This window comes from Macrotis lagotis, chromosome X, assembly GCF_037893015.1.
Source record: "Macrotis lagotis isolate mMagLag1 chromosome X, bilby.v1.9.chrom.fasta, whole genome shotgun sequence".
NCBI classification, from domain to species: Eukaryota; Metazoa; Chordata; class Mammalia; order Peramelemorphia; family Peramelidae; genus Macrotis; species Macrotis lagotis.
In genome coordinates, this window is record NC_133666.1 from 330,820,789 (window position 1) to 331,389,014 (window position 568,226).

The following is a 568,226-nucleotide window of genomic DNA, read 5'->3' on the forward strand; positions in this document are numbered from 1 at the left end:
CTGATTCATGCTTTAGGGAAAGAAGCCTTGGACCACATGATGATCTCTTTGGTACCATCAAACCCTGAGATTCTATGATTCCATGGCAAATTCTAGACATTTAAATCCTCTAGAAATAGCCCATGGTTTCAGGCCATGGAAGACTGAGGTGGAATTTTTCTTGTTTTTTATTCTGCAGCCAAATGGAAAGTCTCATCCATTCAAAAGTCTCTGAAGGGCCAGGAACATCTTTGTTTACGGCTGATCTGCTTATATTATGCCCTTTTAAAGCAAGGCAGTGAGCACTGCATAGAGGTATCTTGTATTCACTCCCACCTGCACCTAGCACAGGTTTCTCCTAGTCCTGAATTCTAAACAGTAAGAAGAATGACTTGAGATAAGCTATGAGGCAAGGGTTTCCCAGGCTCCATTCTGCCTAACATGCATTTTTTGAGGGGAAGAGGGGGAGTGGTCTAAAAAATGACCACTTTGTTTTCCCTAGTGTGAGCTCTCCCAGCATGGAAACTTCTTCCATAATTCATGTCACCAACTTATGTGTACCTTACAGTTTTGTACCTGGAGTCAGGAAGAGACCTCAGATATTCACTGTTCAAATCACTTAACTTCTGGTAAACTATTCCAGTGACTTTGCCAAAAACAAACAAACATGCAGAGACACAAAGAGTCAGACACAGCTGAACAAGTTTTAGAGAGTTACTTAGAGGCCCCAAGAAGTTAAGAGACTTCCTAATGGTCAAACAGTTAATATCTAGTAAGGATGTTACAGAGAAAAAGGGCTGGCATCTAGGGCTTTCTGACTCAGAAACCTGCCTCGTATCTCTTCTCTGCTTCACTATCTCTCATAATTTACAATGGAATAAAGAATCTCAAGTCATTTCAACACCCACTTCAACAGGATTGTAGGAATTTTATCCAGTGGAGTCCCACAAATAACGGGGGTGTACTTCTAAACTTAAATAATGGGAAAGAAGGGAAGAGAATCTCAGCTGGTGTCTGCATATTCAGACTCCAAATGCCTATTATGGTCCAGGTCTATAGCCACAAGCACAGAGTCTTACGGGGTGAGACATCAGAAAAGGGAATAATTTCTTAGGAGTTAACAGAAATGAGGTTCCCATTCTTGGCAGTCACATTTTCCAGTTTATCAGTCACTTTCTTATTTCAGACTTTTGGAAGTTAAGTACTCTACAGGGTAATAGAGTTGTGGGGTTAGAAGCGACTTTGGAGAGGTGCCTATTCCTCCTCCCCTTGCCTGACCAGGCTCCATCTACATGGCCTCAAACAGATAAGAATCTGGCCCTTCTTTAAGAGCTTTAGCAAAGGAGAGTCTGTAATGTCCCTTGGAAACTTGAATGTTTATTTTTAGTATATGTTTTCATAGAAATGTCTTATCCATCTTTGGTTTCTCAGAGGTGGGGGAGCCAGGCGTTCCCTTTAAGCCTTCCCCTGTGCCCTAGATTTCAAAGACCAAGTGATTTGGTTCCTCTTTTCAGACCTGCCAAGCTTTTGCTTGACCCTTTTTGTGACCTTGCCTTTATGCTCTGCCATGTTTCCATTTCCCGCCGATCTATTTTGAGTGAGTCCTTGTCTCTGGGCTGGAAGGAGTTGCCAAGTTTCTTGATCTCCTCAATCCTCCCTTTTCTAAATCTCTCTTCTGTTGCTGTGGGACTTTGTTGGGGTCTCCAAGGAAGGGGAAATCACTGTGGGGGAACTCTCCCTGAGTTTGGCACCATTCCAAGATTGCCCCTTAAATTCAAAAAGCTTGAGGTGAGGGAGTCCTCCCAACTCACTCAAGTCTGGGAAGGGTTGATGAGCAGGGAGAATGAAGGAACAATCTGTCAGTTCCTACTACACTCTACTTAAATCATAGCTAAGTAATGCCTATGCCAGAAAACTACTCCCATAAGAACTTCAGGACAGAATCCAAGGATGAAATATTACCTCCAAAATTTTGCCACTTCTGTAGGCTCTTATCGGGGGTTAATAATACTTGTTTCAATCTATTAAAATGACTTTATTAAGCCTGGCACCTCCTCTAGAATCTGCCCTGTGACTCTGGATTCTTTTCTAAATCTGTTTTCTTGGCTTGTTGAGATAAAAGTCCAATCATTGCCAGACTTCTCACTCTTTCCAATCCTTTCTCCCAATCTCAGACTTCTGAACTTCACTTTTCTTCAGGATCTTCTCCAATACAGGAGACAATGATTGGTTATCAGTTCAATCCTGACTCAAATGGCTCTCTGATGACCTCTACTGGTGGCGCTAATCCCTTTCAGTTCCTGACCTATCTTCACAAGGAGCTACTCAAACTTATAAACCTAAAATTTGCCAAATTTTCAACTACTCCTAACTCAACTAAACATTTTCTATTATGATCAATGTTGGAAAGTTTTTATTTTTAGTATCATAGATTTACAAGAGATCTTAGAGTCAAATCCTCTCCAATTAATAGAATATGAAACTACTCCCAAAGAGATTAGTTGACATATATGTGGTATTCAAGGATTCTAGTGTGAGGGTTTGCTGAGCCCTTTTCAGGACTGTTCAATCATTTATCCACCTCTCCCCTATGGTTCTAATAAGTTGTAGCAAGCATAGTGGCCACACCTCAGCAAAACCATCTCTTAGCAGATGGGTCCAGGTTGAGGGTAACTATTGATAGGCTTCAAATCTGTCACTGAATTAGGGGTTGTTGACTCCAACTATATCTACCACAAAAGAATGAGTGGATGTGAATAATTTGTCCCAATAGCTATGAAGGGGACTGAAGAAGGAACTATGGAGCACTTAGAATCTGATCAGACATTAAAAAAGCCAAGATTATCCACCGCATCTCAAGGATCCCAGGCCTTAGTCATCTTGACTTTTGTCTTGCCACTGGACTGTGATGACTCTGGAAGTGAGTGAGATTATGCAATTCTGCCTCATTTAAATCTAATTCATGAGCAAGTCTAGCCATCATCTATGATGTCAATGTGTCACTGGTCCTCTTCAAACATGAAGGATGGACACCAACAAGGTAATAATAAGCATTTTTGCTTTACTGTTGGTTTCATTTTTTTCTTCATTTTACTAGAGGCACTTTAGAAATTTTTTATTTTTATTTATTTTTAAAAATTTTTAAATCGCCCCCCCACCAGTTACATGCAAACACTAATTTCAACATTTAGAAAAGTAAACAAGTTCCAAATTCTCTCTTCCTTCCACCTCACTCCTCTTCATTAAGAAAGCAAGCTACTTGATGTAGGCTAAAAATGTGTAGCCATGAAAAACATTATTACAATAGTCATGTTGTAAAAAGTAAATATAGCTCCCCCCCAAAAAAGAGAAACCTCAAGAAAAATAAAGTGGAAAAAAAAGTATGTTTCAGACTGTGTTCAGACACCATCAGTCTTTGGAATGGATAGCTTTCTTTTTCATAAGTCCTCTAGAGTTCTCTTGGAGCACAGCATTGCTGAGGGGGAAAAAAATAGGTCATTCAGAGCTGATCATCCTGTCTTGCTGTTACCTTATATCTCATTATATCTGCTTGTGAAAGCTGTTTACTGAGAGCATCCTGCTCATTTCCCATAACAGAACAGAATTTCATCCCAATTACATACCACAATTAGTTCAGCCATTCTCCAGTCACTGGGTATCCCCTCAATCTTTGGCTCCCTGCCACCAGAAGAGAGCTGGTATAAATATCCCTATACAAATAGATTCTTTTCTTTCCTTATTTCATTTATTCTGGAGTATAGACCTACTGCTAGGCCAGGTTCCAAATTACTCTTCAGAATTGTTGACACCTCCAACAGTGCATCAGTGTCTCAATTTCCCTACATCCTTTCCACCATTTCGTCATTTCCTCCTGTCCTATTAACCAATCCAAAAGGTGTAAAGTAGTACCTCAGAATCATTCCAACCTGCATTTCTCACATCAATAGGGAGGTAGGACATTTAAAAAAATATTTAAATAGATTTCATTGATAACCTCATCTGAAAACTGTTCATATCTCTTGATCATCTATCAGTCGGGGAAAGGCTCTTATGTTTTATAAATTTGACTGAGTTTTCTATATTTGAGAGAGAAGATATTTAGAAGATAATCTCGTTTCAATATTTTTTCCACAGTCACCATTGCTAACTGTGTTTTCTTCCATCCTATTCCCCCCACACCCATTTATTCTATTCTCTCTCTTCTTCCACCCTGTCCCTCCTCAAAAGTGTGTTGTATGTGATTACCCCTCCCATGATCTTCCTTCCCTTCTATCACTTACACGTGCCTTTTTCCCCATCCTTTTCCTCTCCTGTTTTCCTCTGTGGTAATATAGATTTCTAAATCCAATTGAATATGTATGTTATTCCCTCTCTGAGCCAATTCCAATGAGAATAAGGCTCACCCTTTCCCCCTCACCTTCCCCCCTCTTCCACTCCATTGCAAAACCTTTTTCTTGCCTCTTTTATATGGAACAACCTATCCCAGTCTACCTCTCCTTTCCCTTTTTCCCAGTACATTCCTTTCTTCTCCATTAACTCCATCTTTTTAATATATTATACTTTCAAACTCAACTTCCTCCTGTACCTTGTCTATATATGCTCCTCCTAACTGCCTAATAAATGAGGTCCATATAAGTTATCAGTATCATCTTCCCATGCAGGAATGAAAGCAGTTCAACATCATTAAGTCTCTCATGATCCACCCTTTCCATCCACCTTCTCTATGTTTCACCTGAGTCCTGTACTTGAAGATCAAACTTTCTGTTCAGCTTTGATATTTTACCAGGAAATTTTGAAAGTCTCCTATTTCATTGAATGTCCTCTTTTCTGCTGAAAGAGTATGTTCAGTTTTGCTGTGTAGTTGATTCTTGTGTTCTTGCCTTCCAGAAAATAATCTTCCAAACCCTATGTGCCCTTAATGTAGAAGCTCTAAATCTTGTGTTATCCTAACTCTAGCTCCATGATATTTGAATTGTTTCTTTCTGTCTGTTTGTAATATTCTCTCCTTGACTAGAGGTTTTGGAATTTGACTATTAATATTCCTGGGAGTTTTCATTTTGGGATCTCTTTCAGGAGGTGATCGATGCATTCTTTTTATTTCTATTTTGTCCTCTGCTTCTAGGACATCAGGGCAAATTTCCTAGAAAATTTCCTGGAAAATGACATCTAGATTCCTTTTTTTTTTGATCATGACTCTCATGTAGTCCAATAATTTTTAAATTATCTCTTCTGGATCTGTTTTCCAGATCAGTGGTTTTTCCAGTGAGATTATTTCACATTTTCTTCTAGTTTTTAATTCTTTTGGTTTTGTTTTATTGTTTATTGATTTCTCACAAAGTCAGTAGCTTTCCCTTAGCTCCATGCTACATTTTAAGGAATTATTTTCTCCAGAGAGCTTTTGTAATTCCTTTTCCATTTGGTTAATTTGGCTTTTTAAGGCATTCTTCTCCTTTTGGATTTCCTTTTGCATTTGACCCAAAACTGATTTTTAAGATGTTGTTTTCTTCAGGATTTTTTTGTATCTCCTTCACCAAGCTTCTGACTCAGTTTTCATGATTTTCCTGCATTGCTCTTATTTCTCTTCCCAATTTGTCCTCTACCTCTCTTACTTGATTTTCACATTCTTTTTAGCCTGAGACAAATTCATATTTTTCTTGGAGGCTTTGAATACAGTAGCTGTGACTGTGTTATTTTCTGAATGTATATTTTGATCTTTCATAGGACCAAAGTAATCATCTATGGTTGGATTTTTTTCTTCTGTTGTTTGCTCAATTCCCTAGCCTATGACTTGATTTTAAGTCTTTGTCAAGGTAGAGCTCTGCTTCCAGGGTGCAGTGTATTTTTCAGAGATACCCTCCTCCCCCAGGCACCTGCAAGGTCTCAATTCATCTAAAATCCTATAAGAGGCTTTGACTGCTCTCCTGGCCTGTGCTCTGGTCTATGGATGATCACAATCAGACCTTTCTTCCCTGGAACTGTGAAGAGAGTCACTGCTCTGCTGCAGGTAGTAAGCTCTGTTTTGCTTCTGCACCTTTTCCCAAGACTGGGGCCCCAGACTCCTACCTGTATCTGAATGTGGCAAAGCAGCAGAGTCCTGCCTCAGGGATAGCACAATGCCTTCTGCAATCTTCCCTGACCCCTTTACCATTGTGGGCTAAGCACTCTGGAAGCAGCTGTTGGATAGCTCCCTGCTGGGTGGCTCCCTAGGTCTGCTCCTGGTCCCCTAGGGCTGGGTCTGCACTGAGGCCTTGCACTGGACTGGGTTCCACTCTTACTCTGGTGTCAGTTTCCCCACTGACCTTCCAAGTTGTCCTTGGCAATTCCTGGACTGAGAAGTCTGGAAACCACCTCCATTGCCAAGAACCCTGGTGTCCCCAGGGCCCAGGTGCCCCGCAGTCTGTTCCTGAAAGGCTAAAACTGCTTTGCTCCTGAATCTTCTACATTGTCTTGGACTGGAAAATTGCTTCACTCAATCTTTTTTGTAGGTTCTTTCACTCTAGAATTTGGTTAGAATCATTATTTAAAGGTATTTGAAATTATTTGAGGGAGAGTTCATGGGAGTCCCTGCCTTTCCTGCACCATCTTGAATTTGCCCTACCCCCAATCCCTGGAATTTTTTAACTAAAAAAACGTTTTAAATTCAAAATATTATCATCTTGTATGTTTTACCTAGCTACACCCAGACCCTAATCAAGGCCTGAAGCTTTCAGTGCCCAGGGTCCTTAGGGCTTAGTGTTCAAATGGAATCAAAGTCAAAATAGTCTGAGGTCATTGGGGAGAGGCAATGAGTTGATTAAGCCAGAACATAAACAAAATCCAAGTTGGGGAAAATCAGAAGAGGTGAGAACTGGATAAGTTATACCAGAGTCAGCAAGTAGAGCCAAGATCTGCTACATAGCAGTATCTCATGGAAATCAAGAGGAAGGACAGTGAGCATGTATAGCAGGTTGACAGGAACTTCAGGCTGGAGGGCTTATAACTGTGAAAGAAAGAGAAAGACAGACACAGAAACAGACAGAGATGGTGGGATAGGAAGACAGAGACAGAAAAAACAGAGAAGAGAATTCTAATTGCAATGCAAGGAGGGCAGGTGACTATTATGGTTACTGTACTGGTATTCATATTGTGAATTCTCTAGGTACTGGACATCCTAGAGATATCAGGGAGCAACTAGTTTATTGAGAAGGTGACATTGTCAGATTTGTTCTTCAGGATGATCACTTTGACAGCTAAATAGAAAACAGATTGAACATGTAGCAAATAGGCCAAGCAGAAGACTATTGTAAGTCCAGATGTGAGGTGATAAGAGCCTACACCAAAGTAGTGATAGTGTCAGAGGAAAGAAGGGAGTATATGCAGGAATAAAATCATTAGGCCCTGGCAACAGTTTAGATGCAAGGGATTGAGACAGTGAAGGGTTGATGATGGTACCCAGGTTGTGGACCAATCAATAGAAAAATGGTGGTGTTCTCAAGAATAGTAAGGAAGTTAGGAAGAGGGAATAGTTTTAGGAGGGGAATAATGAGTTTGGTTTTGAGTATGTTTTGATATGTCTACAGGACATCCAGTTTGAGATATACAATGAACAGTTGGAAGTGAGTGTCTGGAAGTCAGGAGACAGGTTTAGACTGAATAAGTGGATTTTGAGAATCATCAACATAAAAATGATAATTAAATCCAGGAACACTGATGAGTACCAAATAAAATAGATTAAAAGGACAATAGAGAAGGCCAAAGACAGAGCCTTGAGGAACACTCACAGTAAGCAAATATGATCTGAATGAAGATCTAGCAAAGGAGACTGAGGAGCAGCCAAATAGGTAGGAAGGAAATCAGGAAAGAATAGTATCATGAAAACCTAGAGAAGAGAGTATCAAAAAGAAGAGTGCCAAAGGTTTCAATGAGGTAGGATTGAGAAAAGGCCCTTGGATCGGACAATTAAGAGATCAACTGACAAAAAAGTACTTTGGATAGAGCAGATTCAATTGAATGATGAGATTCAAAGTTAGACTATAGAGAATTAGGAAAAGGGGAAGAGGAAAGTGGAGACACATTGTAGAAATTCTTCTCAAAGAATTTAGTCAAAGAAGGGAGGACAGTTAAGGGACAATAATAACTAGGAAGGATGGATGAATCAAATCATGAGGGGTTTTTGAGGTTGTGAACATGCTTATAAACAGTAGGAAAGCAGCCAATATATAAGAAGAGATTAAAGTTAAATGAGGAAGTAGGGATGATAGAAGGGGTAATCTGCTGGAGAAGGCAGAATACAGTGAGATTATTTATGCACATAGAGAAGTTAGCCTATTCAAGGGAAAAAGTCCACCTCATTGTGGTAGACAGGGGTAAAGGAGGTGATATTAGCATCTGGATGATGTGGAATGATGAAGAAAGGAGAAGCTAGGCAAATGTTCTCATTTTTTTTTCAGTAAAACATGCAGCAAGGTTCAAAACTGAGAAGATGGGGAAGGAGAAGCATGGGAGATTTGTGGAAGATGAAAAAGTTTGGACCCCCAGAGGAAAAAACCCTGGATAGTATGAAGTTGATTCTGGGAAAGTCATTCCCAGGGGAAGAACAGGGGCATGGTCAGGTCAGGGAATTGTTTACCTAGAGTTTAATCCTCTAAAAATCAAAATTTTGTGCCCTTTAATTGTCACTACCCAGAGACAAAGTTCTAGTGCTCTGCCCTAGTTATAGTTTCACTTGCCTTCAGTCAGACATTGAGCACATTATGTTACCCAAGGTGTCTCTCTTTGACTTATGCTTCCAGGACACTCAGAGTCTAAGCAGGATTATGTTACTATGTAAGTAATTGCTCCTCCAACAGAAATAGTAGGGTAACAAAGAATTAAATAGGGTTTTCAGATTTGAGAAGTACTTTAATCATGAAAACTTTGGGATAAGTAGTGATGGGCTTAGATTCCCATTTTACATATGAAGACATTGAGGTAAAAAGAAAGGAACTCTTGTCCAGTCATACACCTAGTGCCAGAAGTAGAACTTTGTTTAGTTCTTATTCTAAAAATCATTAGCTCATATCAGAGGCCTAGAGTCTGGACTCCTTTTAGATATTCTCTCTCTCTCTCTCTCTCTCTCTCTCTCTCATATACTCCTTTCTTATCCTTATGTGTCTATAGTATGCTTAATTTTATAAGCCACTTCTAATTCTTTTGGAAACATCAGGATATAAATAACAAAAGAATAAAAATATCAGTATAAATTCTGTGCAATAACTCTCATCATTTTGACAGAATCCAGACTAAATTACCTTTGTGATGAGACTCAATCTGAAGAAAGCTTTCAAGATCATTGGGTCTCACATGTAGTAGGTATAAAATTATAATTACACAGCTCAGGCCTAAGACTATTTGTGTGCTTGATAACAGTGAATTGGTGGCCTTATATACTAGCTGAATGAAACAATTTCCCAGTCCAAGATAACTTGGAGAATCCACAGGAAAGGTCTGTTACACAGGGTTACAAAGAGCCCCAGTGTAGCCCAACTGGCTCCAGCCCCATGGGGCACCTGGGTCCCTAGGGGCAGACTCTGGGTCAGTGAAAATGGTGGCAGTTTCCAGACATCTCAGTCCAGGGATTGCCAAGGATAATTAGGAAGCTCAACAGGAAAACTCTGCCACACCAGTGAGCAGAGCCCAGTCCAGTGCAGGGTTCAGCACAGACTTGGCCTCTAGGGACCAAGACCAGGCCTGGGGAGCCACTGGGCAGGGAGCCACCCAGAAGCTGCTTCCAGAGCATTCAGTCCATGCATGGTAAGGGGGTCAAGGGAGATTGTAGAGGTCTCTGCCATCTATCCCTGAAGCAGGACTCAATAGCTTTACTGTGCTCAGATCCAGGTTGCAATCTTGGACCACAGTGGATCAGGAGCCCTCCTGACAGTTCCAGGGCAGAGGGGAGTGCATATGGTCATCCACAGATCAGAGCACAGGCCAGGAGAGCAGTCAGAGTCTCTCATAAGACCTTGAAGGAATTGAGGTCCCTGGGTGGGGGGGTGTTCCTGAAGACAGCTGTAAAAAACCTCAAAAGTCTGGGACAGTGCATCCTCCACCTTGGAAGCAGAGCTCTACCCTGACAAAGATTTAAAATCAAGTCATAGGCTGGGGAACGAGCAAACAAAGAAGAAGAAAAAATTTTGACCATAGACAATTATTTTGGCCCTATGGAGAATCAAAATACACACTCAGGAGATAACAAAGTCAAAACTTCAGCATCCAAAGTCTCCAAGAAAAATATGAATTGGTTTCAGGATATGGAAAAGCTCAAAAGGGATTTTGAAAATTAATTAAGAGAGGTAGAGGAAAAATTGGAAAGAGAAATGAGAGCAATGTAGGAAAATCATAAAAAAAAAACAAGTCAGAAGCTTAGTGAAGGAGATACAAAAAATCCTGAAGAAAATAACATCTTAAAAATCAGTTTTGGTCAAATGGAAAAAAGCAATTCAAAAGGTCAATGAGGAGAAGATTTCTTTAAAAAGTAAAACTAACCAAATGAAAAAGGAGCTACAAAAGCTCTCTGAAGAAAATAATTCCTTAAAATGTAGCATAGAGCTAAGGGAAGCTGATGATTTTGTGCAAAATCAATAACAATAAAAACAAAACCAAAAGAATGAAAAACTAGAAGAAAATGTTAAATATCTCACCGGAAAAACCACTGATCTGGAAAACAGATACAGGAGAGATAATTTTAAAGTTATTGTACTGCCTCAGTCATAACCAGAAAAAGAGCTTAGATGTCATTTTTTCATTAAATAATACAGGAAAACTGCCCTGATAGCCCAGAAGCAGAGGATAAAATAGAAATTGAGGGAATTCATTAAACACCTCCTGAAAGAGATCCCAAAATGAAAACTGTCAGAAATATTATAACCAAATTCCAGATCACACTAGTCAAGGAGAAAATATTGCAAGCAACCAGAAAGAAACAATTCAAATGTCATGGAACTACACAGTCAGGATTAACACAAGATTTAGAGCTTCTACTAGGGCTCATAGGGCTTGGAATATGATATTCTGGAAGGCAAAAGAGCTTGGATTACAATCAAAACTCAATTACCCAGCAAAACTGAACTTATTCTCTCAGGGAAACAATTCAATGAAATGGGGGACTTTCAAACTTTCCTGATGAAACTACCAGAGTTGAACAGAAAGTTTGATCTTCAAGTACAGGCCTCTGGTGAAGCATGGAGAGGGTGGATGAGAAAGGCAAATTATGAATGACTTAAATTATGTTGAACTGCTTGTATTCCTGCATGGGAAGATGGTATTGATAACTCCTATGAACCTTATTTATTGGGCAGTTAGAAGGAACATATATAGACAAGGTACAGGAAGGAGTTGGATATAAAGGTATAATATATTAAAGATGGAATTGATGGGCAAGAAAGGAATGTACTGGGAGAAAGGGAAAGGAGAGGTATAATGAGCAAAGTTATTTTACATAAAAGAGGAAAGAAAAAGCTTTTGTTTTGGAGTAGAAGGAACGTGAGGGGGAATGAGTAAGCCTTCACTCTCATTGTAAGTGGCTCAGAGAAGAAATAACATACACACTCAGTTAGGTATAGAAATCTATATTACCCTAGAGGAAAATAAGAGAGGAAAGTGATGGGAGAAAGGGGAAAAGGGTAAGGGAGGTGGGGTTTAGGGGATAAGAAGAAAAGGAAGATTGTGGATTAGGGTAGTGAGATACAACACACTTCTGAGGAGGGACAGGGTAAAAGGAGAGAGAAAATAAAATAAATGAGAGTGTGAAGAAATAGAATGGAGGAAAATACAGCTAGCAATAGCAAATGGGGAAAAAAACATATTGAAGCAATTTCTCTGATGAACTTAAGATGAAGAATGCTATCCATTCCCAAAACAGAGTTGATGGTATCTGAATTCAGACTGAAGCACACTTTTTTCCTCCTCACTTTATTTTTTGTGAGGTTTTTTTTTTTTACTTTGGGGGGGTATGTTTACTTTTATAACATGACTATGTAAGATGAAAATTTCTTTTAAAAATAATTTACGGGGTGGCTAGGTGGTGAAGTGGATAGAGAACCGGCCCTGGAGTCAGGAGTACCTGAATTCAAATCCGGCCTCACGCTTAACAATTACCTAGCTGTGTGGCCTTGAGCAAGCCACTTAACCCCACTGCCTTGCAAAAGCCTACCCCCCCAATCCCCCCAAAATAAAAATAATTTAAAAAACAATTCTTTTCAAAGTTTTTCCTCAAACCTCACTTCTTTGAAGAACAGAACACATGAGTATACAATGATGTTCATACTGCCAGATATAAAAATAATTTCCTTTTTTAAAAACTTGTTTTGTGTATCATGACCAAATTAATTTGTGGTGTATGTATATGTTCACAGATATCCAGAAATCACTTTGTAAATTTTAGATATATTAAAAAACTTGTTTTTTAAAAAAGCAAAAAAGATAAAACACAAACAGATCACTCTAAACTAGTCTCATTTTGCTCTTGTCTCTAGGTAATTAGAGAGGTTGATTAGGAGGATGTGGAAACATAGTCGATCTGAAATCTAGCAAAGTATTTGACAAAGTCTACTTACTCCTGCACATATAACCATGCCACATCTCAAATGATGATAATAAAAATTAAATAACTATGGAACTGGTTAAAAAAATCATACACATAGAATAATCAACATGACCTTGGAGGAAACCATCTAGTGGCATGTTCCCAAATTTCTGAAACTGATTCTGTACTATTCAACATTATATCATTGGTTTAGATATAAGCAAAGATGGTTTACTTGTCCAATTTGCAAATGACATGAAGTTTGGAACTTATGAAGTGTTCAGATTCAAAAAGGTATCAATGGACAAAATCAGAGAAAATAGATAAAATGCAATAGGTGTATTCTGCTTCAAAAAAATCAGCATTCCTGGGTTTGGTTGAATTTAAAGACCTAAGACCTGTGTTCAATTCTTGATTGTGCCATTCATTATAGGTAGGATCTTGGCCATATTCATCACTTAGTTTTTGTAGAATTCAATTCCTCATCTGCAAAATGAGGATTCAGATTTGATGTCTTCTAAAAACCCCTTAGAGTCCTATATCTACAAAACTATAAAAACAATATTCCATAGCAATAGTTTACTAACCCTTCAAGGAAGGGAAGCTGATTCTTGTGTGGGTCCAAGCTTGATTATTATAATTAAAGATTTTCGGTTTTGGCCTGTTCCATTTTAGTTTTTTGCATTGTCTTTCTAATAAATTATTTCTCTAAGTCCTTCTTAAACAAAGTATCCCTTATGACAGAATAAAAAAAGAAAGGCATCTAATCAACATATCAATTGACTGTAATGTTCCAGCCTAGTTTAGAAAAGAAGGGAAAGAGGTACATTTCTTATTTTAGGGGGAGGAGCATGATGAGTTTAATTAAATTTTGTTTAGTTGTTCTAAAACAACTTATTGTATATCATTGTGTATATTATTTTCCTAATTCTCTTTATTGTTTCTCATAGAAATTTTCAAATGATTCTCTGTAATCTTCATATTCATTATTTGTTTTTTTGAGGGCCCAAAACAAAATCTCATACTTTAGTGAGGTGGAATCAGATTTTTTAAAAAGCACAGTAATATTTTATTTTATTCATTTATCGTAATTTGTTTGGTCATTCCTGGGGGAGTATACTAATAAATATTAACAACAAACTCTTTCAGAAGAAGTAAAAAAGCCTGAATAACACACTTTTACATTTAATTTGCATTATTAACATTTTCTCCATTTCTAGACAATAGTTTAGACAATTAAAAAAATTTAAATCAAACTACAATTTGTAGTCTGCAGATTTCTGAGGTGAAAATTCTCACACTGAAAAATCAGCTTTAAAGGTTAATACAAGCTTATTCCAATATGTTCCTGGTTGGTTATCCCCCGGTCATTGAGCATCTACTTTGCTTATAATTCTTTGCTAACAAAAAGTGCTGATAGGAATGGTGTGATATATATGGGGAAAATTTTATTACTATCTTTTTACCTCCATAGATAAAACAGAAACTCTCCTTGAGGTATGTGCCTAGCAAAGGGATCACTTGGTTATAAAGTATGAATATTTTAGTCACTTAAATTTTTTTAAAATTTTTTTATTTTTAATTTATGGAATAAAATTAGCATTTACATAACACAATAATATATATTATAAAAATATATTCTATCTATATAAATATTATATATTTATAATATATAATAAATAAATAATATATAATAAAAAGATGGTTGTACATGAAACTGCCAATCTATTATGAACTTGCTATTCCTTTTAAATATATAATTTACATATTTAAATTTATATTTTAGTCAATGTTTAAAAGTGTATTTCTATTTTCCAAACAGTTGAACCAATTCACAGATCCTCCTGTGTATTTGACATTGCCAATCTTCCCTTAGACCCTTCAACACTATTTTCATCTTCTGTCATCTTTGTAAATTTAGTAGTTTCATGCAATGTGAAAACTCAAGAGTTGTTTTGTACTTTTCTTTTACTATGTGTGATTTGGAATTACTTTTCCCTAAGTATTTTTTCCCTAATGTGAACTATTCGTATCCTCTCACCATTTATTCATTGAACCCAATCCCTCTGACTCCAAAACCACTTTTCTTTTTTGCCATTTTATACTGCCTTGAGGGGGACTATTGCCTATCTGTCTCTTTTCCTCCCTCCATTAATATGTGAATTCTTTAAGAACAGAGTTCATTCTTTGGTCTTTGTATCACCACCTAGTACAGCATCTGACACATAGTAGGAACCTGCTGCCTTTTAATTAAAATTGAGTTATTTCTCCATTTATTCAATCTGGCTGATAGGTCTTATACCATTATGAGCAAAGGATCATAGAAGAAAGAAGAAGAGAAGAAAAAGAAGAAATGCGTTTTGTACATCCATTGATGACAATTTTTTCAAGATTAGTAATTGTCACTGTTCTCACATAGTTGCACATCCTTTACCTGTCCCACTTTGACAATTAACACTTTCTCTACTATTCATTTGAATCGATTGTCCTGTATTATGAGGATAAATAAACAGAAGTGTCCTTTTGCTATTACAGAAGCTATAACCATTTTCTTTATTCAAGAATGCTCTAGGCTTCCCAAGCCTGAGCTATGTGGATATAAGGAAGCCCTATTTTCCCTAGTACTCAGAAGTCATTAACTTACAAAGTCCAATATGGCAAGTCATCATCCTACCTGCTTCTGTCAGTCAATCTCAGTAGAGAGGCTAATGAATTAAAAAATATATCCGTGTTTTGAAATCCCATTCCTTCTTCCATCTGAATCCATGTTGGCATTTGAAGCTCTTCTTTGAAATCTAATCCTGTCTCTTTCCTTACTGTGGTTCACTCTCCCCTTGTAACTGCAAATGCCTTTTGGGTCAGTTGGTTTTTCTCCTCTACTCCAAAGTAACTGAGCACCAGGACGATTCAATCCCCCATGATTCAGACTAATGCACTATGCATTCATGCCTGATGATGCCAGTGCCAAATTCCCATGTCAAAGGGTTAAATACTACTTTGGGTAGAAGTAGCCAAACTCTATTTTGATCTAACATGAGTGGAAGCACAATGGACACTACATCCTGCACATTCTCCCCCTCTCAGATTTTGACCCTACTTCCAAAAGTGATTTTCATTCTGTATTTCTCCCATGAACAAGCCCTAACAATAGTTTAGAAAGTAAGCTTTGAGGGGGCAGGGCCCAAGTCTTAAATTAATCAGAGGACTTAATGAGACACCTTTGCAAAAGAGGGGACATGCTGTTTTATGAGGGTAAAATAGTAATAGCTAGCATGTACATTCTGTTCTCACAACCTTAAAATGCAGGTGCTATTATTATTTCCATTTTACAGAAGAGGAACAGACTGAGAGAGGTTAAATAAAATCCCCAGGGTCACACAGCTAGTAAATGTTTAAGGCAGAATTCAAACTCATTAGGCCACCTTGCTGTCTCCTCCAGATGGTCTTTTGTAGTTTTGGGTGTTTCCAAAGGAAGCACTAGGTCATAGATGTTAGATTAAGAATTTAAAGATGTTAAACATAAACAGAGAAATTAAGGGTATCTAGCTAGAAAAGACTGGGGAAAAGCTTTAAATTTAAATTGTTTTTAAACAAATTAAATTGGAATCAGGGCAGTTATGTCATGTGGAGGATAGGGTGCCAGGTCTGGATTTTGGAAGAATCACTTTGGTGAATTCAAATCTAACTTCAGGCACTTACTGCGTGACCCTGGGCAAGTCAATTCACCCTGTTTGTCTCAGTTTCCTCATCTGTAAATTAGCTGGAGAAGGAAATGACAAACCGCTCCAATATACTTGGAGAAAAGCACAAATGGGTTCACAAAAAGTCAAACGTACCTGAAAAATGACTGAAATAAACTAGAATCAGAACCAAAGAGCATATAATTAGAGGGGGAAAGAGGCCTTAACATGTTATTGATGCCAATCTGTTCATTTTATGAAATGTCAGAATAGTAAATTGATTTGTCCAAGGTCACAGAGTTAAAACCCTGTAGAGCCAGAATCTTAACATAGGTCCTTTGGTACAGAAAAGACATCAAGTTTGATGGTTTTAAGTGTGTTTTGCTAGGAATCAAGGGAACAGCTATGGTATAGTGGAAAAAGCCTTGAATGGTAAGCCATTAAAAAGGTGATCTGAAGCCTGCCTCTGTTATTTATTACTTGAGCATTATCAAGTAGTAACCTAAGACTAGAGATACAAATGCTGGCACTCCTCCTCCCTGTCTTGTTTGATATTCATAATTATATATACAAGACTCATTAGCCAGAATTCAAACCTATGGGTTAATTATTAAATTTCAAATAAAAAGCATTAAACCTATGTGCTAAGGGTGTTGTGAGAATGAAGCTAACATGAAAAGCATTAGGTAAGCCATAAAGTGTGATATGAAGGAATGCAAAGGATTCTCATTGCATCTTAAATTATTTTGGATAAAGCCCATGGCTACCCTCAGGTTCCACCTCCATTTATTCCACAAATAGCTGAGATGCTCTAATGGGAAAAATTCTTGCTTCAAGGGCACCAAGATGCCCAATCCCTAGCATAGTACTTTATATATGGTGGACACAAATATTTATGGAATGAAATCTAGTTTCTGATCAGAAGGCCCTTAAAATCTAAGAGAAAATTGTGGACAAATGACTGATTGAAGTGAGCTTCACATACATGACATGGATCCTAGAGGATCATGAATGTAAAGTTAGAAGGGGCCTTAGAAACCAAGTTCATCTCCTCATTTTAGCCTGGAGAAGTTAAAAGGATTTGGTCACCATGAAGGAAGTAGCAGACATAGAATCTATAGAAATAACAGCCTAATAATTTGTTGTTGTTTGGTCATGTCTGATTCTTTGAGAGCCCTCTGGGGGTTTTCTTGGCAAAAATACCAGAGTAGTGGAATAGAAAGCCTGGCAAACAAGGTACAGATTGTGGAAGACCTAGCAAATCTATTTAGATGTTTGGATTTGATTTCAGTAAGTTATTGGAACACATGGATTTTTTTTTTTCCTTAAGCAGAAACAACTGATCAAAGGTTTTTCTCAGGAAGATGAGTAAAGCAGATGTATGTTCAGGATGAACAGTGAATGGAAAGGGAAGAAACTATGGGGAAACCACAGGATATTAATTAGAGTTAGAAGGGACATCATTTAGTCTAGGGGGCTCTTAACCTGAGGTTAGATTTCAGGGGATTCATGAATTTGCAAGGGAAAAAATTATATCCTTATTTTCACTAGTTGCTAACTGAAATTCAATAGTTCCTTCAATTATTTAAAAACATTGTAAGAGGTCCATAGGCTTCTGTATAATTGGTATTGATGACATTAAAATGACTAAGAATTCATGATTGTAGACCAATCCCCTCATTTCACATTGTGAGGTGAGGAAAGAAATTCTAGGAGTGATAAAATAGCTTGATTAAACAATGATTGCAGATGTAGAAAAAAACTGGGTCTTGAACCAGGTTATCTTAACACTATTATGGTAGTCAGACTAGATAGGGGTATGCCAGTAAATGTTTAACAACCAGCTCTTCCCCCCAAAATATAAATGCATATGACATACTTTTAAGTTTAATCTACACTATTAATATTTTTGCTGTCACTTTCTTATGTCTACAAAATCACCAAAACAGTTCATCAAACCCTAGAATAGCTTTTGTAGATTTTCAAGGTGGGATAGTAGCAGTAGGTTCTTAACCAGTTGCTTCAAGCTGGCTTCAATCTTACTACATCCCACTCAAGCCTAATACACAGTGAAGACAATGGGAATGGAATAAAAAAAATAACTGAGAAATTGTGAAGAAATGATTAAACCACTGACAATGTAGGGAGAAAAAGAAGCCAAGACTGCTAATTATGACATCAGTCAAGTTCAGCTTGTTGTAAATTCAAATAGGCTTAAAAGCATAACTATCTATTTATTTATTTATTTTTGAGTTTTACAATTTTTCCCCTAATCTTGCTTCCCTCCCCCTACCCTCCACAGAAAGCAGTCTGATAATCTTCATGCTGTTTCCATGCTATACACTGATCTAAAAGTAATGTGCTGAGAATCATATCCTTGAGAAAAAAAATAAAATACAAGAGTTAGCAAAATTACATAAGATAATGGTCTTTTAAAATTAAAGGTAATAGTAAAAGCATTAACTTTTGAAGTAAACTATGGGCATTTGGGTTAAGAAAAGGGAATAGCATGAGGAAGGGAAACCTAGCCAAGAATGCTACCACTTCTGTGGGCTAAGTAGCAGGTGTTGTTCAATAGTACCCTAGGCTCTTTGCTGAAACCTGATGTTCCATAATATTGAGTAATGGGTGGGCTGCAGACTGACCACTGAAAGAAGGTAGGCATGACTACAGAAAACAGCAAGTAAAAAAAAAAAAGAAAAGGAAATAGAACAGCAAGTAAAGCACAAGAATTTCCACCTTTGCAACAGCAGAGAATTTACAAGTCTTCACAATTAAACAGAATCTAGGTTTGATCCTGCCATGGCCTCAAAAGTTGAAAATTAATCTACAAGGAGGAAACAGTGCTTTCTTTCCATATTCTTCAATTTTTGTATTCACTTTCCTTGAAATTGTTTCCAAAACCACCATTTTCTTTCCAGGTTTTCCTTTTCCTCTCTTTCTGGCTCTACTTTAAAAGTAATTTTAACCTCATAAAGAAATGAAGTCTAGGTTAGTGCTTAAGAACAGGGAATGTAAAACTTAGAAGTTGTTTGCTACAGCTATCTTACTTATAGTGAATTAATAATACACTTTTGTGATATTTGGCTTTCTCAGAAAATCTCAACCTTTTGGGAGAAATCCTACCCTTTTGGTTTAGTTTGCCTTAGTTTTCATTTTATGACACTACAAAAACATGATATCTGACATTAAATTTCATTTCAAATACAATCTTTTTTTTTTTTTGTTCTTTGTATATGGAAACTTTTGTGGATGGCTAGGGCAACTAGGTGCTGAGCCTGGAGTCAGGAAGACTTATTTTTCTAAGTTTGATTCAGGCCATAGACATTAGCTGTACGCCCCTGGGCAAGTTGCTTTAAAACCCTGTTTGCTTCAGTTTCCTCATCTGTGAAATGACCCGGAAAAAGAAATGCAAACCACTCCAGTATTTTTGCCAAGAAAACCCCAAATGGGGTCATGAAGAGTCAGATACATCTTTATGTCAACACAAGTGTATGGTTAAGTTCACAGTAAAAAGTTTTAAAAGCAGATTGCTTTATATTTTTCTCTTTAAAAGGCAAAAGTTAATTGAAAATCAATACAAGATGCAGACTGATTTTGTGTGACTTAAATAATCACCTCTATCCCTAAACTAGAAACATCATTTTCTAAAGATAACTACCTCATTGACATTTTTTTCTACTTTGTTTCTAAAATGATTTTTTTTAGGGGAGTTTCAGTATTCTCTAACATTCATCATTTTCCCCATTATTTTCTGTTGACAAATTTGAATTTTTCAAAGTTCAATGCCCTGCAAATCACTGTCAACTTTGTAATTACAAATTACAATTCTTGAGGTAGCTCATGTTCACTGACATCCCCTCCCCCTCAGTTCCACAAAAATTAAATGTACTTCTACAATTCATTTTTGGAAACTACTGAAATTGTGTAATGATTTTCTCAGGAGCACAGGGGCAGGGTTTAGGAGATCACAATGGTAATGAAGAATAAAGGGAAGGGAGGAGACAAAGTTGTAAGGCTAACTACAAGACCAGATGTTTCCTCTTTTCTTTTACATTTTTAAGAGATTCTCCAGATAGATTATATATTAAGATTTTGCTATTTGGATTTGTTTCCTTGCCAGATTTGGCAGATGATTCCTTAACTGCCTTCTTTTTTCTCTTGGGTAAATCGAGCCAAAGATACCTCAAAAGATTGAGAGACTATTAAAATGAACCCTGTCTACATGAACTACAGAAAGAAGCCAGTTTTTGAACAGATTTCATCCCACTTTATTTTTTCTAAACAGAATCATACAAAGACAAGGAAACATTAAAAGCAAACATTAAATCATCACCTCTAAATGGCTGCACTTACTGGTTACAAAAATGTTTATAATGTAGAAAAAGATACACTGTTGTTTACGTGAACAAAATACTGCAAAACAACCGAGGACAAACTGTGGACACATCGACATCTGGTGAATGCATGGACAGAAATGCACGGACTTGTCAAATTAATTTCCACCAAACATCAGCTTCAATGAAATCTTCAACTATTCCATGGTAGCTTGGATCTTAGCGCCACATATGACGTGTGCCCTGTTACAATAGCTACTTTAAAATAAACCTGGGCAAATTAAGAAGCCATTTACCCTATAATGCCTCCTCTTTGATGATCTCCCCTATGTGCCCCCATGACTACTAGCAAGCAGATCTTCTTTTAACAATGGTCTCTCTCTCTCTCACACACACACACAACACACACACACACACACACACACACACACACACACACACACACGCACACAAAGCCCCACAAGAGAAGCCCATTTCCATGAGCGTGGCATAATTGTGTATATATTAATAGACATCTTGCTGTGTAATGTGCAAAGGGTAAGAGAAAGATCAACTGTTTTCTAAAATATCATTTTGGCACACATTCTAGGTTTCATGGTTTTTCCACCCAACCAAGGATAAAATTTTGAGATTTGGCTTCCTGTTCAGTAGGATTCTCAAGGTACTTGTAGTTCCTTCATGCTCAAGATTCACGTGCCTGTGCAGAGGGGGTGGGAATATTGGATTGGAAGAAACCTCACTCTGTGAAGGATCCAGTGCTGATCTTCTATGCTCATTAGTGACTTATGACTTCTGGACTATATGCTTAAACTTTCTGCATTCCAAAGGGCTCCATAAGAAGGCTCTTGTATCACCCTTCCCCACCTCCATCACCTCCTCACCTCCTCAAGGAGTCAATGAATTCTCCTGGAAATAAACATCTTAATCTTTTATTCCCTTCTCACCCTGGGGACAGTACCCATCCTTTGGGTTCTCTATGCTACTAATTTATTCATTAAAATGTCGCTTAGGATGTATAAATAAATAAATAAGCCACAAATACCAAAAATTCATGCCCCTCCCCACCAAAAACACCTTTCTACAGAATTAGATGCTTCTGAACTACAGAATGGAAAGACAGGAGATAAAGTGCAATAATCAAGCATCCATGTGAAAAACACAAAAAGAAAAACAGCCTGTCCAGACCATTAAAGAGATGTGTCAAAATTGTACCTCTGGGACACTGCTAGGAGACATCCTTAGAGGACAATAATGGGTAAAAGATTTTAAACATTAAACAAAACAAAACTCAAACAATAACAAGGACATAAAACTCAGTGCCAGACCCTGCTGGACATGGTGGGCTCAAATACAAGACTGATGATTTCTTAAAGATTATAATTCATTCTTAAAAGGTACAAGCTGTCTCCAACCATCTCAGACTCTCCCCAAATGGTTTCCTTAACTCTTTTTATGAACAATTAGGAACAGAGTGCATACTTACTAGCTACAAAATGAAGTGTGCATATATCTGATAATGAAAATGTTGGCATACCCACAGTTTTCAAAAAGCTTTGCCATTTAACATTTGTACTTGGAATTTCAAAAGCATTTCATTTATTTTTTACATATTGCACTTTTGGTCTTCAGAATACTTCTCTCTGTACAGTTACTTCCTTTTTAGGTACTTAAGACATTGGTGACATTTCCAAAATGTTGGCGAGAGCTAGCCAGTGTCAAAGATCAGAAAATTACTGAATGTGAAGTTTACAAAGTTGGAGACAAAATGTACAGGTATCAACACAGAGAGAATATAATAATTAGTTTTGTTTGTTCTTTTATTTTTTGAATATAAAATCTGAATTATCATACAACTAATAAAGATTTGTAAATGAAATAATATTTTTAAAACTCTCAATAATAATGGCTTGCTCATTCAAGAGAGCTGGAGCAAAATGGGTCAAAAGCAGATGTTTGAGTGTGGGCTTATTGTTATGGAAAGGGAGTGTGGTCCTCACCCCTGCCTAAGACTCACCCTCTGGACTTCAACTTCAGTGATGTGCCAGGGGCAGGGATAGAAACATTTTTGGATGCTTATAGAAACACTAATATGGCTGGTCAAATGATTCAAGGGAAAAAGGGGAGGGGGAAGGGGGACTGATGAAAAAATAGCCAGTTTACTTCTTTATAAAATATATTTCTCATTACCCAGAAAATAAACAGCAAGAATAAAAGTGGACTTCTTATAAATCCATGTTCTGGAGCTAATAAAACTCAAATGTAACAGTTAGAAAGACTGTTAATAGGCACATCCCAAAAAAGTTTGAATCCAAAATCAGAAAATATCAGCTTTAGCCAACTTCATCACTGAATAAGTTGTTTTCCTGGCATCAGTTAAAAAACAAAAATAAAAACATAATCAATTTAGAATTTTTTTTAAAGATCCCATCAGGTTCACCCCCCAACATATAATACAAAACAGTAGTGAGAACATGATTATTTATATTCCAGATACAACAAATAAATCAGGTGAGGGTGGCCTTTTGTAATTCCTTTTAATCTCTCTCTCTCTCTCTCTCTCTCTCTCTCTCTCTCTCTCTCTCTCTCTCACACACACACACACACACACACACACACACACACACACACACACACAAACATTCATACTTCAGTTTCCTATCCCCAACCCCCTCCCCCATATTTTTATTTAGCAGTGCAGACAGATAAAGTCTCTTCAGTATTAACAAGAGTTTTGCCCCTAGGTTTAAAAACAAATCAGATCACTTCTTTTTGTAAAAAAAGCCTAACATCTAGATCAGCAGATCAAGCTGGCATATCATTTCAAGTACACAGGAACATTTCAACTGTTCAACTTCCAGGAATCCAAGACCTGCTTGTCCAGTGTGTTTCTATCCGCCTAAATCATCAGTGCCACCAAGTTCCAAACAGCTCTGGATGGTTCCCCAGCAGCCCTAGGAGTAGATGGTGATCACCTCCCGGCCTCCACCTCTCACCAAAAGCACTCGGTTTAGTCCTTCTGTCAAAACTTCTAAGAATTCCATGTCTGTGAGGTAAGAATTAAGGTACATCATTGGTCCAGGGTGTTGAAAAAGAAGAGGAATGAGAGAACTATCAACTTTTCAATCTGATAAACAAACTCTACTATTATCTATAGTTTTGTTTTAAGATTAACTTTCCTGACAGCTTCAACTGAAACAAAAGGTACTGATTAAGATTCATCACCACATTTAAATCAAGTAATTATTGAAAAGCAAATCAGAATATAGGGAAAGAAGGAGAGAAGAATGGAAATATGTTTAACATGATTGTGCATGTATTACCTTTATCATATTGCTTGGTGTCTTGGGGAGGGTTGGAGAAAATTTTACAAAAATAAATGCTGAGGGGTAGCTAGGTGTTGCAGTGGCCCTGAAGTCAGGAGGACCTGAATTCAAATGTGGCCTCAGACATTTAATAATTGCATAGCTGTGTGATCTTGGGCAAGTCTTAATCCCATGGCCTTAAATAAATAAAATACTTTTTAAAATGAATGTTGAAAACTATCTCTATATGTAATTGAGGAAAATAGCTTTACAAAAGAGGAAGTAAAACCATTATGTGCTGGAAGGGAATCTCAAAGGTCATATAGTCCAAACCCCTTATTTTACAGATGGGGAAATTGAGGCTGAGAGGTTAAATAAATTCTCAAGTCACCAAAGGGGCAGCTAGGTGGCATAGTGGATAGAGCACTGGCCCTGGAGTCAGAATACTTAATAATTGCTAGCTGTGTGACCTTGAGCAAGTCACTTAACCATATTGCCTTGCAAAAACAAAAACAACAAAAAGTCACCAAGGTACTAAGTGGCAGAGTACAATTGGAACTCAAGCCCTTTGACTCTTTGTACTAGAAGCTTCTTTCTGGTTCTAGCCCAAGTTTGTCTTCATTAATGAAAATGGGGGAAGTGAAGCGGCTCCTGGGGGAATGGGGGGTGAAGATAGGGGAGACAGGATATTAGGGCTTATGAAAGTTAGTTTTAAATTTTGAATATGATGATAAATAGTGGGAGAAACTTAAACTACAGCATCTATGCCCTAAATGAACAAGATTAGCTCATTTAGGTAACCTAAGAATATAGTTAGCTAATTGAAAACAGGGCTATGATTCATGACAGAGTGAGCTACCAGGCAAACCATGATGCTCCACAGAGTAGCTGAAAAACCAAGGGCAGGCATGGCGGGCTTTGAAGAAGGCTACTGACCAAGAGGAGACATTTCTTTGTTAAGGACTGCTGCCATCTGAGGGAATCAGAATGCTTGCTGGGAAAAGGCATTAGATAATTGCTTCCAATTTTGAGGTCTTTGTTTATTTCAAGGAAATATTTCAGTTTCTGGTTTCTATTAAGAACTACTTACATAAGCTGTATCACATTTTCCCAATGAAAAGAGTGAGTTCCCTCAATGGGGGCTAGTCTCTGCATTCTCTCAACCTGTTCCTTAGAAGGGAAGCATACTACCAAGGGAACACTAGTAAAAAATTTGATAAACTGTGAGCACAGGACCTTTGCAAGAAGTGCTAGGGGGATGAGGAAGGAAGGGTATGCAATGAACCATGATAATTAGGCTAATTATCAACAAGCTCCACCCCATCCCAAATTTCCTTGTCGATGAATCTGCCCCACAAGTGGTCAGAGTTCTTTAATCTTAAATAAATGATACCATGTCAGAACCTCAAAATTGGGTGCAATTATTTGGGAGAGATGATGACATATTATTTTATAAACCAGAATCTAAAGCATCACAAAATTATTAGCATTTGAAATATTTGTAAATTTGTGGAGAAACTCTAAGATATAATCAGCCCAATAGGATCTAAAAAACAGTGAACAACTACTTAAGAGGTACAAACCAAATACTAGCCTTGCTATTTTAGTTTCCATAATAAGGCAACTAAATCTACCCAATCCATGAAAATAATGATATCTATACTGATATAAAACTTTGAAGGTTTGCAAAGCACTTTACAAGTATTAACTCATTTGATTCTTACCATTGAGAGGAAGGCACTATTTTACATTTTACAGAGGAGGCAATTGAGGCAAGCAGAGATTAACTGATTTGAATGAGTCCTATCTAATGCTTTACACATTGCACCACCTAGCTGCTTCAGAGTAGGAGATAGGGGATATGAATCAATGAAATCTAAACAGTCTCAAAATCTCATAGTTAAATCACTGTTTTGAAAACAATTCAATTCAACAAGTACCTGTTATGCCTTAAGCATGGGGGGGGGGGGGAATAAGCCCAAATAGTTTCACTTTCAAGGAATTTACAGCTTACTGGGAAAAAGCAACCATCCCAGATATCAATGTTCCTTTCACCATATAACAGCTCTTTATTTTTATCCTTTCTCGCCTCTTCCCACTGAGATTTCCTTCTATGTCCAGAATATCTAACTGGTATATACAGTTGTATATCATCTCCTCTATTAGAATGGGAACTTCTTGATCTTGTTTTTGTATTGTATTGTACTAGATAAGTAAAATTGGATTGGGAGGAGGGAAAGGAGGAGTAAAATTCATAACTACACCTAGGCCACATCTTATACACTGGTAAGCTTTCAGGTCTTTTATATCCTCATTCATTTTAAATCTTCAACCTTCCTTTTTTTTTAAATTCAAGTTCATTTTTTAAAAATTATTTGTTAAGACTTTAGATGTTAAAAAGCAAATTCTGTGTTATCAAGGCTGGTGTTTGGTTACCTGTACTATAAATATATACTCCATCTGTAGGAATACCTTCTTAATGACTCTTAACTCTACACACAAGCCAAGTGAACCATGGTGACCAAAGGTGGACATACCAAAACTTAACATTAAACTTACAGTCAACTCCTGCTCTCTAGGGCACTCAAGTACAAATTTCCTTACCGCTCCTTCAAGAAGGAGCTCATATAAACTATGAGATAGAAGTTCTTCAGGGATGATGAGAGTGAGGAAGGAGGAGGGTGGTGGAAGACATTCCTACTATTTAAAGTCTAGCACAATCAATGCTAAAACTTTAACCCTCCCAGTGAGTCAGAAATGGAGGACTCAAGAGAACCAGTATAGACTTGTTCTTCCTTCATTTATGACCTATATTTCATTCTATCTTATTTCATATGTGTGAATTGATATGATGTCCCATAATGACTGTAAGTTCATTGAGGGTAAGGATTAGGTTTCATCTTTGAATCATCTATTCCCTTTACAAATTCTTGTACACAGTAAATAGGTGTTCAATAAAAGTACCAAATAAAGAGAAAAGGAAAGGAAAAGAAACAATTGAAAAGCAACAGTGTTCCTACCCCTAGAGGGCCCTTACAATTCCCAAATCCATGAGAGCACTAGTTAATTGGACAGAAAGAGAATCTTCCTGTGATGCATGATCTGAAAAAAGCTGTTCTATGGGGATGTTAAGTCAACAGAATGGTCAGTTCAAAGGCAGGAAAAGCAGTAGCATAAATCTTCAAGTCAGAATGTTCAGAATATTGACTATGTTGTACATTTATTTAGTCCTTTATCTCAAGAACAGATGCCACTTTATAATAAGTCTTCTTCCATCTCCTACAGTAATGTAGGAAATACTATTTCTCTCTTGTGTATAATGGGGAAAAACAGAGGCTCAGAGGTTAAAATACAATGATCAAAGTCCAACAACACATTAGTGATTTGGGAATATAATCTTAAGTTTCTTTGTCCAAAAAAACTTGCCAAAATCACCTGGCCCCCTTCCATGCTCACTTACAAATCCAGTTTTCAGATATGGCAAGTAACCCCACTATTTCTCAATCGTCTATTGGTATTTCAATTATCATCACCATTTGGACATTTTTATCTGATAAAGGCTAAAGTTTTCCATGTTCAAGTTCACCCCATCTATTATTCTTACTTATGCCCCTGGGACTCCTTCATGCTTTTCAAATATTTGGAGGATAATGTCACTTTCCATTAAATGTTATTAGGCAAGCAAAGTACATTGAGTTAATTTAGTATTTTCTTGTAATTCAATCTCTGCATTCCTTCTGTCTCCCCCTCCCACCTCATTATATGTTGTTATGCTTATCTTAAATTTCTAATAGACACTATTTTTCTGATATTTTAGGAGTTCAATATTTGCTGATGGGATTCACCTCTTCATTCTAAATTGTGCCTTATTATCACCTTCTATCTTGAAATGCAAAGAACAAATATACAGTGGGCAGAGCTCTTGCCCTGGAATAAACCTATTTTGGAATAAATGGAATTAATTTAGATTACAAACTAAAAAAAAAACTTATAAACTAAAAAAAAAAAGTAAAAAACAAACCCCTCCCTCCCCCCGCCTCCACCAGTTATCTTAAAAACAACAATAAAGGGGCAGCTAGGTAGCATGGTGGATAAAGCACCGGCCTTGGAGTCAGGAGTACCTGGGTTCAAATCCGGTCTCAGACACTTAGTAATTAATTACCTAGCTGTGTGGCCTTGGGCAAACCACTTAACCCCATTTGCCTTGAAAAAAAAAAACAAGAGTACATTCTCTTCCAGGATTATTATGAATAAGAGATAGTATTTGTAAAATGCTTTTTTGAAGTCTAAAGTTTTCTACAAATGATATCTATAAATAACTATTTTTATTATTATTTTAGCACCTAGGATTCTACTCAGCTCTACTAAAAACCTCATGTTAATGTGCATTAGACAAAGAAGTGGTGAAAAAGGTCAAAGATTATGCAGATTCTTGTTCCCAAAGACAGCTATCTTTGAGAAGACTGACTCTCCTTGAGGATGAGAGACAATTCCATTTCTCTTTACATCCCCAGCACATTGCTGAGAAAAGGTGCTTGTTCAGGCAGAAAACTCCTCTTACAGAAAACCTAAGACATTGGACAGTGAGTAGAGTACTGGACTCAGAGGCCAGAAGACCAAAGTTCAGATTCTATCCTTAACACTTAGCTATGCAACCCTCTGCATTTTGTTTAAGTTTCTTCACATGTAAAATGTGGGTTGAATTCAATGGCCTTCAAAGTCCTTGGCAGTTCTAAATTTATGACCCCATGAACACAAAATTTCAAAAGATTATTATTATATGTACACCTCAGCATAAAATCCATTAATAAAGGATACAGTTTTCATCTCCTTGTCGATTTTTGGGGGGACCAGGCATATTTAACAAGACCAGTTGGGCATCCTGGGATTTGTTGAGGACAACTCCATTAAGCTTCACTGCTGTATGCATCCTCCTCACATTGGACTGGTTTCTAGAGGGTGAGAGGAAAAGAAGCAGTTATCACTACCCTGCTATGTTTTAATCTTGCACAGTTTCTCTTATTCCTACTTATCCTATGATGATGCATCAGCCAATCAAACAACTTCCTCAGTCTAGACAGGCAGCTAATGATAATATTGAAAATCACAGATGCATGTTAAATCAAATACTATGTTTTAGTTGCTCTGATATTTAAATAACCTCATAATGTTTTAAAATATCATATTTTAGTTGTTTTGACAATTAATTGACTTCATATAATGTTTTTAAGTTAAAAAGTACTTTATTGAGGCTCACAATCATACAGAAAGACAAGTAATAATACATGCATGATGCTAAGTCTTGATTGTGTTAGAGGGTGGCTAGACTTACTATATTTCTAGTGGTTTTTTGGACATATTTTACAGATAAACATTGAAAGAGGAACAGAATAGTTATAAAATTATTTCTTAAAACTTCTATACCACACATGCTACAGAAGGGAAAGAGGCCAACTTTCTCATTTCCCAGATAACAAAAACTGTGATCTTAATGGCAAATCATGTTTATCCTGAAAATATACTTGTGCAATATCATGGCAACAGACATAATTTTACTACATGCATTACAAATTAAGCATTTTGTTGACATCTTTGGTGCCTACATGTGTGACTCTGAGGAAATCATGCCCTCCCTAGAGGGCAGTTTCTTCATATGCAAAATGAAACATTGATGGCCTCTGAAGTTCCTTCCAGTTTGAAATCTATGATCCTATTATTTTAGCTGAGATTTTTTAAAAAGTTTTTTTTTCAGGATGCTTAAACATTTGAAATCAGACAATTTTTCTCCTTAATTATAATCAGTAGTTAGCATTTATATGAATGCTTAAGGTTTGCAAAGCAATTTAATCTCATTTTACAAAGCAAACTATAGTATATAGGGGGAAAAAAATCTCAATTTATTAAACTTGATTTAAAAAAAATGAATGTATTTCAAGGATACTTCTGTTTGCATCCTCCTGACACTGGACTGGTTTCTAGAGGGTGAGATTAATGGATAGTCATTGCTTTTTTAAGGTTAAAGTAAGAACCCATGGCCAACCAGTTTTTCCATAAGAAACACCCATTATTGTGATCTCTTCATGCTAGTAAGTCCTCAATTAATCCTGAGTACAGGTTATTCTTAAGTCATTGTGGGAAAGGGGACTGTTTTTGATAAAAGAATTCTTAAGTCCAAGTCTCAGCTCAATACTTGTCAGCAAACCTCAATTTCCACATTTGTAAAATGATGATGAAATCACTTGTACTTCACAGGATCATCATGGGGAAAGCACTATATATGCTTTATCATCTTACAGAAATCATTAAAAACATCATACCATCACTATCCAGCATTATCTTCCTTAATCCAACTTTCCTGTTGTATTATGGCTTATTAAGATCTTTTATGGAGGAAAAACAAAACTATGACTTACCACCTAAGTAAATATAGCAGAGAGAATGACAATTGTCATTATACCCAGAGATAAAATAATTGACCAGTATGAAAGTCATTGATGCCATTATCACCTCAAAGATTCTTTTGAAAGTCTGAACTCTAGACAATCCAAGGTATGTATAAGTCATATTGCATTAAGATACTCTAATATTGTTATTAAATACATAGCTGCATGCACATTAACTACAAAACTAATATCTAATGTACAGAAAACAAGACACTGGTATTCTACATGTTTAGATTAAGAAAATGCCTATATCCTGCAAGGTTTGGGTAACAAAAGCCACATGGAAATTAAAAAAAGAAAAGCGGCTAACCCACAAGGGTTTGCAGTGCAAGCTTGGCAATATGCATTTACAGTACATGTCTCCATTCAATTAATTTTTCTTAAACTTCACAATCCAATTCTAAAATCTAATCATCAGGAATAAGATTATGAATTTGTTTCCTTTATTTTTAATCCAGCCAATATAGTCGAAATGAATTGGAGGGATGGGGGTGGAAGAGGGAAAAATGGATATTGTCTATTTATATAGTTCAAGACATTGTAAGATTCTGAACTATTTATCTGGATAATACATTATACATGCAAAATAGCAAGCATTTATATAGCTCCTTAAAGTTTGCAAAGTGCTTTACAAATGCTATCGTATCGCATTTTTCACAAGAATTCTGGGAGATTAGTGCTACCATTAACCTCCTTTTAAAGACGTATACATGTAAATATATATTCAGGTACACATGCAATGCATACATGATACTAATTGTAGGTATATACCTACACACAAATATACCATGTGCACCTATTATCATTTCAAGTATGAGCTTAAGAATCAAGGAATGTTATAAGTTAAATGATTTGACCAAGGTCTCCTAATCTTCATAGTTCAGTGCTATTTGTGCTGCAATACATATGGGCAGAATATTTATCTAATTTTCAGTCAGTAAACAAAACTATTAATGATGTTTTATAAAGTAAATGGAATAATAAATTCATTAGACTAGGACCTGGTTGCAGATCTGTCTAATGTACAAAGGTGACCCACAGTTCATAATATTTCTCTTCTGACTAGAAAATACATCAATTTATAAAAAAAAAAAAAGGATATTAGAGACACTAAACAGGTAGTAAAAAAATACAATAAATTCTTTGGAACACCAGACTCCTTGGAAAATTGCAAGTGTGTCAAATAAAACTTAAGGTTTTGAATCTTTAAGGTTCTCTTTGTATGCATGCCAAAGAACCATTTCAAAATGAGCATTTTTGAAGATTCACATGGGAAACAGTTATCTCTCAACTGTCTACTTCTTTTGAAGGCATATTTTTCTTCCTAAGGCACTCAGGGATATAGTCCTTTTTCAACATCCCATGTCAATTCAATGAATAGTACCTTTTTAAAAGGTGTGTCTAATATAAAGTTTATAATACACCAGAAATATATACTAAATAGCTTGCTCTTAAGTAAAAAAGATAAAGAGCATTATAAAGGTCCTTTTTTGAGAACAGAAGAATAATAACCCTTTAGCAGCACAAATTTTGAATAGATCAATTACATAAAAAAATGGATGATTGTTACAGAAAATGGAGAAGAAATGAGATCTGATAGAAGAATTAGTCCATGTATATTATAGGTACATTATGAAATACCTATAAATATTTTGAACCAAAATAATATTTTGAAGAGAAAATTATTGAAAATGACAGACAAAAAAAGATGATAGCCACATTTGATGGAATTTTAATTTCCAAGCATTCCTACCATCAGTGGGCTTTTTTTTAAATGCAGAGAAGACAAAACTATAATTAGGTTAGATATTTGTAACAAATGGTGATAAACTGATTTGTAGTAAAGACTGATCTAACAAAAAGAGATTATAAGAATGGAGGAATTCATATTCTGAAGTTCAGATCCCCAATCTCAGAAATTTTCTTTTAAAATTCAAAGAATTATGAGAAAAGATGAAGAAAAGTCCAAACCAACATTCTCAATATTGTTGAGGCCATTAGCCTGCTATCTTCTTTTTTAGGTATCATTAAGGAACTTTTCTTATCTCACAGCACCTCTTTGCCAAGGCAGACTCCTTTACATGCACAAGTGATCCTACCGCCATTCTGTCTACTCTGACAGATATCTATACCCTGTACAACCCCTTTATGTCATTCATCTCCAATCTTTCCCCAACTACTGGTTGGCTCCTGGCTGTCAACAACTCCATTCCCCCCAAACCCTCACTTGATCCATTAATCATCACTAGTTATGTATTCTACATCTCTCCTCCTTTTGTGGTAAAATACTCCAGAAGGCTGTCTAAAATAGGCGGCTCCATTTCCTTTTGTCCACTCTCTACTGTCTTGCTTTTAACTTCATAATTCAACTAAGACAGTTAACTCTCAAATTACCAATGACCCCCTAAGGGTCAAATATTGGGCTTTCCTCAGTTTTCATCTTTCTTGGCCTCTCTTCAGTTTCTGACACTATCCATCATTCTCATCCCATTGATATTTGCTTCTCTCAAGTTTTTAATGATGCTATTCTCTCTTGGGTCCCTTCTTACCTGTTGGTATCTCCTTTGCCATATCTTCATCCATACAGTTCAATCCATTAACTGCAGCTATCATTTAAGGGTCTGTCCCAGATCCTCCTCTCTTCTTTCACCTCTATTTGCTTAGTAATCTTATCTCCATGATGGCAACTCCAGATCTACTTATCTAACTCTCTCCTCTCCTCAAGACTGCTATCTCCCAATTGCATCTTAGATATCTCTAACTGGATATACATATTCAAAACTGAGCTTGTTATCTGTCCCTTAAACCTCCCCCCTAATACTACTGAACATACCACCATTTTCCCAGGTACCCAGGCATATAACTTAGGAGTCATATATATGACTTCTCTCTCTACTTCACTCCCAATCTGTTGCCAAATACAGTGGTTTTTACCTTTGTAAGATGTCTCATATATGTCTTCTTCTTTCTTCTGACACAACCACCATCCCAATGAAGGTCTTCCTTCATCTCACAAGGACTAAAAAAATGCTCTCCTGGCTTGCCTCAAGACTTTCCCCATTGTAACTCACCCTCTATTTAGCTGTTAAATTGATCTTCCAAAAATGCAAGTCTAATCATGCCATCTCCTTTAACTCAGTCAATTCCAGTGGCTTCCTATTGCCACCAGGATAAAATACAAAATCCTCTGACATTCAAAGTCCTTTCAGAACTTACCTCCTTCCTACCCTCCCCACATGCTCTGCAACTGAGTAATAACACTGGCTTCCTTGATGTTCCCCATATTCTAGCTCCTGATTCTGGATATTTTCACTGACTATTTTACCCCATGCCCTGAGGCTATCCCTCTTCTCCTTCATCTCCTAGTTTCCTTCAAGTTCCAGCTAAAGCCCCAATTGATCCAAGAAGCCTTTCCCAGCCCCGCTTAATAAAGTAAAAGAAGGTAGCAACATTATCTTCCATTTAACCTGTATAGATCTTGTTTATATATAGTTGCTTATAAGTTGTCTCTCCCCCTAATAAATTCTGATCTCTATGAGAGCATGGATTTTTTTTTTTGCCTTTCTTTGTTTATCCAGTAATTGGCACAAAGCAGATGCTTAAAAAATACTTGTTGATTATTAAAAGTATTGGGAAAGGCAGAATGAACATAATCAGATGAAACAAAAATAACATTTGTTGAATGAATGAATGAGGGATTATAGTCTTGATAGTGTTCACACACTCCTTTTTAAAATCCAATTTTCAGCTTGGTAAGCATAACTACAGAAATACAAAGAATGTATTTTTAAAATATATTTACGCAGTGGAGATTACAGTGGAAAAGCTCACATTCTAAACAATTATTTATCTCTGAGTAAGTTGAGGAAAGATCTATAGGATAAATGCCATATCCAGTCAAAGTTGAACAGAAGGACAGAAAAAATACAGATGGAATAAATAATTTTCTTTCAGTACCACTTGCTTGGGTCCTATTCTGCTGATTTACAGAAGTTATCAAGGTGAAAGCATACTCAAACTTATTTGCATCACTGTCTTTGAGTTAAGTACACAAATTTCCCATTAGCTAGACAGGAAGATTTCTAGCTGCCCTTAGAAATAGCTCTTCAAAAAATCTATGTTCCTCCACACATCAGTAAAAAGTAAGACAATATGGAAAAAGATTGACCAATTACATAATGAGAATATTCCAAATTATTCTTTTTTCCATGTCAGAAGGTATTTGAAATGAATAGATTTTGATAAAAATATGTGAAATTACTCATCTTAAAAAAATTTGACTACTCAAATTAACTTGGATTATTTTGACATAAAAATGGTTTCAAATAAAAATTGTTTCCTTGAAATAGTTAATTACACAGAAAAATCAACAAGCATTATCATCCTTGATATCTGGGGAATTACAAGATAATGATCCATGAATACAGTCAAAATTTTCCCCTCCAAAGATACAACTATAGAAACACAAAGATTTTTTTTTAGGTTTTTGCAAGGCAATGGGGTTAAGTGGCTTGCCCAAGGCCACACAGCTAGGTAATTATTAAGTGTCTGAGGCCAGATTTGAACTCAGGTACTCCTGACTCCAGGGCCGGTGCTCTATCTACTGTGCCACCTAGCCACCCCCAAAACACAAAGATTTTCAGATGCATCAAAGTTTTTTTTATTTATTTTAAATATTGGTTTTGGCACATTTTAAGAAGATATGCCATTTAATGGACTAACTTTTCATCTGATGAACTAATTTGAGGAATTCCCTTTTCTTTAGTACTTTAAATATATTTAACAAAGGCATATTATTAGTTAATGGACCAAAAGTTACCATTCATGATAATTTGGTATGCTATTGCAATTTCTAAACAGGCAAAATTGCTCTTAATTGGTATATTAAATATTAACCTTATGGCATGCTGCTATTACTTAAAGGAGAACTAATACAGAAAGAAGTTTCACTGTTTTCAACTGTAACAAAAACATTAAAAAAATTAGGGGAGCAAGAATGCTAAGAAAGAGGACCTATCAGCTGGAAAAATGGCCAAACAAATGATACTATGTAAATGAAATAGAATATTATTGTTCCTTGAGAAATAATGAATAGAAGAAAAAAGCATGAGAAGATCTATATGAAATGTTTCAAAGTGAAGTCAGTAGAACAAGGAAAACAATAAACAGAATAAGAGTTATGGAAGTCAAAAGAAGAAAGAATAACAGACAAAAACAAATGCTATATAATTATCAATCAAGCCTGGTCAAGTAAGTAGAGATGAGAAAATGCACCTCTTTTCCCCTTCTTTGCAGAAGGGGGAGGGGGACTAAAGGAGTGTAATATGGCATATACTATCAGATTCAGCTGATGTTAGTTTTGCTACAATTTTTTTTCCTCCTTTTGGTGTAATTCTTTGTAACAAGAAATAGTTTGCTAGGGATGGGGTCAGGAAAGGAAGATGAAATAAAAACAAAAGATCTCAATATTAAAAACAATAAGGAATGAAAAATGGTTAAGTGGAACGTGACTATTTTCACAGAGGAAAACTCTCCAGGAGAAGGATGGTAGCAAATGCATTTACTGTTTCAATAAATATTTGAAGAAGGAAGAATGAAGACACATTTGCACTAAAGGTGAAAATTATTCGAGATTTACCATGATCACATGGTTTCTTTATCCTGGTTCATTTTTCATATGCAAATAAAATCAGTGATGAGTTTTTATAGTGCCATTTTATAAATCATGGTGATTTAATTATTTCAAAAGGGCTGCCTTTCTTTCTAGGTAGCACATATGACTGACTAGATCATAAAATAACTACTTCTTCCCTTGCCCCAAGCATTCTTAACACACCTGAAGTTGGGATCTACAGCAGTGATTAAATAGAGATTTGGAAAAACATCCTTCTGCCCCTCATGAAGGAAAAGCACCTGAGGGACCAAACATTTGACAAAAGTTTTGCAATTTTCCAAAGGGTGTAGTGATCCCTATCCAGATGATAAATTTATATATGCTTATAAAGAATGGGTAACTTTAGAGGTGGGAGAAAAGGAAAACAAACCAAAAAAAAGCCCAAACTTGCAGGAGACATTATGCCAGTCACATTCACATGCTTCAACACAGGGTCAGATCTATACTGTAACTCATGGAAGGGACTTTGATGAAGGAGACATGCAATGCAAAACACTAGAAAACGAGGAAACAACCTAAAATAAATCAAATGTGACTTACAGATTTCCCCATTCTCTACATGGAAAGGAAACAAATATATAAAAAATTGTTACTTCAGGAATAAACACAGTACATTTTCAAAACAATTCCCTGGGGCTCAAGCTTTTGGGGACCTGGGCAAGTAAGTGCCTTCTTTAGAGAAAATGGCTTATCCTCCTACGGGCTTAACTCTTACTGCTAGGGCAGAACTCTATGCCCCTTGGTACCCTTTTTTTTGGACAACAGAGTGCTATTCACCTTGAATAATTGACAATGCCACATCCTCACAGGGAATCTTGCATTTAGAAATCTTAAAAATGTTGGTGTGAGTAGGAAACAAGTTCTGAGCCACCCACAGGAGACCCATAGATGGACTGACTCATAAGTAAAAATCATCCTTTTTTTCATAAATTTATTTAAAAGTAATAATGATAAAGCAACTGAACTTTTCATTATTTCAGGTCCTAATCCATCATGAAGGGAAAGAGGTCAAAATGTCCTTTAATTTAATTTAAGGGTAATTCCACATAACCAAAAGTTTCAATTTTTCTATTCATGAGGCTGTCTGCATACAAAATAATGAATAATGGTTTGGGAGTAATGGACCAGTAAGCAATAGTGAGACCTTATTTCTAGGCATGTCTTACTCTGATTTACTCTGATTATATTTGAAGTCGGGGGGGGGAGTCATATCCCTTCATATCTTTCAAGTCTTCCTGCAAAAATTAGAATAGCAGGGAAAACTAAATAAGTAGATACTTGATTCCTTGCTTCCCATCATTTATAGAGAACATTCTAGTCCAGGCTTTCACACATAGTATGCACTTAATGTGCATTAAATTAACTTTCCCCAGGCAACTAGAATTCCCAGTACTAGTTGACAACCAATAGTCAATTAAATCTCATTTTTTATGTTATTTTTGCTAAATAACATAGAGATTTATCCAAAAGGTCAACACATCTACTCACGGTTTCAAAGTGAAAATGTCTCGGAAGCCAGCTACATTTGTGTCTTTGTTTTTATGTTTTTCAGAGATCAGTTTTTCCTTAGTCCAGGTCATCTGAACCTTCTCTGGTGTAGCCGCTGCTTTCGTCCTGGCCACCGCAGCAGTGTTTCTGTCATGTATTAATTGAGCCTAAGGGAGAAAAAGGGAGGGAAACAGCAACAGAGGAGAGTTTGTTTAAAGTTCAGCAATTGTTAAATATTTGCAGAAAATCAAAGAAGCATCAACAGCTTGATAAAACTTAATAATGGTTGAAAATAATTTGACCCCCAAAATGGATCAAGTTCTGGATTAAATCTATAGGCAAGACTGTGAAGTGAGAAGTCCCAGTCTTAAGAGTGCTTCCCCCTTAATTTCCTAAACAGAAGGCAAGGGTCTTGATGTTCATCTCTAATTATCAAAGCCTTTTCATTCACGTTGATCCTTATCAGTCTGTAGGCAGTAACCAAGCTCTAAAATACTTCCTGTTCTCACACCAATCAAAATTTACTCTATTCATAATAATGACATAGATTCAATCAATCACTTCAGGATGACTAATAGCCCAAGTGTAAATTCTTATGAATACTTGCCTTTTATGTTATACATGGGTAAACATGTACAACTCTTACCATATTGTTCACAGCTGGGGGTGAGGGGATGGAAAGGGAGGGTGGTGGAGAAATGTGTAAGTTATGACATATGCAAATGGATGAATGTTGAAAGGGTTTCATGGAATGTAGTTGGAAAAATGAAATTAAAATATAAAAAAAAAGAATGCATGCCTTCTCAGAGGATATATGGACATACAAATGCCTTCCTCCAAAATTATGTCTTCTAATGGTGCACTGTAGCAGTGAAACCATTTAGGGGAGTGGGGGGGGGGGGGAACGGGACAGGAGCCATTCCTAGGATCTCTTCATGTCATGAATAAAAGACAGCCTTGCAATAGATAAATCAAGAACAGTTAGGGTAGCAAGGAGCTAAATAGAGAATGCAATGCTCTATAAAACACACACATACACCCCCCCACACACACAAACAGTATTGTACAGACGTGCCACCTGAATAGCATCAAAAATAAACATATTTTTATGCGACATCTAACAAATCAAGGTAAAATTAGGTATGAAGGCAGGAAATTTCCTTTTCATAGACATAGGAAGCTCCCCATCTCCTTCCACCTCACCCATGGACTAATAAGAGGTTTATAAGCATCTGTCCCTCAGTTTCCCTTTCTGTAAAACAAACATTTGCCTGACCTCCCTGGAGGGAACTTATAAGGATTAATTAATGCCTACAAAAGGCTTTGAAGGTGAAAAGCTAAATATTGTGATTATATTTAATTACTGAGTGAATTATTAAATGCATTAATTTTGATTATGGCTTGAAAAAAATTTAGAAGCGTTTGGAATAGTATATTTCATCTGAGAAGATGTGAGATTGGACTGTCCACAGCTTGCTACAAACTCTGTGCCAACAACCAAATTCTAGAGCTAGCTATGAGTGAGTGAGATTAAGAATCTTTGTGGTGTTTGGAGATGGAACCAGGCTAGCACTAATTTCAAAGCCTGCTCTATCAGCCAAAAAATTTGGATGTAATTCTTCCCCATACCTTTCTCTATCCAACACCAAAACAACAGCAACAACAAAAAGAAAAGCCAAATTTTAAATCACTCACTTTTTCCAGCCCAAAGGGAAAAAATAATTTGCTTCTAAGCACTAGAGAATCTAAGTTCTTGTCTTGAGGCCATAAATTTATGAAATCAGGTAGGATTAGTAATGTCTTTCCTCTCAAGGAAATTATTCATGTTTTTCTGTGGCTGCCTTCATTTCTAAACTTCAACTAAAAATGTAGGCATGCTGGTAAACAAATTAGGTAATTATTCAAATACTAGTACAATGTACAGTCATTTAATCTGATTTTATAGAGGCCTCCTACAAGACATAGGATAAAATCAAGTTGATCCAGTTAGAAGAAAGCTGAATAACTAATTCATCAAAGATGGGAATGATGACAAATTTGTGCTATTTCCCCAAAGCTTTTCTTATTGAATCTTTATAGGAAACTTAGTAGGATAAGAAAGGATCTAACCTAGAACCCTAGGCTAGACCCATGATTTCATTCCTATAGCATTCCCAGACAAAGAAATTCATTCTTAATAACAAAGGTGGGCACCTTCTCTTTAATAGAGAAATTTTAGTGTCTTAAGAGAATTTTCTGGAGTAGTAGAGGTCAACAATAGCCACCATGCCAAAGGTAGGACTAGAAGCAAGATCTTCTTGGCTCTTGGGGGGGGGGTCACTTTGCACCTGTTAAATTTTTTATTTTCTTTAGTAGGACATGAAGGCTTCATAGCTAATTGAGCTTCATTAAGCATAACTGTTGGCCCACAATTATTTTTTAAATGAAGGGAACACCTTTCACAAGGAAAAGAAGTTGGATATCTCTTCCTAGAGATAGCCACAGCTATGTAATTCAGTGAAATGCATTCAACCTACTCTAGTGAGTAGAGTATGCCAGTCTGGTTTAACACATTTTAGTTTAGTTTTCTGTTGAATATCCTTCCCAAAGGTCTTACTACATACAGACATCTGGGACACCTTTGCAATATAACTTTAATTCACAGTAAACATCAATTGTTTTATCTTACTGTGCCAGATTGATTGCACTTCTCCCCCAAAATCACATAGTACTGGAGGGGAATCCTGCCAGTCTTCTTTACTATAAATATTGATATAATTACTCCGATTTCTGACCCCAATAGTGGCCAGAAGTCTGTGGCTGTTTTAAAGCATACTCAGATAAATCAGAAGAGACCATACTCATCAAGAGTAGGAAATTCATTACGTTATTTCTGAAAATGTTACATTGAAATGCACTGGAAAATAAATTCCACATCCAATTCAAATAAGTCCCCTAAAAAAGCTACAGCAGAAATAAGGACTTAAAATATTTTCCATTCTGCTGCAACCTGACATACAAGATCTAGAAAACAAATACGTTAAAATATAAAAAAATGGTACAGAAGAGGGGAAAAAAACTTTCAGCAGTTATAATTAAAGCTTTTGATTTCATATGACTATTCCAAATGAAATCAGGCAATTATATCTGCACCAGGTGGGAAGAGAACAAAATAGTCACAAAACTATATAGATGGGCATATTTCTGTTTGTACAGGAAAAACACTTAAAGTGCCATATTTTATCACAAAATTTAATTGACAATTGAAAGGTAAAATGGCTCATTTCATTGTTTCATCAATGATAAATCAGACAAAACATCAACAGAAGCTGAAAGAAAGATTTTTTAAAATTAAGCTATTTGAGTGAACCCGGGGATAGGAAAGGAGGGTCAACTGGGTGATTTCATTTTGAGATGTTTCATTATGTATTTAGATGCTTTTTGCTGTTGTTCAGTCATTTCAGTTGTGTCTGACACTTTGTGATCCTATTTGGGATTTTCTTGACAAAGATACTGGAGTGGTTTGCCATTTCCTTCTCCAGCTCATTTTACAGATGAGTAAGTGAGGCAAATAGGGATAAGTGCCTTGCCCATGGTCACATAGACAGTGGTATCTTGAGCTGGATTTGAACTCAAGTCTTACTGACTCCTGGGACTCTATCCATTGAATCACATAGTTGTCCACAAAGATGTTATTAATGGAAAAATAGACTCTATTTTAAAAAGTATCCTAAGAGGGGCAGCTAGGTGGTGTAGTGAATAAAGCACCAGCCTTGGAGTCAGGAGCACCTGGGTTCAAATCCAGTCTCAGACACTTAATAATTACCCAGCTGTGTGGCCTTGGGCAAGCCACTTAACCCCATTTGCCTTGCAAAAACCTAAAAAAAAAAAAAAAAAGTATCCTAATAAATGACCAAGGCATTAGCAGAAATCCGTATCAATTTTTTTTGTGACAAATCATAGTACTCTCCATGTCAAAATGACATAAAAATAATCTCTTACTGGTCTTCTGGTTTGCCATATAATGACAATTTGAAGCACATTATGACATCAGGAGATTCAAACAAGGGCAAAAGAATGATATGGAATGGACATAAGTAGGCCATAGCTTGCCACCTATGAAATCTTATTAGCAATAGAGTGAGAACAAACATTATCAGGGATAAATGTGACTGGCAAAGATGGATCAGTCACAAAGAGGATATAAAGACACAACCTACATGAGAATCCACAAATGGCCACAGTATAAGAAGTTCTGAAGAAGTTCAGAAGTTCATATAGCAGGGTAGATCATTGATGTTGGATTTATGCAAAGATATGATCTACTACAGACAAATGCATAGGATGAGAAAGTTCTTCACAGAAGCATTCAAAAGAATAAGATTATGAAACCAAAAAAGGAAGTAAAACAAATCTATTTCCTAGTTTTTCAAGACAATGGTCTCTGATGAAAATTTGTATTTACAACTTATTTGTGAAATCTAGAAATTTAGCATGTCTGAAATGAATTTCAATATCTAACAGTTAGGAAGGAAGTGATTTAGCACATCCAAATAGAAATTCATCGTCCAACAGGTAGGAAAAAAGTTTAAACTTCATTTTAAATCAATACTGCCAATTAGCAGCTTGGCTTTCTTCCACTGAGAGGTATAATAAAGCTGCAAGCACAAATGAAGAGCACCTTTTTTTTAAATCAGTACTTTGCATCAGTTAAAGAGATAATTCTAGTTTCAAAAAGAATAGGAAAACAAGTGGGTGGACCTCTCTTTGTTTGTTTTTTTGGCAAGGCAATGGGGTTTAGTGATTTGCCCAAGATCACACAAGCTAAGTAAATATTAAGTAAGGCTGGATTTGAACTCAGGTCTTGACTCTAGGGCTGGTACTCTATCCACTGTCCCACCTAGCTGTCTGGGTGGACTTATTTTGCTTATCATAAACTCCCAAATTAAATACCATCATATTCAAATAAAAATACAAATTGCATCCCAAAGCTGAATGGAAATCATTTTAATATTATTTAATGCAGAGTTCCTTTATATTTGGAGGGAATCTTGAGTCATCACTGGAAAAGAACTGTGTCTTAAAGGAGTTCTGGGAAAAAAACTATCAAATGATATTTTTTTTCTGTGGTTTGAGAGTTTTAGTCTGAGAAGCTTGAAGTAATTGTGTATAACGTGACCCTAGTAATGAATTCCTAAAGGGAACAGCAAAGAAGTTAGAGGAAAATATAGAATGAAGGAAAACAAGGAGGGGCATTTCTAAAAGCTGCATTCTAATCTTATTTTCAGTCACTGACATGCTGGGTGACCTTAGGAAACTCATTCAACCTCTCTGTCTCAGTCTCCTTTTCTGAAAAGAAAGGCTGCTGAATTCCCCAAGGTGGTAAGATGATCAAATGAGCAAACATATGGAGGCACTTTTAAAAGTAGAAAGTATTGCAAATGTGAGGTACATTATCCATGTCCAAATAACAAGATCCTGAGGATTCTAAACAAATGGTTATATTTGTAACACAACAGTCTAATAACTTTAAAACACAAAATGTGTGTGAGGGGCAGTGGAATGAGAAATTGATCTGAAAGATGGATTCAGTTTCTGCCCTGGGTCATATTGGATGCCATTCAACTTCTCTGTTCCTCAGTTTCCACATTTGTAAAAATTAAGGCTTTGTGGAAGACCCCTAAGAATTCCTTTCCAGAGATGGATTTGAATTATGAAGATTTTTCTTTGAATTATAAAAGTACCAAGGCACAATGGAAACCTCAAGAGCTGGTAAGAAAAAACACCAGTCTATAAAGTATCAGTCCATAAAATTAGAAGACAGAATGTGTCTGAATTAAATATACCCTCTTGTATTTTAACAAGAAAATAGTTAAGAACTGAAAAAAGAAACAATTAATTTTTAAGTAAAATATTTCAGTTTCTGAGATTGTTGAATTCACTGAACAGAATGGATACTTTGAGCCTGGTTTTGAAAAATACAATAATACTTAGTCACCATAATCCAGGATGCAATGTCGTGGCACTTTAAGTGTTGGTATTGGATGGAATATGTAACCAGGACAACTTTAAACTACCTCTTCCTCTTGACTGTCATTAGGCAGCAGGGCCTGTACATCCTGACCAATGGACTGTGGACTAGAGCGACTCTTCCTTCTGATAGAGCATCGAGACTCGTTAGAGATGCTCTGAATCTGGGACATCAAGGTCACCAGGTAAAAGTAGACAAAAGAAAAGAAATTATTATTCTTAAGACAATCTGTTCATATTTAAAAAGTATTATTATTGTATTATTAGAATAAAAATTATCACTACTGCAATTATTACTTTAACTATTACTACTACTACCAACACTACTACTACTACTTTACATTTGATATCACTTGAACACAGATAATATCATAAGTTTTCTTCCCTCAGGAGAAAAAGTAGTTGGTTACATCTACATCAAATTCTTAGGACCCCCTCCCCCCAAAAAATATAATTTGAATATCAACCATTAAAAATTATTTCATTTTATCATGTTTCTTTTTCTATCTTACAAAGAGCTACTAGCAACATTAAATCATGGCAGATTGGATCACATATGCAAACTTGTCTACTGAGCCTTAGACACAGATCACAATCAACCACACAAGTATTTATTGAACATTCACTGGACTGGATGCTGGAGGAAAAGATGTGGTCTCTGCTCTCCAAGAGCTTACAAGTCTATGGTTTTTATTAATGTGCAATTTTTTGGAATGTAAATGCATTGTGTTCGAATGTTTCTGTAAGGGAACTGAAGTCTTGTAAAAGATATAGTGCCCCAATGACCCTCTATTACCACTTCCAAAGAGGTAATATTAAGTCCCCGAGTCAGAGTGAAATGAAAATAACTATCACTAGCATCAGCTGCCCAGTTTTTTTTCACCCATATTCAGGTAAAGGATTATATAGATGTATCACTCACATTCTGCTTCTACTGGGGATGAGCAGAGATCTGACATGCAATACTTTCAAGTCCATGGTGTTTGAAGTAAATAACATGCCTTTTTCAGAAGCAGAAAATTATAAGATGTCCCAAGTAGACGAATATGACTATAGTGGGAACCAGATAACAGGGAAGAGTACAAATATTCCCCCTTTTTTTTCGTCTTTGAACTTATGTTGAGTGGAATAGATACATCTTCCATATTTTAAGACGTTCCTCTAGATTATAGTGTTTTGGTAAAGTCAAATTCTCTAACAAAGGGAAGAATAAATACAAGTTTTAAGAACTGTTTACAGTAGCTATAGGAACACTTGCTTGTTCATTCAACATGTATGTAATAAGCATCTATTACTAATAATGTTTATCCTTCATTTTTCTTTTTTAGGTTTTTGCAAGGCAATGGGGCTGTGACTTGCCCAAGGTCACACAGCTAGGCAATTATTAAGTGTCTGAGTCCACATTTGAACTCAGATCCTCCTGACTCCAGGGCCCATGCTCTATCCATTGCGCCACCTAGCTGCCACATGAACTAGATTTGAGTAAAGAGTGCTGTGCTAAGTCACCAGTCTTACTTTCCCCTCTAGTCATCTGGGTCCAGTGGCCTGATATGAATCAGGACAACTGGAGTTGGCTCTGGATACAAGGCAATCAGGGTTAAGTGACTTGCCCAAGGTCACACAGCTAGTAATGGTAAGTATCTGAGGCTGGATTTGAACTCCTGTCCTCCTGACTCCAAGGTCAGTGCTTTATCCACCTCACCACCTAGCTGCCCAAGTTTCTATTAGTGCTAGGGACCTAAGAATTCTGGAGATATAAGAACATTGACCTTGTTGAAAAAAAAACCCTAACCACATGATCCAAAAAGGTCCTGCCTAATGTGATAGGTCATAGTGGTTGACTTCATCAAATCCAACTGGAGCTTTTGTAAATTAGCCCATCTCTGTTCAAATTATATAAAGGGGCAAATTATAGTCTCAGTGGATATATGGGCTAGCTTCTGTGTGATTTACCTTAAGAAAGCTTATCATCATAAGGGATGTGAAGGCAGAGGCAGAAGCATGTGGAGGCGGAGGAATGAAAGAAGGCTATGGTCTCATCTGGCGGCTCCCTTCCCCTCACTAAATCAGCATACAAGGATACTTGTAAAACCTCTCTGATACTAGGCACATCAGAGAATCTCTGACCTTTACCATGAATCATTCAAATGGAAAAGCATGGCAGGAAAGGTCTTTCAAGTCACCTGCTATTTTCTGAAGCTTGGGGTTTGAAAAGGGAATGAAATTAGGAAGAAGGAGTAAAGACTTAGTAAAAAGTTTTTTGTTTTTTTTTTTTTTCCCAGAGAAGGTACCATACACCTATAAACCCTCTGACTAGGAGCAAATAAATGCCCTTAATGGGATTAGCTTTTCAGACACTGTTATAACTTGTTAAGATTTGTAACTCGTTGAACATTCATCTGATCCTGTGAGGCAAGTGCAACATCTTTGACCTCTTTCACCTGTGACCTGAGCAGGTTTATCCCACCTACCCTGAAGGGTGCACTGCCATGGGGGTGATCACCCAATCGATTTCAGAATTCCCCTAACTCAAGGGGATTTACCCTTCTCTGCCATTTGTAGACCAATTACAACACCCAATTACAGTTCATTTTCAAATGAAAAATACCTGAAAATGGTAAAGAAAAGAAAGTGATATTCAACTAGCAATAAAATCAAACAGTATTGAGCCGGAGGCTGCTTATTTAGGAAGAACCCTAACCCTATTCTCCAACAATACTAATTTTAGTTGAGATATTTTCAGGAGAAAAATGAAAGCTACCGAGTTATTTACTGGTTCAAATTACCATGTGGTTGGTTGGTTAAGTGCCCATATCAAAGTAGACAAGAAGCCATGACCACAAGTCTTGCCTTTCCAAGTTTAACAATTACTAACCACTTACCTATATCATGTCCCTTTCATCTGGTTATGCCCACTCTGTATACCTAAATAGTTATTCTTTGTAACCACATTTGGGATAAGAGGTTATTCATTATTATGCACACTCTACCAACAGGATCCAAACTTCAACACCAAATATCTATAATGGGAAATGATTACTTTTTCAATTATCCTCATTTACAGACATGAGAGACACCAATGAGAATTTTCAGAAGTGAACCTCGAGGCAATCAGTCCTTGTGCATAATGTCAGTAGGTTTATTACTGAAGTCCTCAGAAACTTGGCTCAAGAAGTTGTCTGGGAATTCTTTTAAAAAAAAGACATCTCTGTCCTCCCCTTGATCCCAGACTTTAAAGGTAAGCCTAATAAGCACTTTAAAGTACATAATAAGCACTTAAAAATTGCCTAATGATTGCACAAAGTTCAAGAGGGAAAAAAGGAACTTAAATCTCAAAATCAAACTATCACCAGCTGCCATGAAATTGTAGGGGAGTTGTGTTCCATGTCTCTCAAGCAAATGGATCTGAGAACCTCCCAAACTAACCCAGCTGTGGGTAGAGGGTGCAAATATGAGGTCAGGATCCTCTTTTCCAATTCTAGAATAAAAAAATCATGGGATAAAGTTACAGAGGAAAACTATGAAAGGTGGTGTGTTCTAGTAAAAAGATTCCTAGTTTGGGAGTAAGAAGACCTAGATTTGAGTTGCCAATGTCCAGACCAGTTCTGTGATCTTAGTTAAAGTGCATCTGTGAAATTTGGTCCCAGAGAAGAAACATAGGAACAACGAATTGCAAAAATTTCAAAAGAGGAGAATTTAAACTTGTATTAAGAAAAAACTCACTAACAAATAATGGGTCATAGGAATGGGGATCAGATGTGTGATTACAATGATAACAATGATAATAACTCTGAAGTGAAGGAACACCTACAAATGGAGGCAGGCACAATTGTAAGTGTCCAAAAATGGATGAAACTACTCAATAAAGACTAGAATAACCATTTGCTGGGGATAATATAGAAGGGATTCATGGTCAACTGTGAGATCAACCAAATGGTCTTTGATGTCTCCTCCAACTTTGAGATTATGCATTTGTTACCTCAACAGGAGCAATTAATCTCTTAAAGTCTGTGTGTGTGTGTGTGTGTGTGTGTGTTAAAATTCTTCAACTACAATGGCAGGTGATGAAAAGTTACAAATTCAACAGTACAATTATTGCACTATTCAACAGGATGACAACTCTATAAAGACATCTGTACAGATGTCAGTCAATAGGCACAAGAAGAGCATGATAAATTCAGTAGGTGGATCAGGGTATGCCATCTTCTAAATGATGCACAATTTTAAACATGTTCCTCTTTAGGACTCAGGAACTTCAGTGATGCCTCATTTATGCAATTCCATTTTTGGCCAGAAAGGATGGAGGAAGTGGCAGCACCCCCAGCCAGAACACCTTACTACTATACACCTCAAGGTGCTTTACATGGTAACTTATCATAACTGAATGAGAGGAGGTGCTTTAAATTTCAATGAAATTTAATATCTTATTCTCTTCTACAAGGACAGGCCAACCAATTCTAGTTCTCATCTTATTATTCCCTAATGTATTCCTCAGAGGAAGACTTGGGCTCATTCAGTAATGTTTTCATAGCTGAAGGAGAAAAGAGTCTTTTTGAAGCTTCATCCTTCAGGAGTGAGATTTTGGACAGTATGTAGTCATTTGAATTTAAATGATGGGTTCCCCCCCTTTATTTTATTTTAAAATGAAAACTGTAAGCACTGATACTCAAGGCTCCAGGCAATCTATAAATAATTAGATACCTTACTAAAGTAGTAGAGCCTAAGGATAATGTCAGTGAAAGATGCTGATTCAGCTCTAAAAAAATTATATATTTAAGCCACTAAGATATGAAAAGTTTTAGAATGTTAGATGTTAAAAGCAAACTTATGAAATCCTGTAGGAAGAAGATGGGTCTGAGGTTAAATAAGGGAAAACATACACCCTGCAAACTCTTAAGTTGTTAAATATCAAAAAAATTTAAGTTGCAAATGACTTGATTCAGTTGCATTCCTCAAGATTAAAATTGCAGTGTGCTGAAAGATCAAATGTCCTAGTAATTACATTATAGTTTTGAAAAAAGATTTTTTAAAAGTTAAGTTTAAGGTATGTCTTTAAAAGGTTTAATATTTAGTAACACTCCATAAACATTTCTCTAAGTGTGAAACCATCAGTGATATTGGATACTGATAAATAACAAGTACTTTTTTGAAAATATACAACCAAACAGAAAAGTCCTAGAATTGTTTACCTCTCTTTCTCTTTCATTCTTAGAAAGCTGCATCTGCTTCAACATCTGGGATCTTTGCTCCATCATTAATGTTTTTTCATAGGTAAAAGCTGAAATATCATTTTCAACCTACAAGATTAAGAGACAATATTTTATTTTTGACAATGACATTTTCCATAAAATATATAGCTAGAGAATATTACCCTATCTCACTTGTTTTCCAGAAGGTGACTTAAAAAGTGGGGGGGGGGGGGGGAGAAGGAATTCTGATACTATGATTGTCTACACTGTCCATATGCGCTTTCCATATCTTTCCTATTAGCACTGGTAGTCCCTCAGAGATGGGTTCTAAAGAATTGATAAAACATCCTAGAGATATCAGTATAGTTAATCTAAAATTTCTCTTATCTTCCTAAAGAGGCCAACTAGTGTTTCTGACTTTTTGGACTTCAAAATCACCACTGTTATCACCTCAGAATTTCTGAAATATTCTGATAAAAAAACAGTCACCGCTGTCAGAGAACTCACCATTCTTATAACATTTCTGCATGGAGAAAGAAATCAAAGTGATATTAAAAAGTCAAACCCTTCTCTTGGTGCTATCTCATAAGTCCCAGATGGAGTGAAAGAAATGAAAATTTCAAGTACTCTCTTATGAAGTGAGAAGATCTCTTTAGACCTGTTATCTTTCAAATTGAAAGGCCTGATGCAGAAAAGGTGTGTGCGTGTGTGTGTGTGTGTGTGTAGGTGTATGAGTGTGCACATGTGTGCATGCAAAAACACACACACAAACATACACAAACACACATAGAAATATCCCAAAGTGAGTGCTTCTAGAAAAATCTCTCCAATGAAAAGGCAAAGTTTATCTTACCATTTCAACAACCTCAACCTCAGCACTAATTCGCAGGTGGTACAAAAACATTTGAAGATCTTTCTTCATTTGAATGCTGTTGTCATCCATTTGAGCTACTGTGAAGATACGCATTCTGCACTTTCGCCATACCTATCAAAAGCGAGGAAAGATACTTAAGGGTTTGTTTTTTTAAACACAATTGTACAGACATGCTCACAAGCCTGAACAGGCACATCATTGAAGAACATTTTAAATCTTAAAGCAGTGAAGGGAAGAGACTATAGTTTCATGGGTGCTGTTTTAAAAATTTCCTATGAACCCCTTATTAGTGCACTCCTCCCAAACTCAGTAATTTTCTTTGTTTTATATACATTTTTGGTATACATATGCCTTCTCCTAGTAGAATATAAGCTCTTTGAAGGCAGAATCTGTTTCATATTCTCCACAGTATCTAGCACAGGGCCTAGTACAATAAGCTGAAATGACTGTTGTAGTGAAAGGAATCAACTTAGCCAGTAAATCTACCCAAGAACCACAGCTGTAGGCCTAAACCAAAAGGATGAAATCAATTATGGAACCTTGTGCTGGCGAAGCAGAAATGGCAGCAGCATCAGCATGCCACCATCATGGACGATCCACCAGACATCTATGTTCCCTTCCCTAAAGCGCTCTTGGTTTTGTGGGAAAGTGTCAATATTTTTAGCCACCAATAAAGCTTGCTGGGCTGCAGTCGTGTCTCGGATGGTATCTGTGGGAATAAGGAGAAGATTCATTTAGCAGACACTGACACCAGTGAAGAGTTGAGGCAAAGAGATGATGATGTACAACATTCTAAGATTGGAAGGGGTCTTTTTAGCAGACTGACTGCAGATTATCAACCAACAGTAAAACCTCCTCCACTCTGAAGTTGGAGAAGGTCAGACCTGGAGAGGCAAAAGCAACAATCCTCAAGGCTAAATCTTTTGGCAGATTTACAAGGAAGGAAAAGAAGAGAAGCCCAAAGACTTTCAAGAAGCCATTCCTTTTATAAATTAGATGGCAAGTCAGAGCCAAAGGAGTTCAGAGACTTTCGTTAACATACAAATTCCCCCAATTATCTTAAGATTTCAAAGAACACCTTGGTGGTATGCATTCGTGGAAATGAAATAATAGGAAGAGGCAAGAAGCCATACAAACCAACAAAATTCTTCCATGAGAAGGGGTTATCTGATTGTTTCCATGACTCTGGCCATGCCATCAGAACAGTGTTGTGCTTCATGCCACCCAAACCAGCAGACTGAATCAAGTGGGACATCCCATCTCTCAGGCTAGAAGAGACCACCAACTGGCAGAATCCTTTGGTCTTTTCTGTTCCCATCAGGGACCGGATATTCTAAAAAAAAAAATTTTAAAATGGAATTACCACTTCCATTGAAAAGAAAAATAAAGTCAATATCTTAAAAGAATAGATTCAACATAGTAATAAGAATGAGCACAATGCTGTAGTGGTAGTTTCTTTTCCTAGTTACTTATTTATTTTTGAGCCTCCCCCAACCCTCTTTTTAAACCATTTTGGTGCTGATTTTAAAAATAAATGAATTAACAGTTCAAAGAATAAAATGGTTGAAGGTAAATCTCAAAAGATGAGCTGCAAGCTATTGGTAACCATATAAAATTCATATCACTATTAAGAAAAAATTCAAATCAAAACAATTCAGAGATTTTTATCTCACACCCTACATGGCAAATATGAAAAAGAGAAACAGGGAAAGTTGGAGAAGCTACGGAAATACAGGTACACTAGCACAGTTGGTAGTGATATGGATTGGGAATACCATTCTAGAAAGGAATCTAGAATTTGGCTAAAATATTATTAAAACGTCATTTTGCCTTGACCAAGGGATGGCAGTGTTAGGCACATACTTAAGAAGATTAAAGAAAGGTTCCAGATACATCAAAACATATAAAATGGTATTTTGTATCAGCAAAGGAAACAAAGTAGACATTCACTGATTGGACAGTAGCTATACAGAATGGGGCACAAGATAATAATACAATGATTGTTTTGCTATAAGAAACAAAAGAATATGAAGAATTCAGAGAAATTTGGGAAGATCTTTATGAATCAATCCAAATAAGAATGAGGAAAACATATATAACTACATCAAAATTCCCTAAAACTTAATGACATACAACATATTTAATATATGACATATTTAATATATGTAAACATATTATAAGTAACATTATGTATAATGATATATAAGCAAGTGTGGTACCAAAGAAAAGATGGAAATATACTAAAGTGGAGAACTAGCAGGTGGAATGCTAAATATACTGTCAGATTTATTTGATGTGTGTTGGTTAATTTTTGCCAAGCTACCTTGAAAATAAAAACTAGTCTATGGTTAATTGTCATACAAATGAGGTGATAAGAGCTATTAAGTGGACAGAGCAGGGAGAGGTCACTGAGCTGAAATGTTAGGAATCTTTTACAGGAAGAAGGATGTCTGCTAAGCTTTGAAAGATGACTACTGTTGGGGCGGCTAGGTGGCGTAGTGGATAAAGCACTGGCCTTGGAGTCAGGAGTACCTGGGTTCAAATCCGGTCTCAGACACTTAATAATTACCTAGCTGTGTGGCCTTGGGCAAGCCACTTAACCCATTTGCCTTGCAAAAACCTAATAGTTAATGCAATCAGTAACCAATCCTCTAAATTCTAAAATAATGTCATTAAAAAATTCATGGAGGGGCGGCTAGGTGGCATAGTGGATAAAGCACCGGCCCTGGAGTCAGGAGTACCTGGGTTCAAATCCGGTCTCAGACACTTAATAATTACCTAGCTGTGTGGCCTTGGGCAAGCCATTTAAGCCCATTTGCCTTGCAAAAAAAAAAAAAACCTAAAAAAAATTCATGGAGCTTTTCCTTGGTTCCTGCAGATGATGTTAGCATAGCACAGTGAAAAGTGCATTGGTTTAAAGTCAGAAGAAATAAGAGGATCTGTGTTCAAATCCCAAGCCTGTTACTTTCTTTTTGTGTGACCTTAAGGAACCAGGTCTCAGAAAGGTTAAGATTTGGGTAGCTATAAAATGAAAAATTGATCTATATGATTTCTAAGGTCCCTTTCAGTTTTAAATGTCAAATAATCCTATGTGAAAGATACTGAACAAACAGGGTTACACCACTTTGGTTGGCGTGGTCAATGCTGGGTATACTTTGTCAGTCACATAGTATAATTCTAAACTGCTGTTACTGAGATTAAGTCAGTGTCTCAGCATACAAATAACTAAATTCAGTTTTCTTTTCCTTTTTAATGTGAAGACAGACAATCACAAACTTCCCCATTATTTTACCTGGATGGCTTTTTCTCTCTTTTGCTATATACATATGGTTGGTTTAAAGCCTGGTCATAATATTTCACATCTAGAAATCCTTTCTGAAATATTTGTGAGGTATTTTATGAGGTTCAAAAATAAAATACCAGACAAATGATACACGACACACCAGACAAAACAACCTTGGTGTTGTTTCTTTTTATTGTTCCCATATGCAGACAGGTTCTGGAGCACTGGGACAGCAGTTGGCCTTTTGAAGGTAAATGCAAAGTGCAGTTTTTGGAATTCAATAAAATTTAGCTAAAAAGCTACATTTAGCTTTCGGAAATTCACAAAATTTTGCACATTTTGGTGAGTTTTTTCACTTTCTAACAATTGTGATTGTATTAAATAAAAACAAATAGCTGCAAAGTTTCCAAGATATGGAAATAAAGACAGGTAATTTTATTTCTTTCAAGGCTGAGTTATTGTTATATATTCAATATGAGTTTCTAAACTGGGGAAGGAGGAAAAATGCTCCAAAGTTTGATTCATTAGCTTACTTGATGAATTTTGAAGGCATCACTTCTTACTTTATACACTTATGGGAATCAAAAATAAGACTGTGGAAATAGCATTCCTATGTGACTAGATTGAGGAAACCTTGAGAAATAAATACTAGCAAATGAAATATCATTTTGAATATTTACCTGCTTTAGCTACAACTGGGAGAAAGGAAAAAAGGACAACTTTTCTTAGATATCCAAAATAAAGATGGCTTTTAAAAACAGTCTAAAAAATTTCTGGCTTGTTTTTAACATCACCTTTACTGCATCACTTCATCCCTCTCAAGAGTTATTCCTTATAAGACTGCTCATGATTTCTTATAACTTAAATGATATAACATATTCAAATGCAGGTATTCTTTTTTTTTCTTTTTAGTTTTTTTTTTTTTCAAGGCAATGGGGTTAAGTGGTTTGCCCAAGGCCACACAGCTAGGTAATTATTAAGTGTCTGAGGCCGGATTTGAACCCAGGTACTCCTGACTCCAAGGCCAGTGCTTTATCCACTACATCACCTAGCTGCCCCAAATGCAGGTATTCTTAATCCAAATGTTCCATATTTCTACCGAATCAGTTCAATTTGGAGTAGATCCTTTTTCAAACTGCCTTTTGTAAATTAAAGACCTTGCCCATGATATAAGAAATGGAGGGATTTAATTGCAAGGAAGTAGAAATGCCTGTAATACAATAAGATTAGAGAATTTTTGGCAATAGGCCTTCTTAAAAAAGTAGCATCAAACAAGTGATAGTGTCTAGAACAACACAAGTAATTGAAGATCCATGTGCCATCATGTGGACAAGGTTCTCTACAAAGAAATACTTTTCTTGAGATACCCATCTTCAAAATAAGTTCTCTATAGGAGATGCTAGTCTAGTTGATGAACACTGGGAAAATTAAATTTTAAAAAGTTGAAAATAAAAACTAGTCTATGGTTAATTGTCATACAAATGAGATGATAAGAGCTATTAAGTGGACAGAGCAGAGAGAGGTCACTGAGCTGAAATATTAGGAATCTTTTACAGGAAGAAGGATGTCTGCTAAGCTTTGAAAGATGACTACTGTTGGGGCGGCTAGGTGGCGTAGTGGATAAAGCACCGGCCTTGGAGTCAGGAGTACCTGAGTTCAAATCCGGTCTCAGACACTTAATAATTACCTAGCTGTGTGGCCTTGGGCAAGCCACTGAACCCCATTGCCTTGAAAAATCTAAAAAAAAAATGTATCTCAGTAAAATAGTAGGCAGAGAAGTTTGCAGAGGGCAATTCAGGAAGGTGACAAAAGCACTATCTAGATAAATTTGATGTAGAAATTCTCAAATCTTTTTTGTGACATGGACCCCTTTGGCAATCTGGTGACATCTATGGACTATTTTACAGGATAATGTTAAAAATATAAAATGCACAGGATCACAAAATAAACCAATTACACTAAAATAAAGTTATCAAAATATTAAAAGCAAAAATAAAACAACAAAAAAGCAAGTTCTCCAGTACCAGTGTAAGAACCTTTCTACAATGGACAGCAAGTAGACTGGTCGAACTAATGCAGGTCCAAGAAAGTGGGAAAAACTGGAAAAGTTGGTAGGTGTCTTACTATGAAAGAGCTTCATTTCCTGTGCCCTAGAAGGTAGAGTGGCAATCTATTCTTACTCTTCATGTTCCATGCAAACACAAGTCAACATGTGTCAAAACCAAAAAAGTATCTTCCTCCCTAATTTTTTAGGTAGCACTTATGTATCCCAGCACTGATCCCACTGTGCCTTCTGAAATCTAAGATGTTCTCTACCAATCTCTCCCCTACCCTGGATCTCTTCAGCTGAAACTCTTCCCATTTTCTTGGCATAATGAAAATGCGGCCCCCTAGAGAAAACCTGGTTACATAGATCCTCCATTATTGAGAACTCTTCTCGTCCCCTCTTTCACCCAAAACCCAAATCATCAGGAGGAACAAGTGTGATCTTCACTCCTCCATGCTCTTTTCAGACAATCCCCTCAACAGAATGAAGCTGCCTCTCCTTTATTTCCAATCCTAGGCCCTCTCTTTTATTCAAAGAGTCTTCCCAATTCAACCAGTTCCTAAACTCACTCCCTGATCTGCAATCTTTATTTCATTTTTTGTGAAATAGCAATCAATCCCCTTGCAAGAAGAAATAGTTTTAGGGGCAGCTAGGTGGCATAGTGGATAAAGCACTGGCCTTGGAGTCAGGAGTACCTGGGTTCAATTCCAGTCTCAGACACTTAATAATTACCTGTGTGGCCTTGGGCAAGCCACTTAACCCCATTTGCCTTGCAAAAACCTAAAAAAAAATTACTTACCTTAAAATTCCTTCAGAAGCACCAGCTAATTCTGACCTTACAGGTCAGGTTATGTTATCAAGCTGACACATCTTTCCTCCCCTCAACTTATTGTTTAAAAAAATAAAAAAGGATCATCTTTTTTTTTTCAGAGGTGAGAATCTTTCCTATATTAGTTATCCCCACTGAGGGATTTGAGGGATGGGGTAAGATGACAAGGCTAAAGATTGATTTAGCATTACCTAAAAAAACCGAAGTTTTGAGAAAATGAGAATCTGCAAAACAATCACTTTACCTATTGTCTTCCATGTGTTTCACAGGCATATTGGAAGGAGAATGTATTAGAGCCTCCCTCAACAAACAAGGGATTTTTCTGGGTCATGGAAAGAAGGTAATATTGTACAAACTGGCTCTTTATCTAACCATATAATTCATCTAGTAGTTACTTTAACTAATCTCAAATTTAAACTTTAAATGATTAAAAAATTTTGACTTAAAAATTCATGAGAGTATGCAAATTAGGTATAATAATAAATATCAAAGTAAGTGAATATTGATTGACCCCTCCTAAAAAAATCAAACTCTAAGAAAACACAAACTTTCTCTGTCTCAATTCCTTTTCCTATTGTCCTTCATAGTCACAAGAGATTAATAATAATAAGTATAAAGATTATTACTGCTAAAACTGACATTTGTAGTTACATATGAGTTAACATTTATATAAATTTTTGTTGCCTAATCATTTCAGTCAAGTCTGACTCTTCATGACCCCATTTGGGGTTTTCTTAGCAAAGAGACTGGAATATTTTACCAGTTCCTTGTCTAATTCATTTGACAGATGAGGAAACTGAGGCAACCAGGATTAAGTGACTTGGCCAGGGTCACACAACTAGTATCTGAGGTCTGATTTGAATTTAAGTCTTCCTGATTACAGACCTAGCACTCTATCCTCAGTGCCAAGGGACTATGTTAAGCCCCTATATATTATCTCATTTGAGCCACAATAACTCTGGGAAAGAGGTACAATTATTATCCCCATTTTGCAGATGAGGAAACTGAGGTAATTAAAGGCTAAATAATTTGCCCATGACCACACATCAAGCATCTGAGGCTGGATTTGAACTCAGGTTTCTCTGCCTTTAGGCTTAGTGCTTTGCCCTTTGAGCCTGGAGTCAGGAGTACATGAGTTCAAATCCAGCCTCAGACACTTAATAATTACCTAGCTGTGTGGCCTTGGGCAAGCCACTTAACCCCATTGCCTTGCAAAATTCTAAAAAAAAAAATAGACCTTAAAGAGGCCACTGGATAGAGAATTGTTGCCAGGAATTGCCATTTCCTTCATTAACATCTACTGCTTAGTCTTTAGAATCAAGTGTAGAGCTTTAGCTAACACTAATATATTCACCAGTGATTATCTTTGTGCCACAAATTTCAAGCCGTCTTCTTATAAATTAGGTTAAGATTAATGAATTCAAATTCATTATGTGGTAGCACAAACTTGAATATGAGGATAATGGCTGCCAACCAAGTAATTATTGCATTCCTAAGCTACATAGAATCCAAATGATCTAGGCATTATCTGCTCCTCTCTGTTTCTGTGAAGAGTCAATAAATGTGTCCCAAGATTGCATGAATGGAAGTTCTCAAAATTATTCCAGCTCCACAATAAATACACACATGAACCAAGATCAAAAGAAATGTAGTAAACTGGGAAATCATCTTTACAACTAATGATCCTGACAAAGGACTCATTTCTAAAATATATAGAGAACTGAGTCATATTTTTAAAACAAAAAGCCATTCCCCAATTGACAAATGGTCAAAGAATGTGCAAAGGCAATTTACAGATGAGGAGATCAAAGCAATCCATAGCCATATGAAAAAATGCTCCAAATCATTAATTATTAGAGAAATGCAAATTAAAGCTTCTCTGAGGTACCACCTCACACCTCTCAGATTGGCCAGTATGACCAGGAAGGATAATGATCATTGTTTGAAGGGTTGTGGGAAATCTGGGAAACTATTACACTATTGGTGGAGCTGGGAACACATCCAACCCTTCTGGAGAGCTATTTGGAACTACGCCCAAAGGGCAACAAAAATGTGCATACCCTTTGACCCAGCAATACCACTACTGGGTCTATACCCTCAAGAGATGATGAAAAAGGGTAAAAACATTACTTTACAAAAATATTTATAGCAGCCCTGTTTGTGGTGGCAAAGAATTGCAAATCAAGTAAATGTCCTTCAATTGGGGAATGGCTTAGCAAACTGCGGTATATGTATGTCATGGAACACTATTGTTCTATTAGAAATCAGGAGAGACAGGATTTCAGGGAAGCCTGGAGGGATTTGCATGAACTGATGCTGAGTGAGATGAGCAGAGCCAGAAAAACACTGTACACCCTAACAGCAACATGGGAGTGATGTTCAACCTTGAAGGACTTGTTCATTCCATCAGTGCAACAATCGGGAACAATTTTGGCCTGTCTGCAAAGGAGAGTGCCATCTGTATCCAGATAAGGAGCTGTGGAGTTTGAACAAAGTGCAAGGACTATTCCCTTTAATTTAGAAAAAAACATATCTTATTGTCTCATCTTGTTACCTCTTAGACTTCTCTTCTTTAAGGATATGATTTCTCTCTCATCACACCCAATTTGGATCAAGGTACAACATGGAAACAAAGTAAAGACTGACAGAGTGCTTTCTATGGGGGGATGGGGGGAGGGAAGCAAGATTGAGGGGAAAATTGTAAAACTCAAATAATATTTTTAATAAAAATAAATTAAAAAATAAAAATAAAGTTACTTGTTATATTAAAAAAATACACACATGCACACACACAATATATAATATATTACATCTAGTACTGTTACACAAGGGAGAAAAGTCATACCTCCTCCTCTGAGATGTGATGCTACCTTCTACCTACTCTGAAATGAAACTCACTGAGATTTAGCAAATCAAAGTTATTCCTCTAAAAATTTTCAAGTACTCTCAGAAATTCCTCATGACTGTAAATGTTACCAGAGATTTGAGGTTCTTTGGGCATGCAGCTTTCTATTACAACCTTTTTATGGAAAATAAATTATATGTAGATCTCATTGGAAAGATCTGCAGAATAATTATCTGTAGAATAATTCTAAAGTTTAGTTAACTCGGTTAACTTTCACATGTTTATAGCTATAGAATTTAGTCCAAATTATGTAGGTTACACCAATAAGAAAAATTAGGAGTTCAGAAACAAGTGAACATAACCAAGGGGTCAGTAATGAGGTCACTTCTCCAGAAACCTGAAGCAATTCCAACATCAGAATTAACATTTGTGGAGATTAACATTCTGAGAGGTTCCAACATCCAATTAGAAAACAACAAATATTGCTAACTTCTGACTTCAAATCCATTCGAAGTTAAGTGTGGGTGGAAAAAATTACTTCTCCTTCTCCTTCCCCTGTTACCTTATGGAAACCTCATAATAAATTTGGTATTGAAAGCTAAATCAGTTAACTTCTACAAAAACTAAGTTAGGCAATTAAGTTGCCAGTGCCCAGCAACTAGCCAGTTTTAGGGGCCAGACAGAAGTCCAGGTTTTCATGTCTCCAAATCTAGTTCCCTCTTCACTTGCCATATTGCCTAAGAGACATCCGAGGTTTCCCAACCTAGTCAGCTGAAATTACAGCCCCGATGTCCTAAATATTAGAACACACTGTAATGGGAGACATTTCTATTTTGGAGAAGAAATGTTTCTAAGGTGCTAGAATATGGTCATTAAAAGAAACCAAGATGATGTGAATATTATTTCTGGTTCTGGAGTTGAAAAATCACTGCCAAATTTTGTGTGCTGATAAAGATGCATAATACATTAAATTAAAATTTAAATGTTAGACCATGAAATCTTAATTCGAATGCCGAATCTTCTGAAATGATACACTGAATTTTTTTATTAAAGTGTTGGCTTGTACCATTTGTTCCTATTTGGCTCTAGACAATCAGGAAAAAGGTGTTGGAGGGGATTAGAAGGAAAGATGGGTGGGCAGGTGGGTGCATACCTCTTCAGCTCTCTGGGCTTCTCGATATTTATCCAAGTATGTTCCTTCCAGGACAGAGCCCACAATTGTTAACCCTTTACCAGCCTTCAACTGGGTAGTGAATGAGAGTAACCTTGGATGCTTTACACACTGTTCTGAATCCAAATTCAGCATAACCAGAACTTGAGGTCTGTGGTATAAAATAAAATTAAGAAAAATAAGTGACAGTGAATTGACAGATTAAAAAGATTGGATTTGCTTAAATAACTGGTAGAAATGGACCTAAAATTCAGAACTACAGTTTACTGGTTTATGGCCCCCTCTACTGGACAAAAGTACTTATCGTCATGTCCAAATTATACATAGCTGCTGAAGTAGCAGAAAAATATTGATTATAAATTGAATTTTTATGCAGTCTAAAAACTCAAGTTACTTTTCCCCAATATACATTTGTGTTAATGTGGGTCTTACAGGCTATAGCATTTTGGGGTATTTTCAATGTATTGAACAGTTGTGCTGATTTTTAATTCCTATTGTGCTGACTCAAAACACTAAAATTTCAGCCTACTGAGTTTTGCATTGACTTAGCTTCAGACGTATGCCACAATATAGGGATGAAAACAGAGATGATTAATACCCTCAAGACAGAAAAATCATAGGAAACTTACCTCCAGTTTTTAGTGTGGGGTGGGCCATGTTCTACCCGTAATAACGCATAACGAGCAGCATTCAAAGATAAACCTCTTATCCCATCACCCCATTCTTTCTCAGCTCTTAAAAATAAAAAAAAAAACAATTCACTTTAAACCAGTGACAATTGATGGATCAATTGTGCTGACTTTTTTTTCCTTTCTAAAAAAATATTATTTGTCACATGAAATGATGCTCTAGGAGAAAGAAGCATGAAATTGGAAATTATAAGTTATATAAGAAAGAGAAAAATCAATTAAAAATTTTTAAAAAGCTGATAGTGATTAGACCATTATATTAAAACTTAATAATCTGAGCCAGAAAATTTTAATTATTGTGCTAGTTGAACAGCATTCTACAATAAACCTCTATTAATGAATGGAATATGCTTCAAAGAATGATAAAGAGTACCAAAAGTAATTCTATGCTCTTAAGTTGACATGAGGTGCAAATGTATGTGTGTGGTCACACAAAATTATTATGTACATTAATGCCAAATGTCTCTATGGCAGTAATAGGAAAAGGGAACTATGGTTATATAGATGCACATGTAAAACATATAAACATAATTATGCACATGAAGAGAAATTAATATAAAATAGCTAAAGAAAATGGGGAATTAGAGGGGGAAGGGCTGAAGAGGGAGAAGACAGTATATAAAAGGTGGAAAGTGATAAAAAGAAGACAGCTTATAAATGGTGATCTTTAGAGAAAATTAGAGATTGTGAGAGGTGGAGTTGAGGATGGAGTGCATGCTAAGCATGGGGGACAGTCACTGCAAAGATGTAGAACCAGGAGAGGGAATGCCATATATCTAATACAGGTCTACTAAAAAAAAAATCAGCTCATCTGCTAGACCATAGAATGTGGGAAGGGAACTACCCCTAGTTTGTGAAGAGCTTTTAAAGCTAAACAGAAAAGTTGACATTTGATGTTCAAATGCTAGTTTGAATGCTTCACAATTTTGCATCAAACAAGATGAAAACTAAAAAACCACTGACAAAAGGTTTGTTTTTAAACAAATTGCGGATACTCGGACATGACAGCTGTATTTTATAGACTGATTAAAAATAAGCAAAAAAAATGTAGACAACATTATCCCCAAATCTTCCTTTCAAAAATGCTAGTATAAGAGACACTATAACTAGACAGTAAAGAGGTATAGCCAATTTTTTAAAAATTTTCAGAGTAGAAAATCTAATGATTATTGTATGAACACAGTAAACTGCAAAACAAGATAATGGGAACTGAGACTTTGTCATACATTTCATCAGATAGGTACTGCGTCAAAACACATCCAAATTTAAGACTCCCTCCCAATTGTGTATAGTTCTTGATTGTTACTATTTGTTTTGTTTTGTACAGCCCAGGAGCTATGAATGGTTTTACATTTTAAAATAAAGTTTTGCTGCACTTAAAAATCTAAGACATTCTTGGCTCATGGGCCAAAATGTATCTTTAAAAAGGCAATGAGCTGGACTTGCCCTTGGGAAGAAATTCAAATCAACCCAAAAGAGTTATATTGCTCAGAAAAAAGAAAAGTGGGGGTAGGGGGAAGGAGGACTGTAGGGAGATCTCTTAGCTTCAATATGGATATACACAATGCATACACTCAATGCTGATACTTGCAACATAGATACACATTCACTTGAAATTTCCCCATATTTTTTTAGGATTTTTTTTTTGCAAGGCAGATGGGGTTAAGTGGCTTGCCCAAGGCCACACAGCTAGGTAATTATTAAGTGTCTGAGATCGGATTTGAACCCAGGTACTCCTGACTCCAGGGCTGGTGCTTTATCCACTGCGCCACCTAGCCGCCCAAATTTCCCATATTTTCTAAGCATCTCTCCTTTCTTTTCTATGACTTCTAAGTTCATTAAGTCATAATAAACAAGAACCTAAGGAAAAAGAAAACAAAACCAGACTACTTACCCTCTGTATTCAATGTACTTGTAGATACAGCCAGCAATAAGCATAGCAAACAAAGCATAGTACCAAGAGCAAATAAACATCAAGGCAAGACACAAACTCATCCCAAGAAAGGAAAGAGTCCTATGAAGAAAAAAATTATAAAACTAAATTATTTTCCCCCATCAATTCTCATACTTCACTAAGCAGAAATAAAATTCGCTAAGAATGGGCTGTGAAAAATAATAGAACCAAATTATTGTGTTCCAAAACTAAAGGTAAAAAGGTAAAGCTGGTATTTGGCTAAAGTTAGAAAGTTATTTCAACTGAAATATATGTGAATTAGCAGCAGCCCTCCTTCAAGCTTATATGCTACAAATTACAAAAACTCACAACCTATTTTCAAAGATAGTTTATAGCTTTGATCTTCACAGATTACATAAAAAGCCAATGATGAGTCTTTGGCATGAAATGTTACATTGAGTGTTGAGGTTTTAAATCAGCAGATTCATGACTAGATGAGAGACATTTAAGGTGTGATAGGTAACATGGTATCATGGATTGGGAGCTAATTTTGGAGTCAAGAAGACCCAGATCTATATCTAGCCTGACCCTAGTGAGTTGACCCTGGAAAATTCAAGTAACCTCTTATGGCTCTGGAAACCACTCAAGTCTTGCAGTCTTAGGAAGGGTACCACTCTGCATTAGCATTTTTAACAGGAGCTCCATTACAATCACATATTTGATTAAAAAGAACCAATATTAAGAGATATGCCACATAAAACCTCAAAGTTGTTAAGACCCAATGAACAGAGGATATAATTATCCACCAGACATTCCATAAACAACTGAAAATGCTATGAGAGTATAGCAAATGATATGCAGAAATAAATGTAACATTAGCTTACCAATGATAAAACTTGAAACGAGGGCGCCAATTTGGGGTGCGCAGAAGAGTCTGTACTGCACAAGCCAAATTCACAAACATGTAGCACATGAGGAAAAACCTGAGGAGCAGAAAGTATAAAAGATCACATCAATGTTGCACAAATGTCACAGCCTTGGATGGATGCAGAGAAACCAAAAAGTAAGAGGGACTGGGTTAATTATCACTGGCCAATGAAAGTTGGGTAAAAGTAGGAAAACTAAAGGTCTCCTGGCCCAACCTGGTTCAAGAAACTAGTGGGTATCTAAAATGTAAACTGTCCTCATGAACAAGTTATCAATGTATTCTCTAAGAAGAAATTCCAAGATCCAGATTGCTTCACAAGTGAATTTTAACAAACATTTAAAGAACTAATTCTAATGCTATATAAACTATTTGGAAAAAAGATAAAGAAGAAGTCCTACCAAATTCCTTCTATATATGGTTTGATAACTTTAAAAAGAGAAAGTAAACTATAGATCAATTTCCATAATGAATATTGATGCAAAAATTTTAAATAAAATAATAACAAGGAGATTATCACAAACATCATATATTATGATCAGATGGGATTTATGTCAAGGATGAAGGACTGTTCAAATTAGGAAAAAATAAAAACTAAAATTATGATAATCTCAACAAAGGCAAAAAAAACCTCTTCAGAAAATCCAATTACTCATTCCTATTAAAAACAGTAAAAAAGCAGAGGAATAATATAGACTTTTCTTTAAAATGATAAGTAGTTTCTATCTAAAACCAAGAGCAAGCATGATCTGTAGTTGGGATAAACTAGAAGACTTCTCAATAAGATCAGGGGTAAAGAAAGGATCACCACTATTCAATATCATACAAAAAATATCTACAGAAAGAAAACAAGAGAAAATTAGAACAATGAAGAAACAAAACTATCACAAAAACTGCTGGGAAAATTGGAAAGCATTTTGGCAGAAACTAGGTATAGACATCTCACAATGAATGACAAGGTAGGTCAAAATGAGTACATGACTTAGATATAAATGTCATAATAATCAAATTAGGAGGAGCATGGAAAAGTTTACCTCTCAAATAGATGGATAAGGGAAGCATTTATGACCAACAAGAGCTAGAGAAGATGACAAACAAAATCAATGCAGCCAAGAGTAGAAGGACAGAAGGAAACTAGGAAAAGAATTTTTAAGTAAGGTTCTCAGATAAAGGCTTCATTTCTCAAAAATTTAGGAAACTCAAAAAATTCATAGAAAAAAAGAGTCATTTCCCAGTTGATAAATAAACAAAGAATTATAGGCAGTTTTCAGAAAACAAAGTTATCTATAGCCAAAAGGAAAAAATGCTCTAAATCACTATTGATTAGAAAAGTGCAAATTAAAACATCTCTGAAGTTCTACCTCAGACCTATCACATTGGCTAATATGACAGAAAAGGATCCATCCCCTTGGAAGGGATATGGGAAAACTAGGACAATAATGCACCATTGGTGGAGTTGTGAATTGACACATCTCTTCTGGAGGGTAATCTAGAACTATCCCCAAAGGACTATTACACTCTCCACACCTTTTGACCCAAGGAAAAAGATCTATATATATTCAAAAATAGAGTAGCTCTTCCATGATAGCAAAAACATGGAAATTGAGAAGATCCCCATCAATCGTGGCTAAACAAGTTGTGGCATATGACTGTGATGGAATATTATTGTACATAAGAAAAGAACAACAGAATGATTTCAGAAAAATCTAGAAAGTCTTATATGAACTCATACAAAGTGAAATGTGCAGAAGATAATAATATATATATATTATATATATATAAATTTATTTATAGTAACAGCAACATCATAATGATGATCAATTATTAAAGACTTAGGGACTCTGATCAAGTCAATGATCCAAGACAATTTTGAAGACTCACAATGAAAAATGCTATCTACTTCCAAAGAAAGAACTATTGATGAAGGGTGGGTGGAGATTGAAGAACAGTTTTCTTTTCTATTTTCTTGTTTTTATTTTTTGCAACATTGCCAATATGGAAATGTTTTGCATGATTTCATAAGGATAACTGAATCATATTTATTGCCTTCTCAGTTTGGTAGGGAAGGGACTGACAAGAGGGAGAGAATTCAAAATTTTTGAAAAATTAATGTCAAAAACCCCTGTTTTTATAAATTTTAAAATCTTTATTTAAATATATGTGGGCATGTATATATTCATATTTAATTGTAGCCTTCTCTAGTAGGGAGACTGGGGGAGGTGCAAAAGGGAGGGAGATAAATAAAATAAAAAGTACACAGCAAAGAAGGAAATCTAAAAGAGAGCACAGAAAAGCTGGGTGTGCAGGATTTATTACATAGATTTTTGTGAAATGGAAATATAGTGTCTTATATTGAGTATTCTTGTGTTCTGCTGGTTCACGGCAATGTTCTTTTTTTGTCTTTTCTCATTTGTACTTAAGCTTAAAATGAATTTTTAAAATATTTAAATAACTGTATTTTCTTATTAAAATACTCCAAGGTTTTAATTAATTAATGACAACTTGGCTCTGTGAATTATGATTCTCAATCCTATTCTCAAGTCCATCAAATGTATCATTTATGCATTTGGAAAATGCTAAAATTTATTTCCATTCCTATTAAATAGGAGGCACAGAAAAGCTTACTGCTATGATCAAAAAAAGCTTAGGAACTCTGAATTTAAGTGTTTGCCTAATAACTCTTGCACTCTCCTAGCATTTGCTACCAAATCTTTTTGGGCAAATCTCTTTCTCTTTAGGGCTTACCTGTTTCACAGACTCAGGTCTTCCTGCTTCCTGCTTGGCTAGTCTCTCACCTCTCATATAACAGGTCCAAAAACTCCTATTCACTTTTTTTTTTTTAGGTTTTTGCAAGGCAAATGGGGTTAAGTGGCTTGCCCAAGGCCACACAGCTAGGTAATTATTAAGTGTCTGAGCCTGGATTTGAACCCAGGTACTCCTGACTCCAGGGCTGGTGCTTTATCCACTGCACCACCTAGCAGCCCCTCCTATTCACTTTCAAAGAGAATCTTCTTTCAAGGATCAACATTTCCATTTATGGTAACCCAAGTCAACTGGCCCTCTTTGGTTCTTCAAGAGTCTTGATTTTCCCATACTTTGAGATACCTACATTAAGAGTCTACAAAGACTCTCAGATCTACAGCTACTTTCATTGCCACCACTCTGGTTCATAAACAATAATCTAATTTTTCTTTCTGTTCCAATTCTATCCCCTTTCTTATTCATTCTGTACACTCCATTAACATCAACCTTTCTAAAGTCTTCCATCATGAACTTTACTAATTCCACAGGCTAGTTGGCTATATTGTATAGTTCAAAACAAGACTTCCGATCCACTCAGGTTGATCTGAGTCACCTCCCTTCATTTCTTTTCTCCACTACTACTTCCTCCCTCCTAAGTCTTTCTTACTTCACTCTCCAAATTCAGCTGCTACTCTTCGAGGGACAAGAGCAGCTGGGATGCCTCTTCTAGATAACCTCAACACAGAACTGTCCCAATTCTTTAATCTTTTATGGTCACATGTTGCCACCACCTCTGTGCAAAAAGCAGATAATGTGAAGTTAGGGGACCTGCGTTCAAATCTCATTTCAGTGTGATCATGGGTACTGTGGAACACAATTTCCTCAACTGTAAAACTGGAGTAGCATAAGACAAAATCAGCTCTAATTCACCTTAGAGCCTACAGATATGATCCTAAAATGATATATGGTATATATTGTATATTTTATTCTTTTAAGATTTAGCTTAAAATCATCGCTTGTTTCTAGTTAGTTTGTGAACTCTGTGGTCTAAAAGAACATCTTATTTCTATCCTCACAACATTACAAATGTTCATATGGACTATTTGTGGCCGACCTGTAGTAGAGCTTTCCAAGCTCATAATGGTCTGATCAGCCACAGTGGGACACATAGTACTATCACCCCAACACAGTGATGTCATTTTGATTCTCTGTGAGAATGAAGGATAACAACTAGGTATTGTGTTTACATAAAAATATCAGTCACTTAATAAAACACATATTGACTTGGCCATAAGGAATCTCAAATGTATTTTTTAGGGTTCTAGAATTTTAAAAATCAGAATATTAATTATCAAAGAAGTAAAAAAAATTAGGGAGTGTAAGAATGAAGGGAAATAGTACTTTAAAAGTCAAACAAATGAAATTTACTTAAATATTTACATCCTGACACATGTACTTACATTGAAAGAATTGGTGCTACACTGTCCAAAGAAGCAATTAGGATTCCTATTTCACAGATGAGAGCAGTGAGGACCAAGGCCCATGTGGGCTCTCCATTGGCTTTCCCATGACCAAAGACCTAATTCAAGTAAAGAGCATAAATGTAGTTATTTTTTTAATCTATTGTGCTTGTAGAAGTTTGACAAAGGATCACATTCTAATAAACAAAAGTTTTGGGGTTTTTTTTAAATAGTCAGGACTGAAACATCTAGCTTTTTCTCACTTACACATAACAAACTTGAGAAAAACAAATAGTAAGTTTTCCCTAAATGTCAACATAGATACAAAAGCACCCACATGTCCTAAACTATTTAGCCCCTTCTAAGAAGAAATGTCCAATAAAAATAAGGAAAAGCTATGTTCAAAAACTCTTCATTGTCTTCAAAGATGGATGATTTGAGGGAACAGAACTAGGAGTCCTAAAAATTATTTTAGTTGGAATGATAATCAATGTGCATTCTCTTGTCTGCAGATTAATGTACTGACCTCAAATCTGTGAAGCAACAAGGGAACAAGGGTCAGGAATTGGCCCTTGAGGACCACAAAACACATCAATTGGGCATAAATACTCCTCTTGGCCAAACAGCAACTGCCTCAAGCCAAAAATAATTCTGCAACATATATATACATCCAGTTGGTGGCATCAGTCAGCCACTTTTAGAAAGACTTTTTTGTTCTTTTCTCCTCCTGAAAGTCACTCCTCTAAACTGCTGCTTCATTGCCTTATTAGTACAGGATGATGTCCCTAAAGACCATGCCAGTAGAATGTAAAATACTAGCTCTTAAGTCTCTGGGGTTAGTGCAGATAATGACTGTGGTACATGTCTGAGTGCTCTCAGTCCAGTTAAAATGAGAAATCGTCGGCCCTGTAAGGCTGACCACCAGAAGGTGACAATTTCAGGGATTTTCATAAATCAATTAGGGGCAGTTAAGAGGTGCAATAGATAGAACACTAGAACTAGAGTCAGGAAGATGAGTTCAAAGTCGGCCTTAGACATTTACTGATGTGTAGCCCTGGACAATTCACTTGACCTCTAATTCTTAGTTCCTCATTTCTGCTTTAGAGGGAGTTTTCACACTACAAAGTCATAGATCCTGTGCTTATTTACACTGAGTGTGATTATCTTTAGAGGAGATTAATATATTGAGCAGAAGATTAGGCAAGATGACCTTAAAAACTTAAATTTTTTGTTTCTGTAATAGACCTCTTTGGCATATATAAAATATAGAATTAAGAAAAAAATTATTATATTGAAATTTTTTAAAGTTCACATACTCCAGATAAACCCTCTTCTAGACCAACTGGAACAAATGTACATAGATCAATTCACAAACCTTAAAACACTATAAAAATGTGCAGAGAGGGACAAATGAGCCCAGAGTAGACATAGAGCCTACTATATGTCAAATACTGTATTAATAAGAACTTTTTACAACTACTATTTCATTTGATGCTGACAACCCTGTAAGGTTCTGGTATTATGCATATTTTTAGTTCAGAAAACTGTGATAAACAGAAGTCAAGTGACCTTCCCTAGGATCACACAGCTAGTGTCTGAGGCCAGATCTGAACGTGTATAAGCATCTAAGTCTGAGTCTAAGTCCACTGTATCTAAAGACTAGGAAAGATTAATAATCATTAACAAAAGAATTCTATTTCTCTGCTTCTTGTTCTAAGATCGTTCTCTGATCACATGAGATGATTCAAGTTAATAACCACGTAAACCAAAAAGTACAAGGAGTATTCAAGGAGAGAGAAACCTGACCAGAAGAATTGGACCATATTCCTTTTTTCTGACTATCTGAAATCATTTCATTACCAGGAATGAATATAAATGATAACATGATCAAGTTCTTTTTGTTGTTGTTGTTGTTCATCCTTCATTCTCAAAGAGGTCAATGACCTCAGGAGGGTGATATCTTGACTTGCAAATGAATTGGATTTCAACAACACAAGGCTGTGCAAGGTCCTCAGCTTCACTCTCTCCTACAAGGTCATTAGAGTTCAGATCAGGATGACTGGAGATGCAGTGGCAAACCCTGGCCTTTTTAAGCTAAGGTCCTGCTCAGGTCTCTGTCTGAGGCAACATCCATTCAGTGTTTTAAGACTAGGTAAGAAATGAGGCAAAAAATGGTCTAGTTTTCCTACCTCCCCCCAAAATATATCAATCTGGGATGAGAAGACCCTCTGGATTTCTTATCAGAAAAGAAACAATTGACATTTATACTCTCACTCTGAGACATCAAATTTTAAATGATGAATAAATGAGGTTTAGGCAAGAACTTATTATACAATCAATTGACAAAATGATCAAATCCAATGACTTATCTTTGCAGAAGACATTCATGATACCAGGATATAATGATAAGTAACTTTCTTTAAAACTAAATTCCCTACCCATGCTATATGATTCCTTTCAATAGCCAGCTCTGCTCTGAATGGAAGCATCCTTACTTTTCTCTATATGTTCATCAGGTACACTTGATAGACATCTGCATGGCAAAGCATGGTGATAACTGTTTCTTTCCCCAAGCACCAATTCATCATTTCAGGAAAAGGAATATGATTCAGTCTCCCTTAACAGAAAAGAAGCTCCTTGAGGGCAGATCATTTTGTCCACTCTCACTTGGAATACAAATGATGCTTAATTAGTGTATGCTAACTTCCATAACCAAGTTAGTGAGAAAAGTCTTTAAAAAAAAAGACATGAAGCCTGTCCTCACCTGAAGGAAAGGAACAATTCCATCTCTTGCAATGGCCTGCAGCAGCCTAGGAGCACCTGTTAAGCTCTGTAGGCCAGCACCACAGGTGGAGAAGAAGGAGCCTATGACGATGACCCAGGGAGAGGGCCAGGCCAGCATGCCAATCACAAGTTTTCCTTTCAGAGCTTCTCCAAACCTAGAAAGGAGGAAAGGAGAAGAACAGGTATTAATAGGGACAGATTTTTGATTGACTAAAACACAAGCAAATGATGAATTAATTGATTGTCTTATTTTTCTGTATTTTTTGATAGTATTTTTTTTAGTATTACTAAAAAAATGTAGCTAACAATGTGAACAAGACAGCAGTTTTGGTTCAGAATGAAGAAAATAATTAAAAGGGACTTTAAAAGTGCTATTAGGGTTCTACAAAAGAAGACTTTTCAAACGGGTTTTTTTTCTCTCTTAAGTAGATGGGTATATGTCTAATATATACTGTATCATATACAGATTGTAATATAATGTATATTATACACACATACTCAGAATACAACATTCTGTATATTATACATATTATACTATGTATGTTATATTACGTATCCTGTATATTATATGCATATGTACCACACTATACAATATTCTGTATAACTATTATAATACAATATTCTATATATTTTAACTATTACAATATAATGCAATATTTTGTATATTATAACAGTTATAACATAAATATATGTATATATGCATATAATACATACTGTATATTATACAGACACAGCATAATACAGTATTCTGTATATATTACATGATATACTATTATTATCATATATACTGTATACTATACACAAAATACAATATACTATATAATATACAAACTTGCAAAATAAAATCCAGTACATTATATACAGTTTTTATAACATATTGAATATACAGTACATTGTACACACATATAAGCAAGTAGGATAAAGTTTTACTAACATTTTATTAAAATTTTAAATAAAAAGTACACCAAAGGATTTCAATCTTCTATTTAAACATTGCTTTGCTTGGACTCAAAGCTCTCAAAGAATGCAAGCTACAAACTAAAAATTAAAATGAACATACTTATCTCTCAAAATTACACCTTCTATACAGGCTCCAAAAAGGACAATGCTGGACAAATCTATTTTGCTAAGTTAAAGGACAATGATAAGACATCTAAAATATAGAAATAAGCTCAAATAAGCACAAGAACTTAGGAAGCTAGGTAATAGGTGAGTTGCCTATAAAGCTAGGGGCTTGTTATAGGCACTACAAAAGAGCACCTCACTGTATAATAAAATATCATGGTCTCAAGAGATTGGAAACTTTTGCTCATCTCTCTGTATCTCTCCCCTCCCATGTCTCCAAAGATGACTACAGTTAAAATTCTATGATTTTTCTTCTTTTTTCCCCCCAATTTATTGAATAACTTTCTGTTACGTTACAAACAATTCTAATCACTCCAAATATTTACAAACATAACAATTATGGTCACAGGCTTGAGAAATTTTTTTGGAAAAAGAAATCTGTATTCTGATTCAGATCAGTACATTTCAGAAAAAAAATGTCAGTGAAGATAATTGGGATGTGAAATTTCACTTCCCACAAAAGAAGATCAGAACAAAGGCATCTAACATCTCAACATCTTTGCCCAAAGGATACAGATAAAAGATGTGGTCGCAATTGCCAAAATTGTTCCAGTGGGAATGGATTTCTGAGCATCCCTCAAATCACCAGATCGGTTTGAACCTGCCATGATACCTAAAACACAGACAAAATCAGTTATTTTGGTCTATCTTATAAACCATGACAGATACACAAACTTTTAAGTTGAGGTTAAGGAACTACAGAAATATCTTGCTTTTCAGAGGTCAAACTCACCCACAGAAGAATATAATTTCCATCTGCCAACTGCAAAACCACTGAACTAAAACCAGACTGGTTATTCTTTGAGTCCTTAGCCCATTCAGATTTTTTTTACTCTCATTTAACATATAATTTTATCAATTTTGACTATCCAGTCACTGCTAGTTAAGAGGAAATAAGCTGACAAGGAGATAGGAAAACAGGTTATCAAATGGAGGGAGAATTTACCATCCCAGAAATAATTTATCCATGAGTAATGAATAAATTCTTAGTAAAGGTTAAATCATGTTCAAGATCTACTATCTAAGTAGGCAATGAAATATCGACACTTTTTTCTTTTTAAAAATATATTTTATTTTTCCCCCAATTATATGTTAAAACAGTTTCAAGTTCTATCCCTCCCCTCTTTCCTTACCTTCCTCCATTGTTGAGATGGTAAACAATGAGATAGAGGATATACATGTGCAATCATGTAAAATATTTTCCTATTTCCATCAAAATGGTTGAAATCAGTTGTTGAAGGTAGAGTTTGAAGGAAAGCCTCTCAGACATGTAGAAAATTCTTTTTACATCTTTATTGATGCTAAATACTTGAGACTTTTCTTAACCAAATAAATTGTCTTGATTCTATGAAATGGTAAAGCATACAGCTGACAAAGCAAAACTAGGGTAAGCTTCCTAGTTACATGGAATAAAAACTTCACTATTAAGTCATGCCATAATGACATAATAATGTCAATAAATTCTTTATTTAAAAGGATTATATTCTTACTCCCTCATTCAAAGAAGCAATGTTAACAGACATGGTTGTATCCCTGCAGTCAATGGGGTTAAGATCAAGATGCACTAATGATCTAAAAAGAGTGTGAAAATTTTTTGGTCCTCTCTTCGCATCAGAGAAGAAGTCCAAATTATTATGGAATTAAAAGATAAAATATGTTGATATTATGCAATAGGCATATATACAATATGATTTTATGCAATTCAGTTTCCAAACTTTTTCTGTTTGCTGGCCTTTGGGTGTCATTCACAACTTCCATAAAACTCCCCCAAAATTCCTGGTTAATTTCTTATGTCAATCTGTGACATAGTGAAACCAGGATAGGAAAAGTTGGCAATGTAGAAAAGGGACAACTGTACTCACTTCTATGTTTCAGTTATCTCAAATTTCAACAATCCCTTAACTGATCTTGCTAAGGGCCTCCTTGTTTATAATCTGAACAACCCTAGGAAAAAGGAATTCTTGATAAAGAACTGCAGCAAGAGCTACCTGATGTTAACACTTAAAAACTCTGTAATAAATTCTGGAAATAAAAATTTTGTCTAGTTCTCATAAAGCACAATAAACAAAGAGTTGTCATAGAACCCTAACAATTTTTTATACTTAGAGAAAGTAGCTAAGTATTCATCAGAGCAGGGCTTCTTAACTGAGTCTGGTCTGTGAATTTAAAAAATAATCAACACATATTTTGAGAAATGATTGGTTTTCTTAATTATATTAATTATATATATATATTAATTATATGTGTGTGTGTGTGTGTGTGTGTGTGTGTGTGTGTGTGTATATCAAGACTATGTTGTTTAAAGGCTATAATTGTTAGTAGCACCCTCTAAATTTCAGTACCAAAGAAAAAACTTCTGTCCCACCTTCTCTCCCACCCCAAAATACGATCTTCACCAAAAGAATTCTATTTCTTTCAGAATTCCTTGTGAATATAGCTGGCCTTACAATACTAAAATTGGTCTCTAGGGTTCAGGAAAAATGTTATCTCAATACGGTCTTCTTTGATCCAACTTATTCTAATATAAACACTGGCAAACAATTAAAGGTAAAAATTAAAGAAAATATATGTGATTCAAAAAATATCTTCAGGTCAAAAAATCTAGTCCATTTCAAAGACAGAGGCATTGACTATGAATGAATGAAGGGGCTTCTTAGTCATATGTGTATATATACATACATGTATATCTATGTGTAAGATGTATAGAATGTGTAATATACATACTTATAAATCTGTGTGTATTTCTTCAGTTTTATGTTTTTAATCACCTAATAAGACTTCATGTTTGTGAGAGAAAAATCTGTATTTGCAGCATAATGCAGATGACTTTTAGAAAAATGTTTATTTTCAGCTATTTGAAAAAGCATCATTTTCTCTTAGAATTAAGAGCCTTCTTTCTTCAGTTTGCAATAATTCATATTAACAAAGTAAAACTTGTATGGTTCAGTGGTATTTAACTTTGCTCTAAGGCTCTAGATTATTTTTTTCGGTCCCATTGATATCATGATTGAATGCTGTCAGATTCAAGATATACAAAGCTCCCCCAGCTTTAATACATAAAGAGGGGGCTCAAGTCTGCATGCTTCTTGGCCTTGCTGAGGATCCAGTGGAACATGGCAGCAGTTGGGTGGCTCTGGGACCTGGTGGCCCATATGAACCTCCTCAAAGATAATTTTACATGATTGGTAGTGACTCCTTAGCACTAAAGTAGAAGTTTCACTATTGCATTCAGAGAAAAGGGAACATTTGCATGATGAAAAAAAGAGAGGGGAAAAAACTGGGCAAAATTCCAGCGGAGACTATGATTATCATTTCACGGGATTTAGTTGCTATTTATCTAATCTGACCCTTTTATGGAAGATATTAAAAGCTATTAAATCTCTCTCTACATGCAGGCATGCTGGGGTATCAAATGAGGATTATGACACAAACCTTCTGAGGATCTGGAACAACTGTGTGGCTGGGTTAAAACCTTACCAAGATAGCATCCTGTCCCATTTAGAACACTCTTTGTTCCCTTAAAATAGAAGCACTACAACCACTGGTTTACCTAATTTGGTCTTTTAGAAAATCAGTGATATTCTTTGATTAGAAGGGAAAAGCAGCATACATAAAAATAATTAGTTTTCTAATCTCACATGGACACTGAGGGCCATGGAAGATCATTCATCAGAAGTAGGTACTGACAGATTGAACTCAAGCAGATCCCTCACTTAAAAGCTGAGCTATTCTTGCAGCATTACACTAGCCTGTGATAAAAAAAAAACAAGTCTCAAAATATGCCCTTTCAATTACCATGAAATGAGAAGTGGAATAATCTTCAAGTGCTTTATATGTATAACCTGTATCTGATTGCTCACCAACTCAGAGAGGGAGAAGGGAAGGGATAGAAAAAAACAACCCTTACAAATCTGATAAATATCATATAAAAATTATCTCTTATATATCTCTTTCCCTTAATCCTAATTCCTCATGCCAAAAATTATTAATTTGTAAATATGCTTAAGAAAATATGTATGGAAAATGCTAATCTGACTGTTCCCTGCTGAGAGAAGGCAGGTAGGAGAGCAGTGTGGAGGAAAATTTTGTAACTTGGAAATTTGCATGTACAAATGGATGAAAATAAATTTTAAAAAATTTTAAAAAGAATTTGGAACTCAAAATTTCAAATAAAAATGTTAATATAAGAAAAAAGAAAAAATATTGAATAAAGTTATACCACTACTACTGGATTTAGGTATTTAAAAAACTAAGTGCATTACTATTTGCAATATTCCTTTGTGATAATAGGCCACTCAACTACTTTAAGTTGCAAAAATACTGCTTTAAAAACTGTAATACTATTCAGAATATAATTGTTTTAAATTAAACTGATTAAAATGTTGGAATGAAAAATATTAGCTTTTAACTAGAGAGGATAGACTGTAAATTAATTTACTTTTAAAATTACCAATGACTTTAGATGACAATAGAGACCTGAAAATAGAAGGTTGGAATAGGAATATTGAAAAAAAGAATTCAGTGATTTTAGGGGTCATCTCTTCCAATTCTCTCATTTTGTAGTTGAGGGACTCAATAAGTTGCCTCATAGGATCATAAGAATACAACATAAGACTACTACATAAGAATACACCATAAGAAGTCACAACAGTGACTTCTACTCCATTTTAAAGATGGGGAAGGTAAGTGCTATAAGCAGAATTAAGAAAAGTTGAATGGATATAATTTCAAAAATGAGTCACAAGGAAAAAAAGTCACCCTAAAAAAAATAAGACAAAACATGATACATACAATCCTATGGTCATTCGATCAGAAGTTAATATCCTGGGAGTTGGAATTCCGTGCTTAAAATGCACAAATCCTTGAGAAGTAATATTGGGCCATTTGCTTACCACTTAACTAAGTTGAAGAGGCATTTCTAAAGCAGTCTTCAGCAAGAAGTGGGAGAAGACTCCTCTGGACAATAGCTATGGTTCCCTTTCCTAATTCAATTTTTTTTTCATTTTTTGCTTCTAAGAATAAATCTTCTATATCTTCAAAAGATGAAGCTGAGTATCTGGGATCTCCATGAATGGCACATTCTGTGCTATGAATCTTTCTCATGACATGCAAACAGAAAAATATTTTAAAACATTTTTGGTTTGGATAGAGTTGTTTTCAGTGCTGAAAACTTGGGCTATTCCAGCATCAGTTCCAATTCCCCTTCAGTCCTTGCCTAGGAGACAGCTAGGTGGCACACTAGAAAGGTACCAGCTCTAGAGGCAGTAAGATTTACCTTCAAATTCAACTTCTGGCACTAGTGTGTGACTCTGGGCAAGTCACAACTCTGACTGCCTCTCAAAGTTTAATTTAGTTTTTTTTAAAAGTCACTTTAGAAATTGTAATAGTTAACTATTATCTAGCTGTTTTACTTATCTTTCCTTAAAGAATTTAAGAAAATCACTTCAGAAAATAGAATTTGGCTACTTTTCTAAATTCCCCTAAGATCCTAGCTATTCTCCTTGAACCTCCATATATAAAGCATCCCAGAGGTAGAGTTGGAAGAACATCACCTCACCCAAAGATTTTTAACCTTTTTATGTCTTAGACTACTTTTGACAGTCTGGCAAAATCTATAGATTCCTTTTCAGAATTTTTTTTTAAATGCATAAAATACATAGGATTACAACCACTTTAAGTACAACTACTTTAAATTCAATGATATGGAAATAAAATTTTCAAAGTACTTTTTTTTAAAAGAACTTCCCAAATTCCAGGCATGAGTTCAAACCCCATCTTCTACTGAGTTCATATATCTGGCTCTGCTTTATTTCAAGGAAAAGAATATTGGAATTTCTGAACTCTCAAAGCAGCTGTCCATCCCAATCCCTTCTTTCCAAAAAGCAAAGAGCATTACCTGTCACAGATGGGAAATAAATTCCTACCAACATCGTAAAGTAGGTCATGATGTCCGTCAATACATAAGGTAGGCCACTAGTTTTCGTTTCCTCCGACACTGGGAGTGAAGGCATACCTTTCTTTTCTACATATGCTCCTTGTTCTGCATAAGTACTCCACAGATTTTCTGTTAACAAGGGGAAAAAAAGAAACTTGTGTTCTCTTATGAAACATGATTCTTATGACTCAGAAGAATTATGGTCCTGAAGGAATCACTTGGACTTGACTGGGTCAATCTCAAGTCTCCAAAGCCTTTGGTCATAATTCAATAATTTTTCTTTTTTTTTTTTTAAACAGAAAACTGATTTCTGAGAAATTAATTTAAAATACTTCTCACATAATCCCATCAATAAAATTTATGGTTGGTCTTTCACTGCTTAATAGTCCTCCACACCAATAGCTTTACCATCTACAACACATCAACTTCGGATTCATCTGCTTATCTTTCAAGTCCCTCCCTATGCTAGGTCCTGCTGTATGGTCTAATTTTATAAGTAAAGTGTAAAAACCTGCCCCAAGCCACAGAGCTACCACCAGCCCAGGTTTAAAAATCTTTACTCATGAAAGCCCCACTCCAACCAATCCTAACCAGCTTTTGGGAGTCACCATACTTTCATGGAGCCTTTTCCTATTATTCCTGGTCTCAGTGATTTTGCTTCAAAGAATTGATCATATGATGGCACATAGTCTTGTATAGCTCTTCAGCTGTTTCATTTGTTCCCAACCAGGCTCCTGGAGCACCCTCTTCTATAATATCACACAAAAGCTCAAAGAGTTTGAGCTGGAGGGGGCCTTGATGTGGTGGACAGAGTCAGGAAGACCTGGGTTCAAATCCAACTTCATATACAGATGTGTTTCTTTCTTCAAATGTAAAATAAATAGACCATTAACCTCTAGGGTTCAATTCAAAACACAATACACACTCAACTCATGGAACACTAATATGAAACATGACAATATGCAGTTAAAGTGTAGGATGTACATTTGAGAAATGGAATTTCTATCCAAATTCTTCATTTTAAACCTTTTCTATTTTCTATAAAAGCTTGAGGTGACAAGCTTGTTTCATTGGAAGAAAAAAATCTAGAAAAAACAGCATGGCTGATTGTATCTTTATCATTAACGCTATTCTACCTTCCTTTTCCTTTCTATCCATCCATCCTTCCTTCTTCTTTTCAAAATTTTAAACTTACCTAGTATGACACCACTGGCAACACCTGGAATTCCCTGAATTTCAGTCACATTGTTTTGGTAAAAGTAATCATCACATGAAGCATTAAGCATAGAGCTGTTGCAGAAGAGCCCCCAGAGTTGGGTTGTCACAGTTTCATCATTTATGACTTGGAATTTAGCACAGACATCAAAGTCCCGTTTGGATAATGTGCGATTCCCCAGAAGACAAACCCTAAACAGAGTGAAAGCCAATCAGAAGAGTAGATCTTGCATCCTTTCCTCTATTTGGCCGAAAGTATCATGGCAAATTTGAAAGAGTTACACAATACCTAGCTCTCCTTCCCTCCCCTGTCTCTCTCTCCCTCTCCCTTACACACTTTCTCTGTTGCCTGTCTCTTTCTCTCTTCCCCACGCTTCTTTCTCTCTCTCTATCCTCTATTCTCTATTCTCCCCCTTTCTCCCTCTTTTCTGTCTCTCACATACATTCTCTCTCTCTCTCTCTCTCTCTCTCTCTCTCTCTCTCTCATCTTCTCTTCTCTCTCTCCCTCACACACACACACACACACACACACACACACATTCTGTATATCTGTCTGTCTCTCCACATTACATACACAGGCATACACATACAGATAGAATTTATCTTTAAATTCTCAAAAGTAGATAACCCTAAGTGCAATAAAATTTGAAATATCAAAGTCATTGTTATTTTTGAGGAACCTGGGTGACACATTGGATAAAACACCAATCTTAAGAGTCATGGAGACAGTTTAAATCTAGCCTTATACTTGTTTGTATGCCTATGGGCAAGTCACCTACCTGCTGTTTGCCTCAGTTTCCCAAATATAAAATGAGGATAACAATAGGTTGTTGTGAAAATAAAGAGAATATTTGAGAAGTAGACGTAGTGGGCTGCTGAGCATACAGATTTTAAATCCCTTTTCCTCTCTTCTCAGCTATTTGAATATACTTGGAAGTTTTAATATGGAAAATAGGATAATTTTTTTTGAAAAGCTGTTACTCAGTGTTATGGCCCTATTTGTTTCTCATTTCAGGTATTTTATGAGTTTATGGTTCACAGATCATTGTATTCATATAGTAGACTAAGAAAAGAATACTCCAGATAACTTTATACTGATACAATTAATATATGATATGTGGTTAAATAGTCTTCAAACCCTAACAACGGCATTCATTCAACTCAGTTCTTTAAAGAAAAATAGTCCTCATGCTTTTAGATATCAAATCAAATTGTGGCAAACAATATTATAAAACTCCTTCAATTTTTTGTTTACAAGAAATATAGAAACAAAAACACAATGTTAATGAATCCAAGGTATATTAATCATGGTGGACAGGTGGGAGGGAGACACTGAAGGAATTCCTTCTTCTCTGATTCCCCTCAACAAGCCCCTTCAAACTTGACCACATACATGTCAATCATCACAAGAAGAGTCATGGAAGATTGCTCTACACACACTCACAAGTGTGCAAGTACAATTTAAAATTTCCAAAAGCAGGCAGAACTGGACCACATAAAGTAATTAAGATCTCATTCTAACTACTAAACACAGGGTAGTACACTTCTAGCAAGTATTAGAACATCTTACGGAATGTTTGGAGGATCAAAAGCAGTCTTGATGACACCGGCATAAATGGCAAGAATTGAGAGGATAACACAGGACAGAAATACAAGGGCAAGCTTATTGACATATTTTACACCAACAAACACCACCATGGCCATCAAGATGAGTGTGCATGTCCCATAAACTCGCATATTGTTGAGCATGGCTCTATTTTCTCCTTCAACATCTTCTGAATGAAATATGGCAGCATTCGGAGAAATATAAGTCTGCAGGAAGGGAAAAACACATATTTACGTGAAATTTTTTCAAAGTACATACTTTTCTCCCCTTTCAAAAGATAATACAGTTCAATCCTTGTACATTTAATACACCCCAAATATTTCATTTTTCTGGGAGGATGTCCTATGACCATTTCATCGATTAAGTTTTCTGCCCAAAAAGCTAATCATTGACTGATCAGAAAAATTGGAGAAAAGGGGGGGGGGGTTATACCTAACAGTCTTTTCTGACCTCTATCCAGTAAATAATAACCTATTCATCCTGAATTTCTACCTGATGACAGTTTATACACATCCTTAAAGAATGAAATCTATTCTGAGTTCAAATCCAACCTAAGAAGCATGATATTAACTAGATGTATGACCTTGGGCAAGTCACTTAACCCCATTGCCCTCCCCCCAAAAGGAACAAATTCCAATGCTACCTCTACCATCTACCAGGCTTTCTATGAACTCAATTCTCTCCATCTCTCCCTCATTTAAATAGCATTTTATACTTCATTTAGGCATGTACCATCTGATTGAATATTTGATTATTCCTACTAGACTTGCTGCAGTGTCATTTAACCCTATAGCCTTTATTAAATTTGACCAATGTGCTGACATCAGACATCAGAGTCTAGGACCTCTGCATTATTCTTCTTGTGATGATTGACATGTATGTGGTCAGGTTTGAAGGAGTTTATTTGAGGTGGATGAGAGAAAAAGGAATCCCTTCAGTGTCTCCCTCTTACCTTTTGTCCACAGTGATAAATATATCTTGGATTCATTAAAATTGTGATTTTTGTTTCTATATTTCTTGTAAACAAAAGAATTGAAGGAGTTTTAAAATATCTTTTGCCATGATTTGCCATGATAAAAGAATGATGACTATTTTTCTTTAAAGAACTGAGTTTGCCTCTGCCCCTGAAACAGGACTCTGGGGCTCTGACCACATTCAGATCCTGATCACAGTCTAGGCATCCCCATAGAACAGCAACCCCTCCCCCCCACCTCAGCCCCTTGGCAGAGTGGGGCACTTATGGTCATTCACAGACCAGGAGGGAGGACAGAGCCGCACACACTGAGACCCTTGTGGGAGTTTCCCAAAAGCTCAAGAAGCACCCCAAACCAGGCCCAGGCTGGGAAAATGAGCTAGCAGAGAAACAAAAAGAAGATTATTGAGAAATATTTTGCAAATGAGCCCAAAAAGGACCAAAATACTCAGTCTGAAGATGAGGAAGCACAAGCTCCTGCATCTAAAGACTCCAAGAAAAACAGAAATTGGGCTCAGGCTATGACAGAGCTCAAAAAAGACTTTGAAAATCAAATGAGGGAGTTGGAAGAAAAACTGGGAAAAGAAAGGAGAGAGATGCAGGAAAAACATGAAAATGAAGTCAGCAGCTTAGTCAAGGAAATCCAAAAAAATGCTGAAGAAAATAGCATGCTAAAAACCAGCTTAGGTCAAATGGATAAAACAGTTCAAAAAGTTATTGAGAAGAAGAATACTTTAAAAAGCAAAATTGGCCAGATGGAAAAAAAGATAAGAAAACTCTCTGAGGAGAACAAATCCTTCAGACAAAGAATAGAATTCAGGGAGATTGATGAATTTAACAGAAATCAGGAATCAAGACTTCAAAACAAAAAAAATGAAAAATAAGAAGAAAATGTGAAATATCTCATTGAAAAAACAACTGATATGGAAAACAGACTTAGGAAAGATAATTTAAAACTTATTGGAATACCTGAAAGTCATGATCAGGAGAAGAGCCTTGACATCATTTTCAAAGAATTACTACAGGAAAATTGCCCTGATATTCTAGAAGCAGAGGGCAAAATAGAAATGGAGAGACTCCACCAAATTCCCCTGAGAAAGAGATCCCAAAAAACCAACCCCCAGGAATATTATAGCCAAGTTCCAGAACTCCCAAGTCAAAGAGAAAATATTACAAGCAGCCAGAAGGACACAGTTCAAATATCGTGGAGCTGCAGTCAGGATCACTCAGGACTTAGCAGCAGCTACATTGGAAGTTCGTGGGGCTTGGAATACAATATACCAGAAGGCAAAAGAGCTTAGAATGCAGCCAAGAATGAACTACCCAGAAAGGCTGAATGTCCTCTTCCAGGGAAAAAGATAGACTTTCAATGAACCAGGGGAATTTCAAATGTTCCTTTTGGAATGGCCAGAGCTGAACAGAAGGTTTGATCTTCAGATACAGGACTCAGGTGAAGCATGGAGATTGGAGGAGAGGGGGGAAATATGAGGGACTTAATGAGGATGAACTGCATGCATTCCTGCATAGAAAAATGACACTGATAATACTCATATGAACCTTCTCAGTTAATAGAGCAGGTAGAGAGAGAGCTTTTATAGTTGAAGCACAGGAGAAAGCTGAATTCGAAGATAAAATATGGTGTAAAAATGGAGTCAACAGAAAAAAAAGGGAAATGGAATGGGAGAAAGAAAAAGGAGAAGGGGAATAGTCCAAGATATTTCACATAAGATTATTTTTATTACAATGAGCTATTGCAATGATATGGAAGGGGGGAGGCAAGGGGGAATGAGGGAAACTTTGCTCTCATCAGAGATGGCTAGGAGAGGAAACAGCAAATATACTCAATGGGGTATAGACATCTGGAGTAAGAAGGAGGGGGGAGCAGGGGGAAGGGGTGGGGATATGAATAAAGGAGGAGAGGATGGACCATGGGGGGAGAGTGGCCAGATATAACACATTTTCTTTCTTACTTCTTACAAGGGGCTGGGATTGGAAGGCCTGTCCAGGACCATAGGGCCGTGGATTCTGGGCCTAAGGGGTGGTATGGGGGCTCAGGGCTTCTTGGCCCCAGGACCAGGGATCTGTCTGCTGTGCCACTCAGCGACCCTACAGCAGAGTCATAGTGAAAGGAGAGAGAAAATAGAGTACATGGTAGTGGAGAAATAAGAAAGGAGGGAGTTGTGATCAGCAATGGCAATGGTGGAAAAATATGGAAATAACTTTTGTGATGGACTTATCATAAAGAATGAAATCCACCCATGACAGAGTTGTTGGTGTTGGAACAAAGACTGAAGCACATTTTTTGTTATGATTATTTGGGGGAGGGTGCAGGGCAAGTAGGGCTGGATGGCCTGCCTGGGGCCACATAGCGGGGTTATCTTTGGGTGTCTGGGGCCGGATTTGGACCCAGGTGCTCCTGGCTCAAGGGCCAATGCTCTGTCTGCCACCCAGCCACCCCTACTATTATTATTATTTTATTTTATTTTGGGTCTTTTTTTTTCTTTCCTTTTTTTTTTTGGTTTTTGCAGGGCAGTGGGGATCGGGTGGCTTGCATGTCACACAGCTGGGTGATTGTTGGGTTTACGAGGCTGGATATGGACTCGGGTGCTCGTGGCTCCAGGGCTGGTGCTTCGTCCATTGCGCCACCTGGCCATACCTACAATTATTACTATTATTATTTTTTTATTTTAATTTTTTTCTCTCCCCTTTACTTTTTTTGTCCAAACAAGTCTATCTATATTCATGGGGGAGGAGCAGTATTTTGTTTACTTGTAAACAAGAATATTTTATTAATGTAAAAAAACATTTGTACAAAATGAGAATAAAAAATAAATTTAAAAGAAAAAATAAAAAAACATAGTAAATAAAAAAAATCATCACAAAAAAAAAAGAACTGAGTTTGAATGAATGGGAGTATGATGGTAGACTCAACAGAAGTACACAATCATGTCCTTTCCATGAGATCTCCACAACATCTATTACCTCCATCATCTTCACTCCCTCACTCTGGCATCACTCTGAATTCAGACTTTCTTCCCAGTCTCATAGACTATTTGAAGAGATTTCCCAATTCCAGTCTTCACCCCTTCCCATTTCTTCCTCCACTACCAGTAGCTGAAATGTTCTAAGACTCAAACCTGGGCCTATTACTTTCTGCTCAAATTATCCTATTGCTCTTACCAGGGCAAAAGCCACATCTCAGAGTAAGTCCTCTGGAACCTCTACAATGTGGTTCCAAACTAATCTTTTTTTTATATCACTCTTCTTTATGTACTTTTCAATTCTAACCCAGCTGGGCTACAAGATATCTCTAAACCAGATATTCCATGTCATGCCCCTGCTGATTTGAACAAGCCATCCTTGATGCCAAGAATGTATTTCTCCCTCCTTATCTGCCTGTCTGAAGCTTCCTTCAGCTCAGCTCACATGTCACCTGCCCACTGATCTGATCTCTGCTATCTATTCATGACCTCTCTCCCTCCTCATATTCTCTTGTTCACTTAGATGTATCTTTTATAGTTTCCAACAGAATACTGGGCAGGAAATGTTCATTTATGAATTAATTACATTAAGTATTTTAATGTAATAGCAATAGTAGTAGTACAAGTAGCAATAAGAGTGGTTGTAGTATAATAATAGCAGTAATAGTGGTGGTGGTGTTGATACTGGTGGTAGTAGTAGTGGTGGTGATCATGATAGTGGCAGTGCTAATAGTATAGTAGAGGCTGCAGTGGTAGTAATATTTCTATAGAGTTTACCAAGGCTAAATGCATTATAATCATTATCTCATTGGATCCTCAAAACAACCCCAGAAGGTACATTTTATTATTATTATCCCCATTAACACATGAGAAAACTGAGGCAAACATGAAATCTCACAAAAAATTGTTGACTTGAATTCTTATTTATTCATAGAGATCAAGTGACTTATTTGAATTCATGGCTATTATGGAATTCTTGATGGAAGACCTAAGCCTTGGTCTCTCCCAGGTCTAGTGATCTTGATACTATACCAGATTACACAGTAAAGACAAGGCTAATGGCCCTGGCAGTCAGACTTAACCAACTGTCCATGATAGACAGTCTAACTCTTTTAAGATGAAGCTATCAAAGATATAGCCAAAGCTGTGTCTCCAGCATCCACATCCTGGGGTATGTTAGCTGCATTTTTTTTTTCCTGTAAGATTTCTTGCTATAGAGTATTTGTACCTTTATGAGTGAGTATGAGGATCAGAACTTTGAAAGGGACCTGTCTCCATGTCTTGGTACTTACTGACTGTCAAGGATATCTGAGTTCATTGTCTACTTACCTCCAACCTTTTTAAAACTGCTGTGCATCTGACTTTATGTACTCTTCTATGCATTTCAAAAATGTTTTGAAACATTTAAAAAATTTTAAATGTTGGTCCTTTCTTCCTTTTTTTCCTATCATTATTATTGCTAAAGCATTCCTTTCCCAACTTCCAACCTTACTCAATTTATTAGGCTTAAAAACTCTTGTACTTACATGTCATTGGGAAAAAAATAAGATAAAAAAAACTCTAGTAATTAAACAGTCACTCAAAATGAATCCACTCAATGGTCATTTCCAAAAATGTGACCTTTCTGTACCTTGTGCCCATCACCTTGCTAACAAGGGGTGAATGACATTTCATCATAAGTATGATCTTCATTTTACATGTCTGTTGATTCATTAGTTATATATGATGACTGTATTTTGCTTTCCACTGACAAGTTAGATTGCCATTTTCTTGGAGCCTGAAATGCAACATTCACTCTCTCCTGGTGACCTTGTCTAGAGTCACAGAATTTCTGAACTAGAAAAGTATCTACTTCCATTTACTTCCTCTTTACAGATGAAGAAACTGAGATCCAAAGAAGAAAAGGATTTGCCCAAGGTCACACAGGTACTATATAAGTAGAGCAAAGAGTTTAACTCAGATTCTCTTATTAAATTTAGTATCCTTTCAGCTAAGTGATGTGATGTTGCTTCAATTTCAGCAACACATGGGTAATGAATTTGTGATTTATACATGACAATGTGATTTATATATAACATTTGTTTTGTTTTTTTACAATTTTTTGGTTGTTGTTGAGGCAACTGGGCTTAAGTGATTTGCCTAGAGTCACACAACTAGTAAGTGTCTGAGGCCAGACACCTGATGCCAGAGTTGGTACTTTATCCACTGCACAAACCCAATAGCATTTTGAAAAAAATCATACATTTTGTTGGTTATTGGTACATTCAAGTCTTTTAATCCTTGGAGACCATTTTAACCTTTAAGTCTACTAGAGTAGCATACTACTGAGACCCCATTATACGTGTGTGTGTGTGTGTGTGTGTGTGTGTGTGTGTGTGTGTGTTTGTGTAGGCAAAACTGAGTTTCTCAAGTCTATACAGTGAAACCTAAGCTTCAGCAGGTCCTACTTGCATCCCACTGACAGATGGCATAACTCTTTTCCACGTACTAACCTAAGTTCAAGGAGGGTCAACTCAAGGGTGATGTTGTTTCTAGAAATAGTAAGTAAAACCCTGGACAAACTGTGATCTGTCTGTGGAAGAAAGACCCACATTGACAATGTCACATTGCAATTTTAAGGCATTAAAACACTGTCCTATCTAGCCCTTTCTAGTTTGAACTTAGACTAGTGTGTGTGTGTGTGTGTGTGTGTGTGTGTGTGTGTGTGTGTGTGTGTGTGTGTGATATTTAAAGTATATGGAACTGGACCAGGAACTACATGGGTTGTTTTTCTGGTTTATTGTTTTATCTTGCTTTGAGGGAAGCTGGCGTGGGGGGGGGGGGGGGGAGCTCTAGTAGCAAAAGCAAGGAAAGGAGTAGATTTAACCAACCATTTCTTTTTAAACAAACTGATTTTTAACATAACAAAGGGAATAGGGAGGAGGATGGCCTCCCAGTGAAAATATAAACTAGGGTAACAGATCTCAAAATTTTTAGTCTTAACAGTTTTACACTCTTAAAAATGACCAAAGACTCCCTAAAATAGTTTTTCTTTATGATAATAAAAAAATTTAATTATAACTCCTTGGTTAAAAGTTTTTGTTTTTATATCTTTTTTATATATTTTATATATTCAGATATTTACTGAACCAAATGTCCATTTATAATTATGAAAAATTTTGAATTCGTGGACCACCAGAAAGGATCCATGGAACATCTGGGATAGCACAAAGTTTACAAAGGTAAACTGCTGCATTAGACAGACATCTAATTCATATATCATCAAAGGTTATTATACAGATTTGGGTTTCTATACCTCCCAAGTATTTGAAGATATGAAAATGTCATCTTAAAGAACCAATTGCTAAGCAAAACTATAACCTACTTTCTTAAGCAGCCCCTGAGGAAAGAAGAGGGATTTGAAAAGGTTGGAAAGAAAAGCCTAGGGGGCGGCTAGGTGGCACAGTGGATACAGCACTGGCCCTGGAGTTAGGAGTACCTGGGTTCAAATCCGGTCTCAAACACTTAATAATTACCTAGCTGTGTGGCCTTGGGCAAGCCACTAACCCCATTTTCCTGGCAAAAACCTAAAAAAAAAAAAACCTAAGTACAGGAGACACTCATTGAGTGGAAGTTTATGATTGGCTTAAATAACAGGGATATATTTAGTTCAAATTTTTAATGAAATCAGAATTGTTGGCAACTGTTTCCCCAAATTCTTTGTGCCCCTTCTTGCTCTTCCCGTATACAAATCAGACCACCTGGGTGGCTAAATTTAGTAGTTAATTATTGGAAAAATGGACCAACTATTTTAATTCAATTAAAATTCTATTTTTAGAGGGAAGCAAACTGACAAAACTTTATTTTGTTTTGTGTTTTGGAAGAGAGTGAAGGAGAAAGAATGTAATGATAGCAGAGAAAAACATTAGGAGACTAGGACTCCCTAGACTACCTTTTTACCATGATGGAAAAGAAAAAGTTAGAAGATTTGTCAGCCTTGATGGAAGAATCAGTCTGGCACTATCCCAACTTCAACTGACTTGTTTTCTGTACTTGGTGACCTTGGGATAGCCCATCATGAAGCAAATGACTCACTTCCACATCCAGAAATAAAACCCCAGTCTTTCTCCTGAGTTCCAGTCATATGGGCAACTACTTACTTTCTGAAGATTTCAAACTAGATATCCCATAGGTATCTCAAGCCCAACATGACTAAAACAGAACTCACCTTTTTCCCCAAAACTCAAGTCTCCTTTAATTTGTTTCTCTACTGGGCACAGTTTCATCCTTTAAGTTTCAATTTGCAACCTTGGAGAGAGACTCCTCATTCACCCCTCACCCCATATATTCAATTTGGTTACAAGAGTAGAATCTTGGTCTTAAAGTCAGGAAGCTCAAAGTTCAAATCTTGCCTCAGATACCTAACAGTTATGGGAAAGTCATTTAATGGCTGCCTGTCTCAGTTTCCTCATTTGTAAAATGGGAACAGCACCTTTCCCCATCTGCAAAGTAATTGCTGCAGAAATGCTGGCTCTTATCTGTCCCTTTCTTTCCACTCACATGTCTATCACTCCAATTTAGAACCTCATGGCATCTCACTTAGTCTGTTTCAATCCATCCATCTTCCACCTGGTTAAGAAAATAATCAAACTACAAAATGGACCATGTCATTCATTTGGATCAACAAGATCAATGGCTTTCCATTACCTTTGGGACCAAAGAAAAACTCTTATTTTCCTTTAAAGCCCTTTACTCTTGTAACAATAGTCCTAACCAAATTTTCCAGTTATTACTCTTCTAAATGCAATAATTTGGGGAGCAGCTAGGTGATGCAGTGGATAGAACACTGGCCCTGGAATCAAGAGGATCTGAGTTCAAATCCAACATCTGACACTTAACAGTTACCTAGCAATCTGACTTCCAACAAGTCACTTAACCCCATTGCTTTGCAAAAACTAAAAACTAAAATAATGAATAAATAAATAAACAAATAAATGGATGGGTGGATGGAAGAATGAATAAATAAATAAAATGAATGCAATGATTTGATACAACCAAAATTGTCATCTTCGTGTCTTTCGCAGGCTGTCCTTTTGCTCAGAAAACACCCCTTGACCTCCTTTCAGTACAATTCCTTGTTTTCTTCATAACTCAATTGAAGTTTATCCAATTCTCCTAAAATCACCTTAAATTTGTTTTGTATACTTATGTGGATACACCTTTTTTTTTTTTCAGTTTCTGCAAGGCAATGGGGTTAAGTGGCTTGCCCAAGGCCACACAGCTAGGTAATTATTAAATATCTGAGGCTGGATTTAAACTCAGGTACTCTTGACTCCAGGACCAATGCTCTATGCACTTTGCCACCTAGCCGCCCTATGTGTGTACATTTTATCGCCTCCTATAGCTCTGTAACCTCCTTTATGGGCAAAGATTGCCTTTTTTATTATGTATTCTCAGTGCTTGATATACATTGGATGCTAAATAAATGAATATTGAACAGTCAACTACTTGAAACTCAAATTAAAACCCTTGTGTTCAACAAAGGGAAAGCTTAGGTTTGGCATAAATCTCAAACTAAAGACCATGGAAAAGCACAGAGCCATTATAGTGACAGTAAAGCAGGTGAGGGCAATGGTGACAAATTAAAGAATGCTTAATAATCAACAATTTTCTAAAGAAACAATCCAGGACTTTTGGTAACTTCTTTGAATGGAATGGTCAGGTGGCATGCTGCTACAGATAGGAAACTGCTCTTTAAGTCAGGATGACTAGGGCTCAAATCTTGCCTCTAAAAAATAACTTACTGTGGTAAGACCAGAAGCATTTATTAAGCACTCACTATATGCTAGTCACTGTGTGACCCTGAACAAGTCCCTTAACCTCTTCAAGTTCTAAGCAAATCTACATTAGTCAAAAGGTTTTCTTCACCCAGAAGTTTTCTGTAACAATGAAATTACATATCCAGTCCCTATCCCAGTGCCTGTGAATGGACTGATGACTTTTAAATAATTGTCCACAGTGACAGGAAAAAAAATGCATTTCAATATAAACCAAACAACAAAAAGACTTACCAAAAAAATTTCAATTGTCCCCAAAATATACATTGCACCTGCAAAAGTAGTGCCCAGATAGAAACAGAGTCCGACTGCCCCTCCAAATTCAGGACCTAAGGACCTTGAGATCATGTAGTATGAGCCTCCAGCTGTAAAAAGGAAGAAGGGGGGACAAAATCAGCAATTTGAACTTACTTTATAAAATGACTGAAGTGACAAAAAACTGGGAGGTTCATTTTGCTATCCCTATGAAAAATGGCTCAGGTTCCAAGCTGAAAGTTCCTAGATTAAAATAGAAGAAAGGGGATAGAAACAACATTTTTTAAAAAATGATCCTCAATTATAATTTTGTAGTATTCTTACCCAAATTAAAATGAAAGGGAATTGAACACACCCAAATATATTAAATAATCCTATTAAAGAACATTAAATCCCTGAGCTATACCCTGCCACAGGCTTTTACTCCAAGCTTGTTATAAAGCAACCTCAAAACTAAAAACCCATCATTAAAATTACCTTTGCTGAAGGCTACATGTTGTTAACCGCAGAATTCTAAAGAATTCTAAAGCCTTTCCCAGCATGTCATTTTTAAGAACTGGAAAAATCTTGCTTGGCTGATTGTTTAAAAAATGTTGTTAATGTTGAAGAGGCAAAATAAAATGCGTGTCTTTCTGTTATCCTCTTTGTTCAACAAAATGCTATGTATGTGCTCCAGGTACAATTGGCAAATTAACTGTGAAGGGGATACTGGCAATGTCCTGTAAATTCCCAAGATTTGGGGGGGGGGGGGGTTAAAAGATAATTACTATATCAATGGAATGACTACCACATTAAAATACTTTGCAGTACCACCTACTTAGAAACAAGAAATGTGGTATTTCTTGAATATAATAATCCATCTACTAATTCTGAACATTTTCACTTGCTGTCCACCAAGCCTTGAACTCTCTCCCTCATCATCTCTACTCCCCTAATTTCCTTTCAGGTTGAGTGAAAGTTGTTCTCTCTTTGGTAAGAAGTCTTTCCTATTCCATTTCCTATTCCATTCTCCAGCCTCCTTGCTTTCATACCTCAACTGTTTCTCATAATATCCCTCCATGCCCCCCCCACCAATGTGCTTCCACTCAAAGGTTTCCCAAATAGAGATGATATTTTCTTCCTTGTACCTCTTGACACTTTGGACTTCTTATTTACTGTTGTATTCTCATTTGTCTAATACTTATTTATCTATTGGGTATATATTTTATTACTCCTGATGATTGTAAGCTCCTGAAGGGCAACTATTTTTTATCTTCTCCCACTCCTAATTTCCACTAAAATGAAACTCTTGGTGCCTCATTGCATCTGAGGATGATGTCAATTTCTCAAAAGTAGATTGTTTTAGCAGACCATATCAAACTTGAATTGTTGTTCAAGTTAGGGTCAAGCAGTGACTCTGATGCAAGGACCAGTCTAAATTTGGTCAGACTAATAGTAAGTAATCATGTGAGAGCAATATGAAATTATCTTATGATATGTCATCTCTTACTAAGAACACTGCCCCTCTCCTTACTCTCTCCTCACTGGAGTTTTTCTGTCAAATTACAGCCTTTGTATTTAGTTCAAGGAATCTTAACCTGAGGTCCAGAGACTTACATTTTTAAAAATATTTTCATAACCATAAATCAATACAACTGATTTATTCGATAACTATTATCCTGAGGAGATGTTGTCAGGCTTCACTCATCTGTCAAAAAAAAAAGTAACTGCCTCTAAAACAGCAAATGAAGCTAAAATTTCAATAACCATATTATAAGTTCTAGTTATTTTATACAACAATAAAAGCGCTTCCCAAAAGATAAAAATAACATTTCATATAATAAAGCAATTTTTTTCTAATTAATGCTAGCCTGCAAAGTTTGCGAAGTCAATAATTTAGTTGGCTTCTTTATGAAGGCAGCTGTAGGAGGTACAATGGATAGAGAACTGAAACAGAAGTCAGGAAACCAAGTTCAAATTGGGTCTCAGACACTTAATAACTGTGTGATCCTGGGACAATTCACTTCACCTTTGTCTCTCTCAATTTCCTTATCTGTGAAACCAAGATAATAACACCTGCCTACCTCCCAAGATTGTTAAGAAGAAAATGAGACTATACTGAGTAAGTATAGTAAAAATGCTAGCTAAATATTATTAGGGAAACTCTTTTCTTCATCACAGAAGGAAAGTAAGAATTATATGGTGGTTTTTATAAAAATCACCTTTCCACCCAAATTTCTACAAGTTAAACTTCATGGCATTTTTTTCAAGACATTTTTCATCTCCCATTTTCCTCCTGCCCCCATCTACAAGTCTAACATAGAGACACACCATATAACACACCACCCACCACCCACATGTGTATGATTTTTTTAAACTTTCGAAAAAAGGAAATAAATAGTTGGACTTCAAAGAAAATAATAGTTCTGTCAGGAAATAAATATTCAGGATAAACAATACTAGTTCATGAAGAAAATGTAACCTTTCCATAAAGATAAGGGAGTTTAAGTTTTAAATGGCTAAAAATAAGATGGTCTAAAAATATTCTTTAGATTAGAATGAATTGCTGTCTTATTTAATAGGACACACACTTCACATTTAAAAGTGGTGTCGGAATATGGGGGTTAGTCATAAAACTTACTTAAGTTACATGACTCATTTTATATACTTAAGAAACACCAAATTGATCCATTTAAAATAAGAAATCATTAAGTGTTCTTCAAGAGAAATGTTAAGAAAACAACAGGAATTGAAGCAGTTACTGTTCATGTACTGGGGAACTGGATTCTGTCAGCAAAAAGGAGGCAGTGAGATCACTGGGGTCAGGAAGAACTATATCAATTATGCAAGGCAAATTACTACTAGAATTCCAAGGGTCACTTTCAAAGAACCGACCTAAGCCCCAGGAAGACCTTGCTAGGATACTGATGCACCACATATGGCAATATTCACAGAAACAGAATCACTACCAAATGTGAAGAAAAAAGAAAGACACAAAACTAGTAACACAGACAGTCCAGTTAGTGAGGAATGAGAGACCCCTGACCACTCAACTCCAAAAAAAAAACCAAAAAACCAAGAGCAAGCTACCAAATACCTTTTGCTTCACCTCATTTAATTTCATAGACACCAGATGCTGGCAATCCCTGGCAAATAGAAACATTACTAGCCCTGCCTTTGGAAAAGCAGTCACTACTATAACTGCTACCATTCTCCCCAAGGTCACATTATAATTAGTCACTGAACCCTCAGGCCTCTGACAAAAACCAGTCTTCAAAATACATTATAAATTTGAAATAAGGTTAAGAGGGTAGGACGATCCATATTTCTTACCTGGAACTACACCATTTGTTGCTATGGCGCTCATGGATATTGCTGTCAGCATTGTCTGGAAATAAAGAAAATATGAAAACATGCTTTCTTACTTTATTTAGAAAGAAACATTTAAATATCACAGCTATAGCAATAATCAAGTGTTTCTCTGAGAGATTTCATTGGCATACCATTGGGTTGGGTTTTTTTTTTTTAGGTTTTTACAAGGCAAATGGGGTTAAGTGACTTGTCCAAGGCCACACAACTAGGTACTTAATAAGTATCTGAGGCTGGATTTGAACCCAGGTGCTCCTGACTCCAGGGAGGGTGCTCTATCCACTGTGGCACCTAGCTGCCCCTAGCACACCATTGTGAAGAAATTTATAATAACATTTAATTTCTCTGAAGAGCTCAAAGCATCATTCTTATTCGTCTGATACTTTAGAAAATTTGTCATCAAATATACCTCCTATGAAATTTTTTTGGTTGCAGTTCCCTTCTGTTATGCATTTATCCAATAAATACAGATATATCCTTCATAGGGGCAGCAAAACCAAATTAAAAAAACTAAAAAACGAAACTATAAAGGTAGGAAACCTTTATGTGACACAATTTGGTCAATTGACCATTTAAAAACAAGTTGTTTAAGCAAGATATTAAAAAGCATCAACAAAAAATACATTAATATTTAACAAAATAAAACCACCTGCCCAAATTTATGAATTTATGTAAAGCTGTCTGTAATATGGAATATCTCAACCTCGACACATACAAGCTGAGTGGGCCTGAGCAGGTGATTTAAACTCTCAACACTTAAAATCAGAGGTGTGAAACTCAAAGCCTTTAGGCTTTGTATTTATCAAGTGTTTAACAGAAAAGAGTAAAAATGCAGATAACGTTCATTTGTGGGGGGTTTTTGGTCAATGTGTGGCCTGCAGAGATCCATTTTTATTTGAGTGTGACCCTACTGGTCTAGGCAGCATTCTAAAGCTAAAGCAGAGACATGATCACCTACACTGGTTCCAGTGATTATCACATGTCTGTCCATCCCCTGGAGTTAAAAGCTGCCTTCCCTCATAAGATCATTTCAAGTGGGGTGGCTAGGTGGCTCAGTGGATAGAGCACTGGCCCTGGAGTAAGGAGTACTTGAGTTCAAATCCAGCCTCAGACACTTAATAATTACCTAGCTGTGTGGCCTTGGGCAAGCCACTTAACCCCATTGCCTTGTAAAAACTAAAAAAAATATATATATCATTTCAAGAATGCTATTATAGCACCAGTTAACATCAGGAAAAGTATACTTGCTTGCAACACTCAGTACTGTGTAAGGTATCTTTTGCCAAGTTGGAAAAGGGAAGAAAAAAAAATATGTTCTATGCCTTCAAGAAGTTTATAATCTAATTCAAGAGATTAAAATATACACTCTTGAAATAGTTATAAAATAGGAAAACCTCTGGGCAAAAGGAGGACTTTAAAGAGGATCTTAACAGATGCATTAACTCTGAATATCTGGGCAGATAGTAGGAGCAAGAGGATGTGCTCCCAAGTGTACATGAGTAGAGGAGGTGCACACATTCAGATATGAACATGGGCAGATGATGGCCATAAAATAAGTTATTTATTTGAAGGGAAGTATAGGAAATAGCTGGAACAGAATATGGAAGAGGAACAGGTTGAATAGTCAGAAAAGAAGTCTTTTGAATGGTAAGACAACAGGATTTCTCCAACAAGTAACAGGTGGTCAAAAGTCGATTTGAGAATGACTGACATCATTCTACACCATCTTCCTCAGTCACCTTTGATGACATAATCCTCCCAATTCACCTTCCTTCCTCTTCCCCCAGGGTTTTCTCTTTTGACTCTATATTCACATCTGTAAATGAATATATACATAAACATCTACTATTGATGCACAAGTAAACTTGTTTAGAGAGCCCAATCCGTTTCCTGGCATCAGTCATCAATACTTAGGTGGTGCCTCTCAAATAAATTTCCTCAGAAAGTCAATATCATTGCATTTGTACATCTTAAACTCGACATACCTATAATGGAAGTCACCCCTCTAAACCCAGACACTCCAAATCAGATTACTATTGGTTTTTTAATATTAATTTTTTAAAATGTTGAGTTCCAAATCCTCTCCCTCCTTCCCCTTCTCCACTCCTTGAGAGGGCAAATAATATATCAATTATGAGATGACATTAAGTAAGCAAATTTTCATATTAACATAAAAAATACATACACTAAAACAAGAAAAATAAATAGCTAAAAAATGTTTCAAATGGAGCTCTGAGGTCATCCAGCTCTCTCCTTCTGGAGAGCATTTTCTTTTTATCATGGGTCCTTTGCTACTATCTTGGATCATCATCTTGAACACAGCAGCCAAGTCTTTCATGGCTGATCATAGTTATAGTATTGCTATTATTGTGTATAATGTTCTCCTAGTTCTGCTGATTTCACTTGCCATCAATTCATCTAAGACTTCCTGGGTTTTTTTCTGAAATCATCTTGCTCATCATTTCTTACAGCAAAATAGTATAAGGATTTCTACTACTCTTTAAGGTGCTACCTTCAAGTCTCTTAGGCTTAATTAAAACTTCAGCATTACCCTGGTTCTCTTCCTTTTCCCTCTTTCCTTATCACCAGTGAACCAATTTTATTTTTCCTCATGCCTCCCTTAACTCTTTCCTTCTTATCCTAATATTTCTGGGATTACTCCAACAGCTCCTGACCTGCTCTTAAGATATTTATTTAGTCTCTAGTAATACTTATCCACTTTATGCCACTTAGAAAAATACCATTTCCTATTTCACAATTTGCAACAATTCTTCATTACTCTTTGGATAAAATCAAAATCATGTATTCCTTTGAAATCGAGTTCCCAGACTCTTAGCTCCTTTTCTACTCTAAATATTATGAACATATTCCTTACATTCTAATTTTATCTTATATTCTTATTCAGTGAATATTTTCTGTCCCATTCAAACTGGGTTATCTTCATCTCCATTCACCTTACTCACTCCTGCCCCTGAACTTATGCTATGGTGTCCACATGGTATAGCCAAACAGAATTGACTAGAATTGACATCAGGAGGTATTAATTCTGACATTGCTTATTTCTGGCCAAGTCAATTAACTTTTCAAGTCATGGTATCCTCACCTGTAAAATGCAATGTTAATATTCCACCACCACAAGGATATTGTGAGGGAAGTTGTTTCTAAATCTTAAAATGGGATTTATTAAAATAATCTCCCATAATTCTTCAAATTATCCACCTTTCAAAGCCCAGCTCAATCCTAGCACCATATATTCATTACCACCACAGAACAATCATACTGCTTTGTATTATCATTTAACTTCAGATTCATATTTGGGGGACAGAAATGCTCCTAATGATCTCATTCACCATGTTATCAGTAGGACACAGGTAGAAAATCCCACCTCCCCCAATATGAAGCATTCAAAACACTGATCACAAATCAGACTTTCTAAAGAATATAAAAGGACTACTAAATATGTCTTTGTCAACAGGGGCTTTTAAATATTTCAAATTATCTTGACACAAGATAATTTAAAAATTGTAATTGTTTCCATTTATTTGTTTCTTGGCTCTTAACTATAATAATGTTAACTCTAAATTTGCATTGTTTTAACTATACTTCCCTTTACCCCTAGTCCAAAGACAACTTATTTAGTTTTAAAATTAAATTGATCAGGATAACATTTTTTAACTTAAAAGTGCATTTATTGATAGTTTACTAAATCCTTCAGTGGGTGGAGAGCCCCTGAAAGGCCACAGCTTCTCATTTGATGGGTGGTTATTCTTGACTTAAATGGTCTTATCTTGTCACCTCAGTTGATCCAATCATAGGATGAAGGTACAGTCCCTCATTGTAGGATGGGACTAGAGCAAGGTGCAGGAGGTAATAGGAACAAGAAAATTATTTTAAAATGCCTATGGTTAAGCCATTTTGGGGGCGGGGGGGAAGCCTGGAGAAAATAGTCTGGTATTATAATTCATGAAATACAAAAATTTAAATTTAAAATGCATGAAATATTTTACATCCAGAAGAGTTTCTATCTGAACTAGGACAAAACATTCAACAGACTCAAGTAATGAGTTATCCATTTTTAGGTTATCATATGCTATCTACATCATGTAGGTCTATTCTAACTCCACCATTGTCACCAATAAGTTATGTGACCTTAATCAAGACTCTTTTTTTCTCCAGGGCTCCATCCACCTCAAGGGAAGAGAGGGACTGAAGTAGTTCTAGAAGTGATTTGTGAAACTGATTCCAAAACTTTATCAAAGAATACACAAAGGGATAATTTTGTTTTCTACACAACAGATGCAGGCAGAGTAAAAAAGTTTCACTCAGACAAATTAGTTAAACTCAGTCTGAATTAGTAATGTGATTCTTGGAACTTTTAAGAAAATTTTTAAGTGATGCAATTTAGGTTATAGTTTGGTCATACTGTATGCCATCCTGCTATGCTATAATTCAAAATAAGTCAATATGAAATATTATCTAGTAAAAGGTGAAAATGAGCACTAAATTAGCTTGTCAGTTAATTTTATGTAAACCATTATTTCAGGAGAATGATGACATGGTAGAGGCAAATCCTACTCACGCAAGTACAGCACATGAACACAATGATGAAGGATTCAAGGATTCCTGCTGCACCTACAATCCATGTCAAACGCAGAAAGAGAATGACTCCAAGAATGTTCTGCAGGCAAGGCAAGTATACACCAATGAAGGTGCCCATTCGTGGAGCCTGAAACAGAAGAACAATCAATCACATTGCCTTCTAGCTTTGGAGCTGCAAGAAATTTAATATTTCGACAATTTCTTAAAATTTTTTTGAATTCCTGTGGAAGATAGATGGCCAACAAGAACACTATTTTAGTTGAAGGATCTACATATAGTACAGAAAAAAAAAATTTTAGAAATAATAGTTTAAGGGAGGCTAGGTGGCGCAGTGGATAGTGCACCAGCTTTGGAGTCAGGAGTACCTGAGTTCAAATCTGGCCTCAGACACTTAAAAATTACCTAGCTGTGTGGCCTTGGGCAAGCCACTTAACCCCACTGCCTTGAAAAATCTAAAATAAACAAACAAACAAACAAATAATAGTTTGTGAGCTCTAGAATTTGGGAATCACAAGCACAATATGTGCCTTCACTTTTTCCTAATTGGATACTGATTTATAAATTTGTTTTGTCCAACATTCTCACCAATTAAGACAACATAGAAAAACCAGAAAATATGGAAGTCAAATTGGGGAATTTCAGATTCCCCCTTCCTCTTCTATTTTAATTTACACAAACAGCTTCAGTGACAAAGACAAACTAGTTTTAAGCAAGTATATAATACAATGTCTCAAGAGTTTTAAAACCACATTAAGTCTTGGGACACCCTGTGTAAACATACACCCACACCCTGTTTTATTTCTTGAGAGACAATTTACAATAAAAGGAATACTGAACAGTTTTCTCTGAGTTTAAATCTATTATGAAATCTTATGCAATCTCGATAAACATCAACAAATATTGGAAGATACTTTCTGAAGAACTTTTATGACTAAACTTTGTTCTCAGAATGTTGTGGGGGTTTTTATTTTTTAATTAACAGTGATCTTTGTATTATTTTTAAAAGAAGAAAAATAGATTTTTCAATAAAAATACCTTAATTTCTTTTCGTTTGCTATCTTCATCCTCTTCATGTTCAACCACACCCTGACTCAGATTGGTATAATTTGCTAGTTTATTAAGAAGCGATGATACCATGGGGTTGCTATCCATTTCTTCCTGTTTGGATGTGAAGATGATAACAATAAAAGAACATTTTGTTTTGAAGTAAGAATGTAATCTTCCAACTTAATACTGCCATTTAAAAAATCTTCAATCGATTTAAAAAAGAAAAAATTCAAAGAAAAAAACACACCCTCATTTTCATGTATTGAATAAACCAGTCAGTGAAGGAAATCAGTGTCTTTAATTTACTGAGCATAAGAACTTACTTACCCTGAGCAAATGGGAAAGAACTATTCCCCAAATGGTTCTGAAGTTTATCAATGAAATCTATCAGTGCTCAGGAGGCATAAAATTAGGACTTCCTTCAAAAAAGTCAACTGGAATGATAAGTTAATTCAACAGTTCTCTTGTAACCAAGTGAATACCAATCTTCTCTCCCTACTCCCCCAATTTACAGCAATAAGAACCAAGGAGCTTAATTCTAAAAGGTTCTAATTCAGAAAAGGCAAATCTAGCCAGTCACTCTTAGCTTACTAGGATTTTTTAAATGCCTCAATTACTGAAGTACTGACATCTTTGCTAGCTCAACTTTTCAAATAACATTGCAAATAGTTGATAAAGAAAAGATTATTAAGGGTAGAATTTATCTTTTTTCCCTTAGACAACTTTTTTTTAAACATGCTATAAGGTTCAAATGCAGATTTGGCACAATCTGAAAAAAAGCAATTTAAAAATAAATATTTTCCCCCCATTTGTTTTTCCAACTATATGCAATGGAAGTTTTTACCAATCAATTTTTGGGGAGGCAAAGTTTTGAGTTTTATCTCCCTTCCTCCTTTCCCTCCCCCCAATAGAAAGCAATCTGATAAGCTCTACATTTATAACTATGTTAAACACAGATCCATATTAATCATGTTGTGAGAGAAGAATCAGATCCAAATGGAAGAAAGAATAAAAGAGGGGGGAAAAAATAACATAATGCAAAGGACAACTTCTAAAAACTGAAGATTATAAACTTTGGTCTTCATTTAAACTCCACAGATGGTATTTTCCATCACAAGTCTTAAAATACTCTTTGATTGCTGTACTGCTGAAATGAACAAGTCCATCATGGTTGATCATCTGCCCCATATTATTGTTAGTGTATATGATGTTCTTCTGGTTCTGCTCATCTGACTCAGCATCAATTCATGCAAGTCTTTCCAGGTTTTTCTGAAATCCTGTCCCTATGATTTCCTTTACAACAATACTGTTCCATCATATTGATATGTGATTCACATATTTGTTCAGCCTTTCCTCAATTGATGGGCATCCCCTCAATTTCCAATTCTTTGACAATACAAAAAGAGCTGCTATGAATATTTTTGTACATGTGGGATGTTTACCCTTTTGCATGATCTCTTCAGGATATAGACCTAGTAGTGGCATTGCTGGATCAAAGGGTATGTACATTTTTATTGCCCTTTGGGCATAGTTGCAAATTGCTCTCCAGAAAGGTTGGATAACTTTACAGCTCTACCAACAATGCATTAGTGTCTCAAATTTCTCACATCTCCTCCAACATTGATCATTTGACTTTCTAGTCATATTGGCCAATCTCAGAAGGATCCATATCCTTTGATCAGAAAAAAAAATATTTCATTTAAATCACCCTCAAAGATTTGCTAACCTATACAAAAATCAAAGGGTTATGCCAATTCTGAATTAACAGACTTTTTCTTATCTTTTAAATCAGAAGCAATGTATAACCTTGGTACAAAGTAGTTATACTTGTATATTCAATATATAAAAGAAAGCAAGTTACCTCAAACAGAGCCATGTTCTTTCCTTCATAGATATTCTCTCTTTCCATGTCAGTATTGTTAATGAAAGGACTATTTTCTCTAGGGGTCCCATCTCCTATTAGAAAGGGGAAGAAAAAACATTATTAGTCCATTTAGAAAGAAATCTGAGAGTGGAAGAAGTTCTCTATCCATTTTATCACTTGCTAATAGCAAGAAAAGGTGACAAAGTAAACAAAGTATAATAGTTTTCACAAATAAGATATTGATTAAGCCAAGAAATGTGGTTCCTGGCCTTTGTGTGTGTCTCTGCCAATATCTGGATGGCAGCAACAACTTAGCTTAAATCAATTCAACGCAGACCTGGCTGCCACGGCACAGCCCCAACCAAAACACATGCTATGGATCTCAGGGTAAACAAAGTGCTTTTTTTTTCATAGCAGTCCCGGAAATAAAGGTAACTAAATTATTACAAATGAGGAAAATGGAGCACTGAGGGAAGAAGTGATTTTCTCTCTCTCAAGATACAAGGACAAAAGAAATTTTCCCTCAAGTACAAGGACAAAGTATTCTATGCTTGACTATATCCAGTTCCCTCCAAAAATATCAGACTCTTCTAGTAGTACAATGGATGGAGCACTGGGACTGGAATCAGATCTCAGACACTGAACTACCTGTAACCTCTGTTCTCCCTATCTTTCAAGGTTATTTTGAGGATTAATATTTGTAAAATACTTAGCTCCGGAATATATAGTATGCACTATACATGCCAGCTATTATTATTATTATACTGGGCTAATATGGTTAAAAGCTGACACCTGAAATAATTGAAAGATGAGAAAATTTTTCAGCAAGAATATGCTATTAATTCTGGTTCAGCAGATGATAAAACTAGCGAACTGGAAGGTTATGAATACTGGTCTGAGTTTTAACAGTCACTGACTTAAGTTTTTTAAAGTTGTATCTATTAACTGAGGGGGAATCTATTTAGAATTTCACTCCAAATAAACTGCATAAGCATCAAAGGAAATAAATTTTTTTTAAAATAAATTTGAAATTGAACCCATTAAAGAAGTCAATCATTTAACATCTCTCAGCTCCAATTTCTTCAACTGCAAAGTTCTTTTTCTAGTTTCAAATACCCTAACTAGAATCATAAATTTGTTAGCTGTGCATGCTAAATTTCAGAGGAAAAATCATTGTACCTCTCTATTCAGCCACCCGATAGATGGCATCTACACAAGTTCTGATCATTTAAATCCTTTGCAGTTCATAGAATTTGTGGGGGAAACTTCATTATTTCTGACAAATCCTAAAGCAAATATCTCTGAAATCCAGAACCTACAGGACATAGTGAAAAATTAAAAGAAAGCTTTTCATTGTACAAAATTATGCACACTTAAAACATGAAGGCAATTTCCAGTTTGTCACACAATTTTTTTATTACGAAAATGAAACTTTCCACATTACTTTTCAGACACTTGTCCCTCTACTGAATTTACAGAGGAGACAGATCTAAATATTTCTATAGCTCTACAGCTACATAACATAATATACACAATCTGGTTACTGAAAGTTTCCTACAGCATAAAATCACAAGTCTGGAGAGAAAAGGGGACACCTACTGATCAATAAAGATGAGCACCTGTTTTGAAATATCTGGTTTTACAGAATTGCCTATGAGTACCTTTAAGTTAAAGGCCTTGCTCAGTCATACAATGGTAGATTTCAGTAGTGGAAGGTAAACCCAGATATTCCTTGACTGAGATGGCAAGGTGGTGTCATAGGACATAGAATGCTGGGACATGGAATCAGGAAGACAACTTTCTGAGTTCAAATACCACCTCAAGAGACTTAACTAGTTGTGTGCCCCTGGGCAAGTCACTTAATCCAATTGGCTTCATTTTCTTGATCTGTAAAATAAGCCAGAGAAGGAAATGGCAAACCACTCCAGTGTTTACTAAGAAAACCCCAAATACAGTCACAACTGAAAAGACTGAACAACAACTCATGGGATTAGTTTTACACACACACACACACACACACACACACACACGTGTGCATGTGTGCACACACATGCACACAATTCTCAGTCTCTCTCTCTCTCTCACTCTCTCTCCTCTATCTATATTCCTCTCCCTTAGCATATTACTGTAGTTAGAAGATTACATTTGAAGTCAGGAATGCAAATCTGACACAGATGATAACAATGGCCTGGTAAGAATGGCCAAGCCATTTAGCCTGAGCCTCTGATAATTCTAAGATTTCCCCTCATAAGTGATAATCTAATGAGCTATAAACATTCTCCTTCAATGTCATAGCCCCTTCAGTGGCAGAATCAGTAGCAAAAGAAAGCTAAGAGTCTTTATACCTATTATTAGCTCTACCTAAACCTACAAATAAGAAATTATAAGCTAGTATCAAGTTTTGAAATTCTGCAGTATTCAACAAATAAACATTTCCCATATTTGGTATGGTAAAAAATTTCCCCAGCAAAATGAGAACAAATTGTGGAACCAGAATCATTCAGCATACTACTAAGACCCAAGAATACATTGGGTAATTATGATCATAAACCAGGAGACTAAATTATTAAAAATAAAAGGTTTCCCAGGTTGTCAAAAGACTTAAATCACCTAGTCTTAACAGCTACCTACTTCAAAAGAACCCTAAAACAGATCTGTAAAGCAGCATTCAATCTTTGCCTAGAGTTCCAGGAAGAGAGAAATCCACTGGTTCCCAAAGTACACTGCCCTAAGGGTCAGCTCTAAGGGAAGCCTGTCCTTGCACAGAGCTCACATAGTATCTTTTTTACAACTTTGAACTCTTACCCCAAATTCTGTCCCCTCTGGCCAAGTTGAATAGGCTTCTAAAGACTAAATGAAAAACTACTTACTTTGGACCTCATGAGTTAAATCCCATGTCAGAATAAGATTGCACATGTAGTTTAGTATAAAGATAGGCATAAATATACTAGTCCATGAACGAAATAGACTATTCATCCAACTATATGAGTTCAAAAGCATCAGTTGGATAAATTAAGCATAATTTAAAACTTGGACAAAAACGTTAGCCAGTTTTGATCCACATCCTAGACCACTGGTCCTCACCACGTCCAGCCTAGTCCTCACAACCAGCATCTGGGGAAGCAACTATTTTGGAGGAGCCGGCCATCCACCCCAACTGTCACCTTTAGTCTGGCAAGTCAGCTGATCTGAAATCATGGGGCACCTGGAGAAATGCAAAGCAATATGCACCAGGCCAAGTCAAATCATCACTTCCCCTGTAGAGACAGCCTAGCATCCTGAACCCAAACGTCTAGGGAATAACAGTGCTTTCTGTTTAGTGTTCACAGGTATCCATCTGGGAAACAAGTCCTCTGGAGATAGAGCTTGGTAGAGCAGTCACATTGGAAGGCACTGCAGAATAGGTCATCATCAGAAAAGGATGATTTTTAACTGAAATGACATGACCCTCTGCTTTGCAGATGCATCCTAAGGTCTATGGGATCATCCCATCTCATTGGCAGTTAAAACCTTCCACATGTATTATCTCCCTCAATGAAATATAAGACTGAATACAGTGCTTTGCACAGCAAGAACTTTTTTTAATGCTGTGATCATTTATGTATCTAGTGAAAATAATTTTTTTTAAGATTTTTCAAGGCAATGGGGTTAAGTGGCTTGCCCAAGGCCACATGGCTAGGTAGTTATTAAGTGTCTAAAGTCGGATTCAAACCCAGGTACTCCTGACTCCAAGGCCAGTGCTCTGTCCACTGCGCCACCTAGCTGCCCCTGGTGAAAGTAATCTTAAATTTTTATGGGGTTCTCTATACTTCACCCAAGTGACCTTGAGACAAAATATTCACTTGAACTCAGATTTTCCTGACTAGGCCCAGGTCTCTTTTCACTAACTTAGCATCACCACCACTTAGCACAGTGTCTAATCCATAATGAAATGCTTTAAAATACCATAAGGAAAAAAAAGAAAAGAAAAAATAAACACCAAAAGAGAAAAAGAATCTAAAAACTAAACTACTGATTAAAGTCCAGCTTAAAGAAGTTGAAAAGAATGGATACTTTGGGCCTAAAAACTAAAAAAGATCAGTCAACAAATCTGGTTGTAAATACTGAGCAGCAAAATGAAGAGATTCCACATGAGTTTTGGTTTACAACAGAAAGACACCCACATGCACAAATTCATTTATACTGACAAATGCTTCCTGGAGAATAACTGGAGCAGGAATCTACTACGTGGGTCCCTGTGTTTGTGTAAATGATACCGAGCTATAAAACACACAACAGTCTAATATGAAGGTTCTGTAAAGGTCAAGGACAAAATACATTCTAAGTCCAAAAATCAGCAACTGCTGTCCCAGTTGTTCTTATCTGAACACTGCCCTTCCCCTAGTATAGTGCTCCCTGTATCCAGAGTGTTTAATTCATAATCATTAACAAGAATTTATTAAGTGCATAATTTTGCCAGGTTTGAAATCGATTGTATGACATGGGAGAAGCTCGCAAAGAACAGAAGGTGCAGAGAGAAGCATAACTACAGTAGCTCAAAAGAAACATGAGATGTACAAATTTAGAGATATCTCACTCCAAATGATCATGTGGACTATTTGTGTGTGCCCAGTGAAAGAGCCTTTCAGGTTTGTATTGGTCTGATCAGTTATAATCAGACACACAGAATCCTGACCAACATAAGTTATGTCATTTTGGTCCCCTTTGAAGACAAAGGTCAACAATCAACCCACCATCTGCCAGATGGTCTGGGGATACAGTGTTTAATGAAGGAAGGAATCCATAGAGTAAATCTGCAAGATTAATACAGCACACTTGTTTTGCTTTCTGAAAGCCTAGTTTATGAAAGGATTAAACTTAAAGGATCTGAAGAACTGCAAGTTCTCTAGATGACGGGCATGACTTTCATCAGGTGATTGACCCCCTCATTTCTCACATGAAGAAACTGAAGTCCATAGAAGCTAAGCTAGAGAATGCTGTAGAATGCTGTAGGTTAGAAATTAGTGTTGTTATATCACTAAACCAAGTTTCCAAGGTCATACAGTTCCAAGCGTGCATTTGATTAGCCTTTATGGATTGAGCCCACTACAAACTATTCACATTCTATAGTTTTATTTCTTTCAACATATTCCTGTGAGGTGAATTTTTCCCATTTTAAGGATGGAGAAAGTGAAACTGACTCTTGAGTTGGATAAAATTCAACCAATGCCTTAATAAAAATCTGACAAGAATATCCCTAACTCCTTGTCAATCAACCTCCCGTTGACTTCTGGTGAAAGCAGGTCTTCTTGACTTACTCTTCCTCACTGGACTCAGGTGACTCTGGAGCAGAGTGAGATGCTGATGACTTGGCACAGTTCTACCCCACTTAAATCCAATTCACTTGCAAGTCAAGACATCACCCTCCTGATGTCACTGGTCCTTTTAGAGATAAAGAAAACAATCCAGTAAAGGGGAACCCACCCTAGTGCGTAAGGGAGCCTATTCTACTTTGAGGCAATTCTTCCAGGAAGTTTTCTTCCCTGAAATTAACTCAAAATCTACTTCCTTCATCACTTCTCTCATAGCTCTGGAGCTCTTGGGCAAAGCAGAACAAGTCAACAGAGAGGCATTGGAGAGAAAAAGACAAAAATGAAATCATCCCTGTCCTTAAGAAATTTATTGAAGGATGGGGGTGGGGAGAGAATGCAAAAATTCAGAGACAGGAACTAGCCCAGAGATTCAATGATATAGGAAATTCCAAGAGGAGAAAATTCTCTTTACCAAGGCATACAAGCATCTCCCTTCTTTGGAAAGTATATTCCTGGAGAGCAGCCTACTTGAGAGCGGACTTGACTTGTTTAGGGTTCTAGAGTCAGAATGTGTCTAAGGAAACATTTGAATCTAAGACTTTCTGACTTTGAGGTCAGCTCACTCTCCAAGTTGCTTCTTTTGGGAGAAGATCTAGCCTTTCCAAAGAATCAAGAGACATTTCTTGTACAAAATGGTGCTTAAGCTGAGCCTTACAGAAAAGGAGGGTTTCTAAATGAGAATGGAGAGAAATCCAGGGATGAGGGTTGTCCTGTACAGAGAAAGAAAGATAGAAAACAAGATTTCAAGCATGAGAAACTTTTAGGAAAGAAGCAAAGGTAGAAGATACAGAAGAGTGGAAGTTCCTGGGAACAGTCTGCGAGGGCTTGTTAATTTTAAAATTAATTTTATTCTGAACTTAAGAACAAGCATTTCTGCAACAGTAGATTAGAAAAAAAAAGATGATTGTACATGAAACTGCAAACTATGTACAATGTATAGCTTTATGAACATATATAATATGTAAAATATTATAGAATACATAAGACCAAAAGACATGAAGACCAAAGACAAGCTACTATTACCTCCAAAAGGTAATAGGGAAATATAGAAGTTAAGGGAGTGACAAGATCAGATCTCTACTTCAGGAAAACCTGTTTGGCTGCTGAACAAAAGATGGATTCAAGAGGGGAGAGATAGGAGTAGGGAGATTAAATGAGAGGCTTTAGCAATACCATGTTTCCTGGGGGGGGGGGGGGGGGGGGGGGGGGGGGGGGGAATAAGCCACAGCATGATTTTTCAGAATGCTCATAATATAAGCCCTACCCCCAAAATAAACCCATTACAATCTCCAGCCAGGTGGATGCATTTAGTACATCTGATGTAACATAAAACAGATATATTGAATTATAAAATAATAATTAAATATAAGTAAATAATAATACTGATATTATACTTTAAAATTATTTTAAGTATTTGTAAATACTCAGATTCTTTTGGAAAAGAGGTAAATGCTTATGTAAACAGATGAGCTAGAAACTTATTGTCAAATGATCAATCTTTGTACAGACACAATACACTTGATAAAGTCTGGATGGAAATAAAGTCCCATCTCTTATCATCACTAAGGGCAAGAATGATAAGATAGAAAAGGCATTTATGTTCTTGAAACCCAAAAAGCCTGGTGCACTTATAGGAAAGTGGGTCAATTTAATGCTGCCACTTGTTTTGTTGGGTGACCAGAGGTCTGCTGGTCTAGGATTCAGCCAGTACTCACCATGCTAAAGACAAGAACTTCCTGGAAGAGAGAAGAATAGATGAAATAGTGATTCCTGTCTCCAGACATCCCCCAAAAATAAGCCCTCAAGAGTCTTTGGGAGCAAAAATATGAGACCCCTGTCTTATCTTCAGGAAATACAGTAGTCCTGATAAGAGACAATGAAGGCTTGAACTAGAGTGATAGACTCTGAGTAGAAAAAAAGTGATGAATGTGAGAGGTTCTAAATGAAGATAATAGCAACTTCATGGATGTGTGGGGCAAGAGAGAAGAATCAAAGATCAAAATGCAAATCTGAGTGATTGGAAGAGAAATGTATTGTTCTAATTCCATAAATTGGTGTTCAGACATTTCAGTTGTGTCTGACTCTTGGGGTTTTCTTGGCAAAGATACTAGTGTGGTTTTACAGATGATGAGGAAACTGAGGTAAAAAGGGTTAAGGGACTTGCCCAGGGTCACACTAGTAAGTATCCAAAGCCAGATGTGAACACAGGAAAATGAGTATTCCTGACTCCAGGCGCAGTCCTCTATCCTCTGGTCATCTAACTGCCCCTCCATAAGACAGTCCTTCAAATGTTTTAGCAGCTATCTTGTGCTGTCTTCTCTTTTCTAAGGCAAATTTCCCTAGTTCTTCTAACAAGGACTTAAAAACAAAAGCAAAGATGTTTAATTTGTACTTCTGTCTAACAAGTTATGCAAACATACATATATACCCCAATAATTCTGAGGGAAGGAATCTATAAAGTGAGATACTCCTTTGAATTACTGAGCAACTGGAGATAATTTCTCACTCTGAAATAGAAATTGTCTGAGGTTCAAAGAAGTTAAATGCTTTGACCCAAAAAACAAGGATAAGATTTGATTCTGGATCTTTCTAAAGGTTAGCCATTATACCACAATGCCTTTTATGAGGAATATTTTCAGATTTGAAAATAACTTTTAATTGAGCCCTTTCAAGAATTCCATGACACTTTGACATCTGAGTGGAGAATAGACTGGATGGGAAGGTTGGGAGACCCAGATATTCTCATTCTTTTAATATTGATAAAACTTAATTTCCATTATTTAGTTTAGAAATTACCCTTCTCAACTTTGATCAACAAATCTTTTTGTATATCTTCTTAAGCAGCTGTTCAACTGGATCAGATTTAGTACAAAGCCTGATGCATATAAATTGAGAACCCTCCTTTTTATGTTGTCAGTGAGCCATTAAGAAGTAATTTAAATTTATTAACGCATTTGCTTAGATGGGGATTATAAATCATCTTGAATTCATTCTACATTATTTACTCTTTTCAGTTCACTCGCAGAGAAGTTGCCTCTGTCAAACTGAGATATGTTAAAGAACATAACTTAAAAAGGCCTAGTCTCCCACTGCATAGGGGTCATACCTAGTCATCCTTCTCTTGGCCTTGCAATGGACCAGACAGCTCTAGAGGAGGGAGTGTACTGGAGACTTTCCACAACCCTGCCTCACTTGGATCCAATTCATTTGTATGTCATGGTGTCACTTCCCAGATGTCATGGTCCTCTTCAAGAACAACAAAGGACAACAATGACAAAATAAGGATCTAAATCAAACTCCCTCTTGAAGCTAGTGCTTTTTGATAATGTAATCCTCTGTTAGGTATTTGCTTGATCTAATTTTAGTTATGCTAATATGCTTGAAAGTTAGAAAAAAATTTTTTTTCTTTAAAAACAATTTCATAACTTATGTGGGCTTTTCCCAAGCTACATTCAAACTAAGGAAATTTTAAATTAAAAAATACAAAACTAAAGATATATAAACATTCTAACTTGGCACAGAGTCATCTACTGGCTAAATTTACAAACATTCCTACCTGTTGCTTCTATCATCAGTATTCAAAGGATTGAAGGCATATAACTGAAGTCCATAGGTTTTGATTCACAAATAGAATTTTTTAAAGTCCTATAAATTTCTCTCCCCTCCTCTTCCCACCCCACCCCTGGCTGACAAAGTTTCAACTAATTTCTAAATCAAATTGTTCACATGGATCAACATAGATGAAATAAAGTTGAATTCTTATATTCAAAAAGGTCATTCACTCATTTACTATCCAATAAGAATGAATTGCAGGTTATAATATCAAAAGTCCTGGAGTAGACAGAAGTTCAAAGACCTGGTTTCTAGACCCAGCTCTTCAACTAAACGCATGAGTCTATGAACAAGTCATTTTATCTCTCTAGGTCATTTATGGGGTCATCTGTAAAAATCAGATCAGATCTTAGCATCTAAGTGTTGGAGGATATGAGGTCCCTTTTAAGATTCTATTGCTAACCTCTGAGATTAATAAACTTTTAACTGGATTGTCTTTAAGAAGCTTCTTTGCAGTCTTATTTTAAAACTCTCTCAGCATTATATTCACCATTAACTCTTTGTTGCTGCAACACTAGGATGCTATATGTTGCCTGGAATCATCCTGAGTTCACATGTGGCCTCAGACACTTACTAGCTGTGTGACCCTGGGCAAGTCACTTCAACCTGTGTGCCTCAGTTTCCTCATCTATAAAATGAGCTGGAGAAGGAAATGGCAAATCACTTTAGTATCCCTGCCACAAAAACCCCAAATGAGTTCATAAAGAGTCAGGCATGTCTGAAACAACTGAACAAAGGCGAGATACTTCTTATAGACAAAGACCATAATAGTAGAATAAGTCCTGAATTTCTGGAATCCACATTCAAGTAAAAATTAATGACTCTGCATAGGAATTGATACCTTCTATGCTTTAGCACTATGTATAAGGTTTGGTTTTTGATAAAATCTTGAAAGTAATATTTCCAATTATCTGGAAGTTAAAAAAATGTTTAGTTTTTTATCTCCAAAGAAAACAATAAAGGAATAGTACTTAATTTAAAAATTTAGTTCCTATTATGTGCTAGACATTGTAAGTGACTGAACATAAAGAAGTAAAAGGAGAGTCCAAGGCATCTAAAGGGGAGACAACATGTAGACAATATATTCAAAGTCAGTTATATATAGGATAAATAGAAAATAATTAATAGAGGAAAAGCACTGTAATTAAAAGGGGCTGGAGAAGGTAGGAGGGAGTATGAACAATATGGGCTAGGTGACACTCCAGGATCATGTTTTGAAAGCTTTCTATTTCAAGATAAATCAAAGAAAATAGGTAAAGGGAGAGAGCAACTTAAGGAGAAATCAATGCAGTTTGTTCTTCTATTTCCTGCCTTCTTCCATTTCTCAACTCCTTGCACTTAACAAAGTTACTATTACTGAAAGCAGAGTCCATTTTTTTCTTTAACCCAAAAAGGATAGTTTTGTAATAGAAAGCTTTGATAATAAGTGATACTGCATTTGACTGCAAATAAAAAGAATTTTTAAAAGCAATATCTACAATGAGACATAGTATGATGGGGTTTGGAGGAAAAAAAGAGAAAGAATGAGTCTTTTACTTGGAAGACAATTAAATGACACACCATTATAAAGTATATTTATTTTTTTCTTTTCAATTAGTGTGAGAAGGAAGGGTCATCATAGTAGCTCAACTTTTCAAGAAAGGAAAAGGAACAGCTAGGTAATGCAGTGGATAGAGCACTGGCCCTGGAGTCAGGAGGATCTGAGTAAATTTGACCTCAGACACTAGATACAGTGTGACTTTAGGCATGACCCTTAAACTCACTGCATCAAAAAAACAAAAACAAAACAAAAACAAAACAAAGAAACAAAGAAAGAAGTAGGAAAACCGTATATTTTTAATGATTTTAGCACTGAAAGGGACCCTTACAAGTTATCTAGCCCAACTTCCCACAAAATATATCCTTACTTGCCATAGCTCAGATTGAGGTTTGTGGCCAAATCAAGTACAATCACTGTTAAGATCCCAAACCAGGGCAGTAATTCAGTCAGATGTAGATGTAAAATTTTGACATTCAGAATTCTATAAAGCTCCACTATGAGCTATGCCCCATTCTTGAATACAAAAAAGCAATTCTCAACAACATGGACACTTTCATTTTTCTTTCTTTTACAACATAACAACAACAAAACTCCATTTTATGCTAACATTATGACATGTTAGAAAAATTTAGTCCAATGTCCTCTTTATGCATGTAAGGAAATGGAGTTCCCAGGACAGTTGTTATTTGTCTATGGTCACACAGTTATGAAGTAATACAATCTAAAAGCAAGGTTTTCTTATCCTTCTCCACCAAATTGATTAGGAAATTGCCTTCAAAGTAATACAGATAATTGGAAAATTGGTCCAGATTACTTTCCAGAATAGACGCATTAATTCATAGTTCCAATAGCAACAAACTACTCCAACTATTTCAACTCCAACTAACTCTCAGGTAGATCATTTCTAATTTTGCTTCAAAATTTGACAAAGACAGAGGATAGAGCACCAGTCCTGGAGTTAGGAGGATCTGAGTTCAAATTTGACCTCAAGACACTTAAAAATTATCTAGCTGTGTGACTTTGGGCAAGTCACTTAATGCCGTTGCCTTGCAAAAACCAACCAACCAAAAAAAAAACAAAACCTTGATTTTATAGAAAAGGAAACTGAGGGGAAAAGGCATTAAGTGACTTGTGCCCAGGGTCCTATATCTAGTGAATGTCTGAAGATGGATCTGAATTCAGATATTCCTTACTCTAGCCCTGGTACTCTATCCACTGCATGATCTAGCTGCCCTAAAAGCAATGGAGACAGCATAGTAAAATAATTGAACCACCAGACTAGTTAGTAATCCAGAGGCCACCACTAATCCCAGTTTGGTTTCTAAGTATTAAGTGAGTTTAGGTGAGTCACTTAAATTGTCTAAATGTGAATTTCCTCAACAATAAAAATAAAGGCTGTAGGACTAAAGCTGATCCTATGATTAAGTAAAAATAAATGTACTATATATGTAGAAAAAAAAAAAGAATGCCCAAGGTAGAATTTGAGTTAGGACAACTGACAAAGGAAAAAGCAGGGATCTCAGATGTGAAGCGTAACAGATTAAGAGACCTTGCTGAGGTCCCACATCTGCCACCATTTTACTTAGCTGTGTGATTTTTACCTGAACTTCAAAGTCACCATTTGGAAAATGGGGATAAAATCTTTTTTTTGCAAGGCAAATGGGATTAAGTGGCTTGCCCAAGGCCACACAGCTAGGTAATTATTAAGTGTCTGAGACCAGATTTGAACCCAGGTACTCCTGACTCCAGGGCTGGTGCTTTATCCACTATGCCACCTAGCCATCCCGGAATAAAATCTTAAGAACTGTAAGGAAAGCTTTTGATTTACAAGGGCTGAAAAGTTAGTGATAATATTAATAACATTTTTTGCAAGCAGGGAGTGATGTTGGCTTACATAGCTTCCCATGAAGGTCAGCAGGGGGCAGTATCAAGGCTAGCTTGGCTGCTTTCTTAACAGGCAGGAGCAGGAGTGGGGGAAAGTACACACAAAGTACAACCTGAGGTTTTCATCCACATTCCCAAATCAAATGTTGCTAGATAGTGCCAATAGCTAGATTTCTTATTTCTAGAGGATTAGAGCACTGGCTATATATGAAAACTTGGGAAAGTCATTTCTCTGGGATTTTAAATTTCCTCATTTAGAAAATAAGGGACTGGACTAAATTCATTTATTTTCTCTCCCTCCCCTCTTCCTCCTTCAAAAACAATAGCCCTGTTTAAAAATGCGTAAATATACTAAGCAAAACAAATTTCCAAATTGATTTTGTCCAGAAAAGAATTATCTCCATCTGTACTCAGTATCTCTCTCGTCTATTCTATGTCTTTTTTTCAGATCAACAGCTGTCTTTGATCATGTACTGAAGAAGCTGATTTCATCCATTTTAAATATTCAATCTATTGGTCTAGAGAATATTTTCTACAACACTAACCTGCTAATCTTTTTGAACCTTTGCCCTGCTGTCCAATGTTAGCTATACTTCCCTACTTTGATGCCTATAAATTCATTATGCCTGCCATCTGTGGCTTTATGCAAATAGTTGATAAAAACTGGCACAGGGCCAATCACAGATTCCTGCCCCCCCCACAAGAGACTTTCTTCCAGGATATCACTATCCACAGCTTACTCTGTTTCTGACCATTCAATCAGATCCACTTAAATGCACTCTATCCAGTCTATTTTTATATAACTTGACCAGGTGAAATCCATATATGCTTTGCTAAGATCTAGCTAAATAAAATATGGCCTGATCTTTCAGTCCAGTAATTCTACCAATAAAAAGAAATGATGCCAGTTTGACATGACTTCTTGATGTAATCATGTTCACTCTTTGTGATCACTGATTCCTTTTCTAGATTTTTTTTTAAAATCATCCCTTCAATAATGTTCCAGAATTTTTCCAACAAAATCAAGTCTGCTGACTTTTGGAGTCCACTTTCTCTAACAACAGGAATAATATTTGACCTTGTTCAGTCCTATAGCTCTTCTCACTCCTCATGGTATATCAAAAATCACTCAGATCTCAGCAATTCATATCTATCACTTCATTACCTTAGTTTATGGGCTTACCTGAGCTATTTACCTTAGACTCTTCTAGAGCAGTTATGGATTGGCTTTCTTACATCCCTGCTCAGCTGCCATTTCACCCCTCAGAGAGCATTGTGTCTTTTCCGATTCAAAGGTCGTTATTGACCAAGAACACAGAAACAGAATAAAAACTGAGCAGTTGTACTTCTCCTCCCCTTAAGTTAGCTTCATCTCCTTTGTCTTCTACTGAATTCCCCACTCTTCTTTGTTCATTCTCTTTCTACACTATAGGAAAATGACTTATGACTTAGTTGATCAACTTTGGGGAGTCACTTAAATTTTAGTTAATTAATTTTATTTTGATCTGATAATAAACAAACTCCTCAGAGGCAAGCTCTACTGATTTCAGGAAAATCTTGCTAATAATTAGACCTAGCTATAAAATGGAATGGATTTTTCTTCCATGAGAAGTCTGCTTTGACTACCACTTGTTGGTAATATTATAGAAGAGATTCTTACCTTAGTGTGGATTTAGATAACATTTCTTGAGTCATCTTCTAACTCTAATTCTAGGAACATCAATACTTTATTCCATTGTACATAAACAGTATGTAAACATTTTAAGTTTCATAGAAAAGTTCAGTGTGGCATATATTTCCCAGGGAACAGAAAAACAAGAATTTCAAGGTCTTTTTAATGTGCTTATTGCGTTATTAAAAATAAGGGAGAAAATCCCATTTGATCCTCCAAATCTCTGAAGAACAAGATGACTGAGGCAAGGGATTGTTGGAAGCAGAAAGTCACGTATAACACATTATTTTTCTCTCCAAGTAAGTCAGTTATGGGGTGGTGAGCAGAACACTGAATTTAAAGGAAAATCCCAACTCTACCACTCTCTAGCTCTATGAACCTGAGTTAAATCACGGCCTGTTTTATAAGTGAAATTTCTCATCTGTTAAATCAAAAGGCTGAAATAGGTGATCTAAGGTCCCTTCTACCATTAACATTCTATGGAATAAATTAATTGTGAGCCGAGGTTAATAGATCCTATGCATTCAAAGTTAATACTACCAATATTAAGTGACTGATCCTTCCAGTGGGTAGCACCTTAATAGTCTGCTAATAACATGCTACAGTGAGAAAAACTACATTAGTTTTGGGGTTCAGGGACTCAGGGTTTTGTGACTTGAGCAAGTTCTTTTACTTCTCGAGTTCTTTTCAGTTCTAGCATCCTAAGATTATATAAAGTTGTGACATCAAGGTCTTCAGAGATTTAAGTTCAGTCTACAATGAATTCCACTTTCAAAATTTGAGTTTTTCTAGCTCAATATTGTGGTAGCAGCACAGGGCCCATTATCATTTCTCCTGTTGCCAAGTGTTATCTTCTTGTAGACTGAGAACTAGAAGATCCTTGAGAGTTGAAAGTCTCCCTACCTTGTCCAGTTCAAAGGTAGCAAAGCATCAGTGACAGAGTTTGAACCCAGGTCTCCATACTTAAAATTTAACTATCCTTCAACCATATCATACCATACCAATGAAGAAATTAGGCCTAAGTAAAAGGAGAAAATCAAACTAAAAATATTTTGAACTAGTTACTTTCTTCCCAGAAAGTGGCTCAAAGCACATTTTTACATTATTACCTCCTTATTATTACACTTCATATTTACATAATATTGAAGGGCTACCAAAGCATTTTTTTCACAATAGCCTTGGAGAGGTTAGTGCAGTTAGATCGTATGCTGGTAAATGTTTTAAACAACTGGGTCTCCAAAACCACAAATGTATCTAGAATGCTTTTAATGTTGTTTAATCTGCATTATAAATATTTTCTCCATCACTGCTGATGTTCAGTCATGTCTGACTCTTTGTGACTCTGCGGAGCACACCATGTCAATACTGTTTGAGTTTTCTTGGGAAAGATACAGAAGTAGGTTGACATTTCGTTCTCCAGTAGATTAAGGAAACAGAATGACTTGCCCAGGTCACAAAACTAGTAAATATCTGAGTTCAAATTTGAACTCAGGTCTTACTAACTCAAGGCCTGGTGGTCTGTCCATTTAACCACCTCATTGCTTCCTAGCCAATTAAGTTCAGTGACTTGCCCAAGGTCACACAGTTATTAAGTGTCTTGACCAAACATGAACCCAGGTCTTCCTGAATCCAGACTCTATCCACTGTTACACTTATCACTTCCTTCTACTCTAAACTATTAGCTGCAGCATGCAGAATTATATTATCGTCAATATGCAGCCCAGAGGCTTTTTTTTAGTCAGATCAATTTAGCTAGGTGGGGCAGTGGATAGAAAACCTGGAATCAGGTGGACCTGAGTTCAAATATGGCTTCAGATATTTGACACTTACTAACTATGTGATCTTGGATCTCTTAACCATGATTGTCTGGCATCCAGGGTCATCTCCAGTCTTCCTAATCCATATCAGAATCCCATAGCTGGCCCTAGAGAATGACAACAGCACCCCTCACATTCATGTCATGGCAACACCTCCCTGATGGTCTTCTTCGAGAATGAAGGAAAAAGAACAATAATAATCCTCATTTTTAGAAATGAAAAATTTGAGACAAGAGAGGTTGATGCTGTCTGAAAGGATCAAACTTTTCAATTACAGTAATTCACTTATATTTATAGTAATTCACTATAGTAATTTTTATAGTAATTCACTTCCTTATAACTCTGGCTTTTTGTTTCTCTAATGTGATAAGGCCTTAATAGCTAAAATAAAATCAGATCCCTTTAATCTCTCCATGTGAGCCATTTCAGTATCCTCCTCCTACACCATACCAAAATTTAAATCAAACACAAAATGTTGAGGCTCCAAAAATCTGGGGCCTTTCATTAATTTATAACTTCTGAGATAAGAAGTGGACAAGGAGTTTAGATGCTTTGGATTTTTAGGGGGGGAGGGACTAGACATAGGAGACCCCAGCAAAGAAATGATCTTTGCTAATGTACATCTACTATGGGATTTTAAAGTTTTAGGGAATTATCTTTCTGTAGGTAGAGATATATGAATAAACAAAGATAAGAAGCAATGAACATTCCTTATTTTTTTTTCAAGTCTTCAGGAACTCAATTGAGAAAAAGAGTTTAAAGCCATTCAACAACTACCTTGATTGCTAAAATGGAAAAATTTTAAAAACAACTGTGGGAAAACCCAAAAAATTTATTCCTTACAAACTTTGCTTTAACTTCTATAAGATACTAGACACAATAAAGCAAGCTTAGGTGATAGTTTCAGGATAATATATAAACCCTAGTGAAGCCATATGATTTTTGAAGATAAATAAAATAAAACAATGTAGCAAAAATGCTTCCCTGAGCTATATTCCTATTGCAAATTAACTATTAAAGATATTACTGAAATTTGTTTTTTAAGATCTAAATTTAATTAATTTAGGAAAATTACAATAACTATGCTTTTTTTGGGGGGGGGGATAGGATTCACTTTCATTAAGAAAAAGAGTACTTAAGCTGCCTGTTTCTCATTCCTTTTACATAAGGAAAGATTATAATAGAAATCACTAAACCTCAGACTCTGCAAAACTGAAAAAAAAAAGCAGAAAAAGCAAATTTTATGCTAAATTGAGAAGAAAAGATTAGTTACCAGTTTAAGTTGTTTAATTCATCAAGTTTTTAAAAACAAAAATACCATCAATGTATAAAAAAAAAACAGCTATTCACCAAGGGGAACAAGGAGGTTTGTTCTTTCTAGTTATTTTTTTTAAGGTTTTTGCAAGGCAAATAGGGTTAAGTGGCTTTCCCAAGGCCACACAGCTAGGTAATTATTAAGTGTCTGAAGTCGGATTTGAACCGAGGTACTCCTGACTCCAGGGCTGGTGCTTTATCCACTACACCACCTAGCCACCCCTCTTCCTAGTTATTTAAAAATAAAGACAATTTAAGAGAAGACACCCCTGCCCGCCCAAAAAACCCCACAACTCACCTGGGTTTCCCTCTCCTTCATAATCATGTTCATTCATAATAGTAAGATCAAAAAGTTTAAAAAAAAAAGACAGGGGAAATAGAAATCCTGACTCTAATGATCAAGAATCAACACAGCAAAGATGATGAGTAAAAACAGACTATTGCCCCACTCAATGGTCTGCATGTCCTCAAATACTCTTAGGAATAGTGAATTGTGGTAGATAATCCTAAAGCAAGTCCATCAAGGGTTTGAGCAGTTTAAACCAGACACATGGCACAGAAACCCAAGCAGCTCTGCCCCCACAGCAGCAGTAGCAGTAAAACACTCCAATATACTCCAAGAGAATTAAGTAGAGGGATAATCATCAGTTGATAGATAAGGGAAGGGCCTAAATAACTAAGATCAGGTGTCTTCAAGTATCAACACCTAGAACAGAGGCTTCTCAGGGTAAGTGCAGGCACGTATTCTATACTGCCCCTCCAAACGTGTTTTGGACTCAAAAATGGTTAACCATATTAGGGGAAAGATACAAAAAAGAAATTAATCTTGTTTAATGGCTACAGTATCATCTATAAAATGTTTCCTGGTGACTTCTTGGTGGGGCAGGTTTTTTAATCCTAAATAAAAATGCATAGGATTAAGTAAAATACTTACTCCCATTCTTTCCCCACCCAGCTCCAAGACTAACATATTAGCTATTTTTCCCCTTAAGCTATATGGCATTCAAGAATCTCATTTCTGCAGAAACAATTTTTCTTAGGACATCTATAATGAGCAACCATAAAAGTATGTATGCCTCATGTTAACACTTAACAAAATTCATCTCTTACTCTCAATCACAGGATTACAGAAATAGCCAGAATTGAGCAATCATCATGTGCTTGTTAACCTTCCCTCAGAGAAGGATTTGGTTCCTCTTATATTCAATTTCAGATAAGGTTTTTAAACTCTCTCTACTCAGTACCTTTATATATACAGCATGAACTTATAAAGGCTAAAACACAGAACCCTCCTACAGAGAGAGAGAGAGAGTGAGTGTGTGTGTGTGTGTGTGTGTGTGTGTGTGTGTGTGTGTGTGTGTGTGTGTGTGTGTGTTTATCTTTGGAAAAGGTCCTTAATTTGTCTGGTCCTCAGTAAATAATGATCTCCAAGCTCTGTACCAGTCCAAGAATTCACAGATGGTACAACTACTCAGAACACAACTTTCAATAATATTTTGTAAGAAAGTTTAGCAGCAGTAGCTAAGCTCTTCACTATATTAGGTCTCAAGAGATCTCTTAAATCCCAGAGAGGCCTCCCCCAGCCTCAGTCTCCACATTAGTAAAATAGAGGTAATAGAGAGGCACCTACCTCACAGGGTGGTTGTGAAAATCAAACATGATACTATCTGAAAAGTGCTTTTGCTTAATAAAAGTGCTTAATAAACTTTTATTAGACCAAGTGGTAAGTGGAATAGCATGTACACACATAAGAAATGAGAAAGTAGAAGACACTGGGACACTAATACATTGTTGGTGGAGCTGTGCACTCATCCAACCTTTTTGGAGAGCAATTGGGAATTATGTACAAAAGGGAACAAAAATGTGCATACACTTTGATCCAGCTATAAGACCACTACTGGGGCTAAATCCTGAAGAGATTATGAAAAAGGGTAAAAACATCACCTGTACAAAAATGTTCATAGCACCTCTGATGTGGTGGTGAAGAAATGGAACCTGAGGGAATGTCCATCAGTTGAGGGATGACTTAACAAACTGTGGTATATGTATGTGATGGATCATATTGTTCTATTAGAAACCAGGAGGGATGGGAATTCAGGGGAGCCTGGAAGGATTTGCATGAACTGATGCTGAGCCAGATGAGAAGAACCAGAACACTGTACAACCTAACAGCAACATGGGGGTGATGATCAACCTTATTGGACTTGCTCATACCAACAGGGCTATCTGCAATGGAGAATGCCATCTGTATCCCAAAAATCAATTGTGGAGTTTGAACAAAGAAGAATGACTATTACTTTCAAATTAGAAAAAAATTTATCTTATGTAATTCAAATGTATCACATGCTATATGTTTCTTCCTGAAAGATATGATTTCTCTCTCATCAAATTCAACTTAAAACAATGAATACTATGGGAATGATGTGAAGACTAACAGAATGCCTTCTGTGTGTGGGGGGGGGAGCAAGATTGGGGGAAAAGTTGTAAAACTCAAAATAAAGTAAACCTTTCTAAAATTAAAAAAAAAAGAAAGTAGAAGACAGAGCATCCCTGACTTCCTGCAAATCTCACCTTCTACAGGATATTTTATCTGTTGGTGCACTAGATAGAGCATTGGCCTTGAAGTCAGGAGGACAGGAGTTCAAATCCAGTCTCAGACACTTACCACTTACTAGCTATATGACCTTGGGCAAGTTATTTAACCCTGATTGTGTTGCCTCCAGTTGTCCTGAATCATATCTGGCCATTGGACTCAGATGACTCTGGAGGAGAAAGTGAAGCTGGTGGCTTAGCAGAGCATCCCCTCACTCAAATCCAATTCATGTGCTTGCCATGGCATCACCTCCCTGATGTTATGGTCTTCTTTGAGAACAAAGGACAAACAACCTTCTACTGGAAGCTTTTCCTGTCCCTCTTGTAATCTGTACCAGCATTTACACAGTCTCCACCTTTAGACAATCAGCTCCCTGAGGGCAGGGTTCTGTCTTTTGCCTTTCTTTCAAACCTTGACACTTACTATCAGCCATAGTCTGGCACAGGGCAGCACTTAATAAATATGCCTATTGATTGACTCACCTGTAGTTTTATCAGGCATAACAAAATTTTCAAAGTTTGGAATCAACTACAATTTGAAATGCAAATATAAAACTATTAACTATATACAGAACATACTTTTAATACACATATGCAGTAACGTAATATATAAAATAATTTGCAATGCAAATATGAGATATGTATAAGTACATATTGCTATATTTTAGATATTACTACATATAATTGCAATGTTATATATTATTACTACATACTCCTGTTACTGTAATAGTATCAGGAAAATCAATGATTTCCAAGCACTTGAACTTACTATCAAAAATAAAATATTATAATTCTTAGCTATATATAGAACATAAAGGTATATATGCAGTATATTCACAGGTATACAAATGGAAATTTATGTATATACATAAAAAACAATACACACCTTATTCGTATAATATATAATATTACTACATATTACTATTACATATTATATCATATTATTATTACATAATACTTTCTGGAGCTTAAACTCTATTCACTACTGTCAGAAATACTATCTATCTATATAAACATTATTCACCAAACACAGTACCAAATGCATATAAATAGTATATGTATATATATATATATATAATCATAAACACAAAATATAATTTACAATGTGTCTTGATATAACAAAATACATAATGCAAATGATACATGCATGTTACTACATATTCATATCATCATATTAGCAGCAGGAAAAAATATCCAGAGCTTGAACTATATACTACTATTAGAAATATAATATAAAAATAATCCATGATATACAGAACATATATGAATATAATAATACACATTGATATCTATACAAGATACATGTGATTCAAATGTAATAAATGTTTCAGGATTACTCAATATGTGTGCATGTGTGCCACTACTGGGCCATATATGTAATACATTACTATAACATGCATAACTACATATCCATATAATTATTTTGGCACACCTAAAAAAAATATTACTATTCAGCTCTGTTTACCTCTAACCCTTCCTTCTTCATTCTCATAGACCCAAAATAAGTTGCTATTTACAGTCTCTAAATCCATCACAGCCATTAAATCTTGATCCCTGTTGACTCCTGTCACTATTTTTGGTTAAAAAGAGTCCATTCAAAGCTCCAAGGTTAACTCAGAAGATCCTCAACAGATTCTTTATCTGTCATTAGAATGAATTTAGCAACCTTCTACAAGAAAGAATACCTGAGAGCAAAAGGACAAAAACTATGGGATAAATTAATTTAAGAATATTTTAGGAAGTTAAATGTGAATCACCAAGGATGTATAGTTAAGGTATTATGTTTAATAATGGGGCACAGGGAGGGGGGCAATCTGTAAATATAGACTGCCAATGAAAAAGTTTTATTATTGGATTTTATACTTTCTACCCAGCCCTGACCTCTATGCCACTTCAGGTCTCTCTCTGGCCTTGAGTATGGGGGTAAGATTTTGAAATCAGCTGGCCTAAGAAAAAGGGGAAACTATCAAAGATAAATATAGTTTAACCTTTCCTCATTCATTCTTCCCAAAAGACATGAATTTTTTTAACTAAAAGTTTAAAGAAATTTCAATGAATTATAAATCATGTTAATAACTTAGGCTTAAAAATGTTTTCAATAACACTACTATGCCACTAACAAGGAGATCTGGGCAAAGTATCTATGTCCAGCTAATGTCTCTACAAATGAACTACAAAGAATAAATAATATGGAATGAATTCAAAATGATTTATAATCTCCATCTAGGTAAGTGCATTAATGAATTTAAATTACTTCCTAATGATTAATTTATAACTTAGAGGGAAGTTCTCAATTTAAACCATAAGGTTTTATCCTTAACCTGATCTGGTAGAACAGTGGCACATATGAAGATTTATAAATAAGTTTGTCAAATCTGTGAAAAGATCAAAGATGGGAAGAGTAATTTAAAAACTAAATGATGAAAATTAAGATTTGTAAACATTAAATAATAGACTGAGAATATCTAGGTCATCCAACCTCGTCTCTCCTCATTCAGTCAGTCCTTCTTCTACTCAGCTATTAGAGTGATCATCCTAAAGCTTAAGTCTGATCGTGTCAATCTGCCCTCTCATATTCAACCCTAGTGTCTATAATACTGCCAGGATCAAATATAAAATTCTGTTTGGTTTTTAAAACTCTTCAGAACCTAGCTCCTACTTTTCCAATCTCCTTACATCTAACTACCCTCCAAAGGTATAGGCAGAATTAGGACCAATGAGACTAAGTTACAAGGAGACAGATTTTGATCCAAAACATAAGAACTAGAATAAAGTGGAAGAACTGTCTTGAAAAGTAGGGAGCTCTCTGCTGATTCATTTCAACAGATGTTTGAATGCTTCCTGTGTGCAAGAAACTACAAAAAAAAATGGAACTAGTCCCTACCCAAGCACCACTTACTTCCCTATGCGTTTCCTTGAAACAGAGATTTTTATTTTCAAGCTTTGGGTGTTTTCACTTACATGATGAGCAGCTAGGTGGCACAGTGGATGGAGTATTTACTAGCTGTGAGACCCTGGGCAAGTCACTTCACTCTATTTGCCTTAGTTCCTCAATGTGCAAAAAGGAATTGGAGAAGGAAATGGCAAACTATTCTAGTATCTCTGCCAAGAAACCCTCAAAAGGAATCATGAAGAGTTGGAGACAACTGAAAAACAAAGCTGAGAAACTTCTAGAGTCAAAGACAACAAGGATAGTGTTGAATTTCTAGAAATGACACTCAAGTTGTAATGTATTGATTTTTCATAGCAACCAATAGCTTATGCGTCCAGCACTATGCAAGAGCACAAGTCTTGGTAATAATAAAGGGCGGAACCAAAAAAATGACTGACTGAACTGATATGAACTTACTTCAATACACAAAGAGACTATTCTGATCAGAATCATAGAGTCCTCAATGAAAGAGGTCTGAACATGTGTAACCTAATATTATGAACCATTAGCGTAAAACAGGCTTATTTGTAAAACATTTTTCACACATAGGAGGGAATTCATTTTTGCACTTAAAGAAGCAAGCAGGAAGCAATGAGGAAAAAACAGAAAATGGTCTCCAATTTCAGGATACCAAAATGGCATCAGAAAATCAATTCCATATTAATGGCATCCTAACTCCCAGACTGGGACATGGTATCTTTATTAGCTGAAGCCTAGCATTAACCTAGCACCAGATACTTGTGTTTCATTAATGTTAATTGACCGTTAATGAATTACAAAGACAAGTCAATGGACAATTTGGAAATGTATTTCTTAAATAAAGGAGATTTACAGAAGGTGCCTTATTTTATTGTATCTAAGTACTTTGATACTTTATGAATTTTGAGAAGTAGTAATTTTCAAATTAATCTAAGGACTTTAGTTTATGGAAGAGGAAGCTTCTTAAGGAGTCAGCCAACTAGCTCACTTGACAGTCTCGTGGTTAAAAAGCAGAACAGGATTTGAATTCTGGGCTTCTAATTTCAGTTCTAAGATTTTTTTTTAATTTCCTTGAAGGAACAATTCAATATCCCTCTCCAATCTTACAGTGCCGTAACTTATTTGTGCTATACATTCTTTGGCAATCTGGCGATGCCTATGAATATACTCCTCAGAATATTTTTTAAATGAATAAAATGTAGGATAACAAAGGAAATCAACCATATTATTAAAATATATATATTTTTAAATTTTTGGAGCTGAGGTTGAGAAGTCCCAGCCTTTGAAACAACTGCTCCAAGCAAATGAGGTAACCTGAGACATGCAGGATCTCTATGGTGTGGATTTACTGCTCATTTCTTTTAACATGGTGATTACAGACAGCTGGGAGTGGACACTTTCAGATTTAGGAGAGCTTAGTTCTCAATTTTATTTTTGTCATCTGTTTATGTGATTCACGGGAGTTTACCTATAGAGAACAGTCAGACAGGCAACAAACATTTATTAAGAGCTATGTGACAGGCTATTAAGTGCTAGAAATACAAAAAGTGACAGTTCCTGACTCAAGGAGCTTACAATCTAATGGAAAAGACAGCATGCAAGCAAATGTGTGCATATATCAAGTTATATAGAGATAACTAGGAAATAATTAAGAGGGGGGGGTTAGGAATGATTTTTTTGCATAAGATTGGATTTAAAATGGGACATAAAAGAAGCCAGTAAGCAGAGATGAGGAAGGATAGTATTCTGGCACAGAATAAGACCTGAATCCATAATTCATTGGTTTAAAGGTCTCCCAGTGAAGAATTTCCTTTTTCCCAGGCAGGTAAGCACCTTCTTTTGAGAATTGCCTAGAGCAGTGGTGTTAAACACATGGTCCAGATAACATGAAGGCCAGAACACTCCAAAATTAGCTTGAATCGGATTAAAATTTAATTGGGAAATATTTAACAAAATAAATAAAAAATAAAATGTAGATGATAATATAGTAAGTCAATATGCAGTCCACAAAGATCCTTATGTATAATGACTGTCTAGAGTCACAGAGGAAATGTGTCAGAGGAAAATCTCAAACCTGGGTCCAAGATCAACTCTTTACCATACCATACTGCTATTCAATTTTAATTTTTACCTATAATTTAACAAGGAAATTATAAGGAAGATTAATTTAGTACTGTTGGTTTTATTTGCATAATAATTTGTATTCCACCATAAAAAACTTGCATTTTAAATAAGAAAGTCCATGTACTCTTTGCTTTAGTAGAACCCAAAATACATAAATCACCAATATCTTATATTATGGTTGTAAAGCTGATGCTGAGCCACATTAATACAATAACAATTCACTAGACTTGGCACAATTTCAAAAGAAAGCTGTCACCCAAGTCAACAGTTGTCTTTATAACACATCTATTCCCAAACTGAAATAGCTAAGAGTTTATTGAACATATATCTGCCTGCCTTTTTTCATAATATATATTTTATTGTTGTTTTAAATGAAAACTCACTTTGCCTAAGATAAGGCTATCAATGAATAGTGGCAACCAAAAATACTAATACAGAGATAATCTGCTAAACTATTAAGGAGACAGCAGTATAAAGGCAAATTAAAAATACAAATAGACTTTTGGAGAAAGTTTAGTATGGCTCAATATTTTTCTTTAGCTGAAAAAAACTACACACCCATGAATAGCTAATGCTTTTTGTTAGAAATAACAGGAAGAAAGAACACTGTTAATTTCCTGTAGATAAAAACCCCTAACTCTTAAGGTCAAAGGAAAAGAGTGTTAGCAAGCACTGACTGGGATTAATTTGTAAATGTGTCATCTAACAATTTCACAAGTTGACAATTATAAGTTCTCAAGGAACCTACACCCGAACTTTTTCCAAAACAATTTGATCTTTTTTTTAGTGAGATCAATAACTTCCTTTGAGTAATCTTTTTTTAATAGCCTCCTCAGATGCATATTTAATGATCCCTAGCTGCCTGCTCAGCTCAAGCTGCTCCGATGTAACCACAACAGCTTAGATATTCAATGTCTAATGCACCTCAGGATAGAGACCTTTCCAAACCCTCCAGTTACTACTTTCTCCTTTTTGAAATCATTTTGTATTTTAAGTCCCACCTAAATCCCACCTTAAAGGTAGCCATTTTTATGCCTTTTCATTCTGGCACTTTCCCTCTTTTAATTATTTCCTAATTAGGCACCATATAACTATATTTGTCTACATGTTGTCTGCCCCATTAGATAGGAAAGCCCTGGAGGGCAGAAGCTGCCATTACCCCTTTTTTTCAGACACAATGCCTTCCATACTAATAAATGTTAAGTGATTGTGTCTGACACATGTGAATATGTATATATAAACAGAATAATATATAATTAACACAAAAATGTTTATATCTATATGTGCCTTTTCTCCTTCTCTCCCTAATCCCACTAGAATGGATACTCCTTGAGAATGGGGATTTTCCTAGTACCTGCATAAGCACAGTGCCACAGGCACTTTAAAAAAATGTTTAAAATTCACATAAAGGGGACAACCTGAAGTTGTGTCATGTCTACAAGATATCAAAATTAGTCAAACAAAACGGGATCATTATGGTTTGTCCAAATGAATATTTGGACTAGAATATTAGAATTTTTAACCCAATTATTTTGGTATTGTGAGGGCTGAATGTTCAGTTATGTTGCTATATTTTTTGAAAATACATTTAGTTTTTCATAAGATTGCTAGGTTTATAAAGTATTAATAACCTAAAGAAAAACTATTTCCATAACAGTATACATTTAAAGGATCTGCCATTTTTTCCATAAATTTTAAAAAGACAGTTTTAAAAATACTAATAAAATGTAAGAATTTGATGATTATTAAGAGCCTTTTTTGACAAAAAGAAATCTGGTTGTGAGGAATGTAGGGTGTTGCTCTTCACAGGGTGTGTGTGTGTATGGGGGGGGGTTCCTAAGGAATCCATTACAAAGGGGGGAATGGCCCCAGCCAACCACAAAACTGGGAGAGTTTTCCTAATCCCATTCCAAAAATGACAAACCCAAGATTAGAAACAACTAGTCCTTAACCAGTCTAGAGTGACCTAGAAATTTTGACCTAAAGCAACTGAGTTTGAGCAATTAGGTAATTGAGTATTACCCATACACACCCTGCGAAGATTGGGGTTCATCAGTATATCATGTGCCCTATGATGAGGGCAGGGATTATATTAGGGACATGTCACGAGATGGGTGGACCTCTCAGACTGTAACTCAAACTCTGAGAGCTTATGAAAATCCAAGAGGGAAGGGAAAGTGTTTCTGAAGACTATAAATTACCTGATGTTCTAAGGCGACCTCCTGCCTCACGCTAGGTGAGGTACTCATATCCTGCAGGATTCATGAATAAAATCTACAAATTTTCTCTCACTCTAGCAGGTTTTTCTTTCATTTATAACATAGTTAACATAAAAACAAAAGATACCAATAAAAATCTATTTTAAAAAGAAACAAAAGTCTACCACATGAAAGGCTCTGATCAACTCTTTAGGGCTAGTCTGTGGAATAAATTATGCCTGGGAGTTTAAAAAAAAGGGACCTCATCAAGCCACATTTCAGCTCAGTGATGAAGACTTAATATATAAGGATAGTGCTATATATTTCTCACTCACACATTAGAAATTTCATTAGATCATCCAGCTTGTCTGTCCTTCCAGAGCCTTGTCCATGGTGCTTCCATAAATTTATCCTAGGATGGCTATCCCACATGCTGGGGCCCACCCTTGAATATTTTTTTTTTTTGCTATTGTTAGAATACCCTTGTGATCATGCAACAAATTCATATCCTTTTTGATCATATCAAAATATATGAATTATATTTTAAAACCTAACAGTCATCAATGAAATGACTGCATTTAATAAGATATAGGAACTGCTTAAGATATTTCTGGGTATTCTACTTATAATTGTCACCATCACCCAAGGGAATAGAAGAAAAAGGAGTTTCTCTTTCAAAGTTTCCACTCTGAAAACTTTTTTACCTTCTTACTACAATTTTACCTTCCGCTTCGCTTCTTCAAATATATCCCCTCCCCCAAAACTAACAGTCTACAAAGAAGACACTACACTACCTCAACTATTTATAATTCAAAACACTGTAGTGTGGGAAAATCTAATTTACACTACTTACTTCCAAGGTTCCCTCATTTCCCTTCCAATAGATAACAAAGATTTATTTAGGGACAATATAGAAAGCATAGCTAAGTAAGCATCAACATTAACTCTCCCATTGGTTGACTCATTCCTATGTCCCCCTTTCATCTCTAGTTTCTTCAATACATTACCAACATTCCTCAAAGCCATCTTAAACCTTACTTAATCAGATAATAATAATACCACAAGATGATTAATTTTCTGAATGTTAATTCTCAAAGACTATCTAACAAAATATAGAAATGCTATGACTTGAGTTGGTACAGGGGAAAAGCAATAAGAAACCAGAAATCAGAAATCTATTATTCAGCCACTATCTTACATTTTTATATTTGTTAACAATTTGCATAAATTTCTGGCCCCTCACACTAATTCTCTCCCAATTCCTCTTCTGATACTTTGAACTTCAAAATCATACCAGTCTCCCTTCCCCTCCCTGCAAGATGATTCTTCAGTTTCTTTCAGTCCAATTTCCAACATGACTAACTGAAAGAATATTTGATTTTCATTCAATTGTGATTTTTTTAATAACTAAGCATATTCAAAAACTTGAATTACTGTTTTCTTTTTAAAGATGCAAAGCAGGTTTTAAAGCATATACCTAGGCATTTATTAATTATAACAAATTTCAATTTCTTTTTAATCTTGAAAGAAAAACTTTAAATCCATCATAATGCACATCAGCAGTTTTCTGTCTCTAAGTTTACATCTCTGCTGTTTCCTATTATCTAAACCTCTCCCTACTCAGAGAGCACAGAAGTTACAGAAATCAAAAGGCAAGAAAGCCTCCTTTCTACCCCCCTCTTTTTGTACCCCAACTGAGTATTTAATTTGTCCTAAGTGTATAATTCATTCCTGTGACTGTCCTCCCTATTTGCTATTGAAGTAAATACCTTGGGATTAATTTCTATTCAAAACTCTCTCCACCTTTACTTAACCTGAAGGAAAATAAGACCATGGGTAACCCCTTCAGTTCCTGTGCTGTTATCCAGGTAGAATTGCCATGGATATGCCAGACTATGAAATGATCAAAAGGATGATCTGTCTCAAAGAGAAGTTACAAAATATGGATAACATGATAGTACATGTATAATCTATAACAGATTACTTGCTATCCTAGGATGTGAGAAGGGTGAGAGAGAAAAAACTTTATAACATGAATGCTGAAAATCCTTTCTACATATAATTAGAAAAAGATAAATTGAAAAAGAAAAAGGAAAGTTAGAAGAGATTCCACCATCTTGAGGGTCATGCAAAAGAAGAATGGCAGGCAATCCTGAAGTTTTTTTTCCTAATCTTTGGATGCTTGCTCCTAGACCTCTCTTCCTTTAGTACTCAAAGCTGTTGTTACAAGATGGTAGTATCTGAAGGTAGGAGAGTCAGAGACTATTGGCACCTGCTGCCAGACCGATGAGATTTAAATAATGGGAGGTGTCTAGGACTCAGTTTCAATGTTGCCACCCTCAAAGACAGCAGAGAAGGGGAAGGTCATCCCAATGTCTTCTAATTCTCAGCTAAACTGCAGGACCCTAACTACTTTTCTCACCCTTCTTCTAGTTCCATTAGAAGACAAAGAATCAGGCAAGCTAAATGGGTTTTTCTTTTCCCTAGTCATGAGTAATTTTTCTTTTTCTTAAATTTAGCTCTAACTTTAAAGTTAAAACTGGAGGTTCATTTTCACTGGGTCACCAACAACTCCCTTCTGATTCAAATGTCCTGAAGCAAGAGGTTAATGTTACAAAAAAAGGTGCTTACCAGACCTTACCATAAAGCATGGTTAAATAGTTTATGAAAAGTTTTGTTTTTTAAATGAGTATGTGGCTTCACCACAACTATCCATGGTCAGTAGAGCATACGCTTCAAGCTTTTCTAGTATTGCTGCTGTTAGTCATTTTTCAGTCACGTCCAGCTTCGTGACACTACTTCTGGGTTTTTTTTTTTTCCTGGCAAAAGATACTGGAGTAGTTTCCTTGTCCAGCTCATTTTACAGATGAGGAAACTGAGGTAAATAAGGTTAAGTGTCTTGCTCAGTGTCACACAGGATATGTCTAAGGTCAGATTCAAACCCTGGAAGATGAGTCTTCCTGACTCCAGGCCTGGCACTCTACCTTCTGTACCATCTAACTAGCTAGTGATTTAATGAACTCAACTACAATGGGAGAAATTCCATGTAAAATCACTTATTTCTTTGAAGAAAAGTTTCTTATCTAAAAGTACAACTGCAACTAGTTTAAGATAACAGAATCATTTTCTGATCATAATAAGACATTGGATAAATTCTTTATTGTATGCTTTTTTTTAATTTGTCAAGGAGTGTTTTCTTTTCTTTCTAAATCTATGAGATCTAAGAGGAATGAAGGCTCTAGGTATATCTATTCATGGAAGCCTTCCATCAGAAAACATTACAGTCAAACTTTTAAAAACCTCCATTTCAGAGAAAAAAAAATTGATGTGCAAATGTTGAAAAGAAGACTGAGCATCTAAACACTGTTATACATATTTAACCTATATTAGATTACTTGCCATCAAAGGGAAAGGGAGAGGGAAAGGAAGGAGGGAAGAAAAATATCAAACTCAAATCCTTACAAAAAAAATGAACTGTTGAAAATTACCTTTGGAAAAATAAATAATAAATTTAATCCCCCCCCCCAAAAAATGAACAGCATCTAGAAAACTTAGTTCAAGTGTACTGACAAACACCTAAATATTCAAACAATGTGACCAGGCTGCCAAGATTAGATCACTTTTGAAATATGTTCATTTTTACAGCATCAGTTAAAAAAAAATATTGATAAGCCAGGCGGATCCCAGAAGAGAGCAACTAAAGAAAAGAAGGCTCAAAATCATGTCACAAGAGAAATAGTTGAAACAAAGATTTAAAAATATTTAGTGTTGATAGAAAGGGGAGTGGGGGAGAGAGGTTCATAGGTACTGTCATTGGGCAGGTAAAGCCAGACTTATTGCTAAATCTAACAGACCAAGTGCTGGACCAGAAGCATTCAAAAGATTCAGTTCCAGTTTGTCCTAGAGTTCAAATCTGAACTCTTAATATTTACTGGCTGGACAAGTCACTTGACCCCTGTTTGCTTCAGTTTCTTCAACTTAAAAATGAGAATGTAGCACCTATGTCCAAGGATTGTTGTGAGGATTCAGTAAGATAATATTTATAAAACACATAGTAATTTACGTGCCATAGTAAGGTATATATCAGCTCTTGTTGTTGGTTTTGTCATTGTGATTTCATCAACATAGAGAACTCCTAGTTAAGAAATTCTACCAGTTCAAATTCTCAACTAAACTGCAACTTCTAGTCAGAGTCTAGGTCATACTGTGATCTGTCAGGAGTAGAATATGGTTCAATATTTAAAAAAACATACTAACAGAAATGAAAAGTAGGTACAGAATATAATGGGTTGCTATATGAGTTACTGGGTCTTCTGTCATTTAAGGTTTAGAAACTTGATGAGACACACTAGCCATGAATGTCAAAAGATGGCATTCAGAAGGCAAGCTGTGGTAGAAGATGGATTAGACTGGTGGATGTAAATCTCCTAGTCCAATAGACTAAAGCAGATCAAAATATAATTGGGAACCATCCAATAAAATAAATAACAATAGAACATGATGTTAATTTGTGGTTTTTGCAAGTCAATATGCTGCCCACAGAGATCCATTCCTATTTTGAGCTTGATACCACTAATAGACAACAAGAAGCAGCTAGGTGGTTCATTGAAGAGAGTGCTCGGCCTGAAATCAGGGAGATCCCAAATTCAAATCCAGCTTCAGATATATACCAGAAATGTGACCCTGCATCACTTTCCTCAACTATAAAATGAGGATGCTTAACTGCACTGATCTCACAAGGCTGCTATAAGGATTAAATGAGATATTTAGAGAGCCTGATCCAAAGGGAATGTTATATAAAATTCTTACTCCTTCCCTTCTCTAGACAATATCTATTTAGATATTGAACTTCACAGTTTACAAAGTGTTTTTCATCAAAACAATCCAGAGAGAGAGAATAATATAAGTATGGTTCTCATTTTACAAGAATTATCTCTCCTTCAGAGGAAGAAAAAGGGTCAACCAGATTCACATGCCTGGTAAAGGGAAGCATTAGAGAACAAACTAAGGACTTCTGATGGTAACTCAATTACTTTTCTGCTCATACCTTTCTCTTTATGACATCTCTCCAAGAGTATGAATGTAGACTAAAACATTCTTATTTTTATTTTATAAAATCTGTTTTATAGTTCCCCCCCCCTTCTCATGCTTTTTTCCCCTTCGTTCTGCTTCTTTTTTCACAACATGACTTATTTGGAAATATTTTTAATATAGTTATACATGCACAATCTATATCAAATTAGTCACTGGCAAGGGGAAGAAGGAGGGAAAGTAGAGAGAAAAATGTGGAACTCAAAATATGACAAGAAAAATTAATGTTGAAAACTATCTTTACATGTAATTGGAAAAAAAATTAAAATAACTCTTAAGAAAAGAAATCTCTCCAAGGCCCATTTTACCTAATTCTGAAATTCACAAATTTATTAGGTCTAGCTTCGTTTGTACCATGGAAACTGTCCATCTTTGCTGTAAGATTTAAGTAATGTTATTTATCCTTCAGAATACCCAGCATGTTGTGGAGAACCTCAGTTTCCTCATCTCTAAGATGGGAATTAAAATACCTAAACTACTTCTCTCATAGAATGGTAGCTTACTTATCCATAACTTTTCTTTTTTTTTTTTCAGGTTTTTTTTGCAAGGCAAATGGGGTTAAGTGGCTTGCCCAAGGCCACACAGCACACAGCTAGGTAATTATTAAGTGTCTGAGACCGGATTTGAACCCAGGTACACCTGACTCCAGGGCCGGTGCTTTATCCACTGCACCACCTAGCCGCCCCTATCCATAATTTTTCAAACCAAGGACTTTCCCTGGACTGATCAGATCCCACCCTACATTCTTTCACTTGGATCACTTCCACAAGTCTCCAAAAAGCAATTCAAATGTGACATTTCAGCAAAATCAAACAGTGAGTTCAATGCTTTGGTATGTATAGCTCCTAATTACATTGCCCTTTACTTGTCCCATCTCATATTACAAGCATATCAAAATACACAGTGGGCCCAAATTAGACTTCCATTATCTGGATGTGAGATCTTTCAATAGTCTTTCCAAGCAGCACAGGATTTATCTGTCTTTTCCTCTACTAAAGTATTTGGGGAAAGGACACTATTGCTGCTGCTCCTTTCCTATTTACTCTCTCTGGAGTCAGTCCAGAAGACATTGCAAACCCAGAAAAGCACCACCAGCCTGGAAGCTGCCAGTTCCTGAGGTTAGTCTGAGCAATAAAGATGCTCTTCAGAGAATGATTGCATTTTCTCAGCACACCAGCCCAATGTTGCTTTGTCTTCGAGTCTTCTAGGATTTCAAAGAGAAAGCCTGCTAGACAAGCAAAAGGATGTATGCAAAAGATGTATCCAAGAAAGTGCAGTACAATTATCTGATAGACTTGGATGGAGGGGGCAGGCAAGTTAAGTGTTAAATCTTTCATGAGTCTGAAGTCTAGAAATTAGACTAGATTTACCTCACAGCTCCTCCTTCAGATTTGGAAAGAAGGAATGAACCTAGACTGCAAACTGACATTAGATCCTCAGGATGCAACATACAAAACTGTCTCTTCAAAAATCAAAGGAACTTAATGTTTCCTAATTACTGAGTTGTTTTTGTTTTCAAAAGAAATAAAAGCATAGAAATTGTGTGTTCCCTAGTTTGGGAACCTAGAAAAGATGATTATTAATTGACAGAACTTTGAGAGCCTTCATACTCACCTCTATGGCTTTATCACTCCTTAAATGATGGCTACTATTTATTTCTGTTTCTTGATAAAAGTAACTAAACACAGTTTGAAATTCAAAATGTCAGATATACAACAGTAGTTTAAAAAAAAAATCAAGCCCTCCTTTTTCACCCCCCTCCTAAATTAATCTGAAAAGGAGCTATGAGATAATCTGGCTTAATTCTTAGACTTCAGACTGATAAATGGCTAAAATACCCTAACCCCTCCCAAAGCCCTAAAGACTGAGAACAGTTATTGCATCTTTTCCTGGAATCATAGGATTATATAATTAGAGCTGAAATGAACTTTATAGTCCATCCAATCCAGCAAACAAGGAATTGAGGTCATTAAGATGAAGGGGTTTGTCCAAGGTCAAACAGGTAGGAAAGCCATTAAGAAATTATAATCCCTGTATGGAAAGTAGCAGTTATTTGGGAATGCCCTCTCACTGTAGCCAAGTTACAGGATATAACAATTTGGTTTTGGTGCATTGTAGACACTGAAAGAAATGAATTTACCCTTCTCCCCACACTCCCACTCTCAAAGAAATTACCATTAAGTGGGTCTGAGAGTTCACATTGATAGAGAAACAAAATTAGTCAAAAATAAGATTTGCTTTCTGCTTGGGTTCAACAGTAGATCTGACTTGCAAAAGGCTTCAGGACTATAGCTCTGAAGGTATGGACCCTCTCATACATAAAAGCTATATCCACCACTCCAGAAAGATGAAGCCAACTTATGCAATTCAAGAGACGACAAGTCACCCAACCCCAGGTCCAGTACTCTATCCACTGTGTTACCAGTTGCCTCTAAATAATTCATCATAAATATCAGGATAGCTAGGTGGCACAGTGGATAGAGAACCAGCCCTGGAGGGTATGAATTCAAATCCAATCTCAGATATCTATACTTACTTAGCTGTGTGGCCTTGGATAAGTTACTTAACCCCATTGCTTTTGAAAACAAAACAAAAATCTTCAGAAATACTCAAAATGCTACCAAACATCTATATTGATGCATAGCAGATATAAATATTTTGTAAACAAAACCCCATGATATCAAATATAACATTCAAGAAATTTAGGATGAGAACTGGGAGGTAGGTTGATTATGTTGCAAAAGTGAGAAGTATAACTGATGGGTAGCCTAAATATTACACTGATTCCCCATAAAATGATTTGCTTATATTTTTAAGATGTAGAAGGCCTCTCTAAGCACTGGCTAGCTCTTTTATGGAAGATTTATGGGGAAGACATTGTGGAAACTATTTTAGGTAAAGGATCATTTAAAATAAATGCTATAGTCTGCCCTAGGGAGATCTGTGCCTCCTTATAAGGAGAACATGAAATGAATCAGACTTGTTCTGTAACATTATGTTTTTGATTCATCAAAATGGGAGAAATCCTCATGGATGGAATAAAACGGAGTACTTGACTAATTTCTTTGTCTCAGCATATGAGTTTGATGATGTAGAGGATAATTATAGATAAGAAAGGGGGTAAATAAATTGTGTGATGCAATTTGGAAGAAAATGCCAAGTGTCTTTGAGATGACCCACTGGGTGTACTCTCAGCCATGTTTGACTTGGGCCATCTCTTACTTCCCTGACCCTATGTTTCTTTCCTGGCTCTCCCCTAGAACCATTCCTTCTGGGGCTCTTTTTCTTGTTTCATTTGGGTCCCAAACTAAGAGAAGGCTCAATCTCATATCTTTTCACAGCTTCACTATACATCTATATTAGGTAAGTCCACAACTTGTGCTTGGAGTTCCTGAGCCAGACTATTCTTTGTGTCTTTGTATCTTGATAAAGGCTTATTAACTGGTTGCCAGCATCCTAATAGTGCTTATACCACTCCCCATCCAAAAAAATTCAAATCCAAGCTGAATTTACCCCAAAGTTCTATTCCTCCAGTTTCCCTGTATGTCATGATACTGTCCACTAGGAGCTAAGTGATGAGTTGTGGATAGAGTATTAGGTCTGGGAATCAGGAAGACCCATCTTACTGAGTTCAAAGCTGGCCTCAGATACTAATTGGGTGACCCTGAGCCAGCCACTTACCCCTGTTTACCTTAGATTCCTCATCTACAAAATGAACTGGAGAAGAAAATGGCAAACTGCTTCAGTATCTTTGCCAAGAAAACTGTAAATGGGGTCACAAGGAGTCAGAAATGACTGAAACATCTGAATAACAATGACAACAATTGTCCATTAGTCTAGTCTCTCCAATTTTGAGACCTTGGGTGATTTTAGGATTCTCCTTTGTCCTCACATTTCCCTGCTAAAGGAAACTAGATAACACTGTGGGTAGAGCATTGGTCCTGAATTCAAGAGGACCTGAGTTCAGATTCAGCCTAAGACACTTCCTGTGTGACTTTGGGCAAATCACTTAACCCTGATTGCCCCCCTTCCAGGGCCACCTCCAATTATTCTTACCCAGATCTGGTCACTAGACCTAGATGACCCTGGAGGAGAAAGTGAGGCTGATATCTTAGTACAGTATCCCCTCACTCAAATCCAGTTCATATGCATGTCCTGGCATCACCTCCCTGATGTCATGGTCTTCCTCAAGAACAAAGGGCAAGGGGCAGGTAGGTGGTATAGTGGATGGAGCACCAACCTTAGAGGCAGGAAGATCTCAGCTCAAATTTAACCTCAGACATTTAATACTAACTTAGCTGTGTGACCTTGGGCAAGTCACTTAACACCCTGCCTTGCTAAAATGAAAAAAATAAAAATGAAGGACAAACATCATTCTCACTTCTACCACCTCATTGGAATCATTCATTACCACTCACCTGAACTACTATCACAGCTTTCCAAAGGTCTTCCCCTTCTCATTCCCTAATCTTCCTTTTATATAGACACATATCTATCTGTCTATAAATACACACACACATGCACACACACACACACACACACACACTCACATATACACATATACATTTATATACATAGTCTAGATCAACATCCTTCAATGGCTTCCTACTATCTACCAAACAGAAGTTAATATTCTTTTTTTTTAAGGTTTTTGCAAGGCAAACGGGGTTAAGTGGCTTGCCCAAGGCCACACAGCTAGGTTAATTATTAAGTGTCTGAGACCGGATTTGAACCCAGGTACTCCTGACTCCAAGGTTGGTGCTTTATCCACTGCACCACCTAGCCACCCCAAGAAGTTAATACTTCTTAGTCTGGAATTGAAAGACTTCCCAAATTGAGCATTAGATATACTTTCCAGACATCTGCTAATCTTGTACTCTGCACTCCACTCAAATTAAGCTACTGCCATCCTTCATAAGTATCCCCAGACCTTCGTTCATACTGCTGTCTATTCCTGCAGTGGTACAATCCATATCTGAAGAGGAATCAACACTATGAGGTCCTCCAGCAATGGAAAACTTTTTCTATCTTCCAAAGTAGCTCATTCTACTTTTAGACAGCTGTTATGAACTTTCCTGCTGTTTCTTATTCTGACTTTCTCATTTCTATCTTTATCTTTCCCTTCCTTTTTGTTTCTTTATCTATAAAAATAAAGAGGTTCTTATGTCCTTTAGAAGACAATGTGGTGGGGCGGCTGGGTGGCGTAATGGATAAAGCACCGGCCTTGGAGTCAGGAGTACCTGGGTTCAAATGCGGTCTCAGACACTTAATAATTACCTAGCTGTGTGGCCTTGGGCAAGCCACTTAACCCTGTTTGCCTTGCAAAAAAAAAGAAGAAGAAGAAGACAATGTGGTACAATGAAAAAACTCTGGAGACAGGAGACCTAGAATCTAGTCTTGGCTCTGCTATGGCCTTAGACTTGATGCTTTCAAAGATCCATTCTAGATGATGTAACAAGTGCCTTCTAGGCAACTTGTCTTCTCAATAATTTAAAACTTCTAGATTTCTATTGTACAAAAAAAACTAATGTTAAAAGAAAACATCTGTAAGGATAAAACTTTTAGTTGAAAAACTGGTGAGGGGCGGAGCCAAGATGGTAACAAGAGCAGATTGTGTCCTGGGCGCTCTCTCATAAATCTTCAAAACTAAAGACTCTAACTAAATTTTCAAGAGACAGAACCCATAGAGGGACCCAGTGAAGGCAGTTCTCCTACTCAAGGTAACCTGGAAAAGAGCAGAAAGGCTCTGCTCCCCAGGGTCGGAGGGGTGGCCCACCAGAGAGAAAGAACTTCAGCCTCCTGGAGGCAGCCCCAGGGCACTGGGAGCCACTGGCGGAGTTTCCTGACCTACGCCCTCCAGAGCAGCAGGCAAAAATTGGGGGAACAGTGGGGAACCTTTGCCAGAGGGAGCACAGAGCCCAGCCCTCAGGGCACACAGCAAGCAGAGTGGCCACTGCAGCCCAGATCCTGGAAACAGAAGCAGGCAGCACCAGTAAGCAGGAGCCCCCAGGGCATGAGCCCATTGAACCTAGGGAGAGGAGCGGAGAGAGAGACTGCAGAGCTCTGTCCTCTGCCCCTGGAACAGGACTCTGGGGCTCTGACCACATTCAGATCTGGATCACAGTCTAGGCCCCCCCCATGGAACATGGCCCCCCCACCTCAGCCCCATGGCAGAGGGGGGTGCATATGTTCATTCACAGACCAGGAGGGAGGACAGAGCCTCACACACTGAGATCATTGTGGGGGTGTCCCAAAAGCTCAGGAAGCACCCCAAAAACAGGCTTAGGCTAGGAAAATGAGCAGAGAAAAAAGAGGAACACCATTGAGAAATACATTATCTATGATCCCAAGAAGGATCAAAATACTCAGTCTAAAGATGAGGAAACACAAGCTCCTGTATCTAAAGACTCCAAGAAAAACAGAAATTGGGATCAGGTATGACAGAGCTCAAAAATGACTTTGAAAATCAAATGAGGGAGTTAGAAGAAAAACTGGGAAAAGAAAGGAGAGAGATGCAGGGAAAACATGAAAATGAAGTCAGCAGCCTAGTCAAGGAACTCCAAAAAAAAAAAATGCTGAAGAAAATAGCATGCTAAAAACCAGCTTAGGTCAAATGGATAAAACAGTTCAAAAAGTTATTGAGGAGAAGAATACTTTAAAAAACAAAACTTGCCAGATGGAAAAAGAGATAAGAAAACTCTCTGAGGAAAACAAATCCTTCAGACAAAGAATAGGACTCAGGGAGATAGATGAATTTACAAGAAATCAGGACTCAATACTTCAAAGCCAAAAAAATGAAAAATTAGAAGAAAATGTGACACATCTCACTGAAAAAACAACTGATGTGTAAAACTGATTTAGGAAAGATAATTTAAAAATTATTGGAATACCTGAAAGTCATGATCAGGAGAAGAGCCTTGACATCATTTTCAAAGAATTACTACAGGAAAATTATCCTGATATCCTAAGAAGCAGAGGGCAAAATAGAAATGGAGAGGATCCACTGATTCCCCCCCCCCCCCCGAGAAAGAGACCCAAAAAAAACAACCCCCAGGAATATTATAATCAAGTTCCAGAACTCCCAAGTCAAAGGGAAAATATTACAAGCAGCCAGAAGGGCACAGTTCAAATATCGTGGAGATGCATTCAGGATCACACAGGACTTAGCAGACACTACATTAGAAGCTCGTAGGGCTTGGAATATAATATACCAGAAGGCAAAAGAGCTTAGAATGCAGCCAAGAATGAACTACCCAGCAAGGCTGAATGTCCTCTTCCAGGGAAAAAGATGGGCTTTCAATGAACCAGGGGAATTTCAAAGGTTCCTTTTGGAATGGCCAGAGCTGAACAGAAGGTTTGATCTTCAGATACAGGACTCAGGTGAAGCATGGAGATTAGAGGAGAGGGGGGAAATATGAGGGACTTAATGATGATGAACTGCATGTATTCCTGCATAGAAAAATGACACTGATAATACTCATATGAACCTTCTCAGTTAATAGAGCAGGTAGAAGGAGCTTTTATAGTTGAAGCACAGGAGAAAGCTGAATTCAAAGATAAAATATGGTGTAAAAATGGAGTCAATAGGAAAAAAAGGGAAATGTAATGGGAGAAAGAAAAAGGAGAGGGGGGGAATAGGCCAAGATGTTTCATATAATAAGATTTTTTTTGTTACAATGAGCTATTGCAATGATATGGAAGGAGGGGAAGGCAAGGGGGAATGAGGGAATCTTCACTCATATCAGAGGTGGCTAGGAGAGGAAACAGCATATATACTCAATGGGGTATAGACATCTGGAGTAAGAAGGAGTGGGGAGCAGGGGGAAGGGTTGGGGATGTGAATAAAGGAGGAGAGGATGGACCATGAGGAGGGAGAGTGGTCAGATATAACACATTTTCTTTTTTACTTCTTGCAAGGGGCTGGGATTGGATGGCCTGTCTGGGACCATAGGGCCAGGTGGATTCTGGGCCTAAGGGGTGGTATGGGGGCTCAGGGCTTCTTGGCCCCAGGACCAGGGATCTGTCTGCTGTGCCACTCAGCCACCCTACAGAAGAGTCAGAGTGAAAGGAGAGAGAAAATATAGTACATAGTAGTGGAGAAATAAGAAAGGAGGGAGTTGCGATCAGCAATGGCAACACTGGAAAAGTATGGAAGTAACTTTTGCAATGGACCTGCCATAAAGAATGCGATCCACCCATGACAGAGTTGTTGGTGTTGGAACAAAGACTAAAGAATATTTTTTATTATTATTATTTTTGGGGGGAGGGTGCAGGGCAAATGGGGCTGGGTGGCCTGCCTGGGGCCACATGGCAGGGTGATCTTTGGGTGTCTGAGGCTGGATTTGGATCCGGGTGCTCCTGGCTCAAGGGCCAATGATCTGTCTGCCACCCAGCCACCCCTACTATTATTACTATTTTATTTTATTTTGGGTCTTTTTTCCCCTTCTTTTTAATTTTTGCAGGGCAGTGGGGATTGGATGGCTTGCATGTCACACGGCTGGGTGATTGTTGGGTCTACAGGCTGGATGTGGGCTCAGGTACTCATGGCTCCAGGGCTGGTGCTTCGTCCATTGCGCCACCTGGCCATACCTACAATTATTACTATTATTTTTTTTAATTTTAATTTTTTTTCTCTCCCCTTTACTTTATCGCCCAAGCAAGTCTATCTTCATGTAGGGGAGGGGTATTTTGTTTACTCTTAAACAAGAATATTTTATTAATGTAAAAAAAAATTTGTACAAAATGAGAATTAAAAAAATAAAAATAAATTAATAAAAGAAAAAATATTGGGGAAAATATAGTAGGTGATAGAAGATAAAACTAGCAATTAAGTATAAAAGAAGTAATAGATAGGTTAGATGTGTGTATGTAAATTTATATGTGTATATATGCATATGTATCTGTATTTATAAATAAAAATAAAATTTTTATGGTTATTTCCTTCACAGTCTACTAGATGTTACACATCAGACATGTCATGTTTAAATTTAAAATGACAAGGCACAGATGTAATAACCAAATGTCATCCACTTTAAATCTTACTAGGATTAAAATTCTGAATATTTAAAAAAAACAAGTAATCCACAGTTTAAGAACAATCAAGCTAGGAAAATTTTTATGTGAGTTTCACAGGAAAAAGCAATAAACCTTGAAATCTACATGATATTGGGGCCATGTAGTCAGACATGAGGTTTGGCTAGAATTTATCCACTTTAATGTTATGCTAATGAAGAACATAGTTTCATCATCATCCTAGCATATAATAAATACTCTATCTAGCATGTGATCCTCACCTAAATCAAATAAGAACATATGAAAATGCATTTCCTAATTATAAAATAGATAAATGGTGAGCTGGCTAGCATATTGTTTAATAATTTCACCTTCTTGTATAACTCAAAGGTTTTGTTATTCAGTCATTTCAGTAGCATCCAACTTTTTGTATGTCTGACTCTTCATGATCTCATTTGGAATTTTCTTGGCAAAGATAACTAAGTGGTTTTTTTTTCCTCCAGCTCATTTTACAGATTAGAAATAAAACAAACAGGATTGAGTGACTTGCTCAGGGTCATACAGATAATAATTGTCTGAAGTAAGATTTGAACTAGAAAGATGAGTCTTCCTGACTCCAGGCATGGAACTCTTATCTACTGTATTACCTGGCTGTCAACTCAAAGACTAGGAATGAACTAAGAATGGCTAGGATACTTGGGAGGTAAAACTCTATTAGAATAACTTTAACAACAATAAAACTACAAAGGTGGTCATTCCACAATCTGTTTGGCTTACAGAATTACCTAGAATTCAATATTATAGTATTCACTTTTATATTCAATATTATATATAGATAGAGATAGAGATATATATTACCTATTCAATAGTATATATATATATATGTATATACATACACACATATATATATATGTATATAGCCAAGATTTCTTTATAACTTTTCAACATTTTCCCTACTTTATATTTTAACAAATAACATTACCATGTGAGCAATAAGGAAAGGTGGACCAAAGGTAGACAGCATCAAACAAAAGTGTCAATTTAAAACTTTTACTCTTCTTGCTTTCATTCCCTTCTATATTACTGTGATCTGGACCCTATTAAAAGCAAAGTATGTTTTGCTATTTGTACACTGCAGGAAATCAAAATCCCAGTCTGCAGGAACTAGAGGCAAAAATAAATTCAACACTCAGCTTCTCAAATGTGTTTATCAGCAAGTTAATTGTACTGGGAACATGAAAGAAAAAGATAGAACATTCCATGGCTATTTTCATCCTCACAAAATATTTCCTTGTACTCTTCCTTTGTATTACCTCATTGTTGGGGTACTCAGAGCTTTCTTCCAGTAGAACACTAGCTACTTTGGGGTAAGAATTATCTATCCCCTTTATCTTTGTCTACCCAAAGCCTAGATAGATCTTTGATTATGGGTATTTAATAATGTCTGTTAAACTGAATTGACTTCTTTGTAGTTAAGAGGGAAAGGAAGTCAAAAACTGGAATTGTGATGAATTCTGCTTTCCTCAATGCTGTTACTTCCTTTCCTAAGTGTTAAGTTTGAGAAGTCAGAGAAAGCAAACATTCACAACATCTGACACACAGATTCTAGGGGAAGTGACATTAAACGTAAGTAAGGGTCTCTTGCAAATTAACACAGGACTCTTGGTATTTGCTGCAATGAGGACAAGACTTGTATCTGGCCAAAGAAGGGAAAACCTAAGAATTATAAAAGAAACAAGAGAAAAAACATGTTTTGGTGCAAAGTTAGTTAAGGCAAAAATGAACCAGAAGTGAAGGACAAGTGAAGGTATAAATACAGGGCTGAAGTTATAATAGGAAGAGGAGGATTGTTTTTCTCTAGTGAAAAGATAAGACAATCTTATTTATTTCACTACAAATAAACAGAACAGTTAAGTGGTCAAGAATGACCCCCATTCATATGGATAAAGCCCAGCTGCATCTCCCTTATCTCTATAGTAGTGTAACTGTTCTTATTGGCCTCATTTTTCTTTAGAAGATCTCTCTGTAAATGAATGGGAAGAGGCCTTTCTTTATCTGCTAGACATTTGCCTCCCAGAGAGAAACATGTAACCATTAAATTCCAATGGAATGATTACTTTAATATTAGCAAAAACAAGACTAAGTTAAATTCTGTACTTTTTCAATTCTTTGAAAAAAAAGGTAAATAGTATTATTTGTACTATATCACATCAGTATGGAACTGGAAGAAAACTTCAGACATCATCTAGCCCAATCCCATCACTTTAAGAGGCAGAGACAAAAGTAACCTGCTCAGGTTCACTTTCCTTGAATATTTTGTTCTTCATCATAAAACATAAAACAACTCATGATCTCAGACACTTAAAGTTAAAATATATTTAATCATAAGTGAAAAATTGAGAAACTATACTGCATCAAATATTAAACTATGTAAGATGAGAGTATTGATGAAGTATAAAAAAAGGACAGTTTTGATAATATTAAATTATAATTTTCTTGTATAAATAAAACTTCTGTAGCCCAGAATAGAAGGAATGCAAAAAATTATGGTGAGTGGGGATAGGGAGGAAGCTTTCATTAGACTATCTCATGTGATCTCTCAATCATCTCATCAATCTCTGATATTATGAAATGTCTGATTTAGAAAATCATGGAAAGACTTGGACTTATGAAGAAAGATGGAATATTCACCTTCAGAGAAATATAATAGGAGGAAATAAGGACAGTAGTCTTAGATAAGTTTTTGAAAGAGTGTTGTCTCTGTGTGTGTGTGTGTGTGTGTGTGTGTGTGTGTGTGTGTGTGTGTGTGTGTACATATAGTTAAATGTAGACTTCTTTGGAGGGGAGGAAGGGGAAAGAAAATAAAATGAAAAGAACACAGCAGAGAACAAAAGAAAGCCAACAAGGAAGCAAAGAAAAGTTGGGCAGTTTTGAAAAATGTGTACTATTTATTATCTAGATTTTTTTGAAATGGAAATTTATTGTTATATAATGAATTCTCTTATGGTCTGCTGCGTACATAAATTTTTTCTTTTCTCATATTGGATTTGTTTTTAAAATTTTATTTAAAAAAATAATAAACATAGCACTAAATGTACTGTAATTTCTCATTGAGCACAAGGAAACTACAGAAAGACAGAAACATAGATACTCTCTCCCCAGTCAAAGTGACTCAGCTAGTAATAATGAAGTTCAACTTAGGAACTGAAATGAGGTCATTGTCCAACTATCTGTATCATAAGTGAGTACTTACAGCAACTTTTATGAAAGAAAAGGTCAGAGCTGCTAAAAGATATAGCCTGGACTGCTATCTAGGATTAAGGCAAGAAGGGAGGCAGAGAAAATCCAAAGTAGTAACAGAACAGAGGACAAAAGGGAAGAAAAAGGAGGGAAAAAATCAGAGAGAGAAGAAAGAGGAAGAGAATGTGGGAAAAGGAGGGAGAAAGGTTGGAGAGTAAGGAAAAGGAGAGAGGAGACAGAAAAAAAAGAACAGGAGCGGTAGAAAAATGAAGAGAGGACAGAGCGGGAAGACAGACTAAGACAGAAACAGGCAGAGTGCACAGCATAGAAATAGAGTAATATAGGGATTGGTTATATTCTTTTTTTTTTTTGCAAAGCAGTGGGATTAAGTGATTTGCCCAAGGTCACACAGCTAATTATTAATTATTAAGTGTCTGAGGCTGCATTTGAACTAAGGTCTTCCAGAATCTAGGGCCTGTGATCTATCCACTGTGTCACCTAGCTGCCCCAGGGCTGGTTATATTCTCAGCTGCTATTGTCCCCACTGCCATAGTAGAAAAACAATAGTACTGACATCTCAGTCCAGGGTACTGGCCAAGTAACCCTGCAGAGCCCAGCTACGTAAGAGAAGTTAGCAAACAACCATGGCTCCGGGTTGGACACTGATAGGAACAAGCCAGTCTGGCAAGCATGTAGCTGCAGGAAGTCTTACCCATCCTCTCCTTCCCAGGCAAGCAAAATATGCAACACAACAGATTTCTAAAACTTATTTGAATAAGAAAAGCATTAATGAGAAAGAGACAGATTATATGGGTACATTAAATAGAAAGTTTTAAAGGATGAGAGATAGCTAGGAGGTAAAGGGGTTTTTCCCTCCTCTCAAAGAGACCCTTTAGTCCATGCTCCTCATTTGATAGGAGATGAGGCCCAGGAATAGTGATGAGACTTGTCCAGAGACACATGACATAAGTAGCCAGGATCTGAATCCAGGAAACAAAGAGGAATTTCAATTCAGAATTGGTAGCATCCAAGTACAGAAACACAACTGAGAAAATTTCTTCCATGGTTCCTTCATTCATATGTATAAAACAAATTTCTGGTAGAATATAAATTTTTGGAAACCACAATGTTTCTGGCATTTTAAAACACAAATGGAACAACAATAACCAAAAAAAAAAAAATACCTTTAATCAAAAAAAAAAATTATGGCACCTTTAGCTTGTATCCAGAAAGGAAGCCAAGCCAAGAGAATATTTAATGAGTTACTGTCTGTGTGGGAGGAAAGGTAAATTATAAATAGGGAAATGGTTTCTGAACAGTTCCACTAACATTACAATAAAAAATTACAGCTAAACCCACAGGTGACATCCCACCATCTAATCTTGTTACCACACACAAAACCATAGAACAGGAATTTATGGACTGGTTCAGAACATTGCTATATAAACCCATTTATATGTGTGTGTACATATATGAGCACATATGCCCCAAGAACACATGTGTTTTCCTGAGAAAAAGATCTCTCCACTATAAAAAAAAATTGGAAACACTTTAGCCTCAACTATCATAAACACTATTCCTTTTGTAAATAAAGCAATATGCATGCACATGAGTTAGACATCTTAATTGCAACTCCCTCTTATGATACACACACACACACACACACACACACACACACACACAAAGGAGAATGTAAAGGAAAGGATTTATTCTCTATTAAAAGGATTCATAAGTCATCTGTTTATCTCCCTCCTCTTCCTTGAAAAACTTTGGTGTCTTTTTTGAGCAGAAAATGAATTTTTGACTATGGTCTAGAGGCTGTGGCATGGTCTCTGAAGACTACTGTGACTGCATATTTGTACCTCAGACTGGCTCATCTCCCTCTTCCAATCCTTCATACTTAGTCGTTCATTTTTTTTAAAGTTTCAAATATTTTGGAACCTATTCATCTAATACTTTCCTCTCTCTCAAACATCCTAGAAAAGTAGACGAAGTTGATTTTGGAATTTAAGATCTCAAAAATCCAAAATACTAGCCTTTAATAATTTCAGGAGAGGAAGGATGGTGGCAAAACAAGGAAAGAAGCCTTGAGCATTCACAAGGTCAGTACACACCCTCTTCCCAGTAATACCCACAAAAGGTTCCAAACAACACACTTTAAATTTTTCTGTTAATTGGAGAGTCTCAAGGTTTTGCAGTTGGGATTTTTTTAAAATAACAAGTATCAAGAATATTTTCTCATCTAGATCTAAAGATTTCTCCCAGTGTGTGAAGCAGCTTGTGTCTTAGTAGAGATTCATTATTCAAGGGAAGGGGAGTGAGTAGGAACAATAGTGGCCTGCTTCCTTTTCATTGACAGATGTCACCATTTAAAGCCAGTCCCTAGCAACTGTCAAACAGTCCTCTGGGCTTTCTTTTTTAAAAAGAGTGTGAGAATCTTGAAACCCAGTAAAATAAATCCTTAATAAGAGGGCCTTCTGGGGAAGAGGGAGGGAATTATTCAGAAAAGCCAATAACAAAAATTAGCAATAAAATATTATTTTAAAAAAAGAACCTTTAAGCAGTTACTTCTATACTGAATCTGAAATAAATAATAGGAAAATAACCAAATACTGAAGGAAATATTTAAGATGTATTCAATACATTTCTGAGACTACTAAATGCTGAGTACTAAGGATAGCTGAAAGGTAATCTGAAAAGCATTTGTACATCTGAAGTTGCAAGGTTCATTCATTCACTATACAAAGCTATATCAATAAAAATTATTGCCCTTTTGATTTTTTCAAATCATTTCTTCATACCTCTCCTCTTCCATGAAAAACTTTGGGATCTTTTATGAAAAGGATATGAACTCTGAAACAAAAGTCTAGGGATAGAGAAAAAGATCTCTCCACTATAAAAAAATTGGAAATACTTTAGCCTCAACTATCATAAACACTATTCCTTTTGGAAATAAAGCAATAGCAAAATGAAGGTATTTCTCTTTTTGTATTTATATATGTGCACACAATGAAGCTAAAGCCCTTACAAATAAAAAAAAAACTATACAGAATGTTAGAATTTGTCTTTGGCAACTTATGCATAAAGTATTTGCATTTTTAAAGATTCTTAATAGTAAATAAAACACTAAAGTAAACTTTCCACAATTCTAAATAATTAAAAGCTTTCTCCTAATGTGTTCCAAATACTCATGTGAATCATGTAATGAAATATTTTAGATGGCATACCAAATAAAACAAAATCTAACCAAAATCTTAAATAGTAGCTATAACCAAACTTTCCTGAGGACATTAAATATTAGACAAATCACAACTTTCTAATCATGAAATACAATAAAAGCTAGAGTATGTAGTTGTTAAAACAAGACACATTCCCCCATAAAAAAGTGTTTCAAAAAAAGAACTCATACCAAGCTAGAAGGTCACTTAAAATATTCATAATCTCCATGCCAATAAATCTTTCTTTGAAATGGCTGCCCCAATACAACTGAAGCTATATGGGTCTAAGTTTCCAAATTAAATAACAGAAAAAGTAGGCACCATTGGATAGGACTACCATCAATAAAAGCAATGTCAGGGCAGCTAGGTGGTGCAGTGGATAAAGCATGGGCCCTGGAGTCAGGAGTACCTGGGTTCAAATCCGGTCTCAAACACTTAATAATTACCTAGCTGTGTGGCCTTGGGCAAGCCACTTAACCCCATTTGCCTTGCAAAAACATTAAAAAAAAAAAAGCAATGTCAATAGTACAAGTTCTTCCCAACCTCCTAAATCATTTTCATTCACACCAAAGACTACCTGCAGTAAAACGCTCACCAATGACATCGGACCACTGTTCAATTACTATTAGAGCACAGGCCATAAGAGACAGAGCTGGAAAAGACCATTCACCAATACTGCCTTCACTTGATATAGAATGTATCTGGTTTTGTTTGCCACCTTATCTATATGAACCAGATCACCTCATAGTACAAAGTTGTGGGAGTTCCCTCCTTTTCTTAACACAAAATTAACTCTTTCTCTTCCATTTGCCCCCTTTCAAATAATACCAATCCAGTATAAAAAAGAAATTATTAGGTTAACTTTCATAGATATGCTGATTAATACCTACCATATAAGCAACAAACTTTCAGTCATCCAGAGTTCAAGATTTTAGAGTTGGTTGAAACTACCTTCTACCAAACTCCTAAGACTCTCCACTATGGCTGTGGACCCAACCTTTTCAGGCACTAGTCAAATTATTTATCATTTGCCATTATATGTGTACATGCTCTGTTGCAGATAACCAGAACTTAGCTCCTATGCTAAGTATTTTAATATTTCCTTAATGGTTTCCAATGACAGGCTTTAATTTAACTAACTCATTAAAACAGCCATTCTAATTCCTAATCATCCAAGGTTTCGGATCTTTACCACTACAATAAATTAATGACTTACAAAAGCAGATAGTAAAAACAATTAAGAAATTAAATGTAAATTACAGATAACTTTTTAATACTTATACTTAGCTTTAAACTTAGATAATGGGTACAAATTACATTAATTTCCCTCTCCTTTAAACTGAACCTATAAATTTAGTTGCTTTTGACAAATTTAAACTATGTATGATGATCCCATGTAGCAAAGACCTTCCAATGTTATTGTCACCAACACCAGTAACACCACTCATTTCTCAAGCTTTCCTCACCACCACCACTCTGTAGGGGAGGGAGTGGAAGTCTTAATAATGAACCAGGAATTTTAAACCACAACTTTCCTCCAAGGAATTCCAAGGGCTCTCTAGACAATATGTCATTTGTCCTCATTCCAGCTGTGCTGAGATAGTCTATCTGAAGGTTTATTGCTCTCAGCTGAGGTAAACTAAATTTTGACAAGGTCACCACCTGCCAAGGTCACATTTGAATTTGCTATGGGCTGAAGACCAACATTAGACCTTCCTGTCCCTACAGATCTTAATTATAACCAGGAGCCAAGAATCCAGAATGACTATCTTTCAAATTGACTATTCTTTAAAATGTCTTTTAAAAAAAGGAAACCCATCCTACACTCTAAGTCTTAGAGCAGCTCTTTTCACAGTAAAGGAAAAACTGGACTTTACTACATGATTCCAAACTATAAAATACAACTATAAAATACTGTTTACAGAAACATCAGCCTAAATAATTTTTAAATTATTTATAGTTCATGGGTAAGTCAAAACAATATAATAATGACAATACCTTAATTAACAACCAAACTACTATGGATCTGGAAAAATAATAGTAAAATTTATCAGAAGAACAAATGGTCAAGAATCAAATCTCAAGGGAAATGATGGAAACAGTGGAGAGGAAAGAGAACTAGCAATATCAGATCTCAAATGACAATACAAAGCATTAAATTATCAAAATATTTGATACTGATTTAATAATAGAAAGGTGGATACCAATGATAGATTAGGTATATACATATACTGATGTTGTTTTCCTTTGTTTTTGAAGAGAATTAGTAACATCACAAGGTTATGCTTTGATTTTTGGATAAATTGGATTTAAGTTGTTAGGCAGAGTTGCACAAGGTCATCAGCTTCACTCTCTTCCAGAATCACTGAAGAACAGAAGTCAGGACAACTGGTGATGGCCAAGAACACAGTAGATGACCTTGGTGTCTTGACACCTGACCAAACTCCAAGCACTTCACAGCACTTGCTTCGGAACCTTCATGGCTCTTGGAACAAACTGTTCTCATCCACTGATTCCACCAGTGAAAGGAACTCTTCACATGCTTGGGTTAGACAGACGGGATTTGAAGCCTGTCAGTTGCCCTCAACCTGGTGATGCCCAGGGTATGGGAACTAAGTACACTATAGTTTCTTGGAGTTATAGGTAGAATACACATAAAGCAGCAAATCATTATAGAAGTCTAGTATTCAATTATTACATAGACAAAAGCTACTGGGATAAGGGCTCACTCTTCAAGGAAAAATTGGGAAGCAATCTGGGAGACATTGGGTATAGATGAATAATTCACACCACCAATTAATAAACTCCAAATAGACACATGACATTGATATCACATCATAGAAGAACAAGATCTCATAACCAAAAAAGTGATAAAGAAAATCACAAAATGAACAAGTTTTAAGTACATAAAATTTTAAAGTTTTTGCATAGATTCAATGAAGCTAAGAGAAGGAGAAATTAGCTAAGAAAAAATGGTTTTCTCTGTTAAAGGTCTTCAAATTTATGAGAACAAGAGCTAACTCTTCAATAAATGGTAAAAGGATATGAACAAGCAATTCTCAAGGGAAGAAATTCAGTTTATAAGAAGAAATATGAAAAATGATCCAAATCATTAATAAGGACATATAAAAGGCAGTCAAGTGATGCAGTGGATAGAGCAATGGATGTGGAATCAAGAAGATATGAGTTCAAATCCAGTCAGACATGAACTAGCTATGTGACCCTGGGCAAGTCACACCACTTATTTGCCAGTTTCTCATCTGTAGAATGGGGACACACTGGAGAAGGAACTTTGCCAAGAAAATCCCACTGTTCACAAAAAAAAGGGAAAATATAACAGAATGATCAGTGATCACATTAATGCACTATTAGTATTACTGTGCATTCTAAGAGCAATTTAGAACTCTTCCAAAAGTTACTAAACTATGCAAATCTTTCTTTTGTCCCAATAAAGATCTACACCCCAAGAAGATCAATGAAAAAGATCCCATATGTACAAAAGTATTTATGGCAGTTCTTATTATGATAGCCGAAAAAGGAAACTAAAAGAATGCCCATTATTTGGGAAACAACTGTTACAAATTACTGAAAGTGGATGTAATAGTATACTATTGTGCTGGAAGAAATGATGGCTTCAGGGGCAGCTAGGTGGCTCAGTGGATAGAGCACTGGCCCTGGAGTCAGAGAGGCCTGAGTTAAATCTGACCTCAGGCACTTAATAATTACCTAGCTGGGTGACCTTGGGCAAGTCACTTAACTCCATTGCCTTGCAAAAACTAAAGAAATGATGGCTTCAAAGCAACCTGGAAAGTGATAAAGAAAGAAGTGCACAGAACAAGAATATTTCTGATAATCAACTTTACCAAAAATAACAAAATTTAAAGACTTAGAAATTCTTATCAAATGCAGTGTCCAATCAAAACACCAGAAGACCCTTGAATATAGAATACTACCCACCTACTGAAAGAAAAGTGATGGAAAAAATATATAAAACTGGCCAACATTACTTGGCTATGATTTCTTTTTTTTTTTAAATGGTTTTTGATTTGATTTTTTTTCCACTGGCTGGGGTGTGGGGGTGGGATAGGAAGAATAAAAATCAATAAATATATGCACGATAAATGAAAAATTTAATTAGGGAACAAATCTTCCCCATCACTCCCAGTTCTGCCATTTAGGGCCAAGGAAAACAAGTCTAATCCCTTTCCCATCAAAGTGAGGGTACATCAAAAACTTAGCAATGATAAGATCCTATTATATCTTCTCTTCTCCAGATTGAACATTTCAGGTTTGGTTGAATGAAAGATCCACTATCCTTCCATGGCCCTGGTTCTGGGTACCTTACCAATATAGTTGCCTTCTCTAAATATGCTACATTTTGGAGTGATAATTTTTTTTTACAAAATGGAAAGCCCCAAAATGACAAAGCACTACAGAACTGTTCTGAGCAGACCAAAGTACAGTAGGTGAAAAAACTTCCCTCATTATACTAAGATTCTATTATTGACACTAAAGACCTCATTTTTAACTGCCACATCATTGTTAACTCCTCTTCTGTAGTCCGGAGACCCTTCCATATCCTTGTCATGATTAGTTTTTTCATGTAATTGGGAAAAAAAGGTAATTTCTACACAACTATTTTACAAGTTCTTTAGGAAACAGATTCCCAAAGAGATCACCTAATAATAGAGTCACATCCTTTCTTACTGACCTTTTATAACTTCTCAGAATTGATTATTTACATTATTCTTATTGAGTATACTGTTGTCTACAAAAGTCTTCCCATGTTTCCCAGGGTGGCTGGGTGGTACAGTGTTAGGTTTGGAGTCAGAAAGACTCATCTTCTTGAGTTCAAATCTGGCCTCAAAAATGTGGAACTCAGAAGCTTGCAAACAAGATGAAAACTATTTCTGCATGTAAATGCAAGGAAGGAAGGAAGGAAGGAAGGAAGGAAGGAAGGAAGGAAGGAAGGAAGAAAGAAAGGAAGAAAGAAAGAAAGAAAGAAAGAAAGAAAGAAAGAAAGAAAGAAAGAAAGAAAGAAAGAAAGAAAGAAAGAAAGAAAGAAAGAAAGAAAGAAAGAAAGAAGGAAAAAAAAATCCTGGCCTCAGATACCTATTAACAATATTGCATCAGTTTCCTCATGTATAAAATGAACTGGAGAAGGAAATGGCAAACCACTCCAGTATCGTTTAAAGAAAACTATAAATGGGATCATGAAGAATCAGACACAACTGCAAATCATCCCATTTCATTTAGTGTGACACTGCATTCATAAGCCATAATGTATTCAGTTATTCCATAATCATTTGATACATTTTGTTTCCAGCTACTTGTTACAAGAAATAATGCTGCCTCAAATTTTTTTTAGTATATGTGAATTTTTAACCAAGTTGGAGAAACAAATTTCTGTTCACACGAAGAGTATGTACAATCTAGCTAAATTTCATGCATGATTACATAGTTTTTCACAATAATAAACTAATGCACAATTCAAGAGGCCTAAACTAGCTTACTAATCTTCTTAACATCTTTTTCTCCCAGGAAGGTTTTACTGATTATTATTCATTTTAAACTTATTTTTCCAAATGGTTATTGATAGTTTCTTATGAAAACTATAACCCTTTAAAAGTTTCCATTAAAGAATAGCTCTTAATCCTATATATGCACCAATTCCTTACTGATTTTGGATAGAATAGTAAGATAAAATTAATGAAGATATTTTAATTAATCCTATTTCTTCTCATTCAAATTATTATTAGATCATTATTAGATTATATATTATTAGATTAAGATATAAAAGAAAAAGATGGACAATATTAATTTTTCACCATCTGGGGCCAGTTCCCAAGGAATGTACTCTTTTTAAAAACTGGAGGTCAGAAAAATACAATCTATAATCAATGTACATGAAAAAATAATTCCTCCTTCAAAAAGAGTTTGGCTAATCTTTCTAAAATAACTGCAGAGGGCTGGCTGGGTGGCTAAGTGGCTAGGTGGGGCAGTGGATAGAGCACCAGCCCTGGAGTCAGGAGGACATGAGTTCAAATCAGACACTTAATAATTACCTAGCTGTGTAACCTTGGACAAGTCACTTAACTTCATTGCCTTGAAAAAATAGGAAAAAATAAATAAATTAACTGGGATTTCTCTTCCCACCTCAAATCTAAGACCAAGAATAAAACAGATAAAATACCCTATTATACTGATTTTATCTCACAATTAAATTGGTCTAGAATAAAACCAAGAAAATAATCAATATTGGATGAGTTGTGGCAAGACTGGCACACTAATACTCTATTGGTTGAGTTGTGAATTTATACCTTCTGGGAAACAATTTGGAGTTATCTGAGCAAAGACACAAACAATGATGTCACTACTAAGCATATATCCCAAGGAAGTCAAGGATGAAGAAAGTGTATTTATAATAGTTCTTTTTTTTGGGGGGGGGGGGGGATGTAGTAAAAAAAAAAACATGGTATAATGGAACATTACTGAATTAAGAGTAATTCAGAAAAAACAAGAGGATTTGTATAAACCAGGAAAAAACTAAAACATTTGTTCAAACAATTACACTTGTTGCATATGCTATCAGTTTTGGCAACACTTATTTTTAAGTGGTTTTACTTAACTATTTTTCTTTGTTATCAGGAAGGATTCACTAGGAAATTTGGGGACATAGATACAAAAATGACACATTTTAAAAAACGAAAGCTTTGTTTTACAAATTAAAATCAAGGGCAATGGAAAGAAAGCTAAAATTTCTAAGAAAAGTTCAGATAAATTAGATATTACTAGAGATTTAATAAGCATTGGAATTCAGGACAACATCATGATAGATTGTCATCTATATGTAATGGAAAAAGTGTTGGATGGAATAGGAGACGGACAAAAAATACTTGAGGCTGAAAGACCAAAGCCACTGGAATAATCTGGTGTAAAGGTGATAAATGCCTAAATTAAAGTAGTAAAGTAGTGTATGAGTGGAGGAGAAGTCATAGATGAAGAAATGTTACAGAGGAAGAAAGCAAGATTTGGCAAATAAATGGAAATGTGAGAAGTGGAGGCTAACAAACACAACATTATCAATCAACTCTATAACATAATTGAACAACATTTCCTAGCTACTGTTGAGTAAATTGGTTTTAGAGAAAAGGAGATAAGGAAAGAGATACTGGCCCATGTGACTATGAGTAAGTCTCATCATTTCAAGTGTTTAATTATCCTCATCTTAAAAATAGGGATTATTAATATTCACACTATCTATTGTGGGCAGGCAAGTGCTTTGCAAACCTTAAAGTTCTATTAAAGTACCTTAAGTACTAAAACTGAAAACAGTTTTATAAAATAACTTATTCCAGAAAAGCATGTTATTAAAAACTGAGTCAAACAATTAAGTCAGTCACAAATCTCATCAAATAACCAAGACATTTCTCCTAAAGTTGATTTATAACTGATAGCAAAGATAAGAGCTGAGCTCAAGACTTAAATTTACAATTCTGACCATTAGCTGGTCTTCAACATCCTAGTCCCAAACTTTGGGGGCCAAGAGTGTTTAAAGTGTTTAAGTGTAGACACAATGTTTTGTGCTATTTTCTTTCTTTTATTTTTTTAAGTAAATATTCAAACCACAATTGTTTTTCCATTTAGCAAACTCTTCAGCATTTGCCACCAAGGTAAAAACCAGAAGCACCTCTTTTACTTTCAATAGTGTACAAAAAAAAAAAAACTCTACCTTGATCCCTTTGCCAATAATAAAATACCCCAAAGGACTGTGCATCATAGCAAATGCCTCGAATTAATAGCTTTCAAGGAATTCAATAGCCTGAAGCCAAACCAAACCAAAAAACTTCTTGAAGGCAGGGACTGTCTCAATTACTACACTGGATCTGGTCACCCTGGCAATAGCTGTAATCCATCAACCACTCACAGGCACTGTAGGTACCAGATATGGAGGACTAAGAAACACAGACTGAAGATACATTCTTCTCCTCTCAAGTATTCTTCCCTTCTGCCAACAGACAAATTAGGTGACAGTGTTGTAGAGTAGCATGAAAATACACAGATGCGCGCGCACACACACCCACTCTCTCTCTCTCTCTCTCTCTCTCTCTCTCTCTCTCTCTCAAAGTCTATCCTGTCTTCATAACTTTTGGCAAGTCACTTAAGTTTTCTCAGTTTCAACTTCCTCATCTGTAAAATGAGGCCACTAGATGACCTTCAGAAACCCCTCAACTCTAGATTTTCTATCCAGTACCAATCCAAAGGAGAGCAGATGGAAAAAAAAAAAAGAAGAGGCACCCTGCTGTAACCACTATGGTGGAGCTATGAATGGGTACAACCATTCCAGAAACCAATTTGGAATTACACCCAAGAAGTTACTCAATTTACTAGACCTGCTCTTTAATGCGGCTTAATCAGTCCTAGGCCTATCTCCTGTCCTCCAGATCCACATCTTGCCACCGGTCCCAGGTGACTTTTGAGGAAAGAGTGAGCCTAGTGATTCACAGACCTCCTTCACAAATCAAATTCACTGCAAGTCATATAGCATCACCTTACTCCTACCATGGTCCTCTTCAAAAATGAAGAACAAACAACAACAGAGGCCTATGCTCAGAGAGAAAAAGGTCTTTGATGTACAAAAATATTTAATAGAAGGGGGGAAAGAATGCTATCAATTTTTTTTTGAATCTTCAAATTTTTTAAATAAGTATCACCTACACAACAAGTTAGTTTGCTTCTATATAAAGGCATACCCCCTTTAAGACTAAATTCAGGATCTTTCTACAAAGCTAGCTGGTTTTAAAGAGGTCAGTATTTGAAATAGGCAAAAATACATGTTCTTAAAGGAATCTTGATTTAGTAGAGAGTTGACCTTTGAGTCAAAAATGTGAGCTCAAAAGTTCTACCTGTCCTGACTTTGAGGCATTAGGGATACTTCTCAGTATCCCAGAAAAAATTCTGTAAGACTAATAAAATTTCCAACAGTTGCTCATCGGCAGAAGTCTGTTCACCAAGAGTAAATCTGTCCCAATGAAATCATTTGCAGAAAGATCAAACAATAACAAAAACACATTTCAAGTGTTTTCCTCAGTTTACAGAGGCCAAGGAAATCTTAAAATGTGTTTTTTTTAAAAGACCCTCAAGTACAAAAGGAGCACATTAAAAATTATTTTGATGCAAGGGGGGGGGGATAATGAAACACATTCAGAATGGAAAAGACTTCAGATTCTGAAGCTAAGGAAAGCTAATACCTTTGTGGAAATTTCCAGGCAGATGAAAGAAGAGCAGGAGAGGGTGAAGGGCAGAAGAATAGGCACGGAAAGGAAGACCTAGCTCAGTTTAGGTTAAACTACCTTTTGTCTCTGGTTAGTCTGGAGATTCAAAATAACTCTAACACCTGGCTGATTCTTTCTCTTTGGACCAGCAGAAAGAGTAGAACCACATCATGGAAAATTCTCCCAGATGTACAATAGTGAGTCACAGGCAAGTTTAACTGAACTTTTTTAATTTTAATTTTTAATCAATTCCTGTAATTCTCCCCAACCTTCCATCCTTCTAGAAGATGGATCCCTTGTCCTCTGAGTACAGGAATAAAGGAGTCAGTCCTACAACCAGTCACACTCAGGTCTGCATAGGCTCAACAGGGAAGAGTGGAAGATATTCAAAACAATCTCTAAAGACATTAATGGATTTCTTGTAGAAAGAGCAAAGAGCCTGTGCTTAACAAAGTACCAGTAAACTTGGATTCTTTTCATGGAGGAATAAAACAGAGCATCTCCTGACATTGTAAAAAAACACCTTTCATTCTAAAAATAGAACATTTTTCATAATTAATAAAAATACTGAAAAGTAGCAAAATAGTGGAAAGAAAGGGAATCTCACTTGGGGTCAAATCCTACTTCTGACAAATTATTGTGTAACCCTGGATAAATTACTTCACTTCTAGATGTTCCCAGACTTAGAAAATCACAAATTAATAATCTAATGGACTGTATCTTTATTTATTTTGCTAATATTTCCCAATTAGATTGTGAGAATGAAATGAAATAATATAGTAAAGCACCTTGCAAGCCTTCAAACACTGTATAAATGTAAGCTTTCATTATCTGTCATTAACTTCTTGGTGGATCACAATTTCTTGTGGTAAAGGATTGGGTCTTCATGAGTTTCTGGGATAGAATGTTCCTATATAATTATATATGCATATATATGTACACACACATAAGCATGTGTGCATTAGACACAGATGTATCTATTAGATAACCTATCTTTTATAGGTATAGAGAGCTACATTTATCTAGAGGGAGAAGGAAGAAGGAATATGGAGGGAGATTCAGCATCTTCTAGAAACAAGCCTCTCCTCGATACTTAACTAATCTGGTCCTCCCGATAGGCCTACTAGGCTAGATTCACTGCTACCCCCATAGACCAAGTTTTTCCCTCTTGATAGACCCTAACAACATTTAGATTTTCCACTGGTTCAGCCTTCCAAGACTCATAGTCAGAGAGAAAAGCCAAGGGATTGCAAACGTAAGAGAAAATTAATGGTGGAGACACAGTTAAATGGAGCAGGTCATATCACTGGATTCAGACAGTCCAGAATTTGACTATATGTTAATAAGGTTTTTTTTTACAATATGTAACGGTAATGCATAACTGCTTTTATTTTTTCTTTTAATGGAGTTGTTTATTTCCCTTTAATAAAGCTATTATAGATATTTTATATTGTTTTGTGTTGTTTGCATTGATAATGAATTTTTAAAAAGAGAAAGCTACTAGCTTGTTAAATGTCTTTACGTTTATCAAATGTTCCATTTGTTTTTAGGAAGAATGTAAAACTCTGACTAGAGTTTTTTAAAATATCAAGACTTGGTAAACAGTAATTGAATGAAGTCAATAATATCTAACAGAAAGAAAACTGGACTTGGAATCCAAAGAAATGTATTAATCATAGTGTGAGCACTTCAGGGCAACATACCAATCATTTAAACCTACTTTAGGGATCTGGAAATTATCAGTTGGATGTCAAACTTGCAATACTTAACCTAAAAGAGTTACTATGAAAATGACACTTTGGTAAAATATTTATGTTTTGTATTTTATAGAAATTATTATATTTAAAATAGGTATATATAATTTATCTATAGCAAGGGTATTGTATATATTTATATAAAATTATCATATGCAAATGTTTTATATAAATCACATATAAAATATATCAGTGGAGGACATTTAGTGGAATATGTCATAAAAAAAGAAATAAACTTGGTTAAAGTATTTTAAAAAGAACAAATACTCCAGAACCCTGGGTCCTCATGTTACCTCTAACTGATAATTAGGTGGGTCAATTTCTCTGCACCTTGGTTTCCCATTTCATGAGAAATAAGGGGTTGGTTTAGAAGTCCCCTAAAGTCCTTTACAGCTCAGTCCTATATTTTATATACTGGAACAAGAAAATCCAAATCTGCGGCAGCCGGGCAGCGAAGTAGATAGAGAATTGTCCATGGAGTCAGGAAAACCTGAGTTCAAATCAGACCTCAGACACTTGATACTTACTAGTTGTGTGGCCTTGGGCAAGTCACTTAATTCCCCTGCCCCACAAAAATAAAAGAAAAAGAAAATATAGATCTGTTCACTGTCATTATTCCTCTGATCATGACCACTGGACGGATGAACAAAAAAGATTCAGGCTGAAAGACTAAATAAATATAATTCTCCCAGTTTTCCAAAATGAAAGGAAAGTACACAATACTCCAATGATTTAAGTATATAAAGGCAAACCTTACTCCTCCTCCCAACTCCTTAGAATTCTGGTAAGCCACCAAGTTTCAGGCCTCCAGGACATGTCACACTGTCCTTTTCCCAAAGTCTTATTACATCATCTTAAACCAAGAAGTTATTCCAAGTGGTGGAAATATGGAAATAATGTATTGAAATTCAAATTGTTTTTACATGTAATTAAGAAAAAAATAAAATATTTTTAAAAAAAGATTCAAGGAAAAGGGGGGGGGGGGCAAATCAGTACACATGCATACTAACCATGACTATAAAAAGCATAAAAATCAGTGAACTCTGTTCATGTACAAAGAAGAAAACAATTCTTTGCCATTCCCCACCTGATGTGTAAGTTTTCCTTTACTCTTAACTTACTTCATCCCTGAATAAGTACAGCCTTGCTAATTCTACTTATGCAGCATCTCTTGAATCAATGCCCTCTCTTCATTGACAGTTACCATCCTGGTTGAGGCCACTGTTCACCTCTTCCTTGAACTACTGTAAAAGTTCCTTAACTGGTCGCCATGAATCTAGTCTCTCTTCTCAAATACACCTTTCACAAAGCACACAAAATAAATTTCTTTTTTTTTCTTTAGGTTTTTGGCAAGGCAAATGGGGTTAAGTGGCTTGCCCAAGGCCACACAGCTAGGTAATTATTAAGTGTCTGAGACCAGATTTGAACCCAGGTACTCCTGACTCCAAGGCAGGTGCTTTATCCACTACGCCACCTAGCCGCCCCTCCACTACGCCACCTAGCCACGCCACAAAATAAATTTCTTAAGAGTGATCACATCGATTGAGAGTTTATAAAACTTTCAGTGAAATGCCATCCACATCCAGAGGAAAACACTATGGAGTCTGAATGCAGACTAAATCATACTATTTTCCTTTTTTCAAGTTTTGGCTTTTTCCTTTTTCTCATGGTTTTTCCCTTTAGTTCTGATTCTTCTTTTACAATGAACAATTTGGAAATATGCTAAATATGATCATACATGCATTACTATAACAGATTACTCACAAAAAGATGAATATTGAAAATTATCTTTGCATGTAATTAAAAAAATAAAATAAAATAATATTCAAAAAATACTTTCAGTGGCTCCCCACTGCCTCTAGGATAAAATGGAAACTTCTTAGTCTGACATTTAAAACTCTGATTCTTATTTATCTTCTGAGACCTAGGTTATACTTTCCCCAAACTCAACAACCCATATACTATGCCAATATCAACCTTTATCACTACATTTCAGAATCCTCTTCTTCAAATATTCAACCTTCTATGAAACAGCCTTCCCTGACATCCCCTACCCTAACCCTTCTAGAGTTATTAATGTTCAACCTCTTTTCAGCTTTTTCAAGCACTATTCTTACCTTTGTAAGTCTGTTACCTAAGGAAAATACAAACTTCTTGAGGACAGATACCACTTCATATCTTCAAACACCTCCAGCACATATAATTAATGCTTATTGAACTTTTAACATGAAAGCAAATACATCAGTATCACTTTATTGTATGCATTTTATTTACTTTTTTTAATAGTACGCCATTTAAAACATACATTTAAAATGGTATGATTTCATTTAGTTTGAGTTTAAATTGAAAGGTACCTAGGAGATCACCTAACGAAAACATCCTTCATTTTTCAGGTAAGAAAATGGAGACCTAAAAAAACCATTTAGCATTTAGATAAGGCCTTAAAGTTTGCAAAGTGACTTTCATGTGTTAACTCGATTGAAACTAAGTGATCCATTCAAATTCACATTAGAAATAAGAGGAGAGGTTGAGATTTGAATAGAAATTATGCGATTCCAAATGTTAGACCTGGAATAAGGATGACCTGAGTTCAAATCCAGACACAGAAAATACCCATGGGACCCTGCTGGACAAGCCATTTAACCCTATTTGCTTCAGTTTCCTCGTCTATAACAAACAAAAAAACAAAATAAAAACATACAAGCTAGAAGGAAATGGCAGACCTCTCCACTATCTTTGCCAAGAAAACCCTAAATGGAGTAATGAAGAGTTGGACCTGACTGAAAAACAGAACAATAATTAATAAAAGTTTATTTGAGAATAAAGATTTTCTTAACAGAAGTTCCTGAAGACAGTCAAGTGGTATACTGAATGGAGTGCCAAGTCTGGACACAGGAAAACCTGAGTTCAAATCTGGCCTCACTTTCCAGTTTTGTAACTGGGCTCTCAACCTCTTTTTTTTTCAGGTTTTTGCAAGGCAAATGGGGTTAAGTGACTTGCCCAAAGCCACACAGCTAGGTAATTATTAAGTGTCTGAGACCGGATTTGAACCCAGGTACTCCTGACTCCAGAGCCGGTGCTTTATCCAATACACCACCTAACTGCCCCTTCTCAACCTCTTTTTGGCTCAGATTCCTCATCTGTAAAATGGGTATAATAGTACCTTCTTCTAAAAGTGGCATGAAGATCAAATGAGATAATATTTGTAAAGCGGTTAGCACAGAGCCTGGCATATGGAAAGTATTAGATAAATGTTAGTTATTAATAATGATGACTCTTATAAACAGAAAATAAATGTATCGGATGTTTGCACTGCATTGATACATGCCTTAACAAGGCAATATAATCGAAAATCCTTCTAGAAAGTAAAAGGGGGGGAGGAGGGAGGGGGAGGAAATGGAAAGGAGAGGAGAAAAAACAAAAAATAAAATAAAGACTGTAGCCCCAAGCTAAAGGCAAAGTGCTCCCATCAACCTTTCTTTAGTTGTGATATTATCTATCAGCTTTGGCAGGAATCCAGGATATTAAATGAAAGAACTGACTTTGTAGAAAAGTACAGTACTTGAAAACAAGTCTACTTTTACTGCCTTGAAATGGTTACACAGGGTCACAAAAAGTCTTGGAAATGAACTAAATGAACTCTAATGTTCTTCCAGGACAAGTCAATGATTTTGTCAAGTCTGTCAGGCACACTGATCTCAAAGAACATCTGTCCCTTACAGAAGCCCAGTCTCATCTTTGCCCTCCCACATTCAAAGTACTCTGGGAAGCCAGGGGTCTATAGAGATTATCTGCTCCTCTTCTCTTTCTCTCACCAGAATAGCCTGGTGAGATTGAGGAAAGTAAAAGTTATCAGGCAGTTATTAGGTGGTGCAGTGAATAGAGTGCCAGAACCGAAGTCAGGAAGCCTCTTCCTCCAGATTTCAAATCTAACCTCAGACACTAGCTGAATGACTGTCAAGTTACTTAATCCTGATTAGCTCACCTTCCATATCTGTAAAATGAGTTGCAGAAGGAAATAGCAAACCACTCTACTATCTTTACCAAGAAAACTCCAAATGGGATCAAGCAGAATCTGAACTAAATGAACTACAATAAAAAGGGGCATCCATGAACTTTTTTAGTATTTTTTGACTGTATTTTAAAACAATTGGTTCCCTTTTTAATTTTATTCATTTTGTTTTATGTATTTTAAAAAAACCATTTTTCTGGAAAAAAAAAAGTCCATAAGTATCAGATTGCCAAAGTAGTCGATGAAACAAAAAAAGGTTAAAAATCCCTGCTTTAAGGAACCTAGAACAAACTGAGACTCCAAGGAAATTGTAGGTTAAAAAAGATTTCTTTTCCCCCACTCCCAGTCCCAACCAGTCCAAACCTAGTGTCTACTCAAAATGGCTGACTCAGGGTGGCTAGGTTGAGCAGTGGATAGTGCACCAGCCCTGGAATCAGGAGGACCTGAGTTCAAATCCGAACCTTGGGCACTTAATAATTGCCTAGTTGTGTGGCCTTGGCAAGTCACTTAACCCCATTGCTTTGCCAAAAATAAAAGTAAAATGGCTGACTGGTCTTGGGGACCCTAACTTACTTATAGTTTGCCAAAGATAGCAGAAAGGCACCTGAGGATTCAAAAAGCAAACTAAGTAGGACTGGAGCTCTGTTTTAGCTTTTTGCAAAGGCCATTAGCAACATAAAAACAGCTCATTAAAAATACTGACCAAAAAATGATGAAATTCTCAATTGCAACCAATCTTCCCATCAGTAGCAACTTAGAAGCCAGACTCCCTTTATCGAAGAAGCATGAAAAATTCCAAAATAACAAGACTTTCAAAAAACTCTCCATAGACCTTCATTTCAGGACATCTAATCAATTAAGATCATATTATCATTGACTCATTTTAAGATTTTTTTGTGCCTCCTACACCGAATCAAAATACATTATATTGGGGTGGCTAGGTGGCATAGTGGATAAAGCACCGGCCCTAGAGTCAGAGGTACCTGGGTTCAAATCCAGACTCAGACACTTAATAATTACCTAGCCGTGTGGCCTTGCGCAAGCCATGTAACCCCGTTTGCCTTGCTAAAAAAAAAAATACATTATATCTACACTAGAATCAACTGATTCCAATATTGAGCCACAGGAAAAATCCATGGTCTCAATTTGTTACATGGTCAAACAAGGATTCTAATTTCACACTATATATGAACTCTAAAAATAACAAAAATTATCATTTTTATAAAAAGACAGTGAAATTCGCTATTCCTGGCACACAATTTTTAAAAAATTGCATAAAATCAAAGGTATCAAATACTTTATCAGAACTTGAGATTCTGAAACTGCTCAGCTCAAGCAATACAAATGTTATTTTTTAAAGTAATAAATGTTCTAAAAAACAAAGCCAAGGGAAAGAAGACTTGTTCATGAGATCATAGACTAAGGTTTGGAAGAACTCTTACCTGATGCTGTATAGTTAAACTGCACAGGAGTAAATTCAACCCTGTACAAGTTCCTAAGAAGGACTAAGGACCAAAAAAGAGAATGGAACCAAGGAAGTTAGGTATTATATAGAAAGTGGAATGTATAAAAAGATACCATGATGAATTGGAAATATATGAAACCGATGAATTGGAAATAAAGGACTGAATTGGGAGTCAGAAGATGAATGTTCATACCCAGCTATTAATATCTGTGTAATGCTGAACAAGTTTGTTTAACCCTCTAGGCATCAGTTTTCTCTTTTTTTAAATTAAAGGAGTAATATTAATGTTAAAAAAATTAATGTTATGTTAAAAAAAATTGATGAAACTAGGTAACTGCTTCCAGTTCTAAATCCCTTCTCCTTCAAACTCTAAATTGTATAATTCATGTTTTATGAAAACCCCTAAGGCAACTCTCCAATTTTATACCAATAAATTTTCTGATTTTCTAGAATTAATGAACAATAATGACAGCAAGTGAATAACTTTTACCCTCAATAAGTGTAAAGCAAAGACATTATCCAGGATCCCAAAGACTGTTAGAATAACCAGAACAGAAAATTAAATTTTTTTTTATCATGGCAAAATGCAATTAAAGTCACAAGAACATTTATTAATTAAGGCTGTCCTTACAAAATAACATGCTCCTTTGCTGTCAAGAACTTAAAATTTAATAGGTGAGAAAGGGATAAATCTGATATAAAGTAAAGTGAGATTAGACTTCTTTGCCCTTGAGGCATACTTTAAGAAATTTGGGATGACAGAGAAAACTTTGGGGGGGGGGGAAGGAAGGGGAAGAATCAGAAGGCATATTATCCTATCAGTGACAAGGAGCCACTGAAGATTTTTAGATCAGGGAACTGTAGTCACAACTTTGCAACAAGAAGATTATATTGGTAGCAAGGAAGGATAGTTTAGGAAGTCAGAGAATGGAAACTAGGAGTTCATTAATTCTTTCCTATACAATTTTCTTTCTTCAAGGCAAATGAGGTTAAGTGGCTTGCCCAAGGCCACACAGCTAGGTAATTATTAAGTATCTGGGGCTAGATTTGAACTCAGGCCCTCCCACTCTAGGACTGGTGCTCTATCCACTGTGCCACCTAGCCGCCCCTAGAGCTCTGTATTTGACATGTATTTGGAATTATTCAGAAAGGAGGGATAATCGTCACCTCCCCAAGGACAATAACCATAGCTAAGAAAAAGATAAAGGTGAAAGAAGGATATGGATAGAAGAGGCAAAGGACAAAGCCTTGAAATATTTTTCACATGAAATGATGGCAATGTCTAAAGACATAAGTATATGTGACTGAAAACCCTAAACCTTCCTGCTATATAAAATGATTTTTTTGACATTTTTGATTGAATGAGAACTGAAAGGGACCTTGACCTTATATTTTCTAATTCAACTCTATCTTTTTTCCCCATAGAAAATAATAAACTAACATTTAAATTTAAATTTTCTTTGGAGCTTTTCATGTATAATTTTATTTTAGCCTCATAATTACACTGGGAAATAGATCCTATTCTTTTCCCCAATTAAAGCTGAGAAAACTGAGGAAGAGAGAGGTTAAGAGGTTTGTCCAGGATTACACAGCTAATACAAGTCCAGTACTCTAACCACTTTTTATATAAGAGGTTAAATGACTTGACCAAGGTTAAAAAGATGAGTAGATTTGAACCCAGGTCCTTTGACTAAATCCAGCATTTCCTCCCTTGGACTGGACCACAATAGGGTAATATGAAACACTTGGGGTGGGGGGAGGTGAGAAGTGATGTTCAGATTCCACAGTTTACATTGGTCATTACAAAAATATGGAAGTTCCTCAGCAGAAAACAAAAACAAAACTGAAGTGTTTCACAGAAAGGCCAAAGTATTCCGAGAAGAGAAACAGACACAAAGGAAAATAGCAACTCATGATTTCCATCAAGCTGTACAAGCACTAATGAAGAACTATGTAAATATCCCATATCTTGGGGCGGCTAGGTGGTGCCGTGGATAGAGGACCGGCCCTGGAGTCAGGAGTACCTGAGTTCAAATCCGGCCTCAGAAACTTAATAATTACCTAGCTGTGTGGCCTTGGGCAAGCCACTTAACCCCATTTGCCTTGCAAAAAAAAGCCTAAAAAAAATTATGTATCTTCTAATAAATAATTAAACCATACGTACACCAAATGATGCCATTATTTTCTTAAAAAACTCAGCAATCCCTGGTCCTGTTTGCCTACCCTTAATCTGATCTCTCTCAGGTATTCTTTTTTCTTGCAGTATCTTAAACTAGAAACAGGAAATGCATCCTTCTCTCAAGATTCTGCTTGAGTAAAGAAATATTCTTTCCTATAGCAGAGACACTTAAGAAGCGGGAAAAGGAAAAGAGCTTTGAGAAGAGAAAGATGTATCCTGGCCGTGGGGAGATTAAAGACAGACGAGAAGGAAGGCAAGACTTCATCACAAGGGGCTAAGCTCAACAATACTGAGTAGGACACTGGATTTGGAGTCAGGAGACTGGGCTTTGTATCCCAACTTGGTCACTTAAAACTGCGTGACATAGTACAAATAATTTGTGGATTAGCCCATCTTTAAGGTCCCTTATATCTCTAAATTTTCTAACCAGATCCCAAATCGCAAAGAGCTGTTACTAATCAGAACTGTTAAGCGGTCGCACAAGCTCCAACTAGCAGTTGGATACATTGCTTTGCTTTCCTGGGCTCCATCTCTAAAAGAAATCGGACCAGCTGGTTTCTAAGGTCCCATCCAGCCCCAGCGAGAAGATTCTTGCTCTACAGGTCCCATAGACGCGGTCAGTTAATACTGTCCCGAACTTCACAAGGCTAAGTCGAAGAAGACCTAGTAGCAAAAGTTGAAGAAGACCTAGTAGCAAAACAGATCTAGGTGAAAACTCGGAAGGAAGAGGAGGGCAGTACTTGGGATGAGATACTGAAAGAAAACAAAAACACAGATGCTAGGACCCAAGGCCAGGATAATTCCTAGGAAGGGGAAGATAATTCCCAGGAAAAACTGGCAGGGATAAGAAGCAAGTTCTGTTGGTTGGAAGGAAATCCCATCCTTCCTTTTTTCCGACTGATAGCAGTTTCAGACAAGGTCGGGTGAGCTGAGAAGGAGGCGAATGACCCTTCCCACCCCATTTTCCAGACTAATCGCCTCACTCACTCCCCCCTCCCCATCGGATCATCACAACCCCTCGGCCAAAGCACCAACCAAAGAGCCCGAGGGGGTGCCCCCTATGCTGCCACTTTTTGTTCCTTCCGGCCCCTGCCCGCCCCTCCTTGGCTTCTCGCTGTGCCCCAGCTCTGGGATCCCAAAGGGCTTTCGGGCCAGGCCCGATCTCCCGCGCCCCCAAGGACCACGGGCGGCCGTCCCAGCCCCCGCGGCCCTCCGGCGCAGCCCGCAGAAACAAAGAGCGAGCGCCCCGGAGGGGCCGGGGCGCGCCGGCGCCTTCCCTTCCGTCTTTGTCCCGGCTCAGGTACGCCGTGCCTCCCGCAGTCTCCTCCCTCCGCGCCGCCCCGGCCCGGGCCAGGAACTTGCAAATCAGCGCAGCGCGCTGCCGGGGCCGGGGCCGGGGCCGGGGCCGCGGCGGACAGCGCGCCAGTCCGGGCGAGGCTCCGGCCCGACGGCTCCTCGGGCTCACTCACCCAGGCTCCCGGAGCCGCGTTCCGGCGGCCCCTTCGGGGAGAGGTCCGGGGCGGGCTCCGGCGCTGGCTCGGGGGCCCCGGGCTCCCCGGAGCTGTCCGCCGCCGCTGCCTGCGCCTCCACGGGCACCACGGTGAAGCTGGTGGGCATCGCGGCCCCGGCCTCCTCGGGCCCCGGGGAAAGGCGGGGGACGCAGTCCGGGCCGGAGTCGGAGCCGGGCTCCCTGGCGACGGGCTCTCACGTGAGGGCCATTTCCTTATTTGGGGGGATGGGCGGGGGCGGAGTGGTGCGGGCAGCCCCTGCCACCTCCCTTCCCGCCCTCCGGTCCAGTCCCACATGACATCACCTGCCAGCCGCAAGTGGCTGCGGTCGAGTTTTTTCTAACTTTCCCCCGCGGCCAGGCACCTCCCACTTCATTTGTAAAGAAGAAAGTTTGTCCCGGGAGGACGCGCGGGACCTTGAGGGGGGATGGGGAGGGAAGGCTTGGGAAACGCGCCGACTCTGCCGCCCTCACTTCAAAGGTGGCCTGGGACGCTTGACCTTGGACGAGCCTCACCCCCTATCTGGCCGCTGGCCCCCCGCCCTCGGCTCTAATGCATGCGCGTGTGGGGGCATCCCCTCCCTTTGTCAGGCCCTTCTTCCAAAGAAGGGTCGACCTCATCCAGGACAAGATCAGCCGTTTATCGTGACACCCCGAATAAAGAAGGCTCTTCGGGAAGTGTCTTTTCACCTAGGCATTTTAGGCTCGTTCTTTAATTCCCCAAGCAATTAATAAAAGGGCTCATCCCTAGCTTCAAGGCTCAGCAACACTCCTACCTTTCACAAAAAGGTCTCAATCTTAGGGTCTTCCTTCCCAATTTATCCTGTCACGTTCTTGTTTGTCTGCAGGCTGTCTCCTCATCACACAGAGAGCTCCTTGAGATTCTTTGTCCATCACCGTATCCCCAGGATTTAGCATAGTGCTTTGTTCTCAGAGAAGATCAAGACATCAGGGAGATGATGTCATGACTAGCAAAATTTGAACTCAGGTCCTCAGGACTCCGGGGTGGGTTCTCCAACCACTTCACCACCTAGCAGTACATTGTAAATGCTTAATAAATGCTGAGAAGGAAACGGCAAACCATTCCAGTCTTCTAGCCAAGAAAATCCCAAATGGGGGTTACAAAGAGACTGACATGACTGAAGAACAAAAATAAAAGCTAGTTGATTAAGGGCAGAGTACATAAAAAGGAAAAACAAACAAAAAGGAAACTATCCTCACTTTGACTTTGGGATTCAAGGTAAGTTGGAACGTGGCTGTGGGGAGAAGATAACATATTGGCTTTCTGTGAGCTCTTCAAATAAATCAGCCACTCTTACTAATTTTTGTGAAGGGGGAGGAACCCTAGACAACCTTATCTAGTTCACCCTTCTCATTTTACAAATCCTTCAAGGCTCCCTTTCACCACCCATCCATCCCAAACCCACACAATCACTCAGAAAGCACCTCGAAAACACCCAACACTTCTGTAATTACTCAAGTTTTTGTTTTGCAAGAAATGACTGATTATCCACTGTAAAGTTTTTCACCATAGGCTGTTTGCAACCCCATATAACACATACTTGATACTTTGTATATACTTTATGTATAGATTTTGTTGCCCCTAATAAAATGTAAACTCCTTGAGGAAAAAGAACTTTCATTTTTGTTTTGGTAACCCCAGCATTCAGCACCTTGTCTGCACAAGGTAAACAAAAAATGCTTGTAGGCCAATTGATAAATCCACAAAGGAAAATCTCTTCTGAGTTCTGCTCAGAATGTCCAGTGGTATGTAAATTCCTGGAGGATTAAAAGGATCCATTTTTAACTGAATCTTTCTTTTGAGAGGTTACCCTGAGGAGTAGTAGATAGGGTGCTGGACCTGGAATAAGAAAGATTGTGTTTCAAAACATGCCACACTTAATCAATGATGTGACCCTAGGCAAGTCACTGAACCACTCTTTGCCTCAGCTTTCTTTTCTGTAAAATGAGAAAGTTGAACTGGATAGCCCTTATGATTCTTCCAGCTCTATGATTCTATGATCCATCTTGCCTCAAGAGTTATATAGTAGGTACTTGCTGGGGGGGGGGGGGGGGAGAATCAACCTTATTTTTTTTTTCAGCAACTCCACTCTTTCCCCAAGGTCTTCTTTTCAAATTCCATCTCTGGAGGAGCTCTACTTATTTTCATGCTCCCTCCTCACTTTTCTTCAGGAGAAGCATAGCCACTGAATTGGCATTCTTCTGACATGGACCTTATACTTCTTTTCTTCCTAATTCACTCAATTAGGGAGGCTCTCCCACAAATCCTGCTCAGAATCCTCTGAGCAGTGGGAGTAGGCTTGGCAGTGTGGATACTTGGCAGTAGCCAGAGCTCCCTATGTCCCCAGACGGATCTGTGCCCAGTATCACCCGACCTTTTGGGTTGAACTCCCAAAACCCTTTGTGACTTTCTCTCAGAGTGCACACAAGGCTTTTTCTGCCCATCAACCATCTGAAATGAACCATCCAGTTTGGAATTTGAAGCAGCCAAAGCATTTATATTCAAAATGAGTCTTTTCTGGTATGATTCCACTGTATTCAATCTTTGCTTCATTTTATTTCTTTCCTTATAATCAGCTTTTTGAGGTCATTAGAGAGGTCTAGAGTCAGGTGCCCAGGTTTCGGAAGGATTTATTTATTTAAATGTGGGTTTAAGGCAAAGGGGGGGGGGACACAGAGACAGAGACAGAGAGAGAAGAAATTCTTAGGGCTGGATAATAGAAATGAAAACTTTGTACAAGTGAGTATGTGATTTTCTCATCATAATCAGAAACCTATACTTTACAATGTTTGTTTTTAGAAACACAGGATTAAAGAAGACTTTTTATTGTTTACCCTACCCTTCCAAGCTTCAAGAGGCTATCTCTTAGAGCCAGGCTGTATTTATTTATCTTTAGCTGAGGAACTCTTCTTTTCCTTCATTTCTGGATTCAAGAATTTAAAGCAGGAAAGGGGCAGTCAACTTTCTTGTATTCCTGGTAGATTCCCTTTTCTGCCACTCCAGCTGTCTGGGAAGATTCAGTAAGCAAGAAGGATGTGTCGCTGCTCTTTGTTGAATGAGAACGTCCATCTCCAGTTGATATAGTTGTTTAGTCATTTTCAGTCATGTCCAACTTTTTGTGACCCCCAAATGGGTTTTCTTGGCAAAGATACTAGAATGGTTTGTCATTTTTTTTCTCCAGCTCATTTTACAGATGATGAATCAGAAGCAAATAAGATGAAATGACTCACCCAGGGTCACACAGCTAGGAAAGTGTCTGAGGTTGCATTTGAATTCAACATCTTTCTAACTCCTGATCCTGGCATTCTATTTACTGCACCATCTAGAAGCTAATCATCTCCAAATACCACTAGCCTATACCGAAAAAATTGACACTTGGCAGCTCTAAAAGACAGCTTACTTTATGTTTGAATGCTCTTTGGTAATCAAAAGACAAAGGAAAAAAATTGATCATCTAGAATCCAAGCAACCAACATTTACTGAATATTTTTCTATGGCCCACAACTTTTGAAAAAACTACTATCACAAGCATTCGAGACCAGACACCCTAGGGTGAGAACTGCCATCTGCCCTTCCCCTTTTTATAAAATAACCACAAATGCCATATTTAATCACCCATAAATTCTCCCTGAAGGGGAAAGTAACACCAAAGGTAAATCATCCCTCAGGGTGTGCCAAGAAATTGAGGCACACCCAGTCACAGGCTATACAGACCCAGGATCATCAAAGGAATAATAACAATTACTCATATTTTTCTAGTACTTTAAGTGAATTGAACTTTAAGTGAACACTGATATAATGACTATTATTATCTCCCTTGGATAAAAGAAGAAACTGAGATTCAGAGAAAATAAATGAATCTCAATTTCCTTGTCTGTAGAGAAAATAAAACACTTGCAGATGACTGTAGGTGAAGAGTTTTGTAATCCATAAAATGCTGTAGAAATTAGAATCATTATTATCATCTCAGAGGTCTTTAAGGAAATTGTTTTAAAGATTAAGGAAGAATCCTTATTAGTATCACAAATTTTATAAATGATATGAATGAAATCTAATTTTCCTATAGAAATAACATTATAAAAGTGAACTACAAAACTAACTAAAGGCCTGATGTCTAGCTTTTTTTTATGTTTTTTATTCTCATTTCATACAAATGTTTTTTTTACATTAATAAAATATACTTGTTTACAAGTAAACAAAATACCCCTCCACCCATGAATATAGATAGACTTGCTTGGGCGAAAAAGTAAAGGGGAGAGAAAAAAATTAAAATAAAAAAATAATAATAGTAATAATTGTAGGTATGGCCAGGTGGCGCAATGGATGAAGCACCAGCCCTGGAGCCACGAGCACCCGAGTCCATATCCAGCCTCGTAAACCCAATAATCACCCAGCCATGTGACATGCAAGTCACCCGATCCCCACTGCCCTGTAAAAACCAAAAAGAAGAAAGAAAAAAAAAGACCCAAAATAAAATAAAATAACATAGTAATAATAGTAGGGGTGCCTGGGTGGCAGACAGAGCATTGGCCCTTGAGCCAGGAGCACCTGGGTCCAAATCCAGCCTCAGACACCCAAAGATGATTCCGCTATGTGGCCCCAGGCAGGCCACCCAGCCCCACTTGCCCTGCACCCTCCCCCAAATAATAATAACAAAAAATGTGCTTCAGTCTTTGTTCAAACACCATCAACTCTGTCGTGAGTGGATCACATTCTTTATGATAAGTCCATCACAAAAGTTACTTCCATATTTTTCCACCATTGCCATTGCTGATCACAACTCCCTCCTTTCTTATTTCTCCACTACCATGTACTCTATTTTCTCTCTCCTTTCACTCTGACTCTGCTGTAGGGTAGCTGAGTGGCGCAGAAGACAGATCCCTGGTCCTGGGGCCAAGAAGCCCTGAGCCCCCATACCACCCCTTAGGCCCAGAATCCACCTGGCCCTATGGTCCTGGGCAGGCCATCCAATCCCAGCCCCTTGCAAGAAGTAAAAAAGAAAACGTGTTATATCTGAACACTGTCCCCCCATGGTCCATCCTCTCCTCCTTTATTCACATCCCCACCCCTTCCCCCTGCTCCCCCCTCCTTCTTATTCCAGATGTCTATACCACATTGAGTATATTTGTTGTTTCCTCTCCTAGCCATCTCTGATGAGAGCAAAGGTTCCCTCATTCCCCCTTGCCTCCCCCTCTTCCATATCATTGCAATAGCTCATTGTAATAAAAAAAATCTTATTATGTGAAATATCTTGGACTATTCCCCCTCTCCTTTTTCTTTCTCCCTTTCCATTTCCCTTTTTTTCCTATTGACTCCATTTTTACACCATATTTTATCTTCAAATTCAGCTTTCTCCTGTGCTTCAACTATAAAAGCTCCCTCTACCTGTTCTATTAACTGAGATGGTTCATATGAATATTATCAGTATCATTTTTCTATACATGCAGTTCATCTTCATTAAGTCCCTCCTATTTCCCCCCTCTCCTCCAATCTCCATGCTTCACCTGAGTCCTGTATCTGAAGATCAAACCTTCTGTTCAGCTCTGGCCATTCCAAAAGGAACCTTTGAAATTCCCCTGGTTCATTGAAAGTCCATCTTTTTCCCTGGAAGAGGACATTCAGCCTTGCTGGGTAGTTCATTCTTGGCTGCATTCTAAGCTCTTTTGCCTTCTGGTATATTGTATTCCAAGCCCTATGAGCTTCCAATGTAGTTGCTGCTAAGTCCTGTGTGATTCTGACAGCAGCTCCACGATATTTGAACTGTGTCCTTCTGGCTGCTTGTAATATTTTCTCCTTGACTTGGAAGTTCTGGAACTTGGCTATAATATTCCTAGGGGTTGGTTTTTTGGGATCTCTTTCTCGGGGGAATCGGTGGAGTCTCTCCATTTCTATTTTGCCCTCTGCTTCTAGAATATCAGGGCAATTTTCCTGTAGTAATTCTTTGAAAATGATGTCAAGGTTCTTTTCCTGATCATGACTTTCAGGTATTCCAATAATTTTTAAATTATCTTTCCTAAGTCTGTTTTCCATATCAGTTGTTTTTTCAATGAGATATTTCACATTTTCTTCTAATTTTTCATTTTTTTGGTTTTGAAGTATTGATTCCTTATTTCTGGTAAATTCATCAATCTCCCTGAATTCTATTCTTTGTCTGAAGGATTTATTCTCCTCAGAGAGTTTTCTTATCTCTTTTTTCATCTGGCCAATTTTGCTTTTTTAAAGCATTCTTCTCCTCAATAACTTTTTGCACTGTTTTATCCATTTGACCTAAGCTGGTTTTTAGCATGCTATTTTCTTCAGCATTTTTTTGGATTTCCTTGACTAAGCTGCTGACTTCATTTTCATGTTTTTCCTGCATCTCTCTCCTTTCTTTTCCCAGTTTTTCTTCCAACTCCCTCACTTGATTTTCGAAGTCTTTTTTGAGCTCTATCATAGCCTGAGCCCAATTTCTGTTTTACTTGGAGTCTTTAGATGCAGGAGCTTGTGCTTCCTCATCTTCAGACTGAGTATTTTGATCCTTCTTGGGCTCATTTGCAAAATATTTCTCAATGGTCTTCCTCTTATTTCTTTGCTTGTTCATTTTCCCAGCCTAAGCCTGTTTTTTTTAGGGTGCTTCCTGAGCTTTTGGGACACTCCCACAAGGGTCTCAGTGTGTGAGGCTCTGTCCTCCCTCCTGGTCTGTGAATGACCATAAGCGCCCCCCTCTGCCACGGAGCCAAGGTGGGGGGGCCCTGTTGTTCTATGGGGGGGGAGGCCTAGACTGGGATCAGGATCTAAATGTGGTCAGAGCCCCAGAGTCCTGTTCCAGAGGCAGAGAACAGAGCTCAGCAGTCTCTCTCTTCACTCCCCTCCCTCAGCTCAATGGGCTCATGCCCTGGGGGCTCCGCCTGCTTCTGTTTCCTGGATTTGGGCTGCAGAAAGACCAAGCTGCTTGCTGTGTGCTCCGAGGGCTGGCTCTGGCAGAATTCCCCTGCTGTTCCCCAACTTTGTTCCCGGTGCTCCTCGGGGTGCAGCTCAGGAGACTCCCCCGCTGCTGTGAGCCTCGGCTCCCAGCGCCCTGGGGCTGCCTCCGGGAGGCTGAAGTTCTTTGGCTCTGGTGGGCCACCCCTCCGACCCCAGGGAGCAGAGCTTTTCTGCTCTTTTCCAGGTTACCTTGAGTAGGAGAACTGCCTCACTTGGGTCCCTTTGTGGGTTCTGTCTCTCAAAAGTTAGAGTCCTTAGTTTATGAGTTTTTATCAGAGAGCTCCTTAGACTCAATCCCTTCATGTCGCCATCTTGGCTCGATGTCTAGCTTTTTAATAGAAATTATTATAAATACTGTATCTCAATCATAAATTATATCTGGTACTCTATAATAAAGAATTTTCCTAACGTTTACAGAAATTAATTAAATAAGAAAGAGAGTAATTAGTCATACAGGTTTAATTTACATAAGGTTTCCAAGAGCCAAAACCTGAAATGAATTCTCTAATTCTCAGATTACTGTTCTTCCCATGTTGCACTTTCGGTGGCGCAGTAGATAGAGCACCAGCGGCCCTGGAGTCAGGAGTACCTGAGTTCAAATGTGACCTCAGGCACTTACTAATTACCTAGCTGTGTGGCCTTGGGCAAGCCACGTACTTAACCTAAAAAAAAAAAAAAAAAAAAAAAAAGATGAGACGAAGACAGGAATTCACCAAAGCTCTCATAAGTAACTTTGTGATCTCTTAGGTTTATTCTGTTGGGTTGTACTTTTTTTTTGTTTTGTTTTTTTGTTTTCTGCAAGGCAAATGGGGTTAAGTGGCTTGCCCAAGGCCACACAGCTAGGTAATTATTAAGTATCTGAGACCGGATTTGAACCCAGGTACTCCTGACTCCAGGGCCGGTGCTTTATCCACTGTGCCACCTTGCCACCTAGCCACCCCCGGGGTTGTACTTCTAAGATAAGTTTGTAGCATGTCAGAGCAAAGTCCAGTTTCCTTCTACCATCTACCTCCTTTAGGCCTGCTACTTCTCCCTATGATTTTGTAAATAAATTAGATTTGTTTGATTGGTCACTGTACTGACTACAGTTTAATTGCTTTTTATCTGTTTTAGATGATAATATATGGTATACAGAGGGAAAAAACTCATGCCTACAGGTTGGATAATAGGGCTGCATAATAGAGATGAAAACTTTGTACAAGTGAGTATGTGATTTTCTCATCATAATCAGAAATCTATACTGCCACTGTTGACTGTCAACTTTTCCTACAATTTCTCTTAATGTTTGTAAATCATTTTACTTACATAAAGCTTATAAAGTATTTGTCGTGTGCTGAATTTATACTCTGCTAATACAGCACACTTTACTGGGAGACAATAATAAGCAAAATGTGAAATTTTCATTCCCACACTGCTATTGGGTAAGATGAAGCTTTTTCCCTCTGGTATCATTATGCAAATTGTCATCCAAATTAGCAATTTTCACTTACCTTTTAAAGAAACTATCTACTACAAAACTCTAGGTCTATATTATTGGTAAAAATTAGAAACACTAGTATATCAAGTTTTCTAAAATCCTTAGAAATCCTGACTACAGGTAAACAAAGTTCAGTCATAAGTAATTACATCCATTCACAGAGTATCATGGCTGAGAATGAAAATAGTTATGATAGTTTCACAAGGGGTGGTTTCCCCAAGAAAGGCTGAATCTAATTCCCTTTTAGAGCTAAGGAGGATCTGACTTTAGAAGAGAGCTGACATTGTCTAGGATAAAAGTGGCGACTGCATGGAGAATTTCCAATGTTATTAAGTTGAATTACAGATCTAAAAGAAAAAACATTCTGTAGGAAATCAGGAGACATGGATTCTGGTTTTGTCATTTCCTCCCAAGGACATACAGCCCTGAACAATTCACTCATCTTTTCTGTAATTCAGTTTCCACATATGTAAAATGGAAATAATAATAATGCAGGTAGCATTTGTTAATACTTATAATATTAACTGACCTTTGTATAATGCTTTAAGTGTTTTAAATAAATTATTGCCTCTGACCTTATGTTAGATACAATACAGTCTTGGCAACTAGTAGCTTAAGAATCAACCAAATTCTTCCTTTATCACTTACTGGCAGTATTACCCTGGACAATATTTACTCCTCAAAATTGAAATAATAATAATACATCATCTGCCATGAGAAAAATTTGTGTAAGCTATAAAGAGCTATATACACACTAAATGTGAACTATTATTATTTGTTCCACATGTACAATTCTGAATGAGGACAAGAAAAGAGATTAAGTCTTTATTATTGATTAGTTGAGCAAAATGGGGAAATTCTAATAGGAGTAACATGTACCTGACTAACCTATTATATAAGGCTACAAAAAGGACAAAAAGGAAACCATAAAATAAGTCCTTGCTTATAAAGTACCCCCACTATGCCACAGATCGATTATATAACAAGTCAAATTATGTTTTTTGTGGAGATGCTGATGTATATAGAGAGTTCTAAATTTATGAGTATTCACTAGGGACTTATTTATTTTGTGTTGCAGCCACAAGAAGTCCAGTTCCCTCTCAACTGAAGTTGTGACCATTGAAGGACTTCCCTCCGCTTCCCTTTTCCTTTCTCCTCTTTTTGCCATTCCTGTCACCAGTATCATTACCCTTCCTCCTCCTCAGCCCTAGAACTTCTACTCCAGAGAATTCCTATCCCCTATACCTCCAACATTCTTGAACAGATTTCCCCACTTTATTGCCAAAGTTCATACGCTCTTCTGTGATCCTACCCAATGTATCCCTCACTTGTCAGTCCTCACCTAAGGCAATATGTATTCCCTTCTTAGGGGGTCTTATAGAACAGGTGCCAAAGCCCCAGTCTCTGACATGTTTCTTTCTTAAATTCTATGTCTTGAGCATAGCTGGATACTTTCTGATGATTACAGTGATTTACAATTGTACCTTTGCCTTTATTTTTAAAACATATCATTTATTCTATTTTAATGTGGCATAGTAGAAGGAACACTGCAATTGCAGTTGGAACCCAGGATTTGAGTACCAGCTTTTCCACTTATTTTCTCTATGATTTTGCATTCATTTATTGGATCTTTAATTTCCTTATCTGTAAAGGCCAAGATTAAAATATTACATATCATATAACATCATGCTAATGCCATTGGGGACATTATGAAAAGTATTAAATATTAGACTGAGGATTCAATTATTTATTATTTTGTGCTAACAATAGAGAGTTGCTGAAACTTTGTAATAGTTAGATCTGTGTTTTATTCCTGTAAATGTGGTAGCTATGTGGCTGCTGGTTTAATTAAAGGAGAGCATGGAAGCAGGTTGCATGAGGCCAAGTGAGATGTGATGTGGTCTTAACCTAGAGGAGAGATTGTTTCAGTGAAAAAGAGAGATGACTTGAAAGTAAAAATTTTTTTAAAAACATAGCAACTGGTTGGACATCAAAAACATGTATTTATGGAACACGGTCTAGAGAAATAATGTGGGACTATGAGTTGGTTCAAAACTCTATAAAACAATTAGTAATTATTCAAAAGAGTTGCTAATTTTTTTCAAGTTCTATGACTTATTGAAAGCAAATAATGCTTAATGCATAATTTGTATATGTATAATATATGCCCCAGTGGGGCAGTGGGAGAAATGAGACAGAGTGGAGGAGAGTTTTATTTCATTCAATTGAATTTGTGAACAGACTTGAAAGCAGAGAAGAATGAGACAGTAGAAAGGGAGACATTAAAATTACTGGAGAAAGGAGTTAACCAGAAGGGCAAGGTCTAGGAAGAAACTCCTTCAAGTGCAGTTTACCCAAGAAATCTCTAATCAATCAACTTTATAACACAATAGAAAAAGAGTTTAACCTTGAAGAAGAGGAGGCATATCTATTACAGGGTCTATAACCCTGTAATATATAACCTAGGTCTGTGCTGGAGTCAGCTCTAACTAGCTTTCCAAGTCAATTATTAAGTTTTCAGTGTGAGCATTTACACCTGGGAAATCAGTAAATGCCATAAACCAGGTCCTGATTTATTGCTTTATTATCAGTCAAGTCTTAAGAAAATGATGGAGAAAATGTCAATAACATAGATTCAACCTAAAAATTTGTTCTGTGTACATATCTCCCCATAAAGTCAGTGATTAAAAACTCACCAGAACACTACTGGATATGGGGGGTGGGGGGGAGGATATACATGTGGGATAAAGATATTTAGAAATGGAAGGGACAGAATTTCATAACTGACTGCTTCTTGACATTCAGTTAAGTATGAAGATAGTGAGATCTTTTGCTGAAGATTTGGTGTAGATCTGGAAAGTCATTAGAAGCAGGGGGCTATGGGACTAATAAGGAGCATTGAAGGAGGCTGTGAGAGCCCAGATGAATCAGCAGACATAAATCTTCAGTGGACTAAATCAACACAATTCTCTGATTCTTTTTGCAATTTTCTGGAATAATAAAAAACAACAAAACTCCCAGATGTTAGGGAGTCCTTAGGGATAAGCCAAAAGGAAATTCAAGGAGGTTGAGAGCCTAGGATCTTAGTGAGATCAATATTGGCTTTCACTGGGAGGAGAAAGGAAAGGGAAGATGGGAGACTGGAAATTATAAACTTGAAGGTCATTTAAGGTTATTAACTCTGAGAAAGACAACCTAAAACTTATAAGGAATATAGAGCCTGAATATGTCATAGACATTCCAAAGGGACATAATTCAAAATTATGGTTAGGCCTAGTGAAATCAGGCTAATAGTTTCAATTTGTGAATAATACAACCATAGAAGCAACAATCATAACCTATCAAGTTACAGAGCTACTAAAATATCAAAGAAAGTCATCTTAAAATGGGGACTTTAAGGTATGGTGAACAGAATATTAGATTAGAAATCAGATCATGATTTTTCTTTTTCCACTGTACAATCCAAGTTCTAACTAATCTAGCTGATTACTTTTTGAAACTTCCCCAAAAATTTATGGACAAATACATAGATAAATTAAAAATTGAAGAAAAATTTAAAGAATGCTATCTATTCTGCCTACAGAGGAAACATAATATTGGTTGGTTCTTGTTCTTGTCCTTTGTTTTCAAAAAAGACCAAGATGACATCATATATATATATATATATATATATATATATATATATATGTATATAAAATGTTAGAAACAAATTTCAGTGTGTCCCACTATGAATGATCAGACCAAAATGAGTTCAGAATGCTCTACCATAGGCCTGTAAACACTTGGGATGTTTATTCTAAACTTAGGTATCTCACATTTCCTTTGAACTGATTCCATTCTGCCTTGCTCGAATAGCTCAGAACCTTCTCTGATGAGGAAACACCATGCTGGGTGGTCCTGTGCCAGTGTCTCCCATACTGTACAGTCAATTCATAGTATAGTAAATAGAGAGGGCAAGCCTTGAAGCTAAGGAGACCTAATTTCAGTTTCACCTATGACACCTACAGGCTGTGGGACTCTAGGTAAGTCGCTTGAATAGTACCTCTCAGTACTCTAGGCAGCTAAGTTTGTTTATACAAATGAAAGTTTCAGAGGTGGTGCCAACCTACATTGGAAAAAGAAGTTTTCTCATCTAGGAGTTCCCTATATTAATGAAATCAGAGGTTCAGTCCCTATCTATTCTACCTATGTTTAAGAATGGCGTATATTATAATTATCATTATAAAATTATTAACAACCCATTTAACCCTAACCCAACAGGTGCTAGGAATTGCAGTAATATTATATCCTATTGTTTATGAATGTATCCAAATCTTTACTTTTTTTTAATCATCCCGATTCATTAACTTACAGGTGTAACTTTAAGTTCATTGAAACAAATATTTATTCTTATTTCAAAGATGATGCTACCTAATCCAACTATTTAAGGTATGAAGTAGTAAGAGTACCTATTTAAGATGTAAGAGAATTAAGTTGGTAGGATGCATTACTATTATGTTCCTATGAGTCTGAATACTTTCTGAGAGACTTTTGCACATGAAAGAATCAGCAAGTCAGTCAATAAGTAAGTATCAAGCACCTACTTTCTTTGCTTAGGGATGAGGATATAAAAAAGGGCAAAAGACAGTCCCTGCCCTCAAGGAGCTCACAGTGTAATGAAGGGAAACAACATATAAATGGAAGTTGGAAATCAGGGAGAGGGAAGTGGGTACCTGGCAGAGCATCATGAAGAAGAGCAGTTGGTACACCCAAAGGGCAACAAAAATGTGCATGCTCTTTGATCTAGCAATACCACTACTGGGTCTATACCCTGGAGAGATGATGAAAAAGGGTAAAAACATCACTTGTACAAAAATATTCATAGCATCCCTGTTTGTGGTGGCAAAGAATTGGAAATCAAGTAAATGTCCTTCAATTGGGGAATGGCTTAGCAAACTGTGGTATATGTGTGTCAGGGAACACTATTTTATTAGAAACCAGGAGGGATGGGAATTCAGGGAAGCCTGGAGGGATTTGCATGAACTGATGCTGAGTGAGATGAGCAGAACCAGAAGAACACTGTACACCCTAACAGCAACATGGGGGCAATGATCAACCTTGATGGACTCGCTCATTCCATCAGTACAACAACCAGGGACAATTTCAGGCTGTCTGCAATGAAGAATACCATCTGTATCCAGATAAAGAGCCGTGGAGTTTGAAAAAAAGTTCAAGGACTATTCCCTTTGATTTAGAAAAAAAAAACTTCTATCTTATTGTCTGATCTTGTTATCTCTTATACTTTATGTTTCTTCTTTAAGGATATGATTTCTCTCTCATCACATTCGATTTGGATCAATGTACAAACAACATGGAAACAAAGTAAAGACTGACAAATTGCTTTCTGCGGGGTGGGGAGTGAGATTGGGGGGAAAATTGTAAAGCTCAAACTATAAATAAAATCTTTTAAAAAAGAAGAAGAAGAGCAGTTGGGCTGGATAATGAGATTGCTGCCCTGGGCACCCCCCTTAATTGGAAGATGAGAGGAACTCTGATAGCTCTCTTCTCCCACTTGCAGTCAGAGGGAGGAAGGGATCCCTGGCTTTAAGAGTATGGAGGAGGTGTGAGTCTCAAACTGATGTGATCTTTCAAGATGATGTGGAGTTTTGGGGAACAATGACAAAGTCCAAGAGAGTAACCAAGTGGGAAATGATGACAACTGCCCTGGATGCCCTCCTTAAATGGAAGCTTTGGGAGGAGTTCTCAGAATCCCAAATCTAAAAAAAAGCCTTTAAAGGTTGTTGCTGTGGAAATACTGGGCAGAAAGCAAATGGTTAACTTGTACTTGTTTCCATGTTGACTTTCTCCCTACAAAACTCATCTTGTGTAATGTTATGTTTTTCTAACATCTCTGGAGAAACTTGTTTTGTACCTCTCTTTGTGCAATAGAGACTCTCTCACAAATGCTGCAGCTGATCAGAAACATCCCCATATCATGTACTCTATGTCCAATAAACATCCCAAGCCTTATGCCAAAGCCATCATGCCCCAGATGTGAACCAGAACCCATAGGTCCCCTGAACAACACAACCAAATGTTGAGATAAGAATATATGAATAATGAACACACTATCCTTGATATGAACTCCCTAACCACACTTGCAGAGAAAGCATCCTTCCCTAAGCCCTCCCTGATCTCTCTTACTTGCACTGCATGGGATTTTAAAGAAATTTTATTTATTTAAGGCAATAGGATTAAGTGACTTGTCTAAGGTCACACAGCTGGCAATTACTAAGTGTCTGAGACCAGATTTGAACCCAGGTCCTCCTGACTTCTGGGCTGGAGCTGTATTTACTGAGCCACCTAGCTGCCCCCATTGCATAGGGGTTTAATTTTAAAAAGCTTTTTTCCCCCGTCCCCATTTCCTGTTTAATTCTTTCCTAGAACTCAATCCACTTGGGGAAGATACATCTTTGCTCAAGCATACATAAACTAATTGGTTCCCCCATTACTCTGGGTCACTGAGTGTGTGAATTCTTCACTCTGCTCAACCCAAAACTAAACTTCATCAAGATGAATCAAGTTAGGGGCGGCTAGGTGGCATAGTGGATAAAGCACCAGCCTTGGAGTCAGGAGGACCTGGGTTCAAATCGGGTCTCAGACACTTAATAATTACCTAGCTGTGTGGCCTTGGGCAAGCCACTTAACCCCATTCACCTTGCAAAAAAACAAAAAAGATGAATCAAGTTCCCTTTAAAACATCCCAAACAAAATAGTTATGACCCCCTAAGGCAGTCCATGCCACTTTGGAGCTGCTCTATTAGGAGGGATTTTCTAACACTGAGCCCAAATCATTGCCTTTTTTGCCATTTTCATTCATTTGTTCCTAATTTTACCTCTCTGAGGTCAAGAAAAATGTCTGCATATAAGCAATTAAATAGATGCTGAAAAAGCCTTTGACAAGAAAAATGTCTGTTCCTTCTTCCATGAAATAGCCCTTGAATACATCTCTCTTCTCTCCTCTGAGTTGTCTCATGTACACACTAAATATTCCTTTATTTGATCAAACCAGCCATCATTCTCCATGCCTCATAATGCCCCTCTCCAGGCTAGCCCTGTTCTTTGTTATCATTGTGACCTAATTATATGTTCCCTTTCAACTAATGAACATCTCTTGAATGTCCAGTTTGGGGAGTGTTCTTTGTTTTTATTTTTTGCCATTACACATACACACAATTCTATAAATATTTATCTATATTTATCTATAAATATATAATCTTTTTTGGATATAAAGGTAGTAACAGTTTAGGTGGAACTCTTTAGTAACTTTCTGTGTATAATTCCAAATTGTTTTTCATAATGGTTGTACCCATTCATGGGACATTTTACTCTCTAATCTGTAATTTCTCTGTGTCTGTTGGATCCTTCTCTGATCTCTACAAACACTGTTATGGCTCACCTATTCTTAAGGGGGAGAAAATCTTCATTTGCACCTACTCTCCCAGATAAATATTGTCCTATCTTTCCTCTCCTCAGCTAAATTCCTTGAGAAAGGGCTTTAAATGTCTACAAACAATGCCTCTACCTGCTCTTTTCTGACTGGATTCTAATCCCTCTGCAATCTGGTTTCCATTATTCTCTTAAAACTGCACTCTAGGAGAGCGGACCCCAGAGCGCCCTGAGAGCAGCCCCACCGCCGCCGCCGGCCTAGTCACCATCACAGGCCCCAGTCACCATCACCGCAACCATGGGCAGCGAGGCCGAGACCCAGCGGCCGCCCGCGGGGGCCGCCCTCAGCACCGCCGAGACCAAGCCTGGCATCACCGGCAGCGGCGGCGGCCCCGGCGGGCCGGCGGGGACAAGAAGGTCATCCCAACGAAGGTTTTGGGAACAGTAAAATGGTTCCATGTAAGAAACGGCTACGGTTTCATCCACAGGGATGACACCAAGGAAGATGTATTTGTACACCAGACTGCCATAAAGAAGAATAACCCCAGGGAGTACCTTCGCAGTGTAGGAGATGGAGAGACTGTGGAGTTGGATGCTGTTGAAGGAGAAAAGGGCGCGGAGGCAGCTAATGCTACAGGCCCTGGTGGTGTTCCATATGCAGCCGACCGTAACCATCACAGACGTTATCCACGTCGTAGGGGTCCTCCACGGAACTACCAGCAGAATCACCAGAATAGTGAGAGTGGGGAAAAGAACGAGGGATCAGAGAGCGCTCCAGAAGGCCAGCCCCGACCACGTCGTCCCTACCGCGGGCGACGGTTCCCACCTTACATGCGGAGACCCTATGGGCGTGGACCACAGTATTCCGACCCTCCTGTGCAGGGAGAAGTCATGGAGGGAGCTGACAACCAGGGTGCAGGAGAACAAGGTAGACCAGTGAGACAGAATATGTATCGGGGTTATAGACCACGATTCCGCAGGGGCCCTCCTCGTCAAAGACAGCCTAGAGAGGAAGGTAATGAAGAAGACAAAGAGAACCAAGGAGATGAGCCCCAGGGTCAGCAGCCACCTTAACGTCGGTACTTCAATGACCGACGCAGACGCCCAGAAAACCCTAAACCACAAGATGGCAAAGAGACAAAAGCAGCCGAACCACCAGCTGAGAATATGTCCGCTCCCGAGGCTGAGCAGGGCGGGGCTGAGTAAATGCCGGCTTACCATCTCTCCCATCATCCGCTTTAGTCATCATACAAGAAGAAAGAATATGAAATTCCAGCAATAATAAGAAATGAACAAAAGATTTGGAACGGAAGACCTAAGTGCTTGCTTTTTGCTATTGACCAGATAACTAGAACTCTCTGCATTATCTATGCAGCATGGGGTTTTTATTATTTTTACCCTCAAAAATTCTCTTTTGGGGAATGACAAACATGTTTTTTAAAAAGCCTGGTTTTCTCAATACACCTTTAAAGGTTTTTTAATTGTTTCATATCTGGTCAAGTTGATTTTTAAGAACCTCATTTTTAATTTGTATAAAAGTACACCTGATTTTTTCAAAAATCCACAAACTGCAAGCACCCGTTAATAAAGGTCTTTAAATGAAAAAAAAAAACTGCACTCTAAAGGAACATCAGTGATTGCCAAATCTAATGGCTTTTTATCAATCTTAATTCTTTTAAATCTCTATGCAGTCTTTGACACAATCAATCACCCTCTTCTGGATACTTTCTTCTCTAGTTTTCATTATGGTAGGTTCTCAAAGTTCTCCTCCTACCTGTATGACCATTCCTTCTCAAGTCTCCTTTATTGTTTCTTTACCTTGGTAAACAATTTTTATCTATCAAGGCTCAGTTCCAAGAGCTTTTCTCTTCTTCTCTGTTGTTGTTTAGTCATGTCCAACTCTTAGTGATCCTATATGGAGTTTTCTTGGCAAACATCTGGTAGTGGTTTGCCATTTCCTTCTCCAGTTCATTTTAGGTATGAGGAAACTGAGGTAAACAAAGTAAAGTGACAGTAAATGACTTTAAAACTCAGGTCCTCCTGACTTCAAGAGCAGTACTCTATCCACTTTACCACCTAATGTTTTGATGTCTTTTATTTAACTCTTTTTAGAGGTTGCAAAGAAATAGGACATCATTGAGAAGGGACAATGAAGACTTTTTAAAAAATCATGAATAAAACATTACTTCTGCCCTTATTGAGTTGTTTCACTAGTGTCCAATTCCTCCTGATCCCAATGTGGTTTGCTATTTCCTTCTCCAGTTCATTTTACAGATTTTAAAAATGAGGCAATCAGGGTTAAGTGACTTGTCCAGGGTCACACAGTGAATAAGTATCTGTGATCATATTTGAATTCAGATCTTCCAATTCTGGTTCTAGCACTTTATTCACTGCATCATCTAGCTAACCCAGTCTTTTGTAATGCATTAATTATATATTCACACATTGTTTTCCCTTTTTCTTGCTCATCTGCATTGCTTCTCTTTATGTCTTCTGAATTTCAATCTTGATAGTTACTAATAACACCTGGGCTGACTTTCCCTGTAGAATTTTTGTCTATAGAAATCCACTAATTCTTTCCCTTAACACTTTAAAAGTTATTCTCCCCAAAACCTAGGGTCAACCAGTTAATAAACATTTTTTTAAGCTCCTGCTGTGTGCCAGATACTATGCTTAGTTCTAGTGCATGTCAGACTGCCTGGTCATTCTCTGACTAACATTTTAAATAGATATTTCTTTGGAAAAATTACAACTCTTCCATTTTCTTTTTACTGTCCTTTAACCAGGCAATGTCCACATATGCTCTTCTGTTTACTGAACTGCTCCATGTGGGGTTGCACAGATTTTTTTGGCTAAAGTGGCTTTGTCACCCCGGCGGTGTTGATAGAGCCAGAATCACTGGGCAGGGCTTAAAGGGCTTAATTTACTACAGATTTATAAGGTTTTGAGGTAGTCACTCCCTTTGGCCCTATCTATTTACATACCCTTGACCCTAGTTTGTAAGCTGTACAAATAAAGACTAGCAAATAAATCATTCTCTAATGCATGAAATATAAATGTCCTGGCTAGGGAACTAAGATTTATGATAAATGGATATATAAATAGAATGAACAGAGCAATTCCTCTGCCAATCTTCCATATAGGAACTTTGCCATAGAAAGAGAGCTGTAAATAGGAGAGAGGGGCAGCAGAAGGACAAAGAGAATGGGAAGGAGATTTCCATCCAAATTCTCAAAGTCCATGCTTTGAAACCTGACCAATTTCAAGTCCCATCCCTCAAGGTTTTCAAAGTAATTCAGTGAGTTAGGCCAACAAATTGAATAGTGAAGTTTGAGGTATACATGGAAGGAGGGAATGGTCCAGAGTATTGGATAAGGAAATTATGATGATTACATGAGTAATTGCACACTGAAGGGAAAGATGTGAAAATATAAATAAATCCCCCAAAGAGATGTAAGTAAGATCATAGGATCATAGATTTAGAGCTGGATGGAACTTTTGAGGTCATCTAATCCAACAATTCATTGCAACTTAAAAAACATTTATCAAGTTCCTACTATTTGGCATCATGTGAGGTGTGAGGAATACAGGGACAAAAATGGAAGTTCCTGACCACAAAGAACTTAACGCCTTCCTTTTTACAGAAGAGGAAACAACCTTGAGAAGACATGGGTTCAGTCTCAGCTCCTCCATTTCTTAGCTGAGAGCTAAGAAATGGAGGAGCTGAGACTGAACCCATGTCTTCTAAATCTAAATCCAATGTTCATTATGAATGTGAATATGTACCTATAAACATAAATATGTATATACACACACACACACACACACATGTGGGAGTATATGTATGTTTTCTTGTTCAGTCTTTTTTCAGTTGTGTTCTACTCTTGGTGACCCCATTTGGGGTTTTCTTGGCAGAGATATTTGAAGTGATTCTTTCCCTGACTCATTTTTCAGATGAGGAAAATGAGGCAAATAGAGTTATGTTGAAGTAGGGGAAATATTGGCAGAGAATTATGTTTTATATCCATTAATCTGTATCCTCTGTAATGACCATGTATGTATCTTCTCCCCTCCCCTTCTCATTGCACAAATTATGAGAGAAGGTCAATGAACTTTATTAATAAAGTACCTTACCTGTCTCTGGCCAGGACTCAGTAAATCCCTGCCCCCAGACATAGCTGGTTCCCTGTTTGAAAGGACTGTCTCTGATATACCATCCCTCCTCTCGTCACCCCAACTCTGACCTCTAAGCTACCTGCCCCCTCATGTGTCCTCCTTAAAAGCTCAGCTCACCCCTCAGATGAACTGCTCTTCCTCCTTTGGGGTAGCCCACTCTGGGGTAGTATCACCTCCCAAGCTCTCCTGCCCCTATGCTCTTCTCTACCATCTATCCTCCGGTTGCTTGTCTTCAAGTGAAGGCAGCCTGCTCTGGTGAAGGGTGGTCCCCAAATAACTTTCCTCTCTCTTAACTGCCCTTGATGTTCTCACCAGTCTAACTGCAGTTGTATCTTCTTTACTTAACTCTACTACTTCTACTGGAACACTATCTTGCTGCTTCTCCAAAGAACTTAACTTGAGAACTTTACTGTAGTAAGTTGGTGAATTTTTGCAGTAATCTGTGAATTAAAATTTAAGCCTTTTTACCCTCCTGAGTTAGATTGGTGAATTCTTCCCAAATTGAATCTACAAAGATCCCTAAGTATCCCCTTCCCTCAAACCCATTTCTCTGAGCTCCATCCTTAAGCCCCCTTTTCCCCTAGCCTCCTTTCTTCCAACTTCAAAGTCAGTTGCCCAAGGTCGCACAGCTAACAAGTGTCTGAGGTCAGATTTGAACTCAGGAATATGAATCTTCCTGACTCCAGGCCCAGCAGATTGCCCACTGTACCACCTAGCTGTATATTTGCATATTAGATTGAAGTACAGCTAGATGGTACAGTATATAGAGCACTGACCCTGGAATCAGGAGGACTTGAATTCAAATCTGACCCCAGACACTTGACACTTCTTGGCTGTGTGACCTTCAGAATCACTTAACCCTAATTGCCTCGCATCTAGAGCTATCTCCAATCTTCCTGATCCATATCTGGTCATTGGACCCAGATGGAAGAAGAGAAAGTGAGGCAGGTGACTTAGCATAACATGCCCCCCCCAGGACTCAAATCCGATTTACTTGCTCCCTGATGACATGGTCTCCGAGAATGAAGGATATCATCATCATCATCATCATCATCATCATCATCATCCTCATCCTCATCCTCATCATCATCATCATATTACATAAATAAAATTATATATCCTTTGTATATCTTGCATGTGTTATATATGTTTGTGTGGATATGTGTGGATATGCACACACCAGAGGAGGAGTCAGGAACTCAAATATGTTCTAAATTTCCCAATCTTCTGTAAGAATATTATCTAACAGTAATTCAAAGAACCTAAAGACTTGAGTTGGTGAAGAGAATTCTATAGAATCTCTGTCCATTCTAAATTCTATGAACTCCTCTACTTTTTATAGATGGGACAATATAGGCAATTCTATCTGGATGTGACTGGGAGCAAGCAAAACACAAGACTTTCTCCTTGGCCCTTGCCCTGCTTTATTTCCACTCTCTTTCTCTTCCCCTCCTCTCCTCCACCTCCAAAGATCAAAGGTTGATTGATAATCTGGGGAAGTAGACAAATGGGAGACAATTATTTGGGGACACAACATAAACTATCCTTCAGTTTTTCAGGAACAGACACAGTCACAAAGTGGTCATGGAGAACAAATTTGTGAGATTACTGTAGTGTTATCTCTCCTCTTAGAGCTGTCCAAAGTATTCTTTCTCAGCCAGAGCAAAAAAAAAATATATTTTTTTTATATTATGATAATAACCCTAAATAACTTAGTTAACAAAATTATGAATTTCATAAGAAATAGTCAAATTGTTTTAACTGTAATCTCTTCTTAATTACAAGCAAAGGTGGAAATATCTATTTTTCTAAATTGCAATTATAGAACATTATAAAGTAGAATATGTAATGGATAAAATAACAAGTTTTTAACAATTTTCCTACTTTTTTAATTGTTCAGTATATTCTAATAACATTCAAGTTATTAAAATTGCTCTTCTAGTAATCAATAAGTTTTAGATGTGATCAGTATACAATGTCAATGGTAATAAAGTGATTTTCTATGTAAGATAATTGGAAATGCATTCAACTGAATTGAAATTGCCTGATTGATAATGGTATTGTTCCAAATTTCAAAAACATAGTTATGTTTTTGGCATTTTTATGCTAAATTTCTTTAGTATTGTAAAATTTGTTAAACAAAACTAATGACTTATTAAAACATTACCCTTCCAATTATATAGTTAATTTAAACTCAGGGGACCTTTCTCACTAATTTATGTATCACATTATAATTCTTTCTCTTGAACTGTTACAATTCAGGTATTAGAACTCTTGCACATACTTAGAGTTTTACACATTCTCTAGGCAGGGTTTCTTAATGGACCTCTGTGGCATTCTGTTGAAACTTATGACCCTTCTTTATAGGGATGTTAATAAATGCATAAAATAAAATATATAAGATTACAAAGGAAGCCAAATATATTGAAATATAGTTACCAAAAATTTTTAAAAGTTCAGATGCCAGATTAAGAACTCCTATATCTAAGGCAATTCAAAGATTTCCTATGTGTCAAAATATTTTGAGTTTTCTGATTTCCCTGCCTCCTTGCTATATTATTAGTTCTAAATGTCGTTATCGGCAGTTACCTGTCTAAAACCCAAAGACAAAAATCTTGATAACTTTTACTTTCTTTAAAGTATATTTCTCCTAATACTTAAATCATTCCAAGACTCTTACACATTCTATTAACTCCTAAGTCCACCAATGTGATATATTTATGAATAATTTCACCTTTTAAATTAGCAAAACAATGGATTTATTCATAGTCGTTATTTTGATTCTGACAAGTGACTATTTTTTCTTACTTGGAATTAATCTTTGACAAATGTTTGCCTTGGGAGCAATTGGACAAGGTCACTAGCTGTCCCTATGTAAGTAAGGTAAACAAAACACTTTCACTTGACAAAGCAAGATAATGGACTAAAGCATATTTTGAAAGAGTTCAATTAATCATTAGAACAAGTAGGGATCAAATTCTCAACTTATTGAGGCACAGTTTGACTTTGTTCCTTTGTTCTGAATGAGTCAAGTTAGATTTTTTTTTATTCAATGCAAGAAATTACTAAAACAAACTACAGTCAACTCCTGATTATCTGAAGAGGAAGCATCTACACTGAGAATTATACAAGCATGATGTGTGAATTGTTTCATGCTAGATTGTGAGCTCCTCCCCATTCGATAGTAATCTCCATTAGATTGAAGACACATATTATTTCTGTCTTTCTTTGTCTTCTCAGATTTTATAGGGTATCTGCTATACAGAAGGTGCTTAATAAATGTTTGTTAAGTTGGAGGAAGGAAGGGTGGCCAAAGACTGAATTTCCTGTGATTTAACTGCAGTCAGGTCCCTGTTCCTCAGTCACCTGAAATGTCCCCCTGACTTTCATCTAACCCTTTCAAGGACTGTAGGTAAGCTGTGCCTAGTCAGGCAAATCATCTATAATGGTAACATATTTCTAAGGATGCCATGATATAATCACTTGAGCACTACATAGAACTGAGTAGAGTTTGAAAACCCGGAGTCAGAAAATCTGAGTCTGACTCCTGATTATACTGCTAACTACTTAATCAGTATTAGCCTCAGTTTTCTTACCTGTAAAATGGGGGAAGAAATATTTGCCCTGTCTACTTTACAGAGCTGTTGTGAAGAAAGTGCTTTATAAATTGTAAAGCATCATATAAATATGAGTCATTAATAGTAGTCAAGAGTTTTACTAGAATTTTCTGAACTAAGGGGGAAATGACCAATTTAAGATGGTTTCAGACTGCCTAGGAATACTTGTACCAGTATTTGTACCAATAATCAAAAGGAAAAAATGTTGCAAAAACTAAGTTCACAATCTATGTTTAGTATGCTTTTATACATGTAAAACTTATATTAGTAGGGAAAAATGTAAAACTCAAAACCTTGCCAAAAAAATCTACTGTTTAAAACTACTGTTGCATATAGTTGAAAAAATTAAAAATATAAATAAATAATTTAAATAAATAAATATGTTTAGTTCACCAAAACAAAATTAAGACCACCAATCAGTATTTATGAATGACTCTCATATCACCCTGGTGAACTTAGGAAGATACAAGTCAATATTATTACCTAAGGTTTTTTCCTGACTATTTTTCAAAAAAGGTATGCAAAACCAATTTGAAGTCCATCCATTTTTTCTAAAACTGTTTTATGATGACATCTCATTGAGTGGTTCTGAATAAAAATTAATAAAACTTCTTGATTTAAAACACACAGTTTTTAAGAGAACAGTAGTCGGGTATTGTTCCTTCAAAACCCCTCTTCTTCTAAACTATATTATTACTAGAGAGGACACTACCATCCTCCCAGTCAACTAGGCTGGAAACCAAGATGTGATTCTCAACTTCTTTATTATACTAGCTTCTCATCTCTCATCTGCTGCCAAATCTGTTCTGTAAACTTTCTCTTTTCTCCACTCACACGACCATGGTGCGGGCCTCAGCAGCTCACACCTGGACTTCCAATAACCAACTCCCAGTCTCTCCACTCCTAGCCTATTGCCATTCAGTTGTTAATTAGGGGGTGTGTTGGAGCCATCTGGAATCCAACTCTTTAGAAGATGATTATTAAATTTTTGGTGTGACTTCTTAAGCAGAATTTGGCAAATGTTACAAATCAGGACTTGATTTATTGTTTTGTTAATTACCTAGAGTTAAGAAAGTGAAAAAATGTTAATAATGCAGGTTTAACTTAAAAAGGTGCAGCTAAGTGAAGCAGTGGATAGATCACTGGGTTTGGAATCAAGAAGATTCATCTTCTGAGTTCAAATCTGACCTCAAACATTTACCAGCAAGTCACTTAACCCTGCTTGTCTCAGTTTCCTCACCTGCATAATGATCTGAAGGAGGAAATGGCAAATAACTCCAGGATCCTTGACAATAAAACTCCAAATGGAGCCATGAAGAGTTGGACATGATTGAAAAATGACTCAATAATAGCGACAACAAGCTTAAACATGTATCATGTTCCATTCCCCTTCATCCCCCACCCCAAAAAGGACAGATTGTTAAATATTTACCATTTAACATTAAATCCCTTTGCTGTGATTTTTTCCTTAAAATCAGATCTGACCTAATCATCCCCTTACTCAAAAAACTGATGGATCCTTTATATCTAAGTATGCTCTGCTTAGCATTTTAAATCTTTACAACTTGGTCTTTTCCTCTATTTCCAATTTTCCTATCTTTTCAGTTACGCTTTACTTCTCTCCACCTACTCCATGATCTAGTAACAATGAACTTGCTGTTCCTCACACAAAACATCCATCTCCTGACTCACAGTCTTTTCACTGGCTTTTCCCCTGATTAAAAACACCCTCTCATCATCTCCACCTCCTGGCTTCTTTTAAAACTCTGCTTAAATCCCACCTTCTTTAGAAGAACTTTCTCTATCACTCACACTGGTGATGCCTTCCTTCTGAGATTCCATTTATATCAGGGATGTGTGGTGAGAAAGAGGCAGAGGAGGTAGAGCTGAGTCTCACCTCCGATTGTGAAGGGTTGAGTGCATACCCTTGGTGACTACACTAATTATGTGCCTGATGTATACTCCCTTCATAATCAGAGGTGAGGCACATCTCAGCCTCCTCTGCCTCCCTCACCACACATCCTTGAATTAAAAATATGTTTTTTTCTCTTACTGTAGACAGTTATTGCATGTTGCCTCCTCCATTAGAATGTGAATGCCTCAGGAGAGGAACACTATCTTTGCTGTTCTTTATATGTCCAGGGCTCAGCACAGTGATTGGAACATGGAATGCTCTTAATAAAATCTTGCTGACTGACAAATCATGAAGGACCTCATTGCTAATGACCCCCTATATTCTAGGGTTTAATCTCTGAGGACTATGTGTCTGGAACTTGCATGCTCAACTTATCTAGATGTGATTAGGGCATGAGAAATACTGGCTCCTATAGTTCAAACTCATACAATAATGCTTTGTGCCAGATAGCCAATTTAATCATTTACTACATAGACTAAACGAACAAAATGATGCTGGGAACCAATTAGTGCATTTTCTTCTTTCAAGAGAATCTTCATGGGGAAAACAAATAGTATTCTGATAATATAGAGATTTGTCCATGCTACTGATATACCTGTCAGCCAATGTCAAGAAAGTAGCTATGTATTTTATTTTATTCATTCAAAATGGGTATGGAAAGGAAGAAGCAGAAACAAAATCTATTATGGAGGTAGTCAATGGGACCTCAAAACTGGTTGAATATGATGGGTGAAGCAAAGAAAGAGTCAAAGATGACTAAGGTTTCTAGCCTCCATGATTGGGAAAATGGAGTCCATAGATATGGAGAAGTTTGGAGGACAATTTTGAAGGAGAGATAAGAAAAATTTTTTAGGCAAAAAGAAATTCCATTCTGGACAGATTGAGCAATCCCTTCAAATGGAGTGACCCAGTCAGTGGTGAGATATCTAGACCTGGAGATCAGGTCTGTGAATACAGACATGGAAACAACCTGCATGAAGGTGGTAAATGAAACTATGGGTGTGTATAAAGACAACAAAGGAGAAGCTACAGTAGCTTTACTCTTTTAGTATATAGTAGAATTCTTTGGTAGTCTGGAGAAGTCAATGAGTCCCTTCTCAGAATAATGCTTTTAAATGCATAAAATAACACACAGGATTATAAAGGGAACCAATTATGTCAAAATAGTTTTCAAAAAAAAACTTTTTTTTTTTTAAAAAATTGACAAGGTCACAGACCCCAGGGTAAAAGAGAGAACATAAGAGGATAATGGACTTATACAAAAGTACCTTGGGAGATGCTGTCATTGAGGGGATGAGAAGAGAAAAAAGTGACTGGCATAAGAAACATAAAAAGGAGATCACCATAAATATTGCTGATGGGTGTTGTGGGCAGTGATATCATGGGCTTAGCTATGGAGGAGAGTTGAAGAGGCACAAAGAACCCTAGGAAAGGAGGAGAGGAGAAGATATTCCACCTCTGACATTCCTGCCCCCCTTAAACACACACACACACACACACACACACACACACACTTTGCCCTGTGCTAGTTATAGATCTGCTGCTGTATTGGATTTCTGTCTCTGTCATCAAAGAGTTATATGATTTTTTTTATTTTTATTTTATTTCATTTTTGCCCATGAAATTCCAAATCTATTGTATACAACTTGCTATTCCTTTTAAATATATAAGACATTATAGACATAATAAAGTTATTACATAACTTTTTACCCCTCCCCCCCACTCTACAGATGGCTATTCTGACACTCACATATAAGCATATATAGATATAGAGTAAAACTGAAAGGACCTGATCAGGTCATCTCTACAGTTCCTTCTAGCTTTATAATCTTTATAATTTTCACTTGTATAGCAAAGAAGTCAGTCAACAAGCATTTAAATACTTACTGTCTGCCAAGCTCTGGCTTAAGGGTTGGGTATATAGAGAAAAGCAAAAATGTGCTTCCTGCCATCATATTTATATGACATATATGTATATAAAAATAGCATCCAACAATCTTTATTTGTAAAAACGTTCATCAATATTTAACACTAACATTGACAAATGAAAATTAAAGCACAAATGCATAATAAAAAATTAACATTCATTCTTCCATTTTATCCAGTCTTCATTTCCTCAGGTTATTTTAAATCAGAATGATGAATGTTAATGTAGAGGAGAACTAAGTAACCAAAGCTCTGATGCCAATATCTGCCCTTAGATACTCAAACTCATTTCATAAATAGTTGGCAGGAATTGTACCAAGGCATAGAACGTTGAAGTTAAAAATTGACTTAAGACTTTTGAAATCACTAGATACCAAAGAAGAATTTGATCCCTAGACTACTGCAGCAGTTCTGGCTTCCCTTCCCTATTAGCTGAAGAATAAAAACTTTTTTCAGGTAGCAAGGAACTCAAAAAAATATTTATAGACTTTTTTTCTTCTATGTAAATTGAAGACTAATAATTTTTTTCTTGCATAAGATTCATTTTCAGAGTTTTGTTTCAGTTCTAATCAGTTCCTTTCTAAGCATAAACACATTCACATTATCACCTAATGATTCAACCACAGTAACAATTCTGTCCTCACTACTCAATAATAGATGTTATAAGCAAGATTATGCTGAGTCAATTAGTAGCAGGATATGGGTTACTAATAGGAATCACCTCACTTACTTTTCTTTAATTCAAATAATCTAAATAGTGCAATCAAAAAAAAAATTCCTGAGAAACATGCAAGACGGGTTTTTGGCCACATGCTAACCCCTTTAATTATTTGCCTTAGTAAGTCATTTCTGTAATGCAAGATGTTCCAAGTATTTTTTTAAAACTTTTTTTAAACATTACAAAGATATTGATCTCAGGTGAGGTGAAAGTGAAAATGGCAATAGTCATGTCAGTACAGATCTGCAGAACTGAATCCCAAAAGAAAAAAATATCATTGTCTAAGTGACATCTCCAGGGATTTTCTTTAAGGGAAGGGAGTAAAATAGGAAAAAAAAAACTGGAGCTAATGTTGGGGGTCTAAATTTCAGTTCTTACTCAGTTATTACTTTGGACTTCTCTTAGATTTAGCCTGCTTCATTTATAAAATGAAGTAACTGGACTAAATAATCTCCAAATCCCTTCCAGTGCTAATGGCTATGATTCTTTTTTAAATAACTTGATATTGTATTTCTCCCTCCACCTTCTCTAACAGGTAGCTATCCAGAATAATTTCTGTCATAGGTTTTTAAATAATATTTTAGTTTACTCTCCAATTACATGTAAAAACAATTTTAACATTCATTTTTAAAAAATTGAGTTACTAATTCTCTTGTTCCTTCCCTCCCCTTACTCCTCCCTAAAATGGTAAGTAATTTGATGTAGGTTAATACAGACCAATTATGTCTTGACTTTTCTAACAAGACCATCATTCCTGACCCTGTATCTCTGGCAGCCCAAAAGACCCAAGACTCCATGATGGCAAGAATTCTTATATTTAGACATCCCCTAAATTATTTTTATTTTTATCTCAAGTGCTTTGAACATGTCTGGCACTTGGTAGACACTTAATAGATATGTATTAACTGACTAAAAACATGGACTCCATCATTTCAAAAGGACTGTAGAGATTCTTTGGCATTAGCCATCTTTGCCTTTCACACTTGGATATCAGATGATGATGATGTGGCAGCTTAGTGAGACTGCCAACTGATGGATAAGTAGACTGCAGTCAGACTCCTTCAAATGAAATAATGTAAAAAGGAGAGATGAGCACTGTTATGATGGAGAAAGAAATAATAGATCTTACTTTCAGTCATGACTTTTCAATTGCCTTTGACTATTTTGAGACTCAGATTGAAACATACATAATTTTTTAGTTTTATTTTTCTTGAAGTTTTTTTTTTTGAGGGGGGAAGTCTGTCTTCTTTCACAATGAGACTATTATAGAAATGTTTTGCATAACCACACATTTATGACCCATATCAAATTGCTTGATTTCTCAATGAGGGGAGATGAGGGAGGAGGAGGAAGGAAGAGAATTTGGTATCCAAATTTTAAAATGATATTAAAAATTGTTTTTGCATGTAAATATGGAAAATAAAATGCTAAATAAATTTTAACAATTAATATTTTGAGATGTTAATAAGGCAGCTAGATGACCTGAGTTCAAATTCAACCTATGATACTTGACACTCTCTGTGTGATCTTGGGCAAGTCACTTAACCCTGGTTGCCTGGAACTCCAGGCAATCTTCAGTCATCCTAATTCAAATCTGGCCACTAGATCCAGATGGCTCCGGAGGAGAGAGAGTGAAGCTGGTGACTTAGCACAGCAAATTCCTCACTCAGATTCGATTCATGCCATGGCATCAACCTCCCTGATGTCATGGTCTTCTTCGAAAATGAAGGACACACACCAAATGTCTTTTCCTCCTCACAAGCAAAGAAAATACTCTTCTTCCAGTTATTTGCTTGAGTAACAAAAATTCCCAAGGCAAGAATTACGTAACAGAGACCCTTTGAACATACTTCATAAACTGGAAGAGGACACCAAGTTTTCTTTTGCCTTCAAATTAAATGCCCCATTTGACTCATTCTCCTGACTCTAATACTTACCCCAATTACTAGAAGTCATACCTCTTTCCTGAAAACTGAGGTGAAATAAATATGCAGAGCAGAAATCCACATAATCCTGGTTTGGCATGGGTTTCTTTATTCTACAAATATTTATAATGAATACTTTATTATGATGAAATATGATGAACACTTAAACAGACTCTGCAGATGAAGTCAAACCACATTACTGGTGCTTCAAGAGTCTAGCATCAAGGGGCAGCTAGGTGGCACAGTGGATAGAGCACCGGCCCTGGAGTCAGGAATACCTGAGCTCAAATCTGACCTCAGACACTTAATAATTACCTAGCTGTGTGACCTTGGGCTAGTCACTTAACCCCATTGCCCTGCAACCCCCCCAAAAAAAGAGTCTAGCTCCATAATCAGACCGAGATCATGGATCAAGCAAATTCTAAAAGTACAATTGATACCTTAAACACAAAAGACGTCCACACGAGTGAGTACAATGATAGACTTACAATTAGTGCTTTATGGAGAACTGTAATATAAATTGTTCTAATTCTCTCAATTCAATAGTACTCATCTGTGGGGAGGATTAATCATATCACATGAAGAATAATGTGAGGTACAGTGGAAAGAGACCTAGAAATCTGGGTCATTTTGTACACAGGTGAGACACTTTTACCTCTTAGTACCTTATTCCTCATCTGGAAAATGGTGGGGTTAGACTAGATGATCTTTAAGGTCTCTTCCAGCTCTATTCATATGATACTATAATTGGAGAATATGAGACTTTTACTCCTAGGATTAAAAAAAAACCTGTTGTTTATTGTTATCTTCTTCCATCATTTTAGTAATATCTGACTCTTTGGAATCGCATTTGGGATCCTCTTGGCAAAGATCCTGGGGTGGTTTGCTATTTCCTTCTCCAGCTCACTTACAGATGAAGAAACTGAGAAAATTCAGGGCCACACAGATTTGAGGTGGGATTTAAACTCAGGGAGACTGAGTTTTCCTGACCCAGGCTCAGCACTCTGTACTAGTTAAATACAGGTAGTTTAAGAAGAAGGCATTAGCAGAAAGGAGTAGCCAGGAATGGCTTCATTTGTTGCTTAAACAACAGTATTGAAAGCATTGAATATTGAAAGAAGAAATTCTTTGAGGGGGGAGAAGGATATGCACCTCAAAGACTAGGAGAGATCAGAAGGAATGCTATGTGTGATGGACAAAGAGAAGGCCAGTTTGTTGGCATTGCAATAAGCAGGAAAGGGGATATAAGTTGGCTGTCTTCAATAGGTTTATCTTGAGGAAGGGAAGTATTAGCTGCTAGAGGAGTGAGGAAAGGTCTCCTGGAGGAGATGGTTGTACTTAATTTTGAAGGAAAGGAGAGATTTTAAGAGGCAGAGGTGAGAAGGGAGTAGATTCCAGTCCTATCCAGAACAGAAAAAGGATGCAAATGAAGTGGGATTGGGTTCACTAATAAGAAATAAAGTTTCTTTTGCCAGGTACCATTCTGCTCTAGTACAAAACTATGGAAGGCAAGGTGATGTCAGTCAATAAACATTTATGAAGATTTACACTGTACCAGTACTATGTGAAACTGAAAATACAAGGAAGATGAAGTCTAAAAGCATTCCTATTCTCCAAGAGTTCATATTCCAAAGTCCTCAAGAAGTTTACATTCTAGCAGAGGAAGTGAAACTATTACAGTTTTTGTGAAATCCAGATACATTCCCATTCACTACTCTATTGCAATTAAAGCAATTCAAGTCCAGGAAGTGTACATCATTTCAGCACTGCAGAAAAAGTTGCTCAATATTCATATTCTTCCCTGAAGAGGAACATTCCTCCTTTGGGCTGTAAATTTGAAAGTAGAACTAATATATATGAGAATGGTGAAGGAAGAAGAAAGAAAAGAAAAGAGAAGTTCACCTCCTCTCTGGCCCTAGTCCTCATCTGTGCAGAAAAAATTCAACCACAAGAAGCTGCAGGGATTCACCCTGCTGCATCCACCAATGACCACCAATGAACTTAGTCTAACTTTTTTTTTTTGGAAGGCAATAGGGTTAAGTGACTTGCCCAAGGTCACATAGCTAGGTAATTATTAAAGGTCTGAGGCCAAATTTGAACTCAGATCCTCCTGACTCCAAGGCTGTGTTCCATCCCCTGCACCTAGTTGCCTTGAAATTAGTCTAATTTGGTTGCCTATGAAATATTTAATTCTAAGACATGTTCAGAGTTGATTTGCAATAAATACTGTTCTGTCAACCCATTTTTCAAATCCAAAAATTGACTGATTTTTTCTTTTTTCCCTTGTCTATTTACATTTACCCAGGATGTTGTAAGAGAGCTGGATAAGTTTAATCATTCTGGAAAAAATGTGATTTTTTTTTTGCAAGGCAATGGGTTAAGCAACTTGCCCAAGGTCACACAGCTAGGTAATTAAGTGTCTGAGACTGGATTTAAACTCAGATCCTCCTGACTCCACGGCACCACCAAGCTGCCCTAAGAAATGTGATTTGGTAGAAAGAATTTTGCCCAACCTTAGATCTGCTATCTATTAATTGTAAGATGGTGGGTAGGGTTCTTCAACACTCAGCCTCAGTTTCCTCATCTTTAAAAATGAGGGAGTTGGATGACTAATATAGAAATATGTTAAACATGTTTATACATATATAGCCTATATCAAGTTACTTGATGTTAGAGGGAAAGGAGGGAGACAGAGAACAATGGAACTCAAAATCTTACAAAAAGATAAATATTGAAAACTATCTTTGCATGTAATTGAAAAATAAATCAGTATTCAAAAAAATGAGGAAGTTGGACAAGATAATCTATAAGGTTCCTTCCAATTTTTAATCTTCATAGAACCTTAATATTTGTTTTTTGTATTCTTTTATTTTCTCTTTCACTTATGATCACTGTGTGTGTGTGTATGAGTTTGTGTGTCTGTGTGAGTACAAAATACAGAGTACTTGAAGGATTTCTGTTTTCTTCACTGTAGGTACTCTCTCCTCTGGTGCTGGTCCCAACCTTTCTATGATTTATTAGATGGCTTTCAAGAGTTGCTTTGTCCAACCTGGTGATAAGCTTCTTTGAACTTAGTCTAACTTTTGAACAAAAGATAATAATCACAAGAATAACAACAATAATATATCTCCATTTAAGGAAAAAGCACAGTTCAGAATCTCCTAATTTCTCCCCTGGCTATACTGTCTTTCCCCAATAAGCTTACAATCTAATGAGAGAGATGTGAATATAAATAAAGATAACTGGATAAAGTAGAATTTTAATTGGTACTTAAAGGAGACTAGGGAGGTCAGTAATCAAAGTGGAGAAGGGAGAGTATTCCAAGTAGAGGGGACAGTCAAAGAGAATACCTGGAGCCAAGAGATGGGAGTGTTTTATTTGTAGAACCAGTGTCACTGGATCGAAAAGTACATATTAGGGAGTAAAGTGTAAGAAAACTGGAAAGATAGGTTGAATGCTAACAGAATATTTTGTATTTGCTTCCAGAGTCACTGGGACTTGTTGACTGAGGGAGAGAAATGATCAGACTTGTGTTTTAGGAAAATCACTTTAATGATAAAAGGATGGATTGGACTGGGAAGAGATGTAAGGCAGACAGACCCACCAGCATGAAATTTCAATAATCCAGGAATTAGTTGATGAAGGTCTGCATCATGCTGGTGCTCATGTCAGAGAAGAGAAGGAAGTTTATGCAAGAGAAGTTGCAATGGTTAAATTGTTAGACCTTGAGAGCAGCTTGGATATGGGGAGTGAGAGATAATGAAGATTACAGACTGACACCTAGGTTGGGAATCTTAGGGACTAGGAAGATGGTCTCAGCCTCCACAGTAACAGGGAAGGGAGGAAGGGAAGTTGTTTAGGAGGAAAAAATGAATTCCACTTTGGACATACTAAGTTAAGATACCTATTGGACAACCAGTTCAAGATGTCTGAAAAGCAGCTGGAGATGGGAGTTTGGAGGTCAGCAGAGTTTGGGTAGGATAGGTAGATTTGAGAATCATCAACATAAAAATGGTCATTAAAACTCTGGGAGAGGATAAAATGACCAAATGAAGCATCAAAGAGGGAGACAGAGAAGACCCAGAACTGAACCCTTAGGACTTCTCCAATGAACTTCTCCACTCTTTCCCCCAATTGGGCACCTCCTTCCATAGTTTTTAGCTTCTTTTTGTGACTTTTCTTTCCCCATTAGAAAACTAAGCTTGAAAGCAGGGACCATCTTTCTTTTATATATATATTCAGCACAGTGTCTGCTCTATAGTAGGGACTTAATATTATTATCAGTCAGAATTTATAGCCTACTATGTGACAGACACTATGCTAATGATTTTACAAATATCTCACTTGAACCTTACTACAACCCTGGGGTCCAGGTAGATTCTATGATCACCCCCATTTTACATTCAAGAAAACTGAGACAAGCAGAGGTTAAGTAACTAGCCTAAGGTCACAGAGCAAGTATCTTAGACTGGATTGGAACTTGAATTTCCCTGATGCCTGCTTTACCCATCTAGTTGCAGGGTGAGTCCATCACTGGGTCAATACTCAAAAATCTCCAGTTGGGAGGAACTCTATAGCTATTGAGAATGTTCCTCATTCCTAGGAAGCAGTTTCTCTCCCATTTTGTTTTCTAGAATCCTTTGTTCCCTTCAAAGTTCCATTCACTTTCTACATGAACCTTTTCTGACTGGCTAGAGTCCTTCTCCTCCCCTCTCCCACCAAATAATTTCGTATTTATTTTGTATGGATTTTGTCTACACTGGACAGGTATACATTATTATCTTCTCCTAGAGAATCTAAGCTCCTTCAAGGTACAGACTATACTATTTTTGTCTGTATCTCCAGCACCTAGTAGAGTGTCAAGGATAGAGTAGATGCTTAATAAATACTGCTAATTAATTAATTGATTGATCTCACATCAGAATTGGATTTCAATGGAGATTATATACATCTTTGTAGGACATCTTATCATAAAAAGCTTGCCTTTGTATTCCACCCTTTTTCAGAGCACTTCCTTTACCAGAGACTCTTCTTAGTCTCTCTCTCTCCTGCATACTAACTTTGAGAAGCAGAGGAATTGATTGATCTGTCTCTCTGCAATGAACTGATCCCTTTTCAAAGGTGGAAATCAAAATGTGGAGATGAGCCAGGAAAAATGGCCTATGGCAGTAAGGGGTGGGGAGAGCTGGGAATCAGAATCAAAGATAAGAGATGCTCTGATAGGCAAAATAAGACTATTAACCAAAAAATCTGGCTCATTTTTACTCCTGGATGGGAACAGTGAAAAAAGTAACTCCAGATTTACCACTAAAGAGCAATACCTAATTTCATACTCCCTGTGTGAGTCATTGTTATTTCCCTAGAATCTGGAGCCTTAAGATGCACAGCCAAGTAACTTGTTCTGAAATAATATGGCTGGTGTGAGTCCAGGGTAGTGCATAAACCTTTATCTTTTTGACTATAAAATAGTTCCTTATCCACTGGACCACATTATCCCAGAAAATAATTAATAGGAAGTTAGGTGATATAATGTATATATTCTGGCCTCAGAATCGACCTCAGACACTTACTAGTTGTGTGACCCTAGGCAAATCACTTAACTTCAAATGCCTCAAAAAAAGTATTAACAACACTAATAATGATAAATCCTTTTATCTATATAATACTTTCTGTCTTTCAACATTTTATACCTATTGCACCAACAAATCCTCAGAAAAACTCTGCTGGTTAGGTAAAGCAATCTATCTCCATTTTAAAGATGAGAAAATTGAGGTCTGAGAAGGTTAAATGAGTGCCTGTGATCACATAGTAAGTTATAAAACTGGGAACTGGAACCTTCTAATGTCTAATTTGGTGTTCTTTGTACTGTTCATCCTCTGCTGCCCCAGAGAACTGAGATTTACAGCTTAATTAGAGAACAAAACAACCAGAATGCAATCAGGTGTCTAGGTGAATGAGACAGACTTTAAAATGTAATAGGAATTTAAAAAGAGGAAGATGTCAGTGTGAACTTGTCAAATTGTTAGAGAAAGCTTCAAAGTAGATCTGGAAAAATGAGCCAACTCAGAATATGCAGAGAAGAGTATAGAAGGCATCAATTGATAAGATGGTAGCACACAAGCTGGGGGAGGGTGGAGGATGATCACTGTGGACCTAAAGGAAGCACAGGCAGCATTGTGATGGACCCAATTCAAAGACATTGATTATATTTTCAGTGTGACCTCCCCACCTCAGAAATCAGTCAATGCTACAAATTAGGATTTGGTTCATTTCACTGATTATCTAGATTTAAGAAAATAATGGAGAAAGTGTCAATTAGGAATATTAAACTTAAAAGTGTACTGTGTAGTTTTTTCCCTTCAGATCTTAGTTATCAAACATTTACCAGCATGTCACTGGTTATGTATTAGAAACTAGGGGGAAATAGGTCAGACAGATAAATAGTGGAGGATTTTAATTTCAGGATGAGGGTAAAGATCTGCAATGGGAGCTACTAGAATATTTTCTATAGGAGTAGAGTCACAAGCCAAGAATGGAGATTTAGGAAGCTTAGTTATACCATAATACTGAGAGAAAAAAATTAGGCACATGATAGACTGGGTATGGAGTGTTCACTTGGACTAACTAGTACCTCAGGTGTGAGGGCTGCTGAACCCTTTGCAGAGCTATTCTTCCTTTGGCGTCCACCTTCACCCAACCCTTACCAGCAGCTCCAAGAAGTTGTACATGGTCAGAAGCTCCATCCCAGTAAAAAAAAATCAGCAGTCAAGCTAAACCAGGTGAAGGGCAACTGACAGACTTTGTCTACACCAAACAGTGAAGACTTTCCCTGGCAGAATGGGCAGATGATAACTAATTTGTTCCAACAGCCATGAAGGCCACTGAAGGAAGCACTGTGGAGTATCAAGAGTTTGGTCATGCATCAAAGAAGCCAAGGTCATTCACTTCATCCTAGGCCATCATCAGTAGTCTTGACTTTTGTCCTGCCACTGAACTTCAAAGGGAGAGCAAGGCTGACAACTTTGTGTAACTCTGCCTCTATTAAATTCAATTCACACACTAGTCAAGACATCACCCCCCCCCCCCAATATCCCTGGTCCTCTTCAAAAACAAAGGACAAACAACAACATGACAGATTGAAGAAAGGAGGAAATAGAAGTAGGAAGAAGTAGGAGGAAAGTTATTTCAGTAATCCTGATATTATGGGGCCCTGAATTAAGGTGATGATAGTGGGAATGAAAAGAAAGAAACAAACCCAAGAGACACTTGAAAGGGAACAAACATATAAATAAATAAATAAATATAATATATATACAAAATATACATACATATATATATTTATACACACACACACACACACACACACATATATAGTATGTATATATAATTTTGTTCTAAGGAAGCAACCACACACAAACTGCAAACCACATTCTCAGGCTATTATTTGCATTAGATAGCTTCACCTCACTCATGCCTTCATTCTCTTTATAATCTTCCTCCAGAGACATTGTCTGCCACAATGACCCCATGGGGGCCCCCTTCCATTCTCTTTCCTTTCCTGTTCTCTTAGGGTAGGGACTGTCTGGCTTGTTTGTATTTTCATCAGCGTTTAGCATATTGCCTGTACAAAATAAGAACTTCATAAATGTTCTCTGTCTCTCCTGAAATGGATATGTTTATAATTAACTATTATTCCTTAAGGGAAAGGAAGGTTATGTGTCTTAAATTTAATGAGTCAGAACCAAAAGTCTGCTATATTTAATATATAAGTTTTGTTGTCATTTAATTTTATCTTTATTTTTGTAGTTATAATTTTGTGTATATTTTTAAACCCATTTTCTTTAGTCTTGGATAGAAAATTGAACAGCACTTGGGGACATATTGGAATTAGATGGATCCAAAAGCTTATGTCTCAATGACTAGAAAATGAGGGACCCCTGGCTGCCAGAGAAAAAAAATCCTTTTATTTGGATACTTTGAATCAACAAACACTTCCCAACTAATTATAGAAGTTATAGAAGTTATAGAAGAAATTCATGTGAGTTCACCTTCAATTTGAGGGGAAAGTAGTTGCTCTAAATAGAAATGTTCTTAATCTTAAATGTGGTTGTAAATTTTAGCCTAGAGATATGTAAAATCAGATCTTAAAATTACCATAGTAATAGGCATAGCAATGAAAAAGAGATAAAACTCAGGGAGAAGAGGAAAGAGAATCAAGGACTGAGCATTGGTGAATGCTCGTAATTACAGTCTAAACAGAAGAGAAAAAGAGAAGAGGAAAAAAATAGGGCAACAAAGAAAGGCCACTCCCTGAACAAGGAACAAGGAACACCAGAACTGGTGGTTGACAAGTGACTTAAACTATGTTTTACAATTTTTGTTTGTTTGTTTTTTGTAAGGCAATTACAAGTTAAAGAAGGTTAAATGACTTGTGCAAGATCACACAGCTATGTAATTAAGTGTCTGAGGTCAAATTTGAACTCAGGTCCTCCTCTATCCACCAAGACACTTAACTGCCCCTGTTTTATACTTCTTTAACTTCAACGGTTGCTTCTCTCTATTCTCCCACACACATACACAGTTATGTTATTTAAGAAAATTATCTCTGTTCTGGCCCACCCAGTCCCACATCAGTGCTACATCCTATTAGTCATAGATCTGATGATGATGATGATGTTTGTTCCAACCAAAGAAGACCATGACATCAGGGAAGTCATGTTATGACAAGCAAGTGAATTGGATTTGAGTGAGGGGCTGCTGTGCTAAGTCACCAGTCTCATTTTCTCCTTTAGGGTCGTCTGGGTCCAGTGATATGAATCAGGATGACTGGAAATGGTCTTAGAAGCTAGGTAATCAGGGTTAAGTGACTTGCCCAAGGTCACACAACTAGTATGTGTCAAGTGTGTGTGAGGCTGAATTTGAACTCAGATCTTCCTGACTTCTCAGGCTGGCACTCTACTCACTGAACCATCAAGCAACACATCTATGTGTCTCAAAAAGTCTTAGTGCAGCTTTAAGCATTAACTGCTTAAAAACTGGCTTAAGATCAGAATCTTACTCATCCTCCCCGCCCCCCCCCAGTTTCAGGAGTATCTCAATTCCTATTAGATTCTGAGACACTAAAGAGCCTTTTAAAGTATTTGACTTCTTTGTTGTTTTGTTTTCCTATTAGAGGCAACAAAACATAGAAGAAAGTAATGGACTAGTATTTTGGAAAAAAAAAACAAACCTTGATTAGATCCTGTCTTTGCCACTTAACCAACTATTATTTAAACTCAAGCAAATCACTTTTTTTTCTTGGAGTTTTGCAAAATGAATATAACTATATTTGTACTTCCTATCTCAATGTAGCAAAGTGAGGAGCAAATAAAATAATAAGCTATTGTTATTTTTTAAATTCAATTTCATCTATTTCCAGGTCCAACTGAATTCTCTCCCTTCCACCCCCTCCCCACAATGAGAAAGCAAGAAAAAACAAAACCCAGTTTAAGCTCTTATAATCAAACAAACAAAACAAATTGAGAGTTGGTTATGCCCCTCCCTCTCTTTTTTTTCTACCACTCATATACATACACATATGCAACCATATAAGTAAAACATACATATCAGCATACACACACATATATATATATATATATATATATATATATATATATAAAGTTGCATATATATCATTCATAACAGAAAAAATTATTTGGTGAATAGGTTCCAGTCTTCCTAAACCCAATTTCCTTCTTTGTATTAGTACACCAAGTAAGTCATTTACTATACACAATTAACCACTCCCTGAAACCTGTGCCAATGAGTGTCTGTGAGTACATAAGGAAAATGACTTTGGGATTTTCCCGGTTACAGGTAACAAATCTTTCAGACTGTAGGATGGAAGAGGATGATCAAAACATTTAACACATTACTAGGAAACAACTAACAACTAAGTATTAGGGAAAATCTGGCTCAGGAAAATTGTGAGAATGGCAAGGAGAGAATCATACTTTCTGGGAGTCTTATAGTGCTACAAAAATATCAACTTATTTATAGTCAAAACAGTAAAAAGAACTACAGTTTGGGAGAAGATATTAATCATCCTTGAATCAAAAGCAGCTCAGTTATTTAAACTCTATGCAACTATAAATAATTACCCTAAATAAATTAATCCAAAAGGAGAAAAAATGTCATCATCCAGGTTTAGCAAAGGATGTTAATTGAATGAGATATGTAAGCAAGCTTCCAGGTAGATCTAAATCAGGTCAAGTTACAGGGTCCTATAAACTAGGAACTAGGAAAGAGCCAGTTGTCAAGAAACTGCAGTCATTAAACAAACCAGAAATTGTCTATCAGACTCAATTAAACATGTATTAAATGCCTGCTATGTGGGGTCAATCATCTAGCATTTATTTAGCACCTACTATGTGTCAGACACTATGAGGCAATAAAAAAGAGGATACAAAGAAATTTAAAAAAAAACCCAAACAATCCCAGTAATCAAGTTCACAGGCTAATGAAAATCCAGTGCTTTCTCTCCCACCTCCTCCCACTGTTCCCTCCCCCGCCCCTCTCCAGGAAACTGTGCTTTAGATAAGCAGTTGGTTCTCTGGGAACTTTATAGATATTTCAGTCCTTCCAAGAATCTGAGATTTCATAAATATGAGTATGCCGTTTCAGTGAAGATCACCACTTTCTGCATATTAGTAGACTGTGTTCATTAGCTTCTGTGGCTAGAACCGCCCCACCCCCAAACAAAAGACAATCCTTTAGTCGTTTCTGATCTTCCAAGGGCATAACCTCAGATAGACTGATCTTTTGAGGACAGGCACACACGATTCATTGCCAGATATGTACTCTAATTCCTTCTAGATGGGGATGTCATATACACATATAAAACAAAATGAAACATTATAAGTATCCTGGCCTACAGTAAAGATTGTCTTTACTGTCTCATTTGGCTAGGAGGAGACCTTGGGTTTGTAATAATTATTCCACTGAAATTCTGACTCCTCTTCACAAACACCAGCAGGTTTTAACCTGCCATGGAAAAATCACCATATATCTCCTTTCAACATTCTGATTCATTGATAAGCAATTATAATGTTCTAGGCCCTTTGTTATATCGATAGAGAAGGCAGTGGATAGAGCAATGGGGCTGGAGTTGAGAAGATCTGAGATCAAATCTGGTCTCAGACACTTAATACCTGGATGACCTTGGGCAAATTATTTCACCCAGCTTGCCACAATTGCCTCATCTGTAAAATGAGCTGGAGAAAGAAATGGCAAACCATTCCAGTATCTTTGTAAAGAAAACCCCCAAAGAGATCATGAAGAGTCAGGCATAACAGAAAAAAAAGACTGAACAACAAGAGGCAAAAACAAAACATTTTCTACTCTGTTCTCAGGAAGTTATTCACTGGGGAGTGGGGGAAGGAGAGGGGTGGTGGTGGTAGAATATAATATGTACCCTGATGAACAAATCTAAGATCTAACTATCTATCCATATATATATATATATATACACAAGGATATATGTATATATATAATATGTATACATGTATAATGTGTGTGTGCATGCGTGTGTGTGTGTGTGTGTGTGTATGGAGGAAACACCTACTAATATATGGGAGAATCAAGAAGGACCTCTTGAAGGATGTGATCTTCAAGGGAGATAATGATTCCAAGAGACACAGGTAAAGAAGGACAGCATTCCAATCTCTTGAAGCATTTGGCACATGACCTGAAAACTTCAAGGCAGATAGGGATTCCAAGAGGCAGAGGTAAAAAAGGACAGCATTCCAGGGCTGGGGGAGTAGAGGCTGAGCAGCTAAAAAATGGAGGTAGGAGATAGAATATAAAGGGAATAGCAAGGAGATCAGTTGGCTAAAACCAGTGTTTGAGGAAGAACCAATATCAGCATGGAAAGCTAGGCAGATTGTGAAGGGCTTTAAATGACAAACTAGTAACTTTTTTTCAGAGTAATAGGGGACCACTTATTATTCTTGAATGAATGAATGCATAAACAAAGGAGTGACCTTTGTCACATGGTCAAACCTATACTTTCACAGACCAGTGATTTGATCAATGTTGGGATTTTCTAAGCATCATTTATAATACTAGAATAGAAAAATGTTTTCTTAACTTCAAAAAAAAAACTATTGGAACACAATCAATTGTAAGTCCCAACCCTCTTCCTTCTTTTCTCCTAATCTTTCCATTAATATTGGGGTCACTCAGCTCCTAACTAGCCTTTGTTTCAGGCCCTCCCTGAACCCCAGGGGAAGAGAATCATAAAGATCCATAGATTCATAGTTCAAGATTTCTCAGTGCAAATCAGCCTTGGGATTGGCTCTTCTTTGGCCTTCTCAGTCTAATGACCTGGTCCTAGAAAAATCAAATAACTTGAGAAACAATGTGGCACAGAACATCCAATTTAAAAGACTCAGAGGTCTTAGACTCAAATTCTAGTTTCCCCATTTCTGTGACCTTGGACAAATCATTTGACTTCTGATTCTTAATTCTTATGACTATCAAATAGGGATAATAATAACACTTGGATTCCAACAGATTCTTCAGAGGTAATGAGTGAAGTGTTTTTGCAAATGTATGACATTATTTTGGGAGAAGGCAATATGACATAATGGAAAGGATATTGGATTTTGTAGTTAGAAGTTGTCTGGCTCTCATCTGAAAATGAAGATAACTCTTGTAGTGCCTAATATTGTGAGAATTAACTGAGATAATAAAGTAGTAAGAGAGGCTGTTATGAACTAATGTTCCAGTAATCAATTTTGTTCAGTTATTTTTTTTTAGTCATGTCTGCTTCTACATGACTCCATTTTTGCAGTTTTCTTGGAAAAGATATGGGAGTGGTTTGCTAATTCCTTTTCCAGCTCATTTGACAAGTGATGAAACTCAAACCGGGTTAAATGACTTGTCCAGGGTCACCCAACACTCATTAAGAGCTGGAGGGCAGACCCTAACTCAGGTCTTCCTGATCCAGGGCCAGTATTCTATCCATTATGCCACCTAGCTGCTCCGTCAACTGCCAATAGAAGTTGTCATATTAAAGGTGTTCTAATCCTGAGTACCGGGCTGCCCCTACTCACTACCACATTAGGGTGGCACCATATTCTTCCCAACTGCTTCTTTCCATAACTTGCCCTTCTTATCATAACATGCCTGCTTCAATCCCTGTTTGACCCCAGCAGTGATAGGGACTGCTAGTACTATACTAACAACCTACATATCAAATGTAATTATATTTTCATCTTTCATATTGAGAGAGGGCGTAGTTTGTGGTCAAGATTTGTTATAAGAGTGACTGTGCAAAATGACCATGGCGATTAGATTATAATCACACCCAATCTGTCACCTGCAGCCCTTAAGATAAGAGTCTGGAGGCTAGGGGCTGAAAATGACAATGCAAGAGGTCATTAATAAACATCATATGCCTACGCTGTAGAGACAAGAATGTACTAAATATTTGCGTGACTTTGTTTGCTTAACAGCCAGGAACATGGTAGTCTTAATGAAAAGACACTGATTAAACAAACAAGGGTAAATGGAAAACTTACAATACAGATTAAAAACTAAAAACAATTAGAGACTTAGATGAGGTACATTTCTGATTTATACTTTATGTGTCCTTCATCTCACCTTTCATCTTTCAACTCAAGGAATATATGCAGTAATTATTTTAAACTAAACTATACTTAACGCATTTTCAAAAAGCAAATTCATTTTGTGTCTTCATTTTTCTATACTGTACTAGTCAAGTGTCTGTTTTAGCTATTTTAGTTACTTATATTTTTCTTGTGGGTCTACAGTTGTGTTTTCACCTCAATCAATGCAGATTGGTTATTCTTTGTTATTTTTCAACTTTAAAAAAGATTCTGGAGTCTGAAGATTAGGATTAAGAGATTAAGTGACTTTCCTAGAGTCATACAGCAGGATCTACCAGAAACCACCTAAACCCTCTAGTTATTATGCCATGAATCTATACTTCTTAGTTACTCAAAGTGATTGATTTGAAGACTTCCAGTTTGAAGAAACTTCCTGAACAACACTGCTTTGATTTTATCTAAGAAACAACTTCCTGCTCCATGCCTTCCCTTAAATATTTCAGCTTCATGAGGAATGGGCCAGTGAGAACATCAACTGGAAATCCAGTGACTTAGATGAATCAGGGATGGGAGTGAGAGCATCATTTAGATGTGACCTGAATAAGAATAGATGCTAGCATTAGTATTTCTTATTTTAGAAAGACAAACTTTTTTTTTGGGGGGGGGGGGTCCTGTGGGACAACACCTGACATGACGTGTATATTTGAGTTAGAGACAGAGAAGAAACCAATCCACTAGCCAAACACTCATGTACCCAAGTTCTGGCTCCAGAAGTAAGAAGAGCTAGTAGGAGAGTTTAAGAAAAAATAAGAATCCTCCTTCTTCACACAGGAATATTTCTGTGAAATCATGTATTTACTTTAAACTTTTCTAGATGTCTCCATGAGCCAGGGTTTCACTAAATTTTCCTTACCTCAAGTTTTATAAAGACCAATTATACATGCTTCCAGCAAAGTGACCAATGAGCCAATTTATCTAATGAATTCAAAGCCTTAATGTGTGTGAAAATTGTGACTATGACCACTGAGACTTGTTCATAATTTCTTCCTGTGCTAGAAATGAAGAACTAGAGTATAGAAATAATGAATCATACTAGGAAAATTTCAGGACTGAAACAGACTCAGACACAAACTACAAACCAATATTATACACACACACACACACACACACACACACACACACATATATATATATGTATATATATATATATGATATATATATGGAGAGAGAATTCACATTAAGCATGATTATCAATTTTCTACCTTTTCTTCCTTAAAAGAAGGCAATCAACTTTTGATTCTTTGTAATAATTAACAGTCATATTGAATGGACACGATCGGCATATAGTTATAACTCACTGATTTTCATATGTTTAGAAAGAAGAGTTGAGGACAGCAACATGGTCATGAAGTTGCATGATGGGAAGGTGGAGTTGCCCTCAAAAAAGAAAGGGATGGATTTGGGAGAAAAGACAATGTAAGGAGATCACTAATATAGATCAAAATTCATTCGTTTTCTCATCTTTTGAGACTTACTCTGTCACACTCGAAATTAAAAAGACAATTGGGTTTCTTATGGCTGTCATTGCCCAGGTGTGCCTACCACAACCATCTGGGTGTGAGGGAATAGGTGTGGGGGTGGGAGTTAATTTTTCAAAAGCACCTATGTAGTTGCTATTGTCAGTATCTGAGTAGTAGTTAGTATGTAAGTGCTCTGAAAAGCCAGTGCTAGGTTCATAAGAGGAGATTGGAAGCTTGCACAGCAAAGAGGGGTAGGGGTAGGCCAGGGGAAGGCTGGAAAGTTAAGAGGGAAGGGTAGATATGCTTGTATTGGAGACAAGCATCATGATTGGCTTTGGCTGAGAAGTAATCTATATTCCCATCTTCTGAATGGTTGCTCATCTACCCCAAAGTTCCTTATCACCTTCTGGCCCCTTACTTTATTTATTTATTTATTTGCTTATTTGCTTATTTATTTATTTATTTTTAGGGTTTTTTTGCAAGGCAAATGGGGTTAAGTGGCTTGCCCAAGGCCACACAGCTAGGTAATTAAGTGCCTGAGACCGGATTTGAATATGGGTACTCCTGACTCCAGGGCCCCTGCTTTATCTACCTCGGGCCCCTTACTTTAGAATTGATAGTATGGGATTTCAATAGAAATATTAGGGGGAATTGCATAAAAAAAAGAGAGAATAATACTTCCTGACCTCAAACAACTGAGAGAGATGGCACTTTGGCAAACCATCTATCTCATGCATGAACGGAAACTTAAACATTATTAAACTATCAGAAGAAATTCAACATTTAAGTCTTCATCTTAGAATTTACCTAAGGGGCGGCTAGGTGGTTCAGTGGATAAAGCACTGGCCCTGGGGTCAGGAGTACCCGGGTTCAAATCGGGTCTCAGACATTTAATAATTACCTAGCTGTGTGGCCTTGGGCAAGCCACTAAACCCCATTTGCCTTGCAAAAACCTAAAAAAAAAAAAAAAGAATTTACCTAAGAGTTAGATACTTAAGCACTAAAAAATCCTCATCATGAGGTGACTATTTATAAGGTAGATCTAATGAACGAAACCTAAAAAGAGAACTGTATAGTCAGTGCCCAGTACCTTATTTTTATTTCTATATGACATAACTAGTATAAATAGTAGAAGTAAAGAGAAAATCAATTCTAAAATTTTGAAGTAAGTCCTTTCAGACTACGTAGATTCATCCAAGAAATAACTATTGATGGTCCATATTATATCAGAGGTTATATCAGAGATTTAAGGATAATTCAACAATAAGAAATGAACATATTTAATCATACCAACAACCCAAAACATCTAAAACTACATGATTTTTGATACCAATAAATGCAGAAAAAACCTTTGACAAGGAACAACATTTATTTGTGCTAAAAAAAATCCTAAAACATTTAGGCATAGAGGAATTTTTTTAACATAATAAAAATATATATCTAAAACTAAGAACAAGTACGACATGCAAGGGGGATATATAAGAGTTTTTCCCAATAAATACAGAAGTAAAACAAGGATATCTAATCTCCCCACTATTATTTGGAAATGTTAGAAATGGTAATACATTCTGGAAAATAGTTCTGAAAATGCTAATAATAGTAATAAGACAAGAGAAAAAGAATACAAATGTAAAGTTAGATAAAGAAGAGAAAAAAAGTATTCCAACATTGCTAATGACATGATTGGTTATTTGGAAAATTCTAGGGAATCCTCAATTAACATAATAGATTAAGTAAAGTCACAGATTACAAAATAAACCTCAAAAACCAGCAGTATTTCTATATGATGATAGCAAAATCCAAGAGGTAATATTAGAGAGGGAAATTCTATTTCAAAAAACTAAAAAATGTATAAAATATATAGAGATATATTCTTACTGAAACAAGAGATAGAGATAATTACAAAAGATAAAACATAACTTTGATTGTATGAAACTGAAAAATTTCTGTATAGATAAAAATAATGTACCTAGGATAAGAAGGGAAGTGGTCAAATGGGAAAAAAATATTTTAATCAAATTTCTCTGGTGAAGATTTATTATTCAAGATATGTAAACTGTTAAAAGATATGTTCATTATACATATATAAATAATATTGTCTATGTAATATACAACCCAAACCGATATTTAATAGATATATGATCAAAAGATTATTAAAATATTATTAAATTATTAAGGTAATTAAAATTATCATAAGCAATTAGCAATCATATGAAGACACACTTCAAATCACTAAAAATAGAAATACAAATCAAAACATTCCTGAGGCTTCACTGCACACTCTGGAAAAGATTAAAAAAGATGGGAAAAGTTAAGGTTAGGAAAGATAGGCACATTGGTGTATTGTTGGTTGTGATAACCATAAACAATCATTTTGGAAAACAACATGGGATCATTCAAATAAAGTTTCTAAAATGTCTATTCCCCATGAGGTTACACTATTAGGTTTATACCCAAAAAGAAGTCATTGATAAAAAAGAAAGTCCTCAGATACACCAAAATATTTTAGCAGCATTTTTGTGAAATAGAAAATAATTAGAAATGAAATAGATAGATGCCTATTCATTTGGGAATAGCAAAACACATTAGGGTGCATGAATGCATTGGAAGATTATTGCAATGAAAGAAATGATGAATATTATGAATACAGAAAGGTCTATATGAACATATGCAGAATGAAGTAAGAAGAATCAAGAAAAAATATATATACAAATGACCACAACAATGTAAATAAATTTTTTAAACTATCCAAAAAAATCCCAAGTGAATGTTGTGAAATTACATAGAACATATGAAGCTCCATAGAACAGATATGAAGGCACTCTGTTCTTTGCAGAGATGAGAGGTCTATGAATATGGTACATTGCATATGCTTTCAGACTTTTTTGATTAAAAAAGTTTTTACTGTTATTTTCTGTTCTTTCATCATCATAGTTATTCTACAGCCTGTCACTTGTCCTTCCCCCTCCCAGAGAACCATGCCATAAAGCAAATAATATTTTAAAGATTTTTAAATCTTTTCATTGAATCAGTCACACTGATTTTTTTCCCTCTTTTTCTTTCTTTTTTTTTTTTTTTGGTATTTGAAAACATTATTAATTATCTGTGATGGATCTCCAGAAGGGAGAAGGGGAGAGATAATTGAGGGGAAATATGGTAAGGTAAAAAAAAATATAAAAAAGCTTATAATTAGAAATAAAGAGGAAATACGGAATTGAAGTGTGTTCAATGGAATGGCCACTAGACACATTATAAAAAACGCATCGGAAACTCAGAGCTTTCTCCTAAATCATGCTTCCTCTCTTTCTCTGGAATAACTGCTTATAAGGAAAAGAGATTTTCATTAAGTAACTGTGGAGCTGAGACATTCCCTGCACATTGCAATTAACAATGAAGGCAGAAACTCCTGAAATGATCTTAAGAAGCTTTGCCTTGATGGAAATGCCAGCTTTTAGATTAAAAAACAAAAACTCCCACCCCCACCCTGGAATTTTTTGTGAGGTGATGACTCAAGTCTTCCTCCAGGAACTTCCAAGGGTACAGAAGTGACTCTGGATACTCATCAGTTATGGCCATGCAAGCTCTGGCAAGTCCTTCCAAACTGGAAGGGTTTCAAGTATGTTCTTCCTCCTTCTATCCAGTGTCAGTCATCAGAGCCAAACTGTCAAAGCTTGGTCTGGCCATCTGGCCACATGGACTTATGAAAGTGTTTTCTGAAAGGTCCACAGAGGTTGAGAATTGAATAGGTACAGGTACCTATATCTGACTTGGACTTTTGCCCAAAGAGCTATAAAACTGTACATAACCTTTGATCCAACAATCACTTACTAGGTCTGTACTCCAAAAGTTCATAAAAAAGGGAAAAACCACTTATACCAAAAATATTTATAGCAGTTCTTTTTGTGGTGGCAAAGAATAGAAATTGAAGGAATACTCATAAATTGGCAAATGGCTGAACAAATTGTGAAAAATAATTGTGATGAAACACTATTGTTCTGAAGGAAAGCATGAGCAGGTAGATATCAAAAAAATCTGGAAAGTCTTACATGAATTGATAGTGAAGTGAGCAGAACCAAGACATTATACACATTAACTACAACCATTGTGTGATGATCAACTATGATAGACTTAGTTTTTCTCAGCAATATAGTGAAGACAATTCCAAAAGATTTGTGATGGAAAATACCATCCACATTCAGAGAAAGAACTATGGAGTCAGAATGCTGATCAAAACATACAATTTTACTTTTTAAATGTTTTTTCTTTCTCATGGTTTTCTTGTTTGGTTCTGATTTTTCTTTCAGAGCTTGACTAAAATGAAAATATGTGTAACATGATTGTGCATGTATAACCTTTGTCAGATTGTTTGCTCTCTTTGGGAGGATAGAGAAAAGAAGGGAGACAGAAAACTTTATAAAAATGAATGCTAGGGGAAAAAAAGTTTACAAAATTCATCTGGATGAAAAAAGGTCAAACATAGTAGGGAATTAATGAAAAAAAAAAGTCAAGGGGTGGCTAGGTGGTGCAGTGGATAGAGCACCGGTCCTGGAGTCAAGAGTCCCTGAGTTCAAATCTGACCTCAGACACTTAATAGTTATCTAGCTGTGTGGCCTTGGGCAAGCCACTTAACCCCATTTGCCTTGCAAAAACCTAAAAAAAAAAAAAAAATTCAAGCATTTCAGGGGAATCCATGAAAGAATATGCAAATGCATAGGTGATCCTAACTGTACCAGATCTAAAACTATTATAAAGGGGCAGTTATCAAAACTGCCTAGTATTGGTCAAGAAATGGAGAAGTGGATCAATGGAATAGATTAGGCATGAAAGAAACAGTAGTAAATGACTATGGGAACCTACTATTTGATAAAATCTAGCTTCTGGGATTAAAAACTCATTATTTGAGAAAAAACTCTGGATTTGTGGTTGACAGTAGATGAATATTAAATGTATAACCTTTTGGCAGCAGTGCTTAGAATGAAGGGATGAGAATTTGAGTCAGAAAGGTCAATTAGGAGGCTGTTGTAGTAATCTAGGTAAAAGGTGATAATTGTCTGAATTAAAAGTAGAGTTGTGAGAAAGAAGAGGAGGGGAATGGGAAAGATTTTGTGGAGGCAAAAATAGCATTATTCATTAACTGATTTGATTGGAGAGAGTGAGGAGTCAAGAATAATGCCAAGATTTTGAAACTGGGAGACCAGAAAGATGTTAGTGCCTTTGCCAGAAATAGAAAAATTTAGAAGGGATAGATTTTGGGGGAAAGAAAATAAATTAGCTTTGTTCATCTTGAGTTTAAGATGTTTCTAGGATATTCAGTTTGAAATACTCAATGGACAACTGGTGATTTAGGAGCTCAGAGGAGTGATTAAATCTATCTATCTGTCTGTCTGTCTATCTATCTACCCATCTATCTATCCATCAATCTTCATGGGAAATGATACCAGAGAGACAGAGACAGAAACAAGGACACAAAGAGAGAAAAAGAGAGAATATAGAAGGAGAAAGAAGAAGAGAAGAGAGAAGAGGCTTAGGACTGATCACTAAGGGCACACAACATAAGATCTAGCAATTGACTTTTTAATTTTCTTGGTGTTGGCAGTTTTCTTGGAGCATTATCTGATATGTTCTATTAATCAAATAACTGATTATTGCCAAATTTCCCTTTTGCTCAGTGCTATGTAGATACATTGCTTAGGAATAATTTTTAAATTGGGATAAAATTTCCACTATAGATTTTTAGCTTAACATTCACTATTCTTTAATATCTTCAACTTTCTGTCATGTGAGAGTGAACAATGAAGCAGTCTAATCAGACAGTAATCAATGCCTTCTCTCAACTCACACAGCTATCATGTTAGCATAGGCCTTCATTCCCTCTTGCTAGATTATTGTAATAGTCTCCTAATTGATTTTCCTTCCTCAAATCTCACATCATTCCAATCCATCCTATACACTACTACCAAAATAATATCTCTTATGTGCAGATCTGGCCATGTGACTACTACTCAGTTTAATCCAGTGGTTTCCTATTCCAATTAGGATAAAACATAAAACTATTTTGTCTTTAAGTTCTTCACAACTTGATTCCAATGTATCTTCCAAATGGACTTTACTTTCTCATCCCACATTGTGGAATAGTTATAAATTGATTTTCTCTCTGTTCTTCATATGTGATGCTCCTTCTTTAATCTCTGGGCCTTTAGCTTGGCTAAAGACTACAAGGCCCTCCTATTTTACTGTCACCTCAGAGTCCCTCTATTCCTTTAAGATGCAGCTTAAGGCAACTAGATGGTACAGTGGCAATGGACTTTATGACTGCCTCAGTTTTCTCATGTACGAAAAGGGGATAATACTAGGGAAGTTAGGTGATGTAGTGGATAGTGGATGTAGTGGAATCAGGAGGACCTGAGTTCAAATGTGACTTTAGACACTTGACACTTACTTGATACTTGATACTTATATGACCTTGACTGAGTCAATTAATCCTGACTGCCTCACATCCAGGGCCATCTTCAAATATCTGGATTTATATCTGATCCCTAGACCCAGATGGCTCCAGAGAAGAAAGTGGGACCGGTGACTTAACATAGCACTGCCTCACTCAAATACAATTCACTTGCTTGTCTTGGCATTACCTCCCTTGGCATTACCTGATGTCTTCTTCCAGAATGAAGGATAATCATCATCAATGCCAATAATAGCATCCATCTTCCATGATCATTGTAAGGAAAAATAGGAATATTTGTAAAACATTCTATAGCTGCCATCATCATCATCATCATCATCATCATCATCATCATCATCATCTTATGCATGAAATATTTATCAAAAATACTTTCAAAAGATTAATTTTGATTAAAGGTGCCCTCCTTCCTAAATATCCTTATACTTAACTACTTTGTATTTACTCACTTTATATTTATGCTGTATAAACTCATATATTTACTTGTCTCCTTTATTAAAGTATAAGCTCCTTGTTGAGTGCTCTCTTTGCCTGAATTTGTCTCAGCACCTAGCACACTACAAGAGAAGTGCTGATTGACTGAATGAATATAACATTGATACCAATAGTCTACTATCTTTAGTTAAATTCAGAAAGTGATCAGTACAGTGGATGATGCACTCTGAAATAACTGGAACTGATTTTGGTATAACTATTCTGTTCTATTGAGACTTTAATCTTATTTGATTCAACTTAACAACTGAGGAGAATATTAATTAAGCATCTATTATGTTTGCAAGTGCTCTATACAGGTGTCAAAAAATCATTAATAGAAGAAGAATCATATCTTTTAGAACCATAGAGCAAAGTGGGAAATAGATTTCACCAGTTATATTTCTTTTTGATATCTAGCACAGTACCTGATATTGAGTGAATAATTAAAAATGTTTTTGATTGATTGTTAAGTTTTTTTTTAATTTTTTTGCAAGGCAAATGGGGTTAAGTGGCTTGCCCAAGGCCACACAGCTAGGTAATTATTAAGTGTCTGAGGCCGGATTTGAACTCAGGTACTCCTGACTCCAGGGCCAGTGCTCCATCTACTGTGCCACCTAGCCATCCCTGATTGATTGTTTAAAAGAAATCCTAAACAGAAAACCCAGAAATGTCATAGTCAAATTTCAAAGCAACCAGGTCAAATGCAAACAACAAGGAGCAAAGAACTAAAGTACCAAGAAACTTAAGCTCATACAAGACTATGTTGCATCTACTATAAGAGAGAGGGAATTTTAGAACTTGATATATTAAAAACATAAAAAAGGTTAATAATCAAGAATAACTTATCCTGCAAAATTGAATATAATCCTACAAAGAAAATAGTGGGACTTCAATGGTCTACAGCAGAGATGTCAAACACATGGCCTATGGACCACTTGCAGCAAACAACATTCCCAAATATACCTGGACTAGATTAAAATGCAATTAGGAGGGGCGGCTAGGTGGCACAGTAGATGGAGCACTGGCCCTGGAGTCAGGAGTACCTGAGTTCAAATCCGGCCTCAGACACTTAGTAATTACCTAGCTGTGTGGCCTTGGGCAAGTCACTTAACCCCATTTGCCTTGCAAAAAAATGTAATTGGGAAATGTTTAACAAAATATTATTAATTTTTCCAATTATGTGGAAAGATAATTTTCAACATTCATTTTTGTAATATTTTCTTTCTTCTATCCTTTCCTCTCCTCATGTAATGTGATAAAAGTTAATTTTTAACAAAATAAATAGAAAAACAATAAAGGATATATATATTACATTTTAAAATTAAATCAATATTCAGTTCATAGGAATCCTTATGCACAGATTAGTGGCTCCCATTTTTATTTGAGTTTGACCAATCATTGAACTAGAGGACTTTCAAATATTCCTGATGGACTTACCAGATATGGGTAGCTAGAATCTATAAAACTCAACAAACTCAGGAGATGAGAACCTTAGAAAGATAAAATTCATTTGAGCAGTTGAAAAGAACTAAATGATGAAAATAAATCAACCATTCAGTTCCTTTAAAACCATGGTTAAACAAAAAGTCTGGATATTTCCTGAAATCATCAAAAGTTCTGTCCAAGACTTTTGGAATACTCAAAAATTCAAATACATCTGTGTTCTCATTGACTCAGAATGTCTAGCAAATATACAAATCATAACCCAACCATATTTGCCCATCCTGTGCCATTCGAGTTCCATTCATGAAATACTGCCATAGGTGGCCTATCTTTCTTGCCAACATGGAGGGCTTCCTCAATTTCCTTTCTGGGGATAAACAGATTTTAAAAAGCAGTCAAGTCTCTATCTTCAAGGAACTGGCGTGTGTGTGTGTGTGTGTGTGTGTAGATAACATATAAACAAAAAACTGATACAAAGTAGAATGTGATAGTGGCAAAAAAATGTTATAAAAATATATGAGCAGGCAAAAATCATTTTCAGCCAACAGGATCAGGAAAGGCTTCATGAAGAAGGTGACACCTGAGCTAATCTTTGAAGGAAGAAGAGTTTTAATAGTTGGCAAGCTGGACAGGGAAATACAGGAGTGACAGTACATGAGAATGTGCAGATTTGGGACAGGTGAGAATAGATGGAATTGGGAACAGTTAGTAGAATACAGTAAGTGAAAGAGGAGGGTATGAAATATATTAAACTAAAGGAGAGAGTAGACAAGAGAAGAGAACAATTAATATCAGGGTCTAAGTCTGGAGGTAGTGGTAGGACAGAACGGGGGATTAAAATACTCCTTTATTAGAAATTCATTTTCTAGGTGAAAATAAGGCACATGCATTTCTCCATGTTCTTGCTTATTTGGTTAAGAAGGTACCTAGTAATCTGAAAGAATTAATATAATTTATTCCTTATCAATGACTGATTTGAGATTGTTTGCTTTCAAAATACAAGTTCAATTCACATTATAAAGAAACTATGGAAATAAATGCCATTGTCTTTTTCCATAGTAAGGTTTTGGTTTTGTTTTTGTAAGGCATGGGGTGACTTCCCCAAGGTCATACAGCTAGTTAGTATCATGTGTCTGAGGGATTTGAGCTCAGATCCTCCTGACTTCAGGGCTGGTGATATATTCACTGTGTACCACCTAGCTGCCCCCATAGTAAGATTTTTGCTAGATTTAATAGTGTTTGATATAAACATAACAGAATGTTTACCTACAATATTAAATATATGGGGCTAGCTAAAGAATTGAGAGTGAGAGGTAGAGACTACCCCTTACTTTAAGAAAATCCCGTATTTACATTTCAAATTTCAACAGTTTTTAAAATACCTCCCTTGAAGTAGATTCAGTCCATCACTAAGCCTTAATAGGATAATAGGGCTTAAGAATTGGAAGGAACCCTAGAAATCATTTAGTCCAACCCAGTCCTTTTACAGATGAAGAAACTGAAGCCCAGAGAAGTTAACTCCCTGAGGCACTATTCTTGGTCAGTGCCCAAGTCTCAGTTTGAATAGCACTCTCAAGACTACTCTTCTCAAGCTGTCCCTTCCTCCTTCCTTCCATAACTTGATCTGCATGCTCTCCTGCAGGAGAAGCAGTGCTTCATCTGTCCAGTTCTTGTGGGGCACATAGGTCACATAAGTTAGTTCACAACAGCTGCCAAACAGCAAAATGATCTTGGACTAAGTAGGTCAGCACTCACAAGGTAAAAAACACAAAAGAGAGTGGATGATTCAGTGTGACACCATCACACATCCTGGCCCCCTCTCCCTTCAATTTAGAAGCACAAGAAATCCTTCTCTTTTCCATGCAGTGAGTAATTGGATGAGAGTGATTTCCTTTGGACTTCTTCTCTAAAGATGCCTTTTAAAAAATATATCTTCTAAGAGAGGATAATCTTCCTCTTGCAATATAAATTTGCACATTTTTTGTAGAGTCTTAATGTGTTATTCATCTAATTCCCTATATAATTAATGTATTTTTTCAACTTTTGGCCATTATTTGAAAGCCATTCTACCAGGATTCAGGCTATCATCCTCACTTCCCTTTTCTCAGAACCTATACTCTTAGAGTCACCGTGGACTTTGATAGGTGAGCTTTCCACTCATCTTGCCCAAACCCAGGCTTCCACTTCATTGCCCAGTCTCCATGTACAAACCATGCTGATACATGGCACCCCACCCCTCCAAATCCGCTTCTCCTTCCAATTTCCCTTTATGTCCTCTCCTTATTAGAATGTTAGCTCCTTGAGGTCAAGGATTTATATAAAAAATGAGCACCTAGCTCAGTATTTCTCACACAGTATTTAATAAATTCCATTTCTCTGACTCTTCTCTCTCATAAAAGATGTGACCAAACAAGAATTTATGTGACTATTACCTAGAAATTTACAATGAATATGTGACTTTCTGGACAAAGTGGTGGAGAAGAAAATGATTGGACCAAGCTGAATCTCTTTTTTCATCATCTTTTAGTTGATGGGAATGATCTCAAGTCTGAAATATTCTACCCTTCTCCCTTTGCCAGTGCCTCCCTTCTCTTTACTTACCATCTACTATGCGTATACCACATAAATACCTAGTTATTTATGTATTATCTCCCTCATCAGAATGTAAGCTTCTTGATGTCAAGGAGAGTACTTTTTTGGTGTTATTTTGTATTCTCAACACTTGGATAGAATACCTATCACCTAGCAGGTACTTAAAAGACATTTTTTGACCAACTCACTACTATACCCAAGGTGCTTTCAGGTCCTAGCTCAAGTCTGACCTGATCCATGAAAGCTTTCTGACATCATTCATTTCTCCCTTTTCTGTTCTATTCTAGCTGAGATCTACCAGGCTTATACAAAAGGTCAGTGAAATTTTCTAGATTAAATGGCACGAAGAGGTTAACCCCCAAGATTTCAAGGATGGCTCCATTGTCTATCTCTATAAAGGTAAAGGGAACAGATTGCCCTGTGACAATCACAGGGGTGTTTCTCTTTTTGTCATTATAAGATTCTTGCCAGAGTCCTTCTTAATAGATTGATCCTTCACCTGGAAGATAGTCATCTCCCTGAGAGCCAGTGTGGCTTCAGAAAGGGTCAGGGACCAGTTGATGTGGTGTTTGGGTCCAACAACTCCAGGAAAAATGTCAGGAGCAGGTCAGGGGTTTGTATACAACTTATATAGATCTGACCAAGGTCTTTGATACTGTTAGTTGTGAGGGTTTATGGAAAATTATATCAAAATTTGGTTGCCTGGAGAAGTTCATCAGTATTGTACATCAATTTCATGATGGCATGCATGCCTGGAGTCTGGAGAGTGGATGATGTCTTGAGATTTCCCAGTCACCAATGGAGTGAAACAAGACTGTGTCCTCGTTCCAATGCTTTTAGCATGATATTTTCAGCCACGTTATTAAATGCCTTCACTGAGGATGAACACAGCGTCAAGGTCAGTTACTGCATTGATGGTAAATTTTAAAAACTGAAAAGTTATAAAGCCAAGACCAAAGGAAGGAGTGTTGATGCATGGTCTTCTGTTTGCAGATGACTCTACACTCAGTGGAGCCTCTGAAACTGAGATGTGACCAAATATGGATCGATTCTTTGCTGCTTGTGCTAATTTTGGTGCTCCATCAGCCAGCACCACACCACACCATCCAAATGTGGAATCATCAATTACAGTAAATGGAGAGGTTTTGAGTACTGTGGACAAGTTCACTTACCTTGGCAGTGTCTTTTCCAGAGACACATTGACAATGAGGTTGTCACATACATTGCCAGAGCTAGCTCGGTATTTGGGAGGCTCCAAAAGAAAGTGTAGGAGGGAAGAGATATTAAACTGACACCAAATTGAAAGTCTATAGAGCTACTGTGCTGACTTATATGCCTGTGAAACCTGGATAGTCTACCAGCACCATATCAGAAAACTGAATCGCTTCCATTTAAATTGTCTTAGGAAGATTCTAAGGATCACCTGGCAGGAAAAGATACCAGACACTGAGGTCCTTTCTCAAGCTACATTGCCTAGCATTCCAACATCACTGCAGAGAATGCAACTAAGATGGGTTGGACACATTGTTAGAATGCCAGATTCAGGTTTGCCCAAAAAACTATTTTATGGAGAACACATGGGGCAAGTGCTCACAAGGGGATCAGAAGAAGCAATGCTGAGACATGGGAGACACTGGCACAGGACATTCAGCATGGCGTGCCCTCAGTGAGGGTGCTACCATCTATGAAGAAGGCAGAATTGAAGCAGCTCAAAGGAAATGTGACATCCATAAGTTTAGAGTGCTCTGTCTCCCCCACCCCACCCCCAAGATGTTCACGTGAACTATTTGTTCCCATCCTGTGGCATAGCATTCTAAGCTCATATTGGTCTAATTGACCACAGTTGGACACACTGTAATTTGTCTCAAACATAGTGATGTTGTTTTGGTCTTCTTTGATAATGAAGGACAAGAACCAACTAACCAACATCGTTGCACCTGGTTATAGCTAGCTTAATACTTAATGATATGCTCTCTAGGATTTTTCTCAAAATAAATCACAATTTTAAGATACAGATAGGAACCACATCATGTACTTCCACAGAGCATGGTACATACTGAGCATATGTATACTTTTAAAAAATATTGAAAAGAAGAAAATAATAATTTATCAAATAGATAAATGTAGAAGAAGAAGAAAGAATGAAAGAAACAGAGAAAGAAAAAAATTCTGCTTGTCAGGAAGGAGACTTCCCACTTTGTCACTTTCCCCATAGAAGAAGGTATTATCTGCCGTGAGGAATTCTACACTTAAGAGTCACTTTTTGTCTCTGACACAGACAATGCTGTTTTGGTCAGAGCTTGAGCTAATCATACTTCTAAAATAGATGGCTAATAAAATCAAGGTCACAATTATTCCAACTGTCTGACAGAAATTTATTTTCCTAAAGAGCCGGGACTAGACCTAAATGATGTGTCAAACTTGTCAAACAAAAGAATAATAGGCAAAGACAATCCACTTAAAGTCTAATAAATAAACTCTTATTACTCAAACAACTTTTTAAAAAAAATTTAAGTCACTGACTTTAAATCCATACATTCTAGTCCTGGCATGTTTCCCTCTTCTAACATTTAATCTTGCCCTGACAAGGAAAGTCTGCATAATGTTGTACAAATTGTACAGGGTTTACAATTGGCAGATGGTAGTTCACTGTGTCTACATTAACTTTGTGTAGGTCACTTAGGGCAGGTAGATGGCACAGTGGATAGAACACCAGGCCTAGAGTTAGGAAGAAAGTTAAAATCCAGCCTTACTTAATATGCAATATTTCCCTGAAAATAAGACCTAGTATGATTATTTCAGGATGCTTGTACTATAAGGTCTACTCCCAAAGTAAGTCCCAGTTAAGATCGTCAGCCAGATGGACATACCTAGCATGTCCATTGAGCACATGATGGGACATGGACATATTGAATTATGAAATAATATATTAACATATAATTAAATATAAATAATACTATTGACATTAATACTTAAAATAAATGATAATATAAATTATTACTAAGTATTTGTAATTACCCAAGCAGTGCTTTTGGGGAGAGGTAAAGGCCTATGTAAAAAGATGAATTTGATACATTGCCAAACAGTCAATCAGCACACGAATAACATGAGTAGTTGATATCGTCTGAATGGAAAGAAAGTTCCACTTCTAATCATCACTAAGGGCAAGAAAGATAATATTGAACATGCTTCAAGCATTTGTGTTCTTGTAACCAAAAAAGCTTGGTGTATCCAAGCAGTTATGTAAGGAAGTAGGTCAATTTAATGCTGCCACTTGTTTTGTGAGGTGGCCAAAGAGGTCTGCTGGTCTGGGATTCAGCCAGCACTCACCACAATAAAGTGATAAAGAATATTTCCTTGCAGAGAGAAGAATAAATCGAAAGAGTCCCACAGGAATGACTGCCTGTCTCCAAACATCCCCTGAAAATTAAACCTTAATGTGTCTTTTGGAGTAAAAATTAATATAAGACCTGGTCTTATTTTCAGGGAAATGCAGTAATTATGTAACCCTGGGCAAGTCAATTAATCTTGTGTAACTTAGTTTCCTCCTTTATTAAATGAGTTGGAAAAGGAAAGGAAAATCTCTTCAGTATCTTTGAGGGAAACTCCAAATGAGGTTATTAAGAGTCAACTACTGAAAATGACTCAATAGCAACAAAAAGTTCATTTAACCTCTCTTGGTTTCTTCACCTTGAAAGAGAGGTGTTGGGCCAGGGGAGTCCTAAAGGTCATTCCACCTGTGTACTGTGCTCTTATTTTATCATTCACCAGGAAATGGGCCAAAGGGTCAGGGAAGATGAAGAAATATAGTAAAAAGAGTCTCATATTTGGGATTTTGACTCTACCTTTTATGGACAATTTGAACTTGAGCCAATCACAATGTTTCTGAACCTCCTTCTCATCTGAAATGATGAAAAGGATGCCTGTAGTGTTTATCTCAAAGGGATCTAATGAAATATGGGTGCTATCATGAAGTCATTTAAAAGTAGATTCTTTCTTCATCCACCAAAATAGCTCACCTTAAAACTACACCTTATAGTTAATTGTACAGTGCTTAACCTGCTTAGATGGCTCATAGGATCCTTATAATGGCCCTAAATGGGGCCAGATAGTAAGTAGCACAGTAAATAAAGTACCAGCCCTGGAGTTGAGAGGACATGGTTCAAATCTGGATAGCTTTGGGATAGCTTAACCCTATTACCTAAACCCCCTCCCCGCCAAAACAATAGCCCTGGATGTAAAACTATTTTATATATTAACATGGTAAGACAAAAAACAATCCTGGCTTTCAAATAGCTCTCAGTTTTTCAAAGGGGACAATGTGCAAACAGCTATGCATGAATAGGATATATACAAGATAAACTGGAGCTAATCCACAGGGAGAAAACACTAGAATTAAGGCAGAAGTAAGGCTTCCTATAATAGGAATAGCTGGGACTTGAAAGAAAAGCCAGGGAAGCCCAGAGAGAAAGATGAGAAGAGAGACAATTCTATGGAGAATAGGCAGGAAAAAAATACCTAGAGTTCAGAGACAATCTCTTGTATGAGGAACAGGTAGGAGACACAAAATAGAATTGGCGAGACAATGAGAAATACTGACCAAGTCCATCAATTTTAGTCTTGTTTTCCTTGGTATCGTTATGGCCATATCAATTCATTTCAAGTCAATTTTGTAATGTATGAGAACCAGTTTGTGGATAAGCCACCATTTTCCAAGATTAATCACTACTGTCCTGTCAATATATACCATTTACTAATCATAATAAGACAATAACTACTTATTGAGCCTTAGTTATAAAAATACATAATCCAACCCCTGAAGAGTACTTGGTAAAATCATTGTCTCCTGTTGATTAAGGTAACTATTTAACTCTTCCAAGGACAAGTGTTTCTTCATTCCTCCATCTACAAATTTTTTGACTATTATGTCCTTAAACATACAAAATTTCTATCTTCAGGATTTCTACCAATACCTCTATTCATGATTCATTTGCAACCTTAGAGGAGATTTGGTTTAAGTCATAAAGAGGAAGTCGTCTTAATTGATAAATTCACATCTGAGGTCAAGAAAGCAATGTACTAGCTTCAGATTATGGGAACAGGTCAAAATGATCTGGCAAATTGTTTTGACATAGTTTGTACGATCTCTGCATCTTTGGAGGGAGCAACATGCCCCAGCTGACTTCATTGAGTAGATTTTAAAGAACTCTACAGTAGGGGAATTCTCTTGGGCCTAATATCTTTCATATGAACAGTTGCACTGATTGCACAATAATTGTGAAGTGGCTCTCAAAACTATTTTGTATATTTTGATTAGCTGATGAGGCAAGAGAAACATGGCAGAGGGGGGGGGGAAGAACAGGATTTGGAACCAGATGATCTGCCTCATTTAACCTCTCTCAAGTTCCTTTCCCTCCCTGATATGCTATATAAATAAATAAATATATATATATATATATAATGTATATACATATTTGTCTATGTGTATGTATATACATATTTGTCTATGTGTATGTAAATACATATAGATATTGCTGTTCAACCTTCATTTTCAAAAAGGAGCAATATCATGCAGCAGAGTTGCACAATCATTGAAATTCAGTGGCAAACTGAAAATCAGGAAGACTAGTGATGCCTGGGGATGCAGTGGCATCATTGACCAAGCTTAGCACTTCATAATGCTTGCAGCCACCTTTATAGCCATTGGGAAACATAGTTTTCACATGCTTGGAAAAGAAATCCCCTAACTCACCTCATTATTATATTATGGGTTCGAGGCCTGCCTGCTACCCTAAACCTGGCTTAGTTCATCTGCTGAAACAGTTTTCCTGGGGTGTCGTTCCTATAAAGGCAACAACATCTTGGAACCACTGTAAATAGTTGGGTAGCATGTAGACACCAAAAGTGTATAAGCAGTTCTGAAAACCAGTGTTGTCCTCTCTGAACACCCCATACATCCCTGTCCTACCTTTGCCTAGCTGTCCTATGGGAAACGGTTTGTGAATATTAAAGCACTTTATAAATATGAATAGAAATTGATTGAATTGATGGTACTGAGGTTGAATAAATGGGTCCTGTGCTTGAAAGGACGAGTTTACTTTGTTTTGTACCCATATTTTATATCTTTCACCAAAACTGGTTATTACCCAAATGAACATGATCAGTTGGAGGTTAAATGTGCTCATCCAATACAACCTATCATCCCTACTCAAAATAAAATTTCATGTCTTGCCATATCTGCCAAAAATAAAATCTTCACACTGATCACTCATGTGGGGATTCCATCCTCTAACCCTACTAGGACTGCTGCCTTATTAAGTCATGTTTATTATGTATTTGAGAAGTTGATTTCCCTTAGACAGATAGTGGTCTTAGATGACAAGTATTAGGAGAGCTAGGAAGGAGAAATTTGCTAGCTATAGGGGAATACTGACAAATAACCAAACAAGTCAAGGCTTTTACAGATCTCTCCCCATTGGCAACTGTTTTGTAGGGAAAGGGAACATACAAGTTGAAGAAGACCTTTGATAATCTTGTGGACAGCTAGGTGGAACAGTGACCTGAAGTCAGGAAGACTCATCTTCTTGAGTTCAAACTTGGGCTCAGATACTAACTGTATGTCCCTGGGCAAGCAATTTAACCCTATTTGTCTCAGTTTCCTCATCTGTAAAATGAGTTGGAAAAGAAAATGGCAAACCACTCCAGTATCTTTGCCAAGAAAACACAACTTATTTACTGTAAACAGTGACCCAGATGTTTGTATTTATATCTAGATGCAATTAAGAAAAAGAAAAATAATACCTGCATTCAAGGAGTTTATAATCTATTGAGGGGAGGACAGATTTACAAAAACAAGCTGAAAAGGTAAAGGGAGGGCATGAAAGTTCTGAAAGTTCTGAAAGTTCTGACCTTTCTCTAAAGGAAGGCTGGATGTAGCTTCCTTTAGTCCCCAGACCAAGATGTAGCTTCTCCCTAAACTTCTTCCCTTTAGTCCCAAAACCAGAAAGTAACTGTTACTCTACATAAATTGACCAGATTTGGAATTGAAAGCACCTATTTGTTCAACAAACATTTCCTGGGGTGTGGTTACTAGAATTTGCTAGTGATAGGGCAATAGTAACAAGTAACCAAATAGGTTAAAGGCTTTCACAGATCTCTTCTCCATTGGAAGACCTACACAGGTAACTCTTTGGGAGGGATCTGGTTTCAGACCTGAGAGGAAACTAACTTTGCTTCAGACCTGAAAAACTACAAATTTTACTTGTTAATCTGAATGTCCTTCACCAAGGAACCAAAATCTCACTAGTCAGGAGCTATCAGATCTCCCAGATTGTTCTCTAGGACCTCCCAGACTCACCTTTAGACTTTATGTAAATTAAGCAACGTTTTTCTTTCTCCTCTTCCCCCCCCCCCAGTTACTTTTTTTTTTAGGTTTTTGCAAGGCAAATGGGGTTAAGTGGCTTGCCCAAGGCCATATAGCTAGGTAATTATTAAGTGTTTCAGACCAGATTTGAACCCAGGTACTCCTGACTCCAGGGCCGGTGCTTTATCCACTGCGCCACCTAGCTGCCCCCCCAGTTACTTTTATACTGTCTGCAGGGAATTCTAAGATCTCACTGGCTATGTAAATAATCTGATATCATCTATTCCAGGATAGAAACAAGGACAGAAGCTACAGGTGCCTAGTGGGATATGGGTCAACACACTGGACAATAAAACAAGGTACTAGTACAAATTAGCACTAGTCTTCTCACACTCAATTTTATTATGCATTGTATAGACAGGAGATAAGCAGCAATATCTTAGGGTGTGTTTGCTGAATGTGAACCCTGCTTTGATTTCCCAAATGATGAATGAACGTAGCAAGAGAAGTCAAAAATAGCTTGCTCCAAATAAAAAGGGTTGGAGGACCTTACTGCTCAGGTCTAGCTACAGAAAGAGATGTGAAGATAAATAAAACAAGTCAGTACAAAATGTGATGAGATCATTTAAAGGAACTTGCAAATCAAATTTCTGTATTGAAAGGGATCATTTTTCCATCTGTGATCACAAGTAACTTATTGTAAAATCAATTAATCTATTAAGTCCTTTGTGGTGACACTGTAGAGTGTCTGAGAACAGATGGAATAGAGTAAAAGGGTGAGGATGGTTTAAAAGAAAAAGGAAAGTATGAATGGGTGTGTGTGTGTGTGTGTGTGTGTGTGTGTGTGTGTGTGTGTGTGTGTGTATCTATTCTACATAATGTAAGCAAGAAAGATGAGAGGAATCTGAAAGAGGAGAAAAACATAAAAAGGGAAGACTCCAGGAGATATGGAGCAACACCTGAAAAGCTTTTCTGTCCAAGCTTCTTCCAATCTATCCTCTTATTTTTCCTCATCCCTTAGAAAATCTGTGGATCTGTCTCCCTTTTCAATTCTATCTTTCTTGCTTCTTACCAAAATTGTTTCTTTGTTCATTGAAGGAACAGAATTCTGTCTCAAAATCACTACTACTTTTTACTGTATATGAAGCAAACATACAACATTTTGGAGGTTTCCAGAGGTATTATTTGTTGGTAATGGGAAACAGGAAATTAAATGACTCCTTTCAATATCCATGCCACTTTCCTGAGATACTTCCTGGACCCCAAATACACTCTTCTCTTTTTCAGTTATAGCTCAAAAGTTCTAATGTCAGCTTTCTAAACACAAAGATTAAAGGAAGTTTTGTCAATATTTCAGAGGGGAAAAGGGGCTTGTCATTTCATTACAAGAGCTGATGAAGAGGTAGAGACTCTGAAAGAAACAGATTTAATAGTTGTCACAAAATGAAATCAGGAGGAGAAAATTACCTGTTAACTTCTCTAAGGAAGTAATAATGGGGTTGGTTGGAGGATGGAGAAGGAAGATTTCCCCTCTTCTTCCTCCTATTAACAATCCTGTTATTTCAGATTCTAGACTTCATTAAAAGATTGAGATTTAGGGATAGATGGAGAGGATGTGGTAGCATAAGAGCAATAATATTTAGTCATGACTGAATTTGGGTCAAGAAAACTAATTATACCCTGAAATAAACTTGTCTAGATCTCCTCAAAATGAGAGAAGAGCTCCAGAGGCCAGAAGTCTCAAGGTACCTTTCAGTCCTGGGTGTTCCCTACATGTATTTCAGTATCTTTGTGCTTCTAGTTTGAACCTACTATCTCCCCAGGAAAAAAATATATGCAAAAGGAGAGTTAATCTGCAGTTCTGGGCCTGTGTTTTGTGCTTTCTTTGTTATCAGGAAATGTCCCTTTAAAGCTAAATAATGTCAAATGGTTGATTGATATTAGAGAAGTTAACAGGTAATTGATATAAGAGCCACATAGGTATTTCCAAAAGTCTTAAGGCATTCTTTTTTTAAATGTTATTTTATTTTATTTTTTCCAATTACATGGCAAAGATTTGTCTTTTTGTAAGCTTTTGAATTCCATATTTTTCTTCTTCTCTCCCTTCCCTCTTCCCCTCCATGACAGCAAGTAATCTGATATAAACATGTACAGTTATGTTTATCATATTTCTCTATTAATTATTTTGTGAAAGAAGAATCAGAACTAAAGGGGGGGGAACCATGAGAAAAGAAAAACAAGTTTTAAAAAAGAGGAAAAATAGTTTGGTCCAAATTCAGACTCTGTAGTTTTTTCTTCTGGATGTGAATGGTTTTTTCCCTCAACCCCACAGAGTCATCTGAAGGAAGGAATAATCAAACTGCACTAGGGCCAATGGGAATGAAAACATGATCCCAGAGAACATCCTGCAGTAATAACTTTTATTTAGTGCTTTACCCACAACAACCCTCTAGCCTTTTCTCCTTCCTCATATCCTTCCCCCACCTACTCCAACTTTTTTCATGGAGGCAACTGGAGATAAATAATTTGCTCAGGTCAAACAGTAAGTGTAAGTCCAAATTTGAACTCAGGTCCACCTGACTCTAGGGGCAGTGCTCTATCCATGGAGCTGCTCCCCTCAGCTCCATTTTTTATAGTGCTTTCTGCTGGTATTGATGCAAAGGCTATACTATTAGGGAGAAACAATTACCTGGATAATAGAGGAAAAAGAAGAGGTGGGTAAATGCTAAAACATAATATCCAATATCTTAGATTCCAGAAGGATGTCTGTGGTTGGGTGATCGCAACTGACTATTTCAAAGGACTCAGAGGAGTCCACACTAGAACACCCCAAATATATTTTAAAAAGTAACAATTGACACATTGTTTCACTGAAAAAAGTTCCAGCATGCAATCCTGTAGGATATAATTTCCAGCTATGATTAAACAATTCAGTAGTCTAAGAGGGAAAAAAATAAGCAAAAAAGATTTTGGAAGAGATTACATTCAGAAACCTCCTGGAGCCAGACTTTAAAAGGAAGCATTATCCATTTGTCCTGAAATGTTGTCATTCAGAAAGAAAACCCTCCTGCTATTGCCGTCACAGGTTGGATATTTTATACAGTCCATTGTTTCCTATGTGTTAAATGTTCATTCAATTCCCATTGAGGATAGAATGGAGTCCACAGTTCTAGAATTATCCCATTCTTAAGTATTGAATCAGTAGAGAACTCTAGGGTCATTTATACCTCATTTCTTCCTCCCAATCCAGACAAGATGAGTATTTTTAATATCAAAGGCAGTCTTTTTTAAAGCACATGATAATACTTGTAGGTCTTGTTTAGAAAAAGAGATTAGAAATCAGAAAACATATTTCAACATTAAACTACCACTCAACTGGAGCATCCACTATCTTATATCTGTCACAGCAATTCTTCTTCTGTTCCAGTCAACTCCAGCTCATTTTACTGATCTCATGTCCTTTGAAGCTGATACCAATCATTCCTGCCTGATGGTTCCCTGCTTATCTTTTTTCAAAGAACTACTTGTTACAAGGAAATGCTTAATACATAATACTTTTCAACTTCATTTAATGGTATCATGCATGTCCTCTTTTAAAGTTACAGTAATTTAGTAGAAACATTCCTAGCTCACCAAGGACATTATGAGAGGTGAGTCTTCTAAACCAATGTGTCAAATAGCACCCATGGGATCACAATTTAATTTATCAAACATTTATTAAGAACTTGTTCCACAGAAAACACTGTAATAAGTGACAGAAACACAAAGATAGAGGGGGATAAAAAGACTATCCTCATGAAGCTTATAATCTAATCGAGAAAATAAAAGCATACAAATAAATAGAATGATTGGAAAATAAATAGAATGATTGGAAGCATGCTTGCTTCATAAATGCTTGTTGATTGATTAATTGATTAATATAAGCTCAAAAACGACACCTAGTAAAGGTGGAAACAAAGTAAAGACTGACAGAGTACATTCTGTGGGGGGGGGAGGGGGGAGGGAAGCAAGATGGGGGAAAAATATAAAACTCAAATAATATCTTTAATAAAAAATAAATTTAAATTAAAAAATGACACCTAGAAAACATCTTAGAATATTTGAGGAGGGAGAATCAGGGATAGCTCCCTGGAAGAAGAAACAACTGAATTAGATTTTAAAGGAAAAAGGGTTCAATGAACTGAGATGTGGAGGAAGTTGTTCATCTTTCATTTTCTTTTTTCTTTTTTTTTTACTTTTTGCAAGGCACTGGGGTTGAGTGACTTGCCCAAGGTTGCTTAGCTAGCTAATTATTAAGTGTCTGAGGCCAAATCTGAACTCATGTCCTCCTGACTCCAAGGCTGGTGCTCTATCCACTGCACCACATAGCTATCCCTCATCCTTTGTTTTCAAAAACACCAGTGGCATCACAAAGGGTAGTGTCTTGACTTGCATGCATTTGGGCAATTTGAGATCCATTTCTGAGAAAAAAAAAAACATTTGTTTTTGTATGTACTCCTCAGAGACTATGTCCAAATTGACTGGGTACATACTTGGATGGAAGTGGGAAAGTAAAGGGTCAGGAAACAATGTGGTTGGAATATAACAAGTTGTGAAGAGTACAGTATCATTATGAAATGAATTGTATCAACCTGGAGAATTTCTAAAATCAGGGAGGAAATAAAAAAAGTTGGATAAGAGTGTTGATTTTTTTTTTATTTCACCATGCATATGAAAATAGTAGCACATTTATGTGGCACTTGACAATTAACAAAATACTTAACATTCATTATATGATTGAATCTAACCAAAATTCAATAAGTTAGGTTGTCTCATCCCACTTGTTATTACCCCCCCCCCATACACACACACCTTCAGTGTGTTAGAAATCCTAGTTTCCTTTTAAGGTTTAGCTCAAAGGCCACCAGCTACAATGAGGTCTTTACTGATATTCCTATTTGCCAGAGCTCTGCTCCATAAATGTATTTATTTTATACAACCTTACATATATACTGGGTCCCCTTCAACAGAATGAAAGCTCCTAAGGACAGGGATGATTTCATTTTTGTCTTTGTATTCCAGAACCTAGCGTAGTGGCCTACACATAGTAGGAGCTAAATACTTGTTTATTTACTGATTTTCTAAAGGGAGACACTGAGGCTTAGGACAATTAATAAGTGCTTTGGTCATAGTCACAAAACCAATTAATAAATGGGGCAGCTGATTGTGGGAGGATGGAAGGTTAGAGTGTTAGACCTGGAGTCAGCAAGAACAGTCTTCCTGAGTTCAAATCTGACCTCAGATAATGGTATTTCCCCATGTATAGGGTATACCCTTTTTCAAAAAAATTTGAGGTCTAAAAACTGGGAGCATCTTATTCAGTGAGTGTAGATTTTTTTACTTGCATTTCCTGTTTTTTCATGCTTGTTGTCTTTGTGCTCATTATTTTGCATTTGTTACTGGTATATTAGGTTATCTTTTGCCACATTCTGCCCAGAAATGACTCAGAAAAGATTTTCATGAAGGGCTGAATTCAAAGTGATCCAGTTTGCAAAAGTGAATGTAAACTGTGCTGCTGAATGTCACTTTGGTCTTCCTCCAATTGAGAAAACAATCTGAGCCTGGCTATGGAAAAAAGAAACCCTACTGAAAATGCCCCTGCAGAAGAAGGTCATGAGAGGCAATTCAGCAAAATGGCCTGAGTTAGAGAGGGAAATTGAAGATGTGGATTGAAGGCAAAGGGCAAGTGGAATTCCTGTGTCCACAAAGTTGGTTCAGCAGGAGGCAAGAAGAATTGTTGATGAAAAAGAAGTGACTGATTTCCATGAGGGCATGAAATGGAATGCAGTAAGCATGCGTCCACGCACCACCTGAAAGATGCCTGAAAACTACAAGCAGAAAGAAGTTCCTTGAATTTCATGATGAATAAAAGTTGAGTTCAATAACTTTATGTAATTCCTTTTTTTCAAATTTCAGGCCCCAAGATTAAGGTGTGTCTTAGACATGGGGAAATACATAGGTCCACAAATACTTAATATCTGTGTAACCCTGGTTACCTCAGTTTCCTCATCTGTAAAATAAACTAGAGAAGGAAATGCAAACCATTTGAGTATCTTTGCCAAGAAAACCCTAAATGGGATCAAAAAGAGTAAGAAATGACAGAAAATGATTCAACAACATCAACAAATTAATAAATTGTTAGAGCCAGAACTCAAAAACCAGCTTTTCTAAAATTAAATTAGGTGTACTTTCCCCTAAAGCATGCTGCCCCACTCCCCCAACCATTTCCCTTCTTTTTTTCCCCCTCCCCCTCTCCCTTCTTCCAAAGCCCATGGAGTGAATGGAAAGGATGTGACTGAGGCACAGAGTTGGAAGACAGGAAAAATATTTTAATTCTCCTTTTTTGGTCACTTCAAGTCCACAGGTTGAGCTGTGTGAATGAAAGGAGAGAGAGGCTAGTCCCTTCATCTAGACTTTCTGTGACCTTAGTGCACCAAAGTGTGCTTGCTTAGAAACCAAAGTTTGATCACATCATAGCCATGAAGAGCAGGATACCACCACCACCCCTGCCAGAGAACAAAGGAAGAAATGTTAATCTAGAATGAGAAAAAATTTATCTTCAAAAAAAGTAAGCATTTTGATGAATTTTGACAGCACACTGGTTGTAACATTCATTGACACTATACTACTAAGGGCTGGAAGAGTTCAACAAACTTCCAGTTCAAAATAAAAGTTTTGAAAGCTGTCACAAGTTTATGTGGTATATAGGTTCTCTGGGAACCCTAATACCATTTGGCTAGTACAGGCATTTTGAGAGATAAATTATTTTGTTGGGTCAGTAGGCATTTTGATACTATTTTACTGAGATACATTTTTTTTTTAGATTTTTCAAGGCAATGGGGTTAAGTGGCTTGCCCAAGGCCACATGGCTAGGTAATTATTAAGTGTCTGAGGTCGGATTTGAACCCAGGTACTCCTGACTCCAAGGCCGGTGCTCTATCCACTGCACCACCTAGCCGCCCCTACTGAGATACATTTCAAAGAGAATTTTTAAAAACATATTTAGGATATGCTGGTTGGTATTAAGTAATAGTAATTGATGAAATGCTTTAAAGAGGAATTTCTTTTTTTTATTAATATTTTATTTGTTTTCCAGTTATATGCAATAGTAGTTTCTACCTATTATTTTCTGTAAGGTTTTGAATTTTTCAGTTCCCCCCACCCTCCTTTTCCTCCCCACCCTCACTTTCCTCCCCCATCCTGCCACAGAAGGCTGTCTGATAATCTTTACATTGTTTCCACTGATTGAAGTTGAATGTGTTGAGAGAGAAACCATATCCCTGAGAAGAAAATAAAATATTAGAGATAGCAAAATTATGTAGTACATAAGACAGTTTTTTAAAAATTGAAGGTGACAGTCTTTGGTCTTTGTTTAAATTCCACAATTCTTTCTCTGGATACAGGTGCTATTCTCTGTTGCAGGTACTCTAAGATTGTCCCTGATTATTGCACTGATGGAATGAGCAAGTCCATTAAGGTTAATCCTCACCCCCATGATGCTGTTAGGGTATGCAATGTTCTTCTGGTTCAGCTCATCTTGCTCATCATCAGTTCATGCAAGTCTTTCCAGGCTTCTCTGAAATTCCATCCCTCTTGGTTACCAATAGAACAATAGTGTTCTATAACAGAGATGCTATGAGTATTTTTGTACAAGTGATGTTTTTACCCTTTTGCATGATCTCTCCAGGGTATAGACCCAGTAGTGGTATTGCTGGATCAAAGGATATGCACATTTTTATCACCTTTTGGACATAATTCCAGATTGCTCTCCAGAAAGGTTGGATGAGTTCACAGCTCCACCAATAATGTATTAGTCTTCCAGATTTCCCACATCCCTTCCAACATTGAACATTGTTCTTTCTGGTCATACTATCAGAATAAGTGTTGCTATAATTTGCATTTCTCTAATCAGTAATGATTTAGAGCAATTTTTCATATGACTATGGATAACTTTGAATTCCTCATCTGTAAACTGTCTTTGCATACTCTTTGACCATTTGTCAATTGGGGATTAGCTTTTTTTTTATAAATTTGACTCAGTTCTCTATATATTTTAGAAATGAGTTCTTTGTCAGAAATACTGGTTATAAAATTTATTTCCCAATTTACTACATTTCTTTTGATCTTGGTTACAGTGGTTTTGTTTGTGCAAAAACTTTTTAATTTAATGTAATCAAAATTATCTAATTTGTTTTTAATGATGTTCTCCTTTACTTCCTTGGTCATAAACTGCTTCCCTTTCCATAGATCTAACAAATAAACTTTTCCTTGATCTCTTAGTTTGTTTATAATATTTTCTTTTATGTCTAAATGCTATACCCATTTTGATCTTATCTTGGTATATGGTGTGAGATGTTGGTCTAATCCAACATTCTGCCATACTATCTTCCAATTTTCCCAACAGTTTTTATTGAAGAGAGAGTTTTTATTCCAGAAACTGGACTCTTTGGATTTATCAAACAGAAGATTACTATAATCATTTCCTGCTGTCTTAAAGAGGAATTTCTTTAAAATAAAACTGTAAAGTAGATTATTACAACAATAAGATGTTTATATAATGCCTTATACATTTTTTCTTCACAACAGCCAAAGTAGTTAACACAAGTTTATTATTATCATCATCATAATTGTATATTGCTCTTGCCTCTGAAAATCAACACAATGTTCTTTGCTATGAGCAAAGATTGAACAACAGGTTGCCATAACCATTCCTTTGACTTCCCAGACTAAAGTTATCTTACCTAGTCTCTAGGCAAATTGTACTTCTCACCTAGAGTTGTATTTCTCTCCCTCAATCCCATAAAAATGTCAAATATTTGTTGACATGTCAATTTGTCTCATTTTTGTATTTGTACCACCAGGGTTTACCACAGTGCCAAATTAGATACCTAATAAATATCTATCCTTCCTTCCTTATAGCTGAAATATATTAATAATTATGTGCTCTACATATTATATTACTATGAGATGCTATTAATAATTGCCTATGTTTAGGTTATAATTGTATTAATAATTAATCATGTTCCATATTACCATTACATATGTTAATAACAAAGTCTATTATGTTATATGCTACTATGATAAATAATTATATTAATTACTAAATAATAATATTTTAATTATATATCACTAATCTATATATACTTGAAAATTAATAATGCTTCATTGTATTGCACAGCACTAGCATTTAGTGTAATTATCAATACTATTGACCTTAGCATACTCTGAAGGTTTACATCTCAGCTTCTTACTTCCATTCTCACCATGAGATAAATGGATCTGTGAACCTAATTTTACTGATTAGAATTACTGAATAATTAGTATTACTAATTAATAATGTTTAATATCATATTACATTATTCTACTAGTTATTAATAACAATTATACTATATATTAATACTGCTAATAACTATTAATTAACCATGGCTATTAATATTTTATTGGGCAGCTAGTGATGCAGTAGATAAAATGCTGGTGATGGAAGACTTTTCTTTAGATACTTAACCCTGTTTGCTTCAGTTTCTTCCTGTGTAAGATGAGTTGGAGAAGAAAATGGTAAACCACTCCAGTAATTTTGCCAAGAAAACCCTAAAATGAGGACTTGAAGAATTGGACACAACTGAAAAGTGACAACAATAAAAGGTTTATTATACTGCTATAATGTAATTGATGTTAGTAATATTTTATATCATCTATTTCTAAGATGCAATAATAATTATTCATATTTTATTATATATTAATACTAGGTATAACAAATATTTGATAATGCTTATATCATATATTTCTCTTTTAATAATAATAATGCTTTAAGGCTTACACTGTACTTTACCCCCATTACCTCATTTGAACCTCACAAGAACCTGGGAGCTAAGTACTACACTTATTATTATCCTCTTCTGATAGATGAATAAAGTAAAATTCTTTAGTCTTAATACCTCAAGATATTAAGTCTCAGAGCTAGGAAAAGGAGCTTCCTCTGACTCTTCAATTCAGCAATATTTCCCCTTGAAGACAGGTTGCCTCTCCCTGGTAGGTAAATGTGACCTTGGAAAGATCTAGCTTTTACACTCAATTTGGATCAATGTACAACATGGAAACAATGTAAAGACTGACAAATTGCTTTCTTTGGGGGGGGATGGGGGGTGGGGGAGGGAAGTAAGATTGGGGGAAAATTTGTAAAACTCAAAATAAATAAAATCTTTAATAAGAAAGATCTAGCTTTAAAAGGCTCTCACTCTTCCAGGGTCATCTCCAGTCATACTGATCCATATCTGGTAACTGAACCCAGTTAACTGGAGAAGAAAGTAAGGCTGGTGACTGAGCAGCACACCCCTCATTCAAAACCATTTCACTTGCTTGCTGTGGCATCACCTCCCTAATGTCATGGACTTCCTCAAGAACAAACAATAAACACCATCAAACACCGGAAATAATCTCATTTGGAGAAGAAACCTATTGCAAAAATCCCAGCACTGACTATTTTTTCCTAAAACATTTGGAAATTTGTGTGGGCAGAATGGAGGAACTACCCACCCAATGTAGAAAATGTTACGTCCTCTCTGTTCCAGTGATTCCTTAGGAAAGATGATCATATATGTGGTCAAGTTCTGATGATCTACAAGTTGTCCAGACAAGCTGACCAAAGTGATAATAATTATTAAGATGCAGTTGGCCATTTGGAAACTAATGAATTTTAAAAATTTGCAGAGAGATGAAAGAGAATTCAAATCTTTTATTCCTATGTTATTTGAATTTTAATGAAATAAAAAAAATTAGGACTGCACGGGTTAAAAGATTCATGATACACTGAGTTTGGCATTTTATTTTATCACCTTCCCATCTTCTCCCAAAAAAACAAAAATCCTTACACAAAAAGATGGAATAACTTCTCAGATTGTTTTCAGCTCTAGATCTCCCAGTCTAGTTTCAACCTCCTGTTTGAGATAAAAGGAGTCGAACGATCATTTCTTTTGTTTCTAGCCTAGGATGTCTCCTAAGGTCTCTACTGCCACCTACTGTTAGTTCACTTGCTTACCTCAAATCCTTCAAATCCCTCAAAAACCTAGAAATTACAAAGGAAAAAAACTAATTTGGCAGGAGCTTACTGGGAACTGTGACAGTAGGCTTTGGGAGAAATACACATTCAATTCAGCAATTAAATAAATGCGAGGAATTGTGTTAAGCACTGAATATACAAATTCAGTTTTCAAAGACCTACCTGCCATGATAAGAATAGAAGCCTCTAAGATGTGACAACTGAGAGAAGTCCTTTTTCTCATGAGATGATTAGTTAAGATTCCACAGAGGTCACAAATAAAATGGGTCTTTAAAAAAGGAAGAAATATTGAGGAGAGTCTTTTTCAGGATTGCCGTTTTTCAGCTGTCTGACGCTGTGATCCCATGGACCACTGCATGTCAATTTTAGCCACAGGATTTTCTTGGCAAAGATACTAGAGTGCTTTGCCATTTTCTTCTCCAATGAATTAAGACAAGAGATGTTAAGTGACTTGCCCAGGGTCACAGAGCTACTAATTGACTGAGGCTAGATTTGAACACAGAGCTTTCTGACTCCAGGCCCAGCACACTATCCACTGATAACATCCACCTAGATGTCTCCATTTCAGAATTAGAGATTTCAATTAAAGACCAGAGGCAAGACAAGAACTGAGCATAGTGGTCCAAGTCCTCCAGAGTTCTGAGTGACAAAAGAGAAATAGGGTGAGATATAGCGGGAAAGATAGTTTGAAGGCTGATTAGAAAAAGGATAGGTAGTTTATGTGGTAGACAATGGGGAAGTATTGCCTGTTGAATCATAAAACTATGGACCTAGGAGGGAAAAAATGAAAGTCTGAAATTTAAATCTCTTTCAGTGAGACTTCAAAGATTTTTGAAGATGGGAGTAACATGATTAGAGTCAATGCATTAGGAATAGAATACTCTGAAGTAACTGGAAGATCATGGTGATTTAATTATTCTCTGCCTGGTTCAGTATTTTTGAGCAAGTTCAGCTAGCCATAATCTGGAAGATTATTTACTGGATTGTTGTAATCATCTTACTTTGGAGACCCCTGTAAATGGGAAAAGAAAGAAAAGGATTGGAAGGAAGCTCTACAAAACACCTATTAAATTTTTGACCATGCTATTGGCCTCAGTTTCTTCATCTGTAAAATGAGCTGGAGAAGGAAATGGCAAACCAATTCACAGTATCCTTGCCAAGAAAATCCCAAAAGGGGTCACAAAGAGTAGACATGACTGAAACAACTGAACAACAACTGGCATTACAATCATTTCCCAATTATCTGTCTTAATTAGAATCAAGGAGAGAAAGACTAATTAAAATCCATAAGTGGTCACCAAAGTTGATTTTTGTTATCTTTCACTATCAAACCTTTCACTAGATACTAAGGCATAATTGGACTAAATTTAGTTTCACCTCCTTTTTTTCCACCTAGAAATGTTAGTTGAATGAATGAATGATTCAATCCATATTCTTTCTGGCAAAGTTACAATAGGGATTCAGATAGTATCCCTAAATCTCTACAAGTAAAGAAATTAAATATTAAGCTCAGATAATCCACACAGTAATTAATCAACCCCAATCCCTATCCTCATTTAACCTCAGTCTGCCTTAATCCATTAGAGAAAGAAATGGCAAAGCACTCCAGTATCTCTGCCAAGAAAATCTCATGAACAGTAATGGCATATTGTGGTCCATGGGGGAATGAAGCATCAGACATGACTGAACAACCACATATCCATATCATAAGAAATATGTTGTTAGTTTTGCAAAACTGACCTTTTGACTCTGATGCAACTGGAAGATTAAACCATAAATAATCACTAGCTACCAACCTGTTAAGTGAACTGCCTGTGACTTTCGTTCAAACCACAAGCTAACCAGAATGTCTTTTACTGTCATAGTTATAGTGCTAATCATGGTATTTCACTAAGAAATTTTTATAGCTATAATTTGTGAGTGGCAGCTGGAAGTGAAGGACAGGGAATCAGCTTTGAATTCAGTCAAAAAATCTGGGTTCAAGTTGTGTTTAAGTCATATATACTATGTATAAAACCATGGGCAGATCATTTAACTTCTCAATGCCTCAAAGACCAAGATTGTAAAGTGATAGGAGTTTTCACACCATATAACTGAAGTGAGGGGCAGTATGGTGTAGTGGATATGGGACTTGGTGAGAATACAGGAAGACCAGGGTTTGAATTATGCCTCAGCCACTTAATTAGCCTTGTGACCTTGGGCATATAACTGCTTCTTCATCCATTTTATTTGGGGGGCAGTATTTTACTTTTAAAAATAGTATTTCATTTTTTCCCAATTATATATCAGACAACTTTATTTATTTATGTATTTTTTTGTTTGCTTGCTTGTTTGTTTTTTGTTTTTCTGATTAGATGTAATGGTAGTTTTCAAAATTTTTTTTTGCAAGGTTTTGAGTTTCACATTTTTCTCCCTCCCTCATTCCCTTCCCCCTCCTGCTAAGAGAAAGCAATCTAATATATACACTATACATATATAATCATTTAGCATCCATTTTCACAATATTGAGCTCCAAACTTTTCTCTTCCCCTCCCTCCCTCTACTCCCCTTTTCTGAAAATGGTAGGCAATTAGGTTACAAATGTACAATTATGTAAAACATATTTCCATATTAGTCATAGTTGTGAGAGAAGAAACAGATTGAAAGGAAAAAATCTGCAAAAAAATGAAATGAAAAAAGTATGCTTTGATCTGTATTCAGAGACCATTAGTTCTTTATTTAGACATAGATTACATTTACAATCACGAGTCCTTTATACTTGTTTTAGATGTTGTATTAATTACTCTGAAGAGCTAAGTCATTCATAGTTGATCAACAGACAATGTTGCTGATACTGTGTACAATGTTTTCCTGGTTCTGCTCATTTCACTTTCCATCAATTTGTACAACTCTTTCCAGGTTTTTCTGAAATCTGCCTGTTCATCATTTCTTATAAAACAATAGTATTCCTTTACATTTATCCCACAACTTTTTCACCCATTCCTGAATTGATGGGCATCCCTTCAAATTCCAGTTTTTTGCTACCACAAAAAGAGATACTATAAATGTTTTTGTACATGCGGATCCTTTTTATATGATTTTCATGAGTTCATAATAAAAGACAAAAAAATTTAATCACCTGACTGTTACAAAGGAAGCAATCATGATCCTATCTTGTTGCATTTGTTAAGCTGTCAAATGTGAAGAAGAGAAAGAATACAAGAAAATCAGTCCCTTGCCCCATCCCTACCTTTCCAGAACTTCTTTCTTAAATTTTCTCATTCACCCTCTTCTTGAGGGTCTTAACTGTGAGCTATGCTTTCATCTTGCAGTCTAAATTCAATTCTGTAATAGTCAGACCCGATCCTATGGCCATGAAAAATGTGTATGAACAAAACTTGTCTTAAGCATAGACAGACAGGGCAGGTGGTCACTTCTGTGATATAATTTGAGGGGCACTTCATAATCCTCTTTTCTCCCAAATACCTCCTTCCCCCGTCCCCCATTTGCTACAGTATTTGGACCACAGCTGAAGATTTATTTCTTCAGGTTAAAGCATTACCTTTTCAAAAAAAAAATACAAATTGGATTGGGAGTAAGATTGTTTTAAAAACTTCTTGCAGGCTATGGCAGTAGGTTGTTTCGAGCTCTTTATTGAGTACATAATGCTTTATCTGTTTTATCTTCTTGTATACAAACAATCATTCCAAATCTGATCAAAGCAAATATTATTATTCCCATCTGACAGAAGAAATGAGGCTAGGGGATATAGAGAGGACTTCCCCAAGGTCACAAAGTTATCAGAGAGCCTCTTGTCCAATATTTTCTCTACTACACAAGGCTGAGGGAATCAGTTTTGATGAAGGGGAGGAAAAATTATAATTATGGAAAATTGGACAAAAATGCCTAGGAAGGGAATGCCTATGTCTCATGCTGAAGTGGGAAGCTTTAAGCCATCTGAGAATAGCTCAAATGTCAAGTGGGACTGCAGGAAGGGAATGAAAAAAAAAACAGAAAGGAGAGATGAAAGGGAGCTGATATCTTCTTTGTCTCCATTATTTGACCTGTGACCAGTTCTAGATACATTCTCTATAATCTGGAGGGTGAATTTTCCTTCTATCATAAAGAACATAGAGCTGTACCAGAGTGTTCTGTTGATTTACAGAACCACTTAATGATAGGACTGAATACATGGTTCAACCATCTGTCAAGGTATGCAAAAAAGCTTTTAAAACAATCTCTTTAAATGGTACATTTCAGTTACTGATGCATAAATATCTCTGTTATCCTCATAGTGCAACCCCCCAGGCAGCATCTCTTCAGCCATCATTTAACATATTGCCAATTTTCCTTTTCCTACTGTCAATTGTGTGGTTGGGAAAAGCAAGCTTGTTTAAATGTTATTTTAATTCAAAACTGAGAAGGAAATCATTCATTCCTCCTCCCCAAAATTAATGACTCTTCTGATGTCCACTATAACTGATTTAGGGATTATCAGCTGCTTATTTCTTGGGGCAGCTAGGTGGTGCAGTAGGTAAAGAAAGTGCAAGATTTGGGGTCAGAAAAATAACTGAGTTTAAATCTGATCTCAGACATTTACTAGCCATGACTTGGGTTGAGTCACTTAGCCTTAAGTTTCTTCCTCTGTAAAATAAGGATAATAAGCAGTATCTAGAGGGTTTTTGTGAAGATCAGATGAGGTAATATTTATAATACAGGTGTTATTATTATTACTTCTCATCAATCTGACTTGCTTTCTTCCCTGCCGATTTTTAAGACATATTTCTAAATCAATAATATAGTTTCTTTTCTGCACTTTGAACTCCTTCCTCCAGCCCCTTCCTTTTTTTACTGGGAGCCATCAAGAACAAGAGGCAAATAGATGCTGTCCACTCTTTCCCCCTTGCTTCAATGTGTCTGGGCTTGCTTTTCTGTGCCCTCCCACCCTTTCACTGAACAGCAAAGTGTTTCAAAGTTCTCTCATAAGGCATGTTATCCTGGCTCCTCTTGCCTGCTTTCTGAGATGACAATCTCATTACAACAGCATAAAAATGGTACTGTAATGAATTCCGGAGTCATAGTGGCACCAGATGGGGCCAGTGTAATTGGTTCTCCAATGGACAACAAATACAGAGCCAAGCCATCACTAATGTATCTGGCTACTTAAAGTCCTTCATGTTTTAAGGTCTCTCAAACTCACATATTTTAGAGGTAAAAGTTGACCAACAGACCAGTTCTCTCACAGTGAGTGGAAGATTTTCAAAAGTACAAAAACATGCACATTTCCCTTGGGGAATCCACCAATTTTAGTCTCCTGAGGTAGGCAATTAGTAGTGCACAAAGCAGAGAGATCCACAGGCTCTGTTCTGATTTAGGTTTGCTCTGTTATCCTGATTCCTTGGTAAACAGGACTCAGTGAGATATACCAAGGTCTAAGAAGGATGCCTCCTTGGGTCAAGCTTTGTTATGGAAATTCAAACACATCTGGAAACAGAGTGATGAGACAGTTAAGGCAATTAGCTGATAATCATGTGCGATATTTCTAATGATTCATAAATGATTACTACCACTTTTCATTGTATTTTGTGTGACATTATTGTTTACTGGAGAAATAAGGTCTGCACCTTAAAGTTTTCAGTGAAGTTCATTTCCTTTTCATCTTTTGACTTTGAGACTTGGAATGTTTCTGTATAAATATCAACAATGGTTAAACAATTGTGGAAGCTGGGTGATTCAGAAACTACAGATGAATATGGTAACCCCCACAGAGCACCTTGTTCTTCTGTAATGATTATTTGCTGAGAATTCCAGGTTACTGGGTTATTTTCTGAGTAACCCAAGACAAGTAACTTTCTCCCCCTTCCAAATTTCAATTTATAGAGAAAGTACAGTGGAAAGGAGTTCTTATGAATTGGGGAGCACATAGTTCGGTTTTATGGGGTTTAGAAATAAAGGACATTAGAATCACAAAGTCATGGAATCTTAGTATAAGAGATCATAGAATAAAAAGCACTGAATTGGGAAGTAATAGAGTCCAGGCACTATTCTTAGTTTTACTACTAGGCAGTTTTGGTAACTCAAGCAAGACACTTCACCTTTCTGGCCTTTTATTAGGTTCACCTTCCATAAAATGAAGGGTTTAGATGAGTTGATCCAAAAGATTCTTTCCAGCTTCCATAACCATTTATTACTTTGAAATACACACAATAACTTGAACTAAATACTCCTAGAAGGTTGCCTGGTATGAGTCTCATATCCTGTTTTAAATAAATAGGTAAAATTTGTGTGTAATTAGTATGTAAATTACTTGTATTTGCAAATACTGTTGTTCTGTATTTTTGACTCTACATGACTCCATTTTGTGGTTTCCTTAGCAAAGATACTAGAGTGGTTTGCCATTTTCTTCTTCATCTCATTTTACAAAAGAGGAACTGTGGCAGAGTTAAGTGACTTTCCCAGGGGTCACTCAACTAGTAAATGTCTAGGATTAGATTTGAAGTCAAGAAGATGGTTCTAAGCTTAGTGCTATATTCACTGCTTTACCTAGTTGCACATGCAAATAAATTTTTGTATACACAAACAAATACTGTTAAAATACTTGGGAAAACAACCTGTTAAGATTTATGATTTCTTCCAATTTTATTTGGGGCAATCTTATTTTCATTTACTTTGCAAACTCTTTATTTAACACTAACAGAAAGGCAAATTTCTTCCCAATTAGGGTCAAATTAAAGCAAATCTTAATTTAGAGAAGTGTATAGAAATAAAGTGAGGTAAATAGTAAGAATCAAAACGCTTCACAGGTAAAATGAATTGATTCAAGGATTACTTGTGGCACAAAGTTCCAGTAGATCCATCAGAGAACTAGTAAAATTAATGAATAGTCTTCTGGGTTATACTTGTAAAGTTCTTTGTTAGCTTAGTTCAAGAATTCTCCCTTATAGCAAATCAGTAAGTAAAAGGGTACCATTTGCATTGGTTTCCCAGATCTTACATTTCAAACCAAGAATTCAGCTGAAGTAAACATTTTCCAGGCTCATATTATTTTCATGTGTATAAGTAACTATTTCCATCAAATGAAAATAAAATAAATATTTCCATACCATTTCTATCCTTAATATTCCACTATCTTCGTTCATCAAATTTATTCACTCCATCATCCATTCATAAAACATTTATTGATACCTGTTGTGTGCAGAATCCTGTGTTAGGTATTGGAGAAGCTTGTATATTTACATAAAATACATCCTACTCTCATCAAAGCATATACCTTTGATATCTCAGAAGCAATTGGTATTGTTGATCTTCCTTTCCAAATGTTTTCTCCTCCAATGGATTTCTGTGACTCTTTCTCTTTGCTAGTCCTTCTCCCACCTCTCTGGCTGTTTTTTCTCAATCTCATTGGCTGAACCTTTATCCACACTTTTTTGTTTTGTTTTGTTTTTTTAGGTTTTTGCAAGGCAAATGGGGTTAAGTGGCTTGCCCAAGGCCACACAGCTAGGTAATTATTAAGTGTCTGAGACTGGATTTGAACCCAGGTACTCCTGACACCAAGGCCAGTGCTTTATCCACTACACCACCTAGCCGCCCCTATCCACACTCCTAATTGCAGGTATAACTCAAGCTTCCTGAGGATAAGAACTGTTTGGGTTTTTTGTCTCTATAGTATTAGTTTCTAGAAAAGTTTTTGGCATGTTGTAGGCACTTAATAAATGAATAAATGAATTCAAATGTAAGATTATTGAACTTGGAGTCAATTTCTAAATCTGACATTTATCAATTGACCTGCCTTAAGTCTTTTTGATCTCTGGGTATCAGTTTCTCCTTTTATAAAATAAGAATATACTATGTTCCTAATAGTATCATTGTAAGGCTCAAATTAGATAATGTATGTAAAATGCCCAAAATTCTACATAAATATAATCTATTTTCGACTAAATTGTGAGGGCAACTGGGTGAAAAAAGTAGATAGGCTTCTGGGCCTAGAGTCAGGAAAACTCATCTTCCTCAGTTCAAATCTGTTTAAACATGTGTTTAATGGAAAACCAAATTCATGATTTTATAGTCATACCTTGTAAATCAATCTAGTATAGCTATGTGTAGGCAACCAGGATAGAGCACTAGGCTTGGAATCAGAAAATTTATCTTCATGAGTTTGAATCTGAGCTCAATACTTTCTAGATGTGTAGAAAATTGCTTAATCCTGTGTACCTCGGTTTCATCATTTGAAAGCTGGAAAAGGAAATGGCAAACCACTCTAGTATCTGTGCCAAGAAAGCCTCAAATGTGGTATCAAAGACTTAAAAATGGACTAATAATCTCAATATAAGGGTAATGGAGGAGATAAACTAAACCTCAATCAGCTTAAATGTCCATTGAAGATACATTGCCAACATTACTCAACTCAGTTACATTACTTTATTAGCAAATCAGGATAAGAAGTTGCATCTTTAAAATAACAAAAATAATAATAATTTAATTGGAATTTAGATGATTAGTAAAGAATTAGGGAAACAGTCTATATACCATCCAGGGAATTTGAGGTATATCTCCAAACAAGTAGCCTGAAGGAGGCACAGAAACCAATTCCAAGAAACTCATGCCTTGTGATGAGGGAGGCATTGCCAGGTCTCTGATACACTCCAAGATGGCAGACTGAAGGCTGTGAAGAGTCAGTCCTATAATCCCTTGGCCCTTTTAAACCAGGTCAGGAAGGTGTCTTTCAGCTTGCTCTCAGAAGACATTGAGAAAGCACCACCATCAGATTCTTTTTGCATCTTTCACATTGTGCTAGGCTCTACCTTCTCCATCTCTGCACATGGTTCTCCATTTTCGCAGCCTAGGTATTTGATAGGATTTCCTGTACTCCCAGTTATTTCTCCATGCGAATCATTTGTTTCCTCTTCCTTTTCCCTTTCTTTGTCCCAAGAGGAAATATCTAGACTGCCCAGTTAGGGGAATTTCTTTCAGGATTTGGAAATCTAATTAGCCTGCTTTATGACCTAGAGCCTCTTGGGATCTGAAGTTCCTTCAATCAGATGCATATCGTATATCAGTTCTGATTGCCATTGGGTCTACTTCCCTTATTTTATAGGCAAGTAGTAATCATTATAATACCTAATATTCATGTAGCACTTCCTCCATGCCATTCTATTGTGCTGACTATGTGCATTACAATTATTATCTCATTTGGTTCTCACAACAGCCCTAGGAGGTAGGTGTTATTATTATCAGCATTTTATAAATGGGAAAAAAGAGGCTAATTGAGGGCAAGTGATTTGTCCAGCATCACTTGGCTAGTAAGTATCAGAAGATGAATTTGAACCCAGTACTTACTAATTCCAGCTGGGCACTCTTACTACTGTAACACCTAGCTGTTCTTAAAGTCTAGGTTAGTTATGTGACTTATCCAAGGTCATATAGCTAGTGCCTGAGGTAGTACTTAAACTCAAGTCTTTGCATTACAACTTAATGCTTTTTTTTTCTTATCCCATGTTGCTTTCTATTCTGAGAATTGAAAAAACCAAGAGAAAAGTGCAAAGAAATGAGTGGCTCAGATTTAGTGATGAGGATAACCAAAACAGGTAGGCATCTTTCCTGCAATTTATAATCTTAGAGAGTTGCCTAGAGTACTTAGAAGTTAAGTGACTTGACCAGGGTTATAAATTTAGCATAAGTCAGAGACCAGCTTCAAAGCCAATATCTTCCTGGCTTTGGGGTTAGTTTTCTATCCTTTATTCTATCTAGTATTAGCTAGCGGTGCAGTGGATATCTGAGTCTGGTATCATGAAGATCCTGAGTATAATCCAATCTCAGACATTTACTAGATGTGTGACCTTGATTGCTGAAACCTGGCAAGACATCTTGGGGTTTACAGATTCCAAATCACTCTGGCTCGCATTGACAGGCCACCAATAGATCCTAGGTCAAGTCCTCCTGGTCATAGTTTGGGTCAGATTGGCTCAGAATGAATGTGAATAGTACTTAAAGCCCTGAGGTCTTCCTCTCTCTGATTTTTTTTAGATTAGGTAAAAGAGCTTTGTTTCATTTCTTTCTTAACTAGCCCACTGTATGAGCACTTCAGTTAAACTGTTCAAGACCTTAACTTAAAAAGGGCCACTGTCTCCCACAGCATTCATCCTATATCCACTTGTCCTGATCCATATCTGGATCCAGATGGCTCTGGAGGAGAAAGTGAAGCTTGAGATTTTTGTACAGCCCTGCCCCCTTTTCCCTCTGCCAGTCCCCACTTAAATCAAATTCACTTGCAACTCATGATATAATGGTACAAACAACAACACTCCTGGGCAAGTCATTTAACCTCTATTAGCCTCAGTTTCCTTAATAATTCAATGGGGGTAACAAAAGCAACTGCCTTGGAGAATTGTGAGAATCAAATAGGTAATATTTATTTTTAAAAATGCCTGACACTTCCTTTCTCTCCTGCTCTAAACTGTCCCTCTCTCTTAAATGTACATTAGGAATGAATTATTCTTATAATTTAAAGTAAACATTCTAGTAATAATGGCAAAATGAATGCCAGAGAAAGTAAAAATGAAAAAAAAATTGCAATTACTCTATGATTTATATTTATGAGCATCTTTTATCTCCTATTCTAGATCAAGGATTTGTATTATATAGAGACATAAATGGGAAGGAAAATCAGAGACAAAAAAATTCATGTCAATAGGATTTATAAAAGATAGTAATGGTTAAAAGGCAGAATGAAACTTTTAAAATGGAGGTTTTGAAATTTTTCTTTTGCCCCTAAGAACCATAGTCAATTTAAATTTTTGGCAAGAAAGATATACAGAACACATGACTTCTTATACAATATTAAAAACCCCAAAGATATATTTAATCAGATTTGTGTCTATTAATTTAGAAACATTTGGGGGAATTAAAACAAAACAGATACCCTCAAAGAATTTAAGTACTTTGAAAAATAATATGTTGACTATGGTTGAATGCCCTCTCCATTCAGTATTTGTATCTTAGCTCTCTTAGGCACTAGTTGCAGACTAATTTGCATTCATTGGGTGCCAAATGATAGCTGTGTCTATAAGTATGAAATGAATGGATTGTACTTTAACCATTCAATCATTTCAACCACTTAAGATAATCTACTGATTTCCCTATAATCCAGCACTAACAATAGTTATAAGTGATGAAGAAAGTCAAAAGGATCATAGAGTTCTTGCTGTGGAATACATTAAGAGTTATGTCTATTATTAAAATGACTAATGTTCTTCTTTCCTTCATAAGAAGAAAGTAATCTGATTTTCAAAAGACGACCACAACTTTTTGTTATGAAGAATCATTATTTATTAAACTACAAGATATCTACCTGCCCATCTCTAAGATAGAGCATTAATAAATAAAAATACTTTATACCATTATTATCAGATGAAGGCAAAAACTAAACCATATATATAGTCACATTGATAAAGTCTATTGACTTTTACTGCCACAGTATCTCATCTCTGCCCCTTCTTACCCAGTCTAGGCCAGGACCCAATCATCACCTGGACTTCTGTAAGAATATCATGATTAGTTTCCCTGATTCCAGTCTTTCCTTTTTTCATTCAATCCTCCATAAGCTACAGCATAGTTCTGACCATCATTCCCTTCCTTGAAGACCTTTAACAGCTCCTCTTTGCAAGAAAGATAAAATAGGAACTCATTGGCTGGCCATTTAATCTCTTCAATCAAGCTCTAAACAACTTCTCAGACTTATCTTATACCAACTTCCTTCACAAATTATACATTCAAACAAACCCAATCACTTACAAGTTGTTCCCAGAATTCTCTACTCCCAACTCCTGTTCCTGTACATTCATTCATTCTTTTCCCCTATGCCTGGTCCAGATTATCTCATCTTCCCTCTTTCTGAATATGCTTATCTTCTTCATGGTTCACCTCAGGTGCTACAACCCTGACCCATCTCCCCCCACACCTCACTTGTTAATGATCTCTTCCTTTTCAAATTACCTTTTATTTAGTTAAAAATTTTTTTAGGTTTTTACAAGGCAATGGGACTAAGTGACTTGCCCAAGGTCACACCGCTAAGTAATTATTAAATGTCTGAGGTCTGATTTGAACTCAGGTACTCTTGACTCCAGGGCCAGTGCTCTATTCATGTGCTGCCTAGCTGCCCCTTACTTAAATATATATATATATATATATATATATATATATATATATATTAGGTTTTTGCAAGGCAGATGGGGTTAAGTGGCTTGCCCAAGGCCACACAGCTAGGTAATTACTAAGTGTGTGTGTGAGGCCGGTTCTGAACTCAGGTACTCCTGGCAAAGGACTGTGACACCTAGCCACACCCCCCTTACTTAAATATTAATATGTTATATTTTTCTCCCTAGTTCTTGCCTTAGGTAGAATGTAAACTGTTTGAATTCAGGGACTGTTTTGATTTTATTTGTTGTACATAGCACAGAAAGACTGAATTTGGCTGAAAATAACCAATAAACAATTTACCATATCATCTCCTCTCTCCCCTCCCAATATTATGGAAGACATTTCATTGTGCTTATCTTTATATGGCTACTTAGGCTTCCTGCATATTCTCCTCTTCATATTTCCTGATCTTCAGGAAGGCCAAATATTTTTGAAAAAAAAGTCAGATATAATTATGTATGTTTTAATTTTTAATGGAGTGTTATATCATAATGTCTAGATCTGGAGTTAGCTTGGAGTTCAGTAGGTCCCAGGTACAATTTCTGTCTTTGTCATCTACTGACTCTGTGACCCTTGGTGAAGTATTTAACCTTCCAGTATTCCAGACAAATCTCTGAGACCAGTAAGGTGGTGAGTCCTTTTAAACTGATAAAAGAAATTTCTTATTAGGTGTTTCCTATACCAATAAAATAGCAGTCCTTATCATTATCTTTCTTACTTTTAAAAATGTGATTACAGATGCTAGGACCATAGAGTGAGACCTAGTAGGCCTTCTGGTCCAGACTTTTCATTTTTATTGATGAAGAACCTAAACTGATTTGTCTAAGGTTACAAAGATTATATTTATAACTGGGTTTAGGGTCAACCATTCCACATATATCCTAGGTAAGATAGTTAATGGTTGTCCCTTTAAATCTATTACTGGTCTATTTTCTTATATATATTCTCATCCTAGTTCTAAAGTATTCCAAATGTATGTTTTGATATTTCCTTTTTATTTACTAAAATTACATCACATTAATAAGTTAAATCTAAGCTACTTCCCAGCTTATTAAATATTTTTTATTTAATAGAGAAACTTCCTTCCCTAGAAATATTTTTGCTCATCTCTCTATATCAGAATTTCTTGGATAGCATTAAGAACATTGGCCATACGATTTATTAACAGTGTAGTCAATACTAAAACAAAACAGCAAATTAACAATGAAACAAAAGCACAAATATTTACAATATATTAGCTATGAGAGAGATCTCAAATTTGCTTTTAATTATCACAACAGCTGCTAACTTGCCTGTTTCAGAAACCCACCATTCAGTTTTCCCAGGAAACTAAATAAGAACTTTTCTCAAGAATTTTCTTCGTGCTTTTTTTCAAGCGTTAAACCCAGTTCATCCAGGAAATGAGCTTTCTTAATTCTTTTTCTTTGTTCTCTCTTCAGTCATCACAATTAACAGTCTCTCCAGAATGACAGTAAAACTGTTTTCTCACAGAATGAGTGTTGTGTCAAACTGAGATTTCATTGCCTCTTAAAGAGAAGCAGTATCGGGGTGGCTAGGTGATGCAGTGGATAGAGCACCGGCCTTGGAATCAGGAGTACCTGAGTTCAAATCCGACCTCAGACACTTAATAATTACCTAGCCATGTGGCCTTGGGCAAGCCACTTGACCCCACTGCCTTGAAAAAAAATCTAAAAAGAGAGAGAGAGAGAGAGAGAGAGAGAGAGAGAGAGAGAGAGAGAGAGAAGCAGAAGCTATATAGTCTTTGAGGTCATTGAAACTAGAGTACGTAATGAGATTGGACCATAGATCCTCAGATTCTAGAGCACTATAGGATACTGCCTCCCTGACTCCCTTCAATTTTCATATTATTCTTAAGATTCCAAAATACTCAATAGGGTAGGTCTCACATTATGTTTACATATTCCTTTTATGCTCAGTGAACAGGTAGAACAGCTATCTCTAGTCACACAATGAAGGGAGTGATTCTGTAGCTGTCCCCTTACCTAGGTTAGCAGTCCTGCCACACAGATGGTGTGGGTGATGGGAAAGAACCGGCAAGGAACAACAATAAACATCATACTTAAACAAAATCAAATTCAGATCCTATAAATTTAGTGTGTCTTCATGTTCCTGGTTCCCCTGAGTCTCTGAAAACCAAGTTTTAGATCAGTAATATAATTTTAGTGCACAGCTGCCTGAAAAGTTAAAAAGATATGAAAGAGAGTCACATTGACAGGCTACTAAATGGGGGTGGAGTGGGAAGGAGAGACAAAACAAGAGAGAAAGAGAGAAAAAGAGAGAGAGAGAGAGAGAGAGAGAGAGAGAGCAAGAGAGAGAATTATTGTATATTTGTGTACTTTTGAAATAATTTGTAGTAGGGTGAAAATATTTCAGGAAGATGTGATTATTTTTTCAAATAAATTATTGTATTTTAGATGATAAGAAAATGTCCACTCTTTTATCTCTCAATCAATTAAATTGAGTAAACAATACAATACCTACTATATGAAATCTTTGAGCCTTTTGAACTGTCATTGATATACATTATGTTTCTGCACTAGGAGTTCACTTTATCTCTCTGAAATGATAACATATGATGAGATAGATAGAGGTGAACTTGCCACAACCTGATTACAAAAAAAATCTTTTTTTTAAATATGTATTTTCAAAAATTTTGCTATAATTTACAGATGAGGAAATCAAAGCAATCCATAGCCATATGAAAAATTGCTCTAAATCATTAATTATTAGAAAATTGCAAATTGAAGCTTCTCTGAGGTACCACCTCACACCTCTCAAACTGGCCAATATGACCAGAAAGGATAATGATCATTGTTGGAAGGGTTGTGGGAAATTTTGGACTCTATAACACTGTTGGTGGAGCTGTGAATTTATCTGACCTTTCTGGAGAGAAATTTGGAACTACGCCTAAAGGGCAACAAAAATGAGCATACCCTTTGATCCAGCAATACCACTCCTGGGTCTATACCCTGAAGAGATGATGAAAAAGGGTTAAAACTTCACTTGTACAAAAATATTCATAGCAGCCCTGTTTGTGGTAGCAAAGAATTGGAAATCAAGTAAATGTCCTTCAATTGGGGAATGGCTTAGCAAACTGTGGTATATGTATGTCATGGAACACTATTGTTCTATTAGAAACCAAGAGGAATGAGAATTCAGGGAAGACTGGAGGGATTTACATGAAATGATGCTGAGTGAGATGAGCAGAACCAGAAAAACACTATATACCCTAATAGCAACATGGGGGCGATGATCAACCTTGATGGACTTGCTTGTTCCATCAGTGCAACAATCAGGGACAATTTTGGGCTGTCTGCAATGGAGAGTACCATCTGTATCTGGATAAAGAGCCATGGAGTTTGAACAAAGTTCAAGAACTATTCCCTTTAATTTAGGGAAAAAAACCCAGATATCTTATTGTCTGATCTTGTTAACTCTTATACTTTTTGTTTCCTCCTTAAGGATGTGATTTCTCTCTCATCACACTCAGTTTGGATTAATGTACAACATGGAAACAAAATAAAGACTGACAGATTGCTTTCCTTGGGGGGTGGGGGGAGGGACGTAAGATTGGGAGAAAAATTGTAAAACTCAAATAAAATCTTTAATAAAAAATAAAATAAAACATTTATCCTAATGAGTTCTATACAGACATTATTTATTCTTCCACTGAGCATTTTCTTGTCAATAAAGCAGATGGTTGACTACAATTAAAAAAAATTTTGCTGTTATGCCAATCTTAAATAGTATAATAAAATTTATGAAGTAGCATCAACATAAAATAACAGGAAATTATTATCTGGACACAAGGAATAAGTACTGACCACATTTTGGAAAGCTTAATTTTTGTTGGAAGCAATTTCTCCCCTTGCTGCTCTTGTAAATGCACAGAAACATGCATACTTTTAAGACTGGCAAAGAAAAACCTCCTGGTTGGGTCTCACGCTTCCCCTGCTACTTTGAGGCCAAATGTAATTCTACCAGTAGGATGTTTATGCCTCTCCTCCAGCGACAGATACTCTCACTGCTTTCCTGCAATTGGCATGAAGATAGTTGCTAGGGAGAGATGGGAGTGAGATCTAGATTCTTTTAGTGATAGCTTGGAAGAAGCAGTCTTACCAAAGATTCATTTTACTGAGTGCCTTTGGTGAGACTTGGAAGGAACTAGAAGTACAAACAAGTTTAAGTTGCTTATTAATGAGGATCCTTACTAAAAAAGTTAATATTTACAGTTAATAGTTTAAAGAATATTATCTCATCTTTGACTCCTGCACTCTAGTCATCTTTTTATCCAGTGTACCATCCAGTTATCTTTTTAGTGAAGGGTAATCAGTGATTCCAGATCAGATCCTTTATGGCCCATCTGTCAGCATGGTATAGAAGAATTGAAGTACAGGGTGGGATAATTAGACACAATGGTCTCCAAAGCCTCTTCCAACTCAAATGTTCTGGAATTCTAAGATTTTACTTTGGAAGCTATAAATATCTATCATAATTCTTAACAGACCAAAAAACTGGGATGTTGTCCTGTCATTCCTGGTTTGCATGCTTAATTTTGTGTGATGTTGAAAGGTTTCTCTTGGCTTTCTTGAGTGTCAGCACATACCATGATATTTTCTGTGTGTGGAAGAACTAAATACATGCCAACAGAAGAAAGGAAGGGTGGTCTACCATCTTAAAACAGGAACCGGCATTCGTTAGGAGCCCTGCTAGAAGCACATTGCTACTTCCTTATACCGGAGGTTAGCTATTTTCAGCAGAAAACTTTCCATGATCCTTGTCAAGAGAGAGATGCAGGTTTCAGTTCTACAGAGCTTTAGGGCTTTCCCCTATCTTCCCTGACCACAAATAAGTCTGATAGTGAGGAAACCAAATGTAAAAAGGTGGACACTTCTGCCTCTTTAGGAAATGAAGATAGGTATGAAGTGAACTCACTAGTTTTTTTCAGCATTATCAAAGAGCTAACTGGTAAAAAAATGAGAAAGAGTTCATGTTGCCATTTTTTTGCTGACTTTTCTTTCCATTTTTTTCTCTCCTTCCCAGTCCCACCCAAACTCCCCCTTCCCTAACTGTGGCTAGCCATAAGATTTTAACACACAATGTGACTGCATTTTTAAAAGTGACTGGAATGAGAGGTGGCTGGCTCACAGAAATATGTGCTAGCACAGCCAAGACACAAACAAAATTGTGAAATATGCAAAGTTTGTCTTTTGACACCCCCTTCTCAGTCTTGTCAGGCCCTTGGTATTTTCATGAATTTTTCCTCTCCTTGTTAAGAAAACCTGTTTAAAATTTATATAAAGCATTCACCTATTCAACAAATAGTCATTAAACCTTGATCATGAATAATGTATTGTAGTATAAGCTATGAGAGATACAAATGTAAAGAAATTATTTTCCTTGTCCTAAAATGTTTTCAATCCAAGTAGCAGAGATGAGACATAGGCTTACATCAAACATCTAGATATAGATATAGTTATAGATGATATAGATATAGATAGCAAGCAGCATGTACCAGCATATGGAGACCACTTGATGCATGCCCATAATCTATATGATAAACTAATATAAATCAATCAATACACATCTATTAAGTACTTATTATATTCCAATCAATGTGCTAAGCTTTGAAGATACAAAAAAGACAAGTACGCATCCCCAAGGCGCCTGCAGTCTAATGGTGGAGACAATATGCAACATGCAACTTGTATGTATTTATATACAAAGCAAACTACATACAAGATAAGAGAAAATAATCAACAGAGGGTAGGCACTGGAATGAAGAGAGATTGGCAAAAATTTCCTGTAAAAATGGGACTTTAGCCAGGACTTAAAGAAAGCCAGGGAAGTCAATATTTGGAGCAGAGGAGAAAGAGTAGTCTAGTAGGCATGAGGGATATCTAGGGAAAATGCTTGAATCTGAGAGACAGAGTGTTTTTCTTCCCCATTGACTAAGAATTTTTTTTAAAAAATTTTATTTGAAAAAATTTATTTGATCTTTTTTCCAATTGCTTGAAAAGAGTTTTCAACATTCATTTTTTCATAAGAGCTTGAGTTGCAAATTTTTCTTTCTCACTTTCTTCCCTCCCCTCTCCCCGTGACAGTAAGTAATCTGCTGTAATTTTTACATGTACAATAATGTTAAACATTTTTGCAAATTAGTCATGTTGTTAAAGAACTAAACAAAAAGGAAAAAACAGGAAATAAAAATTTAAAACATGAATACAGAATGCTTTGATCTGCATTTAGGCTTCATTGTTCTTTCTCTGGATGTGGATGGTATTTTCTATCAAGTCTTTAAAATTGTTTTGAATCACTAATGCTGAGAAGAGCTAAATTTATCATAATTAATCAACACACAATGATCTTCTGGTTCTGCTGACTTCACTCAACATTATTTTACTTAGAGATGGGGTATCTTGTTTGTGGAATTGCCAGAGGTGGACAGACCCAGTAGCAAGCTATTTCAGTAATCCCATCATGAGATGCTGAGAGCCTGTACTAGAGCAATGGAAGCATCAGGGGAGAGAAGGGTACAGACAGATTTCTTTGGCAACAACTTAGATATTGGGGGTGGGGCAAGAGGGTGGGGGGGTGAGAGATATCCAGAATAGCTTTTTTTTTTGCAAGGCAGTGGGGTTAAGTGACTTTCCCAAGGTCACACAACTAGGAAATTATTAAATATCTGAAGTTGGATTTGAACTCAGATCCTCCTGACTCCAGGGCCAATGTTCTATTCACTGTGTCACCTAGCTGCTCCCAAGATAACTCCTATGTCATGAGCCTGAGGGTCTTGGAGGATCTTCTTGGCCTCTATGGTAAGATGGAAGATGTGGTGGGGGAGAATTTATTTTTTTTTATTTATTGAAGAGAGAAGCAAACATATTAAATGACTTGCCCAGAGTCACACAGCTCACAAGTGTCGAGACCAGATTTGAACTCAGGTGCTTCTGACTCCAGGTTTGGTGTGCTATCTTTTGCACCACTTAGTTGACTGGAGGAAGAGTTTAAAAGGAAAGATAAAAGAATTCTGTTTTAGCCATATTGATTATAAAATAACTACTGGACATTGGGAAAAGAAAATGAAGGGAGATACAAGAGATATAAAGAAAAAGTCTGCAGAACTTGGCAACTGATAAAATGCAGAAGATGAGGAAGAGGAAGAAGGTAACTGGAATTACCATTCTTTAAGTCCTGGATAAAAAATCTCATTTTTACAGGAAATTGCCATTAACAGAATTAAGGAAGTGAGAAGAGCTGATTTCACCAAGTAGATGATGAATGTAATTAGTGTAGTCAAGATCTAATGAATTAAGAATTTCCTAGTGTATACTTAAGTAGAAGGTTTTAGGCATTCCTAGACGGCAAATGGAACTCTAACACTAGTATATTTTACTATGAATTTTTTTGTCCCTTTGAGTTTTGCCCCTTTGAGTTTGCTCTTGGCAGAACAAGAATCAGAATACTGTGGCATGATGGAAAGGATCCTGATCTGGAGTCAGAGGCCCTGGGTTTGTATTCTTATCCTGCTATTTGTACAACCTAGGAGAAGCCGCAAGTTCTTTAGCTTCCCCATTTCTTCATGAGAAAAATGAGAGCATTTGACCAAGGTTCTAAGGTTCCTGCTAGTTCTAAATCCTATGACCTTCATGCTGCTTTTCAATTGCTCTGAGAATTTCCTTCACAGGTTTGGCACTGGCTTTAAAAATCTTCCCTTCACTTTCCTTCTTGAAACCAGTTTGTCATAGAGAACAACAACAAAAACAAAAAACACTTATTTCTCTAGTATTATAGATATTTGATTCTTCAGTCAATCAATGTGCTAAAGTAAAAATTGCCCTTTAAAAAGTGAAAGAAGGATGGGGGCGGGGAGATGGCTATAGTTATTGACATGAGATGAAGACTCATGAATTCAATGCTTTCCAAAGGATGGATGAGATTGATCTTCAAGGTTCTTCCAGTTCTCACATTCTATGATTTTAGGCTATCCTGATGGAGTGTAAAGCAGTTCAGCTGTCATAGGATACTGAAGAATGGATGAAATGTCTCAGAAACAAGAAAATCTAGATCCCTTCCTGTCAGGAGACAAATGGACTAATTGACGCTATTCTGCTAATATAGAATTCATAATACCTCATATATAGAATCTGCTTGGAATGCTTTATCACATTTTCAACAATTATTTATTAAACACATTCTCTATACCTTGCCTCCACTTCCTTCTCTAGTCCCTCTTTATAGTATGCCCAAAGCTTCAGTTAATGGAATGCAAGCTCTGGTAGGTCCTAACAAAATGGAATGACTTTGGACAGTGATTCAGTGTTTGACTGTTTGCCTGCTACTGGAAGACTTAGCCTAGCCAAATTCAGACGGACTCATTGTCAGTTAGTCATAGGATGTTGAATGCCACAACTGCCCAAGACTATCTGCAAAGCAATGGAGAAGCTTAATCTGATTTGTTGGGGATGATAGAATATCCTTACCAAGAAGATCATGGATCCTTAAAGAATTGGAATATAGTATAAACACTGGAATACACTCATAGTAAATACTTTATAAATGGCACACTATGTTTCCCAAATAGACTAAATGGACTAGCTAATGGTCTTTATATATATATATATATATATATATATATATATATATATATATATATATATATATATACACACACACACACACACACACACACACACACACACATATATGTATATATGTATTCCAGGCTGTCAATACTCAAGTTTAGCTGGTTTAAAACTACTACCAGTTAATAATGCCATCTCAATGGATATCCACCATCTCATCCTAGAGACTAGAGGGTGTAAGTGAAAAATATTTGTCTCTCTAAATAAGTAAATTCTACTTGCTTTAAAACCTGGTGAAATTGCCTACCCCAGAGTAGATCAAGGGGAAAAAAGGTCATCCATTAAAATGGATTTTTGTTGATAGTAATAGAATAGCACTTACTGCAGATAGGATGCTTTTAGAAGCATTTTATTGTGATTTTAATTTTTTAAAAATGTTTTATTGATGTTTCACTTTTTATGTTGCCATATTTTCCCCCAGTATTCTTTTCTTTCTTTCCTTCTCTTCTTCCCAGAGAGCCATCCAATTTAACAAATGGTATTTTTTAAAGACAAAAAATATTTTAATATAACATTGAATAATCATCCAATTTAACAAATAGTATTTTTAAAGACAAAAATATTTTTTAACATAACATTGAAAACATCTGAAAATAAGTGTAATGTACAACATTTGTGGACCTTCCATTTCTGTAAAGAGATGGAATGGGAGTGTCTTCTCATAGTTCTTTTTTTGTCATGCTTATTTTTTTTTAGGTTTTTTTGCAAGGCAATGGGGTTAAGTGGCTTGCCCAAGACCACACAGCTAGGTAATTATTAAGTGTCTGAGGCTGGATTTGAACTCAGGTCCTCCTGACTCCAGAGCCAGTGCTCTATCCACTGCACCACCTAGCCGCTCCGAGCCATGTTTATTCTTTACAAAATTGAAGCATTTTTTTAAATAAGTCAGCTGGGACTCATTATAATTTGGCTATTCATTGCATTTTCTAGGACATAGCAGGACAACTTTTTGTGACTAAGAATAATGGAGGGAAGAATTGAGAGATGGAAATGCTAATCTCTCCTTTTTGAGTGTATTCTCTTCTTTTATTTCTCCATTCTTTTTTTTTCATCCTAATCGGTATGACAAAAGTGGAAATAGAGGGCCTGAAATAAAATCCTACCTTTCATGCTTATCAGAGGGCTCATGGTGAGGTATAGCCATTGGTTGATGAAATATTCATGCATAACAAACTATCTAACTACAAAACAGTTGAGAAATCTTGATCTGTTTTGTCAGGGATTGAGGTGAGCAGAAAATATTCTTATCAACAAGATCATTTCTTCTTAAAATATGAAAATTTTCCTTTAGGAAACTGAACTTCTCTGGGCCTCAGTTTCTTAATTTGTCAAATGAAGACATTGGATTAGTCTCTTAGGTCTTTCCCCCCCTCTCTATGATGTTTCTAACTTGCCTTTTTCCATTTCTATACTTATACTTCAAATTATCCACATTTTTAAGTGGCCAATACAAATAATAAAAGCAGCACCAACTCCCTATGTTGACATCTCACTCTGGCATTGAGATGAGTGGGGTTCCTCAAACACTGGTTTAGACAGGTCCTACCAAGTTCAAAAAACTCAGGGTCCAGGACTAAGAGTAGATTCTGTTTGGTATTTTGCCCAAGAAATCACCTTGCCGAGTTTAGAGAGGCTCTTCACCAGAAATTTGACAAGTTAATACATTTTTTTTCCTGCTACACAGCTCACAGAAGGGTTTTAATTTGAACAAGTGGCTTTAGTGCCCACCCCAATGAAATCATAAAACCTTGAAATAAATATGTACAAAGCACTCTGCTAGGGACTAGGTATAACAAAAAAGATAAACAGCATGGGCTCTGCCCTCAAAGAGCTTACACTCTTATACTGGGAAGAGTCATGTCCACAAATATGTCCACCTGTAATTCGAGCCATTTCAAAGTGGGAGAACAAACAGAGTAAATAAAGAAGGAACTCTGAACTGGATTATGAGCCATTCCAAAGTGGGCTAACAGAGTGGTATAAGGGAGGAACTCCCAGGAAAGCTGACATCTGAGATGAGCTTTGATGACAAGCATCTTAAGAGGGGAAGATGGGTGGCTAGGTGGCATAGTGGATAAAGCACCGGCCCTGGAGTCAGGAGTACCAGGGTTCAAATCCAGTCTCAGACATTTAATAATTACCTAGCTGTGTGGCCTTGGGCAAGCCACTTAACCCTGTTTGCCTTGCAAAAACCTAAAAGAAAAAAAGAAAAAAAAAGAGGGGAAGATGTAGAAGGAGTCTATTCTAGGCAATGCACAGGCACACATGTGCCAATATGTCATAGAAAGAAAACACTCCCTGAGAGGGAAGAATAGCTATCAATTCATGAACTGTACTTCTGTTTAAGAGAACAAAAATTGCTTAAAAATGTTTCTGGTTTAATAGTAGATAGAATCATGTTTCCATTTGATTAATATGTTGTAGCTTGCGTCTTTGCCTTTCTACTATATTCTAAACTGCTTGAGGGCAAAAATCTTGTTTCTTATAACTCTGTGTCCTACATGTTACGTTACTGTGATTCATACTTCATGACTGATCAATAAATACTGAATAGACAGTAATTCTCCTTTATATGACACTTTTAAGGTTTCTAAAATGCTTTCCTCATAGCAGCCCAGAATTATCTATACAGTGGAAACAATAATGTTGTTGCTCTTGTTCAGTCTGTGTCTGACTCTTTGTGATGTCATTTGGGGTTTTCTTGGCAGAGATACTGGAGTGGTTTGCTATATCCTCCTTCAGCTCATTTTACAGATAAGGAAACTGAGGCAAACAAAAGTGGCTTTCCCAGGGTCTCACAGTTGGTAAATGTCTGAGGTCAAATCTGAACTTGGGTTTTCCTCACATCAGACTCAGTATTTTATCTATTTTGGCATTTAGCTGCCCAGGAAGCAATAATAATGTATTTATGTAGAGTTTTAAAGTTCTTTACAATTATTAATTTCATTGCTTCTCATTAAAAACACTAGAAAGATATGTATTAAAATGATTTGTCCTAGGTCATATAGCTAGAAAGTATCTGTCAACAGATTTGAACATAGATTTTCCTGACTGTGGCCCGGTGCTTTAGCCACTGTGCCAACAACCTCACTGCCTTATTAGCTTTGGTATTGAAGTCAGAGTATATGTATTTACATCCTGCCTCTAGATGGCAGGACTCTACTTGACTGTTCTAGGGCCTTCTACTATAGATTTCCTTCAATCCATTTACATATATGTTACATTTGATTTCAGCAAATAAACTAATATCTGTAATTTATGTATTTAACTAACATTGGGTCTGAAGGAAAGAATGAGGCTGATGACTTTGCACAGCCCTGCCTCACTTATATCCAATTCACCTGCAAATCAAGACATCACCTTTCTGGTGTCATTGGTCCTGCTAGAGACATTCAATAGGAGAAAATAAAAAACCAGTAATCACCCAATTAGACAGCTAAGTAGCACTAGAGGGCCTGGAATCAGGAAAACTAATTTTCCTGAGTTCAAATCTGGCCTCAGACACATACCAGTTGTGGGCAAGTTCTTGACCTTAGTTTCCTCTTCTGTAAAATGAACTGGAGAAGAAAATGGAAAACCACTCTAGTATTTCTACCAAGAAAACCTCAAATGAAGTCACAAAGAGAGGTCACTACTGAGTAACAACAATTACTTGATTTTAGTGTTGAATATAGTTTTTAATGTTGTGATTCTATTCCCTTATGATGAACTTGGTAAATTCTGGATAAACACTTTACACTTGGAAAAGTGATATGATAAGGTTTTGTATTTTGTTCTGATGCCAACACTGGATATAAGCTATAGTTAAACATTTGTTGAAGCATAAACATTAGAATGGACCTAATATAGTTTATTTTCTAGATTAGAGTCTCTTTTCTGAACTGGAGCAAGTTAAAGTAGCCCACCAAAGAGAGAGGTGCACAATGGAGCCAAGAAAATATAAACCAAAGTCAAATCCCCCAAATATCTGAGTGTTTTCCTGGGGTAACAACCAATTGACTGGGAGAAAAGAAGAAAGCTTATCCAAAGCACACAAATGTACTCAAAGTTTCTGGTTTCTGTTTTCCTTGGCTTTCATCTGATACTTAATAGCTGGAGTCTTCTAAGACACAAGGATAGTCATTCAAATATACTTTATTAACATAGGAACTTGAGCTATCTTTGGGGTATTCGTCTGAATGTTACTCTCAAATAAGAAAACCACACCTCAAGGAACCAGAAATTTTTGGCTGGTGACATCAGAATCACCAGTATCACCCTTAGTTTTGTGTCCAGAGTGAGTATCAACTAAATATTTTTACCTTTTATTTAAAACTCACAGAATTCTATTTTGTTAGGCTAATATGTTTCATGTCAGATTGTTATCTGTTAAGTCTCTTCCAGCTCTAAAGCCAGTGGTTCTGTGGTCTACTGTGTAGAATTCCGTTTAACTAAGGTCATCTCCAGACATCCAGTTCTGGAGAACAAGACAACTTTCATTTGGCACGTAAAGCATGAAGGACAATGTTATCCTTTCTGAGATCTTCCAGACCAACTTTACAGTACAAAGTATTAACAAAAGGGAAGAGAAAAAAAGGGAAAGATATACACCTTTTTTAATTGCCTATTGGGGCAGCTTGGTGGCAATGGAGTGGTAATCAAGATCTTCACGAGTTCCAATATGACCTCAGATATTAGCTGAGTAACCCTGGACAAATCACTCAACCCTATCTGCCTAAGATCCATATCTGTAAAATAAGCTAGAGAAGGAAATGTCAAGTCCCTCCAGTAACTTTACCAAGAAAATCCCAAATGGGGTCATGAAAAGTTGGACATGACTACAATAACAACAAAAATAGCCTACTATGGGCCAAGCATTATGGTAAGCACTTTATAATTGTTATCTCATTTGATCCCAATCCTGGGAGGTAGGTGATATTATCCTCATTTTACAGTGAAGGAAAGAAACTGAGGCAAATAATGATTAAGTGACTTGTCTGGGACCATCCTACAAGTAAATGTCTGGGTTCACATATGAACTCAGAACTTCCTGACAAAGGCCTATCATTTTATGAAACAAGCCAGAAAAGCAATAAGAAAATAAAATTTGGAAAATTAAATAAATTAACGATTTATTTGTAATATACACAGAAAAAACTAACCCACCACCCCATACAACAAACTTTGCTATGTTTTCCTGCTTAGCTATATTTAACATTATCATCATCAAATGGCAACTTGTTACCTTCTAGTTATTTGGAATACTCTTCTCATGGAATCATTCAATTAGAGGGGGATGATGTCTCAGAGGTCATCCAACCCAACCTTGTTCTTTTAAATATGTGGAAATTAAGGTCCACAAAGTTTAACTGCCTTGCCTAAGGTCATGCTTAGTAGGAGTATCAGGTGATACTCTAAACCTGTGTCCTCTGACTCCATAATCAATATTCTTCAACCACATTATGCCTCCCACTGGGCTTCTGCTAGAGTAAATTGGGTTTCAGAAAAGAGATAGCAATGAGAAATGTAACGGGATTGTAATGGCAGATTTTTATAAGCTACCAAGGACCCTCTTGAGTCTAACCTGATGTATGCCTTTATATTGCCCCTCTCTGGCCACACCCTAAAAAAGTGACCACTGGATTTGTCAGAGAGTACTCAATATTTGTCTTCAGTCCTCAAGGATAACTAAAACAGTGAGGTACTGCAGAGGATAGAGTACCAGACCTGGAGTCAGGAAAGTCTGAATTCAAATCTAGCCCCAGCAGGCACCTGGGACCCCAGGTAAGTCACTTCAACTCTCTGTGCCTTAGTTTTCTTATCTATAAAATGGGGGTAATAACAGCAACATGCAGAGTTATTGTAAGAATAAAGTGATAAATAATGAGAAGTAAAAGTAAAAGTGATAAAAAAGTAAAAATGAGAAAAAATATTTTTTTCAAATTCTAAAGTACCATAAAAGCACTAGATATAATTGAAGAATAATTAGGCTATGCAGTTTCTAAGGAAAAAAAGGAAGCTAAATGACATATTTTGACTGGACTGGATAGAAAATGAGAAAGATTTGCACTCTCTGTCCCTCTTTTCTCATCATTCTTCTCTTTAGGCTATGTTAGAGAAAATAGTTCCCTGTTTCTCCTTGGTGGCAGGCAAAGGCACTCAAATACAGCTCTCCAATCTCTGCCTCTGGAAGGTGGGGGTGGTCTCATGTCATATTAATTACAACAAGGCCTGGTTATTGATTTATTCTCTATTGTCATCTTCTTGAGAAAAATGATTTTGTGTCTTTGGAGTTAGAATTATGAACATTTCCAGTTTAAAAAAGTAATGTTTTGATAAGAGTTTTAAGTTTTTATCATGTTAGAAATTTATACCAAAGTCAGGTACTTACAATCCTTATTCAATATTTTTCTCTTTATTAAAAAAAAGATAATGACAGCACAACATAAAGACTAGAGGACTGGTTTTGGAAGACCTGGCTTCAAATCTCGCTACTGACATTTGACTGTGTGAGTGAATATGGACAAATCACTTTAATGGACTCTAAAATTTGTCTCATTTGTAAATGGAGATAACAATTATAGCCTACCACAAGGATAAGTTGAGCCTCCAATTAGATGATATGTATAAAGTGCTTTGCAAAACTTCTAATTGTTTCATTATATAGAATCAAATGAGATAAAGAATTTAAACTGAAATTCATAAATCAAAAAGCCCAAATTAGTGTTCAGTTGTTTTTCAATTGTGTCTGACTCTTTGTGACTCCATTTAGGGTTTTCTTGGCAAAGATACCAGAACAATTTGTCATTTCCTTCTCCAGTTCATTTTATAAATGAGGAAACTGAGGCAGAGTTAAGTCACTTACCTAGGGCCATACAACTAGTGAGTATTTGAGATTGGCTTTGAATTCAGGTATTCCTTAATCCTGACTCAAGCCTGGTGCTCCTATCCATTGCCTACCTAAAGTAAATACTATTTACAAAAGATAAATTGTTAGATTAAATATGTAAAGATATACATTTAAAATCCTAAAGTATTACCAAAACCAAGCAAAATTGAAGTCATATTGCCTTCAATCCTAATCAAAATAATAAACATTTGTTAAGTGCTTACAGTGCGTCAAGGTTGGTGCACAGGCTTAGGGATACAAATGTAAATCAAAAAGAATGGTAGACCCTGTCCTCAAGGAATTTATAATGGAAGATCACACAGGAAAAAGGAGCTGAAACAGGGTAGTAGAGAAGGTAGCCAAATCAGGGCATAGTGGTGAAAATGACTAGAACTTCCTAAAACTAGAGATTTCAAATGGAACTCACTAATGGGAGGAAAGGGGTTACAGTAATAGAGCAAATTAGTATTTATTGCTTTGGAATGGATGAAAGCACCCTTTTCTGCAAATGGCTCTCTCCTGAGATGTTAGTTGTTTGCAAATCTAGTGTAAACAGGACATTTCCTTTATATTAAATATTAAATAATTAAATTATATTGATATTAAATTAAAATATTAAAATATACAATTCAGTCTATCCATTTTGTACAAAGCAATAATGGATTTCTATTATAGTAAACTCTGGATTCAAATGGCAATTTTTGATCCATTAATGGGATCATAGGATCATAGATTTTGAGCTAGAATTGACTTTTGAAATTATCTAGTTTGTCCCTTTCATTTTACAGATAATGAACCTGAGACTCAGGTTAAGTGCTTTGCTTGGGCTCACTTGGGTAATAAACATCTGAGGCAAGATTTGAACCCACTCCATATCATATTCTATCTACTCAGCTTTTCCCAAGATGTATTTGTGAGTGTTTCTTAAATAATTGTTATTAGTGAAACATTTACTTGATGTTAGTCTGCAAAAATCATAATTGGGCTTCAGTTAAAATCACTTTACAAAATGTGAACAAAGTTCAAACCTCTGTTAGTTCCATTTCAACAATCTTAGAAAGTTGGAAAATGCAGTGAAACCATTTGAATAGCCAAGACACATTACAATTAGGAGAATTTAAATAATTTGACTTTCATTTTAAACTTGCCTTAAGGTATAGCTCTAATCATGTCTTTTCTCCACTAAGAAACCTTCATTAGCTCCCAATTATTTCTTTAGAACCATATACATCTATTCCTTGGTTTGTCAATTCCACCTTTCCATAATCTGACTTCCATCTGATTTTCCAAATTTAATTTCTATTAATCTCTTTCATGTATTCTACAATCCAGCAAAACTGGCCTATAAACTGCTCTCTGGACTTGGTATTCCTTCTTTTTTCTGCATTCTAACACAGGCTTTATCTGGATCATCTCCTCCATGCCTAGAATTTACTCTCTCCTCACTTCAAAATCTTGAAATCCTTGCCTTCTTTCAGTTAGTGAGTTTATAAATGTTAAGCACCTGTGAGACACTGTGCTATGGTCAGCTAATGACTCAGTGGATAGACTTGGAATCAGGAAGACTCATCTTGGGTGAGTTTAAATCCAGTCTCAGACACTAACTAGATGTGTGACAACCCTGTTTGTCTCAGTTTCTCACTTATAAAATGAGCTAGAGAAGGAATTGGCAAACCACTCCAATATCTTTGCAAGAAAACCCCATATAGGATCACAAAGAATCTGAAATGACTATTAACCAGCACGGTCCTAAGCAATGAGAATACAAAGAAAGGCAAAAGATAGCCCCTGCCCTCAAGAAGTTTACAATCTAATGGGAGCAAGAACAGTATGTAGCTATGGAAAACAAGCTACAGAAGGAATAAAAAAGGAATAATCAACTAAGCTCAAGTGAAATCTTTTATATTCCTCCTCATACTACCTTCTGTTTACTTATACTAGCACTCTATGTATTTTGTTTATATTATGAAACTTGTTATATGTGCTAATGTCTTCTGTATTATGTTTCTGAACTGACTCAGTGTATACTGCATGCAAACCAGACTGCCAGAGACCATGGCTCTGTAGTGGGAGCACATAGTCTCACCTTCACCGGGCCATTTCCTGCTCTGTTGACTCTTGATTCACCCCCTTCCACTAAAAATTATAATCAAATCAGTACTACATTAAAAAGGGTAAGCCAATTGACAATCCTATTGTTTCATTCATCACCATGGTGATTTCCAAGACCCTGGTTCCCAAAACCTTATTATACACTGTCTTGGACATTGGAATGTAAGTTTCTTGAGGGTAGAGATTGTCTCACAATATTTATATCCCTGTTGTAGCAAAAAGCAAAGAACATAATCCTCCTTCCCTCCTTTCATCACTCTCCTCATTTTTACATCAGAATCTGAAAAGCCCATCATGCAGAAGATTTTTTCCTTCCATATCTGATATTGTGATTAATCCCATCTCCAGTATGAAAAAGTGAGGAAAATATACCCATTGATTCTTTTAGAAAGGTCTCCCAATATACAGCTTTCTGGAGAGACCACTTGTCCATCTTTTCTTCCTTCGGCAACCTGGGCCTCTCAAATACCAGGGATCTCGGCATATTAGTTCTTGAATTAGTGAAGATTTGCTTTAGCCCTACTGCAACTCAGAAATGCCAACCTTCCCCCACAAACTCCCAAAACAAAACAAAAAAACCCCATACTCAAGTAATTCACCAGCTTCAGCCTTCTCTAGGAGAAAGGATTTAGGAGTGGGAGCCACCACCATTGGTTGCTAAACCAGGATAATGAATGGTAGAGAGGAACCTAAACACATTTCCTCACCCTCCCAAATTAAAGGACGTAGCTGTTTATTCATCCATTCCAAAAAGCATTTGTGAACCTCCTATTGAGAGCCCATGTCTGGGATAGGCACTATATATAGCAGAAATAGCAGTAAAAGATACAATGCCTGTTTTCACAAAAATTACTATTGAGGAGACAACTCAATAAAGAAGTGCCTACAATGGGCTAGGAACTATTCTAAGAGAGCCATGACATGGAACCAAGAAAGAAAAGTTTCAAGGAGAATTATGATGGATCAATCCAATTTGATTTTGTGCTCCTGGAAGGAAAGGGCTATTTTTTATACATCTTCTGTATTCACATATATATATATATATATATATATATATATACATATATATATATATATATTCCTATACTAAGCACACAGTAGAGACTCAACAAATGCTAAGTGAATTGAATTGTCCGTTGTTTTAGTTTTTCAAGAAAAGAAACTGAAAAGCTCTAAGACATTATTTTTTAAATTTGTTTTTCCAGCAGCATTCAACAGTAACTTTCACCAATCATTTTTTTTGCAAGGTTTTTTTTACATTTTTTTTCCCTCCCCTTTTCCTTTCCCTGCCTTGACAGAAAGCAATCTGATATAGGCTCTCTCTATATATAATTATGCTAAACATAGATCCAGATTAATCATGTTGTTAAAGAAGAATCAAATCTAATTGGAAGGGAAAAAATTAGAGAGAAAAAAATGACATATAAGACAACTTTTCAAAATTGAAGATAGTAAGTTTTGATCTGCATTTAAATTCCACAGTTCCCTCTTTGGTTATGGCTGGTATTTTTCAACACAAGTCTTTTAGAATTGTCTTTGATTATTGTATTGTTGAAATGAACAAATCCATCATAGTTGATCATCACCCAATGTTGTTGTTATGATGTATTGTATAATGTTCTTCTGGTTCTGCTCATTTCACTCAACATCAATTCATGTAAGTCTTTCCAGGCTTTTCTGATTTTCCGTCCCTCATGATTTCTTATAGATCGTGTTCCATCACATTCAGATACCATATGGGCACCCCCCTCAATTTCTAAAAGAACTTCTATGAGTATTTTAGTACAGGTTTTAACTCTTTTTCATGATCTTGCCCTTAGACATTATTATAATTTACTTTTAAGGCTTGGTCCTTTTCAGGGCCAAAAGTATGTGTTCTTTCTCTAAATATGGTATAAGGGAGCAAAACAAGGACCAATGACATAATGTATACTTTTGTATATTATTTTCCCAAGGTGCCAGAATACTGTGATATACACCCAGTGGACATTCAATAAATATTAATTAATCGACTAGTCAGGGGGTGCTATGTATCTTAAATCATCAACATCATATGTATTTCTTTACTAGATCATTAAAGGTTTTCAGTGCAGTGTGAGTGAATTAATGTTATAATCTTTGAGACAGATAATCCCATTGTGCTTTTTCTTTCTGTGCCAGCCAATTGCCTATACATAACAGGAAATAATGGTATCTATCTGTCCATGGGCTTTAGAAGTTGAGAAAATTGCAATGTCAACCTAAATAATTTCTTTTCGTGCTTTATTGGTATCTTTTGTTTTTCAGAGATACTTCTACCCTCAGTATTGGCCTTCCCTTGTCACAATAATAATAATAATAATAATAATAATAAATAATAATAATAAATCAACTGACACAGTTAGTGATGGTCTCAACAACATATGTTTCATTTTCTTTTTCTTTTTTTTTTTTTTTAGATTTTTGCAAGGCAATGGGGTTAAGTGGCTTGCCCAAGGCCACATAGCTAGGTAATTATTAAGTGTCTGAGGCCGGATTTGAACTCAGGTACTCCTGACTCCATGGCCAGTGCTCTATCTACTGAACCACCTAGCTGCCCCCGGTTTCATTTTCTATTCTGGCAATACCTTAATAAAAATTAAGCTATCTTTTATTGTTTTTTTTTTTTAAATTTAGATTGTTGCAATCGCTGGTTCTACTTTCTCTGCCCTGCATCAGTTCATGGTGTTCAAGAAGGACTAGCATCTCTGGTGTGAGAATTTGCTGAGTCCTTTTCAGAGTCGTTCTTCCATCTTTGGTGTCCACATTTACCCAATTCTCACCTGTGGTTTCAAGAAGCTATAGCATGTACAGTGGCCACACTCCAATTAGACTGTCTCAGCAGAAGGGCTAAACTAGGTTGAGGATAACTGACACACTTCAAACCTATCAGGGAATTAAGAGGATGTCTACCTCAAATATGTGAAGATTTCCCAAGTCCATTGTTCCAGTGGCCATGAAGGAGGCTCAAGCAGCTGCTGTAGAACACTTAGAACTTGGTCAGACATTGAGGACACCAAGGTCATCCACTGTATCTCAGACCATGGCTAATTGTCTTGACTTTTTTCATTGCCATTGGATTTCAATGCCTGGAAGAGAAGTGAGGCTGACAACTTTGCATAACTATGCCTCACTTAAATCCAATCCACTTAAGATATCACCTGTGAAATCACTGGTTCTCTTTGAAAATGAAAGGACAATAACAAAACATTTCACAATACATCCTTTTACTAGGTTTTAGTTCCAGTCAACCTTGAAAATAATTAATGTTCCTGATAAAGATGATGGCTTCAAAGAAATCTTTCTATGACCTGTCTGAGATCACATAATTGGTATCAGTGATAGGATTAGAAATCAGGCTTTCAGATGTGAGATTCATTGCTTTTCCAGCCCAGGCTGTGTACAAGTAATGGTACAGCTGTAATTCAGTAACTACTGTTCAAAACTTGATTCAGTAGGGAAGCTGATTCCCATTATGGTTTACGAGCATATCCTTTCCATTTCATTTTCATTTTAGACTTTTCATATTTCATTCATTCATTCCAGTTTGCAATAAGGAATGGATGGCTATAACCATGATTTAACTTCTTTAATCTGGCAAAATCATCAGCTAGGTAATGGTCACAATCCTTTTATTTGATTGTACTTCTTCCAAACCTGTCTCCATTACTAATTCTGTTTGTTTTGGGGGAATGGTAGATTATTTTATCATTAATATACTTACTATCCTAAAGTACAGTAGATTCGCCATCAGTTCTTTTTTTAAGAGGATTTATGTGAAAACTGGTAAATATTTTAAAGGATAAAATAGTTATACAACTACTTAAAAAGTTTGACAGAATGGACCTAGAAATTATCTCTAAATTTTGGCTGATCTTCTAATGTAAAAGAATTCTTAATTTTTTTGTGTGTGTAACTGACCCCTTTGGCAATCTGGTAAAGTCTATCTATAAATCTCTCCCAAGAATTAGCTTTTCAAATAAATAAAATACATAAGATCACAAAGGAAATCAAATATATTGAACTACATACAATTTTCTCTGAATTAAAGCAGAGCAAAAAGAGCAGAACTAGAATAATTTATACAATGATAACAATGAAAAACATATTTGAAAAATTTTTAAACTCTTATTGATGCAATGATAAAGACGCCAACAAAATGATAATAATATCTAATGCTCTTTAAGGTTTGCAAACTGCTTAATATAGGTTAACTCATTTAATTTTCACAGTTGGCATTATTATTTATCTCCATTTTGCTGATGAGGAATAGACACAGAAGTTAGATGACTTGCCGAGGGTCTCATAGCTACAAAATGTTTGAGGCAGGATTTGAACTAAGGACTTTCTAACTCCAAGTTTCATAACATCCATTATATCACCTAGATATCTGTATTGATGAAACATACTGTCCACCTCCTGGGAAAGGGGTGATAAACATAAAATTTGGAAAGAGATTTTCAAACATGGCTTATGTGGAATTTTGTACATATGTATTTATGCATTGAGGTATTCTTCATTTTTTAAAAATGTGTTCGGTTGAGAGGGAACTTATAAGGACAGATAAAAATGCGTTTTGAAAAATAAAAATAAACTTATTTAAAAAAGAAAATATTCAACACTATATATATATATACATACAGGAAGAATATATACATTAACATGCTAGCTTATATATCTATCTATATACATATACATGTATAAATATAATCCTCATGTATGGATTGCATATAAACATATCCACACATGGGCATATATATTATGTAGAAGGAATGTGTGTGTATATGTATGCAGGTTGTGTTCCCCTCCCCTTCCAAGTCAGTGCAATTTCAAATTATTAAAACTTTTGAGATACCCTGTATAGGTCACCTCTTTATTACCAATATCAGCTTACTTTGAATTTTCAACATCATTCTAAAAATATTTATTAATTTTTCTTCTTAGATAACACTAGAATGCCCTTATTCCTCAATGCCCTCTACCCCAGTCAACTTACTACAACTCTGGAATTTCACCCAGCTTTTTTTGTCTGGGATGGGGTAGGGTTTGGGGAAGGAATGGACTTTATATGAAAAGTCTACAAAGACTAATCATCTCTCCATCCTCTAGATTTTGGTTTTTTTTTAAAATAAATTTGACTACATATCATCCAGAAATGGCAAAATCTAAACTGAGGTAAAGAAATTTTAGGCTTGGTGAATTGTTAGATTATAGCCCATTAGGCTTATTCAAACAGGTCTGGATAAAAATGAATTCTGTCTTTTTCTAGATAACCATAGTGGGGTGATACAGATATAGATAAGTCTGTTTTAACCAAAATTGAGTGATCAGACTCTCAGACTATCATTAGCATAAATCCACTTTTCATTAAAATATTAATTTTCTCATTACTTGTTAATGGATCAGAATTAATTGCCAACATTAGGAACACCCTTCTTCTAAGGGTATATAAATATCGAGTGGGTTCTGTGAGTATTGTTTAATATTCAAAGTGCCCCTGATCTTTTTACAAATTATATGTATGATTAGTAAAATGGTAATTACCCTGAAACTATACCTCTTGAACTTTTTATAAATCACATTCATATCCTTTGACTACATATCTAAAATCATGATGCTCACTATTAATTTTTTCTGAAAATTGAAAGACTATAATAATAAAATTATAATAGTTGGTATTTTTATAGCACTTTAAATATATTGACTTATTTCCTCATTCATCTTCAAAATCATAAGTTGAATCATAAGTTGAAATTTATTACACAAAATTTTCTTTTTTTTAATTTTTTTTTTTTGCAAGGCAATGGAGTTAAGTGGCTTGCCCAAGTCCACACAATTAGGTAATTATTAAGTGTCTGAGGCTGGACTTGAACTCAGGTACTCCTGACTCTAAGGCCAGTGCTCTATCCACTGCACCACCTAGCCACCCCACAAAATTTTCTTTAAAGGATATTGAGTTACACAGAGAACAATTTCTTCAATTAGTTTTTTTAAAAGGTTTAAAAGCACTATTCAGTCAACTGATTTTTGTCTCCCCTCTTTTGTCCTCCCCATCTTAGATCAAAGTATTAAGATGAAATTCAATGGAGACAGTTCTGCAACAGTCTAAAAGAATATATAATTTCAGAATAGGAAGAGACTTTAAAATGATATGTTCAGTTTCCTAATTTTATAAAAGCCTGTGTGTATGTGTGTGTGTGTGTATGTGTATGTATGTATGTGTGTATACACACACACACACACACACATATATATATATATATGTATGTATGTATAAGCCTATAATTGCACTACTAGCTACTGAAAATGATTCTCAAAGCACAAAATATTTGACCTTAGCAATGGATGGCAATCTGCCCATTCAGTAAAAACATACTGTTAGTTAGACTTGGAAAGGGTTTTTATATGACAATATATGACAATAACCTCCTAATCTTCCTGCAAGTTTTTCCCTTCTCTGATTCATCTTCTATGCAGGTATCAAATTGAGATTCCTGAAATACAAATCTGTATAATGAAACTTCTGTGTTCAAAAATATTCAATTAGCCCCTATTGTCTCAAAGAAAAAGATGCAAAATTTGTTTGGAAAATGTAAAATCCTTCACAATCTAGCTCCCTCCTGCCTTTTAAAAAAAATAAAGCTTTTCATTGTTATTTTGACTGAAAGAAAATAAGACAGTTGGAGGTTCAAGAACTGACCTCAGAGTCAGGAAAACTTGGGTACAAGGACTGCTTCTAGTATATACTAAGTGACCTCAGACAAGTCACAACACCATGAAATTGCAGAGAATGTGCCTGCCTACCTGCTTTGGTAAAAGAAGTTTCTTCATCAGAGTTCCCTTCATCAATCAGTCCAGTCTCAAGTCTATTCTAAATGTGACCAATGCCAACTAATGTGACAATTTCTATATGTAAAGAATAACTGAAAAGAAGGATCATACATAAAAATTTAAAACTTCATTATGCCTACTTTAAAAAATGTTTAATACAATCAAGCAAGTTTTTTCAAAACTGTCTCACCTCTAAACATCTTTTGTTTTGTGTACTTGTTTGGTTTTTTTGCAAGGCAATGGAGTTAAGTGACTTACTCAAGTTCACACAGCTAAGCAATTATAAAGTCTGAGGTTGGATTTGAACTCAGGTACTCCTGACTCCAAGGCCAGTGCTCTATCCATTATACCACCTAGCCACTCCTGCTTTGTGTACTTGTTAAGTGCTTCATTGAGGCTTTTTAAGTTTTTTAAAATCACTCATTACTATTTTCTTTTTTCTTTTTTTTTTCTTTTTTAGGTTTTTTGCAAGGCAAATGGGGTTAAGTGGCTTGCCCAAGGCCACACAGCTAGGTAATTATCAAGTGTCTGAGACCGGATTTGAACCCAGTTACTCCTGACTCCAAGGCCGGTGATTTATCCACTGCGCCACCTAGCTGCCCCTCATTACTATTTTCAACCAATTTATTTTTTTAAATCTCTTTTTTAATCAGTAAGCACAGGCAAACAAAACAAATCCTTATATTTGTACATCTCTAGTCTAAAACCTTTCTGTCAAAATGAGAGAAATATGTTTCACCTTTAGTTCTTAGTTCATTTCACTGAACTTAAGCCTTTCAGTTATTTTTCTTTGCAATGTTGTTGCCATTGTATAAATTGTTCTCCTGATTCTGTTTATTTCACTCTACATAAGTTTATAAACCCTCTTGAATCCTTCCCTTTCATCATTTCTTAGGGTACACTAATATTCCATCACAAATACCAAAATTTTTTAGCCATTCCTTTCTTTTAGTTCTTCACGACAACAAAAAGTGCTTCTATGAATATTTTTGTAATATAGATTCTTTTCTTTAATTCTTTGGGATACAGGCCTTAGAGCAATATTTTTGAGTCAAAGGATATGCACACTTAAGGACATAGTTTCAAATTGTTGTCTAGCTTCACCAGTAATAAATTAGTGCCCTAAATCTGCTCTAAAAATTGTCATTTTCCTTTTTTTGTCATCTTTGTCATAGGCATGTTAGTTTAATGGATCAGAATCTCAATTTTCATTTCTCTTATCATAAATGATTTGGAAACTTTGTTTCATATGGTTGTTGTTACTTTAGATTTCTTCCTTTGATAAATTGTTCATATCATTTAATCATTTATTTATTGGGAAATGGTTCTTGTTATTACTTGGATAGTAGATCTTTAACAGAGAAAATCAGTACAAAGATTTTTTTCTAGTTAACTGCCTCTCTTGTAATTTTTACTGCTTTAATTTTGGACGAAAGCTTTTCAATTTTATATTATCAAAATTTTTCATTTTAACTTCTGTGATTCTCTCAGTTTCTTATTGGGTCTATACTTTTTCTCCTATTCACAGAGACTCTTCCTTGCTCTTCTAATTTGTTCATGATGTTATCTTTTATATTTATGTCCTTTTTACCCCTTAAAGGTCATTATGGAATATGGTATAACATGTTCAATTCATCTTTCCAGATTCCTCATTTTGGTCAAAATGTTTTAATTGATGCTATCTATCTATCCATTCAACTATCTATCCAACCATCCATCCATCCATCCATCCATCCATCCATCCATCCATCCATCCATCCATCCAACCATCCATGGCAGCTAGATGGGACAGTGGGCAGAGTACCAACACTGAAGTCAGGAGGACCTGAATTCAAATCCAGCTACAGACATTTATTAGCTATGTGACCCTGGGTAAATCATGTAACCTCTCTCTACCTCAATTTCCTTCTCTATAAAATGGGGATCATAATAATACCTACCTCCCAGGGTGTTATGATGATCAAATGAGATGATAGTTTTAAAAATTAGCACAATGCCTTGGACAACTAGATGACAGAGTGAGTAGAACACCAGCCCTGAAGTCAGGAGGACTTCAGTTCAAATCCAATCTTAGACACTAATTGTGTGACCTTGGGAAAGTCATTTAACCCTGATTGCCTTGTACCCAGGGCCATATCTCCAGTCATCCTGATTCATATCTGATCATTGGACCCAAATGGCTCCAGAGGAGAAAGTGAGATTTGTGACTTAGCTCAATACCTCCTCACTAAAATCCAATGCATGAGCTTGCATTGGCATTACCTCCCTGATGTTACTGTCTTCTTCTAGAACAAAGGACAAACATCATCAGCTATCTAATATTCCATCTCTTGTCATTGTGCCTTTGTACAAACTGTACCTCATACCTTGAATTCATTCCCTTCTCTCTCTGCCTTTGGAATCTTTAGCTCCCTTCAACATTCAACTCAAGGACTTTCTCTTGTGATAAGCGCTTCCTGATACTCTCTCCCTCCAGTCCTACATAGTTGTGAGTAATCTAGCCCTATCACTTTGTATATATTCATTTTTCTGGGTACATGTCACTTCTCCCACAAGTTAAGCGTAAGTCCCTTGAGGGCAGGGGCAGTTTGATTTTGATCTTATTATCCCTAGAACTTAAGCACAACGTTTGACCCAGAAGAGGTGATCCGACTTAATGCAAAGCTGGAACGTTGAGTATCTAGTTGAATGGACAATGAACATGGTCTTCAAAAGGTTAAATATCAGATTTTTGAGAATTAAGAAAATGAGTCTCATTCAGTCCAAAATCAAATTTCCTACCAAGTTCCTGTAGAACATAAAGAATATAACCTCATTTATTGATCGAGGTACCCTCAATACCAGATATGAGGAGGTCAGGTGGACATTCTATTGTAATCTAGCTTGAAAACAAACATCAAATAGTCTCAAGTCTCTGGTTTGGTTTTTAAGAGTTTTTTTTTTGAGAGGGAACTCTGTATTCTCTCATTGATTAAAAGCAAACTTGTTAAAAAAAAACTTGGAAAGAACACAACTCCATATCATGTACTAGCTAGTACATTTTTTTCCCATTTAAAATATCTAAATAGGGATCTAATAGAATATCTTTTCAGAACCCTGCTTCAGCTTTAAGAAGAACCTTTTTTAAGTGCCATCAAAATTAATATGCTGAGATCAGGCTTGAACTGGTATTGCTCACCTGTGGCCTGCTTTTGTTTATTTACACTTGAGACTTCTCCAAAAGGAGTCATCAATTTAGAGTCTCCTGGGGGAATATTCAGGGAACATTTGCAAAACATCTATTGGTCTACATAGTCATAACAAAAATGCCTTAAGAATAACAAGAAAATGAAACCCTCCACTTCCTACCTCAAAACAGGCATCTTTGATTAGGTGGGTATGCAACCAGTTTCTAAGAAAGTACACTTAAGAAAAAGAATTTCAAAGATATTTCTCCTTTCTCATTAAGCTTACTTTCAATGCTCTTAAAATTCTCATCTTCATCTCATTTTTGATCAACTATACAAATCAGGTTGGGAGGAAGGCTTCTAATAGACTGATGCTGATCCTCTTCCCTTTCCCTTTCCCTTTCCCTTTCCCTTTCCTAATCTACATGTTCATCAGTAAAGATCTTCCCCTTCAGACTTTATATAATATTTATAATATATGCATTTATTATGTTATCTGTTATATGTTATTATAGTTATCTGTTTTCTCTCTTACCAGTTCCCAACACCCATCCCCCATTCATTACTAGACTGTAAACATCTTGAAGGCAAGGACCATGTCTTATAAACACTTTCTTTCTTCATAGGTTCAACACAGTCAGTAGAATTTATCAAGTGCCTACCACATGCTGGCACTATGTTAAGAGATGGGGATCAAAACACAGTGTTTAATTAATATAATTTTTACTAAATGAATGAAACTGAATCCTCTATCTTCATTATTTCCCATATTTCTCTTAATACTGAAGTTACAGGACGATACACACTTTCTTTGAGAGTTGGCAAAGGTAATGAGGATAATACTTTGTACTGGCTTAAACAGACTAGAAAAAGCAGGTAATACACTTGTATTAAAAACCAAAGCTTTTCTCATTCAAATGGCACCTTTGGTCATTATTTCTCCGCCAAGAAGTTAGAACACTACCGTTTACACCATCATAAAAACATTTGCTAATTTAGTGATAGGGATGGGGTGGGTCACGAATAGAAATAACCATAATGGGTAAAGGAAAAGAACCTGTGTTTCCCTTTTGTTCTGATTTTCTTTCACAATATGGAAATAAATATAATAGTTATACATGTATAACCTTTATCAAGGGGAAGGGGGAGGGAGAAAAATGTGGAACTCAAAATCTTACAAAAATGAATGTTGAAAATTATCTTTGCATGTAATTAGAAAAACAAATTTATATAAATATACATCCATGTACATATATGTGAAGAAAACAACCCATTAGTACAAAAATATTTATGGCAGCTCTTTAGTTAGGGGCGAAGAATCAGAAATTGAATAGGGGAATGACTAAACAAGTTGTGACATATGGTTGCAATGGAATATCATATGCTACAAGTAATGAAAAGCAGGACAGTTTCAGAAAAACTTGGTGCAACCTGATGAACTGATGCAAAGTGAAGGAGCAGAACCAACACTGTACATAGTAACAGTAATATTACAATGATCATCAAAGTGATTGACTTAGCTGTTCTCTGTAATACAAAGATCCAAAGCAAATCTAAAGGACTTGTGACAAAAAATGTTATCCATCTACAGAGGAAGAATTGATAGGGCCTGAATGAAGATTGAAGCATGCTTTTTACTTTATTATTATTATTCTTGTTTGTTTTTTCTGTTTTCTTTTGCAACAGCTCTAAAATGGAAATGTTTTGCATGACTGCATATGTATAATCTATAAGAAATGGATTTTTTTTTCTCAAGGAAGGAGATAGGGTGAGAGGGAGAGAATTTGAACTCAAAATTTTAAAAAAATGTTTAAAATTTTGATTTATATTGAATGACAAAGATAAAATAAAAAGAAAATTAAAGAAAAATACTTGTTCATTAATCCTCTATTCCTGGTTGCCTCATAGGTGCAAAAAGATTAAGCATTTTCATCTTGAGCAGTCATAAGCAGTAGCTATAAGGTGTTGCTTCTCACTAAGACTAAGGAGGAGATTTCTCCCATTCTAGTTCAAGTTCTGACCCTATGATATCTTATGGACTTTAGGTTCCTACTGATATGAGATGAAGTGAAATCAATTTAAGGCAGCAGCCAGACCATTGCCAATAGTCTTGTTTTCACAAAGCAGACCAAGGGGTGGACCAATTCTGGTTAAGACAAGTGAGAGGATGTGCAGCATATCTTCACAGTAATAAACATAACTGTGCAAATCACTCCACTAATCACTTTGATACCAGAAGGCTAGTCCTAGTAGTAGTATTCTAGTTCCTTAAATAAGAAAAATTTGGCTTTAGCCATTTACTTTATAATTTTTAAGTAACTCATTTTCATTTCCCTTTCAAGTGCAACGTAAAGTCACTCTTAAAAAGGAAACCCTTCCCTAGCCTTGGGATCAGTCCAATTACTCCTTCTGGAAAAATTCCCCCAGGACAACTGGACAATGAAAAAAACCCTAGAGAAGTCCAGAATTGGACTCTCTAAAACATCTGTGCTATCTTATACCATAGATTCATGTTACATTGATTAAGCATGAAAAATGAAGTGAGAAAGCAGAAACCAAAAATTGAAGTTAGAAATAAGGAAACAATAAAATCCTGTAGTTACTGTTGGTGAGTCAGGGATAGGTAGGTAACAAATAGCTAGGTTTGTTTAATGACTGTTATCATCATAGGCTTATTTTTTTTTCACATTTGGCTGTAAATAGTGGTTGTCAAGACTGTTGAAGTTATAACAGGAACTCACAAAATCCCCAGATAACCTACTCTGTCCCCATCTCATTTTAAAAATCCAATAATTTCCTTCTTTAATATCAGAAATACTAGAAGAAAGATACTTCAGAAAATCTCATTTTAATAGAGGGTTTTGTTTGATAAGGTTATTACCCTCTCCTAATGGATGGCCAAAAGAAGGATTTGTATATCTGGTTACGATAAATTCTGTAGATTGAATAATCCTCTACAAAGAAAGGTCACTTTTCACGCAATAGTCATTCCATGATTAAAATATCCATTTCTCTGTCAAGGAAAGAACAGATAGATATCTTCTTTTATAATTCTCCATGGTTTTATCATTGCTAATGAGGCAGCATCATACAGATAAAGGAGTGCTGAACTTGGAGTTCCACTGACCAGAGTTGTAACAAGGATGAGGTGATTGGAACATTGTTTAGTATATCAAAATTTAGAGGGCAGTGACAGCACTTTCAGAATATAAAATAAAAGAATAATTACAAAAGAATTTCCTAGTTGTTCTAGCTCTATGTTATTGGAGCTTGACTCCATTCTATTCTCTACCTAACCATTTCCTAGTGTTTTGGAATTTCTGTTTATCTCTGATTGGAACTGGGTCCTGAGTCCTCATCTCTCCATCTTATTTGAATATGTCTTAGAGAACTAATTTTAGGATGGATACTAATGTCTCTGGTTCTGGATATATTTTAAATCACTAAAATAGGCAGTTATGCCTGCTTCTGATACTTAGTACTTGTCTAATAACAGGCAAATCATTTAACTTTGAATAATAATATTTGTAGTACTTGTCTCATGGAAGTGTTTCAAGACTCAAATAGCTTGACATGAATAAAGCTTAAAGCTCAAAAAATTTAAATATTACTACTGAGAAACAATTGCCTCTCCTTGCTGCTTCAAACATCCCAATTAACTAAAAAAGATAACTCGACTCCCAAATAATTCAATTAAACAAGACAGTAAGCTTGGATTGGCAGAGGCAAGGACAAAATTTGCAGGTGTTTATATGAAATTTCCCTCTTTCCCATACAGAATTCAGAACCAGAAGCTGAGTGTCAGTCCATTCATTTCCTGTCAAATCTATTTTACCTCCAAGTTCAGCAAAGTGAGAATATCATTACTAGTAATGTGCTTATTTGATCAAAATTTCAGTACAATAAATAATGTGGATGCCCTGTGGCATTTGATATATTGGGATTTGACCCTCTTACTATGTAACAAAATCATCTTATTTTCATTTTGTCTGTACTCTGGGTACTGGCTTTGGTTGAGGTGCTGAAATGTAATAAAAACAAACTAAAAAATGGATAGGCAGGCAACAGCAAAAAAAAAGAGATCCTGACACATTAAGATATGCTGAATTTCAACCTTTGGATTGAGTAGGTTTATGTTCTTTCTAGACACTGTCAGATACAAAAACACAAAAAAATATAGTAAAATGTAGAAGGAAATTTAAAGATTAGATAATTCTCTCATTTTAAAAGCAAAGAAACAGAGATTAAGAAATTGACTTGTCCAAGGTAAAAGAACTAGGAAGCAGCAAAGTCAGGGAGGGACTGGAAATCTGGTTCCTTGAATATAACCCTTGTTCTTCCTGTCACAAAGCTGACTCTCTATTTATATCTTCTCTTCTCAAAGGAGGCTGGAAGTGTGACTTGAAGGAAAAGCAGCATGGGGAAGCACATAGTCAGAGGGTCAGATGGGAACCCCAGCTCACCCCTTCTGAAGAGTGGAGATTAAGTAGGAAAGAAGAGGAAAATTGCATCTGCACAGCAAGAGAAAGAAATCAGTCTTCCTTTTCCTCTTCCCTCAAGGTTTAAGCAAAGCAAGAGATAAAAGGTTTGATGTCAGAGAGAAGGTTGCTCCTCTTGGACCTGGGGAATCTTTACATCGGTTTTGGACTTACGGCTAGTGGCAGAAAGGAGGAGTAGCTGGCACAGATTGAAGATGCCCAGGTTGGCTCTTTGCCACCTTCCCTCAGGGGAGATGTTTTGTTCAATAGAAAGGACACTTTGGTGCTCACTTTGTAAAGTACCATAAGTTTTGCAAAGTCCTTTAACAAACTTTTTCTTATTTAATTTCCACAACAACCTAATGAAGTGCAACATCTATTCAAAACTCTAGAGTGCTGCATATCTTATAACTAATACAGGTAAGTTGTCCATCCATTCTTAGGAATCCCATTAGACAGTATGGTATAGTACCATGATTCTGCAAGCATGATCCACTCAAAATGGCATATTTACTGCTGCCTGAGCACAATATACCACCTCTCATCTCTTTACTTTTGCAGAGACTATGTACCCCTTACCTAGACTGCATCCATCCCCTTCTCATCTCCAGTCTTTGGAATCTCTAGTTTCCTTCAAGGCTCAGTCCAGAAGCCATCTCAGTCCAATCTTAATAGCAAAAACTGTCTTTATATCCCTAGTCCTAGCGCAGTGATTGAAATATAGCAAGTACTAAATGAAGCAGAAGGGTACCCAAAGCAATGACCAGAGGTGCAAGTGCCACAAGAGTGCCACATGAGTGCCGTAACACCTTTAAATGAAGACAATACAAGATGTTGAACACCTCAACTTCCACAATGTTTCCTAAAATCATAATAGAGGTGTCATCCCATGCAAAACAGACCCACCATCTTCAACACCAGTAATGCTGATAGCTAATTTCTAGCGACATGCATAAGAGCCTGGAGAATAGCAGTGTCCTCCAGACCACCAAAACTATTCCCACCCCAGACCTGGAAGCCATCATTCATGGGAGCAATAACTGTGGCAATGGGACTAGTTAAATTGAGGTATTATGACATTATGAGGGAGTGACAGGAGGCAAAATATGCAAGGTAGGTCAATTCACACCTCCTTGAGAATTCAGTGGAGACCTTCCAGGATCCAAAGAAATAGTACTGTCCTTGGACCACCAGCCCAGCCTCCATGGTTGACATCTGGAAAATCAACCCCTGTGGAGAATCAGCCCAGTGGAGAATTGTATCTATAATTGCTACAAATATTATAATACAGAAAAGATCTTTCTACCAAATGTAACCCTAGTATTTTGAAAATGCTATTATTCAGTCGTGTCCAACTCTCTGTAATCTCATTTAGGGATTTCCTAGCAAAGATGTTGGAGTGGTTTGAGATTTCCTTCTCCATTTTCTAGCTAAGGAAATTGAGAATAACAAGACTAAGTGACTTGCCCAGGGTCACAAAGCTAGTGACCTAGTGTCTGGGTCTGGATTTGAACTCCAAACTTCCTGATTCTAGAGTCATCCACTGTACCACCAAGGGATTAGCTGTCTATGGAAGGTTTTCCAAGAAGCAATGTCATCAATCATTTAATGCATCGGCTACAATGAAGAAAAGAAAATTATAAAAATGTGTTCTAAAACCTCATGAAACATTACAGTTTAGTTAAGATGACTAATAAAGATGAAAATATTAGCAAATTTTATAATGATGGTATATCATTAAATGATCATAGGGGCTTTCACAGAGAACTGTGTCTAGGGAGGAGGATGTTGAAGGCCTTAAGGAGAGTAACATACATGTGAGTGAAAACAGTGGGATCAATTGAAGAGATGTCACAGAAGACAGCTCAGTGCTTGATTGTATATGATAAGGTAGGAAGAGTCAACTCTTAGGCCATAGGTAACTGGGTGACTGGAAGTATGAAAGGCATTAAAAATTAAACACTGGGAAAATCTTGATTGTTTTCTCTGATAAATAGGGAGCCATTGGAACTTTTTGATCAGTAGAGACACCTGATTAAAACAATATTTATTATGTTTTTGTTATTTTTTACCACACCTGTGTTGTCATTACTGTGGGAGAGCCCCATGAAGGAATTCCCCTCTACCCATGAACTCTGTAATTTATAATCTTCAAATGACCTGGTGAGTAGTTTAATATGACTTCAGAAAGCTCCAGTAGGCATTTGGATTAAGGAACTAGAACTGAGGAGGGGGATGCAACTACAATGCAGAATTGAGGTTCAGGGGATACAACTACAAGGCAGAATTGAGATTATCAGCACAAAGATAATAGAAGTCTTGAAAAATGGGGGAGTTGTGTCTGGAGAAGACATAGAACTAAAGTAATGATGATGATGATGATGATGATGATGATGATGATGATGATGATGATGATGTTTGCCCTACATTCTCAAAGAGGACCATGGCATCAGGGAAGTGATGCCATGACAAGCAAGTGAATTAGGCTTGAGGGAGGGGTGCTATGCTTAGTCATCAGGCTCACTTTCTCCTCCAGAGCCATCTGGGTCCAGTGGTTAGATATGAATCAGGTCAAGTGGAGATGGCCCTGGATGTGAGACAATCAGAGTTAAGTGACAGCTAGGTGGTACAGTGGACAGGACACCAGTCCTGAAGTCAGGGGGACCTGAGTTCAAATTTGACCTCAGATACCTGACACTTTCTAGCTATGTGACATTGGGCAAGAGCTAAAGACTGTTGTTTGGCAAACATTCACATTAAAGACAAGGAGGAAGAAATACAGGAAGATAATCAGTGTAATGTAGACAAAAACAGAGCAAAGTTAAAAAAAGGAGTGATCAATGGCAACAGATGTAGCAAAGAGATAAGGATTTTACAATAAAGATGTCACTGGTAACTTACAGTGAAAGCAATTTCCTGATAAAAACCAAACTTCAGGAAACTGAAAAGAGGGAAGAATGGGAATCAAAAACAAATAGTGGGTATATCCCATTTATTGGGAAGTTTGACTAACCAAGAAGGAGAAAAAGAACAAAAGATTTATTCTGGTTTCAATGTGGTTCAACCTCTGGACCCTGGACAGCAAAAGGGAAGGAGTTAGTACAAAATGTAGAACTGAACAAATGAAGTGCATAAAAGTCTTGGGGAAACTTAATAGTATAGTGTAAAAAGCACCAGTTCTAGAAATAGCAAATTCACCTGAGACTCACCTGACTCTCTGCCCCTTCATCCCTCTCAGCCTGACAGATGTACCTACTTAATCCCCTGCTGTTCAGCCCTGGCCCTGGGTGTAGAACCAATCATGGTTTTACAAGAAGGTATGTTTATATTGGGGACAATGGAGGGAGGATTAAAGGAAGCTGACAGTTTCAGCAGTCTGGTTCTACACTGAATAATTTATTCTTCTTGCCCATACTGTTCGGGTCTTAGTGACCTAGTTTCCCAGTTGCTGGGTTCTTACTCCTTGTAATCTAGTCTCTCACCGGAGAAGCAATGGTGTCTTGGTCTCCTTCCCTCCTTCCCTCAACCTGGTCCCTGATTATAATTAACCTGGTGGCCCTACCTTCCTGTGTCTAAAGAAGACTTTAGGATGATATTCATTGCTTAACCTCTGTGAATTTGGCAGCCAGCTGAACATGTGACTAATGCATGTTGGTTGGATCCACTTAGTTCCTGCCCATTCAGATCTTTGCTGATTGCCTTGTCAGCAGACTAGCCTGACACTCCAGATGTCGGACTTTGCATCAATCTTGCTTTATGGTCCTGGAGTTCCAGCCTGTCCTTTCACTTCAAACTTCAAAGAAGCTCGATGGCACAGGGGATAGATCATTGGGCCTAGTGTAGGAAAGATCCAAGTTCAAATCAAGTTCAAATTAAATTGTAGAAACATACTGGCTGGGTGACTTTAGGAAGCTTCTTGAACTATATAATGGAGATAATAAAGCACCCACTTTGTAGGGTTGCTCTAAGGATCAAAAGAGATAAAATTTGTAAAGTACTTGGCAAAATGCTTTGGCACCTAGAAGGCATAAATATAAATATTTATTCCCTTCTCTTTCCCCTGGACTGATATATTTTCTTAGATTGTTCTTAGATATATTTTTCCTGCCTATCTTATACACCCTCTTATACACAACTATAAATTAAAGACTCTCTGGACTTTCTCTGACCTTGTGTATTTTCCAGGCTTTCTAAGATTTCTAATTCTAACTTTCCTTTCTTCCTTCTAGTCTACTTATTTAATGTCTAGATTTACTGGTCTAACATATATCCAATTATTGCAATGATATCTAATATACCATACCAATCCCCTGGTTAAGTTCCTGAAAATGGGTATAAAGCAGAGGTCCTTACACTTTTCTGTGTCAGACACCCCTCTGGCAGTTTGAAGGCTATAAACCCCCCTTCTCAGAACACTGTTTTTAGACACATGAAATTAATTACAAAGGATTACAAAGCAAACAGATGATAATGAAATATATTTATTAAAATATTAATTCACCTACATTTGATCAGTCTTTATTAACACTGATTACATTAAGGACCCCAGTAAAATTTAAAATACAGACAGATAATAAAAAAAGATAACTACTGTAACATTTATTTGAACTATCTAAAACTAATGTTGGCTAGAATTAATATTAATGTAATGGGTTCTGATCCTAGCATTAAGTGGTTAAGTGTACTTGGTCACATCTCTTTACCAGTCAGGATCTCAGTTTCCAAATCTGTAAAATGAAGAGTTGGAATAGTATGACTTCCAAGTTTCCTTGCTGCTCTAATAATCTACAATTCTCTTTTTGCTTAATAACACTGCATTCTTTTTTAGAAAAGATACTCAACTAATGTTTTCTTTTTTCTTTCCATTAATTTCTTTGTAGTAGGGAAAAACAATCAGAATTAATCAATTGATTATTTTTTTCAAGACTGAAACAACTAAAATTTTTAAAGAAATCACTGTGGATTGCATGATGTTTTAAGGTCAATGCTTTCAAATCCCGTTTCCTTGTGCATCTTTTTTCCCTCAAAAAAATTTCCACCCAGTGTTAACAGGACAGGTTTGAAGGGGAAAATGAAGTCACAGGGAAGAATGTATGTGGAAGAGGACAACATACTTTGTCATGGTGATGATGGAAATTTATAGGTTAACTCAGAGGTTCTTGAATGTTTTTGGTTCATCACACCTTAGTAAATCAATAATTTTTCCAGTGTCTCTAAGTCAAAAGAATCCCTAATAATTCCCAGTGAATGACCAGCAATGCCTGGTTAAAAGTTATGCATTTTGGCAACTGTGGAGTTAATTGTATATTTGATTTGAGTCTGTCCGCTGCTGTCTTACATCAACTGGTCTGGAATTCACCTCTTTATACTTCCCACTCCCAAACTCTTGGGCCAATGCCCAGGTGCTGTTCAACTGAGAAAGTGTAAAAAGGATGAATAAAAAGTTATGTTGAGATTGGAATATAGGTGTCAATTAGTTGAATTAATTCATTAAGAAAAGGAAAAAAACAGGGCCTACAAATGTAACAGCCAGCTGAGGATTGGGTATAGAATCAAGAAACCTGAGTTTGAGGTCCATATGAGTCACAAGTAATCTTGGGCAGGTCACTTTGATCTCAGAGAGTCTCAATTTTCTCTATCTGTAAAATGGGAAATGATGCTTTCACTACCTGTTTAATACAGTTTGTTATAAGAAAACTGACTTTAACACTAAATAAATATAAACTTTTAAAAACTATTGTATTTTTTAAAAGAGAAACAACTGAATTATATCTAAAGTATACTTGCATTCGAGTACACTGTTAGAGGAGATAATTTCCTTTTTTGTAGCAGCTTCCTGAATTTCTTTCCTACATTTGGCAACTTCAGCAGACAGGACAATAAATAGTTCTTTGATGCCTTAAAAGTAGCATAAAAAGACATTGCATTGTAGAAGAAGCCCTGAGCTATCAGGCAGAAGATCCCAGTTCTGATATTAGATATACCAATAATTGCCAAAAATAAATCATTTAATCTATCTGTCTCAATTTCCCTATCTGTGAAGTGGAGATGATAACTATCTGTCTCCCTATATCACTGGGTTTTGTGTAAGCCTCAAAGGAAATAATTGTGTAAAAGAGATTTGAAAAGAAAAATGAACAGCTTAGATTGGATGGTCTTTAAGATGCTGCCTAGATCTTTAAGATACTGCCAAATCCATAAGATCATAGACCTAGAGTTGGAAGGGGCCCTAAAAATTATTACAGTCCAATGATCTCATTATACAACTAGGGTAAAGTGAAATGATCTCCCCAAGGCCACCCAAAAGCAAGTATAAAAAAAAAAGGCAGAATTCTGATACCTATCTTCTAAACCACCTAAACCCGGGGTTTTTTATTTTGCCCCTATGATTCTAAGTATAATAATCTACATAAAAACAAACAAACAAAATGTTGGACAAGATGGCCTCTTGGTCTAAGATTCTATGATAACACCAAGGAAAAGCATTGGGAAGAATAATAACCCCTCTCGTTGTCATCTTTAGAGGCTACATGATAGAAGCCTAAGAGAAGAATCCAACCAAGGTTGAGAATCCAATTAGACTTAACCATCTATATCCACTGTTAGTCCATCTAGGAAAGAAAGGTTCAGACTAATATTTCTTTTCATCCAAGTTGATGTTCATACATTAATATAATCCTTTTTGCATATGTAGGTTTTTAAAGCAACTGCTTTAAAGATAAAGAGATAACATGCCCTAAAAGTGAATATTTCTGAACAACCCCCCCCCTCCAATCAATACAATTTAATTAGCTGTGTGTTCCACCCAGCCCCTGTGGCACCGGCAACACAAATACAAAAGCTGGATAAGCCCCTGACCTTCAGAAGCTGCTCACAGCCTAATGAGATCAGACAACATGTACTGTAAATATGGAGGTATAGTACCTCACTGACTTACTCCCCAACTTGCATTCACACTGGAAGTTGGAGTCCCCAGATGGTAGCTGCTACTCCAAGGTTCTCGGGCATTCACTCCTAAAAATTCTAGTTTCCTACCTTAGAGCCTCTCATTGCTATTGCAAAAGCATTAAAATGATATAAATAAAATAGTAGCTCCTATTCTTCTATAAAACTGGGGCACTCTGTCCCATAAATACACAGTATCCATAGGAAGAGTGAGTACCTGCTTATAATGGTAGTAAGGCACAAATATAGGGAGGGTGTGTAGCCAACACACTACCCATTCTGGACTGGGTGGGTTGGAAGTCCTCTCCCAGAGAAGTTTTTTCCTGCCAGTTCACTGGAGCTTACTAGTGCTAGCTCTCCTCTAAGTCCACAGCTGCCAAAAGTCACACTGTTTGAGTCTGGCTCCTGGTCTTGAGTGATTGTCTCTCTGTTTAGCAAGTATATCTCTGCTCCTCCAAATGAACCTCACACTCTCTTGAGTGGATTGATGGGTGGGTCACCTACTTCAGAGAAAGTAGTTCCCCTGCTAGAAGACATGGTCGATGCAGATAGGGGACAAGTGAGTGGAAAGAGAAATTTCCCTTCCAGGTTTTCTCAAGGGATAGCCCAATTAGCAGGCTTTGGGACTTTGGAATTAAACTCGAGTTTCTTTTCCCCATTCCCAATTTCCCTCCCTCTCACCAGATGTGACCTTGTTGCTCTTTCCTAATTTGATCAGAGACTACTTCCTAGGAATAATCCCTCTAAAGGGATCACCAGGTATTGATATCGTTTTACCACATATCATCCTCTTCTTATATGACTTCATCTCATTACTGCATCAGTTGAGCAGGTGGACAGGTGAATCAGATTTTCCTCTTCCCTACACTTGTTTATAGAAAATAGATACAGGATCATTTAGGTGGAGCAGCTAGTGACACAATGGAAAGAATGCCAGCTCTGGAGTCAGAAGGACCTGGGTTCAAATCAGACCTTAGATACTTACTAGCTGTATGACCTCGGGCAAGTTACTTAAACCTCTTGGCCTCAGTTTCCTCAACTATAAAATGAGTTAGAGAAGGAAAAGGTGAACCACTCCATTGTCTTTGCCAAGAAAACCCCCAAAGGGGTCATGAAGCATTGGACATGGCTGAACAATAAGGAGAAAGAGACACTAAACAGAGGGGGGACAGAAAAGACCTCAAAACTCAAATTGAGTTTTTAAGGAAATTGGGAGTTATAAGAAGCAGAAGTGAAGAGGAAGGGTATTCAGACATGGAGGACACTTTCAGCAGAACTCAAGTTCTAGAAGTTCCCATCAAAGAAGGGCCCTGAGGTGGTGTGTTTATATGTCTAGATCAAGTTAACTAGAATTAGAGAATGTGAGTTCATCATAGAATTGGAGAAACTGTAGAGCTGGAAGGGACACTGGTTAATGGTTTCCTTTTGATCCCAGTAACTCATTCAATCATCTGAACTTTTTCAGTATTCTCTTAAATAACTATTCTTTTAAGTTACAACCTCCCATGAAAAGTACAATGCATTGACTATTGCAGCATGTCTGAATCTCTCCTTGTCTGCTCTTTTATAACCCTTGTTCCTTCAGGCTTCTGGAGTTCTTGCCCTCCAAAATAGATCTAAGGTCCATGGAGGATTCCTCATTGGAACAGCCAGACATGCTCTTTATACAAATGAATAAATCAATTCAGTAAGATGAGTACAAGGTTCACTTTTAAAAGATAAAAACTCACAGCATAAGGAACTATTACTGAAAATGCCATTTTAGAAACCAAAACAACCGAATCAGAAAACCAGGCTGGATTTCCTTCCTTTACAGTGGTATGAAAGTCCCTTCTAAGTTTCCAGGCTGGCAGAAAAGCACCCCAGTGTTACAAAACCTGAACTCCAAAGACCCGTAAATTTTCAGAGCAATGAGAAAGTTGTTCTTAGTCACTATGTCACAATACCTGGAAATGGAAGGGCAAATCAGGACAAAGTACATAAACTCAGTTCTGGAATTCCCGGAGAGCTTAAGTCACAATAACAAAAAACTTCTTGTGTTTCTCTGTATGAGTGTTTGTGTTTTAGCTTAATATACATTGTCTTATTCGTAGTGCAAAATAATGGGGCTTTTCTGCTAACATTTAATAAGCATGACAGGTAATTGGGTGATCAACTTTTTTTAAAAAATTCATTATTTAACTGTGTTTCTATTCAATCAAGGAAAAGATTTTCCCCTACCTAACCAAAGCACAATAATTAAGTATGTTTAATTTTTAATTGAATCATGAAAAATATTCTTTTTTTAAATGAATGCTTTGTACACAGGTTGGGCTGAGGGAACCAGAGGAACACAATTGTGCTTAAGATTTAAGGGCTGAAATGTTCTACTGACACAATGACTAAATCTTAGATGGGCACAGCTCCTTTTCCCTTTCTTGACCACCCCTCCTCCACCATATTTCCCTCTTCTCTCACTCCCAATTTTGTTTCTGGGCTGAATTCAGTTAGCCAAGAGAGAGCAAGTGAAGCCCAGAATAAAGAAATGCACTGAATCCAAGAACCTGATCCTGTTTATACATTTCAACCCAAGTCTTAAACACTATACCAAGAATGAATGGCAGAGGTGAGCCACCTGGTAGAATTTTATGTTGATAAGGATTCACTGCCCTGATATATACCTTTGCTTACTGGGTGCCACAAATTCCTTTATGAATAAAGCTGCAAAGTGATTCTATCATCAAAGATCAAGATAAAATGCAAAAAGAATGACATACAGCCCTAGGATGTTAATGAGTTCAGAACTTTTCTGAAGAGCAGACTTGGATAAAAGAAAAGCACTGGGGGGCGGGGGAGGGCTTGAACGAGATAAGGAAAAGATTAATAAGATGTAAAGAGGAGAAGAGACCTAGGAAATGAGACAGAACAAGTTTTACCCTTTGGTGAAAATTTGGTCTCCCATTTCTGTTCATTTAGGGAGAAGACAAAAGTTAAGCATGTCAAAATGTTTGTGTAGAATCTTCACAGAGGGAAGCAAGTGAAGGGTGAGAGAAGGTAATATATTACTAGATCTGGAAAGGCAAGGAACCTTTTGGGGCAATCTTGTCTAACATTTTGAACATGAGGAAACTGAGGCCCAAAGGGGGTTAATTGACTCATTTGAGGTCATACAGCTATTGACAGGAAAGGAACCTGAGTCTTCTGACTCCAAAATTTCTGCTCTTTTCACCTCTCTATTGATCTCCCTCAGAATGAATTCTAGCTAAAATTCTCAGATTCCAAAATTCTGTCAACTACATAGGGTGAAAATTGTGAGCTAAGGAGGAGTCTTTTCTTTGCAACATCTTCCAGGGTTAGGTTGTATAGCAAGTGTCTTCCTAGCCTCTCAGGGGAGGCAAGTATTATTGATATGGTTTAGAGAGGAAAGAACAGCACCAATTCTATTTAATTTAATAACTGTAACTATACATGCATGAAATGGTACTAGACAATAGAATGAATCAGAAAAGGAAATAGTCTCTAAGCTCAACGCCCAAATCTGTGCATTTGCATTGCCTATCCCCATATCTAGAATACTTCTTCTTCTGACCCCAGGCTGAAGAAATCTCCATTTTTCTTTCAAGACTCAGCTTAAGCACCACTTTTTGCAAGAAATCCTAGCCCCAGCCCCTTTGTGGGCAATGCCTCACCCACAAAAATTACCTAGTATCTGCCTGAATGTGTTTTGTAGTATACATATGAATGTTCTCTCCCAATTAGAAAATAAACTTCTGGAGGACAGGGACTGTTTTGCTTTTGTTTTTATGTGTCCCAAATCTAATATAATAGATTGGCATCTGTTGTTGGTCATATTTGACTCTTTAGTGACCCCATGGACCCTAGCATGCCAATACTATCCATGAAGTCTTCTTGACTAAGATACTAGAGTGATTTACCATTTCTTTCTCCAGAGGCAACAGAGGATATGACTTGCCCAGAATCACACAATTAGTAAGTGACTGTGATCAAATTTGAGCTCAGGTCCTCCTCACTCCAAGTCCAGAGCTCTACCTAATGAACCATCTAGCTGTTGCCATCCACCTGTACTTGAAGTATTTAATAAATGTTTATCGATTGATTGAGGGGATGTGATACATGCCACTGGGGCCTGGGACACTCTTCCCCACTTATTTTCTATTCCAAAGACATCCTGGTTTTTGGGGGCAGCAGGAAAACCCACCAACACCAATATCCTTCCTTTCTTGTCTTCCTTTCCGATCCTTTTCTAGTACCACCAAAAATCCAATCTGGGTTACTTGATGTCAGACCACTTGGAAGTCACCACTTATGGTAAAATGAAGTACCACCAGGTCTTATCATCTGCCTATTTCTATGCCAGGAATTCTTAACATTTTTTTTCTTTTTTTGTGTCATGGATTCCTTTGACCTATTCTCAGAATAATATTTTCAGATAATTGAAAGAAATGTTAGATTTCAGTTAGAGATTAATCAAAACAAAGTTGTATATTTTTCCCCATCCAAGTACAAGGATGTCTTGAAATCTATCCACAGACCTGTTAGAGTTCCACGGATCCTGCCAGGGTTCTTAGGAACCTGGTGGGGCTCTAGGTAACTATCACTATCATCTACAATTGCAACCTATGGATCTGTGGGCTGTGTTATCTGCCCTACCCTAAACTTTCTTTCAGATTTTTTTTTCCTCACAATTAGAGTATGAGCTCTTAGACAGCAAGGATTGTCTTGATTCTGCTATTTATATCCCTAGAGCTCAGCCCGATGTCTGGGACCTAGAAAGCAACTAACAAATGCTCAGTTATCCATTCATTCATCCACTTATTTAAACAGAAACCTTTTTTAACTATTCTTCACACCCAAATCTCAGTCTCCTGCCCTCTAAGCCCAAACAATACACCCTAAACAATTACATGTCTTAGAACTCCTAACATCCTTTAATACCCAATTCAAGCATCACCTCTTAAGCGAAGTTTTTCCCAATTCCCCCAGTTGTAAGTGGCTTTACCCCCATAACACATCTATTTTTCAATTGCTTATATATCTGTCTCATTTATAGTTTGTGCAGCTATAGATTGTACAACACATTTAGTTCTCTGGTCCTTGGGGTCCTCAGAGGCATAACAAAGGAGTTGAGGTACATGATCTCTAAGCACCCTTTCAGAACTAAAATACTGGGGTTCTAAACTGAATATTACTGTTTATTGGATATTGCTGAGTTTGCCTTTATAAAACTTTATATTTATGAGGAGTTTTTCATGTATAATTATGAAAAAACTAATTTATATCCTCTATGAGAAAAGTTTATTTCCATCTTCCATACCTTTTGTGTCCATAGAACAAGACAGAGACAAAGGAAAAATAAACTCAAGGACTTCAGGTTACCATCCTAATTCTCAAATCTCAAATCTTAATTTATATCACCAGGTCTGTACTAGATGAACAACTTGCTTCTAAATCCCTAAATTCACTTGTTTGTCTCTTTGGTCTCTAGAGACAAAAGAAAGTTATTCATTAGCAAAGATGAATAATGGAGGAATTCCATCAGTAAGGATTTGTTTCATTATTATTATTATTATTATTATTATTATTATTATTATTATCATTTGTACAAAAAAATTGTGGATACAGAACTGATTTCATTGATTTAGAATTCACCATGAAGACATTTCTTCTACTAATGCAGTTTGGAAATTGTTCCCCAACTTCTAGGTTAGAAAGTTACCTGGAACACCCAGAGATTTCATGATTTGTTCAAGGTCATACAGCTAATATGTGTTAGAGAACAGAGACTTTAACCTATGTCTTTTCTGAATCAAAGCCAATCACCCTGCCTCTCTTTCTAATTAAAACCTAGGAATTTTTCCTTAAGATCAGTACAAGCTTACTTTATTGGACTGCCCTTGTCATTTTTATGAGGTTGGGTGTGAGTAGATGGTTTGTTGCTGTTCAGTGATTTCAGTCATGTCTGATTCTTCCTGATGCCATCTGAGGTTTTCTTAGCAAAGATACTGGAGTGGTTTGCCACTGTCTTTTCCAGCTCATTTTATTTTATTTTTTTTTTATCATTTTTTTGTTTTTTTTTATTAAAGATGTTATTTGAGTTTTACAATCCCCCCCCAATCTTACTTCCCTCCCCCCACCCTCCAAGGAAAGCAATCTGTCAGTCTTTACTCCAGCTCATTTTAAAGATGAGGAAACTGAGGCAAATAAGGTTAAGTGATTTGCCCAGAGTTACACATCTAGATAAATGTCTAAAGCATTTATGAAGAACAATTTTTCTGATCCTAAGCCTCATGCTCTATCTACTGTACACTTCACTGAGTGAGTAGTTATTATTAAATAGATTATCTTCATTTTACAAAGGGGAAAAGTGAGGGGTGGCTAGGTGGTGCAGTGGATAGAGCACCAGCCCTGGAGTCAGGAGTTCCTGAGTTCAAATTCAGCCTCAGACACTTAATAATTACCTAGCTGTGTGGTCTTGGACAAGCCACTTAACCCTATTGCCTTGCAAAAACCTAAAAACAAAACAAAAAAACAAAGGTGAAAACTGAGCATATGAGAGTAGTTTATTTAACCTGATATCACAACCTGGAAGCTCCATGGCATCAAAAAGTGAGGGAAAGAAGAGTTGGAAAAGAGTTTGCAGAAGCCCATCTTAAGATTGAGATCTCTTGTAGACCCACTCTTTAAATACAGGTATTTTATACTCATAGATGATACAGAGAGAAGAGGTTTTAGAGATGACCCTTTTTCCAGATAAGAAACCAGGAGCCCAGGGAATGGGCTGAAGCTTACAGAGGTGACCTGAGTAGAGACAAGAATTTATACGTATGTACACACATACATAGATTTGTGTCTAATAGCCATATCTAGATTAGGAGAGGGAAGAAAAAAGTTACATAATAAATTTATTATATACTTATAAAGAATAGCAAGCTGTGCATAATAGATTTGCAGTTTCATGTTCAATCATCTATTTTTTTCTATTCTATGTTATGGAAATGCTTATTTAATTTCTTAAATTCTTAATAAAATAAATAAAAATTTAAAACAAAAAGAAGCAACAGTAGTTCTCTATTGCCTCTAGGATAAAGTATAAAGTGCTTTTTTGGCATTTAAAGTCCTTCATAATCTAGTTCTAGCCTAACTATCTTTCAGGTTTAGTACTGATTTCTTTTAGATTCTCTATATTCCAGGCAAACTGGTCTACTGAGTATTGTTTGTACTTGCCGTCCCATCAATTGCCTGCATGGCTTGGCACTGGTTTTCTCTCATTCTTGGAATGTACATCCTCCTTTCCACAATTTGGAATCAGAATCCCCAGCTTCCTCTAAAGTTCAGTTAAAGGACCATCTAATTCTCCCAGTTGCCAGGGTCCTCCCCTCCTTGACAAACAAAAACAAAACCGTGCATTCCAGCCCCTCTCCCACTTAGAATGTAAACTATTTGAAGACGGGAACTACTTCATATCTTTGTATCTCTGGTGCCAATAGTACTTGATCTCTTGTAGATGCTTCATAAATTTTTATTGAATGAATAAATAAATGAATGGAGATTGAAGGTAAAGAGTAGAATTACAAAAGATCTCAGAGACCACCTGATACAATTTGTACCACGATGAGTTGGCCCTCTAGCCTTCATTTAAAGGCCTCTGGTAAAAAGCAACCCACAGATTTGTGGGCAACACATTCCCCTTTTGGATAGTCAAACTATCTTTCTTAGGAAGTTTTTACCTACATTGAGCCTAAATCTGTCTCTCTTTCCTTCAGCTTATCTCCTCTATTCCACATTAAGGTCAATCAATCATCAATAAACACTTGTTTAGTACCTACTTTGTGTTAGGCCTGATGCTAAACTCTGAGGATACAAAAAGAGACAAAAAACAGTTCTTGCCCTGAAGGAGCTTACAAATGAATGGGGGAAACAACATGCAAACAAAGAAAAATAGCTATTGCTATTGCAAGCCATATAAGGGAAAAATTAGATGATTAGAAGAGGGAAAGCATTGGAATTAAAAGAGGTTACACATGAAGGTGGGATATTAGTGTAGTGGGATATTACTGTAGAAGGTAGATATTAGTTAGAACTTAAACCCAGGGAGGAGGGAAAGTGTTCCAGCCCTCGGGATCAAAGAAAATGTCTGGAATCTGGAAAGGGTATTGTTCACTGAACAGTCAGAAGGCCAAGGTCATTGGATCAAAGAGTCAGGGAATAAGGTGAAAGAGGACTGGAAAGGTAGGAGAGGCTAGATTAGAAAGGACTTTGAATGCCAAAAAGAATTTTGTGTTTGTTCCAAGAAGCAACAGGAAACTACTGAAGTTTATGGAGTGTGTTGGGGGTGGGGAGAGAGAAATGGGAGGGACATGGTCCGGTCTTCATTGTAGGAAAATCAGTTTAGTGACTGAATAGAGGATGGATTTGGAATGGGGAGAGGCTTGAAGGAGGTCCACTTACCAGTAAACTATTGCAATATTGCAAAAGTGAGATGAAAAGTGCTTGCACTAGAGTGGTATGAGTGTTAGAGGAAAGAAGGGAGGTTATAGGAAAGATGCTGCAGAGGCACAGTCAACAAGGCCTTGGCAACAGCTTGGAAATGGAGGGGTGAGAGAGATTAAGGAGTCCAGGGTGACTCCTAGGTTGTAAAACCTGAGGGGCTGGGATTGCCCTCTACTATAGAAGAGAAGGTAGGGCACGAGGTGGGGAAAGGTACTGAATTTTGTCTCAGTCATATCTCTATCAGATCCCTTGCCTCATTCCCTCTTCCTTCCTCTAAGCCCTTGCTCTAGCAGTTAACTTGACTCTACTGTACATACATTCTCTTTTCCTGTCTCTCTATCTCTCTGTCTGTCTGTCTGTCTCTCACTGCCTGTCTCTCTCTCTCTCTCTCTCTCTCTCTCTCTCTCTCTCTCTCTCTCTCTCTCTCTCTCTCGTTCTTCTCATCAATTTGCTTTACATGATTTAAATTACAATTGGCAATTTGGTTCTAATCTAGATCTAAGGTCCTGCCTTAGTTCCTCAAATGGTATATATGTCTCCAGACTAAATAAACCACTGAAACTCAGGAAATCATCTTAGAGAACTCATAACCAATAAGAAACAGCTTCATGAAAAGTGGAATGCTTCCACATTCAACTTTAAAATCAATACTTTGTTTTAAATTAACTTGCCATAGTTCATAAAAAAAAATTTCTTCTATCCTTCAAGGAAACTAAAGACTAGACAGACCATAGATAGCCTTATCACTTGGTAATCTTTAATGATCACAAGTCCCACTTCCTCCCCTCCTCCTCACTTAGATTTATCTTCTGAGGTCAATTAAATAATTATATCCTGAAGCACTATATCACAAGCAAAATTTCAATAGTTTCAAGTCTGGACACAAGAACAATGCCCTTGAAAAATATCAGCTTTGGTATTTACCATCTGGGAGACTTCAAGCAACTCACCTCCCTGGGCCTCAGTTTTCTCCTTTGTATAAAGATGGGGATGAAATTAGATGACCTCAAAGGCCCCTTCTTATTTTAGCTTGAAGACTCTCTTTATTAATTTTTTTCTTCAGACTAATACCAACCTCTATCTCCTGAACTCCACTTAATAGTTATCTGTAGCTTTTTTCAAAATACTACTCAGGTGTTAACTTTCTATATGACACATTTTCCAAATTAAGTTAACCCCCCCCATCTAAAGTACACAAACTTCCTAGGGAGGAAATTCTTCTCCATAAAACTACTGGATTAATAGCCTTTAAGAGATTTTGTTCAGCATTTGGAAGGACAAGTAGAAAGAGAATGAACCTGTATTTGAAATCAACTTGATTGAGTTCAAACCCTTTGCTCTGGAATTTACCATTCATGTAATCTTGGCTAAGTCCCTTAACCTCCTAAGGCCTCACTTAGTTACTTCATTTATATATAATGAGAGGGTAGATGGAAGTTTTAAATTTAGGATCTTACATTCACTGTGTTACCAATGATCTTTTCATCTCTGCTTAAAGAGAGATTATTACAGAACCTGAGTTTCTTGACCTGGAGTTCAGGAACATATTTAAAAGAAAAAAAAATTGATATACGTCAATGTAATTGGTTTTCTTTGTAATCCTAAATATTTTATTTTATGTATTTAAAGATATCACACATACAAAAAGAACTTTAATAACCTCTGCATTAGAAGGAAAAGAGAAATTTCTTAAGCACATTCAGTCCTAAAGAATGCATGTCTCCAAAGATCTGAACTGTTTGATTAATAAAAATAGGAAAGGAGTAATTTCTTCCCCCCTCATATATTCAGTCCTTAACTTCTCATCTGTTTGAGCTACAACTATTATCACAGATGAACATAATAACAGACCAAAGAATGCCTTTCTCCACAGTACTGAATTGCTTACTTAATAAAAAAGGACAATTAAGCTTGTAGACAAGACACTCTGGTAGGGCAATTATTGAACTATTTCATCTTCTTCAAAAGGAGCTCTTTTAGACCAGGACACTGAGTGGAAATACAGCCTCCTTTCAGGCAGCCTGGGCTAATAAAGAAAAGTTGGGGGGGGGGGGGGAGGCAAGGGGAGGTGGTGGGATGGTTAGAGTCCCTTATTTATGCTACAGTCTCATGGGCAGATAAATCCCTTAGCTTTCCTTGAGAAAGGGGCAGGTTACATGAAGGATTCTTAACCTAGGGAATGAGAGCTGTTTCAAAAATGTTGATGACTATTTCAATATAACTGCTTCCTTTATAATTCTATGTCTTTTGTTTTATGCACTTATAAGCATTATTCGGGGAAGAGGTACCCAGATAGTCATTAAGACTTGTAGTCGGGGGGTGGCTAGGTGGCGCAGTGGATAGAGCACCGACCCTGGAATCAGGAGGACCTGAGTTCAAATCCAGCCTCAGACACTGAATAATTACCTAGCTGTGTGGCCTCGGGCAAGTCATTTAACCCCATATGCCTTGCAAAAAAAAAAAACCTAAAAAACTAAAAAATAAAATAAAAAAGACTAGTAGTGTGATTTGCACCTTGGTTTTAAAACTTCAGGATTTCATGAGAAATAAGATGAAGCGTTCTGAGAATTAACTCCCCCATCTGTCACTGCTTAAGCATCCTTCCTCTCCCCAGAAAGTAAGGAGGAAAATCCAGTTTCGGGGAGCAGATCGACTCCCCCAGCCCCCCCGGGTGGTAACGGCAGTGCCGCCGGGGTGGGGTGCAGATGGGCTGTGGCGACAGGACTGAGAAGCCCCCTTGGGGGTGACGCCCGGAAGGGAGCGGGCTGCTGCCGGCGGGTCGGCGATGCGCGGCTCGGTCCGGTCGGGGGTCGGGAGAGGCCGTGCCGGGGGGAGGTGAGGGAGGTCGTGAAGGGCTGAAGCGGGACTTCCACGGGTGGGAGGGGAGGCGCCCGGACCGCGCCAAACGCAGATGCCCCCGGGCACTGCCCGGGAGGGGGCCCAGCCCCCGCGCCCCCGCCAGCCGCCCCGCCCGGGGCCCCGAGGGGCCGGCTCCTGGGCTCCCGCCCGGAGGGCGCCGGTAAGGTGGGGAGCGCGGCGGGGCCGGGGGCCGGGGCGGCGGGCACCTACCGTATCTGCTGGGCTCCCGGCAGTAGTGCAGGATGGGCAGCGCGTCGTCGCCCTTGTTGCCCGGCTCCGGGCAGGGGCGCGGGCTGCGCTGGGGCTCCGCCGGGGCTTCGATCCCAGCCCCGGGCTCCGCCGGCCCGCCCGCCGCCGGGGTCACCACGAAGCGCTGGGACATGGCTCCGGGGCCGCCGCGAGCCGCTCCTCAGCCGCGCCCGGACCCCGAGCCACACTGCCCTCGGGCCCCGCGGCCCCGCGATGCCCAGAGCGCCGCCCGGCACATCGTCCGGGCGAGGGCGGGGAGACGCGGCGGGGCGGCGACACCGGCCGAGAGACCCCGCCCCCTGGTCCTCGGCCCGGGGAGGGGGCCGCCCGAGCCTAGAGGGGTCCCGGGGAGTGCGGGAAGAGGGGGCACCGCCAAGGCGGGGTGCCGAACGAGTAACGGGAGCCCGCGGAGGCACAGGGGATTCCACTCCTGGAGCCAAGGAAGCGGGGTGGGGGGTGAAGGGGCAGCAGGGGCCAGGACGGCGAGGAGGACCGCATCCCGCAGGCTTGGGGCTCAGAGGGGAGCCGCCCCGCCCCGGGGCCGAAAGTTCCGTCCAGTCACAATCTGGGCGGTCAAGGACATCCCAAGTGACCCTTGAGGACCACCCACAGCGACAGTCTTGAGTTCCGAAGTCATGAGCGCAGCGATACCGAACGGGAGCTCCGCTCCTCCCGAGGACTGGGGAGAGGGCCGCAGCCATCTCCGGGGTGCAGAGGGGGGCATAAAACGCCCCTTCAAAATGTCAAATAAAACCTTGATCACCGTTTCCCAAAGAAACTGTACTGTCCTATTAGATAGCCCGGGGAGAAGGGATTAACTAAAACAAAGTAGCAGGCGGTGACAAAAAGTTACCTCAGTTAAGTGCTTAAAAAAATAATGTCCTCTTGATAGGATTTCTCTGTCATCTCATTCAACTGAGCTCAGTGTAGAACATGGAACCAATATAAACACTAACAGAGTGCCTTCTGTGGGGGGTGGGGGGAGACAAACAACATTAAACGAAAAACTGTAAAACTCAAATAAAATCTTTCTTAAAAAATAATGTTCTTTTCGACTAATTTTTCTTCTTTGGAGACTATTCAAAGTTGGTGGATTCGGTTTCCCCCTCCCCCTAAATCATATTCTTTCTTTTCGTGCATTTTTCCACTAAAAGGTTAACCATTGTGCATAAAAATATAGCTTAGATTCTGCTTTTGTATGGAAGTTGCTGGAGGTCACTTAAGATGTAAGAAAAAGACAATGAAATTTAATTCTGTCATTTCGCTGCAAGTCAGCAGTTGTGGCCCCAAATTTTTCAATGGAAGGAAAGTGGTACTAATAGTCAAAAATGAAATTTAGAGACGATCAGGAGAGTTCAATAATTCTCTGCTAGAAAATTTTCTTATATTTTTTCTTTGTTCATATTGTTGGACGTATATAATAACACAACATTTATATATTATTTTATGCAGGATGTTCCAAAAGTCTTGGTGCAGTATTAAGCACTAAGATTCTTAAGATACTTTGTATATTAATATATTTTCTGAGAAGCAATAAAACTATGTGTCAATTGCTTTGTAACTTCCGGTATTATATTTTAATTGATGGAAAATCTCCAGGGTGTAGATATGCCTTTCAATAACATATATCCCCTACCTTTCCACCTCCACCTCTTCTTAAATATATATGATATCCTTGTTTTCCCATAATCCCATATATTACCCAAAGTATTAAAGTCTCCCTTTGGCTCTTTTTAATATTTAATGGACATTAGTGTAGCACTAATTCTTCATTTAGGCTATGTGACCAGTTCACATTTTTTCCTGATAATAGAGATGCTTAATGACATTTTAAAGTCACTTTTGACATGTCCTGATAGAGAATATGCTGTAATCTTATATTCACTTTCAGTAATGATTCTTCTAGCTATATTGCCTCATTAATAATAATAGCTAATAAACATTTATATAGAACTTGCTATGTGCCAGACACTGTACTGAACATTTACAATTATCTCATTTGATCTTCAGAACAACCCTGAGAAGTAGGTACTATTATTAACATCCTCATTTTACAGATGAGAAAACTAAGGCAGCTTAAGTGCTTTGTCCAGATTCACAAAGAAGGAAATGTATGAGGCTGATTTGAACTCAGGTGTCCCAGGTTCCAGGCCTGGTACTCTGTCTTCTGTGTCACCTAGTTAGAATATTGGTGTTATTAAATAGGTAGGATTTTGCAAAAGCAAGCAGTCATTAAAAGTTCTATGCAATTTCTGAAATGTCCAATTTCCTCTCCCTATTAAATTCTAAGTCATAACAAATGAAGATAGAAGAAAGGAAAACTCCAACTCAAATCTTTGTGGAAGTGGGAGTTCCATAGACATTAGACGTCATACATTTTCTTTTTTTTTTCAATGTGTTTCAATGACTTCAATCAGTTTTAATGATTGTTGTTCCTTTTAAAAATACTACTTGTTATATAGGATGGCTTTTTGAGAGGGGAAGGAAAAGGGATATTGAGGATAACTATGAATAAGGTTAGGAACTGAAGACATCAAATAAAATCTTATTTCTAAAAATTCTGAGTCTATTTTAATTGGGGAAATGCCTGTCAGGTATGTGAATGTATATATGTATGTATGCTTATATGTATGTATGTGTGTATGATTAATAGATTGCCCATACAATAAATTTTAATATAATCAAGACCATATGCAATTTTTCAATCACTTTCAATCACTTTTTACAGGAAATTTCCTTCAAAATCTACTGGTTTTATTGAAGAAGATTTGAAGTGTGGCAGGACTCAGTCCAATTAGTCCAATATCTTCTGTGAATAAGGGACTCTCTTCAATAGAAAAATCCCACTCTTTGCCAGTTAAGTATCCCTATTTTGTGTCTCATTCTACAGTTTGTGGAACAGTTATCTCCATGGTGATAAATGTCAGAAAATCCTGACCCATACACTGCTGACATCTTGTTTAAAGAGAACCTTTAAGGTTGCATTTGAAAACATTTGATAAGACATAAGTGGAATTCTTTATTCTCTTTATCTCTTAGTTGTTTAATTTCGAAGACATGATTTACTTTATTTTCTTTTTCTTTTTTTTTAAGGGTTTTTTTTTTTTGGTAAGGCAAATGGGGTTAAGTGGCTTGCCCAAGGCCACACAGCTAGATAATTATTAAGTGTCTGAGCTTGGATTTGAACTCAGGTACTCCTGACTCCAGGGCTAGTGCTCCATCCACTGTGCCACCTAGCTGCCCCCTGACATGATTTACTTTAGAAAATTATCTGAGACAGCTTGACTTAATTTTCATCAAGGATTCTGCCACATGTTCAGAATATTGTCATAAAGATTTTGTAGAGATGAGAAAGAGGACATTGCTGGTGTTAAAGGGTCATAGAGAATGACATATAGAATTATAGGATCAGAATTGAGGGCTGGAAAGCAATCCTAATTCCCTCATTTTACAAGTGAAGAAAGGCCCAAAGAAGTTAAGAAATTTACCATAAGCAAACTCAGTAATGATCAGAGTCAGAATTCAAACTCAGATCTTCCCACTGGACCACAACAGAGGATGGTTATCTTTTTAATTGTTCCTTCCCTCTTTTTTTTCCCCCAGTAGTACTACCTATGATCTTTTTCACTCCTTTGGAGTATTCTCTTTTCTGGAGAGGTTTCTTGAAAATTGATCAGTCAGCATTATACCCACTAACAACAACACTGGGTGATGCTCAACCATGATGGACTTATTCATTTCAGCAGTTCAATAATCGGACAATTCTAAAAGACTTATGATGGAAAATACCATTCATATCCAGAGAAGGAACTGTGGAGTTTAAAATGTAGATCAAAGCTGACTATCTTCAATTTATGCATTATGCATTGTCATTTTTTTCTCTTTAATGTTATATTTTTCTTCTGTTTGGATTTGATTCTTCTTTCGCAACATGATTAATATGGATCTATGTTTAGCAGAGTTACATATATATTATTATATATAATATATATACACACACATATGTAGAGTCTAGAATGCTTTCTGTTGGGGGAAGAGGAGGGAAAGAAGGGAGAAAAATATTAAACACAAAACCTTGTCAAAAATTGATAAAATTGACAAAAAATGGAAAATGACCATTGCATGTAGTTGGAAGAACAAATAAATTGAAAAAAAAGAAAAGAAATTTGATCTCCCAATCCTTTTAAAACTATGATGCTTCTAGATCAAGTTTCTCCTATGTGAACTTGATTAGGTCAATAGCCACATTTCCCAATTTCAACTTAGATGTCATTACTTTCAAATAAAGCAAATGCAATCAAAATATGGTGTTCTTTCTAGAAGAGACAGTTTGACACATTAGAAAAAGTGCTGGATTGGAACTGCAATGAACTAGCTTCAAATTTTAACTCTAATATCTATGTGACTTTGGATACACAGCAAAGTGTCAGAATCAGGACTGGAAATCAGATCTCCAGGCCCTAGGTCCAGTCGCTGGCACAGTTTTTGTACCAATAGCTCTGACAGAGGTTGATGAAATAAAGTAAAATCCTGATTCTGACACTTGCTGTGTGACCTTGGAAAGTCACTGAGATTCAGTTTATTCATCTATAAAATGGAGATAATGATACTTTGTCTACCTCCCTCACCAGGTTGATTTCAGAAAAAAATAATGGTTTGTAAACTTTAAAATATATCTTTTTGAGTTGGGAGGATTAAAGTAAGTTTCATGGAGGAAACTCCTAGGTTGGGTTTTGAAGAAAGGGCATTTTAATAGGCGGAAATGAAGTGGAAACAAATTCTAACTATGATGACAGCCTATAGGTAAGTATGAAAATAGAAAATGACATCATAGAAAAACTGGCAGTTCAGTTAGACTGGAAGGAAGGGTTTATGACAAGTAGTATGAAAGTAGTCTGGGAAAAAAGGTAAGAGGCAGGATTGTAGGAGTTTTTAAATGCCAGACTGAGTAAATTTTATTTCAGCCTATGGGAAGTCCAGAACTAACAAAGGTTTGTTTGCTTATTTGTCTATTTACATCAGGAGAGTGACCTGTTCAGATCTGTGCCTTTGAAAGATTATTTTGGTATCTATGTGAAGAACGGCTCAGATGAAACAGAGACAGAAGGCAGAGTTATCAGTTACAAGGCTGTAACAATATTGTAGGAAAGATAGCCCTAAATTAAGGAAGTTGTTGCCTTTAGGTACAGGTTAAAATCAACTCTGCCCTGGCTTTTATTTATCTATAAAAGAGAACCTGTGAACTATCTTCCCATTTAGCTACAACATCTTTATCCTTCTGGTTTCATTTATGCTGAAAATGTTAATATATTTGTAGTTCATTTCCTCCAGTCAACTTCTTGATTGTTAGACACAGGTTATACTTTAAGAAGACCAAAAGTTAAATTCATGTATGTAAATGGCCTAATATTGATAAGCTTCTTGGCATCCTTGCCACCGTCTCTCAACTCCCCTTTTCCTTACAAACTTTTTATTACTTTTCCTTAGTCATTATGAAATCTGAAGAGGGCTGCAAAGAAAGGACTGAAGGGTTACTTTATATATTCATTTCTTGAGCATTGTCCATTTTGTAGGTTAATTTTGTTTGGTTAATTTTGTGGCTCAAATAATTAATTGACTGCCAATGTTCAAGTTATCAACAAGAAAGTAAATATTCTAGAAAAATTATCCCCACTTAAACCATGAATGCATTTGTTCCTGGTATGTTTGGTAAAGATATATAATAGGTTCAAGGAGCAGCAGGGTGGCACAGCTAGGCTTGGTATAAGGGACATTCATCTTCATGAGTTCAAATCTGACCTCAGACACTAGCTGTATGACCCTGGATAAATGACTTAACACTGTTTACTTCAGTTTCTCATCTATATAATGAGTTGGAAAAGGAAATGGCAAACCTCTCCAGTGTCTTTACCAAGAAAACCCCAAAACAGGATCACAAAGAGTTAGATACAACTGAACAACAACATCAGCAACATAATGGGTTCAGTAGGTGAAGGAGAGGGATAAGATGTTTTTGAACCCCGGGAAGGATAGAGAACAGGATAAAGTTCAGAGAGAAACAGCTAAAATGAAAAAAAAATAGAATGGGGTATAAGGTAACTACTATATAAACATTTTTTTCAGATTGGAAAACTGAAAGAAATGGGATAAAACCAAAACCAAAATAATCAGACATGAAGGATATGGGGAGTTGGGGAGATAATGAAAGACTTGGTCATCAGTGTCTAGAATACTAAAATGAAGAATCATGCCCTGGAAATTTTAGAGGTAATTGTACACTGCTTTCTATATAGAGCATTGAATAAATTGAATTCCTATTAACTCTGTTATAAAGGCACAATTGTAAGAGAAAGTACCCAAGGACAAGTGGTGATGGGCAATAGTGAGCTGACTCAGATAATATTACTGATGATTGAGAATCATTGATAAATTACAAGATCTAAATATTTTTTACAAATAGCACAAGTAATAAATGCAGAAAATTATGACACATAATGGATTGTACCAACCTACATTTGTTCCCTCTTGAAACTTCATTTTAGGGTTATTGAGAATAAGATAGACAATACGAATGTCCAATATACTAGTTCCCAATTCTGTTTTTTAAAAGTTCCTAAATATCTACAGATATTTAGTATAAAATAATTTTTTAAAGATTTCAGGTCTATAAAGGAAAATAAGGGGAAAAAGTAGAAATGGAGAGGGAATTATCAGTTTTCAAATTATTCTGTAAAACAATCTTTCAAATAATTTGATGCTAGTTAAAATAATAGAAAAAATGGAACACTAATACACTGTTGATGGAATATCAAACTGATTCAGCCATTCAGGAGAACAATCTAGAACCATGCCCAAAGAACTATAAAACTGTTCATTCCCTGTGATCCAGCAATACCACTGCCAGATTTGTATATCAAAGAAATCAAATAAAAAGGAAAAGGACATATATGTACAAAAATATTTATAGAAGCTTTCCTTTGAGTTGGCAAAGAATTAGAAATTGAGGGAATGCCCATCAATATAGCAATGGCTGAACAAGTTGTTATATATGACTTTTTTTTTTTAGGTTTTTGCAAGGCAAATGGGGTTAATTGACTTGCCCAAGGCCACACAACTAGGTAATAATTAAGTGTCTGAGACTGGATTTGAACCCAGGTACTCCTGACTCCAAGGCTGGTGCTTTATCCACTACGCCACCTAGCCACCCCTATGGTATATGATTTTGATGGAATATTATTATACCATAAGAAATGATAAAATGAATGGCTACAAATGAATTGATGCAAGATGAATTGAGCAGAACCAAGAGAACTCTGTACACAGCAAAAACAATATTGTAAGATGATCAATGTCATAGCAATTTTCAGCTATGGAATTGAATAAATGAATAAATCCATGAAGGATTTATGATGGAAAATACTATCCACCTCCAGAGAAAGAACTGATGGAGTCTCAATGCAGATCAAAGCATACTTTTAAAACTTTTTCTTTAGATTCTTTTGGTCTATTTTCTTTTGTGACATCACTAATATGAAAACTAATTCTGCACATCATGTATATGATCTAGAGTAAACTGCTTATCTTCTCAAAAGAAAAGGAAGGAGAGAGAGGGAAGAAGAGAATTTTGGACTCAAAATTAAAAAAAACAAATTAAAAAAATATTTTATATGAAATCGAGAAAAAAATAAAAGCATGAGCCTTTTATAAGTGGAAAATTAAATAAAATGATAGAAAATTAGGTCAGTGAAACAGGTCAGATAAGAAAGAATCAGAAATAACAAATTCAATAAACCAGTGTTCTATATAACCAAGAACATCAATTATTTGAAAAAGAATTCCCTATTCCAGGGGCAACTAGGTGGCATAGTGGATAAAGCACCGGCCTTGGAGTCAGGAGTACCTGGGTTCAAATCCGGTCTCAGACACTTAATAATTACCTAACTGTGTGGCCTTGGGCAAGCCACTTAACCCCATTTGCTTTGCAAAAAAGAAACACCTAAAAAAAAAGAATTCCCTATTCCATAAGAACTATAGAGAAATTTGGAGAGCAATTTGACAGAAATTAGGTTTAGATTAGTATTCATATTGTATAGTATGATAAGTTCAAAACGAATATGCAACCTGAGCATAAGAAGTCACAATATTTTTTTAAAAATGAGATCTAGATCACACACCTTTCACATTTATGACTAGAAGGAGAGGTCTTAAAATAATGGATAGAGATGATCACAAAATATTTTTTAGAATTAGCTGACAAAATTGAAATTTTTGTGCAAATGAAATCAATGTAACTAGAATAAGTAGGGATACTATTTACTAGGGGAAAATAATTGTGTTAAAATATCACTTATAAGAATCTTGGATGATTCTAAACCATCTTAGCAAGTAACAGATATATTTTGAAGAGCCATTCTCCCAATCAATAAAAGGTTAAAGGATACAAATAAACAGTTCTCAAGGAACTGGTGTGAGCAATCATCGAAAATATAGCTCATGAATAAAAAGAAAAATACAAATCAAATCTACTCTGGGATTTCAATCTACAACTCTCAAATTGACAAAGATGATAAAAAGTGTGAGTAGTCAACATTGGATGAACTGTGGAAAGTTAGATGGACATATTCACAGTTGGAGCTGTGATTAGGTCCAACCATCTGGAAAGCAATCGGTAATTGTATTGAGTTTTCTTAATTTACTCTGCAAAGAACTAGATGTGCTTGTTTGATTGCATTGTAATAGCTTTTCTACAAAATTCCTTGTTTATTTCTTCATTGTTCTTTGGATAATCCTCTGGCTTTCTTCTATTTGATTGAAATCTGAAATAATCATAATTATATTTAATATGGGTCAAAATGAGAGGCAGCACTTCTGGGTCATATGACCAATGAGAAGACAGATCTGATATTTTCCCTGATCCTCATGACTTCTCAAACTTCTCTAAAGTAGGCATTATGTGCAAGAGGTGAAACAATTCTAAGTTTCTCCAGAGTCTAGGACATCAGGAATGCAGACAAGGTAAACAACCTGAAGAATTAACGACAGAGAAAAATCCCTAACTATAGTTAAAAAGACTATCATAATTTGTTCAGGTAATCATTTAACATGACTAAGTTGAGGGCAGTTAGGTGGTGCAGTGGATAGAGCACCGGTCCTGGAGTCAGGAGTACCTGAGTTCAAATCCAGCCTCAGATACTTAATTTCCTAGCTATGTGACCTTGGGCAAGCCACTTAACCCCATTTGCCTTGAAAAAAAAAACCCATGACTAAGTTGATGCAAAGATAGGTATTATGAAAATAATACCATAATCATATTTTTAAAACACCAAAATCACATGATTATCTTAACAGATGCAGTAAAAAAAAAACTTTGATAAAGTACAACATCATTTATGCAAAAAATTCTACAAAGTATATGCATGGAGGAAACTTTTTATTACAAAAAACTTTATCTAAAACCAAAAACAAGCATCATATGCAATGAGGATACACTAGAATCTTTTCCTATAGAAGTAAAACAAGGATGCTCTTTCACCCCACAATTATTTGATATCATCTTTGGAAATGCTAGAAATAACAATAAAACAAGAGAAATAAATTTAAGGCATAAGAAAGAAGTTTAAAGCTATAATGAGGAAATAAAATTATATCTATCTGCTGATGTTATGATGGTATACCTGGGGAATCATTAGGGAATCAGTGAGGATATTAATTGAGACAATAGCTTCAGCTAAGTTACAGTCTATAATGGGTTGCATGTTTATGTCATAATATAACAAAATCCAAGAGGCAATAGTAGAAAGGAAAATTCCATTTCAAATAGCTCCAAAAGGCATGCCATATCTGAGGATCTGCCTACCAAAGCACATATTCTCTGAATTTCAACCTGTTTATCATCTTCTACTCCTCATGTTTTCTCACTTCTCCATAACTAATCTGTTGTCGAATCCCACAGACTTTACCTTTAGCAGGTCTCTTTTATATGATGCATTTTCTCCTCTGATACCACTGCCATCCTGGTGCTGGTCTTCAGTACCCTCATTCCTGAACCATCAAAATAACCATTTGCTTGGCATCTCTTCTCAAGTTTCTTCCCACTTTAGTCCATCCTCCATTCCCACTATCAAATTGGTCTTCCTAAAGTGCAAGTCTGATCATTATCACACTCCCCACCCCTCATTTAATTAATCACAGCTCCAACTGTGAATCTGTATGTCTAATTTTCCATAATTAATCTTACTTGGAGATAATCAAAAGAGAGAAGGCACTGGAGTTAAGGGGGTTTGGGAAAGGCTTTCTGTAGAAAGTCAGATTTGTACGAGGCAGTGGAATTGCTGAGACAGCCACAAGGAGGGAGAGCTTCCTAGGTAGAGGAAGAGCCAGGAAAAAGTCATCATGTAGAGAGATGGAGTGTCTCATTTGAGAAATAGCTAGAAGATCACAGGAACACAGAGTTTATGGGGATGAGGCTTAAGTTTAAAAAGACTGGAAAGAAGGAGGAGAAGACAAGTTATGAAGAGCTTTGAATGCCAAACAGAATTCTATTATTGATAAGGAGTACCAGTAGTTTATTGAATGGGGGCACATGTTCAGATCTGCACTTTGGGGAGAAAGGATAGACTAGAGTGGGGTCAAAAATGCTAACCTGGGAACCCAACTCCTACTTATAATATTATTTCTATTTTAAAAAATGCATTCTAAGTTGTAAATAATGACTTAATAAAGGAACTCTTGGAACATAGGCCATTTGTAACCTCGTGACTGCCTGTATTCTTTGGATTTCCTTCAAATCGAAAATCTGTTTTACCTCTATAAAACCTCTTAATAACGTTCTTTCTCTTCCTAACCAAACTTCTAAAAGCCCCAATCAAAGAAGATTCACTTTAAAGAACAAGAAAAAGAATTAGCCCATACATTTCCCAAACCCCAGAGGCCAGAGGGAAGTAAGTCATTCTAAGGCTGTGGTCAGTAATGGGTCCTACATTTGTTTGTTTTTCTGGTTGCCATGAGACCTTAAAAGACCCTTAACAACTGAAAGAAGTCTTTATCCTATCTGTTCTACTTTCACCTATAGTCTGTTTCCAAAGAAATTCATCATAGTGTGCTGACTAGCTATTGGGTTTATATAATTTGTCATAATCAAAACTGAACCTCTCTACCTGAAGATGCTGACTGGGAGGTTATTTACCTGATCCTCCTCCACTCTCCCCTTTTTTTTTTTGGTCTGCTTTAGTTGCTATGCTTGCAGATCTCTTCAAATGGCTTTTGGTCTTCCAAAACCCACTTTGGTACCACATTTTGGTTTAAAGTTCCTAAATTATTTCACTTTCCTTCCAAATGCAGAGGTGTTCTCTCTCTCCTTCCTCCCTTCCTCTCCCCACCTTGCAGGCCCTTTCCTCCCCAATCACCTACAAACAGAACTTCCAGTTTCCTAGACTTACTTTAATCTAGTTTTAGAAGACAATGATCATATTAAACTCATTCACACTCAAGTGCTTCCCGAGGGTAGTTGTATTTTTAGAAAATGACTAGTTTAACCTATAACAATGGCTAATGAGGGGGGGCGAATAGAGAGGTAGGAGTTTCTGAAAGTAGAACTAAGTGAAGACTAGAATAAGTATGCAGTGTGAAAGAGATATAAGCCCATCCTGCCTGAGACTTCTTTCTTTAGAAATAAATTTATTATGGGAAGCTAGGTGATGCAGTAGATACAGCACCAGCCCTGCAGTCAGGAAGACCTGAGTTCAAACCTCAGACACCTAATAATTAAATAAAAAATTAAAACTATGTAACCTTGAATAAGTCGCTTAACCCCATTGCCTTACTATAAAAGAAAAAATATATATGTTCTTCGAAAGATATTTCTTGAAACAGGAATTGGGTCACTTTTTAAGAATTACTGAGAAATAGTGCAAAATTTTCCTAAATATAAGAAAGAATTTCCCCCTTTACAATTTGAACTTTTCAAGTGTGGAATATGATGCCTTGCAATGTATACAGAAATATTTATTTTGCTTGGTGTTTGTCAAGTTCAAATATAAAAAAATTTAAATTATGGTGAAGTCATTTGTTCATTCTGTCAGAAACTAAGAACTTTGAAATTGACATTCTTGAGGAAAAAACGAAGGTTTTGGCAGGAATTTTGGAAGAAACAGTAATTAGTAGGATCTTTGAACATTCATCTGTTTCATTGTTAGTGGGATCCCCTTAGGGTCTGAACTCTCTGAATCCAGGTGCTGCTGGCCGAACTATAGCTCAAGAGAAGAAAGACAAGTATTTTGCAATTACAATCAGTGGACAAGCCTATACACATATATTCCACACACATTCACATGTTTGTATATATGTATATATTATATATATATATATATATACACATACATGTATATGTTCAAGCTATAGGGAGGCATAGAGAATTTCCACATCAGATAAGGATCTCATGGGTGCAAATACTATTACAGGTGACCTGAATGGGAGACTCTGTGCAACTCTTCCATTGGCCAATTTTACTGCATGGTGGCTTCCTTTTTACAAAGATATCAGCTAGGTTGAGATAATGCTGGCCAGCTCCCTGCTACTGAAGCCTTTCTGAAACAGCCTGTGTTAACGGCTGCCTGGCAGACAGGAGACTGCCAGGTAATGCTCCTGGGAGCAAGGCAGGACACACCTGCCCAGGATACTCCCTTGGCTCTGAGCATCGGCTTCACCGCTTGACTTCTCTGCTTCTGGCACGTTCACATATCAAAGACTGAATGAATGTGCCTTCCATGTGCTGTATACAATAGGCATTGGGTAATCTACAAAGATAAAGAAAACTGGATCCCAAGTACATTTTTTTGGATAGGAGACCTTCGTAAGAGGAATTCAAGAAATGACTTGTAGAAGAAGGTTTAAGTGGTGTGTTATGGTAGTCTGGGGATCCTAGATATTTTTTTCCTCTTCCTTCCCCTTTGAGCCCACAGCTCTGTTTACAACTGGTTGCTGATTCTCTGGGAGGGGTAGCCAGGAATGGGACAGTTATGGTTTCCTAGGATGATCTTGGAGAATAAGAAACTTTGCTTTACTACTTCAGAATTCCCATCATTAGGGGATTTGGGAGATAATGATCTATGTTCCTGATTTAGCTTAGTGCTGTACTGATAACTGTGCCAGTTGAACCCTCTTCCCCATCCCTGCCCCACTAAGATTCTCTACTGATGAAAGAAGAGGCAGGAAAATATGTAGTTTTAAGAGACAATTTGAGTGGAACATAGGGTATGCCATGGGGAAGATTGTGACATCAGATTGAAATGATAGGTTGAAATTAAATTATGAAGGGCCTACAATATTAGGCTATGGAGGTAAGTTTTGGAGGTAGGCTTTGAGAACCACTGATGGGCCTTTTTCTCTAGTTTTTATTGATATTTTCTGTTTCATACATCACTGTATTTATCCCAAGTATCCCTCCCCTCCTCTTCCCAAGAATTAAATCATATAACAAATAGATTTTTTTGAGAGTAAAGAAAAAAAGTCAAAACAGCTGACTGATACATTAGAAAATGTGCAAAAACATGTACAATGCGTAACACTTGTGTAGCTCTCACTCCCATGAAGGGATAAGTTGGGGGGGGGGGTTAATCTTTCTTCATTCCAGCTCTGCTTGACCTTTATAATTGATCTTTATACTTCCTTTTTATTTTTTGGTGTAGTGTGTACCTCTTGTTTCCATTTGTGGTCATTGTGTATTTTGCTTTTTTTGACTTTGTTTACTTCACCCTGAATCTTTCGATGCTTTCTCAGTATTCATCATGCACATTATTTGTTATAACACAGTAATATTCCCTTGGATTCATGTACCACAGTTTAGTTAATCATCCTCCAATTGATGGTATTTACTTTGTTTCCAGTTTTTAACTATCACAAAAAGGCTGCTAAAAATATTTTGGAGCAAAAAGAGACTATTTTCTTATCAATGGCTTTTCATTAAGTCCAGGAGTGGAATTTCTTTTTTAAACAATATGGATATTTTAGTCACCTTCTTTACAGAATTCAAAATCATTTTCCAAAGTGGCTATACCATTTTACAGCTCCAACAGTAATGTGTTAATGTACATGTCACTCCACAACTCCTCAAATATTGACAGTTACTTTTTCATCATTTTTGCCCATTTATAGGTTATGAGGTAAAATCTCAAGGATATCTTTGTAATTTGCATTTCTCTTATTACTAAGGATTTGGAGCATTTTCCATAATATTGTGAATAGTTGGGGTTTTCTGAGAATAGTTTGTATTCCTTAACCATTTATCTATCAGAGAATTAGCCATTGATTTTCCATCATCATCAGGCAGATGCTAAGTGACCACCTTCCAGAGATGCTTTGGAACTATTCATAGATCTCTAAATTTCAATATTATCTTTGTGGCAAAGGTTCTTGATTTTTGTGTATGTATAATAGGATACTTTGGCAGTGTGATGAAACCTAGAGATTCATCTGAATGATATTTCTTAAATATATAAAATAAATACACAGAACTACAAAGGGGATTAATAATCAAAATAGGTTCAGGTTAGGAACTCTTGCCTTTTGGGTTTTTTTCCCTTTCTTTTAAACTGATGGAGGAAAAATGATGCACCTACAAAAGGAAGTTAATAGCTCTTACTTGCATTAGTAAAAAAAGTTTAAAAAGTAAAGTATGGGTCAAGAGCTTGTCAAGAATTGAGGTAAGAAAACTAGATAAAAAAGTTCTTGTCTTTGAGCCAAGGAATTTTTTTTTAAATTAAGGAACACTGAACTACAGGAAAAATAGGTAATGGGCCACATAAAAGTGAAAAAAAATCAATTCTATTAAAATAATAGAATTCTAGAGTTCTTTAAGGTCATATAACTAAATTTGCTATCCAAACAGAAATTTTACTGATTTCTATCAGATGTTTTACTAACTTCACTGAATAATTTCTTTGTTCAGCATATTTTGTTCATAATAGCAACAAATTCAGTTTGGTGTATACAAACACTATCATTAGTTCTCACTCTGCTTAAGTATTTTGTACATAATGGTTTGTACAGCAGACAAGTGTTTTTTAAAGAAAGAAAATACAAACATTGAATTCATCTACATTTAAACTTTAGAATAGGAAACATGATATTTAATCCAATAAGTTGAATAAAAATTGATTTTAAAAGAGCACTGTGCTCAGTTTGGAGACATAGATGATGATGTTTGTCCTTTGTACCAGGACATCAAGGTGGTGATGCCATGACAAGTATGTGAATGACAAGTACAAGAGGGATTGTGCTAAGTCACCAGCCTCACTTTCTCTACCAGGGCCATCTGGGTCCAGTGGCCAGATATGAATCTGGATGACTGAATATGGTCCTGGATGTGAAGCAGTTGGTGATAAGTGACTTTCCCAAGGTCACTCAGCTAGTAAGGATAAAATGTCTGAGGCTGGGCTCAAACTTCCATACTCCTGAATCCAAGACCAGTGCTCTATCCACTGTGCCACTTAGTTTCCTTGAAGATAGAGATGGAGAGGTTGTATATAAAGATATATAGAAAGGTCCAAGGAGCCAAGTGAAGAGATGTGGGACAAAAGAGGATAGCAAGGGAGGAAAGGGAAATTGAAGGAAGGAAGAAGAAAGACTGTTGAAGAGAAGAAGAGAAGCAAAATATTGATCCTGATAGACACAATGCACTAGAGAGATTGGAGAGAGGCAGACAGAGAGTAAAAGAGGAAGAGAATGGATGGAAAGAGAAGAATGAAAGCAGTTTAAAAGTAATGAAGTCAAGCATGGTAGTGGAACTAAGCCAATCAGATGTCTGTACCGATCAATTTAGAATGAGGATGGAGAGGGAGAAAAGAAAAACACAAGGCTGATTAATTGACCCAGCTCAGAAAATGAACAGATTAACTGTTCCTGGAAATTCAGTAGTGTGATCCATCCATGAATAACCACTGCATTTCCAGGCTGAGTGAGATGGAGACCCCTAGACTCTAAATAACTCACAAATGGGGGTGGGACCAAGATGGCTGAGTAAAGGAAGGGTCCCATCTGAGCTATCCCAAATTTGCCTCCAAACAATGTTAAAATAATACCTCAAAACAAATTCCAAAGTGATGGAACTAACAAAAGGAGAGGGTGAAAATTTTTCTGCTGAAACCAACTTAGATAGTCAACAGGAAAAGTCTATTTCACTGGGGTATGAGTGGAGCACAGTCCAGCAAAGACAATCCCTGGCAAAATATCAGTAGGCTTTGTGGGCAACTGAATTAGAGGCTTTTGGGCTCCAACTGCAAACAGCTTAGGGGTCAGACAACTGGTTAGAAGTTATAGAGGATCCTTTGTTGGAAGTGGGAGCAGGACTCTGTTGCATTGTCCATTCACAGTTCTGAGTTGCAGTCCCAAGACAAGTAGGAGCACCAACAAAAGCAGGGGCTAAGGTAATCATTCCAAGGCAAAAAAAGTATTTGTGGTCAAGGACAGACCACAGCACAGATCAAGAGAACAGTGTTCACACCTCTCCTTAGATCAGACTATCTTGGAAGAACTGAAACCTTACAGAATCCCAGAACTAGCTCAGAAAAATAGCAGCATGAAAAACCTGAAACTTAGGACAGTGTCCTCTCCACCCCAGGAGCAGGGAACAATTTTAACATAAAGTTGAAAGTTAAGAAATAGAATGGAAAAATGAACAGACAAGAAAAAAAGAATCTGATACTATGGTGTCAGGGAAGATCAAAATTCAGAAGAAATCTACCATGTCAAAATAGACATATGCAAATCCTCAAATTAAAATATTAATTGATCTCAAGTCCAAAAAAGATTCTTGGAAGAGTGCAAAAAGGAGCTTAAAGATCAAATAAAAGAATTAGAGGAAAATTGGGAAAAGAAATGAGACCAATGCAAGAAAATCATAGGGGAAAAAAGCACCAATAGTTTAGTAAAGAAGGCAAAAAATAATACTGAAGAAAATAACACCTTAAATAATAAATATGTCAAATAGTAAAAGAGACACAAAAATCCACTAGAGAAGAGCTTCTTAAAAAATAGAATTAACCAATGAAAAAGGAGGTATAAAAGTTCACGGAAGAAAATAATTCCTTAAAAATTAGAACTGATGGGACGGCTAGGTGGCGCAGTGGATAAAGCACCGGCCCTGGAGTCAGGAGTACCTGGATTCAAATAGGTCTCAGACACTCAATAATTACCTAGCTGTGTGGCCTTGGGCAAGCCACTTAACCCCATTTGCCTTGCAAAAACCTAAAAAAAATAATTAGAACTGGGTATGTAGAAGCTAATGACTTTCTGAGAAATCAAAAATAGAAGAAAATGTGAAATGTAAAATCTATCTTCAGAAAAATAACTCATCTGAAAAATAGATTGAGTAAAGTCAACATAAGAAGCATTGGACTATCTGAAGGACATGATCAAAAAAAAGGAGCCTAGTCATTATATTGCAAGAAATTATCAAGGTTAAAAACTACCTTGATATCTTTGAACTATAGGGTAAAATGAAATGGAAATAATCTACCAGATGCCTCTTGAAAGAGATTCCTGAAATGAAAACTCAGAGGGATATTAGCCAAATTTCAGAACTTTAAAATCAAGAAGAAAATATGGCAAGAAGTCAGAAAGAAACAATTCAAATAATTTGAAGCTACAGTCAGAACAACCCAGCATATACAGTGAAGAATCAGAGGACTTGGAATATAATATTCTAGGGGACAAAGGAACTAATATTATAACCAAGAATCATTTACCCAGCAAAACTGGTAATAATACTTCAGGGAAAACAGATATTTAGTAAATAAAAAAAGAACTTTAAAACATTTCTGATGAAAAGACTAGAACTGAATAGAAATACAATAGACATACAAGACTCAAGAGAGACATAAAAATGTAATCAGGAAAAATAAACCATAAGGGAATGGATAAGGTTAAATGTTTTATATTTCTGGATGGGAAGATGACAACTCCTTTATCCTTATTAGGGTAGTTAGAAGTATACTTAGTCCGAAGGTATGGGTTTGAGTTAACTATGAAGTAATTAAAAAATAAAATTAAGGTGTTAAAAAGAGAGATGTACTAGAGGGAGAAAGAGGGGAGAGGTGGAGTGGGATAAATAATATCACATAAAAGAAGTGCAAAAGAGCTTTTACAGCAGGAAGTAAGATGTTTGGGTTGGGCAATGCTTGAACCTTAATCTCATTGAAATTGACTCCAAGAGGAACTGCACACAGTTGGATATAGAAATCTGTCATTCTACAGGGAAGTATGAATAGAAGAGGATAAAAGAGGACAGGGCAGATTGGAAGAGACAGAAGTAAAACACTTTTGAAGAAGGACAGAGTGAAATGAGAGAGAGAGAGAGACAGAGACAGAGAGAGAGTGTGAGAGAGACAGCAATGGACAGAGAGACAGAGACTGAAACAAGACAGAGAGAGAAAGAGACAGAAACAGTGAGACAGAGAGAATGAGAGACAGAGAGAGAGAGAGAAGGATAAAGGAGGAAGAAGGAAATAGGATGGAGGGAAATACAGTTAGTAATCATAACTGACTGAATAGGATGAACTCACTGATAAAACAGAAGCAGATGGAGTGGATTAAAAATCAGAATTATACCATATATTGTTTACTAGAAACACATGTGAAGCAGAGAGAAATACACAAAGGAGCAGAATCTATTATGCTTCAACTGAAGCAAAAAAAAAAAAAAGCATAGGTAGCAATCATGATCTTAGACAAAGCAAAAAATATCTAATTAAAGAAATAATCTGAGAAACTATATTTTACTAAAGGGTAACAGACAATAAAGTAAAAGAAATAGCAAGTGTGTGTGTGTGTGTGTGTGTGTGTGTATACATGTCAAATGGTATAACATCCAAATTGCATTAAATTAAAAAAAACATTGCACAGACAAAATCAATGCAGTTAAGATTAGAAAGAAAGGAGGAAAATTTATAACAAGTTTGTCTGATAAAGGTTTCATTTCTCAGATATATACAAAGAACTGAGTCAAATTTAAAAGAACACAAGTCAGGGGCGGCTAGGTGGCGTAGTGGATAAAGCACCGGCCTTGGAGTCAGGAGTACCTGGGTTCAAATCCGGACTCAGACACTTAATAATTACCTAGTGTGTGGCCTTGAGGCAAGCCACTTAACCCCATTTGCCTTGCAAAAACCTAAAAAAAAAAAAAGAACACAAGTCATTCCCAAATCATAAATGGTCAAAGGATCTGTACAGGAAGTTTTCAGATGAAGGTATCAAGGGTAATTATAGTTATATAAAAATGTTTTAAATCACTATTGATTAGAGAAATGCAAATTAAAATAATCCTGAGGTATCATCTAGTACCAGTCAGATTGGGTAACATGATAGAAAAGGAAAATGATAAATGTTGGAGATGTGGAGAAAGGCTAATACACTGTTGGTGGGCTTGTGAATTGATCCAACCATTCTGGAGAGCAATTTGGAACTGTGTCCAAAGGACTATAAACTGCATACTTTTTGATCCAGATATATCCCTACCAGGTCTGTATCTCAAAAAGATTTTTTTCAAAAAGGAAAAGATCTACATCTACAAAAATATTTATAACAACTCTTTTTGTGGTGGCAAAGAATTGGAAATTGAAGAGATACACATCAATTAGGAATTGATTGATCAAATTGTGGCGTATGATTGTGATGGAATAGTATTGTGCTATTAGAAATATGAGCAGAATGGTTTCAGAAAAACCTGGGAAAACTTATATGAACTGATGCACAGTGAAGTGAGCAGACTCAGGAGATCATTGTGTATAATAACAGCAATATTATACAATGATCAACTGTGAATGACTTAGGTATTCTTAACAACGATCTAGAACAATTTCGACAGACTTGTTAAAAATGCTATCCATCTTCAGAGAAAGAGCTCATATAGTCTAAATGCAGATTGAAGCATATTTTTCAAAAATTTCATTTTTCTTGTTTTTTTTGAGGAGTGTGTTTTCTTTCACAATATGACAAATATGGAGTTATGTTTTGCATGACTACATATGTTTTACCTATAACAAATTGCTTGCCCTTTCAATGAAGGGGAGGGGAGGAAAAGGAGAGAATTTGGAACTCAACATTTTTTAAATGTTAAAAATTGTTTTATATGTAATTGGAAAAATAAAATATTTAAAATCTATGAAAAAAATTCATTAGACCATCAAACATTCTTGATTTTCTAGGAAAGCCCTTTCTATTTTTTGGCTGCTAATATTATGCTTGTTTTCCAGATAGGAAACTGGATGAAAAGAATGGAGAGGATAACACAATATGGGTTTTGATGAAAAAAAATTATTTTAGTTTGAGTAGTACTATATGATTGATCCCCTTTTTTCCTGATGGAGAAGAGCAAGGAGAAAGAATACTAGCATTCACCTCATCATCACTTCTTAAGAAATATTTATAATTTCAGGATGTTAATACAAATAATTCCTCCTGTTAGAGTTCAACTCCAATGCTTCCTTGGAGATGATCTTGATTCTCTAGCCTTTACATGAAGAATATAGCTCTACAAAACTATAGAGGGAATGGAACCAGCTCCATACTCTATACTTATCATGTAAGGACAGCCTGGCTGAAGTGAAACAAAAGAAAATACAGAGCAAAAACCTTCCAAAAATAATTTCTTCCCTTCTCTTCCCACAAAAATACAAAACAAAGAACAAAATACCATGTTATCATCCTGATGAATTCTGGATATTGACCCTTGCTCTAGGATGGCAATGAAGGAGGACTCTTGGGTCTATACCATCTGGTCCTATGTGAAATGAGCAAGATCCAGATTCTGGGTTGACTGACTTCCCTAATTTAAGATAGCAACTGAGAAATCTGTAATAACTGCTAAAAGTTGTATTCTTTTGATATTGGATTGAAAGAAACCACAGCAACTACATAACTAAAAGGAGTTAGTAAGGAACTGTTAAGGGGGAGAAGGTAGAGACAGATGTCTTTGCTAGCCATCTGTGGCAGAAAGATAAAAAGAAAGAAGCAATAAAAATATTTTAAAACCAACTCTAATATAATGAAAAGATACTGTGGTTTAATAGAATATAGGTATGAAACCCCAGAAGTAGAGAGCAATACTGTAATAATTTTTTAAAAAGCCAACAACCCCAGAAAAATGATTGAAAGCAGGAACTCCAAGAGTAGATGGAAGATTTTGTTCATAGAGAACTTGAATTCAGAATAGTAAAACCCACAATAACAAAAAACTTTCAAATAAAAAAAATTTAATCTTTACCATGCTGTTGACATTGTATAAATTATTTTCCCAGTTTTGTTTGCTTCTCTCTACATTAGTTCATTCAAGTCTTCCCAGATTTTTCTGACACTATTTTCATCATTTCCTATAGCACAATAATATCTCATCACAATTATTTAAGTTGTTCAGCTATCCTCCAAATGTTGTACATTCCCTCAGATTCAGTTTGTTCATACTTAGAGTTTGTTTTCTTTATCTAATTTCTCTATGCCTCTTTTCAACCTTCCTTTTCAGTGAAATGTATCTCTATACCCAACTCTGTGAGTTTGTATTTCTTCCTTCTTTTGATCAGTTCAGTTTCAATAATCTCTGTTACTCTTACCTCTTATTCCCTGCTTGTATAGACTTTTATCTGTGCATTATGATTATATGAAATAATTTTTCTTAACTCTCATTTTCCTTTCCCTTAGTCTATTCCTCTTCCCCTTCCTTTCTATTCTTCTTCTAAGATTATCAAAACATAATAGAACCACTCCAAAGTCTTTCAGTTTTAGTAGATTCTCCCTGATGCCCCTGAAGATAATAAGGTTCAGAGCAGACATATTTATTATTCCCCCATATTAGTAGTTCATTCTTGTTTAGTCCCTTCTTCTTTTTTTTTTCCCCAAAATTCAAGAAATCTTTTATTGGTTATTTTTTAAGTCATTTATGCCATGAATTCATAGGGGATTGGTTCCAACAGCTCAGGTTCCTTGCCATTGGTTCTCACAAAGTGTGCTTCTCTGGGTGGAGGAGGCTGACGTTTTAGTTGAACCCAAGTGCCTTTTTCTTTGGCTTCTTTCTTCTTCTGATCATTTTCCTTTACTCGCATCAGGAAGCTATCTCTGCTCTTAGAATGCTTAATATGCTCAATACGCACATTAATTCTCTTGGCTAGAATCTTGACCTTAACCTGTTTGTTTACAACAATGCCTACAGCATGCTGTGTAACATTGTAGACTCCTCCAGTCTTTCCATGGTAACATTTGTGGGGCATTCCTTGCTGAACTGTGCCCATACCCTTCATATCTACAATATCACCTTTCTTGTATATGCACATATATGTAGCAAGAGGGACGACACCATGTTTTCAAAAGGGCCTAGAAAACATGTATCGAGTCCCTCTCCTTTTTCCTTTTGTGTTTGTCATTTTGGCAACTCACTGGAATATGGAGGAGCCGGCGGAAAGCGTTTAGTCCCTTCTAATTGGGTATCTGTGTAGCTTTTTATGTTTATCTAATTCTGTGTTTGAACCTTAACATTTCTATACAGCTCTGTTTTTTCTTTTTAATCAGGAGTACTTGAAAGTCCCATTTCATTAAAGTGTCATTTCCACTTGGATAATTATACTCATTTTCACTAAGTAAGTTATTCTTGGCTATAAGCTTATAACTTTTGACTTCTGAATAATGATATTCCAAGATCTCCATTAGAAATGGAGAGAACTGTGGCTCCCAAATCATGTGTGACTCTTCAGTACTTGAATTCCTTCTTTCTGGTTGTTTGCAGTGTTTTTTCTCTGACCCAGAAGCTCCAGATTTTGGCTATAATGTTTCTGGGAGTTTTTTGGGTTTCTTTCAGAAGATGACTGGTAGATTATTTTAATTTGTATCTAAATTCTTTGGTTCTAAGAGAATTGGGCAATTTTCTTCCATGATTTCTTGATTTTGTTTTGTCTTGCTTTTTTTATTTACAGACTTCTAGTAGTTCAATGATTCTTTTTTTTTTTAGGTTTTTGCTAGGCAATGGGGTTAAGTGGCTTGCCCAAGGCCACACAGCTAGGTAATTATTAAATGTCTGAGGCTGGATTTGAACCCAGGTACTCCTGACTCCAGGGCCGGTGCTTTATCCACTGCACCACCTAGCATCTGTAGTTCAATGATTCTTAAACTTTTTTTCTCCTTGATCTGTTTTTCCAGGTCAATTTTATTTGCTATCAAATACTTTATATTTCATTCTTTTTTCAGAATTCTTCTTTGTTCTACTATTTTTTTGTTGTAGTCTCTTGGAGTTGTTGGATTTGACTTTTCCCTAATTTTCAGGGAGTTTGTTGTCTGACCAATGTTTTATCTCTTATGTCAAGCTGTTAATTCTCTTTTCAGTTCTTTCTTCCCTAGGTCTTATTTACTTTATATCATCACTCCTCAACACTCTCATTTCATTTATAAAAAAATATTTTAAACACCTCTTGCTCCATCTCTTTCAATAATTCTAGATGAATTGTGTCTAAGCTGTGTTTTACTTTGTGGCATTGCATATAAATGTTTTGGAGAGACTATCTTCTGGGTTTATGTAAAGCATTTATGACACCATAATAATTTTTTTTGGTGGTTTTTGGAAGGCAATGGGGTTCAGTGACTTGCCCAAGGCCACATAGCTAGGTAATTATTGCGTGAGGTCATATCTGAACTCAGGTCCTGACACTGCACCATCTAGCAGACCATGATAATTTTTAAAGGTAGAATTCTTTTGGCTTGTTCATTCTTCCAGTACATTTTCTGACTTAGGACTTTATATAAAGGCCTAACTTTCTGAAGGGAAGTTTTGAATTGATTTTGATAGTGCTTTCTGGGAATACTGAGTATTGGGTTATTCCAAGATCTCAGGGCTAGGCTGGGGGCCTGCAAACTTTCAGTGCTAGCAAAGTCTAATCACTGCCCTTCTGGTCTGAGCTCTACCAATACATGACTAGCATTTGAATCTGAGCAAGAATAGATTGTTTCTTGACTCAGCCATTGTCAGCCTGCAGATTGATCAACCAAGTTCTGTTGGTTCAGAGTGGCTGAATTGCAGGTTTCCCTTTTGGTCTAGGTTTCCTTTCCTGGTTATTCCTCTACAGTCTTCAGATTGGGTTAGACACTGGAACTGAAATCTCAATCTGTTCCTGCAAACCACACAGCTATTGCTTGCTTCTAAACTTGTACTTCCCTCAGCACATAGCTGAAGGTCTGCTACTAGTTCATACCTTCATGCCACTATTTAGGTACAAGTCCTCTCAGTGTGCCCTGGAGTTCTGATCCAGATCTGGGTAGAGGGTGACAAAGCTACTAGGGTAATACCTCTTCTTAAACCCTCTACGAGGTCAGGAGTCCCCCCCCCCCCCCAGTATTGGACCCTGTATTCCCAGTATTCAGCCTGTGTTCCTTAGTGCTACTCCCTTGAGTTATCATTCCTCCAAAGATGCTGTCCCTAGGATCCGCAGACATATACCCCATTTTACCCTACTCCCATCTTTGTCTCCCTATGCTGGTATAGACTACGCATATACCTCATTGCAAATTTTTTCCCTTGGATTTGTTGATCAGGATTTAATTTGGTATATTTTCTAGATCTGAAAGAGGGCAATTTTATTTTTTTTTGGTAGAATAGGATGCACTATTTCTTCCTGCTACTTCACCATCTTAACTCCACCAAAAAATTTATTAAATGTTGAAAAGCTCACTTTTCCATAGCAGAGAAAGGTTCAGCTAAAGACCCTGAAAAATGGCTGGAATTTTCCAGAATCACAGGCTTGATTTGGATAGAGTATTCAATAAACCTAATTAGGTAGTTCTTTTTTAATTTAGATTTCCCTGAGTTAATAATTTGAAGAATCATGTAAGTCTCCAGGTAATTATTATAGATAAAGGGGTTCCATAAGTTGACTAGGTTCAAACTATGGTCACTACTTGGAGCAGTAGTTGATAGTTCGGATGACTGGATTCAGACAGTGGTTACATTCTAGCTGAAACTGAGGAGTCTCTTTGTTCATTCTCTTATTCAATAAAATGACTTCCACAAATTTATTTATCTCCTACAAAGTGCTGTAAGAACGAAGGAGGAAATAAAGAACAAAATTATAGATCTTGACAAAAAAGCTAATGAACTCTTTCAGAATTAAAAAACCTTAACAAAATAGTGCTCACCTTGAGAAATAAAACAGAGAAAATAATTCAAAATACAACAAACCAGAAAGTAAGAAGAAAGCTTTGCAGCCAAGAATCATCACTTACCCTGCAAGGCAGAGTTTAATTTTATATTGAGAAAAATGTACCTTTAATAAAGCTAATGATTTCTAAGTATTGCTGCCACAAAAACTGGAACTGAAAAAAACATCTTTGAAATGTAAACATAGAGTGCAGAAAAGAAAAGGTAAACAAAATTAAGTAACTTGAAATTGATAAATGATAATCAAATACCTAAATCCTGAATGGAAGAAACCATTGTTCCATCAGAGTCCTACCATCTCTAGGGGCCAGTGAGGGAACATAGAAAAATAAAATCAGGACTGGATGCTTAATAAAATAGAAAGAGAAGAGAGGAAAAAGAAGATATAATCTGCAGTTTGTCAAAAGTAACCTCAGCACATAATTCATAAAAATAATTGTCAAATTCCAGAGATTCCAGGAAAAAGGAAAAAAAAATTATCAATAGCCAGAAAAAGAAAGATCATGTATCCAGTTAGAACTAAACCAAGGAGAGATAAGACACAGAAAGAAAACTACAAACCATTATGCTTTGCAAATATTGAATATGCAAAATTAACTATTGAACAATCAATTCATAAATATTTTTTAGAGTGTACTATAGGCCAGTCACTGCCAAAAGTTCAGGGTCACAAAGCTAGAAAGTATCTGAGTCCCTGGAGATATGAGTACAAAGAGTTAAACAATAAAACAATAGTAAGAACTCTTTAGCAATATGTTAAAAAATCACTCTCTGACTCTTCACTAAGACTATAAAGTTATATTTTAGTATTAGGAAAATTATAAACATAATAGATCAGATTAATAAAAATATCAAAATTGAATTATATTGTATCTAAATATAGAAAAAGTCTCTACATCTTTTTATATTAAAACATAAAAAGACATAAGAATAAGTGAGCCTTCCATGGATATGATTAATTTCCATCTAATTTGATGGACTTTTTAATAACAAAAAACACTGGGAGTATGTCCATTTCCCCCCCATTGTTGTTTAACTTGTATTGAAATGCTAGTTTTCATAAGAATCCAAGGAAAATATGTTTAATAAATATCATTGAAAAGACAGGAATAAAATTATTCCTGTTTTTAAAAGATGTGATTACTTCTGACAGAGTCAATGAAACTTGTACTAAAAACAATCAATAAACAGTTAAGAATCCATCTAAAACAAGTCTTTATATTGCTAAGAAAATATAAGAAGAAATTTATTTTTTAAAAAAATTGTATTCAAGATAATATAAAGTGTATAGGATATCTGAGAATTAGCCTACCAAGATGTGCTAATTACAAAATATTATTTACAGAAATAAAGGAAGACATAATTAGAAAGATGTTTACTGTTCATGGCTAGACTAAGACAAGATAAAAATGATTATTACCTAAATTAATTTATATATTAAGTGCCACAGCAATTAAATTACTAAGAAATTATTTTATAGAACTAGACAAAATAATAACAAAATTCAATTGGAGGAACATAAGTTCAAGAAGTTCAAAGGAAATAATGGGAAAATTAGAAATAAATTACACTTAGCATTATCCAATTTCAAACTAGAAGAAGCAGGAGTACAAATAATATAACAAAATATTGTTAGAAAAGACTTGAAAATTCTCATTAATGCAATGTCTAACCATTACTCCAGAAGACTGAAGGTGAATCTTACTCCCATTTCTTGATAGAAATGGTTGACTTAGGGCCCAGATATGTGTGTTTATACATACGTGTGTGTGTGTGTATGCATGTGTGTATTTTCCAACCAGGCTAATATATATATTTTCAACAAGATTAATCCAGGAATTTGGTTTGACTTATTATTCATATTAATATTGACTATATTCAAATAAGGTTTTTTTCCTCAATAGGGAGAGAAAAGAAGAGGAAATAGATAATTTTTGCTAAAAATAAATTTAAATGATCAGATAGTTCTTTTTTAAAATTTTTTGCAAGACAGTGGGAGGGGGGTTAAGTGACTTTCCCAAGGTCACACAGCTAGGTAATAACTTTAAGTTTCTGAGACCAGATTTGAACTCAGGTCCTCCTGACTCCAGGACCCATGCTCTATCCACTGTTGAACAGATAGTTCTCAAAATAATAAATGCAAATTAACAACCAAATGAAACAATACTTCAAATTATAAGAGAAACTCAAATTCAAATAGCTTTAAAATTTCACTACACATTCACAGTTTAAAAAATGAAAATATTAAATTTTAGAGAGTAGTGAGAAGATAGTCATTCTAATACACTATTGATAGAAATATGATCTGGTCCATTCATTCTTGGGGGAAAATGGAATTATACAAAACTTTCCTTGGCCTTTATCATCATAATCTTCACTCTTCCAAAGACCTTCCGAGCCATTGCATCTAACTCCTCATTTGTTAGTCACTCCACAAGCTTGCATGCATCATGTCTCTACTGTACATAGCCAGACATGTTGATGGCCAATTTGAAAAGTGAAAATGAGATTACTAATAAAATCTCTTGAATACTTGAAATAGAAAGTTAAATAGAAATAGAAAGTTAAGTATTGAGAATAGCTGTACGTGCAGGCAGGCATATGTGTATACAGAGCTACTATGTGGCACAGTGGACAGAGTCCTGAGCCTGGCCTCAAATACTTTCTAGATTTGTGGCCTTGAGAGTAAGGCACTTAATTCTATTTGTACTATTTCTTCACCTGTAAAAATGAGCTAAAGAAAGAACTGGCAAACAACTCTAGGATTTTTGCCAATAAAACCCCAAATGAGATCACAGAGAGTCAGACATGACTAAAATAAACATATACATACACACAATATAAGAGAGGCAACTAGGTGGTACGCATATATACGTGTCTACATATATACTTATATATTTACATGTATGTATGTACATATGTGTGTATGTGGAAAGCAAAGTCCCTCCATTTCATGTCAGTAGGAACTTGTAGAGGCAGGTTCATCACATTTGTCTATACTTTGTGACATACTCAAAAATGCTTACAGCAGCAATTCAGATCTTCCTGATGGGGGAAAAATATGAAAAATAAAACTCTTTTAATAATATCCCTTTTTGTGATGACTCTGAAGTGGGCAAAATGCATGCCCATTAGTTGTGGAATGACTGAACAAATGTGATATATATGAATATATGTAACTTTAAAAATGTTGTCTATGAAAGAATTTAAAAGCAGCAACAAAGTCTTGAGAAGATTTACATGAACTAATGAAGAGGAAAGAAAGCAAAACTGAGAGAAAATTGATACTATATCCACACTGTTGCAGAGCAAAACAACATGGAAAGACATCAGGATTCTAATCAAAACAAAGATCAATCTTGATTGTAGAGGACTGATAGCAAAATATACCTCTCTTTTTTCATAAGAGAGATGGTACATCATAGAGACCAAAAAAATTAATACTAATACTATATTCTGTGATTTAGGATCAATTTTGCAGAAATTTTTTTTTTGGTGTTTTTTTGGTAAGGCAAACGGGGTTAAGTGGCTTGCCCAAGGCCACACAGCTAGGTAATTACTAAGTGTCTGAGACTGGATTTGAACCCAGGTACTCCTGACTCCAGGGCTGGTGCTTTATCCACTACACCACCTAGCCGGCCCAGAAATTTTTTACTTAATTTAACATTTAACCTATATCAAAACTATTTCTATTTTGAAAAGGAAGTTCTTCGAAATAACATAACCTGCCATGTCCTCCAACATGACTCCCTGATCCAAAACAATTTCATGGTAACATTTTAAGGAATTAAAAACAAGAAAAATATATATTAAAATGTAGAGTAGGCTAATATTCCAGAATTAAGCCATCAAATTACTATTCCATTCCCTCTGGATTATACTTTACTCCTGGAGATAAACAAAAAAACCTGGTACCTTTGGTTGATCTTAATCCTTTCCCAAGGGCAAAGGTTTCTCTTAATTTATTCTTTTTGTATTTACCACCATACAACATTATTTAATTACAATTCATTTACCATACTTTGTTCAGGTATCCTTAAATTTAGGGGAACTTCCTTAGTTTCCACTTCTTTGTTACAAAAGAAAGTGACTATAAATATTTTTGTATATATGGATCTTTTTCTCTCTCTTTACCTTTATGCTTTGTAGTGATAACATTAGGTCAAAGGATATGTTCTGTATAGTGACTTTTTTGGGAATAGTTTCAAGTTTATTTCTTTTAAAATTAATTTTTTTTCTTTTTTAAAAAAATTTCTTTTCAATTTCAATCATTTACTTATTTTTCTCCCCCCTTCCCTTTCCTTCCCATTTTATAGATGAGGAAACTGAGACAATTAAAGATTTAAGGAATTTGCCCCAAAGTTATATATCTGATAAGCAGAGGCAGATGAGATAGAAATTCAGGTCTTATTGATGGAAAAAGATATGAAAAATAAAATCCTTGTTGCAAATATACTCATAAAGTAAATTTCTCCAACCAAAAAATATGTTTCTCATTCTACTTTGTACTTTATAACTTGGACCTCTCCTTCTGAACCTTATTCACCACACTCCACCCCTTCTTTTCACCTCTTATAGTCTTTATCTCTTGATTCTTTACCTTTGTACTGGTTGTTCCCATACCTGCAATTCTCTCCCTCTTCTGTCTTCCTTCAAGTCTCAGCTAATATTCTACCTTCCACTGAAGCCATTTCTGTTCCCCTTTAAGCCTCTTCTCTCTTTTTAATATCTCCAGTTTATCCTGTATATATCTTATTTGTCCACAGTTATTTGTGTGTGTTGTCTTCCCCAGTGGACTATGAGCTTTTTGAGAACACAGATGGTCTTTTGTCTTTCCCCAGCACTTACTTAGCATTGATAAATGTTTATTGACTGATTGATAACTTGAGGAACTTAAGTAGTATAGTGGGTAGCACAGTGGATAGCAACTGTTGAACCCAGAGTGAGGAAGACTCATCTTCTTGAGTTCAAATCTGGCTTCAGACACTAGTTGTGTGAACCCTGGGCCAAGAAAATTCCAAATGATGTCACAGAGAGTTGGACAAAATAACTGAACAAGAAGGCAACATGGTAGATAGTGTTCTGAATTGGAGTCAGGAAGACCTGAGTTTCTATCCTGTCTCACTAACTTACTACTTATATGACTCCAGGCAATTTCTTTCGTCTTTATTTGTCTCAGTTTCCTCATCTATAACAAGGAGATAATAATAGCACCTGACTCAGAGAGTCATTATGGAAACCAAATAGCTAAAGCACATAAAATACTTGTTATTATTTTTTGTATTAAACTTTTATCAGAAAGTCATACAAAGATTTCCCCCAGTTAATTGTTTCCCCTTTAATTGTAACTCACTGAATTTATTCCTGCAAAAACATTCCAAGTTCTATGTATTCAGAATTGTCATTTCAATCTTTTATTTTTTTTATCTTTGGTCAGGAACTCTCTCTCTGACTCCACAATTGAAAAAGGTATCACTTCTCCTCCTTTAATTTGTTTATGATAAGACTTCTTATGTCTTTCATCAATAGTCATTCAGAACTTATTTTGGCACATTGTATGAGATAGTGGTCTAAACCTAGTTTCTTCCAGTCTATTTCCTAATTTTCCTGGTGTCCTTGGTTTGTCAAACATACTACTGTGTTCAGCTGTTTGGAGGAAAGATGTCTCTCCCTTTCTAATTTTTAAACCAGAATTGGGAACTGCTGATCAAACTGAGAAAGAAGTAAGAAGGAGAAGAGATGATATTTAGACAGCTATGAATCTATTTTTTACTTCTTAATTCCATTGCCTTTGGCAATGATTTAAATAGAAGTCATATTCTCTTTGTATATGTATATATATATATATATATAATTTATATTTATATAATATATATAATGAAATCAATGTAGCAATCAAGAGTTCTACCTGATCTTAGTACAATAGATGAAGGCCAAAACTAATCTCCTCCCTCAAGTGGTATTTACAACTTTCCTGGTTTGGGGTCTTATGGATTATTCACTATTTCCCAATCCTGAAACAACCACAAAATTATTTTACATTTATTTGGCTTCTATTTTATAGGGAGTTGGTATAATTCCTTTCTTTGAATTGTAGACTCAGAACTCAAAGGTCCCCTAGAGATTATCAACTTCAGTTTGCTCATTTAACTTTAATTTAACATTTTTCTTTTATTTTGAACTTGAGAAATATCAATAAATATGAACATTTCAGCATTCAAAGAATAGGAAAAAGAAGACCGCTCTGTTTGATTCTGTTTCCTCAGTCCTCTCATTTTAAGATGAGCCAACTGAGACCCAGAGAGATTTAGTGATTGACCAATCATAAAGCTAGTAAGGCTCTGAGATGGGATTTGAACCCAGATTTTCCTGATTCCTGAATCCAAGCACAATAACTTGTTGAATATGTCATGATGCCTCTGGAAAGTTTTCAAGTATGGACCTGATAACAGACCGACTGTGTGTGTATGTAGTGGATATATGTAATGACTAACAGGATCAGTCTAGTAAGACAGGGGCTCATTACTGCAGTGTGTTGAATTTTCTAATGTAGAAATTTTGAGGCACTTAACCCTGGGTCACAAAAGGGTGGTGATCTGTGTAGGGGAAAGGGGTGTCCACATGGAGGAGATCACACATCCTTGCAGTATTGACATGTTGAAATACAGTATCTCCTTTTATAAATGAGAGTGGGAAGAGCCCAGTACTTTTGATAGCATGAATTTCAACTGTTTGTTTTTCTTTTGAATTATACTGCTTCTTGGACAATTTCCTATTTGTTTCCTGCATTTTGTTTTAGAAAGCTGGTTCATTCTATGGGAATAAAGCCTTGCATTCAGTAACTTGCTGTAGGCTTTAACTGAAGACACATCTCCTTGTTAAGGGTTTAATAAAGATTCCTGTAACAGAGGATATGATTTAATTGTTAAGCCTATTTTGGTAATAAGCTTAGGGTACCTATCCAGGAAATAAATGTTTGCATGTAAACACAATAGGAAATGTACTTTGAGTGCTTTGTCCATTGACAGAGTAGGGAACTTTTTACACTTTGTAAAATTATTAAATGGCATAATGTTATATGATGTTGAAAAGAGTGAAACCAAGATTTCTCATATATGAAACATGATGATGATGACATGTGATTTTGAAAGTATGGAAAAGTCTTACTATGGGAAGTCTCTCCATCCAAAATTGAACCTTAATCCTTCTGGGACTTAAATCAGACCTAGGAGTGGTTGAGAAAGCTAGAGATGACCAAGTTAAATATCAAGCAAGATATGAAATCAAATTTTTCTGGCTCCTAGCCCAATATTTATTTACTATTCCCTGGTTCCTTTACAAAATCCTTCATATTAAGCACAATGTACATTTGTTAAGAATTTTCTAGATGCGATTCATTTTCAAATTTTATGGAGGTACAAGAAATGAAACAACAGGTCTTGCCTTCAAGAGGCTCAGGAAGAGGAGATTTCTGTTTTATGCTTTATATTTGTATTTGTATTCTTAATATTTCTAGTGCCTATGACAATACCTTGTACTTTGTAGCTGCCTAATTAAAAAATTGGATTGTATAAGAAGTCAATTTAGAATATGAGAATTACAAATGGGAAATTTGAAGAAAATGATAACCTGGTTTCATTAACACCATGTTCCAATTAATTGAGCTAACCCCTAAAAAGGAAAGAAATATGGATATGGAGGAGAAAGTCTTCCTTTGTGAGTTTAACACCACTCCCAGGATTGTTGTAAGGATCAAACAATGATTGTAAAAGTCACTTAGCTCAGTGTTTATTACAAAAAAGGTTCTATAAAAATGCTTATACCCTTCTCTTTCTTTCCCCTTCTAAAGCACATTTAGTGAAGCTGATGTGAGTTGACCACAATTTTCATTTCTTGCAGCTGTTAAATGAAAAATGTATTGATTCTTTTTGTTTTTATGATACAATAATTTCTGGATATAAACTACCTCTCCCCCTCAACTGCCGGATGAGATTCTTCTGTAACAAAGAAAATCAGCTAAACAAAGCCCATCAACAGTGTATGGTATGTTCTACACCAGGGTTGGAAAACCTTTTTTTCTGTCAAAGGCCTTTTGGATATTTATAGCATCATTTGAGGGTCATTCAAATTATCAATTTAAAAATTAGTTTGCTATATTTGGTCAAACAATTAATTCACCCTCTAAAAAGCTCCTAGATTTATTGAATTTCAAGTCTTGTTTGCAATTGCTGTGGCAGCCCCAGTCCAAATGATTTCACCAGCTGTATATGCCTCAGGGGGCCTGATGTTCCCACCCCTGATATTCCCCCACCTCTCCATTTTCTTCATCTCGTCTCTAAAACTGTTGACCCTGACTTTAATCATGTATACACTTCACACAGTAATTCATTTAGTCTTCCTCAGAAGAGGCTTATTACCAGATAGTCAGAAATTAGCTCATGAGTTTTTGGTAAGAGAAGACATGCTATCTACTAGAGTGAAGAAAAGGTGTTATCTGTAAGAATAGATTCACACCATTCACACTAGGGTGAAGAAAGGGTGTTATCTGTAAGAAATATTCACACCATTGATCTTTAAAGACAGAATAGTTGCTTAAATGATAATTCTCTACATGGCCTGCATCCTGATTGATGCTATGGCTGTTTGATACTCCAGCCACACCTGGGGATGAAACTAGAGATGGTAGGTGAGGAGAGCTATATTGCAAGCCAATGTTGCAGAGTTCCTCTCCATTCTTTTACATTTTTGTCTTGGCTCCAGATTACTTGTCATCTCTGATTTTTTTCCTGTCAACTCCCATTTGGGACAGGCCAGTGGACAAACCTTTCCTTGTGCACAATGAGGCAACTGGGAATTCTATTTAAATCTCCATCTTCTTTGGCCTTTAACTTAACAACATACACCTCCTCAGTGGATGAAGTCTTCTCTGCTCTTCTGATTCTGCTCCAAGTGTGATTTGGCATTGTTCTTTTACACCTGAAGACACCACCCTGTAGTCCGGAAGACGTTGCTTCTACAAGAACAAGTGAGATTGTGTAGCTCCAAAAGACAATATTTATTTTTATTAGCAGATCTTGAGCATTGATGGAATTCATGGTTGCCTTTTCAAAACACAGGAAATCTATAGTCAAATATCTCTACTTTACATTCTCCTGTTGATCCAAAATTCATGATTGCTGGACTCTTCTATTCTTTAATTTTCTCTATAGTCAGGTGGGAATACACACACACACACACACATATATGTGTACACACATATAAAATGCATATTCAAGTGGAAATTATAGATATATTATTTATATTCAACTGGAAATATATACACACATTCCCACATGAAAAAGATATATGTGTATATTTCCATGTATCGGTCTGTACATATGCCCACATATACATACAAATTCTATGTGTATGTGCATATTATAATATGCACATACACAAAGAAAAATTGTTGAAGTGGGAAATGTAGTTATATGATTATATATTCATTGGGAATTTATATGTGTACACACATTCCCACATGAAAAAAAAGATGTGTTTACATATATAGCATCTGTGTATGTGTATATACTCTGACACACACACACACACACACACACACATATAGTCACACACAAATGATCAGCCTTAATGCTTAAATGTTTAATTCTAAGTTAATAAAGCTTAGAATTTTTTTTTTTTTGGAAAGGCAATGGGATTAAGTGGCTTGCCCAAGGCTACACAGTTAGGTAATTATTAAGTGTCTGAGGCTGGATTTGAACTCAGGTACTCCTGACTCCAAGGCCAGTACTCTATTTACTGTGCCACCTAGCTGCCCCCAAGCTTAGAATTTTTTAAAGACTTTTGATACCATGTATATTAAGGTGTCTGTTCTAAGTTCATCATTTCCCACTCTGTCCTGGTATGACATGATTAGCTTTCTACTTTCCTTTGATTGTACGTTATTAAAGCTTGTTCTTCCAAAGCTCTCTTTACCAGGAGCTAAGAAGAAGGCAGTGGTCTCTTGCCTCCCACAAAGCCATGGGGCTGTCCCATACCTGAGGTTTTCCAACCCTGCTTGGTGTATGGAAAAGGGTGAGTATTCCCTGCAGCACTTTATCCTTGTGCTTCACTGCCTACAGTGCCAAATCAGTTTCCCCTGTGGCCACTCAGGTTCCATATTTTTACTGAAAATCTCATCAACAAAAATGTTTTTCCTTAGCCAACACACAGTCAGGAATACAGCTGTTAATAGGGCTTTCCAGCAGTAGTTATCCATGAACCAGACCACCCTGGGATCCTTCTGACAGAAGGTTTCTGACTCAGTGGATTTCCACAGAGATAGTCTAAGAATAGGGTCATAGGAGTGCCAATATGCAGAGAGGGGACCCTAATAATCCTACATTACCCTGGAAAAGAGACTAAGAGTATCATTCAAAGCTTTCAAATAGTTTTTGGGCATATGGATTTAATGGGGGGGAATGAAAGTGTTTGGGGGTCTTTATTGTGGCCATGTTTTTTGCATATACATATATATACATATTATATATATATATATATATATATATATATATATATATATGTATATATGGATTAGATAGGAAGTACAGTGAATAGAGTGCTAGGCCTGGAGTCAGAAAGACTCATCTTTGTGATCTCAAATCTCTGTGATGTTGGGCAAGTTAATTAACCCCATTTCCCTTCATTTCTTCATCTGTAGAATGAATTAGAAATAGCCAATCACCCCATTATCTTTGCCAAGAAAACTCCAAATGGGGTCATTAAGAGTAAGACACAACTGGGAAAAAACACACATACATACATACATACACACATCTGTTAAAGTGCACAAGTAAGGTAATAGTCTTCATGTGCTCCTGTCCTTATTTATAGTTTTTATTCTGTGGAGTGATTATACTACACCTAAGATCGTGATTATTTCAGGAGATCACGTTGAGGATATGCACAGGAGGTCCTTTCCAAGCCAGTTCCTGCCTGTAGTGAAGAATGCAGCCTGGGGTCCCTCTGGCAATCAGTCACTCCAGTTAATTTGAGTAATAGCTACATATATTCCTATAGATCTGCTACTATATCCAGAACCATCTCCAATCATCCTGATCTATATCTGTCCACTGGATCTAGATGGCTCTAGAGGAGAAACTGAGGTTGGTAACTTTGCACAACTATCCCTTGCTTAAATCCAATTCACTTGCATGTCATAGCATCACCTCCCTGATGTCATGGTTCTCTGCAAGAATGACAGACAAACAACATATATTCCTGTATGGGTTTCATTTTTAGCAGATAGTGGATTGTTTGATTGCATCCACAGGTCACCCAATATGATTTCTCTAACTTGATTACAAAATCAAGTTGAATTGAGGAGAGGGGAAATCATCCATTTCCCTTTCTCAAGATTCCCCAGTCTCTCAGGGAAACTCATTAATACAGCTTTAGGTCCTTTATGGTGATGTCATTTATTCCTGTTGTGAATCCTGAGTCTTTAAAATTCTCATGGAAGGTTTCAAGAGAATAGTGAGCAAAGTCACATGTAAATTACCTTTGCTTATGGAACTCCCATAAGATCCCTAAAGGCTTTCAAATTCACTGTTCATACAACAGCCATGTTCTCTTAGAAAAACACTGATTGTAGGATACCATATTGAGGAAACTCACAGAAGTGAGTTATTTTCCCAGTGACCTGGGCAAGACATTTTGTCTCTGCCAGTCTCATTTTGCTCATCTGCAAAATAGAGACACCATTTACATCTGAGAGTTTCCTTTGAGGATAAAAGGAGACAATATCTTTAAATCACATTGTAAACCTTAAAAAATTATATAAATTTAAACTATTATTATTGTTATTTTTATCATCATAAACATCTTCAGATCCATGTTTTTTAAAAGCAGTTTACAATTTTGGGGGACCTCAGTTTTTCACTCTTCTAGATGACCTCTAAAGAACTTTCCATTTCTAAATCTATGAACCCATTCTTTGAACTGTTATGTAAAAAATATTTAGAAGCATTAATTATAAGACCTAGACATCAAAAAAGATTCATGTGACTTTTTTTTAGGCTCATCTGTGATTTCATTGGTTTAGGTAAATTCCCTGTGAGGAAACCACCTCAATGAACACAGATTAGCAACTACTCTGCAATTTATAGTCTTAGATGCCTGGATAATGATTATCCAGGATCACGTAGTCAGAACATGTAAGAAGTAGGATCTGAACTCACCTCTTCCTGGTAAGAGGATCATTTTGGAAGCATTATAGGATGTTTAGATTAGCTTTTATGAGATCCTAGAATCCAGCAAAGGTCAGGGTCCCTGAAATCTCACTCTTTGGGTGAACTTGAACTAAATGAAAATCATGGAATTGGCTGAAGCACCCAAGAGCTATCCTGTATTGGTGCTAGGTTGACCCAATTCTAGCTACCATAGAATGACTATATGCAGTGCAAGCGTATTTTATGTCTTATGTATAAGATCTATCTCTATTATTTTATTAATATCTATCAATCTGTCCATCTATCATTTATCTATCTATTTACCTGTCTATCTATCTTAACCAGAGCTGTAGTATGAGTTAAATTAAATGAATACTGGAGTCTCTTCCAACACTCAGATTCTCTGACCTCAGTGACTTAGAGACCTCCTTAAGAGGCACTTTGTATACCATTGTGGATTGGTGCTTACTCTGCATTTTATAATCTTATAGAGTTACCAGTGGGTACAAACAAGTTCAATGATTTGCCTAGGACCACAGTACCTTAGGCAAATGTCACAGGGGAGACTTGAACCTATGTTACCTGCCCTTCCCCCCAACTACAAGACTGGCTGTCCAGCTCAATTTCCTAATGATTACAGCGACTTTTAAAAAAAGTGGAATTGGCTGCCTCAGGAGATAATGACCTCTGATTGGACCCTTATTAAAATGATATTTGCCAAGCTATCATTGAAGCCCCAGTCTATAGGACTAAAATGCTAATTTTAATAAATGATATGGTTCTGGAAAAGATATTTAGCTAGCAGAACAAAGAAACAGATAAAACAAGAAGAATGTCAGAAACCCTTTGGTAAGAGAGTGTAAAGAACCATAATTAACATGAATTGATTGACAGGGCACAGAGAATACTTCCAAGAATGTCAAGAAACATGAATGGGAGACAAAGAAAGAGGAGGAAGGGTAAAGGAGGATTTTGAGGTGAAAAAAGGGAGAAATCCCAGTTCACTTTGACTTTTCTTTTTTATTTTAAAGTTTGACGCATAGCTTGGCATTGTTTTTTACATTTTGATGCCTCTCCATCTAGGTGGTAAGTTCCTCAGGAATATATTTTATATTTCTGTGAATACCTCTCCAGTTTTTAAATTACATTTTTTTATTTTTCTTGATCACAAAAATCAGTCTGCTCTTCCTGCTATCAACCTCTCCAATACCTATCTTTACTGAGAAAGAAAAACACAACTCTATGATAAAGATGTATAGTCAAGTAAAACAAATTCCCCTGTTGTCTAGATTTTTTTTTAAAAAAAGGCTCCATTCTGCACATGAAGTTAATCACCCTTTTATTGGGAAATGATAATATGTTCATCTTGAGTCCTCTGAATCATATTTGGTCATTGGGTTGATCATAGTTCTGAAGTCTTTCAAAATTGTCTTTACAATAGTATTATTATTGCATAAATTATTCTCCTAGTTTTCCTTATTTCAGTCCAAATCAGTTCATACAACTTTTCCTGAAACAATTTCTTTCATCATTTTTTTTAACAACAGAATTACACCCAGCACATTTTATCATATCCTTGGGATTTTCTTTGTATTTCTTAATAAAGTTAATTATTTACACTTTGATAACCTAGCCAAGAATGGCAACATGGCATAGTAGACAGAGAGCCAGTACTGGAGTCAAGAAGATTTGGAGTTTTTATTTTGTTTTTAAGAGCCTGGACTGGAAGTTCATTGGTCACTCATAGGATTAGCTTCCACTGCTTTGACCCAGAAGCTTTTAATCTGGGCAGTGTGGTAGAGTCTCTCTCTCTCTCTCTCTCTCCTGGACACTCTCTATTTTTGTGTCAAACTTCTTATGAATAATGGACCAGCTTTAACCCTATTGCACTTTTGAACTTCCAAGCTCAATAATTCCACCAGCCTTAACCTTTCCTACTAGCAGGGATTACAAGCATATATCACCATGTCTAGGAAGATTTAGGCTTAAGTCTAGCCTCTGACATATACTGGACCATGTGACCTTAGGGAAGTCCCCTAAATCTTCTGTATCCCTAAGCAAATATGTAACTTGTAAAATAAGAACAATATTCAATGATGATCAATTGTGGATGACTTTGCTCTTCTCAGCAATACAATGGTCCAAAGAAAAAACTGATGGAGTCTGAATGCAGATTGAAGTATATGATTTTTGTATTTTTTTCTTTTAGTCTGTTTCTTCTTTCACAACATGACTAATATAGTAATAATGTTTGTATGATTACACATAGAACTTGTCAATTGCTTACCATTTTAGGGACTAAGAAGAAGGAAGAAAATTTGGAACTCAATATTTTAAAAAAAGAATGTTAAGAATTGTCTTTACATGCAATTAAAAAAATAGTATTGAAAATATAATTGTAAGTTGCAAAGCAGAAGTTGAAGAAGCCCTCAGTAGGCATAGCATAAGTATAACATGTTATAGAAAAGTTGTTGATCTGCCTTGGTGGAAGTTTCCATACCTGGGAGATCCTTATGCCTATGATATCAGAGATAAAAACATAAATTGATTGAAGCCTATCCAAAGATATAGGAGGTCATTATGAATTACATGCATGATTGTGGAGACTCCTTGTTTTATAATTATGCAGCATGCCCACCAGAAAAGTCCAGGTGAGAAACTTTCCACCAGCATCAGAACACTCTAAGATCAGGTAAATTATTATGACTGCTGTGAAAAGGAGCAAAAGTTCATCCCCATCATGAATCATGGAAATGATCATTTTAAAATTTACAACACTGCTGTAAACCTTTACTATTCCATCTCTTCTAGCCTTTGAATTCCTCACCTTGCTGGCAAATTCTGACCTACATTTTGACATGCAAATGTGGAAACTTTAGTTATCCGACCTGGCTGTTTCACTTGCCACACAGAGACCTGATCTCTGCCCAGCATTTTCATTCCCCCTGGTTCCCCTGGGATAGGTAAGGTTTCCTAGACCTAGCTTCCTACTTGTTTTCTTCCTTGACTCTTTTATTGCTTCTGAGATTAAGTGATGACTGTGAAGTCTGGTCCCAAGTCATTCCTTCTGGGCCCATGAGAGATCCATATTGAACATGTCAAAGAGACTTGAAGCCCAGTTTGAGAAAGGGAACCACACTGGGGAGAATACAGTCTTCTTTTCCATCCTGTTCCATACTCCTCTTCCTCCAGCACATACATAGGAAAGGTCCTTACAGGAGCCCTTGTCTCTTGAAGCCACTCTAAGAGCGTATCAATTACCACAACCCAGTGAAAAGGAAGGACTCCCAGCTCCTGCCCTACCAACACACCTGCAAAGCAGCAGCTGCTGCTACCCAAGTCCCTATCAAATTCACAGCTTTGTGGATCTGGTTTCAATAGGGACTGTGATCTTCTCTTTCATGGGTAACGTTGGTTGTCCAGATCATTGAAAGTAGGCTCAGGGGCTGGGATTTAGGGGTCATAATGGTATGGGAGGAAGGAATGGAATTTAAGATCAGGTTGCAGGACTACAAGAGATGCCTGCTTTTTGGAGTCTCTTAGCTGAGTACCAGGTGATGTAGTGAATAGAGCACCAGTCCTGGAGTCAGGAAGACTTAAGTTCAAATATAGTTTCAGACACTGGACACTTACTAGCTATGTGACCCTAGACAAGTCACTTAACCCTGATTGTCACGCATCCAGGGCATCTTCAGTCATCCTGATACATATCTAGCCCCTGGACCCAGATGACTCTGGAGGAGAAAATGAGGCTGGTGACTTAGCACAGTCCCCTTACTCTCAAATCAAATTCACATTCTTATCATGGCATCACCTCCTTTATGTTATAATCTTCTTCAAGGTTGAAGAACAAACATCATCATTATTATAATCAACTAGGAATTACAGTAGATAGAGCACTGGTCCTACCATCAGAAAGAAGAATTTAAATACATTCACACCTACTAGCATTGTAACTCTGGGGAAGTTAATCAGTTTCTGTCTGACTTAGATCTTTGTTTGCTTCAGTGTCCTCATCTTTAAAATTAACACAATAATAGTACCAACTTCCCAGGCTATTATAAGGATAAAATAATATTTGTAAAATATTTTGCAAACTTTAAAATACTATACAAATATTAGTTGTTATTATTGTTAACAAGGGATCAGTTTTGGCAATTAGAAAGTTATTGGTGACCTCACAGAGAATAGTTACAGTTAGGTTTTTGCCAAGACAGAAGGAGCCTTATTGCCAAAAGTTGAGGAGAAGATGGTTGAACCAGGAGCTAATGTTACTAAAAAGTTGGGAGAATGACTTGTAGGTTAATAGATGACAGCAGCAAGGATTGAGAGTGAAGGACATCAGTAAAAGAAACAGTAGTAGGAGAATGTTGTAGATACAGCAGAGGGGAGCAAAGAATATATTTAGCCCTTCTCCTGACCTTGTTGAGAGTTGGTGGGACAAAGAGGCTTTCAAGGGCTAGGATGGCTTCAGGGAACAGCCAGAATTAAGTTAAGGAGGTAGATAAAAATTCAGTAGAATCATGGGATCTCAGAGTTGGAAAAGACCTTAGAGGTTCTTGAGTTCTTTGTACTCCATTGCAAGACTCCTTTCTACAACACCCCTAAAATGGGGTCATTGCACCTTTGCCTAATCATTTTTGTTAACAGGTAAGTTTCTTACAAGGACATTCATTCCAGTTTGGGATAGCTTATTGCTACAAAGTTCTTCCTTATGTTATTCAAAAGTTGTACCTTTCATTCCCTGGTCCTAGTTTTATTTTTGGAAACTATATTATATAACTCTTTTCACCATGGAAGTCTGTCAAATATTTGTTTCCAGTTCTCATATCTTCCTATGTCTTCTCTATTCCAAGTTAACCATTCTTATTTCCAATAAACCTGCTTCAAAGGACATGGTTTGTGGTCTACTTAATATCTTTATCACCCTCTTTTGACATTTCCCAGTTATTAATATTTCTCTTAAAATATCAATATCTCCATCACATCTTTGGGAAACTTTTAAAAATATTTTTATTTATTTAATTAACATCTTCCAATTACATGTAAAAAAATTTTAACATTTATTTTTTTAAATTTTTATTAAAGATATTATTTGAGTTTTACAGTTTTCCCCCAATCTTGCTTCCCTCCCCCCACCCCCACCTCACAGATAGCACTCTGTCAGTCTTTACTTTGTTTCCGTGTTGTACCTTGATCCAAATTGGGTGTGATGAGAGAGAAATCATATCCTTAAAGAGAACAGAATTCTCAGAGGTAACCAGATCAAACCATAAGACATCTGGGTTTTTTCCTGAATTAAAGGGAATAGTCCTTGTACTTTGTTCAAACTCCACAGCTCCTTATCTGGATACAGTTGGTACTCTCCTTTGCAGACAGCCAAAAATTGTTCCCAATTGTTGCGCTGATGGAATGAGCAAGTCCTTCAAGGTTGAACATCACTCCCATGTTGCTGTTAGGGTGTACAGTGTTTTTCTGGTTCTGCTCATCTCACTCAGCATCAGTTCATGCAAATCCCTCCAGGTTTCCCTGAAATCCCACCCCTCCTGATTTCTAATAGAACAATAGTATTCCATGACATACATATACCACAGTTTGCTAAGCCATTCCCCAATTGAAGGACATTTACATTCTTTGCCACCACAAACAGGGCTGCTATAAATATTTTTGTACAAGTAATGTTTTTACCCTTTTTCCTCATCTCTTCAGGGTATAGACCCAGTAGTGGTATTGCTGGGTTAAAGGGTATGCACCTTTTTGTTGCCCTTTGGGCATTAGTTCCAAATAGCTCTCCAGAAGGGTTGGATGAGTTCACAGCACCACCAACAGTGTAATAGTGTCCCAGATTTCCCACATCCCTTCCAACAATGATCATTATCCTTCCTGGTCATACTGGCCAATCTGAGAGGTGTGAGGTGGTACCTCAACGAAGCTTTAATTTGCATTTCTCTAATAATTAATGATTTAGAGCATTTTTTCATATGGCTATGGAACATTTATCTTTAAAAATTTTGAATTCCAATTCTTTTCCTTCCTCTTGTCCATCCCTCATTCCTTGAGAAGGAAAGTAGCATTATATCAATTATATATGTGAAGTTATGCAGAACATATTTCCATATTAGCCACATTGTAAAAGAAAACACACACCCATAAAAGAAAAATAAAGTGAAAATGTATGATTTAGTCTGTACTCAGAGTTCATTAGTTCTTTCTCTCAAGGTGGATGGCATTTTTCATTATAATGTCCTTTGTAATCATTTCAAATCATTGTCTTGATCATAGTAGCTATCTTTCATAATTCAACATCCTTATAATAGTATTGGGAGTTTTTTTTTAGTTTTTGCAAGGCAATGGGGTTAAGTGGCTTGCCCAAGGTCACACAGTTAGGTAATTATTAAGTGTCCGAGACCGGATTTGAACTCAAGTACTCCTGACTCCAGCGCTGGTGCTCCATCCACTGCGTCACCTAGCCGCCCCTATAATATTATTGTTGCTATGTACAATGTTCTCCTGTCCTGGTCATTTCATTTAACATTAGTTTATATAAATTTTCCCACATTTTTCTGAAATCATGCTGCTCATCATTTCTTAAAGCATGACATTATTTCATCACAATTTTATATCACAACTTGTTCAGCCATTCCCTAATTGATGACATCCCCTCAATTTCCAATTCTCTACTACTATAGAAAGCACTATTATAAATATTTTTGCACAAAAACATCCTTTTCTCTTTTTCTTATATCTCTTTGGGATACTGATCTAATTGTGGTATTGCTGGGAAAAAGAGAACACAAAATTTTATAGCCTACTCTCTCCTCCCTCTTTTCAATTTTAATGTGTTTGTGAATAGTTCAACTCTCTGTTGTTCTACTATTAAATTATTTGTTCCCTGTTCTGTTGCAGATTATGCCCTGCCAAACCCCAATCCTCAAACTCAGCAAATCCCAAAACAGAACTCATGATCTTTTTCCCAAAACCCTGAGTTTATGTAAAAGTCAGTAGAGAAGCACAAAGCACAGGATGGGTGTGAAGAGGTAGTAACAGAATACTAACAATGAATGATGAAGGAGAATCAGAAATGCCTGTAGAAAGACTATGCCCGGAAAAGAAGGTAGGCTAGCTATGTAACAAAAGCAAAGGATTACCAGTCCTTTATTGGTGTGAGAAAATAGCAATGTATGGGACCCTTCTGTCCACATTTGCAACAAAAGATAATTTGACTTCTTCAACTGTGAATTGCTGATTCTTTTCCTATAGAGAAGTCTGTTAGGTAGTTTTCTTTCTGTCCAGTTTCTGAGTTCATCTCTTCAGAATCATCTTTTAGCTCTCTCTCTCCATTTTAGAGTATGTAATAGAATGGCTAGAACTTCTCTTGATAAGAACTGGTTAAATGTTCTTTAGTAAAAGCCACCTTCAGCTAAGAAAAGCCAAGCAAAGAGCATCCAGGTTAAGACTAAGATTCTTGTTCTTGATATCTGGTAGAAGATACCTTTGGTTACATATTACTGTTTTACTTAGGATTGGACATGATCAACATTGATGAGGTTATAGATCCTTTGAGATATCTTCCACTAGCTCTCTTTGTGACCTCTTTCCTCATATGTAAAATGACTATTTAAAAGTTCTACCAATCTTTTAGGGAGTCTGAGAAGATCAAATGAAATACTATATGAGAAGCCACTATAAATATTATTTTTAAAAAGGAAGTAGACACAAATCAAATCCTTTGATTTCTATCTTTTATTTGCTCTGGTATTTTTTTTTAAATTTGTCTCATTGTTCTGATAATAATTATAACATGTAGTAAAAGGAAGACTTTCAGAGAAAAGTGATTAATTTTTCCTAAGCTCTTGGCTATGAAAGAAAGGAGCTTTCCATTCACCAAAAATCTTGGCATAGAAAAGCTGTCTCCAAGGAGCCATATGACTTGGGTATACTACATATGGTCCAGAATCATGAACAGTTTAAGACAGTGAAGATTTCTTGTGCCATAGGATGCAGAATGAACTTCATTCCTACTACTTCCCAAGATGCTGCTAAGGCTAAGACCAAACTTGCAGATGATCCATGAAATTAAATCTTTTAATTCAATTCTATGTAATTCAATTCCGCAGACATTTATTAAGCATCTATTTTGTATAGGATGCACATAATATATGGGAGCAAGCTCTAACATATAATCAATGAGAATCTTTCTGGATGAACAGGAGTATGTTTCATCAGGGAAATTTATGATATAAGAAGAAAAGATGGACTGATAATGTGGTAAGAGTAAAGGATAATATATTGGTATATTGGTAAAGGTGATCTATTGGTATCCTTTTGGTATTAGGAGAAATTGAGAAAGGCTTCCAGAATACCGGATGATCTCTCTGAGGTTAACTATGGGATTGTTAAACCAGCACTGATGGGTTACATTTTTTTCTCATTGGACCAAACTTCCAAATCTCTGAGATTATAGAACCCTTTGAGTACTTGAAGTATTTGATTATATGCAAGACACTGTGCTAAACACTGGAGACACAAAGATGAAATAAGTTATATTTATGGGAATATCTTATTTAAATTGACTGATTATACAGCATACCCTACAGTTCAGTAAATTGATCTTCTGCTAATAAGGGATGGGGGTTTACAGTGAACAATACTATATTCCTCAAAGTATTCATTTAAGAATCCAAGAAAAAGTAAAATAGCTGATAACAGTAAAATCTATCAGTTACATGGCAAAATTTTAACTATAGAGGATTTTCAATTCATTTCAACAAACATTTATTAACCATCTTCTACACACATGACATGGTACTGGTAGTTGAGAACATAAAGACAAAAATGAATAAATATATGCTCATAAGAACTCTGGAACACTCCCATTCTGCTGGCAATAGAGGGTAAGATATGCCATGTACACTAGTAAATAAATACAAAATACTTCATTTCAAGAGAAAGGATGATAATGACTATTTTCTTTATTTAATTTTATTTATTTTTTCCCAATTATATGCAAAGGTAGTTTTCTACATTCTTACTTTAGCAAACTTTTTAATTCCATATTTTTCTACCATCATCCCTCCCCTCCCCCTCCTCATGGCAGCAATCTTAAATAGTTTGTCCATGTACAGTTAATGAGTATTTTCCATATGGTAGTTCATGCAGTGGAAAGAACAATAGTTTTACAGTTAAAAGTCATGGATCTGGATAATAGAAATACAGATGAAAACAACTCTGAGGTTTTACCTCACTGATGAAAAATGACAAAGATAAAAAAACGATGGTGACTATTGAAGGAGCTGGGTGAGACAGAAACATGGATTCCTATTGGTATTGGATTTCAGTTTGAAAATTTTCAAGAATGTTACTAAATTGTCCATACCTTTTGTTCCTGAAATCATATTATTGGACACATACTTTAAAAAAAGTCAAAGACAGAAAATGGATTTGCTATGGGTCAAGGATACCATTTATATTATAATCCAAAACATTTTGTCTCCAGTAAGTTTTGCAGGCAGAAAAGGGGAAGCATTTCCTTGTTGAGCAAAAATATCTTGGAAAGTCCTGGAGTTGTATAATTTTCTTTCTTCTGATCTTGTATACTTCATGTTAGCTTTTTGAACCTCTCTTTCTTCATTGGTATTTAATATTTAAAATGCCTTATCAATCTTATAGGGTTGCTGAGGAGATTAAATGAGATGCTACTTTAAGCTACTTTATAAATATAAACATGCTATTATTCTTAAAATTGAGGTGTCGTAAATCACTTTCACTCTATAGAATTTTTCTGAAATAAGAGGTCAGGGAGAAGAGAGATCAGATGAGTTGGAGTAATATGTTAAATACAACATGTGTGTGTAATATTAAGTAATGTATCAATGTTATAAGAACATGCATCTTCTGGGATATGACAGAAAGGGAAAAAAGATCGAATGACAAGCAATGTGAAAGTGTTAATAGATTAGTCTGTTTCCTTATCTCCATCTTTCATTTCTTGGGCATAAATTAAAAACCAAAACAAACCACAAGCCCACACGCCCAACAATTATTAGACAGTCCATGAGATTACCCTATTTCTGGGGAGCTACAAAGAGTCTGGGGAAAAAAGAGAAAAAGGAAAAGAGAAATTCCTCTCAAGCTCTTTGGAGAGAGTCAGTGTGATGTCAAGGACCAATGCTGGAATCAGTTGAGTGGTGGACTTTGATCCAGCATTCAACCAAACTCCCTTGGTGACCCTGGGAAAATGGCAGCCTCTATGAGACTGGTTCCCATTATACTCATATTCCCTATATCACAGGGTTATGGTGAAGAAAGCTTTTGATAAATTTTAAAGCATTATTTATTTTTTTTAAAGGTGAACTAGTATTATTTATCATTCTAATTAGGACATTTTCCTGCTGTCCTAGAATAAGAAATAGGGAGAAAAATGTTTATTCTGTTTTTTTTTACTCCCTCCCTCCCTTCACTTCTTTCCTTCCTTCCTTCCTTCCTCCCATCTTCCCTCCCTTCGTTCATCTCTCCTTTTCTCCTTGTATTGTTGATGCTTAATTGTGTCTGACTCTCTGGGACCCGTGGATCATAGCATACCAATATTGTCATAAGGTTTTCTTGACAAAGATACTAGAGTGGCTTTGCTATTTCCTTTTCCAGTGGACTAAAGAAAATTGAGGTTAAGTGAATTAAGTATCTGAGGTCAAATTTGAACTCAGTTCTTTCTGAATACAGGTATAACTTTCTGTCCACTGAGCCCCCTTATTGATATATATATATATATATATATATATATATATATATATATATATATATATACATAGATGTACAGATACACAGATGTTCTTAGGTGTGACAGAAACAAGGAGCTTAATTTCATCTATATATTGAATTAATTGAATCTCAGTACAAAATTTATGAGATATACAAAAACTCTAATCCCACTAATGAAAATTAGAATTCAGTAAAAGAAAGGTGTGTTCTGACCCCCATTCAGTTGAATTTATTTTCTAAAGTACTGAAAGGGCCTTATTACAAATAATTTTTTCCTATAAAGTTGTTCTTTGATCTGAACCCTAAGGTCATCAGCTTTATGACATTTTTTCTGTAGTACAACAGGAATCTTCATTGAAGAAGATTTGACAAGAATGAGGTTTGTCATCCATTTTATAGTCATCAATGGGCAGTGTGGCATAGAGCATAGAATACTGCACTTAAAGTGAGGAAGATCTGGGTTCAAATCCCATCTCTAATATATGCTGACTGAGTTTGTAGAGAAGGTGTTGATCTGCATTGATAGAAGGAGTTTCCTTTTCTGGGAGTTCCCCCTCTCCTGAAGAAATCACAGGTCTAGTCCCTATCCTATCACCAAGACTGCAGAGAAATGAGAGTGGTAGGGACATTGATAGACAAAGTTAGAATTTAGTCACTGAATGAATGAATCACAATTCTCTAGCTAATGGGATGGTTTTTCCCTTCTAGATTTGTCCTTTACATCCTTTTTTAGTTAAGAACTCAAGAGAGAAAACTCTACAGAGAATTCTTTCTTCTTTGATCTTTGTAAGAGAGAAAATTCATAGTAGTGAATCCTGGATTCCAAGCAGGAAAATTCCTCAGGTATCATCTAGACCAGAGCTTATCAAACATTTTAGTTTCAGTATCCTTCTACCTAAAAATTATTAAGGATTCCAAAGAGCTTTTATTAATATGGGTTATGTCTATCATTGTTTACCATATTAGAAACAACAACCAGAGATTTAAATTATTTATTAATTCATCTTAAAATATCAATAAGGCCATAATATATATTCAGATGAATAGTATTGTTTATGAAATAACCCTGTATCTTCCAAAAAACATAGCTAGAAATGTGGCTTTATTTTATGTCTTTGCAAATCTCCTTAATGTCTTAATAGAAGTTGACTCAGTAGTTGACCTAACAGAAGACAGTTGGATTCTCTTATCTACTTTTGAGTTCTGTTTTGTTGATTGAAATATATCAATAAAAATCTGGCTTCAAGTAGATATGTAATCAAAAAGGGAGGATTTCCTATTTTAGTAGGCAATTAATATATGATTACATGTGTAATCTTTGGATCCCCTCAAAAAAAAAATCTCAAGGATCCTTAGGGGTTGATCAGAACACAAAATGAGAACCATTTCTTTTTATAAATGCAAAAATTAAGACCCAGAGATGTCAAATGACTTACCTAAGGTTACAGAGGTAATAACTGGCACAGAGAAGACTTGAAACTTAATCTTCTGGTTTTAAATCCAGTGTTTTTTTTCACTGTATCATGTTGATTATAAAGCATTCTATTGGCTGTAGAAACGAAGCTAAGGAATTCCAGATTAGATAAAAGGAGCACAGTCGTGTGTTTGGAAGTAAATGTTATGATTTTAAAAATACCACAAAGCAGTAAGATTAGAAAAGTAAGGTGTGCTATATCTCAAGTTTGATGGAACTTAGTGATGGGTATTCTCATGAGAACTCTGAGAGCTCCCTCAAGTGGACAAGAATCATCAAGGGTTGGGAATGAAATGGTTCAAATGACAAACACCACATTCATTCATTGCACACATTTTCCATATACCTCATATGCCCGAATGCAAAGAACTTGGACCAGATGTTTTCTGAGGTCTCTTTTATCTCTAAGATCTCTAGTTATCACTAACTCCACATCTCTATCACCAACACTATCATTCTCTCTGTCCAAGGTCACGTCAATATCCAAATCAATAAAATCTCTAACTGTATCTCAGTCAGTCAGCAAATATTTATTATATATTTACTCTGTGGAATACAAAAAGAAGCAAAAGACAGATCTTTGACCTCAAGGAGTTCACAATTTAAAGGGACAGACTTCAATCAAACAAATATGTACAAAAATACATATACAAGATAAATAGAAAATAATCAACAGGGAAGAGTTGGGAAAGGTTTTCTGTGGAAAATGGAATTTTAGTTGGGACTTACAGGAAGCTAGTAGGTGGAAATGAAGCAGGAGAGCATTCCAGAAATGGAAGATAACCAGAGGAAATGCTTGAGAACACAGAGTTGGAGTGTTGTCTTCTTCTTCAAGGAACATCAATGAGATCAGTTTCAATGGATCAGCACATGTGACAGAGAGGACTGGAAAGCAAAAGGGGACCAGGTTGTTAACCCCAAACAGAGGATTTTGTATTTGATTCCAGAGTTTGTAGGGAGCCACCGGAGTTTATTGAGTAGGATGTGACATGGTGGGACTTGCACATTGGGAAAATCATTTTAGTGACTGAATGGATTAGAATGGGAAGAGACCTGAAGTAGGAAGACAAATCAGAAGGTTATGCAATATTCCTGGTTTGAGGTGATGAGGGCCTTCCCTAGAGTGTGGGAGGAGAGAAGGGGGCATATTCAAAAGATGCTACAAAGGTGAAATTCAAAGGCCTTGGCAACAGCTTAGATATGGAGGTGGGTTGAAAGATATAGTGGGGAGTCCAGGATGACTCCTAAATTGCAAATCTGAAGGACTGGGAAGACAGAGTTGCCCTTTACAATAATACAAAAAAATGTGGGGTGGGTATAGTTAGGGAAAAGATAATGAATTCCATTTTGGACATATTGAATTTAAAATGTCTTCAAGACATCCATTTCATAATATCTGAAAGTCAGTTGGAGATGTGAGATTGAAGGTTAGCAGAGATCTTGGGGAAGGACAGGTAGTTTTTGAGAATCATCAGAATAGAGATGGTAATTAAATCTATGGGAGCTGAAGAGATCATCACAGAAAGAGAAAATGGCTCAGGACAGAACCCTTAGGGAGATTACAGTTAAAAACTGTAATCTGGAGGAGGATCCAGCAAAGCAGACTTGGAAGGAAGTAGAGATAGGTAAGATAAATACTGGGAGAACTAGGAGAAAGTGGTATCTGTCAAACTAGAAAGAAAGAGAATCAAGGAGAAGATGGTGATCAGTTGGGCCTAAGCCTGCAGGGAGGTCAAAGAGAATGAGGATTGCAAAAAAGATAATTGAATTTGGCAATTAAGAGACTATTAGTAACACTGGAAGTTGTAAACCATATCAAGGGATTAAGAAGAACGTGGTAGGAGAAAAAATAGAGAACTTATTGTAGATGCCTTTTCAAGGAGTTTAGCTACAAAGAATAGATGAGAAATAGGAGAATATTTAGTAGGTAGGGAGGTATCAGGTGAAGGTTTTGTATGGCCATGTTGTAGGAAATGAGCCAATTGATGGAGAGAGATTGAAAATAAGTGAGAGTGGGTTGTCAGAAGAAGATTGTTGGAGCAGAGGTAGAATAGGATCACTCAAACAAATAGAGGGGTTATCCTTGTTGAGGAGTAAAGCCACTTCATCTTTTAAGATAGTGGCAAAAAGCATCTAAGTGATAGGATATAAGAAAGAGAGAAGAGGAAGATCATGGCAAATAGTCTCAGGGTTTTCTGTAAAATATGAGGCAAGTTTCTCAACTGAAAGATTTGGGAAAGTAGGAGTCATAGGAGGGTTAAAAAGAGAATAAAAAGGTTTGGAAGAGCTTTATTCAGCAGTACATATGTGGGAGTGAAGGTGATGAATGGTGTGATCTTAGGTTGAGGCTTGGATGGGCTTAATCAGTGATATGATAACAGGGATAGGGATTCAAGAGAAGAGGACAGGGTTGAGTTACATTGATTGACCGAGGAGACAAGATGAGGAGAAGAGGAAAAAGTGGCTAGTATAGGGGAAATGACTTGGGAGAGAATTTGAGGAGTTGAGAGATTGGGTGAAGAGTAGAGTTATGTAAGGGAAAGTAGAGGGAGAAGTGAAAAGCTAATAGATTATGATCAGATGAGGTTATTTCAGAATTCTTAACTACAGAGGTGAGACATTTGTAAGTGATAACTAGATCTGGAATATTTAAGATTTTTCCATCAATATTCATTAGGGAGATTGGTCTATAATTTTCTTTGTTTTGGTTCTTCCTGGTTTAGGTATCAGCACTATGTTGGTATCATAAAAAGTTTGGCAGAACTCCTTCCTCTCCTATTTTTTAAAATAGTTTATATAGAATAGGAATTAATTATTCCTTAAATATTTGGTAGAATTCACTTGTAAATCCATCTAGACCTGGAGACTTTTCCTTAGGGAGTTTATTGATGGTTTCTTCAATTTCTTTTTCTGAAATGGGGTCATTTAAGTAATTTATTTCCTCTTCTGTTAAACTGGGCAGTTTGTATTTTTATAAATATTCATCCATTTCACTCAAGTTGTCCAATTTATTGGCATATAGTTCAGCAAAGTAGCTCCTTAATAACTCTTTAATTTCCTCCTCATTGGTGGTTAGTTCACCCTTTTCATTTTTGATATTGGTAATTTGATTATCTTCTTTTTTAATCAGATTAAACAGAAGTTCATCTATTTTATTAGCTTTTTCATAAAACAACTTAGTTTTATTTATGAGATCAATGATTTTCTTGCTTTCTATTTTATTAATCTCTCCCTTGATTTTCAGAATTTCTAGCTTGGTATTTAATTGGGAATGTTTAATTTGTTCTTTTTCTAGCTTCTTAGTTGCATACCCAATTTATTGATCTCCATTTTCTCTATTTTATTCATATAGACAATTAGAGATATAAAGTTTCCCCTCAAAACCACCATGGTTGCATCCTATAAATTTTGGTATTATTTCTCATTATTATTTTCTTGGATATAATTATTGATTATTTCTATTATTTGCTATTTGATCCACCCCTTATTTAAGATAAAGTTATTTAATTTCCAATTAGTTTTTGGTTTATCTTTCCTTAACCCTTTATTACATATAACTTTTATTGCATCATGGTCTGAGAAGTATGCATTTATTATTTCTGTCTTTCTAATATAATTTTTAAGACTTTTCTGCCCTAGTACATGGTCAATTTTGATGCAGGTGCCATGTACTGCCAAGAAAAAGGTATATTCTTTTCTATCCCCATTAAGTTTTCTCCAGAGGTCTATCATATCTAAGTTTTCTAAGATTTTATTCACCTTCTTAATTTCCTTCTTGTTTATTTTGCTGTTAGATTTATCTAGTTCTGAGAGAGGGAGATTGAGGTCTCCTGTTATTAAAGTTTTACTGTCTATTTCTCCTTATAATTCACTCAGCTTTTCCTCTAAGGATCTGGATGCTATACCATTAGGTGCATACATGTTTAATAATGACATAGGTTCGTTTCCAATGGTACCTTTTAAGAATATGTAGTTTCCTTCCTTATCCCTTTTAATTAGATTGATTTTTGGCTTTACTTTGTCTGAGATTAGGATCACTACCTCAGTTTTTTTTTTACTTTAGTTGAGGCATAATATATTTTGCTCCAACCTTTTACCTTTATCTTGTGTGCATCTCTCTGTTTCAAATGTGTTTCTTGAAAGCAACATATTGTAGGATTCTGGCTTTTAATCCATTCTACTATCCACTTCTATTTTATGGGACAGTTCATTCCATTCACATTTACAGTTAAGATTATTAATTCTGTATTTCCCTCCATGCTATCTTTCTCCATTTATATTTTTCTCTTTCCTTTTCTCTTATTCCACCTCACCAAAATTTTACTACCTTTCCCCTTTGACTTTTCTTTAAAAAATTTAACTTTCAGTTTATTTTCACCTATACCTTCTCTTCTGTTTTATCAGTCCCTTCTTCCCTTATCTTTCCCTTTCCCAGTCCCACCCTCTTACCTGTAGATTAAGTTATATTTTTAAACCCAAGTGGGAATGTGTCATATTCCCTCACTGGGCTAAATCTATTGAATAGAATTTACTCAGCATTCACATTCTCCCTTCTTTCCCTCTAAAATTATAAATCATTGTGCCTCTTTCCTTGGTGTTATCATTCTAATATTATTAATCAGGTATCATCAATCACAGTTTGATTATTGATTGCTTGATAAGCTCTTATTATTATTAAGATATCATCCCAGACTGTTTACTTGATTGCTTGATAAGCAGCATTGACTCAAATTGCAGCAAATTATGATTACAATCATTTTTGCCTTACCCCCTTTTCAAGTATCTTTCAAGTACACACAATCTTCCTTAAGAGTCAAAGTATCATCCAAAGCCATATCATTTCTCAAACTATTTGTTCCCCCCACCCAGGCCTATTTTCCTTCACATTTTACCTCCTCCCCTCCCCACCCAAGTTACTTACCACCTTGTTAAGTGAGTCAAGGCCTATTGTCTCTCCTACTTTACTCTCCCTCCCCACCCAGGGTACTTAACCCCTTATTAAGTGAAGCATCAGTTAATTCAAAACCCTGACCAAATTAACTGAAAGAATCTGGAGGTCTCACCTCAGAACTTTACAAATGGTTGTAAGTAGCAGAGACACTGTCTCAGGTCCTGGCAGTTTATGATGCCCTCATTAGACAAGGTGCTTAACACCTTGTTATTAAAGTGAGTCAATGTATAATGATACAGTTAAGTTAAAGTTAACACCCCTGCTTTTTTTTCAGGGCTTTTTGTCTCAAATAAAGTGATGTGATATTGGACCTCTTCAACTGAGAGACAAGACCCAATTATACCCATATACTTTAAATTCAATCTCTTCAATTATATTCTACCCTCTAATTATCTTTGGAGAAGTAAAGTTCTAAAGAATTAGAATTGTTATGTCTTCCCTTTTAGGGTCCAACATTTGTTTAAAACAGTTCTGTTTTTTAAGTACCCTTTTTCATTTTCCTTTTTTTTGTAATTGTTCAGTTCCTTTCTGTCAGGAAATTCTGGAAGTCCTGTGTATCATTGAACATCTCTTTTTCCCTGACAGTATATGCTGACTTTTGCAGGGTAGTACATTTTGGGTTGTAATCCCAGATCCTTAGCTCTCCAAAATATGTTATTCTAGCTCTTCTGATCCTTCCATAGGTCCTGTGTTAGTCTGATTGTGTTCCCTTTGTATTTGAATTGTTTTCTTTTTGCTGCTTGCAACATTCTCTTTTATTTGAGGTTCTGGAATTTGGCTATTACAGCCCTTGGAATTTTTAAGTTGGGGTCTCTTTCTAGAGGGGTTCTGTGGATTCTTTAAATTGTTATATTGTTATCTTGTAGGTTGGGGCAATTTCCCCTTATAATTTCCTGCATGATGTTTTCCAGGTTCTTTTGTTGGTTCAGTCTGTCTGGTAGTTCAATGATTCATGGATTGTCTCTTCTGGATCTGTTTTCTAGGTCATTTGTTTTCCCTAGAAGGTACTTTACATTTTCTTCAATAGTATCAGCTTTTTTCATTTTGTTTGATGGAATCTTGAAGTCTTATAGATTCATCAGTTTCTAACTGTTTATTTCTAATTTTTAGGATTTTATTTTCTTCAATTATCTTCTGTGTTTCCTTTTCCAGTTGGTTATTTTAGTTTTAATAGAGTTGATTTCTTTGGTCATCTTTTCACAATTTTCCTGCATGACTTTCATTTTTTTTCCATTTTTCCTCTTCCTCTCTTCTTTGGTTTTTAAATTATTTTTTAAGCTCTTTGGTGAGTTTTTATATTTGAGTCCAATTTATAGACTGTTTTGAGACTTCTGTGAGTGATTTTTCACTGCTTTGCTCTTCAGATATGGCATTTGCTTTCATCTTTTTCTATGAAGTAGTGAGCGAGCTTGTAGTTTTTTTGTTTATCTTTGTTGTTGTAGTTCTGCTCCTGGGGTAAATGTAGTATAGATCCAAGTTTTTATTTTGCTGAGGCTGGGGTCTGATCCCTGGCTTGTTGTTGGTCAAGATGTTGCCAATGCAGTCCAAGCCTTGCCTTTGCAGAGGTTTCTTTTCCCTTCCTTTATGTCCAGGTTCTTACTTTACAGAGGATTGTTCCTGACCCAGTCGTGTCTTTTACCCCATTGTTTTCAGGGTTCAGACTTTGTTGGGGTTGGGATCCTCCTTGCTGGTTTACTATATAGCTGCTGGGACTTCTATTATTATTATTATTAAGCTGTTGGGACTGTGGCTAAAGGCCTCCTTCTGGCTTTCCCTGCTCTCCAGTTTCCTGGACTTTACTTTTCCTTTTCTACCAAAGAATCAGATCTTCACAGAAGATCATTCATGATGCCTACAGTTGAAAACTTCTTTGAATCTTCCCTTTTTCATGGTGGGACCTATAGTGTGAAAGTCAGAGTAGAGGTTTCATTTATCTTTGGTAGGAAAGGGCTCTGGGAGCATGTTAGCTTGCTGCTACCATCTTGGCTGCAACCAGAAGTAAGCCTGTTCTTTTGAATTTTGGTTATTTTCTTTATATGACTTCATTAAAATGATTTTGGTTTGACTTAATTATGACTTCTGATTCACAAGAAAAGGTAAACAAACAAGTTGGTGGGGGTTCCTGTGTTATGGCTTGCAGTGAATTTGAAATTAAAGAGAATCTGGAATCTGGGATAGCTTTAGCTAGAGGTACTCACTCTGTGATCTGGGGAGAGTCTGTAGATGCTACCCAATCCTGTTGGGTAGACAATGTACACACAGAAGTATTAACTATGCAAGATGTATGAGACATGCCAAATTGAATAGGAGTTGAGAGAAGTAAAAGATAAAGATTCAATTTATGGCCAAGCCATAAAATAGAAATGGAGATATATATGATCATTAACAAAAAGAAAATCCCTACATTATAATAGAATTAATTTTGTGTCAAAATAGAAGACCCTAAACATTTTGTAATAGGTACTGTAAAAATGAATTAATCAAAAAAATCAAGAAACATTTGTGCCTGCAATGTGTTCTGAGCTGTATTAGTTGCTGCAGATAGAAATACACAAATGGAACAGCCCTCAAGGAGTTTATGTACTATTAGAGAAACAACATGTATCATAGGCATGAATGCAGCCTGGGCCAGGGCTGCTGGCACACTCTAGGGCAGCATTTCCATTGACCTTTGCCAAGAGAGGAAGGGGAAAGGTCAATGGAAATGCTTCCTTAGGGTGTGCAAACACATCTGGTTCATATTCTAAGATAAAAGTTCTTAAACTTTTTGGCCTCTGGACTCCTTTATATTTTTAAAAATTATCAAGAAGCCTAGAAAATATTTCTTTATAAAATTACAATATATTAAAATATAGCATATTAGGAATTAAAACAAATAAAATTTTAAAATAATAGTTTATTAAAATAATATTAACACAGTCATAATGCAGTAGCATAAAATTTAAATAATTATATTTTCTAAAACAAAAATAATTTAGTTAGAAAAGTGATAAATTCTACATATATTTAATTAATAGTTTAATAATTTAATAATATAATATTAATTTAATTAATAGTTTAATAAAAAACAACCAGATTCTCATATCTTCTTTTGTATCTGATCTATTGTAATATATTGCTTTGGTTGAAGAATGTGAAAAAAATTTGGCCTCACATAGATATGTAGTTTGGAAAGAGAGGAGTATTTTAAAAACAAATAGATCTTAACATTATTATGAAAATAATTTTGACCCCACATACCCACCTGGAAAGATAAGGAAGATAGTCTCTCAAAAAGCATTGAGTTGTCAGAATATTCTGTGGGAGTAACAGAAATAAGGCTAATTTGGCTGGAACTGAGAATGTATGGAAATCTTTTTTTAATCATACCATGTTATAAAAATGTCTGCTTTAATGCCATAAATTTTTAAAAAAATTAAAAAGTATTACTGAAGCCAAATAATGAAATATAAATGGAGGAGTCTGTATTTTATCCTAGAGGCAAAAGGAAACCAACCACTGGGACTTTTTCGAACAGGGAAGGAAATGATTAGACCCACACTTTAGAAAACATGCTGGAAACTGTGTGGAAAACGGATTAGAGAGAGGAGATAATGGAGACCAAGAGATCAATTGGGAGACCATTGCATGAGAGGAGAGGAGAAAGAAGATAATAAGAGAGATGATGAGAACTTGAATGGAAAGGATTTGCAATTGAATGAATATATAAAGTAAAGGAGAGTGAGAAGTTAAGGATGGTTAAAGTTAGAAACTGGAAATTTTGGAAGACTAGCAATGCCCTAAATAGGAAGTTAGGAAGAGAGGTGAGCATGGTGGGAAAGATAATGAATTCTATTTTATACATTTTGAGTTTGGAATTTTTAAAAATAATTTTTTAAATTGTTGTTGCTATTGTTGAGTCATATTTGACTCTTCCTGACTTCATTTGGGGTTTTCTTGGCAAGGATACTAGAGTGTTTCTTGCCCAACTCATTTTACAGATGAGGAAACTGAGGCAAACAGATTTAAGTGACTTATCTAGGGTCACCCAGTTAGTAAGAGTCTAGATGAGTTCCTTACTCTAGATCTGGCACTCTGTGCATATGGCACCTCCTAGCCACCATGAAATGTTAAGGAAGAGTCAATCTGAATCAAACAGTCAGTTGGTGATGCCTCAAATCAGTCATTCCATCTCACTGAGCTTGAAGCTAAATATGAAAGTGAATTGGAAATGATTTGCTGAAACAGAGCCCACGATCACCTCTAGGGAGCCAACGTGCCCATGCCTAGCTCTGTAGGAAGTGCTTGATTCCTGTAAAATGGAAAAGGGAAGAATAAAAGAATAAGAGAAAGGGATTTCCTCTCAGCTCTGATAAAACTTCACCCCACCAAGGTGATGGGGAATGACAGAGACAACAAGAAGTCCTTTTGATGTGTTCTCTTGTTTATTTATTTTAAACAAATTTATTAAACGATTATCTCAGTTCTTTTGGTAGCTTTAATTCCACAAACAGAATCATTGAGCCATACATTGTTAGAACTAGAAGAGAAAGAGGTAATCTTCTCTGGAGAAGCCACATTTTCCTCCCATCCTGTTATTTCTCTTATCTTTTAAAATGCTCTCCCCCTTTCTTCTTCACTTATTCCCCTCCCCAAATAGAGATGAAAAAATGAGGATGGTTTGATTTGCAAAATGTGAGAATATGACACCATATTAGTTTTCCCCATTTCCCTACCTAAACCCAGAATGCAAGACTTAGTGATTTGACCTGAAAATAATATTTTGAGCTATTCCTGAGCACATAATCTCTCATGGCAGTGCAAATGAACTTGACTTGAGACAACTCTGCAAGACACATCATGTAAATAATAGTCTCTGGGGAAGTATAGAATGGATAATTCAATTTATTGTTCTAGTTTAGGCATGTTTTTATGATGTAAAGACTAATGTGACTTTGCTCATATGCAAAATTTTTCTTAATTATAATAACAGCTAGCATTCATTTTTAGTTAAATTGAACAATTGGACTTTTCTTGTACTATTCTTTTTAATATTTTCCAATTATTAATATAAAATTATCATAGGAAAATTTTGAATTATGGTCACATGAAACTTCAATACTTTTAATGATTATTAGAATATATTGAACATCATATATAGTATAGAGAAAAAACCCCACTAAATCTGCAGCCAGAAGATCTGCATTCAATTTTAGTGTGGCCATTTTCTAAATGAATGACTATTACAAAGGTCATTTATCTCCCTGACCCTATTTCCTTAGGTATAAAATGGGAATAATAGTCTACCTATCAGGTTTGTGGTGAGGATCATAGGAGGTGATGAATGTAAATATGTTAGTAGCTATAAAGGAGTATATTATGCAAATTATGACAATAAAGAATGCTTTTCTTTTTCAGAAATTTCTATTTTAGGTGGACAGTTTATCTATTATCAGTAGTGTATTGGAAAATGTTTAAAAATCAACTCTGAAATGTATAAATGTATAAATGATAAGGTTAATCTTACATCACCAATATTTTCTTTATCACTTTTTAAGCTTAGAAAAATCAACAAAACAATAAATAAGGCCATGATTTGAAGTGTTTATTTTAAAATGCTTCACTAAACATTTAACAATCAGCTTTCATGAGCACCCCCATCTATTGTCTTTATTTTCTATAGTGCTTTTTTTTTAGGTTTTTACAAGGCAAATGGGGTTAAGTGGCTTGCCCAAGGCCACACAGCTCAGGAATTAGTAAGTGTATGAGGCTGGATTTGAACCCAGGTACTCCTGACTCCAGGGCCGGTGCTTTATCCACTGAGCCACCTAGCTGCCTCATACAGTGCTTTATTTTTTAAAAAAATTCAATATATCCAATAGTTGGCCATCAGATTTTGGCTTCTCTTTCTTGTGAAACCCACCCAGTTTTAGAACATCCACCAAGTCTGAAAGACTCAAAACCTATCTTTGAGAGTGCGAGGCAAGGTATTATTCTTACATGACCAGGAAACCACATCAATATGGCCAGAGGCTATTTGGGAAGCTGAGTTAAAGGAGGTTCTGGGACCAGTCTAGTCTTAAAGACAACTTTATCTACTTTTAGGAAAAATTAGTATAACCCCTGTTGAAAGGGGGTGGGGGAAGTGGGGAAAACCCTGGTAGATAGTGATCCTGTCACACTATTTATACAGAAAACAACTCCACTCTTCTCACCAAATAAATTATTTTCAGTAATACTGCATTTGGAATAAAATTGATCAACAAATAAAATATTTTAAATCTTTACCTCATGTTAGATGGTATTACTAGACATAACTAATAAACATAATAAAAATAATAATTCAAAATATTTTCCTGAAAGAATTCAACCCACATCTTATTGGAAGTGACAGATTCTGCTTCAGTAAAAAAGTTTGAGCACTACAAAATAGTCTATCTTACCTACTGGAAGTTTCACATGTGTACCACCTGCTCAGTAAAACAATGTTCTCATTCATTTGTCCTCATTTCATCTTGTGGCATAATGAGTAGAGGGACATTCTTGAAGTCTGGAAGTACTGCCTCTGAAACATACTGTCTGGGTGAGGATGAACAAAGTCACAATATACTTCTAAGACTTTAAGTTGTAAACTAGATGCATTAGTGAAAAGAAATTACCACATTGGGATTTTCCTATAAAATGGAATCATGGTTTCATATCTACTACAAAAATAAATATTTCTTTCAAGTTCCAAGGAACTCTAGTGATAGTATTTGGGATTTGATTTGCCATTTTACATATACATTTTATAATTGTAAGTTTAGATCATCTTCCCCCTCCCCACCTAAACTCACTGAGTTGTTGCTCTGTCCTGTAGCAATGAGGGCTGCTCCATTCTGTAGCAAAAAAAAAACAAAAACATTAGACCAAAAATTAGAAAGCATGGTTCTAAATCTGGCATTCTCCCTAATAACCATATGATTTTAATCACATTATCTAGTTACTCTCAATTTCCTGCATGGTCTAAAATGTTTATAGCAGCTCTCTTTGTGGTGTCAAAGAAATGGAAATTGCAGGGATGCCTATCAATTAAGGAATGGCTGAACAAGTTGCAGTATATGATCGAGATGAAATATTACTATGCTATAAGAAATGATGAGTTTAATGATTTTTAGCAAAATATAGAAAGGCTTGAACAAAATAATGAAGACTTAAAGAATGACTTTGAGCAAATAAGCTATACTGACTATGATAAAGACTCAAATAAACAACAAAGGACATATGAAGAAAAACACTAGTTGCAATTAGAAAAAGACCAAATAAACAGAAGCATGTATAGAACAGTTTTACACACACACACACACACACACACACACACACACACACAACACACACAAATAAAAATTAATTTTAAAAAAGTATAAATATAGCTGTGAGAGGTAAAAAAAATTTCCTCTTCCATATAATAAATGACACAGATCTACAGTTGAAAGGGACCTAAGACTTAATGACTCCCTCATTTTATAATTAAGGAAACTGGAGTCCAAGAAGTCTAAATGATTTACTCAAGGTCTCATAGACCAAAGATTAGGAGCAGAATTTGAACCTATGTCCTTGAGATTTCCAAGTGAGTGCTCTGGTGTAGCAGGCTAAACTTGGACTAAATCTCTATGATCATTTCCAGTTCTAACATCTGAAGGAGTCTATGAATTATAATATTATTATTTAGATTTCTTCATGACTTATTGCAGACCTTTTTCCTAATGTTTTTTCCTTTTGCTCTTTTCTTCCTTCTCAGAAGCCCTACTCCTGATCTGTTCTGAGAAATATTCTGATTTCAGTGAGTTCATGCCCTTTTGGTTCATTCTGCAAAGTGCTTAATGGACTTTCCCATTCTGAATTCTTTAATGCTACTGGGTCATGCCCTATGACTACCATAGTTTGTGCTGTATGCTTTTAGTTAAAAAAAAAACAACAGTTTATTAGTATCCAGTATTATTTCATATCATTCCTCTTTATACAGTCTTTGTTCCAGTCTAAAGTGATCTCGATCTGCTCTTCATTTGTGACATTCCATCTCTAGCCTTCATATCTTTACATGGGTCATTCCTTATGTCTGGAATACTTGCCCTCTTCAACTCTGCTTCACAGAATCCTTAATTTCCTCCAAAGCCCAGCTCCTTTGTGGAGCCATTTTCTGATAATCCCCCACTTCTTAGAGGATCTTGAAATTACTTTGCATTTACTAATCTGTGTACATGTTATATCTCCTAGAAGATAAACTTCTTTTTTCTTTTGAATGTTATTTTATTTCATTTTTTCCAATTACATGTGAAGATAATTTTCAACATCTTTTTGTATGCTTTTGAGTTCCACATTTGTCTAATCCCCTTCTTTTCCTTCCCCCTCCCCATGACAGTGAGTCATTTGATATAGGTTATACAATTATATTTAACATATTTTCATATTAGTCATGTTGTAAAAGACGAATCAGGACTAAAGGGAAAAAACTAGAAGAAAGTTTAAAAAACATAAAACAAGATTCAAAAATGGGAATATGTTTCAATCTACCTTCAGACTCCAAAGTTTTTCCTCTGGATGTGGATGGCATTTTCTATCACAAATATTTTAGAATTTTTCTTGATTACTGAACTACTTAGAGGAGTTAAGTCCATCAGAGTTGATCATCATACAATATTGTTGTTAATGTGTACAATGTTCTTCCACTCACTTCACTCAGCATCAGCTGAGGTAAGTCCAGGCTTTTCTCAAGTCAGCCTGCTCACGATTTCTTACAGAATAATAGTACTCTAGCATATTCATTTACCACAACTTGTTCAACCATTCCCCAACTGATGAACATCCCCTCAATTTGTAATTCATTGTCACTATAAGAAAAACTACTACAAATAATTTTGTACATGCGGGTCTTTTCCCCTAGAAAGCAAGCTTCTTGAGGGCTTCATTTGTGTTTTAGTTTGTTGAATTGAAATAAATTTGAATATTTGTTGAATTGAGTTGAACTAAATGACTAACTCTGTCCCATTGATGTCAGGAAGACAAAATTTTCCGAATAATAAGAAAAGAGAAACTTAGAAATGTAGTAGTTTTCCTAACACCAGAGGTTTGTTTTCAGTTTATTGTCTAAATACTATTAGTATTGTGAGTATGGGGAAGGGGAGTAGAGAAGATAAATGGGAGTACAGACTATAGTTCTTTTTCCACTAGGATTAATCATCAGATGAAAATTTCTCTTATAGGGGTATTTCTAGTTGAGAAGAAGTGAGAAAGAACAGTATTAGTCATGGCAGAGGGGTTTCCATAGGATTAGCTGGGTCAAGGATGCCTATCAGAATTTCTTGACTGAAGGGAAGGGGTCAATCTGTCACAGAAATCCCTTCAATAATATTGCTGAGATATGTGCATTTGGTCTTGTTGGTCTTGTTAGGAAGTCTCAGTATGGTACACAGTGTGGTTGTGAGGATCAAGTGAGTTAACATATAAAGCACTTTGCAAACTATAAAACTATATAAATGTTTGTTATTATTATGCAGCAAAACCTTTGAGGATTCTGTGAAATCCTTGTATATGTGGGTAAACTGGTCTGTCCCCATTTCCTATAATAACAATAGCTAGCATTTATATAGTTTTTTAAGGTTGCTAAATGCCTAAAAAAATTATTATCTTATTTTATCCCCACAACAAGTTTAGTAGGTAGGTCCTCTTATTTCCCAGATTTTATAGATGAGAATACTGAGGCACACAGAAGTTAAGTGATTTACTCAGAGTCTGAGGATTGATTTGAATGCAAGTCTATTTTTCTACAAGGTCCAGCACTCTAACCACTGCACCACCTAGTTGCCACTCCAGAATGCAATTATTCCTTCTACATCACGACTTTCCCCAAGGCAATTTTGATATATCATGGGTGAGCAAAAGAAAGTAAATGGGAATTTGGGGGGAATTTGCAGAAATGTCAGACAATACATGAAAGTCCTTAAACAACACAGAAAAAGTTTAGAAAATCAAATACATAAATATATAGATACATATAATATCAACCAAAATTTTATAATAAGGTATGGTATATACCCCATAAAAGAAAAACAAAAAATTCAGACTTCTCTCATATGAAGGAAGGAAGGCAAAAAATTTTCAGCAGGAACTGGACCCCTAACCCCTGTGATGTGGAGGGGATAATTATAGCGCTCCACATAAGAACTTAAACATTCCAAGGGGTCATTGGACCAAGAAATCAGAGAATTGGTCCAAGTGACATTGTTCTAGACCAGAAGTCATCCTAGAACTATAAACAGGAAAGGATAATGTAAAACATCCACCCAATTCCTAGATAGAAACTAATGTGTCAAAGGTCCCCAATACACCTACCTGCTGAGCTGCAATTCAAATCAAAGTCTCCCAAGCCCAAATCTATAGCTCTTTCTTCAACACAATTCTATAAAGCCCTTTGGTAAACCACTATTGGAACAGGTCCAGCCAATTCCTCTTATCCAGTGTGGCTGTCAGAAGTGACTTGGAGTTGCCAGACTGGGCCTGTCCCCTTGCCTGGGCTTCACCACCTGGTGTCAGATTTTAAGACATTCTACTGACTGGCTTTCTGGGCTCAGAAAAAGTAATATGGTGTAAAGTGTCTCATGGAGGTCATTATTCAGAGGTACTGAACAGCCTCCGGGCACAGGCAGCCCAACCTCAGGTTTTTAATTATTCCTTTGTGAATACTCTGCATTCAATGCTTGTCTGGGGAGATCACAGTGACTCAGCTTTTCCGTTGTTATATTAATAATGAAATGGTTGCTGCGTGTGGTTCTCATGTACCTTGCTTATATAGTATTCAGTTTCCCCTCCCTCAGAGATTTTTCCCCTCTATGTGTCTCTGACCAATTTTTTTTTATATCAGGTGGCATATGATTCACTAGGGCAGGCTTTGATCACAGTTCCCTGTGTCATGTAATTTTGGAAAACAACAAACAAAAAAGACAAGTTTCATAATCTGAAAAATATTTGTCTCAAACTGGAGGTATATGAATTCTTTCCCCACTTACAACGTCTACCAAAGAGGCAGGAGAGGGCTAATACTTAAGGAGACTCACCTTCCCCTTCTATGACAGAATTGTTGAAAGTTTCTATTCCTCTTCTTGTTTTAAAGCTTTGACAGAAGTTAAATTAAAAATAAATCTTTAATATTTAGGCAGCACAGTGACTGAAGTGTGAGATTTGGAGTCAGGAAGATCTGAGTTTGAAACTTGCTTCAGACATTTACTAGCCTTATGACTCAGCAATTTCTCTTAATTTCTCTGTGCTTCAGTTTTTTCATCTTAAAATGAGGATAATAATAATAATACCTATATCCCATCCCAGGGTTGTTGTGAGAATCAAATGAGTAAGCCTATTTAATGTTCTTTGCAAACTTTCAAGGGTCATTTAAATTATAGATATTGTTACTCACTATATATATATATATATATATATATATATATATATATTAAGTGCAATATACATGTCAATATATAATAGAATGCTTGAAACCCAGTTTATTTCAAAGGCACCAAGACTCATATGGGAATATTCTTCCCTATAGTTAGAAGTGAACCTTTAAAAAAATTACATGTAAAGGAATGGAATCTAGTTTTACAATGTAACTACTTATCATAAAGATATATGATGTGATAACCTATTTCTACATATACACATGAAGTATTTAATATTATATTACCTTGAAGCCTCTGATCATCATTTTACTTCTCTGGGCAGAGGACTTTGGCTTTGTAAGAAATTCTGTTTTTTCATTTCTGAGTTGTTTAAAAAGTATCCTCCCATTAGTTGGTACATGTATACACAGAGCTTTAAAAGAGCCAAAATAAGCTTTGTGTCTTTATATTTGCATCTCTAGATTGGGGGAAATCTTTTATTAGTTATGAATAGATATGTTATTTTGGAGATCAACAACAATAATACTGTAAGACCAATTACTTACATTTACTTTAATCTTTGTGAAACCTCTCACAACAATCCTGTGCTTAAACTGCTGCTTGAACAGAAAGGTTAAAAAACTTGCCTAAGGTAGCTTTGTTAGTAAATTTCAGAGCTGGGATTAAATATGAACCCCTTGAGTTTAGGGATGTTTTAATTTTTGCTTTTATATCCATAGTATTTGACACATAATAGGTACTTATTATTGAATTTTTTCCTGTTCAGGTTTCAAACTTGTCTTTCTGCTCAACTCCCCAAAAACCTCTTCACCCTGGAGACTTTCTCCAGTGCTGCTCAGCATACACTGGACATGCCTTTTATCCCTATAATCTCTCCTTTTGATTGGCTAGTTCTGCCTTGAGTCTCCATTTTAAGGAAGACATGTCTTTGTTCTTCAGGCTGCCCTTCTGATTCTCCTGACCGCTATGCCTTAGTTCTTCTTCATCTCTTCTCCCTTGCACCTCTTCTTTCAGTTTATTTTCATGTCTTTTCCCTTAGAATGTAAGCTCCTTGAGGGCAGGGGACTGTCTTTCTGCTTTTTCCAATGCTTACCATAGTACTTCGCACATGATTAGCATGTGCTGACCCATCTGAATTGGTTGATGCAAGTTCTTCTAATTCTGAGTCTACCCTTCTTTGGAATCTGCCTACAGAATTTCCAGGAATTACCTCTCATAACTTTATTCACTGAGCAGAAAGCTTCAAGGTATTTATGAGAATGGGTAGAACTATATTAGTGTTTTATAGATTCATTGATTGGATTACAAAATCATATTTTTAAGAAAAGCATTATGGCAAAAGATTAGCTTTGATCTTATGGTTCATTTTCATGTTAAATGATATTTTAAAGCCTTTGCATCACTTCGTAGAATGGTAATCAAGATTTATATGAAGGATTTTGTCCCAATGTACATCAAAGATAAAATTATAAATTATCATCAAACTTGGAATCCTCTTGGAATTTGAAATTTATATGTAGTAGACACGCATCTAGGCTAGGTATTTTTCTAAGAACTGGTGTATACAAAGACAAAGATGCCCTGCAAGATCTTGTATCTAAGAGGAAGGAGCATATTTCAGGAATAGGGTACAACTTGTCCAAGGGCCCAGAAACAGACCATAGAGCATCTGTGTAAGGCACAGCAAGAAAATCAGTCTGACTGGACTTTGGAATGTATGAAGAATGTATACACCTGAAAAAGTAGACTTCAATGAGGGCATTAACTGAATCCTAAAGGAAATTGAAAGACAGTTGAACATTTTGAACAGAGAGATAACATGTTCAGACTTGTGATTTAGGAATAGATGGTTGGTTCTTGTCCTTCATTATCGAATAAGACAAAAATGACATCAATATGTTTGAGACAAATTACAGTGTGCCCAACTGTGGCTGAACAGACCAATACAAGCTACACAGGTTGAGCACAAATAGTCTATGTGAACACCTGGGTAATACTCTATACCTCAATTCTACCTTCCTCATAGAATGCAGCACTGTCACTGATGAGGGCAGTGCCAGTGTCTCCCATGCTGTACAATCAATTCTAAAGTTCTTAAGAGAGACTTTATTGCTTCTTCTGACCCCCTTGTGAACTCTTGCCCAGTGTGAGCTCTCCATAAAATAGTCTTTTTTGGCAAGGATACTCCTGGCATTCTAACAATGTGCCCAACCCATGGTAGTTACATTCTCTGTAGTAATGTTGGAATGCTAGGCAGTTTAGCTTGAGAAAGGACCTCAGTGTCCATTAGCTTCTCCTGCCAGGTGATCTTCAGAATTTTCCTAAGACAATTTAAATGGAAGTGATTCAGTTTCCTGACATGGTACTGGCAAACTACAGGTTTCACAGGCATATAGCAATGAGGTCAGCACAACAGCTCTGTAAACCTTTGGTTTGGCAGTCAGTCTAATACCTCTCCTCTCTCACACTTTCTTTCAGAGTCTCCCAAATACTGAGCTAGCTCTGTCAATGCATGTGTTGATCTCATTGTGCACCCCCTTGGAAAGAACTCTGCCAAGGTAAGTGAACTTGTCCATAGTACTCAAAACCTCTTCATGTACTGTAATCAATGATTTCACATATGGATGGTATGGTGGTGGCTGATGGAGCACCTGTGTTTTCTTAGTGTTAACTGTTATTCCAAAATTAGTGTAGGTGGCAGAGAATTGATCCCTGCTTTGTTGTCAGAGGCTGCATTGAGTGCACAATCACCTGCAAACAGAAGATCACACACCAACATTCCCTTCACTTTGGTCTTGGCTTGTAGCCTTTTTCAAGTTATAGAATTTACCATCAATGTAGCAGCTGATCTTGATGTTGTGTTCATTCTAGTGAAGGCATTTAATAATATTACTGAAAATATCATGCTAAAAGCATGGGAACAAGGACACAACTTTGTTTCACTCCATTGGTGACTGGGAAATCTCCAGAGCATCATCCACTTTCCAGAACCTGGGCATGCATGCCATTGTGAATTTGACATACAATACTGATAAACTTCTCTGGGTAATCACATTTTGATATAATTTTCCATAAACTTTCACAACTGACAGTATCAAAGGCCTTGGTCAGATCTGCTAAAGCTGTAAACAGAGTTCTGTTTTGCTCCTGGCATTTTTCCTGGAGTTGTCAGGCAACAAACACCACTTTGACTATTCCCCAACCCTTTCTGAAGCTACACTGGCTCTCAGGGAGGTGACCATCTTCCAGGTGAAGATTAGTCTATTGAGAAGGATTCTGGCAAGAATCGTAAGATTTTGTCCTTATGTTATCATAAGAGAAACACCCCTGTGATTGTAACGGGACAATCTGTTTTCTATTTGGATATGATACCTGCTGAGTTCTCTTGCAACAAAAAGTTTTTTTGTCTTTCAGGTCTATTGGATCTTGTGTTGTCTATAAGTATGTGCACATTTCATGCTCCAATGGTTTGTGAAATCTTCTTTGAAGAAGTTTCTGTAGATTTTTTGCATGTGTCTCAATGGTAGGTGGGATCCCTGCCTGCCACAGTAATCAGGTTGCATAAACAGACAATTTTTAGGGCACCTTTTCTAGTCCCTTCCTCACATCACACATAAGGAAGAATAATATGCAGTTATTAGAAGATGGATTAGAGAGGGAAGAGACAGAGAGAGATCTGAGGCAGGGAAACTAAGTAGGAGGTGATTTCAATAGTTCAAGCAAAAAGTGATGAGGACCACATCAAATGGAAAGGAGTCAGATGTAAGAGATTTTAGGAGATAGAATTGACCTAGTTCAGCAACTGATATGTGGGATGAAGCAGAGTGAGCCATTAATGACTCCAAGATTGTGAATCTTGGTGATTGGAATGATGTTAGTGCCCTCAACAAAAACAGAGAAGTTAGGAAGAAAAGTATATTGTAAGAGCAAGGTAAGAATTCTATTTGCAATCTGTTGAGTTTGATATGCCCATGGGATATGCAATTGGAACTATCCTATAGGCAAGTGTGGTGATATGGAACTAGATTACAGAAGAGAAACAAGAGGCTAGATATATAGACCTGAGTTATCTGCATAGATATAATAATTGAATCCATGAAAGGTAATTAGAAGAGTCTTCAGGTGCATCCACAGTTGGGATTGGGGTGTGTGTGTGTGTGTGTGTGTGTGTGTGTGTGTGTGTGTGTTTAATGTGTATGATATTCCAGGCAAGAAGGCTAAGGAGCAATCAGAAATGTAAAAGAAGAACCAAGAGAGAACTATGTCATGAATACCCAGAGGCAAAAGAAACTCTATAATTAAAGAGTGGTCAAGTTTCTACTACACAGAGCGGTCAAGAAGGGTGAGGACTGAAAAAGGACTTTTACATTTGACAGTGTTAATGAGGTCAAGATTTTAGGTGTTAGGGTCAATCTATCTAGGTAAGCCCTGGGCAAAATTGTAAAGAAGATGAAACTTGATCTTGGCTTTCCTAGCTTTTCCTCATTGTATCCCAGCCCATCTTTGGAAGGGTGCACTGAGTGTGGACTTCCAGAGGCAATAATAAATGGTGGATTAAATATTGGATTTGAAAGCAAGAAAATCCAGCTTTGACACTTACAAGCTCTTGAGACTCTAGACAAATCAAATAACCTCCGTGTTCCTCAGTTGCTTTTGTCAGTTTCCTGATTTGGAAAATGACAAAAAATAATTACAATTACCTGATATGATTAGTGTGAGAACAAAATGAACCATTATAAAGTTCTTTGCAAACTTTAAAGCCTTATATCATTGTCAGCTATTGATAATAACATAGGAGTAAGATTCAGGGACTCATCAGTACTCCTCCAAATGGATGGATTAGTTAAGTTCAGAGGGAAAAAATCTTGCTTTCAAGTACCCAGAGAAACCAAAAGGAACAAACGTTAGAGAAGGGCTTAGGTTCATTTAGGGTCTGGATTTGAATTTGAAGTTACAGGTCAAACTTAAGTAGATATGCAGAGAAGAGGAACCAAGCAAGAGGACTATCTCAAAATCTTTCTCCTTTTGTGATTCTAATTGGAAAAATTTTGGAGCAATATCTTTATTTTATACTTGGATCTATTGTCCTGAAGGTTTTGCTTTTTGGAAGAGTGAAGGCTCCTGCGTCTCCAAACCTATGCCCATGTTTGAGAGATGGGCAAGTTTCTCGAATTTACTCTCCATAAGAACTAAGTGTGATAAATTATTAAGGTTTTATTTCTAAGTTGCAATCAAGTCCTGTTGCTGAGTTATGTTGTAGTTAGTTGTATACAGAGCATGTGCATGCTTCTGCCATGTCACTAATAAGATGATATGCAGAAAATTATTATATTTGAAAGAACCATGATGGTCCTCTTCTCCTAACTCTGCTGTATGTAGACCTTACTTGGCTCTGGCCTTTTGTTTCTGAACTAAGATCTTGTTTTTTTTCCCTTGATCTTTGGGCATGACATTCTTACAAATTGACAAGTTTTGGGCTTGAATTTTGAGGTAGGTTATAAATGAACTTTCACTGATTTTCTACTGGAATTTAGTCTTTTGTTTACATCTAGTGTATCTCATCTGCCCTTGTTGATTCCCTTATATTGTGATGAGAGAGAAATCATATCCTTAAGGAAGAAAAATAAAGTATAAGAGATAGCAAAATTAAATAATAAGATAACTTTTTTTTCTAAATTGAAGGTGATAGTCTTTGGTCTTTGTTCAAACTCCTTTGTTCAAACTTTATTCAAACAATTCTTTCTCTGGATACAGATGCAGAAAGCCCAGAATTGTCCCTGATTGTTGCACTGAAGGAATGAGCAAGTCCATCAAGGTTGATCATCACCCCCATGTTGTTGTTAGAGTATATAATGTTTTTCTGGTTCTGCTCATCTCACTCAGTATCAGTTCATGCAAATCATTCCAGGCTTCACTGAATTCCCATCCCTCCTGGTTTCTAATAGAACAATAGTGTTTCATGTCATACATTTACCACAGTTTGTTGTCATTCCCCAATTGAAGGACATTCACTCAATTTCCAATTCTTTGCTACCACAAACTGCCCTTAGACTCTTAACTGAGATTTTATATTTAAACTTTCAAATTACCCACTAATTTTTAAATTACTTGATTCTCTATTCCCATAGGAATCTGCCAAATAATTGTACTTCATACGCTCTAAATACAGGAATCTATTAGTCAAAAGTTAATAGTCCATAAACATTTATTAAGCACCCACTTATGTGCCAGCCACTGTCTTGAGTTCTGAGAATACAAAAAAAGTCAAAAGATAGGTCCTGCTTTGAAAGAACTCATAGTCTGATGGGAAAAACAACACATAAAAAGAAGCTAAGAAAGGAAGAATTGGAGAAAGGCTATCCAGTGTTGAAGAATGCTAAAAGTCCAGAGGATTAAAATCCAGTGGGAAATTATGAGATGACCACCCTCCACAATTAGAAGGAGAGAGGGACCCCTAGGGTTTCCTTGGAAGGGCATACTGAAGAGGTGTGAGTTAAGGTGATGTTTTTAGAGACCATGAAATCTAGTAGTCTAGTCAGATGGGAAATAGTGGATGATGTTATGTAGATACTCTAAGCCAAAGGCCATGGAGCTATAGGCTCAGAACAGTGCACTAAATCAACAACTGAGTCAAACCATGACCTTACAGGATGCTAGTGATACAAATGAAGTCAACAAGTATTTGTTAAATGCCTATTGTCTGTCAGGCACTGTGCTAAACTCAAGATTTAAAAAGAAAAAAAGAATTAAAAAACCAGTCCCTGTTCTCAGAAATGTCATGCAAATAATTAAATAACCTAATAACAATCCAGATTCATTGGTTCAGGCAGCAGTAGTAGCTCCAAGTAACTATGGAAAAATATAATAGTTTCTTCTTGATTTTAGGATTTACTTTGGTATGGATCTACTCTGGCTTATCGGATTCTAAAATGTCTGGTGTGTCTGGCCTATATACTTGGACTTGTGACTCCCCTTGGTTGATCTCAGGTATCTTTCATTTTATATCAAGAAAGAACTGCTTAAAGACAAGGAGGTTAATGTATTAGGCCAAGTCCAAAGACTAAATGAGATGCCTGCAAGTGGCTGATCTGTATCAATGGAAGGAATTTCCATCCCATAGTTCCCTATATAAATAAAACCATGAAGTACCTATTACTATAGATCCATCTTTCCCTTGTTTGAATGAATTCAAAGCTTTGAATCTAGAGCATTAGCTAGTCACATTATCATTTGTGTTCATAGAATGAAATATTTTGAACTTTTAAAAAATTATAACAGACAACACCTTTATAGTCACAAAATTGATTTAAAGGGTCAAAGAATGTAAGATCCTTCTATGCTTATTGTTTATTTACTCTGAAAGTATCATTTGATGCAGAAATGGCATCTTAGGATAGAGGTTCTCTACCTGGTTGTAGCTAGATTTTAGGGGGTCCATGAATTGGAATGGAAAAAAAAATCACCTTTTATTCATTAACCTTTTAAAAACTATAAATATGTATATATATACATATTTAAGAAATTCATTCTGATAAGGAGTTCATAGGTTTAACCAGACTTCTTTTTTTTCTTCCACTTAATAGTATTTCAATTTTTCAACTACATATAAAGCTTTCAACATTCATTTTTGTAAGATTTGAGTTCTAGATTTTTCTCCTTTCCCTTCCCTCCTCCCTCCTCAAGATAGCAATTAATCTGATATTGGTTTTACATGTACAATCATGTTAGACATATTTCCACTTTAGTCATGGTTAATCCAAAGGGGCCATGACACACAAAAAGACCAAGAATCCCACCTTCAAATAGTGTTCTCCAACAAGATGTCTCCTATACATAAGTCAAGATTGTGCAACATTTCTTCAAAAATGTAATAGTAATTGTTTGATTTGAAGGTCCTTTGATTACTGACAAGCAAGAAAGGAAACAGATAGATGCACAATAATCCAAGGTTCCTGCCACTTCCAGTCAAAATGGAAGTGGATATTGTTTTTAGTGATAGGTAATCACATTGTTCTCAGTGTATTAAACCCTGAAACACTACAGAGTGTCCTACATGAGAGTCATAATTGTCCCAAAGTTTTCAGTTTGATTAGCTATATAGGAAAAAACAATGAGATGAACAATGCTTGTTATCTAGATATGCACTTGGATGATTAAACTAAAGATCTGCCACAAAACCAGAAATACTTGGACAGAAGGAAAAGAAGACTGGATTGACTTCTTCCTGAAAACACTCATTTCTTTAATACCAATATTCTGAGCTGGTCATGTAAGGTAAATGATACCTTCTTTGATGCATTGAATTTAAGGATTATTCATAGAGCAATTGAAAAGTACATGGTGATTATGAGCATCCTGCATTATAACACAAATGAGGAACTGCACAGAAATGATTTGAGGGAAATCCTCAAAGAAATATATGACTAGAAAAAAGGAAACTACTAATGATATATATTTGCCTAAATTTAGAGGCCTTTAAATCAAAATGGGAAAAGAAAAGCATTATTCACATATTTTAGGCTGCTGAAATACCATGGAAAGTCTCAATTACAACAAAAGGAAGAAAATGACAGTAGAGAAGACAGGCCATTCAAACTCACCAGTACCCAGGAAGGGTGCCAACAAAAAAATAAGTCCTTAGATATCTAAAAATAAATTCACAAAATATGGGAAATAAAAAGATGAGTTAGAGTTTCTAATACATAGAAGTAAGTTCATCTTCATCAGTATTCTGAGATTTGGTGGGATGGGACTTCCAAATAAAGCATAGCCATTGAAGGTTAATTCCAGTAACTTCAATGTATCTGATATTAAACTAAGTAGGCAATCTTTCCAACAGTGCAAATTACAACCTCCCCATATCCTTTCATTCTATGCAGTACTGAGTCATAGCAACCCACTGATGCCTCATAGATGGGCTGGAGGCCTTCCTCTAGGTCTTTCATTGACATCAGTGCAGCTCTCATGCTGTTCATCTTTGAGATTAGTCTTCATTACAGATGCTGTCTCATTTCCTTCTCCAAATATACATTTTCTGATTGACATGATTTATTCTTCTTTTTGCATACAAACCATCACTAGTAATGTGCATTTGTTCCTTGTCCTTCAATTCACTTTCTATTTTGATTCTTTGGAGACTGTAATGTTCCACGATCTGTAGATGTTTATCTATCACTAGAATAGTGGTGTTAAAAATGTGTTTGAAGGGAATATGTATGAAGAAGATACTTCAGACTATTCAAAGCACTGATTAGTTTTCCAAATTCCACCATCCCACTGCTATCTACTTGTTTAATTTGACCTCTCATTGTTATTTTTCATGCTTATATCCATGATATGAGGCAGTTAGGTGGCCCAGTGGATAGAGTGCCAGGGTTAGACACAGAAAGATCATCTTTCTGAGTTCAAATACAACCTCAGATACTAGGTATGTGGCCTTGGCCAAATCACTTAACCCTCTTTTTCTCAGTTTCTTTATCAGTAAAATGACATGAAGGAAGAAATGTCAAACCATTCTGGTATCTTTGCCAGGAAAACCCAAATGGGGTCCTGAAGAATCAGGCACAATTGAAAAAATATATCTATCACAGGTACTATATATGGTCTAACTCATTGTACTCTCCAATCAACTGGACATTATTAATGCCCTTGACTTTCTTTGTATGTATTGTTAGGTTTATGTCTTTTGAGTAGTTATGGATCTCATAGAGCATAGATCTCTACGGTATTCTGGAGCTTGATGTAATCACCACTATGTGATCTATAACAAAAGCACCTAGAGGTATTAAATATCTAGAGAGAATCTTTTTTTTTTCTACTTGATTTGTGTCATGCATCCTAGATGAAAGTAGTGAGCTTCCTTGGGAGCCTAATGTCTCCCTATTTTATATCCCATATGATAGTCATAATCAAAAGATCTACAAACACAAAATTATCCTTTCAAGAAATCTTGCATGATATTAACCTATACATTGGAGACATCTTGTTGAAGGAGAACCTTTAAGATAAACTTTTGTTTTATTAAACCAAAATGTTTTAATATATCAACATACAACAAGCATATCAGTCTTTTATAGTTTTTACAACTCTTTAATAAATTGTGTGATTATGAAGATTTAGCTTTTGACAGGAAATCAATTTGTTTTTCTCTTCTATTTGCATCATAAAATATTTATTTCATTTTCATCATCATTTTTCAAAGGTGAGACAGTAGATAATTGGTCTATATTTGATAATGTTTCTTCAGTTAGTTTTTTGATTGTTTAGTATCATAGCCTCTTTGAGATATCTTGAACATTGATTCTTCAGTGCTTTCTAAATTCCAATGCTTCTAGCATGGATCTCTCCTATGTCTATACAACTGATTTTCTTTCTTTCTTTCTTTCTTTCTTTCTTTCTTTCTTTCTTTCTCTCTTTCTTTCTTTCTTTCTTTCTTTCTTTCTTCTTCTTCTTCTTCTTCTTCTTCTTCTTCTTCTTCTTCTTCTTCTTCCCTCTTCTTCTTCTTCCTCCTCCTCCTTCTTCTTGCTCAGAAAAATGAAGTTAGATCCTTTGTCCAGAGTCACACAGCAAGTAAATATCTGAGGCCAGATTTGAACACAAATCTTCCTTGAGGACCTGTCCAGAACTTATCCATGATGCCAGCTACCTTCCTCAGTATTAATATTCTAGTAATTCTTATTTTATTTTAGATCTATAGAATCATAACTTAATTTAATGTATGTAATTTATCATCCCAATGAGAATATATTCATATAAATAATATATGTTTGTATTTATATATCTCATAACATATATATTTATAAATTTAATTTGCCTTAATATATAAATTTAACTACAATCTTAGACCAGATTTTCCATAGAAGACAATCAGTAGTAGAGGGAAAATATCATCAAATGTAATAGATGGACTAGAGGTAACTAAATATGCTCATTAATAACAAATCAATAAGTAATTTTAAGTGCCTATTGTGCCTCTGGCATCATTCTAGATACGAAGGAAATGAGAACTAAAATGTTTACAATCCATGTACTCAAGGAACTTACATTCGAATGGAAGATAAAATAAAAACTCTCTATTTATACCTACCAGCTTTATCTTCTTAACTATCATTTCTATTTTCTTATGTAGTCTGTAAAAACTTTAAGAATTCTTATTCCAACAAGGATTGTGAGCTGAGATGACTGGGAGAATAATGATGCCCACAATAATAATAGGGGAATTTAGAAAGGGGGAGGACTGGGGAAAAGAGAAATTCTGTTTCAGACATCCAGTTTATCCAAAAGAAAGCTAATGATGTGGAATTGCAAGTAAGAAGAAATGAAGTCTAGATTTATAGATCTGGGAATCATCCACCTAGAATTGATTGATGAAGCCTTAGAAGCTAAAGAGATGACCAAGTCAGATAGCATAGAGTGAAAAGAGAACTCCCAGGATGGAACCTTTAGAGACATCTACAGTTAGTGTACATGACAAGAGTGAAGAACAAATAAAGGAGATATAGGAGACATCAGACAGGTATGAGGAAATCGACAGGAGAACATTGTCATGAAAACCTAGAGAGGTGAGAATATGGAGAAGTTTATCAACAAGGCTTCAGAGAAGTAAAGAATGGTGAGGATCAATTTGAGCTGGCACTTAAGAGATTTCTTAAATTGAAATTGAAAGAGTCAGAATGGAAAATGAGTTAGTAAAATTGTCTCTTTTTTGCAAACATATGATAATATATTTGGAAAATTCTAAAGATTCAACCAAAATTAGAGAAACAATATTTTAGCAAAGTAACATGATATAAAATAAACCCACATAAATCATCAACATTTCTATTTATCACCAACAAAATCTTGCAGAAAGAGATAGTAAGAGATACCCCATTTAAAATAATTATAGACAATATAAAAGGTCTGGGAGTACATCAACCAAAACAAACCCAGGAACCACATGAACATGAATTTTGAAATATTTTTATGCAATTTAAATAATTGAAGAAATATTAATTGCTCATAGGTAAGTAGAGCCGATATAATAAAACAACAATTTTACCTAAAATATTCTATTTATTTAATGCCATCCCAATTAAATTACCAAAAAGTCATTTTACTGAGTCAGAAAAAATGATAGCAAAATTCATTAGGAAGAACAAAGGTCAAGAATACCAAAAGAATTCATGAAAAAAAAGGCAAATAATACTAGATTGTAAATTTTATGCTAAGGCCATAATTATCAAAACTATTTAGATTAAGAAAGAGAAAGGTAGACCAGTGGAACAGAATAGACATATTATACACAATTGCAAATGATTACAGTTAACCTTGTGTTTGACAAATGTAGAGGTAAGTTTGGGGGATAATAATCCATTATTCATTTTAAAAAAACATTGTTAATATAGTTAGAAAGTAGTCTGTTAGAAATTGACTACAGACCAAAATTTTGCATCATTTGCTAAGATAAGGTCAAAATGGATACATGAGCTTGACATAAGGGGATATATCATAAGAAAATTAGAACATGGAACATATTGCCTCTCAGACTTATAGAAAGGAGAACAACTTCGGAATAAAAAAGAGATAGAGACCATTGTGAAGTATAAGAAGGATAATTTCAAGTATATCATATGAAAAAATTTTTGTACAAATAACATCAAAATGGTCAAGATTAGAAGGAAAGCAGAAAACTGGGAAAAAAATTTATAGACAGTTTCTCAGATAAAGGTGTCACATTTCAAATATATAAAGTTTTGTGAAATTTATATAATTTGAATCATTTCCCAAATAATAAATGATCACAGGATATAAATAGGCAGTTTTAAATAAAGAAATCAAATATTATCCTATAGTCATTCGGAAAATATTCTAAATCACTACTAATTAGAGAAATACACATGAAAGCAACCTTGAGAATTCATCTGACACCTATCAGAGTTGATATGATAGAAGGAAAAAGCAACAAATTTTGGAGGGGATGTTGAAAAATTGGGACACTAATTCACTTTTGATGGAACTGGGAACTGATCCAATCATTTTGGAGAGCAATCTGGAATTCTGCGTAAAGAGTTATTAAATTGCCTATACCCTTTCAGCCAACAGTACTATTACTATTACTATTTCTAGGAAAAAAAGGAAAAGAACCTATATATTTTACAGTATTTATAATAGTTCTGTTTGTGGTGGCAGAAGATCAACAGCAAAGATCTGTCACACCAGGGTGAGAGTGGAGTGCAGTCCAGGGCAGGTTGTCCTCACACAGATTGGTCCCCAGCAAACTGGGGCAGTCCTTGGAAGTCCTTAGTGACAGTGGCTGCTTTCAGACCCCTCAGCCCACAGATAGGGGGTTGAATAACTGATCAGAAGGAGATTACAAGGGTCTCTTTGCTGGCACTAGGAGCAGGACTCTGTTGCCTAACCCATACTCAGAACTGGGTCTCTGTTTTGGATGAGGAGGAGGAGCTCTATCATACCAAAACTTGTGGTTATCTGCAGTGCGGCAGGAGCCCTCATCACAGTCCCAGGGCAGAAAAGAATGCTTCCAAAGCACAAACCAAGAGAATAGTAAACATACCTCTCTTTAGATCATATCCCCTTGAAAGAAATGGAAGCTTATCGGTCCATGGAAGTACCTCTGAAAACAACTACACAAATTCCCTGAAGTTGGAACAGTATGCCCTCTAACCTGGAAACAAAGCACCACTTTAACAAAAGAGTTATCATCTGGAAAAACGAGCAAACAATAGAAAAAAATTCTGACCACAGAAAGTTAGGATGTTACAAGGAAGATCAAAACACACACTCACAAGAAAAAGAAGATAACAAAGTTAAAACTCCTACATCCAAAGTCTCTAGGAAAAATGTGAATTGGTTTCAGGCCTTGGAAGAGTTCAAAATGGATTTTGAAAATCAAGTTAAAGAGGTAGAGGAAAAATTGGGAAGAGAAATGAGAATGATGCAAGAAAATCATGAAAGAGAGTCAACAGCTTGACATGGGAGACACACACACACAAAAATACTGAAGAAATTAACATCTTCAAAACCACACTAGTCAAATGGTAAAAGAGATACAAAAAAGTCAATGAGGATAAGAATGCCTTAAAAGCAGAGTTGGACAAATGGAAACAATGATTTTATGAGAAATGAAGAAAAAATAAAACAAATCCAAAGAAAATGAAAGAAAAAAGGCAAAGTGAAAAATCTCATTGGAAAAACAATTGACCTACAATTGTCACACTATCTCCAGTAGAGATAACTTAAAAATAATTGGACTACTTGAGAACAATGATTAAACTAAAAGCTCAAATATCATCTTTCAAGAAATTATCAAGGAAAACAGCCTGGATAATCTAGAACTAGCAGGAAAAAAGTGGAAATTGAAAGTATTCACCAATTACCTCCTGAAAGAGGTATGAAAACTCCCAGAAATATCATAGCCAAATTTCAGAACTTCCAGTTCAAGGAGAAAATATTGCAAGCAGCAAGAAAGAAACAAATCCAGTATAATGGAACTGCAGTCAGAATAGCACAAGATTTAGCAGTTTCTACATTAAACAATCAGAAGGTTTTGGAATATGATATCTTGGAGAGCAAAGGAGTTAGGATTACAACCAAGAGTCACTTACCCAGCAAAACTGGGTATAATCATTCATACGGGGTGGGGGGGGGGGGATGGAGGACATTCAAACTTTCTTGAAGAAAAGACCAGAGAAGAACAGAAAAGTGACTTCCAAGTATAAGACTCAAGAAGCATTAGAAGGTAAACAGGAAAAGGAAATCATAAGGGATTTAATACTATTAAACAGTTCACACTCCTATTAGGAAGGTGATACTTGTGACTCATGAGAAATTCCTCAATATTAGAGCAGTTACAAGGAGCATATATTGACAGAGGATGCAAATGTTCAGTGAATTTGAAGGGATGATATTTAAAAAATAAAATTAAGAGGTGAGAAAGAGGAAAGGAAAAAAAGGGAGAAAGGGAAAGGAAGAGGTAGAATGTAAATTATCTCATATAAAAGAGACAAGAAAAAAACTTTTATTGTGGAGGGGAAGAGGAAGGAGGCAGATTAGGGGGACTGCATGAATTTTATTCTCATCAGAATTGGCTTAAAGAAGGAATGACAAATACTCTCAATTGGATGTAGAAATCTATACTTTCTATAGTATGCTAAAGGAAAGTAGGAGGGAAAGGGGATAAAAAAGGGGCCTATAGAAGGGAGTACAGATTGGGGGAGATGGGAACCAGAAGCAAAATACTTTTGAGGAGGGAGAGGGTGAAAGGAAGGAATAGAATAAATGGGAGACTGGAATAGGATGGAGGAAAATACAGTTAGTAATCACTTCTATGAAAAAATTTTTGAAACAAATTTCTCTGCTAAAGGTCTCGTTTATCAAATATATAGAGAACTGAGTCAAATTTATAAAAAAGAGCCATTTCCCAATTGATAAATGACAAGAAAGATATAAAGTCAGCTTTCATATAAAGTATAACCAAAATCATCTATAGTCATGTGAAAAAATGCTCAAAATAACTACTGATTAGAGAAATGCAAATTAAAACAATTTTTCGGTACTACATTATACTGATTAGATTAGCTGATGGGACAGAAAAGAAAATGGCAACTGTTGGACTGAATGTGGGAAAAATGAGAAATTAATGCAGTGCCAGTGGAGTTGTGAACTGATTCAACCATTTCATAGAACTATTTGCAACTCTACCTATTGACCTAGCAATACCACTACCAGATCTGTATCCAAAAAGAGACTAAAAAACAAAAAAGAAAAGAACGTACATCGGGGATGGCTAGGTGGCACAGTGGATAGAGCACCCAGCCCTGGAGTCAGCAATACCTGAGTTCAAATCCTGCCTCAGACACTTAATAATTACCTAGCTGTGTGGCTTGGGCAAGCCACTTAACCCCATTGCCTTGCAAAAACTAAAAGAAAAAACCCCTACATGTAAAAAATATTTAAAGCAGCTCTCTTCTTCTTTTTTTGGGAAACTGAGGGAATGTCCATCAATTGGGGAATGGAGGAACAAATTGTGATAAGTGATTGTGATGGAATACTAATGTGTTAAAAGTAACAGTGATCAGGTTGCTCTTAGAAAAAAAAACTGGAAAGACTTACATGAACTGATGCAAAGTGAAATGTACTGTATACAAAATAGTAGTAATATTGTAAGATGATCAGGTATGAATAACTTAGCTATTCTCTTATATGGAAATATTATTTGCATGATTATACACTTATAGCCTATATCGAATTGCTTGCCTTCTCAATGAGGGTGATAGGGAAGGAGGAAGGGAGTGAATTTGGAACTCAAAGTTTTAAAAATGCATGTTAAAAATTGTTTTTACATTTAATTGAGGAAAAATAAAAATACTAAAATAATTAAATTTAAACAATCTTTTCTAAATTAAATTTTGTTTTTCATCATGACCTTAAACTGAAGCAAATGAGAATATTGCAAAGGAGTAGTGGATAGAGTGTGTGGACTAGAATTAGGAAGATGCATCTTCCTGAGTTCAAATCTGGCCTCAGACACATGCTGTGTGGCTTGGACAAGTCACTTAACCCTATTTGTCTCAATTCCTTATTTGTAAAATTAGATGGAGAAGGAAATGGCAAACAAATCCAGTATATCTGGCAAGAAAACCTGTGGTCATAAAGGTTGGATATGAAAAATGACTAAACAACACATATTTCAATAGGCAAGGAATAACAACAGCAATGTTGTATATGATGCTATGAAATCTTGTATAAGCCTATTTTTTCCCACTAAGTACAACTTGGGTATTTTGGTGTAACTATAATTTAATGTGATTATTACAATACTTCCCTGCTTGTCTTACCCTTCTGAGCTTCCTTTAACTAGTTTCTGTAAAAAACAAAATCATGATGCTCCTTTTTTATGTTAGCCTCACCATCATTTTCCTTCTTTTTCCTTCTTTCTGTTTCCATAAAAGCTCTCTCTAGTGATGTACAAGATTAGTCACACAAAACAAATTTGTCAGTTAGTTGGCACCTGAAATTGGTAGGAACCATTCTGTATTCTTAGTCTATTACCTCTCTGCCAAGACATGGGATACATGATTCTTCTGTCTTTTGAAGTCCTGTTTATTTATTGAGTTGTTCCTAAGTATTTCACAGTTTAATCCCTCCCTAACATTTTGCATATAAATTATTCTCCTGATTTTGCTCACTTCAGTCTAAGTTTATGTAAGTCTTCCTTCTGTCACTCTCATCATTTCTTATAGTTCAGTAATGTTTCATTATATTCATTTACCAAATTTTGTCTACTACCTATCAATTGATGAGCAATCATTCCATTTTCTGTTCTTTTTTTTACAACAAAAAATGCTGGGGGGGTTTTATTGTTCATTTGGACCTTTTCCCTTTTTCTTTGAGCTCTTTTGTGATATATATATATTATATATATATATATATATATATATATAAATATATATATATGTCTTATAGTGGTATCTCTAGGTCAATAGTCATGTACAGTTTAGTGATTTGAATATGAATAGTTTCAAACTGCTTTCCAGACGGCTGATCACTTCATACCAAATCTCTTTAAAATTTTTTCATAAATTTATTTTGAACATTCATTTAAAAAAATTGACTTCAAAATTTTCTCCTTCCCACCAGTTTCTCCCCTACCATTTATGAAGACAAGAAATAGATCACTTATACGTGTGAAGTCATACAAAACATATTTCCATATTACGCATGTTGTGAAAAAATAAAACCAAAACACAAAAAAGCAAAAAAATCATAAAGAAAATGGAAAAAATATTATGTTTCAATCTGAACTCAGACTTCGTTCTTTTTTTTGGAATGGAGAGCTTTTTGTCATAGATCCTTTGGAAATTTTTTTTATATATGAAATCTATTCTTGAAAGAAAGCGTTCAATATCCATGGATGCAGCTTCTTACTTAATCATTAGACTTTTGACCTCATTTAATTCTTAATGCCAAATTATATTACAATATAGTATTCTTATCTTCCCTTGTGCCCATTATCACAGGACCAAGTCAGATAATGATTTGGTTTGGAGAATCTTGTTAAATTCTTCCTAGAACATGTTGACCTTTTTTCATTTTCCTTAATGGAAATTGATGTACGAGAGGCAGTTATCTCCATGGTGATCTTTTTGCTTAAGCTTATTGTGAGGAATACAAGGTGAAAAGACTGAATGTTCCATGAAATGATGTTTCTTATTAACTTTGGGGATAGGGTGGAGCCAACTTTATTAACTCCTTTATTGACCTTACCAAGAACAATCTGGAAGCTATTCTTCAATTTAAAACCTTGTGTCTTCTGGTTTCATCCATAGCAAAAATATCAATGTTAATATGGTTCCTTTCTTCCAGCAGAGTAATTCAACACCTTGTTAGACAAAGAGGTCAAAAATTCAATACATATTTGAAAGACTTTAAAAACTAATTCATAACTGGCAGATTGTACCAAATTATGAAAATACATGAGATGAAGATAGAAATCCAGGAACTAGATGAAGTAAAAATAAGGGGTTTCCGCAGGTTTTCCTTGAGATATGTGCTTCTAACTCATTCTGAGCTTTTCTTTGATTCCTTTGACTCAATCAGATTTGTCTTCACATTGTCTTAGGCTATGAAATCAACTTTGAATGAAAAATCCTTATAAGAAACTTCTAGTTACTTCTTTGATTTTTCTGAAAGTCACTATTAGACTGGCTACTTGAAAGGGCATTTAATGGTCTTCCTCATAGTCTTACTTAAATGTTATCTTATGTGAGTCTTACCTTGTTCATCCATTTTTTGCATTTTTTGCTTTTTATTTACTTTTAAAGTGTTTAGGTTTTATTAATGCACATGGAAGGAAACCAAAATAGATTTTCTAACTGGGAATTAAATTTTCTCCCAATTTTCACCAAGTTGGAAAGGCATTAGTATACTCCAATTATAATAATTTTTGGTTTGTTTTAAGGAATATTTTTTAACTCTAATAACTAAATTTGCTTAATTTTTCATTTATTTTAAAGTGAACAACTCATTTCTCTAGGTTAGAATTGACCCATTATTTGCTTATTTTCCCCTCTCCCACATGTAGAAGCAGCTTGGTAAAGTGCTGGCACTTAAGAACTGGTCTAGAGTTTGGAAGACTTTATCACATAAGAGGAGCCTAATGACATTTAAAAATTCTTCTTTAGTTGGAAATTTGGCTAGAATTTGACTTAAAACTGAGACATATAGTTAATAGTGGCAAACAGGGTTAAGTGATTTATCCAGGTCACACAGCTTCTGAATATCTAAGGCCTGATTTGAATTTTTGAAGATGAGTCTTTTTTGACTCCAGACGTAGCACTCTAACCATCACAGCACTTTTCTATCATTCAGAATGCAAAACATACATCCCTATTTTGTCACCCATGGACCAGGGGCTCTAGATTTAAATACAAATACTTCAGTACTGGGTATGTCTAACAGGGAATCAGATTTTTCTCACCTTCTTAAGGCTTATTTTCCCTACCCTGAAATTTCTTGAATAAAACTGACTTGTTTCTAGGCTCTCCAATAAAAGGGATCCCTTCCAGAACTCATTGTACAAAGCAGAGAGCTGTTATGGAACAGCTATTCATTTCCTCCAAAACAAAAACAATGTCTAAAACATAAAAGATTCATAAATATTCATTGACAAATATTGAATATATGAAGCAGTAGCTGAGTGCTCCTTTTACACTGTTCTAGGAGGTAGAGACTCCTAGGAGATTTGTGAAATTGCTGAACATTTATTTTACATTTACCTCTAGATTGGTACTCTCTGAAAAGTTCACAGAAGTCCCCATCTGCTGGCCAGCAGACCTGGCTCCCTTGCAGAATCTTATGGCTGAGGGGTGCAACCATCACCCAGCTTTGGGACTTTCAAATTCATGAAGCATTTGACAAGGTCGGGAATATCTATGTCACAGAAAATCTCTGCTGAAGACCTAGATTCAAAGATAGAAACACACAACAGAAGAGGAGCCCAAGGCTTGAATTCCAGTTTTAGATTTACCTAGGGACGCACATCTTCTTACTTCCATATGTGCAGTCACCATTATTCCATGATGGGAGGACAGGGAAGTTGAGAAAAAGAGGAAAGAAAAGTCCACACCCATCTCTAAATTTTGTTGCAAGTTCAAGGTTGAGTTGGCATTGGCTGAGTGTTGACAATGAAGTCACCTTGAAGAGACTAGAAGTTGTCAAGGCTCCCTCATAATAGCCCACAGTGGTTATTTTTGGCTCAATCACCAATTCTCTTTAGCACAGCTTCCAATCCTGAGGCATGTTAATATTGTTTCTTGTTGTGCAGACCTTTTAGCAAGGGAACAGTTCATGCGTGCTTCACCAAACTAATGCATGCAAGTGTAGCCAGCTTTGGAGGAGATAACTCAGTCCAGGGGTCAGAGATTTCCCACTGATTACCCCTGTTGCAATAGGATATAATTTTTAGTGGGGAGAAGCAATTTGGAGTAGTTGAGAGAGGATTAGGCTTAATAGTGGATTTACCCTTGGTTATATGACTTGGGATAAATGGGAGTCTAGCTACCTTATAGACAAAATGAAGGGACTATAGATGATGATGTCTAAAGTTCCTTTTAATACAGTATTAAAATTCTATAACTATTATTTCTCTTGGAACAGAGAAAATTAAATAGAGGAAGATAAATTGCTTATGAAAGAAAACAGATATTTAATAGGAGATGGAAATGTAAATCCACTGCATTTGTCTTAAATGAATTCCTGAGCCAAGCACAGTCTATTTATAAGCTTGCTATTAAAATTACCCCTTGCTCTATCTGATGTTACAATGTCCTATGAGAGGCTGGCAGGAGCATTTCCTTTGTGGCCCTTGGAATGGAAGGCCACTACCACTAAGTAGGTCAGCCACGGTCCACTTGTAAAGGAACTGCATGAATCACAGGTTTAATAAGAAGGCTTAACAACCCCCATATAAAAATACATCATGCTTTGTCCTCTGTTGTCTAACTCCATTTCCTGTGAGAAATAGTTCAGTATGTTGTTTTCTCCCCTTTCTTCACATGGCCTTTGTTAACCAACCTTATTTCCTCTTAAAAATAAAGTTGTTTATTGTTATGGGAATCTTTTCTTCCTTAAAAAGCTTTAATGTTAGCAGCCTGGCTGTTTCCATGTCAGTTCAACGTCAAATATTTTCTTCTTTCTACTCTTCTTTCTCCTTTTTTGGTTAGTTTAGCTTTTCTAAAGAGCAAGCTTTCTCCTCTCCAGTTTGTCTTGAGTTAAAGGCATTTCATTATAGAGAGACTGACACTTAGAAAAGACATTAACTTATAAAGGTCAAGGTCTGCCAAGGTCTCCCACTGCATCCAGGGCCATCTCCAATTTTCCTGATCCAAATCTGACCACTGAAGCTACAAGACTCCAGAGAAGAAAGTAAAGCTGGTGACTTTGCACAGTTCACCCCTACTTAAATTCTTAACTGTCATGGCATCACCTCCCTGATGTCATGGTCCTCTTAAAGAACAAAGGACAAACAGCACTTTTGTAAGGTCATGAGAATGATTTCCAAATTCTTAGATAATAGGAGCAGGGATAAGACTGTTTTGGGGAGGTCTAAGGCATCTCTAGTGATACGCATTACAAAGCTTATAGACTTCCAAAGAGTTTTGCCATGGAGCTCCAAATCAAAATTATAGAGCTCCAGGACAATAGAAGAGGCATTGGGGTAGCTAAGTGGTACAGTGAATAAAGCACTGGTTTGAGGTCAGGAAGACTCATCTTCATGAATTCAAATCTGGTCTCATACTAGCTGTGTGACCTTTGGCAAGTCATAGCCTCATTTGCCTCAGTCTCTGTAAAGTGAGATGGAGAAGGAAATGGCAAACCATTCCTTTATCTCTGCCAAGAAAACCCCAAATGGTATCACAAAGAATCAGATACAATTAAAATGAGGGAGCAACAATAACAATAACAATAATCCATACCCACATTTTTGTGAATTGTATTAATCTCTGAGATTTAGGCTTCCTGGGAACAAATATAGACTAATAGAGACTGGAGTTTATTGATGTCACTTATAGGAGTTTCCAAGCTAACTCAAAAGCTTTGCCCAGAAATTTATAGCACTGCTACTGCCTGAAAGTCTTGAAATTCCAACAAAGGGTGGTCATGATATCAGATATGGCCCTTGGGTAAACTGAGGAGTCAACAAGAGCCAGATGTGGAATAAAGTAACATGAGTAGACGAGAAGGGTGAGAATGTATTCACGTAGAATCTTTGATCTAAAAGTATTCTACTATTTTCCTTCTTCTAAAAAAATATTTATTTATTTTGCAAGACAATGGGATTTAAGTGACTTGTCCAAGATCATACAGCTAGGTAATTATTAAGCATCTGAGGTCAGATTTGAACTCAGGTCCTCCTGATTTCAGGGTCAGTGCTCTATCCACTGCACCACCTAGCTTCCCCCGTGCTACCTAACAGCCAACTATGTGCCTTCTTAAAGAAGTTTTTTTCCCTACTAGACTATAAATTCTCAGTCAGGTGGTGGGGCCCACTAAGTAGGGTTTGGATATCTCCCCATACTTAAAACAAGGCTTTGCACAAAGTACTGAATGAACTTAGCATATTTTCTTACCTAAACATAGCTGTGATGATGGTTCTTTGTAGTACTCAGATTTGTACTATAAGAAATAAATTAAGCTATAAAATGAGACATTGAGTTAAGGTCCTCAAAAGTCCTTTTGCATATATATATATATATATATATATATATATATATATATATATGTGTGTGTGTGTATATGTGTGTGCATGTATGTATATATATACACACATACGTGTGTTTGATCATATGATCTGTAGTTTGTATTTCTTCCAATGCTTAGTATATGGCTTTGTATATACAGTAGGTGCGTACCAAAATGCTTGCTAAAAGAATGAATGAATGGAAAAAAAGGAAGAAATCTAGAGTTTTTAAATTATGTTCAGTAATTTGAACTAATCTTTGTGTCCTAATTTTTGTGATCTCATTTGGGATTTTCTTGGCAAAGATACTAGAGTGATTTGCTGTTTTCTTCTCTAGCTCATTTTACAGCTAAGGCAAATAGAATAAAGCGGCTTGTCTAGGATCACACTAGTGTCTGAAGTAGGATTTGAACTCAGATCTTCCTGACTCCAGGCCTAGTGCTTTATCTATCCACTGTGTCATCTATCTGTGCCATTTAGAAAAAATATTCACCTACATTTGTAATAATGGCTATTTGTGAATACAGGTTCCTACTACAGGAAATGAAAGGTCCCTTTGCCTCTAAATTAATGATAACATGATGCCCACCTTTTCTTTCCCAATGTTTAGCATAGTGCTTTGCACCCACAATTTAATAAAGGAACAAATTGCTTCTCATAGAAAATAGACATTTAATAGATAGGAAAAGGAAATGAAAATTTAACCATCACATTTGTCTTAAATGAAATTAAGTGCTTACTTGTTTGAATAAATAAATGAATGAATGAGAGATTAAACTCAGTCTATGTTCTTACAATGTTAGAAGTACCTATTTGCAGAACACAGGTACCTCCTGATGGAAACAAAATTCATCTGAAACTGAAGGGGTTGGTTTCTAAAGTTTATTCCTGTTTATGAATATTTTAGCAGGTGAATTTTCAATGATTATTCTAAATAAGATTAGACCATATGGCAAAAAGGACTATTTGGCACTGCCAAGGTTTGCATCCTTGATGTCTTCTTCAACTCCTCACAATCTCACTTCTTATATCCAATTCAATCTGTTGCCAAGGCATGTCTATTTAGTCTTTGTGTCATGTCTCCCTTATGCCCCCTTCATTTCTGTGGCGATACCACTACCCTGTACTATTAAGAAAAAAAAAATAAATGAGTCCCTGAGTTTAGTATAACCAAAACCAAAACCAAAAAAGAACATTTGGGTTTGAATTGGTTTAAGACTTAGCCAATTATTGTGGCTCATTCCATTCTGGGTTCATGAGTCAGTTCAGTTCAAGTCTCTCATTTTCTTGTGATAATTGATTATATGAAGACTGGTATGTTTTTAAAAACATTTTAAATCTGTACATTATAGGTGGTAATTACTTTCCATCACCTATGATTATAGGAGCACAGATTTAAAAATTAAGCTCCATATGATCTAGTCCAATTCCATTAGTTTTTACAGGATTGCTGTAAGAATGAAGCATTTTGCAGACCTCGAAGTATTAGAAAATTCCAATTGTGGTTATTATTACTCTTACAGTTGAGGTTTGCAGAGACTGAGAAAGGTGAAATGATTTGATCAAGATCACAGATACAGCAAATGAGAGAGCCAAGTTTGAACCCTGACCCCTGACTACAGAGCCACTGCCCTATATTGCCCTCCTCCCCCCCAACCCCCACCCCAGCCCAGATAAAAGGCTTTGTGATTACAGGGCAAATTATGTGTCATATTTAAAAAACATAATTTTGAATATAATTGTATATATTGAGTGTGTTATTCATGGGAAATTTTTATGTGACCATGCCATAATTATGGTATGAATTTCCTGATCTGCAATTCATTGAAATTTAAAAGGGCATATCATTTTTGGTAAGGAGAAAAAAATAAACCAATCATCCTGCTTCCTTATTCTCAAATGCATTTAAGGTAGCTTTGTCTCAATTATATTTTTTGTTTTTTTTATGTAAGGCAGTGGGTGTTAAGTGACTTGCCCACAGCTAGGAATATATTAAGTGTCTGAGGCCAGATTTAAACTCAGATTCTCCAGAGCCAGTGCTCTATATTACCACTGTACCACCTAACTTGTCTCAATTGTCCCTTGTCTCAATTACCTCAATAGTAAAAGTAAACATGTATTAGGCACTAATTGATCTTAAATCCGGTAGAATATGTTACTTCAAGGCAAAAACTGCTTTCTTTTTGTGGAAGAGGTAGGAGTTTTATGTCTCAGTTTGCTAGTATAGTCATGGAAGCTAGATAGCTCAGTGAATAGGGTTCTGTGCCTGGATTTAGGAAGATTCAACTAGGGCAAGTCACTTAAACCTATGAGTGAGGGAGGGGGCTAGGCTAGGTCACCAGCATCACTTTCTCCTCCAGAGCCATTTGGGTCCAGTGGCCAGATATAGATCAGGACAAGTGGAGATGACCCTGGATGAGAGGTAATCATGGCTAAGTGACTCCCCAAGGTCACACAACTAGTAAGTGTCAAATGTCTGAGGAGGGATTTGAACTCCTGGGTCAGTGATCTTTCCCCTATGCCACCTAGCTGGTAGAGTAACAAGTGGCAGGCTCACAATCAGAATATGACTGCAGACTCAGGTTCTCTGATTGCAAATTCAGTAATCTTTCACATTCTCCCAATGACTATTATGCTGCCCTACATGCAACAAATGATTTTCATAAATAATTGATGAGATAGATGATTGGTGAGGAGAGAGAGACAGAGACAGACAGACAGAAACAGTGATAGAGAGAGAGACAGAGAGGCAGAGAAAGAGAGAGAGAGAGAGAGAGAGAGAGAGAGAGAGAGAGAGAGAGAGAGAGAGAGAGAGAGGCAAAGACAGAGATGGTGTAACTGTCTAGATAGATGGGGATAGATGATAGAGCAAGTAAAAACATTTATTAACCATTTACTTTAGGGTTTTTAACTTATAATCCATGAACAACTTTCATGATCCTAGGAAGAGAAAAAAAAATTAACATTTTGATTTTCAATTCTTTCTAAAATTTAGCATTTCCTTCAATTATGAATTTTAAAAAATCTGAAAAGCCTATAAGCTTCATCAGACTGCCAAAGTAATCCTTTGACATGAGAAAGGTCAAGAATTTCTATTTTGTTCTCTGTCAAGCATTATCCTAAGGATGGGGAATCAAGATCATCCCTATACTCCAGGAGTTCTTTTTTTAATTGATATTTTATTTTATTTTTCCAATTACATGTTATGAAGGTTTTTCAACATTCATCCACTTGTATATTTATGTTACTCATTTTTCTTCCACCCTTCCTTCCCACTCCATCCCCTCAGCAGTGAATAGTCTAGTGAACATTGATTATGTACATTTATGTTTAACATGTTTATGTATGTTATTTTGTGTATGAGGAATTAAGACTAAGGGAAAAGAAAGAAAATCATGGGATGGGAAGGAAAGACATAAGAGAAGTTTTTTAAAAAATTAACATAATGTTCATTCTGATTCTGTAGGGTTTTTTTGGTTTTTTGGTTTTTTTCCCTCTGGATGTGGATAGTGTTACCCATAGCAGGTCCCTCTTATTGTCCTTGATGTCTGAACTGCTGAGAGAAGTTGCATCTGTCATAACTGATCATCTCATAATGTTATCATTGATTTGTACATTGTTCTCTTGGTTCTGCTCCCTTTGCTCATCATCAGATCCTGTAAGTCATTCTGTGCTTCTCTGAAGTCCGTATATTGATGGTTTCTTATATAACAATGGTACTCTATAACATTCATATACCAAAACTTGCTCAGTCATTCTCTAATTGATGAGCATCCCCTCAATTTCCAATTCTTTCCCCATTTTTATGATTTCTTTTGTGTATATATATATATATATATGTACATATAAATACATAAAAACATATATATATATGTAGATAGATAGATAGATAGATATAGATAGATAGATAGATAGATATATACAGGCTTAGCATTGGCATTGCTAGGTCAAAAGGTATGATCACTTTTATTGCTCTTTGGACACAGTTCCATTTTAGTTTCCAGAATGGTTGGATCAGTTCACAAGTCCACCAATAGTACATTAATGTCCCAATCTTCCCACAACCTCTTCAATATTGATCATTTTCCCTTTTTGTTATGTATGTCAATCTGATAGATGTGAGGTGATACTTCATAGTTGTTTCAATTTATGTTTCTCTAATCAATAACGATTTGGAGCATTTTTTCATATGATTATGCATAGCCTCATTTGAAAACTGCCTATTCATATCCTTTGACCATTTATCAATTGTGGAATAATTTTTATCTTTATAAATTTGGTTCAATTATCTATATATTTTAGAAATGAAGCCTTTATCAGAAACCCTAATTGTTTCTTACCTTTTTGTTTTCCTTCTATCTTGTCCGCATTGGTTTTATTAGGGCAAAAACTTTTTAATTTAATATAGCCAAAATCATCCATTTTGCAATTTATAATTTTCTATTTCTTCTTTGGTCTTAAATTTTCCCCCTTCCCTAGATCTGACAGGTACAATATTTCCTAATCTGTTTAATTGGTCTTATGGTATCGCCCTTTATGTCTAAATCCTGTACCCATTTTGATCTTATTTTGGTGTAGGGTATGAGATATGGATCTGTGCCTAGTCATACTGATTTTCCAGTTTTCTCAATCAAAATCACAATCAGGAAGTTTATATGCAAATAGAAGTAAACAACTCTTAAAGAGAAGAAAGAAATCTGAGTGGAAGAGGAGAAAGGCAATTGGTGAGGAGGAAGGAAAAGGGAAGCCTAGAGAGTTAAAATGAAATAAAATCTACTTCATCATAATCAGAATAAGTAGTAGTTCTGTGGTTAAACAGTCTTTCTCTCTATTTGATCACATTTATCGATGATTCTTACCAAGACACGCAGTTGAAATTCACAGAATCATATAATCATAGAAAGTCAGAAATGGAAGTGACCTTAGAGAATGTCTAATCCAGCTCTCTCATTTTACAGTTGCAAGAAAGAGAAACCCAGAGAAGTTAAATAATAATTACAGAAGCTACATTATGGAACCATTGAAAAAATATCATAGCTGTAGAACTGGAAGGAATCTCAGAGATCACCCAATCCAACAATCTCCTTTTACAGAAAAGGAAATTGAAACCCAGGAAGGCGGAAATTTTGACTACCATTTGCTTTTAAGGTGGGCAGATAATGTCTCAAATTGAATTTCAAATGTATCTTAATCCCCTTCAAAACTACTAAATTTGGCCAAAAACAGCAATGAAGAAAATGACAAGTAGATAGCTGGGATGTACCAGGAACATTAATTAATGTTTTTTTATTAATTTATTATTTTATTTTATTAATTTATTAATTTATTTTTTTCCTTCCAAGAACAACTTGGAAATTACCTTTAAGAAATGTTATAAGCAGAGGCTTTAAGTATTTTGTAGAAGGGTTGAGATCAGTTTATAGAAGGTTGGGCTAGAAAAGTCATACAATTTATCTTTAAATTACACTTACTATTTGTGTGACTGGGGAAATCACTGGATCTCTCTGGACCTCAATTTCCTCATTTGTAAAATAAAGGAGATGGGGATAAGTAACATCTAGGACCTCTTCCAGCTCTAATTCTGAGATTCCATATTGACTGGACTTTCTCACAGACTGACCCTTAGTGCCCCTGTCAGAAAGAGAACTGCAAGTTTGCTGGCTGGAACATGTTTAATCCAATATGACAGTTTTAATGTTATTAATAATTTTAGGTACATTTTAGGTTTGGTTTTTTTTAACTAATGAAATGAATCAACTAACATCTCCCTCCACTGAGAACCAAAAATGGAAAAATAACTTTCATTGATTCACCCAGTAAGCATTTATTTGAACCCATTATTTGCAAAGGACTGTGCTGGGAGCTTGAATCCATTACAAAATATTCAGTCTAGACAATAAGAAGAATTAAATCAAAAGATGGTGAGAGATTGGCCCAGACTCCCTTCCACTTGTGGAATTTTCTTCCCTGAAAGCCAACTAGTATGGTAAAGGACCTAAAGTTCATGAGATTTAGCTGAAAGCTCTGTGCTTAGCCTATAGTAGGTGGCCAAAAAATTTATTTTTGCATATTTTAAAAGTTTTAAATGCTCCTTGATTAATTGGTAGAAGGCTAGGGTGGTACATTCTTTCTTAGGAACTTCTCTCAGGATTTAGTTTAGTTCTTCCCATAAAAGTTGTCTGTTTATCCCATGCATGTAGAACCTATTGAGATTATAAAGACTCTAGTTGAACACACCAAATTTGCTAACTACAAGTGGATTGTTTGGCTAAAGTGGTAAAATTTTTAAAGTATTGGCACATGGACAGAAAGAAAAAAACAAAACACTTGCATTTTTTCCTTCCAGTGGAAAAGGGTGAGGAGGACAGATAGACAGAAACAAAAACAGAAAGAGATAAAGAAATAGTGAGAAAAAAAGAAAAAAGAAATAGTGAGAAACAGTGATAGAGAGAGAGACTGAGAAACAGAGAGACAAAGAGAGAGAAGGAGAGAGGGAGAGGGAGAGGGAGAGAAAGGGAGGAGGAGGAGGAAGAGAGCAGAAGAAAGACACAGAGAGATAGAAAGACCAGAAACAGAGAGGGACAGAAAGAGAAAGGAGGAGCTAGAAATAGAGAGAAAGAGAGACAGGGAGAGAGAGAGAGGAGAGAGAGAGAGAGAGAGAGAGAGAGAGAGAGAGAGAGAGAGAGAGAGAGAGAGAGAGAGAGAGAGAGCGCTGAGGATAGAAATATAACCAAACAAAACAGTCTCTTACCTCAAAGAACTTGCATTCTTTTTTAAAAAAAATTATTAATTTCTTTTCCCAATTATTTTGGTCCTATATTTTTCTTCTTCCTTCCCTCCCTTCCCCTCCTGCCCATGATACAACTATATTAGACATATTTCTATATTAATCATATTATGAAAGAAGAATCAGAACAAAAGGGGAAAAGAACCAAGGGGGGGGGTGGAAATAAAGCAAAAAAAACTTTAAAATGGAAATTAGTATGCTTTGGTTTGCATTCAGACTCTATAGTTCTTTCTCTGGATCTGGATAGTATTTTCCATCATAAGAAGGAGCTTATATTCTGATGGAGAAAACATAAAGGGAAGATGTGGCTGGAACTTAGAAGAGATAGTTTTGACTGCTGACAAGCTTGGGGAATGGGGTTCGATTAGGCAGTTTCTGTCCTAAGTGGGTCTCAAACATGCTTTGCTGCAGACACAGATTCATCAGGACTCTGGAGGGCAGTTTTCAAAGTGCTATTCTTCTCTTTGTTGAATGGGCTCTAAGATCATTTGGGATGCTGAGCACCTCGGAGAAACTGAGTCTTGCTACTGCATCCTCTGAGTTTCTGAATGAGTCATTCAGCCTAGTTCTTTCAATATGTAAAGTTAGAGTGATAATTCCAGCCATCTGAATGAGATGTGAAAGTGATATATGAATAGAAACAAACTCAATTTGCCAAATTTCATTCATAAAATGAAGCAAAACATAATATGGTCCATTTATAGTAACTCCTATCTAAGGTCATATTGCATTGCTCATTAAAATGGGTTCCCCCTGAATTTTTAACACAGTGGGAGATTAAATTGAAAAAGTTCATAAGAGAAACTTCAAATGTTATGGTCAATCAGTGATTGGAAAGTAATTTTTTTCCAAAATGAAAATTAAAAATCATTTAATAGCTGACACCAGAAACGATACTTTGAAAAACTCAAAATATTAAATCAGCAGTCTCTTGAAAATTTGTCTAGAACAAAGAGAAATACATAAAAAGAAAAGTCAGAGACTTCTACCCTTCAATTTAAAGGCATGCCTTCAAATGACATAGTCTGTCTTCTGGACTCTGACATAATGATGATAATTTGTACTTTTATAGAACCATTCATGGAGGAAGTTTCAGAAGGATTAACCCCAGAGTAATTACAGTTCACAGCAGTCTTCGGAATCTGCTGGGGAGCTCTGTGTTTTTCAATTTAAATTAAATGTGGTCACTTCCAAGTCTCATTTCAGTATTCAGACTTATCCAAGGCTGCCCAGGGATGAAAAGCTCAGCCTCTGGATATTTTACAGAACATTTTAGAAATGTACAACCAGTACAATCAAAAAGTAGGTGACCAGGGTAATAAAGGATCTGGAAATAGTCATATTTAAGGAGATGTTAAAAGTACTGGGCCCACACACTCTGGAGAAGAAAAGATTAAGGGTGGATCTCTTTTGAAGGTATTTGCAGGTTTTTGAAGGGTTTTCCTTTCTTCTTTTTAGACTAGATGACCTCTGAGGAACTGTCCAACTCTGAGATTTTTATGAATCTATGAACATCAGAGACAACTAGGCCTGGAATCAGGAAAACTGATGTTTATGATTCAAATCTGACTTCAGACACTAACTAGTTGTGTGACCATGGACAAATAAATTAAAACTCTCTTTGCCTCAGTTTCCTTCTCTGTAAAATGAATTGGAAAAGAAAATGGCAAACTTCTCAAGTATCTTTGCCAAGAAAACCCCAAATGTGGTCATAAGTAGGACATGACTGAAAATTCCTGAATAATATGGACATCAAGATACTCATACTACATGGTAAAGGGAGGAGTACAGAATTTAGAATCAAAGGATCTTGATTCAAATCTTAGCTCAACAATTGTTCCCTAGGTGATCTTGGGTAAATTATTTAACCTCTCTGGTTTCCTAAGCTACAAATTGAAAGTGTTGGACTAGATGATCCCAAAGATCATCTTTCCATTCTAAATCTATGATCCTATTATAACCATATGCTTGGTTAGCAGATTCAAGGTCATTCAGGGTCAGAGGAGGGCCTTCTTCACTGTCATCTGAAGGTTCATTTTTCCTAGTGTTTTCTGCACAACTAAATACATGGTGTCTTTTTTTCTATAGAAATATGGATTTTTGGATCAGGATATATCTCAAAATTATATTTTTATGATTTTTGTTAATAATAATGATTAATATTTACTTAGCATCTTTAAAGTTTATAAAATGCTTTGTATATAGTATCTCACTTGATCTTTATAGTGATCTTGTGAGTTAGAAACTATCATATCCCCTTTTTTATACATGTGAAAATTGAGGCTTAGAAAAATTAAGGAACATCCCAGAGTATCCAAGGTGGGGTTTAAACCCAAGTCTTCCTGACTCCAAGTGTAGAATTATCTTCCCTACATTACATTGCCTTTCATATGTCAATGTTATTGTATATATCTAGTGAAGAATTCACAGAAATGGAAGAAACAGCCTGGGAACAATGATTATACATATGGTCCAATTATTTGTGTATGTGAAAGGACAGCTGGACTGGAAGAATTGGAACCTATAAAGGATGGTGCTCTCTTGTATTCTCTTTCTTCCCCCCACCCCCCATTGTATAGCAATAGGGGGCAAGAAAAGTCCTTCTCTTGATTTCAAATGTCCTGCTGACTTAATAATGAGTTAACAGTCTCAGAAATGGACTTTTGCCTCATTATAATCAAGGGCCTAAATTAGCACCCAGATGGGCTAAATCTTAGGAGGATGCTAGTCCTCCTAGAATAGCTGAGCCTACCCAGGTCAAGATACTTTAAGAACCATCAGCAGCAGTGCTGCAAGAACCCCAAGGCTTCCAGGATGCAGGCAGGCATCTTCATGGATGCAGTGCTAGCAGCCATCATTTCTGCTCATTCCTTTCTTAGTTATCATGGACTCTTTGCTCCTAATTCCTTCATGCCTGACCCTTTCTTGGTCGCAAATTTTCTGAGAACCACCCCTCCAAAGAAATTACAAATTCACTGGGCAACAGAAGGTGTAGTTTCTTTTTTTTGGTAAGTCAATGGAGTTAAATGACTTGCCCAAGGTCACACAGCTAGGCAATTATTAAATGTATGAGACCGAACTTTTTTTTTTCATTTGGTACTATGGATGGATTTATTTCTTAAGATTTGAGTGCGAACTTTAAAAATACAACAAAACTTTCCATTAGGAACACCACACCCAATAATGATTTTGCGATACAAATAGATGCATATCTGAAAATTAAACATTTCCCCTTAAACCAAGAAAACAACACAATCCTCTCTGTCCCTATTTTTTTAATTCAGAAACATGTTACATATTCTACGGAGACAATATCAACTAAGTAATCTAACCCTTCTCAGTGATCAAAGGAATGAACACTGACTTTGTGAACCATTTAATTATATTTAGTCTCTGGAAAAATATGCAATTATACTTTCACATATTTCAAAGGTCATGACAATAAACAGTAGAAACTGAGGCAAGACCAGATATTTCAAGTGTAGAAAGCAAATATCACTAAGGTTCAGTTTAGAATCATGTTTATGGAATTGGGTTTTGTTATTTTAAATTATAGCTTTTGTGAAATGGCTGACACAAAAATCAACAGTAAGCAGTTTAAACAGTATAAAAATACGTGGGGTCAATCTCTAAGATCAAATCTCTGAAAAGCCACTATTCATATGGAAAAAGATTTTTTTTTGTGTATGTAAACAAATACATATTTAGATTAAAAAAAGTGGGGTGTAGTGGCATCTCCTTGGTCCCTTAAAACAATATTTGGACTTTTCATAAAGAATTAGCAGCACCTAAGTGTTAATTTACTCAATCTAAAGGGTCTACACAATAGATTAGTTGGCAGTGTTCCAGCTTTAGGGAGATGAGAATTGGGGAAACGAAAATCTGAGAGAAAACATCACACACAATTAGTCAAAGTCATCTTTCCAAAGGTGATTTTAAAATGGAAAGAAAAATTAAGTTAAAAATTCTAAGGAAAAAGTCCCTAAAGGATGAGACCAAATTTCAACTCAATCCCTCTGACTCCAGAACTAGAGCTCTATCCACTGCACCTCTTAGTTGCCTCTATTCTGTAACTTCTTAAGGAAAACTATGTGATTCTTAGAAGATGCTGTCTATTTTCTAGAATCCTATTCAAATGAGTAGAACTTCTCACTTATCTGACATAATAGCCCCCTTCTTATCAGATGTTGTTGTCCTATGAACTGTTGGAATCTTGTTGGAATCCCTTTGGATAGGCCAAATGGTATGTCATAATATTGTGAAGTTCAAATGAGGATCCAGGGAACCTGTCTCCCTGGACTATTATCTTCAGCTGCAGTAGTAACTTTCCTGAAGCATACACCTGCCCATGTCATCCCACTGCTCAGTAAACTTCAATGGTTCCCCATTACTTCCAGATCTGATATAAAACTATTTGGATTTAAAATCCTTTACAACCTGACTCCTAATTTTTCTAGTCTTCTTCATTTTATTCCCCTTTAACTTTCTCCATAGACACTGACTGGCTTTTCCTAATTGGTCCTCAAACATAGCACTCCATCTCCCAACTGTATAGTTTTTCTCTAGCTTTCTTCCAAGACTGGAAGGGTATCTTCTGGCTCTTGGCTTTCCAGGCTTCCTTTAAAACAGGCCAAACACTGTCTTCTTCAGAAGCTTTCTTTCTCTCCCTCTTCTCTCCCCAGTCCCCTGTCCCTCCCCTCCCCATTCCTTCCCTCCCCTTTTCTTCACTCCTCTCCTCTCCCCTCCTCTCCCCTCCTCTGCTTTTCTTCTCTGTCTCTGTCTCTGTCTCTCTGTCTCTCTGTCTCTCTCTCTCTCTCTCTCTCTCTCTCTCCCTCCTCTTTTCTTTCCTCTCCTTTCCTCTTGTGCATTAGACTTTGGACAATTAGAGAGCAGGGACGGTATCTTTTGCCTTTCTTTGTGTCCTCATCACTTAGTAGTCTGGCACATTGTTGAAAGTTAATGCATGCTTGTTGTCTGGCAGGACAGTCCTTCACATTCTGGAAGCAAGCTCTCAGGTGCTCCCTCCCCACCCTCACCCCCACCAGACTTGTTTTCTCCAAATCAAACACTTCCATTTCCTTCAGCATCTTTCTATGGCATGGTCTCTAGACCTCCCACCCTCCTGGTCCCAATTCCCTGGATGCACTCATAATGCAGGCAGATTATACACAAGGCACATTGCTCTGTGTATAGTGACCCCTTAATTCAGCTATGCTAAAATGTTGAAAAATGAAGTGTGTGCCACTTAAAAGGTGAAGTGAGTTGCCTGAGGTTATTAGCAAATTAGTGGCAGAGCCAGGACCATGGACCTCCTGGACTGCTCCACTCATTTTTCCCCAGTAGACTTTGTGACCCTTTGAACTCTTTTTCCTTTCATTTCTGCAGATTAGATGGAGAAGTCCCTTAATTGGGTAATCCCTTTAATCTATAAAATGAAGAAGTTGAATTAGATTAAAATCAGGGAATTGAATTAGACAATGCCTGAGGTCTCTCCAGGCTCTGGGCCTATACTATGACTGCTCCCTGCCTCAGTCCACCCCTCTCCTCCGCTATGGTATGGAATGGTGTGTTATCAGAAGCATTTGATTCCAGATTCTACTTTTTTTCAAATTTTCTCTCTCCTCAGCAATCTCAACAAGTATAACAAAGTCCCACCAACATGACTTTTTCATGGTCTCTAACCTAGTGACCCTTTTAGGTGTGACTTCCTTGAGTTGGAAATCCTTCTTTCAGAGGGTTCTGCTAGAAAAACACTAGAGGGCAGGGGAGAGTCACATCAAGTCAGTCAACTACACATGTAAAGAATGCAAAAGGTCAGATAAGCCCAGCTTTAAAAATTCTATAATTTGGGTGGCGAGGTGACTCAGTGGATAGAGCACCCCACCTGGGAGTCAGGAGTACCTGAGTTCGAATCAGGCCTCAGACACTTAATAATTACCTAGCTGTGTGGCCTTGGGCAAGCCACTTAACCCCATTTGCCTAACAAAACATCTAAAAAAAGTCTATGATTTGGAGATTAATAGAACAACTTAAGCCATTATAAAAGGGTTGGCTAAGCTGGGAATTATTATTACAAACATATTTGCTGTAGGAGATTAAATTCAGTCTCCCACAGGATTAAATTCAATCCCCCAGTCAATCTTTTATCTATACTGCCACTACTACCAGCCTAGATCATTGACATAGAATGAAAGACCTCAGAGACATCCGAGATCAACCTCTTCAGTTTTACAGATGACAAATCTGAGGCTCAGAAAAATGAAATGATTTGCCTAGGGTCACACAGTCTGAGGTAGGATTCAAACCCAGGTCCTCCTGACTTCAAGTCTAGAACCCTATCACTTAACTGTCCCCAGGTCTTAATTATTACCGATCAGGAATATTGACTGACAGATTTTTTTCTACTTCCATTTTCCTTCTCCTTTTCCCCCTACTCTGTCTTTCCTTCCTTCTCCTCCTTCATTTTTTCATTCAGCATATCCCTCCTCTTTCTGCCAGAGGCTCAGTGGATAGAACGCTGGATCTGGAGTCAGGAAGACAAGAGTTCAAATGTGACCTTAGATACTTACTAGTTGTGTGACCCTGGGCAAGTCATTTAGACCTGTTAGCCTTAGTTTCCTCATCTGTAAAATGAGCTGGAGAAGAAAATGGCAAACCATTCCAATATCTTTGCCAAGAAAACCCCTAAACTTGGGGTCATATAACTGAAAAACCTATTACCATAATATTTTTCTTTATATCTGGATCTGGTGATGTTTCTGTTCTGCTAAGAAACCTTCAGTGGCTCCCTCTTTTTTTTTCCATTTTTTCCCCAGCAAGGCAATGGGGTTAAGTGACTTGCCCAAGGTCACACAATCAGTAATTCTTAAGTGTCTGAGGCCCAATTTGAACTCAGGTCCTCTTGACTCCAGGGCCAGTACCCTATTCACTGTGCCACCTAGATGCCCCTGCTCCCTCTTGTTTATCAAGGAAAGTTTAAACATCTCTTCCTGACATGCAAGGACTTCAACAATCTGGAATCACCTTATTTTTCTAGTCTTAGGCCAAATTACTCCCCTCCCTTGGATAACTGAACTGGGCGTCTCCCTGGGCCTGGAGCAGATAAAATGCAAAATGTACACTTGCCAAAAAAACCCCCACTATTTTATGCCCTCACACAGGGCAAGTGCTCATAAGATAGTCAGCAAAAGGGAGCAGGGTCTTGCAAAGTCACAAGCCTCACTTTCTCCTCTGGAGCCATCTGGGTTCAGTGACCAGATAGGGAGCAGGGACTGGAAACGGCCCTAGATGCAGTGGGAGACCTCAACCTTTTTAAGCTAAAATCTTTCCCTGGTCTTAGTTTGTCTGAAGATATGCCCATTCAGTGTAAAGCATGTAAAAGAGAGATGAGACAAAGAATATCCTCTTTAACCTAGTCAAAAAAAAAAAAAAAACCGATATGGAAGGGGAAGACCTTCAGTGTTTCTGGCCAAATCAGAAACAATTGCTATTTCATTCACACTAAACTGAAGTTCCTACCTTCCATAGGAAGGTTCCTACCTTCCCAGTTCTCCTTAATCTTACAATCTTCCCTCTGAGATTCCTCCTATGCCATGGCCCCCAGTCCCTTGACTCCTCAGCTCTTACCCAGACAATCTCTACTGTACTCACCACACTCTATTCCCTTCCCTATTTTGACCCCTTGGTGAACCAGTTCAACTCTACCCTGTTCTTTTCCCTTGAATCCCTTGCTTTGCTAATGTTATACTACCTTTGCCTGCCAAACCCCTACCCTTGGACCACTCTGATTATCCACTATCTTCTATCCTACACAGTTGTTGCTGAAAGAAGTTGAAAAAAGTCATGAAACAGTACTGTCTCGGGTCCACAACTACTTTATGTTACTTAACTTTAACGGGGCCTTCTCTATAGCAAGACAGTCCTTTTATATCAATCTAACTCACTGTCCCACTCACAACAGTGACTCTTCAAAACCTCAGTTCTTCCTCAAACCTCCCATGTCCCTCCTCACAGCCTCTCAGGTGAGAACTTTACCTCATATTTTACTGAAAAAGTTGTGTTCATTCACACCTCCTCTTTTCTCCTCTTTTCTCTTTATATTAAGATACCATTATTCCTTCCTTCACCCCATCTCCCATTATGAGGTGGCCCTTCTCCTTACCAAGGCAAACCCCTCTACATGCACAAATGATCCCATTCCAGCCCATGTTCGATCTTTGTCTGCAGATTGCCACTCCCTCCATCATCTTACTCTCATTTTATCTTCTCTTCTTTCTCACTACTGGCTACTTCTCTCCTGCCTACAAACATGTTCATGTTTTTCCCTATCCTCAGAAAAGAATCATCTGAGTCTTCAATCCCTGCTAACACTCTATCTCTACATCCTTTTTGTGGGTTAATCTTCTTGAGATGTTAGTCCACAACCATTTCCTTTTCTCTCATTCTCTTCCTAAATCTTTGCAGTCTAGCTTCTGACCTCATCATTCTACTAAAACTGCATTTTCCAAAGTAATTAACAATTTTTTAAATCACTGAATCTAAAGACCTTTACTTAATCCTTGTTCTTCTTGCCTTTTTATATAACCTTTTGACATATATCACCATCTTATTTATTTATTTGCCTATTTATTTATTTATTTATTTCCAATTATAAGCAATGGTATTTTTTAATATACATACATTTGAAAATCTGTGAGTTCCACATTTTTCTACCACCATCCCCCCCTCCCCATGATGGCAAGCAGTCTAGTAAAAGTTGTACATGTATTCATCTTACCATCTTCTTAATACTCTTTTCTCTTTCTGCTCTTCCCTGACTGCTCCCACTCAGTTTCCTAAGCTAGATCTTCTCTTAGCCACAATCATGCTAAGTCTGGGAGCCCCAGGCCTCTGACCTGGGTATTCTTTCCCTCTCTAGTATGTCACTTGGTAATCTCATTGGATTTCATTGACGACTCTATGCTGATGACTCTCAGATCTACTTCTCCAGTCCTAACTTTTCTGCTGATGCAGTTCCACATCTACAACTGCTTATTGAACTTCTAAAACTAGATGTCCTGTAGACATCTTAAAATCAAAATATCCAAAACTGAAACCAAACTCTCCCCTCCTTGTAACTTTCCTAAAAGTATTTATCATCATCCTTATCCTCTCAGAGAAGCTTACAATCTAGGTGTCATCCTTGACTCCTCATTCTCACCTCTCTCATCTAATCTCTTGCTAAGAGAAGTTGATCTTATTTTCATAGTATGGTATACCTTGCCTTTTCTCCTCTATCCCTGCAAACACCATTTATCACCTTTAATACAGGCTATTGCAATAACCTTCTTGGTCTGCCTACCACAAACCTCTTCCCACTCCAGTTCAATGTCCAGTCTTTTGCCAAAGAGTGCTTCCTAAAGAACAGGACTGACCATCTCCCTCTCCACGCCCATCCTGTTGAATAAAATCTCAGTTTCAGAGCTTCTTCCTTAAGTATGGAAGCTGGAATCAAACTTCTGATGTAGTCTGACCAGGGAAGGATGAAGTGGGATCATCATAACTATTATAAACACAAAAAAACACTTTACATTTATTTTCTTATTTGAGGTTTACATCATCTCTATAAGGTGGGAAGTAAAGGTATCTGGGCAACTAGGTGGTACAGTGGATAGAGTGCAAGAAGATTCATATTCCTAAATTCAAATCTGGAATCAGATACTTACTAGCTGTGTGACCCTGAGCAAGTCACTTAACCTTGCTTGCCTCAGTTTCCTCTTTTTTAAAAATGAGCTGAAGGAAAAAAATGTCAAACCTGGATTTGCAAAGAAAATCTCAAATGAGATCCCAAAGAATTGGGAGCAACTAACAAAAGTTAAGGTATTATTATCTCCATTTGCTATTATCACTTTTTTGGTTTTGACTGGTATTCTTAATGACCTGGTGGGAAAACTCTCTCCCTGATGCAGACCTCTAATTCATTCACCTTCATTGTCTTAGAGTTGCCTGATGAGGTTGAGAGGTTAAGTGACTTGCTCACAATCACATATAGTATATATCAGGGGCAGGTCTACCTGATTCCAAGGTCAGATCTCTTATCTAGTTCAACATACTGTCTCTTTATCCTCATTTTACAGAAGAAGATATGGAGGCTCAGAAGATTTTGTCTTGCTCATACACAGTTAATCAATAACCATGGTACTATTTGAACCTAGATCCCTTCCAACTCCAAGATCCATGCTTCTTTCACAGTTTTGCTGGATGATTACTTCCTTCATTTCTTTCAATGCAGTCGAAGATTATGTTAGCCTATTTTTGGCTGCCATACTACACTATTGGCTCATAGTGAGCTTGCAGTCTTCTACACTCTTCTAATTTTGTGTATATCATAGCTATAAAGTATTTGCTTTATTTTCCATATTACAATATATAAACTCTTTGAGGGAAGGAAGAATATTTTGCCTAAACTTTGTATGACTCTGATACCTAGTAGACTTTTTTCCTGGGGTTAGATTTTTAAAATTTCCCCAAATTTATTATTAAATAATAAATAACTCTGCTAAATTTTACAAAATATTTTATGTTTGTTCTCTCATTTGATCCTCACAACTTTTTGATCCAGTGAGGTAAGCATGATAATAACCTACATTTTATAAATGAGGAAACAGAGGCAGAGTGAGTTGCCCAGTCACATGGCTATTGTCTGAGACAAGATTTGAATTTATATCTTCCTGAAAATTTCTCAAATGCTTATATTAGTTTCTCCCCCCATTTTAAAAAAAAAATAGCTTTTATTGATTTTTTTACATTACTAGAGTTTACCTAATGTCTTTTTTCTGCTCTTTCACAAAGAGTCATCCTCTGTTACATATATTTTTAAAACAATAGAGAAAAAATTAGTATAACACATTGAAAAAATCTGAAAATGTGCAATGTGCAGCAACTATGGATCTCTTCTCTGCCTCTCATACCCTTTTTTTGAGCCATACTTGGTCCTTTATGAATTTTCAACATTTGCTTTTCATTTTTTGTCATTTTTTCATATTTCATATGGATGACTATTGTTATATGTATATAGTTTTCTTAGCTCTGCTTGCTTTCATTCTTCATCAGCTGGTGGAGTTATTCCCATTTTTCTTTATATTGTTCACATTTGTTATTTCTTATAGCCCAGTAACATTCTATTATATTAAGTAATATAATTTGTTTAGTGATTCTCCAGTAGGGGGATATCTGCTTTATTTCCAAGTCTTTGTTACCTCAAAAAGTGCTCCTATTTTGGTGTATGTGGAAATTTTCTTCCTATCAATGACCTCCTTGTGGCATAAACCTAGTAATGAAATCTCTGGGTCAGATGGAATGAACACTTAAGTCACATTTTTTGTATAATTCCAAATTGCTTTCCAAAATAGTTGTACTGATTCACCAACAATGTACCAATGTGTCTATTTTTCTATAGCCTCTTCAACTTAAAATAGATTCTTAATAAATGATTGTTATGAGGTAATATTTGCAAAAAAGTCCCTAGGACAGTGCCTGAACATAGCAGGTGTATATAGATATAAATATTCTCTTTCCCCTATATTTAAGAGAGGTAGATATAGAGATTGGAATGTATGGCCATCATCTTGAAGAATTCCTTTTTCATTAACATATGAAGCCTCCAGACTTCTAAAGCCTGTTCACTGGAGGTTGTCCTCACTCCCCTATCCTTATGGTCCTCTGGAAGTGAATTTGCTATAGAAAGCATTTTTAGTACTGTTGGCTAAAGATCAAGGGCATGACAAGGGTAGCCAGCTTATAAACTTGGCCCACATAGGTTTAAGACTAAGTCATATCACAAGGAAAGTGTATATAGCTTGCATATGCCCTTATTATCATCATCTTGCAGTGATAGCAGGAAAGAAAATGTAATAAAGCTGTAAGTACCTCATATACTCAACTAATTACTACTGAGTTATGATTGCTTCATAAGCACACACTGTTATTTCATATCAATATGGTAGTCCCAGTAGCTCCTTGCTACCCACTAACAGTCATAGCTAGATTGGCTTCCCTAATCTATCCCACTTCAGGCAAATACCTGTTATGCCTGGGCCCCCTGAAGACCTGAAGAAGACCTGTAGAACCAGTTGGGTTATAGGGTAGGGTTAAGGGTTACTTCTCTTCTTTGGGTTCTTGGATCATCTTGTTGCAGAAAGTAGAAATAGAAATCCACTTTGAAGAAGAATTACAAAATAGAGTTCCTCTACTTTCATAAAACTTGTTTCTCTGAATAAAGGAAATTCAGAAGACTGGGACCAGGAAATGTGATTCCTTGAATATTTCTTACTGGGTAAAACACTAAAAGTATTTACTACTGCTTTTAAGAAAGAAAATTTACCTTTGAACTTAATGATAAAGCTCCCAGTTCAGGTAGGTCATTATTACAACTCATTTGGACTACCCCACCCCCAAATATATCCCGTAAAAGTCCCATCCCTATGCTTATTGAGCTATGAGTCTATGGTTCATTCTGCTTACTCTGTAGGAAATATCTTCTCCCTTATTTAAAGCTTAATTCTAATAATACCTCCTTCATGAAGTCTTTCTTAATTTCTTTTGCCAGTAATGACCTTATCCTCCTAAAACTCCCATCATACTTTACCTATACCACTCAAGTATTTATCCTTTTTCTATGTATGTTGTTCTTTCCTTTTACATTATTGTACTCTCTAAGTATGTTGACTTCTTGGCCCTACTTATTTTTATTCTGCATGAGGTCATGTAGATATTCTTATACTTTTTTGTATTTTTCACATTTGTCATTTCTTACAGCACAGTAATGTTTCACTACACATATGTAATTTGTTTAGCCATTCCTCAATAGATGGGCATCTACCTTGTTTCCAATTTTTTGCTACCACAGAAGTGCTATTTATAGTTACTCGTATGTATTCCATAATCCTTAATCTATATAATCCATAAAGACTGTAAACTCCATGAGGTCATGCATTATTTCAGTTTCATTCAGTTGAATTGAAACCTATTATCTACATACTAGCAAATGATGCCATGCCAGAGAAAGACATTATTTGTAAACTCAAAGAAACGAGAAAGTAAATTTCAAAAAAGTCTCTCTCAATTGGAAGTTACTACAGCAATATACTATGGCTTTTTTTCATTCTTTCTCTCCTTCCCATTCTCCTCATCTTCCCAAACAGGTTAGCACCTATGAGAGATGCTCTGTTCTAATAAGGAAGGGAGAAGGAAAGTTGAATTTTAGGGGAATCACCTCAAATAGAGGCCAATTTTTTTTATTAATGCATAAATATTATCCATCATTTATTAAAGCATAGTGAAGTTTGCATATATGTATTATATAGTCAGAAGTGGCTAATAAGGTGGAATAAGGTGACATAACTTCAGTTGGAACAGGGATAGATGGATGATGGAATGACAAGGTAATTTATTGAGAAGGAGATGGAAAGGAGACAAGGAATGTGTAGGTGGAGGGGAAATAAAAGAAGGCAGGACTAAAAAGTCCAAGAAAGGAACAAAAAGAAGGGGAGAAGCTGTGCTGAATGTACCTATGAACTTGACCTTTGTCACCAAATCTTAGTTCTTTTTAGATGGTTGATCCTGAGAGAATTTTCTTGACCTCTTTGTGATTCAGTTTTCTCATTTGTAAAGTGGAAATGATAATACTTCCACTAAATAGCACTCAAAGTAGATAAAGCATTTATAATTGTAACACTAATATTATTGTTATAATTAACAATGCAGAAAAACTCTCCATTATAAAATAACATTTAATGTAATAAAGCTCTTCCTTAAGCCTAGGTACTATGGAAATTCCACAACTTTACATGCTTCAGGATCAAACAAATCCCAAGGCCCATTTTCTTGGATCTCTCATATATTCTTTGCTTCTGAAATAGTTATATCTCTCTTTCACATTTTTATCTGGATTATGTGTTTTAAAAGGGAAAGTATTCTATTCTTTTCTGCTCCTGAACCCAGAGTCATCGAAAAGCCCTAGAATAGGTCTTGATTCCTTTTATCAGCCATGGATAAGTCATCTAACTCTAGATGAGCTCCGATTCTTCAAAAGGATCAGGGTATTTCCTAACTGAAGGGGTTGTGAAATAATGGATCACTGGACTATCATGACAACAAATCCAGATCTTTGGACTTCATCTTCCTCTTAGTTTTTTGTTTTGCTTCAAATGGTATATAGGTATTTAATTCAGGAAAAATCAAAACACTGCCCTAATCATTTCCAGGAAATAATATGGCAGCACAGCTTTGCCTGTGGTTAAGGTGGAGGGTTATTTAAAAACAAAAAAATCTTAAAAATCATAAAATTTCATTTTAGCAGCTATGATATCTCATATTGCACATATATATTCAGTTCAGCTCAACAAATATTTATTATATACCTGTGTGTCAGTCATTTTATCACTGGTACATTGGAGATGAAAAAAAAAGTCGCAGAAATAAAACTGGAAAGTTGCATATAAACTCCATTTTAGTACATCAAAGTTCATTTTAAATGTACCATGTGAGCTTGCTTAAAGGAATATTATGATTTATTTTGCAAATTGGAGAAATGGTGACTACATGTCAATGAGAAATTTCATCAATCTGTTGTTTTTTTGTTGGTTTTCAGGTTGAGTTTGATTTATGTTGACTTAAGGAAGGACAATTTTGTAATCTCAACCACCCCTCCCATGAAAATGCAAATATGCCTGTGAATTTCTTATCAGAAGCCTAGTGTTCTCCATAATACTCAATAATACTCCATAATACTCAAAATAGTCCATTTTTTATTGGTTCCAAAACTTTCATTTTAGTTTCCTACATTCATGACGAAGACTTTTTCCCTAGTCCCTTATGGTATTTTGAGATTTTGTCTGGCACGTAGTAGGTGCTTGCTGATTCACTGATTTTATTTAAGGGAATGGGGGCTCAGAGAAATGACTTGTTCAAGATCACTTAAAGTAAAAGCCAATAGGGTATCTATCTGTAAGTAAAGTCCTTTTTTGCATTATGCTATGCTTTTGTAGGAGGATAAAAGTTAGGGAAGGGAAGAGAATGAACATTCATATGGCATCTACTACTTGACAGAAACTGATACTTTAAAATAGAACAGAAAAAAAGGGGTAGAGAAAGGAATGTCTCCAATCTGGCAAGAGAGCTGTTGTTGTAGTTCCAGACCACCTTCAAAAAACCTTGGCCAAATTGAACCCTCATTTCCAAAAGAAGCCATTAATAATACCAAGATTTAATATGATGGATAAAATGTTCATATTCTTTCTTCCTCAAGCAATACACTTCTGAAAAGTTGCCATCTATCATTACTTGAAGTTTGCCAGTAGGGGAAAACCCACTATCTCCTGAGATATACTGTTCCTTTTGGGAATGGTTCTAATAATTAGGAAGTTTTTCCTTACCTCAGGTCAATATGTGTTTTTCTTCAACTTCCACTTATAACTCCTCATTCTGCCCTAGAGCCTTGAGTCTAATAGGATACAAGTCTTATTCTTCCATACAATGGTCCTTCAGAAAATGTTTCCCCACTATGTTTTCTTCTCTTTGGACTATATTTTTCTTGCTCCTTTAACTGATTCTCATGTGGCAATTTCCTGTCCTCTTGCTGTCTTCTAGACAAGTTTGAGTTTTACAATGCCACTTCCAAAATGTAGTATCCATAAGTGAATGCCATATGCCCCTTGCTATCCAACTAGGGCAGAATACAGCAGGACCTTCCTGGTCCTGTATACTATTTTCCTTTGCTTTTACTTCCTATTGAACTTGAAATACCAAAACCTTCAGATACTTTTCAGATGAAATACTTTCTAGTCATATCTTCCTCATCTTCAATGTTTAAAATTAATTTTTGAACCCAACTGTAAAACTTGATGATATATTTTTTTCATTGTTACGTTTCATTTGATGACATTTGACCTGATGTTCTAGCTTGACAATATACTTTTAAGTCCTAACTCCATCTCCCTGGATGGGAACTAGTCTTTCCAACTTTGTGTCAGCTGCAGATTTTCCAACTGTGTCTTCATTCAATTCATTGTTAAAAATATTAAGTGAAATTCAGCCAAGGACATATTTCTGGGACACTCCAACAAACTGTCTAATGGTAACATTGATGTGCTAATGGCTACTTGGAACTCAGTTATTTAAGCAGGGTAGGTTTTTTTTACAATTTTTATTTTTAATAGCATTTTATTTTTTTAAACTATATGTAAAGATAATTTTTAGCACTTATATTTACAAATTTTTGAGTTTCAAAACATCCCTCCTCTCCCTCCCCTCTTCTTAAAATAATAAATAATTTGATATAGGTTATATAAGTGCAATAATGTGAAACATATTTCCAAATTAGTCACAGTTGTGAAAAAAGAAATAGACAAAAAAAGTGAAAATAATTTGATGCAAAATGCATTCAGAGTCCATTTTTTCTTTAACTGGACATAAATAGCATTTTCCATTGTGAATGCTTTGTAACTGTCTTGGATTATTGCATTGGTGAGAAGAGCTAAGCCATTCATAGTTGACCATTATACATTGTTGCTGTTACCCTGTGCAATATTTTCCTAGTTCTGTTAATTTGAACCTGTGTAGGTTTTTCCTGAAATCTACCCTCTCACTGTTTCTTATTATATAATAGTATTCTATTACATTCATATACCACAACTTGTTCAGTTTTATCGAATTGGTGGGCATCCCCTCAATTTCCAATTTTTTGCCACCACAAAAAGGTTACTATAAGTATTTCTATACATGTAGGTCCTTTTCCCTTTTTAATGATCTCTTTGGGATACAGACCTAGTAGTCATTTGATCAGTTTTGAATCTTTCTCACTGTACCTTCATGTTGACTACATCCTTCTGACTTATCCATAAAGCATCCTTTCAACAATGTGATTAAAAAATGCATCAAAAAATCCTGGAATAATTAAAGTCATTTACTTTTTGTAGACTATACTGATTTTTCTTTTAGAAAATTGAACATTTTGCCTTTTTTTCAGACCTACTATATGTTCACTCACCATTTATCTTCCATCCTTCTCAGTCCAAAGATCATTCTCTTTCTAGGAAAAACATGTAAAAATAAGAGTTGGGAAACTCATCCTTCTTGCCATCCTCATTATCATCATCCCCATACAAAAATTTCTGTCCCTTCTTTGATTCTGCTACTGCTCCAATGTAACTTTTTAGAAAACCCTTTTTGATGTCTTCTTGAGGATCACCAGACTCAAAGGCCTCAGTGTTTGAGGCATGGTGGTGAAAAGGATGAACAGTCTTCAGTGACTAGCTACCCATGGAACACCATGGAAGCTTCTAATATTTAGACATTTCTTTTTACTATAGCAAATCATTTTTCTAGAGCTGCTAGCAAAACTGTTCCTTAGAAAACTGAGAGGTAATTTGTTTTCATATTCCAGAAACAGTGAGAAAGACTGAATTTATTATTATGCACTTTTTTATCTTATGAAAAATACACTGGCTGAAGTGGTAAAACAGCTGTTTGATGACTTTTTTTTTTTGGAGGGGGAGGAACCAGTGATTTTATTGTTTTCTCACTCCCACTAAGAAAACTCCTTCAGCAATATAGATCTACATTTTATATTCTAAGAGAATTGTAGGTGGGGGATGACACTGAGAGTTTAAGTGATTTACATCGTTTTTTGTCAGGGACTGATCCTTGAACACTGATATTTCTGACACTGAGTCATACTCTCTAGCCATGCTAAAGCTTCTCGTGACTTGATTTAGCCTCTTAAAACTGAAGATAATAATGATAGTTTTACTACATACTTTATGGAGTTATTGAGGATATTAAATAAGATAAATATGCAAAGTACTATATAAATAGAAACTTTTTTGTTTGGTTGGTTCTTCAGGAGAGTTGGGTGAGGGGAATCCTTCAAGAAGGGGTGTTGGCCTTGTTTACCAATAGGAGAAGCTAATGAAGCAAATCCTGAGGATCAAAGGTGAAAAAAAAAGTAGGAGTCAAAGGAGTTCTGGGCAGAGACCAACAAACCCCTCCCCATGTTAACACTACAGCTTTCTCAGAGAAAGCACCAGCAATTAAAGGCATTGTGATCTGCTGGCAAGAGTTGGATTTACCTAGCAGATCTGCCATTTTGTTCTTGAATTTTCATGTTTCTAAGAGAGATTAAAAAACTATAAATTATAAAATTATAATGATAATGATAATTTATAATTTTAAATAATATATACTTTCAGAAAAGTAATACGAATTATAATTAATTATAAAATTCAAAAGGTTGAGTTAATTGGCCTCAGAAATATCTTTCAGATCTCAGATAACATGACTATGGATCTCCCCATTGTGGACAATCTATTGAAGAGACAGGTTGGTTAAATGAATAAACCAAGATCAAGGAGTGAGTCATTTGTCATTCTGCAGACCCTGAGTTAATTGTTCAGGACATTGCACTCTCAGTTCACTTAAAGTTAACTCCTAAATTGTTTTGAAGTGAATGAAGCCTGATTAACCATCAACTAAAGAAAATGATATTTCAGATGAGTTCTGAACCTAGAGGTTTTTCCAAGAACGATCTTCCCACTATAAACTACAGCCACATCAGAGCATCACTGGGTTAGGTCTAGAAGGGACCTTAGAGGTCATTTGGTCTAACTTCATTTTACCTATTAGGAAACTGAGAGATCCAGAGACTTGGATAAGACTATACAGATAGGAAGGGAATTGAACATAGGTCTTATGATATTAAATCTATGAAAAATTCTGGATTAAGCAAGGATTTTCTTTATTATTACTAACTGTTTTCATGACCAATCTATTTGACCCCAATTCTCAGCCTCTTTCCTGAGCCTGATGTCTGCATTTCCAACTGCCTGCTGGACATGGCTATCTGTTTGTACTACTGGCATGATCAAATTCAATAATCAGTAAGTCAACCAATATTAATCTCCCCATAATGTGCTAGGCAGAAGGCCTTGGACATATAAAGACAAAAGCAAAATAGTTCCTGCTTTCAAGAAGGTCATATTCTAACTTACTAATGATAACAATAACTGATGACACATATAGCAAAAATTAAGTTTTCAAAGTACTTTACAAGCATTAATCTAATTTGATCTTTTTAAATCTAATCCAATTACATGTAGAGATAGTTTTAAACATTCGTTTTGGTAAAATTTTCTTCCTCCCTTCTTTCCCTCCCTCTTTTAATATGTACAGTCATGTTAAACTTATTTCCTTATCTAATCTGATATTCATAAAAACTCAGTTGTTATAATGGTGCCTATTTTAAAGATGAAGAAACATATTATACAGATATGTACACATGGATATATACACACAAATCCAAATATGTGTGTGTATGTGTGTATGCATGTGTGTATGCATGTTTGTATGTATTTATGGGCAGCTAGGTGATACAGTAGATTGAGCACTCAGCCTGGAATTGGGAAGACTCATCTTCAAGGAGTTCAAATTCAGCCTCAGACATTTACTAGCTGTGTGACTCTTGGCAAGATACTTAATCTATTTATATCAGTTTGCTCATCTGTAAAATGAGCTGGAAAAGAAATTGCAAACCCCTCCAGTATCAAGAAAATCCTAAATGAGGTCACAGAGTGAAACACAACAGAAAACAATTCAACAATTATGTATATCTATATCTGAATTTGTATATGGAATACATTTAGATCCTTTCTCACATAGTTCAAGGATAGGGTCTGGTTCTCCTTGTCTCCTACTAACTCCAAATAAAGTTTTTCTTTGCTATTAGGAATATGAGGGAAAATCTTCTAATACCACTCTCTCTTAGCTTCTCTGCAATTTATAGTCTTAGAAAAATCACCCAAAGTATTGAGGGGATTAAGTTACTTGCCCAGGGTTATATATTCATTATGTAACAGAGGAGACTCAAACCCAAGTTTTTCTCTATCCAGTTCCAAAGCCAACTTTCTAATCAATTAATTACAATAATCTCTCTTTCTCTCCCTCCCTTTCTTTCTTTTACTTCTCTTTCTCTATTTTGCCTTCTATCTTTCTCTTATTCTTTCTCTCCTTACATATATATATATATATATATATATATATATATATATATATATATATATATACATACATACACACACAAAATAAATACAAGGCAATGTGAGTGGGAACAGCTTGGTAGCTAAGGACAGCCTTTATGTACAAAGTGCCACCAGAACCGATTTTAAATACCACATTATGAAGTCACCCTGAGTTGACTACTAGCAAAACACGAAATGTGGCAGCTCCTACTTAGCCAGAAAGCCTTTGGTCCTGGGTCTAACAATTCAATATCTGTTATCTTTCAAACTAGCTAAAGGTAGAGATATTTTGATTACAAAGTAATGGATTTTTTTTAAGGTGGGGACACAGCAGCTTATGAAGACAGACTTCCTCAAAGTATAGAGGAGGTGTTGGGTTGGTGAAGTCCTGGCTCCTTGACATCAGCTTGGATCCTTAGAGAGGAAGAATAAAAAACTCTAGATTTGCAGTCAAAGGACCTAGGTTTGAATTCTGGTTTTCTTTAAATTCTCAGGAGCAATTTTCTTTTTTTAAAAAATATTTTATTTGTTTTTTCCAAACACATGAAACAGTAGTTTTTACCAATCTTTTTTTTTCTCTTTTAGGTTTTTGCAAGGCAAACGGGGTTAAGTGGCTTGCCCAAGGCCACACCAGTTTTTACCAATCTTTTGTTGCAAGTTTTTCAGTTTTACATTTCTCTCTCTCCCATCTGCCCCTGACAGAAAGCAACCTGATATAAGTTCTGCATTTATAACCATACTAAACCTAAATCCATATCAATCATGTTGTGAGAGAACAATCAGATCCAAACCAAAGGAAACCAAAAAACAATGGAGAAAAAACATGACATAATACATAAAGACAACTTTTAAAAATTGAAGCTAATAAGCTTTGGTCTTCATTTAAACTCCACAATTTCTTCTCTGGATATGGATGATATTTTCCATCACAAGTCTTTTAAAATTGTCTTTGATTATTGAACTGCTGAAATGAACAAGACCATCATGGTTGATCGTCACTGTTGTTGTTAGTCTGTATAATATTCTTCTGGTTCTACTCATTTCACTCAGCATTAATTAATGCAAGTCTTTATAGGCTTTTCTGATTTCTTATAGAACAATAGAGTTCCATCACATACATATACCTCTATTTGTTCAGTCATTCCCCAATTGATGGAAATCCCCTCAATTTCCAATTCTTTGCCATGAAGCTATTTCTTTTTCTGTAAAATTGAGAGGGATGGATTATATGACCTCTAAAGTTGCTTCTCTAAATATAAGATCCTATAATAAACAGTTGAAATCTAGAATGTGTTCTTACCTCTCTCCTATGTTAGGTGATATTCATTCTTATGGTTATGTGTCTCCTAGTCATGTGGCCAAGAATTACCATTAAAACACACTTTATGAGATTTAATCTACCCTAAGATTGTTATTATTCTCAACTTTGAAGATTTTCCTTAGCAAAACATCTGAGTTCATATACTTATACTCAGTATAGTTCAGTCCAGGAGCTTTGCCTTGCTCTGTTTTCACCTTACTCAGGTTTACTTCTCCTTATGTCATCTGATAGTCCCTACCCTAAGGAACCACTGTATTAATGGCAAATTTAGGGTAAATACCCAGTATACATAGCCCACTGTAGCTAACAACTCTCAAGCCCAAGACATCCTCCAACTCAGCCTCCCTAAAAGCTAGAGTGACGGGTGTGTTCCAATATATATCTCTGATTCTAACTATAAATTTTCTGGAGAAAATGAAGGGGTGTGTTTTTTAAGTGTAAATATTTGAGGAATATATGTTTTTTAATGTTATTTTATTTTTTAATTACATGCAAAAATAGTTTTCAACATTCATTTTTGTAAACTTTTGAGTTCCACATTTTTCTACCTCCCTCCCTTCCCTACTCCCTCCCCATGACAATGAATATAGGTGATACATGTATAATCATGTTTAACATATAATATATAACTTTTTAGATATTTTTTCATTCTTGCAACTAAAATTCCCAATTTCTTCATGGTCTGAGACTTTTGACAATAAAATATTCAGAGCCATAAAGATATCCTGAATTCTCATTCTAGTATATTACTACACAGAATTTAGTATAAGGTAGTGCAATAAATAGATTGGTCCAAGTCATGAATTGCAATAGTATCACAGAAACTCCAATATAGGGAGACATTTGGCACACTTTATCATAAATGTTAAATTGTCATCCAGCTTTGCACTTCTTTAATAATTAGTGGTATTTATATAGTATTACTGGCATATAAATATGGGTCTTCCTATTGGTATATTCAATTACTTTATTTCAGAGGGATGGTTTACAATCATTTGACCTTCAAGGAAACTGGCAGAATGTCAAAAACCAGGTCCATGATTTGAGCTTGCTTCTTGGTGAAAAATGAATTATATGGATTAGAAATGCATCTGGGCCTTTTCAAGTTCAGAGCACAGATATGGTATTCTATCATATTTTAGGAGGGGTACTCATTGGTTTAAGTATCACCATAGGAATATGACCACAATGGTGAGAGGACTAATAACCATGAACTATGAGTATTAGTTGGAGACACTGGGGATGTTTAGCCTGGAAAAGAGATGACTTAGCGGAGAAGTGATGGCAGTCTGCACATATTTGAAGGGCTGTCAAGTGGAAAAAGTATTTGTTTTGTTCCATTTGACCCCTCAGGGTAGAATTGATGCCCATAGATAGAAGTAAAAGGGAGACAAATATAAAGCAGATCTTCGTGACAACTAACAATACAAAAGTAGAGCATATTGCCTCTATCCCCTATGACTGGAGATTTTTCAAGCAGAGGCTGAATGACTACTTATTGGAGATATGATAAAGGCTATTTTTGATTCATTGAGTTAGATGATCTCTATGATCCCTTATGACTCTGAAATTCTATAAGAAACAGCAAGACAAAGTAGAGAGATTGCTGGGGTTTGGAGTTGGGAAGACCTAGTTTTATTTTTTATGTTTTAGGATTTTGCAAGGCAAATGGGGTTAAGTGGCTTGCCCAAGGCCACACAGCTAGGTAATTATTGAGTGTCTGAGGCAGGATTTGAACTCAGGTACTCCTGACTCCCGGGCCAGGTGCTCTATCCACTGTGTCACCTAGCCACCCCAGGAAGACCTAGTTTGAAATCCTATTTCTGACACCATTTACTTGTAGGACCAAGTCAAAGTCTCAGTTTTCTCATATGTAAAGGTTTATAAGAATTCCTAAAGTATCTAACTCCAGTTTTGCAAGACTCAAATGAAGCACTATAAATTAAGCAAAATATAATGACAGTATTATTATGATTTATGAAAAAGTTGCATCTCTCCATCTCCTTTTTTTAAAACCAGTTGTGTTGCCTGGATCTTGAAGGGATTTATGAAAAATGAAATGGTACTTAAACAAAAATATATCATTTGCCAATGTCCAATTTACTTAAATCAAATTTGTGGAGAAATAATCATCATAGAGTGAATTTTCATTTATATATGAGTTAAGGATATTAATTTATCTTTCTTTTTTTCTTTTTTAAATTACTAAGCACCTCTTAGAAGATAGGTGAAATGACAAAGATGTTGAGGATCATAAGTTAAATACAGCTATACCTGTATAATATTTTCTTGACTAATTTCAATTATCCATATTTTGAATACCTTATTCCAGACTCTAGTTAAACTCCTACAGTTCTACTGTGATGTTGTTTTACCAATTGTCTATTTATAATATTATTCCCAGAGAACTAATGGCTTCAGTAATCTTGTTTCAACTAATGTCATTTTTCCTGGAAGCAGTTACGGACATTATGTATAGCAGCCCTGAATTTTTAGGGAGCAAGGTAGTTCAATAGTAATATAATGAGTCTTTTCAGTGGACAACTAGAGGAAAAATGGAGGGAGGAGCAACTTTCTTGGGTTGGAAGGAATGACTTAGAGACTGATTGAGGTACAGATGTAGATGCTGTGATCCTCTTTTATCAGCCAGGAGAAGCAGAATGAAGAACTGTGATTGTCCTCAAGTAAACATCTGACCGTTCCTTTCTGTTCTTTCATCACTGTCCATAATAGACTCTTTGTTGGTTTTACATCTCTTTGGACACAAAATATGCCCAACATGTCATCCTCGCTATTGAAATTAGGATCAGAAGGTCACTATGATGGCCCTAATTCTGATCCTGAAGAGTTGAGCAACCCGCACCCTTTCCATCACTATGCCCAGTCCCTCAATGCACCTGTATTTGATTTTCTAGCCAATCCAGAACATGACTTTCCAGTACCATCTACTGGGTTCTTTTCACTATCTCTTTCCCCTTATTTTCTGAGTTTCTGTTCCCAGGTAGTTAAAGAAATGTGTTTTTTCCTTCCTCTCTTGGCATCTTCCAATCCTTTAGTTTCCCTTGCCACTCCTAAAATGGCAGGCTATCCTTTTAGAATATTTACTACAAAGTATGGAGAAACATTTGGAGGAAGGGGGTAGCAGATACAAAATACTCTAGCAGGAAAAAGCATACTATACCAAGGTCTTACAATCCTTTTCACCCCATCTTACCACAATCTAATCTATAATGACTTCCATGTTTACTCTAAATTGTTTCAACAATCAATTATTGAAAACCACAACCCTCACCAGTACTTTTCCTATTTCTTTAAAAAAAAGTTCATAGGAAGTTTTCTTGATATCTTTTGTCTTTTACAATACATTAACTTACCATTCCAATCTTTCCTATTAAACCTTGCTTCATTATTATGAGGTAAGTATAACTAACCTTCAAAATAACCACATGTAACAACATGTGTCACATTCCACTGAATAAATTATGCCTAAATTTCCTCCTCTATAAAATTAGAATAAAAGAAGCACCTCCCTCCGAGGGTTGTTGTGAGAATAAAATGAGATATTATTTGCAGTACTCAGCCTAGTAGACAGTAGACACTTAATAAATGATTGTTTGTTCTCTTCCTCCCACAATAAAGGTCCCCAACCTTTCAATTCAAAGGAAAGTAATGTATTTTTATCTTTTCTCTAGAGCTAAGATTGGCCACATGAATCAGTGAATTCTCTATTTTCAGAGCATATAGGAAGCACAAATCAACATGCTTTATTAAGTATTTATTAAATTTTTATAAATATTTTATTAAAACTGAACAGAAAGCTAACTCTAACAGAAATAGGAAATAGAATCATTCTTATTGTACTCCTAGGCCCATGTGATGAGGATGAGAATGAGAGCTAATATTTAGAGAGCACCTGCTATATGGCAGATATTACAAACATGATGCTAGTTCATCCTCAGAACAATTACATCTGGGAGACAGGTGTTAAAATTTCACATGAGGCAGATAACTCTGGAAGTTATCCAAAGACAAAAGCAATATACACCACCCAGATCACCTGATAAAATCCCTTCCTTCAAGTGCCAGCCTGATGCAGAGAATGGTAATTCTTTCTCTTCAGTCATAACTGGCACAAAAGCCAGGCAGACCCCTCTTTCATTCTTTTTGGTTTATATTTATGTTATCTTCCTCTTGCCTTCCTTAAGGCATACCCTATTAGAGATGCCTTGGTACTGTGTTGTTACTATGTATGCTACTGATTGGATTTCTGTGTCTCAATCAACTCACATCTGAATCTCAAATCCTTCAGTAGTGGGTATGGGAGTCTAGTCCTGGGAAAGTATTTTCTCCTAAATCCCCTCCCTTCATGCCCCCACTCTACTTTCTCCACCAAGGTATTCAGAGAATACCTGACCAGAGAGACTCATTGACTATGATTTGACAGAGTTCTTCTTATTCTTTGATACATCCCATCCTTGATTACCAAGAAAGGAAACACTCTTTTTTTCCTCTATTCAAGTTTCAGATTTGATACTTCCCTCATCCACAATCTGGTTATCTCCATTTTCTGGGTCTGTAATTATTTGTCCTTTCTCCTCCATTAGTTCATTTTCTGTTTTGGGCATTCTGTAGGGGGGTGGGGAAACTAACTTGATTGCTTCAGCCCTTGCTAGTGAAATTCCTCCTTTATGCATTTCTTAATCTAGAATCAATGCTAATGACATAGAATCTCTTCCCATGGCAGATTATGTTCTAAAAGTGAAACTTAACTACTCACTAATTACCGTAGAATGATGAACAGTTTTCTTGTTTTTACCTACAGGATCCAACCACTTCTCTATTTCACAATGAATAATGGGAAGCTAGTGGTTGTACCATTCTTCCAGATAATTGAAACAAAAGACTATTTAGGACCATAAAATTTAAAGTTGGGAAGATCGTTGCTGAAATATTCTCATTTGATAGATAAGAACCAGGGCCAAGAAGGGTAAATTTCTTCAATTTACCTGTCATAGTAGAGACAAAATTTGAAATTGGGTTCTCTGACTCAAATCTGGTTCTTTTCATAGTCAATCAGAAAATAATTATTAAGCTCCTACTATGCACCAGATACTGTGTGATAAACACTGGAGGTTCATTATATCGTTGCTGTCAAATAATAATTCAAAAATGAATGAAGTAAAATAAGAAAACTCTTGCCATCATTCATCATTCATTCTTCAACATTGTTTAAATGCATACTAGATAGAGAACAGCACTAAATAATTTGAGAAGATACAAAGTTTACATAAAGCCTGGTCTCTACTTTCATACAGTTTTCTGTCTATTAGAAGGATAAAATATAACAGATAATTATAATATATAATATTCTATGATAAACATGTTAACAAGATGTAAAACAAAGTACTGTGCTATATCTAAACTTTACCAACAAGCAAATCAAGTTAGACTTAAGGGAAAATATGGCATGTGAGCTGAGTTTTAAAGGGTGGTAAAAATTTATCAGGCAATCAGGTGGCACAGGGGATAGCATACCAGGTATGTCAAGAAGTACCAGTCAAGAAGACCTAAGTTCAAATCTGACCTCAGACACTTACTAGCTTTGTGTCCTCATAGAAAGTCCTATTTGCCTCAGTAACCTCAGCTGTAAAATAAGCTGCAGAATATCTTTGCCAAGAAAATCCTCAGATGGAGCCAAAATGAGTCAGATACAACTGAAATGACTGAACATCATCTGCAACAACAAAAGTATTCAAGGAATAGAGCACAGTACATAGTCAGCACATAATAAATGCTTATTTAATCAGTTGACCAGCATGGAAAGTGATTATAATATGGACTATAATGATAAGAGTAGGAAGGTAGAACAGTGTCAGGCTGAAAACCTGGAAAAGAAATTTAAGCATTGCTCAGTGGACAATAGGCAACTACTGAAAATATTTGACCAGAGCTGCAGTATGACCAAATCTATGCATGAGGGAAGATTATTTTGTTGAAGTGGGGAGAAATTCAGCAACATTGAAAAAAGAAAATTTGAAAGCCTTAACTATGGCCAATCCAATGATCCATCCATGATTAAAGATGATTGATAATGAAACATAATGTCTACAATGAAGATGATAAATTTGCAGTGTTAAATTACACACACATACACACACACACACACGCACACACACAAAATATGTTTAAAACAATTGAGAGAATTGTCTATGCATATTTGTTTAGAGCTATTGAGGGAATTGGCTACTCATATTTGTGATAAGAAATTTATTTTTATTTTCTTTCTTTAAATGGTTAGGGTAGGAAGAAGATAAAACAGATTATTGTTAATATTTTTAAAATAGAAAAGTAGGGGGCAAAATGGGTATGAAATACTATATGCTTTTTCATATAGGTTCACTGTATTATTAGCTTTACTAAATGGTTTATTTTGGTAAACCTTTCATTAAACCTTCATGAAGGAAAGATGATAACAGCTAGCATTTCTATAGTACTTTCTATGAGGAAGGCACTGTGCTAAATGCTTTGCAATTATTATCTCATTCAGTCCTCACAATAATCCTAGGATGGAGGTGCTGTTATTATTTCCATTTTACAGGAACTGAAGCAAACAGAAATTCAGTGACTTGCTCAAAGTCACATAGAAAGTAAGTGTCCAAGGTTAGATTTTTGAACCAGGTCTTCCTAACCAGCCTGGCCATTCTATCCATTGTATTACTCAGCTGCCTCTAAGTAGAAATAATTTTTGAAAGTCTGTAAGAGAAAACTTTTAAAATAAAAAGGAAAAAGTGGTTAATTGTCAGATGCAGCAGAACAAGGAATATGAGGATGAAAAAAATAAGGTCTTTGAATTTAGTGATCATGTGGTCACTGAACCTTTGAGAGGGAGTTTCAGCAGTGTTGAGGGCAGAAGCCAGATTGTTAGGGTAACACATTAAGGGGGCAAGTTGGCTTCAATTGACCAAAAGCAATTTAACTTGACTTTGAAATAAACTTTTTTTACCCTATTTCTATTTTTTTTGGCCTTGTGGATAAAACAAATTGCTTCATCAATTGATGCATTTAAGGAATTCTTAAATTGCAGAGATAGTCAAGTAGTGGTAAAGAAGAATCATGGTATATCCATAATTTCCCCAAAAGTTTAGCTAAAATACAGAGGAGAGAGATGATACTATCTTTATGATGCAGAAGGTTCAAAGAAAAACATTTTTTGCTTAGTTTAGGATTGAGAAGTTCTCTGTTTATGGATAAAAGAAGAACTAAAGAAGTGGGAAACTAAAGATGCATGAGATAGGAGAGATGACAATTGGATCCTGAAAAATGTAGAAAGGAACAAAGTCAAAGAAAAATAAATTTGAGGGGTTAGCTTTAGTGAGAAGGAGGCTTGTTTACATGACAAGAGGGAAGAATAAGAGAGTGGGTGTTCATGCTGAGAAGTTTTAAAGAAGAAAAAAATAATCTGAAGAAACTCATGTCAGGTGACCTAAGTTTTTTTTTTTTTTAGTGAGGTAGCAGGCTAAGTCATCTGCTCTAAGGATGTAATGTAGGGGTGAAGGTGGAAGAAAGAGGAGAGAACTAAGATTTGGAACAATGACTGTGGGGAATGAAATAGGGAGTTAATAAGGTTAATTAATAAAGTTAATAAGTAGAAAGATTGTCAAGCATGAGGGCGAGTCTGGCTTAGGCAATGGGAGTTAGAAAAAAAGCATATAAGATTAGGAACCAGACTATTGATTTCAGCTCTGCTTTGGTCAAGTCAGTTAATCTTTCTTTGATTCTATTTCTTCATTTGCAAAATAAAGGGATTTCTAAAATCTCCTCCACATCTAAATCTCATAAGCCATTTGTAGACTTTGGGGGTCAAGACCTCTGATAGTAGCAGTGGAGGGAATTACATGGAAATTCCCTCCTGATGCCAATCAGCTACTTATGCTAATAATCAGCTTGGGTGGTGCAATGATAGAGCACCAACCCTGGAACTAAGAGGACCTGAGTTTAAATCTGGTGTGTCTATCAGCTATATGACCTTGGACAAGTCACTTAACTCTGACTGCCTCACTTCCAGGGTCATCTTCATTGTTTTGATTCATATCTGGTCACTGGATCCAGGTGACACCAGAAGGGACTTTGGAGTTGGTGCCTAGCACAGTACCTACCCCCTCATTCAAATCCAATTTACATGCATGTCATGGTATCACCTCCTAATGTCATGATCCTCTTCAAGAACAAAGGACAAAACAACTTGTGCTATACTCTAGACTCTTGAAGAATTATTTGGGATTCTCAAAGATTGTAAATTATTCAAACTGACATAATTTCTGCATGTGGGAAACAGGCCTTGAATTCAGGTCTTTTTGACACCAAAATTGGTCTTCTAGCCACTCCATGTATTGACTATAGATTATTCTTCTGTGATCTAAATTTTCTGAGTGAAGTCAATTTGGTGTTGTTATTATCTCCATCAATGCTCACTTAGCAGACCTGAAGCAGGAGTAGAAAAGTTATAGATGACTGAAGTTACTCTGGGGTGGGAACAGTAGAACAACTGAGGGTACAAGGGATTATAAGGGAATAGCTAGTGAAACAAAGTGTGCTTGAGGCTGGGAATGGAGGGTGTAAAGCAAAGATGAGATGGATTGGAAGAAGAAAGATGACTCAAATGCCCAGAGATCACAGTAACATAAGCCCTCAGAGGCCATCAAGTATAAACTCCCTTATTAGGGAATTGAGATGGATGGAATGCATTTCCCCAAGGTCACATAAGTAATTAGTGGAGGAACTAGGTTTTGACTCTTTGGACTCCAAATCAAGCACTCTTACCAATCTTGGTGTTTTAATATTTCCCTCACTACTAATTCCTAGGTCTGGTGTCAGGAAGATCTCAGTTCAAATTTGTTTTGCACATTTATTATGTGTGACTCTGGGCAAGTCATTTAACTTCTGTTTGCTTCAGTTTCCTCAACTGCAAAATGGGAATATTAATAGTACCTGTCTTATGATGTTATTGTGAAGATCAAATGGGATATTTGTAGAGTACTTAGCACACACAATGTAGATGCCAGCTATTATTATTAATACTATACTTGTATTTCTGGTCCCTGATATTCTGCAGTTCCCAGCCTGTGAACACTCAACTCTGGGCAACTTCCCATTATCCAGTTTTTTAGCTCCTACTCCAGGAGTGGAGAGAGCATTGGAAAAGGTAGAATACTGTGAAGGGGAATTTCAAAATTCTAGATATTGGAAGTGATGCAATTCTAAGAAATGGTCAGGGCAAAGGTGTGGTCAATGCAGAAATAGGATCTTGTTGCAAGGATACAGATTTGGACTCAAAATAAAGAATTTCTTGCAATTAGAACTTCGTAAAAATAAAATGAGCAGCCCAAGAGTGTAATAGCTTCCAACAGAGTGTGGAAATGACTTCTGTGGACTGCAGGAAGGAGGATTAAGTTGTGAGGGAGGGAGTTTTCTGGGATGACCTCTAAGGCGCTGCCTCATTCTTGAAGTCCCCACTATTCCATTCCTGAATGTCTGTAGCCCATCCTCCAAGCTTGGAATGTGCACTTTCTTCCCTTTGGCCTTTCCAAATCTTTGTTTTGCTCCAAGTCCCAGTTTAGGTGCCATTTCTTCTTAATCCTCCCTTGATCCTTCCTGCTAACATCCCATCCCTGTGAAAACATTCTCTCTGGATCTCTCTTTTGTCCCCATTCCACCCTACCTCAGATTATAGCATATTAATTTGTGTGAAAAACTATGTAATTTTGCTTTACCTTAGTATACCTTTAACCTGTTGCAAAGTCTTGTATATAGTGGACACTTAATAAATATTTGTTTATTTGTATTATTCTATTTTTAAGAAGCATAGTACCTTAATAACCCAAACTTCATTTTAAATTTTAAAAATTTGTATTTTTCCATTATTTTAAATTGTGATTTGTCCCAGTTTTAAAAAAGAAGTTATTTTCTGCAGATTTTAGAGAGTTTCATGTCAATGTCCAACTTAAATCCTAGAAAGGACTATTAAAAGAAATGTTTGTGAGTACTTAGGGAAACAGGGTTCACTTTAAATTGGCACAGGTTGATTAAGAAAAAATTGTATTAATTAATTTCATTTCCCTTTCTGATGGTTACTAGAGTAGGATATTCTTCAGATATTTAAGAAGGCCAGGTATTCTGGAATACTACTGTGGTATGAGAAATATGGAAACAAGTATTTTCAGAGACATTGAAATACATATGAACTGATGTATAATGAAATAAGCAGAACTAGGAGAAAAATTCATACTATAAATATTCTTCAGTTTATAAAAATTCTGAACATTTTTCAATAGTATAAAAAATGAAAAATGTTGAGAACTTTAAGAATGAAATGAATAGAACAGGAGAACAATTTATACAATAACAACAATAGTAAAAACAAACAACTTTGAAATTCTTCCAATAGGACTTCTAGCATGGTAACAAAGGTAACAAACTAGATTTTCATCTCAAACCTTTTCATTTCTTGCATTCTCCATCTTTTCCCATTGATATAGTCCACTGATCCTGGGACCCTGCCTGATGGCATATTTGCCCTGGCTATCTTGGAATGGTAGGGAATAAGAACTACTCTTTGTTCTGCATTGCCACTTCCAAACTCTCCATCCCTCTCCTTCATTCAGGAATTTTTCCTCATTTGAGGTTCATTCAATACATACATATACACCATATACTTATACCTACACACACACACACACACACACACACACACACACACATTTATATCATTCAATGAGGATTCTGGTAGCTATTGTCTACAGACCTCTAGGATATTCCACCTTCTCCCTTAAGAGTTCAGTGCCTGGCTCAGAGTCTCTCTCCTCCCCAGCTTCTTCTATCATTGTAGCGGACTTCCATATACAAGGTGATGCTCATTCAATATACTAGCCTCTTAATTCCACAGTTTACTCATTTCTCATGACCTTCTCTTTCATTAAATTGTTGATCAATCCTTTTTCAATTGTGACCAATGCTTCATGACTACATTTGAGATTTCCTAGTTGCCCAAGATCATAAAGCTAGTAAGCTTGGGGGCAGATTTAAACTCATGTCTTCCTGATTCCAGGTCCAATGCTATAGCTATTGTGTCACTTAGCAGCTCTAGATCAGTAATATCAAACTTCGAATAGAAATGGATCCTGACTGTCTACAGACAGAAAACCAGACATTAATATTATTTATGTTTTATTGTATTTTTATTTATTTTTGTTAACATTTTCCAAAATTCAATTTAATCTGTTGGGATCCACAAGAGGCCAACAGGTGATGTATTTTGACACTTCTGGAATCAATAACTCTGGATTCACCAACTGAGGACATTCTTTATTATTCTGGATATTCCAATCTAATCAGCCTAGAGCTGGCCTCTAGGCCTCCTTCTTTACCTAACTTTCTGGATTGTCAGTATTCTCTTCAGACTTCTAGCCTGAGTTCACCCCAAATCCAGTATGAACTTTATAGGACTTTGACAATTCACTCAGCTATGAACTTAATAGACCTTTGACAATTTATTTAACCCTAAGGTATTACACTGATTGATTCATTCATGAATTCATTTAAAAAATTTGGTACAGATTTCTGGTTTCACTGATCTGGGGAATTCATATTTGGAAACTCACCCAAGGAGTTGGACAGCTCCTTTGTAACTTCAAGTCTTTGATGCTGAGAAGTTGAGTGTTTAGTCAGTATATGGTAAAAGAAGGGCATAAACTCATTTCCCTCATTCCATTAGCCCTCTGTCCCATACATGAGACAACTCCAAAGTAGAGTTCATGTATCTCAGGAAGAATATAATGATCCATTGAGGGGTTGGAGAGAAAATATCAAAACTTAGATTTAGTTTTACTCCCACCAAAATAAATTAAGCTTTAATAAAACTTTAATGTATAGAATATCACTAGCGTCCTTATTCAGTCCACAGGTAGGTGATCAAATGTCACATATAGAGAATATGGTATCCTGAGGGAAAATTGGGAGTTTCACAATGAGGAGGGGTTGTCTACCCTCATTCATTTGCTTTCAGTATATTATAACGTATTCCAGTTTATATATATATATATATGTGTGTATATATATATATATTATTAAATGGATTTCTATATTATACCCTCTAGTTTTAACTAATCATCACAAAATGGGTAAGTAGGTGTAAAAGATTCTTCCCAAGAAAAAATATTAACTAATAATTAAATAATAATTGTAAATGAGCACAAGCAAACTGAAATAAAATGGCAGAGTTTATACTTCCACTATTCATGATAGACCAGCAGTATGATGTAGTTAAAATAATGACAGTTTTATCAGATCTAAACAAAAAACATCAACCAAATATTTGAAGTTATTAGGAAGATTATTTAAAACAGGGATTAATATTCAGCATCATTAACAATGAACCTTTATGTATTGTGACTTGAAGTATTAGCTAATGATAGCATGAAACCATTGCAACTAGAGAATATTTGAAAACCAACATTTTTTGTTAAAAATTATATAAAAATTTGAACTATAAAAACTTTCATATGTATACAATTTAAATATATGGAAATGGAATCTGTTTTAAAAAAATCTTTCAAACATGGTTTTTATAGGTTATTAATCCATCAACATGATTGGGATCAGGAAAGATAAAAACTTCCTAGTTGAATCTCAACAAAAATCTTTTTATAACTGGAGGATGGGATCAAAAAATGAGTTTTGTGATTTAGTAACAATTTGTTTCTTCCATGTGGATCTCTGTAGCTTTGTAAGACTTCTTTTTTTCAGTTGTTATAGGCACTAACACCAAATATCAAATAAACTAAACAACAAAATTTTAAATCAAGATTTTAAAAATGAAGTATCCTCAGTAACATAGCTCTTACTAAAATATCACTAGTAATCAATGCTTTATCAAAAATAATATTTAGTGAGAACAAGACAGTTTTATAGCATTAAAATAACATAAAATTAATTTTAAATTACTATTTCATCTTTATGTCCTTTTCATTTCTATTTTTACAGTGTATATACTAGTTTAATATGAATGTTTATAATTCACTTTGAACCAGGATGTGATCTCACTCATAAAGAGAATTGAGTCTTCTCAATTGAGCCTTGTTCTTACAAGGCAAACTAGTACCTTATTGGCAACTTGTACTCTGAGAATTGTTTAAGGCAGAGATGTCAAACATGAATTCCACAATACTCTCAAATGTATTTGAACCAGATTAAAATACAATTGGCACACAAAGAAGATATAGTTATGAAATAACATTATATTTTAAAACTTAGTCAATATGCAGCCAGTAGGGATCCTTAAGTTGCTGTTATTGTTGTTCAGTTATGTCTTCATGACCCCATCTGGAATTTTCTTGGCAGAGATCTTAGCATGGTTTGTCATTTCCCTCTCCAGTTCATTTTATTGAGGTCAACAGAGTTAAATGACTTGTCCAGGGTCACAGAGGTAATAAGTGTCTGAGGCCTGAGATTTGAACTCTGGTATACCAGGACTAGTCCTCTATCCATTGCTCCACCTAGCTACATTGATCCTTATGTACCCATTTCTATTTGTTTTATACCAGTGACCTGGGATACAGAGGTTAAGTGATTTGTAAAGGGTCACATATCTCATATGTGTCAAGGTAGGACTTTCTGTGTCAAGGTAGATCTTTCTGGTTTTAAGACTAGCTCTCTATCTACTAGAGCATTCTTCATCTGATACACACACACACAGACACACACACATATATTAAAGTTGTATGTTTGAAAACATTTCACCAATGATTTCCATTCAAAATATTTGGAGATCATTACACTACACTATAGATGCCTTCCTTATCATGGTTGCTGTTCTTATTATTCTTCTGACTTTTATATTGACATGGAGGCAAAATTCAAACCACACCTATCTTAGTTTATCTCAATGGTGAAAGTTCTTCAAAGACATTAGGATACTAAGAAGCTACTGATAACTCAATCTGCAAATTGATAATAACTTAGAACAGCCAATTTAAACATAACAACTTTTTTTTTCAGTCACATACAGATCAAGCCTAGTTAATCACTAAGCATAAGTGAGAGTGAAAGCTGCAATGGTCCTTTGTCCAATAAATTCTCCAAGAGGTAGAAAACTTTCTGAGAAATAATCTTGGTAGGAGGTCATATCACAATAGGAAACTGAGTTCTTGAAATGAATGATAACAGTTACTCTCTTCTGTATTAAACCCTGGTGGTACCCATATTGAGAATACCACCTCTAAATTAAATTTTATTTTTATGTATTCATTTCTTTAATTGGAATCCAATTTTGTTTTATTATTGTACAGTTTCTTTACCTTTCAAGTATAAGCTTATATAGAAAAATGTATAGAAAAAGGAATATATTAAAGATCTTTAACAATAATTCCAATGTAAATAAAATTGTAAGCAGAGTAAATAAATAAATCAATTCCTAAGAGATTTAACACAGTGTGCAGGACTATTTGAATCCAAACCTGGTTTTCCATTTCAATTAGTATTAAATTTAGGTGCATCAGACCTCCTGAGAGAGACTGCATAGGATAGAGGATAAGCAACAGGCCTCAAAGCTAGGAGCCTCTAGATTAAAATCTTAACCTTACTATCCTACAGGCAAGTCATTTAGCTCTCAATGTTTTGTTGTTATTTTTGTTGTTATTCAGTTGTGTCCAACTCTTCTTGACCCCATGGAGTTTTGCAAGCTGTTTGGGAGTTTGACAACTTGACCAATAAAATCACAGGTCCAATCCCCCCTACAACAGCGAAAGAAGAAAACTGATGGACAATGGATGACATAGTTTGTACATTTGAGTTTATCTTCATTCTTTGATTTTCTAAGATTCTTATGACATCCCTTAGGTTACTTTAAAATTACCTAGATCACTGGATAAATTCAACAAGCATGAGAATTTCTGTGTTGATAATGCTAAGATAACAACTCTTTGAGAATGATAAAATTAGAAAATTGTGAGAGGATAAGGGGTACATGCAAAGTCATGTGGAACATTATGCTCAGATGCAATATAAGAGATTATTTTCCTTCATTCTCAAAGAAGACCATGACATCAGGGAAGTGATGCCATGACAAGCACATGAATTGGATTTGAGTGAGCTTAGCTCACTTAGCTGGGCTAAGTCATCAGTCTCACTTTCTCCTCCAGAGCCATCTGGATCCAGTGGCCAGATATAAATCAGGGTTAAATGACTTGTCCAAGGTCATGCAGCTAGCAAGTGGCAAGTATCTGAGGCTGGAGTCAAACTTGGATCCTTCTGACTCCAAGGCCAGTGCTGTAGCCACTGCACCATATAGTTGTCCTAAGAATTCCAATTCCAAGGTTCTTCTTAGGTTCTCTTTCACTGAGGGTCAGCATGGTATAGTGAGTGAATGAATGAATAAATCATGAATATAAGTGCTTAATGTGCCAAGGACTGCTACAAAAGCAAAGACAAACCCTGCTCTCAGAGTTTATATTCTAATAGGGGAGCTAAAAATAGTGGAGGAGTGATGGAGGAAAGTATTTTGATGTGGAAAGTTACAGAGATGAAAGTGGATAGAAGGCCAGGCTTGCCTTCATGTCCTCCTGTGACACATGCGTAACCCCTGGGCAAGTAGTTGAATTTCTTAGTATTCTGAGGCAGCTCTCTTAGGTCAATAGGTTACTGAACAATTGTGACTATGCAAAAAAAAGTATATGTATATACATATATATATATTTGTATACACAATATACATATACATATTTTTATATATTTACATTCCTAGCTATCCAAATATACATATGTATGTTTATATACATATTTTTATTTATACATTCCTAGCTATCCAAATAATAGGTCTCTCCTGGTACCTAATATAGCATTGAACAATTCTACACACCACCCCCTTTTTTTCCCCAACTGTCCTCTTACTTCTGAAGCATCTGGTTTCCCATGATTTTTTTTCATTGCTAAGCTGATATCATTAGAGACACTCTGCCTAAAAAAGTAATTATAGTAACAAGAAAAAAATCAAACCAAAATACTAGCAATGATTTCCTGTTCATTAACCTATGTAAATAAGAAGTAATTTAAAAGGTCACACTCTTATTTGTGAAATAATATAGGTACTACCTTTTAATAATTGTCACAATGACATTTTCTACTCTCCCCATACACTTTAAAAAAAAAAAGTAAGGGTACGAGAAGGAGTAACTCATAGAGTGACCAAAAAGTAGGAGACTTAAAGTGTGTTTTTAATGTCCCAGGGCTTTTAGGAAAGTTCATTTATTCAACAAGTATTTATCTCTTTTTTTTCCTCCCCTCTTTATTTTTTTCCAATTACATGCAAAAGATAGCTTTTAATATTCATCCTTTTGCAAGCTTTTGAGTTCTACATTTTTCTGCCACCCTCTCTTCCCTTCCCCCTCCCCATGGCAGCAAACAATTTGATATAGGTTGAACATGTACAATTGTGTTTAATGAATTTCCATATTGGGCATTCAATAAGTATTTATTTAGGGTCTACTGTGTGTAAAGCTTTGGAGGTTTGTTGTTGAGTTGTTTCAGTCATGTCCAATTCTTTGTGACTCTATTGGAGGTTTTCCTGGCAAAGATACTAGAGTAATTTGCCATTTTCTTTCTCTAGCTCATTTGATGGATTAGACCTAAGACAAACAGGGTTAAGTGATTTGCCCAGGGTCACAAAACTAATAGGTGTCTGAGATTAGATATGAACTCAGGTCCTCCTGACTCCAGGTCCAACACTCTATCTATCAATGGCAACCTACACATTCATAAGATATTGGTGGTACAAAGACACAAATGAAAAAGTCCCCTCTTTTCCAGGAGAGGGGAAGAGAAATACACAGATAACTAATAGAAAAATATACAAAGTAAAATGTAATGTAACTCATAGGGATGGGGGACACTAAGAACTGGGGGCATTAGGAAAGGACTTATATAGGATCTGCTTCCTGACCTGGATCTTGCTGTGAGCTAGGGATTCATTAAATAGATTGGAGAAGGGAGAGAGTATTCAAGGTAGAGGTGGGTGCAAAAGCCCATGAGATAGAATATGGTGCCCAGGGAATAATCAGTTGGTCAGTTTTACCAGAATATAAGAAGAGGGAGGTGGGTCAGTGTGAATGGATTTATAAAAATAAGTTGGAACCATATTTCAAAAGATTTAGATAAAAGATTTTGGTGGACTCAGAACTCTAATTAAACAAGTTCTGTTGTCTAGGAGAGAATGAAAGTAGATAAAGCCTTTATCAGAGGGTGCAGGTTGAAATGCCCTGTAGTTTATGAAGCACAATAGACCTAGGACTTTTTTAATCACCAGATCATTGGGAAAACAAACTGGTTTTTTTTCAAGGCGTTGGTTAAGTCTTGACAGATTTTATCAGGTTTCCTTCGTGGCCATTTCCAGAGGGATGTGACACACTGAGCTGCAAAATATTGATTTATCACTAATATTGAATTAGTATTCTTCAAAATAGTTGATACCTATCAAATTGAAGTTGTCATTAAAATCACATTTTAGAAGTTTATTGGAGATCATTGTACAAGAGACTTGAGATGGAAGAGACTCCAGAGATCTTCTCACTTTCTAGATGAAGAAAGTGAGCACCAAAGAAGTTGAATTGCCAACCATAGCACCAGAGACTTGCCAAGATCACAAAGAGGCACATTTTGGATTTGAACCCATATCTTCTGATTACATGTTCAATGAGGTGCTTTCCATTTCATCACTGTTTGATTTTGATCAAGAAAGGCTCCCATTTCTATCTACTGACAATGTCAGCTGGGTTAAAGATATGACTACTCCATGTCAAATAGCTAATTTTATGTTCTAGTTCTGAGGTAGTTAGGTAGCACAGTTGATGGACTGCCACACAGAATCAGGAAGACTCCAGTTCAAATCTTGCCACAATAGTTGTAGGCTAGCCACTTAACATCCTCAATCTTATTTTCCTCATCAGTAAAATGGGGTCAATATTAACATTTATCTTACAAAGTTGTTGTAATTATAAAATGAAGTAACATATGTAAAATACTTTGAAAAATTTAAGATACTCAATGGAAACAATGTAAAGACTAACAGAATGCCTTCTGTGGGGGGTGGGGGGAGGGACAAGAATGGGGGGGTAAATTGTAAAACTCAAAATAAATAAAATCTTTCTAAAAAAATTTAAAATACTGTATTAATATGAGCTATTATTATTACTATTAGTTATCCCATATTTATCCTTGTAAAGTAGCTTGGTCCTTTGGTTAAAACCTAGCACTTAAATTTTTTGATTATTCTAATAACATCCTTTCCCAACATGAACATTGATACAGACTTCCAGTGCAGTGTTAGGTAATCTACTCAGTATTTGCTATGGGTTCATTTAGTGTCATTTATGATTCTTAGCTGGTTAGGGTCATGTCTTCCTCAATGCCAAAGGGACTCCTTGGGTGAAAGTCAAGGTCCTTGGGCAGATGGTCTAAGATCAGTCAATGATTTACAAGCTAGTAGCTAACTACAAATTTGCAGTAATTTGTACTGAGGGAGGATTTCAAAGGGTTAGTACTTGTTACAATTGGGTATAATTCTGTTTGTGACAACTACTGAAAAATGAAATTTTTTTGGTCATTGTATAGCCCAATTGTATAAAAATAGGGATCTACTGGTGGAAATTTCTCATTAGGTTCTATAAAATTGCTGATCTAGATAGGACAGTGAGCAAAACCAAGATGCTCATGCTTGCACCAGAAAGTTGTGAATATAAAAGCAGCTAGACAAGAGACAGAGAGTTGAGCTATAGATTTTTTAGAGGGGCACCAATTTCTTTAGAGTGGGATGACCAAATATTCCTTGAGGGTCTTCAGGATTCTTTTGGTGTGTCACTGCTTGAGTCAATATGCTAATCATACAGACTCATTGTCTAATTCAGTTCAGCATATGCTTCCCAAGTTATAGTTTCTAAAAGATGTCATCCAATGGGAACTTGATTATATATTTGAAAACAAAAAGGTGGACATTTTTTAAAAAGTGACCAGATAATTATATCTTTACTTAGGGAAGAGCTCTCTCTCTAGGATTACTTTGATGAGTTGGTGGAGTAGGGGATCTTAGAGGACATACTCTTTCTCCCTGATGCTGTGGGACTCTAACAGAAAAATAAAATTGTTTAAGAAACAATTTCAAACAAGCATTAGAATGTTTTCTGAATAATTTCACAATCTTTTATGTCATATGCTCCAAACTTTTCTTTTTTAAGTTTGAAATGTTTTGCACAATCAGATGCAGATTTGAATACTTCACTAATAAAACACTGACTGAAATTCAAACCAGCATTAGTTTAAAATGATTATTAACTTGAATGATATTTTTTCCATTCTTATTTGTCTATTGACCTGGAAAGCTACCTATATGATCAATAAATATTTATTAAGTATCTGTTGCAACTAGAAATTGCTAAACACTGCAGATATAAAGATGAGTTCACTTTATTTCATATATTTGGGACTCAAGATAAATAGAAGTTAAGTGACTTGCTCAGGGTTCATCAGCTCATGAATGTTTGAGGAAGCATTCTATTCCAGGTTTTCCTGACTCTGGTGCTCTATCCACTACATCACTCTGCCCTCAAAGACTTTACATTCTTTTGAGGAGGCAAGCATAGATAAAATAAATACAAGTTAAATTGGGGGTGGAGAAGGGAGGGAAGGACACTAACAGTTGGAGGATGAGGAAAGATTTCATGTATAAATGCACTCAGCTTATTTCTTTGTAGATTTCATAATTTATTACAGATTTGCTTTAGAACGCATAGAAAGCATGCCAAAGAAATCATGTATCATGGTGTAGTTCTGAGCTATACATTAGGAAACTTGAGTCCTAGTCTTAGTTTTGCTTACTGTGAAATTCTGGACAAGTCATGTCACCTCTGAATCTCAGTTTCTTTGCCTATAACGTATGGAGTAGCTAGGTGGCACAGTGAATAGAAAACTACACACCTCAAGTCAGAAAGATTTGAATTCAAATCCAGCTTCAAATACTAGCTTTGTGACCCTGGACAAGTCACATAACTGTTTTGCCTCAGTTTCCTTATATATATAAAATGAGATGGAGAAGGAAGTGGCAAACTACTCCAGTATCTTTGACAAGAAAATCCCAAATGGGATCACAAAGAGTCTGACACAACTGACAAACGACTAAGCAACAAATAAGCTATACTATATAATATAGTATATCATAACTATAAACTTGCAAACCAGATTGAGTCATGTACCAGAATACACTTTCTAGAAGGATTTGTTTCAGAGTACCTTTAAAAATTTTAAATATGATCTCTCTAATAAAATTCAATGTTTAATTCAGAAATGTGTTTATTGCTCAAAATGAGCAATATCAATTTAAGGCTGTCTAATCTCAATTTGGGGTTAATTATAGTAAATATTAATTTTCAATAGTACGCAGTATTCTAACACAATGGCTTATGTAAGCATGTTTTACTAGCCCATTTTGTTTATAAAGTTTTTTTTCAATTCAAAATCTAGTAAAGACAAATTTTCTAATCTCATCAGTCAACTCTCTTGTGTTTGGTTCCTAAGTTTCCAATTTAATTTCCTTAATTTAAGAACTGTAGCTGTCTGACCTGCTCAGCCCAATTTCTATATGAAAAAGAAGTCAAATCCCCTTTCATTCAACTACCTCATTATGAACAACTGAACTTCATGAACTTCCAAATAGCCCTTTTCCTTCCATCCTAATTTTTCTGTCATCTTTCTATTTGGTTTTCGTCACTTTTCATGGCATCTACCTTTGTTTCATTCTGACTTGGGTTTTTATTTGGTTCCTGCTTTTCCTCTTTCATCCATCTGTAAATTTCTAGTCAAATTATTCTAAATTACTAACCTCCTTTGAGAACTTAAACTATTCTGATTCCAATTGCTGGACATTGGTCCATCTTTTATTGTTTAATGATAAAGAGTCATTTTTAGTAGAAACCAAGGCTTCATCTTCTGGGAAATCAGAGTCTTTGGATTCTGAAGGGAGTATGGTTGTAAAGCTGAAACTTAAAGGAATTGACAGAAGGAACCATCAGGAGAGGAGCCCTTGGATTTATTTGACAATACAGGAAACCTCATCTGCCCTGGACATGGAAAATATTGATAGATTGATAGCTCTTTCTTGATTCTGTGATGCCTGGTATATCGATTTGTTTGGTTCATCTTAGCTTTATCTTCCTGTCAAAAGACTATCACCATAAAATCACTGTATTGAAGATTAGACCATAGAGCCAGAGATTATCTTTATTGTATTGTCATATGTCTCCATACAATTACCATACTAATGCTCTGCCTCTCAATGATATGGGAAAGACACATCTAAAGGGCTAAGGTCTCCCACAGTATAGACCATTATCAGAAATTCTGTTTTCTATTCACTCAGACCCTGGAGTAAAGATGGTTCCAGAAGAGGCAATGAGAAATATGTCTTCACAACATTTCCTTTACTAGGGGGCAGAGCCAAGTTGGCAGCTTGAAGCTAACATGCTCCTGGAGCTTTCCCGCACCAAAGTATTATGAAACCTCTACTCTGACATTCAAACTACAGATCCCACCAAGAAAAAGAGAAGATTAAAAGAAAATTTTCAACTGTGGACATCGTGGGGGCTCTTCAGTGAAGGTCTGTCTCTGGGCAAAAGTGCTTCAAAGTAAAGTCCAGGGGGCAGGAGAGCAGGGAAAGCCAGGAGAGGGCTTTTAACTAAGGCAATCCCGGTCCAACAACTTAACAACAGCAGAGATCCCAGCAGTTAGATAGCAAGCCAGCAGGGAGGACTCCAGGCCCAAAGTCTGAACCCTGAGAACACCAGGATAAAAGACAGGACTGGGTCAGGAATAAACTACTATTAAGTCAGAACCTGCATATAAAGGAGGAAAAATAAAGCCTCTGCAAAGGCAAGGCCTGGACTGCATAGATAATATTTTGGTCAACAACAAGCCAGGGATCAGAACCCAACCTCAGAAAAAAAAAAAAAAAAAAGCTTGGATCTATATTCCCTGTACCCCAAGAACAGAGCTAAAACAGCAAAGATGAAAAAAAAAAAGCTAAAAGTGCTCACTATAGAAAATTACTTCACAGATAAAGATGACAGCAATGCCATGTCTGAGAACAAAGCAGTGAAAAATCACTCACGGGGGAAGTATCAAAACTGTCTTTAAATTGGACTCAAAATACAAAAGCTCATCAAAGAGCTTTAAAAAGAATTTAAAAATCAAAGAAGAGAAAAAATGGAAAAAAGAAATGAAAGTTCTTCAGGAAAAATATGAAACATTGACCAAAGAAATCAACTCCATTAAAAATAAAAATAACCAACTGGCAAAGGAAACACAGAAGATAATTGAAGATAATAAAACCCTAAAAATTAGAATCAAACAAATAGAAACCAATGGATCTACATGTCTACAAGATTCCATTAAACAAAATAAAAATGCTGAAAAAACTGAAGAAATGTAAAGTACCTTTTGGAGAAAAATGAATGACCTGGATCCAGGAGAGATAATTTATGAGGGGTGGCTAGGTGGCACAGTGGATAGAGCACTGACCTTAGAGTCAGGAGTACCTGGGTTCAAATCCAACCTCACACACTTAATAATTACCTAGCCATGTGTCCTTGGGCAAGCCAACTAACCACATTGCCTTGAAAAATCTTTAAAGAGAGAGAGAGGGAGAGAGAGAGAGAGAGAGAGAGAGAGAGAGAGAGAGAATCTATGAATCATCAGACTACTAGAAAGCCTAGGTCAAGAAAAGAACCTGGAAAACATCATGCAGGAAATTATAATGGAAACTGCCCAAATCTACTAGAACAAAATAACAATATAACCATTGAAATGATCAGAACTCCTCCAGAAAGAGATCCCAGGATAAAAACTCCAAGGGCTGTAATAGCCAAATTCCAGAACTCTCAAATAAAGGAGAGAATATTGCAAACAGAAAAAAATTTAAATATAAAGGAAACAGAATCAGACTCACATAGGACCTATTGGCTTCAACAGTGAAGAATTGGAAGACCTGGAATAGAATATTTTAAATAATCCAGAATGTACTACCCTGTAAAATTCAGCATATGCTATCAGGGGGAAAAAGATGGATGTTCAACAAAACTTCCAAAATTTCCTGACCAAAAGACCAGAACTGAACAGAGAATTCAATCGCCAAATATACAACTTGAGAGTTGCATTGAAAAAAAAAAAGGTAAATGGAAAGGGGAGGGGAAAAAAAAAACAAAAAAAAATGTTAGCCAAGACCATCAAATTGTATACAACCCTAAAAGGAAAGATATGACATTTCTAATTCTTTAGAACTTTGCTTCTCTTAGGATAATTAAAGGATAGAATATAATTGAAGAGAATGAACCAAAAGGATATGGGGAAAACTGGATCTTATTGTAGAGAGTCCCAGATGACATGACTATGTTTGGGACCAAAAGCCCTGAAGTAAAGCAGGGGTGTTAACTTTAAATTTGAGTGTCTCATTATCCTTTGACCCTCCTTAATCCTATTGTGCTTAATTACCTAGCTGTGTGGCCCTGGGCAAGCCACTTAACCCCGTTTGCCTTGCAAAACAAAACAAAAACAAAAACAAAAAAACCTTAATCCTATTGTGCTAAGCATCTTGCTAATGAGGACCTGAGGCAGTGTCTCTGTAATTTACATTTATCTGTAAAGTTCTCAGGTGAGACCTCCAGAGCCTTCCAGTACTTAAGAAATCTCTAAGATTCTTACAGTTAATTAGATCGGGTTTGATTTAACTGGTGTTTCATTTAACAAGGGGTTAAGTATCCTGGGGGGGGGGGGGAGACAAAGTGGGAAAGAGATTAGACCTTGCTTCACTTAACAATGTGTTAAGTACCCTGGGTGGGGAGGGGTGGGAAGTAAAATGTGAAAGAAAATAGACCTGAGGGGAAGGGCTCAGATAGTTTGAGAAATGATATGGCTTTGGATGTTACTTTGGCTCTTGAGGAGGATTGTGTGTACTTGAAAGATACTTGAAAAGGGGTAAGGTAAAAAATGATTATAATTATAATTTGCTATAATTTGAGTCGATGCTGTTTATCAAGCAATCAAGTAAACAGTCTGGGATATCTTGATAACAATAGGAGCTTATCAAGCAATCAATAATCAAACTGTGATTGATGATACCTGGTTAATAATATCAGCGTGATAAGACCAAGGGAAGAGTTACAGTATTTAAAATTTTAGAGGGAAAGAAGGGAGAATGTGAATACCAAGTAAATTCTATTCAATAGATTTAGCCCAGTGAGGGAATATGATACATCCTCATTTGGGTTTAAAAATCTAACTTAATCTACAGGTTGGGGGGGGGGGGGGGACTGGAAAGATAAGGGAAGAAGTTACTGATAAAAGGGAAGAGAAGGTGTAAGTGAAAATAAACTGAAAGTTAAATTTTTTAAAAGAAAAGTCAAAGGGAAAAGGTAGTAAAATTTTGGTGAGGAGGAATAAGAGAAAAGGAAAGAGAAAAATATAAATGAAGAAAAATAGCATGGAGGGAAATACAGAATTAGTAGTCTTAACTGTAAATATGAATGAGATGAACTGTCCCATAAAATGAAAGCAGATAGCAGAATGGATAAAAAAAACAGGATTCTACAATATGTTGTTTACAAGAAACACATTTGAAGCAGAAAGATATACACAGGGTAAAGATAAAAAGTTGGAGCAAAAAATATTCCTCAACTGAAGTAAAAAAAAAAATCTGGGGTAGTGATCCTAATCTCAGACAAAGTAAAAGCAAAAATCAATCTCATTAAAAGGGATAAGGAAAGAAACTACATTTTCTTAAAAGGCACCATTGGTAATGAAGCTATATCAGTACAAAATATGTATGAACCTAGTGGTATAGCATTCAGATTCCTAGAGGAAAAGTTAAGTGAATTACAAGGAGACATAGACAGCAATGGGAGACCTCAATTTCTCCCTCTCTCAAAATTAGATAAATCTAACAATGAAAGAAGTTAAAAAGATGAATGAAATCTTAGAAAACTTGGTTATGATAGAACTTTGGAGAAAACTTAATGCGTATAGAAAGCAATATACCTTTTTCTCAGCAGTACATGGCACCTTCACCAAAATTGACCATGTACTAGGACACAAAAACTTATAATCAAATGCAGAAAGGCAGTAATAATAAATACACTTCTCAGACCATGATGAAATAAAAATTACATGTAATAAAGGGTCAGGGAAGATAAACCAAGAACTAATTAGAAATTAAATAACTTTATCTTCAATAATGGGTGGATCAAACAGCAAATAATAGAAATAATCAAAAATTATATCCAAGAAAATAATAATGAGACATTATACCAAAATTTATGGGATGCATCCAAAGCAATTTTGAGGGAAACTTTATATCTCTAATTGTCTATATGAATAAAATAGAGAAAGAGGAGATCAATGAATTGGGTATGCAACTAAAAAAAGCTACAGAAAGAACAAATTAAACATCCCCAATACCAGCTTAGAAATTCTAAAACTAAAGGGAGAGATTAATAAAAGGGAAAGCAAGAAAGCCATTGATCTCATAAATAAAAGTGAGAGTTGGTTTTATGAAAAAACCAATAAAAAGACAAACCTTTGGTTAATCTGATAAAAAAGAAAAGAAAAGAAGATAAGCAAATTACCAGTATCAAAAATGAAAGGGGGGGGCGGCTACATGGCGTAGTGGTTAGAGCACCGGCCCTGGAGTCAGGAGTACCTGACACTTAATAATTACCTAGATGTGTGGCCTTGAGCAAGCCAATTAACCCCATTGCCTTGCAACCCCCCCCCCCCCCCCAATGAAAAGGGTGAGTTAACCACCAATGAGGAGGAAATTAAAGAGATAATTTGGAACTACTTTGCCAAACTGTATGCCAGTAAATTGGATAACCTGAGTGAAATGGATGAATATTTATAAAAATACAAACTGCCCAGTTTAACAGAAGAGGAAATAAATTACTTAAATAACCACATTTCAGAAAAAGAAATTGAAGAAACCATCAATAAACTACCTAATAAAAAGTCTTCAGGTCCAGATAGATTTACAAGTGAATTCTACCAAACATTTAAGGAGCAATTGATTCCTATTCTACATAAACTATTTTTAAAAAATAGGAGAGGAAGGAGTTCTGCCAAACTCCTTTCATGACACCAACATTGTGCTGATATCTAAACCAGGAAGAACCAAAACAGACATAAAATTATAGACCAAACCTCCCTAATGAATATTGATGCAAAAATCTATTTTGAGTGACGTTTGGTTTACTTATTTTATATCATTACAATAATCTTGTTGTGAGACAGTAAATATAACCCCCCTCCCCTCTAAAAGAGATAGAGAAACCTCAAGAATTGTGAGAGAAAAAAAAAGTACACTTTAGTCTGTGTTCAGAATCCAACAGCTCTGTCTCTGGGATGAGTTGCCTTCTTTAACACAAGTCCACTAGAGAAATTGCTTCACTATTTTTCCCACAGTTGCTATTACTGTGTTTCCCTCCACTCTATTCCTCCCCACTCTTATTCTATTTTCTCTCCTTTCACCCTGTCCCTGCCCAGAAGTGTGTTGTATCTGAGACGCTCTCCCACAATCTTCCCTCTCTTCTATCATCTACTCCTCCTCCCCTCCCCACATTCCCCCTTATCCCTTCCCTTTCCCCTCATCTTTCTCTAGGGTCAGATAGATTTCTATACCCTATTAAATGTGCATGTTATTCTCTCTCTGAGCCATTTCTGATGAAAACAAAGGCTCACTCATTCCCTCCCACCTTCCCCCATTCCACTCTATTGCACAAGCTTTTTCTTGATGCGAAAATCTTAAATAAAACTTTACAATGAGACTGAAGCAAGTTACCAGGATAATACACTTTGATCAGGTTGATTTATACCAGGTAGGTAGGGATAGTTCAACATTAGGAAAACACTCAACATAATTAAACATTTCAATATAAAACCAACAGAAATCATATGATTATCTCAATAGATGCTGAAAAAGCTTTTGATAAATTAAATACAACATCCATTCTTATTAAAAACACTACATAGTTTAGGAATAAATGGGGCTTGCCTTAAAATAATAAATAGTATCTATCTAAAACCACCAACAAATATTATATGTAATGGGAATAAACTCAGAGCATTTCCAATAAAATCAGGGATAAAACAAGGATGCCCATTATCACCATTATTATTCAATATAGTATTAGAAATGCTAGCAGTAACAATAAGAGAAGAAAAAGAGGTTGAAAGAATCAGAATTGTCAATGAGGAAGAAAAACTTTCACTCTTTGCAGATGATATGCTGGTATACCTAGAGAATTTGAGAAAATCATCTAAATAACTCCGTGAAACCATTAACAAACTCAGCAAAGTGGCAGGATATAAAACAAACCCACTTAAATCATCAGCATTTCTCTATATATAAGCAACAAAGCCCAAGAGCCAGAGATAAAAAGAGAAATTCCATTTAAAATAACTATAGACAACATTCAATACTTGGGAATCTACCTCCCAAGACAAACTCAGAAACTGTATGAGCACAATTATAAAGCACTCTTCAGCCAAATAAAGTCATATCTAAATAATTAGAAAAATATCAAATGCTCATGGTTAGGTCAAGCTAATATAATAATGATAATCATAAAAATGATAATTCTACCCAAATTAAATTACTTATTCAATGTCATACCAATCAAACTACCAAATAACTAATTTGCCAAGCTAGAAAAAATAATAACAAAATTCATCTGGAGCAACAAAAGGGCAAGAATAGCAAAGGAACTAATGAAAAAAATGTAAAGGAAGGTGGTCTAGCTCTATCAGATCTCAAATTGTACTGTAAAGCAGCAGTCATCAAAACTGCCTGGTACTGGTTAAGAAATCGAGTAATGGATCAGTGGATTAGGATATGTTCAAAAGAAACTATAGTAAATGACTACAGCAATCAACTATTTGACAAACTCAATAACATCAGCTTCTGGGATAAGAACTCACTATTTGACAAAAATTGTTGGAAAAACTGGAAAATAGTGTGGCAAAAACTAAGCATAGATCCACATCTCATACCCTATACCAAAATAAGGTCAAAATGGGTACAGGATTTAAACACAAAGAGCAATACCACAGATAAATTAATAGCCAAAAAATACTCAATCTGATCTATGGAAAAGGGATAAATTTATGACCAAATAAGAATTAGAGGGGTGGCTAGGTGGTACAGTGGATAGAGCACCAGCCCTGGAGTCAGGAGTGCCTGAGTTCAAATCTGTCCTCAGACATTTAATAATTACCTAGCTGTGTGGCCTTGGGCAAGCCACTTAACCCCATTTGTCTTGCAAAAACCTAAAAAAAAAAAAAAAAAAAGAATTAGAGCACATTATAAACTACAAAATGAATGATTTTAACTAAAAGGTTTTGCACTAATAAAATCAAAGCTGGCAAGATTAGAGGGAAAGCAAAAAGCTGGGAAACAATCTTCACAACTAGGAGTTCTGATAAAGGTGTCATTTCTAAAATATATAGAGAATTACATCAAATTTATAAGATCACAAGTCATTCTCCAGTTGATAAATAATCAAAGGATATGAACAGATAGTTTTCAAATGAAGAAATTAAAGCTACATATAATCATATGAAAAATGCTCCAAATCACTATTGATTAGAGAATGCAAATTAAAATGACAATGAGGTATCACTATTAGATTAGCCAAGATGAGAAAAAGGGAAGATGATCAATATTGGAGAGGTTGTGGGAGGACTGGGACATTATTGCATTGCAGGTGGAATTGTGAACAGATTCAACCATTCTGGAGAACTATGCTGGAAGAACAGTAAAACTGTTCACACCCTTTGACCCAACAATTCCAATTCTAGGTCTATATCCAGAAGAAATTATAAAAAAAATGGGAAAAGTCCTACATGTTCCAAAATATTCATAGCACTTTATGTAGAGTAAAAGAATTGGAAATTGAGGGCATGCCCATCAATTGGGGAATTGCTAAGCAAGTTTTGGTACATGAATACTATAGGATACTATTATTCTATAAGAAATCATAAATGGTCAGACCCTAGAGAAGTATGGAATGACTTACAATATCTGATGTTGAGTGAAGAGAGTAGAACCAAGAGAACAACATACACATCAACAACATTATGAAATGAACAACCTTGATGGAAGTAACTCATCTTGGTAGTCCAGAGAGCTAGGACAACTGTATTTGACTGTCTATAGACTATTATCCCCATCCAGAAGAAGAAAAACAAAACAAAACAAACCACACAGGGGAAAAAAAAACACCCCTTCTAAATATGATGAACACTTTATAAAATTTATCTCTTATGTATCTCTTTCCCGTAATCCTAATTCCTCATGCCAAAAATTAATTTGTAAATGTGTTTGTCAAAATATGTATATAAAATGCTAACCTGACTGTTCCCTGCTGAGGGGAAGGGGGGTGGGAAGGGAGGGTGGAGGGAAATCTTGTAACTTGGAAATATGCATGTATATATGGATGAAAATAATAAATTTAAATTAAAAAATAACATTTCCCTCACTATAATCAACAATGTACAAGTCATGTCATCATTAATTTGATATCATAGTCTTCTTTGATTATGAAAGACAGGAACAATCCATCATTAATGCATGTATGATTTTTGTTCTCATAGTGTAATAGATAAACTCAGAGTCAGGAAAATCTAGGTTTGAATCCTACCTCAGATACCAAATAACAGGGTAACTTTGGGCCTTGCAATTTACCATAACCTAACTTCTCTGGGCTTTAGTTTCCTTATGGGTAAAATGAGAAGGTTTAGACTCAAAGACTTCCAAGGACCCTTCAAGTTCTAAATCTATGATCCTATTATCTCTCCAATAAACTTCCTCTGCTGCCACTAATTTAAAACCCTCATTTTTTTCATTTGATTATTGTCAAATTAATTACTTATATATGAATACAATAAACCTCAACACTCTACATAAAGTTTAGATATCAATATCATTATTGGTTCAAACAATGGAACCTTAATTGATTTCCATTTAATCTCTTCTCCTACCCATCCTCCTTATTACTTTCAGATTAATCTTCCTAAATTTTACCTAAAATTCTACTTTAATGCCTCATGGGGCAATGCAATAGATTCCAAGGTCTGAAAAGTTCGTCCAAACTGCAAAGGCTTTCAGTAAAATCCTGGGAATGGACTGCAAATTATTGGTCAAGGAAAATTCTAGTTAAATTTGGAGAATTTAACAGTTTGATAAATGTTTATAAAAGTCAAAGTATAAAAAGTATAAAAGTCAAAGTAACTCTCAAAAATTATCTAATAAGATTGGTCAATATGACAAAAAGAGGAAATGATCAATGTTACAGAGAATGTGGAAAAACTGGGACTGAACTGATCCAGTCTTTCTAAACTAATCCAGAGCAATTTGGAACTACACCTATAGGGGAATAAAACTGTGTCTGGGGGTGGCAAGGTGGTACAATGAATAGAGAACTGGCCCTGGAGTTAGGATGACCTGAGTTCCAATCCTGCCTCAGACACTTAATAATTACCTTGGACATGTCACTTAACCCCATTGCCTTGCAAAAAATAAAAAACAAAAAAAACTATCTACCCTTTGATTCAGCAATATCACTACTTATGTCTGCATCCCAAAGAGATCACAAAAAGGGTAAAAATCCAATCCCACTATGGATAAAAATATTTATTGTAGCAAGAATTAGATATTGAAAGGATGTCCATCAATTGCAGAATGGTTGAATAAATTGTGGTGTATGGATGTGATGGAGTATATAAATATGATGGGTCGTTGTATATGAATGTGATATATGAATGTGATGTGTTGTAACTCCCACAACTTCTAGGGCCTTTTCCAGATCACTATCTGATCATTATCTGACCACCATCTCCCAGAGAAGAAAGAAGGCTGATTACACAGTCCTCCCTCACTTAAATCCAATTCACTTGCACCTCAAGGCATCAATCCTTGATGTCAGGATCCTCTTCAAGAACAAAGGACAAACAGCAACAAGTAGGTGCTAAGTAAATGTTTGTTCTTTTTAATGAATTGTTGAGTGAGTGAATGAATGGGATAGGATTTCCAAAGGCTCTTTTGCTCTCATTGTTATGCTACTAGCTCAGCTGTGCCCACTTCACCCTCTAGTTAACTCTCTTTACCTAGGCTTTCAATTTTCCAGACTCATCCTCTCACATCCCAAGGTATGAAACACCAACCAATTCACTTCCCTACTTATCATCTCTTTAAAGAGGTTTTTATAGAAGGTGATCAAGCTAATGTAGGGCTATTTGATTATATTCAGATTATATTTAGGTAATTTTTGAATCTCATTACTATAGATAACTAAAGGTAGAATATTTACATTGCCCATGAAGTCAAAATGTCATTGTTTGCAGAAACTGGAAAGTAATTTATCTATCCCCCTTGGCTATGCAGAGAAAGCACTAGTACACTTCCAGATCAGAGCAATAATTCCCAATGGTCAAGGAAGCATTTTGTATTATCTTGGCATCCAAGACATATTTGATAACAGTAATAAAGATCAAACATTACAAACTTTCAAGATTTAACATGCCATTGTGTTATTAAGTATCAAGTAAAACCATTAAACCACAAATAATGAAATACAACCTTTTAGATTAAAAATATATTTGTTAAAAGATGCTATTCTTTAGCCTTGGGGTTTGAGATTTGATTACTTTGATTTCACAACCACCGTAATCAAATCCCAAGCCCATTCTTAAATGATTATTAAACTACTTATGATAAAAGAATCTGAGGGAGGAAATAATATTATTAGCAGATTCTTTGCCTTCAGCCAGTGAAGAATATGTCACACTGTCTAGGTCTAAGCAGATACCAAAGAAAAATTCAAAAGTAGGCTTGAATTTGTTGGTTTCTTAAGATTGAGATGACCCAATTGATACTGAATCATGCTGTTTTGGCTATTTCATCTCTAGCTGCCAGTTTTCACTTACTAAGGGTTATTTAGAATATAAATTAGACAAGTTTCCAGAATAAAACTTTCAGTATGATTGCCTTTTATTCTTTTTTTTTTTTTTGAGGGGATATTTTAAATTTAATACAATAGTTCCAAAAATTCTTTATTTGTCTTGATCACTTTCTGAAATTTCTCTTGCTCTTTCCTTTTTTTTAAAAAATTACTTATCTTCTTTCTTTTTTTCTGTCAATATTATTATCCTCTCCTCCAAGTTTTCCTCTTCCCACTTAAAAAAATTTTTTGTAAGAAGTAATTATTATCAGGGTGGCTAGGTGGCGCAGTGGATAGAGCACCAACCCTGGAGTCAGGAGTACCTGAGTTCAAATCCGACCTCAGATACTTAATAATTAACAAGCTGTGTGGCCTTGGGCAAGCCACTTAACCCCATTTGCCTTGCAAAAAAAAACTAAAAAAAAAGTAATTATTATACTGCAAAACAAATCTACACAAAACAAAATCATTGAAAATGTCTCTCAATTTGTGAAAATATGCTTACTTAAGATCAATAATCTCTTTGTCAAGAAGTGGGAAATATGCTTTATCATCAGTCTTCTGGAGACACAATTGATTGTTGTGTTGTTGATAGTTTTGAAGTCTTTCAAGGATCTTTTCCAGGGGAGGAACCAAGATGTCAGCATAGAGGCAGCATTTCCTGAGAACTCCGACCCCCCTGAACCCCAAAAACCTAAGAAAGGATGGCTCTAGGCAAAATTTAGCTGGGCAGAACCCACAGAAAGATGGAGTGATATGTTTTCCCAGTCCAAGATACCTTAGAAGTTCCATGGGAAAGGTGTGTTTCACCAGGACCAGGGGTTGGAAAAAAAAGCCATGGCATAGCCCAGCCCAGCATGGCACAGCACAGTGCAGCCCAGAGATCACCTGCAACAGCTTGAAAGGGCCATGAGAGAACTCTGCTGCACCTGGGTGAGTGTGAAGTGAGGAGCACAGGTTGCAGAATCTGCAGCAAGAATCAGGAGAAAGCAGCCTGCACCCCCAGAGACCATAAGGGAAGTCGGCAGAAATTTCTCTGCTCTCCCTGGGGTAGGACTCTGCTGTTTGTCTACACTCATATATATTGCCCTTTGGGCTTCCATACTAAGATAACTGGATCCCTCCTTATAGGCCCAGGGCAGAGGGAAGTACAGGGGCCAACTACATATCAAAGCACAGGCAAGAGAGCATAAGACCTTGGAGGAATAAAGGTCCCAGTGGGGTATCCCCCCCAAAAAAACCAACCCCAAAGCCTCGGAAGTGCTGTAAATTTAGTCTTAGGCTGAGGAAATGAGTAAACAACAGAAAAAGAAGAATCTAACCATAGAGAATTGCTTTAGTCCCATGGAAGATCAAATCATATGCTCAGATGATGACAAAATCGAAGTTTCCATATTCAAAACCTCCTAGAGAAATAGAAAAATGGGCTTAGGCTATGGATGAGCTCAAAAAGAAAAAGACTTTGAAAAGCAATTGAGGGAGATGGAGGAAAAATTGGGAGGAGAAATGAAAGCGATGTAGAAAAATAACCAAATTAAGGGGGGGGCGGCAGCTAGGTGGCGTAGTGGATAAAGCACAGGCCCCGGAGTCAGGAGTACCTGGGTTCAAATCCGGTCTCAGACACTTAATAATTACCTAGCTGTGTGGCCTTGGGCAAGCCACTTTAACCCCATTTGCCTTGCAAAAACCTAAAAAAAACAAAAAAACAAATTAACAGCTTGGTGAAAGATATACAAAAAAATACTGAAGAAAATAATACGTTGAAAACTAGTTTAGGCCTAATGGAAAAAGTAAAACACAAGGCAAATGAGAAGAATGCCTTAAAAAGTAGAATTGGCCAACTGGAAAAGGAGATAAAAAAGCTTTCTGAAGAAAATAACTCCTTCAAAGGCAAAATGGAACTAAAGGAAGGTGATGACTTTGCAAGAAATCAGGAAGAAATAAAACTCTTCCAAAAAAGCCAAAAATTAGAAGAAAATGTGAAATATCTCATTGGAAAAACAACCAAGCTTGAATACAGATCCAGAAGAAATAATTTAAAAATGATTGGGCTATCTGAAAACCACCACCAGGAGAAGAGTCTAGACTTCATTTTTCAAAAAATAATACAGCAAAATTGCCCTGAGATCCTAGAAGCTGAGGGTAAAATAGAAATTGATAGAATTCACCGGTCACCCCCTGAAAGGGATCCCAAAAGAAAAACTCCCAGGAGTATCATAGCCAAATTCCAAAACTCTCAAATCAAAGAGAAAATTCTAAATGCTACCAGAAACAGACAATTCAACTACTGAGGCTACATAGTCAGGATTACACAAGATTTGGCAGCATCTACATTAAGGGCTCATAGGGATTGGAATACGATGTTCCAGGAGACAAAAGATCTTGGTTTACAACTGAGAATCAACTACCCAGAAAAACTGAACATCCTCTTTCAGGAGAAAAGATGGACTTTCAATGAAACAGGGGACTTTCAAACTTTCCTATTGAGATGACCAGAGCTGAACAGAAAGTTTGATCTTCAAGTACAGGACTCTGTACTTCCACTCATAGAGGGAGTGGAAGAGAGGGACTAACTATGAGGAACTTGATGATGTTGAACTGTTTGTATTCCTGCATGGGAAGAAGATATTGATAACTCATATGAACTTTCTCATTTATAAGAGCTGTTAGAAGGAGCATATATAGACAGGACGTAGGAAGGAGTGAAATATAATGGTATGATGTGGTAAAGGAATGGAGTCAGTGGGCGATGGGGGGAAGTACTGGGAGGAAGGAAAAGGAGATGAAGAAGAAGCTGAGATATTTCACATAAGAGTCAAGAAAAAGTTTTTTCAATGGAATGGAGGAGGGAAGGAAAGGGGGGAATGAGTGAGCCTTCATTCTCATCGGAAATGGCTCAGGGAGGAAATGACATACACACTTAATAGGGTGAGGAGATCTATCTTGCCCTGGAGAAGGATGGGAGGAAAGGGAGAGGATGAGGGGGAATAGGGAAAGGGAAAGGGGAATAGGTGATAGAAGAGAGGGAAGATGGAACACGCTTTTGGACAGGGCCAGGATGAAAGGAGAGAGAGAAATAGAATAAATGAGAGTGGGGAGGAATAGAGTGGAGGTACAGCTAGTGATAGCAACTGTGGGGAAAAATATTGAAGCAACTTCTCTAGTGGACTTAAGATAAAGAACACAACTTACGCCAGAGACAGAGCCATTGAAATCTGAACACAGACTGAAGTACAAATTTTTTTTCCCCGCTCTATTCTTGAGGTTTCTCATCTTCTTGGGGGTGGGGAGGGGGTTTAATGGTTATTCTTATGTTTACTCTTATAACATTCAATTTACATCAATGTATGGCATGGAAACAATGTAGAGATGGTCAGATAGCCTTCTGTGGGGAGGTGAGGGAAGGGAGGGGGTGGGGAAATTGTAGAATTCAGCCTTACAAAAAATGATGGGTACATATTACTGTTGTATATAATTGGAAAACAAATAAAATGTTAAAATGTTAAAAAAAAGATCTTTTCCTCCTTATGAATTATTTTTTGTGTTCTGCTCACTTCAGTGTGAATCAGTTCATACAAATTCTCCCAGATTTCCCCTGAATCTGTCCCATCCACAATTTCTTATGATGCAAACACATTATATCTACATCCTATAATTTCTTTAGTGCACTATTTAATGGGCATCCACCCTATTTCAAGGCTTTTAGTAGAAAAAAAGTATTGCTACAAATAGATTTGCATATATTATTAATTCTTCTTAATGATCATTTAAACCTACTATGTCTAAATTAAGGAAAAGAACAATGTTCTTTCTATTATGTCCAAAGGGTAAAAGACAATGGTTCTCTAAAAGTTTATTTATTTTTGTATTAAAGATATTATTTGAGTTTTACAATTTTCCCCCCAATTTTTACTTCCTTCCCCCCCACCCCCACCCCGCCACGGAAAGCAATCTGTCAGTCTTTACTTTGTTTCCATGTTGTACCTTGATCCAAATTGGGTGTGATGAGAGAGAAATCATATCCTTAAAGGAAGAGACAAGAAGTCCAAGAGGTAACAAGATCACACAATAAGATATCAGGTTTTTTCCTAAATTAAAGGGAATAGTCCTTGAACTTTGTTCAAACTCCACAGCTCCTTATCTGGATACAGATGGCACTCTCCTTTGCAGACAGACCAAAATTGTTCCTGATTGTTGCACTGATGGAATGAGCGAGTGCTTCAGGGTTGATCATCATCCCCATGTTGCTGTTAAGGTGTACAGTGTTTTTCTGGTTCTGTTCGTCTCACTCAGCATCAGTTCATGCAAATCCCTCCAGGCTTCCCTGAAATCCTGTCCCTCCTGGTTTCTAATAGCACAATAGTGTTCCATGACATACATATACCACAGTTTGCTAAGCCTTTCCCCAATTGAAGGACATAGTAAAAGACAATGTTAAACAAATCTATTCATGCCAGAGTTATGTGGGGTTTTTTTTCAGAAGGGCTTGGTGCCTACTAAGTTGCTTGCAATCAGAAGTCTAAAAGAATTAATCAGTAAAGTAGGGATCATCTCATGTGCAGCCTAAATGCCAGGGTCTATGGGTTTGCAACATTAGAACAACTGAGACAATGATTCCATTGCATTGTTTTCAGTTCTGAATGTTACTGGTTAGAAAGAACACTGACCACCAAAGTCAGAAGAAGATTGAGGATAATAAAGACTATCATGTAAAAATGAAGGAGCTGAGGTTATTTAGGACAGAGAAAAGAACTGGAGAGGACATAATAGATGCCTTCAACTATTTGTTGAATGAAAAGGGAATTAGATTTCTTCTGCCCAACTGAGGGCAGAACTGGAACAAATGGGTTGACGTGGCAAAGAGGAAACTTTTAGTGTAATAAAAATGGTCTATTAGAACTCACCAGAAATAGAATGGTCTGCTTTATAAGGTAATGCAGTACATTTATTGGAGAAGTTGTGCTTCGTGTTTGGATATGACTTGGATTACATTATGTTTATATTATCTTTATAACTTAAAGATTCTACAATTCCATTTCAGAATCTGCAGTGATGTCAGATCCTCATGACTCCTGTAAGTGTGAAGAAATTTCAGAATTGCTAATAAGTGACCTGTGATTTTACTGAGATTCTCCTAAAATAAAATGAACTCTTTTGAGGTTTCCATAATGAACTCATTTTGCAGGTCTGAAGCAATACCAGTCTTCTCCAGAGTAGCTCTTTCTTAGATTCAAAGGTTCCTGCAAGGTATCTTAGATATTATTAATTTACTTTAATGTACCTATAACCTTATCAATGTGAGTATTCATTTAAAAAATGGCTATCAAAATCCACTGAGGCCTGGTATTCTGAAACTTTTATCCACAAATTCATGAAATGGGGGGGCAATATGATGGGGGGCTGCTTCAAGTTCCTCTAACACAACAAAGAAATAATAGACTGTCCATCCCTCACTCTTGCAATTTGCTTAACTATTCTTTTTCACCTCTACTTTTCTTACACAAGTTCCCCATCACAATTTCTGGTTGCTAATGTGTTTTAGTCTCTGCTTACATCTGCTAAGAGTCCTTTAGGTGATCTTCAACTTCACCTCTTTGGAGGCTAATGTAATGTTCCAAAATTTATAGCCATGAAACTTCATTGGAAGAATATTGTATTAAAATGATGGATTTTTATTTCAGAAAGAAATTTGGGGTTAGTGGAAGGATTCTGCAACTTCCCAAAGGCAATCTAACTCACTCTTTTTATCCTTTTCAATTCTAACCTCAGTTCATTGTTTATTTGCATTACTTGTGCTGTATGAACTAAGCTTGAAGAATGAATTGACCCTCCTTCACGAAAGTGTTTGTGTGTGTGTGTGTGTGTGTGTGTGTGTGTGTGTGTGTGTGTGTGTGTGTGCATATATCTTTGGAGTGATTTTGGATCTCTTTTGGAAGTCTTTGAAAAGTCTTTTGGAAGATTTTTCAAGTTTCTATGGAGTGATGCAATCAACAAAATGTCATCTGCAAAGAAGACCATCTGGAGGACCTATCCTTAATAGAAACCATTTTTCAACCTGACTTTGTACTGAATTTCCTCCATGACAGTGGTAAAAAACATTTGGTAAGCTTACATTTATCTATTTTATTCTTCGCTTAATATTAATGATACTCATAAACAAAATTATCTCTTTCATATATATATATATATAATTGGGAACTTTTTGAACATTTGACATGTTTTATAGTGTTGGAGAAGGATATTTAAACTTGCCTTACCAAATTAAATATTTTTTTGTAGTCAGCATACAATAAGAACCATCTGATCTTCTATTTGCTATGTCTCTTCTGTGGAATGTTGCTTAGAAAGGCCTACTATTCCATTTTAATACTCTCATCATCAAAATTCAATTTTTCTTAATGACCTATAGAGTTCAAGAATTTTTCCATCTTCTTGGCAACTTTCCATTCCTTCAGATAATTGAGAATTCATTCCTCAACATCCTCAAAATTATGCCATCTCTACAATGTCTATATTGGTCTATATTTGGTCATTAAAAGAAAAGTTAATCAGGGGAGGCTAGGTGGCACAGTGGATAGAGCACCAGCCCTGCAGTCAGGAGTACCTGAGTTCAAATCCAGCCTCAGACATTTAATAATTACCCAGCTATGTGGCCTTGAGCAAGCCACTTTAACCCCATTTGCCTTGCAAAAAACCTAAAAAAAAAGATTAATTAGTGGAACAGTTTAGGAATAGCAATATAAGTGATCAAACACAATTTCAGTCAATAAACCCAATGATTCTGATTTATTGGGGGAAATACTCTGCTGAGGAAATGGATAGCAATCTGACAGAAATTAGATTTAAGCCCATTTATAATATGCCAAAATAAACCATCTTTGTCTATATTTGGTCTTGGCTAGCTTTTTTTTTCAATCTATTTGCTTTTAATTCCATTTCTACTACTTCTGTTAGTATATCTGGAACTGTGTTCTTACTAGTTCAAATGCATTGTCTCCACTGCCCTTGATGAGGGAAGGAGTTTGCTACAACAATCCATTCATGTCTTTTCTTTTATCTGCTAATTTTCCTGCTTCAAAATTCTTCCTTTAAATGCCTTTAATTAAATCTCCCATCAAGTTTTCTTCAAAATAGGTTTTTCTTTTCATTATTTCCTCACTTTTTTTTTGTTTTTGCAAGGCAATGGGATTAAGTGACTTGCCCACAGTCACACAGCTGGGTAATTATTAAGTGTCTGAGGTGGGATTTGAACTCAGGTCCTCCTGACTCCAGGGCTGGTGCTCTATCCTCTGCACCATCTAGCTGCCCCCATTATTTCTCATTTTTAAATGAAATAATACTTTACTATCATCTATTTTCTTCTTTAATATTTTAAAATAAGTCTCTATTTTTGCTGTAGTTGCCATATCTCTCCTGTTGACTAGTATGTCATATTTTGTTAAGGCAAACAAGCTTATTTCATAAAACTTTGTAATAAAATTATAAATTATAAAGATTAATAATTAATAAAAAACTAATAAAACTATTTCATAAAACTTATTATCCTATTATGATAATGACCAGAATTTTAAATTATTTCAAAGTTGTTCTCCATGATGTGATGATTATTTCATAAATTGTTTTCCTTGTTCTTCCTTTGTTCTGTATCAGTTTATAGAGGTCTTCCAAATTTCTTCTGAAATTAGCCATTTCAACATTTCTTTATAGTGCAATAATATTCTACTATATTTATATACCAAAATTTGTTTAGTTATTCTCTAATATCCCCTAGTATGAATAACCTCTAGTTTCCAATTTTCAGTCTTCTTTTTTTTCCTAGTCTGATGGGTTAAGTGGAACCTAAAATTGTTTTTAATTTGCATTTCTCTATTAGTAATTTAGAGCATTTTCACATGATGCTTGATATAATTTTCATATAATTGTTGAATCATCAGAATAGATCATTAGATAATTATTAAGCCTTTACTATGTTTCAGGATATAATGGGTATTTAATCAGATTTGTTCCCTTTGACCATTTATCTATTAGAGATAGCCTCTTAGTCTTATAAATTTGAACCAGCTTCTTTTGTATCTTGGACATGAGGCCTTTATCAGAGACATTTGTTGCATTGAATTTTTTCCCCTCAATTACCTTTTTCCTTTCTAATTTTAGTTTCATTAGATTTATTTGTACAAAAACATTCATTATAATCAAAATTGTTCATTTAATCTTGTGTGATACTATCACTTGTTTATTCATGAGCTCTTTTCCCATTCAAAGAATTGAAAGAACAGTTTTTTCCCTTGCCTCTCTAATTTGTTTATGATTTGGTCCTTTATGTCTATGTCATGTATCCATTTGGAATTTATTTTGGCATATTATATATAGGCCTAAATCTAATTTCTGTCAGATTGCTATCCATTTTCTTAGCAGAGTATTTCCCCCGGTAAACTAGAATCTTTGGGTTTATCGACTGAAATCGTGTTTGATCACTTATATATGCTATTCCTAAGCAGTTCCACCGATTAACCTCTCTTTTAATGACAACAAACCCATTTTAATGATTATTTAAAAAAAAAACATTTGGAGAGAGTGTTATTCTGTTCTCAAAGAAAGTATTCATGATATAAAGTATGAGTTTTGTGGATCAACTATATCTTTGCTTTCTCTCATTCTTTATTACTGAATGACATTTTTCATTGTCCTCACCTAATAGTAGTTTTTGTCCTTCATTCTCAAGGAAGACCATGACATCAAGGAGGTGATACCATGAGAAGCACATGAATTGGATTTGAGTGAGGGAGTGCTATGCTGTCACCAGTCCCACAGTCTCTTCCAGAGTCATCTGGATCCAGTGACCAGATATGAATCAAGACAACTGGAGATGACTCTGAAGTGAGGCAATCAGGGTTAAGTGACTTGCTCAAGATCACACAGCTAGTAAGAACCAAGTATCTAAGGCTGGTCCTCCAGCCTCCAAGACCAGTGTTCTATCCACTACACCACTAGCTGCCTCCCAGGATGACCAAATGCAATATGGTACCACAAAAGGAATACTGAACTTGGACTTAGAAATCCTGGGTTCAAATGTCAGCTATTCTTCTTGGTGTGACCATGGTGAGTCATTTATTGTCTGGGTTTCAATTTCTTCATCTGCAGAAGGAGCAAATTGGACTCTAAAGCCCCTCCCAGCTCTAAATCTATGATGCTACAACCCATAGACATATAAGGATGCCTTTGAGCACACAAAAAGCCTATTCTTCAAAAAATTTTGAACTGTCTAAAATATTAGTTTAAACACTGTTACTCTAAATGTGAAAGAGCTATTCAATGACATTTTAAATATCCTTTAGACATTTTAAAGAGGAACTGAAGTGCTAATGCAGACATTTTCATTATAAACTAAACCAAGAGATAGAAAGAAGTTCTCTCTGAATGAAAAAATAACTCATAAATTCTCTTTTGAAAAAGAAGCAAGAGCTGTTTTTTATCCTCTGCCCAAAGATAGCAAAACACATAACCTAGAATAAAGGTTCAAACATTCTCTCACTGTCTTGGCTGCTTGACATCCAAGGGAAAAGGTTCATTATAAATAGCTCTACTTTTCCTAGACTTCCTTCTAGGTCTACTGTCTCTTTGAGGTGAATGGTAGATTTAACCGCAGCATGACTCAGTGACTGTTTTTGATCATAGTCATGAATATACATGCAAACTTGTGGTTCAGTTCAATCATTTTCAATCATATTTGACTTTTCATGACCCCCATTTTGGGGTTTTCTTGGCAAAGATACTAGAGTGGTTTGCATTTCCTTCTCTTACTCATTTTACAGTTGAGGAAGCTGAGGCAAACAAAATTAAGTGACTTGCTCAGGGTCATACAGCAAGTAAATGGCTGAGGCCAGATTTGAATTCATGAAGATGAGTCTTCCTAATTCTGGTGCCAGCACTCTAGCCACTGCAGCCCAATAAATTAGTACTTTAATGATTTGTATTTTCATTGATTTGGGAACTCCCTCCAGCTAGGCACTTTAAAATTTAACTCTGATTAAGTAGATAAATCTTGGCTCTTTGAGTCCCAGAGAGTTTTGAACATGTCTCTTCCTGATTCCAAGTCTAACATCGCCCCCACCCCCTCAATTTCCCATCCCCCTCCCCATCTTTCAGGGGTCTAGTCTGCTGTTCTATAGAGCAGCTAGGTTGAAGTGATTCCTTTCTTAATCAAGCATTATTGAGCTCAGGTTGATTCATGTAGAGGTAATGAATGATTCTGCCCCATTCACCAAGACCCAGTGTCAGAGCCAATAGAGTTTTAGGAGAGTGAGTTAGGGATTCTTAGGGATTTATGAAAGTGAGTTAGGGATTTAGTTTTTCCTCTGCCGTGGGTGTGGTGACTTTCCTTGACAGGCTCGGAGGTGTAGGTTGGAAAGGGGCAGGGAGTCCCAGGGAAAACTGTTTTGCTGATGCAGGCAATCCAGCTTTTAATTGGCCAGTGGGAAAGGTTGTAAGATATGGTCTATTTGTCTTTAGTTTCTCCTCCCCCTAGAATACTCAATATGCTGTATACCACCTGAGGATTTTACTCTTTGTAACCCACAGTGCTAAATCTGAACACTACCCGAGTTTGCACAATAGGAGGAGCTGGGCATATTTCATAACTTCTTCAGAGAGCAATATTTTTCAAAGCAAATAGCCCCCTGAGTTGGTCCATCCGGAAGTGCTGAATGTGTGGTGTTCAGCAGGAGTCTGTAGATAAGGCATTAATAAGTGTCCGAGCAGAGAGTTGACTTACTGAATCAAATGATTTGCTGACACTTCCCTTCTGCCTCAGGTGCTTGAGGTAGAGTGTCAAAGGTTCCCTATAAATAGCTGGAGCTAGTCTCTAGAGCTCTCACTCTTCCCAGACTACCCTCACTCACCAATTGCCTGGGAAAATCTTTGCTTGGGCCAGTGAGATCAGGCCCTAAGAAAACTACACCATGGTCAGGCTTGTGCTCCCCAATCCAGGCTTGGAGAATAGGATAACATCTCTTGAAGAGCTTGACACCATTGAAAAAGAAGAGGCAGGTTCAAGACCCAAATGGGACAACAAAGCACAATATATGCTGACCTGTGTTGGCTTCTGTGTGGGGTTAGGAAATGTGTGGCGATTTCCTTACCTCTGTCAGAGCCATGGAGGAGGTAGGTAGTGTTTGTTTTTTTCTATGTATCCTGTGGGGGGAAATGGGGCCATTGGCAGTCGCTGAGCCAAACAGCAAAAAAGGTAGGCAGACTTTTTTGCCATACTCATTTGCACTTCGAGCACTAGATTAAAAATTCCATGAGGGCAGGAATCAGTCTCAATTAGACTTTAAATCTCCACCAGTGCCTAGGTATGATATGCCTCTGCCCAAGTAGGGACTGGATAAATATTAGATGAATTGAATTGAACTCAACACTCTACCCAGGGCTTGAGTATATATATGTACAGGAAAGGGAAAAGTGATGGGAGAGAGTGGTACACTGACATCTTTGCAGCCCACTCTGCTACCACTCTAAGATCGTACCTTTAAGCTGGAGGATGTTTTTTATTTGGGTTTTTTGTTTGCCCTTCGTTATCAAAGAAGGCCACAACATCAGGGAGGTGATGCCATGACTAACATATGAATTGGATTTGAGTATGTGTGTGTGTAGGGGGGTGCTATGCTAAGTCACCAGCCTCACTTTCTCCTCCAGAGCCATCTGGGTCCAGTGGCCAGATATAAATCAGGATGACGGACCGCAGATGTTCTGGAGAAAATCAGGGTTAAGTGACTTGCCCAAGTTATACAGCTACTGTCATGTCTGAGACTGGATTTGAACTCCACCCTCCTAACTCCAAGGCCAGTGCTCTATCCACTTCACCAGCTAAGAGTGGATCTGACAGAGCTTTGTATACCCTCCTCTTTCCTCCATGAAACTGCAGACTACTAGAAAACCCAATTGAGGAAAAGGCATTCGGCACCAAATTTTTGATTTCTTATTTTTACAGTTTATTATTAAGTAAGGATTTTGTCTATAGTTTTTCTCATCATTTACCAAAAGTGTTTTATCATCAGAAACAATATGACCTTTGAAAAAATTGCTGGTCTTGAAGTCAGGAAGATCTGGGTTCAAATCCATTCTCTGACACTAGTAATTGTATGATAGGTAAATCAGCTCTTTGAGCTTCGAAGTTAGAGATATGTTGCCTGTGTGAGTGAGTGTGTGTGTGTGTGTATAAATGTTTTCATATTAAAAATCTCCTACTTGATTGAAATTATAGGTCTGAATAGCAACCAAAAGATGTGTTTAAGACTTTAATGATATCCAATACTGCTCCTAAAGATTTTATGCACCAAAAATCTCATTTACCAAATGAATCTCTGGCCTAAAGGAGAGCTTGCAGCTCCCCAAGTGCCAATGTAATATTTCCTCAAGGGAGTCCTTAATATTCTGGAGTTATTGACTCATTTTACATTCTCATCATTGTCTTGGGCTTGGAAATACACTTTCTCAAGAAAGAAATCCAAGGAAATGCTCCCTTCACATCTCCTTCCCCCCACCTTTTTTTAAAAATAGGACTTACTCCTTTCTCACATGTGATCAACAAACATTTACTAATCAACTCCTTTGATCTAAATTCTGGGGATATAGAGATAAAAATGAAACAAGGTATGATGAAGGTTGAGAAAAGATGCAAAGCACTCCAGGAAAATGAAACCTGTTTAAATGTTAACATTCCTATTCCACCTTTTGTAAGGGTACTAATTTCAGGAGGATATCTATCAGAAAGTATATATCTATAAAAAGCACCATTTAACATTTTACTTTAGTGAGGAAAATTTACACCTGAGGGTGGGAGCTGTAGCCTAAAATGTACACACAAAAAATCTGGGGTTATAAGCCATTGGAATTTGGACTTATGATAGAAATGTGCATTGCAGTTGCTGCTCTGTTAGCTTTGTACTGCCTTTTCCAAAGGCTACAGTTCTTAGGGGTTTTTTTAGTTGGGTTTTTTTTTTTTTAGTTTTTTTGTTTCTTTTGCAAGGCAAGAGGGTTAAGTGGCTTGCCCAAGGCCACACAGCTAGGTAATTATTAAGTGTCTGAGACCAGATTTGAACCCAGGTACTCCTGACACCAGAGCTGGTGCTTTATCCACTGCCACCTAGCCACCCCAAGGCTACAGTTCTTTAAGTGTGGTTTGAGGACCCCTAGAGATCTCCAACACTCTTTCAAGGAGTCTATGAGGACAAAATTGTCTTCATAATAATACTGATGTGTTACTAACTATATATCTATGCAAGGCCAAATTTTCTTCAACTAAAACAGCATATCACCCCAGATTGAATACAAAAGCATATAGGAGAGAAGCCAGCTGTTTTTATTAAGCCAAATATTAGAGAGATTTGTAAAAATATGCAAAATAATGCCATTTTCTCACTAAAGTTGTTTTATGTTGGAATATGTAATTATTTTTATAAATATATTTGTTATTTATGTTGTTACTTTTATTTATTATTGTATTTTAAATTTATTGATACAAACTTTTAAAAATATGTTAATTTCTAATCTTTTTTTAAAAAGCTCTTTGAGTTTCTATGTAATTTTTAAGAGTATAATGGATCATGAGACCAAAATGTTTGAGAAACACTTTTCTAAGGAATCTAGAGGCTAATTTAACAAATGTATACATTTTTCTTCTTCAAGCTGTGATCTTATCTACAGACATATGAGTCATGCTTTCAGGAAACCTGATAGTGCGAAACCAAACTAAGTCATGACAAATGAAAACGGGTGATCACTACTCTTCCTTTTGCAAGGAATTTTTAGGTATTTTAGGTAGAATTCTATTTACAAAGAACTCAGTAACAGATACCTTAGGAACACCTTGCTATTTGCTGCCTAGGTAGCAATGTACAAGGCTTAGTGTGTCTTGTATAAGATACTCCTCTCTCTGGGTCTTCAATCCCTCTTCTATTGAAGGAAAGGATGATCTCTAAATTCCCTCAGTCATTTAAATTCTTTGAATGAAAGTATTGGAGTTTATTTCTGTAATTACCCACCAGATATTCTGGCATTGTTGTGTTGTTTGGTACAAACAATAATTTTAAAGAATTTTAAGGTCAGTTGACAATGTGAAAGACTGGTAAAGCCAGATCTCTGGGTTTTGTTTTTATTTTTGTTTTTTTGTTTGTTTGTTTTTAGGAAATAGAAGGGGCTGAACCTAAAAAGGAAATGGGATTTTTTTAATGATTTTTTCAATTTTAAACTTAAATACAAAATGAGAAAAGAAAAAATGCCTTGTACACAGCAAATTATAAGAGGGGATTCATTTATACATTTCCATTTCAAGGAAAACCTATATAATAAAGACTGCATATTATTTGCAAAGCTCCCTGCTTTTCTTTGTTTCCTTGTTGGTTTTCTTTTGTTCCTTTTTATGTATTTTTAGCTTTATTTTTCTCCCCCCCCATAAAGAAGGCTACAATTAGATATATATGCAACCTCATACACTTACATGTAAGATCATACTATGGCCTCTCATCTGTTTATCTGAAAGTAGATAGCATCAGTCTGCATAAGACCTTCCCTGTTTCTCTAAACCAACCAATCCATCATTTTCTGCACCACAGCAATATTCCAATCCAATCACATCTTCTCTGAGAGATTATCAATTAGTTTACCCCCACACACACACAATTTTCTGTATTCCTTCTGTTCTTGGCTATATTGGTTTTATTTATGAAAGAAAATTTTAATTTAAAATCATTAAAATTGCTTTTTTTTGCACTTCAACAATATCTTATAATATTGTTTGTCTCATACTACTGAATTTCCTTCCTTTACATCTGTTTTTTCTGATTCTTTAAAGTTTCTATCCTTTTATTATTCCAAATGAATTTAATCACTTTTTCTAACTCAGTAAAATAATTTTTAAGTAATTTAGTTAGAATGTCATTTAAAAATTATATTGGATTTACCTACCCATGAACATTAGATATTACTTCAATTATTTAGATCTTAGTTTATTTGTATAAAAAAGTGTTTTATGTTTTATGTTCATATATTTCCTATGTCTGTTTTGGCATGTATATTCTTAAGTAGTTTATACTATCTAGGTATTTTTTAAAAATATAAAATAATATCGAATAATATTGCTGTCTCATAGCATAATTTGTTATTTTTCACTCTTAAATCTATTTGAACTTTAAATTTGTCTGAGATTATGATTAACATTCCTGCTTTTTTACATGCTAAATTCTACTCCTATCCTTTATTTTATCTTTGAGTATCTCTCATTTTATAACATTTCCTAAAAGCAACATATTATTGAATTCACATTTCTAATCTGCTATCCATTTGTTTTATGAGTAAATTTGTACCATTCACAATCTAATCTACAATTACTTGTTATCTGTTTTCCTCCTTCCACACTATCCTGCTCACCCAGTTAACTCTATCTCCCCTTACTTCTCTGCTTTGTTTCCACCCACTATCTTGCCCTCCTATTCCTTAACCTGACTACCCCTCCAAATCCCTCTCTTATCCTTTCCCCTATCCTAATCCCTTACCCTCTTATTTTGTCTGAATTTAGAAGACTATTATACTCTTCAAGATATATATTGTATTCTCTTTAACCTTTCTTAATGACAGTTAAGTATCTGCCTTCCCCCCACAAGCTTCTTCCATATCAACTTTTCCTGTTATACCTCATTATTCCTTTTTAATCTCTCCCTACACAGTTTTATTTTCTTAGAACCTCATTTTTAGAATCACTATCATGCTCATTTCAGCCCATGCCTTTCTTCCAAACTACCCAAATAATGATAACAATCATAAGAGCAATGGTAATAATTTTTCTTATACAAATTAAATGATTTGATCTTTATAATTGGTCTTTAATCTTTGCCTTATATTGCTACTAGATGTTATATATCAATTTTCCCCTGAAGTTCAGGGATTTTGTCACAAAAATATGAAAGTATTTGAGTTTGAATTATACTTAATATTGCTTGGTAAGTTACCATTGGTCATAACCCCAGCTCTTTTGTTCTATGGAATATGGTATTACAAGACCTATGATTCTTCAGTGCAGTAACTACTAGGTCTTGTTTAATCCTTATTGTAGCTCCATGATATTTAAACTCTTTTTTTTCTTATTTTTTCCCAATATTTTCTCCTTAATTTAGGAGCTTTGAATCTTGACTATGATATTCTTGTAAGTTTCCCTCCTGGGATTTCTTTCAGGTGGTGACTGGGGATTTATTGTATTTCTGCTTTGCCTTCTTATTATAGTACTCCAGGGCCATTTTCCCTGAAAATTTCTTGTAATATTTAATCAATTCTTTTTTTTTTAAATAAGTAATTTTCCAGTAGTCTGACTAATCTTATATTATTTCTCCTTGAACTGTTCTCCAGAGTAGTATCTCTCACTTATTTGATTTTTAAAGTCTTTTTGACTTTTTGAGTTCTTCCAAGAACTCTTTTTGTGTTTGAGACCATTTGGTATTTCTCATTGAAAAGAAGTGACAGGGACAGCTAGATGGCACAGTTGCTAAAGCACAACCCTGGAGTCAGGAGGACCTGAGTTCAAATTTGACTTCAAACACTTAATACTTACTTAGCTGTGTGACCTTTGGCAAGTCACTTAACCCCATTGCCTTGCAAAAATTCTAAAAGAAAGGAGTCATTTTTTAGTTCCATTATCTTCCTCTGAACATGAACCCAGATCTTTTCTATGCATGGTTGGGTTCTATCTCCTTTGCTTACTCATTTTTATTTATTTATTATTTTTTTATTTCATTTTTAACAACTATTAACGTGATCAAATTCCAGTCCTGAGATAAGGGAAATGATGATCAAAGTCTAAGGTCCTTCATACTGTCTCAGAATTCAACACAGAACACCCATCTCTACTCCTAGACCATGTTAGGACCCTTAGCCACATTGTCTCATAAATGATCTTGTTCCCTGTGGTCCCTCAGGGGTTGCTAACTACAGTTGTCCTCTCTGCCCCAGAAATGAAGCTAGAGATTCTGTTCTCCTGCAAGTGTCCACAACCAACAGGGTCTCTGTCCATCACTACTGCCCTCACCAGGTGTGTGCTAGCTCCTTCTCCTGCAGACACAACCCAGATATTGCATCTGGTCATCACAGTTGTGTTTGCTCCTTGACAATAGAAGGTCCTTCATTCTTTTCCTACTCAGTCATCAGACCCCAACACTGTCTGAAAGATAGACATTTCTAAGACTGAGGCTGCCTCTCAATCTAGCTGATCCCAGGGCTTGTTTGTTGATTCTACAGAGTCAACCTAGAGGTATTTATACTTCACTCAGGTCAAACCCCTACTGTTAGAGGTCAGGTCTTTCCTGGGGTCTTCTCAAATTTTCTAAGGAAGACATCCACTTCATGTCCCCTTTATTTCTTCTACTCAGAGGTGATGTTCTTTTTTTTGTGGAGGAAATTTGGAGAATTTTGACCTATTCCACTATCTTTCCAGAATCCTATTAAAGTGTTTGTCATCAGATCCTAGATTTAGAGCTACAGGGAACTTTGCTTTCTGCCCTATGGACATGAGATTAGCTGCTTTCCAAAAATAGAAAGCTCATGAGGATGGGATGTTTAACTTGTGAAAATCCCAATTTCTCTCACATGTCTTGTCCATATTTCCTTCATGAAAAAAAAGTAAGATAAGAATGAGGTGAGCTGTCGGGCTGCAATGTCTCCATTGATAATAAAATTTGGTTTCATATACCTTTGTTGATGGAACTAGACTTGGCCATCAATGTTACAAATGTTCGAGGGAGCTAGATTTTTGTAAAATGGGTCTGCTGGGTGGCTTTTCTTCAGATTGAGAATGCAATTATAGCTCATAACAGTTTTAGTGTTTGAGTTACAATCTAATTCACTTCCATTCATTCCATAGAGGAGGAAAAAAGAAGGTTAGAAAGAGTTAAGTGCCTTACCCAAGGTCAATTAGATAGTATCAAAAGCAGAGTTTGAACCTAGTTTCCCTGCCCCAAAGCCAGTGTTCCTTCCATTTATCACAATATCTTTGAAGGGCTATGATTTGGAGATATAATTCAGTCATCTTAAGAAAACATTTAGAACTAGGTGTGGTTTTTACTATAGCAAACACATTCAATCTGGAGTTAGGAGATCTGAGTTCAAATTCCAGCTTTGTTATTTATAGCTCTGTAACCTTAGGTGAGCCCTTAAACTAGAAATTCTGAAACCTGGAAGAAAAGGTTTGAGTGGGGATAGGGGAGAAGAGAGTGGGATAGATTGTCTAAACACTGTTCCTGAGTTTGCTTGGGGAAACTAAATGGCACAGTGAATAGAGTACCAGGCCTAGAATCAGGACAATTCATCTTCCTGAGTTCAGATCCAACCTCAGACACTTACTATCTAGATGACTCTGGACCAGCCATCTAACCCTATTTATCTTAGATTCCTCATCTGTAAAAAAAAAAAAAAAAAATGAAGCACCAATATCTTTTGCCAATAAAACCCCCTATGGGATCATGAAAAAAAAACAACACATGACTGAAAAATGATTGGACAAGATAAATTGCATGCTTGAGTTGTCTTGAAGACAGATTAGGATATTTGAGGTTAAAAATGGGAAATGCAGTATGTTTTTAGTAGGGGAGAGGGTAGTATGGAGTGGAAGACAATGAACTAGTTACTGAATCTATTGAGGAAGAAAAGAATGATGGGAAGAACATCATCATCATAGATCAAGGCAAGGAACTAGATAGAATGAAAAGGACTTCAGGGGTGATCGGAGCTGATTGTGGTATAGGAAGAGGTCTGAAGGTAGCATTGGGGAAGCAAAGAATCAGCTAACTCCTCCTCCAAACCCAGCAATCCGGGTTAAGTGACTTTTCCCAAGGTCACAAGGTATGTGTCAGTTGTCTGAGGTCAAATTTGAACTCAGGTACTCCTGACTCCAGGGCAGGTGCTCTATCCACTGCACCACCTAGCTGCCTGCTGAATTTAATATGGAAACTAGGGTTGGGGAGAAGTATAACAGAAATCCTTGAGTAATTCTTTATTCATTTCCTGATGCCTTCCAATTTGGGTGTCAGGATCCTCAGGCAAGATGACAGAGAGAGTAATAGTCCATCTTATTCCACTATAGTAGGAAGGTCACCAAGGAGAGGGGTTAGAGACCACAGGGTGCTAGGGAGGGGGGAGAAGGGAAGGGAGAGTGGATGCTGAGAGAATACCTTTCTGGTGAAAAGAGAAAACAAGAAGCTCTATTAGAGCTAGATCTAAAAGTGTGTCTTCTAAAAGAATTCGAGTCCTTTGGGATATTGACATCTGGCAGAAAGTTGTGTTTGCTCTGTGTTTTCTCGAGGTTCCTTTCATCACTAAATGCTATTACCTCCCTTTCCAGTAAAACGACAAAGTAATTTCATTTATTAGGTATTTAAAAGAACAAATGATAAAAATGGAACAGCTTCCCTCAACCTCTAAAAAACATCTCAATCAGGGTAACTAGGAAGCCTTTGAGATGAATGCAAGCCAGGACAATATATTATGTACTTAACAGAGTTGCAATTTATCTCATGGGATTCTAAATCTACAAATATGTGTTCTCTAGGATTTAGTGAGTCTCCCCAGTCATTGATCTGTCTCAGCAACAGAGATCTGTTTGTACTTTAATAATGACTAATATGTTTCTTCTTGAAAACAGGAAGGAAAAACACTCTGATCACTTCCTTTTAGTTCCAAACTGTATGTCTAGTCAAGCTCCTAAAGATATTGGGGCTCTATGATAGAATGTTATATGACATTGATAGAGATTGACCTATGTAAAATGGGGAAAAAGAGCTCCCTCCAAGGAATCCCCAGATGCTTGGTTCCCTCTTGCCAGCCAGGTTCCTCAGGCTATTAATAGAGGTAGATAATTCACCTCCTTATCCTGTTGTTCTATTAGCTTGAAGTTTAAAACATTTCCCAGTATTCTTCCAGGAATTACTATGCTTTTACTCCTTTCCAGTTTTCCAACCTTTCCTCTTTGCCCCAGTTATTTCAAGTCAGTTTCTCTATGCCTACCCTCTACTCTTATCTAGGCTGAGCTCTAGGTCACCAAGAAGTGACTTTTTTCCTTCTGTTCCAGGTGCATTTCATTCTTAGTATGGTTAGCACGTAACCTGAGAACCTCACCAGCCTCTGTGGGTTCTAGCCTTTGGAAATCTTTGCAAACTTTTACTCAATCTCTTAGATAAACTTCAATATCCAGTAATACAACCTGGTTTTCCTTCCTTCCTCATCCCTTGGGTTCAGCTTTTTTTTCTCTTCTTTCTTAACCTCTTTTCTCCTTTTATTGCTCTATTCAGATGGGCTAATTCCATTAGTTCATCATTCAGAATCAACTTCATTTTCCTCACTTCCTCTCTCTAATTATTATTATTGCTTTATTTTTTCCAATTACATGCAAAGGTAGTTTTCAATATTCATTCATTTGCAAGTTTGAGTTCCATATTTTTCTGCCACCCTCTCTTTCTTCCTCTCTTCCCACACAGGGGAACAATCTCATAAAAGTCTGTACCTGTACAAATGTGAAAAGTCAGCATTTCAATAAAAATCCATCTTGGCTCTCTCTGATTTCTTGGTGTACCCAAGGCATTATCCATCAGTTCACCTAGCCCAGAGCAGAGATTCCTTTCCCTCAGAGAACTCTCCCTTTTTTTCCTCCTTCCTTCTTTTCCTTCTTTACTCTTTCCTATGAATACACTGATACGAGAAACTCTCCATCAGTTAAAACTGTTTTACCATTCATATTACCAACTAGGGCTGCTGGGTAGAATTCTGGGAAGAAGTTCATGAGTTCAGATTTGACCTCACACACTTATTAGTTGTATGACCTTGGGCAAGTCACTTAACTTTGTTTGCCTCAGTTTCCTCATCTTTAAAAAGAAATGGCAAATCAGTCCAGTGGTTTTTTTAAGGTTTTTTTTTTTTTTTTTTGCAAGGCAAGGGGAGTTAAGTGGCTTGCCCAAGGCCACACAGCTAGGTAATTATTAAGTGTCTGAGACTGGATTTGAACTCAGGTCCTCCTGACTTCAGGGCCAGTGCTCTATCCATACTGCCACCTAGCCACCCCTACTCCAGTGTTTTTAAAAACCCCAAATGGGGTCATGAAGAATAGGCCATAGCTGAAAAAAAAAAACCCTGAATTTTATAATTTACTCATCAGTAACTTGTTTTGGGGGTTGCCTGGGACAGTAGGGCTTAGTTGGTAATAGAATCGATATGTGTCAGAGACAAGAACTTATTGTAGCAAAGCAAATATTTGAACTAAAATCCTGTGACTCCAGGTCCGGTTATTATTTCCCCACCATACTTCACTGGCTACCTTAGCATGTATTATTGTATTTTACAGTTACCTCTCTTTGTGTCTTATTCTCCTTTAGTCTATAAGCCCCACGGAAGCAGGAATCTAATTATCTAATTGTTGTACTTCTCCTAGAGCAGGGTTCTTCTTCTAAGTATCCTGGACTCTTCTGGAAATCTGGTGAAACCAATGGACTCCTCAGAACGATGTTTTTAAACGGATAAAAAAGAATACACAGGATGACAAAGGAAACTGATTATATTGAAATGTTATTAAAAAAAAAAAGCAAATGCCTAGACCCTGGCTTAAGAATATCTGCCCTATTAAATATCACAAAGTGTTCAAAAAATGTTTGTTAAAGTAGCAAGGTGGTGAAGTAGGTAGTTCTGACGTCAAGAAGATGCAAGTTCAAATCAGCTTCAGACACTTTCTAGTTATGTGATTTGGGCAAATCACTTAAAGTTTCTCTGCCTCTATTTTCTCAATTGTAAAAGGGAACAATACACTTATCTCTCTCAGGGTTATTGAGAATATCAAATGAAATAATATTTGTCAAGTTGTTCTTCTTCCCTTGAGTTTAATATCATTGTACCCCACAAAGGGTGGTATTGTGGTTGTAAGAAATGAGAGTATAAAGTTTCTCAACAGACTCTTTAATTCTGGGGAGAATATGCATTGATAAGTTATATCCTCTCTTGATGAAACCACTTAAAGTGATTTCTCTCAAAGGCTTATGACTTATGTTGAATTTATTATTTTATGACAGCTTTCTAGGCAGTAGTTGGTTTTTTTCCCCTTCTCTTTAAAGAGAAGAATAGTAAGGGAAGCAAAGGGGAGAGGGGAACTTGAACTAACTGTGCTATACATGCTTTGTACAAAAGGAAGGATAATTCTTTATGGTACACCCAATTCACTCTCAACTGCATCCTAGACATCTGTAAAGATACTGGCAACCGGGAGCATGGTTAGTTGGAGATTTTCAATGACTATTTACTCAGGACATTTTAACTTCCAGGAAGCTGCCAACCTTAAATAATACATCCTGTTTTTTCAGGGTTTCTGTTCTGAATGACACACAGATACAAAGTAACATCAATGATATGACTTATTTTGCAGCTTAGATGATACTGGAAAAAATGAACAAGATGTGGAGGGAACTTGCTAATCATGTTTAGTAAAGGGAGATAGCTACAGACATCTATTACTTTTAAAAATGTTTAAAACCTTGTGACTTTGTATATTCCAGCCCAACATAACCCTTTGAGAATTGAACCTGTTTTATTTTTTCATCTTTCAATTCCTAGCATGTAGCACACTGCAATATACATAATAAGCATTTAATAACTATTTGTCAACTAGGTGGAACAGTGGCTAGAGTGCTGGATCTGGAGTCAGGAAGACTCCTGAGTTCAAATCTGGTCTCAGTCACTAACTGTGTGACCTTGAAAACCCCAAACAGGGACACAGAGTCAGACACTACTGAACAACTACAACAACAATAAATATTTGTTAGAACTAATTAAATTGAATTCAGAAACTAGACTATCCTTGCCTCACACTAACTTGAATCAACATCTGACTAAGAGAGGGATTCATCCTGTTAGTTTTTGAAGATTTATGACTGAAGACAGCAAGAATTCTGAGAACTGATCTGAAGGAATAAGCTATGGATGGCCATTTACTGTAAGTCCTAGAAAAAAATTGACATGTCTAGATTTTATGGTCATTTTCAGCTTAATGTTTTTTTGATCACAGTAACAATCCATCACTAAACAATGAAGTGATTGCTGAATGAGCAAGATGGAGTTCTTAATGAGAACCAGCTCTTTGCAGTCTGATCCATTTGCATGTTGATCAATCAGCAAATTATACTTGCAAGCATTTGCACAGATATAGCTAAAGAGATCATCCTTAAATGATAAGAATGTCATTTTTTATGTTTATCTTTGTTGCTTAAAGATTTTGAGTTTTACAATTTTTCCCATAATCTTACTTCCCTCCCCCCCCCCCAGAAGGCAATTTGCCAGTCTTTACATTGTTTCCTTGGTATACATTGATCCAAATTGAGTGTGATGAGAGAGAAATCATATCCTTAAGGAAGAAACATAAAGTATAAGAGAGAGCAAGATCAGACAATAAGGTATCAGGTTGGTTTTTTTTCCTGAATTAAAGGTAAATAGTCCTTGGTCTTTGTTCAAACTCTACAACTCTTTATCTGGATACAGATCCAGATTCTCCATCGTATTCTCCATCTCCATGGTATTCTCCATCGAAGACAGCCCCAAATTGTCCCTGATTGTTGCATTGATGGAATGAGCAAGTCCATCAAGTCTGATCATCGCCCCCATGTTGTTGTTAGGGTGTACAGTGTTTTTCTGGTTCTGCTCATCTCACTCAGCAAAATGATAAGAATGTTAAATATTCATCCTGCCACAGGGATTCTCAGATTCCCATGACTTTTTTGCATCTATTTGATAAAGAAAAAAAGAAAAACAACTAAGAAAAAAAGTCTATCCTTTACCTTATAAAAGGGATAGTTAGGCGACATGGTATGAAGCAGCTCTGTGGCACAGTGGATAGAGTACTGGCCTTGGATTCAGGAGGACCAAAGTTCAAATCTGGCCTCAGACACTTGCCACTAGCTGTGTGACCTTGGGCAAGTCACTCAACCCTGACTGTCTCACATCCAGGGCTGTCTACTGTCCTCCTGATTTATATCTGGCCACTGAACCCAGATGGCTCTGGAGGAGAAAGTGAGGCTGGTGACTTAGCACAGCATCTGCCTCATTCAAATCCAATTCATGTGCTAGTCATGGCATCACCTCCCTGATGTTATGGCCTTCTTCGAAAATGAAGGACAAACATTAGGTGACACAGTGGAAGCTGGGCTAAGAGAGACAAAAATTCATCCTGATTTCAGATCTAGTCTCATACTCTTATTAGTTGTGTGGGGTCCTGGGAAGTTACTTTGTCCTGTTTGCCTCTATTTCTTTCCCTGTAAAATGAACTATAGAAAAGCAAGGCAAATCACTCCAGTATCTATACAAGAAAACCCAAAATGGGATCAGGAAGAGTCCGACAAATTTGAAAAATGACTAAATAACTACTCTATAAAAGATTACCACCAGACAAGGCACTTGAAGATTAACTTGCTAGCTGTAGCCTCATGTTCTGCACAAAATACTGTTGCTAATGAATGAATCAAAAAAAATTAAACTCTACTTATTCCCATAGAATATACACTCTCTTAAAGGGCCAGAACTACTAAATCTACCCTTTTAAAGTGCTAGATTTCCTTGAGGGATTTGGCAGACCTAGGCAGTACAGTGATATAGTATTGACCCTGAAGTCAGGAGGACCTGAACCTACTGGCTGTGTGACCTTGGAGAAGTCAATTTGCCTCAGTTTACTCATCTATAAAAATGAGCTGGAGAAGGGAATGGCAAACCACTTCAGTAACTTTGTAAGAAAACCCCAAATGGGTTCACAAAGTGTTGGGCATGATTTAAATGACTCAACAACAAATTTTCTACAACCATTGTTTTGAGTATCGAATGTCTATGTTCTCCCCCCTATTGTAAGGTATCAGTGATTAATGCACCAGTTTCATTTCAATACATAATGTTAATTAGCTTTTTCAAAGAGATATTTATTTCAAAGATATAACAAGAATAAATGGACAAACTTTTCTTTCTGCAGTGTGTCACATGCATAATCTCCTCTGTATTACATATGAGAGAGAGAGAAGATTCAGCATTTAGTTCAGTTTCTGTATTACATTGGTTCCGCCAAATTCAAGCTCTGATGTGGCATGACTAGTGAATGAATCCTTATCTCAGCTTTCACTGGCATGGGACCAGAAGGTTGTGCCTTGCTTTTTTTGGACATCAGTGCTGGATTGGCTATATATAACTTGGCCAGATCTCCAAATCCTAGGTTCCTTCGAGTCACTCTCCTAACTTTTCAATCCATATTAAGGTCAGAGATTCTACTACCTTCCCAAGAGAATAGAAAATAACAAATGTAGAGATCAAAGAGTGAGACATTTCTTAGGGTTGTATGTTCTCAGAGAGAAGATGACCTCCCTTTATAGTCTCTCACTGTCATAATAGTCAAAGAGCCTTCCTTAAGCAGACCAGAACCAGTTCTAAAGGATGCTTATGTATTCTCCACAGTCTCTCTAAAGCATTCTTGTTACCTTTCATCACCATGAAACTCCTGGAAGCAAATTTAACTTCTACGTGTAGGGAGATAGTATCCCAAACATTCTGTATATGTACAACCTCTCTGAATGATTTATAAAGGTAAGGGAAAAGGTAAAGTCATCATTTGCCACCTTTGCAGTTCAACTTAAACCTTACCATCAAATATGGTTTTATGAAGAAAAAACTCCCTGCCAAACAGCTATCGAAAATTGTGAATAAATAATCTAGTAATTATGACTAATCCTAATGCTAGAATCCACTGAAAGTCATTCAAGTTATGTAGTTGGAAATTTTTATCAATCTTTATCACTCTGTTGCTTCAGGCAATGACTGAACTTTAATCCTGATGTAGTCCTCTTGATACTCATAAAGCTGACAAGGTTTTAGAAGCATTTGCTAAATATTAACATATTAATCTTTGTCAGATCATAATTGAGGCATACTTTCCTTCTGACAGTTTCAAATTTGAAAGTTTAGATAAATTAATAAACATCAGGTTTTTTCAATTTATTCATTGAAATTGTCTTCAAAATCTATGTAGAGAAACCATGATAGTAATATGAATTTGAATATAAAAGCATACTGTTTGTTTTATCTTGGGATTTATAAAAACCCAATAGGCTATAATAACAAAGTACAACTAATTAGTTTAGTGGATCATGGTGGTTCTTACCAATACATATGCTAACAAGCATCCATATATCGTGGATAAAATTAGCTGCCTACAAGAAACTGCCTTATGACTTAGAGATCAGACTTCAGAATGTTTAGTGACTCTCTGATCATAAACATCAGGTAGTATACAAAACAGAGGGTTGTATGCTTGCCAGAAATAACTGCCACTGTGATGGAAAAAATCCAGTTCCTAATTCAAAGACAAGAGAAATTTCCTATGGATGGTGAGATCCTCCATTGTGTGATTTGTTGTGACACTGGGTGGCTTGTATTGAGACCCAAGATGCTGCAGAACTTCCTAGAATGCATCAGTAATCACTCAAAGGAATTTTGACTCATCTTCCATACCAGAAAGACCAAATAGATGAAGAATATCTATTGACCAGATTTCATTAGTATGTATATCTAAGACAAACAACAAACATGGGGAATGAGCTGGGCCCAGAGTTGATAAAAAAGGTATTGTTTAGGAGAGCATTTTATTTCATTTTATTTTTAATTTTTTTGAATGTTATTTTATTCCAAACACATATATAGTTTTCAACATTCATCTTTTCAGAAATTTATGAGTTACATAATTTTCTGCCTCCTTTTCTTCCCTCCTCACTTCCCATCACAGTGAGTAATCTGAAAAAGGTTATACATGTACAATCATGTTTAACATATTTTCATATTAGTCATGTTGTGAAAGAAGAATTAGAAATAAAGGCAACAAAAACCATGAGAAGGGGGGGAAGCAAGTTTTAAAAAGTGAAAATAGTAAGTTTGGGTCTTCATTCAGCCGCCATAGTTTTTTCCAGATGTGGTTGGCATTTTCCATCACAATTACTTTGGAATTGTCCTTGATCACTGAACTGCTGGGAGCAGCTAAGTCCTTCATAGTGTGATCATCACACAATGTTGCTGTTAATGTGTACAATGTGCTCCTGGTTCTGCTCACTTCAATGAGTGTCAATTCAGGCAAGTCTTTCTAGGCTTTTCTGAAGCCCACCCATTCATGACTTCTTACATAATAATAGTACTCTATCACATTCATATACCATAATATTTCAATTATTCTTCAATTGATTGGCATTCCCTCACCATCAAATTCTGTGCTGCTGCAAAAAGAGATGTTATAAATATTTTTATACATGTGGGTCTTTTCCCCTTTTCTGTTATCTCTTTGGGATACAGACCTAGTAGTAGACCAGGTATTGATGGATCCAAAGGTCTGGTTTTATTGCCCTTTGGGCTTATTTCCAAATTGCTCTCCAGAATGGTTGGATCAGTTCACAACTCCACCAACAGTACATTAGTGTTTTGGGGAACATTTTCTACCTTTTCAAAGCCAATATGTTTTCCAGGGCCCAACTCTAACTATCTTTGTAAAGCCTTTCCAGTTTAAAATACCTATCAGTCATTTGATCTTTGAATTCACAATAGCACTCATTTTCTATACTTGGAGAATAATGGATTCCATTCTGTTCAGGGATCTCTCTTATGTTGCAATGATTTCATTTAACTCTGCTGTTAACTCTTCATGTTATGTAGAAGGGAGGCAATGTGGTTCTGGACTTTGAATACTCAGGCTGAAATCTTGTCTTTACCCTGACTACCCGTATGACTTTGGACAAGTCATTTATCATTCTAGGTCTTAATTTCCTCATCTGCAAATGGAAGGGAGGGGACAAAGATGAACTGCATATGATGTAGAAGGAATAACTGCAGGTGATCAATAAATATTTGTTGATTGTCAAAAAAAATCATGATATGGTTGAAAGCAAATGTTCCCTGAAGTTGGAGAACCTGCCTCCAAATCTTGCCTCTAACATTTTTTATGTTGGACAAATTACATAATCTTCATGGGCTTCAACTTCCTCATTTGTGTGATGTAACTTAATGGGGTTGATGACCTCTGAAATCCCTTTTCATTCTATTCCATGATCCTATGTTCCCTGATATTTTATAATGGATTTTCTTTTCTTTTTAGTTGCTATAATGTGACTCCTTTCTAGATTTAATATTTGCAGGAAATACTTAGAGAATTCATAAACACCAGCCATTAAACCTTGTGTTCTTTTCATTCTGTTGTTCTAGCGTCAAAAATACTCATTTGGCTTCTTTTTCAATTTCAGGAGCCTTCATGATTCCATTCCTCATTCTGTTGGTCCTAGAGGGTGTCCCCTTACTTCATCTGGAATTTGCCATTGGACAAAGACTAAGGAAGGGCAGTGTTGGTGTCTGGAGCGCTATACATCCTACCCTTAAGGGAGTAGGTAAGCTATTAAAAAAAAACATTTTTAGAATGGTCTTAACAGGTCAGTTAGAAATGGAATGTGGTCATGAAACAAACCTGTCCTTCAGTTTTTGTTTCTATTATGCCGTTCCAATACAGAATTTGATCGCTGTATTCATTCAGTCTTAGAAGCCCACATTTCTTAGACACTGTGAAAAATGCTTTATGCTTCTGAAGAACCAGTTTTAAGTTTTTCAGTGTGACTGTGAAAGTGAGTTTGCTTTTATATGGGGATGTCAAGGATCAACCAAAATGCCATATTTGCATATGCTACCCTTGCCAGGTACCTGAAGGTATGGAAGACTCGGGAATCAAGAGTCTCTTGCCCATAGTAGATATTTAATACATATCTTGGGGATAACTATCTGGTCAGGAGCCTTGCAAGGTAATGAATCCTCTCCAAAATATCCATGACCTGCCTTATACATTTCAAGGGAATCTAACTTTGGCTTCCATATCTGATGGCTTTTCCATTAAGATTTAAATAGTTATAAAACTTGTACAAGAATACATTGTCCCCTGCATTAATGGAATGGATCAACAATTCCTCAGAATACAAAGCTTATGCCCAACAGTGGAATTGAATAGAAAAAAATAATAGATACACCCATCCATTGCAGAAGCAATTTTTAATTAGTAACCTGTGGTTATTAAAAAAAAAAGTGGTATCTTCTTGCTCCCATCAAAGGCATTTTTTTCCTCATACAAAGGCCCTGTGTCTCAGCACAGGCCTAAGCTTTGATTCAAGATTCAACAAACATTTTCTAAGAATCTTCTGAGTGTACAATACTATGCTTAATGCCAAGAACATGCAGGCCCTTCAAGGAGCTCATACTACTAACAGGGATTTGGGAAAAGGAATGGGAAAAGAAAGGATAGGAGACATTACATGTGCACAGATATGTATGACACTGATAAGGAGGAAAAAGAAAGTCAGACAAAATTTCTGGGGAAATCTGAAGACAAGATTTTTCTTCTGAAAGAGTATGGAGTAGGCTTCACCAAGGAGGAAGCTGCTGAGCCTTGAGGGATGAAGATTCTAAAAATCGTAGGTGAGGAAGAAAGTGAGGAGGTAAGGAGAAACTCTGTAGATATAAGGATGACCTGCATGAATATGTGGAGGACTGATAATGTTAAGTCTGGGATCAAGCTTGTAACTTCATTTGAATGAAATATAAAGTTTTTGAAGGGAAATAATATGGGGAAAGGTAAAACAGATCCTGTGGAGCTAAATCATGGATATTTCCATTGGTAGACTCTTTTGCTATTATTGTCACCTCCATCCTTCTATCATCATCCTCTATTCTCTTTTTGTTTTTATCTCTGAACTGGTGACACTTGCCAGTGGCTTGCCAAGACCAACCTTTCAACGTGTACCCTTGATTCTATTCCCTCACAATTTTTCCTGTAGGTTTTTCCATCATCACCATCCTCAGTCTCTTTCTAATCTTCAGTCTCTTCCTTTTTACTGGGTCTTTCTTTGCTTCCTAAAAACATGATCATGTCTCTTCCATGTGAAAAAAAAACTCTCATTTGGAGATTTCTTTGATTTCTCAGTTAAACTCCTTATAAAAAGTTGTCTATACTAAATGTCTGCACTTCCTTCTCTTTCTCTCTCCTAAATGTTCTTCTCTCTGGCTTCTGACCTCCTCATTTAATTGAAACTGTTCTTTTCCAAAGTTTCCAGGGATCCCCAATTGCCTAATAGTCTTCTATCAGTTCTCCTCCTTTCTTGACCTTTATAGCATTTGCTACAATTGATCATCTCTAGATTTTATCACCTCTCTGGGTTTTCATGACCCTGCTCTGATGGTTCTCTTTTTGACTGCTCCAGCTTATCCCTGCTTTGCTGGATAAACATCTATGTATCTACATCCATTAATTATGGATGTAGACCAAGGCTCTATTTTATTTCTTTTATTACTATAATATATTGCTTGTGATCTCATCACCTCCCATGAATTCAGTAAGGAACTCTATGCAGAGGATTCCCAGGTGAAGCATTAGAAACATAGTTTGATGGAATGGAATGAATTTTGAAATTGAAATCATGAGAAATTGCAGGCTCAAATTCTGCATCCAAAACATATTTGCATCATCGAACTTCTGTGTCTTCCTCACACATGATACTATATCTCCTTTATTTCTTTGTATTGGTACCTGCACCTCTTAGAATCCTTAGATTCCTACAAGAGCCAACCCAAATGACAGCATCTATAAGATTTTAACATCTTCTTTTCTAAAATTAGTTTCCATATTCTCTGAATGGTTCACTTGAGTTCCTATTTATATGTTTTCTCTTTCAATAGAATATATATTTAATGAAAGAAGGAACTGTTTTAGTTTTTCACTATAACCCCAGGACTTAGCACTAAGTATATTGTTGTTGTTGAGTCATTTTTTTTCAGTCATGTCCCTTGGTCTTCATGACCCTATTTGGGGGTTTTCTTGGCAAAGATACTGGAAGGGCTTGACATTTCCATTTCTAGTTCATTTTACAGACGAGGAAGCTGAGGCAAACAGACTTAAGTGACTTCCCCAGCATCACACAGCTAAGTGTATGAGGTTAGATTTGAATTCGGGGAGTGGGGGGAGAGTCTTCCAGGTCTATCATCTCTGCAATTTACAAATCTTTTTTTGGCCATTGTTTGATTCAGAAGTTTGTAGTTTATCTTAGAAGAAAAATATTTTTGAATGACATAGTCATGCCATAGAAAAATTATTTTGCCAACTATGTGAAGAATGGATTAAAAAAGGAAGAAACTGGGGTGGCTAGGTGGTCCAGTGGATAGAGCACCAGTCCTGGAGTCAGGAGTACCTGAGTTCAAATCCAGCCTCAGACACTTAATAATTACCTAGCCGTGTGGCCTTGGGCAAGCCATTTAACCCCACTGCCTTGAAAAATCTATAAGAAAAATAAAGGAAGAAACTTGTGACAGGAAATCCAGTCAAGAGGCTATACTCATAGCCCAGTTTAAAAGTGATATAAGTATTAATTGAGATGATAAGGTGAATAGTAACCAGGGAAAGAAAGTGTAATAGATTATGTAGATACATTCTACAAAATTTAGCAAGAAATTTAATAGGTATGGGGGGGGAGAAAAATCAAAGATGACTTAAAAGTTCTGAACCGGGACAAATGAGATGACAATGATGATGATGGTGGTAGTAGATGACTTCACTAAGAACAGGAAAGTTGGGAGACCAGGTCTAGAGAGATGATAATAAATTCCCTTTTTGAATTAGATAATCCCAGAAGCTAAAGAAAGGAAGCTTCTTGAAGGTAGGAAAATTGTTTTAATCGTCATATTCACAGCACCAAGTACAGTGCCTTTCCCATTCTTGCTGCTTCATAAATATCTGCAATGAGTGGAATTGAAGCTGCCATAGCTAAACATGATCATCACTATAGTTAGTGGAATCATAATAATAGCAACAAATAATAGTATCAATTGTAAAGTACTTTATTTACAGGACCATTTTTTCATATGAGCCTCTTACATGAAAAGATAAGTAATGGTGTAAGAGAATGTATGCTAAGGTTCTAAACACAACAGCCTGGACCCTATCACTTCCCAGTACAGTCCAACCCAGATTAAAGTGCTACTGAAAACTAGGCAGTAACAAAATAGATGAAAGCATAATAGAACAGAGATAATGTTAACATGCAGCTTTCTAAGTCAATATATATATGCTGCAAGTATCCTTCTGTGGGGTTTACTGAAACTTTCTATTTGTTTGACCACTGGTAAAGATCAAGCAATGTTACAGGAATTAAGAGAAGAATTAAAAGGATTAAAAGAATGAATGGAATTTAAGCACAAAGAATAAAAGGTGGGGTGGCTAGGTGGTGCAGTAGATAGAGCACTAGCCCGAGTCAGGAGTACCTGAGTTCAAATCCAGTCTCAAACACTTAATAATTACCTAGCTGTGTGGCCTTGGGCAAGCCACTTAACCCTATTTGCCTTACAAAGACCTAAAGAAAAGGAAAAAAAAGAATAAAGGGGGACTAGCTGGAAGAAAGGAACAGATGTTAGGATGTGGATGACATGTGAGGACAAGGAGTAAATGATAAGTTATTGTAGAAGAATCAAGTTGAAGATGATATTGAAAAGGTAACATTCTTTTTAAATTTTTTAAAAATTATATTTATTTATTTATTTAAGGCAATGAGATTAAATGGCTTGCCCAAGTTCACACAGCTAGCCAATTATTAAGTGTCTGGAGCTGGATTTGAACTCAGATCCTCCTGTCTCCGGGACTGGTGCTCTAACCACTGCACCACCTAGCTGCCCCAGTAACATTTATTCTTGGTCCTAAAGGTAATGAGGAGCAATCAAAGGCATTTGAACAAGGAGAATGATATGATGAGTTCAATCCTTTAGTGAAAACAGGAAGTGTTTTAGACTTTCTTTTAGAAAGACTGATCCGACAGGGATATGCTAGGTCAACTGGAGTGGAGAAAAATACCAGGCAGAAGACTCTCATGTGAGTCAGAAGGAGGTTCTAAGAGTTTGAATTAGAGTTAGGGGCCATGGGAAAGTGAAAGAAGTAATGGATGTGAGAAACATTGAAAGGAAGAATTAGTAGCATTTGGGATAATTAGATTATGGGAGCAAGGGAAAAGAAAGCATTAAAACTATTTAATTGTTCAAGCCTGAAGGCTTTAGGAGAAAGAACATCCTATTAGAAGCACCCCTTTGTAGATAAATATGGATATCCTAAATTTTAATTATACTTATGGATTCCTTAAAAATTGATCCTTAAGAACCACAAATATGCAATACTTTTTAGCCTAATTAGAACTATTCTGCATAATGTAACATAATAAAACTGGTTCTTTTTAGTCTATAATTCATGCCTTGCATACTGGTTCCCTTCCTTCCCTACTTCAAAGTTAGTTTGAAAAGTGATTTTATTGTATCCTCCCTCTCTTTGCCGGTGAAGGACCACCTGCTTGGTGTTTTAGGGAAACTGGCTTTGCTTATTCTTCATACCATTAAAGAAGTTGACTTATATTCCTATTGTAAATTATCATAGACCCCAAAGAAGAGATAGGAGAAAATACTTCTCGCCAGTATTGCAAAGCTAGAGTCCATTGTTGTAAAATATTGCATAATATTTGTTTTCAGTGTGATGATCTGGCCCCCTTCTCCTTCTCCAGTCTTCTTACACACACACACACACACACACACACAATCAGTGATACTGACCTCTTTGCTGGTCCTCCCACATGACTCAAAATCCCCAGGTTCTGAACATTTTCTTGGGCTGTTCCCCATACCTGAAATGTTTTCTCTCCTCATCTCTGCCTCTTGGTTTCCATCGAGTCCCAGTTTAAATCCTTCCTTCTACTGTAAGCCATTCCCAGTGTCCCTTTATAAATGCTCCCCTTTGCTGATTACTTCTAACTCATCCTGTCTATAGCTTGTTGCATGTTGTGGTTTGTGTGATGTCTTGCTATTATACTGCAAGCTCCTTGAGAGAGAGAGAAAGAGATTGTCCTTTGCCTTTCTTTGTACTTCCAGTGCTTATCACAGTGTCTGTCACATAGTAGACCCTAATAAATGTTTATTGACTGACTAGCAATGATTTTTTTTTTTTTAGAAAAAATTCTCCTCTCTGGGAGGAGGAAGGAGAGGAAAGGATAAGGGAAGAAATCTAGGCAATGTAGAAACAAAAGACAACAGTACAAGTTTATATATGTGTTTTAAAAAGCTACTAAATATCTCATGTTCCAAAACTCTTAGTGCATTAAAGCCTAAAATATTGAGCTTTAATAACTTAAAACTGCACTGAGACTTTTGGGATATATACCTTTTCCCATTTATTATCCCAGAGATCAAATGCCACCTTATCTATGCTTTAACTGTCAAAGAGAGATTATGTGTTTGATTTAAGTAAATAACCTTCCCTTGCTTGGCATAGTGCCTTTACACATAACTGGTATCTAATAAATGTTTGCTTATTTGAATTGAAGTGGATCCATTTCATTGTAAGTCATAATAGTTCTTCCTCTTTCCCTCTAGGAATTGCCTCCATGTTTGTTTCCTTTATGGTAGGCCTTTACTACAACACCATCATTGCCTGGGTCATGTGGTATTTCTTCAACTCTTTCCAAGATCCCTTGCCTTGGAGCACTTGTCCACTCACTGAGAACGCAACAGGTAATAGCGAAGATCTTTGGTATTAGCCAGGATCATTCCATCACCAATTGGTTTCCTTTGATGAATGCAACTGTATCACTTTAACTGCAAAATGAGAAAACTGATATAGAAATCAAATATGTATTTTAAATGCTCTTGAGTCGAGTGAGATAAATTAAATTGTGTTAAAGGAATCTTCTGCTGAATCTGTCTTAATGAAATGCTTTCCATTTTATATGAAATATGAAGTATAGCAAGGATATTGCAAGCTTAAAGCAGATGTAATTGCAAATTACTGTTGCCTTTACTCCTTAATTTTTCTATTTTATGAATGCATATTTTGGAAGTTAAGGTTTACTTAGAATAGGGCATACTTAATATCAACATGAAATGAGGTGGCTATTTGTGTGTATGGTTTCTTTATTTAAAATAAAATCACATTTTAAAGAAGAAAAAGTCTAAGGTCATGCATAGGATTATAGTTTTAAACTAGATAGGACTTTAAAGGTCATCTAATCTAGCCCCCTTATCTCATAATTGAAGAAAAGTGAAGGAAAGAAAAGAAGTGATTTGCTTGATATATTATCAGTAGCAGAGCCAGAACTGAAATTTAGGAATGCTGATTCTAGACTGAGTGCCCTTCCATTATACCTTACTTCCTCCCTCTATAAATTTCCAGTTGACTAGAAATAAGGTTTTTATGAGGCAAACTGGTCCACTGTGCTAGTTTTGGGCTCAGCAGACTCAGCTCCAAGTCTCAGTTCTGCCACTTAATAACTGTATATCATTGATCCAGGGGTTTCATCTCATTGAATTTCAGTTTGTTCATTTATAGGATAGGCATAATAATAGTTACACTACCTTCCTCAAGGATTATTGCAATGATGAAAGTACTTTATGAGCCTTAAAAGTGCTTTGGAAATGTATGTTACTAAGGTTAAGAGGAGAAGGACAGGATTGTCTTCCACTGTATCTAGTAGTGTTTGACACAAATTAGGTACCTAATAAATGTTGGATTATTGAATTAGATGATCGTAGTTTATGAGCAAATATGAGAGGTTTGTGGCTGTGTTATATACTATCTTCACAAAAAAGTTATTTGAAGTAATCTGTGCTTGGTGTGACATTTGATACTGCACAAAACAAATTAACTGAGCCAGTTCCTGACTAGAGGAAGTATCTACCCCTTCCCTATCTCTTTATTTCTATCTATATCAGAGGAGTTAGTATCTGTGGATTCAAAATTTCTCACTGAAGCCCTATTCATCAGGAAGTTTGCAAAAGTGTGGTACTGGAGAACTTTAGCTCCTTTAAATGTTGTTTGAAATTATCCTTCATGATCATGCCCTTAGGCTTCACTTACTAAAACCCAACTCAGTACAGAATTCAGCATGAGATTGCCTTGTCTTGTGCCATATTAAAAGGGATGCATTACTGTTTATCTCAACCTTAACTATTAAAGTCTTCTCATAGCAAGGCTCCAGTGTGGATAACTTGACTGAAAGTCCTCTCCAGTCTGAAGCTACCTTCTGTCTTCATTGAATGAATGAAGTGCAATGGAAAGACAGTGGAAAAAACTAGATCAATGGTGTATTTTGTTTTTAGGCCTCTTTCTTTTGGGGGGAATGAGGTGGAGAAGCAACCAGGGTTACGAGACTTGCCCAGGGTCACACAGCTAGTAAGTGTCTGAGGACACATTTGAACTCTGATCCTCCTGACTCCAGATTGATTCCCTGTGCCTTCTGGCTGCCCCTAGGTCTCTTTCTTCTTGGCTGAAGAGGAATATAGTTCCCAGGAGTTTTTTCAAATCTTGGATGATGGGTCAGCAGCTTCTTCCATACTGAAAAGCTATCAAAATTATCATTTACTTACAATTATTTACTCACCCTGAAAAGTCAATATCTAAAAATTTACTAAGCAATGTTTTGTTCCAATTTCAGCTTATATAGAAGAATGTACCAAGAGTTCTTCAGTGGATTATTTTTGGTATCGAGAAACTTTGAATATTTCTACCTCCATTGATGACTCAGGATATATTCAGTGGTGGATCTTGCTGTGTTTGACATGTGCTTGGAGTGTCCTTTATGTGTGTATCATCAGGGGCATTGAAACAACTGGAAAGGTATTCTGGTTTAAAGTCATTGATATAATGATGGAGGGTAAGAGGAGGGAAAGGAAAATATGGGTAGTGTAAGTATGACTTCTTTTAAAACTTCATCCTCCAGGTTAGGGAGAGATTTGGGGATTATAGATGGGGAGCTGAAAGGTGGTGGTGGTGGTAAGTAACATTAGGGTAGTAAAGTATTTGATAAATGTTATCCATTTTATTCCCACAATAACTTTGGGAAGAAGGAACTATTATTTTCCTCATTTTATACTTGAGGAGTAGAAGCTATTATTATCCTCATTTTATAGTTGAGAAAACTGAGGCCAATAGGTTAGGTGACTTAATCAGGGTTATATAGGTAGTAAATGAATAAGGCAGCATTTAAATTCACATCTTCTTGAAACTAAGTTCAGTACTCTATCATTGTGCCACTTAGTTACCTAGAAGGGACAATGAGTCTGATACATTCATTTTATAGAGGGAGATACTAGTATCCAATGTAATATCTGTATTCAAGTCTTTCTTTTAGTTTGGTGCCTTATCCACTATTCCACACTGCCTCAGGAGAAATGATCAACACAGAGTCCTGATTAATAGGGAATACTATGACTACTTCTACTTCCTTCCTTCCTTCCTTCCTTCCTTCCTTCCTTCCTTCCTTCCTCTACTTCTACTATTTCTACTGCTACTTACCGCTACTTACTCCCTACCAACTGCCAACAGTTAATATTTACATGATACTTTTAAGTTTCACAAAATAACTTTCATTATCAAATTTGACTCTTACAGCAATCCTATGTCAACATCATTATTATACTCATTTTATAGATAAAGAAACACGGAAGAAATATTGTGACTCATCTAGAATCACATAGTCAGTTCATTTGAAGGACAGGTAAAGATCATCCTGACTCCAAATCTAGTGTCCTATTTACTTTCCACTCTGCCTCAAGAAAAAGATTCCATATGGAATACTGCAGGGCCGAAGAAGACAGATTAATAGGGCTAGAGAATCCTCAGTGTATAGGGCTCTAGACCCGGTCATGAAGACTTGAATTTCAATCTAGCCTCAGACACTTACTAGTTATGTGACCCTGGGAAAGCTACTTACCCTCTTTATATCTCAGTTTATAATATATTTTTTAAGATTAGCCTCTTTCACTCATTTGTGGTGATTTACAAAATATTTCACAAGATCACACTATTTTTCAGTAATTCAATTGCCTTTGTAAGTTGCCACTTTTTTCCAGAACACACATTCTCACTCAGAGAGGGATATTTAAAAAAAATGTATATCACCTTGGCCAATCCAGATATCTGGTCATCTAACTTAAATTTGCTCTGCTATTCAGAGTAAGGGTAGAGAGAATGAATTCCATTCTGGTGAATACTGCTAAGAAATGACATCTTTAAAAAAAAAAAAACCAACCAAATGCTGCCAAACATACTCCAAGTTTATCTGATTCACTCCTGCCATTCATTCCAGATGTCACTTGAACGTATCTCTTAGGGATCCTCTAAGACAGAGGTGAGGAGGTAGAAAATCCTAAATAGGATAATCTGGCTAAACTGAAGAGACTGTGAAGGATATTAATGTGCAATAACCTGGAAAAGGGAGCTATGTTCAGTTGTATCCTACTCTTCATGACCCCATAGACCATAGCACACCAGTTCTTCCATCCTCCACTATCTCTCAGAGTCTGTCCAAATTCATGTTCATTGTCTCCATGATATTATCAATCTTGAAGCAGACTATGAAGGCTTTTAAATGACTAGGAAGTTGATATTTATCCTAAAGATAACAGGGGGCTACTGGAGCTTTTTGAATGGGGTTGTGACCTGATCAGACTTTGCTTGAGGGATGTTAATTTGGCAGCTGCAGGGAAAGGGATTAGAGAAGGTAAAGAATGAAAATAGGGAGACCAATTGGGTGACTTTTTGTAATACTTGAGGTGAGAGGTGATAAGGACCTGAATTAAAGCTGTGAATGTGTGAGAAGGAAATGGATGCAAGAAGTATTTCAGAGATAACATCAACAAAACTTGACAACTGTACCTTTATTCTTATTAGACAAATTATTTTCATTCTAGAATCAAAGAATCATAGTTCTCAGATCTGAAAGGGAGTCCTTGTAATAAAGTATCTTGGTTTTATTTTCACATACATAAAAATATATCACTTTCCTTTCAGGCTGTATACGTCACATCAACTCTTCCTTATATTGTGTTGACCATTTTCCTTATCCGTGGCTTGACATTGAAGGGTGCCACCAATGGAATCGTCTTCCTCTTCACACCCAATGTAAGCACTTTTGTCTGCTCTAGAATTACAACTGACAAAAGGGCTAAGAAATTTAGTTGAGTATGTTCAATCTTAAACCCAGGCTCTATTTTCTGACTGAAATGTAATTCATAAATCTCTATATTTAAATTGTAACCAATTAGATAGAGCCTCTTTTTTCTTTCCCCATATACATATAGGGGTGGTCTAATGTGGGCAGTCTAAGTGGGACCTTTGGGGTTTCTATTTATTTCTTTTTAAAAGATTTTGATTAAATTACTAACTTCTGATGATAATCCTGGAGCATTTACATTGGATTGTGAAGTGGTATGTTGGATTTTTAACTCCAATTCCTTGTTATATATTTTAGCTAGATTTCAGTAATGAAAAGATTTTTTAAACACACATTATTTTGCCATAGATGATTCATGTAATAGTGAAGACAAGAGTTCAGGTTCTGGGTCAGCTGCTTGTTATGACCTGAGGCAAGTCAGTTTATCTTTCTGACTCTCATTTTCCTCAGAAAGCAGAAGTCCAAATATTCATGCCATTCAACTCTGAGATGTTTTAAAGGTCAAATAAAAATGCATGTAATCATAATTGCAATCTTAATCCTCCAAGGTGTTTTATTAGGGTGACTATTATGTAGTACATTTAAAAGATCTGTGATGTTAATGAAAAAGGATATTGCTGGGGCAGCTGGGTGGTGCAGTGGATAAAGCAAGCACCCACAGGCCCTGGAGTCAGGAGTGCCTGAGTTCAAATCTGACCTCAGACATTTAATAATTACCTAGCTGTGTGGCCTTGGGCAAGCCACTTAACCCCATTTGCCTTGCAAAAGCAAACAAACAAACAAAAAAACTAAAAAAGGATATTGCTTTCACTGGAACAAAAAAAAAATCTGATGATGGCAAATGAGACTGCTCTAGCCAAAGGAAGGGCTGCTGTTTACCTTCAGGACATCCAAATCTTACTAGTCTCCTAAGGGCAGTGATTAGATCATCCATCTAAATTGTAAAATTTCTCTTTCAAATTGTATAAAAATTTCTCAAGAGTCATTCAATTATTTTCCCTATTCACATTTTGAATAGCATTTTGTCTTTTTTCATTTAAAGAGGAAACTGTAAGTCAGATGAGAATTAGTTTGACTTTTGCTCTCTGAATTGTGAAACAAAAGCTATTCTTAGCACAGATGAGCAAGCTTCTACACAGATGTTCTGGGTCTTTTCTTGAATTTTATAAAACATCTTCAGGCTTATCAAAACATTTATCAGTTTCCATCAATGGTACTGACTGGGTTCACAATGATCTGTGTGCTGCCTACTCCCTCCCAACCACATGAACTGCTTGCTTATTTGCTAAGCAAGCACTATTGATGGAAATAAATTGGACCCCAACATTTGAAAAAGAACCAGTAAGTTTAAATTTCATGAAATCCATTGACACCCCTGCTTTTCTTGCCATTTTGGGAGATTACGTTTCCCTCTGATGTAGAAAAGGGGGGAATGGAGGGTGAGAACTTTAAATTACTGAGCTACAGTATTAATTCTTTTTAATTTCATTCCACAGGTCACAGAACTGGCTAATCCAGTCACCTGGTTGGATGCTGGGGCTCAAGTGTTCTACTCATTCTCTCTGGCCTTCGGAGGTCTCATTTCCTTCTCCAGTTACAATTCTGTGCAGTAGGTATCTGACGCAAAGGAAAAGTTATATTTGACTCCAGTCTGAGAAGTCATCTGGAAAGAGCCCTAGGACAAATTGGTTAAATACTCTCAACCTGATTCTTTCTTTCTAAAACAGAGATAATAACAACTCCCATAAATACTTCAAGGTGTTTATTAGTAAGATGAAAAGAAGAAATGTATATGAAAGCCCTTCAAAAAGTATGAATATTTCATAAGTTATTAATTTAGTAAAAATATCTACTATTTGAGTGAACTAGGGAGGATTCTTTTAAACTATAGGATATTTATTTAATTTTTTTTTTAAATTTAATTTAATTTATTCAATTTAAGTTTTATAAATGTTATTTAATTTTATTTTTCCAATTATATGCAAATAAGGTTTTCAACATTAATCTTTTTGAATTCCACATTTTTTCTACTTCTCTCCCTTCCCCTCCCCTCCCCCCAAACAGCAAGAAATCTGACATAAACTATAGAATATTTAAAAAGAAATGATGTTGCATTCCTTTTGAGGACATAGCATAATGCAACTTTAGTTAACCTTGATTTTAGTATATGCAAATCCAAGAAAAAATTGCCTAGCAGTAGTTTTTAGGGGATCTGCTTTAGTAAATAGACACCAGTGGCTTATTCTCAATATCTATTCTCCTTCTTCCTCTACCATAAAATCTAATAGATGAATAACTATTGCCCTGTCTTTCTTCTCTATGTTTCTCATTTCTATACTTTTCTTTCCTTTCTTAATGCTACTGGTCTATTTCAAATTTGACCTCAGATACTTAATAATTACCTAGCTGTGTGGCCTTGGGCAAGTCACTTAACCCCATTGCCTAGCAAAAACAAACAAAAACAAAATCAAGTACTCTCCCTCCTTCATGAGGATCAAGTGAGAGAATATTTGTTAAGCAATTTGCAAACTTCAAAGCACTAAATAATTGCTAATCATTCATTTTATTCATTCATTCATTCATATTATTTTTCCTCAATGAAGCTTTCATTCCTAGGTCAGTAATTCAAATTTTGCCTTATGGTATTGACCATTATCTCCTAATATTATATAACTTTTCATATATTTGTACTTTGTATTCCTAACTAAAGTAGAAAATTTTGGTGACTACTGAAACTAATAATGATAACAATAACGGCTAACATTTATCTATCACTATGTGACAGGCACTATACAATTATTATCTCATTAGATCCTCCACTAACTCAGGGAGGGAGGTGCTATTATTATCCTCATTTTTATAGGTTAGGAAAGTGAGGCAGGGTCACTGAGCTAGTAGGTGTCTAAGATCACATTTGAACTCGTCTTCTAATTCTAGACCCAGCAATCTATACACTGAATCACCGGGAATTAGAGAAGGGGCAGAGGAGCCAGAGAAAAGACCACCTAGGGTTAAAACAAGAAAGTTGTTTAACAGACTCTCTAAGGTTTCCTTCTAGGTCCCAATTCACGACGACACACACACACACACACACACACACACACACACACACACACAAAGGTTGGAAATTACTTTGTAGCTTGGGAAGAGTCCAAAGAGACTGGGACTCTGGATACCTGAGTTTTTGTCTCAGCTCTGCTGTTAACTTATTATGGAACCTTAAATAAACTACTTCCTCTCCCTGGGCTTCTATTTCCTCACTTGTAAAATCACAGGGCTGCTCTAGGTGACCTTTTAACTATTCCCCAGTTCCAATCTTCTGATCCAGATCTTTAATTAGGGAGGGAAAGCTGCAGGCATATTGGAAGCACACCAGTTACTAAAATTGAATGTTTATCTCCTGGGTCCAATGCACCTTGCCTTTATTCCGAATAAATAGGACACAGTTGAACATGTTGAAGTTGTTTTTTTCTTTAAATTTTTTCTTTTTTTATTATAAATTTAACAAAAATCACTACATATGATCATTTCCAAGTGTAAGTTTCTGTTTATCATACTAAATTACTTAGCCTGTCTGGGCCTCAGTTCCCTTACCTGTAAAATTAAATTGGATTAAATAGCTTCAGAGGTCCCTTATAGTTGTAATTCTGTGATTTTGTGGTTCGGATGAGCCAGACCTGTCCATTAGCCCTCAGATGTCCTCAGCTCACAATCAAATGGCCATTCTGAGAGAAGAGGTGCTTAGGGGACAATTTGTCCACTTCTTATTTCCACTGGCCCATAAATCCTTTCCAATCTTTTTCTGGTGAGGAGAGTACTTGACTAGGAACAGAATAAGCTAGATTTAGCCTTGGCTCAATCACTGTTGTTGTTTGTTCTTCATTCTTGAAGAGGACATGGCATCAGGAAGGTGACCATGACTTGCAAGTGAATTGGATTAAAGTGAGGCATGCTTTGCAAAGTCACCAACCTCACTTTCTCCTTCAGAGCCATCTGGGTTGTGTATTCAAGGCCTATAGGTGCAATATTCTTCAATCTTTTCATTTGTGAAGATCTTCAAGGTCTCACTGTGTGACCCTGATCAAGTCACATAACCATGTTTGCTTTGGTTTCCTCATCTGTAAAATGAACTGGAGAAGAAAATGAGAAACCACTATAGTATCTCTGCCAAGAAAATTCCAAATGGAGTCACAAAAAAGTCAGACATTCCTGAAAAAGACTGAACAGCAACAAGGTTAATCTGATTCTGATAACTGGGAGCATGATGTGAATGATGTATGAGATGTCCTAGTCAGTCATTCCCAGTCTCATCTTCTCACTGAAATGTAACCATTTTGTGTTCTGAAATGATCAGAAGACTTTGGGATTTTTTTCAATTAGGTGGGGTCATGACTTGTCAAATGCATGCAGCTTATCACAGCCGCCCTTCATTCTATTTTTCTAGCACAAGGGGTTCAAAGAATTCCCTAAATACAAGATTACCAATCATTAAATCCCAAGTTTATGATACTTCAATTGGACTTATTAATGATGGCAACTTGCTTTTGTTCAGGGAGGCTTTGCCAAACAAAATGGTGTTGCTTTGCTCTCTGTTCCTTGCCATTCTACCCCTGCTTGTCTGGTACCTTCAGGGGTCCTTTCAATAATATGCTAGTACATGTTTAGCAACTGGATCTCCAGGGGGAAAAAAATCTGTACTACAAGGCACTTTTAAATTTAAATTCTATCATTAACATTTTTTCTATAACTTTTTAAAGTCTAGGCAACCAGAAAAATAATAAATCAAGCACCCATTTATAGGTTTTATTAATTTATGAGGTGTAAATGTTCACACTGAAAATTTAATAATTGACTTTCACAGGTTTTCTGGAGAGTTGATTTGAGATGTCTCCAGTATACTCCTGCCCCGGCCCTTTCTATCAGTTCTTCTTGTTCCCTTCAAGTATTTTTTTAATTTTTTTAAATTTTATTTGAGGCAATGGGATTAAGTGACTTGCCCAAGGTCACACAGCTAGGCAATTAAGTGTCTGAGGCCACATTTGAACTCAGATCTTCCTGACTCCAGGACTCCAGGTATCTACTGCACCACCTCACCACCCCATCCCTTCAAGTATTCTTGAAGCAAAGTTTTTACACAGAGAAGTTAGAAAATGACAACAAATCCTAGGAGAGGTGAAAAATCTAAGCTGTAGACTTCAGGAGGGCACCCGTGGCAGCTGAAGGCTGAGGTACAAGGGCCAAATATAAGTAACAGGGAAAGTAATCAAGAGTGTGGGAAGGAATTTCAGTGAACCAAAGGCAAAGAAGATATCTGATGATGATTTTAGCTTTGAACAGGTTAATCAACAGAGCAGTGCCCCATCCAGAAAGAGCTTCCAAAAGCTTGTTTGACCAATAGGGGAGGAGTGTTGAACTGGGTTTCTTACAATTTTAGTCTCAAGCTGACCCAGATATCCCACCCATAGGAGAGAAGAGTGGTAAAGTGTTACAGAATGAGCCCTGGATGAGGAGTCAGGGAGTCCAAGTTCAAATTTATGTCTTGATCATCACTCAGTCTCTGAAGTTTGATTTCTTCACTGAAAAAACAGGGGTGATAATGCCTACAAGGATAAAGATAGAAGTGATCCTAGAAATCATTTAATCTAACTCCTTCATTTTTTTTAAAACATAAAGGTAATGAATTTACATGAAGAAAGGTGTACAACTATTCTCTAGGGAAGAAATCCAGCTATGGTATCTTTTGATAGACATTCTTGAGAATGAGATACAAGTCAGCAGGAAATTCAACATATTAAAGATAGAAGGTTGGGTTAAAAATGCTTGCAACATCCTTGGGCACAACTTAGTAAACCAGTCAGTTGTTCATTTATTAAAATGCTGTCTCTTCCAACCAAATTGTAGCAAAAAAGTTTAAAGAAAGAGGACAACAGAACACAGAGATAGACAAAGAAAGAGATGGAGACAAAGAGAAGCAGAAATATAGAGTTAGAGAGACAGAGAGAGAGAGATAAAGAGAAACAGAGGGAGACACATCATTTTTTAAATAATGAAATAGAAACTCAGAGAGTTTGAGCAACTTGAAGTACCTGGACATATTGGAGATGGGGGAGTGTCAGAGTAAGTGTTTTTGTGGACCTTAAATCACTAGGCAAATATGAGTCATTATCGTGTAAACAAACTTGCAAGCTTTTAATCCAGAGGTTGCATCCGTACTGACTTTTGCTTCTTGATCCATAGCAACAACTGTGAGATGGATTCTGTGATTGTTTCGGTGATCAATGGTTTCACATCCATTTATGCTGCAACCGTGGTATATTCCATCATTGGGTTCCGGGCCACAGAGAGATATGATGAATGCTTCAATCAGTAAGTCATTTCAAAGTTATCATGTTATATGCATGGATAGAGTCACTTATAGTATATATTCTTTAGCGAATGGGGAGTAGGACTTGAAACCAGGAAGACTTGGGCTTCAGTGGAACCTTAGGCATTTATAACTCTATGACCTTGGGCAGATCACTTAAACATTTCTGGACCTCATTTCTGAGAAATGAGGGGGTAGGTCTTTATGATCTCTAAGATTCTCTCTATCTCTAAATCTCTATACTAGGATACTTTATAGTACCATAGTTCATAGAGGGCTAGGTCTGGAGAGAGGAAGACACATCTTCATGAATTCAAATCTGACCTCAGACCTTTACCAACTTTTTGACCCTGGACAAGTCATGTCACCCTGTTTGCTCAGCTTCCTCATCTATAAAAATGAATCTGTGTAAAAGTGAAAATTCAAGATAGAGAAAGAAATGGGAAGCCCCTTTAATATTTTTGCTAAGAAAATTCCTAATGGGGTTGTGAAGAGTTGGACACAACTGAAAAAGATGAAACAACAATAGTATAGGATCCAATTTACTTAGTATACTAGTAAATATATTTATATATCTTCATATTAGATCCTAATAAAAATATATATACATATATATTTGTACTGAAGTAAGTATTGATTTTGAGGATCTAGTAATTTAGACTTTTGTTATAGTTGTGTTGTGTGTCTGCTGTTGGACTTCATTAAAGACTCTGATATGATCGGGGACCATTGTGCCTATTAATTTCCCTTGGTTTGTTTGTATCCATCTTTCTAGAAACATGCTGACTTTGACCAATGGATTTGATTTAGCTGAAGGTAGTGTCACAGAGGAAAACTTTGAAGAACTGAAACTTTGGTATAACAGTACCTTTCCCGACACTTTTGCAGAGTTGACATTTAAGACATGTGATATGAATTCTTTTCTATCAGAAGTAAGTGAACATTCTAGTTTGCAATCTGCCCCCTACTTTGTTCATTTTGCCAAGCAGTGAAAAACTCAGATAGGTTGGGGACCTGAACTTAGATCCTCCTCATTATCTCCTTTATTTTCTTTTTTCTTTTTCTTTTTTTTTTTTTAGGTTTTTGTAAGGCAAATGGGGTTAAGTGGCTTGCCCAAGGGCACACATATCTCCTTTATTTTCTAACCCTGTACTTCCATCCCATTGAAGGATGAGGTCCTTGAACCTGAAATATAGAAGTCTTTGAAGGACAAACAGCCAACCCTTCAGTAGGGAGTTAGCTTGAAATAAAGATCAAAATGTCCTCTCTACCCTTTCTTCTAAGAGAGGCAATATTATACAATGGAAACACATTGCATTTGGAATCAGAGGATTTGGCTTCAACACCTTGTTCTGATACTTGTTACCTATGTAACCTTAGACAAGTCATTTGAATTCTCTGGGCCTCAGTTTATATACTGAGTGGAGTGGAGGGGTTATATAACTTTAAGGCTCCTGGCTGTGATTTTTTAAAATAATTAACAACAATGACAATAATAATAATAGTAAATATTTATATAAAATTTATTATGCTTAGCATTTCACATTTATTATCTCTTTGAGCTTCACAACCCTGGAAAATAGGTATTATTATCATTCCCATTTTACAGATGAGGAAACTGAGGTAAATAGAGGTTAAGTGACTTGCCCATACAGCAAATAAGTGTCTGAGGTCATATTTAAACTCAGGACTCATATTTAGTGCTCCATGCAAGATAGTACCACCTGGCTGCCAATCAGATGTATGACATTCCCCCTATACTGTGTAGAAGAGAAGGTTTTATCAACTTTCCAACCTCTTTTCTACACATATAGAAGGAAGACTGGACACAAGAAAACTGAAAACACAGTTGTTCCTGTTTGTTCCCTTAGTCTGTGTTTCTATTTCTCTGCCTGCCTAATTTCATACACATCTCCTACAGAACTTAAACACATAGAAAAGTGAAAATTCAAGCTAGAATAAACAACAGAACAATTCTGATTGCTGATGCCTTCCTTCCTGGATCTCCTTTCAACATATTTCAAAAAAAAAATCTTTTGGGAGATAGGTGGTACAGTGAATAGAGTACCAGTCCTGGATTCAGGAGGATCCTAGTTCAAATCCAACCTCAGACACTTACTAGCTAAGAGACACTGAACTATGGGACACTTGGTAAGTCATTTAACTCTGATTCCTTCAAAAAAAAAAAACCAAAATGTCTTTTTTGGAAACCCTGGTTCTACTTTCACCTCCTTCACTAATGGTGTGACTTTGGGACAAGTCATTTAATTTGCTTTTTATCTTATCTGAGAAGTGGCTATGACTTCTAAATTTTGAATTGTGCATTAAAATGTGAGCCTCTTAGAGAGCAAAGACTGATTTTTGCCTTTCTTTATATCCTTAGCATAGTATCTGATACATCCATACCTAATAAATACTTGGCAACTGATGGGCTAATTGCTGTTACTCTGGGACTTTCTACAATATTATCATGAGCCATTTAAAAATGATTTTTGCCTTAAAATGATATAGCTTGTGCATATCAGTCATCATTCCCGATAAGTTCCAAGAGGTCTTCTCTGGACTTACTTCTATTCAGTACCCAAGGCTCAACCCAAACCTTCCAATATTCCCCTCCTTCCATCCACCAGAATAACAGGAGTTAAGAAGATAGGAAGAATTTGGTTCATGAAAGAATGTTAAATGATTTACCAATTGCTACTTACCCATCAGTACATATATCAGGGATTAAATGTATTCTATAATGTGTGTATGTGTATGTATGTGTGTGTATGTGTGTGTGTGTGTATATATATATATACATATATATGTATATATAAATGAACATATTGAAATAACACTACTCTAAATATGTGTTGACTGGTAACTATAATACTGTTATTCAGTTAGTACATTTTGATGATTCATGTTTAGCTATAATCTTGTTTAAGGTATTAGTTATATCTTCTAAATCATTTTACTTCTCCTACCCCTACTTGTAGTACTGGGTTAATAAAAACTTTTGTTAACTTGAATTTCATTATTTTGGCAAATGGGGGCAGCTAGGTGGTAGAGTGGATAGAGCACCAGCCCTGGAATCAGGAGGACCTGAGTTCAAATTTGACCTTAGACACGTAATAATTACCTAGCTGTGTGACCTTGGGCAAGTCACTTAACCCCATTGCTTTGTAAAAAAATAATTTTGGTAAATGAGTGGAGGGATGGGGAGTAGTATAGGGACTATAAGCAGTAAATATAAGGTATATCTAATGATCTATTAAAGCCATATTGTGGCATAGTGGAAAGAACACAGGATTCAGAATCAGAAAGCCTGTTATTGAATCCTAATTTTTGACTCTTAACTACTTGTTCAACCTGAGGCAAATTGTCTCAGGGTCTCAATTTCTTCCTCTATTAAAGGAGGAAGTTGTCCTAAAATATCTCCAAGATCCTATATTCTGGATGAATAATATTCTGGAAGAATACTATAACAATGTAAAGGAAGCAAACAGGCCAGGCATGATGAAGAGGCAGTCATTATCTGATTAGTTAGGTCTATATTGAAGTTCAGAAAAGGAAGAATTAATTTTTAAAAAATTAAAAATTGAAAAAACCTGGGTCCTAAATTATCTAATTTATTTTTTTCATGTATAAGGTTATCAGAAAACATAAGTTTCTGATATGTGACCTTTTATACATATTCCCTGGCTACATATTTTTTTTCCATTAGTCTTCTTTTTATGTTTCTGAACTGCACATGTTCTTGTGTATGTGCCCTTCTCTGCCAGTGGCACTGAAATCTGTGGCATGATGTACCCCATGTTGAGGTCTTGGGGAGAATCTTTTTCTGTGATTTGACTTGCTACATTATTTAATTAAATTGTTTTTGTTTGCTAGTAAAAAAATAGGCTAGTGAAAAATTAGAGCATTGATAAGAACCAAAGAACTAGGGTTTTGAATGGAAACTGATCCATAGAGTACTGTGAATTAAGGATAGCAGTTCTGGAGTCCCTGTGTGAGTGAGCACCTCCAGTCCTAGGCATGGAACAAGTTAATAGTATTTTACAAAAGTTTCACTGTAGCTCTTACTATATTGAAACTATAGAATGGAAAAAAACAGAAATATATAAATTTGTATTTGATTATAGATCAGCTTAATTCTAGGATATCTATAGTAAAGATTTTTATTTCAAGGATTTGAGGATTTGGAGGATTAGAGCTGAGAGAGAAAAGAAAGGGAAAGAAAAAGAAGTACTCTGGTGTTTCAGGAAACTCAAATCATTGGGTGATTGACTATGTCTAATGAAATGAACTGTTCCTTATTATGTGAATCTTTTTGTCCTACAGGGAGTGGAGGGAACTGGTTTAGCCTTCATCGTCTTCACTGAAGCCATCACCAAAATGCCACTTTCACCCCTGTGGTCTGTTCTCTTCTTCATAATGCTGTTCTGTTTAGGCTTATCATCTATGTTTGGAAATATGGAGGGTGTAGTTGTTCCCCTTTTGGACCTCAAGGTCGTCCCTAAAAAATGGCCTAAGGAACTTTTAACAGGTATGTGCTATTTCTGAATATCTGATACCAGAATCATAAATGGTGAAATATATTATTTGTAATGGACTGACTCACTGTTATATACCAGAGGATTATAGACCTGGGATATCACTAATACAGAGGAATCCCAGGTAAAGAAATTTCTGCTACCACTTTAGATCAGCACCATGTCTGCAACTACTAATCCTAAAGTGCTTCTTAGAATCTGGAAGTTCAAGGGCCTTAACCACTGAGGCAGAACTTGAACCCAGGTCTTCTCAGCTCAAAGACCAACTCTCTCTCTCTCTCTCTCTCTCTCTCTCTCTCCTATTAGATATAATGATTGTAATATAATGGTTTTCTTCTTTTTAAAACAACAAAAAACCAAACCCACCCAATCTAAGAAAATTATTGATGTTGAGTTATTTTCCAGTTATGTCTGACTCTGAGACTCTGTCTGAGATTTTCTTGACAAAGATACCAAAGTGGTTTACCATTTCCTTCTCTAACTCATTTCACAAATGAGGAAACTGAGGCAAATGGGGTTAAGTGACCTACCATAGCTAGTAAGTGTCTGAAGCCAGGTTTGATATTATGAAAATGAGTCTTCCTGACTCCAGGCCAGACATTCTGTCATCAGCACCATCTTGCTACCCCATGAAAATTGTACTTACTAAAAAGATAAAACTAAAAACTTGTTATCTACATGCATCAAACAAGGTTCCTTCATTGAATTGTGTTCAATGTTGGATTTTTTTTCAATAACATTTGAATGACAACTTGATTTATAAAACCTCCATTTTCACACAAGCATCAGTCATATAAATTGAAGCTTATTATTAATAATAATAGTAATCTAATCAATAAGCATTTATTAAGAGCTTACTCTACTAAGGCACTATACTAAACCCTGAGAATGGTAAAATAGAAAGTCCCTGCCCTCAAGGAGCCTGCATTCTAATAGAGAAAGACAATACCTAAAAGGGAGCTGAAAAGGGAGAAGGGTGGAGAAAGTACCCATACAGAACCCTGCTGGGAAGTCCAGAAAGCCAGATGAGAGCTGGGGAGGGGAATGATGCATGGTCAGGTTGAGCCCATGATCAAAATGAATCCTTACAGCCCCCTGTATAGAACTTAGAGTGGGAGAAGGGGCCTGAATAGCAGATAGCCATTCTAGGGTGAGAGAGGGTTCCCAGTGAAGACCCCTGAAATATAGAGGCAGAAGCATGTCCCAGGAGGGAATAACATAGGAAATAAAGAACTGATCTCAGTCAGTTAAAATTGCTGAGTTCAAATATTACCTCTTACATATATATCCCAGTCAGTCCTTTAAGAGAACAAATTGTAGAACCATGTATTGGTAGAAGGAATTCCCTGATCCAATGAAATCACAGTTTGGGGCAATAATAATAATAGTAATTGTTGACACATAAATCACATTAAAGTCTCCAAAATAATTTGCATCCATGATTCCATTTGATCACATGGTATTAGTCCAAGGTGAACCCCTTGGGGATGAAGTAGTTTCACTTGTGAGGCCAGTACTTATGCATGGTTCTATTTGGGAGGCATTAGTCTGTCTTTAATTCATTCACAAAGGAGCAAACATCCAGACTCACTGCCATCACGGCTTAAGGCTGGTTCCTAAAATGCTCTTTCCAACAAACCAATTTATGAAGTTCTCAGATGGAAGGCAGAGCAAGGGTCATTTCAGGACAAATGAAAGGTTTCGAAAACAAAATGAACAACTTCATGGCTAGGAATTCTACCATCTTAAACCTCCAGGTTATCTGAAACTTTGTGTCTGACCTGACCAGGAATTTCATTCAGGAGTACTTATCTAAGATAACCCATTGACCTGTTCTTTGTTCATACTGCAGGTCTGATTTGTTTGGGGACATACCTCCTAGCCTTTATTTTCACTCTGAACTCTGGACAATACTGGCTCTCCCTGCTAGATGGCTACGCTGGATCCATCCCCCTGCTCGTCATTGCCTTTTGTGAGATGTTCGCAGTCGTTTATGTTTATGGAATAGACAGGTAGGAAATAAAAATGAGCTTCTGATAGAGTGTTTAAAAGGGGCAAATAAAAAGAGAGAGAGAGAATCAGGGCTTGAGAATGAAATCTGAAACCTGGCCAGCCTGCTCCCTGGTGGATAATGTCAGCATCACAGTGCCATCTAGTTTATGAGAGTACATGGGAACTTGAAAGAAAACTTTAAATCAAGGGTTTTTAAACTTTTGTGTGTGTATTTGTGAAATGGACCCCTTGAATAATTTGCTGAAACCTTTGAACTCCTTTTCATAATGATGCATTAAAAATGCATAAAATATATCAAATTAAAAAGGAAACAATTGAGTAAAATAGCTCTCAAAATAAAATTTAAAAAGCAAACAAGTTCACAGACCTCAGGATAAGACTCTCTGCTTTAAATAAAAGTAAAATATGAAAACTGAAGTAAGTTCCTCCAAAATTCAGTGCTGCTGATTCAATAAATGTGTCTAGTTCACTCACAAATTGAAGGAGTTTAAAAAAATCCCCCAAATGAAATTCAGCAATTCAAGAAATATTAAAGTTCCTCACATGACTAGAGGCTAGACACTAGAGATAGAAGACAAAAATAAAACAGAAGTTTACATTCTTCTGGGAAGAAATAACATGTACACAGAGAAGTAAATAGAAAATGTGTAATTAGGGAGAGTAGGAGGAGAGTTGTAACAAGGGAAGTGCGACTAGGAAAAGGCAACTGGTATGAGGTGGCACTTGAGAAAAACCTTGAAGGAAGCTTAATGGAGGATTCCAGAGGCAGAGGCAATAGAAATGGCCATCTAAACAGAATGTTGTGCATGGGAAATGGAACCTAGAACAGAGTTCTTGAAAGGTCCTTATGTGGTCAGTTTGGAAAGAGAGAATGCAGCCAGACTGTGAAGGACTTCTGAGGCTAAATAAAGAAGTCTAGATTTTGTTACAGAGGCAATAGAGAGTGACTGCAGCTTCTTGAGCAAAGGAATATTAGGAATATTGATCTGATAACTATATGGAGTATGCATAAAGGACAAAAATCTTGATTTGAACACAATACCATCTTCTAAGTTGAAGCACTGTTTTTTTGTGTTGGTGAGGGCTGAAAAGTATGCAATATGCATTCCCTGAGGCATCCAGTGGGAGGAATTGTTTCATATATATATATATATATATACACACACACACATATAATATATATATGTGTATATACACATATATGTGTGTATACATGTATGTATATATATGTACAGTGAAAAATTCAAGGCAAAGTAGGATACTATAAGTCCCACAAACATATAGTATAAGCTAAATGCTATGGGAGAAATCAGAGGAGAGAGAGGACCCTCTAAATGAAAGAGGGAGGGGGAGAAAGGGAATAAGAATTCATTAAATGTATGCCAGACACCATGCTAAATGGTTAATATTATCTTTCTTTTACTGTAGCAACATTAGATTGCTGGACCTACACTTAGCTATGTTGTCTATGTGGTCAATAAAGGGTTGCCCCACTTTAAGAAAACCTTATACATATATATATATATATATATATATATATATATATATATATATAATCTAAACTCAGTAGAATTTTAGCACCTTAAGGGCAAAGTCAGTTTTCCATTTTGATTCATCAATGCAGTCATTTCTCCTCTCTGTCTTCCTCTCTAGGTTTAATAAGGATATTGAGTTTATGATTGGCCATAAACCAAACATTTTTTGGCAAATCACCTGGAGAGTTGTCAGTCCTCTCATCATGTTAGTTATATTCCTATTCTATTTTGTGATAAAAGTCAATGAGAAGCTGTCATACAGTGTTTGGGACCCTGATTATGTAAGTACATAATGATATATGGATGCTGGCTTGTGGGGAGGATCCCATAGACTGTCCAAGGGCAGGGCTGGGGGGGTGGAGGAAAGGGAAACCCATCTGCAACAGAGAGGCTACTCTCTCCCTTCTGATTCCAGAAGACCTGGGAAGAGCTGAAAGGAAGGACAGGGCAAAGTAGGAAGGATTTTTTCCCTTCCTCACCATGTTTAATTTTGGAAAGCCCAGTTCTGGAATCTGTTATATCATGAATATAATCGTGGGTTGCTTTTACCTTCTCAGACGGAATTTCCTAAATCAGAAAAGAAACCCTATCCTGACTGGGTCTATGCTGTTGTGGTTTTTGTGGCTGGAGTCCCATGCCTGATCATCCCTCTCTTTGCCCTCTACAAGTTCATCAGGAATCGCTGTCAAAAGAAGCATGACCATCAAGGACTTGTCAGTGCCTATTCTGTTCCTTCTGTGAATGGAGACCTAAAGTCTTAAGTTGAAGCATGTTTCTCAGGGGAAATGGGGATAGGTTCTTGATTGGAAAGGGAAAAAACAAAACAAAATAATAACCAGGCACATTGGAATAACCAAACCTTATGGAATTAACCTTGCTGGGGTAAGTCTCCAGGCAAACATTCCAGTCTGTGTCAAAAATGGAAATTCTTTTGTGCCTTACAAATGGGGGGGACTTCTCTGTGCAAGGAATGGCATTTGTTAAATGCCAGCTAAATAACAGGCATTATGCTAGACTCTGGGAATACAAAGTCATAGTTATGTATATAGTGATATCCTGGGGTGAACACCATTGAAATGTCCAAAGACTGAATTGTAGAGATGTTGAGGCTACTGGATTTAGTTTTTGGATTGCTAGGGAGTCCAAAGGGAGATAGGAGGAAACATCAAACACCTCTATTTTTCTATTACTGCACATATCCCCCTTCTGTTTGTGGGGGGATACTTGTTGGCAGCAAAACTTCCATAAGAATTTAAGTGGAAAGTTTTTTCTGCAGAAAACCTTTGACCTTGAAACATAGAATCTCAACATTAACAAGCATGACCTCCAAGGTCATCTGACCCAATCCATCCTGAACCAAGAATTCCCACAACAGCATTCTGGATAAGTGCTGCTCCAGCTTCTGCTTCGAAGATGTCCAGGGAGAGAAAACTCACCACTCCTTAGCCAATGCAATGTTTGGACAGATCTGATTGTTAGGAAGTTTTTCCTCACATCAAGGCAAAATATTCCTTTCTTCATCTTTCACCTATTGCTTCAAGTTCAGTTCTCTAGTATCAAAGAGAAGAAATCAAGTCATTTTCTATGTGTTCCATCTTGCAGAAAAAATTCTGCAGGCAGTGACCATGGTCCTAGGAGCTGCATCACCCTGGCACTATGATTCCAGGATTATTACCTAGAAATAATCAGTGATTAGCTGTTCTACCAATGTATCTGTGAAAATCTTGCAGTTATGGAGGTTTCCCCTTCTCCCACCGCCCCACCCCCCCCGCCAACCCCAGAAAAAAAGTTCTGGGTTGCTTTACAACCCTTTGACTGAATGGACATTAACTATACTTAATAGCTATTGTTAGCTGTCAGAAATGGATAAACAATTAAGTAATGCCTCCCTTCACAGGAGGCAAGGAGGAATGTGCCCTTAAGTTTGACTGAGGGAACATTAACACGCTTATAATGAATAATTCAATGTGAATTTTTAGCCAGGTTACCTTTGGAAGAAAGAAGGGTTAAATACTAACTCAGCCTCTAACTACTCAACTCATGCAGCAACACAAATACCTGACATCCTTCCCAAGTGACTTAATAGGATGCATTTTCTCTCTAAAACTGATACCAATTATGTATCCAAATGAACTTGTATTTTGAGTGATGGTTTTAACAAACTATTTGCTTTTTTATTCTAGTTGGACAGCTCAATTTATTAATTAAGAAATCTAGAAGCTGTTTAAATGAAGTAAGGAATATCTGAAAATATCCACAGTTCAAGGGCATGGTATTTTGGATAGGATGTAGCTGTCAATATCTGGGATGTGAGCAGTTTTCTTCTCTCTCTTGGATCTTCCATGTCTTTATTGGGGACAAACTAGAGAGAAGTTGGAGTAATTTTCATATTTATGCTCATATAAACCTGGGACATAAATGTTGTGATGGTGCTGATGGCCACAGCAAATCATGTGCAGAAGGGTTTGTGAAAGATCATGTAGCAGAAGAGGTTCTTGCCTCAAATTTACCATCTCCATGTTTGAGCTAGTGAGCATGCATTTAAAGTCTCCATAATAGTATATTTCAACAGTTATGGGAACAGTTCAAAAAAACCTGATAATAATTCTTCAAGTCATCTCTCCAAGACCAATGGTTTCTAAAGGAGAAATTACGCTATTGTTTGGGTTTTTTTAATGGTATGAATGGTTTATGAATTTTAAAAGAAGAAAGGATGTCCGTGATGGCAGCTCTGGACCAAGAATGTCAAATATGGAAGGGACTTTAGAAATCAACTGGTTCAGCCTTCTTATCTTACAAATAAGGAGACTAAGACAGAGAGATGAAATATTTTGTCCAAGGTCATAGCCAAGAAATGGCAGAGTCAGGGCTTAAATTCAGATCTCCTAATGTCAAGTTCATGCCATCTCTGCACTATACTGATGTCTTTTTTACTGTGACTAGCTTCTCATATGCATGTAGATTCAATGATGCCTTCTATATTTTCTTCAAGTTCTGCTATTTTTTAGTCCTGCTATTGATTTAAAAAGAAAAAGGAAGAGCCAGCATTACTCTAATTGACCCACCTGTATACTATGCTTATTGTTCTCAATTTCGCATGAAGAAAATTCTTGGCATATCCATCCTCGCTAATTATTATTACATCCCAGGGAGCTAAATGCTGTCACTGCTAAAATTTGCCAGTCATACCAGATGTAGCCTAGATAATGATAGTGAAATCACAACCTGGCTTATTTCTAAATTTGTAAATGGCATACTTGTAAATGTGTAAAAAAAAAACCAAATAAACATTGTCTTTTATATGCATAAACATATATATGTCTGAATAAACAATTATTCTTTAATTTGTCTAAATATAGTTTTTGCGATGTGTAATGGTTATAAGATCAAGTTAAGGGGGTGGCTAGGTGGCACAGTGGATAGAGCACTGGCCCTGGAGTCAGGAGTACCTGAGTTTAAAATCTGGCCTCAGAAACTTAATAATTACCTAGCTGTGTGGCCTTGGGCAAGCCATTTAACTCCATTGCCTTGCAAAAACCTAAAAAAAAAAAGTCAAGGCCTAAAAGTTATGGTTAGTTATTCCAACTAATAGGAAATGAGATATAGACTTCTGGGTTCCATTCCCAACTCTGATACTTACTATATGTGAGACTTTGAACAAGGCACTTCACAAAGGTAGTAATGGTAAATAATGACAACTATACTATTTAGCATATTATGGAGTTTAAGGTTTGAAAAGTGCTTTATAAGTATTATTTCATTCATTGAATTTAGAGTCCAATCTGTGCCTTCCTTTTAAATAGTTCCTACTATTTCATAACCCATAAGTGGTCATAACAGTCTCTATTGGACACCTCCAGTGAAGGGAAACTTGCCACCATTTCTGGCTGACTGATCATTAAGAACTTTTCCCCAACATCCAATCTAAAATTGCATATTGCAACTGATCTCCTTTGCTCCTAGTTCTGTGTTTTAGAGCCACAGAATAATTCTAAGCTCTTTCCCCATGAGAGCTTGGAGACAGCTACCATGTTCCCCCTGAGTCTTCTCCAAGCTGAACATTATCATTTCCTATAACCTACCCTCATATAACATGATCTCAGGGTCATTCCTCATCCTATTTGCACTGCTCTTTGTTATCTAAGGGCAGCTAGGTAGCATGATAGTGTAGAGTGCTGGGTCTGAAATCAGTACAAATCTAGTCTCGGACACTAGCTGGTTACCTTGGGCAAGTCAGTAGTCCCTAATTGCCTCAGTTTCCTCATCTGTAACCCACTCTGTTATCTTTGCTAAAATGTGGTTTTATAAAGTCATACATAACTGAAACAACTCAACAACAACAAAAGCAAAAATTTGCTCACTAGCTTATCTCTGAGCCTCTGTTTTCTCATCTGTAAAATGAAAGAGTTGGTCTGGATAAAGTGAGGGAGAAAAATAATGTACTATTGTGCTAAAAGACAAATATCTCATTTGATCCTCACAATTCTGAGAGTTAGGTGCATCCTCGTTTTATAGTTGAGGAAACCTAGATAAATGACTTTCCTGGGGTCACATTGGAAGTAATGAATCTGAGGTCAAATTTGAACTTGGATTTTCTTGACTCCAGACCCAATGATCAATCCACTATGCCACCTAGAAATAAACTCTAAGATCCTTTCCAGATCTATAGCTTCTTCTCCTTTCTTTTCCTTTTTGTTTTTGCCTTCATGAAGTTCTGTATAGGAGAAATTCTAAAACATAATCCATTTGACACTGGAAGAGTTGACAGGGAATAAGTCAACAAATCACTGGTTTGTACTAATTCTTTCACTTTTCAACTGACTGTGGGACTGTGTAACTCAGCCTAAGTATATTTGCTAAAGACAGGTAACCATATTGTCCTAGGCTGGAAATTGGAGAGTAATGGAAGGAGATAGAGATAGAGACAGTTTGGGGTGAGGGAGCATGTTTTGGAAGGAGAATATAAAAAAAATCAGAAAAGGTCCTTGAATGTTTTTAAGTCAAATAGAAATATTGCAGAAAATTATCAGTATGTAGCAGGGAGTTCTTTTCAGCTTCTCTTCTCCCCTTCTTCACTCCCCTTTCACTCTACACACACACACACACACACACACACACACACACATTTATATACACACATATGTATTTAGGTTCACAAACAACATACGTGCAAATTTTTTAATGTGCCTGTATATCCTATGACCGAGTTACTTTGGAAATGTAACCAATGCATTTGGAAAATGGAGGTTAGCAGGGCAAGGGACTCGGGGAGTTGGTCAAAAATGAAAGCACAGAGCCCTTGGCACAAATTTGGATAGAAGATCCCTTAATTGTCCTAAGGACATGAAGAGTCTGAGCAAAGTCACAACATGCATCGAATTAAATGCTTATTCTTAAGGTAGGTATGGGATGCTTTTAGTCATAAGGGACAAGTTTTTCATATACCCACCATCATCTAATGTTCTCCTGCTGCATCCCAACTTCCAGTCCCTAGTGCCATGCAAGTATTCTCTCTCTCTCTCCTTTACCACTCAACACATACACATACCACATTGCTACAGTGATTGCAGACACAGAGAAGGAGCCCTGGTGGCTGTGCCAAGCATGAGCAAAATCCCTTGAGTGCCTTGAGGAAAAAGTTTGTATCAATACTTATCTCATAGAATTACCCACAGCATTTGCTTATTGCTCTCAAGAACTAGAGCTGAGACTTCTGGGAAACTTTTATTTTTGCTAATAATGGGACTGGTCCATGTCTTCTTCTCTTTTCTGCCCTTGGTAGCAGCATGGGTTGACATGCAGGCTGAGATTGTGTTTTCCTCCTAAAAAAGTTCTCCAGTGGAAGTTTTTATAAGATCCCAGAGAGTGGGAACTATTATGCATTTAAAAAATATTTTTTTTATATCCTTAGTTCAGGGTACAGAGGCTCACATGGGCTTCAATACTTTACAATTGAACAAGCCTTTATTAAGCACCAGGTGTTGTGCTGGTACTAGGATGATACTATCTCTACTAATGACAAACACAATCTTTCCATGCATTAGTAGATAGTTTAATAAGATGAGAGAGACAGACAAAAAGAGATGGAGACAGAAAGAATGAGAACAGAGAGAAGGAAAAAACCACCATCCAGTGGCAAACCTTTTGATAATAATCTGAGCATGACTAGGTTGAATCTCAAGTGACAACTATGTCGTCTTCCAGAAGGTCTTTTCGTAAGTCTTCTGGCTCAGTCAAAATTTGTGCTCTGTTGACAAACTCCTAAAAAACCCAGAATTACTTCTAGACCACAGTGAGATATGGAGCATCTCTGGGGAAGATAGGATGGGATATGAAAGAGAAAGAGAAGGAAATGGAACAAGCAAGGGGTTTGCCTTGACAAGTGGAAGATCCACTTTGAGAGACAGGGATCAAAAACATGGAGGAAGGCATCTGAAAGTTGCAAAATGAAGAGAAAAGTAGGAAAAAAAGATCTCTCACTGAATAGTCTCAATTTTTTTCTGTGAAACATGATGTCAGTAAAGTTATTAGAAGGAGGGGGGGTGTTTCTGGAGGTTTGAGAGGGGATGAAAAGATATTGTGGTGAGTGAGATAGTGAGATAGTGAATCTATAAAGGAAATACAAAAGGATAGAGAATCCAGGTGAGCTTATATAATAAATTTCTAGTGGACCCATCCACATGGTTTACAGACTTTCTCCAGGCAATTAATGAAAGGTATAGTAAGAAAATTAGTGACAACTTCCCCCTTAAACCTGGGGTACATTCTCCCATATTAACACACAGCATCATTGGGAAGAATGCACATATAGAGAAAAACACAAGGGAAATATGTATAGACAGAAACATAAACTTATACAACCTTAAGGATCCTGTGGAACCAAGGCACATGTGCAGACATGCAGTTCATTTCTCTGACACAGTTGGGTTGTTGAGGTCTTCTAGTAATACTACTACACTGCTTCTGTCTGTATTGAACTCATGATCTCCATTGCTAAAGGCTACTTGGTGGAATTAGTAATCTTTAATGCTTGACTATAATCTCTATCCCCTCCAGCTTCTGACCCATATGGAATGCTTATCATCTCTTTCTAATGGAAGAAAAGATGCTTTCATGTTGTTTTAGTTTATATAGAGTCTTTAGGTTTTTCTAACTCTTTTTCAAGAGACAAAAAACATCATTGTTATAATTGTGATGTTGAGTTGTTTCCAACTTTTCTGGACCCCATTTAGGGTTTTCTTGATAAAGATCCTGGATTGGTTTGTCATTTCCTTCTCCTGCTCATTTTAAGAGGGAGAAAATGAGGCAAAAAAGGCAAAGTGATTTGTCCAGTGTCACACAGGTAGAAAGAATCTGAGATCAAATTTGAACTCATGGAGATATCTTCCTAATTCCCAGTCCAGCACTCTGCACATTGGCATCACATTACTTTAGAGTTCTTGTTCTCTCAGAGGTCTTTCTACCTCATCTTTAGACCCTGGTACTAAGCTCTTTAGAAAAATATGAAGAGGTGTTCCAACGAGATAATGCTTTTAGGCTGGCTTTGTTTTTGTTCTTTTACTTCTCTTAATAGTCCATTAATTGGATTCCTTTGTCAAGACCTCACCCTAACTTACAGTAAGTGTTCCCAAAATTTTTGTCTTTGAAAGTTAAACTTTAAGTATAGAAATGCTTATTTTTCTAATAGCTACCACATAATTCTAAGGTTTGGAGCTCCCCATTTTTCACATTGTAATTGCCAATACAGGTGAGTAGGTGAAGAAAAAGTCAGAGTAGCAAGATCTTTGCTACATCACTATTTCTGGCCTTTTTTGTATACAATGGAGTCAGCTCAGAGGGACTTTGGAGCATGCCCTTACAGAGAATCTACTGATCAGCTTATGTTTTCCGTATGTGCTTTAAAATTTAAAAAGAACATAAACAAGACCCCCAGTACTCAGTGGTACCCTGTGGTGAAATTATGAGATGACATGGAAAAGAGTCATAAAGACTGGACAGGCAAGACTGAGTTGGTATTTGTATAGTTGGAAGAAAGCTCACGTTGATGAGATCACAATTATAGCTATGAACAGGATGAAAATCTCTTCCAAAAGAAATATTTCCTTGCCATCCATCCTATTCATCATTGTACCGATTTTATAACTATCCACCACACTGCTGAGCCATCCTCGTGGACTGAACCCTCTTAATTTTGGAACTTCCACCAGAGTCTGCATTGTGCTAATTGGCAAGTGCATTACTTAACTCACTGTATCTAACCAACCTCATCCATTTGCTCATTTCACCCTTGCAAATTTTTTTTGGTCATCTACCTAGTTCAATATACCCTTCTTGAGGGACTATTGGACTTTGCTATCTTACTACCCTGATCCCCACTCCAGCACATACTTTATAGTTGTAGAAGCATAACGGCATTACTGCTTTTACCACCTCCCAAAAGAGCATGGCAATCAGTCCCCCTATAATTCTATTTACCATTTTTGTGACTTCTCACATCATCTTTTCCCTTCCTTCTTGCCTGGCCACTTCTCACCTTAATGTCTTGTCCTTCTTTATTAGAGTGTAAGATTCTTGAAGAAAAGGACCGTCTCACTTTTATATTTGTATCTCTAATGCTTGAACAGTTAAATGCTTTTTTAATTTATTCTCTCATTTGCTCATTTATTCATCTGGGGCATCCTTGGTTATCTTTCATTTAGAAGATACAACAATAGTGAAAAAATGTCCTTATGCTTATCCGTGGTTAGTTTAAGGCTGTTTATATTGGACACAGAATGTAGGGAAACATGCTTGAAGGCTTTGAGGTCAGAGAGGTCCTTTTGAAATTAAAACAAGAATTTAGCTATAAGTTACCAATTAACTATATTTTATTTTTTTAAAAGAAAAAAAAGACAAAGAAATTCAACAGAGGGTGCATTTGATAGTACTTCGGTATCTCTATTATCTGCTGTCCAATTTGTTCTTTTGTACAAGCTGACCCTGAGTGGATAGCCCAACTTCAGGATAATTTAGTCAGGATAATTCAATGCAAAAGCAGAATCACAGAAGAGAACCTCCTCAGTGACCATGTCTAGTGTTCTTACAGCAGATTTGCTTCCAGAGGATTCTAAAGATGTTGAACGACCAAAATGGGACAACAAATTCCAGTACATGTTAAGCTGTATTGGATTTGCTGTAGGGTTAGGAAATATATGGAGATTTCCATACTTATGTCAGACTTATGGAGGAGGTAAGTATATATTGCTTCCCATCAGAGGTTCTTTACATTGTGACTGAATTCCAAGTGTATATCTGATTTTTTGAGGATGAAGGACCAATAACAGTATATATTCTTAGTATGGGAAGATTATAAATTGTTTGGAGTTTGTTTTTAGGACATTGATTTTTTTAACAATATTTTCTCCCCAACTGTATTGATGTTTTGCTTTATCTTTAAGTTGCTGCTAAAATAATGGATGAATAAGTATTAAAGTTTTAGGGATTTGTTAATTACTTCATGAAAGTATCAGAAACATTAGCATAGAACCCTTTTCTAAGCAAGTTTTAGATATGTGAGGCAAGTAAGGGGTGCACTGGATGGGATGCTCAATTTGGAGTCATAAACACCTGAATTTAAATTTGACCTAAGATACTAACTAGCTGTGTGACTCTGGACAAACTTCTTTTTGTCTCAGTTTCCTCATCTGTAAAATTGGAAATAATAACAACACCTACTTCAGAACATGTGTTATTTTTAATGACATGATATGATAATTTGGTCACTGGAATACTTTTAAGAAAATGGTGAATTGTGACATCAACTACCCTTACTGTAGGGTTTCAAATTAATTTTTATTCATGAAGCAATTACGTTTTTCCCAATTATTTTGCATTAAATTAAGCAGTGTGCCACCAGATAAACAAAGGTAAATCCTTAGATGATCCATGATCCAATAAATTAAACTTGTGCTTTGTCTAAGATTTCTTAAACTTGACTGCTCAATCTCATTAGATTCATAACGATAAAATTTCTACATCTTGTTTAGAAAAATGTTGTTTTTTATTAAAATGACTAAATACGTAACTTCAAAGACCACTGTATTTATACATCATACACAAGGAGAGCAAGATTTAAAAGAAATAAACTTCAGAATATAATTTGATAAATTTCTTATTAATTCTTAAAAGTCATCATTTACTCTTTAACTCTGATTTTATTCTCTAGCCTAGATAAGAACACTTTTTAACACAATGAATTATTCTTTTGAAAAGATCTTTTCCTAGGGTTTCAGGCCAGTTTTGTATCAGGTTTTTGTAGTTTCTTTCATAATTCAATAAAAACACCAGCATTAAAAACAGCACCTTCCTTTTCCAAGGCTCATAATGGTGTAGAAGTGATCCTTTGTTCTAGAAGGATATGCTAGAATAGAGTACAGAAAAGAATCCAAATACAAAACTATGCACTTGATTAAATGTCTTTTAATCAAGAAACAAACTGGTTAAACCCAAAGAGATTCATCTTTAGAAGTTCAGCCCCTCATTGTTTTGTTTGTATGTTTTTGTGTTTTTGTCAGAAATCATAGCTTTTTTAAATTTTATGGGCCTGTCATACTTGATAGACTTAGATAATGAGATACCAAATGAGATAATGTATATAAACTCCCTTATAAACCTTAAAATTCTGAGTATGAACTATTATTTTCATTGTTTACTAATTGTTAGAAGTAGGCAACCATAAACAATAATAATATACCATGTGAATTATGATGCTTCATTTTTGCCTTATATCCCTAGTCTCCAGCATATAGTATAAATGTTTTTGAATAAATATTGATGAATGATCAGTGTAGTATAGATTAGAAAGATACCAGTCAAAATCACAAATCTATCTTTATAAAATGAAGACTATGGTTATTTTCACCAGATATGTATGTATATACAAATGCACAAATACACATATAGATACATTTCAGGTTTGACTCAAGCCCTCTTGCATCGAGGGTCATCTCCAGTCATCCTGATTCATATTAGGCCACTAGCCTCAGATGACTCTGGAGAAGAAAGTGAGACTGGTGACCTAGCACGGTACCCCCTCACTCAAATCCAGTTGAACTGCTTGACATAGCATCATAGATGTCATGGCCTTCTTTGAGAATAAAGGACAAATATCATCATCATCATCAAGCTCTATTACTATAACGGCAGTGTTCTTTCTGCCATGCTATGGCGATATGGTGAAAAACAACAATAGCCGTCATTATGTCACTGATATTTGGTGGCAATGATCTCGTACAAGACAAATGGTACTCCTTCATTTTGATATGTAGGACTAAAATGAATTTAACAAAATTGGTAATATTTTAGAATAGCCTAGACTAATCTCAGTCATGTCTTATTTGAGAATAATCAGTAACAAATGCTCATGCTTGTTAGCAAAATAGAAGGTTGGATTGTCTTTTGTGATTTAAATGACAACCCAAAATATGTTTAAGATGAAAAAAATGGAGTTAGGTAAGATAATCAGAATATTCAGTCATAATGACTGTTTCCATTGATGTCACCTTTTTCTCCCCTCCATCCTATAAAAAAGCAAGATTCTCCTGCTTAGCAAAGTGGCTAGCCCAAAGTAAAATTTAATAAATGACTGGTGACATGTTGACTTGTGTATAACTAGCAAAACATATTAGAATAGGGGGTCTTAATATTTTTGTGTCATGGACTCCTTTGGCAGTCTGGTGAAGCCCACAGATCTTTTCTCTAATAATGATCTTGAATAATTGAAGGAAACCTTCAACTTTAGTTGGTCAATTCGCTTTCACTAAGTGTTTACTGTGATCTAGGAATTGTGCTAATCATCAGGGATATAAAGAAAGGCAACAGAGTTCTAATGGGGGAAATAACATGGGGGGAAAACTATTTATAAATAAGATACTACACACATGTGCAAATGATAAAATGGGAATAGTCCACAGGGAGAAGATATTAGAATGAAAAAGCATTAGGAAAGACATCATAGGAGTTGAGATTTTAGCTGAGACTTGAAGGCAGTTAGGAAAGCCAGGAAGCAGAGTTGAAGATGAGCATTTCAGAACTGGGAGAGATCTGATGAAAATGCTCAGGGTCTATGATGAGTAACTTGTATAAGGATCAATATGGAGGTCAATGTCACTAAATCACAGGATAAAGTGTAAGAAGATCAAAAGGTAGGAGAGGACCAGGTTGTGAAAGATTAAATGACAAATGGAAGATTTAATATTTGATCCTAGAGATGATGTTGAGTCACTTCAATTAGAGATTAGTGAAAATAAAAATGTGATCTATTTTTCCATTCTTGAAATCTATCAGTACTCTTTTAGGGATAGGAATAGGCCTCCCTTTTTTCCTTGCCTAAGCCATTTTTTTTGGATGACCTCGCTAGAGAGTTGACTAACAGGTAGGTATGGTTCTTATACAATGATCTCCATGAGAAAGGTCATAGAACTGAGAATTAGAAGGGACCTTAGAAGTCTTATGATCCAACCCCCAATTTTAAAACTGAGCTGAATAAGGTAAGGAAATTTGCCCCAATTTTTGTTGGAAAAAAAAGTAGTTCCAGCCATAACATCTTGTGTCCCACTGTAAAAGTTCATCTTATTAGGCATTTTGAAAATTTCCCCAGGAAGTTTCTTGGATAACCACTGACATCAGAGCCCAGAACCAGTTGCTCCCCCACACACACACATTGGTTTGATGGTTTGTTGGGTTTCACCTTTAAAGTGCACTTTAAAAATATATGTTCTATAGAAATGAGCATCAAAAAAACCTTCCAGTTGACCTTGGGATCCCTTCAAATTATCATTCTATATTTCACAGTCATCGTCCCTTTCGTAGCCAGACTTCTAGAAAGAGTCATATATACTCATTGCCTCCATTTTCTCATCTCTTACTTATTTTTTAACTCTTACAATCTGATAACTAACCTTACCAGTTGCCGGAATCTCTCTCCAAGATTATCAATCACCTTTGAAATGCTAACCCTAGTGACTTTATCTTAATCCTTATTCTACTTTACTTCTATATAACTTTTGATACTGTGGAACTCCATTTCAGACAGACAACAGTCTCTTAGCTTCTAGGACCCTATTCTTCGCTGTTTGTTTTTTTCCTTTCTACTTGTGTGAATACTCCTTCCTTCTCAGGCCTTTTTGGTGGATTATCATCATTTTCCAATCTGCATAGTGTAGTCTTACCCCAAATCTATCCTGGATTCTTTTCTCCTTTTTTTTTACCCACTCTCAGTGATTCTATTAGCCACCAAAGGGTCAATGATCTTTTTTTAAATTGATTTAATTTTATTTTAAATTTAATTTGGTTTTCAAGTCTTCATTTTCTCTCTCCCATACTCTACCTCCTCATACTCACTGAGAAAGTAAGAAAAATAAAATCTGTTACAAACTTTTCTAGTTAAGCAAAATAAACTACTATATTGTTCTTTTACAAATTGATAGATGTCATTATAAACATATATATATATATATATACACATACACATACATATATATGTGCATAGTCAATATAAGATAACTATCTATATCTATCTACATGAGTTCATCACTTTTATGTGGAAGGTGGGTATCACATTTCATTGTGCGCCCTCTAGAATCAGGGTTGGTCATTGTATTGATGAGAGTTTCTGAGTCTTTCAAAATTGTCTGTTCCACAATATTGTATTATGTAAATTGTTCTCCTAGTTCTGATCACTTAACTTTGCATCAGTCCATACAAATATTCCTGAGTTTCTCTGAAGCTGTCCTCTTCATCATTTCTTAAAGCACAATAGTATTCCATCACTTTCGTTTACTATATAACTTGTGCAACCATTCCAACTGATAGAAACTACCCAATTCTTTGCCACCACTAAGAGAGTTGCTGTTAGATAGTGAACTCCTTGAAAGAAGGAACTCTTTTTCTGTTTTTTTTTTTATGAGGGTGTAGACAATATAGCATTCTGACTTAGAGGGATTTTTTTATGTTATTGAGTCATTTCAGTTGTGTCTAACTTTGTGATCCCATTTTTTGGTTTTTCTTGGCAGAGATAGTGGAGTATTTTTCCATTTCCTTCTCCAATTCATTTTCCAGATGGGAAAACTGAGTCAAATAAGGTTAAATGACTTACCCAAGGTCACACAGCTGGTAAATATTTGAGGACAAATTTGAACTCAGGAAGATGAGTCTTCCCGACTTCAAGCCCAGCATTATCCATTGTGCCACCTAGCTGTCCTGACTCAAAGGCTATGCACAGTTAGATAACTTTTTGGGTTCAGTTTCAAGTTGCTTTCAAGAGTAACAGAATTACAAGACAATTCCAAAGGACTCATGATAAAAAAAAATGTTATCCAACTCCAGAGAAGGAATTGATAAGAGTTTGAATACATATTGAAGCATACTATTTTTTCGCTTTTGTATTTTTTCCATGGATTTTTTTCCCCCTTGGAGTCTATGTTTTCTTTCACAGCTTCACTAAGATTGCAATGTGTTTTGCATGATTAAACATTATAACTCTTATCAAATTGCTTACTATCTCAGGGAAGGGAGAAGTGAAGAGGGAGAAAATAATTTGTAGCTCAATTTTTTTTAATGAATGCTAAAAATTATCTTTACATATAATGGGGGAAATAAAATAATATCTAAAAAAAGAGAGCTTGCTAGAAAAAAGAATACATGGATTAGTTCAAAGTTCCATCATAAGTTAAATGACCATCCCCATGTAGATGACTGGCAAATTTATATCTCTTACTCTCCTGAAACCTAGTACTTCTGTTTAAAATATCCTCCTGGCTGTCCATTCAACATTAATATGTCCACAATGAAACTCATCTGCCCCTCCCTCCCCTCCCCCCCAAAAAAAAACTTTGTCCCTCCTCCAAATATTCTGATTTTTGTTGAGGACACCACTAGCCATCTAGGAATTCAAATTTACAACCTCAGATTTGTCCTTCACTCTTCAGTTTTTCACATTTTCCGCCTTTCAACCCAAACAGTTATCATGTTCATTTATTTCTAAGTCTCCTTCCACAACAAGTCTCAAATAGATACCATACTTTCTGTTCACTTGACCACCAGCCTCTTTCAGACTCCTATCATCTCTCACCTGGACTTTGCAATGGGGAAACCCCTGTTTTCCCCTCTGCAGTGTCTTAGGTATGATCATGTTGTTCTTCTCAAAATCTTCGGTAGTTCCCTATTGCCTCTGGTATAAAATACAAGTTCCTCAGTCCCACATTTATAATTCTCTGCAATCTGATTCCCATCAACCTTTTCCAGAATTATTTCCAATTACTCCCCTTGATTATTTTATATTACTCCTCTGTGTTCAGGCCTCCTAGGTGGCATCATAATGCACAGTGTGCCACACCTGGAGTCAGAAAGACTCCTTTTCCTGAGTTCAAATTTATCCCAGATCAGCTGTGTGACCCTGGGCAAGTCACTTAATCCTGTTTGCCTCAGTCTCCTCATCTTTGTTTAGAAATCCCACATGGGATCATGAAATGTGGACACAACTGAACAACAAATATCTCTATAATTCAGGCAAACTTCCTGCTTGCATTTTTCAAATTAGACATTCCATTATCCACTACTATATAAGGGCAGTTAGGTGATTCAGTGGATAGAGCCAGTGGAATCTGGAAGACCTGAGAGCAAATCCAAACTCAGATATTAGCTATGTGTTTCTAGGCAAGTCAATTAATCTCTCTTTTCCTTAGTCCAATGGAAGAGGAAATGGCTAACCACTCCAGTATCTGCCAAGAAAATCTCACACATGGCCATGAAATAGCACACAATTAAACAACCGTCTATTGTTGTTCCTTTGCGCAGGTAGATCTTGGTGTCTGGAACCCACTCTTTCCCCACTTCCTTCTCTTAGAATCACTAACATCCTACAAGATTCAGTTCAGGTGGCATTTGCTACTCAATTCCCAACCCCTATCCCTAAATCCTCCCAGTTCTTAGTATTCTTTCTTGCTCCTGAAATGGCATTGTATTTACTTCTGATGTATTCAATATAATGTCCTGGAGACAAGGATTTTTTCACTGTATCACCAACACCTAGCACACTGTGGACCCCCCAAAAAATTTGTTTGTGGAATTGAAATGTAAATTGAATTAAAGAATTGCAACAAGCTCTCTCTAAGGTCACATAGAGTAAGAAGTAGATAAAAGCAGGAAAAAAGGAGAACCATTGACCCTTGTCACAGCTGTTTGCACACCAAAGAGAGGAAGGAGTCAGACTTCTTTAAGGCAGAGGAGTGTGTTCATAGTCTTAGCAACTGAACTAAGCTCTAAGGCATGCAAGGTTTGAACAGTGGACACTCACCAAAAAATCCATTTCATAAGAACATGATGGGAGAAGCATGACTAGATATCAATTGATGTGAAAAAGCCCTGGGGATTTAATGGACTTCAAATGCAACATGAGTCAACATTTGATAATGGCAGTCAATAGACTTCCTGGAATGATCAAACAGAAACAGGACTAGGCAAGAGAAACCTCCACTATTCTCTGCCCTGAACCAATCTCATCAGAAATATTATATTCAGTTTGGGGCATTTAAGAAGGATTTTGATAAGTTAGAGTATATTCAGAGAAGGGATAGAAAAATGGGAAGGGAACTGGAAGTCATGCCAGATTAGGCGTGACTGAAGGAAATGCAGTGATGTGTAACCTAAAGAAAATAAGGTTTGAGAAATAGCTACAAGTGGTCTTCAACCATGAATTTTTTCTTGTTAACTCTGGAGGCCAGGGCTTAGGACAGAGGGTAGAACAGATAATAGGTGAGGGAAGAGTAATGTTAAGATGGAAAAAGTTCACAGATGTGAGAGTTAGTTCAGACCTTAAACTTCACAATCATAACTTAAGGCAAAAATGAATGAATAAAGCATTAATAAAGTGTCCACTCTATGCTAGGCTCAATGCTAAATACTTTACAAATATTAACTCATTTGACCCACACACCTTTGAAAGGTAGGTGCTGTTTTTACCCACATTTTTCAGTTAAGGACACTGAGACATAGGCAAAGTTACTTACCCAGGGTCATACAATTAATGGATGTTTAGAGCTGGATTTGATTTCAGGGTTTTCCTGACTCCATTAATGCATTCACCTAGAAAAAAAAGCAGGCTCCAAAATACTTTGGCACCAACCTAACAATTTGGCAAGCCAAACTCAGAGCAAGAGAATAAAATTGAACTAACATTAAGATTTAGACTTGGAAGGAGATTAATAAATTGGAAAGAAGCTAAGGAAGAATGGGTTTAATTTTCTTGTAAGTGGACCCTTTAACTAAGTCCACTTTTTTAAAAAAACAGATCTATGTCATCATCAATATGAGAAGCTCCTGGTGAGAAAATTCTCATTATTAATTAGGTCACCATCCTCTTTGCAACTTACGGTCTTAGAGAATTGCCTGGGGTACTGAAAAATTTAGCAATTTGTCCAGAGTCACATAGCTAATAAGCATCTGGGGTCTGAAGGCTGGATTTGATTTCAGGTCTATCTGAGTATATATAGATATTTCTTTATATTTATCAGCTCTACCTGATAGTATGTATCAGAATTGGAACTTGAACCCAGACCTTAGAAGCCAACTCTCTATCCACTATGCCACACTGTTTTTTAGGACCATGTTGAATACAAATATAATATTCCTACTCTCCAGCTTGTATTCCTGTTCTTTCATTGAATAACCATGGGGTCAGTTACTACTTTGGATTCCAGGAATAACTTTATGAATGGTTATATCTGAAACAATATTTCAAAAGCCCCCACCAGGCCTTCTGGGACAGAGCCAAGATGGCAGCATGAAGCTAGGAAATAAAAATTATAAAAATGCCCCCCCTCAGAAGAAAAAAACAGTGACAAATTACCTACATGGGAAGTCTCAAAGGAGTCTGTGAATTAGAATCAAATCCAAAACCTCATAGAACTTAAAGAAAGGAATTTAAAAATCAAAGAAGAGAGGAAGAAGAAAAATAGAAAAAAGAAATGAGAGCCATGAAGGAAAATTATGAAAAATTGACAAAAGAAATCAGTTCCTTTGAAAGTAAAAATAACCAACTGGAAAAAGAATGCAACTCTTCAAAAAATAAAATCAACCAACTGGAAAAGGAATTAAATTCATACAAAAATCAAATCAAACCACTGGAAAGGGAACATAACTTAGCAAAAAGTAAAATTAACCTACTAGAAAAGGAAACACAAAAGCTACCTGAAGAAAATAAATCCTAAAAATTAGAATTAGACAAATACAAACCAATGAATCTATGAGACTCCAAGATTTCATAATGCAAAGTAAAAAGACTTAAAAAATTGAAGAAAACATAAATAGGAAAAATAAATGACCTGGAAAATGGATCCAAGAAAGATAATTTATAAATTATTGGTCTGCCAGAAAGCCCAAATCAAAAGAAGAGCCTGGAAAATATATTTCAGGAAATTATCAGGAAAACAGTCTAAATCTGCTAGATCAAGAAGACAAAATAGCCATTGAAAGAATACATGAAGCTCCTCTGGAAAGAGATCTCCCAGTATAAAAACTCATAAAATATTTCAAAATTCTCAAATAAAGGAGAAAATACTACAAGCAGCAAAAAAGGAGAAGCAATTTAAATACAAGGGAAACACACTCAGACTTACACAGAACTTATCATCTATAACACTGAAGGACCAGAAGACCTGGAACACCATATTTTGGAGGGCAAAGGATCTTGGATTACTAATAATTTACAACCCTGCAAAATTCAGCAAATTCTGTCAGATTAAAAGATAAATGTTCAACAAAATAGAGGAGTTCCAAAATTTAGTGATAAAAAGACAGGAACTGAACAGAGAATTCAATGTCCAAATACAAAACTCAAGAGATGCATAAAAAGGTAAATAAAAAGGGGGAAAAAACAAAACAAATTTTAGTCAAGAATATTAAATTGTATACAACCCTACAGAGGAAGATATAATAACACTTATAACTCTTGAGAATTGTATTTCTCTTAAGATAGTTAAAGGGTTGAATGTAGTTGAAGAGACTGGACTTAGAGGATATAGATATGGTTGGTTTTTGTATTTCTATTGAAGAAGACCAAAAAGATATTATGTTTGAGACAAATAGTCCAGGTGACATGCAGGGGTGTTTACTCTACAGTTCTGTGTCCCACATTTCCTTTGACCTATTTTAATTCTGTCTTGCTCATAGAGCTTAGCAGTCTCTGGTGAGAGCATACTATGCTGAGGGGTTCTGAGCCAGTGTCTCCCATATTTTACAATCAATTGTAAAGTTCTTAAGAGAGATCTTCAGAGTGTCCAAGTTCTTAGAATACTTAGAGACTCTAAAATTAAGGAATTCAGAAGTGACTTTACTAAATACTTAGAGGTTTGTAGTACCATAGGAAGAGAGAGTGGGAACCTACCTAGAAGGGTTAGACATAAAGAGATTAGGAAATGATTTTATCTTAATCCATACTTTAGTTAATGAGGGTTCAAGTACCATGTTTGGGGAGCTAAGGGAGTGGGGGAGAGTGGGGGAAAAAGTATGCTTGGGGTGGGGGAGAATACAAATGATACATGAAATGATTTGGCTTTGCATGATGCTTTGGTTCATGAGGATTGCATGTCCATTGAGGGTACTTGAAAAGGGGATAAGGTATAAAGTGATTATAATTTGATGTGATTCATGACTCTTGAGAAGTGTATTTCTAAGGAAACAGAAGAGGAGAGGGTACTTAATGACTATGAGACAATGCTGTTTAGCAATCAATCAACTTTTGATTGTACTTTGATAGTACTTTGAACTTATCAAGCAATCAAGCAATCTTTCAATCAACTTTTGCCTGATGGTACTTTGATAGTACTTCCATCAGGTCAGATAAAAGGAGTATAATATGATAAAAGGGATGTAAATACAAGAAAGGGTTAAAAAAATAAAAATAAGGTGAAGGCTAGGCCTTAGTGGATAAATAACACTTGGTAAAGAGGCACAAAGACCTATTAATAGAAGAGAAAAAGAAGAAAGGGTGTAAACACTGAGTAAATCCTATTCAATAGATTTAGCTCATAGAGGGAATAAGATACATTCCCAATTGAATTTAAAAATCTACCTTACCCTTAAGGGAAGTGGGGGGGGAGGGGAAGAGAAAGTAAAAGAAAGAAGGGACTGGTAAAAGGGAAGGCAAAGGTAAAAGTGAAAGTTATAATTTAAAAGAAAAGTGAAAGGGAGTAAAATATTGGTGAAGAAGAATAAGAGAAAAAAGAGAAAAGTATAAATGGGGAAAGATAGCATGATTTAGTAAGAATTAGTCATCTTAACTGTAAATGTGAATGGGATGAACTCTCCTATAAAACAGAAATGGATAGCAGATTGGATTAAAAACCATAATCCTACATTATGTTATTTAGAAGAAACACATCTGAAGCAGAGAGATGCACACAAAATATATTATGCTTCAGCTAAAGCAAAAAAATCAAGATTAGCAATCCTAATCTCAGACAAAACAAAAGTGAAAATAGATCCCATTGAAAAAGATAAGGAAAGAAACTATATCTTCTTAAAAGGCACCATAGGCAATGCAGCTATATCATTATTAAACATATATATGTACCTAGTAGTATAGCTTCCAAATTTTTAGAGGAGAAGGTAAATGAATTACAAGAAGACATAGATAGCAAAACTTTAATAATGGGGGACCTCAACCTTCCTCTCTCAGAACTAGATAACTCTACCACAAAATAAACAAGAAGGAAGTTAAGAAGGTGAATAAAATCTTAGAAAACTTAGATCTGATAGACAACTGGAGAAAACCTAATGGTGATAGAAAAGAATATCTTTTTCTCTGTGGAACATGGTACCTATCCCAAAAGTGATCTTGTAATAGGACATAAAAAACTTACAATCAAATGCAGAAAGGTAGAAATAATTAATTCATATTTTTCAGATCATGATGCAATAAAAATTACATGTAATAAAGGGCCATGGAAAGAAAAAACAAAAATTAATTGGGAGCTAAATGATTTAATTTTAAATGAGTAGATCAAATAACAAATCATAGAAATGATCAATCATTTCATCTAAGAAAATGATAACAAGGATACAAAATTTATGAGATGCAGCCAAAGCAGTTTTTAGGGGAAATTTAGATTTCAAAATGCTTATATGAATAAAATAGAGCAATAGGAAATCAACGAATTGGGTATACAACTAAAAAAGCTAGAAAAAGAATAAATTAAAGCTCCTCAATTAAATACCAAATTAGAAATTCTGAAAATCAAGGAAGAGATTAATAAAATTGAAAATAAGAAAACCATTGATCTAATAAATAAAACTAAGAGTTGGGGACAGCTAGATTGTGCAGTGGACAGAACACTTGTCCTGGAGTTAAGAGGACCTGAGTTCAAATTTGACCTCAGACACTTAATAATTGCCTAGCTATGTGACCTTGGGCAAGTCAATTAACCCCATTGCCTTAAATAAATTAAATTAAATTTTTTTAAAAAGTAAAAATCAACTAAGACTAAAAATTCAATAAAACAGATAAATCTTTGGTTAATCTGATTTTAAAAGTATAAAAAATGAAAAGGGTGAACTCACCACCAATGAGGAAGAAATTAAAGAGATAATTCAGATCTATTTTGCTGAACTATATGCCAATAAATTTGATAACCTGAATGAAATGGATGACTATTTACAAAAATACAAACCAGATTAACAAAAGAGGAAATAAAATACATAACCCCATTTCAGAAAAAGAAATTGAAGAAACCATCAATAAATTAACTAAGAAAAAGCCTCCATGTCCAGATGGATTTACAAGGGCATTCTATCAAACATATAAGGAACAATTAATTGCATTTCTACATAAACTATTTTTAAAAAATAGGAGTTCTGCCAAATTCCTTTTATGGCACCAATATGGTGCTGATACCTAAACCAGGAAAAATCAAAACAGACAAAATTATAGACCAATCTCTCTATTGAACATTGAAACAGAAAATCTTAAATTAAAATTTTAGCAAAGAGATTACAACAAGTTAATACTAGGATAATACACCATGATCAGATGGGATTTATACCAGGTAGTTATTATCAATAGCAAAACTGAAGAAATCATATGGTTTTCTTAAAAGAAGCTGAAAAAGACTTTGAAAAAATATGAAATTCATTCCTATTAAAAACACTAGAGAGTATAGGAATTAGTGGAATTTTCCTTAAAATAATAAGCAGTCTCTATCTAAACTATTAACAAATATGATACATAATGAGGATAAACTAGGAGTATTTCCAATAAGATCAGGGGTGAAACATCAATGCCCATTATCACCATTACTATTCAATATAGTATTAGAAATGTTAGCTTTAGCAATAAGAGAAGAAAAAGAAATTGAAGGAATCTGAACTGACAATGAGGAAGTAAAGCTTTCACTCTTTGCAGATGATATGATGGTATACTTAGAGGATCCAAGAAAATCATCTAAAAAACTATTTGAAACAATTAACAAATTCAGTAAAGTAAACTTACATAAACCATCAGGATTTCTATATATGAGCCACAAAACCCAAAAGCAAGAGATAAAAAGAGAAATTCCACTTAAAGTAACGGCAGACAACATTAAATACTTGTGAATCTACCTCTCAAAACAAACCCAAAAACTGTATGAACACAATTACAAAGCACTTGTCACAGAAATAGTCAGATCTAAAGAATTAGAAAAATGTCAATTGCTCATGGTTAGATTGAGCTAATATAATAAAAATGACAAATCCAAATTAAATTACCTATTCAGTGCCATACCAATCAAACTACAAAATAACTATTTTATCAAGCTAGGAAAAAATAGTAACAAAATTCATATGGAGTAACAAAAAAGTCAAGAATATCAAGGGAATTGATGGAAAAATGTAAAGGAAGGTGACCTAGGTCTACCAGATCTAAAACTATACTATAAAGTAGTAGTCAACAAAACTGCCTGGTACTGGTTAAGAAATAGAGTAATGGATCAGTGGATTAGGATAGGCTCAAAAAAAATGGTAGTAAATGACTACAGTAATCTACTGTTTGACAAACCCAAAGGCATTAATTTCTGGGATAAGAACTCACAATTTGACAAAAATTGTTGGAAAACTGGAAAATAATAGGGCAAAAACTAGGCAGATCCATATCCCCACACCTTAAACCAAAATAAGATCAAAATGGGTACAGTATTTAGACATAAAGGGTGATACCATAGACCAATTAACAGATCAAGAAATTATCTGTCAGATCTATGGAAAGGGGAAAAGTTTATGACCAAGCAAGAAATAGAGTACATTATAAATTGTAAGAAAGATGATTTTTTACTATTTAATTTAAAAGGTTTTGCACTAGTAAAACCAATGCTGTCAAGATTAGAAAGAAAACAGAAATCTGGGAAACAATTTTCACAGTTAGGGGTTCTGATAAAAGTCTCGTTTCTAAAAAAAAGAGATTTACAGCATATTTATAAGGTTACAAGTCATTTCCCAGTTGATAAATGGTCAAAAGATATGAACAGGCAGTTTTCAAATGAAGAAATTAAAGCTATATGTAATAATATGAAAAAATCATTACTGATTAGAGAATTGCACTTTTTTTTTAGGTTTTTTGCAAGGCAAATAGGGTTAAGTAGCTTGCCGAAGGCCACACAGCTAGGTGATTATTAAGTGTCTGAGGCCAGATTTGAACTCAGGTACTCCTGACTCCAGGGCCAGTGCTCTATCCACCATGCCACCTAGCCACCCGAGAATTGCAAATTTAAACAAATATGAGGTTCCACCTCACATCTATCAGATTGACTAAGATGACAAACGTGGGGAAAGGATCAATGTTGGAGAGTGTTTGGGAGGATGGGGACATTAATGCATTGTTGGTGGAATTGTGAACTGATCCAACCACTTTGGAGAGCAATTTGAAACTATGCCCTAAGAGCAATAAAAACTGATCATACCATTTGATTCAGTAATACCAATACTAGGCATATCCAGAAGAAATCATTTTAAAATGGGAAATACATGTTCCAAAATATTATTTTTGTAGTGGCAAAGAATTGGAAATTGAGGGGTGCCCAATTGGGGAATAGCTGAACAAGTTACGGTATATGAACGTTGTGTAGTGCTGTTCTTCTATAAGAAACCATGAATGGTTGGACAGTAGAGAAGCTTGGGATGACAACAGCATTGTAAGTTGATCAACTTTGGTGACTACAACTCCTCTTAGCAATTCAGAGAGCTAGGACGACCCTAGGAGACTTGCTATGGACAATGCTATCCACATCCAGAGGAAGAAAAACAAAACAAAAAACAAAAACCCAACCCTACAGAATCTGAATGAACACTTCATTCACTTTTTTAAAATTTCCTCTTATGTTTTTCTTTCCTATCTCATGATTTTCTTTCTATTCTCTTAATCCTAATACCTCATAGAGAAAATGACTAATCTGTAAACATATTAAACATCAGTGTGTTTACAATATTCAACACTATTCACCACTGAGGGGAGGGAAATGGGAAGGGAGGATAGAAGGAAATTATTTAACTTAAAAATATACATATGCATATGGATGAATGTTGAAAAACTTTCATAACATGTAACTGGAAAAATAAAATAAAATATCAATTAGAAAAAAAAGCCCCCACCAGTGTACTGCCAGTGTACACTCAGTTAACAATCTTTCCATAGATAATTAACTTTTATAAAAGGTATTTACTAAAACAGTAAAGGAAGAACAATTTGATGTAAAAACATCTGCCTAAAAGCCTGGGGCTCACTTAGGGTACCATGGTAGTTAGGGGCATTTGTTATATATCTATTTAGTAAAGAATAATTTAGAACTCCTAGAATTAGACATCCTTTTTCTTTTTGTAATGTCCTAATGCTATTTACCTTGTATCCAATTCTTTGCTGGATGAGCAGCTCATTGGAACTCTCAGGGTTTCTCCTTTCTTGCCATAGCCAGCATTTCAATTCACCACAAAAGAGTCAAAATCTTTAAAATTTCCTCCTCTCTAAGGTAACTATCTCTTTGCATCTGCAGTCATATCTCTTTGGGGTGTATTCATCTTCTATTGGTCCAGTGACATGGTTCAAGGAGTGAGATAAGAAGAAGCCACATTCTTCATACTCACACAGATGTATGCTTCCACAAAATATTCCCAAATCTGAAATCTTTCACTACTAGGACAGCAAACTTGATTTTTTTAATACATAGGCCAAAGGGATATAACTGATTTTCTCAACCAATAAGCTATTTGGGTATAGTATTTACCCTCATTCAATTGCTAAAGTTCAATAACCCTCTTCTATTGAGTAAGAACACATTCACACATTGTGGTGAAATTGTGGGAAATTTTCTAAACACATATTTTAGCATTATATTCTGGGCTCATTGATTGAATTAATTTTTAGCTATATCAACTTGTAGGGAATGAAGGGGGGAAAGAATAGAGGGGAAAACGCATTATCACAAATGTCACCCAAACTTACTTCTGCAACATTCCTAGCAATGGGTCATCCAGCCTTCTCTTGAACTCAACCTGTGGCAAAAAGTACCACTAGAACTCATAAAGCAACACATTTTAATTTTCTGAACAGTTCTAATTTTTATGTTTCTTCTTTATATTGGTCTGAAATCTCTTCCCATTACCTCTCTTCAATGGTTAAGTTGTCTACTATGGATTTATATAGAATATATTTAGTTCCTTTTTCACATGATTTCACTGATATTAAAAACTTCCCAGATGAGGAATTTCTATGTACTAGTGCAGACCAACACCTTGAGTAGTGAACAAGTGGGAGCAGTTCAACCACTGCCTTCTCACCCCAGTTCAAGTTATTTGTTTTTGGAAGGACTCTGATAACAAGCAAAAACTAACTCTTATAGAGAAACCCACTGTGCATTTTCCTTTGACAAAATGGATAGAAATGAAGGAGAAACCTGAAGCAAAGTGAAAAAGTTGAGTGCCCAGTGCCATCCTATTGGCTCAAGTCAAGTGGCTCTCAGCAGGGATTCCTGTTTTTCTGTATTCCACCAATAGAAGCTTATTTTCTGTAGAGTTTTTTTGTAATGCTCATTCTGGCTCTGGGTGGCAATGATATGGAAAACTGCAATTCTGACTTAACTGTTGTTAGAGCGAATTGGTGAGGACAATATAGATTGGGAAATGTGCATATTGCATACATTGATGTTAATTTGGTTTTCTTCATTTATTCTTGAATTTATCATTGAAAGCCCATATACAATGTATATTTGTATTCTTTAACGGAAACACTGCCAAGATAACGGGAGGATCTAGTTACACTGAGACTGAGTCATGATAGATCGGCAGGAACCTCACCTGTACTCTGAATAAAGTGAGTGCTGTGTGCAAAGGAATAGAGCCATAGTAAATGGTTTCCAGTTTCTCTGAAAGGCAGCTGGAGGCATAGGAAGCTTGATGTTTTCCCCAGAGTACCCTCATGTGTTAGGTGATGCATAGGGCAGACTAGCTCAGAAACGGGACCCAACAAAGTCATCTGACTGGGTTCGGGATGGATGTCAATGCCTCTGTAGCAGATCACTTCTGTTGGTGTGAACTCAGAGTATGCTGGGAAATTCTCCTGAGAGTGCGGTAGTGTAAGCTGGTAAGACAACACTAGACCCTGCAAGAAGAGTCTCAAGAATTCCCTTGTTTCTCACAAGTTTTGTCCCTTTAGTCCAGGAAAAAAAGTCTTTGGGGATTCCCTACTGTTAGCTGGTATCTATCATCAAAATCCCTTCATAACCAAATGACATAAGGGAAGGGATGAGCAAAGCTGTTGATGCTTGGTCTTCCTTTCTGCTCTCTCAGCTCTTAAAAAACCCACCTGCTGGTGATGCCCCTTATGAGGTGCACACTGACCAGTGAGCATCTCTGCAGGCTAGAGGACGCATTTAGCACACAGCAGATAGAAATGGTTTGATCATGACAGAACACAGTAAAGGTGATTATTATTTCTTTTTTCCTAGTCAGTGTACAAGGCATTTCAAAAAGTATATCACTGAACCACACAAAATAGTTTCTCTAATTCTGTTCCCTTTACAACATTCTCCCCCACTATGGGAAAAAAATGTAATTTAAATGTAGGATAACTCAAAAATTGAGAGATTCAACTATATATCATAAAGTCAGAAACAAATGATTGCAGTGGAGTGTGATGCCCCTTGGGAACAGCTCTAAGAAGGTGGTAAAATTTCAGTATTAGCATTTTCACTTCAGAAAACTGTAAACATTGGGGCAGCTAAGAGTCAAGATGGACCTGAGTTCAAATTTGACCTCAGACACTTAATACTTCCTTAGCCTTGTTTCCTTGGGCCAGTCATTTAATCCCATTGCCTTACAAAAACAAACAAACAAAAAGAAAACTGCAAAAATTACAAATTAGAGCCAGACTTCTTGTTTTGTGGATTGTTGATAATGCAGATTAAACTTAAAAATAGGTATATGTATTTCTTCTACCTTAGACTAGTTATTTAATTGAAATATTTAAACTCAGCAGTATGGCAGTAGAAGGCTTAAGGAATGATGACCAGAGGCCTTTACTTGAGGAATAATTAATGGTAATGATAATAATAACTGGCAATTATATGGTATTTTAAGATTTGCAAAATATTTTAGGTCTGTTATCTCACAATATCTTTCAAGATGCCTCTCCTTGGTTCTACCTGGCAGTTTTTCCCCTTAAATTTCTCCTCCCATTCATAAGAAAAATGCATAAAAAAGCAAGAGTTTGGGGTTCAAGAAAATTGGGGGGCACTAGAATCAGGCTAGCATTTTATAGTTTGTGAATATTGGCAATCAGGGGTTAGATAAGAATTAAAGAATTTCTAATCCTAAATCAGATAAGTAATAAGGTTTCAAAGTTAGATTAAATGTCTGTTGGTGTTATTGAGTTGGCTGGTGGCTTTGTCTTCCAAAATAGCTTGACCCTTGGAGGCAAAAACTTCTAGAAACAAAAAGTTACCCATAACCAATACTCTAAGAACTGATAAATCAATGTCTCCTTATATGGAGAAGAATAGCTGAAGATTTTCCTTAGTCTAAAACTGATGTATGAAGGGCCTGCTAACCATGTAGCCTTGAGGAAACACTTCTGGATTCTAAGCTAAAAGAGCTCATTAGAGGCCAGTCTTCTTATTGGGAAAAGCCAGAAAGAGACAAAGCAAAGGTTCACAGTTATGTGGACTGCAACAGTATAGAGAAATGCCAAGCCATCAGAGACTACACAACAGATCTAGTGGAGGTAGATGGAGTTTTTAATCTGCTTCTATTTTTCTTCAACTTGAGGGAGAGACTTTATACTAAATAGACTCTTTAAATTACTATGGGATTGTCAAAGACCTAGACATGTACTTGCTAACACTTGTCTATTATTTCCAGGAGCATTCCTAATTCCATACTTCATTGCCCTGATCTTTGAAGGAATTCCCCTGTTTCATATTGAACTCGCTATTGGTCAGCGCTTAAGGAAAGGTAGTGTTGGGGTGTGGAGCAGCATCTCACCATATCTTAATGGAGTAGGTATGTCTGAGATTTTGTTCAAGAGTGCTGACTGAGAGTAAACTTATTGTAGAAAGAACAGTGAGGAAGGATAAGTTAAATACAATCGATCTTTATTTCATTTGATGCAACAAATCATTGAATACCTTCTCTATGTGAGACTCCATTATTGGTGTTAGAGTTACAAAAATGAAATGCCATAGATCTTGCCCTCAACCATTTTATAGTCTAATAAGGAAAATGTGTACATGAAAGAATTTTGATGTAATTTATTAAAACTTAGTTTCATCAATAACAATAAATGAATACACAAATAGTTATAATATCGAATAAGAGATGACAGCAACAAGGACCACAAGCTGCTAGTCTGGTGTTTGCAAACCCAGATGCTATTACAAAAGACTTTCTTTCCTTTGTTTTACAGGCATTGGATGCTTATTTGTGTCCTTCCTGGTGAGCTTATATTACAACACCATTTTAATGTGGGTGCTGTGGTATTTTCTGAATTCTTTCCAAAGTCCTCTTCCTTGGAGTTCTTGTCCTTCCAATGAAAACAGAACAGGTAAAGAGTAGGTGGATGCCCCATTATATGACATTTGGGCAGGTCAGAACTCCATCTCTTCCTGTGGTTATTTTTTATAATCCAAGACAATTCACCAAGACATCCACAGGACAATTTTTGCTTGAAATTTGTAAACTCTGTGTGTGTGTGTGTGTGTGTGTGTGTGTGTGTGTGTGTACAAGGTATCACAACAGTCTATGCTTTGGTAGCACCATTGTTAGTCTTTGAACATTATTCTCTATTTCCCCATATCTATAGTCCAGTCCCAAGCAACTGCCTACTCTTTCTACTAAAGAACAGACTTCTGAGGCTTGGCAGAATGAGTAGGGAGCTAATATAGGCTGCCCCAATGCCTTCTCAGTGAAGATCTTAGTTACTGTCCTGGTCCAGAAATCCCTTCAATTTGTGGGGAGGGGGAACCTTCCTCCTATGCATTTGGAGAGTCACAGATAGGCAAAATTCTGATGGAGCTTCTGCTTATAGATGAGACAACACCAGGCTCCTACATTCTGACCCAATTTCCAAGCATCTAGCTCATCCGTTATGAATCAATCAACAAATATTTAAATGTATTCTAAGTCTCAGGCACAAAAGCACTGGTAATAAAATGTAAGAGTGAGACAGCCCCTGCTGTCAAGGATGCTGCATACTACCAGGGGACACTGGCTCATAGAGAAACACAGAAAACTATATGTGCAAACTATATGCACATCCAAAAGAATCAGAAAATGTCCCTTTGAAGGAGGTTACACTTGAATTAAACCCTAAAGGGAACTAGGAGATCCCAAAGGTAAAAGTAATAGTCCAAAAGGTGAGGAGGAGGAGATTCCAGACGTAGGTTCTGAAGACACAAAACTGGAAATTTAAATATAATGAACAAGAAAGAGAAAGCAAGCCAGCCACAGGTATGAGGAGGCTCAATCTATAATTGGCCCTGAAAAATACAGGTTTAGGAAGAACTGATGGGCTTTAAGTACCACCCAGAGGATCCTGTATTTTATCCTGAATTAACACCCTTAATTTCAGACAATGGGGAGCAACAGAAGCTTCTTGAGAAGAAGAGCAACAGGACCTCTGTCCGGACTTTAGAGCCTTTGGACTCTTTGGAGTCCTTTGGACCTGGGTGTAATTTGGGATTTGAGCCTGGTGCATTTGTATAAAGCTCTTCTTATTGGTGGAGAGAATGATTATTCTGCTCAGAATAGTGAGAGGCAGCATTGGTGAGAGCTTGGGAGAGGAGAGTTTTGCTTATGACTTCCAGAAGAAAAACAAGGGATCCTTCAAGGAGAAAGCCCTGGAGAGAGAGAAATTTGTCTTTGGGAAGACACTTAGAGCAAGTGAGAACTCTTGCTCTCAGTTAAAAAGCTAGGAATCAAAGATATTCTGCTATTATGGCTCCGTAAGGAGGTGTGGTAGATAGAACACTTGAGCTGGAATCAGGAGACCTGAGGTCAAAGAGGGTCTCAGACACTAGCTGTGTGACCCCTGGGCAAATCATTTAACTCTGACTCATCTGTAAAATGGGCTGCAAAAGGAAATGACAGTAGCTTTGCCAAGAAGACCCCAAATGGGGTAGCAGAAATGTGAACATGACTGAAACCACTCAATGATAGCTTCCCAAAATCATTTTCTTCTCTCTAGGGGTTTCTTCCTGAAGAAAACTTGAAGTCTCTTGTGTCCTCTTTCAAAACTAAAAGTAAGAAGATAACTTTACTCTTCCAACACTGTCCTTTACAGAAGCTCTCAGTGTGGAATAATAGTTCTCTCCACCAATGGGGAGAGTCCCATGGAAATACCCAAGGCCTGAATCCCAGGTTATATTGGGAAGTGGAAATTCCTGGTTCCAATTTCCCCATATTCCCCAACCCACTGGGGTGGAGTCACCTTATTTGCTACAGGAAGTTCAACTCCTCTTGTCACCCAAGTTTTCCTGATTAACATCCTTAATTTCAGCATTGCTTCATAGTTATCTTAGTTCTGAGCTGCATTATTATTTTCTAGAGAAAAACAAACAACAAAAAAAAAAACCCACCAATAGCAATGACAACAACGAAGTCAATGGATTTATCCAAATCTTAAACTCATCATTCAAGTCAGCAAATATTTACTAAGTGCCTACTCTCTGCAGAGAACTTGGCAGGCTGGGCTAGAGCTGCCAAGATAGATACAATACTAGGACTTGCTTGGAAAGCCTTTACAATAGAATGAAAGTAGTCTGGTCATTTGTGGCCCATGGTGCATGGTAGCCTTGACAATGACTTGTGTTACTCTTTGATTCTCAGGGCCCATTGAAGAGTGCCAGTACAGCAATACTGTGAATTATTTCTGGTACAGGCAAACATTAAATATCACAGCAGACATCAATGAAAGTGGGAATATACAGTGGCGGCTGGTCATGTGCTTGGTGGCTTGTTGGATGATTGTGTATATTTGCATAATCAGAGGTATTGAAACCACAGGAAAGGTGAGAATGTTGGAAAGGTACCTGGAGCAGCTGAGCTATTCACACTTGTCTCTTGGAATATGAAAATTACTTCCCTAGGGCCTGTTGTGCTTTTTAACAAGGAATGACTATAATGGAATCTCAGGCTCCTTGACTGTCACTACAGTAAGCACGATAGGCTCTTTTGCTACAAATGTGGGAATTTGTTTGGAGAAAAACAGATAAAAGTAGCATGGGATAGTGGATTGTGGATAGCCTGTGACAGAGTCAGTACGACCTGGGTGCAAGTCTCATCTCTGATATAGACTCACTGAGTGTCTCTGATTCTGTCATTTAATCTCTCAATTATTTCTCTAAATTACAGAGAAATTGCTCATCTCCACTGCTAAAGGTATATTTTCAGGTATATTCAAATGGATCTATGACCTTTACTATGCCTGTATCACCCACCTACAAGAGATGATGACACTTTAGTTCTATTAATACTGTTGTGTAAATCTGAATTTTCCCTCTCTGATCATAATCTCCTGTCCTTCCTTTTTCCCCTTTGAGACATTCTTTCTAAATATGTATATATATATATATATATATATATATATATATATATATATATATATGTTTTCTTCAATTTGACCTCTAGTTATTCCATCTGTTTTCCCAATCTACAACCCATGTTGTAATCTTGCTTTCCTGAATTTCCAGTCTTGACTCTAAAAATAATCAACCAAATCAAATAACATTGTCCTATACCTTTGATTCATTTACCCAATTTGTCTGTCATTCATGCTTTGCCAGGTTGCTATCTTGGATCACCCAATCACTTTGTTATCTTTAAATGTAATATTAAGCTGATGAACACAATTGAAAGAATCTCAGAGACCATGTTTAAAGACTCTTTCTCAGTCTCTCTGTCTCTTTCCCCTCCCTTGATCTTATCTGCTTTCTTGACTTCCCAAGGAGAAGGCCCCCTTTTCTTCATCCTGGAGTGCCCCCTCACTTTCATTACATTTGTTAAAAGCACACTAGGCATTAGTCAATTACCATTTATATATAAAATTATCATATGCAAATCCAAATTTATATTATAATGTCTCTTTCCTCATCTTCAGTCTGGTATTATCCAGTCATTCTGGATGTCTCTTCCTGGAAGACTCATTGGCATATCAAATTCAAGATGTCTAAATCAGGATTCATCATCACCCTCTCTAAACTCTCCTCTTTTCTCTCCTAAACTTTCTATTTCATTTCAGGGCACCAACCTCCTCCTCCTCCTCATTACTCAGGTTCATAATCTCGGTATCATCCTTAACCCTTGCCTCATTCTCATATTCAATCAGTGATAAACATTAGCAATTCTACATATAGAATTTTATATAGCAATTCTACCTACACACATCTCAATACTGCTTGGTATTCATTCCCTCTCATCTATACTATCTTAGCCTCCTAGTTTGTCTTCCTGCTTCCAGTCTTTCCCATCTCTAACCCATTCTCCAAATAGATGTCAAATTTATTTTCAAAAGATATAGTTCTGACCATATCATTATTTTTCTCAAAACCTTTCAGTAACTCTGCATTGGTTCTAGGATAAAGTACGGAGCCATCAGTCTGGCATTTCAAGTCCTCTTTAATCTGTCTACTACCTATCTTTCCAATCCTACTCCCTATTTCTCTTCACAAACCTTATGTTCCAGGCAAACTGTACTATTAACTGTTCTTAAAACTCAATCCACTATCCCTTGTTTCCATACATATGCAGTACATTAAGTACCTGATTTTTCAACTCTACTTAGCTTGTTTTCTTCTTAGGCATAGTTCAGTTTCTATCTTTTTCCTAAACCCTTTTCTGATCTCCCCAGATTTCCTTCCTTAATTTACCTTATAGCAAACTTATTTATGGGCTTGTTGTTGAGTATGGTCCCCATTTTACTGAAGGCAGATTGCTTTGTCCCTTGCACTACCATCCTCATCCAGTACTTTTCACATGGACAATTAATAAATATTTGTTAAAATTAAACTGAACAGAATTACAGGTATATACAATAGATATAGAGCTCAATGCTATTCTGTTTCCTAGTTAAACCTCATAAGCAATGTATAAGTGGAAAACATATCTTCTGTTATAATCCCATAAGAAGATGCCTTGGTTCTGATTACTTATTTCTAATGTTCAAGAGATCTCTAGACAACTTCCCTTGGTGGCACTCTTAGTGAAAGATGAATGGGTAAGGTGGTCTGTGGGGCTGTCTCCAGGTGTATCTTAGGATCGTCTAAAGATCTTAGCAACAATCCAAGTACTATATAAGGAAAATGTTCTCTGGTTTTGCACACATTCATTACTTCTCCATTCTCTTGTGCAGGCCATTTATTTTACTGCCCTCTTTCCTTATGTTGTCTTGACCATCTTCCTCATCCGAGGACTCACTCTACCTGGAGCTACTGAAGGATTAATTTACCTCTTTACACCTAATGTAAGTACAGCTGAGTCTTGCTTAGTTTGTATTAAGGGACCAAAGCCATTAGTAAATTTGAAAAAAATCTGTTAAAAAAAAAGCACCCCTCCACAAATTTACATCAGTTCTCTGTACAATACAAGTTGGGTTGAAATGATGAATCAAACTTTTTGATACAACTATTTGTCTTAGGCCAGATGAGCTTAGTCTAGCTAGTTTTACATGATGGCTATTAAAAAACAATAAGTTTGATTTGAGATAAGAAAATTCAATAAACCTAGACACAAGAGGGAAATGGCTTAAATACATTCCCTTGTTTTGCAAAGTGATCAAAGAGAACCTAGTTCTCAAAGGTCCAAATGTCTCACAACAGCCTTATAATTGACTCCCTGTTGGGTGAGCAAATTTCTTACCTGAATGAGGTAACTTGATGATGTTGCCAAGCAGCCCTTTTTAAAAGTATATTAACACTTCTGTAAGTTTCTTCTATTGAGACATCAGTATTCTCAGAAGAGACATAAATATTCTCAGAAGAATCTTATATTTAGGGCTAGAATGAACCTAAGAATCTTTTATTTCAAACTTCTCTTTTTTTACAAATGAAGAAAGAGACCTAAAGAGGTTCAGGGATTCACCCAAAGTCACACTGGCAGTAACTTACAGAGAACAGATTTCAATCTCTGATAACAAGTCCAGTCCTTTCCATACTGCTTTTAATTTTTATTTTTTAATAACATTTTTCCCAATTCCATCTCAAGACAATTTTTAGCAATGATTTTTACAAGATTTTCATTTCTAAATTTTTCTCCCTCCCTCACTTTTACTTCTCTTTCTAAAATGATAGGCAATTTGACATAGGTTACACATGTACTATCATGTAAAATATATCTCTATATTAGTCACAGTTGTGAAAGAAAAACAGGTCTAAAGAAAAAAGAATAAAATCAATGAAGAAATATGCTTCTATCTGTATTAGAGTCCATCAGTTCTTTATTTGGATGTATAGCCTTTTTCTTCATGAGTCCTTTGTACTCATCTTAAATTATCCTGTTTTTGTAAAGAACTGAGTCATTCATATTGATCATGGCAAAGTGTTGCTAATACTATACAATGTTTTCCTGGTTCTGCTCATTTTACTTTGCATTAATTCATACAAGTCTTTTCAGGTTTTTTTTTCCCTGAAATCTGCCTGTTCATCATGTCTTATTGCACAATAGTATCCTATTATATTCATATACCACAGTTCCTTCAGCCACTGCCCAGGACAAAGAGTTCCTTTCCCCCTTTTTATAATGATCTCTTTGGTATGCAGATCTAGTAATGGTATTTTCTAATTCAAAGGGTATGCACAGTTTGGTTTCCCTTTGGGCATAGTTTTAAATTATTGTCCAATGCATTAGTGTTCCAATTTTCCCATATCCTTTACAACATTTATCATTTTCCCTTTTTTGTCACAGTAACCAAACTGATATATGTTCCATGGTATTTCAAAGTTGTTTTAATTTGCATTTCTCTAATCAATAGTGATTTAGAGCACTCTTTTGGCAAGGCAATGGGGTTAAGTGGCTTGCCCAAGGCCACACAGCTAGGTAATTATTAAGTGTCTGAGGCCGGATTTGAATCCAAGTACTCCTGATTCCAGGGCCGGTGCTCTATCCACTGCACCACCTAGCCATCCCTAGAGCATTTCTTCATATGTCTATAGATCACTTTGATTTCTTCATCCAAAAGCTGCCTGTTCATATTTTTTGATTATTTATCAATTGGGGAATGGCTTGCAATCTTATAAATTTGCCTAAATTCTCTATATATTTGAGAAATGAGGCCTTTATGAGAGATAATTGCTGTAAAGATTGTTTCCCAGCTTTATGTTTTTCTTCTAATTTTGGCTACTTTGGTTTTGTTTGTGTAAAAGCTTTTCATTTTAATATAACCAAAATCATTATTTTATATCTTGTAATGCTCTCTATCTCTTGTTTGATCATGAATTTTTCCCTTCTCCATAGATAGTACATGCAGACTTTTCCTTGCTCATCTAATTTGCTTATGGTGTCACCTTTTATGTCTAAATCATGCACCCATTTTGACCTTATCTTGGTATACAGAATGAGATGCTGGTCTATATCTATAATGTGTCCTACTGTTTTCCAGTTTTCTCAGAAGTTTTTGTCAAATGGTGAGTTCTTTTCCCAAAGGCTGGAGCCTTGGTTTTGTCAAATACTACACCACTAGGGTCATCTGCTGTTGTATACTGTGTACATAATCTAGTCCACTGATATACCATTCTATTTCTTATCCAAGCTCTTTCTTATCTAAGCTCTTTTGCCTTCCGGTATATTGTATTCCAAGCCCTATGAGCTTCCAATGTAGTTGCTGCTAAGTCCTGTGTGATCCTGACTGCAGCTCCACGATATTTGAACTGTGTCCTTCTGGCTGCTTGCAATATTTTCTGTCTGATTTGGGAGTTATGGAACTTGGCTCTATAATATTCCTGGGGGTTTGTTTTTGGGGATCTTTTTCTTGGGGGGATCAGTGGATTCTCTCCATTTCTATTTTGCCCTCTGCTTCTAGAATATCAGGGCAATTTTCCTGTACTAATTCTTTGAAAATGATGTCAAGGCGCTTTTCCTGATCATGACTTTCAGGTATTCCAATAATTTTTAAATTATCTTTCCTAAGTCTGTTTTCCATATCAGTTGTTTTTTCAATGAGATATTTCACATTTTCTTCTAATTTTTCATTTTTTTTGTTTTGAAGTATTGATTCCTGATTTCTGGTAAATTCATCAATCTCCTTGAATTCTATTCTTTGTCTGAAGGATTTGTTCTCCTCAGAGAGTTTTCTTATCTCTTTTTCCATCTGGCCAATTTTGCTTTTTAAAGCATTCTTCTCCTCAATAACTTTTTGAACTGTTTTATCCATTTGACTTAAGCTGGTTTTTAGCATGCTATTTTCTTCAGCATTTTTTTGGATTTCCTTGACTAAGCTGCTGACTTCATTTTCATGTTTTTCCTGCATCTCTCTCCTTTCTTTTCCCAGTTTTTCTTCCAACTCCCTCATTTGATTTTCAAAGTCTTTTTTGAGCTCTGTCATAGCCTGAGCCCAATTTCTGTTTTCCTTGGAGTCTTTAGATGCAGGAGCTTGTGCTTCCTCATCTTCAGACTGAGTATTTTGATCCTTCTTGGGCTCATTTGCAAAATATTTCTCAATGGTCTTCCTCTTGTTTCTTTGCTCGTTCATTTTCCCAGCCTAAGCCTGTTTTTTGGGGGTGCTTCCTGAACTTTTGGGACACTCCCACAGGGGTCTCAGTGTGTGAGGTTCTGTCCTTCCTTCTGGTCTGTGAATGACCATAAGCCCCCCCTCTGCCACAGGCCGAGGTGGGGGGGCCCTGCTGTTCTATCGGGGGACCTAGACTGGGATCACGATCTGAATGTGGTCAGAACCCCAGAGTCCTGTTCCAGGGGCAGAGGACAGAGATCACAGTCTCTCTTCACTCCCCTCCCTCAGCTCAATGGGCTCATGCCCTGGGGGCTCCTGCTTACTGGCTCTGCCTGCTTCAGTTTCCTGGATCAGGGCTGGGGAAAGACCATGCTGCTTGCTGTGTGCCCTGAGGGCTGGGCTCCACATGCTTGCTCTGGCAGAGGTTCCCCGCTGTTCCCCCACTTTGTGCCCAGTGCTCCCAGGGTGCAGCTCAGGAGACTCCCCTGCTGCTGTGAGCCATGGCTCCCAGTGCCCTGGGGCTGCCTCTGGGAGCTGAAGTTCTTGGCAGGCTGCCCCTCCAACCCCGGAGAGCAGAGCCTTTCTGTTCTTTTCCAGGTTACCTTGAGTAGAACTGCCTCACTGGGTCCCTTTGTGGGTTCTGTCTCTCAAAAGTTGTTAGAGTCCTTAGTTTATGAGTTTTTATCAGAGAGCTCCTAAGACTCCATCCCTTCATGTCGCCATCTTGGCTCCGCCTAAAGTTAATTATTTCAAGTAATTTTTTTAGTTGATTCTCTAGGGGTCTCTAAAATACCATCATATAATCTGCAAAGAGTGATGTTTTTGTTTCCTCATTGCCTATCCTATTTTCTTTCATTTCTTTTTCTTCTCCTTTTGCTATAGCTAATATTTCTGGTATTATATTGAATAATAGTGACACCACTATTATTAGTGCTTTATTCCTAATTTTATGGGGAAGATTTCTAGCTTATCCCCATTACAGATAATGCTTGCTGACAGTTTTAGACTTCCTTTATTCCCATTTCTCTATGGTGTGGGATTTTTTTGTGTGTGTTTTTTGGAAGACAGTGGGGTTAAGTGGCTTGCCTAAGGTCACACAACTAGGTAATTTTTAAGTGTCTGAGGTCAGATTTGAACCCAGGTCCTCTTGACTCCAGGGCCTGTGCTCTATCCACTGCACAACCTAGCTGTCCCTCTCTATTGTTTTAAATAGGAATGAGTGCTATATTTTGTCAAAAACTTTTTCAGCATCTATTGAGATAATCATATGACTTCTGTTGGTTTTGTTATTGATAAGGTCAATTATGTGATGGTTTTCCTAATATTGCAATCCTGATATAAATCCCACTTGACTGACGTATAGAATCCTTGTAATATATTGCTGTAATCTTTTTTGTAGTATTGTTAAAAATTTTTGCATCAATATTCATTAGGGAAATTGCTCTATAATTTTTTCTCTATTTTAGCTTTTTCCTGGTCTAGGTGTCAGCACTATATTTGTGTCAAAAAGGATTTTGGCAGGACTCCTATTTTTTGAAATAGTTTATATAGTATTGGAATTGATTGTCCCTTAAATGTCTGGTAGAATTCACTCATGAACCCATCTGGTCTTGGTGATTTTTTTAAAAAAATTTTTAGGTTTTTTTTTTTGTTTGTTTGTTTGTTTTTGCAAAGCAATGGGATTAAGTTGCCCAAGGCCACACAGCTAGGTAATTATTAAGTGTCTGAGGGCAGATTGGAACTCAGCCCCCTAAGGGTGATTTGTTTTTTAGGGAGTTCATTAAGGGCTTGTTCGATTTCTTTTTTCTAAAATGGGGCTATTCAGCCATTCTGTTTCCTGATTTGTTAATATAAGTAATTTATATTTTCATAAATATTCACCAGTTTATCTTAGGTTGTCAGATTTATTGGCATACAATTGGGGAAAATATTTCTTGATAATTACTTTAGCTTTGGAGTGGCTAGTTGGTGCAGTGGATAGAGCACCAACCCTAGAGTCAGGAGGACCTGAGTTCAGATCCAGCCTTACTTAATAATTACCTAGCTGTGTGACCTTGAGGAAGTCACTTAATCCCACTGCCTAGCAAAAACAAACAAAAAAAGAATACATTTAATATTTCTGCCTTTCTATACTCGATGTTTAAATCTTTTTGTAGGTGCCATGTCCTGTTGAGAAAAATTTATTTTTCCTTTCTGTTCCCATTTAGTTTTCTCCAAAGGACTGTCATATCTAACTTTTTGAATATTCTATTTTTCTCCTTAGTTTCTCTCTTGTTTATTTTATTTTATTTGAAGTTATCTAGTTCTGCAAGGGGACAGTTGTTCTTCTAACTCACATAATTTCTCCTTTAGGAATTTGGATGCTATGGTTATATGTTATAGTCTATATTAGATTAGTTTCTATCAGGAGGAGGAGGAGGGAGGGGGAGGGGAAAAAACATAAAACTCAAAACCTTGCAAAAAATGATTATTGAAAACTACCATTACTTGTAGTTGGAAAAATAAATTTAAAAATATTTTTAAAAAAGAATTTAGATGCTATATATATTTAAAAATATTTTTAAAAAGAATTTAGATGCTATATACTTGGTGCATATATGTTTAGTATTGATATTTCTTCATTGTCTATGGTATCTTTTAACATGATGTAGTTTCCTTTCTTATTTCTTCTAATTAGATCTCTTTTTGCTTTAACTTTGTCTAAGATCAGGATTGCTACCCCCATTTTTTTTTACTTCAGCTAAAGCATAACAGATTCTGCTCCAGTCTCTTACCTTTATTCTGTGTGTATCTCTCTGCTTCAAGTGTGTTTCTTCTAAATAACATATTGTAAGAGTCTGGTTTTTGATCCATTCCATTATCCATTTCCTTTTACTGGCAGAGTTCATCCCATTCACCTTCACAGTATGATTACTAGCTATGTATTTCCCACTATCCTATTTTTCCTTCTGTTTTTTTCTTTCTGTCCTTGGTTGTAGTCCTAGTTCATTTGTCTTTTTTGGAATAGCCCACTTTTTAATGTTACAGTTGTTAAGTTCTGTTTAATTACGATTGTAGTTCCCTAATATTTGAATTGATTCTTTCTGGCCACTTGCAGTATTTTTTCCTTGCCCCAGTAGTTCTAAATTTAGCTATATTGTTCCTGGGATATTTTATTTTGGAATCTCTTTCTTGAAGTGATTGGTGGTCCCTTTCAATGCTTATTTTGCTCTCTGGTTCCAGGATATCAGAGTAGTTTTCCTTGATGTTTTCTTGAAAAATTCTGTCCAACTCTTCCTTTTGAGTCATGTGATTCTGACATTGACTCTCTTGCATCTATTTTTTCAGGTCAATTGTTTTCCCCAGGAAGTATTTTACATTTTCTTCCATTTTTTTATTCTTTTGGATTTGTTTGATTTTTGTTGTTTCATTTAAGAAGCTGTTTTCCTCCATTAGTTTTTGTACTTCCTTTTCTGTTTGGTCAATTTTACTTTTCTTTAAGGAGTTGTTTTCTTTAGTGGATTTTTGTAACTCCTTTTCTATTTGACCAATTCTAATTTTTAAGTAGCTGTTTTCTTTTTCCAAGCTGTTCACTCTCTTTCATAATTCTCTTTTATCATTCTCATTTCTTTTCCCAAGTTTTTTTCTGTCTTTTACATGATTTTTAAACTCCTTTGTGGGTTCTTCCATGAGTTCTTTCTGGGTGTGAGTACTTTCCATTTTGGGAGGGGTTTTGTCCATAGGTGTTTTGACATTATTGTCCTCTTCTGAGTTTGTGTCGTAATCCTCCTTGTCATCATGATAACTTTCTATGGTCAGATTCCTTTTCTGTTGGTTTTTGCTAATCTTGTTCTTTTTTGCCCTTGTCCTTTCTTTTAAATTTGAGCTCTGCTCCCAAAGTGGAAGGGACATTGTCTCAGGCTTCTTGTGCAAGAGCTGCAGACTCTGGCTATTTATCTAGTGTTGCACTGATGTTACCTTGAGGGCTATGGGACACCCTCATGTCTGGTGCTATGCAGGAGATAGGATGGTGGGTGGGTGGCACTGCTGAGGGCTATAAGGGATTGGCAGCTTACCTGATGTTGAGCTGGGATCCCAGTGGTGATGTCTAGTGTGTTTTGAAGCCCATGGAATATTTCTTCATTTGCCTAGGGATACACTCAAGTATGTGGAAGTCTGACCACTGGCGGCTGTCTGTCTGGGATTATGCTCAAGCACATGGGGGTTCTCAGTTGAACATGGGCCTCAGGATCTATTTCCGGCTTGCTAGGATGTTTCCTTTCTTAGACTGTACTTTCCTTTAACTTGAGTAAGACAAACTTCTGCCAATATTCCAACTTTCTTGGGCTCAAAGATTGTTTTACCCTGACTTTTTTGCTGGTTCTGTTGTTCCAGGATTTGTTTTGGGGAACTATTTTATGGTTGTTTGGAGGTATATATGAGAGCGATTCCCTGTTTATTCTTCCAGCTTGGTTCCCAAAAATTCTGTCTAGTCTGTTTTTTTAAAATGGCTATAAAATTAAGCTAATTGGGCACCGATAAAGTCAAACTAGGATAGAATTGTTTGGTCTTACAGGTGATAATTTGAACTAGATGACTTTCTAAAACTATCATTCTATTAGATAACTCATTTAATTTCTCTAAGCCTGAGTTTTCTCATCTATAAAATAAACATAAAATACTACATATTTCACCTTCCTCATAGCATTGTAGAGGGACACAAATGAGATAATATTTGCAAAAATATTTTTCAATTATTAAGCAATTTTTAAATGGAAATTATAATAATTATTACAATTACTGTTAATCTCTAATTTCAGATGAACATTCTCCAGAATCCTCGGGTATGGCTTGATGCAGCTACTCAGATCTTTTTTTCCCTTTCACTGGCTTTTGGAGGACACATTGCTTTTGCAAGTTACAATCCACCCAAGTAAGAAGAGCTACTGCTTTGGTTGTAGCTTGATAGCATTATGATTGTAAAATCATCATTTCTCATCTTTGGTTCTTAGATCACACTTCCTCTTGAACTTTTAGAGTGATAGTGATCCTGACATCATCTTCACATTGTACCATTCTTCAAAAGAAAACAAATGGTATTTCTACCAATTAACATTCCTTTTTCTGAGGCATAAGGAAGCATATAAGGAATTTTTTTAAACTACCTCTTTTTTTATGAACCCCCAGAGAATTACTTAAAAGGAAAATCCTTGATTCATCTCAGTGTCTGATGACCTCTCTCATGGTCTGTGGTTTCTAAAGATATTCAACATGTATCCAGAAAGCACCATATGAGTATTTTAGTTGGAGGAAAAGTACAGGAAGTCACTGATTTTTGTCATATTCTATCCCTGGAAATATCATAAAATGGATTGTTCTAAAGTGGATCATATTTTCTCATCGGATTAATGTTAGAATTGAGTTTTGTGTCCCCATGTCATATTATTAAAAAATCATACAGCAACAATAAACCTTTATCATATTTTAAAATGGTAAAATTATGCTCTATACATTTATTATTCATTGATCATAGAGGTCTACTAAAGTATTCATACAACATAAAAAACAATCTGACTATGTAACAAATTTGATTTAAAACTATGAGAGTTATAATGAACATTATACAAGTCATTAGCAAGAATTTTGGTTGAATTCCTATAAATAAAAGACATTTAAAAATATTTATATAACCCTTTTAAAAATTACCTATATATAGCTTTTAAAAAGTTATCCATGCACCTTTTTAAAGTTTTTACATATAATTAGGGGGAAATATCAGAGGAAAAAAACTTTCTCAGAAAAGTTTGATTTAATGCTTTTTTCCTTCAACATATTGTCCTCTAGAAAGAAGAAATGGTTTGAGCATCTCATTCCTTGGCCTTTAAGTTGAGTTAAGGGTTAAAGTCACTTTTTGCAAAGTCTGTAGTCCCCTTTATTGTAAATAGGGGTACTTTATCTATAAACTGTTAAATAAGTGAGTTTTAAAATAAAAATAGAAATTATACAACTGTGGTAAAAAGGAAAGGTTGAACAGATTTTGTATTAACAAATCAAAATGTTTTAGATAACCCATATTCATAAATTGCGTATATGATTTGTATTTACTGGAAGATTATGTTCTAATGAAACAAAGGACTTTTAAAAATCAGTGGCAATGATTTCAGGTGATAGATATTAGGTGCCTCCTGTATCCAGTGTTAGGTGCTAGGCAGACACAAAGTTTACATCCAACCTTGTCTGTGTCCTCATTTATAGTTTGCCTATGTCCTCCTAAGAAAATTTGACCCACACATAAATAAGCAAAGAGTTATGTTACTAAGGTATCAGAGGTACAAGCAAAAGGCTAAAAAAAAAAAAGACCATTCTTGACTGAGGGATTAGGGAAAGCTTTCTGGATGAAATGTCATTTGAGTGAAGCTATAAAGAATGGAGAGGAGGAAGAATTTCTTTGGCATTTTAACTCTGGAGGAGAAGGAGAGAAGGATTTTAAGAGGTGAAGATGGGGGGAGCTAGGCAAGTACTTCCCAGGCAATTGATTTTAGGCAATGAAGAGTTAAACACCAAGGTTGTGAAGCCTGGTTACTTGGAGGATGGCAGTACCCTTGACAATAACAGGGAAGGAAGGAAGAGAGGAAGATTTGAGGAGAAAGAGAATGATGTCTGTTTCTGGCAGACTAAATTTGAGATGCCAAAGAGATATCCAGTGCTAAATGACCAAAAGGATGGTTGATAATGAGAGACACTAAGAGGTTAAGCCCAGCATTTAGAACACGCCTAAACATTAAAATAAATATTTACTGACAGATTGACTTCCTTGAACTCAAAGCTCAAGATCTGCCCTCTGATCATGATGCTGTTACACCTTGGGGCCATTTCTTAGGCTGTCTCTCATATTTGCGATACCCTTTCTCCTTTCTGTCATAGGAATGACTGTGACAAAAATAGCAAAATCATATCCTTTAAAATCTAGCTAATGGGGGCAGCCAGGGGGCGCAGTGGATACAGCACCAATTCTGGAGTCAGGAGTACTTGAGTTCAAATCTGGTCTCAGACATTTAATAATTACCTAGCTGTGTGGCCTTGGGCAAACCACTTAACCCCACTGCCTTGCAAAAAAAAAAAATCTAGCTAGTAGAATCACATTTTGGAGCAGATAGGGACCTTGGAGTCACCTCATCCAACCCTTATTTTACAGATGAGGGAACTAAGTTCAGAGTGTGATTTACTGAAAATCATATGAGTAATGAATGACAGAGAAGGTATTTGAATCTTGTTCTCTCTGGCCATAAATCCAATGCTCTTTCCATTATTCCAATCTGGTTCTTTGGTCATGTCCTAACTTTCTCCCAAAAAGGTTCTCTGATCACCTGGTTATTAAAAAAAACTATCTCCATTTGAGTTCCCAAAGTTCAATGATGGAACATCTCCCATGAATTTATCATGTAATATTGTGAGTTTTAGCTTCCTGTGTTGTTTTCTTATCCCCCTACAAGTTCTTTGAGGGTAGGGAGTCATACATACTTTATCTAGATTTTCTCCTCCAATGACTAGTACAGTGGGAACTTAATATATGTTTGATATTATATTGTATTTTTGTTTTCTTAAAAACTCTCAAAACATCAGTGAAAATGCTTTTATTTCTTTCCTTCCCAGGAATGATTGTGAAAAAGATGCTGTCACCATAGCCCTAGTGAACAGCATGACCTCCCTCTATGCTTCTATAGCTGTTTTCTCTGTTCTAGGCTTCAAGGCAACAAATGATTACTGGGATTGCCTGGACAGGTAGGATCCTGTTGCAGAAATCAAATCAGGAGCAGAATGCTTGTTGACTTTCTTTTATTCTTTTTCTTTTGGAGGGCTTGGGTTGGCAGGGCAGAATGGAGGGAAGGATGGGGGGGTAGGACTGAGCAGAAAAGCAGAGCTAATAAATAACCAAACTTTTCTAGGAGCTAGGGAATCATAAGTTAGTTACTGTGCCTGTGTCCTTGTTTAATCTGTAGTGAAGCCATGAATTAAAACCATTCTGTCCCCAAGAAAAAAACAGTAATATTGTAAAAAAAAACTAAAATTTTATATCAGAAATAAAAGAGAGGGGTAACTAGATGGCACAGAGGATAGACCAGGTCTGGAGTCAGGAAAACTCATCTTCTTGAGTTCAAATCTGGTCTCCAATAACTGTGTGATCCTAGGCAAGTCGCTTAGCCCTGCTTTCCCTTAGTTTCCTCATCTGTAAAATGAGCTGGAAAAGGCAAACTAGTCCAATATCTTTGCAAAGAAAATAGCAAATGGGTTCATGAAGAGTCAGGTATGACAAAATGACAAATGAAAATGAAAAAAAGAACAATAAAAGATAGGCAACAAGGAAACCAAAAGTCTTTCCTGGGATGCATGGTATGTCAACCTCCAAGTTAGCACACTTAATTGAAGAGGAAAAGCTATTTTCCAATGTTATAATTCTAGTCAGAAAACTATAAACAAGTTTCCCAATAAATTTTGATAGGCACCAAGAAGCACGTGATATAAAGATATCTTAATGTATTCATTGAACTTCCATAGCAGCAAACCTGAAACATAAAAGATGAGTAATCAGAGCTCAGTGATATCACTTATACTCCCTTAGCAACATAAAAACAGCTGAACTTAGCACCAAGGTAGCACAATTACTTGGTCAAAAATCAGAAAGTACTAAATGGTTGCTTCCTTCTCCCTAGAAATAGTATCTCAGGTGAGCTCCTTCTCAGCCTATCCCCATCCTCAGTGCTGACCTTTTGGTACATTTTCTCCCATAGGTCCAAATATCCTAGGGTCAATTCCATATATACTCATTAAGAGAATTTTTAAAAGAAGTTAATATGAGAATGTCTTGTTTTTCTTTCATCCATTTATCCTGGTTCTTAGATGACTAGTTATAGTTCTGTCCAATTGTAGATTTGGCCATGCAGAGTCAGTTGGGTTCTATAGAAATTGATGGGCTGTTTCTTTTTCCTTCTCTTTATTTTCATCATCATCATCATCACTAATATGATACCTTGATTATATATGGCTATCATCATTTGAGGTTTTTTAGTTGTTTTTTTGAGTCACATTCGACTCTTCATGACCCCATTTGGGGTATTCTTGGCAAAGATACTGGAGTGGTTGGTCATTTTCTTCTCCAGCTCGTTTTCTAGATGAGGGAGCCAAGGTAAACAGGGTTAAGTGACTTTCCCAGGGTCACACAGCTAATAAGTGTCTAAGATTGGATTTAAACCTAGCAACACGAGTCTTCCTGACTCCAGGCTGGCACTCTCCTCTAGATAGGTTAGGAAATCAAATTAAGTAGTTCCTCCCTAAAAGTGACATTCATATACCATCTCTTTTGTTGGTGTAGACATGGGTGTGTCTCATAGCAAGATCAAAAATCTGAATCTGGAGGAATGAAGCCCCATCTTGCAAAAATTTTTTATTTCCCACTGACCACATTTATGGTGATAATCAACTTGTTTGGAGGCTTCTGGATTCAGTGACCTGAAAGTGATTTTTGTGTGTGCTCAGTAAAATGTTCACAAAGCCATCTGCTCCTTTCTGACAGAAACATCATCAGTATCATCAATGAGTTTGATTTTCCAGACCAAAGCATCCAGCGAGACGACTATCTGGCCTGCTTCACGCACCTGAATTCAACCCAGGCAGAGAGGTTGGCACAACTCCAACTGAAGAGCTGCCACCTGCAAGATTTCCTGGACAAGGTAAGAAGCTCAGACCACTAAGAAGCAGTGGGGCTTAGTGGAAAGAACACAAGACTTATCAGAAGATCAGGCATCAAGCTCCAAAGGACTGCTGGCTGCATGTCTGTCTTGGACATTGAGATAGTAGCATTTCTCCAAGTCTCAGCATCCCTGAAGAGGCATAAGATGAAAAGAGTGGACTGAATGATCTTCAAACTTCCCACAGACTCTAAATCTTCTGGCTCTAAATATAGTCATATGGCATTCATTTGGACCCATGCTATTTGGCCTTCACAAGTACTGTTTATTTTTAGAAAAGATTCCATGGCCATCTAACCCAACTATACTTGAAAAAGAACTCTCATGAGAATATATAAGAAGTGGGCATCCAGCTTCCACTTGAAAACCTGCCCACTTCTGGATAATTCTAATCAATCCAAAAATATTTATTAAGCACCTACCATGGTACCAGGTTTTAGTCTTAGTTCTTAGAAGTTTCTCTATGCTTGAAGTGTAAATTTTCCTCTTTGAATCAAGGGCCAAAAACCAAATCTATTAGTTTGTGTTTTTCTCAGCCTCAGATGGTAGACCTGGGATCAATGGGTAGCATTTACCAAGGAGCAAAAGTTGCCATAAAATTTCAATGACACCCATTGACTTCGTCTCAGAACACAGACAGATAAGGAGGATAAAGGAAGCATTCTTGTTGCCATGCTTCTCAAGAGACCCAGATAAATACTGATTTTCATTGGAGAAGAAATGGTGAGGCAAGGAGCCAGGCTTTCCTATGGGAAGAGAGTTGTCTTCTACTTGGAACCTGAGGACAGACCTGGGAATACTGGGTGGAGAGTACAGAGGGGGAGATAGAGGTTTGATGTAAGGAATAATTTCCTAACAATCAGATTTGTACAGAAAATTGATTACTTCATGAGGCAGAAAACTCCCACCTATTGAAGGTCTTCAAGACAAAACATAATTTAGGCACATTTTGGACTCTCTTTAGGGAAGATTCTTATCCAGATTTGGATGAGACTAGAGTGAAGGGACTTAGCCTTTTGGTAGTCTGGGGAAACATAAAGACCCTCGGGTCTCAGAGTAATGGACTGAAATAATGGAAGAAAACATCACATTTCAGTCAGAGATTATAGAAAATAACTAAGTACTTTTTTCTCTATGAAAGTTCACAGATATCCTGAACTCTGTCTACCTCTAACAGGACCGATTTTAGAAGTAGTTTCTCATTCTGAGGTTTTGATATTCAATTATAGGTTGCCACAAGAGTTATCCTGATTTTGCCCTTTCCAGGTAGGATATGTGAATTACATGGATTAAAAAAAGAGAAGGCATTTAAGACTGGGGGTCTTCAAACACAGTGCTGGAAGGAACTAGGGAACACCAAGTCCGAGCTTCTCATTTACAGAAGAAGCAACAGAGACACAAGGGAAAAGTCCATGATGTGACTTCTCTACTTTTGTCTCAGCAATGACAGAGAAAGCTCTTTTGGTATATTTAGTTAAAGGGGATGGAAGATTGATGTATTCTCCCATTTTCCATTAAGTTAATATATGACCATGGTTAATATAATCTCTTGCTGCTTCCAAGTGTAAAATGGGAAAATAACTATATCCCCACTCACAAAGATCCTACTGATGTATGCTTTATGAGCTTTGAAATCTGTGAGGTGGAAATGGCACACTTCTACCTGTTTCATTTAATCATTCCCACAAAGCCTCATCTGTTGGGAAAAAATGTTTATCTTTTTTTTCATTCTACAATGTAATCAAATTGCAGCAATTTTAAGTAAGATTGGTACAGATTCTGGTCAAGGGACTTCAACTTCTTCAACAAAGGAATTTGTCCATCTACCTCCTAAATACCACTATCAGTGGAGAAGGAAAAGGGAAGGAAAAAAAGAAGAGATGATCAGTAAAATAGAGGAAAGAAATGAGGATAGTCTCTTTGGATTTAAAGCTAGAGGGTTCACCTTTAAGGTCTTTTCTTTAGACCTCAAGAAAAATTAGGGGATTTACTCAAACTCACATGCAGAATAAATAGAGACATAAAAGAAAGAAACTTGTCTACATATATTCTGTACCCAAGGAGGCAACAGAGACTGAAGTCAGTCCAGACCATCTATGTAAACCTCTTAATCTGCCTAATCCTGGACAAGAAGACAAATTTCCAGATCCACCTCCAAGATAAACAGAAAGCTTATTCTGCCATTTAGAGGACTCTTAAACTGCTTTACCATGACTTTATTTTTTTTTAATTGATAAATATTATTTTTGTTTTGTCTTTGAGTCCATCTGGGGTTTTCTTAGTCAAGATAGTAGAGGGGCGGCTAGGTGGCATAGTGGATAGAGCACTGGCCCTGGCCCTGGAGTCAGGAGTACCTGAGTTCAAATCTGGTCTCAGACACTTAATAATTACCTAGCTGTGTGGCCTTGGGCAAGCCACTTAACCCCACTGCCTTGAAAAAAAAACTAAAAAAAAAAGTAAAGATACTAGAATGGTTTGCCATTTCCTCCTCCAGCACATTTTATAGATGCAAGAGGCAAACAGAGTGAAGTGACTTGCCCATGGTCACCCAGCTAGTAAATGTCTAAGGCTGGAAAATGAACTCAGGAAGATGAGATTTTTCTGATTCCAAGTCAAGTCTTCTATCCACCATGCCACCAAGAGAATTCTTTTCCTTTGTACTCATACTTTATACATTTAGAAACATAATTCTGAGAAGGGGTCCACAGACTTCATCAGACTGCTGAAGGGCTCCAGGACACAAAAAAGCTTTAGATACTCTGACTTAAGAACCATAATACCAGAGTTGAAATTCCACCTCTGCCATTTACTTTCAATGTGACCTTAGACAAGTTACTCTGGGCCAGAGTTTTCTTCTCTATAAAATGAGGGGTTTGGACTAGAAGAAGAGACTCTGAGGTCTCTTCCAGCCTTAGATCCAAGACCCTCTGACTTGACTGTGACAGTGAGCCAGAGTTCCCAAATCCCAAGGCTTGACATGGTTAAACATGTGTCTGTGTGTGTGTGTGTGTGTGTGTGTGTGTGTGTGTTCCACAGAGTGCATCCGGTACTGGCCTGGCCTTTATTGTCTTCACCGAGGCCATCATTCACATGCCTGGCGCTCCGGTTTGGGCCATTCTCTTCTTTGGAATGCTGTTTTCCTTGGGCCTTACTTCCATGTTTGGGAATATGGAAGGAGTTCTGACACCTTTCCTAGATATGCAAATTGTGCCCAGGTCAGTCCCTAAGGAATTAATAACAGGTAAGTGAAGAATTAGGTCATTCAAGTTTACCACCCTTCCCCATCCACTTCCCCCTTTTCTGAGTTCTTCCTCTAATTTACAGGCTTAGCAAAATTATAATCCTTTCAGGACAGATAAGGGCTATTTTTCACCAATATAAAAAAGGTGGTCAGCCTACTTCTGTGTGCCCTTTCAAAGTTGAAGCTCCAACTGTGCCATCCAACTCCCCCAGAACTTAAGGTAGAGGAAAAAAAGAGCTAAATAATCCTCTTCCCCCCATCATCCACCCAACTCTGATGCAACTCAACCCTAATCAAGGCCTGTCTTCTAGGTCTTACTATTTGGGCTCTGGAGAAGAAAAGCAGATGGGAAAAAATAAGGAAGGAGAAAAGAGAAGGGAAGAGAAGAGAGGAGGGGGAGGAAAAGGGGGGGAAGTAAAAATGTAAAGATAAGGGAAGAGAGGAAAGGAAGTGTAAGGCAAATAAGGAGAAAATCTAATGATGGGCAAGCCACTTTCTAAGAATTAGAGAAATCCTAAATAGAAGTGGCAATCTTCCTTTTCTCTAGAGGTAGTGTTCTCCCAGTCTTTGGGAATCTTTAAGCAGTTTTCAAGAACTGGATAACAATTTGCCATGGGTGTTGTAGAGTGTTTGTGAATATGGGCTGAAGCCCCTTACTACTTTGAAATCTGAGATTCTCTGAAAAGTTGTTACATACTTGCAAATAGCAAAAAAGTATAGATGCTTACTGCCCTTGAATACCATCTCCCCCTCTTTTCTCCTCTTCCCTTCCACCAAACAACATAATTTTTTCCTCCTCTTTTTAGCTATGATATGCCTAGTTTGCTGCCTCTCCGCTGCTCTTTGTTTCACACTACAATCTGGAAGTTACTGGCTTGAAATCTTTGACAATTATGCAGCTTCCCTGAACCTGCTGATCTTTGCCTTCTTTGAAGTTATTGGTGTCATTTATGTTTATGGAATGAAAAGGTAATGTTAACCTGGTTTTCTCTTCTTGGGACTGGGGAGTTCTTTCTCAATAATGCTTGCAGGGGAGCTGAGATTTGGCCAAATAGTCAAAGACCTACCTTCCTCATTTGGTCAAGTGAGGGAGAACCTAGGAGAAGTAGGTTGCTGGAGAACTCATCCAGTTAAAAGCAATTCTATCTGAAGGCTTCATTGAAATCCTAATGTATGCCCACAAAACAAAAAGACCTAGAGGAAGACCTCTAGCATATTAGGTGGATTTTCTGTTGGGCTATGGGAGATTTTATATGTAACAGTCATAAAAGAATGGATAGATTTTAATCTATACCAGTGGAAAGAATGGTGGGGAGTGTGACCATCTCTAAAGCTGCAGATCTATTGAGATACTGAAATCTAGAAGTTAAATAAAATTTTTAATGACAAAAATGAGTTTATCATGAATATGAGAGGCAGACTGGTATAGTGAAAAAGAACTAGCTTTATGGCCAAGAAGACCTGAGTTCAAGTCCCCTCTCTGGCACATATTGGATACAGGATTTTATACAAAGCACTTAATAATCTCTTAGCACTTTAGGTTATTCTCCAAGACTATAATTTTTTTTGGATGAGACAAAGGGGGTTAAATGACTTGCTCAGGGTTACACAGCTAGAGTCAAGTTTCTGAGGTTGGATTTAAACTCAGATCTCCTGACTCTAGGGCCAGTACTCTAACTCCCCCACAATGCTCAGTTACTCCTCTAAGATTATAAATTAAAGAGAAGATGCTTACCTGAATTAAGGAATTTTTTCTTTCAGGAGCTCTCTATATCAGTAAAATCATAGGTCTGGTCCCTGTTCCTGCTCAGAAACATTGTTAGTCTTAGGGCCATCTAGAATATCATTCTACAAGATGAGTGAATACCAGATGGTGTTTTTAGAACCACGTATCTAAGGAATCATATTTTGTCTGGTAGTGCATGACTGATTCCAATGTGGAAAGAAAGGAGATATCTCAAGCATGCCCTGGAACCCATTGGACAGATCATCTACTAAAGTGTTTCAAGAAAGAGTAAATATTATCTAAAATGTCACTTCAGTCAACTTGTTCCCTTAGTTTGTGATTTCAATAAGCAACAGTGCAGAAAAAGAAGCAGCAATGGATTTCTTTTATAAAACACAAGTTAGAGTAGATAAAGACCACAGTTTTTGTTTTAATAAGACTGCATCTTATTTGTTTTCCTTTCAATCGTTTAACCATCTGGGGAGTGGTTTTAGGTAAACTGGAATGAATGAAGTACAGATATAAATAGGGCTGTTTATGTTGTCTTATTCCAATATTTGAAAGGTCTAGGAATTCAGTGATTGAGTATTCCCCCTACTACTCAGTTCACATTCTCTCCATACCTTAGCAGAAAGCTTCATGATTCTGCCAGCCAAAAAACTCATCATCTGACAATCAAAAATCTGGCAGTGAGCCTTTATGAACTCAGTAGGGCTGGTTTTTGGATGACACATATCTTATATCATTAGGTCTGTATTTTAAGTCATTTTTATCTTGAAAGGACCTGCCAAAGTATTCAGTTTCCTCCCTGGAAAATGCTTTTCAAGACTTAATTTGATAAACTTCATAGCCTATGTCTTACAAGGAATCAAATAAAATATGATTTTATCTATGACATATAATAATCATTGCCCTAGTAATGGTATAAAAAGGAAGAGGGGAAAGGTAAATCTCACTCAGACCTGCCAAGTCTGGAACCTGGAATATTTTCTTAATAAATACAAAAGGGATTTTTTTTTTGTTTGTTTGTTTGTTTTATTGATGGTATTTATTAGAATCTGAATTGTTCATTCTTTGTCAGTAAATAGAGATCGATAGATGGCTATGATACTCAGAAAAAATAATCCTGCTTAGAAAGTCTAATTGAAAAGATTTCAAAGTCAGGGCCAGGGTAGGAGAGGTAGGACAAGAACGTGAACTGTTCTATTCACATGGCAGGTTCTGTGATGATGTGGAGTGGATGACGGGAAGGCGACCCAACCTCTACTGGCAGGTGACATGGAAAATCATCAGTCCTCTGCTACTGTTGGTCATCTTTGTAGCCTATATCATCCTAATGACACAAAAGCAGCCAACATATGGATCCTGGAACCCTCAATATGTAAGTCTCTTTGTCTAAGAAATTCAGTGAGGAACCAGATTTACCAAGTCTCTAGAGTAAGTTTATATTTTAGGGCTGTGGATATCTACGGACCAAAAATCTAGATCACTAGCAATAAAGATCCAGAGAATCTATAAACTGGATAACCACTTACTATATAATCAATTCAAATAAGATTCACCAACATTATTAAAGCTCTGATGTATGTATGTATGTATATATATATATGTATATATATATATATGTGGATTCTTAATAAGAAGACAATGAAAATTACAACAGCAAAGAAAGTAGTAATGATAAAAATGAAATGTCTTTATTGAATAGAAAGTAATCTAAAAACTGTCATAGAATATAATATGTTAATTTGATATAAATATTTATCAGTGTTTTAATTATTTTTTCAAACGAGGGAAAGCAGATAAGGTGTTAGATTTGTAGCTAGATAATTGGGTGTAAGTCTTGAATCTCAATACTTGTATGACCAGAGGAAAGAAATATATTCTGTCTGGATCTTAGTTCCCCCATGTGTAAAATGAGGGGAATGGACTCTAAGGTATAATCTATCTCTAACTATAATCCTGTGATCTCAAGGGGAGTGCACTATATTTGGACAAAGAAAGTAAAAATGAAAATACCTTACATCATATAACACATTCTACTTTTCTTTAAAATGTTTTTATTCTGAATTTAAAAACCAAAAAAGAGCATTTCCATATCTACACATCATAACACAAAAAAATTGTATGTGAAATCTTGTCTCTTTCATAACAGTTGCTTAATATATCTCATGAGGTATTTTCAAAACTTTCCTGCTTATAAAATGGCAAACAATATGGGGCAAAAATCAAAAGGTTGTTAAAATAGGAGAAAGGAGAATAATTAATGAAGTAAGACATGTTTGAAAAAATGAATGAACAACACAACCCTTAAGGAAATTAAGGTCCTAAATTAAGCAAGATTAAATTTCTTTCTTGTGGCCACACAAGTGGTGAGAGTCAGGACTTGCACCTGATTTTCAAAAGGTTTATGATAGAACAGGGAATAGAAGCCAAGTCTCCTGATTCAACTCTGCGATTTTTTTCTCTAGGGAAGGAGATGCTATAGAAATTCTAGAGACTAGCCTAAAAGGGTCAAACTCACAAGTGACATGTGCTTGTAAAATTCTTGAGTGTGCCAGAACCAGAAAAGTAACTGGGCAATATTTAGCAAAATAAACGAAAATACAAGATAGATAATATCAATCGGCGGTTTTCTAAGTCGATACATGGTTGTGGGGATCCATTTCTATTTGAGCTTGACACTACTGGTCCAGACCATGCTATAACCCCAAACAACACATCATAATTATAAAGCACTGCAGGCTTTTGGGAGTTATTTTCTAGACAGACGTACTTCACCTACCCATTGCTACTTGGTTAAACGAAATAATTACAGACACAAGAATGACATTTTAAATTAGTAAAAGTTAAAGGAGAGTTTCAAGACTTTATGATGTTAGTGATAATATTTCAAAGATCTAATTGTAAAATAACTCTGGTTGGGAAAAACCTAAATAAGATTCTGAGGACATCATTTCATTTAAACTATACTAATTTGGGAGCAATTTGGCTCAAGAACTCAATACTATCATAATATCAGTTGAAGCTCCTTATGTTGCAGGGAGAACAGAGGTCTTACCTTAACATTTCCCATTAATGCATAGAAATATAGACTTTTCTTTTTCTTGAAATTTAGGATTGAGCTCATTGATCCCAGAAAGGAAGAAGGCTGAGGTTCCTGCCATAGCTAAAGTTCTAAGTCAACAAACAATATAAATTTAATTGCTCCAGTTGGTGGGAGGGGCTCTTCCCATTTCAATTCTTATTCTTAGGAACTTAAAATAAGGGTGCCAATGGAACCAGCCCATGCCCGTGCCTCTTTGGGCATGCCAGTAGTAAACTTTGTGATTGTTTTTTTTTTCTTTCCTACAGGATAATTTCCCAAACAAGGAGCAGAAATTCTACCCCGGCTGGGTGCGAGGCATCTGTGTGATGCTGTCACTACTCCCTTGCATTTGGGTACCTGGGGTAGCCCTTTTTCAGCTAATCCACAGGAGGCAAGGAAAGGGAAAGAATTCATGGTCAAAATCCTATGGCAAGAACTCTGTGAATCTGTAGAGGACTGAACGGGTGATTCTATGTAAAAAAGGAAGGAAATAGGGGAATTGATTTCATAAACTGTGAGTTTAGGTTGTCAAGGTTGCTTGATCACTTGGATAAGGGGGATGATATCCAGTACCAGTATGATGAGTAATTTATTCAATTGCTACCGAAAACAATATTCACTTTCCTAGCTCCAGAATACTCTACTTCTCAGTTTTCTTTAGTTATTGGCTCACAAGTATATTTCCCATTTGGATGTCAATAATATACACCAGTACAGTGTGATAGAGGGCCAGACCTGGAGTCAGGAAGATTCATCTTCCCAAGCTCAAATCTGGCCTCAGAAGTTTACTAGCTGAGTGACCTTGAACAAGTCACCTAACTGTTTCTTCATTTGTAAAATGAGCTAGAGATGGAAACAGTAAACAACTGAAATATCTTTCCCCAAATGGGGTCACAAAGAATCAGCCAAGATGGAACAATACACACCAAAGGAAAGCATCCTGGCCAGCAAGAAAAATGGACTCAGTCCATTTTCCCATTGTGCCATGAGATGGACTATTTCAAGTGATGCCAACTACTCTGAAGACAAGAATCTAGAACCTCACTCCATATTTACCTCCAGTCATTCTCAGTGACCTGCCCAATCACTTACATGTCACCCATGCCAACCTTGCATCTGATTCGCTTTACTACATCTGGTTCCATCTCTTTCCTTTCTCACAAGTCATCCACTCACCATTTGTTCTAAATTAAATTCTAGTCTGTATCTTTTTCAGGATATATTTCACAAGTCTGTAATTACACCCACGTGAAGCCACAACAACAAAAGGAAAAAAATAGAAAAGGAAATGTGTACCAAGAAGTTCAATGGCAAAAATGTCCTCATGATAAATATATAAATTAATTTATATTTAAGGATGACAAAATGACAAACTAAGGATCAGTCACCTTGCTTATCTTTATGCCATTTCTCATGATTAAATTTGATTTAAGCAATATGGAGATTTGTCTGTTTTTGAAAGGCAGAAGCCAGGGTAGCTAAATGGCACAGCCGGTGTTGAATTCTGGAGGACCTGAGTTCAAATTTGACTTCAGACACGTACTAGCTGTGTGACCTTGGGTAAGTCATTTTACCCTGACTGCCTTACATTCAGGGCCATCTCCAGTCATCCTGATTCATATCTGGCCACTGGCCCCAGATGGCTCTGGAAGAAAAAGTGAGACTGGAGACTTAGCACAGCACCCTCTCACTCAAATCCAATTCATGTGCTTGTCATGGCATCACCTTCTGATACCATGATCTTCTTCAGAAATGAAGGACAAAACATTAATGGTAGAAGCCACTGGAACCTCTGAAATGATGGGCAAGATTATCATGGTCACACAATTCATGAACACTGTCTATAAATTACATGAAACTACTTAGATCATGTCTATACAAGAGACTAGAGGTAGTCTCTGACTTTCTGACTTACAAAGTCACTCTACTTGGCCATCCTCAATTATTTTTCCCCCTGTGAACATGGTGGGGTTAACCTACCCCCACCCTCTTTAAACATACCCAGGTCCTTCTGAAAGCTACCCCAAGTTTGAGGACCATTGTGGGTCAGCAATGATTCAGAATTATTGCTTCATGTTTCTACTAACGTGTTTCTTTTACTAGCCTAATATAGATGATGTCTTAGTTTGAAGTAAAAGATATTTACTTTAATAAAATAAAAAATAAGTGATAAGAAATAAACCCCAAATACATACAAATACAAACTTTCACAGTAGACTCTATCCCAAGTGGTAGAGGGAACACACAAAGGGAAGATACATGGTCAGGATAACTCACACTCCTTGGGGAGGCTTCCTAGCTGGACCACCCTTCTATCTCCCCTCCCAAACCACTGCTTGCTTCATTTTCAAGCTGCCCATGTTCTCATTTGACTGCCAGCTGCCCACTCGGCTGCTCTCTACTGATATTGCCAGTGAGTTGCTGCTATTCTATGACTTTTGCATTCCACAAAAGAGGAGTTCTTGGACCTTTTAAGAGCAGAGTGGTCCTTTTGTCCCAGCTAACCAGAAGTTCTCAGGCTTAATAGAGTCTGTCTTTTGAACTCAAACTCCTTTGACACAATTCAGATTATCATAGACTAAATCTCACATTTCTATAGCATTAGGGCTCTGGAACCAACGTTTAAGTAGATCTGTGGTAGTTAAATCCTCTAAGATTGGTTTTATTTTTAACATAAAAATAATTTAAAAAAACAAACGAAAGAAAAAACTAAATAAAATCTTGGGGTATTTTAGGGTTTCTTGTATTTTAATTTGAATAACACTAAACTTTTATTTGAATTAAGGGCTAGAAAATTCTGGTTACTGAGATTTCTACAAATCAGGGGTATGGGGAGCTAGTTATACTGGCTGGTGAGTCAATTATTAAATTTTTAGCATGAACATTTATACCTTGGAAATTGATAAACACTACAAATTATGAATTGATTTATTATTTTATTGACTGTCTGGACTTAAGAAAGTGATGGAGAAAATATTAATAATGCGGATCAAAAATTAAAAGTTTAGCTTGTCTTTTATTTTGAGAGCCAATTGTTAAATATTACTAGTACCTTCCAGCTACAAATCATCCTGGGAGGTCGGCTTTGCAAAACAGCAGGGATGCTAAGGTATAGATGTGGTAATAGGATACTCTCAGTTCCTATCACATCCGTGGGTTAGCCTGGATTCATGCAAATCATCTTAAGAGAAAGATTAAAGATATTAGGGAAAGCTAGCAGTCTTTTTCTTATCTCCCCCACCCCAAATCCCCGAACTGTGAAGCTGCCACTGCTGCTGACCTTTGTTCTACTTCCTCTCAGCAACCAAACTGTTGTGTTCCCTACATTGATTTGTTTATGTCTTCAAAGTCTATTGAGATGACACACGTGGCTTCTCATGAGTCATCTGGTCCCTACCGCTTCTTCTAGGTCACCATAAAGGGGTCTAACTGGACAGGGCCTCTGTAAGGACTCTGTTCCTCTTCTGATGAGTCAGATAAGCTTTTACAAACATTTCTTTGTTAAATATGGGGCACCAGATGTTGCTGAATCAACAAGGTTGTGCCACATAGATCCATTTTTTTAAAAAAATTTCCATCACAAATGTAGGAGAGTATTATTAAAAGCTCTGTCGTATAGATTCACATATGAATACAAATCCAAATAAATAAAAGTGTGTACAAATATGGGTATGTTCATGTCCTATTAGCCCTTCTAGATAATGAACAAGGGCAGCTAGGTGGTGCATTAGGTAGAACACCAGTCAGGAAGACTCTTCTAGGTTCAATTCCAGTCTCAGTTATTCACTAGTTGTATGACCTTGGGCAAGTCACTTAATTCTATTTGTCTCAGTTTCCTTATCTGCAAAATGAGCTGGAGAAGGAAATGGCAAACTACTCCAGTATCTTTTTAAAAAACTAAATGGGATCATGAGGAGTTGGACACGACTGAAACAACGTTACCACAAAATAATAAAGTCATCGATGGTAGGGACCACGTCTTCCTCTTTGTATCTTTCCTAGTGCACAAGGTAACCTGTACATAGTACCCACTTATTGTTTGAATAAAGACGTGAATGAATGAAGCCCTAGAAAGTCACAAAGTGATCATAGGGGTGGCAATTTTCTACATGCAAAGATGGCACTACTGATGATCAATCGTCCATAGGGCATGTGCTTTAGGTTACTTTCCCAATGTTGAGAATGGATCAATGTGATGAAAAGCCCCTTGAGATACCTGCCACTAAGGTGGGTCACTGAGGCCAAGAAACACAGCCAAGATAACCAACCCAACCTAGAAAGTAGTCATAGAACCTTGACACTCTCACAAGACTGCCCAGGCTTGTTATATTCTCATTTTTTCATTTGACACAAGAATACCAGCACTACAACATGGCTAAACAAGGAGAAAGCAAAGATCTAGGGGAAGAAAGGGGAGACTTTTTTAAGACTCTTAAAAATA

General features: G+C 36.3%; 3 protein-coding genes and 2 pseudogenes across 9 annotated transcripts; 3 read left to right on the forward strand and 2 right to left on the reverse strand.

Moving 5' to 3' along the window:
* Positions 1-23,069: 23,069 nt before the first annotated feature.
* On the reverse strand, positions 23,070-306,431 carry SLC12A7 (solute carrier family 12 member 7). Of its 6 annotated transcripts, XM_074201698.1 has the most exons (25): positions 306,260-306,431; positions 100,947-101,041; positions 99,074-99,196; positions 98,019-98,165; positions 93,404-93,458; positions 90,071-90,201; positions 80,031-80,272; positions 78,441-78,652; positions 77,207-77,374; positions 71,825-71,923; positions 71,246-71,303; positions 70,166-70,340; positions 67,402-67,520; positions 63,159-63,257; positions 62,275-62,394; positions 60,321-60,425; positions 59,674-59,842; positions 50,654-50,849; positions 50,056-50,225; positions 49,496-49,627; positions 48,643-48,750; positions 43,501-43,617; positions 37,445-37,611; positions 28,658-28,791; positions 23,070-23,580 (listed from the first exon to the last, which is right to left on the reverse strand). In XM_074201698.1, the coding sequence occupies exons 1-25, from the start codon at positions 306,429-306,431 to the stop codon at positions 23,489-23,491; spliced, it is 3,405 nt and encodes a 1,134-aa protein (XP_074057799.1). In that variant the 3' UTR covers positions 23,070-23,488. The 6 variants fall into 6 exon arrangements, with proteins under 6 accessions (XP_074057799.1, XP_074057794.1, XP_074057795.1 ...); XM_074201693.1 differs by lacking the exon at positions 43,501-43,617; XM_074201694.1 differs by lacking the exons at positions 43,501-43,617; positions 306,260-306,431 and adding an exon at positions 168,680-168,842.
* Positions 184,906-186,020, forward strand: LOC141497276 (Y-box-binding protein 1 pseudogene; annotated as a pseudogene).
* A 21,775-nt stretch (positions 306,432-328,206) lies between the features above and the next one.
* On the reverse strand, positions 328,207-328,704 carry LOC141501745 (large ribosomal subunit protein eL21-like; annotated as a pseudogene).
* A 137,394-nt stretch (positions 328,705-466,098) lies between these two features.
* On the forward strand, positions 466,099-512,139 carry SLC6A19 (solute carrier family 6 member 19). Its single transcript, XM_074200001.1, has 12 exons — positions 466,099-466,416; positions 483,579-483,719; positions 489,769-489,906; positions 491,826-492,007; positions 494,183-494,293; positions 495,842-495,954; positions 500,583-500,711; positions 501,485-501,641; positions 505,036-505,240; positions 507,100-507,259; positions 508,914-509,076; positions 509,353-512,139. The coding sequence occupies exons 1-12, from the start codon at positions 466,215-466,217 to the stop codon at positions 509,554-509,556; spliced, it is 1,905 nt and encodes a 634-aa protein (XP_074056102.1). The 5' UTR covers positions 466,099-466,214; the 3' UTR covers positions 509,557-512,139.
* A 5,573-nt stretch (positions 512,140-517,712) lies between these two features.
* SLC6A18 (solute carrier family 6 member 18) lies at positions 517,713-565,221 on the forward strand. 2 transcript variants are annotated; one of them, XM_074199566.1, is made up of 12 exons: positions 517,713-518,024; positions 537,209-537,349; positions 537,753-537,890; positions 540,173-540,354; positions 542,694-542,804; positions 550,805-550,917; positions 553,638-553,766; positions 555,556-555,712; positions 558,767-558,971; positions 559,778-559,940; positions 561,916-562,078; positions 564,052-565,221. In XM_074199566.1, the coding sequence occupies exons 1-12, from the start codon at positions 517,862-517,864 to the stop codon at positions 564,235-564,237; spliced, it is 1,851 nt and encodes a 616-aa protein (XP_074055667.1). In that variant the 5' UTR covers positions 517,713-517,861; the 3' UTR covers positions 564,238-565,221. The 2 variants fall into 2 exon arrangements, with proteins under 2 accessions (XP_074055667.1, XP_074055668.1); XM_074199567.1 differs by lacking the exon at positions 537,209-537,349.
* The last annotated feature ends 3,005 nt before the right edge of the window (positions 565,222-568,226 follow it).

Excerpts from the sequence above, each read along its gene's own strand:
- SLC6A19 (XM_074200001.1), top strand. The coding sequence starts at position 466,215 with ATGGTCAGGCTTGTGCTCCCCAATCCAGGCTTGGAGAATAGGATAACA. Across the intron at positions 466,417-483,578 it reads CTGTCAGAGCCATGGAGGAG|GAGCCTTCATGATTCCATTC; the intron begins GTAGGTAGTGTT and ends TTTCAATTTCAG. Across the intron at positions 483,720-489,768 it reads TCCTACCCTTAAGGGAGTAG|GAATTGCCTCCATGTTTGTT; the intron begins GTAAGCTATTAA and ends CTTTCCCTCTAG.
- SLC12A7 (XM_074201698.1), bottom strand. The coding sequence starts at position 306,431 with ATGTCCCAGCGCTTCGTGGTGACCCCGGCGGCGGGCGGGCCGGCGGAG. Across the intron at positions 80,273-90,070 it reads GGACAATTGAAATTTTTTTG|ACTTATATTTCTCCGAATGC; the intron begins GTAAGTCTTTTT and ends CCCTTCCTGCAG. Across the intron at positions 49,628-50,055 it reads TTCTGCTTCGCCAGCACAAG|GTATGGCGAAAGTGCAGAAT; the intron begins GTTCCATAATTG and ends CGCTTTTGATAG.
- SLC6A18 (XM_074199566.1), top strand. The coding sequence starts at position 517,862 with ATGTCTAGTGTTCTTACAGCAGATTTGCTTCCAGAGGATTCTAAAGAT. Across the intron at positions 542,805-550,804 it reads TTTACCTCTTTACACCTAAT|ATGAACATTCTCCAGAATCC; the intron begins GTAAGTACAGCT and ends CTCTAATTTCAG. Across the intron at positions 550,918-553,637 it reads GCAAGTTACAATCCACCCAA|GAATGATTGTGAAAAAGATG; the intron begins GTAAGAAGAGCT and ends TTTCCTTCCCAG.